At 41.4% G+C, this 576,716-nt stretch overlaps 6 protein-coding genes across 35 annotated transcripts; 5 read left to right on the top strand and 1 right to left on the bottom strand.

Annotated features, from left to right (window-relative positions):
* The first annotated feature begins 17,680 nt into the window (after positions 1–17,680).
* Positions 17,681–107,127, top strand: tie1 (tyrosine kinase with immunoglobulin-like and EGF-like domains 1). The gene is made up of 24 exons (XM_059648028.1): positions 17,681–18,098; positions 50,397–50,690; positions 53,685–53,795; positions 55,471–55,626; positions 56,580–56,711; positions 58,801–58,941; positions 60,419–60,547; positions 61,409–61,554; positions 68,465–68,609; positions 71,160–71,321; positions 77,895–78,032; positions 79,530–79,817; positions 82,901–83,176; positions 83,309–83,611; positions 84,652–84,842; positions 88,270–88,480; positions 89,709–89,819; positions 90,392–90,582; positions 92,244–92,357; positions 94,788–94,858; positions 99,434–99,474; positions 102,833–102,929; positions 104,267–104,366; positions 106,114–107,127. Exons 1-24 carry the CDS (start codon positions 18,050–18,052, stop codon positions 106,183–106,185), a joined length of 3,669 nt encoding a protein of 1,222 aa, XP_059504011.1. The 5' UTR covers positions 17,681–18,049; the 3' UTR covers positions 106,186–107,127.
* Positions 107,128–123,190: 16,063 nt separating this feature from the next.
* On the top strand, positions 123,191–150,032 carry LOC125456527 (thrombopoietin receptor-like). The gene is made up of 12 exons (XM_059648262.1): positions 123,191–123,322; positions 126,826–126,952; positions 128,994–129,172; positions 131,520–131,677; positions 132,672–132,831; positions 133,096–133,204; positions 137,143–137,318; positions 138,372–138,520; positions 141,240–141,399; positions 142,837–142,927; positions 145,825–145,912; positions 148,864–150,032. The coding sequence occupies exons 1-12, from the start codon at positions 123,211–123,213 to the stop codon at positions 149,476–149,478; spliced, it is 2,124 nt and encodes a 707-aa protein (XP_059504245.1). The 5' UTR covers positions 123,191–123,210; the 3' UTR covers positions 149,479–150,032.
* Positions 150,033–175,799: 25,767 nt separating this feature from the next.
* Positions 175,800–196,560, top strand: cdc20 (cell division cycle 20 homolog). Of its 2 annotated transcripts, none has more exons than XM_048538766.2 (11): positions 175,800–175,925; positions 177,902–178,133; positions 182,363–182,529; positions 183,759–183,855; positions 188,056–188,184; positions 188,389–188,585; positions 191,495–191,589; positions 191,703–191,934; positions 193,481–193,606; positions 195,590–195,707; positions 196,162–196,559. In XM_048538766.2, the coding sequence occupies exons 2-11, from the start codon at positions 177,914–177,916 to the stop codon at positions 196,329–196,331; spliced, it is 1,551 nt and encodes a 516-aa protein (XP_048394723.1). In that variant the 5' UTR covers positions 175,800–175,925; positions 177,902–177,913; the 3' UTR covers positions 196,332–196,559. The 2 variants fall into 2 exon arrangements, with proteins under 2 accessions (XP_048394723.1, XP_048394721.1); XM_048538764.2 differs by having other exon boundaries at positions 175,848–176,180; positions 196,162–196,560.
* A 21,552-nt stretch (positions 196,561–218,112) lies between these two features.
* LOC125456171 (elongation of very long chain fatty acids protein 1) lies at positions 218,113–297,868 on the top strand. Of its 15 annotated transcripts, none has more exons than XM_048538994.2 (10): positions 218,157–218,231; positions 218,932–218,971; positions 278,263–278,367; positions 281,269–281,354; positions 284,689–284,879; positions 287,463–287,543; positions 292,921–292,977; positions 294,053–294,158; positions 294,917–295,053; positions 295,996–297,868. In XM_048538994.2, the coding sequence occupies exons 4-10, from the start codon at positions 281,297–281,299 to the stop codon at positions 296,278–296,280; spliced, it is 915 nt and encodes a 304-aa protein (XP_048394951.1). In that variant the 5' UTR covers positions 218,157–218,231; positions 218,932–218,971; positions 278,263–278,367; positions 281,269–281,296; the 3' UTR covers positions 296,281–297,868. The 15 variants fall into 15 exon arrangements, with proteins under 15 accessions (XP_048394946.1, XP_048394945.1, XP_048394951.1 ...); XM_048538991.2 differs by lacking the exon at positions 218,932–218,971 and adding an exon at positions 262,065–262,111 and having other exon boundaries at positions 218,164–218,231; XM_048538992.2 differs by lacking the exon at positions 218,932–218,971 and adding an exon at positions 262,065–262,111 and having other exon boundaries at positions 218,192–218,246.
* A 14,154-nt stretch (positions 297,869–312,022) lies between these two features.
* Positions 312,023–334,826, bottom strand: med8 (mediator complex subunit 8). 4 transcript variants are annotated; one of them, XM_048538816.1, is made up of 7 exons: positions 334,780–334,826; positions 328,743–328,962; positions 327,299–327,443; positions 321,477–321,617; positions 319,984–320,071; positions 318,059–318,304; positions 312,023–312,529 (listed from the first exon to the last, which is right to left on the bottom strand). In XM_048538816.1, exons 2-7 carry the CDS (start codon positions 328,748–328,750, stop codon positions 312,465–312,467), a joined length of 693 nt encoding a protein of 230 aa, XP_048394773.1. In that variant the 5' UTR covers positions 328,751–328,962; positions 334,780–334,826; the 3' UTR covers positions 312,023–312,464. The 4 variants fall into 4 exon arrangements, with proteins under 4 accessions (XP_048394773.1, XP_048394772.1, XP_048394775.1 ...); XM_048538815.1 differs by having other exon boundaries at positions 328,743–328,864; positions 334,780–334,818; XM_048538818.1 differs by lacking the exon at positions 334,780–334,826 and adding an exon at positions 334,366–334,770.
* A 53-nt stretch (positions 334,827–334,879) lies between these two features.
* On the top strand, positions 334,880–573,072 carry szt2 (SZT2 subunit of KICSTOR complex). Of its 12 annotated transcripts, none has more exons than XM_048538804.2 (76): positions 334,880–335,013; positions 336,547–336,672; positions 337,552–337,725; positions 344,639–344,809; positions 345,885–346,016; positions 346,705–346,864; positions 347,177–347,283; positions 347,368–347,569; positions 347,660–347,830; positions 349,896–350,127; positions 350,258–350,387; positions 354,618–354,763; positions 355,027–355,179; positions 355,496–355,610; positions 365,484–365,689; positions 367,643–367,879; positions 369,498–369,576; positions 369,935–370,029; positions 371,740–371,908; positions 373,017–373,131; positions 383,547–383,660; positions 384,286–384,486; positions 384,845–384,948; positions 396,587–396,722; positions 400,549–400,914; positions 404,325–404,550; positions 409,388–409,435; positions 412,015–412,142; positions 413,168–413,429; positions 420,611–420,785; positions 421,231–421,323; positions 426,253–426,334; positions 427,349–427,645; positions 428,253–428,388; positions 429,470–429,586; positions 436,729–436,807; positions 438,520–438,705; positions 439,328–439,621; positions 440,248–440,557; positions 441,829–441,903; positions 448,966–449,104; positions 449,467–449,584; positions 450,384–450,513; positions 452,956–453,108; positions 455,689–455,791; positions 458,849–458,972; positions 459,068–459,179; positions 464,300–464,418; positions 465,571–465,735; positions 467,803–467,884; positions 474,405–474,455; positions 478,024–478,206; positions 481,650–481,841; positions 483,096–483,262; positions 484,795–484,976; positions 487,187–487,284; positions 497,526–497,658; positions 498,575–498,702; positions 502,404–502,448; positions 507,005–507,144; positions 507,639–507,821; positions 521,036–521,306; positions 522,388–522,467; positions 522,920–523,045; positions 532,022–532,224; positions 536,528–536,600; positions 539,518–539,601; positions 542,316–542,390; positions 545,610–545,675; positions 553,501–553,714; positions 555,146–555,329; positions 560,492–560,614; positions 564,857–565,343; positions 566,903–567,019; positions 571,093–571,161; positions 571,831–573,072. In XM_048538804.2, exons 1-76 carry the CDS (start codon positions 334,987–334,989, stop codon positions 571,975–571,977), a joined length of 11,442 nt encoding a protein of 3,813 aa, XP_048394761.2. In that variant the 5' UTR covers positions 334,880–334,986; the 3' UTR covers positions 571,978–573,072. The 12 variants fall into 12 exon arrangements, with proteins under 12 accessions (XP_048394761.2, XP_048394762.2, XP_048394760.2 ...); XM_048538805.2 differs by having other exon boundaries at positions 383,544–383,660; positions 384,289–384,486; XM_048538803.2 differs by having other exon boundaries at positions 383,544–383,660.
* Positions 573,073–576,716: the final 3,644 nt, after the last annotated feature.

Raw genomic sequence — 576,716 nt, 5'->3', positions numbered from 1 at the left:
GTCTTAAACAAAGGATAGCTCATTGCATGAAAGCAGTCAGATACAAGTTACAATAGTAGGATGGACATTGATGCTAATGCTTTTGCGAGACATAGAATAACAGGTCTTTTCCCCTTATAATTATAAAATAATCTGCCTTTCCCAGTCAACTCCAATGAAATAGTCAAGTTGTATTAAGTTTAGTATAGTTTTCAGCATTAACCCTTTAAAAATCATCACCTTCCGCTAATGTGTTAATGATAATGGTCAAATAAACAATCACTTAGAAATAGTAGGAACTGCAGATGCTGGAGAATCTGGGATAACAAGGTGTAGAGCTGGATGAACACAGCAGGCCAAGCAGCATCAGAGGAGCAGGAAAGCTGACATTTCGGGCCTACGTTTTGAAGAAGGGTCTGGACCCAACTGAGAACAGGCTCAGCAGAATTTAAATTTTTTAAGTGTTTTTTAAAATGTTGTAATTGTACCAGCCTCCACTACTTCCTCTGGCAGCTTATTCCATACATGCACCACCTTCTGCATGAAAAGGTTGCCCCTCAGGTCCCTTTTATACCTTTCCCCTCTCACTCTAAGTCTATGCCCTCTAGTTTTGAATTCCCCTACCCTGGGGAAAAGACCTCGTCTACTCACCCTATCTATGCCCCTCATGATTTTATAAACCTCTATAATGTCACCCTGCAGTTTTCCTGCTTTTCTGATGCTGCTTAGTTTGCTGTGTTCATCCAGTTCTATACCTCGTTATCTCTAAACGATCACTTATCAAGGATTAATGAACTCCTTGGGTTAGTTCATTGAAAACACGTTACAAATTATTAAGAAGGTATTAAAAGAAAGCAAAGTGCTGCACATACATGAAATCTAAAACAGAAAGATTTTAATGAACCTTAATTTCTCTCCACTGATGCTTACAAACCTGCTAAGTTTCTCCAGCAATTTCTGTTTTTGTTAAAGGAAAAATACTGTTTTCTTTGCATGCAGGCTTTTAAATGTAAAGCAGATTAATTGACAATCGACATTGTATACACCACAGAACATCCTGAAATCTCTAAAGATAAAGACTGTTAATTGTTAAGTGTGCATAAAGTATTCTCCTTGTTACTTAAAGAAAGTCTAAATAACTACGGAATAAGTGAGTCTGCCAGGCTTTACCCATGTCTAGGTCATTTGCTGCTTTGATCTATAAGAGCTTCCATGTCTTTTGAAGCTCATGGTTTTCAATTATCCTAATTCCATCAAAGTTTAGCCTGCTGTTAGTCCAGTATATTCTTTATACTCTGCTCCAATAATTGTTCACCTGCCTCAACTTCATTCTTTTGTCTCATTAATTTCTTTATAGACTATACTTCTTCCAGTTGCCCGGGTTGGAGGGTTTGAGCTATTGAGAGAGGCTGAATAGACTGGGGCTAGTTTCCCTGGAGCATCAGAGGCTGAGGGGTGACATTATAGAAGTTTATAAAATCATGAGGAGCATAGATAGGGTGAGTAGACGAGGTCTTTTCCCCAGGGTAGGGGAGTTCAAAACTAGAGGGCATAGATTGAGAGTGAGAGGGGAAAGGTATAAAAGGGACCTGAGGGGCAACCTTTTCAAGCAGAAGGTGGTGCATGTATGGAATAAGCTGCCAGAGGAAGTAGTGGAGGCTGGTACAACATTTAAAAAGTGTCAGGATGGGTATCTGAATATGAAGGATTAAGACGGATATGGGCCAAATGCTGGCTAATGGAAATAATTAGTTTAGGATTTCTGGTCGGCAAGGACGTGTTGGACCGCAAGGTCTATTTCCATGCTGTACGGCTCTATGACTCTATGACACTATTTGTTGCTTTAGTGATTCTTGGGTTTCCTTCATGTCCCACTTGAGTACTTTCACAAGAACATCAATGCAGGTATTTATTTCTGAAAGGATAACTCATCAGTGTTTTGTAGCTAAGATAACACGGTGTAGAGCTGGATGAACACAGCAGGCCAAGCAGCATCAGAGGAGCAGGAAAGCTGATGTTTCAGGTAAAGACCTTTGTTCAGAAGGGTTTTGCAGCTCCTTACTATCTGTGCTGTTCACCTGTTTCTTCAGCACTGCCTTAAATTCAAGTCAATGGTTCTGTGGGAGCTCCTGCTGAGCCTGTTCTCATTTATATGTGGTTTGCTCCAGATTCCTGTAAACCAGCAATCTTTTCATTAGATTGACAGTACAGAGCTTGTTGTTGATCCTGCTCCTTTCTTTCTTGTTGCAGCTTGTCATTCATCATTGTGAGTTGAATGGAAGTGTCCTCTGATTCATCACTTCACAGATGGTGTTCTCAAATTAGGGTTTATCCTGAGCCTTTTCCTCCTGAACTTCCATTCTTTTCTCCATAGCTGAGAATTTAGCTCCCACAATTCAAAAGGAACTGAAATGTTGCATTCTTCCTTCATGTTCAGTTCTACAAGTGTTTCTTCAATTGGCTGCTGCAATTCCTGTTGTATTCCTGATGCCTGACTGATTCCAGAGATTGTGATCAGGGCAAGGTCGCAGCATATTTGCCAATGTGCAATTGCTGGACCAACAGTGTCCTTAATGTAGAATATCTGCACCATTTAGGTTGATTGATTATATTTACTGTGCTATTGACATGGAATTGGTGAATTATTGTACACTAAATGTTTTGTATTTATGGATTTCATCATGGCTTCCTACCTCAATTACTATGTTTCTTATTATTTGCAGGAGTAGTATATTCAGAGACACCCAGTTTGGGTTCTGCCAGGGTCACTCAGCCCCTGCCCTCATTACAGCCTTGGTTCAAACATGGACAAAAGACCTGAATTCCAAGGGTGAGATCAGAATGGGTAACAAGGGGCAAATGCTCCAGTGATTGGACTCATACCTGTCACATAGGAAGATGGTTATGGTTGTTGGAGGTCAATCATCTGAGCTGCAGGACATCCCTGCAGGAGTCCCTCAGGGTAGTGTTCTAGGCCCAACCATCTTCAGTTGCTTCTTCAATGACCTTCCCTCCATCATAAGGTCAGAAGTGGGGATATTCACTGATGATTGCACAATGTTGAGCACCACTCATGACTCCTCAGATACTGAAGCAGTCCATGTTCATATGCAACAAGATCTGGACAATATCCAAGCTTAGGCTGACAAGTGGCAAGTGACGAGTGACACTCATGCCACACAAATGCCAGGCTATGACCATCACCAATAAGAGATGATCTAATTACTGTCCCTTGACATTCAATGGTGTTACCATCACTGAATCTCCCACTATCAACATCCTGGGGGTCACCATTGACCAGAAACTCAACTGGATTCACCACATTAACAGAGTGGCTATATGTACAGGCCAGTAGCTGGGAATACTGTGGTGAGTAACTCACCTCCTGACTCCCCAGCCTGCACCATCAAAAAGGCACAAGCTAGGAGTGTATGGAATACTCCCCATTTGCCTGAATGAGTGCAGCCCCAACAAAGCTCAAGAAACTTGACACCATCCAAGACAAAGCAGCCTGCTTGATTGGCACCATGTCCACAAGCATTCGCTTCCTCCACGACCGATGCTCAGTAACAACAGTGTGTACTATCTACAAGATGCATTGCAGAAATTCACCAAACATCCTCAGACAACACCCTTCAAACCCACGACCACTTCCATCTAGAAGGACAAGGGCAGCAGATATATCAGAACACCCATCACCTCCAAGTTCCCCTCCAAGTCACTCACCATCCTAACTTATATATTGCTGTTTCTTCACTGTCGCTGGGTCAAAATCCTGGAATTCCCTCCCTAATAGGGGCAATGCACAGCCGGAGGACTGCAGTGGTCCAAGAAGGCAATTCACCACCACCTTCTCAAGGGCAACTAAGAATGGGCAAGAAATGCTGGGCAGCCAGTGACGCCCACATACCACCAATGAATGGAGAAAAAAAAATTGTTCAGCTTCTAATTGAATGTCTAATTTTGAAACAATTCCGAACCTAAAGAACTGCTTTCTCTAACAAGTTCAATTCTGTACAAAAACAAAGTTGCTGGAAAAGTTCAGCAGGTCTGACAGTATCTATGAAGGTCACAGATGCTGCCAGACCTGCTGAGCTTTTCCAGCAACTTTGTTTTTGTTCCTGATTCACAGCATCTGCAGCTCTTTCGGATTCGATTTAAGTTCAATTCTTTGCTCTCTTTAGGCCATATCTGAAATTAAACTTCCTAACAATATTACTTCCATTAAATTTATCTCAAATACTCCTTGATATAATTACTTATTCTTCTCACTTCAAATCTTTGAAATTCTGCACTACAGCTGGGTCAAGATCCTGGAACTCTCTTCCTGAGGGCATTGTGGGTCAAGCTACAGCTGGTTGACAGCAGCAGTTCAACAAAGCAGCTCACTACCACCTTCTAAAGGGCAACTAGGGACAGGAAGAAATGCTAGCCAATGAGCGCAGCTGACATCTCATGAATGAATCAAAAAAAAATTACATCCTGGAAGAGGTGAAAGACTTGAAAATCCTGGGCATATGTATTTAAGGTGACCTGAAGGGGGCAATCATGGGAAACCATATGGTTTCAAAATTAAAGAGATGTTCATTTTGAGATCCTTCATCCTTTCCAGACTATATGTCCATGCTCGAATATTGATCTTCACTGGTTACATCTGTCCTTGATAATAAAGTGTGAAGCTGGATGAACACAGCAGGCCAAGCTGCATCTCAGGAGCACAAAAGCTGACGTTGCGGGCCTAGACCCTTCATCAGAGAGCGTGCTCTCTGATGAAGGGTCTAGGCCCGAAACATTAGCTTTTGTGCTCCTGAGATGCTGCTTGGCCTGCTGTGTTCATCCAGCTCCACACTTTGTTATCTCAGATTCTCCAGCATCTGCAGTTCCCATTATCTCCCCACATCAAGCAGGTTTTGGTTTGATTCAGGTCAAAGAACAATGTAGCCTCTGAGAGGATAACTATGCTATTGTTCTGCAGGAGCAATGACATAGATTATTTGGCATTTCACAGATGAGTCAGTGACATATAATCTATTTAGCAGGTACAAAGATGTATTTTTGGATTTAGTTAACAATAAAAAAACTGTAGAATTTAACATGTAAACAGAATTTAGCTTCATTCTTCAACAACTAAGAAAGAAAAAGTTCTGAATATACAAAATATATCGATCAATATCTAGCAAAGATTGGAAATTAATATTTCTGCAGGTATTTTTCATGAAGTCCTTAAGAAATCCTAAAGAACCATATCCTTGACTTTATCCTTGACTTTATCCTTGACTTATCCTAAACTGACCTCTTCAAGCTTCCAGTACTTTTATTTCCTTAATTTCAGGTTGACAGCATCCGTTCTTTCTTTCTCCGGGTCATGCATTGTGAAAAATGAAAAGGCAATAATTTCATTTGTCATTATGTAATAAAAAAGCATGCTGCTAAAGGTAACAAATTAAATGTCGACAGCCAGCCTATGTTCCTGTCCATTCAGTATTAGTACTGTACTTCCTTTTTCCCAGTCTCCGGTAGCGCTAACCCACCCAACCCAAAGACCCCTATCGAGTTCAGACTTCCTTCCATATGGCCACCTCCAACGTTAGCTAAAATTATTAGTCAGTCTTAGCTGTTTATGTGACTATTTCCTGTGCAAATCCCTTCCTGTGCACTGGGACACAATACAGAGTGTACTGACAAAAAGAGATTTTTCCACAGTCTCCGCCAGTCATCACTGCTTTTTCCCAACCTGGAAATTTATCTATTTTACTCATATCATCCTCCCTATTTTGTAGGCTGTGCTGCTGCAACTAGATGCAACCATTGCTATATTAATGTACTGTTGATTCAATGCTGCATAAGACAACAACTCTAAAACTTGCTCAGAACAACAAGATTCAATCTTTTTGAACTGTCAGCTGTGCAAGTGTTAAGACTGTCTGCGAGAAATTACAAAATTAGTGGCACAAAAAGACATTGTTGAGGCGGATTCAAAACGGTCATAGGAGAAATGAATCAATATTTTTCCTATCTAACCTTAAAGCAACAAGCAGAGGATGTTATGCCATTCTTGTGCTCAAGAGATAAATTTGAGCAGACTGCATGAAAAATTGATATGCCAAATCACATAATCGAATCTGCAATGCTGAGAACATATGAAAAAGAGCAGAAGTAGACCCTAAAGCCCAGCAACCCTGTCCCTTCAATCAACACGATCCTGACTAATATTGTATTGTCAGGGTTTTTACAGGTTAATGTGTGTGACTCCGTAAATAGCACCTCTCATTGTGAAGATGTGAGAAAACACATGACTGAGACACTTCAAAGGAAAATTATCAGGCTTCAGCAGTGAAAGACCTAGTCATGAAGAGCTGTATATAACCAACCAGAGTTTGCCTGAACATACCAACAGTTCAGGAATTATTCTCAAGCTAAACTGATTTACATACATCATGAAGGCAGTAATGGTGGACTGCAAAATACTGGAAAAATAAGTTTAAACAAGTTGAGAAAGTGATGCCAAAACTGCAAGAGTTAGGAACAGATACCTGAGGAACTCTAAAGTCGCTCCATAGACAAATGGAGGCTGTAATCATCAAGAAATCAACTTTTAAAGTCATTCAAGGCTGCATCACAGTGGCATGATGTCCAGGAAGAAAATTCCCACCCATTGATTATAAGCTTTAAGTCAGAGACACAAACAAATGTCGTGCATCTGGTGAACAACCCTGCAGTTATAGTCTCACTAAAGTCTCCTACAATTGTAGCAAGATTGCTTTCTTGTTGTCTTCCAGTCCACTTGCAATAAAGGTCAGTATGACATTGACTTTCCAAATTGCTGGCTGTAACTGTAAGCGAACATTTTGAGTTGTTTGTATGAATGCACCTAAATCCCTCTGAATGTCAACCCTTAAAAGTTACATAACTTTTACGGAGTATTTTACTCTTTGTTCTTTCAATTACTTCCCCATTATACATCATCTGCCACTGATACTCACTCTCTGTCAATCCTTTTGCAGCTGCTTTGTGTTAATATCACCAGATTATACTTCTATCCAGCTCAATACCATCAGGAGACTTTGATGTGTTAATCTCGCTCCCTCTTCTTCTTAGCCACTAATATCAATTGTAAATATCCTTGTCATAGTCTCAGTCTGCCAATGTGGAAATGCCACATTCTGTTCCCTGATGCTTAGCCAATCCTCTTTCCATGCTAATAAATCACACAAACTCCGTCATCTTTCATCTTGTAAATTAATCTGTTATGTTGCACCACATAGAAAGCTTTGTAATAGCCATTTACTGGTTCTCCATTATCTAACCTTTTAGTTACATATTCAAAATACTCTAATAAATTTGGCAAATGGGATTTCTCTTTCTTAAAGCTATGTTGGCTTTGCTAATCATGCCATGGTTTCAAAGTGCATACTTAAGACTTCCATAATAGAAGATTTTAGCAAGGAGCCAATGTCTGAAATCAAGTTGACTGTCCTGGAGTTGTCTATTTGGTCTCTCTCTCCTTGTTGAAAGTGCTGTTATATTTGCTAACTTCTGAACTACTGGGATCACCTACAATGAGGACAAATTTTTTTTTGTTCAATGTCTGCCATTTCCTCATTCCCTGCAACAATGCCTCATGTCTCTTCTTCTAAGGGACCAAGGTTTACTTCAGCTACACTTTTACTTTCTATATGCTTGTAAGTGTTCTTACAAGCTCTATTTTTTCCTGCCTGGGTTAGTCTTACATTCTATTCTTGCCCCTTTATATACTTGCAAGTTTCTAAAATGCTCCCTTTCTTTAAGATTCTTTGCATAATAAATCTGTTCTTTTAGTCTAATTCTATATTTTATCACATTGGTAATGGACAATGGATCATTTTTTCTGTGTTTTCATTCTTCAACCACGTGTATTTCAGTTGAACGCTGATTTTTTTCTGTTTATCTGTTTACCCAATCAATCTTAGACAACTTCTCCCTCATATCTATTTAATTGACATTGTTTTAGTTTAAGATTCTCATTTGTGGTTTGCAGTATGTCGTTTTCAAACTTAATGTGGAAAGCAATTGTGTTGTGATCACTATTTCCTGTGTCCTTTACTATTATGTAACTAATTACCTTGCCCCATTGCATAATACTAGATCTACACAGGAGCGAAAACAATTTTATCTCTAGTTGGTTCCACAGCATATTGCTCCGGGAAATGTCACAAAAGCATTTTCCTAAAATATCTTCCAGACCATCTTTGATAAGTTTATTAATCTGGTGTTGATGACAATTTAGCTCCCTCATAATTACTAATTATGGCAGGATCTTCCCAGTCACTGAATGACATGGGCATTGGCAAGAAAATTGTGTGAGAGGGCCGGAGAAAAGATTTCCAATGACAAGAGCAAAAAGTCTCAATCTTTAACTAAGTATTGGACAGCACCATTAGATTCTCACTAGTGAGTGGTAAGAGATCTATTTGCATGTATTGGCTTGCATTAGCAGTTCATTCTTACCCAATATCACCTCATTTTCAAACAGTTTTCTAATCTGTGGTCTGCTTGGTAGAAATTATGTGGTGAAAATCCACAACATAAAAGTGCGAGGGGGTAGATTGTGACTCCAGCTTGCCATTTGCTTCCCTGGATTAATATCTAGATCATCAGACACCAATATTTCAGGACACTCCATGAACGCTACCTGCCCAGGGACCTTGTCATCTGACACCTCACTGCACCCTCATGGCATGTCTCCTACTCCACTTGCGGGATAGCTCAACACTTCAATGCAGCACTTTGGAGCACATTGGCACTGCTCAGCGGAATGCTGCTGCCCGGACACTTTGATATGCATAGCATTTCTGCCTTTCTTTGCATTTTGGTGCATGCAAAGCCTGGAAGTTTGGTTTTCTTGTTAGTTATGATCATTCAAGGATGTGGGCATGTTGTTGTACATTAATCTACATGTGCTTTGTCAATCACACATGTAGACAATGCTTCTTGCCTGGTTGCCAGGACATGGAAATTTCAGCATCATCACATGAGCAATCTCAATCATCATCAGCCAATGCCAGGATCTTCTCCTCATAGGGGGTGAGGCAACAAATGTCACATACCCCACCAAGGACCTTGGCTCTCTCCACCCAACTGTGGTCCATTTTCTCCCACAATAAGACAAAAAGAGGGATTGAGTGAGGTGAAAACGTATAGAAGAGCTTTAATACCGACGCAGGTAGGAAATGATGATGCAGTGTCTGAGCGTGTAGTGATTGGAACAAGGTTGGCCAGGTGGATCCATTGAGTATGAGGTCGTGTACTGGGATTTGTTATCCTGTGCCAATCAGGGAGCCCTGGCTGACAGATATAAACAGGGGTTTCCTAAAATAAAACAGGAGCCTCAGAGAGTCTCTTCACTCTCGGGACTGGCACTGAAGTAAGTGGTTAATATAGCTGTGCTCGCGGACACAAACAGTGACTTTGTGATGGAATACTGGTCTCTGTGAGGTTATTTCAGACAGAGTGACTAGGTAGTGCAGAGGCCATACAGGGTTAATGGTATGGAGCATTGATGTGACTGAAAGTGAGAAAGGGAAGATGTTGCAATAAGAGTGGTAGAAGTTGGTAACACTTACCATGGTAGAGTGAAGACGGTCATTGGCCTTCTTTTGGCATTACAGAACATTTCCGCAGTCCATAGAGATGACTTTGATGCGAGTGGCAATCTCAGACCAGATTAGCAGGGTCTGGCAATGTGACCTCTTCTGCTGATCCTGGGGGAAGAAAACAACGCTCCTCTGTGCCACCCTTTTTACCAGGAACTCCAGGGCTCTGTCAACAGAGCTGAGCACAAAGTTTCTCTTCTGGTTAAGTCTGAGACAAATAACATGAATGGGGCATTGTATCTCTGAATTGATGGTGCCTTTAGAGTGGCATCAGCATCAGGAGTCCCAGAACGTCCCAACAGTGACCAATATTCATTATGGTAGGTGAGAGAATATGTTCGGTGACAGATCATAGGGGCAAGGTGCATCGATAACTAGGTGGATTTGGGAAACTCCACAGCATGAGAAAAGTCACTAAACCTTTTAGTCAAACACTCTCTATGAAACTGGCTACACTTGACACTTAGCTGAATTTTGGGAAGATTCAGCACACGGTCTTTATTACAGCCATCAATAATTTTTTTATGCTTTATCCAAAGTTGTATTCACCATTAAGATGCCTATAAACTAGCTTCTAGTTTCTAAACTAGTGTTGCCTGACTTTTGCTGTTCCTAACTTTCACCTATGCTGATTCTATTTAATGATTTCTAAGCCAAGATTCTTTCGCACTAATCTTAATGACTCCCTGCATTAACAGAGTTACACCTTCTCTTTTCCTATTCCATCAATCTTTTCAAAACATGAACCAAAAGAACTGTGAATGCTGTAAATCAGAGGCAAAAAAAGAAATTCTAGGAAAAGTTCAGCAGGCCTGGCAGCATCTGTGGAGAGAAATCAGAGTCAATGTTTCGGGTCGAATGACCCTTCCTCAAAACAGTTCAGAGGAAGGATCACTCAACCTGACACGTTAACTCTGCCAGAACTGCTGAGCTATTCCACCAATTTCTATTTTTGTCTCTCTCCATAATGTTATGTACCCTGGAATATAACAGTTTTGGTTACTTGGTTACCTTATCTAAGGAAAGATATGTTGGCATTGGAGGCAGTCCAGAGAAGGTTCGCTGAGTTGATCTCTGCCAAGGAAAGAATTTTCTGAAGAGGAGAGGTAGAGTAGATTAGTCTTGTACTCATTGCAGTTTCGAAGAATGAGAGGTGCCATTATTTAAATACATAAGATTCTTAAGGGACTTAGTTGGGAGGTGTGGAGAGGTTGTTTCTCCTTGTTTGAGAGTCTGGAAAATAAATCTCAGAGCAAGGGGTCACCCAGTTAAAGCAGAAATGAGCAGCAATTTCTCCTCTCAGAATAATAAAGCTGTGGAATGCTTTACTGCAAAGTGCTGTCAAGTCTGGGTCATTAAAAATGTTCACAGCTGAGATAGACCTTTAATCAGCAATGTTATCAAACATTATTAGGGAAAGATCAAGCTGAATAGCTATAGAGAGGGAAAAATCTTTGACCAAAAAGAATTGCAACAGAACCACCAAAGACAGTTGTAAATCAGTGAATAAAATGTGAGGCTGGACGAACACAGCAGGCCAAGCAGCATCTCAGGAGCACAAAAGCTGACGTTTCGGGCCTAGACCCTTCATCAGAGAGGGGGATGGGGGGAGGGAACTGGAATAAATAGGGAGAGAGGGGGAGGCGGACCGAAGATGGAGAGTAAAGAAGATAGGTGGAGAGAGTGTAGGTGGGGAGGTAGGGAGGGGATAGGTCAGTCCAGGGAAGACGGACAGGTCAAGGAGGTGGGATGAGGTTAGTAGGTAGCGGGGGGTGCGGCTTGGGGTGGGAGGAAGGGATGGGTGAGAGGAAGAACCGGTTAGGGAGGCAGAGACAGGTTGGACTGGTTTTGGGATGCAGTGGGTGGGGGGGAAGAGCTGGGCTGGTTGTGTGGTGCAGTGGGGGGAGGGGACGAACTGGGCTGGTTGAGGGATGCAGTAGGGGAAGGGGAGATTTTGAAACTGGTGAAGTCCACATTGATACCATATGGCTGCAGGGTTCCCAGGCGGAATGTGAGTTGCTGTTCCTGCAACCTTCGGGTGGCATCATTGTGGCAGTGCAGGAGGCCCATGATGGACATGTCATCAAGAGAATGGGAGGGGGAGTGGAAATGGTTTGCGACTGGGAGGTGCAGTTGTTTTTTGCGAACTGAGCGGAGGTGTTCTGCAAAGCGGTCCCCAAGCCTCCGCTTGGTTTCCCCAATGTAGAGGAAGCCGCACCGGGTACAGTGGATGCAGTATACCACATAGGCAGATGTGCAGGTGAACCTCTGCTTGATGTGGAATGTCATCTTGGGGCCTGGGATGGGGGTGAGGGAGGAGGTGTGGGGACAAGTGTAGCATTTCCTGCGGTTGCAGGGGAAGGTGCTGGGTGTGGTGGGGTTGGAGGGCAGTGTGGAGCGAACAAGGGAGTCACGGAGAGAGTGGTCTCTCCGGAAAGCAGACAGGGGAGGGGATGGAAAAATGTCTTGGGTGGTGGGGTCGGATTGTAAATGGCGGAAGTGTCGGAGGATGATGCGTTGTATCCGGAGGTTGGTAGGGTGGTGTGTGAGAACGAGGGGGATCCTCTTGGGGCGGTTGTGGCGGGGGCGGGGTGTGAGGGATGTGTCGCGGGAAATGCGGGAGACGCGGTCAAGGGCGTTCTCGATCACTGTGGGGGGAAAGTTGCGGTCCTTAAAAGAACTTGGACATCTGGGTTGTGCGGGAGTGGAATGTCTTGTCGTGGGAGCAGATGCGGCGGAGGCGGAGGAATTGGGAATAGGGGATGGAATTTTTGCAGGAGGGTGGGTGGGAGGAGGTGTATTCTAGGTAGCTGTGGGAGTCGGTGGGCTTGAAATGGACATCAGTTACAAGCTGGTTGCCTGAGATGGAGAATGAGAGGTCCAGGAAGGTGAGGGATGTGCTGGAGATGGCCCAGGTGAACTGAAGGTTGGGGTGGAAGGTGTTGGTGAAGTGGATGAACTGTTCGAGCTCCTCTGGGGAGCAAGAGGCGGCGCCGATACAGTCATCAATGTACCGGAGGAAGAGGTGGGGTTTGGGGCCTGTGTAGGTGCGGAAGAGGGACTGTTCCACGTAACCTACAAATCGGCAGGCATAGCTGGGGCCCATGCGGGTGCCCATGGCCACCCCCTTAGTCTGTAGGAAGTGGGAGGAGTCAAAAGAGAAGTTGTTGAGTGTGAGGACGAGTGCAGCTAGGCGGATGAGAGTGTCGGTGGAGGGGGACTGGTCGGGCCTGCGGGACAGGAAGAAGCGGAGGGCCCCACACCTCCTCCCTCACCCCCATCCCAGGCCCCAAGATGACATTCCACATCAAGCAGAGGTTCACCTGCACATCTGCCTATGTGGTATACTGCATCCACTGTACCCGGTGCGGCTTCCTCTACATTGGGGAAACCAAGCGGAGGCTTGGGGACCGCTTTGCAGAACACCTCCGCTCAGTTCGCAAAAAACAACTGCACCTCCCAGTCGCAAACCATTTCCACTCCCCCTCCCATTCTCTTGATGACATGTCCATCATGGGCCTCCTGCACTGCCACAATGATGCCACCCGAAGGTTGCAGGAACAGCAACTCATATTCTGCCTGGGAACCCTGCAGCCATATGGTATCAATGTGGACTTCACCAGTTTCAAAATCTCCCCTTCCCCTACTGCATCCCTCAACCAGCCCAGTTCGTCCCCTCCCCCCACTGCACCACACAACCAGCCCAGCTCTTCCCCCCCACCCACTGCATCCCAAAACCAGTCCAACCTGTCTCTGCCTCCCTAACCGGTTCTTCCTCTCACCCATCCCTTCCTCCCACCCCAAGCCGCACCCCCCGCTACCTACTAACCTCATCCCACCTCCTTGACCTGTCCGTCTTCCCTGGACTGACCTATCCCCTCCCTACCTCCCCACCTACACTCTCTCCACCTATCTTCTTTACTCTCCATCTTCGGTCCGCCTCCCCCTCTCTCCCTATTTATTCCAGTTCCCTCCCCCCATCCCCCTCTCTGATGAAGGGTCTAGGCCCGAAACGTCAGCTTTTGTGCTCCTGAGATGCTGCTTGGCCTGCTGTGTTCGTCCAGCCTCACATTTTATTATCTTGGAATCTCCAGCATCTGCAGTTCCCATTATCTCTGTAAATCAGTGAAAATGTTTTACAGCCATTTATAGGGGAAGCAAATATTTAAGGAAAAAAAATAAAAAAAGTAAGGGCAATAAAATTCAAGATGATTAATCCAGATTGAGCATACCAGGAAGGGACTATTATTGATGCCCAGAATACATTTGATGCCACACAGGAAATACCAAAAAAAACCTAAGCTGGGCAACACAGTTAAAATTTCTAAAACACATTTAGCAGCTTTTGACTATTTGAAAGAAAATTTATCAACAAGCAGGTAAAGAAAATTCTTCAGTAATGGGCTTAAGATAGGTTGATTGATGAAAAGATCCAGGATTAAAAGAATCAGGAATAAGAATCACTTGGAATTCAAAGTGTCAGAGTCATAACAGCTATTTTGATGGTTTGGGTGAGAAGCAAAGTTTTATCCAGTAACTACAAAGTTTTAACAATTATTAAAAATAAAAATAAACTGCATGAAGAAAAAGAACATGAATCTTATCACATGGTGTTGAACTCAGCATAAAAGTACCTCAGACATAGAAGAAAATCGACAGGAAGGACATCACGGCAGCCCTATATTTGTTTCAGGCAAAAATTGTTGATCTGACAATTTGACAAAGTTTCTACTTTGTAAAACTTTCAGGCATGTTGGAAAAGGAATAACTTCATTCATCTCAATGAAAATGCCAAAATGGTAATGGAAAAACAAACTTTACATTAAACACAGAATTCAGAACAGTAAAAACTTCATTAAGTTTCTGTTTTAAAACTACAACAGTTTTTATAATAAAAGATTTAACAACTATTTTAATCAATTATAAATGCAACAAATCAACAAAATAAGTACAAGGAGATTAAAATCTTAACAGCAAGTTTTCCAAATCAAGAAAATAATCAACAACTTTAATTTCCTATTAACAATCAAACAATGTGACAAATTTCACTACTACCAATCTCTCCACAAGCACAATAAACCGTCTCAGAATGATTTGAGAGATCAGCAAATTGCCAATGTGGAAAGCGCAATTTCTAGGATTTTAAGCTTCAGCTTTAGCACTGACACCAACTCAAATGAGGAACCTGCTAGCAATCTTTTGTGCTACACAGGAAGAACATCAGATGTTGTGTAACATCAACTACAGATGACTAAGTAACAGATTACACTCGAAAACCTCAAAGCAACTTTTGACTATATTTCACTTAAAAAACAAATGAAACACAGGTGAGATCACTTTGTAATAATAGACACCAACTTCTAGGGGAGTCTGTAGATAGCTACACTCATCTATCTGAACTATGCAACTATCAAAGTTTACAACATGAGCTAATTTGTGTTAGAATCATTGCTCCTTAGATAAATTAGTTACTGACTTTCTTCAGTCCAAATAGCAGTGGATATAGAGTATAGAAAATTGTTCAAGTATAGAATGAAATTTCCACTAAATGCAGAAGATTCTATGAATGTTAACTACTTAAAGCACAATGCAGCATTCGACCAAAGGAGACAGACCTCAACATTTGAATAATGTGCCATGTGACAGCTTCAGCAGAAAATCCCAAACAATCTAATGCTACCTTATATTGTCACAGGTTCACTTTCAAAACTTGATATCAGTTAAACAAAATTGTCTATCATTAGTCTAGAAAAGTGTTCATTGTAGGAAAATAGATCACTTCTTGATGATGTGTTACCATCTAAAGAACACAGGAAGTATCAACCTAAATCATTTCCAAACTGACATGTACTTGGAATAGAACTGCAAGAACAGGTCAATAGGGCATTGGGACAAGTTCCTTCATGTGGGGACCGCTCCTTATGGACATACAACATTGCTCTTTTCTCTGAGAGGTAACACCTGATCCAGATGCTATGGATGGAGAGAAGTAACAACCTGACTTCTCCAAATGTCACTGTAGTTATATCAATGCAACAAGCTTCAACAAGTGTTACCCACTCAGGTCAAGCCACCAAATTGAACAAATCTCTCATCGAATAGAAGCAAACAGAGAAAAAGCTCACCAACTTTTCTTTAATGTTACTACACCTGAACAGAGACTTACCTACCTATTGACACAGAGCAATCCAAGGGACTTAGGAGAGACAAGGACAAAACTCACAGCAATTGTAGAAATAAAGTAACCTAAGTGACTCATCTGAGACTGAGTAAAAATGTTGAACAATTTTTATGATGGTGTGAAGAGCTTGAGGAGTGGTGTTTAATGAGACCTTCAGGATCCCGGGTTATGATTAAACTCCTCCTTACAGGAAATAAATAGCACGGCATGGGCAGGGTATTTAGATAGAATGTCCATTATTAAAAGATCAATAAGGTGCAAGGAACTTTCCCTTACAATGTAACAAGTTCAGAACCTCATGGATCTCTATTGTTGTATACAATGTTCCTCCTAAGCTACATGGATGCATAGCTGCTCTGAGGTTCCATGTATGTTGATGGAGTTGCTGATGAATTGGCTTCTGGTTTCGGACATCCACACCACTCATTGACTTTGGAGGTCAGCTCATTGAAGCAAACATTAGAGGGAGTATCGGTTATATGCAATAAGTATGCAATAGGCATTCTAAGGAACACCAAGCCTGAAGACAGCACTTAACATATCTCTCCCAGACTGGTCTGTCCTGAAGCCAAATTCTAAACCCTAAAATCACACAACATAAATGAGGTAGATTTTCCTTTGCAAATGGGTGTTCCGTTCCAGCGGATTTGGAAGTTGGACAATTTGAGTAACACGTTGTGCCCTCACCCCCATCCCAGGCCGCAAGATGACATTCCACATTAAGCAGAGGTTCACCTGCACATCTGCCAATGTGGTATACTGCATCCACTGTACCCGGTGCGGCTTCCTCTACATTGGGGAAACCAAGCAGAGGCTTGGGGACCGCTTTGCAGAACACCTCCGCTCAGTCCGCAACAAACAACTGCACCTCCCAGTCGCAAACCATTTCCACTCCCCCTCCCATTCTCTAGATGACATGTCCATCATGGGCCTCCTGCACTGCCACAATGATGCCACCCGAAGGTTGCAGGAACAGCAACTCATATTCCGCCTGGGAACCCTGCAGCCATATGGTATCAATGTGGACTTCACCAGTTTCAAAATCTCCCCTTCTCCTACTGCATCCCTAAACCAGCCCAGTTCGTCCCCTCCCCCCACTGCACCACACAACCAGCCCAGCTCTTCCCCCCCACCCACTGCATCCCAAAACCAGTCCAACCTGTCTCTGCCTCCCTAACCGGTTCTTCCTCTCACCCATCCCTTCCTCCCACCCCAAGCCTCACCCCCAGCTACCTACTAACCTCATCCCACCTCCTTGACCTGTCCGTCTTCCCTGGACTGACCTATCCCCTCCCTACCTCCCCACCTACACTCTCTCCACCTATCTTCTTTACTCTCCATCTTCGGTCCGCCTCCCCCTCTCTCCCTATTTATTTCAGTTCCCTCTCCCCATCCCCCTCTCTGATGAAGGGTCTAGGCCCGAAACGTCAGCTTTTGTGCTCCTGAGATGCTGCTTGGCCTGCTGTGTTCATCCAGCCTCACATTTTATTATCTTGGAATTCTCCAGCATCTGCAGTTCCCATTATCTCTAACACCAGTTTAACGCCTGTGTGGAAAGTTGAAAATCTGCCTAAACAGCGTTCTTTTTTGGTTAAGAACTTCAATTTTGCAAAAAGATATTGGTTTGGGAATCTGTGAGAATGCTGAGTTCGATAACTTGCCAAAATGGTGAGGTCAATTTATATACAGTGCATAAACCTTCAATCAGCTTAACATCCTTTAATTTTTAACATTCATTTAAAAAGAAAACGCAGTGATATTAATAGATCAGGAGGCTAGGGGGGGGACCTGCTAATGGTTTAAAGTAACTGTCCTATTTTAGTTGAGTTATGACTCAGGGATGAGATGATATCTTGGCAGTCTAACAGTTCCAGGGATTACTGTTCTTCAGAGATGTTCCGGACGGTAATGATGTGGAGGGTAGCGGTAATGTCTGGTATAATCCTTGCCCTCTTGAATCACCGCTTCTCTCAGCACGAGTGACGCTTTTCCTCTTCGCGTTTAGCCAGTGTGAGGGGGAAAGGGGAACGCAAGATTCCCAGGAGAATATGGAAATAGATTCTACGCCCAAAGCAATCTGCCCGAGAGGAGCAACTTTTACTCGGTTTTGATAAAAAGGGACATCAAAATACACTGTTGAGAGTGGAGGCAAAACTTTCAGGCGGTGTTTGCCGCAGGCTCTGTGAGTGCGAGAACTTTTGGATTGTAACGCAACTCCTGGATTTGCTCGCTGTGTTTTTATAACGAAAAACAAAAAATGATTGTGTGCCGGCTGTGCTGTCTGATGTTCGCTTTTCGTCTAACAGGTGAGACTTCCAGAATAACTCCTTTCGCTTGTTTGTTTAAAGGAAAGATGCGTTTTATGTTTGGGAAAAGGGTTGACTCTGTACCTAGAGCATACTATTTCATTTGCGAAGTGAGGCTTTGAACATTTCACACGTGCAGCCTCCCTCCCAGCCTTCCCTCAATGGTGACTGGGTGGAGTGGATCGGGCTCTGTCGATTTGGAGGCGAAACGATTTTCCGTACCTTCTGCACCGAGCTCCCAGTTCCCAAACACTCAGAAGGACTTAGCTTCCCCTTTCAGCCAACGCTAGAGACTACAGCGGCAGAAAACTGGGGGAGAAAGATGTCAGGCAGATCTCATCCATAGCATTTATTTCATCGGGCGGCAAAAGGAGTGTGGACAGAGTCTGCATGATTTAATTTACTTCCCCACTTCTCTCAAGTTTTACCATGTTAAGATTTAGAGGGGGTTTGCCAGTAACAGAGCAGTGCTCCCCCTGTCGTAGGGAGAAGCCTGATTTCTGCATGGGCAGTCTTGTGCAATTGTATGTGAACATTTTGCCCCTCCAACTGATGGATATTAGAACATAGAACATAGAACATAGAACAGTACAGCACAGAACAGGCCCTTCAGCCCACAATGTTGTGCCGACCATTGATCCTCATGTATGCACCCTCAAATTTCTGTGACCATATACATGTCCAGCAGTCTCTTAAATGACCCCAATGACCTTGCTTCCACAACTGCTGCTGGCAACGCATTCCATGCTCCCACAACTCTCTGCGTAAAGAACCTGCCTCTGACATCCCCTCTATACTTTCCTCCAAACAGCTTAAAACTATGACCCCTCGCTTGTCCGCGCCAGTTTCAGAGAGCGAAGTCAATGTGTGTGCTAGTTCAGGGACTGTTTTGGTCACTAATTTGCTGGCGAGTCGGGGAGCAGATACCCCATGGTAGCAACTGATCCTGACTGAAATTCTTACTGGAGAAAATGAGTGAGGAAGCATTGACGCATTTAGGAATAGTTCATTTGTATTTGTAATCAGAAGAAGCTCATATTAAGAGAATTGGCTATTTTTCTTTAATTAGGGAGAGTCAGACTGTTCAGAAAAACATGCTTTTTAAAATCTAGTATATTCACATAGCATGTTGTGACTTAAGAAAATCGTGAAGTCCCAGCCAATTAAGAACTGTGGAAGAATAGGCACTAATGTAATTTTGGATACCCAGGGGCCTATCTGTGCACGGCAAACTCTCACAAATTGCACCCTGATGAGGATCAAGTGATGCTGACAGAGTAGGAATCAGGATATGGAGAATAGTTTCCCCTATTCATCTTCAGAAGGATCTTTGGTGCCCACCGTGCAAACCAAAGTCTCAGTTCAACATGTGAACTGAAAACAGCATCTCCAGCAGTGCACCATTCCTCACTCCTGCCCTGGGCTGTCAGGTCAGATCTTTGTGCTCATGTCTCTAGAGGGGAACATGAATTTAGAGTCAAAAGTACTTCCACCCCATCCTTGGCTCAACCAAAAGAATCACATCCAAATAAAAAATAAATCATTGTTCAGGATAGTATATTAGTGCAAGTTGTTGTTCTTATGAGCTTCTTCTGATTGCAAATTCAAATGAACTATTCCTAAATGTGTCAATGCTTCCTCACTCATTTTCTCCAGTAAGAATATCAGTCAGGATCAGTTGCTACCATGGGGTATCTGCTCCCTGACTCGCCAGCAAGTTAGTGATCAAAAAGTCGTAGAATTTATGGAGAAGGCATTAACAACAAACAGCAGATACAGTAAATGGCAAAACCCTCAGTAGCACCAACGTACAGAGGGATCTGGACTCAGGTCCACAATTCCCTGTAAGTGACAACACAAGTGGATAAAGTGCTCAAGAAGGCATATGGCATGCTTGCCTTCACCAGTCAGGGCATAAAGTTTTAAATTGGCAGGTCATATTGCAGCTGTATAGAATTTTGTTTAGGCCATATTTGGCATATTGCGGACAGTTCTGGCCACCATACTACCAGAAGGGTGTGGAGACTTTGGAGAGGGTACAGAAACGATTTAGCAGGATGTTGTCTGTTTTGGAGGAGATTAACTATGAGGTGAGATTGGACAAACTTGGTTTGTTTTCACTTGAAAGTTAAGGATGAGGGGCAACCTGATAGAAGTGTACAAAATTATGAGAGGCATGGGTAGAATTAGAGACTTTTTCATGGGGTGGAAGTATCAATTTCTAAGGGATAAGTTGTTTACACAGAGAGTGGGAAGTGGAATGAGTTGCCAGAAAAGGTGGTGGAGGCAGATGCAATATCAATGTTTAAGAGGCACCTTGACAGACATATGAATAGGCAGGAAATAAAGAGACATGGACCATGCAGAGGCAAAAATTTTATTAGTTCGGAAAGACATCATGTACCGGGCAGTCTTGATAGGCCAAAGGGCCTGTTCCTGTGTTGTGCTGTTCTCTGTTCTTTGTTCTAAACTTGACATGTTTAGAATTCCTACAGAACAAAACTGGATTAATGAGCATCAGTGAAAAGCGAGTCCTTATCTTAGTTTATTAGCACTTTCAAAAAATTAAAAAGGTTCACATTCAAAGTTAAAAGTATTTGTTTACTCCGAATGATCAGTACTTTGAATGAATGGAAATATATTAAAGCAAGTTACAAGTATTGTGAGTGGGTTATGGCTCAATTTTTGGCCAGAAATGAGCTCCACAATATTCTCAGAGGAGAAAAGGCGATAAAACAACATGAAATAATACACTAGATAAGAGCAGGCATGTTGATGTATCCAGTCAGCAAGTTAATGAGTGCTGTATCCTGTTTTAAAAAGTTCTGTCAGATGTTGATGTATCAGAAAGTTCTGTCAATGCTGAAGGCAACTTTTTTTTTTGTTCACATCCCTATGCCAGCCCCCAACCAAAACAAAAGTTGGTTTTGAATCACTGATTTCCAGCATTTTGCAGAAGCACTTTTAGAGATCAAGGCAATTAGATTGTCTTGCTAAATATTCTGAGGTGTTGCCCTTAAGACTTGCTTGTTGAGTTTGTGTGTACTGGTACATGAACATTGAAGTGCTGAAACTTTGAAAATCAAATGAGGCTTCAAAATGTTTACGAATATCATTTTCACGCAGCAAACCATACTGTAATAATTGAGTAGTATGTGAATGCAATCTATCAGCCTCTAATCTATGCTTTCCAGTTCACTCACTCACTCTAGAGGCTGCATTAGTTTTGATGAGACCCTGGGGCAACTGGTTTCAATGTATTACTTACACAATAAATACCACTGTCGAATTTCCAAAAGTAATTTATTATTCACTAAAATTAAACAAGGGAACGAGGATGCTGGAGATTGGAAGCATTTGTTAACCACTATGAGCTCAGAGCTATAACTAATTTTAAAACTGCCCTTTTTTTGTTTACAATATGTATAGGTGGACGGATAGGTAGTGTTGAGGAAGCGGGGAGCCTGCCAAATGACTTTGACAGGTTAGGAGAGGTGCAAAGAAGTGGCAGATGGAATACAATGTGGGAAAGTGTGAGGTTGTGCAGTTTTGTAGGTAGAATACTGGCATAGACTATTTCCAAAACAGGGAAAGGCTCCAGAAATTTGAAGCACAAAGGAACTTGGGAGTCCTAATTCAGGATTCTCTTCAGATTAACATGCAGATTCACTTGGCGATTTGGAAGGCAAATGCAATGTTGACGATCATTTCAAGATGACTGGAATACAAGAGCAGACATGTACTGCTGAGGTTGTATAAGGTTCTGGTCACAATATATTTGAAATATTGTGAGCAGTTGTGGGCCCCATATCCAAGGAAAGATGTGCTGGCATTAGAGGTGGTCCAAAGGAATTTTACTATAATGATCTTGGGGATGAAGGGCTTGTCATATGATGAGTGTTTGAGGATTCTGTGTCTGTATTCGATGGAGTTTACAATGATGAGGGGGTGCAGACTGAAACTTATAGAATACTGAGAGACTCAGATAAAGAGGAGAAAATGTTTCCACTAGGAGAGATGAGGACCTGAGTAGGAGAGACCAGGATCCAAGGGCACAGCCTCAGGCTGAAGGGATGGCCCTTGAGAACTGAGATGAGGAGGAATTTTTTTCAGCCAGCAGGTGGTAAATCTGTGGAACTCATTGCCACAGAAGGCTGTAGAGGCCAAGTTTAGCCAGAAACCGATCAGCTCTTGATTTGTAAAGGGGTATGGGGAGAAGACGGGAGAATAGGATTGAGAAATATATCAGTCATCGTTGGAATGGCAGAGCAGATTTGATGGGCCAATGGCTTAATTTGGATCCTATATCTTATGGTCTTAATGGTAAAAATGTTCTTTAAAGTACCTCACCATGATTAGGTTTATATGTGCCTTGAATGACGCGGATGTCTGATGTCTGTTACATTCCTGAGTATCATGTTTCAAAATATAATATTTTGCTGTTGGAGAACATCTTAGTCAAGGAAAGAAAACTTAGCCATTCCATTTATGATTCTGCAGATCTGAAGGCACAAATTCATAATTAACATTGGTGGTTTATAGGTATAACTACCTGACTGGACCACTTGCCCATGGGAAATATTTTACAGTGGCCTTAACAGAAATAGGCAGGCTAAACATAACCTGGCCCTCAAGTATTACAGTCTGAGCTCATGGTAATACTGACAAGTCAAATTTACAGTGAAACCTGGTTTGACAGACAGTTAAGTTTTATTTTTGCAATTTGGCTATCACCCTAATCAGTCAGTGAACATATTCAGAAGAAGCTTCTGATGTACTTTTTAACAAAACACCATCAATTTATTGCACAAATAAATAAGTAAGTAAGACAAAGCCACATACAGATACGTGTAACAGTTTAAAATCATAGAATCCCTGCAGTCCAGATGGAGGCCATTCAGCCCACACTGACTCTCTGAAGAGCATCCCATTCAGAACCTCCCCTCCACCTATCCCCATAACCCCTCATGTACTTAACCTACACACTACAGGACAATTTAGCATGGCCAATCCACCAAACCTGCACATCTTTGGACTGTGGGAAGAAACTGGAGAGCCTGACAGAAACCTACACAGACACAGGGAGAACATGCAAACTCCACACAGACAGTCACTCAAGCCTGAAATTGAACACAGGTCCCTGGCACTGTGAGGTAGCAGTGCTAACTGCTGAGCTGCTGTGCTGCCCTTGCAAAGCTTTTATAAATAGCAAAAAGAAAGTTTCAACCCTTTTTCCCAGCATTATCCTTTAAAGATGCTCAACACCAGTGAATTATCATTAGTGTCTCACTGCTTACTTTCTTAGTGAACTGACAAGCTTTTCCTTTCAGTGAATTTCTGCACATTCACCCAAATTAAATATTTTCGTCTTTCTTGGACATTCACAGTTACAGGCAAGTCACTGACTTCTTTCACTAAACTCTAAGAAAAATATGCAAAGCTTTTTCATGTTACTTTGACAGTTTTCAATGCTACAGCTCATCTGCTGACACAGGAAACCAAACAGAGGCTTGGGGACCGCTTTGCAGTACACCTACGCTCAGTTCACAACAAACAACTGCACCTCCCAGTCACGAACCATTTCAACTCCTCCCCGCAACTCCTCGGGTGACATGTCCATCCTGGGCCTCCTGCATTACCACAATGACGCCACCCAAAAGATGCAGGAACATCATCTCATCTTTCACTTGGGAATTCTGCAGCCCAAGAGTATCAATGTGAACTTCACAAGCTTCAAAATCTCCCCTCCTGCGACCACACGCCAAAACCAGCGCAGCTAGTCCCCGCCTCCCCAACCATTCCTCTCACCTCAAGCCCCACCACCATCCCCTACCCACTAACCTCATCCCGCCTCCCCTGACCTGTCTGTCCTCCCTGGACTGACCTATCCCCTCCCTAACTCCCCACCTACATTTGCCTTCACTGGCTCTAAACCCACCTCTTTGACCTGTCTGTTTTCTCTCACCCTATCTTCTCCTTTATCCATCTTCTATCCACCTCCCCCGTCTCCCTATTTGTTTCAGAATCCGCCTCGCCCCCCGCCACCATTTCTGAAGAAGGGTCCCAAACCGAAACATCAAGCTTTCCTGTTCTCTGCTGCTGCTTGGCCTGATGTGTTCATTCAGTTTCGCACCGTGTTATCTCAGATTCTCCAGCATCGGCAGTTCCTACTGTCTCTGCTGACACAGACTGTTTTCTTCTGAACTGAATCTGCTTCTGACATCATTTTTTGTGGTTGATAAATCTCAATTTAGTAAATAGTTCTGCAAGTATCTCGCCAGATCATTTGTCTAGTCTATCATGAACTTGATCAAAAACAAAGACAGAAATTGTTGGAAAAGCTCAGCAGGTCTGGCAGCATCTGTGGAGAGAAATCAGAGTCAGTGTTTAGGGTACAGTGACCCTTCTTCAGAGCTGATTTCTTCCCTCATTTGAACTCTTTTGGTTTTGCAAGGATGTTTTATGGGTAACACTTCCTCTACAGTACCATAATGTGTAGCCAAAAATGTTTCTCCTAGCCTACTTAACAAATTAATTTATGAATTTGTAATTGCTTCTCTATACAATTAAGATGGTTTTCAGGGAGATAGCATAACGTGCCAAATAACATTGTAAGCACCTCTGAATCTGATTGCTGGAGGGATGACTTTTGAATTTTCAATTTTAGACTCATTCTTCAATCATTCCGATATTTTTATTTCCCTCCATATTTATTTCACCACCATTTTTTGTGCAATTCATTTTGTGCGATGTGCGTGTCACTGGCTGGCCAGCATTTCTTGCCCATCTTTCGTTGCCCTTGAGAAGGTGATGGTGAGCTGCTTTCTTGAACCGCTGCAATCCACCTACTGTAGGATGGCCCACAATGCCATTAGGGAAGGAATTACAGGATTTTGACCCAGTGATATATTTCCAAATCAGGATGGTGAGTGGTTTGGAAGGGAAATTGAAGGTGATGGTGTTCCTATCTATCTGTTGCCCTTGTCCTTCTAGATGGATGTGCTCATGGGTTTGGAAGGTGCTGTATGAAAATCATTGGTGAATCTCTGCAGTGCATCTTACAGATAGTAAACACTGCTGCTACAGAGGGATGCTACAGAGGTGGTGGTGGGAGTGGATGCCTGTGCATATAGTGCCAATCAAGTGGGCTGCTTTGTCCTGGATGGTGTCAAGCTTCTTGAGTGTTGTTGGGGGACTCATCCAGGCAAGTTAGGAGTATTCCATCACACTCCTGACTCATGCCTTGTAGTCAGGCTTTGGGGAGTCAGGAGATGTGTTACACGCTGCAGTATTCTGAGTTTCTGACTTGCTGTTCTAGTGACTATTTTTGTGTGGTGAGTCCAGTTGAGTTTTTGGTCAAGGAAAACATCCAGGATGTTGATAGTGGGGGATTCAGTGATGGTAACACCATTTAATGTCAAGCGGCAGTGGTTAGTTTGTCTTTTATTGCAAACATTCCCAATTCTGACCTTATAATGGAGGGAAAGTCATTGATAAAGCAGCTGAAATGTTTGGGCCAAGGACACTACCCTGACAAACTCCTGCAGAAATGTCTTGGAGCTGAGATGATTGACCTCCAACAACCATGGCCATCTTCCTATATGCCAGATATGACTCTAACCATCAGAGAGCTTGCAAACACATCACTGCAAACACATTATGTTCTGACTATCTTCTTCCATAGTATCACTTCAACATATTAACATAACACACTCTCTGATTTTAATCCCTGTCTGGAGTACTTATTGACATCACTGACTTTACTTTTGATTTTGTAAATTCCAGTGAACTTTGTTTTTAAAGGCTCCCCAGAAGCATGGGTGGGGTAACAGGATTAATCAAGTTAAGATGCTGGAAATCTGAAATTGCTAGACAAACATAATATCTATAAAATACAGAGATAACAGTTCAAGTTAAGTCTGACTTCTTTAGAACGGCTGAAGAAAATCTTGTTAAAACATCCAGAATTCTGAAGGGTCACACTGGACTCAAATTGTTTACTGTGTTTCTGTCTTCATAAATGCTGCCAGACCTGCTGAGTTTCTCTAGCATTTTCTATGTCTGTGACCATATTAGTAAGTTGTCTCCACCAACAAAATTCTGATTGTTGATTTTTTTTTCCAATCTGCCCTAGTTTTTATTATTTATTGAGCACTCTAGGCACTTGATACAAATGTCTGAAGTGCAAACTCTCAGCTTTGGCTTATAAGTTTTGTTTAATTAATCTAAAGAGTCTTCTTACTTCATGTTCATTTATCAGTTTGAAGGCACTGAATCCTGTGGACATTAAGGGCATCCTTGACAGCAAACTGCAGGCATGATTTTTAAAGTGCAATGCCATCCTTCAAATGGTCGTTGAGATTGGAGTTGATAAACTGAAGATATAAATTGTTTTATTCTCAAACTATTTACTATATTTTTAATATTTGCAATATATATATATCTGTGCATTTATCTGATTTTATTTATGTGGGTAATCCACACCTTTTGAAATATCAAACTAATATTTCCGTTTCTAGTTTTTCTGTAAATTCCTCAGAGACACTGCTGCAGGAAATTTTGTTAAAACACTATATTTGTTAAGATTCTGATTTCCGTTCTTATTTTTAGACAAGGGTCCAACATTAAGATACTGATTTGAAAAAAGTCTTTGAATTCTGGTATCAGGATGATGCTGGATGGAGTCCTGGCTAATCACATAACTAGGGCTGTAGATTTAAACTGAATTGTGTTGTGGCAGGTTGGGTGGGGTGCAGCTAGTAGTGAGTTCAGTTGCAAGGAAAATTATGGAAAAAAGTTACAAGGGGGTTGTGGGGGGAGGCTGAGTAGACAAAGTAATAGGACAGAGAGTACGTTAAGGCTCAGGAGTCTAACATCGGGCACAGCAGATAAGGAGACAGCTGTGAGAAGAGAGGCAAGCAGCCAACACAGGACTGAGAATGTTGCACTTAAGTGCTTACGCTATACAAAAACAAAGTAAATGAACTTAGTTACAAGATAATGTATGGTTTAGAAAGGGTGGATGCTAGGAAGTTGTTTCCGTTAGGCGGAGAGACCAGGACCCGTGGGCACAGCCTTAAAATTAGAAGGGGTAAATTTAAAACTGAAATGAGACAACATTTCTTCAGCCAGAGAGTGGTGGGCCTGTGGAATTCATTGCCACGGAGTGCAGTGGAGGCTGGGACGTTGGATGCATTCAAGGCAGAGATCGACAAATTCTTGATCTCAGAAGGAATCAAGGGCTACGGGGAGAGTGCAGGGAAGTGGAGTTGAAATGCCCATCAACCATGATTTAAATAGCGGAGTGGACTTGATGGGCTGAATGGCCTTACTTCCACTCCTATGTCTTGAACAAAGAAACCTACAGCGCAGGAACAGGCCCTTTGGCCCTCCAAGCCTGCGCCGATGGTCTTATGGTCGAGTGCAGATTGAAATCGGCAGAAACAATGTTGTGAGTATCACAGAGATGTAACTGCAAGGGGATCAGGGCTGGGAACTAAATATCCAAGGATACATGTCCTATCAAAATGACAGGAAGATGGACAGAGGGGATGGAGTTGCCCTGTTGGTAAGAAATGAAATTAATTCAATAGCAAGCTAGACTTGAGGAATCACAAAGGAAAAGAGACTGTGATGGGAGTTGTGTACAGGGCTCCTAGCTGAAGTCAAGATGTTGGGCAGAAAATAAACTAGTAGATAGAAAAGGCATGTAAGAAAAACACTGTTACAATAATTGTAGGGAACTTCAAGATGCAGGTGGACTGGAAAAATCAGGTTGGTAGTGGGTCTCAAGAAAATGGATTCGTGGAATTCTACCAAGAGTTTTTTTGGGGGTATCTGTGGTAGAGCCCACTAGGGAACAGGCAGTTCTGGAATAGGTGATGTTTAATGAGGCAGATTGATTAGGGAACTGAAGGTGAAGGAACATCTTGGGGGCAGTGGCCATAATATGATAGAATTCACCCTGCAGTTTGAGAGGGATACGCAGGAATCAGATGTAACAGTATTACAATTGATTAAAGTTAACTACAAAGACATGAGAGAGAAGTTGGCTGGAATTGAATGGAAGGGGAGCCTAGCAGGGAAAATGGTGGAACAGCAGTAGCAGGGATTTCTCAGTAATTCGAAAGGCACAACAGAATTTCATCCCAAGGAAGAAGAAACATACTAAGGGGTGGATGAGACACCCAAAGCTGACAAGGGAAGTGAGGGACAGTATTGAAGCCAAAGAAAAATTATACAATGTCATGAAGATCAGTGGGAAGCAGTCAAAAACTAATGAATATGAAATATAGGATTTAGCTAGCTAGTATAAAAGAAGATTGCAAGAGGTTTTTAGATATCAAAAAGGTAAGAGGGAGGCAAGAGTGGACATTGGATCTCTGGAAAATGAGGTTGGAGAAGGACGAATGGGGAACAAAGAACTGGTGAAAAAACTGAATGGGTGCTTGGCATCAGTTTTTACAGTGGAAGTTACCAATAGCACACCAGAACTTGAAGAGAGTCAGGTGGCAAAGTTGAGCATCGTGGCCATCACTAAGGAGAAGGTGCTGGGGAAACTGAAAGTCCTGAAGGTGGATAAATCACCCAGGCCAGATGTTCTACATCCCAGAGATCTGAAAGTGATAATTGAGGAGATTATGGGGACATTGGTGGTGATCTGTCAGGAATGACAGGAGTCATGGTCCTAGAAGATTGGAAAATAGCTGATGTAACACTCCTGTTTAAGAAGAGAGGGAGGTAGAAGACAGGAAACTAAAGGCTTGTTAACATGACCTCAGTCATTAGTAAGATTTTAAGTTCATTATTAAGAATGACATTGCAAAGTAGTTGGAAGTACATTGTAAAATAGGGTTGAGAGAGCATAGCTTCTTCAAGGGGAGGTCATGCCTGACAAATCTGTTAGAATTCTTTGAGGATGTAACAAGCAAGCTAGACAAGGGAGAGCCAGTGGACATGGACTATTTGGATTTTCAGAAGGTTTTTGACAATGTGCAGCACAGGAGTCTGCCAGAAAAAGTAGGAGCCCAAGATGTTAGAGGCAAGGAACTGGCATAGATAGAGGATTGGCTGACTGGCAGAGGGCAGAGAGTGGGAATCAAGCGTTCTTTTTTCAGGATGACAGGCACTCACGAGTCGAGTCTACAAGAGGACCATAACTATTCATGTTTTACACAACTGATCCGGATGAAGGAGCCTAGGGCATTGTTGCTAAGTTTGCGGATGGCACAAAGATAGGTGGAGACACGGATAGTGTTGAGGAAGTAGGGAGGCTGCAGAAGGACTGGGACAAGCTAGGAAAGTGGGCAAAGGAGTGAAAGATGAATACAATGTGGGAAAGTGCAAGCGTATGCATTTCCGTAGGAAGAATAGAGGTTTAGGCTATTTTCTAAATTGGGAATGGCTTCAGAAATTTGAAACATAAAGGGACTTGAGATTTTTTTTAAGGTTAACGCGCAGGTTCAGTTGACATTTATGATGCAAATGCAATTTTAACATTCGTTTCCAGAATACGAGTGCAGAAATGTACTGGTGAGGCTGTATAAGGCTCTGGTCAGACTGCATTTGGAATATTGCGAGCTATTTTGGGCCATGTACCTAATGAAGAATGTTCTTGTGTTGGAGGGGTTTCAGAGGAGGTTGACAATAATGATCTCGGGGATCAAGGACTTGTCATCTGAAGGGCCGTTGAAGACTCTGGGTCTGTATTCATTGGCATTTAGAAGGATGTGGGAAGATCTATTGAAACTTACAGAATGCTGACAGGTCCAGATCGACTTAGACTTGGAGAAGATGTTACCACTAAGAGGAAAGACTTGGACCCAATGCATCACCCTCAGAGTGAAGGGATGACCCATTAGAACTGCGATGAGGAAGAATTTATTCAACCAGAGGGTGGTTAATCTGTGGAATGCACTGCAGCATGGGGCTGTGAAGGTTAAGTCATTGAGAGATCCATGGGGTTTTGATGAGTCTAGGGATCAAGGGTGACAGCAGAAGAAAGGAGAATGAGATTGAGAAACATATCAGTCATGACTAAATGGCAGAGCAGATTCAAAGAGCAGAATGGTCTAATTCTGTTCTGATATCTTATGGTTTTATGAACCTCATAATTCCCTTTCTTAATTTTTTTAATGGACTCAGATCCACGCCTCATTGTTCAAACTAAAAGAAATTTCAAGCATATTACAGCTCCTGTTACCTAGGAATCCATTCACTCTGAGATGATTAATTAATCCTATCTCATTGCGCAATACCCAGTCTCAATGCCAGAAAATGCTGTCCTAAGAAACTATCCCGAAAACATCCTGTGACTTCTCATTGAGGCTATCTTTACCTATCTGATATTTTCTGTCTATATGTGGATTAAAATATCCCAATAATTATCTCTGTCCCTTTCTGACAACTTCTCATTATTTCTTACTCACTTATCCACCCTATATGTGGTTATTGCTCAGGGGCATCTACAGCACTCCCACAAATGACTTTGTGCCTTTATCATCCCTTATTTGTACTAAAATTGTTTCACCAGCTTGTTTTCCCGATCTTAGTGCATCATTTTCTATTGAGCTAATACCATCAATAACTAACAGAACCACAACTCTACCATTTCCAAGTTTCTTAACAATCCTAAATTCTCTCCATCATTTAAGATTCAGGTCCCAATCCATGTTATTCTACTACCAAGTCTCTGTAATAGCTACCACATCGCATTTATTAATTTCAATTTATATCCTCAATTCTTCTGCTCTGTTTCAAATACTGCATGCACTCAGATACCGAGTCTTCAGTTTTGTCCCTTCATTCTCTTTGTGAATTCTAGTGTTACCTGTTGCATGAATCTTAGACTCATATATCCTTTCCAACCACAGTCTTTTATCATTTACTGCATAACACTTTTTTCTTTTGCCTTGAATCTACAAATTGATTTTTTTACATACTTCCAAAATTCGATCCGTTGCCGCCACTAATTAGTTTAAAAACCTCTCTGCTTCCCCAGTTATACACTTGGCAAAATCAGCAGCTCCAGCATGGTTCAGGAAGGGACCGTCCCATCACAGCAGTTCCTTAGGTCCGATGCCCCCTGTCCCCCCCATGTCTTGCATTCAGGCCTTCATACAGGTTATATTTTCAGATGTGAATTCGTTCACAGTATAGATCATACAACAATACAGCACTGTACAGGCCCTTTGGCCCACGATGTTGTGCCGACCTATTATCCTATTCTAAGCTCATAAGCTACTCAAAGATCTCCGAAAAAAATCTTCATGTCATTATTTATGCAAAGATTTAAAATATTCTATAACTTCAATCATCATAATACCTATCCAATAAAGCATTGACAATTACAGGTGATGTAAGTGAAATTGCATTTACAAGTGCAATAAAATGTTTCACTTTGTGTGCAATAAAGTGCTCTTAAATAAAGGGAATTCTGCCTTGATGTAGAACAGCAATTATTCTTCAGGACTTAAATTATTAAAAGGGACCAGTAAGATGCAAGACATGAGATTTCATTTTGTGCATTGAGTTATTCATAATTTATCCCTTTTTAAACTTATTAAAAGCTGTATAAAGGTCTGTCTTAATGATGGTTTTGCATATGTACACAATCTTTGTGATTTTACCACTTGCTTCTTGTAAAATATTTTCTCTCAGACTTTTTGACACAATTTTGTTATTTCCAACAATGCAATGAAACTTTCATTGTGATTTTTAATTAAGATAATAATTGATTATCACCCATGTTGAACTGCCCAACTCAGAAATCTTTTCGTGCTAATCTTTCCTGGTACCGAACTAGCTAGAGGGAATCATACAATTGAGTCTCTTGTGTCACAATTCCCAAGTCTGTCAGATTAGTCATTTGCCCTCACTGAACTGATCTTTCCATCCTTTTCCCCAAGTCCTCTAGCCCAGACCCCTATCTAATGCCACAAGCAACCTTTTAAGACCATGCTACAGTCACCCCATGCTCCATACAAATTACACACACACACTTTCACCGTTCCACTGGCTCCAGCTTCCTCCAACTTCTCAGGCCTCATTTTGGCCTACATCCTCCTAAGACCTTCACCTTTTTATTCTGCCCAAATAGTGGGCCTTCCTCCAACCAATCACACAGAAGACTTTAACGCTGGTACTAACATACATTTTCCTGACCAAACAGACAGGATGTAAACCTGCACTTTCAATACGCTGTTCTAAGGCTCTGGAAACCAGTGTTTGAAATTTATGGGCAGAAGTTCCACGATGGTTTTTTTTAAAATGGCTCTGGATAGACCCCATCTTTCAAATCTTTCCAGTTTAAGTAACTGGGGACTTTTCCAAATTTGAAGATCCACCTAGAATTTCTACAGTTTAGAGCTCATCTGTAGCTAACACCAGGGTAGCGGCATTTGCCGCGGCTGGATACTATAATAGCGTCTGCATTAAGCTTCTGCTTTTAAAAACTCAGATGCTTTTAATGAGAGGGACAATCACCCTGGCACCTTTCAAAAGCCTTTTGAATAATAATAAAATCAATGTATTTGAACAAAATATATGACATTAAAATAGGAACTGAATTACGTGTCCATGTCTTGATTCAAGTACTCTTTGCCTTCTAATTTTGATTCATTTCAAAACTAACTTTGTTCTTGTCTGCCCATGTGAAATTCTGTGGTAGCTTCACTGGCGTGTTTCTATCTGCATGTAAAATATTGAATTCCATTCTTACTTATATCCTTGTAAAATTTCTTACACCTCATTGACATGCTTACATCTACCTCCAATTGTTTATATCTACAACCCATTAAGAACTAAGCTTAGGTCCAGTTCTAGCTTCCCTTATATCCTTGATTTCCTTAACTATTCCATTGGTAATCATGCTTTCAACAGTCTCTTAAGTTCTGCAGTTCTGTCTTTTACAATGTGCAAAGCGCTACATCAGTGCATTTTGTTGCAATAACCATCGCCATTTTGTGGAGGGAAATTAGTTTGTGTAACAGTGCTGTGCAGAATTGTATCAGTTCCCATGTTTGTCAGTCCCATAGGCTGCCATGGTTGCTTACCAACGGTGTAATAACCAAACCTCTCTCCCTTTACATTCATATTGATATCAGAAAAAATGACTGTAAGTGCCTCAGAGCTGAAACAAAAGCAGTTCAGTAACCACTGGTGGAGTAAATAGACAAATTTATATTCCAGGTGGGATCAATTTTCAGTAGTATCCAGGTAGGAATGCATTCACAATGGGATGATTAATTAATCCCATCTCATTGCACAATACCAGGTCTCAATTCCAGAACATGCTGTTGTAAGAAACTATCCCGAAAACATTCTGTAACTTCTCATTGAGGCTACCTTTACTTAACTGATATTTTCTGTCTATATGTGGATTAAAATGTCCTAATGATTATCTCTGTGCCTTTCTGACAACCTCTCATTATTTCTTCCTCACTTATCCACCCTATATGTGGTTATTGCTAGGGGGCATGCACAGCACTCCCACAAATGACTTCATGCCTTTATCATTCCTTATTTGTACTAAAACTGTTTCCCTACCTTGCTTTCCCGATCTTAGTTCATCACTCTTTCCTGAGCTATCCTTCCTTTCACTCTCTTTGTGAATTCTAGTGTTATCCTTTCCAACCACATTTTGATAACATATACTGCATAACACTTGTTTTCTTTTGCCTTGAATCTACAAATGGATTTATCACATATTCCCAAAATTTGATCCATTGCCACCAGTAATTAGTTTAAAAACCTCTCTGCTTGCCCAATTAGACAGTTGGCAAAATCAGCAGCTCCAGCATGGTTCAGGAAGGGACCATCCCATCACAGTAGTTCCTTTGTGCCGGTGCCACTGTCCCTCCACATCTTATACTCAGGCCTTCGTACAGGTTATATTTTCAGAAATGAATTCTTTCATAGAATATAGAACATAGAACAGTACAGCATAATACAGGCCCTTTGGCCCACGATGTTGTGCCAACCTAGTAACCTACTCTAAGATTATAAGCTACTCAAAGATCTCTAAAAAAGTAAAATATATTCATGTCAATATTTATGCAAAGATTTAAAATATTCTATAACGTCATCCATCATCATATCTATCCAATAAAGCATTGACAATTACAGGTGATGTAAGTGAAATTGCATTTGCAAGTGCAATAAAATGTTTCACCTTGTGTGCAATAAAATGCTCTTACATAAAGGGAATTCTGCCTTGATGTAGAATAGCAATTATTCTTCAGAACTAATATAATTAAAAGGGACCGGTAAGATGCAAGAAGTGAGATTTCATTTTTTCATATCGTGCATTGAGTTATGCATAATTTATCCCTTGTAAATTTATCAAAAGGTGTATAAAAGTCTTTCTTAATAATAGTTTTGCATATGCACAGAATCTTTGTGATTTTACCGCTTGCTTCTTGTAACATATTTTCTATCAGACTTTTTGACACAATTTGTTATTTCCAACATCCAGTTAAATTTTCCTTTTGATTTGTAATTAAGTTGATAATTGCTTATTGCCCATGTTGAACTGACCAACTTGGAAATCTTCAGTACTAATCTTCTCTGGCACCTACCTAGCTAGAGGGAATCATACAATTGAGTCTCTAGTGTCACAATTCCCAAGTCTGTCAGAATAGTTCTTTGCCCTCACTGAACTGATTTTTCCTTCATCTCCCCTCGTCCTCCAACCCAGACCCCAATCTAATGCCACAGGCAGCCTGTTAAGGCCATGCTACCATCACCCCATGCTCTATACAAATTACACACACACACACACACACACACACACACACACACACACACACACACACACACACACACACACACACACACACACACACACACACACCTTCCCCCTTTCCCTTGCTCCTGCCTCATTCAACTTCTCAGACCTCATATTGGCCATATTATCCTAAGACCTTCACCTTTTATTCTGCCCAAGTGGTGGGACTTCCTCCAGCCCTGCCCATGTTATCCAGAATTCTATGATGGCTATACTACTAGAAATGTTGACCAACCGCACAGAAGACTTTAACCCTGGCCATGATTGACATTTTTCCTGACCAATCTGAAAGGGGATAAACTCTGCACGTTCAACACGCTGTTCCAAGGCTCTGTAACCAGCTTTTGAAATTTAGAGGCAGAAGTTCCAAAATGTTTTTTTAATGACACGGGGTAGAGCCAGTCTTTCAAATGCTTCCAGTTTAAGTAACTGGGGACTTTTCTAAATTTGAAGATCCACATAGCATTTCTACAATTCAGAGCTGATCTGTGGCTATTGCCAGGGTAGCGGCTTTTGTAGTGCAGCAGTTGGATCTTTCACAAGTGTCCGCATTAAGCGTCTGCTTTTTAAACTTAAGATGCTTTAAATTAGAGGGAGGATCAACCTGGATACCAGAGAGGAATTGAAGACTTGCATCATTTATTCTCCTTCACCATTCTTCCTTCTGCTCTCTGCCCTTCTGCATGGCCCTCCTTCATTTATTGCTGCTGTCCTACTCCTTGGCCTTTTTTAGAGCCTAATACCTTCTGACTCCTTGACGGCCAAATGTGTCCTTTTCACTCTTTCCAACAATCTGAAAACCCTTCTTTGTCCGTTACATTATTGCCAAGCCCCAGAACCTCCGAAATAATATCAAACTCAAAACTACATTCAGTTCTTCAAAATGTGTTGCCAAACTTCTGTGCCACATTGGTAGGCCATCCCACTCCTCATTAAGGTATGTAAGGTATTTCATGCCTGTTGAAGGCAGTGCCTTGGAAGCACAAAAATTAATTAAGGTCACCGTAATGCTGGATGATCATCCTGCAGTACAGAGTATAGTGCTGTGAATTTGAAACTTTTTTGTCTGTCTTTTATGGATGCAAAGAGGACTAATTTCTAATATCTTCTGACTCATCTTGGAAACTACCATAGAAGCTCTGAGAGTTTATATCTAATATATGACTATTCACACTTCCTGTTTACAAAATCTTCACTTCCCTTTGGAAATCCTACATTCTTGACTGAAGATCTGTGTAAACATACTATCCTCTGACCTTTAGTTTGTTGTGGGACTGAAATTTTGTTGTGTATAAAGTATTGTGTCTTCCGGCTCCCTAATCTATACTCTGGAGAAACGCCTAAGCTCTATTTCCCTGCTTATCAAATTTCATTAAAAACTTTTTACATCATAATAATTTAAAATACTGAACAAAATGTATGACTTTAAAATAGGGACTGAATTATGCGTCGCTGTTTTAGTTTAATTACCCTTTTCCTTCTAATTTTGACTCATTTGAAAACTAAATTTGTTCTTGACTCCCCATGAGAACTGCCACTAGTGTATTTATATCTACATGTAATATATTAAATTCCATATCTTTATAAAATATATTACATCTCAGAGACCCGCTTGCATCGACCTCCAAATTTTTATATCTACAATCCATTCAGAACTAAGCTTACCTCCGATTCTAGCTTCCTTTACATCCCTGATTTCCTTCACCATTCCATTGGTAATCATGCTTTCAACAGTCCCTTAAGTTCTGTCTGTAAAGCTCTCCACCTCATCACCTGTCCCATTCTGATGCTTGTCAGACCTCATTGACCAAGCTTTTGTTGACTGATGCCAAATGTCTTTATTTCAGTGTCAGTGAAATTGTTAAATTGTCAGTGCCAATCCAAGGAAGTGTCTTGGGTTGTTTGATAACGGACAAAGCGTTACATCAGTGCATTTTGTTGCAATAACTATTGCCATTTTGTGGAGGGAAATTAGTTGATGTAACATTGCTGTTCAGAATTGCATCAGTTCCCATGTTCGTCAGTCCCACAGGCTGCCAAGGTTGCTTGCCGATGGTGTAATAACCAAACCTCTCTCCCTTTACGTTCATATTAATATTGGAACAAATGACTGCAGTTGCCTCAAAGCTGAAACAAAAGCAGTTCAGTAACTACTGGTGGAGTAAATAGACAAATGTGTATTCTAGGTGGGATCCATTTTCAGCAGGATCTATATCTGTAACATATTTTTATTGGGTCCTGTTAGATTAAATACAAAGTAGGAAAACTCATCAGAAGAGTTGCAGGCGTCTGTTCCTTTCTGTAAATGCTGTCTTACACTAGCAACTAGTGGAGTTGAGACAGGTTCTTTGGGACATCCCATTCATTTATTGGTTGTGGTCTGTTCAAGGAAATAATGCATGAACTCATCACACAGCACTGCATGTTTCAGGCATTCGGAAGTGTTAGGTCTCAAAGACGATAATTTACCTATAGAAAACAATCATCACCATCAGTCGTTGCACATAGTCAGTCAAACTCAGATCCCCAAGGTATTGATTAGCAGCCAAAAGATGTGCTCCCTGGTGGCTAGATAGCTTCAGATTGGGGTTAAAGAAACAGATTTCAGCCACTGAGATTCACATATGGATGTTTGTTGGCCGCTCTTAACCATGAGTTGGTATGAATGAAGTTCTTCAGAAACAGGAAGTGTAATGAAGAACTTCTGCAACCCATGCAAAGGTGTAGTGGTTGAATGTTGCAGCCTGTTTAAAAAAAAAGTTATGGTTTCTGCAGATAACAATGAGCCTCACATCTGTGATAAAGGATAGCATTACGGAACTATTCAAAAAACGAAGTCCAATAAAGAACTATCAATGGATTTGTTATGCGCATCGATTCATTTTACACATTTTTTTTTCACCATTCAATGTTCCTGAACAAAAAAAATGGAAATGGAGAGGATTTTATCTATTTTTCTTATTTTACGATCGACAATAAACTATCATATAAATTCCTTGTTTGAAAGGTGAAAGCCAGTGTTATTAAACATGAAGTGGGGGTCTGGACAGAGGTAATAAAATGTGAGGCTGGATGAACACAGCAGGCCAAGCAGCATCTCAGGAGCACAAAAGCTGACGTTTCGGGCCTAGACCCTTCATCAGAGAGGGGGATGGGGTGAGGGTTCTGGAATAAATAGGGAGAGAGCGGAGGCTTGGGGACCGCTTTGCAGAACACCTCCGCTCAGTTCGCAACAAACAACTGCACCTCCCAGTCGCAAACCATTTCCACTCCCCCTCCCATTCTTTAGATGACATGTCCATCATGGGCCTCCTGCAGTGCCACAATGATGCCACCCGAAGGTTGCAGGAACAGCAACTCATATTCCGCCTGGGAACCCTGCAGCCTAATGGTATCAATGTTGACTTCACCAGTTTCATAACCTCCCCTTCCCCCACCGCATCCCTAAACCAGCCCAGCTCTTCCCCTCCACCCACTGCATCCCAAAACCAGTCCAACCTGTCTCTGCCTCCCTAACCTGTTCTTCCTCTCACCCATCTCTTCCTCCCACCCCAAGCCGCACCCCCATCTACCTACTAACATCATCCCACCTCCTTGACCTGTCCGTCTTCCCTGGACTGACCTATCCCCTCCCTACCTCCCCACCTATACTCTCCTTTCCACCTATCTTCTTTTCTCTCCATCTTCGATCTGCCTCCCCCTCTCTCTCTATTTATTCCAGAACCCTCACCCCATCCGCCTCTCTGATGAAGGGTCTAGGCCCGAAACGTCAGCTTTTGTGCTCCTGAGATGCTGCTTGGCCTGCTGTGTTCATCCAGCCTCACATTTCATTATCTTGGATTCTCCAGCATCTGCAGTTCCCATTATCTCTGTCTGGACAGAGGGATTGACAAGAGATTAGGAGTACAAGATGTTTCTCATATTAACAAGATGAAGTTAGCAGGAAGTTTGCTGCAGTGGTATTCTTTTCATTCTTTCTAGGGGTAAACAACTTAGATCAGCTGGGAAGAATATCAGAATTTACTGGTGATAAATTAAAGGATAAGAAAGTGAAGGAAACTTCCAGATGAGTGAAATATTAAGAAAAACTAACAATTCACTAATTACACCATGGAAGCACAAATCAGTTGAGGGATGAAGATGGCTAGATCTTTATAAACGAATGGAAATAGCAGAATTGTCATTAAACAATGGCATATTGATTTCTTGATCAGATGTGCAGTGTGGTCTGTACAGGAACAAGGAAATAATAATGAATTTGTACAAGACATTAATTGATCATGCTAGACTGTTTGAATGTTTTATGTAGTGGATTCATTAAGATGACACCAGGAATGAAAGAATTCACTAATGATGAGACAGAAAACTAAAGCTCTGTTTATATAAGTGGAGACATTAAAGGGAAACCTAAGATGAAAGAATTGATAAATTACAAAATAGTCTTTCCACTGGCTGGTGAATTGTTAAGATTAATTTCATATGTGATAAGGTTGAGAACTGAACACAACAGGCAACCGAGGGTCATGGGGAGCAATTATTTTGTGAGTCTTTCTGTGCTTTTAACAGAATTGAACCCTCAATGTCAAACAGGCGTGCAAAAGCATTCCCAACTGCCATAGAAAAATTTTCAAGAGGTTTCACAACATGATTTATGAACTCCAACAATCATTTTGAGCCGGTCTTTTACTCCCCATTTCGGTCCTTTTATATCTTGAAACAAAAGAGCTCAAAGAAAACTTGAAGAAATATTCTTTTTAATGTCCTATGATTTCTCTCCTGGAGTGCTCACAGCACTGTCCAGAAATTTGACCCACAGTTGTTGAAGAAACTCTGTGTTCTGGTGTAGCTCACTGGGGCCTTCCTAACCCAGGCTAGTTCTAAAATAAAACAGCTCTTAGGTAGGTCTTAGGATGGGGTTGACTGTGGTTGAACTAAACAACAAACTAAGAGGGTAAGAACCAAATGGCAAAGTTTCTATGTAAATGCAAGGATCATTTCAACACCTCTTGACTCCACCAACATAAAATTTTTGAGGCCATTTGGTGGCTGTTTCTTTTTTGGAGCAGCCTTTAATATTCTAGAGGGTTGTCCCTTCACTCTGAGGCTGTGCCTTTGGGTCCTAGTCTCTCATACTAGCTTGAATTTAGTTTATTGTTGTCACATGTATCAAGACACAGTGAAAAGTGTTGTTTTGCCTGCTATATATGCAGATGGTACCATACAAAGTGCATCAGGGTAGCAGAATAGAGTGCAGGATACAATGTTACAGCAGCTGAGAAGGTGCAGGGCAAGAGAAATCAATATTTGAGAGGTCCACTCAAAAGTCCAATAACAGAAGGTAAGAAGTTGTTCTTGAATCTGTTTGTAAGTGCCTTCAAACTTTTATATTCTCTTTCCAACGGAAGAGGGAAGAAGAGCATGTAACCGGGGTCTTTAATTATGTTGGTTGCTCTCCCGAGGCAGTGGATAATATAGATACAGTCAATGGATGGAAGGCCAGCTTGCATGATATACTGGGCTGTGCTCATGACTCTGTGTGGTTTCTTGTGGTCTTGGGAAGAGTAGTTGCCATACCACACTTTGATGCATCCAAATAGGATGCTTTCTATGGTGCCTCCACAAAACTTGGTAAGAGTCTTTCTGGACAAATTTCCTTAGCCTCCTGAGGAACTAGAGACGTTCTTGTGCTTTCTTTAATGCCCTGTCGACCTGGATAGACCAGAACAGACAGTTGGTGATCAGTACATGCAGGAACTTGATGCTGTCGACCATTTCCACCTCAGCACCATTGATGCAGACATGGGCGTGCCTTCACATTATCAACTGCAGCATAACTTCCCAACTTCCATACACAATGGCCTGACTATAATGAAGGCTAGTGTGCCAAAAGCCTTCTTCACTGCCCCGACTACCTGTGATTCCACTTTCCGAAAACCATGCACATCCACAATAGCACAAGCCAAACAGAGACAAAATTTGCCTTGCCTCAATTTAGAACTTGAACCTGTGGACCGGTTTTGTCCCTCTCCATATCTGTTTTAAAATTAAAAGAACTATGGTCACTGGTCCCAAAGTGCTCCTCAGTCGCCTGCCCTGCCCTATTTCCCAAGAGTTGAGATTTTCCTCTTCCCAAGTAGGACCTTCTAATAATGCTTGAAGAAACTTTCCCGAACGCACTTAACAAATTCCACCCTGTCTAAGCCCCAAACACTTTGGCAGTCCCAATATATGTTAGGAAAATTAAAATCCCCTACTATGACAACCCTATTGTTCCTGCAAGTCTCCCCAATCTCCTGCATATTTGTTCCTCTAATTCCCGTTGACTATTTATTAATAGAGGGATCGAGTTCCGGAACCAAGAGGTTATGCTGCAGCTGTACAAAACTCTGGTGCAGCCGGACTTGGAGTATTGCGTATAGTTCTGGTCACCACATTATAAGAACGATGTGGAAGCTTTGGAAAGGGTGCAGAGGAGATTTACTAGGATGTTACCTGGTATGGGGGGGGGAAGGTCTTACGAGGAAAGGCTGAGGGACTTGAGGCTGTTTTCATTAGAGGGAAGAAGGTTGAGAGGTGACTTAATTGAAACATATAAAATAATCAGAGGTTTAGATAGGGAGAGCCTTTTTCCTAGGATGGTGACAGCGAGCACAAGGGGGCATAGCTTTAAATTGAGGGGTGAAAGATATAGGACAGATGTCAGAGGTGGTTTCTTTACTCAGAGAGTAGTAAGGGAACGGAACGCTTTGCGTGCAACGGTAGTAGATTCGCCAACTTTAGGTACATTTAAGTCGTCATTGTATAAGCATATGGACATACACGGAATAGTGTAGGTTAGATGGGCTTGAGATCGGTATGACAGGTCGGCACAACATCGAGGGCCGAAAGGCCTGTACTGTGCTGTAATGTTCTATGTTCTATCTGGAGGCTTGTAGTACAATCCCAATAAGGTCATCATCTCCTTCTTATTTCTTAGCTACACCCACGTAGCCTCACCGGATGAACCCTCAGTTATTTCATCTCTGACTACTTGTGACACCCCCTTAATCAAAAAAATGCAACTCGCCCTCCTCTCTTTCCTCACCTCTGTCCTGCCTAAAGTACCAATACCCTGGCACATTAAGCTACTGGTCTTGTCCCTCCCTTAGCCAGGTTTCTGTAATGACTAAAATATCCCAGCCTAACGTACCTATCCACGCCTTGTATTAATTGGCCTCACCTGTCAGCCCTCTTGCATTGAAATAGATGCAATTTAATCCAATCAGGCTTTCCTTGCTCCCTACCCTGTTCCAACCTGACCGGTCTCTTCAACTTGCTAATTCTGATTACTGTATCTCCTTCCAGCCATGCACTTGCCTCCCTGCTCTTGAGGATCTCACCCCCACTGCCAATCTTGTTTAAACCCTCCCTTGTAGCACCAGGAAATCTGCTTGCCAGGATAGTGGTCCCCTTTCAGTTTAGGTACAACCCATCCCTCTTGAACTGGTCACCTCTGCCTCAGAAAAGATCCCAATGATCCAGGAATCTGAATCCCTGCCCCCTGCACCAATTCTTTAGCCACATATTCAACCCTGCTGTTATATTCTAGGCTTCTTGAAATGAATGCTGACATTGTATTTGCCTTCCTAACTGCCCACTGAACTATGTGTTAACCTTAAAAGTACCCTGAACCGGCATTTAGAATACACTCCCTGCCTCTATTCTTCCCACCAAAGTGCATAACCTCTCAGTTTCCCACAACTTATTCCATCTGCCACTTCTTTGCCCACTGTCCTAGCCTGCCCAAATCTATCTGCAGCCTCCCTGCTTCCTCACCACTACCTGTCCCTCCACCTATCTTTGTATCATCTGTAAACCTAGTGACAATGCCCTCAATTCCTTTGTCCAACTCATTTAAGTATAACATGGATAGTTGTCATCTCAAGCTGTGGAACTCCCTGAGTCACTGGCTGCCATCTGAGAAAGACCTCTGTGTGTAGACATGTGCCATTCAACAGTGACTTTCCAAACCAAAAAGAAAATTTGATAAATTGTGCTAATGGGGAGAAACTATTTCTGCTGACAGTAGGTGAATTGATGACACCGATTTAAATGTGTCCTCAGGACACTTTGGTGTCTTCGAGTACGAGTGCATTGTTTGTCTTTGGCATTTTCATTTCTTAATAATTTGTTTTTCACAATTCTTTAAAGACTTCATTGAAGGAAATATTTCATTAACTTTGTTTTGAAAGGGAGCATATGTGTATATTTCTGACTGGGAGAGATTGAGAGCAATGTTAGCATTTAAAATTTCAGCCTTCAGTTGCTTTTGCCTTATGCGTGTTGAAAATGTATTGAGAAAATTCAAGAAAACAACTGGATATTTAATAGGTTTTAATATTCAGTTGCACTTTGCTGATGGTTCCATTTTTCTTACGGTGCTGAATCTATGAGACAGTGGAATAGAGCTTGACTTTGTATGAATGGATGAAAGTGAGTTGGCATGTTGCTTTAGATCTCTTCTTGTTTTCACTTGCATTTGAAGTTTTGGATCTGTTCTCATTTTACAAGATCTTAAATTATTCAGAGTGAGAAAAGGAGAAGGATAGGGAAAGGAAGAGACAGAATAAAACTAAAACGGTGCCCAGTGTGTCTTTGAAGGAAATGAAGGGACAATAGGAGAAAGGGAATATCTTTGATAGTGATAGAGTATCTAGCCTTTACTTGGGTAGTGGCAACAATGAATGGATAGGTACTGCAAATCAAAGTGGAAGAGTAGAATTCATTACTGAGCCAATAATTCAAAAGGGCTGGGTTACAATTAGTTTTAAGAATGAGGTGGTGTTAGGAAGTCAGTAGGTTAATCAGAAAGTGAGGGGTAGACAATCCAGTGTGTCATGATGATACAAAATACAGGCCATCTTTGAATTCCATGAGTCAATTTAATACTGGACTTTCATGGATTGAAATAGTTTTTTTTAAAAGAACCAAACCACTGACTTTAAATGGATCATCTGAACCAAACACCTTGGCCAAATTTCACAGAACTTACAAGGCTTAGATCAAACACCTAAGAGCAAAGAGACCGATCAATCAGGAGGTGTGAAAAGATCCTAATTCCCTATTTGATGTACACCATTCTGAGCATCTTCACCTGTTGGTGATGAAATATCAACTGCAATTGTTAATCTGGACACAGTGACCTCAACAGGCATAGAATATACAGTCAATTTATATTTCAAGAAGTGCTTTGGCAGGCCAGAAAGGGATGAAATTAAAGTATCCAAAACTGAAGAACAGATGAGCAGGCACTCTCTCTGAAGAACCAAAAGTGTCTGGTTTAAGACTAATTGGAAAGAAAAATCAGAGGATCGAGAACTTAGAATGATAACTTCAATTACTCACCACTGCTGAAGTCTAAGAAATCAATGAACCAAGTTTGGCCATAGGTTAATACCCAGACACATAAGGGACTCTAAACTGTATCTACAGATACATGGCCACAGATACCTGGAAACAACACCACTTGCAAATTACCTTCCAAGCCCTTCACCATCCTAAATTGGAAATATAGCACCATTCCCATAGTGTTCCTGGGTCAAAATCCTGGAAATGCTTCTCTGCTGGCATTGTGTACGAACAAAATGGACTGCAGTGGCTCAAGAAGGCATCTCACCACTATCTTCTCAAGGGGAACTAGGAATGGATAATTCAGTTGATCCAATCAGCAATGCCTACATCTCATGAATAAGTAAAATAAAAGTTATCTTCCTTTGTACTGGACATTATCTATTTAGCTTTTTTTAAAAAATCTTTGTGCTTAATTGTGTGTGTGTGTATGATGATCCAAATGTACAAAAGGCTGTGCTTGATCTTATGTCTTTACTAATTTCTATGAGATCAACAGAGAATAAAATTGATTTTTCTTTTATGCAAGACTATTTTGTGATTGGCTCACAGAGAAATAAGTTAACCACATTTTAATTGAAAGAGGGTAGCTGTTAAAGATCTTAAATTTTTTTCAGAACCAAGTGAGGAGATTGAAAATAGGGGAGCTAGTTCATCCTTTCTCACTTGATCCTAACAAATAGATTGATCTGGTGAGGAGATGCTTGATTAATTGCAAGAAGGATTGGAAACAGATGTACTAAGGTCATGTTTTTTTTAAAACCACAGCCCTGTCTGAGTGTAGATATGTTTTTAAATTGATTTTATATAGAACACAGCAAAACAATTAATGTTGGCAGAATTGATTTAAGGATGCAAGTCTTAGATTTCAAGCATGTTGACACTGTGATAATAACATCAGAGAAGGATGAAGTTTCAGACAATGGAACAGGATATGTGTCCGTCTGGTTATCTGTGTTCAGCGGTCTCTTTAGTGACCTAAGGGTCATTAACATCCCAACAAAGTTAAACTCAGAAAGAAATTTGACAATGTATGTTTATTTTCATAATTGACTAATTGATATATGAAGTAAGTCTCAGCTCAGGAATATTCTTTACACACAACTTCCTCGACACAGAACTGGTCTAGGTGCTGTTTTCTGAGTCTTTAGATGGATGTTGGGAAAATATTAAATCAAGTTAATTGTCAAATGTTCATCAAGTTTCTTCCTGTTGCAAATCTGTTATTAGAAGTATAAAGGATATTTACCCCAAAGGCATTTGCAAACATTGATCACTGCTCTCTTTTGAGGAGCTAGAATGTGGCCCTCATGTGGCACAGCGATAATGTACCCATCCCTGGAGCGGGAGGCCTGGGTTTACATTGCATCTGCTCTACAGATATTTTTTTAATCAACCTGTTGTTACATAAGTTAAAAGAACTGAGCTTGGATAATCCAGAATCAGCATCAGGTTGCAGCCCCTTCACTGCTGTGTTATATAAGACAGAAGATTTATTGAACACCTGTTCCAAAGGCCTGTTCAAAAATATCCATTGTTGGCTGATTTGATTCTTATGGCTTCTGTTGTTATAGATCACTAAACAACATCCCTCCTCCTGTCAAGCTAAATCAGGGATGGAGCTGTTTATGAAGATCTGTCACCTTTGCACTCCTCACATTTACCCCATTGTGCTAATCTTCAATGCTTCACTTTGTGAACTGGCAAACACCACCCCCCCCTCCAACGGTCCCCCATCTTTCACCTGCACCAACTCACCTTCCATCTCCGTCCCTCCTCGTCACTTGGTCTTTTTCTCCACACTGTTAATTTCCTGTTCTATTCCTTCCCCATTTTTCGTCAAAGAGTCATACAGGAAACAAATCCTTCAGTTCAAATCGTCTGCGTTGACCAGACATCCCAATCTGATCCAGTGCCATTTGCCAGCATTTGGCCCATATTCCTCCAAAATCCCCAATTCACGTATCTATCCAGATGTCTTTCAAATGTTGTAATTGTACCAGCCTCCACCACTTCCTCCGGCAGCTTGTTCCATACATAAAACACCCTCTGCATGAAAATGTTGTCCTTTAAAGTCTTAAAATCTTTCCTCTCTCACCTTAAACCTATGCCCTGTCGTTTTAAGCTCCCCCACTCTAGGGAAAAGACCTTGGCCACTCACCCTATTCATGCCCCTCATGATTTTATAAACCTCTATAAAAGGTCACTCTGTCTCTGATGTGCCAGAGAAAGAAAGCCCTATCCAATTCAGCCTCTCTCCATTTCAAAGCCTCCAGTACCAGCAACATCCTTGTAAATCTTTTCTTCATCCGCTCAAGTGTAACAACATGTCTCCTATAGAAGGGGGACCTGAATTGTACACGGTATTCTAAAACTCACCTCACCAATATCTTGTACAACCATAAAATGACATCCCAACTTCTATACTCAGCATTCTGATCAATGAAGGCAAGTATGCCAGATGCCTTCTTCACTAACCTGTCTACCTGCAACACTACTTTCAAGGAACTATGCATCTGCACCCCTAGGTCTCTGTTTGGAGAAACACCCCAGGGCCCTGCCATTAAGTGTATAAGTCCTGCCCTGATTTTCCTTACCAAAATGCAACAATTCACACTTATCTAAATTAAACTTCATCTGCCACTCCTTAGCCCATCTGATCAAGGTCCAGTTATGGTCTGAGACAATCTTCACTGCTCATGATATTACTTTTTGGCTGTCATCTGCAAAATTGCTAACGTACCTCCTATATTAACATCTGAAGTCATTTATATAAAGTGATGAAAAGCAGTGTAATTATTTTTACACTTTCTAACCACACATTGAACCTGAATACAGCGTCTGGTCTTCATACCCATGATTAACACCACAGCAGATTGATATTCTAGCTGGCATATCATGGGAACTGTGTCTACAGTATTCTTGCTACATCAGAACTGTAATATCAGCAATATTACAATTGTAGCTACTCAAGAGCAGTTATAAACAGAATTTCTGTTAACTTGCTTTGGAGAAAAATGTTTCAGGTCTTATTGAAATAACAGTAGAATATTTAAAAACAGATTCTGGTGATTTGCCTGTAAATCTTATTCAAATTCTGATTTCTTGTGTTAGGGATGCATCATATGGCTCTACCTCACAAAAATTCTGATGAGTTACTATTATCAATCAAACAAATTGAGGAAATGAGCTAGACATCATTTCAGAATTATGACAGTGCAGGAAAGGAGAACACAGCTGCATTAGCCCCTGTGAAATATGTCCATCTTCTTTTTGTTCTGGAACATTCCATTCCATTTTCTAAACGTCAGCTCGAAAATATACAATACCAAAAGTCAAGTCCTCCCAATTACAACAGGCCAGCAATGTTCTTGCTGTGAATAGTAAGTCCTACAATGCTGCAAATGTGGGAGACTAAACAGCTCAGAGAATGGGAATGGCTAGAAGTGATAGGAAAGACATTTTAGCCTTTTGGCACATTAAGTGAGAGGTCTATAAAAGATGGCAGCTCTGAAGGTGACAGCTTTCAGAAACAGCAGGGAGTCTTTCTCATGTTAGAGTCTAAGGGCAGCGAGTTGCGATATTCCACCTTGGAGATTCACATTATCAAGTCCCCTTCAATGTGTTTTGCACTTCCTTTGACCATTGTATTATTTTTCATTTTTAGGACATGGGCATCATTAGCTAAGCCAGCATTCATTGCACATCCCTAAGTGATCTGGAACTGAGTGGCTTGCTAGACAATTTCAGAAGGCAATCAGCATATTATCAGCAGTCATACGTAGGCAAGGACAGCAGATTTCCTTCTTTCTGGATATTAGCTTTTTTTTCCCTTATACTGCAATCAACAATTGTTACATGGCTAGCTTTGTACTCCAGATTTTTGTTCAATTCGAATTTCACCATCTGCTGTGGTGGGATTTGAATGCATGTTCCCGGAACATTTGAGCCTGGAATTCTGGCCTACTGGCTCAGTAACATTGCCACTGCACCCCCAAAACACCCACCACAATCTTCAACTACCCATCAGTTTTTGCGACAATGTTGACACAAGTTAATGAGCACAGCTTCACTGGATAAGTAACAACCAACTGCTGTAAAAATGAAATACCAAATCTCGATTTAGAGAAATATTATTAATTATGGAAAACAAAAGCATTTTTGGATGGAGGCTATTTGACTTATCTGCTTGAACCAGTGCCAGTTCCGTTTTGGTACTATATATTTAAGTGATAATTCCTTCATTTTTTTTGTAACCTTTAATTTTTTCTATTGCCTGCTTTTTATTTAAATCCCACGATTGACTATCTACCTAACAGCACAGTTGACATACCCTCAATGTAAGAACCATGGTCAATCACCACCATCTCAAGGGCAATTAGGGATGGGTTGATAACTGTTAGCCTTACCAGCGATATCTATTGAATTGGCAGTCCCTGGGCACAGTCCCCTCCTCTACCCAACCCATCTTCAGTTTGTCACAACAAGATTACTTTAAATAAAAATCCCTTCTATAGTGGATACTTTCCACCTAGACCAAAGAAACTTAAGTTGTACAAGGAGCCAATTTAATTGGCTTTCTGGAGTTAATGAATGAGTGAATTTAATAGCTTCTCACCATGAGATGCAATAATAATGCAACTCATATACACATGAATTAACAAGAAGTGAGCTGATAAAAAAGTAAAAGTTAAAAAGTGTGAATGAGCGTCAGTCATTTGTGATGAGTTTATGGTATAACATTGCCGCTGTTACAGTGGATGTTACTGGTAGCGTAGATGTCGCTCACTGAACAGTCATTTTTTTGAGATTTTTGGCTTTGCAGGTTAACTGAAATTGCTTTGTCTTGGTTCCTTTTGACAATGGCTGATTGGCTGCACTGGCTGTAAAGGAATATCTTTTCCTCTGTATTACTTACAGTGCATGGGTGCTTCGTGGCTTTTGAAAACAAAGCTGGAAGTTTTAAAATCAAGGTATTGCTTAAGTGTGAGCCAGTGTAGGTCAGTGAGCAAAGTGATAACAGGGACACAGGAGATGGTATGAATTAGGATAAAAGCAGCAGAATTTTGAATGACCTCTTACAACACTTGCATTTGATTGTCTATTTGTCTTATTATTGCAGCATTGGGTGTCTTCAGTTATAACCTTTGGAAAGCTTTTCCTGATCCTCTACACTTCTCTCTCCCCATAAATACCTTCTCAAAACTTAACTCTTCAGCCAAACTTTTGATTGCTTGCCATAATATCTATGTGGCTGGGTGCTGCACAATTAAAATCATTGGTTAATTTTTAATATTTAAATTTACAAATAATTTGCTGGTCACTAAACCTAGGATAAACCATTCATGAATCCTTCACTATGAAATTAGTTAAATTATTTAACCTGATGAAATGCCTATCTAAATATCTCCTTCAGCAGTGAAACATGTCAGGGCTCTCTGATGAAAGAACAATATTTTCTGTTGAAATTGAAGAAAATACTAGATTTAAGCCCAGGAATGTGTGAAATAAATGTAAACACAATTATTGTAATTTTCATATCTTCAAAAGAATTAAAAAGGATTATAACCTATAAATTTTATAGAACACCAGACCTTAATCCCATCTGAAATGATCGGTTGTAATTGGTTCAGTGACCATGAGGTTCCAGTAAGCAAAGTTCCATACAATATCTAGAATAGTTTCAAAATGTAATCTTTGAGGAAGGCCTGTAAAGTCATGAGGTTTTCATTGCAAATTACTACATCTTGAAACTTCATTGTTTTTATAGAACATAGAACAATACAGCGCAGAACAGGCCCTTCGGCCCCTCGATGTTGCGCTCACCTGTGAGCTAATCTAAGCCCCTCACCCTACACTATCCCATCATCGTCCATATGCTTATCCAAGGCATATTTAAATGCCCCTAATGTGGCTAAGTTAACTACATTGGCAGGCAGGGCGTTCCACGCCCTTACCGCTCCGAGTAAAGAACCTGCCTCTGACATCTGTTTTAAGTCTATCACCCCTCAATTTGTAGCTATGCCCCCTTGTACAAGCTGAAGTCATCATCCTCGGAAAAAGACTCTCACTGCCCACCCTGTCTAATCCTCTGATCACGTGTTTCTTTGTATTTTTTCATACAGAAGCAATTTTGGATCTCTACCTGATCACTGACCTCAATTCTTCGAACATATTTCCTCTTTCCTGTGTGTCGGGCGAGCGTCATTCCGATGGACCAGAACTTAAAATGGAAAAGGACAGTTCAATAGTTCAAGTGAAAAAACACAATTTCAATTATGAAACTGACTCCAGCAGGTACAATGGCATCCAGGCAACAGGCTCCAGTAAGGATTGGGAACAAGTGGGGATCTACTACTGTGAAGGGAGACGAAAGACAGAGAAAACTCACATTGTGACAATTATCAACAGCAACACAGGTAATCTTTGGAACAGCAGCTAGACAGAAATAAAGTGGCTTCCACTGAGTTTTAATTTGGTATCGGTGCTTTCTGGCACATAAGCAGTTCTAAAACAGTTTCAATCAGCGAAATTGTCACCCATAGTTGAACTCAAGTTTAGCACCTTGTCAGACATTACTCTTACCTCGGAGTCCTAAGGTTCAGGCTCCCCATTCCCATTCAGGAGCTCGAGTGCAAAGATTAAGGCTGACACTCCAGTGGTACATTATTGAAGGAATGCTGCCCTGTTAGACGTACCATGTTTTGAATGCATTGTCAAATCAAGACCCGATCTGCCTGCTCATGTAAAAGATGCCATGGCACTATTGTGAAGAGAATCAGTGGGATTGTTCCATTCAAGGAGTTTTCTCTTTCTCTTTTTCGTATGGGTTTGGAATTTTTATTTTGGGTGGTATCACACTCTCAAATACAAACAGCCTGATGTGCAATTTTGTTGCAGAAAGTGGAATTCAGTATTGGGCAAGGCAAATAATAAGTCTAATCTTTACGCAGTTGTTAAGTATTCCTTTGGTGATCGGTTTGAAACCGTTCTCTTTTGCAACTTCCTTCACCATGGTAACCTACTGCTCCCCCTCATATCTGTAGCTCTGTTATTGCTCTGTCCTCTTCACCTCCTCGTGAATGTTACTTTTTCCCTCAACAGTTCATGGAGACCACTTATCCTCTCCCTTTCTTCCTGCTTGGAAGGCTCCTTCTTCCCTCATGGCACCCTAAGTGCTCTCAAGACCTTCCTTGCAGCTCTCAGAATTCTGGAGGAGATCCACAGGAGGTTTACAAGAATGATCCCAAGATGAAGGGCTTATCATATGTGCAATGGCTGAGGACTCTGCTTCTGTACTCAAATCGAATTTAGAAGAATGATGCAGGGTTTTAATTGATACCTCCAGAACACAGAGGCCTGGATATAGTGGATGTGGAGAAGATGTTTCCAAAAGTAGGAGAGACTTGGACCTGAGGACACAGCCTCAGAGGGACGGGATGACCCTTTAGAACTGAGATGAGGGGGAGGGTGAATTTGTGAAACCTGGAAGGCTACAGAGACCAAGTCACTGGTGTACTTAAGACAGAGTTAGATAGGCTCTTGATTAGTAAGAGGATCAAAGGTTGCAAGGAGAAGGCAGGAGAATGGTGTTGAGAAACACATGAGCTATGATCGAATGGTAGAGCAGAGCAGTCACTATGGGTCGAATGGCCTAATTCTGCCCGTATAGTTTATGGTCTTTTGACCTTTTGGCATCTGAGCTAATTGGACAGGATCTTATTACCATGCTAAGGATGACAACTGAAATCTTATTTGTTGTACAGTTTGGTTTTTCACATTTTGATTAATCCATCGCCATTTCTATACAGCTGGGTGACTTGAGCCCCCTCTAGTGCTTAGATGCACATTTTGCATCTGTGTTGCTTTTATACAGAGAGCAAACATATTTTTCACAGCATTCCTAACTCAGCTACCTCTTATGGTTCTACAAGATATCCAGTTCTATTCAAATACTGTAAATCTGAAATAAAAAGAGGAAGTTCTGGAAAAACTCAGCATGTCTGGCAGCATCTGTGGAGAGAGAAACAGTTAATATTTCAGAGTCCAATGTGTTATTCAGTTATATAAACGCAAATACTGTGGATGCTGAAACACTGCTGGGATTTAATGTTGTGAGTCTGGCATGACTTCTACAGACAAGTTAACATTAAAATCTACTGCTGTCCACAGATGCTGCCAGATCTGTTGAGTTTCTCCAGCAGTCTCTGGGATTCCATTCGTATTTTTCAGCCCGATTTTCACAGGAACACCAGGGAAAACAAGATAACAAAGTATGAAGCTGGATGAACACAGCAGGCCAAGCAGCATCTCAGGAGAACAAAAGCTGACGTTTCGGGCCTAGACCCTTCAGAGATGTGGTCATCCTGCTTCACACTTTATTATCTTGGATTCTCCAGCATCTGCAGTTCCCATTATCACCAGAGAAAATGACTCCTTTATCCCTGTAACCAAAGCAGAAGTTGCTGGAAAAGCTCCACAGATCTGGCAGCATCTGTGAAGAGAAAATCAGAGTTAAAGTTTCAGGTCCAGTGACCCTTCCTGAGGGTCTGCTGCCAGACCTGTTGAGCTTTTCCAGCAACTTCCGATTCGGTTTCTGATTTACAGAACCTGCAGTTCTTTCAGTTTTTTTTCCTGTATCTCTAAGTTTAGCAACTTTTTTCAAGTAATAAAGCTAGCATCTCATGTGGTAATATTTGTTGGATAAACCATCTATAAATAGCTGTAATATCTGAAATTAATTGACTTTGTTATGCTAATAGTGTCTACACTGTTGCATTCTTCTTCCTCAGCTATTAACACTGCCTTTTTATTTATAGGAGTCTTTTCTACCCAGGCCCAAGGGCACTTAAGAGTTAACCACAGAGCTGTGCACCTGGTAAAGAGAAGATTTCCTTTCCTGAAGGATATGATTGAAACAGATTTTTCTTTTCGACAATCCTGTCATTGGTTACCATTACTGATACTAGTCTTTCATTCAAGATTTATTTTACAACTGAACTGGTGTTCCTCAACTTTAATGATGTATTTCCACTGCTTTTATTTATTATTCCTAGGCCCTGGATTAATGAATCCAGTGACATAGCTTCCAACTTTGTACCATGCTCATGCATGTACCCTGCTCTGTTTGATCACTTTTGTTTAGCCATCAGTAAAGGTGTTTATGTTCATTAACTCACGTCTGCATTGCTGTCCCTGGTAACTCTTCCTCCACCGTGACCAGTTGTTTCAGCATTAGGAAACTCCTCCTCTGGCATCACCAGTGTCAGTATTTGCTGGATTATGCTGCATCCTCAATAATGGGTTGGAAAAAAAAATTCTTTTTTTACATCGTTATCATTGCAAATTTTCCACCACTGAGTCAAGCCCTTGTTGTTTCAATTCTTAACATTTGTTTTGCTTTGAAATTCCAGCTGAATTCTATCCAAGTAAGCTCACAACAACAGTCAGCAAGGGAGAAACAGCCCTGCTTGTAGTCCAGAAACTGAATGCTGTCAATGAGGATGTCATGTGGAAGTGCAATGGTGAGTGAAACAATCCTGTTCTTGAACATTCCTTCAGCTTCCCTGCAGACAGGCAATTAGTATGAACACAAGGAATAGGAATAGGCTTAGGCCATTCAGTCCTTCATTCAATAAGATTATCTGCCGCAGGCCTCAGCTGCTTGTTCATGCCAAATCATCATTGCCCGCAACTCCCTGATAGATTCTTGAACAATCACTTCTTTATTCACTTTCAATGATATAAGCTCCATTGCTCTCTGGGGTCGACAATACTCCAGAAATTCACTACCCTCTGGGTGAAGAAATTCTTTGAATCTCAGTTTTAAAACAGATGTCTCCTCATTCTTTCACTAGATGAGGGCATCACTGATGAGGCCAGCATTTATTGCTCATCACTAATTGCCCAGAGGGAAGTCAACCTCATTGCTGTGGGGGTCTGGAGTCACATGAAAACCAGACCAGGTGAGGATAGCAGTTTCCTTCCCTGGAGGAGCACCAGTGAACCAGATAGGTTTTTCTGAAAATTGATAGTGGATTCACAGTCGTCATTAGGTTCTTAATTCCAGATTTTTATTGGATTCAAATTCAACCATCCGCTGTGGTAGGATTTGAATACAGGCCCCAGGATAATAACTGATTTTCTGGATTAACAGTCAAGAGATAATATCATTAAGCCATTGGCTCTTCTAAACTATGTAACTATATTCTCATCACTCCCACGACATGTTTGGTAATGGAGCCCCATTACCTCCGAATAGCTAAAAGTTTTCAGAAATGAGATTTCCCCTCCAATGCGGCCTTAATCACATTAGAGGCATGGCCTTGCCCAGTTTAAAAAAAAACTGATTATTACTAAATTTGTCATAAAACAGACAGTGACATCGCTGAACTCCCACCAGTAGGAGGTGCCCAGACACAAAAATCAAGTTCAGTCTGCAAAATAGAAGACGTAGGTTTAAGGTGAGATGGGAAAGATTTAAAAGGGACCAAAGGGGCATCTTTCACACAGAGGGTGGTGTATGTATGTAATGAACTACCATAGGAAGTGGAGGAGACTGGTGCAATTACAACATTTAAAAGGTATCTGGATGAATGCAACGGGTTTAGAGGAATATGGGTCAAATGCTAGCAAATGGGACTAGATTAATTTAAGATATAGAACATAGAACATTACAGCACAGTACAGGCCCTTGGTGTTGTGCCGACCTGTCATACCAATCTCAAGCCCATCTAACCTACACTATTCCATGTATGTCCATATGCTTATCCAATGACAACTTAAATATACCTAAAGTTGGCGATCGGCATGGACAAGTTGGACTAAAGGGTTTGTTTCCATGCTGTACATCTCTATAGCATGTGATTTGTGGCACATGCTTGGGAGGAGAAGGTGACAACAATCATATGATTCCCAAAGCTTGCCACTACTGGGCAGAGAATGTTATGCTGCAAGTTGGCTATGTCCATTGCTGATTAATTGGTAGAGCTTAATTGCCATTAGTCATCAGCTCAAGTATTGTTGTATCATGAGATACAGACATGGTGGTAAGTGAATTAAATGAACAGTGTCTTTTCTGCATCAAGTTACACCAGTGTTGCATTGCAGCTAAACACTTGACTCCTTTACGTCCTGTTTTTCCAAGTTACCTTTTTTTTGTCTCTCACTGAACTGTTGAAGGTGTTTGTGTTTTCTCAGGTACCTACTTCAGTACAATTCACGTTAATGAAATTGAGAATGGGACTGTTTCCTTGAAGATTGATAACGCAACTCCTTCTCACACTTGCGTTTATAGCACAACAGCACTTAGTGGGAATTTTCTGAATGGCGTTTACTTCAGACTTATAGTCCGAGGTAAGGCCTACTTTGAATTTGGCAGAAGAATGCACAGATACATACTGATATTATATTTGCATATGTAAGTGATAGTACAAATAGCCGTAGACATCCATTTCTTTGCTTCAGTATAGAAATAGCATGGACACGATAATATAAATAAACCATGTTTAGATACAAATAGTTGAAACTTAAAGCAGGTTTTTCAAAAGCTTAATCTGCAACAATATATTTGCTGTATTTGAGCAATGGCATGTTATTACACTAAAGTTGTTAAAATTCACAAAAGAAAACATATTTGCAGATCATCATAAAATTGCAGTTGTCTCATAGCCAGCAGTAAAGTAACAGACAAGGCTGTTCCATTCACAATTCCATACATTTTCTCCAGCATTTTCCACTCTGTCACTAGCACACCTACCACTTTCAGGTTATCTTGCTGCACTGAATTGTCACCTCAATTACAGCATGGAAAGTTGCTCATGAATGATAATTTCTCAGCTAAGTGAAAGGAGTAACACTCAGACTCAATATAGGCAAACAGTTCCTCGGCGACCTCAAATTAACTAGAAGATGTGCATGCAGGTTTCAAATCTGAATATTAATACTTGACCTCAAATTTTACATTTTTATTTGCATGAGTTTTGCGAGGCTGTTCTCAGTGTTATTAGAATTTATCTGTTTGAATGCTGGGTGGTCAATACATGTTATTGCCCACAAGGTTAAAAACGAAAGGAATTTCACTGAGTGAAAAGTTAGTTGTGTTCTCATTTCTAATGTGTACATGGAGAAAATGAAGTCAGTTGCATCCTTACTTTAAAAATTGAAGACTAGTCCTCTTAATTACATATATCAAATTCTGAAATTTCACAAGGGTGAATATCCAGAAAATTGTGCATGAGCTATGTTTGATTCAATAGTTACTGGATACCAAAGTGATGTTATACTCACACCATTATGCTATGTTACAGCTTGTCCTCATAAGAAATGGGGGACAGCATGTGATAAAGACTGCCCTGATTGTCTGAATGGCGGAGCCTGTCATGAAGGCACAGGAGAATGTATCTGTGGACCAGGCTTTACTGGAGAAAACTGTGAGATGGGTGAGGAAATCACAATTATTAATAATGCAAAATGAGATTTTGTAAATCAGTCATGCATGAGGAGCTTATGTCTCAGCCTTCATATTTAATGTGCATACCATTCATCATATTAAGTTTATATATGATAGACAACAGGCCTATTAATTTTAATGTTTTGTACTGAAACTTGCTTCCTGTGAAACCACAGAGCTATAAGACATCTACATGCCTAGAACTAAAACGGTGTTGTTCAACAGATATAATTGACTGGTCGTGGGCATGGCTACAACAATAGTGCTAAACTTACATGTACTTGTCCCAATAGAGAACATTCTTCACACATGTATCTATACTTAGCAAACATTTACCATCATTCAGTAACCAAGGTAGTAAGACCATATGACGGTGAAAAATAGCAACACAGCTTTTTAGGGTGGCATGGTGGTCAGTGGTTAGCACTGCTGCCTCACAGTGGCAGGGACCTGGGGATGATTCCACCCTTGGGCGACTGTCTGTGTGGAGTTCGCATATTCTCCCTGTGTCTGTGTGGGTTTCCTATGGGTCCTCTGGTTTCCTCCCACAGTCCAAAGATGTGCAGGTTAGGTGAAGTAGCCATGCTAAATTACCCGTAGGAATGTGTAGATTAGGTGGGTTATAGAGGGATGAGGCTGGGTGGGATGCTCTGATGTTCGGTGTGGACTTGTTGGGCCAAAGGGCCTGTTTCTACACTGTAGGGGATTTGATGGTGATCAATTTTGTCTTATCATTTTACCTGTAAGTTAATTACTATTTAGAAATTCAGTTGAATACATCTAGATTTCAAAGCCTACCATTTGTGGCTAATAGCAAACATCATAGACAGGACTAAACTAAAATACAAGAGCTGGAACTCTCAAGCTAATATAATGTACACTACAGCATGTACATATACAGTATATCCCACCTCTACAATGCAACACTTTTTTTTTTTAAAATGAGTGGTACAGTCCAGACCACCATACACTAAATGCCAATTACACCCAATACAGCAACTTATTCACAGCCTTTAATGTGGGGAGAAAACATAGCAAGGTACTCCACAGTGATGCGAGTAAAAACAAGTGCTGGGTGATGAATGCATTATTAAGAATGCTGTAGTGTTTTGCAGAGCAGATATTTTATCTTTAAAGGATATGCTCATGATGTTATCGCCATAACAGTGTCCATTTAACTGAGCTCTGTTCTCCTGTCGCCTGACACTAGGGAAACATTAGCTAAAGCCCAGACACACAAGTGCTTGCGATTGCAGTTCACACAGATTTACCAGGCGCTGGAATAAAGGCTCAATGAATTCTTTCAGCACCACGTGACTCACTTCTCATCCTTAGATTATGGGAGTTTACTAAATCACAGGGAGGGGCCAATCATCAGTATACCACACACATCATAATGTCAGAGCAGAATGCAAAAAAGTGCTTGCTAATATTGCTGGGTTTCAGTGAGGTTGTGGAGCTAGTTGGACTTTGAAAAGGAATGCTAGAATGTTGACTCTAGATGGGTAAATGTACAGCCACCAGTGGTGGGACAAAGGGAGGAAGATACAACAGGAGAGCAATGTCACTGGGACAGAACGTTCTGTGGGATGGGACAAAAATGTCTGTAGGGCCAGAGGAGGTTATGGACATAAAGAGACAGAGACACAGGACCTTAAGAGAAATTTACACAAAAGGATGGCAATTTTAATTCTGATGTAACAAAGTGTGGAGCTGGATGAACACAGCAGGCGAAGCAGCATCTTAGGAGCACAAAAGCTGACATTTCAGGCCTAGACCCTTCATCAGAGAAAGGGTCTGATGAAGGGTCTAGGCCTGAAACGTCAGTTTTTGTGCTCCCGAGATGCTGCTTGGCCTGCTGTGTTCATCCAGCCTCACATTTTATTATCTTGGATTCTCCAGCATCTGCAGTTCCCATTATCTCTTAAATTCTGATGTGTTGGGCAACAGGATGGCTGAACTAATTCACTGCAGAAGTATGATGGTCAGTGCTTTACAATAAACTGACCTTTCAAGTATTTAATGAGCAATGATTGTAAGTGTTTCAGAATCTCAACAAATCATTGTCTGGTTTTTAGTCTGCGACAGAGGAAAATTTGGTCACAATTGCCAGGAAGACTGTAAGCGTCAGAGGAGCTGCAGTGGCTACAGGTTTTGTCTGCCTGATCCCTACGGTTGCTCATGTGCTGCTGGTTGGCATGGAAGGAAATGCAGTGAAGGTCTGTACAAAAAAAATAATATCCCTTTTGTCGAGCTGCCTTGAAACATTGCTAGATGGTGCACAAAACTCAATTCTAATAAATATCATGTCTGTGATTAAGCAATGTCAGGTTAAGGCTGAACATTTTAAAAAGAGTATAAAACTTTATTTTTGAGAAAGATGTATTCATTTATGCAATCATTGCAGCTGCCCTTTCTTCAAAATCAGCATAATACATTTTCATGGTTCAAATTCATGAAGAACATGCAATATTCCCACCTCTTACACCTCATCCTAACACCTACATGTTATTACATGGAATACATCACCAGCTTTGTGTTGTCTTATGCAAAGTAAATAACTCAACATTTTTGTATGAGGTAAACAAGTACATTAATATTAAGCAATATGCACAGCTAGCTATGCAAAGTCCAGTAATGCACTACTTGCTTATGTTCTCTTGTAGTTTAAAATGTGCTGTGTTAACTTGTAATATTTCAGAAACATGTATTCCTATTTGGACTCTGCAATTCATTGAAGTCCATCCTCCGTAATAATGTACTGTAAACTATGCCTTGCCCTCTTGTAATACACAAATAGCCTCAAATCATTTCATCCATTCTGAACTGGAGGATATGGGTGGGAGTTTGAGGGGATGGGAGTCTGTGTGAGTTGCTACTTGACTCCCTCAGGGCTTCTTCAGAAATGCAGAACGTGCCTTCATTGGCAGGTCCCTCTTAGTATCGAGCGATCAGGGAAGAAAAACCACATCCTTTTTTGTCATGGCAATCAGTTGCCTTGTTCAAAAATGTTTAGGCCCATCATCACAACCACTTTAACAGTTGCTGTGAAACAGTAAGAGTGCAAGGTAAGTTTGTGTGTAAGGAAAGGGTGCCAGGTGGGTAGAGTGCCAAGTAGTTAGGGGTTAAGGGGGTGGATCTAGCATCAGGGGAGAAGTGGGAGGGGGCAGGATCAAATCCTAGAATATTGTGCCTCAAGTGTGGAAGGGGCTGTCAGGTCCAATGGAGGAGTGTTAGTGTGTTCCAGGCATGATGGGGTGGATTTACTGGTGTTTAGGCAAATAGGGGAGTGTCAATTCAGGATCTGGGGTGATGTAAGCAGTCTGGGGGAGGTGTAATGAGGTGAAAGTGTGGGTTGTGATCAATTGAATAATTACTCAACAGTTAGACCAGCTATTTAATACTCTAATATTTCCCCAGTAACTATTTACTTAAGTACCGTGGAACCCCCGAGTATTCTTTGATTTAAAATGGATATTTTTGGAGGGCTCCAGCAGTTGGGGAATTTCCGCGAGGAATCTGCATTTTCTTGGACAATTCCTTTGGGCTCTGCTACAACGGGGGACCCTGCAGCATCCCATCTTCATTTCAGATATGATTATCTGGCCATTAGAAAGCCTGGGCCTATGATTTAAGTCACCTACCTTGTTGTATTGCCTGATATGGCTAGTTATCTGATTAAAATTATGTTCACAGAGTGTAGCCCTACCACCTATGGACCAGAATGTAGGCTGAAGTGCCAGTGTCAAAATGGAGCATCATGCGATCGATTCCATGGCTGTAAATGCCCCATTGGATGGCATGGGCAGTACTGTGAGAAATCAGGTACCAGACAGTGTGACTTAACTTGTGAATGTGTATTGGCACATGCATGTGCATTTGTGTCAGTGTTTACTTTCCTCAGATGAATGGTTGTTTAATTCAAAAGAAAGCACTGATTTTAAAGCAGCTTTCATTCTTGCATTATCAAAACAAGATGCAACATTATGTTGCATTCAAAATTATTGTGTTTCACGAGCCATGCTGACCATATGAGGATTCACTCCAGCAAAACTTGTAAAGTATGAACGCAGTATTGTATATTCAGATGCCAAAATTAACACTCTGCTACTAAACACACCTTGCATTAAAAGCAGCTGTCAGATGATTTGGTTCATCATACACAAAAGCTGCTTTATTAACTTAATTTGGTGCATGAGGATCAAAATCTGTCGGAATGTGCACACTGCACTGGTAGAATCTAGAAATAGAAATCTAGTAACAGGATGTTATTAGAAAGTCCCTAAAAGTCTGTTGAGCTCTTTAAGCAAAGAAAACTCATGTTACACAGTGAACATAATGTATAAGTTCATTGTTGATTGTTAACTAACATGAGATCTGGCATTGTAAGCCATTCACTTGTATCAAACTACTCACTGGCTCAGGTAGAGGTAACTGAAGTTGGGCACCCAATGCCAGTTTTGCCAGAGGATCCTACATATCAAGAAAAAAAATAATAAAAAGACTAGTGACAATGCTCGAAACAGAAAAAGTGATGGTTGTTGCAGTATAAGGATTTTGGAGTTGCTAATAACATTGAAGGCGAGAGTCTGGATCATAGTGTATTGTATATTTAAAAGATGGTTCAGTACTTAAGTTAAATAGTAATATATCTTAAAAGTTAAATATATTGTTTTTCCCCTTAAGATCACATCCCGAAGATCGTTGACACATTTACAGAAGTTGAACTGAACCTTAACTCAAGCCCAGTAATGAAGTGCTCTGCCTCAGCAAAACCACTGCCCAGCAACACGGAAATTCAGATCCGTAAACCTAATGGAGAAATTGTGAAGGTGAATCGCGCAAAGGATATTTCTCTAAGTTACAGGCTTTGCCAATCTGAATTAAGCTTAAAACTTGAACTGCAGACCAAAAATTTGTGATCAACAATTTTTTGTATTGCTATGATCAATGGTTTAAAGCATTATTCAAAACTTCTGCCATTAACAGGATTACCTACACATGCTATTATATAGAATTAAATGGAATTTTGGGCTCTTGTGATGCAGTGGTAGTGCCCCTACATCTGTGCCAGGAGGCCTGGGTTCAAGTCTCACCTGCTTCAAAGGTGTGTAATATTATTTCTGAACAGGTTGATCAGAAAATATCGTAAATAGACTGTTACAACACAGAAAGAGGCCATTCAGTCCAATGAGTCTATGCTAGCGTTGATCTTCTGCCGTTTATTTTCTCATCTCACTGTATCTTTGCATCTATGACTATTTAGAGTTATTGAGATATGCACTCAACAGCATAACTACAGGAAGAGAAAGAAGTTCTAAATGCTAAACCATGATTGTCAAGGGAGAGAACTTTTGAATTGCACAAATAGGAACATTATCATAGTAGGGCTGGAAGCCAGTAATCTGCACAGACAGCAACATGATTGTTGGGGAGAGGTTTATGATCCATACAAATGGCAACATATTGGGGAATGATCTGTGAACTACAAACACATCAGTACAATCATTGGATGAGACACAGAATAGCTGTAGACAGTCTATTGATGAGAGTGTGAAACAGGAGAAATGAAAGCTGAGATGGGAAACATTGTAGTGAGATTTGCAGTGGTCTAGTCTGATGATAAACATATTTTGCACCATGAAGGTGGTCCTCAGCAGTGGGGAAATAGTCAAAACAATTCAATGATGCATAGAAAATTTGAACACATCTTTTCCAGGAGTTCAAGTATTACTTGATTGTTCATTAACTTAGCTACTGATATTAGCAAGAGTTCGTAACATTTTGGTCATTATAAATGACAATGATCCAAAAAAAAAAAGCAGTTATTGTGGGCACACTGAGCTTCATAAATTGGCATGTGGCATTTTGCATTCCTCTCGTCAGAGTCCTGCAATGCTTCTACAACAACTTGTGTTCATATAGCACCTCCAACATTGAAAAGCATCCCATAGAGCTTCACAGAAGTATTAAATAAACTTGGACTCTGAACCACGTATGAGATATTACATTGGATAGCCAAAAACATGGTCAAACAGGTAGGTTTTAAGGAAAGACAGATCAAATGTTTGAAAAGCATAGGGAGGTGATTCCAAGCACTTCGGACCCTAACAGTTGAAGGCAATAGCGGCGTGATTAAAATGAGGAATGTACAAGGGGGCAAAACTGGAACAACACCGAATAGTGCAAAGGTTTGTGGAGCTGGAGCAGATTAGAGGGGGGCGAGAGGGGCGGGTGGGGGGGGGGGGGGGTGCGGGGGGTGCGGGGGTGCGAGAGAGCGAGTTATGGATTGATTTAAAAACCAGGATGGGAATTTTAACAGTAAAGCTTTGCTTAACTGGGAGGCACTGTAGATGTGCAAATAGAGAGGAGAGTGGTACAAATTAGGGCACATACATCAGGTTTTTGCTGATCCCGAGTTGATAGAGACAAGAACGTGGAGGTTGGTCAGAAGTTGAGTGGAATAGTTAAACCTGGACAAAGGGATAGATGAGGGTGCAGCACTGAAGGAGGCCATTCAATCCATTGTGTTAGTACTGGCTCTTTAGTGAAAGTATCATTTTTTTTCCCCTCTCTCATCCAGTTTAAAATCCAAGTTTATATTGTATCTACAGACATCCTTCTGAACTCACCAATACTAAACTGAATCACAGGTGCTATGAAAAAGTTATGATAACTTAGAAGTGACATCTGAAAGCCAGAAAGCCCATTCTTCTGCATATAGAAGACAAACAGTACCTCAGGAATGTTATCTTTCAGATTAGTTGCACTTGAACTGGAAGGAGCTGAAGCGAGTACACCAGTGTAAACTCCAGGAAGTAATATCAGGTGCTTTCACACTCAGACGCTTCACAACACCTTCAGGTGGACCTCAGGGATAAAATGCTTGCAGAGTTTCTTAAATGCTTGTTATTGATGCCACCACATTGCTCATAATGATGGAAACCATGCTCAGTACATTTTCACCTCTGTTCTTGTTAACATACATGCAACGGTTGAGCAGAAACTATTGCATCTTTGTAGTGATTGGAACCAGATGGACCTCATTTGAACATAGAGCACTACAGCACAGTACAGGCCCTTCAGCCCTCAAATGTTGCTCTGACCTATGAAACCAATCTGAAGCCCATCTAACCTACACTATTCCATATGTTTATCCAATGACCATTTAAATGCCCTTAAACTTGGCAAGTCTACTACTGTTGCAGGCAGGGCATTCCACACCCTTACTACTCTCTGAATAAAGAACTTACCTCTGACATCTGTCCTATATCTATCACCCCTCAATTTAAAGCTATGTCCCCTCATGCTAGCCGTCACCATCCAAGGTGAAAGACTCTCACTGTCCACCCTATCTAATCCTCTGATCATCTTGTATATCTCTATTAAGTTGCCTCTTAACCATCTCTCAAACAAAACAGCCTCAAGTCCCTCAGCTTTTCCTCAAAAGACCTTCCTTCCAAACCAGGCAACATCCTGCTAAATCTCCTCTGCACCCTTTACAATGCTTCCAAATCCTTCCTATAATGTGGCGACCAGAACTGTATGCAATACTCCAACTGCAGCTGCACCAGAGTTTTGTACAGCTACAACATGACCTCATGGCTCTGAAACTCAATCCTTCTACCAATAAAACCTAACACACTGTATGCATTCTTAACAACCCTATCAACCTGGGTGGCAACTTTCAGGGATCTATGCACATGGACACCATGATCTCTCTGCTCACCCACATTACCAGGTATCTTACCATTAGTCCAGCACTCTGTATTCCTGTTACTCCTTCCAAAGTACATGCTGCCTATGTCTGAGTCTGAGGAACTGGACCTAGGGTGGAAGTACCACAAGAGAAACTATAAGCAATAAACCAGGCCTACGTCCCTGGACTTGGATGAGGATGAGTGTAGAGGGATGTAGTCATTGGAACCAGGTGGCCCTCATTGATTATGAGGTTCTTGATTGGCCCAGGTTAACAACTCAAATCAGGAGGGAGACTGGTTTTGGGATGCAGTGGGGGGAGGGGATGAGCTGGGCTAGTTGTGTGATACAGTGGGGGGAGGGGACGAACTGGGCTGGTTGTGGGATGCGGTGGGGGAAGGGGGGATTTTGAAGCTGGTGAAGTCCACATTGATACCATTGGGCTGCAGGGTTCCCAAGCGGAATATGAGTTGCTGTTCCTGCAACCTTCGGGTGGCATCATTGTGGCACTGCAGGAGGTCCATGATGGACATGTCACCTGAAGAATGGGAGGGGGAGTTAAAATGGTTCGCGACTGGGAGGTGCAGTTGTTTATTGCAAACCGAGCAGAGGTGTTCTGCAAAGCGGTCCCCAAGCCTCCACTTGGTTTCCCCAATGTAGAGGAAGCCACACCGGAAGCCCTACCTACGTCTGTGACACCACCCACGCCCTCCACCTCCTCCAGAACTTCCAATTCCCTGGCCCCCAACACCTCATTTTCACCATGGACGACCAGTCCCTAAACACCTGTATTCTGCATGCAGATGGCCTCAAGGCCTTCCGCTTCTTCCTGTCCCGCAGGCCCGACCAGTCCCCCTCCACCGACACCCTCATCCGCCTAGCCGAACTCGTCCTCACCGTCAACAACTTCTCTTTCGATTCCTCCCACTTCCTACAGACAAAGGGGGTGGCCATGGGTACCCGCATGGGCCCCAGCTATGCCTGCCTCTTTGTAGGTTACATGGAACAGTCCCTCTTCCGCACCTACACAGGCCCCAAATCCCACCTCTTCCTCCGGTACATTGATGACTGTATCGGCGCCGCCTCTTGCTCCCCAGAGGAGCTCGAACAGTTCATCCACTTCACCAACACCTTCCACCCCAACCTCAAGTTCACTTGGGCCATCTCCAACACATCCCTCACCTTGCTGGACCTCTCAGTCTCCATCTTAGGCAACCAGCTAGCTACTGATGTCCATTTCAAGTTCACCAACTCCCACAGCTACCTAGGATACACCTCCTCCCACCCACCATCCTGCAAAAATTCCATCCCCTATTCCCAATTCCTCCGCCTCCGCCGCATCTGCACCCAGGATGAGGCATTCCATTCCCGCACATCCCAGATGTCCACGTTCTTTAAGGACTGCAACTTTCCCCCCGCAGTGGTCGAGAACGCCCTTGACCGCGTCTCCCGCATTTCCCGCAACACATCCCTCACACCCCGCCCCCGCCACAACTGCCCAAAGAGGATCCCCCTCGTTCTCACACACCACCCCACCAACCTCCAGATACAACGCATCATCCTCCGACACTTCCACCATCTACAATCCGACCCCATCACCCAAGACATTTTTCCATCCCCACCCTTGTCTGCCTTCCGGAGAGACCACTCTCTCCGTGACTCCCTTGTTTGCTCCACACTGCCCTCCAACCCCACCACACCCGGCACCTTCCCCTGCAACTGCAGGAAGTGCTACACTTGCCCCCACACCTCCTCCCTCACCCACATCCCAGGCCGCAAGATGACTTTCCATATTAAGCAGAGGTTCACCTGCACATCTGCCAATGTGGTATACTGTATCCATCGTACCTGGTGTGGCTTCCTCTACATTGGGGAAACCAAGTGGAAGCTTGGGGACCGCTTTGCGGAACACCTCCGCTCGGTTCGCAATAAACTGCACCTCCCAGTTGTGAACCATTTTAACTCCCCCCTCCCATTCTTCAGGTGACATGTCCATCGTGGGCCTCCTGCAGTGCCACAAGGATGCCACCCAAAGGTTACAGGAACAGCAACTCATATTCCACTTGGGAACCCTGCAGCCCAATGGTCTCAATGTGGACATCACCAGCTTCAAAATCTCCCCTTCCCCCACCGCATTCCACAACCAGCCCAGCTCATCCCCTCCCCCCACTGCATCCCAAAACCAGCCCAGCCTGTCTCTGCCTCCCTAACCTGTTCTTCCTCTCACCCATCCCTTTCTCCCATCTCAAGCCGCACCTCCATTTCCTACCTACTAACCTCATCCCACCTCCTTGACCTGTCCGTCTTCCCTGGACTGACCTATTCCCTCCCTACCTCCCCACCTATACTCTCCTCTCCACCTATCTTCTTTTCTCTCCATCTTCGGTCCGCCTCCCCCTCTCTCCCTATTTAATCCAGAACCCTCTCCCCATCCCCCTCTCTGATGAAGGGTCTAGGCCCGAAACATCAGCTTTTGTGCTCCTGAGATGCTGCTTGGCCTGCTGTGTTCATCCAGCTCCACACTTTGTTATTTTGGATTTTCCAGCATCTGCAGTTCCCGTTATCTCTAAATAAAGGGTAACTTGGTGATGGGAACTGGCCTCTGTGCAGTTATTTCAATCTTGTAAGGGAAAATTAATGGCTGAAGTAGAGGAAGATACAGGATTTGGCAGAGAGAGCAGAGCAGTGAGATTTAGTAAATCAGCACAGATAAAATCAACCAAATGGCCTCCCTCTGTGGTTCTGAATAAGGTCTCATCACATTTTCACTTTAGTCCTCCAAACTGTCATCATCCAGGGAACGTGGGATTGAAAACTTAAAGCAAATTAGTAAAGTTACGCAAAATTTTGTATCATTGATTCAGACATGGTCATTTGAAGGTAAAGGTTACTATTCTTTACCAGATTGTGTTCACAAATAAATCATGCCCAGTTCCACAAAATAGTTCTAGTTCTGCTTATACTGTTTATTGTGCTTATTTATTTAGTGAAGTTACTTGCTGTTCTTTTCTATATGTTTAGTCATGTAGCATATACCCGTGTACCATTTGCAGTTCGGTTAATTGAGTTGGCTGGATAGCTGGTTTGCAATGCAGAGCAATGATAACAGAGCAAGTTCAATTCTTGTACTAGCTGAGATTACAAGGAAGGTCCTGCATTCTCAACCTTGCCACTCCACACCTGAGTCATGATGATCCTCAGATTAAACTCAACACTGATCATCTCTTCAATGAGAGAGCAGCCTGATGGGACTATGGCAACTTTACCATTGCCTTATGTACTACAAAATTTCATATTGAGTCATATCTGGTGGTTTATTAACAACCAAGTGTATCCACTAATGTGACATCTGAGACATACATACTTGATCTGGGCTGTTTGTTCACATAGAATTCTGTTGTGTTACATCTACAGTTATATATTCTGACTGGCTGTCTGGATAGCTAACTGAATGCCTGTTGGCTGGATGTGCAGAGAGTAAGATTGAGCTCCCTTCTATTAACAGCATCATATGTTGAGATGTCGACTAACTCTCTTAAAGCTGTAGTGCCTTTTGCAATCTTCGCAATAATGCGACAGTATCTTTAGGTCTGAATTGCTCCTGAGCTTCCTGAGCCCACCCCCAACGGTGCATGTCTTGATATGCCTTAGCCATGCCTTAGCCATGCCTTAACTGTCTATGTATGTGGGTGATAACTTCTTTCTAAGAAATCATCGAAGTTTTTGCATTTGAATGCAAATTTCTGCCCAATGTTTATCTCTACTTTCTTAATGTAGAGAGCAAGGATTCACAGTGGCACAGCTGGATCCTAGTCTATTGAATACAGTGAGTTCTGAGGATATATTCTCATTGCATGTAAGGAACGGATACTGTGTCATGCTATGGAATTCCTTACAATTTTATAAAATGAGGATTTATTACCATGTTATTGTGAGCTGGTCCATTTTTACAGATAAGCAGTCATAAAGAGTAATCAATTATTTTCATATTTTCAGTGAAAATCCTGAAATTAATTGCATTGTATTTTGTATTTTCATTCTCAGGCAACTAAATCCATCATGCAAGAGAATTTAACCACTTCAGAATTCAAATTGCCACAGATAAGTTTGTCCGATGCAGGTGTGTGGGAGTGTAGGGTCAGCACATCCACTGGCACGGACTCGAGGAGATTCAAAATCATTGTGAAAGGTAGGACACTCCAGAAGCTGAATACTTTGGGCTGAAATTTTCGCAAGTTGATGTGTGGAATCTTTTAAAATCTAATTGTATGTGGTATTATTGTGGACTGAATTATTGTTCTTGGGTCCAGATCATTCCTGTATCCAAACCCCAAAAATAGAGCCACCATGACATTGGCTTTGAAATCCTGACCAGATAGTGGTCAAAGGTTGCCTTCACCATCCAATTAAGGAAGTCCTGAGCAGTGAGAGGGCATGGGGGCCGGGGGTGGGGTCCTGCTGAACAGAAAATTCCAGAAGAGGAACCTGGAAAGGAACTTCAAACAAGCCTCATTGTCTACCTGCTGCTAGTTGGTGGGGCGCCATTTCATCTAGGAATCAACATGTTCCACAATGGGCTAGACGCAGAATGTGCCAAAAAAAACCAGCATACCCATCAATGATGAAGGGTCTAGGCCCGAAACGTCAGTTTTTGTGCTCCTGAGATGCTGCTTGGCCTGCTGTGTTCATCCAGCTTCACACTTTGTTATCTTGGATTCTCCAGCATCTGCAGTACCCATTATCACTCACACCCATCAATGACTGGAATCTTTGTCCTGAACTTCAGATCAACGGCAGCAGATACATGGGAGCACCACCGCCTGCAAATTCCCCTCCAAGTTACTCACCCTCATGATTTGGAAATATATCACCATTTCTTCATTGTTTTGGGCCAAATCCTACAATGTCCTCTCTAAAGTTATTATGAGAGTACCAACGTGAAAGACACTGCGGCAATCACCTCCTCAAGGGAAATTAGGGATGGATAATAAATGCTGGCCTAGCCAGCAGCACCCCTATCCGATGAGTGAATATGTATAATACAATTAAGAAATTGTCTTCCCTCTGATGATTTGAATGCGGTTCCCCTGTTCAAGAAGTGGAGTAGAGACAACCCTGGTAATTATAGACCAGTGAGCCTTACCTCAGTTGTTGGTAAAAGTGTTGGAAAAGGTTATAAGGGATAGGATTTATAATCATCCAGAAAAGAATAAATTGATTAGGGATAGTCAGCACGGTTTTGTGAAGGGAAGGTTGTGCCTCACAACACTGATTAAGTTCTTTGAGAAGGTGACCAAACAGGTAGATGAGAGTAAACCGGTTGATGTGGTGTATATGGATTTCAGCAAGGCATTCGATAAGGTTCCCCACAATAGGCTATTGTACAAAATGCGGAAGAATGGAATTGTGGGAGATATAGCAGTTTGGATCGGAAATTGGCTTGCTGAAAGAAGACAGAGGGTGGTAGTTGATGAGAAATGTTCGTCCTGGAGACCAGTTACTAGTGGTGTACTGCAAGGGTCGGTGTTGGGTCCACTGCTGTTTGTCATTTTTATAAATGACTTGGATGAGGGCGTAGAAGGATGGGTTAGTAAATTTGCAGATGACACTAAGGTCGGTGGAGTTGTGGATAGTGACGAAAGATGCTGTAGGTTGCAGAGAGACATAGATAAGCTGCAGAGCTAGGCTGAGAGGTGACAAATGGAGTTTAATGCAGACAAGTGTGAGGTGATGCACTTTGGTAGGAGTAACCGGAAGGCAAAGTACAGGGCTAATGGTAAGATTCTTAGCAGTGTAGATGAGCAGAGAGATCTCGGTGTCCATGTACACAGATCCTTGAAAGTTACCACCCAGGTTGACAGGGCTGTTAAGAAAGCATACAGTGTTTTAGCTTTTATTAATAGAGGGATCGAGTTCCGGAACCAAGAGGTTATGCTGCAGCTGTACAAAACTCTGGTGCGGCCGCACTTGGAGTATTGCGTATGGTTCTGGTCACCGCATTATAAGAAGGATGTGGAAGCTTTGGAAAGGGTGCAGAGGAGATTTACTAGGATGTTGCCTGGTATGGAGGGAAGTTCTTACGAGGAAAGGCTGAGGGACTTGAGGCTGTTTTCATTGGAGAGAAGAAGGTTGAGAGGTGAATTAATTGAAACATATAAAATAATCAGAGGGTTAGATAGGGTGGATAGGGAGAGCCTTTTTCCTAGGATTGTGACGGTGGGCATGAGTGGGCATAGCTTTAAATTGAGGGGTGAAAGATATAGGACAGATGTCAGAGGTAGTTTCTTTACTCGGAGAGTAGTAAGGGAATGGAACGCTTTGCCTGCAACGGTAGTAGATTTGCCAACTTTAGGTACATTTAAGTCGTCATTGGATAAGCATATGGACGTACATGGAATAGTGTAGGTTAGGTGGGCTTGAGATCAGTATGATAGGTCGGCACAACATCGAGGGCCGAAGGGCCTGTACTGTGCTGTAATGTTCTATGTTCTATGAATTGAAGGGAGTTTCACCAAATTTAGATCCAAATCTGGCGTGAGTTGAAAATTTTTCTTTAACTAATATGATATTACTACCTTTCCTCCCAACATTGGTATAGTTTCCAAAGTTTTACTTCTTTTGGACAATTGTTCTTGAGCTACCATTCATGGATTTGCCATATGACACAGTGTTTTGGGTTGTACTGATGGATCGTTCATGAGATTTTATTTCAAGAAACAAATCCCAATTCTTATTTCAGAGCCTCCTATCCCAATAAACATACCGAGAGTCCTGGAAAAGAAAAGCAAGCAACTGAAAGTGGATCCAAACAGCGTGAACTTCACTGGAGATGGGCCAGTGAAATCTGTGAAACTGCTTTATAAGCCGAATGACAGTGGTGCACAGTGGTCTTCAATAGTAGGTAAATAAAGTCATGTTAAAGAAATGGATAAAGTTGCCATTAAAAGAGACCAATTATGGTTAGTCTGTTATGCAAATCATTGAGAACTATATAATTATGACGATGGTTTTCCACATGACAATTTTCTCTTCACCCAACAACCATGTGATGTATAAGGAGAGAAAACCCATGATAAGCTGGGATAATGGGAACTGCAGATGCTGGAGAATCCAAGACAATAAAATGTGAGGCTGGATGAACACAGCAGGCCCAGCAGCATCTCAGGAGCACAAAAGCTGACCTTTCGGGCCTAGACCCTTCATCAGAGAGGGGGATGGGGAGAGGGTTCTGGAATAAATAGGGAGAGAGGGGGAGGCGGACCGAAGATGGAGAGAAAAGAAGATAGGTGGAGAGGAGAGTATAGGTGGGGAGGTAGGGAGGGGATAGGTCAGTCCAGGGAAGACAGACAGGTCAAGGAGGTGGGATGAGGTTAGTAGGTAGGAAATGGAGGTGCGGCTTGGGGTGGGAGGAAGGGATGGGTGAGGGGAAGAACAGGTTAGGGAGGCAGAGACAGGCTGGACTGGTTTTGGGATGCAGTGGGTGGAGGGGATGAGCTGGGCTGGTTGTGTGGTGCAGTAGGGGGTGGGAACAAGCTGGCTGGTTTTGGGATGCGATGTGGGAAGGGGAGATTTTGAAGCTGGTGAAGCCCACATTGATACCATTGGGCTGCAGGGTTCCCAAGCGGAATATGAGTTGCTGTTCCTGCAACCTTCGGGTGGCATCATTGTGGCACTGCAGGAGGCCTTTGATGGACATGTCATCTAAAGAATGGGAAGGGGAGTGGAAATGGTTCGCGACTGGGAGGTGCAGTTGTTTATTGCGATCCGAGCGGAGGTGTTCTGCAAAGCGGTCCCCAAGCCTCTGCTTGGTTTCCCCAGTGTAGAGGAACAGCAACTCATATTCCACTTGGGAACCCTGCAGCCCAATGGTATCAATGTGGACTTCACCAGCTTCAAAATCTTCCCTTCCCCCACCGCATCCCAAAACCAGCCCAGCTCGTCCCCTCCCCCTGCTGCACCACACAACCAGCCCAGCTCTTCCCCTCCACCCACTGCATCCCAAAACCAGTCCAGCCTGTCTCTGCCTCCCTAACCTGTTCTTCCTCTACGTTGGGGAAACCAAGCGGAGGCTTGGGGACCGCTTTGCAGAACACCTCTGCTCGGTTCGCAATAAACAACTGCACCTCCCAGTCACGAACCATTTCCACTCCCCTTCCCATTCTTTAAATGACATGTCCATCATGGGCCTCCCGCAGTGCCACAATGATGCCACCCGAAGGTTGCACGAACAGCAACTCATATTCTGCTTGGGAACCCTGCAGCTCAATGCTATCAATGTGGACTTCACCAGCTTCAAAATCTCCCCTTCCCCCACCTCATCCCAAAACCAGCCCCGTTTGTCTCCTCCCCCCACTGCACCACACAACCAGCCCAGCTCATCCCCTCCCCCCACTGCACCCCCAAAACCAGCCCAGCTCGTCACCTCCCTCCACTGCACCACACAACCAGCCCAGCTCTTCCCCTCCACCCACTGCATCCCAAAACCAGTCCAGCCTGTCTCTGCCACCCTAACCTGTTCTTCCTCTCATCCATCCCTTCCTCCCACCCCAAGCCGCACCTCCATCTCCTACCTACTAACCTCATCCCACCTCCTTGACCTGTCCGTCTTCCCTGGACTGACCTATCCCCTCCCTACTTCCCCACCTATACTCTCCTCTCCACCTATCTTCTTTTCTCTTCATCTTCGGTCCGCCTCCCCCTCTCTCCATATTTATTCCAGAACCCTCACCCCATCCCGCTCTCTGATGAAGGGTCTAGGCCCGAAAGGTCAGCTTTTGTGCTCCTGAGATGCTGCTGGGCCTGCTGTGTTCATCCAGCCTCACATTTTATTATCCATGATAAACTGTGCTCTTTCTTGGACTGCTTCAGGTTTGCAGCCAACTCTGCTTTAGAATTTGCTGGAACTGCATATTTGTATTTCAGGTACTAAATGGTACAAACTCTACCTGACAGAGAATGCGTTAAAATTACTTTAATTCCATATGTCTATTTGTATACAATGTTCACAGAACTAGATAAATAATGAGGTAAGTGAGCAATGAGTAAGAAATTTGGTGTGTAAATGCAAGTTAACTTGCTGGGACCAATGGGAGTGTCCGCATGCACCTAAACCCTGCCAAAGTTTGGCCACTTTGGCCTGCAAATGTGTCCTCTTCCAGCAGTTCTTCACTTAGGATCTTAGAGTCATTGTCATAAAGTCATACAGCACAGAAACAGACCCTTTGATCCACGTGTCCATACCAACCTCTTCCAAGTGCATTGAAACATAGAAAGTAGGAGCAGCAGTAGGCCATCCAGCCCTTTGAGCCGACTCTGACATTCATTATGATCATAACTGAGCATCTTACTCAGTAACCGCTATTCCTGCTTTCTCCCCATATCGTTAGATATCTTTAGCCCTGACAACTATGTCTATCTCCTCGAAAACATTCAATGTTTTACCATCAACTGCTTTCTGTTGTAGAGAATTCCATAGGCTCACCACTTTTTGGGTGAAAACATTTCTCATTTCGATCCTCAAAGCCCTATACGTTATCTAAGTCTGTGACCCCTGGTTCTGGACTTCCTGGTCACTGAAAACATCCTTCCTGCATCTGTCCTGTCTAATCCTCATAGAATTTTATAGGTTTCTGTAAGATTGCCATCATTCCTGTAAAGTCAAGTGAAGATGGTCATAACCGATTCATTCTCTCCCCATGCAGATAGAACATAGAACATAGAACATAGAACAGTACAGCACAGAACAGGCCCTTCAGCCCACAATGTTGTGCCGACCATTGATCCTCATGTATGCACCCTCAAATTTCTGTGACCATATACATGTCCAGCAGTCTCTTAAATGACCCCAATGACCTTGCTTCCACAACTGCTGCTGGCAACGCATTCCATGCTCTCACAACTCTCTGCGTAAAGAACCTGCCTCTGACATCCCCTCTATACTTTCCACCAACCAGCTTAAAACTATGACCCCTCGTGCTAGCCATTTCAGCCCTGGGAAATAGTCTCTGGCTATCAACTCTATCTATGCCTCTCATTATCTTGTATACCTCAATTAGGTCCCCTCTCCTCCTCGTTTTCTCCAATGAAAAGAGACCGAGCTCAGTCAACCTCTCTTCATAAGATAAGCCCTCCAGTCCAGGCAGCATCCTGGTAAACCTCCTCTGAACCCTCTCCAAAGCATCCACATCTTTCCTATAATAGGGCGCCCAGAACTGGACGCAGTATTCCAAGTGCGGTCTAACCAAAGTTTTATAGAGCTGCAACAAGATCTCACGACTCTTAAACTCAATTCCCCTGTTAATGAAAGCCAAAACACCATATGCTTTCTTAACAACCCTGTCCACTTGGGTGGCCATTTTAAGGGATCTATGTATCTCCACACCAAGATCTCTCTGTTCCTCCACGCTGCCAAGAATCCTATCCTTAATCCCGTACTCAGCTTTCAAATTCGACCTTCCAAAATGCATCACCTCGCATTTATCCAGGTTGAACTCCATCTGCCACCTCTCAGCCCATCTCTGCATCCTGTCAATGTCCCGCTGCAGCCTACAACAGCCCTCTACACTGTAAACGACACCTCCGACCTTTGTGTCGTCTGCAAACTTGCTGACCCATCCTTCAATCCCCTCATCCAAGTCATTAATAAAAATTACAAACAGTAGAGGCCCAAGGACAGAGCCCTGTGGAACCCCACTCACCACTGACTTCCAGGCAGAATATTTTCCTTCTACTACCACTCGCTGTCTTCTGTTGGCCAGCCAATTCTGTATCCAAGCAGCTAAGTTCCCCTGTATCCCATTCCTCCTGACCTTCTGAATGAGCCTACCATGGGGAACCTTATCAAATGCCTTGCTGAAGTCCATATACACCACATCCACAGCTCGACCCTCATCAACTTTTCTAGTCACATCCTCAAAAAACTCGATAAGGTTTGTAAGGCATGACCTACCCCTCACAAAGCCGTGTTGACTGTATTTGATCAAGCCATGCTCTTCCAGATGGTCATAAATCTTATCCCTCAGAATCCTTTCTAACACCTTGCAGACGACAGACGTGAGACTTACTGGTCTATAATTGCCGGGGATTTCCCTATTTCCTTTCTTGAAGAGAGGAATTACATTTGCCTCTCTCCAGTCCTCAGGTACGACTCCAGTGGAGAGCGAGGATGCAAAGATCTTCGCAAGTGGCGAAGCAATTGCATTTCTCGCTTCCCAAAGCAGCCGAGGACAAATCTGGTCCGGGCCTGGCGACTTGTCAATCTTAATGTTTGACAAAATTTTCAGCACATCAGCTTCCTCTATCTCTATCCATTCCAGCATGCACACCTGCTCTTCAAAGGTTTCATTCACTACAAAGTTCGTTTCTTTCGTAAAGACAGAAGCAAAAAACTCATTTAGGGCTTCCCCTACCTCCTCAGGCTCCACACACAAGTTCTCTATGCTATCCCTGATTGGCCCTACTCTTTCTTTGATCATTCTCTTATTCCTCACGTAAGTGTAAAATGCCTTTGTGTTTTCCCGGATTCCTTCTGCCAAGCCTTTCTCGTGCCCCCTCCTTGCTCTCCTCAGACCATTTTTGAGCTCCTTCCTTGCCTGCATGTAATCCTCTCTAGCTGAACTTGACCCTAGCTTCCTCCACCTTATGTAAGCTACCTTCTTCCTTTTCACAAGAAGCTCCACCGCTCTCGTCATCCAAGGTTCCTTTATCTTACCCCTTCTTGCCTGTCTCAGAGGGACATATTTACTCATCACTCCCAACAACTGTTTCTTAAACAGTCTCCACATGTCTATAGTTCCCTTACCATGGAACAACTGCTCCCAGTCCATGCTTCCTAACTCATGTCTAATCGCATCATAGTTTCCTCTTCCCCAATTAAATATCCTCCCATTTTGCCTAATCCTCTCCTTCTCCATAGCTATGTAGAATGTGAGGCAGTTATGGTCACTATCTCCAAAATGCTCTTCCACCAAAAGATCTGATACCTGCCCCGGCTCGTTTCCGAGCACCAAGTCTAGAATGGCCTCTCCCCTCGTCGGCCTGTCAACGTACTGCGTTAGGAAACCCTCCTGAACACACCTTACAAAAACAGCTCCATTCAAATCTTCTGCTCGAAGGAGGTTCCAATCAATATTGGGAAAGTTAAAGTCACCCATTACAACAACCCTACTGCGTCCACACTTTTCCAAAATCTGTCGACCTATGCTTCCTTCAATCTCCTTGCTGCTATTGGGGGGCCTGTAGTAAACCCCTAACGAGGTGACTACTCCCTTGCTGTTCCTAATTTCCACCCATACTGACTCAGTAGGCAGATCTTCCTCGACAATGGAAGCTTCTGTAGCTGTGATACCCTCTCTGATTAGTAGTGCTACACCCCCGCCTCTTTTTCCCCCTCCCTATTCTTTTTAAATGTTCTAAACCCTGGAAGATCCAGCAACCATTCCTGCCCATGAGAAACCCATGTCTCTGTTATGGCCACAACATCATAGCACCAGGTACTGATCCATGCTCTAAGTTCATCACTTTTATTCCTGATACTCCTTGCATTAAAGCAAACGCACTTTAACCGATCCCTTGGTTCCTTCCCAGGAAAATCCTTCCCACTAGCTGGTCTACCTCTTGCTACTGCCTCACCTGCATCAACGCTCACCTCTGGTATACAGCTCAGATTCCCACCCCCCTGCCATACTAGTTTAAACCCTCTCGAACTACTCGAGCAAACCTTCCACCCAGGACATTGGTCCCCTTCCAGTTCAGATGCAACCCGTCCTTCTTGTACAGGTCCCACCTTCCCCAGAAGGCATCCCAATTATCTACATATCTGAAGCCCTCCCTCCTACACCAGCTGCGTAGCCACGTGTTCAGCTGCGCCCGCTCCCTGTTCCTCACCTCGCTATCTCGTGGCACCGGTAGTAAACCAGAGAACACTACTCTGTTCGTCCTGCTCTGCAGCTTCCATCCTAACTCCCTGAAATCACTTTTTATATCCTCAATCCTATTTCTGGCTATATCATTTGTGCCGATGTGAGGTATTCACCTTGAGGAAATCATGTGATGTCCTAATAGTGTTTTAGAGGTAGTAGGAACTGCAGATGCTGGAGAATCTGAGATAACAAAGTATAGAGCTGGATGTACACAGCAGGCCAAGCAGCATCAGAGGAGCAGCAAGGCTGACATTTCAGGCCTAGACCCTTCATCAGAAAAGGTCTAAGCCTGAAATGTCAGCCTTCCTGCTCCTCTGATGCTACTTGGCCTGTTGTGTTCATCCAGCTCTACGTCTTGTTATCTCTTATGTCCTAATAGTGACCTGTGCATTATTGAACTGGTCTCACACACTTTGGATGTTATTTGCCTAAAATATGCTAGTCCCATGTGTACTAAATCACTTCAATGTGCCGATTGACAATAAATGTTACTGAAATACAATGGAACAAAATTTTGGCTAAAATTAAGAATTGTTTTGTCTCCACTATTTCAGTTGATAATAATGAGCCAATCACACTGATGAATTTGAAACCTTCAACGAGTTACCTGGTTCGGGTACAGCTCACTCGTCCTGGAGAGGGAGGAGAGGGCCCCCCAGGTCCTGATGCTATCTTGGAAACGGATTGCCCAGGTAAGTTTTTAGATCTGTCCAGTTGATTATTCAAACCTGTTGCCAACATCTTCATAAACTAAAATTTCTTGAGGCAAATTCGTAGATACGCACAGCATACAATGACTGCCACAGTGGGTAGCGTCATTGCCTCTAAGCCAAAACCTCAAGTTGATTCCTGCCCTAGCACTTGATAGTCAAGGAAGGTGCATTTGTAATGCAATCAAATATATTGAGTACCATTCTGCATATCCTTCTGACATACTCCAATGACAGACTGTAAGAGTAGGAGAGATTCATGGTCAGAAATATGGTAGAAAGTATAATGGAGTCTCTACCATCAATGTCCACAGCTCCAGTCAACAGCATATGTGTACACGTTGTCACTTCCCAAGTGAACTGTAACATTATCACACAGCAAAATGGACAGTTCTGTCATACAGAATGCTGTGAGTGTTTTATGCTTAGAAATAACCCTTGTTTATGTACAGTACGATATTCCACTTCCATGCTCCTGTTGTAGGTAGAGCCTTAGCTCCAAAAAAGGCATCTTGGATATCCACCCTAACATAGTGTAGACAAAATTACTGATGCATAGCACAATGCAGCTCATATTTTAGTATCATTCCTGAATATGATGCATTTCATAAGTTAAGGAATTTGAATATCTGCATGCCAACGCCTGTTCACAAAGCTGATTGTCCACCACAGCAAAGGAGAGAGTAGAGCATGGAGCATAGAGCATAGAACAGTACAGCACAGTACAGGCCATTCGGCCCACAACATTATGCCGACCTATTCTCCTAATCAAAGATCAAATTACTCTGCTTACCCTACATTTTACTATCATCCATGTGCCTATCCAAGAGTCGCTTAAATGTCCCTCGTGTATCTCACTCCACTACCACCACTGGCAGTGCATTCCACATACCCACCATAGTCTGTTTAAAGAACCTACCTCTGACATCTCCCTATACCTTCCTCTAATCACCTTGTAATAGTCATTTCTGTCCTGGGAAAAAATCTCTGACTATCCACTCTGCCTATGCCACTTATCATCTTTTACATCTTGATCAAGTCACCTCCCATCCTTCTTCGCTCCAATGAGAAAATACTTAAGACAAACATAGACAATGCTGGAAAAACATGTTTGGCAGCATCAGTGGAGCACATCTCTGTCTAGCTAGACCTGTTGAGTTTTCTGGTATTCTGTGTTGTTTCAGATTTCCAGCATCCACAGCAGTTTGCCTTTAGACAATATTTAAGGTATGTCAACAATTCAGAAATGGATGTTGAATAACTTGTAATTACTAATGGACACAGCCATATTAATCAGCATATCTCCTATAAAGATGACACTTATCCACAAGATTAATTTTGCATTGTTTGTCCTGTATAACAGATGTAAATGGCTTTGTTATCTTTCCATTGGAAATACTGCATTGTGGCTTTGTTCGTTGTAACTCATTCTCCGTGTTAATGCGCCAGTATTCAGTTCCTTTCCTTTTCTTTCGTCAGAACCCACCATGGTGGCAAAGATTGACCGGGCCTTGGCCGAGGGTAGGGACACTATCTCAGTCAGCTGGAACGTCTCCAAAGATCATGAGCCTGGAACTGGGTTTGTTGTTCGTGTCACTGGCTCTGGAAATTCTATTAAGAAAGAGGTTCGCGTGCAGCCCCTGTCAGTCCGGTCAACACAGATAACAAATCTACAACCTGGAAAAGCATACAAGGTGGACGTCATGGTATACCATTGTGACAGTCTAGGGCCACCATCGGAGTCAGTCATGGTGGAGGTAGACGGAGGTAATGTAGGACATTTGACAGCTTTTTAAATACTTTTTCCAAACAATTGCACCTGGAAAGTTACAGAATACTGAATGGCCTGGACAGAGTGGATGTTGGGAAGATGCTTCCACTGGTAGGAGAGACTAGGACCCGAAGGCACAGCCTCAGAGTAAAGGGAAGACCTGTTAGAACGGAGATAAGGAGACTCTTCTTCAGCCAGAGAGTGGTGAATGTATGGAATTCACCGCCACAGAAGGCTGTAGAGGCCAAGACATTGAGTATGTTTAAGGCTGAGATGGATAGGTTCGTGATTATCAAGGGGATCAAAGATTATGGGGAAAAAGCAGGGGGATGGGGTTGAGAAACTTATCAGCCATGATTGAATGATGGAGGAGACTCAATGGGCTGAATAGCCTAATTTCTGCTCCTATGTTTTATGGTCTTATAAAGTAAATCAGAGATTTTCAGTTGCTTTTACACAATTGGGATTTGTAACCTTCTTTATGAGAGATTTTTTTTAAAAATTAAAACAATGATATAAAGTTACTGAATAAAAACACTTTTATCTTACCATCTCAGATTACTTGTGTTAAATTTAATTGTGACTTTCAAAGAGTACTCTGGAGACAGCATGAAATAATTTAGGATGAAAAAGAAACATTTCCTTCAAAATTTTCCTGATTATCATGACAGTTGGTAGCTGAAATATCAGCAACAATGTCTTAAAGAAGACATTCTCTCTTGTTGCATGGTATAATGTCCCATGGTGTTCAATGTTACAGAGACAGCATATTCTGTATTTCAGCTCAATGTCCTGTGCTATCTGAGTTACACAACATCGTGTTCCATGATATTCTTTGTTACACAGAGTACAGTTCCATTGTAATTCCTGGTTTAACAAGGCACAGTCCTATGATGTGTAATGTCCATTTTACAAAGGCTATGTGCCCATAGAGAGTGAGGCAATGGCTCAGTGGTATTATTGTTGCACCTATTAATTTTTTTTTTAAATCCCTGATGATGTTTTGCGTACACAGTTTCTAACCCCCCTGTGGCAAATGGTGAATTTTAAATTCAATAAAAGCCTGGGACTAAGAGTCTAATGAAGTCAGTTTAGGGAAGCAAACTGCAGTCATTACCTGGTCATCCTGTAAGTGACTCCAGACCCAGTGTAATGCAATTGACCCTTAACTGTCCTCTAAGCAATTAGGGATGAGCAATAAATCTGGCCTGGTTAGTGATGCCCACATCTTGTGAATGAATTTTTAAAAATCTCTCTGTCATACAGACTATTATCTCTTGAAACTTTCATGTTTTACAGTGGTATCAAAATGAATTTATCACACGGAATGTAGTGCCATGGTGTATATTTTGGTATTTTCTACAATGATCACTCTTGGTATATTTTGGTGTTTGCAACCTTTACCACTATGTGCTATCCGTAAGGCCATTTGAGGCAGCTTGCTCTTTTATCTTGGGTTTATCAAGTGATTAGTAGTAAAGGATAGTAAAGGATTCCTGGATAAAGAGAATTTCTTTTTTATTTGCTCATGGAACGTGAGCATCACTGGCTAGCCCAGCATGTATTGCCCAGAGGGCAGTTAAGAGGCAAACACACTGTTCAAGTCTGGAGTCACATGTAAGCCCAATCAGGTAAGGATGGCAGATTTTCTTCCCTAAAACAGTTTAACAAACCCTGTAGTTTTCAAGACAAACATCATTTAATTCCAGGTTTTTGTTAGATTTCACAATCTGCCTTCATAGGTTCTGTGTCTGTAGTCCAGTGACATTATCATTTAACACTACTTCCCCTCAGTTCAGCATGGTACAGCTATAACTGATGAAACATCATTACTATGGGACTTTTGGGGACTGTACAGGTGCATCTACGCCCTCCAAAAGCCAGGTTAGAACTTTTTGTTGCAACCTACACCATGTGTGCTATAAGTGGAGTGGATAGAACCAATGTAACATGAATATTATCCTCTTTAGAACCACTACTTTATACAACATATATATGTCATTTATGCTCCATGAGGTGCAATACTGTGGAATCAGTTTATTGCACAGGGCCAGTCTAATCTTGTCAGTGTGATATAAGATGCTAATGTTGCATTTCACAGGTGTAGTAACCCCCACTACTTCATGAATATTAAGTTTAGAATAAAAAGATCCACCAACCATGTTACTTTAGTAAACATCAAAATCATTCATTTAGGTGTGAGCAAGACATATTCAGCAAAGATGTAAAGCTAATTAACACAGAGTTTGAAATATGAAAATAGAAATATTTGCCCTTCTGAAGGCCTCAATAAACACACACACACACACACACACACACACACACACACACACACACACACACACACACAAACCAAGTAAAGGAAACAAGAAAACTGGTTTCTCTGCATGGATTTATTTAGAAAGGCAAATGCTTTCGGCAATAAATGTTTGTTCTTGAAGACCAAGCAAATAAAGTGTGCAATGTTCAGATAGCTGTCCTGGCTAGCATTTGGCACATGTGGACAGGTCATTGCACATGCCAGGTTGTCTCTGGGATCCTTCCAGATGCAGATGTTCAGAAAATATCAAGGAAAATTCCCCTAGAGCTGTCTTATGAGAGGAACTGAACCAGTGTTTCGGTTACCACACTGGACACAACAGAAACAAGAGAGCTGAAGCTTCCTTCCTTCAGCAAGCTGAATAGCGACTCCAACTGTAATTAAAACACTGTTTAAACAGAAGATAGCTTTCTGACATTCATGAAGCTCAGGCTTCATGTTCCAAAAAACAGGTTCAGTAATGAGCTAAAGTCATGGGATTTTCCAAGAAATGCTTTATTAAAAAGTTCCAAACTGAACTCTTAAACAAAAAATCCCGGGTACCCATTGAACTTGAAATGTATCCATTTTTCCACAATCCTTCAAAACTCAAGTTATCTAAAAATATTGTGGGAGCCTTCCCGACACTAGGGGTTACACAAAGGGTTAGTGCTGAGGCAGTGTCAAGGTTCACCCTTAGCTCAGAATCATGAGATCAATTATGAATGCTCGTGGAGATAAAAGTGCATGTCATTGAAGAAGTTAATTCTGTTTGTGCAGGTCCACCACCTCCCAGAAACCTACAGGCTATTCCCTTGTCCATGACCACCATACAACTGAAATGGCTGCCACCTCTCAGCACAAAGGAGATAAACAAATACACCATTGAGTACCAGCAGATGGAAATGCTCAGCAAGCCCACATGGATCGATACAACTGGAAATAAAACTCTCAAAGATCTAAGTCCCAGCACACAGTACCAGTTTCGTGTCCGTGCCCAGTCCAATGTTGCAGGTGAATGGAGCACTCCTGTCACATCTTGGACCTTCAGTGACTGTAAGTGAGCAGTTTGTCCTCTCAGCTGGTTTCTCTCTATTGGTCCCTCTCTCTTTGCGTCTTTGACTGTGACCGGTTTTCCCATTGCCTAAATAAATGAGTAAACATTATCTTCCTTGTTTTGAACTCCAGCTATTCCTCCAGCACCTTATGATGTTAAAATATCAAACATTACTGACACATCTGCAGTGATCTCCTGGGTACTGCCAAAAAGACATGCCATCTCCTCTGTGGTTATAAGGTGTAAGGTGTATGGAGCTACAACATACACTGAAGATATACCCATCAACTTGGCAGAGATGCCAACTTCGGAGTACGTCTTGCAGGGGTTACAACCTGAGACTCCCTACCTAGTGGAGGTGTTAGCCAAGAACAACAAGGGAGAGAGCAAACCAAATGTAATGAAAGAACTTCGAACAGCAGCAACTCCACCAGGTAAGAATTGTAAGAATTTAGCTAACTGCTGGATTTGTGTACATAAATATATGTATGTATATGTATATTTATATGTGAGTATATGTAGGCATATTTGTTAATATTCAGTCTCATTATGCATGAAGGAACATCAAGTCAGTCCTTTCCTTGGTTCCTAACACAACTTATATTTCTAAGCATAACAGACTGAAATGTCCCAAGTGACTTCACAATACTTTTACAAGACAAAAATTGACACATAAAAAGCATGGTCAAAGACATGGGATTTAAAGAGCATTTTGAAAAGAGGAGAAAGAGAAGTAAGAGTAATGGAGAGATTTAAGGAGGGGATTGCAGAGATCAAAACTTAGTCAGCTGAAGGAATTACCCCCACTATTGGGATGAAAGAAATTAAGGGTATGCAAAAGGCCAGAACTGGAAGAGCACAGAGTTCTCAGAGTATTGTAAGGATAGGAAAGGTTCAGAGGGATTTAAACTCAAGGATGAGAAAATTAAATATGAGCCATTGCTTGTCCATGAGCCGATGATTTTGGAGACACCAGCATTGATGTGTGGACAGATATGAATTTGGTTTACATCAGGATATGGACTGCAGTTCCATAGGAAATAATGGGTAAGTGACTAAAAGCTTGCTCCAGAAGGTGAGTTTTCTGCAAAGTCTTAAAGCATGAAGTCAGTGTAGAGATGAAGCAGATCCAGAGATTGGAACCTAACCTCTAAGCATAGCAGCCAATGTCAAGAAAAGTGAGTGAGAGGATGCCCAAAAGGGCAAATGCAAAAGCATAAAAATGAATTATGCATGTCTAAGAGTCAGTTTACTCATCTTGAATGTAGAGCATTTTATAGTCCAACATTTTCAAGATCAACCTGAGTACAAAGTCCAGGATGATCTGTTGTGGTAATATTCATTGAATCAGCTCAGTTATACAATTCATGTAGAATGGTTGTATGATAGGTGTTTGCAGGAGATATAATTGCAAAGTCAATAGCACCAGGAAGGAGTTTTGTTTCCTCACATTGGCTTTGTTACCTTTTCTTAGCTACTTCTGGTATTGTTCAGACACCAAAACCTTTGGATCCTCCCACTGGTGGTGACCAGCAACTCCTGATGGCCATTGTGGGTTCAGTGTCTGTGACCTGTCTGACCATCCTCCTTGCACTTCTGGGTCTCTTCTGTGTACGTAAAACCCTCTTGCAGCGACGTCGAACATTCACTTACCAATCAGGATCTGTAAGTAGCATTTAGATTAAGATAAATACATAGAGTAATCTGATGATTCTATTCAAATTCAAATTAATCCCCAGATTAAATATTCCATGGAAATCTCCCAATCCACTTGTTCATAACCTGTTATTAATTTTCAAAATGCACATTTGGATTTGTTGCAAATACAGAACTGGAATTTGAAATGATCTTGGCTTTGATTTAGCTTTGACTGTTTATAGTTGGCCTTTCCCAATATCAGTTTAAACCACCATTATACTTTTCCTTCTCTCTATCTCTTGTCCGCTATCACTCGATTTCTTGATTCCTGAGTTTGCATTACACATTTTTCTTTGTCATGTGATGGTGGAAACAAAATGATTGGGCAGTGAGAACTAAGATGAATGTAATAAAGAAGGATAAGCTTCAATGAACCAAGTTTTTTTAATCTTTGATTCAACCTGAATTCTGGATATCTTTCTTTTTCTTTTTATTTGTCTTCATATTTGTTGATCACCAAGGTTCAGAGCACATCCACAATTAAAGGTAAAGGCTGCAATAAGTTCCTGAATGTTTAACTAAAAATGGTTTTGTCCACAAACCTTATAGTGTAAAAGTATGATTCATCAATGAATCCTTTGATGTCTTGAACCTTTTAAACTACAATCCTTCATGTTTTTTTTATTGAATGAATAGCATGTTAGTGGTGGGTAAATTGGAGGGGATTCTGAGGGACAGGATTGACATGTACTTGGAAAAGTAAGGGCTGATAATGAATTGTCCACATGGCTTTGTCGTGGGAAACCATGTCTCTCTAACTTGAGAGATAGTAGGAACTGCAGTTGCTGGAGAATTTGAGATAACAAGATGTAGAGCTGGATGAACACAGCAGGCCAAGCAGCATCAGAGGAGCAGGAAGGCTGACGTTTTGGGCCTGGACCCTTCTTCAGAAAAAAATGTATTTTTGGCTTTGATTTAGCTTTGACTGTTTATCATTGGCCTTTTTTCAAAATTTTTTCTGAAGGGTCGAGGCCCAAAACGTCAGCCTTCCTGCTCCTCTGATGCTGCTTGGACTGCTGTGTTCATCCAGCTCTACACCTTGTTATCTCTCTAACTTGATTAGGTTTTTGAAGAAGTGACAAAGAAGATTGACAAAAGCAGAGTGGTGGGCATTGTTTATATGGACTTCAGCAAGGCATTCAACAAAGTTCTGCATGATAGTCTGGTTAGCAAAGTTATATCATATGGTATCCAAGGAGAGCTAGCCATTTGGATGCAAAATTGGCTCAAAGATAGGAGACATAAGAACATAAGAACATTAGAACTAGGAACAGGAGTAGGGCATTTGGCCCTTCAAGCCCACTCCGCCATTTAATAAGATCATGGCTGATCTTTTTGTGGACTCAGATCCACTTAGCCGCATTCTCACCGTATCCCTTAATTCCTTTATTGTTCAAAAAAAAATCTACCTTAGCTTTAAAAACGTTTACTGAAGTAACATCAAATACTTCACTGGGCAAAGAATTCCATAGATTAACAACCCTCTGACTGAAGAAGTTCCTTCTCAATTCAGTCCCAAATCTGCTCCCTCTAATCCTGAGGCCTCTTGTGCTAGCTTCACCTGCCAGTGGGAACATCCTCTCTACTTCTATCCTATCTATTCACTTCATAATTTTATATATTTCTATAAGATCTCCCCTCAATCTTCTGAATTCCAATGAACATAATCCCAATCTACTCAATCTCTCCTCATAAGTCAACCCCCTCAACTCCGTAATCAACCTAGTGAACCTCCTCTGCACCCCCGCCTGTGCCAGTACATCCTTCCTCAAGTAAGGAGACCAAAACTGTACGCAGTACTCCGGGTGTGTCTTCACCAGCACCTTGTACAGCTGCAACATAACCTCTCTGCTTTTAAATTCAATCCCTTTAGCAATGAAGGACAAAATTCCATTTGCCTTCCTAATTACTTGTTGTACCTGCAGACCAACCTTTTGCGATTCCTGCACAAGAACATCCAGGTCCCTCAGCATAGCAGCATGCTGCAACTTTTTACCATTCAAGTAAATAATCCCGTTTACTATTACTCCGACCAAAATGTATGACTTCACATTTATTTACATTGTATTCCATCTGCCAGACCTTTGCCCACTCACTCAACGTATCAATGTTCCTCTGCAAAGTTTGACAGTCCTCTGCTCTGCCACTAATCTTAGTGTCATCTGCAAACTTTGACACCCTACACGTGGTCTCCAACTCCAATCATCTATATAAATTGTAAATAATTGCAGTCCCAACACCGATCCCTGAGGCACATCACCAGTCACTAATTGCCAGCCAGAATAGCACTCATTTATCCCCAGTCTTTGCTTCCTGTTAGTCAACCAATCCTCTATCCATGCTAACGCTTTACCCCTAACGCCATGCAGCAGCCTCTTGTGCGGCACCTTGTCAAAAGCCTTTTGGAAATCTTGGTACACCACATCCACTGGATCCCCATTTGTCCACCTGGCTCGTAATGTCTTCATAGAATTCCAAAAGACTTGTCAAGCATGACCTGCCCTTCATGAACCCATGCTGCGTCTGCCCAAGGGGACAATTTCTATCGAGATGCCTTGCTATTTCTTCCTTGATAATAGACTCAAGCATCTTCCCCACTACACTGGTTAAGATAACCGGTCTATAATTCCCCATCATTTGTCTACCTCCCTTTTTAAACAGTGGCATCACTTTTGTTGTTTTCCAATCTGCTAGAACTGCCCCAGAGTCCAGCGAATTTTGGAAAATTACCACCAGTACACCTGCTATTTCTCCCGCCATCTCTTTTAGACCCTGGGATGCATTCCATCAGGGCCAGAAGACAGACTGTATAGGTTTAAGGTGTGAGGGGAAAGATATACAAGAGACTTAAGAGGCAATGTTTTCATGCAGAGGATGGTGTGTGTATGGAATGAGCTGCCAGAGGACATGGCTGGTACAATTACAACATTTAAAAGGCACGTGGATGGGTAGGAAGGGCTTGGAGGGAAATGAACCAAATGCTGATAAATGGGACAAGATTAATTTAGGATATTTTGTCAGCATGGAGTTGGACTGAAGGGTCTGTGTCCATGCTGTACAACTTTATGCCTGTTGCTCACAGCGTCTGGACATTGGGCATTTGTTGCATGCATCCCACTGTTAATGTTTGTCTGCGACAGCTCAGAGCAAAACTTAAAGCAGGGATTCCATTCAGATCAAGTAGATCATTGTTGTTTAAGGAAGGACTCCTTGTTCAAATCCTTTCATAGATAAACTTGCATACTCTTAGTTGTTATAATTCATAATCCTGGAATAAAAGAAAGGTTCGTACCCTGGACGAATCACTCAAGTGTTGCAGCAACATGCCAGCAAAATCCTGCATAACCAAAAGGCAACAAATAGATAACCTTCAGTTTTATTTGTTTGTTTTGAGGGTGAAGAGACAGTCCTTCAGTTTAACTCTGGAACTCTGACGCTCACTCGCAGACCAAAGCCACAGCCTGAGCCCCTGACATACCCCATCCTCGAATGGGATGACATCAAATTCGAGGATGTTATCGGAGAAGGAAATTTTGGGCAAGTCATCAAAGCCCTAATTAAAAAGGATGGACTGAAGATGAATGCTGCAATAAAAATGTTAAAAGGTATTAGCTGAAAAATTAAAAGCAGGCTCTCAGATCGGGAATGTTTGCTGAATGCGCTAATTTTTATTGGGAAGTTTGGGGAAATTATATATAACTTATATAGCCTGCAACACAACTGAAGTTTCTACAAGAGAAAGTAAGAACAGCTGATGCTACAGTCAGAGATAACACAGCATGGAGCTGGAGGAATACAGCAGGCCAGGCAGCATCAGAAGTGCAGGAAAGCAGACGTTTCGGGTCGGGATCCTTCTTCAGAAATGGGGGACAGGGAGGCAGGCTCAGAAATAAATAGAGAGGAGAGGTGGAGCTAGGGAATGTAGGTGGGACGTTGATAGGTGAGTGCAGGTAGGGGAGTTGTGAGGATTGGTCAGCGGGATAGGTGGGGTGGATAGGTGGGAGAGAAGATGGACAGGTTGTATCACGTCGAGGAGGCGGGTATGAGAGGGAGGGTTGGTCTGTGATGAGGCCGAGTGGGGAGATTTTGAAACTTTCTACAGTCTTTTCCACTAATTTTAAAAACATGAGATTAAAATCCAGAGATATGAGCAACTGCAGATGCTGCAGAACCTGAGATAACACGGTGTAGAGCTGCATGAACACAGCAGGCCAAGCAGCTTCAGAGAAGCAGGAAAGCTGGAGTTTCGGGTCTGGAGCCTTCAGGATTTCTGAAGAAGGGTCCAGACCCGACATGTCAGCTTTCCTGCTCCTCTGATGCTGCTTGGCCTGCTGTGTTCATCCAGCTCTACACCTTGTTGTCTCAGATTAGAATCCAGCCCTGCCTACAAAACTGGTCACACCCCCAGGGTGAATTCATCGTCATTAGGAGTTTCTGACTATTTTGCTTATATGTAGGCCTTCAAAGGAGGATTAGAAATTAAAGTAGATATTTTCGTACCTGGAGATATACAATGAAAATATTTATGAGGTTTTAATTTATAATGTCAGGGAATGTACTACTGTATCTGAACAAGAAAATCACTTTACATATTGTTGAGAATATGTACGTGTACTGTTACCTCTGTGTGTGTTTGTTGGTAAATGGCAAAACGAAATAGTTGATGTAAGTGGTTTTGAGCATTGCATTTCATTCTGTGGGTTCCTGTGGGTTGGTTGCAGGATGTTGGTCAAACAAATATGCTTGTGCAAATGGCATTATCTGTCGAAGTTTACAGAAAGATTTTTTTTTACTAAATATTATTCTATTTTGGCTGTGCTGTACTCTACACAGAATTTGCATCTGAGAATGATCATAGAGACTTTGCTGGAGAATTGGAGGTTTTGTGTAAACTTGGGCATCATCCCAACATCATCAATCTGCTGGGAGCCTGTGAGAACCGAGGTAAGAAAATAAATACAAACGAATTCTACATAAAGGTTAAAAAAAATGCAGAATTCAGCATAATGAAACAAGATATCAAACCCAATATTTAAAATACATGTCAAATGGGACACAATGCACAGATTTTCACACTATTAGCCCTTAATTGCACAATATTCAACACGAACTCTCAAAAGACATCGTCTGCATCCAGATGTTTATTTGGAAATTATATCAGGATGTAAGCAGAAATCAAGAGAAATTTAGCATAGGTGACAGTCAAGGGTTCAATCCCCAAGTGTGCTGGAGTTAATGATTAGGTGAGGTGGCATATAATTATTCAGAGATAAGTCATGGATTGAAGGTCTGATCAGATCAGATAGTATAGTGGAATTAAGGGTTAAGTGAACTTGTGCACAGGAATCAATGGTAGATTTTTAAAAAAACATGGATATAGATGAAGGAATAAGCAGAGAGCAAGCAAAGCATTGATGGTTAAATTAGCAAGCTTGTAGGCACTAGTTATCTTGATTCTTCAGAGTTACTAGACTCTGACATCATGGTTTAGATGTGTCTCTTATATGACTGATCAGGTTACTTGTACATTGCAATTGAATATGCACCATATGGAAACCTTTTGGATTTTCTACGGAAGAGCAGAGTTCTGGAAACAGACCCAGCATTTGCAAGGGAGCATGGAACTGCATCAACACTGACCTCTCAGCAGCTTCTACAGTTTGCATCTGATGTGACAAAGGGAATGCAATATTTGAGTGAGAAACAGGTGAGTAATGGAATGAAAGATATGACATTTCTATTTGTTAGTTGATGTGACTACTGCGAGCAGACAAGAGTGAATGTGGTCATAATCATTGTGAGTGTGCGAGTTAACTATGTTTGTGTATATGTGTTCCTTGTATCCATCACCTGTGGATATGTACAGGAATTTAGATGGGGAGGCAATAACCTAGTGATATTGTCACTGGACAACAGACTCAAGAAATATTCTGATGACCCAAGTTTAAATCCCACCATGGTAGATGGAATTAAAAGTCTCATGAAACCATTGCCAAATGTTGGGAAAAAGAACCATCTGGTTCTCTAATGGCCTTTAGGAAAGGAAATCTGCTGTTCTTATCTGGCCTAGCCTACATGATGCTCCAGAAGCACTGCAGTGTGATTGACTCTTAGGATGGGCAGTAAATGCTGGCCTAGCCAATGATGCCCACATTCCATGAATGAATGAATATATGAATGTTGTTTCAATTCTGTGTACTGAATTTTGTTGAAGATTTTAGCCTGGGTGTGAAAGTGTCCGTAAGTCCTTTGTACGTGTAACTATTTAGGATTCTTGCAAAGATCCATAGCTCAGGTGGTGGATGAGGTTGTTGACTTGCTCACCGAGCTGGCTTGATTATGTTCAGACATTTCATCACCATGCTGGGTAACATCATCAGTGCGGCCTCCGATGAAACAATGTTGTTCTATTGTGCTTGGTATTTATATGATCCGGCCTGTTAAGTTGGGTTGTGTCATTACCAGCTCTGTTCTGCATGCGTTGTTTATGGGGGTAATATGAAGTCATGTAACCATTGTAACTCATGTCAAGCACAGACATGCACTGCAATTCCTAGAGGGCTGGTTTTCAACCTGTAATGCAATCAACAAACATGCGGAATTAGACCCCATATATAGACCCATGCAGAACAGCACCGGAAATGATACAACCCAACTTAACAGACTGGATCAAATAAATACCAAACAGAGTAGAACAACATCACTTCATCGGAGGCCGCACTGATGATGTTACCTAGAATGGTGAAAAAACGTCTATATGATAACTAGCCAGCTCGGCGAGCAAGCCAACAACCTCACATGGAATTATGTACCATATTGTGTCGTAAGTTGAAGCATTGCTGTCCTGTGCACCCTCCGACACACTTTCCATTGTCCCCTACTTTCCTCTCCACCCCACCACTCTGCTCTGAACTTCTTTAAAACCGGTCACATTTCTAACTTGTTTAAGTACAGAAATGAAATAATTGACCTGAAATGCTTACTTTTAAATGTAATAGTAAACTTTATATGCTTTCTCATCATAGATAATATTTTATCTGCTGAACATTCCAGTATAATCTGCTCATAACTCAAATTTCCAGCATCAACAGTAATTTATCATTGTATTAGAGAATGTGGTAGTTATTAGTTAATACTTGAATTGAGTTGACACTCACACTGATTGGAGTTGCCTGCATCCTTTATCCACTTGCACCTCACTGCACGGAAATCTGCTGAGACAGCAATACATCAGTCTTCCTACAAAAAGATTTCACAAATGATCATTTCATTTCCTTGAATCTGAATCCCACTGTGAATTAATCTTTAATCACTGCTTAATGCTGAAGTACTCTGCTGTTTCCAAATCTGATGCAAGAATTGTCTCAGTTCATTCATAGGGATCTAGCAGCCAGAAATGTGTTAGTGGGAGAAAATCTTGTGGCGAAAATTGCAGACTTTGGACTTTCCCGAGGAGAAGAGGTGTATGTAAAAAAGACAATGGTAAGGTTTGAATACAAAAGTATTTTATCCAACAGGTTTTTTTTGGTCTTTCTCCCTCGTTAAAGCTTCCTGTGAATTAAGTCACCATATTGTATTGATAATAGCTTCAAAACATTATCCATGTTAACACTTTTGGTGAACTCCTTAAGAGTTAGAACATAGAACATAGAACAGTACAGCACAAAACAGGCCCTTCAGCCCATAATGTTGTGCCGACCATTGACCCTCATGTATGCACCCTCAAATTTCTGTGACCATATGCATGTCCAGCAGTCTCTTAAATGACCCCAATGACCTTGCTTCCACAACTGCTGTTGGCAACGCATTCCATGCTCTCACAACTCTCTGTGTAAAGAACCCGCCTCTGACATCCCCTCTATACTTTCCACCAACCAGCTTAAAACTATGACCCCTCATGCTAGCCATTTCTGCCCTGGGAAATAGTCTCTGGCTATCAACTCTATCTATGCCTCTCATTATCTTGTATACCTCAATTAGGTCCCCTCTCCTCCTCCTTTTCTCCAGTGAAAAGATAAGCCCTCCAGTCCAGGCAGTATCCTGGTAAACCTCCTCTGAACCCTCTCCAAAGCATCCACATCTTTCCTATAATAGGGCGACCAGAACTGAACGCAGTTGTAATTTCTTGAGGGCTATCCTTCAGACGAAATATTAAATCAAAGCCACGTCCATACATCCCTGTGGATATAATGGATTTTAATGATTCTATGAAGCTATTCAGAGCAGGGAAGGAAATTCATTTGGTGCTCCAGTCCTTTTCTTCAATAAATACAAGTAGATTAATTGATAATACATCTCTTCTGTTTGTGGAATCTTAGAATGCACTTTCATTTCTCAATTTCTTATACATATTAGATTCCTGCCAAATTACAAGGAATATAATGTATATGTTTTTCTGTTCAAAGTTATCTCCTGCTGTCATGGTGTGTCCTTCCCCTCTGTCCTGTGCCATCCTCACATATCCAGTGTTGTTCACCTGGGACCAGTCAGTGACATCTGTCATCCAACTATGTCTTGGCCTATCCCACTTTCTGCTGCCTTCCACTTTGTCCTCCAGAAGAGATCTGTGTAGCTTTTCGGCTCTTATCAAATGAAATACTGACATTTCTGATTTACTTTAAAAAGTTCTTTTTGCTCTTGCAATTTCAAGTAGCTGTTCATTCATCGTGTAGACTTGGAACTTATATCTTAGCATCCACATTACAAATGCCTCTATTTCCTTCCACAAATCTTTACCATTCAGATTTCTGAAGCATGCAGGATTGTGGAGCTTTTCTTCCCTTTTTACAGGATTGGGCTTGTCACAAAATTACTATCAATATCCTTCTAACTTATGTAGAACATGCCATTTCCTGTAAATAAAAACCAAAAGAACTGCAGATGCTGTAAATCAGGAACAAAAACAAAGTTACTGGAAAAGCTACTCAATTCTGAGGAAGGGTCACCGCACCTGAATCGTTGACTTTGATTTTTTTCTTCACAGATGCTGCCAGAAACTGTTGAGCTTTTCCAGCGACTTTGTTTCTGTTTTTGATGCCATTTCCTCTTCCTATGTCTCATAAACAAACTTATTTATTTTAGTGCAACTGCCTCCACTTCAATCTTCGTTGTAATTTTCTCTAACATATACATATAACTACTTTTCTTTTCTTTCTAGATGTTCATATTCAATATTCTAAACCTTTAGCTTTAGGCAGATCATATCAAACAGTATATGCTTTCACCTACCAAGGTACTAGCTGTGGGCAAGTAATCCCTTCCTATAAAACCTATCTGTCCAAGATTCCATGATTATGATTCCGGTATTTTCTAAGTAATCCTGAGAGTGCCAAGAATTATGTGGACAACCAATTCAGGATTGCTTATTGGGCTCACAGTGTGGTTCACTTTTATGCATTGGAAGCCATGTATGTTATTCCAAGGAGTTCTGTACTTTGCAAACAGGAAGAACCCATATCTACACTGCCTCTATTTCAACTCAACAAAATAGTCAACAGCCATTCTCCGGCTCATTTCTCATTTCACCAATCAAAGCCAACCTACCTGATTCGAAATTTAAATCCATCTTGGCAGCTAACTGTCATTCATCGCTAATTGGTGCATTCTCCATGGCAATACCTCAACCAATCAGAATCCAATGAATCAGCACTCTTCTCACATGCAGTGTAAATATCGTTTTCACTTTATATTGATAAATCTTGTGAATTATCCTATTGAGTGAAAGACAAAATGTCTCAACTGCTACCAAATGACAATTTGCTTTTACTACTTATTTGTTTGTTCTGATTCCTGAATGCTAAAACAGCCGTTCTTGCTTTGTTCTTCAAACGTGAATGCTTCACTAATGTTTTCATCCTTCAACATACCAAGGTTTAAAGACTTGCACATTTTGTTCCCCTGTGAATTGTTTAGGGAAGACTCCCAGTGCGTTGGATGGCAATTGAATCCTTAAACTACAGCGTCTATACAACGAAAAGTGATGTGTGAGTAATCAATAATAAGAAAGAGAATTTTGGCAGTAGTTCAGTTCTTGTCATTTCAATATGTTGCTCATTGGTGTCCTTATGGAGCCAGTGGCATCTGATCTGAGATATAGCCTTTTAAGGGAAAATAGGGACTAACAGTCTTCAAATGGGGCCATGTAGGTAACAGTTAGCTCAGTTAGATAGATGAACGCTATGCAGCATAAAATAGTGCCTGCAGCATGGATTCAATCCCTTTTATGAGCTGAGGTAGTTCTTGTATCTCCTCACCTTGCCCCTGGTGATACTATGGCATGAGCCACATTAGCAATCCTTGGACAAGAAAAATAGAGAATAGAGCACATGAATTGTGCTGTGTTAACATTTATGTAATTGTCAACAGTCTATGTATAGGAGAGGGGAGCATTAAGTAGATACTGAATATAATCCCTGCCCAGCTTTTGCTTGACCTTGCAATAGAAAGAAGAGGTGCATGCACAGGCCAATCAGATAATACCAATTGTGCACTGAAATTGAAAACTACATCCACAATGAAAACTACATCCGGTTGTAAAGAGGAGCTTCCCCCAATTGTTAATAAAAGAATTCCTCTCCTGGTTTTTACTTCTGTCAAACTAACAATTAAACCTCGATTTTTAATGTGGTAATGATATTTTGTCTATTATTTTTTCCTTTAATAAATGCTCTAAGGTTAAAGATTATTGTGTATTTGTACAAGTAATTCCATTTTTAAATTTAATTAAAACCACTTCCTGGAAAGCTGAAAGTAAATCAATTGTTTCTGGCTATGGTGACTGACTCAAAGCTATTCTGCTGCAGAGTGTCTCCTGACACTGCTATCAGCCAGTCAGTTGGAAGCATGGGAGGTCTTACAGCAAGAATCACAGTAAGCAAACAAAATCTATTTACTTATCAAACAGAGCCTAATTAAATATTGCTGACCCCAAAAGAATCCATTGATAGGATCTGTGTGAACTGTACCAAACAGACTTCATGATTTAAAACAATAGAAACTTCTGATGAAAAGTGATTTTACTGTAAATTGAAGCAACGTGGTTCCACAACAGACTATATGTCTAAGGTCAATCCCAGTCACTGACAGCAATGTGATCTCCTGAGATGATTGATAGAGGAGTTGCTTTCCACTTAGGACTGGGATAATATGTGTATGCCATATGCAGTCATCTTTTATAACCTGATGTTTGTGAAGTATTTAATCTTTCCACATTTGCACCCATTCAACTTTCCTTCCAGAGTCAACAGGCTTACCCTTCTGCGCTGACTGATTTGAAAGCATGAGGTACACAACAAATTCAACAGATGGCTTTCTGCTACAGAACTGCTTCCCTTTTATGAGGGCAGGGAACCCCATCAAATCCAATCCCATAATACACTTTATTAAGACAGAATGAGACATAGTTATGCAGTTACCATTGTACCAGATACCCTGTATCTCAGAGTGATACATCTTGATCTTCCTTTAGACTGAAGCTTGGCTTTAGTCTCCATCATTAGACTTTACAAATTGGTCCATCTGCTCAATCAAATTCATTTCACCACACAACTTTCCACAGCAGGCAACTTCTAATTGACCAATGATTACAAGCTCATTATGACAAGATCATTCAGAGCATCTTGATTATTCATTAGAAAGATCTCATCTCCCCCAATTCCAACATCTATTTGTTTCGTAAATGATCCTGGAATTTGTAATTAGTGTATCTCAAAGTTCATTTGTATGGACTAATCATACTTTATGTAAAAAACCTCTTGATACTTATTTTTACCAATCTTACCCCAGTATTTACATCTAAGTTTGGTTAACATTCTTAGACATACTGCCTGCAATTTGCATAGTTTCGTTTTAATGTGTGGAACAAATCTTAATCTTCAAAGATTGATTCTATCCACCAGTGATACACAGTGACAATATTGTGTATCGAAGATACATTACGGCAACTCACTAAGCTTTCTTCATAAATCTCTATCTCTTGGAATGCCAATGGGAACACAAACATGGGAACCTGCAAGTTCCATTCCAAGCCACACTCCATCGTGATTTGGAAACATATTGACATTCTCTTACCATCACTGGATCATAGTCTTGGAGCTCCTTTCCCACCAGCATTGTAGGTGTGCCTGCAAGAAATGAACTGTAGCAATTCAAAAAAGTGGCTCACCACTACCTTGTGAAGAACAGTTAGAGATGGGCAATAAAAGCTGGTTCTAAGAGTGATACCCTCATTGCTATGAAAGAATAATAGAAACCTATAGGCTCCATGTGATCTAGGTAAGGTGACACATAATAAATGTAATTTTTCCTCCCTAATTTTGTTCTCTATTCTTCTAGAAATACATCTCCACATTATAGTGGCCTTATACCCTCCTCTCCTAAACACTTGACATGTACCACAGAACATTAATTTCCCTTCCTATAAATGAAATTTGAGGCAATTCTTGTGCAGTGGCTTTGCTGGTTCTCTGTTGCTTTTTGTTCTATGTCCTGTATCTATTAGGTGGCTGTCCAAACTACTACTATTGAACTTCTTCCTGCCTTTTTCACCATTAACCTTCTATGGTGATTGGAACCAGGTGGATGTTATTGACTATGAGACGCTTGAGTAGCGTTGTTAACCTGGGAACCCTTTCTAACCTATCTAAAGAGAGAACTCCGAGTCTCCTGATTTCAGCGACTGACTCTCTGTGGCCAGCCAGCTCATGGTCAGTCAATAGAAGATGTCAATAAAGGGTGACTTGGTGACAGGATACCAGCCTCTGTGCAGTTATTTCATCTTCTAACTAATCCACCATATGGAGGATTCTGAGGAAGAATTACTTGACTCTCTCCACAGATGTTGCCAGACTTGCTGAGTGTTTCCAGAAATGTCTATTTTTGCTTATGTCTGGACTGTTGGCGCTCCTAATACATTATCCACTATCTAGCCATTTCACTGAGTGGTTGTTGTTGAAGAGGAGGTGTTGCTGTATAATACTATTCCTCTGCATGTCTAGCCAGTTTTGTCTTTACAGTATTCTCACCCATTTATTTTCCTGACAAAAGTTCCTCTGTCATCTGCTTCTTCATAAAGGTTTCCACAATGCTATTTCTTCTCAGACCTGTTTACTTGATGCTCAGCATCATATTAATGTAGTATTATTCTTTTGAGTGATCAATTCCTCTCATGCCATTTATCTTTGATTTTGTACTTCAGTGGGATAAATGTCTAAGAAAGGTCTGACACACTGCAATGATTAAATGCTGATGATGCAGAGTAGGCCTACACTTTTGAGGAGAAGTTTCTATATTTTGTTATTAAGCCGATTCCACAGGAAATATGACTGTTCGCTGATGCTCTCATTCGAAACCATGCATGCAAAGACAACTTTTCTCAGGAAGCAGCTGGTGTTCATTCAGCCACAGTTTGTATCCAGTGCTGTGTGCCACAAGATACTCAGAAAGAAAAGATTTCCTGGATTTCAGTTACCTCAGTTTGTTTCAGAGTCACCATGCAAAACGTGGGAAGAATATTACGCCCACGTAAAATTATGCTGACAATCATTCTGGAAGTCTTTGCAGGGTCTCAGAAAGCAATTTAATCTCATCGTGACTTAAGCCGAGTCTACAGTGCAGGAGATAATGAAGGGTCAAACATAAAATGATGGGAGGGAAAAATCAAGATACAAATATGAGTCCACAAGCAACTGATGGAGCCTCCAACTCACTGAGTGGTTGCTGTTGAAGAGGAGATTTTGCTGCATAATACTATTCCTGCCAAGTGCTATTTTCATAGGTCAGCACAAACAATGGTGCAAACAATTCTAAGGAAGCAACACATGAAAAAGAACCAATTCTTTAGACTACTTGGTGCATTATATAGAAGACAACTGGAAAATAAAGATGAAACTGATGACATTTGTCCCATGACAAATGTCAGTTATAGCTCAGAATCATACCATTTGGAATATCCTACCATCATTGCCCACTCAATGCTTGGAGCTGTCAAGATAGTACTCATCATTGTCAATGCCTAGTTATTACTCAAAACCATATAGATTACTCCAGACAACCAGTGACTACTTACTGCTTGGAGCTGTCAGCATTGTTCTCCTCACTGTCAGAATCCAATTCTGTGTTGGACCTGATAGATTAGATTAGAGATTAGATTAGATTCCCTGCAGTGTAGGAACAGGCCAATCGGCCCGACAAGTCCACACTGCCCCTTGCAGCAGCCCACACAGACCCATTCCCCTATAACCCACACACGCCTGAACACTACGGGCAATTTAGCATGGCCAATCCACCTAGCCTGCACATCTTTGGACTGTGGGTGGAAACTGGAACACCCGGAGAAAATCCACACAGACACAGGGAGAATGTGCAAACTCCGCACAGACAGTCACCCGAAGCTGGAATCGAACCCGGGTCCCTGGTGTTGTGAGGCTGCAGTGCTAACCACTGAGCCACCGTGCCGCCCAATTATTAGCATTATTGAGCTATGACAGCATGCTGTTCAAATTATATTGCCTGCCAATGAAATTGCAAATGATTCTCATATAAATTTTACCTTTCTTTAGCTGGTCGTTCGGAGTGTTGTTATGGGAAATTGTCAGTCTTGGTAAGTGAGATCACCCTACATTTGTTTTTGTGTCATGTGTTTTTATTTTGAATGATTAGAATTACTACTGGGCTGCTCCAGGTCTAACCAAGATCATATACAATTGAAGATTTCACTATTCCTGTACTCAAATCATCTTGTGATCAAGTTAATATTCCATTAGCATTCATAATTGCTTGCTGCACCTGTTAGTCTCCAATGACCTAGTGACTAAGGCCTCCAGGAATCTTTGTATGTCCACAGTTTCCAAACTCATAGCATTCAAAAAAATACACTACACATGCTCCTCATACTAAAAGTGGATCATCTCACATTTTTCTACATTATATTTCATTTGCCATATTCTTGCCCATGGATGAAGTCTGTCCAAATCCTTTTGAAGCCACTTTGTATCTTCCTCACAATACATATTCTGACTTAGCTTTGTGTCATCCACCAGCTTTGATATATTACATTTGATCTCCATGTCTAAATCAATATATATTGTGAACAGCTAAGGCTTAAATACTGATCCTCGTATTTGGAACCCACCAGTCTCAGGCTGCCAAGTGAGAATCATCTGTTTATTTCAAATCTCTATTTCCTGCCTCTTAGCCAACACCAACATATTACCTCTTTGTCCATGCACTTTTTTAATATTTATAACCAACCTTCTGTAGGGGACTTTACCAAAAGCTTTCTGAAAATCTACTGTAATCACTGTCTCCCATTTGTCAATACTTTTCAATAAATTCGCAAACCTCCCAACAGTTCATTAGATATAATTTTATATTCATGCTGATTATGTTCAATCAGATCATATTGATCCTTTGAAATAGATTCCATCAATTTCCCAACAACCTAATAGAAGCCAACAGGTCCATAATTCCCTGTTTTCTCTCTGCTGTGCTTCTTAAGTCATGGGGTGATATTTGCTATCTCTACATCTGCAGGAACCATTCCAGAATCATTCTCTATTTCTAAACTATCTCTTTCAATACTATAATGTGTAGAATATCAGGCTGTGGGAACTTATCAACCCTCACTCCCATTATTTTTCCAACACACCATTGTTACTAATACTAATTTCCTTCAATTCCTCATTCTCCTTAGATCCTTGCATCTCTAATTTTGAGAAATTGCTTATATTTTCCTTAGTCAAGACAGATGTTTATTAATCATTTAGCTCCTATGCAGTTTATCCATTCACTACTTTAAATTGCCCTAACTCTGCCTGTGCTAGACCCAGAAAAAGTAAAGAAATATAAATCTCCAAGTATATCTCCAAATATATATCCAAGTCAGAAGTTGTGCATATCATATAATCAAGATGGTCAAGGGTAAAAAGCCTCACTGATTACTGGCAAAGAGGCTGCCATCAAGAAATTAGCAACCCTCTCATGCAATAGTAAGATTACAGTATTGCCTCCAAAATGCTGTAAGCCCTTTAATTACATCTAATGGGAGTCATAATTATGCAATCAATTGCATGGCTGCATGGAGGGCAGTCAGGTAATCTGCATCCAAGCCCACCTACTGGCCACTGCTGAGCAACCCCTTTGGAGCTGGGATTGCATTAGGGAGTCAGTCACAAGTGGTTCCCTTCGATTTTACCACTACCAGCAGTCAGCAGTCTAGCTACCAGGTTACGCAGTAACATTTCTGCCATGTCCTCTGATTACTAGTCTAGTAACGTCACACCTCCACTGTCATTGGGTTCCCTTTGTGATGTTAGATGTAAGACTCGTATATATTTTAGAATCACTTACTTTGAATTATGGATTTTGAAATAGTGGCACATGAGATTTATCTGTGTCTATGAAGGTGTTCATGATTAACTTGCAAGTATTTACTGTAGAGAAGGACACGGAAGCTTTACAACTTGGGGAAATAAATATTGGTGTCTTGAAAAGTGTCCATATTACAAAAGAGGAAGTGCTGGAGATCTTAACATACATAAATTTAGATAAATCCTTGGGACATGATGTGGTGTTTCCCAGAACTTTTTTTGGGAAGCTAGGGAAGAGATTGCTGGGCCCATTGCTGAGATATTTGTACCATCACTAGCCACAAATGATTTGTGGGGAGACTGGAGGTTGGCTAAAGTAATGCCACTATTTAAGAAAGGCTGTAAGGAAGAGCCAAGGAAAAGCCTGACACCACTGGTGGCTAATTTGTTAGAGGGAATTCTGAGGGACTTGATTTAAATGCATTTGGAAAGTCCAGGACTGATTAGGGATAGTTAGCATGGCTTTGTGTTCGGAAAATCATTTCTCAAGAACTTAAATCAGTTTATTGAAGAGATGACAAAGAAGATTGATGAAGGCAGCATGGTAGACATTGTCTATATGGTCTTCAGTGAAGCATTTGACAAGAATCTATATGGTAGACTGGTTAGCAAGGTTAGATGACATGGAATCCAGGGGGAGCTAGCCACTTGGATACAAAATTGGCTGGAAGGTAGAAGATAGAGGGTAGTGGTTAAGTGTTGTTTTTCAGACCAGTGGTCTGTGACCAGTGGTGTGTCACAAGGATCAATGCTAGGTCCACTGCTTTTCGTTATTTATATAAATTATTTTGATGTGAATACGGGAAATAATATTAGTTAGTTTGCAGATGGCACCAAAATAGGTGCACTAGTGCACAGTGGAAGAAGATTATCTCAGAGTACAACTTGATCAGATGGGCCAAAGGGCCAAGGAGTGGCAGATAGAGTTTAATTTAGATAAATGTGAGGTGTTGCACTTTGGTAAGCCAAACCTGGGAGGGGTGTTTACAGTTAATGGTAGAGCCATGGGGAGTGTTGACGAACAAAGGGATCCAGGGGTGCAGGTGCATTGTTCCTTGAAAGTGGAGTCGCAGGTAGACAGGGTGGTGATGAAAGCAGTTTTGCACTCTTGCCTTCATTGATCATAACATTGTGTATAGAAATTGGGATGTCATGTTGTTGTTGTTGTTGTACAGGACATTGGTGAGGCAACTTTTGGAATATGGCATACAATTCTGGTCGCCCTTCTATAGGAAGGATGTCGTTAAACTTAAGAGGGTGGAGACAAGATTTACAAGGATGTTGCTGGGACTGGAGGGTTTGGGCTATTGGGAGAAGCTGAATAGGCTTTTTTTTATCCCTGTAGCATCAGAGACTGAGGGGTGATCTTAATGAGGTTTATGGTTAGGGCAGAGACAAAAATGTGATCTACCCTAGCCAGATTCTAGTCTTGTCCAGTAATAACCTCATCTAATATTTTAACACCTCTTACTTTTCAAACTTGGTGTTAGCCAGTATTATATATTGTGGACTCTCATGTTTATTAATTTCAAACGAGATCTGTCCAGTTTCTCTATTTATTTTGCACTATTTTGTATCTCATTATTATAGGTGGAACACCATATTGTGGAATGACATGCGCAGAGCTTTATGAGAAATTACCACAGGGCTTCCGAATGGAGAAACCTCTCAACTGTGATGATGAAGTGTGAGTATCTACCTGCTAATCCTCTTGTATTTGCAGTTGCCATGCTGACTGTAACCCCAATCTCAACTGTACTCACAAAGCTTTTAGTCTTCTTAGTGCCTTATGTCTTCATTTGTTTTACATTTTTGCATATTGGTGACCATTTCATTTCATAAATAGCAGGTCTTACATGTTTCTTTCAAATGCCTTTTCCTCATTCTGATCAATACTTTTACTTTAGTGGTTAGCCTTTAGTTTTACAATTCTCTGTAAAAAATCTCAGTTTCATCATCTAGAATTATTTATAGTGAATGTGGTGTGTCTCTGAGTGTATATTTATATGCAAATAAGGCCACATGCAAAGATTGCAAGGGAAAGGACAATTCCAAACCATTGAATCCTAATTTATCTGGAACTCATATCTACCATTTCTATTATAAACAATATGCCCTCTACTGGGAAAGATTTGATCCCAGGTAAGCTTCCAATTTCACATTCACACCGTCACTAAGACACTAACTTTCACTCTGTAACATTGCCAACCCCATTCTTCTCTCAGTTCATGCATTGCTAAAATCCTCTTTCATGTTTTTATTGCCTCCAGCCTCAATTACTCTAATCTACCTCTTGCCTGTGCCTGAAATCCGACTTCCATGGCAAATCCTCTACCTTATTTGCTACAGCCCTAAAACACAAATACATATCTCCAATCTTTTAGTTCGGGCCTATTGTGCATCTACAATTTCAATTGTTCCATCCTTAATGGCGATGCATTCAATTGCCTAGGCTCCACGTTTTGAAATTTCCTCCCTACATCTCTCTGCCTCTCTAGTCCTGAAGAACAATCAAACCAGGCTCAAAACATCTGTTTCTCCCTCCACAGATGTTGCCTGACCTGCTGAGTTTCTCTAACATACTCTGTGTTTGTTTTTCTGCATCTCTAATTCATTTTCCCATTTTAAGACAACTCTTAAAGCCTAACTTTTTGACTTTGGTCATTTTTGAACTTCCAGCTCCTCGAATGTTTTGGTGTTTTATAGCACTTTGTGAAGTGCCTTTGGCACATCTGATTAAATATATATTGCTATTATTGATTTAGGTGCAATATCCTATCTGTTGAAACAGTTTATTTTAATCTTTTTTACCTACTTATAATAAGATTTTTATTAAATCAAAGCATAAAATATCCATGTTCACAGAATTTATAAGGATCCAAGTTACAATTAATTGATCAACCACATCTCGAACTGACTTTCTCTCCTTTGATATTTCTTGCTGTCACTTTGATATTCAATAAGAAAGTTGAATATTGTATACCAGTGTAAATACTTACCTTTGAATTTCTAAAACCTTCTTAGGTATGAATTCATGAGGCAATGCTGGAGGGACAGGCCCTATGAGCGACCTACCTTTGCACAGATTTCAGTGCAACTGAACCGAATGCTTGAAGCAAGGAAGGTAACTCAAAAGTATTTGGGATTAATAGTCAAGTGTGAGTAGTGTTCAGTCATGGAAAGGGCCCAAGAACAGTTGGTATTGTCAGAATAACACTGCTAAACTGAACGGCTTCTGTTGTGGGTTACACAGCAGCTGTTGTGGGGCCCAGAATGCTTGGTGAGTGCAAGTGAACAAAGGAATAATGTGTGGAAATTTAAACTGAATAAACTTTCAGATTTTCCAAGGGTTTTTTTTTCTTTCTAAGTTCTGTTTTCCTCCAGTTTCATTGTCATCTCTGCAGAGCTCTCTGTGCACAGAGGTTGCAGCCCATGTAACTTCTGTGAATAGCACGCCAAAAGCATTGTAATTACCCTGCATCGCCACAACTAAGGTGGCTCTGAAAATTTAATGGCAGGTGATACTGCATTGTCCTCCAGGAAAGTGTCCAAGAGCTTTGTCCAGAATTAGAGTTTGTGGGCTCAGCATGAGGATGGACTCCAAAGGGTGCTTCTTTTCTGCCCACTTACCCTGCTGTTCTGAAAAATGGGGAAGCTCAGGAGGTATGAGGAGTTGTTGACAATACTCTCGTCTTAATATTTGGACGCAGCACCCATTGGCCCCAGAGCAAAGAAAAGGTCCCACTCCATATGTGTTGCAATGATTCTACATGTACAAAGGAAAATCAGGGGCTTCTGTGTGTATCTTGGTGCCTGTCATGACATATTGTCTTGATGTTTGAATTCACTATATCAGTATTTTGGAGACAGAATTAGTCTGCCATTGCCTCCTAACCAAAAACTAGTGGATCTGATCACTGGTGTAGCCAGTAATTTAGAGCATTAAATCCATGTCTACTGATTTGTAAAGTGATGATTGTAATGGTTTGACTCAATGGTTTCTTATATTATAGATATATCGTTCATAGTGAAAGTGGGTAGAATGGGATAGATTGGAACAGTCAGACATGGAATCTATTTGAATTCCACCCAAACAACTGAGATGTATTTGACCCTGAACAATTTGAATAAAAACAACAATTTGAACCCTCGATCCAAGCGATTGTGAATTTGCAGTAAACGTTATTCTTTCTTTGACTATATTCGCCTCTCTATCCGCAGTCATACCCAAAAAGGTGATTGTTTGTGGGATAGGCAAATATTACATTCATGCAGTAGTAAGAATTCCTGTTAGTGCATAGTAGAAGAGAGGGTTTACACTTTGGCTGCTGCAATGGCTGTATAAAATAAAAGAGTAGGGCAAGCAAAGCTCCCCTCTTTAGTCTGTAAGTTAACCCTATCAGGAGCTGAGTTAACAATGTGGCAGGCTATTCATACCATAAAAGTCCAACGTCATGGGCAGCAAATACATGGGAAATCAGCTACAAGATTCCCTCCTCGTGATTCACCATCAGAACTTGGAAATATATTGCCAGTTCCTTTAGTGTAGCTAGACTAAAATCCTAGAAGTTCCTCTCTCACAGCATTATGAGTGTACCTACCAGATTGCAGCAGTTCAAGATGGCAGCTCACTGTGGCCTTCACCGGGACAAATAGGGATGGGCAATAACTGGTGTCCCAGCCAGCTCCGTTTATGAAAGTTTAAAAAGCAAAAGCGATCACACAGTCAATACCAATTCCAGTGAGCACAGTGTCAGAATGTGATCCTTGCCTACATCATCCTACACAGTAAGATATCAGTGCTTTAAGGAGCTAGGGGAAAATAAATGTACTTTCAATAAATGTTTAAACTTGGTAATTTCTCTCTGCAGGCTTACGTGAATACAGCTTTATTTGAAAACTTCACTTATGCTGGAATAGATGCTACAGCAGAAGAAGTGTGATATCCAGGCTATCCCTGGGCTCATGCAAATAGGAACACTACCTGAGGTCATGTAGTTCATGCTAATGATGCTCACAGACTGCTCCACAGTCTACAATCTCTGTTCAAAGAGATAGCAAAAAGCCTGAAGTTGACTGCTTGCACCATGAGCCAACAAACTAAAGTAAAATATGAAAAGAAATGATTACTTCCACATTATAAAGATTGATGAGAGTTTAAGACCTATCCCTAATCCCTATGACAGAGTGGATGACTGTTCTAATCCAAATGATGGAATGGGGATCTTCAAACTGCCTGTGAGTTGTGAGATCGAGGTTGCCTGCCCAGCTTCACCTGAAAAATCAGCTGTGGAAATGGCATATTTACATCCAATGAATAACGCAACATTACTCAATTCAAACATAAGAACTAGACTCCCTGCAACGTGGCAGTAGGAACAAAAGAACTGAGTGAAATACAGCAATAATGATGGAGTTAGTCATTTGAATGTGTGCAGCGGAGAGATGATGGTGTCCTGGCAATGTCACTGAAATAGTCATCCACGGACTCAGATTAACACTGTGGGGCATGGGTTCGAATCTCATCATGGCTGCTGTTGGAACTGAATTCAATCCATAAAAATTCTAAAATGCAAAGCTATTTTCAGTATTGCTGTCATTAAGCTAGCAGTGATTCATTAAAGTCCGTTAAGGAAGGAAATACGGCATCATGACATAATGCAGCCTCCATGTGACGCCAGACCTACAGCAAAGTGGTTGACTCTTAAATGCCCTCTGGAATGGCCCAACAACCTACACAGTTCAAGGGCAATTAGGGATGGGCAACAAATGATGGCCTTGTCAGCAATGCGCACGTGCCATGAAATAAAAATAAGATGAATACTTTCAATGTAATTGGTGTTTTATAGTATGTACATATGCACTCTAAACATTGTTATGTAGTTCTTACTGTAAAAACTTCGGATAAGCACAACATTTGTCTGTGAGTGTATGCACATATATTTATATATATTGTACAAATAATGACTCCAAGCTCACCTGTAGCAATGAATGGTTTTAGATAAGAATGTTGACTCCTTGGTGGGGGGGGGGTGAGGTGGTTGTGTGTGTGTATGTGTTTGTGCATGTGTGTGTCTGTCTGTGTGAGAAAGCAGTTTGTTTGATTGGAAAGCAAACTTGTCTTGACGGAAGACTGGCTGACAGCAACTGAACCCTGGGACTCTAGGCCAGTTACTCCATGTTGACAAAATTCTGTGTGTTACTGAATGTGCCAAGGATTCTGTGAAGGGTTTTCTATGACTTTTTTGAACCCTAAGTTATCATGAACTGTTGGGTCTGTCCAAATTACTTTGGACTTTAGAGCAGCGCAAGTGGTTCTTTTTACTGACCTAAGGCTTCTCAAAGTTCAGAATTTATTTGGTCTGAGTTTTAATTGGAAAGATATTTCTTTTTCCTGATGTCCAGTCAATGCACATGTACAATCTACTAAAGTTCTATTGGTGAAGATTCTAAAAGATATATTTTAAGATTTATAAAATGTAGTACAAAAGTGCTTCATCTCACAGGATGCATATAGCATGTATAGGATTGTGTAAAGCTGAGTAATATCAACAGGTTAACTGACATGAGTAACCAAAAAGGGAATATGGGGGGAGTGTATGACAAATTAAACAGCATGTTCAAAGAGATAGCACAGATATAATAGTCCAAATGGCTGCATTCTGTATTAGGAGGTGGGAGGGTTAATGCCGGAAATGCAACAGGAAACTTGTGAGGTACATCTGCCAATTACATGTTTTAAACATACCTACTCACATATGATTTCCAGATTTCCCATCTAATTAACGTCATTGGATGAGGTGACAACTTACACATACAAACTGAACTTCAAATAGAACATAGAACAGTACAGCACAGTGCAGGCCCTTCGGCCCATCATGTTGTGCCGAACTTTTACCCTAAGGTCCATCTAACCTCCACTCCTACCTTATACTATCATCCATATGCCTATCTAATAGCCGCTTAAATGCCCCAAATGAGGCTGACTCCACTACCCTCTCCGGCAATGCATTCCACACCCCTACCACTCTTTGAGTAAAGAACCTACCTCTGACGTCTCCCCTGTATCGATCTCCACTCACTTTAAAACTATGTCCCCTCTTAATAGCTACTTCCACCCGAGGAAAAAGTCTCTGGCAGTCCACTATATCTATACCTCTGATCATTTTGAACACCTCTACCAAATAATCTCTCATCCTTCATAGTTCTAAAGAGAAAAGCCCAGCTCTCTCAACCTTTCCTCGTAAGACCTTCCCTTCATTCCAAGCAACGTCCTAGTAAATCTCCCCTGCACCATTTCCAACGCATCCACATCTTTCCTGTAATGAGGCGACCAGAACTGGACACAATATTCCAGATGTGGCCCGAACCAGGCTTTTGTATAGCTGGAGCATAACTTCACGGCTCTTGAACTTGATCCCTCTATTAATGAAAGCTAACACACCATACGCCTCTCCTTAACAACTCTATCCACCTGGGTGGCAACTTCCAGGGAACTGTGGACATGAACCCCAAGATCCCTCTGCTCTTCCACACTGCCTAGAATCTTTCCGTTAACCCTGTATTCTGCTTTCAAGTTTGTCCTTCCAAAATGAATCACTTCACACTGTTCAGAGTTAAACTCCCATCTGCCACTTCTCAGCCCAGCTCTGCATCCTATCAATGTCCCTCTGTAACCTAGAACAGCCCTCCTCACTATCCACAACTTGACCCATCTTCACATTGTTCGTGAACTTACTAACCCACCCTTCCACTTCATCATCTAGATTTACAAAAATCACAAATGGAAGAGGACCCAGAACAGATCCTTGTGGTACACCACTCGTAACTGAGCACCATGTTGAATATTTTCCATCCACTATCACCCTTTGTCTTCAAAGGGTCAGCCAATTCTGAATCCAATCTGCCATATTTCCCTCTATCCCAGCCTCCTTACCTTCTGCATGAGCCTACCATGGGGAACCTTATCAAACACCTCACTTAAATCCATGTATAGCACATCCACTGCTCTACCTTCATCCATGTGTTTGGTCACCTCTTCAAAGAATTCAATAAGGTTTGTGAGGCAGGATCTACCCCTCACAAATCCATGCTAACTATCACAAATCAAACTGTGCCTTCCCAGGTGATCATAAATCCTATCTCTTAGAGACCTTTCCAACAATTTGCCAGCCACTGAAGTAAGACTAACTGGCCTGTTATTTCCGAGGTTATCCCTATTCTCTTTTTTGAACAACGGAACGACGTTTGCCTCTCTCCAATCTTCCGGCACTACACCCATGGACAGTGAGGATGAAAAGATCATTGCAAAGGCCCTGAAATCTCTTCCCTTGCTTCTCATAGAATCCTTGGATAAATCCCATCAGGCTTGGGGTCTTATCTATCTTCAACTTCCTCAAAATTCCTAGCACATCTTCCTTACTGACATCATAGATAAGCTGCAGAGCTGGGCTGAGATGTGGCAAATGGAGTTTAATGCAGACAAGTGTGAGGTGATGCACTTTGGTAGGAGTAACCAGAAGGCAAAGTACTGGGCTAATGGTAAGATTCTTTGTAGTGTAGATGAGCAGAGAGATCTTGGTGTCCATGTACACAGATCCTTGAAAGTTGCCACCCAGGTTGACAGGGCTGTTAAGAAGGCTGTTAAGAACACAAGAAGTGTTTTAGCTTTTATTAATAGAGGGATCGAGTTCCGGAACCAAGAGGTTATGCTGCAGCTGTACAAAACTCTGGTGCAGCCGCACTTGGAGTACTGCATACAGTTCTGGTCACCGCATTATAAGAAGGATGTGGAAGCTTTGGAAAGGATGCAGAGGAGATTTACTAGGATGTTGCCTGGTATGGAGGGAAGGTTTTACAAGGAAAGGCTGAGGGACTTGAGGCTGTTCTCGTTAGAGAGAAAATGGTTGAGAGGTGAATTAATTGAAACATATAAAATAATCAGAGGGTTAGATAGGGTGGATAGGGAGAGCCTTTTTCCTAGGATGGTGACGGCGAGCACAAGGGGGCAAAGCTTTAAATTGAGGAGTGAACGATATAGGACAGATGTCAGAGGTGGTTTCTTTACTCAGAGAGTAGTAAGGGAATGGAACGCTTTGTCTGCAACGATAGTAGATTCGCCAACTTTAGGTACATTTAAGTCATCATTGGATAAGCATATGGACGTACATGGAATAGTGTAGGTTAGATGGGCTTCAGATCGGTATGACAGGTCGGCACAACATCGAGGGCCGAAGGGCCTGTACTGTGCTATAATGTTCTATGTTCTATCATTTACTAACAAAGTTTTCTCATGCCCCCTTCTAGCCCTTTCGTCAGCTCCTTCCTGGCTAACTTGTATCTCTCTTGAGCCTTTTCTGTTCCATGTTTCCTCAATCTTACATAAGCATCCTTCTTCCTCTTAACCAGTTGCTCGACCTCTCTTGAGAACCAAGGCTCCCTCACTCAACCGCATCTTCCCTGCCTGCTAGGGACAAACATATTGAGCACACGCAGTATGCATTCCTTAAACAATCTCCACATTTCAATAGTGCTCTGCCCTGACAGCATCTGTTCCCATTTTATGTTACCCAGTTCTTGCCTGACAGAATTGCAATTACCCTTCCCCCAATTATAAACCTTACCCCGTTGTATGTCCCTATCCTTTTCCATGACTATTGTAAAAGTAACAGAGTTATGATTGCTACTGCCAAAATGCTCTCCTACCAATAGGTCTAACACTTGGCCCAGTTCATTGCCAAGCACCAAATCCAAAGTGGCCTCTCCTCATGTTGGTCTATCTACATACTGTGTCAGGAATCCTTCCTGAACACACTGGACAAAATCCGCTCCATCTAAACTATTAGAACTAAAAAGTTTCTAAACAATATGGAAAAGTTTCCAATCAATTTGGAAAGTTGAAATCACCCATGACTACAACCCTGTGACTTCTGCACCTTTCCCGTATCTGCCTCTCAATCCGCTCCTCTACTTCTCTGCAACTGTTAGGGGTTCTGTAAAAAAAACCCCAACAAAGTGACTGCTGCTTTCTTGTTCTGGACCTCAACCCAAAGTGACTGTAGAATCGAACTGTCTTTCAGTAGCTGCTATACTAGCCCTACTAGCAATGCCACTCCCCACCTCTTTTTCCACCCTCCCTATTTCTTTTAAAGCATCTAAATTCGGGAACTTCCTGTCCCTGAGTTACCCAGGTTTCTGTAATGGCCACAAAATCATCTCAGTCCTTTTTCTACCTATGTCACTGGTACCGATGTGTACCATGACTGCTGGTTGCTCACTCTCCCCCTTAAGGATCTTGAAGACACGATCCGAGACATCACGGACCCTGGCACCCAGAAGGCAACATACCATCCTTCCATCTTGTTCATGCCCACAGAACCACCTGTCTGTGCCTCTTACTATTGAATCCCCCACTACAATTGCTCTCCTATTCTCCCCACTTCCCTTCTGTGCCACAGGGTCAGGCTCAGTGCCAGAGACCTGTCCGCTATGGCCTTCCCCTGGTAGGTCACCCCCCCAACAGTATCCAAAACAGTATACTTATTATTGAGGGGAACAGCCACAGGGGATCCCTGCACTGTCTGCGTATTCCCTTCCCCCTTCCTGACAGTCACCCAGCTACCTTTTTCCTGCACAGTAGGTGTGACCACCTCCCTGTAACTCCTCTCTATCACCCTCTCGGCCTCCCAAATGATCCGGAGTCCATCCAGCTCCAGCTCCAGCTCTGGTTCCCTAACACAGTCTGTGAGAAGCTGGAGTTGGGTGCACTTCTCGCAGGTGAACCAACAGTGAACCTTACCTCCCACATCCTGCAAGAGGAGCATGCAACTGCCCCAGCTTCCATTCCCGCTACTCGAGATTTCTAGAAGAATTAAAAATAAAAGCCTTACCTTACCGGCCCTCCACACAGTCTTTTTTTTGGTTAGAGGAGGAGGATGGGTAGAAGACAGTACACGTGTAGTGTTTCGGGTTTAGTCAATGCCCGAGTCTGTCAGTTCCTTCCTGGCTCACATTGTCTCGACACACCCGCTGCTGCAAACAAGAGGGCACGCTGCTGCCATGAGGTAAGTTTTTATACTGGGGGAATAAACAACCTTACCTTCCCATCAACACTCTGGCTCACATTGCTGCCACTGAAAACAAGAGGAATGGTCAAGTTGCAAGAAAGAAAGAGAGCAAAACGTGTCATGGGAGGTGGACAATTCAAAAGCTGTGCTTGGCTTTCGTGATATCTGAGTGAAAGCGTTGCGGGGAGATTCTAGAGAAAAATATCGCTCCATCGCAACAGGGCGGTTCAAACAATCTGAGGTCACTAAGAAAGCCGCATGTGAGGTGAGACAGCAGGTCAGAAGCAAGAGATTAGTCTCTGCCTCCTGAATCCAATACAGGATCTGTTTCACGGATCTAATCAGGGCAGGAAAAGTAAGAATAATGGCAAAGCATCTACATCCTAATTTGTTTACTTAAATGACTCTACCTTCTCAAGCCTAGTGCAGCACACATTGGTCCTCACATCAACTTGCTTCGCAAGTACACCTCATTTTTCTCTGTCGAAACCTGTCCTCGTTTCCAACCTGTCAATCCACTGCTATCACAATCTCATCATTATACAATATCACGCTGCTTCCCCCTTAGTCACTCTCAGCAATGGTTTCCATCCAATTGTTCAACATTTATCAATTTGTGGGTCTCCTCTTTGCCTTCTTGCAGAAAAGAATTTCGAAGAACGTGGAGGAGAGACAGCTAGAGAACTAATACCTCTAGCCATCTAGATACAATTGCAGAGGAGGAAGAGTGGAAGTCAGCACACTTTCTACAGGGGTTGGAGGGTTGGGGATCTCCCAATTTCTTTGACACAGAATTAAATATCAGAAAACTCCACATCATTCATTAATATTGACAGAATGTCAACAGCCAGCAAAATGTAATCATTTGTGCAATGATAAAATTCAAATATTCTTACCTTGACAATAGTTATCGAAATCTTATCTATTCCAAGATTGTCCTGTATTTCCAGTGGAGCTAATGAAGGTCATCAATAAATTTGCTGGCAGTTGGGTTTGATGTGTAGGGGTTGCTTGGCACTGTAATGTTCTATGTTCTATGTTTGCAGGATTGGTTTGTGTCAGTGTCAGCATGAAAGTAAGGTGAAGGTTGAGGGGCAAAAGTGGATTTTGAAGACGGTTGGCAAATTGGGCATATTATTGAAATCTAAGTGAACATTGCAATGCTACCATTCCAATGCCACCAGCAAGCCAGGCACTGGTGCGGATGGTGGTGAATTTTACACGTCACTTGTTACTTGTCCTGCTCATTGAGAGTCATCTGAAGGCAGCTCCATAACTCTGTTCCTTGCTGCTGCTGTTGAACCAAACATCACTGATGTCTAATGTGGTGTAGAACACAGTGTAGGTAACCTAGAGGCGCTGGACTACTTATTATGGGAAGGTAGGTCCAGATTTGCTCAGATACTGAATTGCATCTTCAGCATGTCAACGGCTTGTCTGATGACATTGTGGCAGTAATTTCTTTACTCCTACACCTTATTCCTCAGTGTCCTAAAAGATACCATCAGCCATGTTTTAGGGGCATATTCCTTTACTTCCGAGAAAGCTGGCTGGTATCTTGGTTTCAAGGTGCACACAGGTCCCTTAAGAGGGGCTGCTGCAGGAAAAGAGCACCGTGGCAGCTGCCCATGTGCACACCTCCATTAATATCTTGTTACTGCTGCTCCATAAAATGCTGATAGGGACACATCCAAGTGATCTGGGGCTGCCTCAGGCGTCATGCACACAGTTGATGACACCCTGTGGCAAGCTGTAGCCAAAATCACAAACCCAAACATCTGCTCTTTCAGACCTGTGGGGGGGGCACCACTGGTCAGGGTGAGAAAACTCCTGGCCCTGGCAGAGCGAGATGGGCAGCAGCTCGGAAAGAAAAGCCATTTGGGCTTTGGGTCTGCGAAACTCACTGCCCTAGACAGCAGTACAGGCAGAATCAATCAACAGATTCAAGAAAGAAATAACCATATTTCTGATGAAGAGTGGGATGAAGAACGGGCTGCAGGCAAGAAAGTGGATTTGAGACCAGGATAAGATCAGCCATGATCATGGTAAATTGTGGAGCAGGCTCAAAGGACTGAATTGCCTCCTCCCACTCCTAATTGATGCAGGTGCCATGTGGGGTGTATTATAAAACTTTTCATTGTACTTTTCAAGTTTAAGTACATGTGACAATAAATCTCTATTCTATTTCATATGTTCCTAAACTTGTGAATGACACACACTGGTCTGACTGGGATACTTGAAACTGGTGCTACAGCGCAACCATTACATTCATTTTCAAATCTTACTGCTTTTATACCATTTCATTCAGAAATGCCAGCCTAGCCAGCAATGGTATATCTCGTGAAAGGAGGGTCTAGGCCCGAAATGTCAGCTTTTGCGCTCCTAAGATGCTGCTTGGCCTGCTGTGTTCATCCAGTTCCACACTTTGTTATCTCGGACTCTCCAGCAGCTGCAGTTCCCATTATCTCTGGAAAAAGTCACCCTGTCTTCTGCATCGTGGGCCACTGATTGCAAGATCCTAGCAATCTGTTTCTGACAGAACCCTGGAAGATCCATCGGCAAAGAAGCTGAGGGTAGCAGTGATTTTACCAGTCAATGATAAGTTCAGTTCAGTCAGTGTTACTCCAGGGCAGGATAGAGAGAGTTGCTTTACTTGCTGTGCAGCATTCAACATTTGAGTTTTTGATACAGAAATCAGATGTTCAAAGTAGCAATTCTCATCCCACAGCGTTTATCTCTCTTACTTTAATAAGCAATTTTTTTTTAAAAGATCCAGTTTCGTAACCCCGTCGAAAAGCACAACACTGTGGATGCTGGAAAACTGAAAGAAAGAACTAAAAAAGGCTGGAAATTTTCAACATAGTATCTGTAGAGAGAAGCAGAATTAACTTTAACTTGAAAACTAAAGCAAAATGCTGCAGATCTGAAGTAAAAACAGGTAACGCTGAAGAAACTCAGCAGGTCTGGCAACATCTGTGCAGACAGAGCACGTAAGGCTGATAAAATTCACATTGGATTCAAAGTCTTAATTCTGTTTCTGTCTCTACAGATGCCGCCAGACCTGCTGAGTTTCTCCAGCCATCCTGTTTTATATTCAAATTAAATGTGTTTGTCTGCACTGATATCATTTGACATGATGTGTTTCTTCCAGCTTCTTTTGAACTTGTATGATATTACCCAGCTTTCACGATATGGACTCTATTTTACTGCACTTTGTTCTGTGTCGTACTAGCTGATTCCCTCTTCATTATTTTGCAGCTCGTCTCCTTCCTACCAATTTATTTTCCTTTTCACAAGGGAAAGTAACACTGATGCTACCAAGTGATTCCTATCCACCTTGAACATAATGAGAAGTGCATAATAACTGATATAATTTTATCAAGCAACAGGGATATATTGACCTCAATAACAAAAGCATACTGCATGGTTAAGAAGAACCTAAATGTTGTAAGGGTTAAGTAATTTCTTCATATTTCTGCATTCTTACTACATGCAATTGTCAACACAGAGTAAAACTCTGAGAGAACATCCGTTGGAAGGTCAATGGTCTGTTTCGTGCCAGCTTCCTTCTTCTGCTCAGTGAGTTTTGAGATCAGTTCCTCAAATCTGTCATCTCAGTTGAAGGAGCAGGTGAAGGCGTCAGAACTCAAAAGTTATCTCAATTATAGAAATTTAGCTTCTCTCCAAATTGCCACTACATTGTATTTTAGGTGCAGCATCGGAGATGTGTTGTGGTTTAACAGGCAGCGTGCTGTGTTGTACCAGATGCTCCGGGTTCAAGTCCTGTCTGGAAATTGTTGACCACAGAAGGGCCATGCACAATGTAGCCAAAAAGCTTAAAGATGAACCTTCACAATCCTTCCAACATGTCTGTGGCAGTTAGTAGGAGTCAACGATGATTAATGTGAAGTAGTTCCTCTCAGGTTATATCAAATTTTCTCTCTTTCTCTCACACACAGAGAGAATAGAAATTGCTGGCAAAACTCAACAGGTCTGGCCACATCTGTGGGGAAAATGCAGAGTTAACATATCAAATCTAGTATCTCTTCTTCAGAACTGGTAGCAGCTAGGAAAAAGTGGTATTCATGCTGAAGACAAAGTTGGAGGGGGTGGGGGGTGAGAGGTGAGCAGGTAGGCGGACAAAGTTGGAAGTCTCACAACATCACATCATAGTCCATTATTTAAAATCATAAGCTTTCGGAGCGCTGCTCGTTTGTCAGGTGAACTTAGGTGGACACAGAGCCCAGAGAGAGAAATAAGAAAGGGGAAGGTGGACAAGAAGATTATTAATAGTAAGCCAGGACAGAAAAAGTACTGAATAAGTGATAATGAGAGCTTAGATTAGGAGAAAATGGGTTGAAAGCAACACATGTCATGACAGGACCAGGGTGTAAGGGTGGGTAAAAAAAAACGAAGGACAGAATCAGGCTAATTGAAATTATTGAACTTGATGTTGAGTCCTACAGATTGCAGTGTCCCCAAGCGAAAGATGAGATGCAGTTTTTTGAAACTGTGCTGAGGTTTGCTGAAGAACTGCAGTAAGCCTGAGACAGAGGTATTGTCCAGGGAGCATGGTGATGCACAAAAGTAACAGGCAACTGGAAGCTCAGGGTCTTTTTGCGGACAGAATATATGTATTCTACAAAGTGGTCAGCCAGTCTTTGTTTTGTTTTCCCTATGTGGAGGAGACCATATTGTGAACAGTGAATGCAGTAACTAGATTGAATGGAATGTAGATAAAGCACGGCTTCACCTGGAAGTCATGGAATATTTGCCACTTGCCTGAATGAATGCAGCTCCAACAACATTCAAGAATCTCAACGCCATCCAAGACAAAAGAGTTTTCTTGACTGGCACCCATCTAACATCTTCAACATTCACTCCCTCCGTTACCGATACACTGTGAGCATCTAAAAGTTGCACTGCAATTACTCGCCAAAGGGTCTTTAGACAGTAGTTTCCAAATCTGCAACCTCTACCAGCTAGAAGGACTGGTACGAAAGGTTCCCCTGCAAATCAAACACCATCCTGACTGGCCTCTGGGTTGCAACCCTGTAACCCCTTTCCCAACAGCAGTTTGGATGTCTGTAGACTATAGATTGAAGGCATTCATGAAGACAGCTCACCACCACCTTCTCAAGGGAATCAAGGGAGGGGCAGTTACTGCTGACCCTTCTCTCCTATAACCTTACTGAATTGTTCAAGTTACCCCATCCAGGCCTCGTGCCATGCATTGCTCCTCACAATCTTCCTGTTTTGAGGAAATGGATGGGTCACTTTGCAAATGCACAAAACAATGTGATCACAAAGTTCCCTTGCTTCAGTGTAAACGTTCCACTCTCTATTTCTCAAACTGACTTCTACTTTCAGTCTCTCTGGTTGTTTCCTCATTTTTTAACCACGGAATATTTCAGTACAAACAATGGTGCTGCAAATCAAAAGGATCACTTCCATTAAATGTTCTTTTCTTGGTTCAATGGTCGATTTTGAGGATGTATAAATAATACTTCATGATATTATTTTAATTTGACTTGAAAAATTACAGCAGTGGTACCATTACAAGTAATGAACATCTCCTGCTAATGGAAAAATGTTTCAATTATTCTTATTGGAAAAGAATTTATGAACCAAATTTACCTGTTACAGTTCAATATAAAATCAAGTGACTAATTTTAAATCCTGTCAATACAAAACTATTTCAGATTATATTTTCTGTTTTCAGAATCAGTAATGTCAATTACAGGGCAGCACAGTGGCTCAATGGTTAGCACTGCTGCCTCACAGCAACAGGGATAATGGGAACTGCAGATGCTGGAGAATCCAAGATAACAAAGTGTGAAGCTGGATGAACACAGCAGGCCAAGCAGCATCTCAGGAGCACAAAAGCTGATGTTTCAGGCCTAGACACTTCATCAGAGAGCTGATGAAGGGTCTAGGCCTGAAACGTCAGCTTTTGTGCTCCTGAGATGCTGCTTGGCCTGCTGTGTTCATCCAGCTTCACACTTTGTTATCACAGCAACAGGGACCTGAGTTCGATTCCACCCTTACACAACAGTCTGTGCAGTGTCTGCATGGGCCTCCTCCTACAGTCCAAAGATGTGTAGATAAAGTGGATTGGCCATGCTAAATTGCCCATAGCGTCCACCAATGTGCAGGCTATGTGGATTAGCCAAGCAAAATATATGGTATAGGGTGGTAGGTGTGGATGGGATATTCTTCAGGGCGTCAGTGTGGACTCAAAAGGCCAAATGGCCTGCTTCCACGCTGTAACAATTCTGTAATTAGACATTTTTTTTCTCAATTTACCACGTTCATAGTTTTCAAATCAATTTATCAAGTGCAATTTGAAATTATTCCATCAATACGTTCCTTTATTTTGCAGACAGCACTTAAATGCACGTCACCAACTAAAAAATAAATAACTGCAGCTGCTGAAATCAGAAATAAAAGCAGAAATTGCTGTAAAAAAACTCAACAGGTCTGGCAGCATGTGTGAAGAGAAATCAGAGTTAATGTTTCAGGTGGAGTAACCCTTCATCAGAACGGATTGCAGCAGCTAGAATACATTTGGTACGTATACTAACGATGAGGTGGTATAGTGGTGGGTATAGTGGAGCAGTAAATGATTGATGGAAATGGAGCGAAAAGAAAGAGAACAATAGTTGGGCAGACAAATGAGTGGTAAAGGTTTCTCTGGAAGAATCAAAAGCTGCTAATGGGGACCATTACCAATACTGTGCAAGATGGGGGCAGAGTTGGAAGCACCTGTCAGGGTTCCTCTGCACTGCCTGTTCTTTTTCCTCCTCTTTCCTCTTCTTCCTTTTTTTAACTTCTTCTCTTCCCTCAGCGACAAGGCAGAAAATCTCGACCAGCAAGCCCTCGTGCCCCAGAACACTGTGAGCAGCAAGCCCTGCAATAGTGCATGGGCTACGAGCCCTAGTGCAGCACAGGGAGGAGCCCTGCAACAGCGCATGGGCTGTGAGCCCCAGATGCGCACAGGGAAGAACCCTACAACAGTGCATGAGCTGTGAGCCCCAGATGAGCACAGGGAAGAACCCTACAACAGTGCATGAGCTGTGAGCCCCAGATGAGCACAGGGAAGAACCCTACAACAGTGCATGAGCTGTGAGCCCCAGATGAGCACAGGGAAGAACCCTACAACAGCGCATGAGGTGTGAGCCCCAGATGAGCACAGGGAAGAACCCTACAACAGTGCATGGGCTGTGAGCCCCAGATGAGCACAGGGAAGAACCCTACAACAGTGCATGGGCTGTGAGCCCCAGATGAGCACAGGGAAGAACCCTGCAGTAGAGCATCGACTGTGAGCCCCAGAGCATTGCACAGGCAGCAAGTGTGAGCCGGCATTCTGAGCGGAAGAATGCAGTCTGATTGGGCCAACAGAGAGGCCACAGCCCTGGAGTATTGGAGATGCTGCATCCCCAGAGCGACTGAGGACTGAGTCCTGGAGCAATGGAGGGGCCAAGGTACAAACCCTGGTACAGCGTGACTTACCTTGAGTGCCAGTGAGGAGTGAATGGGAGGCTGGAGCAATGCGGGACAATTGCTGGGCGTGGGCCCGGTGCCATATGCTGAGCTGCTCTTAACGGACTGCAATGTAAAACCTTTTCACTCTGTTGTAACTACCTCTGTAACCTCTGCTTTCCTTTAGTCTTCCTCATGTAAGACCACTATTTGTTTTCATTCTGTAAGATTTGTACCTAAGATGGCGCCATTAAAAGGCAGCCACTGTAAAAATTTTTCACTGCATTCACATACTTCTGTGTCGTAGTAGAAGTGACAATAAAGGATATTTTATGTTCTATTAGTATCTGACAACGGGATGGTTGTGGTAACAGCCCACATGATGACAAGGCCTGGTGTGTGGACATAGGGATAAGGACATGGGAGAAGATGCTCAGGCCTTAAAATTATTGAACTTAGTACTTAGTCCTGAAGGCTACAGTGTATCCAAGTGGAAAATGAGATGCTGTTCTTCCAGCTTGCACTGAGCTTCACTCAAGCACTGCAGCAAGCCTGAGACCGAGGTTTTAGCCAGGGAACACAGTGGCATTGAAGCAGCAGGCACCCAGAAGCTTGGGGTCAGTTTTGTAGCCTGAACATAGGTGTTCTGCAATCCGGTCAGGAGAACACATTGTAAGCAGCGAATACAGTAGTCCAGATTGAGTGAAGTGCCGGTAAAACGCTGCTTCACCTGTAAGGTTGGCCTGGGGCTTTGGATGGCAAGAAGGGAGGATGTAAACAGATGTTGCACCTTCTGCCTTTGCATGAGAAGGCACAGTGGAGCCACTTAATATGGTCCCCTTGGTCCTCACCTACCACTCCACCAGCATCCACATTCAGAAGTTCATTAGCTACCATTTCTACTTTGTCCAACATGAAGCTACCACCAGACACATATTCTCCTCCCCTCCCTTGTCAGCCATCTGCAGGGACTGTTCCCTCCAGTACACCTTAGTCCAGTTCTCTACTTCCAACACCTCCCCACACTCCCACAGCTTTGTACTAGATTGCAGTTTCAAGCGTGGACTTTTTTGCATTCAAGTCTCTGTAGTGGAATTTAAACACACAACCACTGAGTCTCAGCTGGTCTCAACCTGAAACGTCAACTTTCCTGTTCCTCTGAGGCTGCCTGGCCTGCGGTGCTCCTCCAGCCCCACACTGTGTTATCTCTGACTCCAGTATCGGCAGTTTACTATCTCTGGCATTAAAGCCACCTTCTGAGTCTCTGTAGTGGAACACACAAGTCTTTGATTCTGATGTGTAAGTACTGTCAACAAAGCCATTATTTGAAGAATTCCATCATTAAAGTCAAGTTGTCAGTTGTAATCAACTACAGTTTTTAAATTAACCAACTGAATTCTGAATACTTGAGCTATTTGGCCCAAACACCTATGGGCATTAAACACCAATATAAATCACCAAAAGAGCCCATCTACTTAGTCCCCACTCATGCATATAGAGCCGGGGGAGGTCATCCTTTTGGCATAATCTGGGCAAGTCACTTTCCTTATCAAAAGCAAGGAACAGATGGAGAGGGCTGGGTTCTCAAGATTTTAGTGTGTAATGAAAATCAGGAAGAATGGACCAACAGTTGCTGCATGAGCAGGTCTGTTCTTGCTAACCTGAATAACTACACTGACCTGAGGCCCCAAACCAAGAGTAAATGAAAGAATAAGAGACCCTTTCCTGAGCATAAGTTATTGCATTATGAGTTTGAAACAGTTCTTCTAAAAGTGGGCTGATCAGTCAAGATCTTGCTCTATGACCAGGACAAAATTCTGATTTTCCTCATCAATACATAAGGAGATATTCTGTGATCATGTGTATCCTTGAAGAAAGAGACGAAGAAGGAGAATTAGTTGAGAACTTAAGAACAAAAGTTTAGTATACCATCAGAATTTTCCGCCTCCTGCTCAATTAACACCAGTTCGTCCTTCTATAGTTTGGAGTGAGCCTGGAGAATTTCTCCTATGTTTCAAAAATGACTCCCTTCCTTGGGATCATCTTCGTCATTTACCCACATCAGGGGTCTTTTTACAAAAATGTCAAATATGTGAGCTTTTGGGATGAAGTTGCTAATCTGCCAACACTGGGGGCACAGAACACAGAAGTGATTCCGGTATGCACATTTTGATATGCCACAAAGACTCCCATCCTCGACTCCCTTGTTCGCTCCACACTGCCCTCCAACCCCACCACACCCGGCACCTTCCCCTGCAACCGCAGGAAATGCTACACTTGCCCCCACACCTTCTCCCTCACCCCTATCCCAGGCCCCAAGATGACATTCCACATTAAGCAGAGGTTCATCTGCACATCTGCCAATATGGTATACTGTATCCATTGTACCCGGTGTGGCTTCCTCTACATTGGGGAAACCAAGCAGAGGCTTGGGGACCGCTTTGCAGAACACCTCTGCTCGGGTCGCAATAAACAACTGCACCTCCCAGTCGCAAACCATTTCCACTCCCCCTCCCATTCCTTAGATGACATGTCCATCATGGGCCTCCTGCAGTGCCACAATGATACCACCCGAAGGTTGCAGGAACAGCAACTCATATTCCGCTTGGGAACCCTGCAGCCCAAGCGTTTCAATGTGGACTTCACCAGCTTCAAAATCTCCCCTTCCCCCACCGCATCCGAAAACTAGCCCCGTTCGTCCCCTCCCCCCACTGCACCACACAACCGGCCCAGCTCTTCCCCTCCACCCACTGCATCCCAAAACCAGTCCAACCTGTCTCTGCCTCTCTAACCTGTTCTTCCTCTCACCCATCCCTTCCTCCCGCCCCAAGCCGCACCTCCCATCTCCTACCTACTAACCTCATCCCACCTCCTTGACCTGTCTGTCTTCCCTGGACTGACCTATCCCCTCCCTACCTCCCCACCTATACTCTCTCCACCTATCTTCTTTTCTCTCCCTCTTCGGTCCGCCTCCCCCTCTCTCCCTATTTATTCCAGAACCCTCACCCCATCCCCCTCTCTGATGAAGGGTCTAGGCCCGAAACGTCAGCTTTTGTGCTCCTGAGATGCTGTTGGGCCTGCTGTGTTCATCCAGCCTCACATTTTATTATCTCTGGAGTTTGGTCCCCTTTTTTCAAGGAACTCTGATTGGAAAGTCAAGTGGAGTAAGTTGTCACAGTCAAATAAAGAGGGAAGTCTTAGAATTTTTGTCTGACTCTTTTCTTGGTTGTCCTGTGCTGTTGGAGGATCAGCGTTCGCTCTGTTGATCCACATCTAGTGTGTTTAGTGAGGGTGTGCACCCACTCTGTACTGCAGACCCACTTCATGGTTTGTTGGTTTCCTGAGGATGTGTCTGTTCCCACTTCAGCTTGCAAACTCCTTCCATTCTGAGTCAGTCCAACAGCAAGAGCGGGGACAAAAATGCCTCTACTGTTGCAGAGAAGTAAATGTTGCTGTGCACTGTTTGTGGGGTGCATATATTTGAATATTACCTCTGTGTCAGGTTTCGAGAGTTGGACTTTTCTCCAGGAAGGTAAGCTCAATATCAAACTTTTTAAATGTTTAAAGGTGGATAGGGAAGTGTAAGAAACTGCCAACATAACACCAGTTAAAAACATTTAGTCCTAAAGAATCAATCTGATCACTGCAAACAGCGAAATTTATTATTTGTGATTAATAGTGCATTCAGGTAAACTATTTTAAGTCATAACAGATTGTATTAGCTTCTTAAGGTAGGTGTCAAAATATCAATTCTTTTTAATTTAACAAAAGCATACTTCAAAATGTAGTCAGCATATATTTTTGTGAAAATATTAGTGAAGTCTCATTAAAGGGATAGAAATGGTTAGATAGGAATACAAGGTGTTAAGTGGTCATAAAGTTGTAAATAAATAAATAGGTTCAGTGAATGGGCAATAAGGTGGCCGATGGATTGTAATGTGGAGTTATTCACTTTGCTTACAATCAGTGCTACAGAATTTTTTTTACAAAGACACAAATCTTGTAAATGCAGGCATTCAGATCGATTTCATACAAGGAACACAGGAAGTTAGTATGCAGGTACAACAGCAATTAGGAAGGCAAATATTGGTGCAAATTCTGACGAGTACAAGAATAAAGAACTTTGCCACAATTGTATGAATTTAGTTAAACTGACATAGGATATTATGAACAGTTTTCATCAGCATATATAGCAGAGGTATACTTACATTGAAGGCAGCTCAAAGAAGTTCACCAGATCGATTTCTGAGATTACAGGATTGTATGGTGATGAGCAAATTGGATTTATATATTCTGGAGATGAGAAGCAATCTTATATAATACAAGATTTTTAAAGAGATAGACACTGAAGGGTTGTATTCCCTGGCTGGAGAGTCTTGAACATAGGGACAATGTCTCGGGTTGAAGGGTCAAATTTCTAGAACTGTGATGAGGCAAATTTAATCATTCAAAGGGTTGTACAATTTTGGAATATTCTACCCAAAAGGTTGAATATTGTTGAATATCTTCAAAGTTGAGATTAGTAGACTTTTGGTCTCTCAAGCAATGAAGGGATATGTGGAGGAAATTAGAGTAGTGGCATTGCTTTTGTCTTTGTGAACAAAATGTAATGATGTAGCATGGCAAGAGAGATATGTTCTAGAAGAAGGAAGTCTATTCAAACTATACTCATTTCTCCATTTGGCAGATTATCGTGAAAACTTTTCACATTTTCCATTTTTTCCTACTTTCTTGGTATTCTTAGAATTTGGATTTTGGGATTATTTTATACACAATTTAACATTACTAAAGATCTTACTAATATCCTTCTGTGTTGGTAAACTACATTGTAAGGACAATACATGACTCTAGCATTAATATTTCAGCAAAATTCAGACTGAGCTGAATACATCCAATTAGAAAGATAAATTAAGGCAATATACAATCTATTGAAGATGGACAGAGAAAGGAGTGGATAACCGTCAGCCTGGGAGAATGAACAGTTCCCACTGGGGACTATTGGTGGCTGACAATGGTTAATAATCCCAAAATCATTACTTTCTAAGAATTCCAACAAAGTAGGACAAAATGGAAAATATGAAAAGGTTTCACAATAATCTGCCAAGTGGGAAAATAAATAACAAATGCAGAGCTGGATGAACACAGCAGGCCAAGCAGCATCATAGGAGTTGCTTGGCCTGCTATGTTCATCCAGCTCTACACCTTGTTATCCCAGATTCTCCAGCAGCTGCAGTGTCTACTATCTCTGGGGAAATGAATATTCATTTTAATAGTCTGCATTCCTCTAGAATGTAACGCTCTCACCATGCTTTGTCGATCACAAAAGCAAAAGCAATGCCACTAGTCTAAACACAACATGATGCTAATGACATGGACTGCCTCTGGGATTTCCTGATCAGCCATGATATCTCCAACGCAATATCAATTTACATCCCAATCAAGGGTATCCACCAAAATTCCCCCCAAATTTAGGGTGGCCCCGAGGAGAAATCCTTAAGCAGTTTTTGCCATATAATAAGAGTTTTTTTTTAATGAACTTACTGACCAGAAACCAATGATATTGGGTTTTGCACCCCATATTTGATGGATTATGAAATTGGATAAGATGCAAATCCAGTGTTGTCCCCAATGCCTTTGTTTTCCGAGCAGATGAATTAACTTATGTTTACCACATAATGTAAAAAAGGCATGAGTTCTAATGAAACAAATATCCTTTTTCTTATCCATGAAAGCTCCTATGTCCCTTGTTTCAACCAAGAATGGAGAGTGCATTGTCTTCCTTTCATCCCACTACTCCACTGCTCACAACATAAATTTATGATGTTTTACCCAATTACCGATATAATCAATTATATTCTTTATTCACATTAAGTTTAGAATGAAATGATCTGTTAGCCAGGTTCTCTAAGAACCAAAAAAGTATTAAAATGTTGTGTAAGTAGGACATATTTGGCAAAGATTAACACAAATAAAGGCAAAACACTGGAAATCTGAATCAAATTTAGAGAATGGAGTTGTTGGTTGGTGCACTGAGCTGCAAAGGTTTCATTTCCCCCTTTCTAGGTGATATCTTCAGTGCTGTCTAGCCTCCATTGAAGCACTGTTGTTCTGTTCTGTTCTGAATTTATATGGTCTGGTCCGTCATGGTGGGTAGTTCTGTTTCCAGTTTTGCTCCGTAGTGGTACGTAGATGGGGTCTAATTCAACATATTTGTTTATGGTGCATGTGGTTGAAAACCAGGCTGTCAGGAGTTCTCATGCTTGACTTTGTTTTGCCTGTCCTAGTAATGTTACGTTGTCACAGTTAAGCCAATGTCCTTCTTTGTCGAAGGGAATAGAAATGAGGGTGAGTTGATTGTGTTGTTATGCTGCAAGTTGTTGTTGGTGTATCCTGGTGGCGGGTTTCCTGCCCGTCTGTCCTATGTATTGTTTCACGCGATCGCTGCATGGTATTTTGTACATCACGTATATCGGTCTTGTTGAGAACTTCGTGGATACAGTACATTCAAGAATTATGAATTTTGAGAAGAAAACTGCATCAGCTTTGCTGGCCTCATACTGGTCTCAAAAAGGATTTCCTCAGAAATGCCAAGGATGGGTCGTGTAGTGTTTTTTTCTCTTTCAGTAGGCTGTAACCAAACTGAACTCCAAAAAAATTAAAATAAAAACTTTAGCCCAGCAGGCATGTGGTTTTGAATAAATCCCGGAGTTAACTGAAGACATTTGACTTCTAGTAAATCCAGCAATGCACGGGCTATTTAGTCAGCATAAACTATGTGATTCTAAGAAGTGGTTTTGTTAAAAAAAAAAGTGGCCTACTGCCCTTTCTATGACGTGTTAAAATGAACCATGTTCTGGTATCTTCTCAGCCTTTTCAAATGAACGACTGACTATAATCTTTTGAGTACGAATCCTCAAAATATGTATATTAGTTAAGCAGCATCTTCACAACACCCTACACAGTATACTAAATGTAGTCATCTATAGATAAGTATGTAATAAAATTAAAGTATGATGATTTAATTATTGCCTACAGGTACTGCATCATTAATCTCACAAGCTGAAGAGCTGAAATGTTTCACCCGGATGTTAGATGACCTGACCTGTTTCTGGGATGACAGCATGGAAACAAATTCCACTTACAATTTCTTCTATAGCACTGAGTATGTCATTATTATTATGTCATTGGTGTGCAAAGTGTTGCTGAGGAAGTTGCTTTAATTTTTTGAAAAAATTAACCTATTTTTCTAATCAATCTGTGCAGAGACGTTATTGTACACTTCCACAACAGGTGGGACTCAAACTTGGGTCTCTCGGTCTAGGGCATAGTGACTCTACCTCTCTGCCTCAAGAGGGCCCCTACGAGGTTGCTTCAATGCAGAGTATGCTTAATTGATTTACTAAATTGAGGCCACAACTGATCAGTAAGGGGTTTGGTTTGTATGGTGTGTGCAAGCAACAGGCACCCTTACAGTAGATGGCACAGCGCTCTATCTGTTGCTTTATGATGATAGCAGTCCCAGTATACATGAACAGTGGGCATATTGCTAGGTACACTAATTCTGAATTTACAAGTAAATTATCAGAACTGGCAAACCCTCTCCCTCACAATACCACTTACAATCCGATTGAGAAGCCTCAGAAAATTATCCAGTATAACATCTGGACAGAACTTTACATATATTTATTACCATTTCAAGCTCCAAACTTTGAGAGCTGAAACCTCTGCATCCAACAATGCCCTATGAGAGGGAGTTATGTCCACCAGATTCTCAGATGCAAGTGTTAAATACAGTGTATGATGGGCCAGAGGCTGTGTGGGATGGTGTGGGAGTTTCCTGAAGTTTAGATTTGATGACTGTCATTATTTTATCTGTTCCACCGTATTGTCAAGTTTCTTGAGTATTATCGATCACTGACAGTACCTAGAGATAGTAAAAATTGCAGATGCTGGAGAATTCGAGATAACAAGGTGTTAAATGTCAGCTTTCCTGCTGCTATGATGCTGCTTGGCCTGCTGTGTTCATCCATCTTTACACCTTGTTATCACAGACAGTACCTAATCTGCCCGTGCTTGCAGTCAATGTCCAACATTAAATATGATTCTATGACTGGCCAGCATTTGTTAAATAATCATGAATGTGCTGAGGATTACACTGATCACCAAGTTAGGATTGTAAATGGCACATTGGTGCATACTGGAAACTACAAGTATTAATACACAGAACATTGTTCTGTGCAAACAAAAAGAACATGTGCATACCCTAGTCCTGTTTTATCTGAACAAAATAAGCAGCAGCCATTTACTATTTCATTCTTCATTGCAATGCCTTTATCAATTTGAGTCCACTTGTCTGGTATGAATTTAAACAAAGCTTGACAGTTAACTGTCTGTCACCATCTAAGTGATGCAGTCTGCTTGGCAATGTCTTTACCAATCAGAGTCCACTTGCAAATAAATCAGCATGCTTTTCCCATACAGTATAAATGCTGTTTCTCTTTATATTGGTATTCTTATGATGTCTTGATGAAGTCAAGAATGATAAAAATATGTATGCATAGAGTCAGTTTTCAGTTTGCCATTAGAGACAGATCAGATACAGAGATTGAAATGAGCTTTAGTAGAATTAAGGCCTTAGTCCCTGAAAGTCCCCTCAAGCCTGATTTAAATAAAACAACACAGAGGATTATTATTAGGATACAGCAATAGTTTGCACTCTATTTGGAAGCAGGACAGGGAAAAGTCTAGTCAAGTGCAGGAGCTAAGCAAAGAGGCAAGATAATTAGACCCCTTTAAAATCAACCCTGATATTTTGCTCATGTATTCCAGATGGCTCATTTTGATTTTGTGTGGTGCTGTGATGATAGTAGACACCTTCAATAGAAATGAAAATCATGAAAGATGTAAAGTGGACAAATGATGTACATTCAACCAATTTACAGCATTATACAATATAAGTAATCCCCACAATGTGCCACCAACTGTCTCTGAGTACCGACGGCAGTATATTCAAGTACAGTACATACAATACTATCAGTGATGACAATTCTCCTGCCTGACAACATTGACTGCACAGAAGGGGAGGTCACCTTTAGAAGCTGAGCACAGCTGCTCTCCTTCATTTGCGGGAGGCAAAGATTTAACCTTTCTGTACATTGATAAAACTCTTGAGATGCTGCATGACCTGTCTTCTTCCTTTATAGCCAAAGAAGCCAGAAACCATGTCATACAACATCATACATGGTTCTTAGGAATATAATGCGACATGTTTGTGTTATACCAACTGAGGACATTTTGCTCTTTCAACCATTTGACATTGAACTAAGTGAATCATTTTCCAATGTGTCTAAAATCAGACAACTTGTATCAATTGATTCAGTTGGTGAGTGATGATCTTTTTCTTCCTCTTCTCTGACTCAGTTAACATAGTCTCACATTAATACAAATATTTGGTCAGGTATTGTATTGTCTCTGGCAAAAGAATTGGAACTTTAAACATTCAATGGCCTAGTGGTATTATCATTTGCGCTAGGCTATTAATCCAAAGTTCCAGGCAATGTTCTTGAGGCCTGGGGTCAAAGCCCACCACAGCAGATAGTGGAATTTGAATTCAATTAAAATCTGAAATTAGGAGTTCAGTGATGACTGTGAATCCATTGTTATTGTTGAAAGAAACCATCTGGCTCACTAATATCCTTCAGGGAAGGAAACTGCTATTCTTACCTGGTCTGGACTACATGTGACTACAGGCGCACAGTAATGTACTGAACTGTTAACTGCCCTCTGAGATGGGCAATAAATACTGGCCTAACCAGCAATGCCCTCATCCCATGAATGAATTAAATCATATTCATTTTATTTTTCTCATTTTCTGGCCTTCACCAAGTTGGCTAAATGTGATCATCTTGAATACAATCAATGTCACTGTTACTTTAAATATAATAATGTGTATTTATATAGTGCCTTTAATACAGTGTTTGACGGCCAGAAGATCAAAAACCACACAAGATGATGTTAAAGCAGATGGTGCAAAGCATTGACATAGAAGTAGGCTTTAAGTAGCATCTGAAAGGAGGAAAGTGAATTTGAGAGGTGAGTGTTTTAGGGAGGCAATTCCAGAGTTTAAGGCTTGGGCGGCTGAAAGCACAGCCATCAATGGTGAAGCCACTAAAATCAGGTGCTCAAGAGGCCAGAATTAGATGAGTGCAGGTAGTTTAACAGTTATGGGCTGGAGAAGGTTTGATAGGTCAACATGTATAACATGCAAGCAGGACTTGTGTGACAGGACATGAACAATAGATCTGTGAATAACTTCAGGGTCTACAGAGTATAGAATATGGAAGACTATCCAATAGTGCAATGGAAAAGTCAAATCCAGGATCAACAAAGGCAACAGAGAGGCAAAAACAGGGATGAAGTTGGGTATTAATATGAATGTGGAAATAGGCAACCTTAGAAGTGGTGCAGATATATAAAGCAGGAAACCAATCCCAGTTCTAAATATGACACTGGGTTTGAAAACAGTCTGGTTTAATCTTAAACTGTAGCCAGGAAGAGAGTTAGAGGCAGAAGGGAGGAAGAAAATGGATTCTGTCTTACCAATATTTAATTCGACAATATTTCTGCTTAGCCAGTGCTAGATGTCAACTGGGCAGGCTGTTAATTTAGCAACAGTGGAGATGTTGAAAGAGTTAGTAGTAAGATAGAGCAGGGTGGCATCAGCATACATATTAAAACTAAAGCTGTGCATTCAGATCATGTCACAGAAGGGCAGAATATAGATGTGAAAGCAAAGGAGGTCAACGATAGATCCTTGGGCCACAAGTGAGACATCTATGCAGGAACGGGAAGAGAAAACATTGTAAGGGATATTTTGACTATGCTTTGTTGGATGAAAATGGCTTATTTGCACCCACCTGGAGAGGTGTTGGAGGGGATGTCGTTGTCAACTATCTCAAAGACGGAAACCAGGTCAAAAGAATGAGGTGGGAATGTTTATCTTTTTCATGGTCATACAGCATGTCATTTTTGACTTTTAATAAGAGTTGTGTGAGTGCTGTGGCACAGGATTGGAGGGAATCAAACATGGAACTCTAGGAAAGATAACATGATCAAGAAATTTTGAAAGGAGAGAGATCTTGGAGCTGCAATGCAGTTTACAAGGATGGTGGGTTCAATGGTTATAATATTCAATTTGCAAAAAGCTGCAAATGTTTGATCTACACCCAAGTGCTGGCACATTGGTGACATTGCAAAATTTATGTAAGCAGAATTTGGTGTGGATAAGGACATGAGCAACAGTGCAATGTCGCGCTGAGGTTTCTACCTTGTGTGTCTGTGGGGAGTTTGCACATTGTTTCTGTGTCTGGTAGGTTTCCTCAGAATTCTCTGTTTTCCTCCCACAGTCCAAAGATGTGCAGGTTAGGTGAATTAGCTGTTGGAAATGCAGGGTTACAGGGATAGGGTAGGGGGCAGAGTCTGGGTTGGAGGCTCTCCAGGAGGGTCAGCGTGGACTCGGTAGGCCAAATAGCCTGTTTCCACTCTGCAGGGATTCTATGATTACAAAATTTACATTTGCAGCAATACAAGAACAATAAAATAACATCACCACAATGGCTGGTGCAGCTATTATCAAATATCTTTCCATAAAGCGTTCATTAAGACAAAATTACTAACTGATTAAAATATGGTCATTTTTTAAAATATTTTCATTCTATCTCTTCATCCAGTTCTCTTAGACCCACCTTCTAACCTGGCAGTGTATTTAAATGGAAATCCACACCAGCTCCAAATCAGCTGGATCCCACCACGAAATCCAGATATAAATGAATTTCTATTATATGAGATTAGCTATTGGAAAGATAAATCTGGCTCTTCCACAGAAAAGGTGAGTAAATCCAATGATAGAAAAGCATTTATTGCTTGGGCATATGTATTTTTACGAGTATGTCGGTGTATTAACAGTGAGGTGAAACCAGAAGCAACAATAATGTTTCCAATCATGTCATAAAACTGACCCAATGGAAGGCTGAGGGCTTAATGTATCCTGGGAAGTTCCAGGGTACAGTTACTATGTTCAACATCATCCCATACATAAAATCTTAGTAACACAGCATACTAGTACAGAAGCAGGCTATTCAGCCCATTGGTAGAGCAATGAAGCATCGTCTAGAAATTCAGTCCAAAAAATCTTTAAAAATAGAATGTCAAATGGCTTCTTGAACAGTTTGGTGGAAGGAAATAGATTTAAAATGGGTCTTATAGCATATATTATCCGATATTTACAAGATAGTCAGTTTCTCAGATAGCATTTCACTCAGATTTCTGACTTCTCTGTTTACTTCTACTTTTCTACGCCCAAAAGCTTTTCCTTCTCCTCATTGACTTTAATTCACAATCACTTCTTTTGTCTTATTGCCTGAGTTGCAAAGTCAGTTATTTGCATTATTCGGGTGGAGTTCACTTCCAGCTTCATTTTGTATGGATAGGGTAAATTAAAGTTTGGACTGGATGCTAAATAGGACATAATACTGATATAATCAGACACGCACAAAGGCAGATTTGCTTACGCAGCAACAAGTGTTCAGATCCAGTGAATTCAAACATGACTCCCGGAGTCCACTGCAACAAACAGCACAATCTCAGTGCTACAGCGGAGCAGGGACCTGATGTATCTTAGAGGGTTTGTGCTCCTGAGATGCTGCTTGGCCTGCTGTGTTCATCCAGCCTCACATTTTATTAACCTGATGTATCTTACCCTTTTATGTGACTAGGAGGATTGAGACCTAATCCCTTGATGGGCACTGGATTAAAACCCTTGTTCCATAGGCTATTCTCTCTTTTAAGTGCTAAATTAATAACCAACCAATCTCTTCTTTCAGAGAGAGACTGTTAATGCCAAACAACAGCATGATCTTCAAGGCCTAAAGGCTGGAATCAGATACATGGTCCGTCTGCGCACCAAACCTGATGGTATTTCATTTGATGGCTACTGGAGTGCCTGGTCAGAAACAGTATCAGCTGTAACTCCCTATTCTTCAGGTGACTTAAAAGCAAATTAATACCAAGTATTGACACTTTTCAATCTCTATACCTGCAGCATGCAATAAAAGTTTAGACTTTCTCAGTCTTTTCAAACAAGATTCTATAACATCCCATAAATGATTACAAAATACATGGCTTTCTAACAGATAATTGCTTTCTGTGTAAAATACAATTGTGTTAAACTAACAAATGAATCTCATTTTCTAGTTGCTTGCTGTGTTTTGTCTGCTCATTGATTTAAAGTCTACCTTTTATTTTCAGATGAAATACATTTACGCTGTTCAACCTCTGATCTCCAGTACATAACCTGTCAGTGGAAAGTGAATAATACTGTGCCTGGTGCTCTTTATACTTTGTACTACCAGACAAGGTAATTCTACTGTGCAAACATTGATGCTATGGAAACCTCTAAGGGGATAAACTGTTTCAAAGTTTTTTTTGCAGTGGGTAGAGGTTGTGCGGCCCAGGGTGGGATTGGGAGACTGACTGTTTAGGAGAAGAGAGAGCCTATGGAAACATCTTTACTAAATATTCAGCAGATCAGGCAACTTCCATAGAGAAAGAAACAGAGTTAATGTTTCAGCTCTGATGTAACGGCACCATCTGGAGAAGTTATTCCAGTTTTTTCCTCCCCAGATCACAACTAATCTGCTGAATATTTCTCATATTTTCTGTCATTGTTCCAGATGTCTAGCATTCATATTATTTCATTTTTTTTATTAGGCAAAGTGGGATGTTGTTTCAAAGAAACATAGAAAATAAGAACAAGAGTTGGTCATTCAATCCTGCTCTGTCATTCAATATGATCATGACTGACCATTCAACTCAATTCCTTGTTCCTCCTTTCTCCCTGTAGATCCCTTTAGTCCAAAGAAATACACATACTCTATCTTAAAAGCATTTAATGATTTTGTCTCAAACACTTTCCATGGCAGAGAATACCACAGACTTACCACTCTCCAGTTAAAGAAATTTCTCTTCATTGCAGTTCTAAATGGCCTACCCTGATACTTAGCTCTTCTTCAATAAGGTGAAGTGGAACTTATATCGAATACAGCAACTAAGGAAGGTTTTTGAATTGAAAGCAAAAGTGGAAATAATTCAATACTTTAAGGTGTACATCTCAAATACATCTGCATCTATATACCATTCTTGAACAATAGATAAGCCATACAATGCACTATTATTCCTCTCTAAAAGACATACATATAATTATTTATGGAATACGAGTAAGTGTCCAACTTATGAACACTTGTACTTATGATCATGATTGCAGACAGGAGCGTAATTTTAAAGTTTCAACATATGAACATTTGTTGTACTTAAGAATGACTGTTTCATATTGTCCTGCACTGCATTCTGACTCGTTTACAAATTGACTTGTGATTAGCCTCGTGAATGCAACACCTTCAATGAACATTTGTTTTAGAATAGGACAGGGTCTGCATTAGATAAAAACCTGATGGAATATTCCACGGGAAAAACAAATCATTCATATTGTTGAGCACCTGGTAACATCCTCTAAGGGCTCATTAGATGTCCTTGTACTTTCTTGGGTTCTCTAATATAAAATAGATGCCAAACCTGTTCTGGTCAACTCAACTCACCATATTCCAGTTTGAACACACATTGATATTCTGAATTCATTAACAAGGAGCAGGTATTTAAAAGCCAACACTACACACAAATAAGTGAATAATGGGGGAAAGGTTTAGAAGCAGGCATTTGGCATGTCTTCATAGTAAAATAATTGCCAGAATTAAAGATTTCAATCAGTTGCTGGAGGGAAATAGTGCCAGGTAAGGACTGATTAGGGATAGTCAGTGTGGCTTTTGCAATGGGACATCGTGTCATCCAAACTTGATTCAGCTTTTTGAGGATGTGGCCAAGAAGATAGATGTGACCATAATGGTGGACATTGTCTATATTGACTTTAGCAATGCATTTGACGTGGTTCTGCATGGTAGACTGATTAGTAAAGTTAGATCCCATAGGATTCAGGGAGAGCTTGCCAATTAGATACAAACTTGTCTTGATGGTAGGAGACAGAAGGTGATGGTACATAGTTGTTTTTCACCCTGGAAGCGTTCTACAGTGATTGGCACTGGGTCCACTTTTTTGTCATTTATAGAAATGATTTGGATGAGAATATAGGAGGTGTGGTTCGTAAGTTTGTGGATGACTCCAAAATTGGTCGTAGGATAGTCAGTGAAGGTTATCTAAGAGTACAAAGGGATCATGATCAATTGAGCCAATGGCTAAGGAGTTTAGATTAGATTCCCTACAGTGTGGAAACAGGCCCTTTGGCCCAACAAGTCCACACCGTCACTTGAAGCATCCCACCCAGATCCATCCCCCTATAACCCACACACCCCTGAACACTATGGGCAATTGAGCATGACCGATCCACCAAGCCTGCACATCTTTGGACTGTGGGAGGAAACCAGAGCACCTGGAGGAAACCCATGCAAACACAGGGAGAATGTGCAAACTCCACACAGACAGCCACCCGAGGCTGGAATTGAACCTGGGTCCCTGGCACTGTGAGGCTGCAGTGCTAACCACGGAGCCACCATTCCAGGCGAATGTGAGGTGTTGCATTTTGGTAAGATGAATAAAGACAGGATTTATGCAGTTAATATTAGGGCCCTGGGGTGTATTGTTGAACAGAAAGACCTAGGAGTTTAGGTGCATAGTTCCATGAAAGTTGTGTCACAGGTAGACAGGATTGTAAAGAAGGCATTTGGCACACTTGTCTTCATTGCTTGGAACATTGAGTATAGGAGTTGGGATATCATTTTCTGGTTCTACAGGACATTGATGAGGCCACTTTTGGAAGACTGTATACAGTTCTGGTCACCCTGCTACTGGAATGACATTATTAAATTGAACTGAGTGCAGAAAAGAATTACGAGGATATTGTCAGGACAGGAAGGTTTAAGTTATAAGGACAGGCTGGATGTGTGTGGACCTTTTTTCACCGGAGCATAGGAGGCTTAAGGATGACCTTATAGAGGGTAATAAAATCATGACGGACATTGATAAGGTGAATACCAAAGGCCTTTTCCCCATGGTAGTGGAGTTCAAAACTAGACGGCATAATTTTAAAGTGAGTGGAGAAAATATTTAAAAGGGACTGAGGGGCAACTTTTTCACATAGAGGGTGATTTGTCTGTTGAATGAACTGAAAGAGCAAGTGGTAGACGCGGACATTTGGACAGGCACATGAATGAGAAGGGTTTAGAGGGATATGAGTCAAACGCAGGCAAAAGGAACTAGTTTAATTTGGGAAACCTGGTTGGATGGGTGATTTGGAGCAAAGGGGGGTCTGTCTCCGTGCTGTATGACTCTACGACCTTAGTTCAATTTCCAATAGCCAGCTCTGTAAATCCATCTCTCTTTGCTTCCTAAGCCATGTCCTGTAAAGGTGATACCATTACTTATGGTCCAGGTTAAAAATCTGCTTCAATGTAATTAGTTCCTTTACACAGGCACACCAATCCTGTGCTTAAAGACAAGAGAAGGCTCCAAATGGGTTCTTTGTATATCTGGTTAGGAAACCTAATTTTTACAATTCAAGCGTCTGGTAGAATATTTTTTAATGGAGCTGCACATCAGACTCATGTGGATATGTGAAGAGATATTTTGTGGTCAACAATGGAAGTCCATGTTGTTAAAATTGACAACAGGTTTTCAGATTTTCCTTTGCAAGTAAGAATGATGATTCCAGAGCACCCCTTTGTGGTCAGTGGCAAGTATAACTATAGTCTGAAAATACATACTTGAAACTCAGATGTCAAACTCACAGATAACAAAGTGTGAAGCTGGATGAACACAGCAGGCCAAGCAGCATCTCAGGAGCACCTGCTTGGCCTGCTGTGTTCATCCAGCTTCACACTTTGTTATCTTGGATTCTCCAGCATCTGCAGTTCCCGTTATTTCTGTAAAACTCTCAGTTGTTTTCAATCTGGAGACAATTGTAAAGGCCATGACAATGATTTACAAGATGTATTGAAATGCTACAAACAGAGTCAAGAAGTATAAAATTATGTATTATAGAAATGGGCAAATGTTCTTGCTGTTTTGTCCCAGTTTATCACAGATTTTTGCTCAACTTGTCAACATTTGCTCTCTGCAACATCTCCCATTGCTGTGCAAGGGCAGCTTGCACCAAAATGTAATGATGGAGGAAGGTAAAGCAAGATAAGTGACTGGTCACTCATGTCATCAAAGTTTGGAAAGTTCTAAACATTTTCTGATGTGCATTTTGTTGCCGTCTATTGAACAAGTTGTTACTTTTTCTGTCAGGAAGGTGGAATGGAAAAAATGTAGCAATCAGAGAAATGCCACCACAAGTGATGCTATCACATATCGCTGCACAATTGCAACATCAGAAGTTAATAAGACTGTTATTATCATTAATGCATCCTACCCAGATCACACACAGACGTTTTATAAAAAGCCCTTCAGGACTGAAAATGTTGGTAAGTGAGACAGAATTAGCTACCTTGGCTACTACAATAATTTTCCATAGACCACACCTGTCTACAGTGCACCTAATTACTGTAATCTTGTGATGTGTCTGTTATGGTTACCATTTCTCCTCCTTTCTAGCACGCATAAACGCCAACTAAAGGAAGTAGACTTGCATCTAGATCCATCTTCCCAAATTGTAAAAGAGGAAACAGCTTCATTTATGCCACATTTGAAAACTGAGCACATTCCAAACTATTTTAAAGCCAATGTGCTACTTTTGAAGTTTAGTAATTCAGTAATTAGAAAACAAAGGTGTCAATTTGCATGTACCAAGATCCCACAAACAATTAATGAAATAACTGACATTTATTTTCAGGTCATGTTTGGCCATGATACCAGAGGTCTCAGCTGTTCTTCTTCAAATAGTACTGTAGGATATTTTACATCAACCTGAGAATGCAGATGGGGTTGTTGTTACATACTTTATCTGAAAGGTGGCACCTCAACAATCTAGCTTGTCAATCTAGTTTGTGTGTATGTATGTGTGTGTTTGCTTGTTTGTTTGTGTCTGCAGTAGACTTACACCCACAGCATTTCTGACGCAGATTCTGGATTGTTACCAGCTAAACCACATTGGTTCACACTGAATTAAAGAGCTGCCCAGATTTCCAGTGTTAAAATTAGTGGCTAATATTGTGAAAAAATGTGCAAGAACTGTCTGTTTCTTGAAAGATAGGTGCTATCGTTGACAACAGGTTGCAACTAAGGTACATTTTAGCAGGACTTCTTTTTTGTTTATTCATTCGTGGGATGAGGGCATCACTGGCTAGGCAGCATTTATTTCCCATTCCTTATTGCCCAGAGGGCAGCTTAAGAATCAATCACATTGCTCTGGATCTGCAGTCACATGTAGGGCAGACCAGGTTAGGATGGCAGTTTCATTCCCTAAAAGGCATTAGTGAACCAGATGGGTTTTAGAAGAATACTTCTGGAAACAGTTTTCTTAACTGATAATATAATTATACTAATACGTTTTATTTCCTTTTACCGAAACCTCACAGTTCGGCCTGATCCCCCAAGAATTGTAAAGATTGATATCAACACAACTGGTGGGAAACTTCGTCTGTTTTGGGAGCCACCAATCAGGAAATTCCTGGGACAAATGATTTATCAGATCAGATACTCTGGGGAAAATGGCACAGACTGGAAGGTGAGTGGGCGAATGGGGCGAATCATTAGACAGCCAAAGAGGTAAGATTGTTATCAGACAGGACTGCAATCTTCACACCATGGGCCAACAAGCCGGACTCTTAATGTGGATGATGTGATGTTTACCCACGCACAGGCTACAAGTAACCAACTAGGGCCATTAAAAGAACCAATTAAGATTAATCTCCAAATGCCAACATGAATTTTCTAGTCAGCATGGAAATCCCCACTGAGGTCAAAATGTAGGCAAAGGATGGAGATGGACACCCGACAGCTTACCAGCCTGGAAGGTGTTGGTGGAGGGCCAGTGCTCCATCCACCAAGGTAAAAAAAACTCTTCCACTTACCATTTTCATTGAAGTATTGTTGGGACTGTTGATCATCCAGTGATGCGCGGTTGTTCCTCCAACATGGTCGCTTTTACTTTGTGTTGAAAAGTATAGCCTTTTATATGTGAACACTATAAACTTGCTCAGCAAGGTTTGTAGATTGTTCTCCCAAGATTCATCCTGATTAGGGGGTCATCGGTGGCCTAAGGAAGAGACCGAGTGAGACACAGGGAAAATGGGTCAAAGGGCTAAATGAACAAGTAATGGGCAACATATGATGGGAATGTGAACTCAAGAAATGGAAAAATCACATTGTGGTAGGTGGAGGAGGATAAGATTCATCCAGAAATTTCATCTGTAAGTCAATACTCTTGTTGTTCTAGATCAGAATGCATCCTGCTTGTTGATCTTAAACATTAATCACCATGTCTCTGTCTATCTTGATTCATTTCCCAGTGTTTAAGACAAGCTTGTGAAAAAGTCTGAGATGAGACAGACTTGTGACCGAGTCAATCAATCAGTACGAAGATTAAATGTTGTTGATGGAATGAGCTGGTGAATTAGTTAATGCATTTAGAGGATTTTAATGAATAGAAATTAGCTGGATTTTACTCTTGGAATAGAGAATGATAAATAAACTAAGTTAAAAATAAATTGTAGACAACACATTCAATGAATTTTACCAAATTGACAAATGAGTACAAAGTGGAAAGTCATTCAGACCAGCACACAATTTACTTTGATCTTATGAATAGGTAACCAACTTATTTTCCAAAAGTTGTGAGGTATTTAGTAAAGGCATGCAGGGTAATTCAACAATTCACATTTGAAATGATGAGATATACTCATAAGGATGTACAGGTCATAGTCAGAACAAAAATGCTATTGTACCGACACAGTCACCTACAGCTCTCTAAATATATATCTCTCTTTACTGGAAGCATTGTTCCTCAAATGAGACATCTGATCATAAATTTCCCTTTCCTGTATGACTTTTGTAAAAGATAAAACATATAATTATAGCAAAATTGATGTCATGATTCAGAATTAGCTACACAGAAAAATCCAAAGGCGATAGTAAATGCATAAGCTGTCACTAGGATGCAGTGACAAGTATTATTCCACAGCACAATGTTATAGGTCTTTGCCAACTTATTCTTTTCATAAATAATTCCAGGGGTCATTCTGGGCAAGTGCTTTGTTTTATGAAGATTCATTCTATTCAAATTGAATTCACTGAAAGAAAATGATGCATGATGTACTCACTCCCTGAGACAGATGTTATGAGTCTACACCATAATTATATCATGTGAAGATGATATATGAACTTGTAATGCTTGATTATTCTGACCTTCAGCATGCTTGGCACCAAAACAGATTTGCTTTGGGCTCCAGTAAATAGCGACATTTGTCTAATTGGGAAAAAGATTTGTCTAACTCTGTTTTGTAACTGCTAAGTAAAAAATGAGAATTATATACTTTTATTACGCATACCATCTCATAAATTACATTTTACAATTTGTGCATGTGAATCTTGATCTTTTTGTGCATTTGTTGGTAAAGGGAGAAAACGAAAAACAGATTATGCAAATTGCTTTGCTGTTTGTGAATGTAATTCTGTTTGGCTATTGAATTGTGACAGATGTTTGATAAATAAATTAATTTATGTGAAGTACCTTATCTGAATTATATGAGACCACAAAAATAATTTTCTAGTAAAATTAGGGTAGCACGGTGACTCAGTGATTAGCACTGCTGCCTTGCAGTGCCAGGGACCCGGGTTCAATTTCACTCTCAGGAGACAGTGTGGAGTTTGCACATTCTCCCCATGTTTGTGCGGGCTTCCTCCGGATGTTCCAGTTTCCTCCAACAGTCCAAAGATATGCAGGCTAAATGGATTAGCCATGTCAAATGCAGGGTTACAGGGTTTGGGTAAGGAATGGGTCTGGGTGAGACGCTCTTCAGAAGGATCAATGTGGACTCAATGTGCTGAAAGGCCTGCTTATACATCATAGGGATTCTTTGATAAAATGAATTCTTGTAGCTAAAGTGATGGCTACACCAGCAATTACTCAGCAATCTCTGTGAGATAACACCAAGGCAAAATATGAATTAACTTAAGTTGGCAGCTATTCCATTAGACCTTGAAGGAGATAACTGATTGATAGTTGCACTGAGCTTATCTGAGTTTATAGCATAGTAGTCTGTGAGTTAGCACCATATAGCCAAGAAATTAGTAAGACAAATATTTCAAAATAGAATGCAATAATCTAGAAACTTTGGTGGTTTTGTGCTATTTCAATTGTTCACTGATGTCTGATGGCCATTATAGACAGGGAAAGCAAAGGCAGCGTTAGACCATACTTTGAATTTCTTAGTATTTCTTTCTAGACACTACTTATCCAGAAGCCATTGCACAGTGAGGTTTTGGATCTTCCGCACAGTAAAACATATTACATGCAACTTAGAGCTAAACCCAATGGAGTGACATACAGAGGTTACTGGAGCAGCTGGTCAGACACCTTCACTGCTACAATCCCAGGTTCCATGAGTAAGTGTGATATATTCCCAATTTAACAATGCTAATGTCAAGGCATGCTCAGTACTTTATTTAACACTAATGCTTATGTTTAAGAGGATTCTTATTCCAAATTTCAGGCTTTTGTTCTGACCTGCAAAAATCAAGCAACAATTCCTATTAGATTGTGAATTTTGCCTGCTTTATTCCTAGATTTATGCAGAAGGGTTACCACACTTAAAAAACATACCTTTTAAAAAAATGAAAATACACAACAGCTATAAAGGTATAAAGATGAACAGTTTGAATCAAGTAGGATTCTTTAGCAGAACTCAAGCAGAAACTCAAACTGAATGCTTTGGAGAGTGAGATCCCCAGTTCGAATTGAGATTCCTCATTCCTTTTAGACAGAGCTCTTAAATTCTGAAAGGAGGAAACAGGGGTGGATCTTCTGTTCATATCAAACGGATACGGGCAGCATGTTTACTCAGTGGTTAGTAATGCTACCTCACAGCACCAGGGGCCCAGGTTCGATTCCACCCTCAGGCAACTGTCTGTGTGGAGTTTGCACATTCTCCCCGTGTCTGCGTGGGTTTCCTGTCCATGGTCCAGTCTCCTCTCACAGTCCAAAGGTGGATTGGCCATGCTAAATTGCCCGTAGTGTTCAGGAATGTGTAACTTAGCTACGTTATAGGCAGATAGGTCTGGGTGGAATGCTCTGAGGGTCAGTGTAGACTTATTGGGCCAAAGGGCCTGTTTCCACATTGTGAAGATTCTATGAATCATGATTAATGTCTCAGAAAGTTCTCAGGTTTTCCCAGGACACTTCAATACACACACTCTCCTCATAGCTTTCAATGTGAAGAAGCTGAGAATTACAGAATTGCTAAGGCACAGAAACAGAACATTTAGCTTATCTTATCTGTATCAGTTCTCTAAATGAGCAATTTACATTCCTCTAGCATTTCCCCCATAACCCTGTACAATGTTTCCAAATAACTATCTAATTCTGTTCTGAATACCTGGATGGAATCTGTCTATGCCACATTCTCAAGCAGTGCATTCCAGATCCTAACCATTCATATGAAAAGATTTTCCTCAAATTGTCCTTCAGTAAATTCTCAATTACTACACATTTAACTACCCACCAAATTAAGTTGAAGCTTCCATAGCCTCAATGTTGGTGATGTTAAATATTCCACAATAGTATTCAAAGTTCAACAGGGAATTTTCAGTGTTGTGGCCAACGTTCTTCCCTTAACTCAGTACAAGTAAGAACAGGATAAGTGGTCAATCATTCTGCAGCTTGTGATCTTTTGATCTATGATAGCTGCTGCACATTCTGCACAACAATACACTCTAATATACTATGCTCCAAAATAATTTGTCATACACAGTTCTGTGTAATACTTAAGGTGTTGTATGAACAGAATTCCTTGCCCATCTAATTTAATTGCCTTTCTCTGACAGATCCGACAGCAGTGTCTCTTGTTGTTGGTGTCACACTCCTATTGGTGATAGCACTTTTTGTGTCCCATCTCATCTTTCCAAATGTCTACAGGTAATGTAACAATATCAGCAGGTAAACTTCATTCAAAACACCATAATATGGGGTCACTGGTGTCAACAGAATCAATTAGTAGAATATTAGAAAACCCTGGATAGTAACTACCTCCGTATCTAAGTACATACACTTCACTATTGCTTAAGTGTTCTTCAAAGCACCAAGGGACAGAATACATGCAAAACAAGTTTACAAACTTAGGGTTCTGCACACTACATCATATGATTAAGTACGATACTTGGTATATTAACAAGATTATAAAAGATAGGGTTAAAAACTGAAATTAGAAATTATGCTGGAAGATTGAATCAATAGTGTGCCTGAGGATTTAATCAATCAAGAGATCTACAATATTCTGGCAAATGGTGAGATGTCAGCAAAGGAGAATGTAATTTCTAATGGCTTGGGCTTCACATTACATGCAGAACGATATTAGCAAAAAGCAATCAGAGTTTTCCCCCAAAATTAAAAATTATATCAATGCTGCAAATATGAGGAAAAAGTGAGTCATGGGGGTACATGCTGAATCATATTTTTAAAAGCTGGTGCAGTCAGTAGTTGAATAGATGGTCAATAGGACCACACTGTGTTCCATTCATCAAACAGACCATTTAAAACTTGGAGCTTGCATAATACAGTCAAAACCTTTGCCACCTTAGCAGCTGACATGCTAAGAATGAGATTTGTTTTTCAAAATCAAGTTCCCTGCAGTTGGTTGATGCAAATATTTTGCACTTAACTCCATCCTTTTCACCAATCTGTTTACATTGGGAGGCAATTGTAAATTGAAACTGACAGCAAGATGGCTAAACCACACATCTAACAAATCTACTGCAGAAAGTGGACTGGAAATATTGAAAGCATTGGTTGTCATCTTCCAAAATTCTATAGACTCTGATGCAATTCCTACAGATTGGATGGTAGCTAACGTAACCCCACTATTTCAAAGGAAGATTTTAAAAAAAACAAAGTATTGCAGGCCTGGTTAGCCTACATTAGTAGTGAGGAAAATGCTAGAGTCTATTAGAAAAGGATGTGATACGAGACCACTTGGAAAACATCAACAAGATCGGACAAAGCCGTCAAAGGCAAATTATCATTAACAAATATTTTGTTGGTTTTGAGGATGCAACTAGTAGAACATATAAGGTAGAATGAGAGGATGTGGTATATTTGAATATTGAGACAAGATCTCTTCTAAGGGGCTAGGGGGCAAAGTTAAAGCACATAGTATAGGGATAATATATTGGCATGGATTGAGAATTGGTTGACAGACAGGAGACAGAGCGTGGTAATAAATGGGTATATTTCTGAGTGTCAGGAAGTGACTAGAGGGATACAGCAAGGATCACTGCTTGGTCCCCAGCTATTCATAATACATATAAATGACCTGGAGAAAGTCTAAATGCAACATTTTGGAGTTACTATTGATGCAAGACTAGGAGGGACTGTGAGTTGTGAGGAGGATGCAAGAGGATTTTAAGCTGATTTACACAGGTCAAGTGAGTAAACACATGGCAGATGCAGTACAATATCGCTAAATATGAAGTTATACACCTCAGTGTGAAAAGCAGAAAGGAAGAGTATGATTTAAATGGTGATGTATTGGTAAGTGTGGATGTAAAAATGGGTATGGGTATCCTTGTACACCAGTCAATGAAAGTAGGCAAAGAAATGCAGCAAGCGATTAGGAAGGCAAGTGGTATATTGGCTTTCTTTGCAAGAGGCTTTGAGTTCAGAAGTAGAGATATGTTACTCGAATTATGCCAGGCCTTCTTGAGACCAACTCTTGAGTTTGCACACAGTTTTGGATTTCCACTTTAAGAAAGTATATACTTGCCACAGAGGAATGAGAGCATGAATCATTTCAAGCTGATGTGTGCAGGTCAAGGAGGCGTAATATTCCATGTACATAAGGCACACAGCAGTAAACTGCAGTCTGACCATACTTCAACATTGAGCAGAAATGTTCAGTACTAAAAGACTTTGTAACTATCAAAGACAAATACATTTTGAACAGGTGGAACAATAGGACTGAGTGGAATAGTATGGAGGAGGAAAATCCAATTAATGAAAGTATTAGCAGTACAAGAGAAGTAATCAATACTCACAGATCTTTCAGTTTTCTGGGAAAATAAGGTGTGGAGCTGAATGAACACAGCTTCTGAAGAAGGGTCCAGACCCGAAAAGTCAGCTTTGCTGCTCCTCTGATACTGCCTGGCCTGCTGCGTTCATCCAGCTTCACACCTGGTTATCTCAGACTCCAGCATCGGCAGATCCTACTATCTCTTTAGTATTGCGGGTTATTTGATATTGATAGGACTTGCAGTATTTAAATGACATACAGCATTCAGAGAGCAATGACTCTAGTCCTCAAATTTAGAAGCCTTATCCTTGTCTTCAAAACTCTCTATGGTCCTTCCCCACCCTAGCTCTGTGACCTCCACAAACCTCACAACCCTTTGAGAACTCTGTGTTATACACTCCTATTCTGGCGATTTGAGAAGCCCAAATTTCCTTCATGTGACTATTGTTGGCTGGGAATTCAGCTACTCAGGCTTTATGGAATCCTCTACCATCTCTCTGCCGTTCTTAAAGAGGTCCTTTAAAACCCAGCTTGTAGATAGAAAGTTTGTTTTCCTGTCCCAATATCTCTTTGCGTCACTCGGTTTCAAGTCTTATCCAACAACACTTCTGTGAAGCAACACAAAATATTACCAAGAATTACAAAGTCTTGTCATCTTAAAGGCACTGTACACATATTATTTTGGGACTATTTAGTTGTCAAAAGATATTCAATAATCAAAAGATGATTGCTACTGGAAGGGTGCAAAGAAGTTAATTTTATCCAGAAATGCAAATTTTCCTTAATAATCATAGTCTTTCCTTGTAAGTGATGTGAAGAACAAGCTCTGGCCACAGATTCCAAACATGGAACGGCTCCTGGAAGGATATCTCACTGATTTTCAGAAATATTCCCAGGTAAGGCAGTAATTCAATTATACAAACAATGCTGGTAATAAGACCACATTTTGCAAAATAAATCAGAATTTCATTTTACAAGTTTCCAGGGAAATATCTAGTAACTGGGGTACAAAGATTGCAAATAATTTTCATTTTATCTTTCTAATGTTTGGAAGAAATAGATAACGAAGGATAGTGAAGTTGTTAAGTAAGGACTTTTCTTCAGTAGTGACAAAGGAAGATGTGAAACTGGGTACAATAGAAAGAAATGGAGAAGTTAGGCAAGGGAAACATCTTTTTGGCATCCCTCCATACGCTTAAGATGACAGACACGCAGCAAATCAAATCTGAGATGGGCTTGCTTCATATAGTTCACCACTTTTACTCAAGGCTGAAAGAGACCAACCTTTGAGAAGCATGTTCTATCACAAGTATGGCCTATGAACTGGTTATCAGGTTGTTTGGTGTTTTGAGTGATGGTGCCTGTTCCAAGCTGCTGTAGCCACAGGGTTGTCAGCATTTTCCTCTGTCATCAGCCGGTGTCTCCCAGAAGCAAAAATCAAAATTTGGGTCATACATGTTGCACTTGCAAGCATCCACGAATCAGAGCTTTGTGCATTTTATCAGTCATCTGGGTCTGGCTTCCTTGTCATACAAAAAAGTCCTTAGATTATGCAGGTGCAGTCCATCTTTAAGGGCATGGGCCATTATAAAATAATTTCAGAGAATATTCCCTCAACTAGATCCTGCGATGCAGGGATTATATTATGCACAAATTTGGCCAGGCTGGTCTGTATCAATTGGAGTTTAGAAGAATAAAGGATAATCTCATTGAAATGTGTAAGATCCTGAGGGGACTTGACATGTAGATGCTGGGGAGACGTTTTCCTTTGTGGGATTGACAAGAACTAGGAAACAACGTTTAAAAATCTAGGGTAAGACAGAGATGAGGAGACTTTTTTTTCTCTCAGAGGCCAATTAATACGTGGAATCCATTTGAGAGTAAGCTCATTGAATAGTTTTAAAATTGAATTGGGTGAATTTTTGATTGACAAGAGAATCAAAGGAGGGAGACATGGCATGTAGAGAAGAGAACACAGTTAGATCAGCCATGATGTTTTCAAATGATGAAGCAGGCTTGAGAAGCCAGATGGCCTATTTTTGCTCCTAAGTCATATGTTTGTTATGTATGTATCCTGCAAACATGTCAGTTCCAGTGAAATCATTTGCACTTTGATAGGTAGGGAAATAGTACTGCCGAAATTGGCAAAACTGGAAGTGAAAACAGGCACCTAGTCCTATGACTCACATCCTAGAATGGTGAATGGCTGTGAGCCATCTTTTCATTTGGGAACTATGCCAGTTGACTGAAAAGTTATCAATGTGGCTCTTCTGGCCAAGATAAAAGAAAGGAGTATACCAGGCAATTAAAGATCTGTCAGCCTGACTTCAACTGTGGTTAAGCTTCTATAATTGGGCAAAAATTTGAATGAGGTAAATAAATGAATAAAAGACCAGTCAAGAAAAAAATTGTGATAAGATTCTTGGAGTGAATATAGAGTGTATCGATAAAGTGTAAGCATTGACAGAATTTACGGGTTTTTTGTGATTAAAATGTTTTTGTGTGTTAATTAGTATATTTTCTTGCCTTCCAAGTGGTTTGCCCAATTGCTTTGCTTTTTCCCTGTAAAAACTTTTGTGAATTTAGAATAAAGATTATTTCATCATATACTTGCCTCATAGCTTTAAAGTATAACATCTCTCACACATACAATCACATGCACATAGGTGAAATAATAGGTGGAGAGGAAAAAGGTTTACAACCTGGAATTATTTCGGGTCAATTTCGCAGCAGGCCTGTAGCTACTTGAATCAATTGATGCTTTCACGAGAGTGTAGATCTTGTAAAAGCCACAAGAGCTACAAGACTCCTTGTAATTATCTGGTCAGGTGTTTAGCTCTCAGGTGAACTTGTAGCTGGACAATGACATCATATGTTAATCCCTCATCAGTAGTTTATCACTTATTTTAGTCTCTGATGTAAGCGATAAAGCTGTTGTGAGTGCAAAACAAATGCATTTTGTCTCCAGATTGGCCTATCTAATCTAGCCAACAGAGGTCAGCATACCCATAAATCTCCTCATTCCACAAAAAAACTCTACAAAATTAGCCCCTTAATTTATTTTACCATTTATGAAATTGACCCAATGTCTGACTATTAGTACACTGATTACCAGAACATGGACTGTTTTCAAATGGCTGCTCAACTCCAGGCCAGTTCAGTCACCAGCTCTCCAATTGGCCTCAGTGACCTTGAGCAAAAGAAAGATCAAGAAATAGTTAAAGCATTCAAGTAACTTCAGGAGCTTATTAACATACATAGGGTGAAAAAAGGATGTATTGCTTTCCAATGACCATTTCTCACAATTTATTTTCAAAATCTAAGAATGAATAACCAGTTTGAGAGATTCAAAATTTTAAAGGGTAACCATCAGTCCTGGGTTGAGCTTTGCTACAGATAAGAATAATGGCCTTTGAATGACTTACAGATGAGCCATCTGCCCATTGGTGGTACAGTGGCACAGTGGTTAGCACTGCTGCCTCACACACCAGGGACCCAGGTTTGATTCCAGCTTTGGATGAGTGTCTGTGTGGACTTTGCATATTCTCTCTGTGTGGGCTTCTGCTGGGTGTTCTGGTTTCCTCCCACAGTCCACAGATGTGCAGGTTAGGTGGATTGGCCATACTAAATTGTCCATAGATCTGCAGGTTAGGTAGATTAACCGTGGTAAATGCAGGGTTACTGGGATATGGTAGCAGGTTGCGATACTCTTCAGAGGGTCAGTGCAGACTCAAGGGGCTGAATGGCATCTTTCCACAATATAGGGTCCTTTAATTCTATGAACTGATTGAACAAATAGTTGTGAAAGATAGAATTACAAAGCATGTATCTTTTTCTCCATTCACAGCCTTTGCAGCCTGCCTGTGACAAAGTTGTTGATGATGAGATCCTGCCTCCAGTTCTGGAAATCATTTCCGAGATAAATGAAAGTGAGAACATAAAATGTGTTGAAATGCATGAGGATGTCTGTCAGAAACACCACTTCAGTGAATCCTCCAACATCAATCAACACAGAGGAATGCCAAATCATGAAACTGAAAATTCCAACACCCCTAGTCAGAATTATATCATTTTAGATTTGCAAGATACATCATCTCTTCCTGGGGAAAATGGCAACTGTCACAAGAGAGATGGATCTAGCTCATTGCAGAATTCTCAGCCCCAAATGTGTCCTCTGATCTCTGACACAAAGAATCATAAAGGAGTCATCCAAAATGACATCAACGGGAATAAACAGTTCTCGTCAGTGCAGTTGGTTAACATCAATAGCATGAAGCAACAATATCCGACATCGTTAGACAGTTATGATGACATGTTCCATCTCTTTGGTTGCTTGAATTTCCCAACAACTTTTGATTATCGATCAATGAGTGCAACAGACATTTCAAACCATTCGTATCTCCTGCTTCCTGATTTGGACCCACATATTTTCTCACAACAGCTCTCATTGGCCAAAGAATAAAGCTATCCACTCAGGTGTACAGTAGTGCTCAATGAAGACATATGTAATCAAATAGATCACTTGTGCTCATCTTTGTGGCTCCTTTAACTACAGTTGCAAACTCCAGTAATTTCTTTGAATGCTTATCTCATTGTACCAATAATGTAGTAAGACTTCACTAAGCTTCTTCATTGTTAATTAAAAAACCATTCTTCCACCTCACTGGTACACAGCAAAGTAGATTTCTGAAAATGAGTTGGAACCGGGCATTTGTACACTAATTTCTCTGTGTACACCTGTTATGATAGAAACAATGGCATTACTTGGCATTGATTTCACACTAAGCAATGAATTTTGAAGACAGCTACAAGATATTATGACATGTAATGTTCCAGTATAAAGATATCTGCCTTGCCTTCAGTCATTCTTTCAGAGCAATACAGTCAGCGTTGAGTGTTTGTTCAGTCAGTTATGTCTATGTAATGTACAGTAACATCAGTAAACACAGGACCAAGAGTATGCATAAGTCTGTGATATTATAGCAATGTAAATACTTAGTATTCTAATAAACTTCAAGATGTCCGTCTCAACAGGAACAATCTTTGTGGTATATTTAATGTGAGCTAACAAATAGGACAACCCTCAGACCATAGCACACGTGCACTGGTGTTTGACACAAGAAACTAAAGCATAGTGTCATGTTATAATAGCAGCATGAGGGCACAAAAAGCTAATAGAGTGGCCTGTAGAAAGAGGCAGCTGGTTGGTACTAAATGCTGAAATGGAGGGAGCAGCAGAATACCCATTATCTGTCTGAATTCAGAAATGAAGTCAACAACCATGAAGAAGCCTTTGCAACAGTGCTCTCTCTTTATAGAAGAGATCACAGCTGATTTTATTTTTAAAAGAAAGGGCATTTTAAAAAGGTGCTGAAGGACAGCTGCAATGTACTAAAATACAGATAAAAACACTGAAAAGAAACAACTTCTACATGAAAAAGGCCTTCCCTGTGTCCAGTCGGTTCTGCTATCTTGCTTCTCTAAAAAGATGCAAAAAAAACTTAGAAGGCACATGTGATGTCATCGCTTTCTTTTATCGGCACAAATGCCACCAAGAAGCAAAGACCTGCAAATTTTAAAGCTGATACAATGGAAAAAGAGAAGAGCAATAGCAAGTTTTAAAGAAGATGACATTGTTATATAGTTTATACTCTGATATTTTTAAAGACCACAAAGAGCACAGTTAAAATGGACCGCAAACACATAAGCATGGTAAGGTAATCCACTGACATTCTGTGAGTACGTCAGTTATTAAAGCAAGAATCAGTTTACTTCCTGGGCCAAGATTTAGCTGATACATAAAGACAGGCAGTCAAATCCTTTCAGAACATGTTGGGAAATGAATGACTAAGATGAGTTAAACCCACTGGTATCTCTAATGACGATCACAAAGGTCCTGACCAAATATTCCAGATTAATAGACCATTACAAAGTTCAACTCAACTTCAGGATACACAGGATTCAATTCATGCCAACGATGGCTACATAAAATAATTGGCTAATTGAAAGGCAAGTATTGACATATAGGTACAGATGTGTATTTGTTAAAGTTAATTTCGTTGAAAGAACTGAGTACCTGGTGATTGCCTCTATACTCATTAAATCCTTCAGAAAGACAGTTCTAGACAAACCCAAAGAATATACCATTGACATTGTGCTAGGAGAAGGACTCAACTTTGAAGCAATTATAGCTGCTTAGCAACAACCTCAGGTACTTGACCCCATGACAACTAATAACAGCAGTCAATAGATTCAGTAAAACATCCAAATCTTGGATGTGACGTGGCTAGTCAGACATGGTCCAGCATTGTGTTACTTTTGCAAACGATGCCTTACAAGGGCATATTGGTCTAAGATGTGCAAGTAATCCAATTTCCCAAGGAAACACAAAGTATAATTCAATGCTTCACAGGAGCATGTGAAGAACAGCCAACTTAAAATCAATATCAAGGACTTTTCCAAATTCCATCCATTCCAAATAAGCACGTCAATGAATTCCAAAATGAATCTGCAAAATTATGCTTACAGACTCCAGACAGACAGTACACAACTTGGATGCCCTGTGAGAAAAGCCGAATCTTGTTTCCCATCCAAATAATATTAGCCAAAAGAATGGGCAACTTGCAGTATGTGCCCATATTGATACTGGTGCAAGTGCAAATATTATCCCTTTGGGCATCTTGCATGAGAGGTAGTCAGGAAACTGTTACAATGTGGTGTAATCCACACGTTACAAACTAACTGCTTACAATGAATCTGACATCTCATGCATTTACATTAACTGCCTTCAATATCAATACAGCCCTAGCATGCATACCTGAAACCTTTTACATCATTGATACAGTAGGGACCATCCATCATGGATTTACCAGTAAGCATGGATCCAGTTCTGATGAAGAGTCATTGGACTTGAAGCATTAACTCTGCTTTCTTCCCACAAATGCTCCCAGGCCTGTTGAGTTTATTCAGCAATTTCTGTTTTTGTTGTGTGGATCATCAGATTATCTCAGTCCATGAGATAACATATAGTTGGTTGCAACGCCAAAGAATCAGGTCTATTCAATATCTGGCTACTCTTAACCCTCTCAGGTTTACTACTCTTAACCCTCTCAGGTTTGATGTTATTGGCAACTTTGAAAGCAATAATGTTACGTCTGAAAGATGCTGCCTAACCCATAATGGACTCTTCTTGTAAGCACAGCATTCACATTCAACAAAAGCTCAAACCAGAATTAGCATCATCCAAAAATTTGAGGATCATACTGTTTATTGCAACTCCAATACTTCTGTGTTGAAGAACGACAGCACTCTACATGTGTAGTTATATCCACACAACTAAATATTGCACTAAAGAGATTCTGACACAAGACTCCATTCCTAGCAAACTTCAATCCCAAGTTTTTAGACGCCAGTCTTTTTTCTATGTCTGTGGCCAGAATGGATATTGGTTCACTCATCTGGTCTCACATGAACTGACAATTTTGAGAACATCTTTTGGTAGATATTGTTTCTTCAGATTACCATTTGGATTATCCATCAACTAGGGATATATTCAAATAACATGGATCGTATCATCAGATTTTCTCTGTATCACAGAAGACAACCAATGCATGTGATGCAGAACCAAGCATGAACAGATCACAAACCTCCATCAGCCCTTGGTAATGGCTAGGAAACTTTGATTTGATTTGATTTATTACTGTCACATGTACCTGTGTACAGTGAAAACCTTTGTTTTGAGTATAGTACAGGCAGATCATACCTTACAAAGTTCGTAAGGGTAATAGAACATAGAACATAGAATAGTACAGCACAGTACAGGCCCTTCAGCCCATGATGTTGTGCCGAACTTTTACCCTAAACCTAAGGTCAATCTAATCTCCACCTCTATCTTATACTATCATCCATATGCTTCTCTAATAGCTGCTCAAATGCCTCTACTGAGGTTGACTCCACTACTCTCTCCAGCAATGCATTCCACCCCCTCACCACTCTCTGAGTAAAGAACCTGCCTCTGACATTTCCCTATATACTTGTAAAATATGCTCCCTTGTAATAGCTACCTCCACTCTGGGAAAAAGTCTCTGGCTGTCCACTCCATCTATACATCCGATCATTTTGTACACTTCGATCAAGTTATCTCTCATCCTTCATTGTTCTATAGAGCAAAGCCCTAGCTCTCTAGTAATAGAATAGTAATAAAACACAGAAGGTATACAATGTTATAGCTTCAGAGAAGGAGCACAAAACAGCAAAATCAACATTAAATTTAAAATTTTAGAGGTCCATTCAGAAGTCTAATAACAGCAGGGAAGAAGGTGTTCTCGAATCTTGAAACAAAACCTTGAATCTAGAGTCAAATTAAGCCTTAACTCTGGATTTAGTTGACACGCTGTGTGACATATAAGTGACAAAGGCGAAAACACTACAGCAGTGTTGAATTTTGAAATATTATCTGTTGGACATGTATTGGCCTTGGCATGCTATGGAGCACTCACTGACCAGCCATCTTGTTGATACCAATGGAATGCCTCACAGCTTTGTAGACTCAAAGATTGTCTTCTTTAGATGAATGAAGTATCTCTATCCTATCTGTAATGTGAAGATGTATGATATATTTAAAACTAAATATGAGGGATGGGCAACACACTGAATTTTTGCAGTTAGAAGTGGATTGAATTCTGGCACAAACGCTTCAGTTAAAAGTTCGGCATTTCAACACTGCATAAGAAATTGGCTTGTTAAGTGTGAATCCTGTTGTCAATTGTTGTACAACAATGCATCAAACGACACTAAAGGTGTATTCCCAATAGTACCACCACATCACCAATCCATAGAATTACTGCTTAATCTAACAATTTATTTGCAAGGATAACTGTTGCGAAAATATTCAAACAGGTGATGTATTGCATAAATGTATTGTGACATATGATTTGAGGGCAGCAAATACATGTAATAGAGATGAAGGATTTTTTTTAAAGAAATTACAATATTTGCCATTTCTAGATATTGAAAATTAACCTGTTCAAAGATGTTATTGCACATCTCTGGAGCGTAAGACCGCAATACCATTAAATATAGGGGCAGCATTAGGCTATTTGGCCCATTGGGTCTGCTCCACCATCCAGCCATGGCTGATGTGTTTCTCAGCCCCATTCTCCTGCCTTCTCCCTGTATCCATTGATCCCCTTACTTATAAAGAATCTATATATCTCTGTCTTATTACGCTCGATGACTTGGACTCCACAGCCCTCTGCACCAATGAGTTCCACAGAGTAACTACCCTCAGCCTGAAGAAATGCCTCCTCATTTCAGTTCTAAAGGATTGTGCTTTCACTCTGAGGCTCAGCCCGAGGGTCCTAGTCTGTCCTACTAGTGGAAACATCTTCTCAACATCTATTCTAACCAGACTTCTCGGTATTCTGTAAGATTCAGTCCAATGGCTTTCCAAACTCCACTGAATAGAGACCCAGAGTCCTAAACCACTCCTCATATGACAAACATTTCATCCTTGGGATCATTCTTGAAAACCTCCTCTGGACCCCCTCCAATGCTATCACAACGTTCCTTAGATATAGGGCCCAAAACTGCTCATAATATTCCAAATGTAGTGTGACAAGAGTCTTATACAGCCTCAGCAATATGTTTCTGCTCTTATTTCCAGCCCTCTTGAAGTGACTACCAACATTTCATTTGTTTCCCTAACAGCCAACTGAACATACATGTTAACCTGAAGAGAATCCTGAACTAGGGCTCCCAAGTCTCTTTATGCTTCAGATTTCCAAAGCCTTTCCCCATTTAGAAAATAGTCTACACCACTATTCTTCCTGCTGAAGTGCATAACCTCACACTTTCCCAGATTGTATTCTATCTGTGATTTATCCACCTTCAGACCCCTCAGCTTCCCAATCACCTTCTGCTTAGTGATTGCCACCATAGTCACCCCTACCCCGACTCTCTTGATTTTCTGGTATGTTACTTGTGTCTTCCACTGTAAAAACTGAAGCAAAGTGCTTATTCAGTTCCTCTGCCATTTCTTTGTTCAATGTTACAGCTTCTCCAGCCTTATTTCCCAGTGGTTCAATGTACACTCTTGCCTCTTTCTTACACTTTATTTAGCTAAAAAAAACCTGTTGCAATTTTCTTGCATAAAACTAACTTCATATTTCACCTCCCTCCCTCCTCCAAAACCCCCCACCCTGACCTTTATTGATTTCTTTGGTTATAACCTCTGCTGGCTTTTAAAGACTTCCCAATCATCTGCCTTCCCACTAATCTTCACTATATTGTAACTATGCTGTCCCTGGCTTGCATTGTCAACAATGATTGCCTCATCTTCCCCTTATTGTGTTTCTTCTTCCTTGGGATGAATTTCTGTTGTGCCTCCTGAATTACCTCCAGAAACTCCTGCCATTGCTGCTCTACAGTCCTCCCTGCCAAACTTCCCTTCCATTGAATTTTGACCAGCCCCTTCTTCAGGTCTTTGTAGTCACCTTTACTCATTTGTAATACATCGGATTCCAGTTTGTCCCTCTCAAACCACAGGATGAATTCTATCATAATATCATCACTGTCCCTGAGGGGCTCCTTCACCTTCAGCTCCCTAATCAAGTTTGCCTCATTTCACATCACCAATTCCAGAACTGGCTATTCCCGAGCAGGCTCAACTACAAGCTGCTCCAAACACCATCTCGAAGGCATTCCATAAATACCTTTCTCGAAATACTAACCTGATTCTCCCTGTCCATCTGCATGTTGAAATTCCCCACGATGATTGTAACATTGCCCTTCCTAAATGCTTTTGCTGTCTCCTGATTTATTTTCTTCCCCACATGCTGACAATCATGTAGGAGTACTGTGCACAACTATCAAGATCATTTTTCCTTTGCGGTTCCTCAACTTTACCTATACCTTCCGACTCTATATCACTTCATGCTATCAATTAATTTCTCACTAAACCTGCACCGCAACACCCAATCTTATCTGCTTGTCCCTTTTATAGGATGTGTACTCTTGAATATTTAGCTCCCAGTTCTGATCCCTTGCAGCCACATCTCTTTGATACCCACAACACTGCAGCTAACAATTTTAATCTTTGATACCAGATTATTTACCTTGTTTTATTAGTTTAAAGCCTCAAAAGAGAACGAGGTAGGACTGGTAAATTAAACTATTTATTTCAATGCAAGAGGCCTAACAGGTAAGGTACATGAACTCGGGGCATGTTTGGGAACATGGGACTGGAATATCATAGTAATTACATGGCTCAGGGATGGACAGGACTGGCAACTTAATGCACCAGAGTAGAATAGTAAGTGGGGCTAGGCAAGAGGGAGAGTGGCATCTTTAAGTAGGGATAACATTATGGCTGGACTTAGGGAGGATATTCCTGAGAATACATCTAGGAAAGTTATTTGGGAAGAACTGAGAAATAGGAAAAGGATGATCTCACTATTGCGATTGTACTGTAGATTCCCCTCCCAATAGTCAGCTGGAAATTGAGAGATACATTTGTAAGGAGATCTCAGTCATCTGTATGAATAATACGGTAATAATGAAAGGGGATTTGAACTTTCCAAACAGAGCCTGGGGCTGCCGATCTGTTAAGATCTTGGATGGAGAGTAATTTGTTAAGTTTGTACAAGAAAATTTTCTGATTCTGTATGTGATGTACCTACTAGAGAAAGTGCGAAACTTGATCTACTCTTGAGAAATAAGTGACTGAGGTGTCAGTGTGGAAGCATTTAGGGGTTAGTGACCATAATTCTATTAGTTTTAAAATTGTGAGGGATAAAGACAGGTCAGATCTGAAAGTTAAAGTTCTAAATTTGGGAAAGGCCAATTTTGACAGTTTTGAGGCAAAAACTTTCAAAAGTTGATTGGGGGGGCGAATGAATGCAGGTAAAGAGATGGCTGGAAAATGGGAAACCATCAAAAATGAGATAACGAGAGTGATTGATTTTATCATCACGTGTACCAAAATACAGTGAAAAGCTTTGTTTATGAGCAGTACAGGCAGGTCACAGCAAACAAAGGACGAACAGATCAAAAAGACTTAGAAGCACATAGGTTACATTGCAGGTTACATTATTTGAGGCTAGAGTTCATTCAACAGTCTGATAATGGCCAGAAATAAGCTGTTCCTAAGTGTGCTCGTGCATGTGTTCACAATCCTGCATCTTCTACCTGATGGAACGTATTGTAGGAGGTCATCACTGGGTGCAATGGGTCTTCGATGATATTGGATACCTTTCACAGCAGTGAGCCATGTAAATGGAGTCCATGGATAGGAGGTTGCCTTCTGTGATGGTTTGGGCTGTGCACACAACCTTCTGTAGTTTCTATGGTCGTGGGTAGAACAGTTGCCATACCAGGCCATTATGCACCCGAACAGTATGCTTTCAGTAGTGCATCTGTAGAAGTTGGTGAGGTGCCTTATGGACGTGCCAAATTTCCTTAGCTGCCTGAGGAAGAAGAGGTATTGTTGTGCCTTCATGACTGTCCAGGGACAGTATGTTCCTGTTAGGGTGAAGAGCAAGGCTAGGAGGTGTAGGGAATGCTGGATGACTAGAGAAATTAAAGTTTCGGTCAAGAAAAAGAAGGAAGCATATGGCAGCTATAGACAGCAGGGATCAACTAAATCCCTAGAAGAGTATAAAGGCAGTAGGAGCATACTTATGTGGGAAATCAGGAGACCAAAAAGGGGATATGAGTCAGCTTTGGCAAATAGGGTTATGAAGGATCCAAAAGTATTCTACAAATACATTGAGGGCAAAAAGGTCACTTGAGAGACAATAGGGGCCCTTAAAGATCAGCAAGGCCATCTGTGTGTGGAACTGCAAGAGATGGGGGAGATACTAAATGAGTATTTTACATCAGTGATTGCTGTGGAGAAGGAGATGGAAAATAGAGCACGTTGGAAAATGAACCTTGAAAAATGTCCACATTAGAGAGGAAGTGGTGCTGGACATTTTAAAATAGTAAAGGCAAATAAATCCCCAGGACCTGATCAGGTGTACGCTAGGACTCTGTGGGAAGCTTGGGAAGTGATAGCTGGGCCCCTTACTGAGATATTTGTATCATCAGTAGCCGCAGTTGCCATCAATGGCTAACATAGTGTTATTATTTAAGGAAAATGGTAAGGAAACGCCAGGGATCTATAGACTGGTTTGCCTGACATTAGTGGTGGGCAAGTTGTTGCAAGGAATCCTGAGAAACAGGATTTAAGTGTGTTTGGAAAGGCAAGGACTGATTAGGGATAGTAAACATGATTTTGTGCACGGGAAATCATGTGTCATTAACTTAATTGAGTTTTTTGAAGAAGTAACAAAGAGGAGAACTGCTGAAAAGAGTGGTGGTTGTGATCTATACAGACATCAGCAAGGCATTCAACAAGATTCCTCATGGTAGACTGGTTAGTAAGGTTAGATCACATGGAATACAGGGCAAACTAGTTTGAATACAGAACTGGCTTGAAGGTAGAAGACAGATAGTGGTGATGGAGGGTTGCTTTCTTGACTGGAGGCCTGTGACCAACAAGGGTTGGTGCTAGGTCCACTGCTTTTTGTCAGTTATGTAAATGGCTCAGATGTGGACATAGGAGGTGTGGTTAGTACGTTTGCAGATGACACCAAAATTGGAGGTGTAGTGAGCAGCAAAGAAGTTACAACAGAATTTTGATCAGATGGGCCAATGGGCCAAAGAGTGGCAGATAGACTTTAATTTAGATAAATGTGAGGTGCTGCATTTCGGGAAGGCAAATCAAGGCAGGACTTATAATGATTAGGTTCTGGGGAGTGTTGCTGAACAAAGAGACCTCAGAGGGAAGATTCATTAATCCATGAAAGTGGAGTCACAAGTAGATGCAATAGTGAAGAGTCATTTGGTATGCTTGCCTTTATTGGTCAGCGCACCGAGTATAGGAGTTGGGAGGCCACGTTGCAGCTGTACAGGACATTGGTTAGGCTTCTGTTGGAATACTGTGTGCAATTCCAGTCTCCCTGCAATAGGAAAGATGTTGTGAAACTTGAAAGGTTTCAGAAAAGATCTACAAGGATGTTGCCATGGTTTGAGTTAGAGGGAGAGGCTGAATAGACTGGGAGCAGGAAAGCTGAGGCTTTGCGTTGGGACTCTTCTTCAGAAATGGGGGAGGAGGAAGGGAGCTCGAAATAAATAGACAGAGGAAGGGTAGGGCTGGGGAAGGTAGGTTGGATGGTATTAAGTAAGTGCAGGTAGGCAGTGGTGGGGATTGGTCAGTGAGGTTCTTTCCAACCTATCTCCCTCTCATCCCTGCCTCCTTGACCTGCCCATCTTCTCTCCCACCTATTCGCTCCTCCCACCTCAATGACCAATCTCCATCACTGCCTACCGGTGCTCACCTATCGCTATCCCACCTAGCTCCCCATCAATTTATTTCAGAGCTCCCTTGCCCCTCCCCCATTTCTGAAGGGTCCTGACCTGAAACGTCAGCTTTCCTGCTCCTCTGCTGCTGCCTGGCCTGCTGTGCTCCTCCAGCTCCATGCTGCATTATCTCTGACTCCAGTATCAGCAGTTCTTACTACCTCTGAATAGGCTGGGGCTATTTTCCTGGAATATCAAAGGCTGAGGGGTCACCTTATAGAAGTTTATAAAATCATGAGAGACCTGGATTGGGTGAATAGACAAGGTCTTTTCCCCAGGGTGGTGGAGTCCAAAACTAGAGTACATAGGTTTAAGGTGAAGGGGGAAAGATTTAAAAGGGACCTGAGGGGCAAATTTTTCACACAGAGGGTGATGAGTGTATGGAATGAGCTGCCAGAGGAAGTGGTGGAGCCTAGTACAATTACAGCACTTAAAAGGCATCTGGATGGGTATATGAATAGGAAGGCTTTAGAGAGACATGGGCCAAATGCTAGTAAAAGGGACTAGATTAATTTAGGATATCTGTTCGGCCTTGATGAGTTGGGCTGAAGGGTTTGTTTCCATGCTGTACATCTCTATGACTCTATCTACCACCCTCGTTTTACAATTCACTGGGTCTCTGGTCCCAGCATGATTCAGGTAGAGCCTGTGCCATCAGAACAGCTACCTTGTTCCCCAGAACTGGTGGTAATGTCCCATGAATTCGAACCTGTTTCTTCCACACTGATCTTTCAGCCACAAGTTTACATCTTTAATCTTGTTGACCCTGTGCCAATTAGCTCATGGCTCAGGTAGTAATCTAAAAATTATTACCTTTTTGGTTCTGCTTTTAATTTAGATCCTAGGGGCTCACATTTCCTCAGTAGAACTTCTTTGTTCTTCCTAGCTATATCATTGGTACGTACATGGACTACAGCGACCGGATCTTCCCCTCTCACTCCAAGTTCCTCTGTAACACAGATGAGATATCCTGAACCCAGGCACCAGGCAAGCAACATAGCCTTCAGGACTCTCAATCTTGGCCACAGAGAACAGTGACTATTCCCCTGACTATACTATCCCCGATTACAACTACATTTCTCTTTCCTCCCCCTTCTTGACTGGCTCCCTGTACCACAGTGCTATTGTCAGTTTGTTCATCCAGGTAAGTCTCAAACTTGTGCCTTCCTCGTTCAGAGGTAAGGTTATATCACTGCACCAGAAGAGTCCTCTAAATTTGTCGTAATTATTTTATTATGATTTCAACTGTATGTTTTGAACCAGAATTTAATATTCAAGAACATAGTTACACAGAATCTTTCTAAATATTTGACTTCCAGAATTTGAAAAGTAGCTCAAACTTCTAGTTGACATTACCCTCTTGAAAATGAAAGCTGATGCACTTACCACAGAAATCAGGGTGCGGCAAACTTTGTAGCTTTCAATGCTGCAGAAAAGTGAGATGTTTACAAAAATCTGTGTGATTTTTTAAAAAGCACAAAGTAGCATGCCTGCTGCTGAGGCACAGATGAGATATTGTTCGCAGTGCATCCACTGGACTTTCAATGGCATTTAGATGAACTTTTAGGCATGGTTTTGATGGATCATGCAGTTTGAATAATTCAGTGTTCATTTTTTTTGGTTCTAATGGACAAATACTTTTGTACCTACAGAGAGCTGACTAATAAAGGCATAACTTCTCAAGAAAACTTGGTAGCAGTGGCTGTGAAAGATATAAATTAAGAATGTCAGAATGAGAAACTCCCACAGTTAGAGAAGTAGATTCTGCATTATCTATTCTGCAGAGATTAATCAAACCAAGAGACAAAGAGTTGGACAGATTCCATTCACTGGAAGGAAGGAGGTTGATGATTTCTGACCTTCATCAAAAAGGCTAAAGAATTGAACCAGGAGACAAGCATTTTTTCCACTGTTAAGAAGTTGTACCATATTCATATTTGTAAGCTGTTGTTGTAAGATGTGTCAAGATCCCAGTTGATGTTTCTCCTGGATAAGTCAGATCCCAGACCGAAATCTAGTTGGATAGATCTTTTGTTTTTTTAACAAGGTGGTCTTTCATTGACGCACACTGCTGCAAATTCGGCTTTAACAATAAAAGGAGAATCAAACAAAAACAAGATAATTAGAATAAACGATGTTATTTACAAATAACACCATTTGAAAGATTTGAAAAGACACAGCAAAAATCCAGTCTCATCTATTCTAACACCATCACTTTACAATGTTCAAATACCAGAGAGAGTTTGCTTCTCTATGATATTATACCTATAATTTAACTAGTTCTTTCAAGTCCCAGTCTTGAGAATATGGAAGACCCTATCTTAATTAAACATGCAATTAAGTTCAGATGATCTCAGTTTCAAATAGCCTTTTTGAGATTCTAACCAAACACTTCTGGTGTGGAACTTTCAAACTAAAACCATTCTACTTAAACTAATTTTTCTGAATTAACTCCTTTTTTGAGGATAAACTGTTTCATTCATTCAGCTTCAACCAGGACTTTTGCAAACTGACCAAAGCTTTCTGAGCTTTTGTTTTCTGCTAAGCAAAGAAAAATCCTCATCCTTCTAAACAGAAAACAAGCTAATGCTTTTCAATGTTTACTCTGTCCACTCATAAAACTTTACCAAACAAACAAATCCCCACTATCATCCCAGGGTCTCATTCTGATTTTTTTGCTTTAAAAGTTATGGCTCCAAAAATACTGACAATCTTTAAACTCCCTCATGCACATATGCCAAAATCCAAACTCTAAAATAAATTATATCCAAACAGATATAAAGTATACACATTACTTTACTGATGTAGTCATCTTGTGTACAGATATTACATTGAATTTAAGAAAATGAAAGTTGTTATACACCAGAACTTATTTTCCTTGTTTCCTGTCTAATAGAAATTTCCATCATGTTGCAATTTGTGAAGTTTTCTCCAGCAGTAACTAATAAGCAGCTTCTACTGTATAGCTAATTATCCCTGTAATAGAAGTCATTATGCTGAGCTGCATTGTATGTAGGATGCACAATTGTAGAAAACACACATGATCCATTGTCTACTTTAAAATCATTGTACATTGTGTTCCCCTGATATATCCTGTGAACACTACAATACACACTTGAAATTTAAAAAAACATAATTTTAACAATCTGTTGTTTGTAATGTTATTCATATTCTAATATCCTCAATTCCTTATAATACTAACTGTATAAAACTATTCTATCTTTAGCGGTGCAACTAGATTGATAGTTATACATCGTTGTTTTTGAAATAGGGTCAACATTGTTGCACACAAAAAAGTAAAAAATAGGTTAATATTTCTTTGCAATCAAATATATCTTTCTGTAGACTAGATCTGATCTTGCATCATCTCTAAGCAATGCAAAATGATTTTCAGTGTTCTTATGTTTTATGTCATCTGTTGGATCATGAGGGACATATCCATAGAAGGGATGATAAGATGAGGAGCTGGGTAAATACAGAAGGTCAGGCAGCCTCAGAGGAGCAGGAAAGCTGGTGTTTCGGGACTGGACCCTACTTCTTAAAATTTCAGATTTCTGAAGAAGGGTCCAGGCCAGAAACATCAGCTTTCCTGCGCCTCTGATGCTGTCTGCCTGCTGTGCTCATCCAGCTCCACACTTTGTTATCTCAGACTCGAGCATCGGCAGTTCCTACTATCTCTGATGTCCATGAAAGGGGTGGGACAGCCCTCCCACTTTGCACGGTTAAAACTCCTGCAAGCTGATCATTTGCTAGCAAGTAAACCAGTCCCTAGATTTAAAAAAAAATTATTTCATGTGATGAGAATATCATTTACAGGGTCAGTTTTTACAAGCTATCTCAAACTGAGAGGATTGTAAAGCCGTTTCAAAGTGAACTACACTGTTGGGAGTTCACTGTGACATAATGTGCTGAACTAAACAAGGTTGATAGATTTCTTTGCCGAAGGAACATTGAGAGAGAGTTGCTTTCTTTTATGACATCCCAGGAGTAATTACAGTTGCTATTACAAATGCTAGACTTCTTTTATGCTGTATCATTTTTATTAATTAATCAAATTTAATTCCATAGCTGTCATGGTCAGATTTGAACTCAATTCTTTGGACCATTAGTCCACGCTTGGTATGGATCACCATTCTAGTATAAGATAACCACAATGCTACTATATAGCTTTTATGAGTCATCTCATCTTCATTTGTCCTAAGGCAATGATACATTATGTTGTCTATATCTTCCATCATTAAGAGGATGTTTCCAAAGTATGGAAAGTGTTCCACATTTCCCAGAAATTTGTCATTGCGTCTTAATTGATTGGAGAAGGTGTGTCCTGGAAGAGAGTATTTGAGGCCCAGGATCTCAAATTCAAGTGGGACAGCCGTCCCACTCCTTCCCTGGGCATATCACACATGATCCTATGGATGACGTAAAAGATGAGTGCACTAAAAATCATTTTGCATTGCTTAGAGACCATGCAAGATCAGATCTAATCTATAAAGAGATATATTTTATTGAGAAAATTCAATGTCATGGTTTGCTAGGCAGCAATATCTCCACACTCCTACATACTTTTGAAACTTGGGCAACCTTAAAGCACAGGTACCATAAATGGTGTCTTTGCAAGATTCTATAAATCCAGGGGCAACAAAGACAGTCTAATGGCAGTGTCTTCTTCCAAGTCAACATGTTCAGTGTTGAGGTGCTAATTATTCAAAACCACCTTCAGTCAGTAGGACATGTCATTTACATTCCAGGTACCAGACTGCCAAACCAATTGCCCTACTTGGAATTTAAAAGTGGCAGGAGTTGCAGCAATTATAATAGCAAAAGGAGTCTGAGCAATTATAATGAAAAAGACACAAAGAAAATGCTGGAGAAACCCAGAAGGCCTAGCAGCAGCTGTAGAAAGAGAAATAGAGTTAAAGTTTTGAGTCCAATATGACTCTTCTTTAAAATAATATCAGTTTGATGGTGTTCTTACCTCTTGATCATAGGATTCGTGGTCAAGTCACACTAGTGGTATGAATTTCCACAAGGGTTCTCTCAAGTAACCACGGTAACGTCAGCAAAGGAGCGGTACAGAAACAGTATCAATGGCATGGTTGCATTTACATCCAGTCTCAGGTACTGGAGTCTCCTTCTGCAACATCCCTCACTTAAGACCATCCACCAGCTCATTAACCCAACTTTAGTCATCCCCTTGATATTGTCTTATTTAGCTCAGCATCTTCGTTTTGTGTACACTTCCATGAAGCATTTTTGGGTAACTTTCTATCTTAAAATTAGTATATAAATGCAAGTTAATGTTGCTTTTGTGCTATAAGACCATAAGACATAGAGGCAGAAATTACAGCATTTGACCCGTCACGTCTGCTCCACCACTCAATCATGGATGATGAGTTTCTCAACCCCATTCTCCTGCAATCTCCCCACAACCATTGATCCCCTTCACAATTAGGAACTTGTCTTTCTCTGTCTTAAATATACTCAATGACATGGCCTCCACAGCCTTCTGTGGCAATGAATTCCATAGATTCACCACTCTCTGGTTGAACAGGTTTTTCCTCATCTCCATTCTAACGGGTGTTCCCTTTACTCTAAGGCTGTGTCCTCAGGTTCTAGTCGCTCCTGCTAATGGAAACATCCATTCTACCCATGCCTCTCAGTATTCTAGAAGTTTCATTTAGAACCCCCCTCAATCTTCTGAACTCCATCGAGTATAGTCACAGAGTCTTCAAACATTCCTCAGATGTTAAACCTTTCATTCCTGGAATCATTCTCATGAACTTCTTCTGGGCCTGCTCCACAGCCAGCACACCCTTCCTGAGATATGGGGCCCAAAATTGCTCACAATACTCTAAATGTGGTCTCACCAGAACTTTATAAAACCTCAGAAGTATATCCCTGCTTTTACATTCTAGTCTTCTTGAAATAAAAGCCAACATTGTATTTGGCTTCCTAACTACTGACACAACCCGCAAGTTATCCTTAAGACAATCCTGGGCCAGGATTCCCAAGTTCTTCAGCACTTCAGATTTCTGATTTTTTTTCCAACCATTTAGAAAATAGTCTATGTCTCTATTCTTCCTACTAAAATGTATGACCTTATACTTTCCAATGTTGTATTCCATCTGCCATTTCTTTGCCCACTCTCCTAACATGTCTAAATCCTTCTACAGCGTCCTCAATAATGCATGTACCTCCATTTATCTTTGTACCATCTGCAAATTTAGAAAGAATGCCCTGAGATCCTTCATCTAGATCATTAATGCATGAGGTCCCAGCACTGAAACTTACAAAACATCACTAGTCACCAGCTGCCATCGTGGGAAAGGCCCCTTTAATCTCACACTCTGCTTTCTGCCAGACAGCTAGTCTTCTATCCATGCTAGTGCTTTGCCTCTAATACCATGTTCTCTTATCTTACCCAGCAACCTCCTGTGTGGCAACTTGTCAAAGACCTTCTGGGAATCCAAGTGGATGACATCCATTGGCTCTCTTTTGTCTAACCTGCTCATTTCCTCCTCAAAGAATTCTGACAGATTTGTTAGGCATGACCTCCCCTTAATGAAGCCCTGTTTTACCATACATTTCTAAGTATTCAGAAATCTCATTGTTCACAATGGACTCTGAAATCTTACCAACAACCAAGGTCAGGCTAGTCAGCCTGTAATTTCCTATCCTATGCCTTACCACCTTCTTAAAGAGAAAGGTTATGTTAGCATCTTCCAGTGACCTCCCCTGACTCCAATGATTCCGAAAATGTCACCACTGATGGTCCACTATCTCTTCAGCTACCTCCTACAGAATTCTGGAGTGTAGTCCATCTGGTCCAGGTAATTTATCCATCTTCAGACCTTTCAGTTTTTCTAGCACCTTCTCTTCGGTGACAGCCACCATGCTCACCTCTGCCCAACACCGCCCCCCCGCCGACTCTCTTAAATCTTTGGGACATTACTTCTTCTACTGGGAAGACATTCACAAAGAATTTGCTCAGTTCCTCCGCTATCTCCCATTACTACTTTTGCAGTGTCATTTTCCAGGTACCCAATGTCCACTTTTGCCCTTTACATATCTGACAAAGGAACTCTTATAATCTTTTATATTACTGGCTAGCCTATCTTCATATTTAATATTCTGCCTTCTTATTTCTTTTTTTAGTTGCCCTCTGTTAGTCTTTGTAGGCTTCCCAAGCCGCTGGCTCCTCATAGCCGTTCGCTGCATCATATGCTTCTCTTTTGCTTTTATGCTGTCCCTCACTTTCCTTGTCAACCATGATGGCCTCTTCCTCCTTTTAGAATGTTTCTTTTTCCGAGGGATGATGTTTTGCTGTGTCTCCTGAATTACTGCAGAGGAACTCCTGCCCTTGCTGTTTCACTGTCTTTCCCGCTGAGCTCCTCTCCCAGTCGGTTCTGGCCAACTCCTCCCTCACACCTCTCTAGTTGCCTTTATTCAACTATAATACTGTTATATCTGATTCCAGTTTCTCCTTCTCAAATTGCAGACGAAATACTATCATAGTATGGTCACTGCCTCCTAAAGATTCCTTTACCTCAAGCTTCCTTATCAAGTCTGCCTCATTGCACATCACTAAATCCAAAATTGCCTGTTCCTTTGTGGGCTCCAATACAAGCTGCTCCAAAAAGCCATCTCATTGACATTAAACAAATTCCTTTACTTGCAATCCACTAACACTCTGATTTTCCCAGTCCACCTGCATACTGAAATGCCCCATGAACTGTTTAATAAGCATTCAGTGTCATCTCTATAATATCATCTCAGTTTAAATCAAAGGCAATTTTTACAAAAATCAAGCATTCTGAAATAAAAGTCACGACCTGTTTTTATTGACAATGGTTTGTCACCTCATTTGTGGCTCATTTAATTCAGATCAAATGGAGTTCCACCTAGTTTCAAACATTACCTATGGCCATAAAGTTTTAAGAGTAGATTTGTAGCTCGGGTTATGGGTGCTGTGGTTGGTTAGCTCGCCGAGCTGGTTTGTTACTTACTCATCTCTATCCACATGGATGAGGAGGACCATCAATTCGACTGGGACAACACCAAAATCCTGGGACAAGCAAAGCAGAGACATGCACAGGAATTCCTGGAAGCCTGGTACTCCACGAAGAAAGACATCAACAAACACATAGAGATTGACGCCAGTTCTGAGGAAGGGTCACCGGACCCAAAGTGTAAACTCTGTTTTTTTCTTCAGATGCTGCCAGACCTGCTGAGCTTTTCCAGCCAGTTTGGTTTTGTTTTTGACCCAATATACATTCCATTGCGAGGGAAAACCAGAAGTGAGGTAATCTAGCTCAACGGTCAGCACAGCTTAAATAACAGGTGGGAAAACACAAGAGCACTTCATCGAAACAAAAACAAACTTCCTTGAGGAAGGGTCATTGGAGCCGAAACATTAACTCTATTTTTCACTCCACAGATGCTGCCAGACCTACTGAGCTTTTCCAGCAACTTTGTTTCTGTTCCTGATGTACAGCATCCACAGTTCTTTCAGTTTTTATTTAGCACTTCATTGGATGTTGCACTGGTTACTTCTGGCTATGAAAAGAGTTAGAATATGGTACTCCATTCCACATTCTCCCCATTTGGTTTTCTTCTTGTTTTTACTCCAAACTATGGCCAATTAAAAGAAACAAAAGTAAGTAGGGGTCCATGATAACAAAGTGTGAAGCTGGATGAACACAGCAAGCCAAGCAGCATCTCAGGAGCACAATACTCCAGCATCTGCAGTTCCGATTATCTCTAAATAGAGGTCCATGTTTGTTTTATTTGTTAGTTCTGCAGTTTTATTTATCAGTGCATTGGCACCCCTAAATTAATATTGCTAAGACTTCTATCCTGTCAACTAATTTGTAGATTCAGATTTTTGTGAGCCTGCGATTCTACTCTAGGATATGTCTGTAGGTCTTACAATGTGGATACAGCGATCTGGGTGTCACTCTCCGACCACAAGAGCAGCAAATGCCAAAAGCAGCAAAGATAAAACCATGAAATAACAAGGTGTAGAGCTGGGTGAACACAGCAGGCCAAGCAGCAGAGGTGCAGGAAAGCTGACATTTTGGGCCTGGACCCTTCTTCAGAAATGGGGGAGGGGAAGGGGACTCTGAAATAAATAGGGAGGGGCGGAGGCGGATAGAAGATGGATAGAGGAGAAGATAGGTACAGAGGAGACAGAAAGGTCAAAGAGGCAGGGATGGAGCCAGTAAAGGGGAGTGTACGTGGGGAGTTAGGGAGGGGTAGGTCAGTCCAGCGAGAATGGACAGGTCAAGGAGGCAGGATGAGGCTAGTAGGTAGGAGGTAGGGGTGGGGCCATCTTTTCTTGTAAATGAAGACTTGCTGGCAACATCAAGACTCAGGAGAAATCAGGTCTACAATCCTACTGCGTGATCACACATACATGAAAATGCGACCAATAGTGTTCCATCCCAACAATATAAACTTTCCTGATTACAGAAAGCCATATAAGTACATAGATATGGAACTGAAATGAGCATGCTTCATCATTTAGACACTTGTGCTTAGATGAACACAATGACTGATGATATGTTGAAAGTAAACAATATCATCACATCTTCCCGTTTTACTGGGCCATTCAGCAACATGGCTAATCTTCAAAAATCTGTTCCTCCCTTGCAAAACCATTATTCATTAAAATGACAAACTTGCTTTTGTTTTGAAACTTACCTATTGCACCAAGTATTTGAAATCGTTACAGATTCTGCTTGAAAGCTGTTTCCCACAATTAAAAGAAGGATCTTAGACCCAAAATATTAACTGACCAGGGGCCACAAAAATAAGATTATGCCAAATCCAATATGGAATTCAGAAGGCCGTGGTTTTTGTGATTAGCATATAGAACACACTATCACTAGAAGTAATTGTGGTAAATAGCACAGGTATATGCAAGGGGAAGTCAGATAGGGTAGATGAAAGAGAAAGCAACAGAGAAATATGTTCAGTGAATAAGGTCGGAGAAGGCTGGTGTGAAGCAGTTGAGCCGTACGCCCTTCAATTTGGAAAGAAAGAGAGTTAACTGTTCAGATTGAGTGACTGTTCATCGCAGCTTAGAGGCAGAATTTCTAGAGTCTAAGCCAGATGAAGGAGCAAGTGGATAAGTCGAGCAAAATGGGTATAGAAATGAAACACAAAAAGCTGTGTAAAAACTATCTGAAAGCTAGGACAAAGTGAGAAAAAAATGAAGCCCAACCCAGCAAAGCAAAAATGAGAAGAACATGCTAACCTGGCAGTGTTCTAGGAATTCACACTGGAGGAATAGCAGCCGATTTTACAATATCGCACTCAACAGACTTCCGGACTCAGCAATGAATTCAACAACTTTAAATCATGCTACTGTCTCCAACTTGTTCTATGATGTGCTCGGTCCTTTTATTGCACGTTATGGAAACTTCCATTATTTCATCTCCGCTGCCCTCCGCTCTTATTTAGATTTCTCTATAAAGATTCCTTTAATTTTCCTGTTTTCTTTCATTGGCCGAAAGACACATTTCTATTTTCCTTTGGGTCTGCTGAAAGGTCTCAACCTTAAACATCAACATTGGGACTAGTGATCGTAATATTATTAGTTTTAAAATAGTTATGGAAAAAGGATAAGTCTTTCATAAAAGGTACAGCTCTTAATTGGAATAAGGCAAATTTATTGATATGAGACAAGAACTTTCAAAAACTGATTGGAGTAGACTGTTCACAGCTCAACGGGCAACTGACAAGTGAGAAGCCTTTCAAAAATGTGGTAACGAGAGTTCAAAGGCACCACGTTCCTGTTAAAGTGAAAAGTAAGGCTGTTAGAGTCGGGAGCAATGGATGAACAGAGATATTGAAACACTAGTCAAGAATAAGAAAGAACCAATATCAGATATAGACAACTAGGATCAAATGAATCACTTGAAGTGTATAAAAGAGTACAGAGGCATTCTCGAGAGGTAACCTAGGCAAAGAGGGGATATGAGATAACCTTGACAGATAAGGTTAAGGATAATCCAAAGATATTCTACAAGTACATTAGAAGCAAAACAGCAACGAGAGAGAGAAAAGGGTGCCTTAAAAATCGAGGTCATCTATGTGTTGAGTCTAAGGAGATGGAGAAATACTAAATGAACATTTTGCATTGGATTTTTACTGTGGAACAAGAAATGGAGGCTAGAGAACTCACTGAAATAAATATTGGCCTTTTCAAAACAGATCACATTACAGAAGAGGAAGCACTCAAGGTTTTAGGAAAAATAAAGGTGGAAAACTCTCAGGAGCTGATCAAATGTATTCCAGGCTGTTGTAGAAAGTTAGAGGAGGAATTACAAGGCCCCTAGCAGAAATATTTGGATCATCTATAACCACGGATGAGGTGCCAGAGGTTTGGAGGTTGGCTGCTGTTGTGCCTTGATTTAAGAAAGGCTGTAAGGAAAAGCCTGAGAACTACAGACCTGTGAGCCTGACATCAGTGGTGGGCAAGTTGTTGGAGGTGGTTCTGAAAGATAGGAGTTACATGCATTTGAAGAGGCAAGGGCTGATTAGAGATAGTCAACATAGGGTAGGCAGTGGTCTAGTGGTATCAGAGATAATGGGAACTGCAGATGCTGGGGAATCCAAGATAATAAAATGTGAGGCTGGATGAACACAGCAGGCCCCTATTATTGGTCAGCTATTAATCCTGAAACCCAGTTACAGTTCCGGGGACCCAGGTTCGAATCCCACCGTGGAAGATGGTGGAATTTCATTTCAATAATTAGGAAAAAACAAAGTCTGGAATTAAGAATCTACTGAACACCGTGAAATCATTGGGAACAAAAACAAAGGTGAACTGGCGAAGGGGCCCTGGACCCGAAACATTAACTCTGTTTTTTCCTTCACATATGCTGCCAGATCTGTTGAGCTTTTCCAGCAATGTTGTTTTTGTTCCTAATTTACAGCATCTGCAGTTCTTTTGGTTTTTATTTACCATGAAATAATTGCCAATTGTCAGAAAAACCCATCTGGTTCATTAATGTCCTTCAGGGGAGGAAATCTGCCACACCTCATCTGGGCTGACCTACATGTGACTCCAGACCCACAGCAATGTGGATGACTCTCAATTGCCCTCTGAAAAGGCCTAGCAAAGGCTTTCTCAGTTGTACAAATTGCTACAAAGCCTCAAAGAAATGAAATCAGACAGATCACCTGGCAGTGACCTAGGCACCAGAAATGACAATGCCAGAAACAGCCATGTGTGAGTGATAAGAAACAGCCATGTTGACTCTACAAAATCCTCCTCACTAACATCGGGGGGGGGTTAGTGCCAAAACTGGAACAGCTGTCTCACAGGCGAGTTAAGCAACAACCTGACATAGTCATACTCACAGAATCATACCTTACACACCATGTCCACCATCACATCCCCGGACACATTCTGTCCCACCAGCAGGACCGACCCAGCTGAATTCCAGAGGTGAGGTGAGAGCGACAGCCCTTGATATCACTGCTGCATTTGACTGAGTGTGGCAACAAGGAGCCCTGACAAAACTTGAATCAATGGGTATTGGGGGAAACTCTCCAATGGTTGGAGTCATACCTGACACATAGGAAGATGGTTGCGGTTGTTGGAGGTCAATAATCTCAGCTCTAGGGCATCTCTGCAGGAGTTCCTCAGGGTAGTGTCCTCCATCCAACCATCTTCAGCTGCTTCATCATTGACCTTCCCTCCAACATAAGGTCAGAAGTGGGGATGTTCGCCCATAATTGCAGTGTTCAGCACCATTTGCGACTCCTCAGATACTGATGCGGTCCATATTTAAATCCAACAAGATGTGGACAATATCCAGGCTTGGGCTGACAAGTTGCAAGTGACATGCGTGCCACAAAAATGTCAGGTTGTGACCATCACCAATAAGAAGAAATCTAAACACAGTCCCTTGACATTCAATGGTATTACCATTACTGAATAGCCCACTATCAACATCCTGGGGGTTACCATTGACCAGAAACTCAACTGGACTAACCACATAAGCAGTGGCTACAAGAGCAGGCCAGAAGCTTGGAATACTGCGATGAGGAACTCACCTCCTGAATCCTCAAAGCCTGTCCATAAGACACAAGTCAGGAGTGTGATGAAATACTCCCTACTTGCCTGGATGAGTGCAGCCCCAACAACACTCAAGAAGCTTATCACCATCCAGAGCAAAGCAGCCTGATTGGCACTACATCCACAAATATCCACTCTCTCCACCACCAACGCTCAGGAGCAGCAGTGTGTACTATCTACAAGATGCACTGCAGAAATTCAAAGATCCTCAGACAGCACCTTCCAAACCCACAAACACTTCCATCTAGAAGGACAAGGGCATCAGACATATGGGAACGCCACCGCCGCCATGTTCCCCTCCAAGCCACTCACCATCCTGACTTGGAAACATATCGCCGAATTTTCACTGTCGTTGGGTCAAAATCCTGGAATGCCCTCCCTCATAGTATTGTGGGTCAACCCACAGCTGGAGGACTGCAGCAGTACAAGAAGGCAGTTCACTACCACCTTCTCAAGAGCAACTAGGGATGGGTAAGAAATGCTGGCCAGTCAGCGATGCCCACATCCCATAAATGGAGAAAAAATAAGTTTGGTGCAAGGGAAATTGTGACACACAAATTTGATTGAGTTTTTTGAGGAAGTAACTAAAAGGATTGAGGAGGACAGAGCAGTAGACGTTCACACAGACTTTAGTAAAGCCTTAGACAAGGTAGTTCACAGGTCGGCGCAACATCGCGGGCCGAAGGGCCTGTTCTGCGCTGTATTGTTCTATGTTCTATGTTCCACTTGGTAGACTAATTAGTAAAGTTAGATCACATGGAATTCAGGGTGAGTTTCTCAATTGGGTACAGAATTGGCTTAATGGTAGGAGACAGAGGGTGGTGGTGGAGGGGTGCTTTTCAGACTGGAGGCCTGATACCAACCATATTATTACAGGGATCGGTATTGGGTCCACTTTTGTTTGTCATCTGTATAAACGATTTGGATAACAGTATAGGAGGTATCGTTAGTAAATTTGCAGATGACACCAAAATCAGTAGTAGTGGATAGTGAAGAAGGTTATCTTCGATTACAAAGAGATTTTGATCAATTGGATCAATGGGCTGAGGAGAGTCACATGGAGCTTAATTTGCACATATGTAAGATATTGTATTTTGGCAAAACAAACAAGAGCAAGACTTACGCAATTAATGGTACAGCCCTGGGTTGTTATGTAGAATAGAAAGACCTGAGGGTTAATGTACATAATTCCAAGGTACATCCATGCAATCTGGGCCTGTGTGTAGCTCTTTTGTCCCTAGGGTACCTGCTGCACCACCTTGTCACCTTGACAGGAGGCACCTGACTGTGATTGAGGTCCCTCAATGTCTTGCTGAGCAATAATTGCTAAAGCGATGGAATACAGGTTCATGTGTGCATCTGGCAAACGCCAAGTGTCCTGCTGGATTTCCGCAGCAGTTGCCAACCTGCCGAGAAAGACAAGCAACTGCACGTATGCTGGAGTCAGCATGGTACTGGTAACAATGTTGGTTCCCCCCATCCTTCGTACCAGCTTATCAGTATCTCTGACAAAGCTGTGCCTGTTTCTGCAGGATGACCAAGTCAATAGGAAAAATGGGGTGTTTTCTGACTGGGCTAGAATCCTGGCCTCCAGCAACTGTTTAACTTTCAAAGATCCAGGGCATTTCTTCCTCAACCAGCTGTGGATATATGTCAGTGATGGGCTCACCAATTTGCACTTCCAAATCTAACACCGAAAGATTACACTCCGAGGGGTGTGTATCTTAAGATGACAGAAGGTGCAGGTAAACGCCTTGCTGATGCATCTCGTGAACATTCACTGGATTCTTCCTCAGAGGTGGAGATGACGGTCTTCAGCCCAAGGTCTTTTGTGTAAGTTTCCTGGATGCCACAAGGTATCCGCATAAAAAAAAAGGCATTAGTTGCAGAAGATACATAAAAGCTGGATGTAAGTTTGCTCGCTGAGATAGAAGGTTCGTTTTCAGACGTTTTGTCACCATTCTAGGTAACATCATCAGTGAGCCTCCGGTGAACAACTGGTGTTATGTCCCACTTACACTAGCGCTTCACCGGAGGCTCACTGATGATGTTACCTAGAATGGTGACGAAACGTCTGAAAACAAACCTTCCAGCTCAGCGAGCAAACTCACATCCAGAACCTCAACCTGAGCTACAAATCTTCTCAAAATTGGCATACAGAAAAGCATTGCTCTGAGTAATGCCAGTGGCTAATGTGAGATCAGCACAGCACATTACGATTAAGCTTACTGGGTGGGTTTCCCATTGATATCTCCCCAACCCCACATGAGCTATTGTGCTTATCTCCTGCCAGATTGAGCTTCTTTTTTACTTCATACCAAATCTCTCCCACACCCTCTTTCGTGTGGTGACCAGAACTGCATGCAGTACCCCAGCTGTGACCTATCAATGCCCTTTGGAGCTCCATCATTCCCTGCTCTTGCATTCAATTCCTTCACTAATAAAGGCCATATGCCTCCCTAATCATCTCATCAACTTGTCCTGCTGCCTTTTTTGAGGATCCACGGACGTACGCTACAAGGTTCCTCTAAAGAAAAAGCAATATAGTGCAGATACCACCAGCTCTGAGGGAGAGTCACCTGACCCGAAAAGTTAACAGATTTCTCTCCACAGGTGCTTCCAGACCTGCTGAGCTTTTACAGCAACTTCTGTTTCTGTTGTTGAATTCCAACATCCGCACTTCTTCCGTATTTAAAGGAGTGCAGCTGCTGGATATCTGAAACAAACCAGAAAATTCTGGACAAACCCAGCATCTGTAGGCAGAAATACAGAATTAACATTTCGAGTCACTTTGACTGTTCGTACAGACACCACGAGATATAACGAACTCAAATTGTCAACTGTGTCTCTCTTTACAGATCCTACCGTACCTGCTAAGTTTCTTTAGCATCCTCCGTACTACCTGGAGTCCTACTTTTCAGAATTAAATTCCACTTAGTGTATATAGTTCCTAATATCACGTGCTTATATTGATCCACTAGCAATTCTAGTTTTCCAGCTTCAAATGTTATGAAAGCAGCAATTTAAAACCACGGAGCACATCAGGCTGCAAGCATTAAGATTAGCACATCATACAATGGAAGGGAGTAATGCCTGTATCAAACATGGCGTCCACGGTTCTCAAATCGGCATCTGTTATAATACTCATGCGCATCTACGCCTCAGCTCGGGCGGACGTAGTTTCCGCAGCGCTTGGCGTCCGCTCGTTCTGATCCATCCATTCAGAGCCTTCGCTCGATTCGCCCAATGGGGATGGGTGCTTTGGTTTGAGCGGACGAATGGGAACGTGCGGTTTGGTGGGGCGGTTGGCAGCTGGGATTTAAATCCAGAGGCAACGGCATGCAGCCATTTTGAGCGGAACTGGTGGTGAAAAGGCTTCAATTGTAGTGAGATTGAGCACCAGGAGTTGAGAACAAAAGGTACTGAGTCGGGCCTGAGGAAACAGTGAGACTCCCCTCGCATCCCTGATTTTAATTTTGTTTTGCCTCATTCTGTGCTCAAGTTGGGCTGAGTTATACCGGCAGATCCTATTGAGGATTTTATATTCACCCAGCGACTGGTGGGTATCGGGAGCTCTCTGCGTGTAAGAATGGCAGGGATGTGAATTCCCCAGGACGTTTGAGAGGTCTCTAATCGTGCACTTGAAACGCCAGAGCTTCTAAGGTTACAAAAAGGTTAGCTCTAGCAGTGTTCTAGTGATGTCCTTGCCTCTCGCCCATAAGGGCTGGGTTCACCTTCACAAACAAGGCTATAGACCTCCGAAATTGTGTTTTGAATAGAATTGATGACTAGCAGGCTGATGGGGTGGAGGGCCTTTTGAGTTGTAAACACTGTGATCCTGAATTTACGTGAAACTGCTGTTGTGTACGTGTGGTGGTTAACTGTCAACAGTGCTAATAATCTGGTACTTGTAACAGTCATCACTGTCAATTTGGAGTCATTACCAATGCAAAACAGTTCTCCACTTGGGGGTGGAGAGAGATAATGGGAACTGCAGATGCTGGAGAATCTGAGATAACAAAATGTGGTGCTGGATGAATGCATCAGGCCAAGCAGCATCTTAAGAGCACAAAAGCTGATGTTTCAGGTCTAGACTAAGGGTCTAATGTCAGCTTTTGTGCTCCTAAGTTCTCCACTTGATACCTGTTGACTCCAGTTTTGTGAGGGTACTTGGTGCCACTTGTATTAATTACTGCCTTGATTTCAAAGACTGTTACCTTTTATCTCGTGTTCAATGCTTTTTATCTTTGGACCAAGGTTGTAAAGAGGGCAGGAGCTGAGTAACCCTGGCAAAACCCAAACTGTGTGCCAGTGAGCAGGCCTCTTCTGAGCAAATGTTGGCAGTTTCTGAGTCCTGTCAGTACCAACGCTTTGCTGTTTGTTGGGATCCTTTCCCTTGGAGTAAGGTGTGGTATGAATCCTGAAGCGCATGTTTCATTTGTGCAAGTGCTGAAATATTGGTAATGCCCATAGCCTTTGCAGTATCCAGTGCTTGATATGTTTGTGGAGTGCATAGAATTGCAGTCTGATTAAACACTGATATCTGTACTGCAGACCCTGGGAGACTTACTGAAGATGTTTAGAAATTCAGTGCCCTTGTCTTTTGCACAGATGTGCTGTGCTTACTTTCTATTGAGGATTGTGTGTTTTTTTTGGAAACCTTTTCCTGTTAGTAGTTTCATTTATCTGTGGCAGACACACAAACTGAATCCTTGAGGATTAGTTATTTAAGGCTGAGTGGCTAGTGCTACCACTCTGGTTGCTGTTAAATCCAGACCACTGTGCTGCTCCTCTGTGTGCACACCACCGCCTCCCCCCACCCACACGCGCACCAAACCACGGTAGCCTTGCCTAATACGAAAGGACGTAAGTGGTTTAGAGGAAATCTGGAGGCTTTCACCCAGGGGTAGTAGAAATATGGGACATGCTACCTGAAAGCCTGGTGGAGGCAAATATCCTTGAAACATTTAGCCTTATGTACTTAATATGCCAGTGCATAAGCTGTGGACTAAGTACAGGTAAATTGGCTTAATGTAGTTTGTCTGTTGATCAGAATAGATATGGGCCAAAGAGCCTGTTTCCATGCTATATGACTCTATATAACCCAAGTGGAGTAAACATGTTTCAGTTGGGGGTGGGCAGCAGACTGTTTTATGTGAATACCATGACAGGTGGCACAGAGTGCAAATGTGTATCATGACCCAAAAGCTTGGAACGAGTGTGTTGCCTGAAGTGTGAATAATGGGGGTAACCTGCTTTTGAGGTAAGGTCTGTGGTGGCTGGAAAGCTTCAAAATGACTGGCAGTTGTAAATATGTATCAAATGAAACTTGAGGCTAGGCTAAATTGTGGTTGGCTTCCTCCTGACCTATTTTTAATGTCTCTGCACTTCGCAGAAGGTGTGAAGAATGTCTCAATTTGTTTTTGAGAGTGACATCAACAACCTTCTGAAGTTGGATGCTCCCATAACAAATGGGCCACTAGCTAGGTGGCAGCGGAAAGCGAAGGAAAACAATAGTGTTTCTGGGTCAATGTCAACATCTGCTAATACCAGTGGTCTATCACCAATGAAAACAACAAATCGGTCACTTAATGCATCCAAGGTGGTGACACCCAGCAAAACACCAGGTAACTCTCAACTTTCTATTTGCTACATCAAGATTGCTGTAGTTTCTATTGTTCATATCAACATTGTGTTCATTAGACTTTAGACCTTTTTAAAACTTCCACATTGTACACCAAATTCTGACTATACAGGGGTAGAGAACTAGACAATAGAGATATAGTTCCTTCTTAGCTTGGATTTCTACTGGAAAATGCCGCACTCATATTGGTAATAGTTGCAATGCTTGTAATCTTTAATTTCAGCCAATTGGATTTCATGTCATGTTTTCCTGAGTGTACCCTATGTTACTTATGCAGTATTCTGAAGTACAGCAGATGCTCATACCTACAAAACATTGTTTCTTTATATGCCTTATTTCATCCTTAACCACCTATGAATGGTGATGAAATTTACAAAACATGTAGTAAACTCAAAAGCAGCTTTTCAGGAAAATGTCTGATGTGTAACATCAATCTAAGTTAAAGACTGGCAACCTACGGGTGGAATCATAATGGCACTGCAGGAGGCCCAGGGTGGACACCTCGTCTAAGGAATGGGAGGGGGAGTTGAAATGGTTTGCGACTGGGAGGTGCAGTTGTTTACTGCGAACCAAGCGTAGATGTTCTGCAAAGCAGTCCCCAAGCCTCCGCTTGGTTTCCCCAATGTAGAGGAAGCCACACCAGGTACAATGGATACAATATACCACATTGGCGAATGTGCCGGTGAACATCTGCTTGATGTGGAAAGTATCTTGGAGCCTGGAATGGGGGTGAGGGAGGTGGTGTGGGGGCAGGTGTAGCACTTCGTGCGGCTGCAGGGATAAGTGCCCGGTGCGGTGGGGTTGGAGGGGAGCGTGGAGTGGACAAGAGAGTAGCGGAGAGGGTGGTCTCTCCAGAAGCCAGGCAAGGGTGGGGTTGGGAAAAAATGTCTTTAGTGGTGGAGTAGGATTGTGGATGGCAGAAGTGTCGGTGGATGATGCGTTGTATCTGGAGGTTGGCGGGGTAGTGTGAGGACTGGGGATTCTCTTTTGGCGGTCATTGTGAGGGATGAGGTAGCAGACGGTTTCAAGTGAATACCATGGTGGGTGGCAGTGTGTGCGTCTATCGTGACCCAAGTGTGGAAGAGAATTGTGAATAATGTGGGTAAATGGCTTGAGGTCAGATCCATGGTGGCTGGAACGCTTACCTGATCTTGTATATGCACATATGACAAGGTGCTGTTATCACCATACAATGAAATGCTTACTGCATCACATCTATCTGCATGATGGCCATATTGTTTGGTACAATCAGAGCATACTTGTCTGAGCTTTCCCCACTGATGGCCAACATCCCGTAAGAATAGAGAAGCAAATAACCTGAGCACCATAACCCTTGATTTCCTCATTACTTGACTATATTCATCAACTTAGTTTCCCCAGACAGCAGTGGAAACTTGGTCCAACAGACCAATAACCCTTTGCAAAATAAGACTTACACAAATAGTCTATCTCCTAGTTCCCAAGCATCCATTTTATTAGATTATTCAGTGTCTTGTATTGTTCAATAAGATCACCTGACTTCTAAGATGCACACTGATCAACCTTTCAAAGGCTAACACCTTGATGCCAGGTCAAATGAATCTTCCCTGAGCTGCTTGTAATGCAATTACTTGAGAGCAAAGCTGTTTACAGGGCCTACGTTTCATTTAAGGCCCTTTACAGCTGCAGTAGTAGTTTACCAACTCATTGTATTGCATGCTGAGGCCATCCAATCCTGTCACTGTTTTCAAAGTACTGTGCTATTAATCTTTTGTAATGGACTCCAGCATTTTCTCCTCCACTACTAATATCAGACTAACCAGTTTATAATTCCCTGTTCGCTATCTTTTTAAATGGTGGGGTTACGTTCACTACCCTTCAATCCATAGGAATTGTTCTAGAATCTTTGAAAGATGACTGCCAATACATCTGTTATTTCTAGGGCCACTTTTCTCACTTTATTTTTGTCAGACAGGAATTAAAAGTTGTACATATTCTTTAAATGTTTGCTATTACCTATCCACTGTCATCACTTAAAGCAGTGCTGTGCAATTTAATGGCACCTCATTCCATTCTAATTTTTTTAGATTCAGGATCCTGGTCTCAGAATCAATTGTCATTCTCCAGCTTAATGAATGCCATCTTTGTGGTCACCCTCTCTTCCAAGTAGAATTGTACAGTTACATTCTGCCATGAGAAAGGAATATTTGGCAATGGCCTGTTGTCTAGTTGGCTCTTGGATGAATTGGTCTAGAGACCATTCTGTACATTGCCTTTCTTAAAAAAGGCATGATATCAGATTTGGGGTGTAAACTAAATGTGGGACTGTAACAATTCCTTTTCTACAGCATAGTTACAGTTTTGATTTCCATCTACATTTAAAGTTGCTATATTTATAGCTGTACTGCTTATCTCCAGTTTTCTATTTTAATGCTTCCTGTAACCTTACCACTACACTTTTGGGGCTATTTACAACCCACCTATTATTTTTCTGCCCCTTAATGTTTCTAAGCTATACCCATACAGATTCCACTTCACTAGAGGTAATATCCTTCATTATTGTGCTACTGTTTTCCTTAATCAGTAATGTCACCAAACCTCCCTTTCTTCTCTGCCCTTAAAACAAATAAACCATAATATTTGCTACTTATCCCTGATCATCCTGCATCCACAGCAGTAATCCCAGCTATCATCTGTTTGTTGTGCAACTAGATCACTTTGAATCTGCTGTGTATTAAGATTAGCTTTCACCTTTTATCTTTTTAACATCTTAGACTATTGTTTGCACTGTGGCCGTGCTTGGTTCTTGCTCTTTACACTGTCAATCACTTTCACTTTCTGTTTCTGTTTCACCCCCCCCGCCTTGTTTGCCAGTATGGGTTACCACCTGCCCACTTCTCCCATCCCTGACACTTTAATTTTTAAACCCTCCCAGACTACACCAGCAAATACACTCTATCAATTCTAGTCCAACCTGTTCAGCTTGTTCTGATGACACCTCCCTCAACTGATACCAGGATTCTGAAACTTCACCTGGCACTGTTTCCAGCCACACAACCATCTGATACATCCTGCTTTTTCCACCATGACCTTGATGCTTAGCAATCCTGAGATCATCTACCTTTGAAAACCTGCTGTTTTTAAACTGCTTCCCAATTCCCCATATCCTCTTAAGATTTTATCCTTGCTTGCTTCTCTCTCTCTGCACATGCACGCGCGTGCACACAAACTCCCAAACCACGTTTGATCCTTGACCCTAGTACCTGGGAGGCAATGTACCAAACTGGAGTCTTGCTTGTAGTCACAAATGTCAACCAATTCCCCTTGTGATTGAATCTCCTATTTCTATAAACTTCTTACACTTTTTTTATTTTTCCTCTGTACAACAAAATCAACACGTGGCTATTGCTGTTTTCCTCAACAATGTCCTAGTGGTATATCCATTGAAGGGGAATGGAATGCCCATCACTGATTCCTGCATTGCTTGCCTAATCCTGTGTGGGCATCCATTTCCCTCCCTGTGACACCTTAATCTGTGAAGTGATCATCCGTGTGCAATTGACAATTCTCTTGGCCTCCTGAAACTTGGGGATCCAGGAGCTGCAGTACATAGAATAGAAAGGGCACACATGCTGATCAGAGATAATGGGAACTGCAGATGGCAGAGAATCAGTGTGGAGCTGGATGAACACAGCAGGCCAAGCAGCATCTTAGGAGCTCAAAAGCTGAGGTTTCAGGCCTATGATGAAGGGTCTAGGCCTGAAACATCAGCTTTTGTGCTCCTGAGATGCTGCTTGGCCTGCTGTGTTCATCCAGCGGCACACAATTGTCTTGTGCTCTTCTTCTGTAAACTATTTATGTTAAGCCTTGGATTACCCCTAAAAGCAAATATTAATTGCTAATAGGGCTCCTCTCTGGACCAGTGCACTATTGCTCTTGCATGCTCAATCCAAAATAAAACCTGACAAATTAAGTGCGAATAAAGATGATAAATACTGACCATACGCTGTCAGCTGCTTCTCTTGCCCTGCCTCACTTTTTGATGCTTCCCAGAGAGCATTGTGGTGAAGCAGACTGCTCTATGTACTGCAACTTCTCAATTGTTTCCTACTAATTCGTTATCTTTCCATGTGAATCCCTTCAGCCACGTTGGTGATTGTTGTGATAATTGAAATGGCTCTGGAAGAATGAAAGCTGCAACAATGGTCACTTCTATCTCTTTTTGGCTTACAGGAAAAGCAAAAACTCCCAAGTCTTCAAAATGTTCCCGTGTTCAAGGGACTCCGTCAAAAGCAGGTGGTGATCGTTACATTCCAATCCGTAATGCAGCACAAATGGAGGTAGCACACTTCTTGATCTCTAAAGAAAATGAGCAAGAAAATGAATCTCCAACCAAGAAAGTGAGTACAAAAGATTAACTTAACAGTAACAAATTTGATTTCAAAACAATTCAGCAAACTATTGTGATGCTTCATAATTTATGATTGTAAAACTGATCAACAAATGCTGTTGATCTTGTTTGTGCTTTGCTATTTGAAAGCAGATTGGATATAGATGTTTTCACTAGGCCCATCTGGTATGAGGAATAACACTGTAGACCATTGTAAAAATCTTAAACTATATTATTTCTAGGTTACTCATGGAGCCTGTTTCAATGCTGCAAAAATTCTTTGGCCCATTGCATCCATGCTTGTCATCAAGTATCTTGCCTATACTAGCACATGGCCTGTAGCCCTTTTGCTATGGCATTTACTACTTGTCTTGAGTGTTTTGTCTCTTTTTAAGGCAGTGAGTCCTTGGGTGAAAAGTTCTTTCTTCAAATCCCCTCTAAGCCACCTGTTTTTATTTTTCACCCCAAAACTACTCCTGGTAAGGTGGAAAGATCCTCTCAATGGCCCCTAAAACTTTGTACACTTTAGATTCCTCCTTCCCTTACTCAATCCCTATCCCCACCCCACCAGCTTTCTATGTTCTAAGCACAATACTCCCACCCAGCCATGTATGTTCAGCTGAATTGCTCCAGGCTAGGCCATGTCCTGGTGATTCTCTTCTGCACTCTGGTGCAGTCATTATCTGTCCTAAGCTGTCGTGACCAGAACTGCATTGAGTACTGCAGCTATGGTATAACTAATAGACCTGACTATTCCATTGTCTTTTTGCTCTTGCATTGAACTCTAATAAAGGCAAATATCCCATATACTGCCTTAGCCATCTTAACTCTGATTTTTAAAGGGTCAGTGAGCCAGGTTAGTGTCCCTCTAATCCTCTTTCCTGGGGTCTTATCAGTTGATGTGTAAGCCCTTGCTTTGATGATCATCATCATCATCTCAAAGTGCATTGCCCTTCTTTTCAATGTCGCATTTCATTTGTAACTATTCAGCCTGTCAGTTCTGTCCTGTAGCCTAAGGCTTTCCTCCTTGCTACTTACCACACCACTGTCTGGTCTTACTAATAATAGTTTTTATGCTCATGAATAGATTAACTTGTACTGCAAACGGGTACCAGCACCAAATCTGAACCGTCTCTTAACCTTCAAACTTCAGCCTCTGCTTCCTGACACTAAGCCAGTTTTGGATCCAGTTTGTCCCTACATTGGTTCGTGAAATAGATTATGGTATCTTTTCTCCAGGAGCAACAGAAGACCTGGTCTATGAACTTGAATGGTTATGATGTTCAGCAGGCAAAAGTTCTACGTCTGAGTGGGAAACCTCTTTCTGCACCAGAAGGTATTTTAATTTTGTTTTTAATCTTAGAATGGTTAACAAGTACTTAGGAATATTTAGCTGGATCAGAAATTTGATAGTAACAAATGAGTCCATCTTGATCTTGAAAGTAAGAGGTGAAGTGTGACTGAGGGTTAAAATATGGTCATCTGAAATGCCTATTGAGTTCAGGTTATGAAGTATAATCATGAGGTTTTCACAAGTTGAGACTTGATATGCAAGCCAGTGCAGTAACATCTGGCTATTCCTCAAAATGGAAGCTTTTCAGTCCATCCTTATCAATTTCTCAATCCCTTTGGAGCCACTGTTTTTCACTAGCAGTTGAGGGATCTGGCACAATCTGGAGACAATTATGGTCTGCCCTTTATTAAAATTGCGTAAAGTTGTCCAGTGTTGGATTTAATGACTAGATAGTGAAGGTCCATCATACTTAAGACTGAAGGGTTCTACAAATCAGTTATACAATCTGTTTGGTCTCCAAGAATTAAGAACAAGTGTGTTACTAATGTGAGTTTTTGTCATCCTTCCTCTGTCAAAAACTTGTGTAAAAAGGAAGGTTCTGTACTTGTGTGGAGTATTGGCATAGTAGGAAATTCGTTGGTGATGGTACACCAGGGTGCTGAAGTTGCAGCCCTGAGAAGGGAGTAGGTGTGCATGACACAGTTGGGGTCTAAAACATGATAGAGAGGGAGGATTCTTAAGAGAATAACTGAAGTACTAATAGTGCCAAAGTACGTACTAGACTTTTCTTCCTGATAATACAGTAGTATTAGACACCACCTTGTGGAATTTAAGTTATGAGAATGGCATGTTCATCCAGTTGAAGACAACTATTACTCTGGAATTGCAAATGGTACTCTTGCTGATGACACTGCTGAGCTTTTGAGTAATCTGAGGCTTCTCTCGTTGGGTACAATAGTTTGCGATCAAAACTGAAGCTGCTGGCTTTGGTTTCCATGATTTAAATATCTGCTCATCTAACGGTGAATGTCAGCCTAGCAATTCAAAGATAAAGTAGAGCTGGATTGGGTGTCATTGTGTACAAAGTGATTCTTCTGAATGCTGTGGAGTCAGTGCGTGGGAAGGATGCAAGTAGATAAAACTTGAATTGCATGCATAGAATCTGGAAAGGGCAATCCATCCCCATCTGAACAGTGGTGAGCATTGAAGTAAATGTTGTCAAGTGGCAAAGACTGCCAATAGGACAGGAGGGGTGTGGTGAGATATCTATGACAAAAAAATTTCCACATGCAGTTAAATGTTTTGAAGTAGAAACTAAATTGAGGGAGATTTGAGCTTTGCATGCCCTGAAATGAGGGGCAACGTCTTCAAGCAGATTAGAAATAGGGTAGTGGTGTACATAGGGTGAAGGGGTCATTCAAGATCTCAAGTTTGTTTATCCAAGTAATGATTGTCACCTTGAGGTCTAAATTTCATGGTTGGATTTCTTACCTGGAATAATACATTCTTGGTCTTGATACCTTTCTTAACAGCCAGATTTGAATATTAGCAATTGTTAAGTGCAAGGATTTTAAATCCAAATCAAATATCAATCTCTTCCAAATGCCAAATTCCTGTGACTTGAAATACTAACTAGGTGAATTCAATGTCCATAGATGGCTACCATTTTCTGAGCTTCCAACTTGCAAATTATTTCTCTTCTCAGGTATGAGGCTACCCATTGTTTTGTAGTGTTGAGTCTGTGGAGAGAACAAAGTAACCTTTGCTTAAAAAGTAATTAGGACTGAACATATGCCAGTGGTCAAAAGGCATTTGGTATAGCATTAAATAACTTGAGCTTGCTACATTTCTAATTACAAAATAAGATGAGCAGTGAGTATTGCATAATTGGGATTTTTGGGGTGGGGAGATGAACAATGTTCTTCCCAGAAGACTGGTCTAAAGTAGATATTGGTCTTTTAGCACTTACTATTCTGGATGTTTTACATGCATTCTTGTCCTGAGAGCGACATTCTTTTAAGGAGAAAGTGGCTAGTATTTTTTTTGGACTTCTCCATTTCATTCTAACTGCAATTTCTCCATCTACATGCTTGTTTTGGCTATTCCTTGAGACCCAAGTCAGTAACTTGCTTTTCCCTTCCTCTTTACCACAACCTGCCTTTGTTTAACAGCTTCGAACATGCAGCTTGAATGCCAGCAGTAATTAACATAACCATTCTAATTGAATAATTGGATGACAGTGTGAAGCTGGATGAACACAGCAGGCCAAGCAGCATCTCAGGAGCACAAAAAAGCTGATGTTTTGGGCCTAGACCCTCCTTCGGAGAGGGTTCTGGAATAAATAGGGAGGGGGGGGGGGTGGTGGGGGAGGCAGACCGAAGGTGGAGAGGAGAGTACAGGTAGGGAGGGGATAGGTCAGTCCAGGGAGGGCAAACAGGGAAAGGAGGCGGGATGAGGTTAGTAGCTAGGAAATGGAGGTATGGCTTGGGCGGGGGGTGGGGGGGGGGGGGCGCGGTGGTGTTGGGGGAATAGGTGAGGAAGAACAGATTAGGGAGGTGGGGACAAGCTGGGCTGGTTTTTGGATGCACTGGGTGAAGAGGAGATTTTGAAGCTTGTGAAGTCCACATTGATACCATTGGGCTGCAGGGTCCCCAAGTGGAATGAGTTGCTGTTCCTGCAACCTTCAGGTGGCATCATTGTGGCATTGCAGGAGGCCCATGATGGGCATGTTGTCTAAGCAATGGGAGGGGGAGTTAAAATGGTTCACTAATAGGAGCTGCAGTTGTTTGTTGCAAACTGAGCGGAGGTGTTCTGCAAAGCAGTCCCCAAGCCTCCGCTTGGTTCCCCCAATGTAGAGGAAGCCACAGTGGATACAGTATACCACATTGACAGATGTGCAGGTGAACATCTGCTTAGTATGGAAAGTCATCTTGGGGCCTGGTGTGGGGGCAAGTGTAGTATTTCCTGTGGTTGCAGTGGAAAGTGCTGGGTGTGGTGTGGTGGGGTTGGAGGGGAGTGTGGAGTGGACAAGGGAGTCAGAGTGGTCTCTCTGGAAGGCAGACCACAGTGGGGATGGAAAAATGTCTTGGGTGGTGGGGCGGATTGTAGATGGTGGAAGTCAGAGGATGATGTGTTGTATCTGGAGGTTGGTGGGGTGGTATGTGAGAATGAGGGATCCTTTTAGGGTGGTTGTGGTGGGGGTGGGGTGTGCGGGATGTGTTGCAGGAGACGCAGTCAAGGGTGTTCTCGACCACTGCGTGGAGAATGATATCAATGTGGACTTCACAAGCTTCAAAATCTCTCCCTCCCCCACTGCATCCCAAAACCAGCCCAGCTTGCCCCCACCTCCCTAACCTGTCCTCCCCCTCACCTATCCCATCTTCCCACCTCAAGCCACGCCTCCATTTCCTACCTACTAACCTCATCCTGCCTCCTTGACCTGTCTGTCCTCCCTGGACTGACCTATCTCTTCCCTACCTCCCCACCTATACGCTCCTCTCCCTATCTTCTTTTCTCTCCATCTTCGGTCTGCCCTCCCCCTCTCTCCCTAATTTATTCCAGTACCCTCTCCCCATCCCCCCCCCCCTCTGAAAGATCTATGCCCGAAACGTCAGCTTTTGTGCTCCGAGATGCTGCTTGGCCTGCTGTGTTCATCCAGCTTCACACTTTATCTTGGATTCTCCCAGCATCTGCAGTTCCCATTATCTCTAATTGAATAATTTGTTCTAGCTTAAATACACTGGAAGCTGTTCTTGTAAGGAGCTTCCCAATTTGCCCTTTCTGACTTCAGTGTTAACTGTAGAGTTTATCAATGCTCTTTAAGCAAAAGAGTTGTATTTATTTAAGTTATTTTGTGTACTCTGGGTCATCCTTATTTTGGAGGGGAGGGGAGATTTGTGGGCAGCTCATCCAGGAATTAATTTCTGGTTGTGCTCAATGTTCTCGTGGAGGTAATTCTAATATCTAGTTAGTTTATTTGGAGTGCTTTGAGGTTGTAGATAATGTAAAAAGGGGTGGGTGGGTTAGGGTACTTGTTAGGGCTGAACTTGCCCAATACTGTAAAATAACAGTGCAGAGGATTAAATAGTTCAATTTTGGAATTGGCTGTTTCTACTAAAGTACTACTTGTTAGCTGTTCCTAGAATCCTTCTGTTCTGTGGTTTTCTCAGCTGGAGTTCCATCCATTGGGTAGGGAGGCCCTCCACTCATGTCCTGTGGTTTTAGTTTGTCCTTGTTTTCCAGGTTACCAGAATAATCTGAAGGTTCTGTACAGTCAGTCAACAACACCGAGCTCCACCAAGAAGTCCACTCGCTACATTCCCTCAATGCCAGAGAGAATTTTGGATGCTCCAGAGATCAGGAATGATTACTGTAAGTTATGAAGTAGAAACATTCTTCACCTCTACATGAGAAAATAAATACCTGGTTTGCATAATCTTGCCTAGTTATCTTTCAATTTATGCAACAACATTGATTTTTATATAAAATAGAATTAAGTCTTTGTCTTTTTCTGCATTACGTTGGTTTTCTTTGCTTTCCCTCCTTTCCTCTCACCATGCCCATTCCACCTTTCAGACCTAAATCTGATTGATTGGAGCTCACTGAATTACTTGGCTGTGGGCCTTGGAAATAATGTATATCTCTGGCATGCTGAATCTGGTCAAATCTTATTGCTTGTGCAATTGGAGGGTCAGGAAGATTACATTGCTTCTGTGTCATGGATAAAAGAAGGCAACTATCTGGCAGTTGGAACAAGGAGTGGAGAGGTTCAGGTAAGAACAGTGATTGATAGGTTTTACTTGGCAGATGAAGCAACCATTGTAATCTGTCTAAAAGCATCTGAATTGTCAATGTTTAATCTTGTCTTGATCTCTTCTATAGTGGCGAGCAAGTATACTTGTAGATATTAATTATACTGAAGTTAGATTTGCTTCATATCTCACCAGAAAAAATAACTTAAAACTGATGTTAACTTCAATGATCTCAATCTAAGATGGCTTACTTTCTACAATGCTTCATAGCAGATGCATTTGGTTTTTAGCCAGCACAAACTGAAGACACTGTTCTGGTGCTTGTGGAAATCAGCAGTAACTAAAGCAAGGTTCGTTGAACATCTCTTCCCAAGAAGGCATTGCTGACAGAATTTGCTTTTGTAGCTTACACTAAAATTAAAACTGGAGACAAAGCAAATTAAAATGCAACATGAGGATTACACTTGAAATGATAAATATACTTTTTAACAAATCAGATTCATCTTTCACAAGCACCCATGTCAGTTCCAAAACTGTAACTACACAATTCCACAATAAGCTAATGCAGACTCCGTCAGAATCCTATCAAATAACATTTTACCAGCCAATTACCCTCATTCCTGGTATGACTGTCCTGTTGTATAGCTTTCCAGAGTTGCTTTTCAACTTACTAACCAATGACCCTGTTTAAGTTTAGCCACATCTAGAAACATACCCTTCAATTTCTCAGGTTTTCAAATAACGGCATATGATAGAAGAAAAGTCGGTCTGTTACGTCTGTAGTAAGTAGCAGTGCAAGCTGAATATGGCTCTTCTTTTGAGCTGAATTCCAGATTTCAAGAATTTAGATCTCTTTAGCAAGCACTTTCCTGTCTGCTGAACAGAAACAGACCTCGTGATTTGCTACTTGCAAGAGATGTGTTCCCCCTTTGTTTTCTATCTGCTCTGTGCTGATTTGCCTTTCTCTCCTGCTGTTGTTTAATTTAACTTGTGGCTAGAGACAAATTCTTGGTCAAGAACAAAGTACAGCACAGGAACAGATCCTCTTTGTTTTTGTCCCATATCTGTGCTGATTATGCTTCAGTTCAAAACTAATCCCAACTGCCTGTACATGGTTTGTATCCCTGCCCCTGCCTGTGTCTCAATGCTGCTTAAACTTTGCTAACGTGTCTACTTCAATACCACCATCCCCTACTGTACCCTGCTTCACCCACCTCAACAGTGCATTCCAGGCATCCATAACTTTTTAAAAGTCCTCTTGGGCCCTCCTGTAAGAAGTCCTCCACCACCAACAATGCCACTGCCCCGCCTGCCGTGCCCCCACCACCCCAATTTGACATTTCCTTCCAGGGGAAGGCTCTAACTATCCATGTGTCTCAATTTTATGTATTTGACAGATCATTGCTCAGTCTGAAACTTGTGAAAACCACGCAACTTTATCCAACTGTCCCTTACAGCTAATCTGTTCCAATTCAGGCAACATCCTAGTTAAACCCCTTTTGTACCCTCAAGCCTCAACATCCTTTTGTGGTGTAGTGACTAAAACTGCACACAGGACTCCAAATGTCACCTGAGTTTTGAACAGCTGCAGTATGACCTTGCAACTTTCATGCTCCGTGTCCTGACTGAAAGCAAGCCTTCTATCAGCTTGTTCAGTTGTGTTGCCCTCTTCTGGGAGCTAAGGACCCTGGACCCCAAGATCCTCTACATCAAATGTTCCTAAGGTTCCTGTCATGTTATACTTTTTGCATTGACTTTCCAAAATAAATCACCTTGCGTTTCTCTTGGTCAGCTTTCAATTGATCTGTATCGTCCTAACTGATCCTTGGAGAACTTTACTAGTCAGTCTCCTGGTCAGGAAAAGACCCTCTACAACTACCCTATTTTCTATGACCAAGCCAATTTTGTATCCAACTTGCAACTCTCCTCAATTCAATGCACCTTGATCACTTGGATCAGGCTCTAATGAGGGGCCTTATGTCACATGCTTTAGTAATGGCCATGTAGACAACATCCACTGCACTATCCTCATTAATTATTTGTCACTTCCCCCAAAACCATGCAATCAAATTTGGTGCTTTAAAGTTCATTCTTTTCCAAATGCAAGCAAATCCTGTTCCTAAAAGTCTTGCCCAGTAACTATTGTAATAACATTTCAACACTTAGGAAAAAAAAATGAGTAGATGAAATTAATCAATTGGGAAAATTAGTGATTTACTGGTGTTGATTGTAGATGAAAAATGCCATGGCTGATTAGTCATTGGGGGAGACGTTCAGTTGTAAGAGCACTTCTGGCTATGAAAAATAGAGCCCTCTGCATTGGTGTAGTTTCCAGTACACAGGTGGATGCTACACTGACTGTTCACACTTTGTCAGCATTTAGCAAATGTCCAAGCATGTAGACATATGCAATGTTGCAAGCAAGTTTCCCTTCAGCAGAATAGGTGACAGCCATTCTCTGCCTCATTTCTCCAGGCATTGCCTTGAAACAACCTGACTTTTTTCAACTTAAGCTCGGCTGTTAATTGCTTGGTGTTTTCTGTAAAAATGCCTCGACCAAACAGAATCCACTTACGAACCAATCCACAGTCTTCTCAAAGTAGTATAAATGGTATTGTGTAACTTGTCCTGATGAATGCAAAACAAAAGTTCCATGTTTTTTCAGTAATAAAAACTTTCAAATTCAATTTTATTCTACAAACTATAAGAAGCAATTGTTTTTTACTGTATTGCTGAGGTTGCAATGATAAACTGCACTACTACTATCTCATGTGTCTTTACAGTGTAATGCTGTGGACTTTGATTTTAGGGTCTGAGGCTAGCTTTTATGTATGATTTGCTAGCTTGCAAGTGTAGTTGTCTTGTTTTTGGACTCTGCAGTGTATACAATTTCTGATCCTGATTCTTCTACGAATATTTTTTGTTTTAAGGTTTGGGATGTTGAGCGCCAGAAACGCCTAAGGAATATGGTGAGTCACACCGTACGAGTAGGAGCACTCAGTTGGAGCAGTTATATTCTTTCCAGGTAAAAATATTCTAGTAAGATACTGTACACTTAGAACTCAAAACTACTTATTTTCTGTGTAATTCAGAATGTAGAAGTATACATCTCTAACATTTTGCAATCCCAACTTTCAGTGGCTCCAGAACAGGTCAAATCCACCACCATGATGTTCGTGTGGCAGAACATCATGTATCTACTCTGACTGGACACACTCAGGAGGTCTGTGGCTTAAAGTGGTCACCTGATGGGAGATATCTTGCTAGTGGTGGGAATGACAACATACTGAATATCTGGCCTAGTGTTCCTGGGAATGATGCAGAGTGCTTACCATTGCACACTTTCACACAGCACCAGGGTGCTGTTAAGGTAAATTATTTTTCAACTGGGTGACAGCTTTAAGGTTGCAGTTTGATCTTTATAGGGTTCAATTTCTAAAACACATTTTAGAAAATAAAAGCTAGCTGTAGTGAATTAGTTTCAGTGGAAATTCTGGTCAGTATCAAATGTATAAATCTGAATGCATAGCAAGATACCTACTGAGCTACTATTCTATTGTAGCAGCATGTGGAGCAAGTTGACCTGAATTCTTTGTCTTGTCTCCACAGGTTATTCACTGATTAGATTAGCTTTGTTGACTAATTTGAACTTGTACCACATGTCTGGTGTTGAAGCAAGATTTTAACTCCTAGCTGGAAAAGGAATTTTTAGCTATCAAAATTAACCAATTTTGGTTGCACTATTGCCTAGTCACATCTAGTTTTGTTAATTTTTACTTTGCATGTTTCTCAACCTAATGAGTTTTTTATGGCAGAATCTCCATCTGTATTTTTACACCTTGTTAAAAGGTAATACCTCATTTTCCAACTCCAGGTAATTTTGTAAACTAGGTTTTTCAATAGAAAATGTCTAAGTTTTGTTGTCATAGTCAAATGTACAACACCAGACCAACTTGTCCATGCTGACTGGATATCCTAAAGAAGTCTTATCCCATTTGGCCCATATCCCTCTTTAAACCCTTCCTAACTATATTCATTCAAATGCCTTTGAAATGTTGTAATTGCACCAACCTCCTCCACTACTTCATCTAGCAGCTCATTCTGTACACAGTACCCTCCTTGTAAATAAAAAAGTTGCCCCTTGGGTTCCTTTTAAAGATGAGGGGAAAGATTTAAACCTATGCTGTTTGACTACTCTTACACTCCCACACCACCGAAAAGACCTTCTTATCCATGCCTCTCAGATTTTAAGAACCTCCTACAAAGTCACCTCTCGCCTTTTGTGCTCCACGGAAAATAGGCCCCCCTGTTCAGCCTCTCCCTTTGCTGAAACCCTGGCAGTAACCTTGTAAATCTTTTCCGAACCCCTTAAGCTTCACAACATCTTGCCTATGACGGAGACCAGAATTGCATGCAATATCCGAAGTCCTGTCCAGCTTGCAGCCTGACTGCCAACTCCTATACTGGATACACTTACCAATAAAGGCAGCATACCAAATGCCATCTTCTCTTCCCTGTCTTCCATTTGCAAGGAACTATGAACCTCCACTCCAAGGTCTTTGTTCAGCAATACTCCCCAGGACCTTAACATTAAGCATATAAGACCTGCCCTGATTTGCCTTTCCAAAATGCAGCGCACACATTTCACTAAAGTAAACCCAGATTGCTGCCCATTGGCCATCTGATCAAGATTTCATTGTATTTGAGAACCTCCTTTGCTGTCCAATACGCCTCCAATTTTGATGTCAGCTGCGAATTTACTAATCATATATAAATGATAAAGCAATGAATCTAGCTCTGACCATTGGTGTACCACAGGCCTGCAGTCTGAAAAGCAACCTTCCACTGCCACCCTATCTTCTAGTTCTTGTAACTGAGATCTACTTGCAAACATTGCTGGTTTTTGATCTTTTTAGGCAGTTGCTTGGTGCCCTTGGCAAGCAAGTATCCTTGCAAGTGGTGGTGGTACTAGTGATCGGTTCATTCGTCTCTGGAATGCCAATACTGGATCTTGTTTGAATTCTGTAGATACACGGTCACAGGTTAGTTGTATTAATAAAGATAATGACATTTATTGTTGGATGGGAATTGAAGCTAGTGTTACCATGCATGATTACATGTCCTTTTTTAGATATTTAACTGGGCTGACACTTAATGTTGGTTCAAAAGTGATTGAATAATGTCACGCTTAATATACGTCAAATGTGGTGATCAAGAGCTTGCAACTCTTTAAAGAAAAGACATTCACAAATGCAAGGAAAAAGCAAATTGAGTGAAATTAAAAGATTTAAGGTATCCATAGGAAAAAAACTGTGCTATCTAAGTGTGGTATGTGGAGTATGGAATCATTAAAGACCTAGGAATGATTATAATGGGATAATGTCAGTCCAAATTACACTTGGACTGACATCAAGCTGGATGAACACAGCAGGCTGAACGGGAAGGCTGATGTTTCGGGCCTACACCCTTCTTCAGACCTTCTTTCTGAAGAAGGGTCTAGGCCTGAAACATTAGCCTTCCTGCTCCTGTAATGCTGCTTTGGCCTGCTGTGTTCGTTCAGCCCTACACCTTTGTTATTGCAGATTCTCCAGCATCTGCAGTTCCTACTATCTCTAATTTCTAATGCTCAGCTTTGGCATCTGTGATTTTGCTCATGTCTAGGGTGATCAAGAAGATTGTAAAATAAGTGATTTTTCACTTTTTTCCTGTTTTTAATAATGGAAGAACACTTCAAATGAATCCAAAAAACACAAGCTGGATAGATTGTAATAATAGACTGTGTTTTAAATGGTAATTGGGCTTGACAACACCCAGAATTGGGTGTTGGTTGCAAAGCATCAAAAAGAAACTTCTTACATACAAGATTCAACAACATAACACTTGATTATTAAATTAATGAACTTTTTTGTTATTGGATGTGATCTTGCACAGAATCATGATTGCAAGGAAATCAAAGCAGAGCTAAAATCCTTATGACTTTGAAAGGGCAGGCAGGAAGAAAGATGGTGATTACCTCTTGGTATGAGGGAATAAGAATGCTAGCAAAAGTCTTTGATTGGAAGATGTAGAATCCACATGGTTGATGTTGAGAAACCAGGAGATGATACTAGTGGGAATATGCTCTAAGCCTGTTAGCAGTTTCAATACTGTAGAACAATAAACAGCATGTGATGGCAGTATGTTAGCCATGGGTAATCACAGTCTTGTGGATGTTGGGGGGGGGGAAGCAAATTGGCAGAGGTAGCCACAGAAGAATTCATTGTATTTGGGGCTGTCTCCTAGAACCATCTGTTTCAAATCCAATTAGGGATCAAGCTATTTTGAATCTTGTGGTGTGTAATGAGGCAAGTTTTTAATAATGGTCAGCAAAAGATTCCCTAGGGAACAAAATGGTACAATTTAGCCCTTATTCAAAAAGCATGTGGACAAAGGTATTAAGTATATAGGTTTGTTAGCTTAACATCTGCCATTGTGGGAAAATGTTAGTAATTGAAAGCATCTAACAGCAGAACATTTAGAAGTGTGACAATCAAACAGTCAACATGGTTTCATGAAATCATATCTAACACAGCTGAATTCTTTTGAAGTGATAAGCTGTATAAGTAATGAGCAAATAGATCGTTTTCACGAAGGTGTTGTAAATGGCCCTTATGAGGGAGAACAACCAAAGATAGGTGAATGTGCCTCCAGCAAAATTAGTGCAGCAGTCTTCTGTGGCTATCCCAATCAAACAAGTATGCTGATTTGGAAAATGTAGGGGGTGGTGGACTCCAAGGAATATAGCTCTGACAGCCAGAAGATACTGTAGATCTCAATTAGTGGACCAAAACAGCTCTGTATTCTATCAAAGAAAATATATTGGCTCTGGAGGCAGCCCAAGAAAGATTGATCCTAGACATGGAGGTTTTTGGAGGGCCTGGGTATACCTCCTATTGAATGAGTTGACCTGACCATTTGGCAATTGGTTTTTCCTTTTGACAGTTTCAAGTATAACCTTGCTCCTCATTTTAATGTTGTCTTTTTAGGTCTGTTCCATAGTCTGGTCAACAGAATACAAAGAACTAGTGTCTGGTCATGGATTTTCACAAAATCAGTTGGTAATATGGAAGTACCCAAGCTTGTCCAAAGTAGCTGAGCTCAAAGGTGAAATGTTCTTTCAAATGCTATATAAATGTTGTGTAACTTTTAGTTTAAATTTGTCAGGGACAACATTTTGTGCCATCTTTTTTTGTCTTTGTCTTTGTATCAGCTAGACAACTGTTTCATAGTTCTGTTTATTGACTATATTCAACTACTGAGTTATGGATTTTAATGATAATTTAAAAATTGAGGTCTTGTCTTGAGTCTCATGCTTACATTATTGCCCTTGGGACTGCACATACAATAATGCTGTGACAAATTGGCACAATTGTTGAGTGAAGTCTGTTCATTCCATTTCACTTATTCCTGCAAGCTAAATGTGCTAAGATTCAAACTTAAGTGAAGGTGAAGATTTCTTGTGGTCTATTTTTAAATGAGACTCCTGCTTGTACTGTCTACTTCACATTAAGACATGCCATGCGAGTGGATGTACATATCTTGCGGTTTCTCATTTCAGGTCATCAAGCCCGTGTGCTGGACCTTGCTCTAAGCCCAGATGGAACTACAGTATGCTCTGTTGCTGCAGATGAAACAATCCGTATCTGGAAGTGCTTTGCTGTGGACCCAGCAAAAAAGAAAAAGATGGTAACCAATCAGGCCAGTGTACTGCATCATGGCATTCGATAAAGAATATTTCCTGCCATGGTGAGGCATGCAAAAGAAGTTTCACTCCAAGAAGCCAAAACTCCTGTTTTAAAACAGGAGTTTTGTAAATAGTGTTAAGCTATACAACTTGAAGGAAACCAGTGTTTATCAAATTTTACATTTTCAATCGTCTTAGCCACTTATTACAAATTCAGAATTATTTGCATGGTGAATAGTGGATTTTCTTGTACATAAGTTTTTTTTAAAAGTTGTATATAAACACCTCTATTTTAAAATTGTAAAGGTTTTAATCTTTTTACTTTTTTCAATAAACTTAGATGATTTACACAAGCTTTTGAAATCTCTTCTATTCTAAGCTAGTTTTTTGATAAGTGGATTTGCATTCTAAAGTAATGCCAAAGCAGTAATTACTCATGTTTACATGAGTCAGCTAAAACTTGATTCTTGATTTAAATCAATAATTTAATGTCTAGGCAAGGCTCAGTTCATTGCAAAAAAAAAATCAAATGATCATTCACTAAGCTACTATTAACCTCTGTTTGCAGATGCAGCCTACTTTTTTTCATAGATGCTGATTGACTTAATGTCTAGTCTTCCGAATTTTCTCGTTTTCATGAATTTCAATATAGGTTAGAGGTCCCCTGACTAGAAAAAGCCCTGCTAAATGAAAAGTGCAATAGTTGAAAGTTTATTTCAGGCAACAAAGAAACCGTCTTTGTGGTAGCAAAGTGTGGAGCTGGATGAACACAGCAGGCCAAGCAGATCTTAGGATGGGGTGAGGGTTCTGGAATAAATAGGGAGAGAGGGGGAGGTGGACCGAAGATGGAGAGAAAAGAAGATAGGTGGGGAGGGGATAGGTCAGTCCAGGGAAGACGGACAGGTCAAGAAGGTGGGATGAGGTTAGTAGGTAGGAGATGGAGGTGCGGGATGGGTGAGAGGAAGAACAGGTTAGGGAGGCAGAGACCAGTTGGACTGGTTTTGGGATGCAGTGGGTGGACGGGAAGAGCTGGGCTGGTTGTGTGGTGCAGTGGAGGGAGGGGACGAACTGGGCTGGTTTTGGGATGCGGTGGGGGAAGGGGAGATTTTGAAGCTGGTGAAGTCCACATTGATACCATTGGGCTGCGGGGTTCCCAAGCGGAATATGAGTTGCTGTTCCTGCAACCTTTGGGTGGCATCATTGTGGCACTGCAGGAGGCCCATGATGGACATGTCATCTAAAGAATGGGAGGGGGAGTGGAAATGGCTTGTGACTGGGAGGTGCAGTTGTTTATTGCCAACCGAGCGGAGGTGTTCTGCAAAGCGGCCCCCAAGCCTCTGCTTGGTTTCCCCAATGTAGAGGAAGCCACACCGGGTACAGTGGATGCAGTATACCACATTGGCAGATGTGCAGATGAACCTCTGCTTAATGTGGAAAGTCATCTTGAGGCCTGGGATAGGGGTGAGGGAGGAGGTGTGGGGGCAAGTGTAGCATTTCCTGTGGTTGCAGGAGAAGGTGCCGGGTGTGGTGGGGTTGGAGGGCAGTGTGGAGCGAACAAGGGAGTCACGGAGAGAGTGGTCTCTCTGGAAAGCAGACGGGTGGGGGTGGAAAAATGTCTTGGGTGGTGGGGTCGGATTGTAGATGGCGGAAGTGTCGGAGGATGATGCGTTGTATCCGGAGGTTGGTGGGGTGGTGTGTGAGAACGAGGGGGTCCTCTTTGGGTTCTTGTGGCGGGGGCAGGGTGTGAGGGATGTGTTTTAGGAGATGCGGTCAAGGGTGTTCTCGACCACCGGTGTGGGGGGGGGGGCAGCAGCAGAGTTGTGGTCCTTGAAGAACTTGGACAGCTGGGATGTGCGGGAGTGGAATGCCTCATCGTGGGAGCAGATGCAGCGGAGGCTGAGGAATTGGGAATAGGGGATGGAATTTTTGCAGGAGGGTGGGTGGGAGGAGGTGTATTCTAGGTAGCTGTGGGAGTCAGTGGGCTTGAAATGGACATCAGTTACAAGCTGGTTGCCTGAAATGGATACAGAGATCCAGGAAGGTGAGGGGTGTGCTGGAGATGGCCCAGGTGAACTGAAGGTTGGGGTGGAAGGTGTTGAAGTGGATGAACTGTTCGAGCTCCTCTGGGGAGCAAGAGGTGGTGCTGATAGAGTCGTCAATGTAACGGAGGAAAAGGTGGGGTTTGGGGCCTGTGTAGGTGCGGAAGAGGGCCTGTTCCACGTAACCTACAAAGAGGCAGGCATAGCTGGGGCCCATGCAGGTGCCCATGGCTACCCCTTTTAGTCTGTAGGAAGTGGGAGGAATCGAAAGAAGTTGTTGACGGTGAGGACGAGTTCGGCTAGGCGGATGATGGTGTTGGTGGAGGGGGACTGGTCGGGCCTGCGGGACAGGAAGAAGCAGAAGGCCTTGAGGCCATCTGCATGCAGAATACAGGTGTGTAGGGACTGGACATCCATGGTGAAAATGAGGTGTTGGGGGCCAGGGAATTGGAAGTCCTGGAGGAGGTGGAGGGCATGGGTGGTGTCACAGATGTAGGTAGGTAATTACGGGTGCAAATTGTCATCTTTTGCAGGGAGGTTGCATTACAAGTGCAAGGAAGTCTTATTACGATAGTAGTGTGAGACTGCATCTGTGTACTGTAATTTTGGCCTCTGTAAAGCAGGATATATTTGTCTTGAGGCAAAATGATGTGGATGTTTTCAATTTCCTACAATGCAAAAGTCTAAAAGAAAAACAGCATTAATATTTCAAATTGATGATCTAAAGCATTAATTTTGCTTCTCCCTCTTTTTGGATGCTGCAGAGTATTTCCAGCTGTGTTTATTTTAGGGGTGTTAAGTTAGCTTGGTTAATATTTCGTGTCTCATGGGACATCCCAAAAACACAGCCTTGCCGTTCATATCATTGTTTGTGAGACCTTGCTGTACTTGGCTGTGAGTTTGCTATATAAGTGACAACTTCAAAAAAAATTAATTGGCTGTAAAAAATTTTATTTTATTAATGTGCTTTTAGGTAATGTTTATTCTTTTAATTTACTAAAGCTATTTTTTCCAGCTGGCATTCCACGTATTTCTTGGCTCATGCCTTGAAGGGAATGTTTATGTAAAGTGTAGCAGCTGAATCACTACTGCCATTATTGCAGAGTAGCAAACTATACAATAAGTGACTGCTTCTAAAAACTGCTAACTGAAGAATCTTGAAGATGCACTCTGAATATTGGTTTAAGAAAAGATTTCATTCTGTGCTTGTCTAGCTTCTAACTAAAAAATACATCTAACATATGTCCTTTTCAAAACAAAATCCAATTACCTTCAAAAGAGTTGTTTTCATATAGTATTTGTGACCACTATACTCAACAACTGAGTTCTAATTGAGAGTAGTCACTGTTGTAATGTGGGGAATGAAGGCAACTAATTTGCACTCAGTAAACTCTCTCAAACAGCAATGGTAATGATCTGCTTGTTTTTGAAATATTGATTAGACAGGACACTCAGGATAACTTGTTTTTGAAATAGTCATGGGATCTTTTTACATCCGTCTATCCATCCAAGCAGCAGATGACTGCTTTGGTTTGAGGTCTCATCCAGTAGACAGCATGTTGAGCACTGTCAGTACTGTGTTGCAATGTCAGACTTCACTGTTGTACTCAAGCCTTGGAATGAAATTTCTAGTCGGAACAAGATTGAGGGCCAACTGAGCCACAGCAGGCAATGTTGGATGTTTTTGTGAAAGCATCTTAAAACTAATTTTTCTGAAGGATCTAGGCCTGAAACGTTGGCTGTAAGCCTGGTTTGCAATGCAGAGTAATACTGACAGCATAGATTCAATTCCCACGCTGGCTGGGGTTACCACAAAGGACTCTCCTCAACCTTTCCTGAGAGACACACTCAGGTTAAACTACCACCAATCATCTCTCTCCAGAGAGCAGCTGCATGGTCTAGTTGAACTACAGCAACTAGCTTTATTTGAAACTAATATTCAATCTGTGCTTCTCTAGCTTTTATGTCCTTTTAAAAAAAATTCTCACTTTCTTATTTCTCATTATAAACATGTTTACATTTCAAAATAGGACTTTATTGATTTTAAGTTGCCTTGACTTCTCTGGTGGTCATGTAGAGTGCTCTATAAACACAAGCTTTTTACTAAGATAACAGAAAATTTTAAAATGACAAGGTATGCATTTTTAACAATGTAACATGAAAAGTTTAAACTCCACTTATCAACGGGTATCAAATAATGACTTTTATTACCAAGGTGTCAACATTGCAATTCAAACTAAGGCAGTATAGGACCACCAAAGGATAGGCACCATGAATTTGACAGGTGTGACTGAGAAATGGCAGAAGTATTGAGTAACTATTGTATTAGATAGTATACTAAAGGCTTGGCTTAAAAGCTATACTATTATGGTTTGATAGAAAAGGAGAAAATAATTGACAAAATTAGAAAAACTGAGTACATCATATGTCATTTAGAAAATAAGAGACTGAATGGGTAGAAGACCAAAGGGATTGAGGGATATGTAAAAAAAGTATTAAAAGCAGCACTGCAGATAAGCAGAGTAATTTTGAAATGCTAATAAATCACTACTTTTAAGTCTGTACCTCCAAGAAAAAATATTAATGAAGTTATACTAAGTGTATGTATATATAGAAACCTGAACAAGCCACACTCATTTTCTTATTTGTTCTCCAAGTGAGGACAGTACAAAAATTCCAAAACTGGTGCTAAAACTGAGATTGCAGCAATCCGGAAAGCTTCAGCAGGTTAGGTGATTGTTTATACCAAAAAGAAGTCTTGGGTCTGAATTTAATGGAGATGACAGACATCTGAGATTTCAGTCAGAAAACCTTTTGAGAACCGTTACCTTTTCTTTTTGAGAAGCCATGTTGCACCAAATTCCACTTGGGCAGTTAACAGGCCAGCAGCAAATCTTCCCCAGATCAAGAATCTCATCCATGAGTGGCTGTCAACCAATCAGATCTATTGAATATCACAACTGGGGAGGCAGTGTCTACTACTGTATGACCATCAGAGGCCTAGGCTAGTTAGTCATTAGAAGTTATTAATGGCATGAGGTGGTCTGTGTGTGGCTGCTGCAAGGGAGAGGCGCCAGCAGGGCCCTAGGAACAGGGTAGTATCTCTCATTAGGCTCCTCCTTGTTAATGGCAGGTTCCTCAATCAGGCACCTGCTTGTGTGCCCATAAGCAACAAGCAGCAGTGCACAAGTTACACTCATGCGTAGTAAGCACCTCTACCACTGTTGTGTTAATACCTGTGATGATGGGTTAAAGTTCTTAATTGAGGACTAATTAAGGACCAGGAAGGCCGTACCATCATGGACCCTATGGGGCTACAGGCAGAAGGCTGTTGGGATCTCTCTGTCATCCACCCTCCTGAATAAATGCCTCCTAACAAAGTCACCAGGGGGACGGCTTTAGATTCTGGCCTTTTAAAATTATTAGTTAATTGGAGAAGATAGATGTGGAAAGAACAATCCAACAAAAGTGGCCAGAAAGATAATTCCTAGGAAATCCAATGAGTAAATACAGAAAAATATCTTTACTCAAAGAATTTAGTGACTATAATATGTGCCTTGCTACCACTGCTTTTGGAAAGGGTTCAGAAAAGATTTACGAGGATGTTGTTAAGATCAGAGGGTTTGAGCTATTGTGAGACTTTGAATAGTCTGGGGCTATTTTCTCAAGAGCTTCAGAGGCCTATAAAATCATGAGTGACATTGATAAAGTGAATAACCAAGGTCTTTTTCCTAGGTTAGGGAAGTCCAAAACTACAGGGCATAGGTTTAAGGTAAGAGGAGAAAAAGATTTAAAAGTGACCTAAGAAGCAACTTTTTCACACAGAGGGTGGTCTGAGTATGGGATGAGTTGCCAGAGGTGGTGGTGTTAGCTGGCACAATTACAACATTTAGAAGGCATCTACATGGGTACATGAATAAGCAGTGTTTAGAGGAATGCTGGCAAATGGGATCAGATCTGTTCAGGAAATCTGGTCAGCATAGACAAGTTGGATCGAAGGGTTCAGGGCGGCATGGTGGCTCAGTGGTTAGCACTGCAGCCTCACAGCGCCAGGGACCCAGTTTCAATTCCAGCCTCTGGCGACTGTCTGTGTGCAGTTTGCACATTCTCCCCGTGTCTGCATGGGTTTCCTCCGGTTTCCTTCCACGGTCCAAAGATGTGCAGGTTAGGAGGATTGGCCATGCTAAATTGCCTGTAGTGTTCAGGGATGTGTAGATTAGGTGCGTTATAGTGGAGTGGGTCCGAGTGGGACACTTCGAGGTTCGTGTGGACTTGTTGGGCCGAAGGGCCTGTTTCCACACTGAAGGGGGTCTATGGTCTGTTTCCATGTTGTATAACTCTATAACATTGGAAGTGGTTGACGCAAATAGATTAGATGCTGTCAGAAGGAAACCAAACAACTATATGGGGAAAAGGGAACATTATACAGAAAGACTGAGATGAGAGGAGAATCTGAGCAGCCAGAATTCGTGGTACATATTGGCACCAATGACATAGCCAGGGAAGGGATTGAGGATCTGAAAAGGGACTACAGAAAGCTATTTTGGAAGCTGAAGAGCAGGACGAGGAGAGTAGTGTTCTCAGGTTTGCTACTGGTGCCACAAGATAGCGAGGTGAGGAACAGTCAGCGAGTGCAGCTTAACACGTAGCTGTGCAGCTGGTACAGGAGGGAGGGCTTCAGATACTTAGACCATTGGGATGCCTTCTGGGGAAGGTGGGACCTGTACATGAAGGACGGGTTGCACCTGAACTGGAGGGGCACAAATGTCCTGGGTGGGAGATTTGCTAGAGTGGTTTGGGAGGGTTTAAACTAGTTTGGTGGGGGGGTGGGAACCAGAGCTACACATCTGAGGGGGGAGGGGGCATAGTAGTAGATGAGGCAGTGGCAGGATGCAGTGAATCTACCAGGAAGGTTTTTCATGTGATGGAACAAAGGGATCGGTTAAAATGTGTCTGCTTTAACGCAAGGAGTGTTAGAAATAAGAGTGACGAACTTAGAGCATGGATCAGTACTTGGGACTATGATGTTGTGGCCATAACAGAGCCGTGGATTTCACAGGAGCACGAATGGTTGCTAGATGTTCCAGGGTTTAGAACATTTAAAAAGAACAGGGAGGGGGGAAAAAGAGGAGGGGGTGTAGCGTTGCTAATCAGAGTGTATCACAGCAAGAGAAATGAAGGTTGCCGAGGAAGGTTTGTCGACTGAGTCAGTATGGGTGGAAGTTAGGAACAGCGAGGGAGCAGTCACCTCACTGGGGGTTTTCTACAGACCCCCAAATAGCAGTAGGGAGATCGAGGAACTCATTGGCCGGCAGATTGTTGAAAAGGGCAAACGTAGCAGGGTTGTTGTTATGGGTGACTTCAACTTTCCCAATATAGATTGGAACCTCCTTAGTGCAGATGGTTTGGATGGAGCCGTTTTTGTCAGGTGTGTTCAGGAGGGTTTCCTTACTCAGTATACGGACAGGCCGACGAGGGGAGAGGCCATTTTGGATTTGGTGCTCGGCAATGAGCCAGGACAGGTGTCAGATCTCGTGGTGGGAAAACACTTTCGCTACAGTGACCACAACAGCCTCACATTTACCAGAGCCATGGAGAGGGAAAGGAGCAGTTACCAGGGGAAGATATTTAACTGGGGTAAAGGTAACTATGACGCTATCAGGCAGGAGTTGGGAAGTACAGATTGGGAGCAATTGTTCCACAGAAAGGGCACAACAGACATGTGGAGACTGTTTCAGGAGCAGTTGTTGTGAGTGATGTATAAATTTGTTCCTCTGAGACAGGTAAGAAGGGGTAAGATTAAGGAGCCTTGGATGACGGGAACAGAGGTACTTCTCGTCAAAAAGAAAAAGGCAGCTTACGTAAGGTGGAGGAAACAAGGGTCTAGCACAGCTTTGGAGGATCACAGGCTTGCTCGGAAGGAGCTCAAAAGTGGACTGACGAGGGCCAGGAGGGGGCACGAGAAAGGCTTGGCAGGAAGGATTAGGGAGAACCCGAAGGCATTTTACTCGTACGTGAGGAATAGGAGAATGATCAGGGAGAAGGTAGGGCCGATCGGGGATAGCGTAGGAAACTTGTGCGTGGAGTCTGAGGAGATGGGGAAGCCCTAAATGAGTTTTTTGCTTCAGTTTTCACGAAGGAAAGGGACCTTGTTGTGAATGAGAACTTTGAGGAGCAGGGAAACAGGCTTGAACAGATCAAGATTGAGGGAGTTGATGTGCTGGAAATTTTGGCAAACATTAAGATTGATAAGTGCCCAGGGCCAGACCAGATTTATCCTTGGTTGCTCGGGGAAGCGTGAAAGGAGGTTGCTAAGCCACTGGCGAAGATCTTTGCTTCCTCACTCTCCACAGGAGTCGTACCGGAAGATTGGAGGGAGGCAAATATTATTCCTCTTTTCAAGAAAGGGAATAGGGAAATCCCTGGAAATTACAGACCAGTCAGTCTTACGTCTGTGGTCAGCAAAGTTTTGGAAAGAATTCTGAGGGATAGGATTTATGACTATTTGGAAAAGCATAGTGTGATTAAAGGGAGTCAGCATGGCGTTGTGAGGGGCAGGTCATGCCTCACAAATCTTATTGAGTTCTTTGAGGAGGTCAAGAGACAGGTTGACGAGGGTTGAGCATTTGATAAGGTTCCCCACGGCAGGCTCATTCATAAAGTCAGGAGGTATGGGATACAGGGAGATTTGGCTGTCTGGATTCAGAATTGTATCAGTGATAATGGGAACTGCAGATGCTGGAGAATCCAAGATAACAAAGTGTGGAGCTGGATGAACACAGCAGGCCAAGCAGCATCTCAGGAGCACAAAAGCTGACGTTTCGGGCCTAGACCCTTCATCAGAGAGGGGGATGGGGAGAGGGTTCTGGATTAAATCGGGAGAGAGGGGGAGGCGGACTGAAGATGGAGAGAAAACAAGATAGGTAGAGAGGAGAGTATAGGTGGGGAGGTAGGGAGGGGATGGGTCAGTCCAGGGAAGATGGACAGGTCAAGGAGGCGGGATGAGGTGGTAGGTAGGAAATGGAGGTGCAGCTTGAGGTGGGAGGAAGGGATGGGTGAGAGGAAGAACAAGTCAGGGAAGCAGAGACAGGCTGGGCTCGTTTTGGGATGCAGTGGGGGGAGGGGACAAGCTGGTTTGGTTTTGTGATGCAGTGGGGGGAGGGGAAGAACTGGGCTGGTTTTGGGATGCAGTAGGGGAAGGGGAGATTTTGAAGTCCATGTTGATACCATTGGGCTGCAGGGTTCCCAGGCCGAATATGAGTTGCTGTTCCTGCAACCTTCGGGTGGCATCATTGTGGCACTGCAGGAGGCCCATGATGGACATGTCGTCTGAGCAATGGGAGGGGGAGTTGAAATGGTTCGCGACTGGGAGGTGCAGTTGTTTGTTGCGAACCGAGCGGAGGTCCGGAGATCGAGAACGACCTTGATCGCGTCTCCCGCATTTCCCGCAACACATCCCTCACACCCCGCCCCCGCCACAACCGCCCCAGGAGGATCCCCCTCGTCCTCACATACCACCCCACCAACCTCCGGATACAACATATCATCCTCCGACACTTCCGCCATCTACAATCCGACCCCACCACCCAAGCCATTTTTCCATCCCCACCCTTGTCTGCCTTCTGGACAGACCATTCTCTCCGCGACTCCCTTGTCCACTCCACACTCCCCTCCAACCCCACCACACCCGGCACCTTCCCCTGCAACTGCAGGAAGTGCTACACTTGCCCCCACACCTCCTCCCTCACCCACATCCCAGGCCGCAAGATGACTTTCCATATTAAGCAGAGGTTCACCTGCACATCTGCCAATGTGGTATACTGTATCCATTGTACCTGGTGTGGCTTCCTCTACATTGGGGAAACCAAGCGGAGGCTTGGGGACCGCTTTGCAGAACACCTCCGCTCGGTTCGCAACAAACAACTGCACCTCCCAGTCACGAACCATTTCAACTCCCCCTCCCATTCCTCAAATGACATGTCCATCATGGGCCTCCTGCAGTGCCACAATGATGCCACCCGAAGGTTGCAGGAACAGCAACTCATATTCCGCTTGGGAACCCTGCAGCCCAATGGTATCAACGTGGGCTTCACAAGCTTCAAAATCTCCCCTTCCCCTACTGCATCCCAAAACCAGCCCAGTTCTTCCCCTCCCCCCACTGCATCACAAACCAACCCAGCTCGTCCCCTCCCTCCACTGCATCCCAAAACGAGCCCAGCCTGTCTCTGCTTCCCTGACCTGTTCTTCCTCTCACCCATCTCTTCCTCCAACCTCAAGCCGCACCTCCATTTCCTACCTACCACCTCATCCCGCCTCCTTGACCTGTCCATCTTCCCTGGACTGACCTATCCCCTCCCTACCTCCCCACCTATACTCTCCTCTCTACCTATCTTGTTTTCTCTCCATCTTCAGTCCACCTCCCCCTCTCTCCGTATTTATTCCAGTTCCCTATCCCCATCCCCCTCTCTGATGAAGGGTCTAGGCCCGAAACGTCAGCTTTTGTGCTCCTGAGATGCTGCTTGGCCTGCTGTGTTCATCCAGCTCCACACTTTGTTATCTTGGATTCAGAATTGGTTGGCTGACAGGAGGCAGAGAGTGGTTGTAGATGGTAAGTATTCTGCCTGGAGGACAGTGCTGAGTGGTGTCCCGCAGGGCTCTGTTCTTGGGCCTCTGCTTTGTGTAGTTTTTATAAATGACTTGGATGAGGAGGTTGAGGGGTGGGTTAGTATGTTTGCTGATGACACAAAGGTTGGATGTGCCATTGATATTATCGAGGGCTATTGCAGGCTTCAGCGAGGCATTGACAGTATGCAGAGCTGGGCTGAGAAATGGCAGATGGAGTTCAACGTGGATAAATGCGAAGTGATGCATTTTGGAAGGTCGAACTTAAATGCTGAATATAGGATTAAAGGCAGGATTCTCGGCAGTGTGGAGCAACAGCGGGATCTTGGTGTTCAAGTGCATAGCTCCCTCAAAGTTGCCACCCAAGTGGATAAGGTTGTTAAGAAAGCATATAGTGTTTTGGTTTTCATTAACAGGGCGATCAAATTGAAGAGCTGCGAGGTTTTGCTGCAGCTCTACAAAACCCTGGTGAGACCACACTTGGAATATTATGTCCAGTTCACGTTGCCCTATTATAGGAAAGATGTGGAGGCTTTGGAGAGGGTGCAAAGGAGGTTTACCAGGATGCTGCCTGGACTGGAGGGCTTGTCTTACGAGGAGAGGTTGACTGAGCTCGGACTTTTCTCTCTGCAGAGAAGGAGGAAGAGAGGTGACCTGATCGAGTTGTACAAGGTAATGAGAGGCATGGATAGAGCCGATAGTCAGAGACTTTTCCCCAGAGCAGGATTGACTGCCCACGAGGGGTCATAGTTTTAAGGTGTTAGGAGGAAGGTTCTTCACCCAGAGAGTTGTGAGCGCATGGAATAGTTTACCAGTGGTAGTCGTGGAAGCAGAGTCATTAGTGACATTTATGCGACTGCTGGACATGTACATGGACAGCAGTGAATTGAGGGGAATGTAGGTTAGGTTATTTTATTTTTGGATTAGGATTATTCCACGGCACAACATGGTGGGCCGAAGGGCCCGTACTGTGCTGTACTTTTCTATGTTCTATGTTCTAATCTAGAGATATTAATACATTACAGACTAGTTGGGGCAAAAGGCCTGTTTTTGTGCTTCATTTTGCATGCAATCCCATGGAATAACACAAAGGATGGAGAATAGGAGATTATTTTAGTTGCAGTCAACATCATACCAATTACTACATCCACCTACCATTTTAACTTGGCAATGATTGTAAAGAAATGAAATCACAAACATATTCTAACTCGAGCAATAATAACTGTGGACAAGCTGAATCAAAAGGCCAACGCTGATAGTGGCAGGAAAGGCAGCCTACATGTACATTGTTTTTAACTTTGCTTTCTTCCAACCAAGCATACGGAATGTTGCTGCAAAACAATTTAATGATTTACTGAAACCAATGATTGTTGCTTGGCATAGTAGTTGCACCGCGCACCACTGTGTGAGAACAATGAGTTCCAACCCTGCTCCAGGGTTTGTGTGTAGCAGAAGGGCAGTGTCGTCAGACGCTGTCTTTAAAATTAGACATTAAGCTGCTTCGGACTGATATAAAATAACGCATGGTCTTACTTGAAGAAATGAAGAAGAGTTGCCTTGGCCAACTGTTAACTTTCAACACAGCTGAAAATAAAAATAGTGGGGCACAGATTTCATTTGTTGTGCAATGCATCCTAGCTGCTAACATGGTTACTTGAAATACATTTCAAAAGTAATTAGTTGGCTGTGAAACACTGGAATGTCCTAAAGACTCAAAGGCATTAGATGTTACATTAATCACAATGGAGAAGGTACAGCATGAGTTGTGTATTCTAGCTGTAGTTTCACCGGGGTGAATGACATGAAACAAGAACTGTTCAAACAAATAAAGAATGAACGTGGTAAAAACTTTATACCTATTGATTAAATAACTGTGTCAACTAAAGTGGATCATTTGAACATTGAATGAACATGTTGGGAGAGTCTGATGAAATCTGTATGATTGCTTTTCTTTGCATTTTTCAGGGAGTGGCAGTAGGTGCAGGCATTTGATAACATACCACAGATGGGTAAGTTACAGAGTCAATTCTGAAAGGATTCAATTTCAGTGGAAAGTTACATAAAGCCACTTAAAGTTTACAGTAACAAAAAGGAAACAGTCGAATTTCATTTGCACCCAGGGAGAGATTTGATAGAACAGAGCTCAAAGAGGACTTAGAGCATGTCCACTCCTCTGCCCAATTTTCTTTTCTTGATGTAGCTATTTTTCTGTTCCTTTCCCCCTGCTCTCTCCATCCACACATGTACCAGAAGCTTATTTGATATCTTTGGATGATCTCACTGGTTTGGTGACTTTTAACTGGTTCTGCTACCCCACACGAGAACCCTTCCTCTTGGACACTTAACCAAATCTCTTTCCTACGGTAGCCTTAAAACTGAATGTTTATACGATCTCTTTCATCTCCCCTCGTGTCCACACCAATCTTATATCTGCCATGAGACCCACCTGCTGCTTCCTTGACCCCATTCTAAAAAAGGTGGTGACCGCCAACTCCCATTTCTGGCCCATATTCTAAATTATTCCCCTCAGTTCAGATAATCCTTCTCAATCAAACAGCCATAGTGACTCCTCTTATTAAAGAAAAACTTTGATTATTGCAAACTGTTGCATCATCTTCGATCTTCCATTCCTATTCAAAATCCTTGAATGTGTGTTACCTCTCAAATCCATACCTAACAATCCTGCAACTCCCAATTTAAAGCACTCCAGGCAGCTTTCTATTCCCACTAACAATGTCTCCTCCCCACAATGACACAGCCAGTGCACCAAATTTCCCCAAATCAAAGACACAAGTTAAATCCTCAATATTTCTGCAGCTTTTGACACAGTTCAACCAAAAGATTTTTTCTGTAAAGCCTGCCCTTGATTTGAATTCTTTATTGCCACCTGTGTTTATTACAAATACAGTGAAAAGTGTTGTCTAATGTTGTGGTTTCCAGCGTCATCTTAAAAAACAGAAAATAAACCACAGCACAGAATATAAAACCAGAAAAACGAAATAATGAAGTTCATCTTGTAGTCTCATCTGAGTTAAGTTAGGTGGTCTTTTGAACAGCTCCTGTTTCTAAAAACTGAAAGAACTGTGGATGTTGTAAATCAGAAACAAAAACAGAAGTTGCTGGAGAAACCAAAAGAACTGCGGATGCTGTAAATCAGGAACAAAACAAAGTTGCTGGAAAAGCTATGCAGGTCTGGCAGCATCTGTGGAGGAGAAAACAGAGTTAACGTTTCAGGTCCGGTGACCTTTCCTCAGAACATCCCCCAGTTCTGAGGAAGGGCCACGGGACCCGAAACGTTAACCCTGTTTTCTCCTCTACAGATGCCGCCAGCCCTGATGAGCTTTTCCAGCAACTTTGTTTTTGTAGTTGCTGGAGAAACTCAATAGGTCTGGCAGCATCTGTGAAGAAAAAATCAGTTAATCTACCCCACCCTTGACCCCTTCCTCCTGGACACCTAACCAAATCTCTTTCCTACATTAGCCTTAAACCTAAACATCGATATGATCTCTTTCATCTGCCTTTGCATCCACACCAAACTTACAGCCACCGTTCTAAGGAAGGGTCACCAGACCCAAAATGTTAACTCTGACTGTTTTTTCCCTTCACAGATGCTGCCAGACGTGCTTAGCTTTTCCAACAACTTCTGTTTTTGGCTCCTGTTTTTTTTGTTCAGCTGTGGGCCTGGATTTGGGGGTCATCCACCCTCATTCTGAGTCCCCTCCCTCCCCCCCCACCCCCGCTGTTAGATCAACGATACTGCTGCAAATGCACTTTGACACACTAGCACAGCTGGAACAAAGAGTCACCACTCTCCTGCACCACCTCACCTCCAGCAACACTGTCACCATGAGTTCACGTTGGGCCAACCCCGCCAATGCAGTCAGGCACCCAGGCCTCTCCATGGACCTGGAGCCAATGGCTCAGGCTGCAAGCCTACTTTGGGGGTTTAGCATGGGACCAGCTCCTAACTCACTGGGAGACTTCAGGCAGGGGTAGAGCCATGTTCAGCCTCATTCTAGCATTGCTGTAGCTTCTGGATACCTTCTCCTTCATCATTTACTCATCCTCATTTTCTGAGGTGAGGCAATGGCTTAGTAGTAATGTTACTGGACTGATATTCCAAAAGGGCTAGGACTTGGATTCAAATCTTGCCCTTTCAGTGGTCAATTGATAAAATCTGAAATTGAAAGTCAGGAATTTTGACCAGGAAAGTATTATCTATTGTTGATCTATTCATATCTTTTAGGAAAGGAAATCTGCCATTTTTACCTGAGATCGCCATTATGACACTCCTTGCCCAATGAGCTTGACTGTTATCAATCCTTTGAAATGGCCTAGCAAGGCAGCCATTCAGGAGCCAATGTGGATTGGAAACAAATGCTGGACTTAACCAATGGCACTCACATCCAAGAAGGAATAAATATTTTGCTTAAAAAGGACTCAGTTGGGACGATTTTTGTGGAACCAATTACAGCTAGATCATGATCTGGAATTGATTGCTTTTTCACTTTGCATGGTCCACCAGAGCTCCAACTTTGGAATCTTCCTTTATTTGCTGACCCTTTGCCATGCCTAACCTGAGTAAAGTCACTGTTATTGCATTTGCAAAGACTGTATCTTTTTATTTTTCTGGATTTTGTTTTTAGACTGAAATTGTTCAAGCAATGGGGAGGTTACTACAAATGAGTTGGAGACAGGGGATATGCAAGACAGGAGATTCAACCAGCAACAAGTAGCTGATTGGTCTGTGCAGTGGCAACAAGTTGCCAATGACAAAGGCTTTCTGCCTGCTGACAACTATGTAATTGGCTCTCAGGTACCTGAACATCTTGTGGATGTGAATGTTTGGTCGGAAGCCACTGGACCTCCAAAAAGGAAGAAGCTTCTCTTTTGCAGTAAAACACACCTCAGGTTTAAAGAAAGAGAATTTATTTCCCCTCAACAGTTCCTGCTAGCTGTAGATTTTAGCTAATAAGTCAGAGACTTTGTAAGAGTGAACCAGTCATTCTATGGCTCCTGCAAACGAGTGAAAGTATCTAGAGAAGGAAGACCAGGGTGCAGCAGGTCCTGAGGTTCACCTCAGTGAACCCTGTGGTTAGGGATCATTGAACTGCCTTCTCAGTCTTTCCTTCATACCAATACAGCCTTTTTGCCTTTTACACCTGTCTGTATGTGTGTATGTAGGAGAGTTTTATACATGAGCTCGAGTTTTAATTGGTAGAGTTATATATTGTTTGTCCAAAATTGCTTATCTGTTGCTCAAATCTATTTATTTTTAATAAAGAATATTTCTGAAGAGTAGCTAATAAAGAATAGTTCTGAAGGAGGGTCATTGGACCTAATACTCTCCTTTCTCCCCACGGATGCTGCTAGACTGCCGCACTTTTCCAGCAATTTCCGTTTTTGTACCTGATTTCCAGCATCCCCAATTCTTTCTTTTTTTATTAAAGAATATTTCTTGTTAAATACAGAAACCTGATTTGTTTTCAGTGTCAACCTGGCTCTAAAAGACTAATAACTTGGGGAATTTTGTGTACTTTTATTTTACTTTGGTATCTGGGATTAGCAGGATTTGATTTCCAGGACATTACCATAGTGACATATACCACACTGATGACACACCAGCTTGAACCTTCCATCAGTCTTCTCGATCTTCTTATTGCCTTTAAGGTGCCAGAATGCTTTGTCTAACAGTTTTCATCAGCTGACCTTTAGTAGTTGCTGGAGAAACTCAATAGGCCTCAATAGGCAACTATCTTTGGCTTCTGCCACAAACTCTGAATACTTGTCACTTATTTCATGCCCTTTCCAGCCACCACTTTGGACAGAATCACATGCATTATATTTTGTTTAACCCTGAGCTGAGGTTTCAATTTCCTGCCCTTTCTACCACAAGGTCAGTTAATTCTAATGTCCACAACACAGACCAGCATTGACCCTCCTCAGCCCATTTTGTGCTGAAACTTATACCCACACTCTTGTCACCTTCAGATTCTGCTGCCCATTACCTCATTTAAAATTCTTAGTCCTGCATTTATTTCCCTTCAAAGTCGATTCCCTCCCTACCTTTTTAACCTACTCCTCCCATACTCTGACCTCTCCATTCCTCTGATTCTGGGGGTCCCATGCATACACCACCATCTGCATGAGAAAGTTACCCCTTAGGTCCCTTTTACATCTTCCTCCTTTCACCTTAAACCTATGCCCTCGAGTTTTGGACCCCCCCCCCCCCCCAACTCCGGGGAACAGACCTTGCCTTTGCTCCTCATGATTTTATAAATCTCTATAAGGTCATCCCTTAGCCTCCGATGCTCCAGGGAAAATAGCCCCAGGCTATCCAGGCTCTCCCTATAGCTCCAACTCTGGCAGCATCTTCGCAAATCTTTTCTGAGCTCTTTCAAGTTGTGGAATGAGCTGCCAGAGGAAGTGGTGGAGGCTGGTATAATTACAATATTTAAGAGGCACCTGGATGAATATATGAACGGGGAGGGATTTGGATGGATGTGGGCCAAATGCTGGAAAATGAGACTACGTTAATTTAGGATATATGGTCTGCCTGGATGAGTTTGATCAAAAGGTCTGTTTCTGTGCTGTATAACTCAACAACTCTATGACTTCAGAGATAATGGGAACTGCAGATGCTGGAGAATCCAAGATAATAAAATATGAGGCTGGCTGAACACAGCAGGCCAAGCAGCATCTCAGGAGCACAAAAGCTGACGTTTCGGGCCTAGATCCTTGGGTCTAGGCCCGAAACGTCAGCTTTTGTCCACAACTCTATGACTTCTCTCCTTTTGCTTCACTATTTATTGGTTGGCCTGACTTTGAATGCATGGGGTGGGGGTGTGTTTCCTGTGTTGTGATATTCTTTTACTCAGTTCCTCCACTTCCCTCTCATTCCTAAATTTTCATTATTGGAACCTAAGAGCATGAAAAATAGTTGCATAAATAGGTAATTCAGCCCTTCAAGCCTGCTGTGTCACACACTGCAATAATACCTGAGCTGCAACCGCAGCTGATCTTTTGTCACTATCCCTTAGTCACCAATTCCTTTGTTAACAGCCTTCCTAAGGAGATACCTTTCCTTGATGCAGCAGCCTGCTTAGATTATGCATGTGCAATGTAACTTTGAAATGTTTTCCAACATTAAAGCTGTAATGTAAATGACATTGTGGTTCTTGCTTGTCTTTTATTATGAAATCTAACAGTCTTCCATCTGCCTCAAAACTGACTTGGCAAATAGGGTCTTGACAAGCAAATTAAAGGCTGATTGAGCGAAACATCTGATAGCTGCCAGTACACTAAATAGGCAGGATAAATAATTTTTGGCAAAGTCCTGCATCAATTTTTCACAACATTCAGGAAAATATTTTTTATTAGGTTGAATTGCTTATTGAGTTCATAACAACTGAGGAATTTAAAGTCAACTAACTTGCTTGCTAAACACCACCACCTACATTAATTCTTATGGCAGGCAGAAAATGTCATTGATTTTTCATCTCTCCACTTCAGTCTTGAAAGTGCTGACTCACTATGTGTAGCCTCCCCAAGTGATCATTCATTGCATGACAGTTCAATGTGAGCGATATCAATAAAGAATTTGGAGCTTTTGCGGCACAGTGATAGTGCCCTACCTCAGAGCCAGGAGACCCAGGAACAAGGCCCACAGGTGTGGAATAACATCTTTCAACAGTTTGATAGAAAATATATAGAAAAGAATTTGACTTTGGAGCCATCATAGTACTACTGTAGAGAGGTCAGAGGTAGGTTCTTTACTCGGAGCGTGGTAGGGGTGTGGAATGCCTTGCCGGAGAGGGTAGTGGAGTCGGCCTCATTAGGGGCATTTAACCTGCTATTAGAAAGGCACATGAATGATAGTATAAGGTAGAAGTGGAGGTTAGATAGACCTTAGGATTAGAATAAAAGTTAGGCACAACATCGAGGGCCGAAGAACCTGTACTGTGCTGTACCGTTCTATATTCTACGTACTGTTTAGACGGTATTACTACCCATTAGAGCCAAACAAGACAAGCTATATATCTCCGTCATTAACATTTGTGGTTCTTCCCTAATGTTCCAGAAAGTAAATTTACTGTGTGGCCTGGTGCAAATTACCCAAACTAGAAAGATCTCAGGTTCAAATTCTGTTGAGTTGGTTGATCAGGACATGTATGATTGGGAGTACTTTGGAGAAGGCTACAGTCTGATAGCATTCATGATGAACAGATAGTTGAATGGTTGATAGAAGTACCTTCCACATGATCTGAAGACCTTGGAGCACTAAGAGAGAGTCATAGAGCTATACAGCATGGAAACAGGCCCTTCAATCTTACTCATCCATGCCGATCGAATATCCTAAATTAATCTTGTCCTATTTGCTAGCATTTGATCCACATCCCTCTAAACCCTTTCTACTCATACCCAGCCAGATACCTTTTAAATATCCACCACTTCCTCTGGCAGCTAAGTGTATAAGCCTGATTTGCCTTTCCAAAATGCAGCACGTAAATTAAACTCCATCTGCCACTCCTCAGCCCATTGTACAATCTGATCAAGGCCCCAGTGTACTCTGAGGTAACCTTTCTCAGTGCCCACTACACCACCAATTTTGGTATCCACCTGCAAACTTAATAACTATACCTCTTTTGCTCAGATCCGCAACTTTTATTCAAATGACAAAAAAGCAGCTAGATATTGATAATTTCAGATTTGTGATACTTAACCATTGCTAATGGACTTTTGTAATTTGTGCTACTCCATGTATCTGGGATTGACCACATACTCTAATTACCTGTGCCATGTTGCTAGAATTAATTGTGATGTGTGCTTTGTAATGAAATAAGGCTTTGCAGAGTGAATATAAGAGGTTAGGTAGATGGTTAAAAAAAATCAAAGAACTAATCTCTGGTTTACTTCTGGTGCTGAGTTCCAATAGGGTAAGAAACAAAGGATAGGCAGATTATTCAATGGCTGAAGAGATGGTGCACTGCGCGGGGTTTCAGTATTTTGGATCACTGGGATGACTTTTGGGACAGAAAAGATCTATTTCACCTGATCTGAAGGGACCAATATCTCTAATGCGGAGATTTGTTAATTCTAACTCAGGAGCCTTTAAACTTTTAGAAAGTGGGTGTGTTGCTTTCTAATTAACAGTGAAAATAGGAAGAAAGCTAAGGCTGGTTCTAAATAGAAAAGAACAAGTTAATTAGAAAAGGCAGACAAGAGCAAGTCTGAGAACAAGGTAAATCTGAAAAATTAAACTGCATTTATTTCAATGCAAGATATCTTACAGGTAAGGCTGATGAATCAGGGCATGAATGGGAACATGTGACTCGGAGATCGTAGCTATTAGAGAAACTTGACTGATGAAAGAACAGGGCTGTCAGCTCAGTGATCTTGGTTTCAGATATTATAGGACTGATAGAAAGAGAAGCTAGAGAGAAGGGGGAGTGGCAAATTAGATAAAGGAAAGCATTACAAAGATAAGAGTCTATGGTGTTAGAGGCAAGATACTAGCATGTTTCGAAGATTGGTTGTCTGGCAGAAAGCAGAGAGTGGCGGTAAAGGTCCTTCTCAGGATGGCAGCTGATGTTCCGCAAGGGTCAGTGTTGGGACCATAACTTTTCACTTTATACATTGACAATCTAGATGAAGGAACAGGGGCCATTCTAGCTACATTTGCAGATAATACAAAGATAGGTAGAGGGACAGGTAATATTGAGGAGGTGGGGAGGCTGCAGAAGGAGGCCTGTGACTAATGGTATTATACACAGGATCAGTACTGGGTCTATTTTTGTTTGTCATTTATATAAATTATTTGGATGAGAATACGGGAGGTATGGTTAGTAAGTTTGCAGGTGACACCAAAATTGCTGGTATAATGGACAGTGAATGTTATCTAAGATTGCAAAGAGATCATGATCAATTGGATTGATGGGCTGAGGAGTGGCAGGTGGAGTTTAATTTAGATAAATACAATGTATTGCATTTTGCTAATACAAAAACAGACAGGACTTATACAATCAACGTTAGGGCCCTGTGTAATGTTATAGAATAGAAAGATCTAGCATTTCAGGTACATTATTCTTTGAAATTTGCATCACATGCAGACAAGATGGTTAAAGAGGCATTTAGCACGTTTACCTTCATTGCTCAAGCTTTTGAGTATAGGAGTTGGGATGCCATGTTGAGGTTGTACAGCATGTTGGTGGGACCTCTTCTGGACTACTGTGTCCAGTTCCGGTCACGCTGTCATAGGAAGGGTATTATAAAGCTGGAGAGGGTTCAGAAAAAAATTACCAGGATGTTGCCAGGAATGGAGGGTTTGAGAATTTAAAATAGGCTGGAAAGAGTAGGACTTCTTTCACTGGAGAGGTGGCCATATTGAGATTTATAAAATCGTGAGGAGTGACAAGAATCTTTTCCCTAAGGTGGGGGAGTTCAATAGGAGGGGGTATATTTTTTAAGGTGAGGAGAAAGATTGAAGGTGAGGAGGGGCAATTCTATTTTTACAAAGAGAGTGGTTTAGTGGAATGAACTGCCAGAGAGTGTGGTGGATGCAGGGACAATTACAATGTCAAACAATGAATAGGAACGGTTTGGAGGAATATGAGTCAAACTCAGGCAAGTGGGACCAGTTTAGTTTGGGAACATTGTCAGCATGGATTGGTGGGGCCAAAGGATCTGTTTCCATTCTGTATGACTATGAAATACAATACTTTGTAACAAGATACACGTGACAATAAATAAATAAATCAAATTAGCAGCAATAACCTTGAACCCAACCATTTTTGAGCTGAATCATTTCCGTACTTGAACCGTAATTTTTTTCCATACACATGAGAGAGAAATGAGCACCGAGACATGCCATGAAATGTATGGAGAACGGCATGATTGAGTTGGCATTTGTACATCTGGAAGTGGAAAATATGACCAACTTTCTCCCCCCCCCCCCCCCGATGGCCGGAGTGAGTGAGCTCCCAGTCCTTGTGCAAATCTTTTATTTTTCACATCGGTTAGTCACAAGTTGTCAATGCCACAGCCGCTCTGAGGTCGTGTCTTTAAAGCCCCCCCCCCCATTTACAGTTCAACAAATGAATGTTCAGATTACCATCGCCGGTACCCCCCACCTCCCCACTGATCTCATCTCTCCATCCAACCGGCAACTCCCTGCTCTCGGCTCAGGGGCTGGCTCTCCATCAGCTGATCGAAGGGTTGGGCCAGACAAGTTAACTTTGGGACTGTCTTTCCTTTCTCTGAAGCTGCGGCAAGTGTGTGTTCTTGGTGAGTGAGCCCCCGGTAAGAGCCTCAGCCCGTTCTAGAGGGGGTGACAGAGAGGGAGGTTAATATCATTTACCATTTCTTTGCTGCGTGAAGAGTGAGGAACTAACAGCGTTATGTTCGGGGGCGATCAAACGATCGCAAAAGTGCAACAAGTAGCCGTCTAAAAGGGTGCGTTCCTGTCTTTCTGGCCCCATAAACCTAAACGCGAGTGCTCTCTGTAACCCGACTCCGCTTCTTTCTGAGCTGTTTGTTTCTGACTTCCATGTGCTTATTTGGACTGAGGCGTGTGTGTTTTTGTGTCGTTTTGTAAGGGTTAGGTTTTTCCAACGGGGTTTATTTAATGCCTGTGTGTGTGTGTGTCTGCGACGGCTTGAAGGAACTTTAGAAAAACCTTCCTCTTTTGAAAATACTTGAATGCAATCTGTCACTCACTTCCGGCCTTTAATATCCCGGCTGAACTTTCTGAAGACACTCCATTCACACTTATTTTTGAAGCACCTCCCTTTCCCTCGTTGCTGCAAATGTGATAAAACACTTGCTCCTCAGGCGTGGGATTGATAGGGCCACACACCCAACTGGTTTTGGCTAAGGCAAGAAATTCCTGTTTGGGGAGAGTTGTTCAAAAGAGCTTCAGCGATGCTATATACTTGCTAGTTGGACTAGGGAGAACTTTGTTAATTGTCTCTCTGAATCCCACCAGGTTACTGCTATTTGCCCATCCAAAACCTGAAAGGCTTGAGGTTAGTCATAATTCCTGACATTTCAGTCAGTTTGGATACCTTGTTCTCCCTGGCTCAGTACACACCAATACCCTTCACTGCCTCCTCCTGTTTCTTGCTCTCGCTCCCTCCCTTGGCTTATTTTACTGTTTTAAATTTAAATTGCCTGATTTATTTTTTGAGTAAAAACTAATTTGTTCATGCTTTACCAATGTCTTCAATAAGGGGGAAATTTGAGACTGTGGGTATTTTCCCCACTTTTGTTCACTCATGGGGCTTGAGTGTCACTACTTGACCAGAATACAGGGCTCGTCCCCAGCTCACCTTGAAGGTGCTGGTGAGCTGCTGCATTGAACAGTGACAGCCTGTGTGCTGTAGACAGACTCTCGATGACCTCAAGGAGGGGATTCCAGGATTTTGACCCAGTGCATGAAGGTGTGACTTTTTTCCCCTCTCCCCCTGCACCTCAGGATGATGAGTGGCTTGGAGTGGAACTTGCAGGTGATGGTGTTTCCTAGGTATTGGCTGACCTTGGCCTTCTAGATAGAAGTGGCATTTGGAAAGTACTGTGTCCGGATACTTTGAATTTCTGCAGTGTGTCCTGTAGACAGCACATGTTGAGCTTACGTACATAGAGCTCTTGAACATAATGCGATAAGTCCTGGTTTAAAATTTAACTGCAGATCCCCAAGTGTTTAGCACTTTCCCTTTTGTTCTCAAGCATTGAATGCCAGGAAATTGCATGAAACCAAAACATTAGATTGGCCTTGTTGGATTATGTCCAATCTGGGCCAAACACTGATTTTCAGGGACAGTCATGCTCCCTGGATCAGATTTTAAAGGTATTTTAAAGTGAATGATTTTAGATTTGAAGGTGATCTTAGTACAAAAACTGGGCCACTGGTAAAAAGATCCAAGGCAACATGAGGGGAAAACCTTTTTTCATCTGAGATTAGGATTTTGACCTTTACATTGCCTGATGGGATGGTGGATATGGATTTAGCAGCAGCCTTCAAAAACGAATAAATATCTGAACAAGAAAATGCAGGTATTCGAGAAACAAATGGGCAAATGAGGTTAACTGGATTGTTCTGCGCTTTATCAGGTGTCTGACTTTAGATTGCTCTCCTGGTGTTATTCTAGGCTGACTTGAGCACAAAAGGGGAAATTCTGGCTTGAGGAGATCATTACTCTTCTTCCATTGAATTGAGCTGTCATGGGGTGAAACTCTAAATTTAAAAATCAGGAGTAAATTAAAATCAATTCAAATCAAATTCTGCCCTTCCCCCAGATTAAACTTCTCTTTTGACTCCTCCCACTTCCTACAGACTAAGGGGGTGGCCATGGGCACCCGCATGGGCCCCAGCTATGCCTGCCTCTTTGTAGGTTATGTGGAACAGTCCCTCTTCCGCTCCTCCACAGGCCCCAAACCCCACCTCTTCCTCCGGTACATTGATGACTGTATCGGCGCCGCCTCTTCCTCCCCAGAGGAGCTCGAACAGTTCATCCACTTCACCAACACCTTCCACCCCAACCTTCAGTTCACCTGGGCAATCTCCAGCACATCCCTCACCTTCCTGGACCCCTCAGTCTCCATCTCAGGCAACCAGCTTGTAACTGATGTCCATTTCAAGCCCACTGACTCCCACAGCTACCTAGAATACACCTCCTCCCACCCACCCTCCTGCAAAAATTCCATCCCCTATTCCCAATTCCTCCGCCTCCGCCGCATCTGCTCCCACAACAAGACATTCCACTCCCGCACATCCCAGATGTCCAAATTCTTCAAGGACCGCAACAGTCCCCCCACAGTGATCGAGAACGCCCTCAACCGCGTCTCCCGTATTTCCCGCAACACGTCCCTCACACCCCGCCCCCACCACAACCGCCCAAAGAGGATCCCCCTCGTTCTCTCACACCACCCCAACAACTTCCGGATACAACGTATCATCCTCCGACACTTCCATCATCTACAATCCGACCCCACCACCCAAGACATTTTTCCACCCCCACCCCTGTCTGCTTTCCAGAGAGACCTACTGGCTCTCCGTGACTCCCTTGTCGCGCCACAACTGCCCTCCAACCCCACCACACGACGTCACCGAACCGCCTGCTAACCGCAGGAAATGCTACCCCTCCCTCCCCCCCCTTCTCCCCCCCTCCCCCCCCCCTCCCCCCCCCCTCTCCCCCCCCCTCCCCCCCCCCTCCCCCCCTCCTTCCCTCTCCCCCCCCCCTCCCCCCCCCCTCCCCCCCCCCCTCCCCCCCCTTCCCTCTCCCCCCCCCCCTCCCCCCCCTTCCCTCCCCCCCCCCCCCCTCCCCCCCCCCTCCCCCTCCCCCCCCCCCCCTCCCCCCTCCCCCCCCCCTCCCCCCCCTTCCCTCCCCCCCCCCCCCTCCCCCCCCCCCTCCCCCTCCGTCCCCCCCCCCCCTCCCCCTCCCCCCCCCCTCCCCCACCTCCCCCCCTCCCCCCCCCCCCTTCCCTCCCCCCCCCCCTCCCCCCCCCCTCCCCCCCCCTTCCCTCCCCCCCCCCCCCTCCCCCCCCCTCCCCCTCCCCCCCCCCCTCCCCCCACCTCCCTCCCTCCCCCACCTCCCTCCCTCCCCCACCTCCCTTCCCTCCCCCACCTCCCTCCCTCCCCCACCTCCCTCCCTCCCACCCCCACCTCCCCCTCCCTCCCCCACCTCCCTCCCTCCCTCCCCCACCTTCCCTCCCTCCCTCCCCCACCTCCCTCCCTCCCTCCCCACCTCCCTCCCTCCCCCACCTCCCTCCCTCCCCCACCTCCCTCCCTCCCCCACCTCCCTCCCTCCCCCCACCTCCCTCCCTCCCCCACCTCCCTCCCTCCCCCACCTTCCCTCCCTCCCCCACCTCCCTCCCTCCCCCACCTCCCTCCCACCCCCACCTCCCTCCCTCCCCCACCTCCCTCCCTCCCTCCCTCCCTCCCCCCCCCCACCTCCCTCCCTCCCCCCCCCCCCACCTCCCTCCCTCCCCCCCCCCACCTCCCTCCCTCCCCCCCCCCCACCTCCCTCCCTCCCCCCCCCACCTCCCTCCCTCCCCCCCCCCCACCTCCCTCCCTCCCCCCCCCACCTCCCTCCCTCCCCCCCCCACCTCCCCTCCCTCCCTCCCCTCCCCTCCCTCCCTCCCCACCTCCCTCCCTCCCCCCCCACTCCCACCCTCCCTCCTCCCCCTCCCTCCCTCCCTCCCTCCCTCCCCCCACCTCCCTCCCTCCCCCCCCCCACCTCCCTCCCTCCCCCCCCCACCTCCCTCCCTCCCTCCCCCCCCCCAACCTCCCTCCCTCCCCCCCCCACCTCCCTCCCTCCCCCCCCCCCACCTCCCTCCCTCCCCCCCCCCCCCACCTCCCTCCCTCCCCCACCCCACCCTCCCTCCCTCCCCCCCCACCTCCCCCCCTCCCCCCCCACCTCCCCCCCTCCCCCCCCACCTCCCCCCACCTCCCTCCCCCCCCCACCTCCCCCCACCTCCCTCCCTCCCCCCACCTCCCTCCCTCCCTCCCTCCCTCCCCCCCCCACCTCCCTCCCTCCCTCCCTCCCTCCCCCCCCACCTCCCTCCCTCCCTCCCTCCCTCCCCCCCCCACCTCCTCCCTCCTCCCTCCCCCCCCCACCTCCCTCCCTCCCTCCCCCCCCCACCTCCCTCCCTCCCTCCCCTCCCTCCCTCCCTCCCCTCCCTCCCTCCCTCCCCTCCCTCCCTCCCTCCCTCCCTCCCTCCCTCCCTCCCTCCCTCCCTCCCTCCCTCCCTCCCTCCCTCCCCCCCCACCTCCCTCCCTCCCTCCCTCCCCCCCCACCTCCCTCCCTCCCTCCCTCCCTCCCCCCCCCACCTCCCTCCCTCCTCCCTCCCTCCTCCCTCCCTCCCCCCCCCACCTCCCTCCCTCCCTCCCTCCCTCCCTCCCTCCCCCCCCACCTCCCTCCCTCCCTCCCTCCCCCCCCCACCTCCCTCCCTCCCCTCCCTCCCTCCCCCCCCCCACCTCCCTCCCTCCCTCCCCCACCTCCCTCCCTCCCTCCCTCCCCCACCTCCCTCCCTCCCTCCCTCCCCCACCTCCCTCCCTCCCTCCCTCCCCCACCTCCCTCCCTCCCTCCCTCCCTCCCTCCCTCCCTCCCTCCCTCCCTCCCTCCCTCCCTCCCTCCCTCCCTCCCTCCCCTCCCCCCCCTCCCTCCCTCCCTCCCTCCCTCCCTCCCCCACCTCCCTCCCTCCCCCCCCCCACCTCCCTCCCTCCCCCCCCCACCTCCCTCCCTCCCCCCCCCCCACCTCCCTCCCTCCCCCCCCCCCCCTCCCTCCCTCCCTCCCTCCTCCCTCCCTCCCCCCCCCCGCCTCCCTCCCCCCCCCCCCGCCTCCCTCCCCCCCCCCGCCTCCCTCCCCCCCCCCGCCTCCCTCCCCCCCCCCCGCCTCCCTCCCCCCCCCCCCGCCTCCCTCCCCCCCCCCCCGCCTCCCTCCCCCCCCCCCCGCCTCCCTCCCCCCCCCCCCCGCCTCCCTCCCCCCCCCCCGCCTCCCTCCCCCCCCCCCCCGCCTCCCTCCCCCCCCCCGCCTCCCTCCCCCCCCCCGCCTCCCTCCCCCCCCCCGCCTCCCTCCCCCCCCCCGCCTCCCTCCCCCCCCCCCGCCTCCCTCCCCCCCCCCCGCCTCCCTCCCCCCCCCCCCCGCCTCCCTCCCCCCCCCCCGCCTCCCTCCCCCCCCCCCGCCTCCCTCCCCCCCCCCGCCTCCCTCCCCCCCCCCGCCTCCCTCCCCCCCCCGCCCTCCCTCCCCCCCCCCCCCGCCTCCCTCCCCCCCCCCGCCTCCCTCCCCCCCCCCCGCCTCCCTCCCCCCCCCCCGCCTCCCTCCCCCCCCCCCCGCCTCCCTCCCCCCCCCCGCCTCCCTCCCTCCCTCCCCCCCCCCCCCACCTCCCTCCCTCCCTCCCTCCCCCACCTCCCTCCCTCCCTTCCTCCCCCCCCCACCTCCCTTCCTCCCCCCCCCACCTCCCTCCCTCCCTCCCCCACCTCCCTCCCTCCCTCCCCCACCTCCCTCCCTCCCTCCCTCCCTCCCTCCCTCCCTCCCCCCCCACCTCCCTCCCTCCCTCCACCTCCCTCCCTCCACCTCCCTCCCTCCCTCCCCCCCCCCACCTCCCTCCCTCCCTCCCCCCCCCACCTCCCTCCCTCCCTCCCCCCCCCCCACCTCCCTCCCTCCCTCCCCCCCCCCACCTCCCTCCCTCCCTCCCCCCCCCCCACCTCCCTCCCTCCCTCCCCCCCCCCACCTCCCTCCCTCCCCCCCCCCCACCTCCCTCCCTCCCTCCCCCCCCACCTCCCTCCCTCCCTCCCCCCCCCACCTCCCTCCCTCCCTCCCCCCCCACCTCCCTCCCTCCCTCCCCCCCCACCTCCCTCCCTCCCTCCCCCCCCACCTCCCTCCCTCCCTCCCCCCCCACCTCCCTCCCTCCCTCCCCCCCCACCTCCCTCCCTCCCTCCCCCCCCACCTCCCTCCCTCCCTCCCCCCCACCTCCCTCCCTCCTCCCCCCCCACCTCCCTCCCTCCCTCCCCCCCCACCTCCCTCCCTCCCTCCCCCCCACCTCCCTCCCCTCCCTCCCCCCCACCTCCCTCCCTCCCTCCCCCCACCTCCCTCCCTCCCTCCCCCCCCACCTCCCTCCCTCCCCCCCCACCTCCCTCCCTCCCCCCCCACCTCCCTCCCTCCCTCCCCCCCCCACCTCCCTCCCTCCCCCCCCCTCACCTCCCTCCCTCCCCCCCCCTCACCTCCCTCCCTCACCTCCCTCCCCCCCCCTCACCTCCCTCCCTCCCCCCCCCCCTCACCTCCCTCCCTCCCCCCCCCCCCCTCACCTCCCTCCCTCCCTCCCCCCCCCCTCACCTCCCTCCCTCCCTCCCCCCCCCTCACCTCCCTCCCTCCTCCCCCCCCCCTCACCTCCCTCCCTCCCCCCCCCCCCTCACCTCCCTCCCTCCCCCCCCCCCTCACCTCCCTCCCTCCCCCCCCCCCCCCCCATCCCAGGCCCCAAGATGACATTCCACATTAAGCAGAGGTTCACCTGCACATCTGCCAATGTGGTATACTGCATCCACTGTACCCGGTGTGGCTTCCTCTACTTTGGGGAAACCAAGCAGAGGCTTGGAGACCGCTTTGCAGAACACCTCTGCTCAGTTCGCAACAAACTACTGCACCTCCCAGTCGCAAACCATTTCCACTCCCCCTCCCATTCTTTAGATGACATGTCCATCATGGGCCTCCTGCAGTGCCACAATGATGCCCCCCGAAGGTTGCAGGAACAGCAACTCATATTCTGCCTGGGAACCCTGCAGCCTAATGGTATCAATGTGGACTTCACCAGTTTCAAAATCTCCCCTTCCCCAACTACATCCCTAAACTAGCCCAGTTCATCCCCTCCCCCCACTGCACCACACAACCAGCCCAGCTCTTCCCCTCCACCCACTGCATCCCAAAACCAGTCCAACCTGTCTCCGCCTCCCTAACCTGTTCTTCCTCTCACCCATCCCTTCCTCCCACCCCAAGCCGCACCCCCATCTACCTACTAACCTCATCCCACCTCCTTGACCTGTCCATCTTCCCTGGACTGACCTATCCCCTCCCTATCTCCCCACCTATACTCTCTCCACCTATCTTCTTTTCTCTCCATCTTTGGTCCGCCTCCCCCTCTCTCCCTACTTATTCCAGTTCCCTCTCCCCATCCCCCTCTCTGATGAAGGGTCTAGGCCCGAAACGTCAGCTTTTGTGCTCCTGAGATGCTGCTTGGCCTGCTGTGTTCATCCAGCCTCACATTTTGTTGTCTTGGATTCTCCAGCATCTGCAGTTCCCATTATCTCTCTCTCTCTCCCCCAGATTAATTGTTTTGTCTTGGCCATTACAATTGTACAACTGGATTCCATATAGATTTCAGCCATCTGGTGTCTAGCCACACTGCTGATGGAATGTATATTTGTGGGCAAGAAATGTGCTGTTGTGCTACAGTAGTAGAAAATTTAAAGTGAGTTCTTGCCCCTCCTCCTTTTTCACCTATGTGCTACATAATACAATTGTTCGTAGTTCAGATTAGTCTTGAAATATTTTCAAAGGCCCTGTTATTAACTAACCTTGAATGTTGTCATGCACTCAAATTGGTCAACATCTCAAATTCTGGATATGTTCTAATCTACCTGCAGGACAGACTTGGGTGTTAGCACAGAGTTGAGGAAGTAATCCTCTGCCCTTAATGCTAACTCCTGGAGTGTATCTGGGGAAGGAAGCTTCTAGAATATAACTATTCCCACAAGGCCCTCATGGCCATTCACAGCAGCAAAGTTTATATTTTTTATGACACCATGTCTAACACTTTTTTTTCCACATTTCCATAACTCTTTTTCAATGAGCAGATTGCTAAGGCATACCAAACAAGGATTTGAGCAATCTTGCAAGAAAAAGACAAGTCAAAACTCCGCAGTCCTCGTGCTTCTAGTTATGAACAATGGTGATTAAATAACTAACTGGAAGAAACTGGTCCTAAAACCAGTTGCATTTTGAATTCTGATGTGCTGTGCAACATTAATGAAAAGAGGCTGAAGTTATTACAACCACCTTCAGCCCAAATTGCTGAGTAGTTGGTCATCCTCAACCTGCTCCTAAGGTCCCTGCCATCGCAGAACCCAATCTGAAGAAAATTTAATGAACTGTTTTTTAAGCTACTAGAATGCACTGCAAGGAATCAAAGACTACCACTGTCTTCTATCTGTAGCACAGAAAACTTGTGCTCCAAAACGAGTAGTACCTGTGGACAAGTAAGTTCAATACAGCTAGTTACTGCACTTGTCTACCCATCAAAATGAAAATTACCCATGTAGATAACCATTTCAACAAACAGCAGAACAAATCTAATTACCTACCTGTTAATACTTATGCTAATGCTCAATCATCAGTGTTACAAGTATCATTGACAGTGCCATCAAGTGGCACTTGTTCAGTTGGGCTTCCACCAGAAACAACTTGACTACAAACCTCATTTACAGCCTTGGTTAAAATCAGAGCTGAATTCTAGAGGATATTGATTGCAAAGGACAGCCAGAGGTGTATCTAAAATTAGTAGCTGGAATTGAACCTTGTACAAAGTGTTGTTGGAAAGGAAACACTTCAACCATTTATAATGGTGCACAAATTCTTCAGACGAATCTTGGGCTATACATCCTCAGCTGCTTCAACGATGTCCATTCATTAAGCACAAAGCCTGAATAGGAGTGTTTGTGGTGGTGACAACCATTTGTAACACGGTCAAAGTGGTCCAGACAACAAGAAACAAGTGATATTCAGGCTTGGGCTGCTATTTGGTGCAAATGTTAAGCCACATTTGAATTTAGGCAACTAACTTTTTTCTAAGAATTTAACCACCTCTTCTTTGACGTAAGCAGTGTTAACATTTTCTCACCGTCTACACTCTGGGGTCACCATCTAAAAGAATAGCCATACGTTTATAGCTTTGTGTGGCTAAAAGCAGACTGAGGGGTTAGGGAATTTGTGAACAGCTCCTTTTCCTGACAGCCTCACTACTGTGTAGAAGCCAGCAGAGTATTCTTCATTTTGCTTGGGTCAGTTTGGTGCTAAAACTCTTTGTCCTGATGGTGTAGAATTTAAGTATGCACTTTGTAAATATATTCACACCTTCCACTGGCACACCTTGGTAGCAACTTGCCAAAACTCCTCTGATAGCAGCTTTTCAAAACTGCAACGTGTTTTCTGCCGTGTACTTGGAGTTCTTCTTAAAGCAGCATGAATACAAGTAACTTTAAAGTGGCAAAGTAAAGGTTATATTTGTAACCTAGTACTTCTAGCAGATGAAGGATCTTGGTTGTTTTGAAAGACGTGAATAGCTTATGAATTGAGTTCTCTCTCATGGCCTGATCAAAACCTTGGATGCATGTTGGATTAGAGACTTAATTTACATTAAGTACTTGTGGCAAATAATAGTGTTACTGTTGAGGCATAAACATTTCTTACAAAAAGACTTTTTGAGAAATAATTTTTTTTTGTGATGAACAAAAATTCAGAGCTGCCTGCCTTCAGGAAAGGAATACTAAAGTTTATTTCTGTTATCCCTGAAGGAAGATGAACTTTATTATGTCATTCAAAAGATGATTCCTAGATGCCCGTGATTTGAGAAGTTGACAGAATACATGCGTTTTATCAACCTCCATGGAGAACCAGAAGCAACTTGGTAGTGGATAGGTCATGCCTGATATTTCACAAATGAATTTGAAGAGGTAATCCAAGGGAAAAATCTGAAGTCTTTAAGTCCTAAGTATTGAGGACAAACTATTGACCTGTTTTAAAAATTGCCTCCAACACTGAATACAGCAGGTGATCTCTCAATATGAACACTTGCTTTGCCCTGAAGCACTGTACGGCTTCAACTAGTCACCAGTATTTATTTATGACTTTGCATAGGAAACCGCGCTCAAACAATCAGCAATGTAGATGCAAGTGTAAATTTTAGATTAACTGTACAAAACTATAGTGAATGGACTTCAACTTGGACTAGTTGGATTATCCTCTCTTTGGATCTAAAGGATAGACTGAGGCAACTTGAATGTCGAAGCTAAGCAACTGTAGGAGAAAATGTAATTAAGGGAACATATCTTAAACTGGAGATGTCTTGAAACACTTCTTCCACCTTCTCTATATATGAATTGTAAAAGCAGCTGATAGGTTAATTAAACTCTTTTTAAACTGGAGATTTGGCTACCAAAAGTCTGTAAAAGATCAGAAATGATCTGAGGCAAAGATAGGTATCTGGAGCTAAGATTTCAAATGAAAGGTGACCCAGGCTTGGGGTCAAGTGAACTACTTCTGCTTCAATGTTCCAACATTGATCACTGAATACTTCCTAAATATTTGTTTTTCTGTGGCCATATTCTCTCATTGCATTAAATTCTCAGGACACAAATTGGTCTTCAGAATATTGTTGGTTCAGTCATATTGGGGAAATGCTATGGATGCTAGAGATTTGAAGCAAGAAGTGCTGTTCTCTAACACTGAGCTAATTTTTTAAAAACATTTTTTGACTAAATCAGTTGTATCATGGGGCTGAACTGGCGGTGCTCACCGTTGGTGAAATTGATTAAATTGGTGGTTAGAGTTCAGAATTAATTGGCTGTGGAGTGCTTTTGGAATGATGTAAGGGTGTGGGTGCTAGTCAAATGCAAGCTGGAGCCAAAAAATCCATTAGGATCTCCCTTTTTTGATTAGGTGACTGTTACTCCTTTCCTAGTTAAATTCAATTTTCACTAAATAGAAGTAATTTCAAATTTTTTGAAGATTCAATTCCCATTAAAGCTAACAGGTCTTGAGTATGAAATTGCTGTCCATCTTTTGGAAGCCCTGAACTTCTGGCTTTGGTGATTTATTCTTCTTCCCTTACCACATGTGGGTGTACCTGCTGCTGTGATTCAAGAAGGCAACTTGCTGCCTTGAGGGTAACTAGGGACAGCCAACTATATCCCATGACAATGTTATTAATAAAAGTTATCGACTTGTTCATTCACAATCTTTTGGATATAAAACAGTGAAGCCTGTTTCTGGATGTTCAGACTGTATTAATACTCATCTCCTTTTTAGATGAGAGATAGGGGAAGGTAAGAGGAGGATGAGTTGCATTGCTATTTAGGGAGAATGTCACAGATATACTCGGCTCGTCCACTGAAGCAATATGGTAGAGCTCAAATAAATACTGGTGCAATCACTCTGATAGTATTACACTATAGGGCCCTCCAACAGTCAGAGACATTGAGGAACAAATATGTAGGCAGATCATGGAAAGATGCAATAACAACAGGGTTGTCATAGTTAGAGATAGCAGGAATTGCAGATGCTGGAGAATCTGATACCAAGGTGTAGAGCTGGACAAACACAGCTGGCCGAGCAGAAAAGCTGATGTTTCAGGTCGAGACCCTCCTTCTGAAAAATCAGAAGAAAGTGTTGTTATAGTGGGTGATTTTCCCCAGTATTGACTGGGACTCCCTTTAGAGGCTTACATGGGGCAGAATTTGTGTATTCGAGAGTTTCTTGAAACAGTATGTGGACAGCCCAGCTAGAGCATGAGGGGCATTTAAACAGATAAGCATATGCTGATGATGATGAGAGAGTGCAGGGGAATGGGCTTAGATTAGTTCACAGGTCAGTGCAACTTCGAGGGCTGAAGGGCCTGTTCTGCGCTGTGTTGCTCTGAGGGGCCACAATGGGCCTTGTATTGGCTAATGAGCCTGGTTAGATGACTGACCTTTCAACAGGAGGGTGTTTTGGAAAAAGTAATTGCACTCCTTCAGTTTTAAGATAAATAAGCCAGGACCTTGAAGGGTGTAATGATTTGGGGGAGGGCAAGTTGTCAGCATTAGGCAAGAGCTAGTGAGTGGTAACTGGGAGGAGCTGTTATCAGGCAATCCCACACTTGATATGAGGGAGTCAAGGGCCTACTGGTGTTATCACTGGTCTGTCAATCCAAAAACCTAAGTAATATTCTGAGGATCTGAGTTTGAACCTACCAAGACAGATATCGAACTCCAATTCAACCAAGTACCCAGCATTGAGTCTAATAGTGAGCACGAAACCATTGTCAATTGTCAGAAATCCCCCTCTGGTTCATGTCCTTTGGGAAGGGAAACTGTCATCCTTATCTGCTTAATGTGACTCCAAACCCACAGCAATGTGGTTGACTCTTACCTGCCCTCTAATTAGGGAAGAGCAATAAATAGAGCCTAGCCAGAGTTGCCTATATCCTGTAAAGTCATCTTTTAAAAGAAAAGAGAGAGTTGTTTAAAGACCTGTGTATCAAAGTCCACAACCAGCATATTTCTGTAAAGAGTAAGGACAAGAATGGCAAGGTAAGGGATCCTTGGATAATGAGGGAGACTCTAAATTCTTCAGAAGGAAAGAAGAAACACCTGTAAGGTTTAGGAAGGTAAAATCGGACAGGTCTCATGAGGAATATAAAGCGGGAAAGAACTCAAGCTGGGAATTTAGAGCAAGAAGGGGTTATGAAATAACCTCGGTAAGTAGGATTGAGGAGAATCCCAAGGCATTCTGTACATGCATTGAAGTTCAAGTGCATGGCTCCCTATAAGTGGCCCCACAAGTATGTAGTGATAAAGAAGGCATAGGGCATGCTTGCCCTTATTGGTCAGGGGATTGAGTACAAGCGTCATGATGTCACGTTGCAGCTTTGTAGACTTTGGTTAGGCTGTATTTAAAGTACTATGTTTGATTTGGTCACCATGTTACATGAAGGATGTGGAGGCTTTGGAGAGGGTGCAGGAGGGATTTACCAGATGCTGCCTGGATTAGAGGGTGTGAGCTTTAAGGAGAGGCTAGAAAATCTCAGGTTTTGAGTGGCAGAGGCTGAGGGGAGACCTGCTAATGTCTGTGAAATTGAGATGCATAGACAGGATTGACAATTAAAATCTTTCCCCAGCGTTGAAGTATCTAATACTAGGGGCATGCAATTAAGGTTGGAGGGGGCAAGTTCTTTTTTTTTTGGGTGGTAGGAGCTTGGAACATTACTGGGGTGGTGGAGGCAGATACAATAGGGGTGTTTAAGGGATTTTTGGATAAGTGCATGAACATGCAAGGAATGGATAGATATGAACCAAGGGATTAGTTTAACTTGGTGTCATGTTCAGCACAACTTTGTGGGCCAAAGGGCCTGTTCCTGTTCCCTACCCTTCTGTGTTCTATGTAGCCCCCTTTAGCCCTCCTAGTATCAGACTTGAGTTCCTTTCTGCTTTCTGTCTACTTTTCAAGGACCTGCTCTGTTTTTAGCTGCCTCGACCTTGGGTATGCTTTTTTGATAAAGCTGATAATTACCTGTGATCCGAGGTTTCTGAATCCTGTGAAAATGAAGGATAAGAATAAATGTCCCTGTGCTCTAATCAACTGGTCGTCATGTCGGATGTAGATTTACCCTCAAACAGCTGTTCCCAATCCACATTCACCAATTATTCTATAAATTGGTTATAGATTACCCCCATCCCCCAGGAAAAAAATTACTTTCATTTGAGGCCCAATGTTGTCCTTAACCATAAATCTCTGAAAACTAGCAGTCTTATGGTTGCTATTCCCAAAATTCTCTGCTACACTTAATTTGTAACCCTCTTAAAGTCTGCCCTCCTGGATGTGGAAGTGAGGGTTTGTGTAGGGGAGCTGTTATGTAACTTTATATCTGGTTTAGTTGTTGGATGTCTAATGTGTTAAGTCACACCTACTTGTGAAGGTTTTGTGTTAGCTAATGCTGTGGTTCCTTGGCTGAAGAGAAATTAAGTACCTGGAAGTCCACATTTTTTTTAGAAGTAAAACTAAATGTCGAGAAACAATGATATTTAGAACAGCTGAAAGTTGAGGAAATACCTTTTTTATTGTAATTCAAGTGTGAAAGATGAAGTTCTATACCTAAAGAAATTGAATTAAATATTAAAGGACATTAATTTATCTGACAACCGTTTTGAAAGAGAATGGTCCATCTTACAAATGCTTACAGACTAAGTAGTCTCCTAATCAGCAAAATTTTAGGATTCTTCAAAGGGAACTGTGCTTTAGAAACTTGTGCCCTTAAATTTTGTCTGTGGTTAATTCCAGTAACAAATTTGGAGGATTAAAATTATTTTTTTGTTTGAAGTGAACCAAATAGACAATCCTCCCCATCTCACGGCTACCCAAACAAAACGTTTTGATCCTAACCAATTCAGATGGAATGGTAAGGATAAATTGTAAAAAGAAATCATTCTTGGCCACAGAAATTAATGAGAGGACAGCAAGGTCTCAATTTTAAGCTTTAACTTAAAATCAAGTATTCCTCTTCCTTCCCCACCCTCCCCCAACCATGCCTTTGAAAATAATGAAGTTGACTTTTGTATACTACATTTGGAAACAGTGACAACAATCCACTTCTGAACTGCACCAAGTAACATTCAGAAGATGCTGTTTATTTCTTTCACTGTCACTTTCTCTATGTTCAGTTTTATGGTCTGGCTGTTTAATCTCCAGCTTCTACCACTGGTACAGCCTGGAGTTAAATTCAATGTGAGGTAAACTTCCTACTCCCAGTGTGGTGCCTCTTACATCCATGTGGAAATTAAGAACAAAGCAGCTATGTGTTAAAGTGGTGGCAATGTAATCAGACTGGGCTTCAGCTGCCAAATTGAAGATGGCTTTGACTTGAATTTCATGAAACTCCAATTCCATGCAATACTGTTGGCTGTTTTTAAGCACTTATTTTAAAGTTTGTGTTTTACTTATGTGCCTTGGTGGGTGGTCAGTGTGGTAATGTGACCAGTGTTCATGTTTTGGTTTTTTTATTGTGTTAACAAATTCCTAGTGATCCGAGCACATCTATTGGCTAGTCGATGCCCAGGATGAGGGAGGGATAAGTCTGAATTGGGGGTGAAGTGCAGAATTGCTTAGTTTATAGGAGTACCACCAAGCTCCTTTTTTGATTTGGAGTCTGCCACTAATTCAGTAGTTGCTTACAGACTAACTGTGATGTGTTTTAACCATTCTTTTCACCTTTATTAGTCATGTTTAGTCTCCATGTCCTCTCTACAGACAGTAGTACATGAGTGCTATGCCCAGAATTTTTGGGGGTGGGGAGAGCAGGGAGGGTGAGATGGCTTCTTCAACCTTGTCTCTCTCAGGTACTCCAAGAATGCCATATTCCTTTTTATTTTTAAAAGAATTCTTTTAAGTTTTTAAACAAAATGACAACTCTTACTTTCCTTTGTCCTGTTTCCATTGAAGGGAAACTTTGGTTTGTGATGACAAACCCATTCTCAAACTGATGAGATCCCATACTTCACATTATTACTTTCTAGCATAGGTTACACTGGTTTACCAAAGCAGTCTCTTCCAGCACAGCCTTTCCTTTTGCTATTGTAGGTGGTGATAAAACACCTTCATTAGAGGTGGCAAAAATGATGGATGAATGAACGAACGTGATTCAAACCATTTGTTGGCTGCTGAGTCTTAGTGTGATGTGGCAATATTCCAACGTTTTGTTCACGTTCCAATGTTTTGTGTGGATCGTGTCCACTTCTCACCAAGCAGCTGGACCAAAAGCCTTCAGCTGTGCTTCCCACTTGGGCATGCTGGTTGATCTAATTCTTTTTGTATTCTTTGTTTTTATTTTTTTTAATGTCTTCTATTAACTTTGAATCCTGGATGTTTTATTTCACAAGTTAACAAAGCAAGCAAAGGCAGAATGCAGGTAGTTCTCCTATAACATGATAGTCATGTTCCTGTGTGACCTTGCACTGTAGAAAATTGCATTATAGGGAAATTACTACAAAGTCACTGCCGTGCAGTAGAAAGTTTGCATTATCCAAACAGCATTGCCTATTAACAATCATGTTACAGCCAATTTGTGTTAACAAAACATGCGTTATAGTGGAAATAGTCAGCAAGTCTCTTGCATCTGTGAAGAGGAAAACACTTCATTTGCATTAGGAGCAGGAGAAGACCTTTTGGCAACTCCTTACTTATTCTACCATTTTAAGACCATGTTTGAACTGATTGTGGCCTCAGATCCATATTTGCACTTATTCCTGTAACTTTGTATTCTTGACCAACAAGAAAGTGTAACCTGCCTTAACAATATCCTCAGCACATTCAGGCTTCCCAAAGAAACTTGACTCTTAAATATCCATCTTGATGGCAGCCTGCATTATTTTTTTAAAGAAAGCTGCTCCAGAGGTCTAGGTTGTCTTGCAAAGAATCATAGAATTCTGCCAATGTGGGAGCAAGCCATTCAATCCATTGCATCCACAATTGCCACTCTGAGCATTCCACCCAGACAGATCCACCTCCCATCCTATCCCTTTAACACTGCATTTCTTGTGGTTTATTCACGTAGCCTGCATTTCCTTGCACAGTGGGCAATTTGGCATGGCCAGTCCACCTAAGCTGCACGTTTTCAGACTGTAGGAGGAAACCAGAGCATCTGGAGGAAATACATGCATATGTGGAGAATGTGCAAACTCCACACAGCATGCGGGTGGAATCAAACCTGGGTTCTGGGGCTGAGATGGTAGTGCTAACCACTGAGCCAGTGTGTCGGCCTCCAATATCCTTTCAGCATCTGCCATGTCGAGCCCCCTCAGGACCTTTTGTATGTTTCAATAAGGTTAGCTCGCTCTTCTAGATGTCAATAAATACAGGTCAGCCCGTCCAACTCTCACTTTCAAAGGACCTCTCCATCCCAGGTACCAATCAAGTGCACATTCAGAACTGCTTCCAGTGCACTTACATTCTGCCTCTTTCGAATAGTACTTTGTCCGCAGTGCTCCGGATCTAGTTGCTCCAAGAGTGGAAGAAAAGTAATGGATAAGTGAAGAAACACAAGATTGACAGAAAGTGTAAAATCGGATGAGCAGAACCTTCTGCCCCTTCTCCAGGTAACATGGTGGGGTTTGTGGGGGAAGCAACGCTTGTATTGTTTTTCATACCCTTTTGGTACAGTTGTGCTAGTAAATAGATGCACCAGCCAAAGAAGGGGGAGAGCTTTAGAATTTGTTTGCTGGGCTATTGCTGGTCCACTAGGTACATTTTGGTTTCTGTGGTCCATAAGCATGTGAGGTGAAGGGATCAAAATATTTGCGTTGCTGAGAAGGTTGCTTTGCTGTGTTGTAACAATACAGTTAGGACCTTCCTTCCCACACCCCACATAAAAAAATACTGCTGCATTTGTATAGAATGAAGGCACAGGGTTTATAACAATGTGTAGTGAGACAAGGTGGATGGAATTTCCTCATGAACGAGGTTGGGTCTGAACTCTAGATTCCCACATCAGTGGAAAGTGCTTTATCAGAGTCATCATAGAATCCCTATAGTGTGGAAGCACGCTGTTTGGTCCAACAAGTCCACACTGGCCCTCAGATGTCCCATTCAGAGCCATCCCCCTAATCTACACACACATGAACATTGTAAGCAATTTAGCATGGCTAATCCCACTTAACCTGCATATCTTTGGACTGTGGGAGGAAGCTGGAGGAATTGTGCACAGACACAGGGAGAATGTGCAAACTCCACACAGACAATTGCCTGAGGATGGAATCGAACCAGTAATCCTGGTGAGGCAGCAGTGCTAACCACTGAGCCCATGCTAAGATTGCAGACTTTTCTTAGCGAACTTTCTCTTTTGATTTCTGGTCTGAGATGACCAGGTACTGAAAGAGATGTGTACTTTGGGAATTGTATGGAACTCTTTTTACTGACTGGTGGGAAACTTGATGTGATTGCAGCACAAGTCACAGGATTGTGATAAGAATCATGAGACTCTCCAATTAAAGTGTGGAATGTTGAATATGACGTCAACAGCCAACCACTTGGGCTATATTCCAATAAAGCAGTGTTTTAGTTCATCGTTGCCTTTTACTTTAGAAATCTGGGCTATGATTATCCTTTGTAACTCTGAAATTAGCATGCTCCCTCCCTCCCACTCAAGTCTACTTAATGGATCCCAAAGCTAATCCTTCCTCTGCAGGAAGATTGAAAATATTATTACCAGACTGCTGCTTGGACACCTCTTCCCTCAACTTCCTTTTTAAAATTACTTCAATATGCTTTCTGTCCTCCCTATGATGCTTTGTCTGCATTGGTCAAACTGATCAATTTCATGACTGATACATTCATTTCTTTCACTACTGAGCAGTCAGGAAGTACATGTAATTCACTTTATTTCCTCCCCCTCATGGTTTCTACATTGCTGTATCATCCATAAGATAGAGATGAAATTCTAATAGTCACACTGACAACAGTTTGCCGTAAAACTGCAATCAACACTTTTATATGTACCTTCGGGGGTGGGGGCAGCAAAAGATTGCCTGCTTAAACTAATCTGTGGAGATTGAAATCATGCCATTCGGCTCAGCAATCCTAATTTTGAGTGTAAATTCAACTTCTAGATTTGTAAAAATTGGCATGAGGCAAATTCTCTGATAATAAAATGTGAGGCTGGATGAACACAGCAGGCCAAGCAGCATCTCAGGAGCTCAAAAGCTGACATTTTGGTCCTAGACCCTTCATCCGAGAGTCTAGGACTGAAACATCAGCCTTTGTGCTCCTGGGATGCTGCTTGGCCTGCTGTGTTCATCCAGTTTCACACTTTATCTTGGATTCTCCAGCATCTGCGGTTCCCATTATCAATGAGGCAAATTCCCTGTTGGGTTTGGTGACAGATAAGTCAAGGAGTGGTCTTTAGGGAAGAAAATGCAGTACGACTTCTGTACCTCTCCCAGCTGGTTCTTCTCTGCTCTGCACCCATTCCTTTTTGGTTTGAAGTGACCTAGCAGTTGATTAGAGAATACCATACTCGAGGTAAATTGATAGCAATTTTAGAAAGCGGGGGGTTGGGAGAAATGCCCACTATTCTAAAGCAGGTTGGATTGGAGGATAAATTCACTTGGAAGCAGTGGCCATCTTTAAGGTAACTTAAAATAGAATGCTGTATTTGTGATAAAATGAGGCAAGTTCACTAAGCCCACAAATAATAAAACAGCCAAGTTACTCCCATGTGCGCACACTTCTGGTCATTTGTAGACTGACTTATTTATTCAGTAAAAAATAGAAGCACGTGTAAACATTTAACCCCTCAAAATTGCTCAGCATTGATCACATTGAATGTTAGTCTTGATGCATTATTGTCACTCCTTGACTCCCGGAAATCTGATCACTTAGTCATTAAGTGTATTAAAGATAAAGCATACCTATTGTCTAAATGGTCAACCTGAGTTTAAGACAAATCCTTTTTAATCAAGTTTACCAGCCAGGAGGAACGTATTCTCAACCTGTAAACAATTGAATCCTAAGAATTCTGTCACTGTCACATCTTCAAACTCCAGGCATAGATGTATAATAAAGGCCTGGTCTTCTCCATCTCTCTGCCAGGTAGGAAAAATTCCTCCTCCCAAAATGCAGCCAACTGTACATTGTGGTGTCATTCCTTCAAGCCAAGTTTATCCACCATGGTAAGGAGGCCATAGTACATCTAGATATTGTGGTATTAACGGGGGCAATCTTTAAACAAAATTCAGTGTAGGCACTGTAAATTGAGGCCTCTAGGTACACAGTTGAGGTGGTACATGTTCATCCTGTACCTTGTGAAACTTGCCACATTGGTTAATACCTTCACTGCTTCCAAACATTCCTGACAGAACAACTAAACTTCTATTTTTGTATCTAATTTTGCTTTGTAATGACTGCAGAATTCATTTTCTTCCATGTTTGTGGCATAAGACATCAACTTGCATTTCTCTGAATATTCTGCAGGATTAGTGGAAAATTTGTGTATAAAGTGACCTTATTCTCTCCAAGTTAGAGAACTGACTGTTGTTTGAGAGGAATATTGCTTATAATCTTTGTTCTAATATAACATAACATAGCTCCTGTACACTTGAATTGACCAGTTTGTCACATTCACCGCTGACCTGACTGATTTTCTTCAGTTCTATATCATTGCGTCTCCTCTGGTCAATAAGCATAGAAGGAGACACTATGGAACTCTCTTTTCTTTCCTATGAAAATCTCATCCAATTACTGCCTTCCCCCATTTGTTCTTCATATCTAATGTTTGTTTGTCTAAGCTGGCTACAACTAATTCCATCACTGATTCAAACTGTACAATCTAGATCAAAATGAAACAGGAGCTTTGTGGAAAAGCAAGATTAATTATGTGAACGGGAGCAACACCCCAGTAGGAGGCACTTTGCAATGCAATGTCTTACCAGTTTGCTTCAGTCTTTAACAATGCCACTTACTCTGGCTTGGTTCTTGTACATCAGAACAACTTCTTCATTTTGTGGACAATAGTCTAACTGTTAGAGAAGCACAGCTGCCTGAATTATTTTCAAGCACAATAAATGGCCTGAAATATTATTGAATAAAGAAATGGATAGCCTTGGCATACTTTTACACTTTTTTAAAAAGTAACTTCTTGAATAATTGAATTTCACAGTAAATGTACTGTTTAGTGTCAGTGCTCACTGGAGCATTTTAATGGTGTTGAGGTGAAATACAAGAAAACTAGCAATCCTGGGGTCTTCAGTATAATACTGAAAGATTGATCCTATTTACTCTCTTTCGTCTTTCTCTCCTCTCCCCCCCCCCCCCCCCCCCCCCCCGCCCCCGACAACCAACACCCGACCCCCCCCCCCCCCTCCTAAAGTAACTAATTATTTCTAGGCCAAATGCATTGTGAAATGTCTTTCAGTAAGGCAACAATTTAACATGGTGTGAAGGCCTTGTGATGAATAATCATGTCGCAATATTTTGAAGTTGGAAAGATTTCCCCAATGTCCTGGTGACGTTACCCCTGAGCTTTCTTCACTAAAACAGGCTGATTCTGGTGACTGGAGTTCTCCATGTAATGTGGCTGCACCTATCAAGTATCTAATTTGACTCCAAACTTTAAGGACATTCTGAAACTGACAACACCTCACATATGAAAGTATCTTGACTGAAGCTTCTTCCTTGGTTTTTAATTAAAGCTTGATATCCAGGCTAAGCGACCTGTTATTGGGATAATCTCTCCAGTGTGGGAGAGCACTTGAAAGAGGATGTTTAAGAACAAACTTCTTATAGATTTAAAATGGCATTTGAAGAAAAGCTTGAGGGGCTTGTTTCTATTAGGGCTTCTGCATGTCTCTTTGTCTACAGCTTTGGGTTTAATGATATAAATGCTATGGCATTTTTTTTGTGTGTCACAACTTTGGTCATGAAGCTAAAACTATATTATACTTTGTGCCAGACAAAGTGAAGACTAAAACAAGTGATGTTTGACCCATGATCGTCACCTGAATATCATTTGTTCCTGCTTCTCCTACACTGTACTGCTGTGGCTATGTTTGCCATTGTATGAGGTAATGTTAGAAACTCTTTATCCATTTTGACTTGAAATCCTTGTGGTGTCATTGCCTGATTCTTTTAGTTTATGACTAACATGAACCAAAAATTGCTTCTGCCATTCCCTTTGATGCTTAATCAACGCACTTTTTTTTTAGGCTGAGCATGTGATACTTGACCAGTTCTTGTTTTGGTCACTTACTGCCTAAGATAAGGAAGTAGAAGACAATGTGACAGCACTGTATTCATCCTGTATTATTTCACAATCTACCTAATGTTTGCTAATAAACTGCTCCCTTCTTAACTGGTTAAGATCTTACAAGTCTACCCAAGCAGTTTGAATTTAAATTGCTTGCTACTTTAATGTTGCCTGCCTCACCAGGTACTGACTCTATTGTTTTGAGTTTAGTGCTAGTATACAGTTTTGATTAGTCAAACTAATTTGTTGCGGGGCCTACTGAGCATTTTCAGCATTTTTCACTTTGGGTTTTCCAGCATCTGTAGTAGTTTGCTTAAAATTCAACATGGAACGTTTTAGACATTTTTTAATTGCGCCAAATCCATTCTAGAATAGCTTCATGGCCTTTTTAATCCAGACAGATGTATGTTTCCCATCAGGATGAAATCTCAACTTTTTAACTTTGGTGAAATGAGAATTGTGCACATGACAGCCTATACAATTGTTGCACGCAGAACAATTTGTCATACTGGGGACTGAATAGTGTTGGGGGTGGGGGGGTGGAAAATGCAATAAATTAAACTGCTGGAATTGGGCCTGATCTGAGGGCAGTGGAGTGGGCTTCTAGGAATGTAGAATGTGCATTTTGGAGAAATGCTTGGGAGTGGTAATTTCAGCTTCCTTTTGAATGATTGAAAAGAAGCGTTCAGATTCTAATATTGGCAGAAACCTGTATTAAAATCTAAAATCCGGATGGAAAGATTGCAGCAGCAAAATTCTTTTCCCTGCAGCTTTTAAACCTCTCTTTGGAGGGGACTGTGGAAAATCTTTCACTAATGGTGCGTTCCCTTCTCGCTCCTTTGGAACCCTTCTGGAGGTTGCTCCTTCTCATATACAAACCAAAAGCTTAAAGCTACTGATTCTCACCTTATTCTACTTAAGTGGACAGTGATTCTCGAAGAATCCTTGCCACTCTTGCTACCTTTTTTGATTTTACTATAAGGTTATTTTAAGATGTATTGAACTATATGCACCTTTTATGGAATGGTGAGCAACTATTTCCCGTTCTGCTTTTGTGAACCACCTTTCCTTTTAAAAAGGACATTGGCAGTTTGCTACAGGCTGGGCAGATGCTACACTTAACAGCACAGGGGAAAGTCTCCCATCCCACAATCCGTTGACTCCTTGCTTTCTGAAAAGCAGCAATGCTTGCTTTACCAGGGCATGCTGGGGTGGCATCTTATTTTGGCAGGGGGGAGGTGGCATGGTTGCACTCATGCTCTGGAAGAGAAGGTGGATGGGGCCATACTTTAAGGGGAATGAAGTAGTCAGTGAAGACTGTCTTGGACACCAGTAAATTCCTGGATCTCACCCTAGGAGTTAATGGGAATGATGTTGTGTACTAAAAGTCCTCTGGGGGCATGTGGCCTTCACACAGAAATGCCACCTGCTGGAGGTTCTTTCAGTTTACACAATTAGAACAGAGAGAGAGAGATTTTGGAGGAAGGCTGTCCCCTTTCACCAGCCTGGCATGCTGCCTGCAAAAAGGACTGAAGCCACTTGCTGCCTTTTATCAAATTCCAGACAGTGCCCAGCTTGCTCTAATTTAAAGTGTAACTGCCTGATCAGGCTGCAAGTAAGATAAGGAAAGGAAAGAGTTTTTATCTTTTGGCGTGCTCGCTCCACTATCGTGGTTTTGCCTGTTACTTGCTGAGAGTAACAAGCTGAGTTCCTCTTTTAACTTCTAACCTCTACATAATCGTGTCCATAATGATGTTGCTGTAAATCTTATTTCCTGTTTTGCCTTTCCTCCAGAAATACAGGAAATTCTTATGCTGTGAGGTATTGGAACAATAAGTAGTCCCCTGGTTAGAATACATAGGTCACTGTCATTTGTATCAGTGTTACCTTTCAGAAATGTTTGACGGTAACTTGTGTGCTTCTATGTTCTGGGCTCTTCCAATCAAGGAAATACTACTTTCCATTTAATTAAATTCTTGTGCCATTTGAAACACTAATGCAATCCCTCAATTTTCCAAATGCCAATGAATACAATCTTTCCCAGCTCTTTGAGATGGGGTGTAATTTTGTTTAACAAACTTCTTGTCTACCTAGTATTTAAGCCTTTTGTAAATCATCTTTAATTTAAATTTTGCACTCAGCATAGAAATAGAAGCCATAATTAATGCTGAAGTGGCTTCTGTCCACTTTAGGACCTAGATTTCCAAACAACAATGTTGGGGACCAGCTTTGTGTCTATAGATGTTCCTACTTTGCAGCATCTGGAAGAAGGGAATTAACCATTATGTTTAAAAATGGCTGTTTTGGCATCCTAAGCTCCATTTTACCATATTCTGTTAATTATAAGGCTTACAGTAACACTTGCTTCAAGCTCTGGCTGTGTAGGCCTGACACTCAGTGGTAGAATCAGTTATACTGCATTGAAATGGGCCGTTTGGTACAACTTGTCCATGCTGAGCAGATAACCCAAACTGATCTCATGCTGTTTGCCACTATTTGGCCCATATCCCTCTTAAACTTTTCTGATTCATGTACCCATGCAGATGCCTTTTAATTGTCCTAATAGTATGCACTTCCTTTGGCAGTGCATTCCAGACACGTGACCCTCTGAAAACGTTGCCTCTTTCAGGTCCCTTTTCATAAATCTCACCTTAAATCTATGCCCTGTAGTTTGACTCCCCTACCCTCAGAAAAATACCATGGCTATTCACCCCACCCATGCCCCTCATGACTTAATAAATTATACATTTTATAAACCTCTAACGTAGTTCTTCAGCCTCTAACAAGACAATTTCACTTTGCACTTCAGCCTGTAATAAAGGTTGAATAAATGTGTTTTTGAGGAAGTTTTCCTTTTAACCTAGTAAGGTGGAGTTTACAACAGTCCCAAGGTAATACTTCGGTGATGTTTGAAACCTCTTGAATAGTCAAAGCTTGAACTGAAGTACATTCTCTTGAATCTTGCCCAAGTGATTAACTTTCACAACAGAATTTTCTTTGGTTAAGTTATCTATTTGATCCTGTGCTCCTCCTGGATCTTACTGCATCATGTGATATCCTTCATGAACAATGTTAGAAGAATGCATTCTGGTGTGCTACATTACCTGTTACTCGTGATGATTCCATCTACCTGCCATGTGGAAAGTAGTAAGAAATTTACTCCTAATCTCTGTCTCTCTTGAGCCGAACAAAATAATTTTTTTTAATGAAAGAAACTGGACCAAATTCTGAATATTGCTGAATATAGACCTTGAAGGTGAAGTAGCAGGTAGACAGGGTAGTGAAGGTGATGTTTGGTACAATTGCTTTTGTTGGAGGATGCATTGTGTAGGAGTTGGGAGGACTTTGGTCAGGCATTCAATTCTGGTCTTCCTGCTGTAGGAAATATGTTGTGAAATTTGAAAGGATACAAAGAAGACTTGAGGATGTTGCCAGGGTTGGCGTGTTTGAGCTGTAGGGAGAGGCTGAATAGGTTGAGGCTATTTTCTCTGGAGTGTTGGAGGCTGAGGGGTGACCTTAGATTTATAAAATCAGGAGGGGCATGGATAGGGTGATTAGGCAAGGTCTTTTCCCCAGGGTAGGGGAGTCCAAAACTAAAGGGTGTATGTTTAAAATAAAGTATAAAAGGGACCAAAAGGGCACAGCCAGGCTACTGAACCTGCACATCTTTGGATTGTGGGAGGAAACCCGCACAGACGTGGGGAGAACGTGCAAACTCTAGTTTGCCCGAGGGTGGAATTGAACCCAGGTCCCCGGTGCTGTGAGGCAGCAGTGCGAACCACTGTTTGCTTGCTCTCTCTGCCTTTAAGTATACCCAAGGAGTCTTCCTCCACAGCCCTGTGTGGCAGGAAGTTCCAAAGGCAAAACTGAAGAAATTCCTCCATTTCAATTTAAACTATATACACCATGGTCCTTGACCCTGCCATGAGAGGAAGGAATCTTTTAACACTTACCCTGTCAAGCTCCTTAATCCTATGTGTTTCAATAAGATCACCTTATTTCTAGTGAGTAGAGTTCTAATTTATCCTCTTTTCTTAGAAGATATTCCCTCCATACCAGGGATCATCCCAGTGAACCTTCTCTGAACTGCCTTCAATTAAATCCTTTTTTTTAAGGGGAGCAAAACTGCCCTCTGCTCCAGATGTAGTCTCACCAAGACTTTGCACAATTGTAGTAGGACATCGTGACTCTTCCCTATCTCCCATGAAATAGAGAACAATGTCCCATTAGCCTTCCTGATTACCTGCTGCACCTATGTGTTAGCTTTATTTTGCACAAGTACACACCAGTTTCTTGTGTTGCAGCTTTCTGTAGCTTTTTTCTCTATAATAAATAGCATTTTTTGTTCTCACTTCCAAATGAATAACTTCACACTTTACTGCATTTTTCTCCATTTGCTACCTTTTTCTGTCTACTTGCATAACCTATCAATGTCTGTTTTAAAAATTGCTGTCTCCCTCTTGCAACTTGCCTTTCCACCTATTTTTGTCATCTGCAAACTTGGCTACAGTGCATTTGCTTTCTTGGGGGGGGCGGGGTGGGTTGTGGGTGGAAGGAAGGGTTTATTTTCCTAATATGGACTGAGATACTAATGGTGTGTGTACCATAGACAAGGAGGGGAGAAGTAAATCTTGGTGTGCAAGAAAGTTTGCATTGGTCAAAGCTGATTAGGCAATGAGGGAAGGGTGCATTAGGATGTTGTCCCAGGGAAGTGGATAAGGTGCAAGTAAGGGAAAATTGAGTGGCCACCATATCATAGATTTGGGTTAACCATGGATAAGAAGCAATCTCCAGTTTAAAAAAAAAACTAGTTAGCTGGGTAAGGGTCAATTTCAATAGGTTGAGAATGAGACCTGTCTAGAATGAAAGATCGAGAAAACTGTAATGGAGGGTGAGTAGCTCTTTTAATTTTTTTAAACAATTCTGGTTTGGATAGGCTCCCACAAGAAGGGGTTGGACCAAAGCCAGAGCTCGCTGAATGATGAACACTAGCTTCATTAGAAGCAGACAAAGAAGTAACTGAAAGATCAGCTTTGCTCAATTGAGAGCCTGGTTTAAACTTTGGAGCTCAAAGGAAACGCTAAGGCATCAGACTTGCAGGCAACGTGGGTATTTAAAATTTCTGGATTTGCATGTGAATATGCAAGTGAGAAATACTGTACAGTCAATTAAGAACTAATAAAAGCTGCTATACATTGCAGCAGAGGGTATTGCTGAGGTACTAAAAATACATGCATCTTTATACAAAGAGAATACTGCTGGACCCATAGTGATGAGATGGTTGTTGGAATATTCTGGGTTAAGGATTGAGAAAATATTAGGCTGTCTGTCATTAAAAGGCCTCTGAATTGAATGGTGTGTATAAGGATACTGAAGGAATTGTGGAGGTGTTGGTATTAATTCTCCATTGAAACAGAATTGATGCTAGAAGATTAGAAGGAAAATATTCTGTCTGGAAGTCAGTGGTGAGTGGGGTTCCGCAGGGCTCTGTCCTTGGGCCTCTACTGTTTGTAATTTTTATTAATGACTTGGATGAGGGGATTGAAGGATGGGTCAGCAAGTTTGCAGATGAGACAAAGGTCGGAGGTGTCATTGACAGTGTAGAGGGCTGTTGTAGGCTGCAGCGGGACATTGACAGGATGCAGAGATGGGCTGAGAGGTGGCAGATGGAGTTCAACCTGGATAAATGCGAGGTGATGCATTTTGGAAGGTCGAATTTGAAAGCTGAGTACAGGATTAAGGATAGGATTCTTGGCAGCGTGGAGGAACAGAGGGATCTTGGTGTGCAGATACATAGATCCCTTAAAATGGCCACCCAAGTGGACAGGGTTGTTAAGAAAGCATATGGTGTTTTGGCTTTCATTAACAGGGGGATTGAGTTTAAGAGTCGTGAGATCTTGTTGCAGCTCTATAAAACTTTGGTTAGACCGCACTTGGAATACTGCGTCCAGTTCTGGGCGCCCTATTATAGGAAAGATGTGGATGCTTTGGAGAGGGTTCAGAGGAGGTTTACCAGGATGCTGCCTGGACTGGAGGGCTTATCTTGTGAAGAGAGGTTGACTGAGCTCGGTCTCTTTTCATTGGAGAAAAGGAGGAGGAGAGGGGACCTAATTGAGGTATACAAGATAATGAGAGGCATAGATAGAGTTGATAGCCAGAGACTATTTCCCAGGGCAGAAATGGCTAGCACGAGGGGTCATAGTTTTAAGCTGGTTGGTGGAAAGTATAGAGGGGATGTCAGAGGCAGGTTCTTTACGCAGAGAGTTGTGAGAGCATGGAATGCGTTGCCAGCAGCAGTTGTGGAAGCAAGGTCATTGGGGTCATTTAAGAGACTGCTGGACATGTATATGGTCACAGAAATTTGAGGGTGCATACATGAGGATCAATGGTCGGCACAACATAGTGGGCTGAAGGGCCTGCTCTGTGCTGTACTGTTCTATGTTCTATTAGCAAATTGCAATGCACATTTCAAAAAGCATTTAGGAATAAATCCAGCAACTACAGACCATTCAGTTTAACATTAGCATTTCGAAGCAATAATTGACAAAATTTAAATCATGTGGACAATGTGAATTAATTGAAAAACACCATAAATTTCCTCAGGTTGTTTTGTTTTTTCCTTGGCAATATGATGTTTTGTGGATTTGCAAAAGGCACTAGTGTTTCAAGTTTGCTAGAAAAGATGAAGCTCATGAAATGAGTTGTGGCAGTGTGGCTACAAAGTTAGCTGAGTGACTGGAAAGAAGAGCTGTGATAAACTTGAGGAATTAGTGGAAGCCCCTGGGGGTTAGCACCAAATCTGTAACTGTACTTTGATCCATATTAATGACTTTTATTTCAGTATATAAAGGGCAATTGTGAAATTTAGGCGTTGACAACCTTGAGGCATTCGAACTGTATGCAGTTCCTTCACCATTTGTTCAGAGTGTCACCTTCCAAAACAGTGCAGCTAATGTGGCTGGCTTCTTCGGGAACTGTAGTTGATGAGGCCCTCAACCATATCTGACCAATTGCCCTTGCTTCCACCCTTTTCCATCACTCAACAACAGGGTGATTGGGTTCCCCTTGTCCTCACTTCATCCCACCAGCCTCCCCTCAAAGGACCATTCCTCACCATTTCAGACAACTCCAGCAGAATGCCACCACCAAACACATCTTCCATTCATTTTCCCCATCTGCCTTTCGCAGGGATCATTCCCTCCTGGAACACCCTAGTCCATTCACTGACCACTAATACCACGCTGCCTACCATGGCACCTTCCCATCTAACTCCAGAAGATAGAACACCTGCCTCTTCACCACCTCCCTGCTTACCATCCAAGGCCATAAACTGTCATTCCAGGTGAAGCAGCATTTCACCTGTACCTTCTCCAGTCTTCTGCATCGTATTTGCTGCACTGTGACCTACTCTACATTGGAGAAACCAAATGCAAACTGGCTGTTTGCTTTGCAGAACACCTCTAATCCTTGCATGAACATGACTCTGACTTTCCTGTAGCCAGTCATTAACACAACATCCTGCTTGCAATCCCACTTGTCTGTCCTCAAATGCTGCAGTGTTCCAGTGAACCACAGTGCAAACTGGAGTAACAACATCTCCTTGCCAGATTAGGCACCTTACAGCCTCTGGACTCCTGAATTCAACATCTTCAAATTGTAAACTACCTCCTATTTCTTCCCTTTTATTTTTCCTCTTTTTAGCTTTACATTGTCTGTCACCATGACCTTTCCCCACGTCCCAGTGGAATTGTCTGTTCTTTCAAGCCCGGCAGTTAGAACAATGGGTGTGTCTGCCATTGTCACATTCCAGCCATTTAATCTGAACGATCAACGTTGCCTACTCTTCTTGTCTCACTCTGTTGTTCTCTCTTCCTCTGCCCCGTCCTCCCCATTGCATAAATGCTGCCCCCTCCACTTGTCAGCTCTGCCTCTGCTTACCTGCTATGATCTCCAGCATTTATTTATTTTCAGTACAGATTCCAGCAGCTGCAGTAACTTGCTCCTGCAGGATATCTTGGGCTTCCAAGAGACTGGGCTGCACTGGATCATTACACATCTACTTATGTTAAGAGGTTGCAGTCACTGAAACACAGGATTGCACCACAAAGATTTTGTCACTTTTTTTTAGAACTTATAATGTTTTTTGCTTATGGTGGCAATTGATACCAAACCGTAGGAAATGGTCTGTTAACTTATGAGAACTGAAAACCTTATACCACACTGATACATTACACTTCTGGGAACATGGGATGAAGATTTAGTGTTGAAGTTTCAGGGTCCTTGTGGCTTTAACTATTCCTCCTTGAACTAGAATGAATCTTCTAATATCTTGGAGGGAAAAAAACTTCATTCAGCCGTCTGATGGACTTCCAATAGCATAGTTCTTTAATAGTTCTTAGTTCTTTAATTGTTATGACCCAGTGAGGAGGGATGATTGCACATCATTTAAATTCTCCAGCTGACCATAAGAGCATTTTTAATTTCACTTCATACGTGGTCATAAACACTTAATTTCAACTAGTATGAAGCTCTAATTGAGCTAATTGTAAGGTTTTCTTGGAATTGTTTTTGCCTAGTAAACTCATAAAACAAATATTAAGTATACAAATACTGGTATAATGTTTTAAAGGGGGAGAGGGCCTAATACAAATGGAAGATAAAATAAAAAGGTTAAAGTTCTTATTTGTAGTTGAACCTGAAGCCATGGCTATTTAATTCATGTCCTGTCTCTTGAATAGTAAACTTCTGTAGAATCCTTTGTTCTTAGTAAATGATTTATTTTTTTGCTATCAGAGACTGGCTTTTAAGGTGCTGAGTTGAGAGAAAGCAAATTCTCTAGTCCTTGCTGTTAAAATCCATTTTCTTTCTTCTCACTGCAGCTCTTCAAAGCAACAGCTGAGATATTTGGTTCCTGAGGCTGACTCCATTTTCCTTTACAAATTGGATAGTTGTGGCTGTCCTCTTTGTGCATAAGCTGCCTATATTGGACAAAGTTAAACTAAAACAGATTGATTTTTCTCCTCCCTGGCTCAGAGGTTCCAATGTCTAAAATGGTAACTTCAGTGCATACCATTTTTATTCTGCATTGGTTCCTGAACTTGCCTCAATTTGTGGTCAGGTGTTTGCAGGCACTTGTAATCAAATGATGCAAGTTGACAGTGAAAAAGATTCTACAATATTAGTCACAATCCTTATTTCTTCCAACTTTTGGCTTTTTTTGGTTAACTACATAACTTAAGGTTTTTTTAGTTTTGCATCTTGTTTAACATAGCAGCATAAGTTTTAGGTCATCTTCCATATCTCTAGTTGGCTGAATTAGAACACAGCAAGGCTTTCAACTGTGTCCATTTGTGGCAAGGTGATATTTTTCTTTACTTTTCAAATACTAAGTTTGTTTCCACAACCAAAAGCAATGGGTTGTCTCCTGACAGACTTTTGTATGAGGTCATTCCTGTCTCCCTGACTCCTCCACTTAAGCTTTTTAGCATTTAAAGGAGACTGCTAAACATAACCATCTTTACAGGGTCTGATTTTCATAACAATTGACAGGTGAAGAAATGAATGACTGACAAATAAGATGTCAACCCTGACAGTGTAAAATGATTCATTTTTAACTGAGAAGTGACACAATGGGGAAGGTAGGTGTAAGAACTTTGCACAAATGGTGGTACATGGGAGTGGGTATGATTCAAGTGATGTGTGCAAAGTGTAACACATATACAGAATCTTGGACTCGAAGTATGTAACCCACTATATTAGCAAGGAAGATGTGATGAACCACTCATTTCACTCCAACTGGAGTTTTGTCCAATTTCACGTAAGGGATGGGACAGATTTGAAATGGTGAAGAAAAGCCTGACTTCAATTCTATTAATAGATTGGAGGCCTGAGATTTATCCCACTGGAAATGGGATGGAGGAGACTTGATTTTTAAAAAGTGCTCAAATCCATGTAGATACTGCATGGTTAATCATGGTGGGTGTGGGTAGGCAAAGGCTCCTGACCAGAAGAACAGACCTAAAGAACACCAATTTTAAGTGATTGATCAAAGGGAAACATTTTTTTTGAAACATGACTTGGATTAGTACAGATCTGAAATGCTCTACCTGACAATGGAGGCAAATTCAGTTGTGGCTGTCTGAAGACACTATATGTTTCATGTTTGTGACCAGTTTTCGAAGAGATGCTGGATGGAGAGTGAACCTAAAATAGATTACTGTGTGGCAGAGAGCTGCCATGCATGCAAGGGTTGCCTAGAAAACTGAAGTTGTGCTTTCTACAGTGAGTTCTGAAGAAAACTAAACCTGATTTAAATACTAACTCTTAAGATGTTGCTAGACCTGAATGTTCTCAGCCTTTTTGTGTGGCTCATAGTTGAGAAAAATATTGTATCCATGGCAAGTTTTTAAAAGGAAAGATGCTTCCTTAGGCAATGATAACATTCTAAATTTGAATCCTTTCTAAATTCCCTACAGCATGTTGCCCACATTGGAACAGGTAACCAGTATTTAATGTATTTGCCGTAACTACCCTGAGGCTGGTTTTGGAAATGCTGCGTGGATTATGAATGGCATCAGGTGGTGTTTCTTCTGAGCGGGTTTTTAAGAGGAGAGGTGATGGCCTAATGGTACATAGCTAGGTTACTAATCCAGAAGCTCAGCTAACTTTCCAGGGCTCTGGTTTGAATCTTGGCAGACAGTGGAGTGTGTATTTTAATAAACATCTGGAATTGGAAGTCTGTAATGATGGTGAAACGACTGATTGTCAGGAGTGGGTAAAGCCTATCTGGTTCACTAATGTCTTTTCGGGAAGGAAACTGCCATCCACATCTGGTCTGGCCTATGTGACTGTAAACCCACAGCCATGTCATTGACTCTCAATTTGCCATTTTGAAATGACCTAACCAGCCACTCAGTTGTATCAATTACTATAAAGTCTCTCCCTTCGCTTAACCTGTCCACGTTGGGATGGTTCAAGTTTGTAGACTTCAAACCATACTTTTTATTTTTGGGTGGGAACTGAATCTTCACCTTGCCTGGTCTGTGAACAGGCACAAACTTGTGATTAGAAACCAGAACATCTGTCTGTGTATCCACCACTAATGTTCCCATTTGGTCATTAATTGCTTTTGTCAAATAAGTGCTTGTTCTTAAATCCAGCTGGATAGTCAATAAGGGAAAGCTGCTCCTGCTGTAAAGGGAACAAGAATGAGGACATAGCTTTTTGAGTGATCTTAACTTTTTATCTTCATTCAGTGAGTAATGCATTATCTGGGAGTATTGAGGCAATTGAGAGGGCATTGGATGATTGGATATAGTGTGCAAGAATGTTGGCGGGGGGGGGGGTGTCGGGGAAGAGAAAGGCAGGGATTGGCACTAGTAGCTTTCAATTTGAAGAGCCAATGCAAGTACAGTGTGTTGAATGGCCTCCTCCTTATGACAGCAATTGTGATTCAAGCCCAACTCTGGCTGGGGTTTCCAGTTACAACGCTAATGAAATGTGAACAGATTCTTGCTCTGCACTCTGATTTATGGGCATTTTGGATGATCCTTGCCTAGAATCTTTGTATAAACACAGGTTACAGATCTTTAGGGAAGATGTGGGTTTAGTTTTCATCAGGGTAGAATCAAGCCTGATTTCTCTGAACAGGTTGTGTTTGATTGTGATATCCTTCTAACAAGCTAGATTTCAAAATGTGTTGTAATGGAAGGGAGGAGGCTCTTTTCAAAACCTGATTACACTTTCACTGAAAATGCCCACTTTTGGAAGAGGTGCAATTTTCCAGAGTACACCATAGTGAATATCTTCTGGTGCATTCCTGAATTGACTTTGGAATGGTTCTCGGTCTCAAGTTAGCTATCGTAAGTTAATAATAACTGAAAGCCAAACACAGCATATATGCAAAGTGGGAACTTTTTTAAAAAAAGTGGCCACTTCTTTGAAAAGGGTCTTCTCCCCCCCCCCCCCCCCCCCCCACCCCCCACTTTCTGATTCATGACACTTATGGTTGTTTTTCTATACTGTTGAGCATATCTGAAATTCTTGGCTTGACATTCTTTCACTCACACCCAGTTTGCCTCCAGCATGGGAGAATGAAGGTATTGATATTCATCCCTGATCCTTATCGGTCCTGTTCAACTAATACCATTTTTCAATGAAGTCAGCTGCTGGAATGGCCACATTCACTTTTTTAACAGCATTCTGATTCTGACCAGGAACCCTGGAGTGGGGGATGGGGTATCTCTGCTTACTCACTTGATCCAGTATCCTTAATTTAGTCCCTTGGAAGGGAAACAAACTGCTTTCGTCCATCTTGTGCTTTCGTCCATCTTGTGCTGACTACCCAGCTTCCATTAAAAAATGGATCTCTCTGGGTGGGGTGACTATACTTAAGTTTGCAACAATAAACCTGTACTATCGTGGTGGTGTGCATTGAAATGGTTTCAGATCTCCTGTGTCTTTTTTAATGTTTATTTTTTTTTGTTTAATTGTGTGATTTGGAAGAATGTTCCTGATGGAGTGTAAACCTGAAATGTTGACTTTCCTGTTGTCATCCTCCAGCTCCACACTATGTTGACTCTGACTCTGGCATCTGCAGTTCTTGCTACCTCTTGAATGTTCAACCTGTTTCAAAGCAGTCTCCTTCTAAAGTGCTGTGTTGTGAATCGAAACTGCCAGTTGAGAAGCTTAGAGATAACAGGACCAGCAGATGCTGGAGAATCCAAGACAACAGCGTGGAGCTGGATGAACACAGCAGGCCGAGCACAAGCTGATGTTTCGGGCCTAGACCCTTCATCAGAGAGGCTTAACCTGTTTATTGCAGAAATTTATGCTGTTTTAGCATCCAGAAAATTACATAATGGATTCTGGTGTCTATCAATCAAGTGGCTTGTCTTAGGGCACAACCTTTGTTAAAATGGCTAAGTAGTAAGTGCCTCCCTTGTTACAACCATGTCATACAACTGCTGTAACCTTCTGTCTGGTTTTAGGTCCCCTTGCCCACTGCTTCAGTTCACTTTTCTGTTCTTTATTTACCCTTTTGTACTATTTGCTTGGCCATGTCTCCAAGACCAATATATATTAGTCTGAAAAGTCCTGATTCCCCCAAATGTAAGCTGCCTAGTACTTGATGCTAGACTGCCTGTGTATTTCAGGCAAAGTGGGCTTGGTGTCTACTGGCACAATGGTGATGTCCCTACCTCCTGGGTCAGAAGGTTCAAGGCTTGCCTGCTCCATGTGCATGTCAGAATGTAGCCATCTGAGAGGCTTCTTCAAAATATCTACAACACTACAGTGTGACAGTAACATTCATTCAGATGAATGATGCCCAGTGAGGATTCTTCTGGTGTGTTGATGGTGACTCCATGGGCCAGGAAGTCATGTCCCACATGCTCCTGAGGTCTCTTTTTGGTTTTTTTTTGTTTTCTTTTGACTCGGCATGTTTAGAATCAACATGCTATCGCATCTCTAGTTTCTGTAAATAACTAGATAATGAAATGTGAGGCTGGATGAACACAGCAGGCCCAGCAGCATCTCAGGAGCACAAAAGCTGACGTTTCGGGCCTAGACCCTTCATCAGAGAGGTTGTTTCTGGTCAGCTGCTCATTACCCTTGTGATTCTAGATGCCAAAAGTGACACATGATTGTGCTACAATGTATCCACATCTAGAAACAGATCCTTCCAGTTTCTGTCTGACTCTGAACATGTTCAGATTAGAACTATTTACAGACCCCTTCTAGTCCTCAAAGGTACATAATTGATGTATCCTCCAGTGCTTCAATGTTTTTCTACATTTATGAAGCACAAGAAAGTAGGTTTTGTGCATCACAACCTAAACATTACCAAGGTACAGCAGAAATTTGTTCTTGAATTTGAATGCTCTGATTGCCTTTTTTTAAAAAAAAGAAACAGTTTGAGGATGTTGCAAGCTTAGTTCATGTATATTTATGTCAATGACCCACTTTCTCTGGGCTCCAAGGGCATCATGCTCCACGTGACAGTGGGATCCAGATTGCAAGATTTACTTATTCCTATCTAGATATCGTGCCTGTTTGTGAGAGACTGCTAATGGGCAAGTTGCCATTTGGAATAATTGGCAGCATGTTCCTCTAGCCATTGTTGATTCTGTCCCTCTTCAAGGAGAGGTCACATTCCTCCAGTGTTTTTTTGGTTTTATGTTTTCTGGAGCGCTGTTATTTGAGTGAGAAATCCCTAATCTAGTAAGGTGACCATTTTTGGCCACATGGTGTCCATTAAACTGTAGCTGGTTTGAGTTTCTCCTGAAAGCTTATGGCGCTGGCTTTAGGAAGGACTTTAGCATACTTAAAGTGCTCAACAGTGACTGAATTTGGTTAACTGCCTCATCTTATTTTTCTTACTAAAATGTCAGATGAGCACTGTCATGCTTAATGGTGCTGATGGCATGGGTTCTGTCCCCTGTAATGGCTGAAGTTGATCTGTAATTTGCTGCAGCTGCTTGTCCCAGTGTAGTATCCAATCAGTATTAAAAGTCGAGAGATGTTTTAAACCTTTAATAGACGGCATGAGATTTTCAAGGTAGTCCTTGTACAAGATTTCTTCTGCCCCTATAAACCAGGATTTTGTTTTTGGATACCTGAGGAACACACTGGTTACAGACATGCTGATATTTCACCCTTCCTTCCCTATGAATTAATATAAAGGTCCAAAGGTATTTATTGATCACTTGGCCTTTTTGCAGTGATACACATGTGAAATACTGATAGTCAAAATGACTCGCGTTGCTGCCTTCAAGACAGCAACTTGCAATGAATGTCGTGCTATTTTGAGTGATTGTTAACTCCAGTCATTCTTTTGTCCTGTGCTGAAATGTGGCCAGTGAATGATGCCCAACTGTTTAACCATGGATAGTTTTATAACATAGACAGACAGTGCTTTCTTCTGTGGTAGCACAACAGTTGTTATGCACTGTTACTTTTAACCGATGAGTGAGACTTGATGTAAGGTGGCCAGTTCACCTTACCTTTTTAGGATTCTTCTGCTAGCCAGTGTTTCGCTAGAATCTTCTTTCTCTGGATGCTTCCACAGGTCACCTTAGGTTTCTTACCAACCAGTTCACAGCTTTAATGTTTAAACTTGTTTTCACATCTGCAGATTTTACCAGGAATCACTAGACAGCCATATTTATACTTATGATGGCTATCATCTCCCCTCCTTGACCAAGGGGCTTAACATCTAATTTTTAAATCCAAGCCCTTAGCAGTGATTTAGTGGCTCAATTCTGATCAGAGTTTCTCATTTTTTAGTGTTTAAATTTTAAATAAAACTTTGAAAATATCTGGTCTCTTTTCAAATCTTGTACGTTACAGGCAAGACATTTGCATGAAGGCTGCTTGTTAAACTTGCACTTGAGAAAATCTAAAACAGAATTTTGAGAGGTTAGCAAAGTTATTCAATTTACTCAAAGACCAATTGCTTGAGCAATGGTGGAAATGTTGTTTTGTTTTTCCCCCTCAGGTCATGAGGTTATTCTGAAATTGGATGTGGGACTATTCTCCCATGTCTCTAAGGTACAGATTGAGCTGGTTCGGTGCAGCCCAGCACATCAAGAATGTACTGGTGCCGACAAGGCCACAATTTCAGCTGACCAGAATATCTCTCTCCACAACCCCCTGCCCCTTGTGGTAGTTTCAGATATTTGAAATTCTGTCTTCTGACAATGACTGCACTGTCTTTTGGTTTGGGTTGAATATTAGTTTAATTATTGACAACCAGCTCAGTTGTTGAGAATAAACTGTAGTTTGTAGACATTACCCAAATTGAAGCCAAAGCTTGTTTTTGAAATTGAATGAGAAAATGAACAAGTATTCTGAAGGGTTGCACAGTAGTTAGCACTGCTGCCTCAGTGCCAGGAACCCAAGTTTGATTCTGATCTAACCTTGGTTGACACAGACTGTGGGGAGTTTGTACATTTTTCCCTGTGTGTCTGTGCATTTCTGTAGTTCCCTCCCACAGTCCAGGGATGTGTGGGCTAGGTGAATTAACCGTGGTAAATGAGGGGTTACAGGGATGGGAATTGGGTGGATGTTTTTCAGGGGGCCAGTGCAGATTTGAGGAGGGGATGGTCTATGTCTGCATTCTAGTCTTGCACTAGATTCATCAGTCTTTGTTAGGAATGTTCTCTTGGATATTTACCCTCTTCAATAATTCCATAAATGTGCCACAAGCGATCTTTGGCAAACGTTGCCTACTTCTGCCACAATTTTTTTATTCCTTCCCTGAAAGCAGCAATACAGTCCCATTGTGGCCTCCTTGATAATGATTACAGATAAGTCTGACTCCAAACATCTAAGTATCATTTTTAACAGTTCAGTCATTACCATACTGCTACATGGACCACTCCTGGTACAGAGTACCATATTAAACTGATTTTTATGCCCCTTTTACAAATTGACAAAGTTGTTAAATCAGTGGTTTTAAGTGAAATTGGGAGAAATTACAGGTGCATATTAATGCAGAGCAGATGGTTACCCTTTATTTTCTGTAACTTCAGGTAATTTTAAAAATCCTACAACATATACATGCTAGTTCGTAAGTTTTTTTTAAGGTGAGTAGTGTCTCTGTAGACTGTATAATCCTGTCCTTGTAAGTGACCAGAAGTAATGCGGTTTTTGTGACCTGTAATCAGCTCTTCACTCCTAATCTTTAAATCTCACTTGGATTGAGATGGGTTGCTGGCAGTGGAGAAGTGCCAAGATTCTTGGTTTGGGCTTGAGTGGGCATGGATGTAGGGTGGTGAAGCACTGGTGCAGGAGAAGAGACTGAAAAATGAGGAGCCAAGGGTATCAGGAAATTGGGAGTGTTCAATTTACACCAGGAATGAGATCTGCTCCTTCAGCTCTACCTGAAGTGCAGCAGAATCAGCCCATGTTTCCTGTATGCCAGGTCACAATTATTATTTGCATGCTTCTCATTCTTAAAAGATAAAGCTGTCATAGTCTGACTGCACAAGAGATGGAGGACTGGTGGTAGTTTAACTTGAGGGCCACTACCTTGGGTGAGGGAAAGGTTGAAAAGGAGATTCCTTCATAACCTCAGTGCAGGAATTGAACCCATTCTATTCATGTCACAGCACTACAAACCAAATGTTTTGTTGCCTACCTGGTATTCTGGTATTTATTTAAAGTTGCTGTCCTTTTTTTCCTCTCTTTCTTTTTTTTATTCTCCTCTAAATGCCCAAACATTCAAACTTTGGTTCAGGGCTGCAGTGCCTTTCTTTCCATTGAAAGGAACAGTTGACAAAACGATTGATCAAGTTGAACTGGTTGGTGCAGTGTTTAAAATATTTAAAAGAATAAACCAGACTGATCCAGTTACCACAGGTGCGGCAACGTTTTCAAAATCTCATCTCATCTTGGAGTTTCTATCTATTAGTAAAACATTATAGAAAGTTGTTTTCTTTTAATCAAAGCATTAGTTGGTTTCAGAATCCAACTTTCTGTTTATGCTAGAAATTTAGTGCAGGTATGTGTTTTGTGAAAGGATTTAAAGTTTGCTCCTTTGCACTGACTAGATCTGTGACTATCCCAAGCCTGCATGATCTAGAGATGTGGGTGTAAAAGTTATGGGTATTGCAAACAACTGATCTTCAACGTCTCTTTTTGCATTTTGTTGATTTTTCTTACTCCCACTCTTCCCTTTCACCACCACCACTCCCTACCAAAGTTGAAGCTTGATGTTTGAATGAAATAAAATATCTTTGAACAGCCGCAGTTAGAACAGAGAGATCAGGAGGAAAGTGTCTGTTTTATAGAACATCTTGGTGGTGGTTAGGGCTACACCTCTGTCTGAGAATTAATTGACATTAAAAGCTGATCACAGGGAGAAAACAGCACTTACGTTTTTTTGTTTTGTGACCATCTTGTGCAATTCCCCATCATTTTAAGGATGAGGTTGCTTCTACTCCAGGTCAGGTGGGTTTTGAGATTGGGCAGTCAGCTATAATTTGCAGACTCACCTACAGAACTTGCAGATATTGGTTGGAAGTTTTGTGGCCTCTGCTACACTTTTTTGACATTTTTCCCTCCTCTCTTTAATATTTCCTGTATTTGCCTTTTGTAAATATTCCATTGTTAAGTGTGGATGCCTGGTTTCTCTTTGGATACTTGTGGAATATAGCCCTTAAGCATTCTGCTGTTCTCACAGATCATAGAATTCCTTAGTGTTCAAACAGGGTCTTCGGCCCAACGAGTCCATACTGACCCTCTGACATCCCACCCAGACCCATCTCCCTATAACCCACTTAATCTACATGTCCCTATATGGCCAATCCACCTAGCCTGCACGTCTTTGGATCATGGGAGAGGCACCCCAAGGGAAACCCACGCAGATATGGGCAGAATGTGCAAACTCCACACAGTCGCCCAAGTGTGGAATCAAACCTTTGGTCCCTGGTGCTGAGGCAACAGTGCTAAGCACCGAGTCACCATGCCACTGTTCTGTTGGGAGTTTCCTGCTGTGATAGAGTTCCAAGTAAAGCCATTCCTTCAAGAATCCAGTATCTGAAAACAAATGACTGTCTTGTTCAGCGAAATGGGTTCAAGTAGTTTAACACTGAAGCTGGGCAAATTGATTTTGCAATCACTAATGGTACTTCTCCAGTGCTTTGAGGTATCTGTTATAGTTTTGTACAAATCTGAAATATTTGGGTGGCTGGGTACAGTGAGTGGAACTTCAACATACAGGACCATTTGAACATAGCGTACTGTCATTGTGTAGCTGTTGTAACATTACCTTAGAAAGTATTAGATTTGATGTTTGCCATATTTTTGTGGGTTAACCTTTTGTGTGTGGCAATAACAGTATCTTGGGAGTGCTTCATTTGTGGTTGTCTGTTGCATAATTCCCTTAAACTTTTCAGGTGCTGGTTAGCCATATTAATGTTTGATTATTCAGTTGTCCTGTATTTCACAGTGAGCACTTTGTAAATGAGTGAAATATTTGTTTTTTTTTTAAAAACAGGCTTATTTGTTTGGCCTAATAAAATGTATATGGATGATGAACCTTGACTCCTCTTGTCCTGCTATTCGGTCATTGAAAGTCGGAAATTTTTGGGAGGAGGGGTTATGGTGACAAGCATGACCATTGACTAGGAGCTCATTACAAAACTGCAGCGGATTCTCTGGCTGGAGAATGGGACTGGGTTAGGGCAATATGATGAGGTTGCTCAGTGGTCAGCACTGCTGCCTCACAGTGCCAGGGACCCAGGTTTGATTCCAGCCACAGGCAACTATAAACTCCATGCATCCTCCCCATGTCTGCATTGGTTTCCTTCTACAGCCCAAAGATGTGTCAGTTAGGTGGATTGGCCGTGCTAAATTGCCTGAAGTGCCCAGGGATATACAGGCTGGGTGGATTAAGCATGGAAATGCAGGGTTACAGGGATAAGGGTTTGTTTTTGTTTTTTTTTGGTGGGGGTGGTGTGTACGGTGCTGTGCTTGGGTCGAATGCTGTTCGGAAGGGCAATGTGGACTCTGTGGAGGCAGGCCATTCAGCCCGCTCTTGTGTGATTTTGAAACTCACTGTTTACCCAGGAGTGTGTTGAGAGCTAATTCAAGCTAGAGTAGTAACTAAAGTTTTTAGTGTTATGGGAAAAGGAGTGATATAGCATAAGTCTTTCTGATCTCCTCCATCTTTTATTGGGTTGTAACAAAAGAATGAGTGTTTAAGTTGAAGTTAGTAATGAAATTTGTCATCAGCTGTGTTTTTTTTCAACCTACATACTCCCAGGTAAGCCCCAGACGCACTCTTTTAAAAAATTCTCCCCATTGTCTCATCCATTCTGTCTCTAAAATGTTGTATGGTCCTTGAGAGATCCAACTTGTCTTTATGGATAAGAAGTCTGTGCCCCTCTTCCTCATGTGTAACAAGGACAGAGCCTAGTGGTGAAACACTAGGAAGGTGACAGCTGGTGACGTTGCTGAAAATTTTAATCCAGAGACCTGGGTAATGGTCTGGGGACCTAGGTTCAAATCCTGCCATGGCAGATGGTGGAATTTGAAATTCAGTTTTAAAACAAAAATTACATCTGGCATGGAATCTAACAAATGACTGAAGTTTTAACTGATCATCTGAAAAACCCATCTGGTTCACTAATGCCCCTTTAGGAAGGAAACTGCCATCCTTACCTGGTCTAGCCTACATGTGACTCCAGACCTGCCTCAATGTTTTTGATTCTTAACTGCCCTCTGGGCAATTAGAGATGGGCAACAAGTGCTGGTCTAGACCTGCAGGTCTGAATGTTTGTTTTTTTTATTAAAAAAAGCTGAGAGGTAACAACACTTGCATTCCTGGATCAACTTGCACTAATAGACTTTTGGCAGGGGAAGGGCAGTGTCTGATGCTTGTGTACCTATCATACCTATTAGTTATGGATGATTAAACTAGCTGTGTAGCACTTGCAATTAAAGTGCTCCTTAATCATGATGGGTGTGGGAAGGAAGTGCTGTTCCAGGTAAAAGTAAATGGGAGAGCAAGGTGTTAATAGGCTTCAAGGGAAACACTTGGGGCATAATTTGAGCTCGTGACAATTAAATGCTCTGATTCTTGTGTTTTAAGGACAGATGCAAAAAGTAAATGGGACTTCTGCAAGGGATCAGACAGAATTGCAATGAGAAGTGGGCAAAATGAGGAATAGTTGAGCTGGTATACAGAAAGAGGCTTGTTGATGACTCCTTTATTACTAGTAAACAGGGTGTAGAGCTGGATGAACACAGCAGGCCAAGCAGCATCATAGCAGCAAGCAAGCTGATGTTACAATGTTGCTTGGCCTACTGTATTCATCCAGCTGTATATCTTGTTTTCTCATTCGCCAGCATCTGCAGTTCCTACTATCTGTAACAATTTTAACCCCTTTATTACTAGTGATGGGTTTGGATGGTGGGGCACTGAAGGAAGTGGCATAATATCACCAGTTTCTCCCAAGCCTGTAACACTAATGCTGTCAATGACTTTACTGAGGATTCAAAGGGCCCTTTTTCCTTGAGAGATGGCTTTCAGCTGGCAGGGTCTTTGGATCTGTGATCTGAAACAAGGGCACTAATATTGGTCCCTAGTGAGTTTCCTGTTGGAGATCATTGGGTGTGGGTCGCAGCTCCTAAAATGGGAACTTTTTTGTATCTCTAGAAAATGTTGATGGGAACTGATCTTGGGGGGAGGGACATCTACATAAAAGGGGAAATGCTGAAGATTGGGTGTATGAGGGTAGTGCCGATGGCAAGGCTCATCAGTAAAGAGAGAGGCAAACTGAAATAATGGGGCTTTGTAATGCTAGGCAAAACTAGCAGTATGTAAAATTGTGCCGTCATCATCATCATCCTGTCTTGAGTGCTATGAAATTGGCCCCATTTCCACTATGGATAGATTCTATGGATTGTTGCTTGTGTTCGAAGGTGATTTGTGGCCTCTTTACAAGCCAGCAATCAAAAGGAGGTGAATAATTCTCCTTCAGCTAAATGGAACCAAGACTTTGGCAGTACTTTTCATGCTGCTTCTGCCAACTTTTCAGGTTTCAGCAGCCGAGGCATTGTTGGTTTCCCCTAAAACAAACTTGCTCAGAGCACCTCTGGCAGCAATGAGTATCCTCTATTTACAGTGTGCTGCTGCTAGAGGCAGTGGTGGTGTAATATGAAAGGGGGCTAATTTACTGTGTGTGCGGACGAGCTGAGTGAAAGGGCACTGAACAGGGGACTTGTGCGAGGTTTTAATCAGCCTCTAAACTGAGTAAGGAGTCTCTCTTTTAAATTTCGCTGACATTTCGGCATCTTCCTGATATTTTCAAAGAGGCTAGGTTTGCGTGGGTAAATTGTGCGAAAGTTGGTTGGTTTTTATTTGTTTTGTGTTGTGTGCGGGGTCCGGAATGGGGTGGGGCCCACACGCGAGTAACTGGGACTGTTTGTTTTAAGAAATTTTTGCCATTTTGAATGGATGATTCACGCAGGGGTGTGGCGTTTGGCACTGAGTTGTGCCAGGATCTCCTAATCTTTCTCTTCCCGTTTTAATTCCTCTTCTCCCCCCCCCCCCCCCCCCCCGACTCTGACAGGTGGTCGGTTACTTGAAGGCGCACTCAGAGGGTTTCTGAAACCCCAGGTAAGTGCTCTCCTCCCTCTGACTTTCTGGAACTAAATCTGCGAACCTGTAGGGTTCGGGTGGAGGGAGGGGGCGCAAACACCGAGGCAGTGCGCTGGGAGCTATCTGCACAAGGAAGTCCGCTTCTTACAAACAGGAACTGGCTGCGATGGAACAGCCTCGTAGTGGAGGGAGTAGTTTTAAGTTTCTCTACATGGGCTGATCGCGACTGGTGTAAACTCGGACTGGCTGCTTTTAGTTTATAATGTACAGATCAGCCATGAAATTGTTGCGTTTTTAAAAGAAATTGTACATTGTCATCTCCAGCTCAGTCTTTGCCGGATTTGAAAGCTCAGATCTGAACTTTTCTGCGCAGGAGCCGCCTCTTTGCGTTGTTTATTTCACATTTTTCTATGTAAAATGTAGAAAACTTCATCCAACTGCTGAGCCTGTAGCTACCCTCTTATTTTTAAAAAAAAATCTGTCGCTATACCGTAAAAATAAAATCGTTTTACGTTTCCTTTCCACACTGCGGTTACCATCTCCGGCTGTTGTAATAAGATGTTGGATACTTTGATGTTTTAGGGAGCTGTGGTGACCGGAATCTTGTTTTGGTGATGCTGACTGGGACAGTGTCACTGGATATCTTTTAATACCTACCTGAAAGGGCAGACAGACTTGATTTAATGACTTCATTTGGAAAAATAGCGTGTTCAAGTGTGACCACTTCCTCTTTCGTCTGCTGCAGAATCTAGTGAAATCTGAGCGCATGTTTTGAAGGAAGCTTTTTTGTTTTATTATTCAGTCAAGAGCCTACCTGATCCAAGTGATGGGTGATTCTCAAATTGTACGCGAGTTAAAGTTCCAAGCAACAAGCCAGTACGTGTAACTTTCCTTTTAAATAAGAGCATCGCCAACATTGGGGCTGTAATGGACAGTGAGGAAGGTGACTTGGGTGCAACAGGACCTTGATCAGATGGGCCAACAGGCTGACGTGTGGCAAATGGAGTTTAATTTAGATAAATGTGAAGTGTTGCAGTTTGCAAAGGACTTGTACAGTTAATGGTAAGGTCCTGAGTAGTCTTACGGTACATAGAGATGGAGTGCAGATTCACAGTTACTTGAAAGTGGAGTTGTGTTTAGACAGGGTAGTGAAGGAGTACTTTGTGCTTGCTGTTTTATTGGTCAGTGCACTGAGTATAGGATTTGGGAGGCCATGTTGTGGCTGTGCAGGACTTTGGTTAGGCCACTTTTAAAATATCGCGTTCTTTCAATTCCAGACTCCCTGCTATAGGAAGGATGTTGTGAAATGGCAGGGACTAATTCCCCTAGAGGTGGAGGCTGATGGTGACCTTCAGAGGCTTATAAAATTGAGGGGCATGGATAGGGTAACAAGACCAGGTCTTTTCCCCAGAGTAGGCGAGCCCTAAACTAGAGGGCATAAGTGTAAGGTGAGAGGGGAAAGATTTAGAAGGGACCCAAGGAGCAACTTTTTCACACAACAGTGGTGCGTGTATGGAATGAGCTGCCAGAGGAAGTGGTGGAAGCTAGTACACTTACCCAGCCAGATGCCTTTTCAATCCTTCATATGAGTAGGAAGGGTTCAGAGAGCTGTGGGTGAAATGCTCACAAATAGGAGTAGATTAATTTAGGATATCTGGTTGACATGGATGAGTTGGGCCAAAAGGTCTTTCCATGCTCTGTCTCTATGGCACTGACTCCTCTCTGATTCTGCATTTTTGTCTTTTTGTCTTTTGTCTTGCACCCCATGTGGCATTAACTCTGGGTTCATTGCCTTCCTGATTTAGGAGCTTTTGGGTTGCTTTGTCAAGGTGAACTTGATTCACAGAAACGTATAGCTTCTATTGAATGTGCAATGTAATAAAGTCCACTTTTTTCACTGCAAATGTCAGAAATGGGCACTTGAAGTCAGTCACCCGATGACTGACTGACTGTAAACTATTAATTTTATACTTTTGTAAAAGGTAACGTCCCCTTGAGACAGATTATAGAACAGCAGTTTCTCCTGGGCCAGGATAGCCATGCCTAACTTGCATGCACTGATTTTGTAAGATTTGGTTCAAGTGGGTTATTTGCTGGGTGTGGCAAAAAGGATTGAGTAATGCTGCAGAATATAGTGGGCTTCCCACTGCTATATCTTCTCTACTGGAAGGTTAATAAGAATAAAAGGTCCCCTGTATTGACTAGTTAAGATGATTAGTTAAGCATTTATCCCTATGTGCAAAGACTAAGCTGGCTGCAGAGATTGTGTTTTAGTTACAAAGTGGTGCACCTGTTTTGAGCTGTTACATTCATAGTAGGTAGAAGATGTTTATAGAGCAGCCCAAACCTGTTTTTCCACAGTTTGGACATTTTGTTTCTCTCTCTTTCCCCGCCCCCACTACTTGACAGGGGAGGCTGGCCCCTAGTGACAAACTGAGAGATCGACAGTCAGTGTACACCTGGGCCCAAGTTGTTGGATGATGCTTGATAGGTTTGTGTCTGTCTTGTATCTGTGTTTTAGTTACCACAATGCCCTCCACGGTCAAGACTTAGTTTGTCGTCGTGTTTATCGCTGCCGTCGTCTTGCACTGTTCGGTAACCAGCCGGTGTGTCTTTCCACCCCTGCCAGATGTGGTTTGAAGGTTGTGCTGCCTGCCTGCCTGTAATTTTATCCGCCCAATCCACTCTAATATTTGTTTGACTAATCGCTTGACTTGAGATACCTTTTATAGACCTTTGAAACGCTGCATGATTTGATCTTCGAGTTGTATCGAACTGGGGTATGGAGTCAAGAGATTGTTTGTTTGAAATAATGCTCTTTAAGTGATCGCACAAGGCCGCCTTACTGGTGAGTTTGGGATCTGCAGGAAAGGTTTGTTTAACCTTCTGTTGAAACTAGCTGGGGTAGAGTTTCTCGTCGCATCTGCAGTAATTTGCTCCTGGTCTGTGAACCTGCTACTTCAGGCACTGTAAAACATCTGCTCAGTGTCCACTCAATGACTACAGAAGGGTACATATGGGAACTACTTCCCATTACCTTTTTTGAAGGAGGGGTGTGGTGTGACAGACGTGAAGCAATCAGGCTTTTCCAAATAAATTGAAAACTGTCTTATCGTTGCTCTGCACAGCAACTGAAATCTGTCTTTTTTTCTTTGTTGTGCAACATGCTGTCTATACACTCCCATCAAAGATGACAATGTTCTGTGAAGTTGCAGCTCCTAGACTTGTGCTTTCCCTCGGCGAAATATATATGAAACTTAGTTTAGTCGTCATTTTTTATTTTTCCTGTTTTTATGGGAGTGTTTCCCCTTTTCTCACCCCTGTTCCCCAATCCTGCTGCACATGCAAACCCCTCCACCGTCACAAAGGCTTAGTGGCTGTTTTGGCAGCAATATCTAGTGTGATTTCAAAGGTAACTCGTTAAGATTGTTAAAGCTTGTGCTCAGCCATGCTGTGTTCCTTCCAGCTGCAGAGAGCATCTACAGTTCTAAATTCTGGATTATATTGTGTACCCTAATCCAGGATTAATTTACGTGGGAATGGCAGGGGTTCTTTAGGATGGATCTGATCTCCAAATGGTCTTACAGTGTAGAAACAGACCCAGCTAGTCCATGCTGACCATGTACTCAAACTGAACCAGTCCCACCTGCTTGCATTGGGTCCCTAACCCTCAACCTTTCCTGTTCAGCTATTTATCCAAATGTCTTTTAAATGTAACTGTACCTGCATCCACCACTCACTCAGGCAGTTGATTGCACACATGAACCATACCACTATTTTTAAAAAAAAATTGCTCCTCTTCATGATCGTGGAGCATAGAAATACACTCTCTTTTTTTGTTTGAATCAATCTATGCTGAACAAAATCCCAAACTAACCTAGTCCCACCTCCCTGTACCTGGCTCATATCCCTCAATCTTCCATATTCATGTAGTTATCTAAGTGCCTTTTTAAATCTTGTAATTGTGCTCACATCCACTGCTCCTTCAGGAAGCTCATTCCATATGCTAATTATCCTCTTTTTTTTAAAAAAAGTCCATTGTTTTACTTTATTTTTAAAACTTCATGTTAAGTGTGCCCCCTAGTCTTAACGCCCCCCCCCCCCCTCCCATGCTAGGGAAAAGACATTTACCAATAACACTATCTATTCCCCTCATGACCCCCCTGTAAAGCTCTAAGGTCATCCCCAACCTCCTATGTTCCACTGTAAAATGTCTGCCTGTTTTTATAACTCAAATGCTCCATGTCAAACAAACAGTAAGCCTTTTTCTGAATCCTCTCTAATTTAATAATAATCTTACTATAACAGCAACCAGAACTGCACATCTTTCTTCAGAGGTCTCACCACTGAATTGCAGCTTCATGATGTCCCAACTTGTGCTCAGTGGTCTGTGCAATAAAGGTAAGCATGCTTCACCACCCTGTCTACCTGGTGAGGCAAATTTCAGAATTATATACCTGAATCCTTTGGTCTCTGTTTACAGTACTAGCTAGGGCCCTACCTTCGTTTGTATGCGTCCTGCCCTTGTTTGTTTTACCAAAAAGCAATGCCTCACATTTATCCAGATTGAACCCCATCTGCCACTCCTTTGCCTGTTGACCCAGTTGATCAAGATCTCTTTTTTGTAACTTTTAGATAAGATTTTTGCTGTTGACTATACTACCAGTTTTGGTATCATATGCAAACATATTAACAGCCTCCAATATTCTCATCCAAATCATTTATATAGATGACAGACACATGTAGACCCAGAACTGATCCCTGTGGAACATTGCTGGTTGTAGGCCTCCAGTCCAAAAATCAACCCTCTGCCACCATCCTCTGGCTCCTACCATAAAGCCAATTTTGTATCCAATTGGCAAGCTCACCCTGAATCCCCTGTGACTTAACTTTACTAATTTATAAGGTTCTGCATGGTAGACTAAAGGCTTCACTAACGTCCAAGTAAACAGTCTACTGCTCTGCCCTCATTAAACCTCTTTGGTTACTTTCTCAAAAGTCTGTCAAGTTTGACCATTTACCTCACTCATAGCCATGCTGATTATCCCTAATCATTCCTTGCCTCTCCAAGTGCATGTAAATCCTATCTTTCGGAGTCACCTTGAATAACTTTATCCACCGCTGATGTCAGGCTGTCAGCTCTGTGGTTCCCAACCTTCTCCTTTCTGCCTTTGTAAAAAAAATTAGCTACCACCCAGTCCTCTAGCAACTCCACCTCTGCCGATTGAAACACACTTTTGCTAGGGCTTTGCAGTGTCCTCATAACTTTCTGTAATGCCTTGGGATACACTTGATCGGGTCTTGGAGATTTAGCCACCTTTTCTTTTCTAAGACCTCTAGCACTTCCTCCTTCTGTAATGTGAACTGTTTTCAAAACATCAGCATTTACTTCCCTGGGTTCTCTAGCCTCTTTCTTCACTGTAAAAACTGTGCAATATTTAATCTCTCTCCCACCTGCTGAAGTTCAACACCAGTTACTTAAATCTTTAAGGGGCCCTACTCTGTCGTTTTTTGCTCTTAATGTACTTGTAGAATCTCCATTTGGATTATTCTTAACCTTATCTGTCAAAGCTATCTTAGCCCTTCTTTGCCTTCCTGATCTGTTCTTTCAGAATGCCCTACACTCGTTATACTTTGAGATTTGTTTAATTCCAATTGTCTACACCTAATGTTTCTTCAAAATTGACTGAACCTCTATCTTTATTCATCCACTGTTCCCTAATCTTACCAGCCTTACCCTAACAGGAACATAATGCCTCTGAACATACTCTATCAGACTTTTGAAAGGCCTCCCACTTGTCTGTTGTCCTCTTACATGCAAGCAGCCTACTCCAATCAACTTTTGAAAGTTCCTGTCTCTTAACATTAAAACTTGCCTTACTCCAGTTGAGAACTTTAACTGTTATGGATGGCTTAGTCTTTTCCATAACTACGTTCAAACTAAGAGTTATGGTCACTAGTCCCAAGATAAGCAACATCTTGATTGTTAGGTCAGCCAGGATGGAGGTTAAAGTTGATTGAAGGGCCTCCATTTCAAGAATTGGATCTGAGTGAAAATAACTACATTGCTGCACGATTTTTTTTGTGATAGAGACTTTAAAATATTGGCACATGCTGTGACCTGGGGATTGAGGAATTGCAAGGAATGTAATGGAGCATAGGTAATGTGTGTTGACCCCAGCTTTCTTGGAGAACAGATGAGCTTGTGGCGCTTAACTTTGCTTAGCTTATAAAGGAGTCACTGCCATATATCCTGCTTTACAAAGGCCTATTTATACAGAGCCAAAGTTGCCACTTTCCTGTTGAGGAAAGGGAAACATGAGCTGATGATCACCTAGAATAACGATATTCAGCAGGTCAGGCAGCATCTGGAGAGTGTTGCTGGAGTAAATCTCTTCAGTAGTTTCCACAAATTTTACTCATGCAAAAAATGTAACCAGTTTTTAATGCAAGTTCTGGGAGATAGAGGGGAAGAATGCTGTGTGGAGATAAAAGGGTGGGATGATGGGACAAATGAATGAATAATTCATTCTCTGCATGCTACCCCAAAATATGGAGGCAGGGGGAATAGTTATGATTTTGAAGTTTTGAACTCCAATTGGCTACGAAGATCCAAAGCAAAGCTACTAATCCAGATAATGAGTGTGGAAAATTTAAAATATCAAGTGATCAGGCACTCCTGTCATGCTTGTGGATTGGAGATGAATGTTCCTATGTTTTATAATACCAGTCATTCAGGCATTGAGCCTGCTCCACTGTTCATTGGGAGATAAGAGGCTGTTTTGATCAATTACTTGGAAGGAAGCAAATATACTATAGCCAAATATGCAGATGACAAAATTAACTGGAAAGGCAAGTTGCATGAGGGATACAGTTGTTTTTTCCCCCCAAACAGATCGATAGGTTAAGTGTAGAAAATAGCTGTAGGAGTGGGTCATTTGGTCCCTTTTTTTTGAGCCTGCACCACCATTCAACTTGATCGTGCAGTTTCAATGTACAACTCCTGTTTTCTCTCCATACCCCTCGATCCCATTAGCCGCAAGGGCCATGTCCAACACCCTCCTGAATACATGTAGCGAACTAGCCCCTGACAGCTTTGTGTAGGAATGAGTTCCACAGGTTCACCACTGAGTGAAGGAATTCTTTCTCATCTCAGGCCTGAATGGCATACCCCTTATTCTTTTGACTTTGAGCTTAAGTGAGGTAGAAGTTGGCAAATGTTGTATAATGTGGGAAGATGTGAAGTTGTTCATTTTGAAGGGGAGAACAAAAGTGCAGAAAGTTGCAACACAAGAACTTGGGGGTAATTGTGCATGAAACCAAGCTAGTGCAGAGGTACTAGTTCTGTGAACCTACTGAACGTGTAATTTGGCTCTTCAACTTTGATCCAAGTGCAGATTGCACTTAAACTTGCAAAAATTAATGCATTTTCTATTATTCAGTTGCCTGTTGCAAAATGTGAAATCTTGAATCAAATGTATCTTCAGCAGTAAAATGTTGTGGTTTTTATTAATAGTTGAAATAAATCACTCCACTCTGCATTTTAACCAGAACACTGAGTAAGCTAGACGCAACCCTTTTTTAAAAATTTGATTTGAAATTCTGGGAGTTGTTGATAATGTAGTTATCAAAATCTCACTAAGAATTGTGGTAGTAATGAAAGAAAAAAAAAAGACTAACCTAATTCAGTTTACAAGCCTCCACACCCATGTATCAATGTTCAGCTTTAGTGAAGTGATGCTTCTCCTCTGGGAGAAGCCTCCGAGCTTTCGGACTCCCAGAACAAAACACGTTGTATAATCTCGTGCCCTTGTTCTGTGTGTAAACTGTGTGCTAGAACCACTTCTCCCACATTAACAACAGTACCTGCTCTGAATACCTATTTCCTATTTCCAGAAGGCAGCCACTTAAACTGCAGGCTGGTGGGCAACCTTGGAGAAACTGATGGTCTTGGATACCAGTTCTATTTTTTTCTTGAAGCTATAAACACTTATTGTCTATAGTGGTCACTTTAAAGATACCTAGAGGTGTCTATGTATCAAACTTGGAGGATTTCTGTGAAAGCGTGCCATGTTTAACAAACTCCTCCCTGTGATTGATTAGTTTTTTAAACTGGCACAGTCAGATACTTTGTCCTTGGAATTCCTTTGCTTTTTTTTGAACTGGTTTGGCAAAGTGTGTCCTGGAAATTCTAGGCCTTTGTAAACAAAAACGTTTTGGCTACTTTATCCCAGCTTTTCATTCTGAACTATTTGTAAACAGTGTAGTGTTAGCCTGGAGAAGCATTTGGAGTAAACTAATAGCCTGTACCTTTTTTTTATCAAACTTTCAGTGGAGCCAGATCCTTCTCCTCTGGCTAATGTTTCAGCTGTTTGTTTGATTTATAATTTAACATTTAAATATATTTAAATAGGAATGCCACAAAAATAGCTCTTCCTCTTAAACATCACATTAATTTTAGTTCACTGTAAGCTATATAAATGATGTAGTCTGCTAAGGGAGATGTATCAGATTTTGTTACTAGAATGTTCTGCTTTGTTTTCCTCTTCTGTTTGTAGAACAATTATTCTGTAATGAATAGTGTTTAAGTGAGGAAGGCTGGCTCTGAGGTTGGAAGCTGGTACTGGACTGTACAGTTTTTGACTAGAATTGACATGGGGAGCAAACCCTTTGGATTCCCAAAAAAAGTACTGCTGCTCCATTATCCCATCATCTCTGTTTCTGTGCAAGTGGCTTTTGATTTTAGGTATAAATACTTAGTGCAGCTAAGGTACTGCCTCAGTTCTGAATGTCTGTGGCGATTCTAAATGCATTTGTGGTGACCTTCCAAACTGTCCCAAGATTCTAGAAAAGATATTAAGTTGTGCATGTAGTGCCTTTTGAGAAGGGAGGGAAATGGGCTGGAAATTATATGGGCCAATTAGGCTAATTTCTTTCATCATGGTATTGAGAGGTCTGACTCATTATTTTTAAGGTGGTTATGTGGGGTATTTAAAACAAACTTCCACCAAATCAATTTTGTGAAAAGAACACGTGTTCTACTATAGGAAGTAACATGCAAGGTGCATGAAAGGTACCCTGGAATTGTGGGTGTGCTTGCATTTTTGAAAGGACTTTGGCACTAGACTTGTGGTTACTTCAAGATGTGAACTGTGTAGAAAGTAACCAAGTTCAAACCAATGCTATCAGAAGTTAGGCTTAAATGGCTCATTTTATTTCCATGTTGGCAAGCTATATTAATGGACCTCTCAGGAGGTCCATGATGGGGCCTTCACAATTTACTTATATCCTAGATGAATGGCTTGGATGAGGGGGCCAAATGTTATGTTGCTAAATTTGCTGGTGGTGCCCAATGTAGTTAGGAAAGAAAATTGACTAGGATTGATAGTTTGAGCAGGCTGATGGGTGGTGAGAAAATGTGAACACCAACTTCAGTTAGAAGTGAAAAGCAATCTATTTACTTAAATAGAGACAGTAGAACTATATGGATCACAGTGTAGCAAGTTATTTGCTAATGGGACATAAAGACTGTTGGCTTGGCCAATATTTCTTGCTCATTGTCTTTGAACTACATGGTGTAAGTGAGAGTCGATCATGTGGTGGTGGGCCTGGAGGGCTCTTGATCTCCAGAGGTGAGTAGAAGGCTGAATCTGTTCGGGGCAGAGTTAAATTTTTGACAATGGAGCCATTCCGCAAGGGAAGGCTGGAAATGTGGAGATGAGGCAGCAAACAAATCAGCCTATCTAATTGTATCGGAGATAATAGGAGTAACCAGAAGGCAAAGTACAGGGCTAATGGTAAGATTCTTAGTGTAGATGAGCAGACAGATCTGTGTCCATGTACACAGATCCTTGAAAGTTGCCACCCAGGTTGACAGGGCTGTTAAGAAGGCATACGGTGTTTTAGTTTTTATTAATAGAGGGATTGAGTTCTGGAACCAAGAGGTTACGGTGAAGCTGTACAAAAGTCTGGTGCGGCCGCACTTGGAGTATTGTGTACAGTTCTGGGTACCGCATTATAAGAAGGATGTGGAAGCTTTGGAAAGGGTGCAGAGGAGATTTACTGGATGTTGCCTAGCATGGAGGGAAGGTTTTACAAGGAAAGGCTGAGGGACTTGAGGCTGTTTTCATTGGAGAGAAGAGGTTGAGAGGTGACTTAATAGAAACATATAAAATAATCAGAGGGTTAGATAGGGAGAGCCTTTTTCCTCGGATGGTGACGGCAAGCATGAGGGGGCATAGCTCTAAATTGAGGGGTGAAAGATATAGGACAGATGTCAGAGGTAGTTTCTTTACTCAGAGTAGTAAGGAATGGAACGCTTTGCCTGCAACGGTAGTAGATTCGCCAACTTTAGGTACATTTAAGTCATCATTGGACAAGCATATGGACGTACATGGAATAGTGTAGGTTAGATGGGCTTGAGATCGGTATGACAGGACAGCACAACATCGAGGGCTGAAGGGCCTGTACTGTGCTGTAATGTTCTATGTAATAGGAACTGCAGATGCTGGAGAATCCGAGATAACAAAGTGTGGAGCTGGATGAACACAGCAGGCCTAGGAGTGCACAAGCTGATGTTTTGGGCCTATTGAATGGCTGATCAGGGTTGAACGGGGCAAAATGGCCCAGTCCAAATTCTAGTGTACAAAGTCTGTTTGAGAATTTTTTTTGAGGTGGATCTTTAATTGTTACTTCTGGCCTGGGAAAAGAAGGTACAGGTGAAGTGTAAATTTTAAAAACTAGCTACTTTTCACCCACCCATCAAACTGGCTTCCTCCAATTGGTGTGACCAGATCTTGAGGCATTCCTAAGTGGAATCCTGCACAGTCTGGGTTCTGGTTATTATTTGAAGGTTAAATGTTAAACTCAAGTAGAATTTGAAGATGTTCCCTTTATTAAATGGAGCACAAACTCCCAAGATGAGTGAAAATGTTACATGAAGTGATAGAGCTATATATACAACTATAAAACAGATGTTTGTCAATTAATACATTAATGAACTTTGCCTGTTGGACACATTACTCTAGCAATTTTGTTTGTAATCATTTGCTACTAGGGTTTCAGGATCGTATCCTAGCAATAGTTTACCAGTAGTCATGTTATACTGCTTCCTCTTCTGAAATGTAAACCCTGTTTAGCCTTAATTCCCAGACAAAGCAGTATTTTGAATGAGTTTTGAGTCCTTGGTGTTTGCTTTACCACAGAGCTTTAGTTTGGTTAAGTTGAGTATTAAGCAAGAATGTGTTAACACAGTTACTGTTCAACAGATTTTTGGAGTTGATCTGAATTGAAGTCACCCGCGGCTTCATCACAAGTGCTCAAGATTTGCACGCAAATCATCCAAAGTGATGTCTTGGTTTGAAATTTAAACTCGGTCTGACATCTCGCCCTAATCTACCAGCCAAAATCCAAGTGATTTATTTTTATCTTGACGCTTGTGCTTTGTTTTCTCTCATTTGTGGGGATGGATTTGTGGCACTGTGGACTTGCAATGCTTATCTTGAACAAATCTCCCTTTGTCCTGTTATCTCCTGACAAAGTTGATGGCAACAGTCCGATTCTAAGCTGACCAGGAAATCCTCTCGCGCTCCCCCCCCCCCCCCCCCCCCCCCCCGGCAAGCATTCCATACAGACGGCAAGAAGCTTCAAGCCGTAGCTAAGTATAAAATTGCTTTGTCTTCCATGTTTCTTCTCATGTGGTATTTCCCATGAGTTGCAATGACCCTGAACATGTTAACAACTTGTCAGGATAAGCAGGTGAGCTGTCTGACCACTGAGGGTGTACCAGCTTGCAGCTTTCCGTGACTCTTGACAGCTGACGACACATTTCATCCTGCCCACATGTAGGTGTTCCTCTGCTGGAAAGCAGCCAGCTAATAGCATGAATAACCTGTCAGCAGCGAGCAATGTGTTAAACTGTTACTCAACAACTTTACAATGACCTGGAGATCTGATTTCAGTAAGGGTCAATGATCGGACTTGAGACTTCTTGGCTGTGTGGAATTTACTGACACCAGGAGTTTGCTTATTTCAATTATGTTAACTTGTTGGAAAATCATGCAGGAGTAACTTTTAATCATAAAAACAAATTGCTGGAAAAGCTCAGCAGGTCTGACACTCTGGAGAGAAATGGGTTAACATTTTGTGTTGTGACCCTTCTTCAAAACTTCTTTGACTCTTAAATTTAGTTAGGTTATGATGCGGATATGTACGATATTGCTTAAGTTGTCTGTTTTACTGCATAATTTTTGGCATTGAGGTCTCTGAACCTGAGCTTTCTCTCCATTGAACTCCAGCTTTACAACGAGACTTCAGATACAAGATTGTTTACTGGTCTTGTTTCTGGAAATGAGTGGTGCAAGTTTCCAAATGTTTCTCTCCAAGTTTTCACCTAAAGAAAAATTATTGCTAGTGTTGCTTTTTTTAGACTAAAATAGCACTGTGGATTTAAAATGGCCACTGGTACACTACATATTTCAGTCATTTGGTTCACAAAAGTTAAATTCTGTAGGCTAGAAGTGCTTCTGTGAAAGAAAGCCCAAGTTACAGATTTAGATGTGATTCAACTTTTGTCATCTTGGTTTTCTTGAGAGGATAAAGTATTCCCTTTCCTTACCCACCCTTGTTTCAGTATTGTGTTGAATGTATTCAAGCGTTTCATCTTCAGTATTTGCTGCCTGTGTGCAGAATTTCCTGATATTACCTTTGTACTAGTTTAAACCCATGTTTTCACTGATTTCTTCCAATGCTTAATTTTTCCCACAAAGTGTGACATGCCACGATAAATGGATACGCTGTAAAAGCATTAAGAAGGTGTCTTTCACCAGACTCTGACCTTTCACAATATGGATTAAGGAGAGGTGATGGCCTAGCGGTATTATCACTAGTATTAATTCAGAGACCCTAGTGGTGATCTGGGCACCTGGATTCAAATCCTGTCATGGCAGCAGATGGAATTTGAATTATGTTTTTAAAAAGAAACTATAGAATTGAGTTTAGAGAACCAGATTGGTTGGTCTTGGCAGTTGACATGTTTCATGGTCATCACTAATGTCCTTCAATGCAGTATATTTGCCAACCTTGCATAGCCTGGGATGATTTCTAAATGCTTGCCCAACCAGTGACTCCCACATCCAATAAATACGTTCTTTTAAAAAAAAAACACCGTGCATCATCAGTTCTACATTGTCCAAGGCTAGAAGCTGGATGGGATCAGCAGTAGATAATGGGTCTGAATTTCTGCAGTGCTATTTGAGCCGCTCTGTATTCAGTAATCGATGCTAACCTGTGGAATAACCCTTGCACAGGATTTATGGCTATTTCGATATGAAACAACAAGCCCATGTTTCTTTCTATATAAATTCAGCAGGTCAGGCAGCACCTGTGGATACAGTACCAGTTTAATGTTTTGACTCTAGTGAACTCTCTTCCAAACCTGTTCTTTGTGCGTTTAGGATTTGGAGTATGACAGGCTGTTATTTCATGAACCTGAGATTGCTTTCCCATATTTGGCATAGGGCCTCCAGATGTCAGTAAGTTAACAGTTGGCTTTGCCACTATCATTTCTGGTGCCAAGGTCAGTGTTTGGTTGGTTGTTATTGGCTTTGTTTATTTTTTTTTAGGCTTTGTGGTAGTTTTGATACATGAAGTGGCTTGCTAGACCGTTCAGAGGATAGATGAGTTCACCACCTTATTGAACCAACATGTAGGCCCAGCAGGTAAAGACAGCAAATGTCATAACCTGAAAGATGTTTTTGTTTAGTTTAGCAGCTACTCTTACTCAAACGCTTTTATTAATTCCAGACTTAGAAATTTTATTTTGAATTCTTCTGCCTTTGGTTATGATGGCAATTCAACCCACATCTCTATAGCTGGGGTTTACTAGCTTAGTGATGTTAGAATGCCATCACCTCCCTTCGGGTCTGCTGATTTGCTTTCAACTCCTTCATTGGGAATGAAGACTCTCCAAGCTCCTGGGTGAATCAAAAAGGCACGAACCTTAAACATGTTCCTTTTTTGTTTTGCCACAGAGGATACTTGGTATTCAATCTGTACCTAGCACGTTTTAAAAGGGTTGCGTGATCAGCTTGATTTTTTTTTTTCCCCTCTATCTCATTGTGCTAATAGCCATTCTAGTAACACGTAGGATTAAGTGCTGCCAAGTCCAGATCGAATTCAATTGTGGACTTTACCTGTTGCAAGAAACCATTGACCCATGGAATGTGTTGTCCAGTTATTTGGCAGGATTCTTTTTTTTTGACTGACGGCAGCATCCTGTGTTGGTGGAAGATGCCTTCTGTAGTCGCTGCATCAGTGTGAGCCAGTGAACAACCTGAGCAAGCCATGTCTGTCAATAATAGCATTAACCATGTCTGTGATTCTTGTATAATTCAATGTGCAGATAGCCTTCTGCTGTATTTCTGCATCAAGTTTGCAAGGTGAACAAATGACTGCTTACAAGATTGGGAGTGATTTGTCCCTTGCAACAATGTGCTTGTTGACCAGTGAGGCCATGTCTCAATGTGCAGCATAAATTGGCCAAATGGCTGAATTACTGCAGCAGGGCTGTCCTGGTTGATTAGTTATCTTATCTATGTATGTTCAGTGTTGTTAGTCTGGCCTACTGCAGATATTCTCAATGTTCAAATAAGTTCTTTGCCTCAGTGATATGGGAAATCCCTTGTCACCTCAAACCTCACTTCCCTGTTCTTGAATTATCTATTACAATGATACTTTTAAACTTCCAACTATCTTGCATTTGAACTTCTAATTAGACATGCAATTTGCTGATTTAATACAATTAGTCTTCAACTTTGCTATTATGGTATAGATATGACATCGCTTTCTGAATCTGTTCCTGGAACTTATGAACTTGAGCACTCCATAGTTGAGGTCAATTTGTTTTATTGATGCCATGTATGCCAAAGTAGATGATACCATGTGACACCCCCCCCCCCCCCCCCCACCCTCAAGTCAATGACGCTAACATCTGCATTGGTTTTCATGAGCCTTAATTTCCTACCCTGTGCGTGTTTCTGAAACATTTCACAACTTCTTGCATCAGTGACTTGAATGATTGTTTTGTATAGCTTTAATGTAATTTGTGCCCCTACTTGTTTGGGATTCAAATTTCTCCCTGTGCTAGATGTTTTTGGCTTTGTAATTAAGATCTTAGCCACTTGTTCACCCTGTAACCTCCTTACAGAATTAAGAGTGGATCAACAGAATTGGGCAATAGTTTTCAGGATTGGATCATATCCTGCAAATTTGCAGATGGCTCAAAGGAACTTTTCTTTTTATGGTGTTGCTGGCTTGGCTAGCATTTATTGCCCATCTAATTGCCCTCTTGCTGAGTGGCTTGCTAGGTCATTTTGAAAGTGCCTGGTCTCCAATTGCCCTGGAAAGGCAAAGTAACTACACGTTGAATCACTTGAGTAAGCCACTTAGATGCTGCCTTCATGTCAAACGACATTGTGTCCGTCTTGCAGTTGAGCAAATAGTGTGTGCATATCAGTGTTGGTGTGATGCCAGGTACGTGGGCTATACATCTGATCAGCTGGCCGATGGTCCATTTGACATTGAGTCACAGTACAGACTAAACCTGGTTAAGTGTTTTGGGCTTTGTACAATGTATACTACAAGCTGAAGATCGGTGACTTGGTATTGCTTTTTGAGCAATCATGTGCAAATAGTAATACTGGCTAGCTTAAGATAACTAATCACTTAACTTGACTCATTTTTCTTCCCCTAGAATTGATGTGTTCATAAAAATTGACCCTTTTGCTGCCACAAAGAAGAATATGTTCAAGCCTTGCACATTTTTGAAATATTGGGACATAGTTCCCTGTTGCTTTTTTGATGGCAACATCTTTGCCAGTCAACACCCCCCATTTTTCTGCTGTATAAACTGATCATTTTGACATTTGATAGTATTGCATTGTCCTGATGAGTCGGTGCAACACATCATTCAGGAATGTTGTCATAACTGAAGTATTTTAATCCTTTAACAGGAAGGGGACCAGAGGTGAAAGGCATATAAATGTCAGGTTGCTGTTACAATAGGCAATCAACACAGATTCATGGCACTGTGAATGTCTGTGTACACTGAATACTATTCACATGTTGAACTCAAGCACACAGTTCTCATGTTTAAAACACTTGTCTTCCAGGTTTCTAGCTAACCACCTTTCAGAGAGCTGTCAGCCCCTTGAATCGTGTCCGTAGCTTAGTTTTTTGGAGTATAAATCTGTGGACGCATCCTTTTACACCTAAAGGTTAGTATGTGTGTATTTACGAGCTTGAATTGCTTGCTTAAAGTTGACTTTAGGTAAATCCCAATTGTAAAAGGAGTTTTTTTTTGTTTCTAAGTTGCCATGATCTCCTTTACGTTATTTCACTCAAAACCAATTGAAACTTAATGGATATAGAGTAATGGGGTTACTTTGTGCTACAGCTCTTTGGAACAATACAATGGGCTGATGGCCTTTTTTGTTTTTGTTATAATAATTGATCATTTTGATATCTCCTGTGATGCAATTCTGTTTTGATAATAAATCTCCTCTTCTGGTGGGTGGATTTTCCTATGTGTTAAGGGAAATATGTCATTGCTTAATGTATTACCAATGGCTGTGTGGAAATCTGAAGATAGGTGAGGTGGGATCACCTGGTTCTTGTACTCGCTCCTCCTGTGGTTCTGCTGCTATGCCCCCTTGTTCTAATGTTGACTATTTCTTGAGCCCAAATACACCATGTTCAAGGTTCAGCTTTGGCTGATGGTGGTGGTTGTACATGGTAACTGACTTAATGGACTCTTGCCAGCATCTAAGACCGGAATGTTTCTCCGGCTTTTTCAGCAACTGCATTGTGTTCAGTGGGAAACTGAATTGGTCTTTTGCAGTAGCTACTCTTATGTCTGTTTTGTAGTGTTATTTGTCTAACCAACTGCAGCCTATTCCTAATACACATTCTCTTCCGATCACTACTTTTGATCACTGATAAGGCTATCCCTTGTCACTGCCAACTCCTTATTCTTTGTCCATTCTTAGGAATCATCTGTCTCAGTGGTACGTTTCAAATTTACAACTGTCTTGCTTTTGGTCCTGCACCTCCTGATTTGTGCAATTGCTCTCTAAAATTTATTTTACTTAAGACAATCTCTCTACTATTAGCTTCTCTCCCTCTCCTGTTTGCCCCCTTAAAATGTCCACCTGCATTTACCCATGTTCTGTGACTGAACAATGAAATGGTCAAGATCCATCTGGCTGAATGCCAGACTGTAGACTCTGTTGTCAGAACTCAAGGTGCAAGAATTACTGTGTACCAAGATGTTGGGGGATGTTGATAACCACAGTCATTTGTAGATATTTTCTAATCATCCTCCTTCAGAGCTTATTCCTTTCTTTTTTTTGAGCAGATGGGACTTGAATTTGTGCCTGTCTTTTCAGCTAGGAACATCTCTTCTGTGTTACAAGACTGCTGTCATCTCTTCTAAACTGTCTTGTCGAATGTGGAGTGAACAGGTCAACTAGTGTGAAGCCCTCTGTCTTTTACAGCTAAAGTTGACACTGTCTGCTTGGTTGCCGATGGTGCTTTCTTCACTCCCCATTTTTAGCCCAGCTCTGAGCCACAATACTTTGCTACATGCTCTTTCTCTATTTGCACTGTGACCTCGGCAAGCTCCTGTTCCTAACTACCTTGCTGTTTGCCTTTTTATGTCTTACGAAACTGACTCTCGTGCTGTTTAACTGTAAACTCTCCTTGGATACGGTAGCCTTCCTCCTTCCCTTCCAAACCTTCTGTCCTTGTTTTACTCCAAAATTTCACTCCTTTCCTCCCCCACCCCCCCCCCCCCCCCCCCGAAAAAAATTTCTTGGGCTACTGCCCTGGTTTGAAGGGTGACAATGTCTATGATTTCCCACAACTTCAAGTTTTTATACCTCTCCCATCTTGTAGCACTGCAATGGTGTCCAGCCAGTTGCCTGGTTCCCTGAGCAGAATGCATTTTTTCCCCACATTGTGTTTTCTGACCTGTTGCAGCACCTTTGACCCAAAAGACCACAGTTTCTCCTTCCAACCCAATTCTGTTGTCCAGCTGAAGTAGTAAGAACTGCCGGTGCTGAGTCAGATAAGTGTGAAGCTGGAGGAACACCGACCAAGCAGCATCACTGGAGTAGGAAAGTTGATGTTTTTGGGTCGGGACCCTTCTTCAGCTTTCCTGCCCCTCTGCCTGACTTGCTGTGTTCCTCCAGCTCAGCATTGTTATCTCACTTGTCCAGCTGGGTGGGAGTGCCCTGTCCAAAATTAAAACAAGTTTGGGCACCTGCTATATAAAGAGCAATGAAGTGGGTCTTTGAAGTTTTAGAATCCTTTGCTTCAGCATTCGGGTGTCTGTGTATACAGTATTTTCTTCTTGGCCTTTTTTTTTGGGGTTCCACTCTTAATGCAGCTCTCCCCAGCAAATTTCCTGCCATGGTTTCCCTTCCTAAACGCTTTATGTCAGGTTTGCTAGGAATCCACCCTTGGCTCCTGCTGGTTTCTGACCACCTTGCTGCCCATTTGATACTAACAAAAACGAGATCTTGTGCAGTGCCTTGTTCTACTAATTCCACATTCTTCACTGCCTCCTGGTGATCTTCAATGAGCCCCATTGAGTAGTGTGAAACTGGATGGGGGAATAAAACCTTGTCAATTTCCTAACCTGCTTTTGAGGCTGGACTATAATGTTCTCTGACTCGGCTGAGCTTCCAACCCCATCCTCACTCTAGTTCTTCTACCTTGTTTGTATTATTCATCTTCGTGCTGCCTCTGTCTTTTTTGTTTTGTGTATCTCAACTGAGCTATTCCAAAGCTCTCCTTGTGATCTTGCCATTGTCCACTGTATCTGCTCTCTGTAACTCAGTCTGATTTAACCCATCATTCATTACCTGACAATTTTTGTTTCCATTCTGACTGTTGTATCCTATCATTCAAATTTCTCCATGACCTTGCTTCTGTCAAGTGACCATTCGACTACTTAAGATTTAAACTTGTTCCCCCTAAAGTTCATGCTTTTAACTTAGTCATTCTTTCTTTCAATGCATTTTTTGATGTGTGCTCCATGTGCCAAATGGTGATTTTTAAAATTACATTAATTTGTATAACACCTTTTTTAATGTCTTTCATTCTATAACCCCTAGACTTTCGAAGTACCACTTTGAAACAAACATGTTGGCAGAGATGGGGGCACGAGCTGCCCAGGTATATGAAAATCTTCTGAAAGGAGGTAAGAAGGTTTAAAGAATTTTCAACTTGTAACTCCAAGGATCTAGTCCAGTTGAATTTTGTTTTAGCTTTATTTAGCAGCCTCTTGTTTGACATTCCAATGATTTGTTTAGCTGTAGTCATGCATTTGATATTTCTAGTATTTGCAGTAAAGAATTCTGGCTGAGTTGTGCCTGAAAGCAGATTTCATATTCCATTAGTGATTCTGAAATGCATAATTTAATTGACATTTCTAATAAACTAAAACTAAACATGCATAAGCTTTTATGAAGTGAAGCTATAGCTGTTAAGTCAGCAAATGGAGTAGTGACCACCAATTCGAATGCATCCTAGGGACTTCTTTTTAATAAGCTGGAAAAATAAGTCTCTAGGTGGTTTGCCAGTGCTTTGGTAACTAAATGTAACTAAATTTTTAAGGGAGAAGGCAGATTTAAGGCATGTAATCTGACCTGGTTGTATGCTTGTGTGCTGGTAGATCTCCATCAAGGATGCAGTGTGTCCTAAGGTGAAGAGGCACATCAGCACAAATTTTCAACTTCATGGCCTGGCATTCTTCCCCCCCCCCCCACTCAACCTTTACCATGAGCCAGGGTTGATCCCCTGGCTTGAATGGAGAGTGCAGGAGGGCGTGCCAGGAGCAGCATCAGGCATACCCGAAGATGAGGTGTCAACCTGTTGAAGCTACCAAAAGTGATTACTTGCATGCCAAATAAAAGCAGTAAGTGAAAAACTGTGCTAAGTTAATCTGTCAAAAAACAGATGACATCTAAACTCTGCAGTCTTACCACATCCAATTATGAATGGTATTGGATAAGTCTACACCCTCAATTGTAGAATTGCTCGCTGAGCAGGTGTGTTTGATTGCAGACATTTGTCGCCCTGTTGGCACAAGGCAAACAGACATGCCAGGGAATTCCTGGAGGCCTGGCATTCCAACCAGAACTCCCATCAAAAAGCACATTGAACTGGACCTGGATATACAAACTTCTGAAAAAGAGGACTGGAAGGGGTGCCAGTCACCCCAGAAAACAGAGGCATTTATACACCGAGCAGGAGGAAACACCAACGCTTCACCGGAGACACGCTGACAATGTTACCGACAGGGTGACGAAATGTTTACAACCAAACCCACTGGCTTGGTGAGCAAGTCTATAACCTCATCCACAACCCAAGCTACAAATCATCTCATCTTCTAATTAAACAACAGGAGGAAGCAGCTGAACAAATATCCCCATCCTCAAAGATGGAAGAGCCCATGACATCCGTACAAAGATAAGGCTGAGGTATTTGCAGCAGTCTTTAGCTATAAGTGCTAAGTGGATGATGCATCTTAGCCTCCAGCGGTCCCCAGCATCGCTGACAATCTTCAGCCAATTTGACTCAATACAATACCAAAGTTTGTGTTTGCAATGTCTCTGTAGGCCCTGATATCACTCTGGCAAAAGCACTGAGGAGTTGTACTCCTGAACTTACCGCTCCCCTAGATAATTTGTTCCAACGTAGTTACAACACTGGATTCTACATGACAATGTGGCACGGTGGCTCAGTGGTTATCACTGCAGCCTCAGCACCAGGAATCCAGGTTTGATTCCACCCTCCGGTGCCTGTCATTTTCCCTTTTTTTTTCGCCGTGTCTGCATGGGTTTCCTCTGGGTGCTCTGGTTTCCTTCCACGGTCAAAAGATCTGCAGGTTAGGTGGCTTGGCCAGGCTAAATTGCCTGCTGAGTCCAGGGAGTGGGTCTAGGTGGGATGCTGTTTGAAGGTTTGATGTGGACTTGGTGGCCTGAGTAGTCTGTGATTCTATTGGCCCAGATTGGTCAAAGTAGGCCAAAGCCAATTACTGTCCCATCAGTAAAATGCTTAGCAACACCCTGCTCAACAGCATTCCCCTGGATCTAGGCCAGAGTCAATCAGCTGCTGACCTCTTGGTTCAAATGTGAAGAAAAAAAATCTAAATTCTGGAAATGAGGTGAGAGTGACAGCCCTTTACCTCAAGGCAAGCATTTTAAGTGTGGCCTGAAGCCCTAGCAAAACTGGAACGTGGGCAAACTCTAGTCGGAGTCATACCTGGCACATGGGAAAATGGTTGTGGATTTGGAGGTTGGTCATCTCAGCTCCAGGACCTCTGCAAGAGTTCCTCCGGGGTCAAAATCTAGGCCCAAACGTGTTCAGCTGCTTCATTAACAACCTCCTCTCCAGCACAAGGTCAGAAGTGGTGATGTTTGCTGATTTGGTGCTGAACATTGTGCATGTATGGTGGATTGGGCTGATAACTGGCAATAACATATCACGAATGCTAGGCAATCTAACTATTGCCGCTTGACATTCAACAGTGTTACCATCACGGAATCTTCCACTATGCATATCCTGGTGGTTGCCTTTAATTAGAAACTGAACTGAACTTGCCATATAAATGCAGGGGATAGGAATATTGTGGCAATTTTAAATTACCTCCTGACTCCCCAAAGCCTGTCCACCATTTAATAAGGCACAAGCCAGGAGTGCAATGAAATACTCCCCACTTTCCTGAGCGGGTGCAGCTCCAACAACACTAAGCTTGACACCATTCCCAGGACAAAGCAGCTTGTTTGACTGGCAGCCTACTGACAAGTATTCATTCTCTCCACTGCCAATGTTCTGAACATGTTGCTGCTATCTAAAGATGTGTTACAGACATTGGCCAATTCACCATTTCAAGCTCTCAATCTCTTCCATCTAGAAAGACAAGGGCAGCAGATACATGGGGAAAATCTGCAACTTACCCTCCAAGCTGCTCCCCATCCAACTTGGAAAGAATCATTGCTGGGTCAAAATCCTAGCATTCCTCCCTAACAGCATTGTGGATCAGTCCATAGCACATGGATTGCAACAGTTCAAGAAGTTTACCGTCTTCTCGAATAACCAGGGATAGGCAAAAATGTTGGCTAGCAGTGATGCCCATGTCCCACTCCTGCCTTTTTTATTCAAGGAAGAAAATGGAAGAAAATCCTTCTGGAATGTAAGAGCAACTATAATTTTGGATTGTCCCTCTGTTCCCAGCTAGTAGTTACAATCTAGATTCGTGGCAAATGGCCAACTTGAACAGAGCACTATGGTATCTGTGCAGAATTTCCCCACAATGATTTTCGTTGTCTTGAAGATGACAAGTAGACACATGGAAAGAAGCCCAGGACAGTTGTTTTTTTTCTCTTCTCATTACCACATACATCTTTCTAATTTTATCAGATTACAAATTGGGATGTGGGTTTGCTGGTATTTATAATTCTGTCTCTTTTCTTCTTTCTCTCCCCCCCCCCCCCCCCCCCCCCCCCCCCCGCCTCTCCTTCCCCCGTCAGATCCAAGGATTGAAGAATATCCACTAATGGTATCGCCAGTCCCTATGACTGCTATCCTCTTGTTCTACGTGTATTTTGTACTGTCGCTGGGACCCAGATTCATGGCTAGCAAGAAGCCCTTTGACCTTAAAAAGATTATGGTTGTCTATAATTTTGCACTGGTGTTTTTCTCGATGTACATAGTATATGAGGTAAGTCTACTCTTTGTTTAGCTGGATAGTATTGCTTTTGATTTGTTGGTTTGAATTATTTGAGGATAGTAGAGCTGTTAAATGTATTCATCTTGAAGTTTTCAGGAATGTTGTCTCAGATGAAATTTATAAGGCTTTACTTTTTCAGTTGTTGAACTAACTTCTTGAAGCTGAACTTCTAAGCAGGCAGCAACGTGAAGAATTTGCAAATAATGCTTTGACTTGCTACTTAGCAGCCTCTTCTCATGGGAACTAGTTCTGACCTCAATTCCTAGCCAAACATAATATGTTTTAAATTTCTGACATCTTTTATGGATACTGGCGATCTAAATATTTATCTACTTTTATTGTAACAATTGTATTACGGAAGGGAAGTGAACCCCATTAAAACCTGAAACACCCAGAGAAGCTTGCCTCCCCTCGTAATCTGTGAAGGGAAATGTGAAAAGTGGTAAAACCTGCCTCTTGCCTCCAATCCCTTATAAAGGGAGCGGTGAAATAAAATGAACTCCTGACAGTCACTCTACAATTAACAAGTAACAATTTATCTAACAGTGAACAAATTAACAGAACTACTAACAAATGGAACAATTTCTCCCTTAACTGCTAACTATTCCCGAAGAAAACACAATTGTAATGGTACGCTGTTCCAACAGATACAAATCAGAAGAAAAAGCTTAATCTCAGAAATACAGCCAGAATATGTCTCCTGGAATGGAATGTTCTTTGCATTCTCTGCTGTCCTCCATTTTAGGAACTCCTTCCTCTGTTGAATTCTTATCAGGAATATTAGCTAAGCGTGCCATTCTGCCTTGTGCAGATGATGCTTGCTATGAGATCCTAGATTTGTGAGCCAGTGTTTTTTTTTGTCCTTTTCCTTCATTCTGTCCCTCTTTCTCAGTTTTCTTCTCCCCTTCTTCCCGTGCGCCCACCCCCCTTGTTGGCTGTTTGTGCTCTCGCCAATTTTCAACTGTCCTCCTATTTTATCCCTTGATCTATAAATTTCATACAGTAGGATTGTTCCAAAGTTGTCAAAACCATTGATTTGCATTTACTCTGGCTTTGAGGGCCTGGTTGAAATTAATTGGCTGAAGTTAAAAAAAAAAACCTGTTGTCTTGGTAAAAATGCTGTTTTGCCTGCTAACCATATGGCCTTTGATACGATGTTCTCAATTGAAACACTCTTTGCTGCCTGCAGACTTCTTTTGACAAAGTCCCAGCCTAGAAAAAGCATATCTTTTAAAGGGACCACCAACACTTCCCTGCTCCAACCATTTTTACAAACAAATTCTAACATCCTGCCTTCAAGTCACAAGGACACTTTTTTTCCCCAACTGAAAGATGTCCTTTTATTCTTGACAGTGTAGTGCCTGTGAATCACCAACCACAAAGTGGAACAGCTCAGGTTCTGAAGTATTGTACCAAGAAATGTCTGGTTACATTTGTAGTCTGTCTGGACTGATCCAGTTTTCAATGTTACATTGAAAACTGGAACAGGAGTAGGTTGTATGGCTCTCGTGTCTGCTCCATCATTCAATTCAGTCTTGGTTTCATGTTAATTTTCCTCATTTCCAGGCACTTGATTGCCTTTTTATAACTTAAGACTCAAATGTCATCTAGTACATTGACCCAGCTCTGAAGTAGAAAATTCCAAAAACACACATTTCTTCTTTCCCTCTTTAAATGGGCAATTCCCTTATTCTTAGTTCCAGGTTTTCCCTAATGAGGCACAGTCCTCCCAGTGTGGATTCTTCTCCAATGCTGCTTGGTTCTTTCTTTCCACAAGATGACCTGGACACAAACCTCAATGGCCAAAAGCCCAACCTCCTCATTCTTTTAATTCTTAAGAGTTTAAAAAGCTACTGTGTTAAGGCAAAGTCCCTTTGTGTGTAATCCATCCCTCATGCATTGAAGATCAACATTCCCTTTGCCTTTTTAATTGCTTGCTGTACCTGTGTATTAAGTTTAGGCATCCCTGTGTGTGAATCCCAGGACCATCTATATTACAATATTTTGCAGTTACCCTCCATTTAAATATGCTGTTCTCTTCTTGCTGCTTAAGTGGATAAACTCTTAGCTAAATTTTAAAGTCCCTCTGCCATGTTTTACCCACTTGCTTAACCTCGCTCTGTCCCTGATGCAAATTAGTGACAATGCTGTCAGCCTTTCCTTTTAGAAGGAATTGTCATTAATTCCAGAAATAAACGGCTGAGGTCCCAGCCCTGGTCAGAGTGCCGCTCTGGGTTGCAATAATTATTTGAAAATGGCTATACTTTTATTCCAGTTGTTTTCTGTTGGCCACTTTTGGATTCATGCTAACATATTACCCCCAAAGCCATGAGCTGTATCTTTAAGAAGCGCAGTACTTTTAAGGACCCGACTGCTCTACATCTATTGGCTCCCTGCTCGTTAGATTATCAGTGAATCTAAGGTTACTCTGCTTCCATTACGTTCAATGGATAATATTATCTTTGCATCAGTTTTCTACATTTCCTTCCACTTTTTTAAGAATGGATTCTACCTTGTAAATGCTGTATTGCCCTGTTGGAATGCTAATTCGGTTTTGTTTTTAATGTTTTGCAGTTTTTGATGGCTGGCTGGGCTACAGGATACACATTCCGGTGTGATCCTGTGGATTATTCCAATAGCCCCAGAGCTCTTCGAGTAAGTGCCGTTTGTTTTTTTTTTCTTGTTTTTCCCCCCCTGTTCTAATGGACGGTCTGCTGACTTAAATCAAAACACTGTTTATTTCTCCTTGCTCTCAACTTTTCTCTCTGGCCTGATTCCTCCTATTTCCACCTCTGTAAGATCACTGTTTGCTTGATTCATCTGTTGACACCTGGTTTTATGCCCTCTTGACTTCCTGAGAAGTGACCACTCTCTAACCCACTGCTGTCTGCACTCCAAGTCTTAATGTAGCAATACAGGTAATGTACAACTATCTGTCACAAGTCCCATTCCACTATCCCTGTTGTGCTCAGTTACATTGGCTCCTGGTCAAGCAACAACTGGCCTGAACATTCTCATGGATAAAATCTTGCTCCTTTTTTACTGCCAGTCTCTTCCAGCCCTATGATACCTGCACTCCTCAAACTCTGGATTCTTGCATTTTTCTGATTTTATTCACTTGATTGGATGGGTCTTCAGTTGTCTAAGCCCTAGTCTCTGATATTTCCCTGCTATTTGACCCCTCCTTTCTACCTCAGTTTCCTTGCTACATTTTTCAAAGCTTCTGAAGCTACTGGTTGTTTTTTTTTCTGCTGACCTGACAATTTTAGATTTTATCATGGGAGGTTTGCGAGAATGATCCTGAGGATGAAGGACTTGTCATATGTGACTCTAGGTCTGTAAGTAATGGAGTTTAGGAGAGCTGGTGGGGGTGGGGGGGGGGGGGGGGGGGAAGAGGGGGGAATATCTGTGGTGGAATACCTGACTGAAACTTAGAATACTGAGAGGCCTGCATAGAGCGAATGTGGAGATGTTTCCTCTAGGAGACACTAGCATCTTTTAGGGCTCAGCCTTAGCAGGGAGACAAGCCTTTCAAACCAGGATGAGGAATTTCTTCGTCCAGAGGGTGGTTAATGTTTGGAACATGTTGCTGCAGAGGGCTGTGGAGGCCAAGTCATTCTGTCTAAGACAGAGCCCCTTGATTGGTAATGGGGAGCAACATCAACCGTGATCAAATCGCTCAATGGGCCGAATGCTTTATAGTCTGCTCGTAACTTTACAGTCTTATGACAGCAAGTTGCTGAGAGGAAAAAATGCATATTTTAAAAATTATTATAATCGGATGTTATTGAACTTGAGCACTACCCTGATATATACCAGGTGAGTTGGATAAGTGTCTCTTTCGAGAATCTTTCCCTCTGGCTGGTGGGCCTGTTGAGGACTAGCCACGCCACCACTCTGCCTCTTCAGCCCATTTTCCTGCTGGGGGCTACTAGATTGCTGTCAAGTTTTCAGCAAAAGCTGAGAGGGCATTGGTTGTTGAAGCATGCTGTTGGGAGTTCCAGGCTGCTGGAGCTGGAGAGCCTTGTTCTGTTTGTGCTGTACGACTGACTCTGAGCCACTGCACTACTGTCATCCTGTGCCAATTACTTGGATGCTGTCCTCGTAAAATGGTGTGTGAGTATTCCATCCACACCACTTTCCTTTCCTGATGCCCATATTTGAAAGGTAGTTTTAAAGTGGATGCCATTTTAAAAAAGGGGATTTTGGGTAGAATGAGGAAGAAATGCTGCGACTCTGGATGGTACTTAGCAACTCGGGTGTTCTGCCACCTTGATTGCAGCTTGATTGCCTGCTAGCTTTACCAGTGAAATCTTTAACTGTATTCCGAGAATACAAAGACTGCATGACCAGGAAGGACCTGATCGGTAATAGCTGTACTTACTATTTTGACTTGGCTGATTTTAGATGTACATTAGTGTAAATATAGAAGTTATCTAGAATCCAAAGACTTCCAAAACTTAGTAACGTTCATGGTTTGGTTCAAGTAAAATTGGCAAGTCATCTTGCTGCTGTACAAGACTTGTTAGGCTATGTCTGGAGTATTGTGTGTGGTTCTGATCCCCATGCTATTGTCTTTTTTTGCTAGAGTTTTATTTTGGCTCGAGTATCAGAGGCTGAGGGCTCGCCTGATAAAAGTGTATAAAAGATTGAGGCATGGATATTGTGGAGAGTAGGAATCTTACACCACCCCCCAGAGTGGAAATGTAAGTGCTTTGAGGTGAGGGCAAAAGCTTAAGGGAGATATACAAAGGTTTTTTTCCTTAAAAAAAAGAAGTTAGGTACCTGAAATGCATGACCAGAAGGTGGTAAAAGCAGCTACGTGAGCAAAGTTTGAGGTGTACAGACCGTGACAGGCAAGGAAGAAGGGGATATGGACCATGTGTATGCAGATGAGATTAGTTCAGAATGGCATTGTGATCAGCACTTCATGCTTGGCTGAAGGGCCTGTTCCTGTGATGATTCTGTTTCAAAGCTTGACTTATGACACAGAACTGGTTTCTACTGGTAGTTGCTCTGCATTGAAGTGCTGGCCATAAAGGAGCTGGTTTGTTTCTATTAGATACCTCATCCTAGGTGATTGTGTATTTTAATACAGGAATAGTTTAAAAATACTGCAGATTGATCCCAAAGCTCCTTGTCAATAACCTAGCTGGTGTATGCGGGACTGTTTGCAGTCCACTACTGAATTGTGTATTTGTCACTGTCAAATCCCTTCTCTTTATCTATGAATGTTTAACTTTTGGAGGGCAATAACTGCGTTGTTCAGTCTCCTGTCAGGATGTCCTGATTTAATGGCCTATTACTGGAATACTGATAACAAAAAAACTTTTAAGGTACTCCTGAAACCAACAACTTTATGGCATGTCCCATTAGCACTGAGATGATGGTACTGTGCAGCGACAAATGTGTTTTGGCAAATAGAATTCATATGAATGGTGATTTGGCATGTAAAGTAGACATGGATAGAAACCATGGCTATAATGATCACTTGTGCTCAGATTAAACTTTGTCTGATCCCTTGGGTGGGTGTGATTCTGTAGTTTCACTACTTTTTTTGAAGTGGAACAGAAGTTTTTCATTACTGTCCTGCTAAAATTTAATCAACATACTCTAAAACATCAATTATCTAGTGGCGATGGTGGTTGTTTACTATTATTGTGGGATGAACTACTGTTGACTTCTTTCCCTCATGACAATGGTAATAAGCACCCCATTGGGTATAATGACACATAATAGGAAGTCTTGGTTATTAAAACATGCAATATAATTGAGAGATTTTATTTTGAACCTGTTCATCCCATGCCTGGAGTAATGTGTTCTCTTAAATAGAGAACTGGATAATTTGTGCTCAAAATTTCTGTCCCCACAGCAGATCTTTTTGGGGTTGGCGGGGAGGGGTGTGGCGGTGGTGCTAGTGTCCAGCTGAATTTCTGCTGCTTTTAAACACTGGAAATGGGGTGAGGCTTCCTGCCACAGCTGAGGACCAAGAGAGCAGTAGCACTTTACCACAACACTTAACCTGTGCGGCTCATCAGCTTTTGAGACAAACATGAGTGTCTCTGTGCGCGTGCGTCGGCGTGCGTGCGCGCACTATCCCCACCTCCGCCCTGGTGAACGGCACAGCTATGATCGCTGCAGCAGGACCTCTCTGTCTCTCTCATTTTTCATTATGTACATAAGTGCCTTTGTCGCATGCGCGCTGCTGACCCTGAACCCCTCTGACACCATTATGTGCCCCTCTACATCGTAAATTAACTCTCCCTAGTGGGCAGACAAGCTGCTGCGAGCAACTGTCCCAGTGGGATCTACTCTTCTGCTCCTTTAGATTTGGCTCCCTCTTTTTTTTTAAGTGAAGCCTTTTTTATTTAATTAACTTTGCACCCCCACCAACTTGTTTGTTCTTTCTCCCACCCCGTTCTATGCCAGCTTTGTTAATTTATTTCCATGCTTGTTTCCATTTCATTAATTTCAGCTTGCTGGGTCAATGCCAGTTTTATTAATTTACTTTCACCAGACACATTCAGTGCCTAATTTAATTAGTTTTAACTCTGAACTGAATAACAGTTGAAATTGACTGATTTTGAACAATGCCTAGACAATTAACTTAATCATGTACCTTCCAACAGTTTAATATTGCCACTTTCAGCAAGTTCTCTTGAAATTTATGCCCTATTACTACCTTACTGATCAAAATTTTTTCCTTCCATTCATTCATGGAATGAGAGCATTGCTGGCTAGGCAGCAGTTTATTGCTCAGGGCACTTCAGAGTTAACAACATTGTTGTGGGTCTGAAGTCACATGTTGGCCAGACCATTAAGGATGGCAGTTTTCTTCCCTAAAGGACATTAGTGACTGAGTTTTTTCCCCCAACAATCGACAATAGAGTCATGGGAATCATTGGACTCTTAATTTCAGATATTTGATCTGCCGTGGCAGGATTCAAACCTGGCTCCCCAGAACATTATCTGGGTTTCTGGATTAACAGTCCAGTGATAATACCACGAGGCCATCGCCTCCCTAATGACTGGCCTAATGCTCTCATCTTAGATGCTCAGACATGTTCCCCTATTCAGTGACACATTGTGATCTGTGGTTCAGCTGCATGTGCTTACCTTTGCTGCCTATCACTGTCGTTTTAAGTTCAATAAAGGCTTTCAATTTGACAATCATTTTCATTCATGAAGTACATCGAAAAGCTGAGGTCCCAGCACCAGCTGTGTCGGACTCTGGTCGTGTCCGGTTCATTGGGAGGCTTGCTCCTCGTTAAACAGGATCTGTAATCTACCTTTCGATTAATTCAGTTTTAACTCATCACCTAAGACAGCGTTTTAATAGTGATATACTGCCTGGCCTGTCTCTTGTGGTTTTAAAATTTACAGTTCCACTTTGATCATCAGATCAAAATATTTTTAAATTGTGCTTCTGTTGAGTGAGCTTTTTGAGCAGTGATTAGTGCATGTGACAAGTGCGTGGGCTGTAGGTGATTGGGATGTCTTTGTTTGTGTTGTGACTTCGTAAGTGAATTCTGCCTTGTAATACACGTTCAGGTAGGATTGTACTGGTTTGTGAGGCAGCTTTCCATTCTGCTCAGCACCACATGAGTCATTATTAACAGGAAAGGGTACCACGCACTGAAACAAAAGTGGCTTTTACTTCACAATTTGATTGTTCTTTATTGAATGGCTTACTCCTGACCCAGTTTCTTTGATTTTATTTCTTGCTGCCTTTCTGGCTCTAGTTGTTTAATAGTATTGACCTCTAACTTTCTAGGTTCAATGAAATGAAAGACATTGGACAGAATTTTTTTTATCCCCAGACGATGAAAGTTATCTAGCATTTTGCTACTCCAGACTTGAAGGACTTTTAATTTTCTGGCACCAATTATTTTTTTCCATGTTCAAACTATCAGTAGCATCCTGCCTTTTAATAGTCTGACTGGAGGACTGGTGTAAGCTGGGTCAGGTTCAGCTAACTGTGTGTTAGGTATGCAAGCTCTAAAGTTCTTGGTGTCCTCCTTTCTTTCCCCAGATGGTACGTGTGGCGTGGCTGTTCTTATTTTCAAAATTTGTTGAACTGTTTGATACGGTGAGTATAACTAATTGATATGATTGTCCTTATTTCAGCCCTTCATTTAATACTTGTTACCAATGTGAAGCTGTCTGCTTTAAATGGCCGGGTTATGGATTTGAAAGTTGTTTTTCTTTTAGATAACTTTATTTCCTTTCCACTTTTTTGTGAAATATATAATACGCACTTCCTATTAATCTTTTTGTAGATATTTTCAGTCTGGAGTTTTTGCATAATTTAGGAGGTGGGGGGTGTGGAATGGAGGAGAGTGAAGATGCAATGGCTACTTATTGGGATACTTTGGAGGGAAAAAAAACTTAATTCATATTTCAAGCATGTGAGGGAGGTGGCAGAAGACCACCCCAAGTATTCGTTACCCTGGTCTTATTGCTCAGACCTTTTGAAACTTCCTGCAAGTAATGGAAGAAGAAAACAGATCACCAATACAACTGGCTGTTAGGGAGAACAGGATGGTACTGATCCTGCTGCCTGGCCTGCTGTGTTCATCCAGCTTCACACTTTGTTATCTTGGTACTGATCCCTCATGGTTAAATCTTGATTTTCCTTGTTCCATAAGACAAAAACCTGAATTCGGCATCCCTCCTCCACGACCGTCCTCCCAAAACCCTGCACAATGATTCAGGATTGATTGATTTTCTACAGATCTGTTAGGATGTAATAACACCATTATGTCACAGGTGTTCTGTTTTGCAGACCTAAATAGCAGGACACCAGGAAACAAGGAGTCATGGAGCAAATTCAACATTTAGTCCGTGTGTTGGATTGGTAGTTAATATAGAATGTATCATCTTCCTAACTTTGCTGAAAAAGCTGTTTTTATTTTAATGAGGGTATTTTTAGACTTAAGACTTCTTTTAAAATTTGGACTTGGTGTTAGTGACAACCTGAGATTCAATGTGACATTTTTAAAACTTAAATCTGCTTAGTTTTCTTTTTTAAAAAAGACAATCTTTTTGGTCCGAGAACCTGGATCTTACTACAGTGACTCTATTCAGATACTCCAATTGTCATTGCTGCTTGTTTGTCCAAGTCACTTGGTTTGATGTGCTTTCTTGCTGTCATTCTGTCTCAGGTGTTCTTTGTCTTGCGAAAGAAAAACAGCCAGATTACCTTCCTTCACATTTTCCACCATTCCATCATGCCTTGGACCTGGTGGTGGGGAGTTAAGTTCGGACCAGGTACAATTTTATTTTTATTGGACTTCATTTCCTTCCTCTGGCAAGTAGCATTTGGATGTTCTTAGCTTGTAGTTTGCTATCTTGCATCAAGTCTTGTCTAATCATTTGGATGCTAGCTAACCTACTGGTCCCCAGTCAGACAGCACTTCATTTTTCTTTATCAAAAAGAAATGATCTCCAATCTCTCCACGTTGTTTCCCCCAATCCTGTATCCAATCTAGAAGTTCCTCCCTAATCTCAACTTTGATACAAAACCAAATAACCGGAAAAGTTCCGCAGATCAGATCTGGCAACATCTGTGGAGAGCAAACAGTTAATGCTACAGGTCATGTGACCCTTCCTCAGGGATGCTCTACCTCCTCTGTACAGATGTGCCAGACATGAGCTTTTTTCAGCAGTTTTTTTTCTGATTTCCAGCATCCGCAGTTTTTCAGTTTTTAACTCTTCGGTATTCTGGTTTTGGCCACTTGGACTCGGCTGATTTTCAGATTCTAACATTTGCCACCTTTTGGCTGCCTCAGCTTTAAGCTGTGGATTTCGCTACCTAAGATTCATTTGTCCATCTCCCTTGTGTACATCTTCATCAAGACTTCGATTAATTTTTGTAGTTTGATGCCAAAATTTGTTTTACAATGCCCACTCCTCTGAGGCTTGGGATACTTTGTTATAGAGAGTAGCTAAAGGCAAGTGGATACTGTTTGTAGATGAATAGCAATATCTAATGAAAAGGTTTTGGTCTTTGGCTTGCTGTCTTGCAGGTGGTATGGGATCCTTCCATGCTATGGTGAACTCTATCGTCCATGTCATCATGTACTTCTATTATGGATTGTCTGCAGCCGGTCCAGCTTTTCAGAAATACCTCTGGTGGAAAAAGTATATGACAGCGATACAGCTGGTCAGTAGTATTTAGTATTTAGCTGTATATCAGAAAGGGTGAGGTGTTGTATCCCACCATTGCTTTAAATGGCATAGACTCTTTATTCTGGCATGGTGAGAGCAGGGGAAAGACATTTGAGCTATGGCTTTTTAAAAAGACTGGTATACAGCATGTTGGAACATGGAGAAGTTTAAAGCCAGTGCAGTAGTTCAATGTGATTTTTCAGCCAGTAACAGTTCTGCAAGTGTGGTCAGAAAATCTGATAACAAAGGGAAAAGTACTGATCTTAAAACCACTTTCTCGTGACTTCTAGATATCTTGCAGCTAGTGAAGTAATTTTAAAGTCTAATCACTGGTGGTTATAGGAAATGCCAGCCAATTGACACAAGCTACAACCCATGAAATAATTACGAGATAATGCATCATTAAGATTGTCAAACTATGCAATACAAAAACATTTTATTAATTTGCACATTTGCTTTGGGGTTTTTAATGTTATGATTTTTCTTTGTCAGCGCAATCCACAACACACTTTCTTGGATATTTCATGTCACTTCAGTTTCTTTTGTGAATCACTAGCTGGCACTGGAGATGATTTCTCCTTATTTTTGTCAAAATGACAAATGATTTTGAACACCCATTCTCTGTGCTAAGGTTGACAGTAAATATTGCCCATCACCATGGGGACAAATATCCATAATATTGAAGTGCCATGAAATATTTTGCATCATATGCCATCTTATGAGACTAGATGTATGGTTTAAGCAGCTCAGCAACTTTGGATTGAATGGTAACAAAATACTGCTAAGGTGTTAGTAATCTAGGTCAAATCAAATTTTGTTTGCCTTTAGTTGTAGTTATTTTCCAGCGTTTTCTCCCCCCGCCCAACAATCCATTATCAGTGGAGATACATTATCTGCTATTAAAGTTTTATTTCTTAAACATTTTCTACCTGTTTAGGTCCAGTTTGTCATCGTTTCTCTGCACGTCACCCAGTACTACTTCATGGATCACTGTGATTACCAGTTCCCCATCTTCATCCACCTAGTGTGGATGTATGGAACATTCTTTTTCATCCTTTTCTCCAACTTCTGGTACCAAGCGTACACAAAGGGCAGGAGGCTTCCCAAAGGCAGAGAACAAAAACAGAAAGCAGCCATGAAGAATGGAAGGCCAGTAGCAGAAAATGGCAGGCACTTGCTGGAAAATGGGGAGGTGATGAATGGAAAAGTGAAGACCAATTAGCAGGAACGTAACTTTTTTAAAAATAAAACCAATTATTGTATTTTTGTTTTTGGCAAGTTTTCAGGAGGGAGGGTGCAGCGATTTAAGCTGGTTTTGAACTTAAGAATTTCATGCAGTCGATTTGATCACTCTGGCACCACGTTGAAATTCAACCTGGGGAAAGTTGTCTGACTAAATGTTTTAAGGATCCTGTGTAATTAACAAATGATGGGTTTATGGCTAATCAAGTCTTGGTTTTGTTTGGAATCCTTGCACTTCTCTAATTGACATTGGTTGCAAGGATAAAGCAGATTATGTAACATGGGAAAGGTGGACCCCATGCCTCTGACTACGAGAAGGCCAGTTCAACGCTCGTCTGTGCTTCAGGCTGATCTGTGGGTGCTCTGTTTCCTGAGCAGTTGAACACGTGCAATTTTCCAGTCTCTGCTATCCTCTTCCACCACCAGTGTTGCATCTAATAATACCCCAGATCTGCAAAGAACTAATGGTGTAATGGTGTTGCCTTTAACCCTTCCTCTGAAAATCTGCAAACAATTAAACCTGTAATGCTGTTGATTCTAGCCACCATCACTCAGCAGTTGAAGGCCATATGAGACTTACTTCAAATGGCCCACCTGGTTGGGTCTGTCTTTTGTAATTTATAATATCTAGTTACAAATGAAGTTTCAAGCTCTTGGCACTATAAAATGTAATTATACTAATTAGGTTTTTTAGATTTTTATTTACTTGACTCTAGCAATGTTGCTGTATATTTTGGGAATGAAGGAAACCACAATATTTAAGAGAAGCTGCTAGATGGGACAGTGTTAATGTGGTCCATACAGCAGAGAATTTTTTATTAACGTTTTTGTGGTGGGCAGGTAGAGTCAGCTTTTAACCATTCAGTACTTGCTAAATGCCCTGTAGGCAGAGAGTCCCATGAGTAACCCTTTTCCTCTTGATCTGTCATCTAATGGGGACAGAATAACAAGCCAGTCAAAGGGTAGTTCTCACACCCGCTATCAGTGAGTTCTACTTGGTCCCTGGAGAGTGAGGTCTACTGAAATGGATACTGTGGCTGTAATCAGAATTGTCTAATCCATGTGTGGTAGAGCAAACATTCCTTTTAAGAAGGCTGCAAACTTTCAGCTTAGGACTTGCTGGAATTATACCTCCTTTTTTTTCCTACTTTTTTTTTCAAGAGATCCCCCTCCCTTTTTTATTCTCAGCTGTACTATTCCAACCCAATGTTGCAGGATTAATTGGACTTAAATTGATACTGTGTATACACGGCAATTTCCCTTCAGTTGCTGCATGCTGTAGACAAAAGTGAGCATCGTTTTGATACAACCCCTGGCCATAAACTCAATGGCATTTATTAGCCATATCAGACTCTATTTTAGGGGTAGAAAGTACAGTACAGAGCAGGGTAGGGGAAAGAAAGCACTACAGCTATAATCTTTAGTTCTTTGCAAATCTATCTTGTTGCAGTCAAGAAAATCCCCATGAGTAATAACAGTGAAGGAATATCTAATGGGATTATGATATCACAGGAGCACGTTCCAATAGGAATTTTCTGACTCTGAAATAAATTCAATTTGGAAACTCAGATGTTTGGTCTGATTCTTGAGTGTCATTTCATTTGATCCATTTTCTGTGGACTACAAATTGCAAACTTATTTGGAACTCCTAACACTTACTGGAATTTTGCCTCCCATTTATCCTAATGTTAATGTCTAATTCCAGAACGTAAACTTTTTTCAGTTTAGTAGCTCTACTGAATCACTTGAGACTCCATTGAGTTTATTTTGGTAACTAATTGCATTTTCCTTCTGGACCTGAATTTTTGTGTACCAGGAAAATGTTTAACCAGTGAAGTCCCTCTACACCCTCAAGTTATTTTGGTGTGATGAAAATGGAATTTGTGAGTTAATTGCAATTCTGGACATCTCCTGTGTTTCACAATCAATGTACATCCTCACAATCTAATGTTTTGTGTATTTCTACAGCAATGCTTTTGGATTAGCCTACTCTTTTCTGCCTCTGAGGCAGCAGATTTTCTTGACCAAACGACCTTGTTTGTTTTTGGCAATCTGACATGGTGTTTGAAATTCTCTTTTGTGGTAAATGAAACTTGTTTTAAGGCCTTTTCACTATAGATTGAGATCTTTAACATTGTGGAAGCTAGGGAAGAAATTGCAAGGGCTCTTAATGGCAATATTCGTTATCCACAGTGACAAGTGAGGTTCCAGAATACTGGAGGGTGGCTAATATTGTACCATTATTTAAGAATGGCTGTGAGGAAAGGCCAGGGAACTATGGATCAGTGAGCCCAAAGTGTTGGATTCTGAGATTATCTACATGCATTTGAAAAAGGACAGGCTGATTTGAAATGGCATGGCAACGTTTGTGGGAAATAATGTCCCAAATTTGAGTTTTAAAAAGGTGACCAAGAAATGTTTTGCATCAGTATTTTCTGTGGAGAAGGACATGGAAGCTAGGGAACTTGGAAAGAAATAATGTTTTAAGGCCTCTGTACAAAAGAGGAGGTGCTGCAGGTTTTTAAAACAAATACATAAATCCTCAGGACCTGATCTGATGTTTCCAAGAACTTTGTAGGAAGAGATTGTTGGGCCCTCTGCAGACACATTTGTATTACTGAGCTATGAACGAAGTGCCAGAAAAATGAAGGTTGTCTAATGTGGTGCCATTATTTAGGAAAGGACATGAGGGAAAAGCCAGGGAACTGCAGATCAGTGAGCCTCGTCAGTGGTGGGAAGCTGTTAGAGGGAATCTGGAGGACAGGATTTGCGTGCGTTTGGAAAGGCAGGGACTGATTTAGGGGTAGTCATTGTGGCGCTTTGTGTGGAAAATCGTATTTTCTAAAGTGACAAGGTTGATGAAGATAGGTCGACATTGATATGAATTTCCACAAAGCATTCAAAGTTCAACATGGTAGACTGGTTAGTAAGGTTAGGTCATATGATGTGGGGGAGCTAGCCAATTAGTTACAAAATTGGCTTAATGGTAGGAGATGGATTGTTTTTTTTGGTCAGGCCTCCAGTCCAATGTGTGCCACCAGGATCAGTGCTGTGTCCACTTTGTCATAGATAGACTTGATTAGAAGTGAATGAAGATAGTGTGGTTAGTAAATTTGCATATGACACTATGGACCATAAAGAGGATTATCTGAGTACACTACCTTGGTTAGATCGGCCAATGGTCTGAGTTGTAACAGGTGGAGTTTAATTTCCATCATTGAGGTGTAGCCTTTTTTGGTAAGGCAAACTAAGGTGGGTCTTTATACAGTCAACGGTAAGGTCTGGGAGTGTTGCTGATCAGAGGCTTAAGGGTGCAGATTCAGTTTCCTGAAAGCGGAGTCACAGGTAGACAGGGTGATGAAGGCATTGGGTATGCTTACTTTTTTTATTGGCCCTAACATTGTGTATAGGAGTTGGAATGTCATGTTTCTGTACAAGACATTCAGGCCGCTTCCAGAATACTGAAATTCTGGTTGCCCACTATAGGAAGGATAGGAAAGAGTGCAGAAAATATTTAGAATATTTACTAGGACTAGACGGTTTGAGCTAAAAGGAGAGGCTGAATAGGCTAGGGTTATTTTCCCTGGAGCGGCAGAGGCTGCAGTGTGACCTTTTAGAGGCTTATAAAATCATGAGGGGTGTGGATAGGGTGAATAGACAATGGTTTTTCCCTAGGGTGGTGGAGTCCACACTTCCGGGGCAGAAGTTTAAGGTGAGAGGGAAAAGATGATATAAAAGAGACCAGAGTGGTAACTTTTTCTGGTCAGTGTGAAATGAGTTGTACCAAATGGTCTACTTGTGCTGTATGACTGATTATAGATGTTGGCAGAGTGGTAGATGACTACATGGGGTTCAAGTCTGCAAAGTTCTGTGTGACAGACTGGTTAGTAAGGTTAGATCACCAGATCCAGGGAGAGCTAGCCCACCGGAAACAAAGCAAGCTGCCTGGCTTGCTGTATTGTTCCAGCCTCCTGTTTGTCCACCTTGGATTCTGGCATCTGCAGGTTTGTTTTGTCGCTAACCAGATAGAAAACTGACTTTATGGTAGGACACAGGGTGATGGCAGACCATTTGTTCAGACTAGAGACCTGTGACCAATGATGTGCTGCAAGGATCAGTGTTGGGTCCACTTTTTGTTTTCTGTAAAGGATTTTTGGATGAGCATATTGGGGAGGCATAGTTAAGTTTGTGGATGACATCAAAATTGGTATAGTAGACACTGAAGGAAGTTATTTTGATACAATTGTCTATCTGATCAAGATTCCAATGGACTGAGGAGTGGTAGATCTCATTTAATCAGCATTAAATGCCATTCTGCATTTTGGTTAGGCAAACCAAGGTGGGCCTTGTACAGGTCATGATAGACCATGGGGGTGTGTTGCCACACAAACCTAGGAGTGGAGGTACATAGTTCCTTGAAGGTGGCATCACTGGCAGACAAGGTAATGAAGAAACTGTTCACATTTGCCTTCATCAGTCAGACCATTGAGTATGAGTTGGAATGTCCAGTTGTGGCTGTGCAAGACAGTGGTGAAGCTGCATCTAGAGTACTGCATACAATTCTGCTTGCTATAGGAAGGATGTTCCCAAACTGGAAATGGTGTAAAAATTATTTTCATGAATGTTTACTGAGACTGAAATGTTTTCCCTGGATGTCAGAGGCTGAGGTGGTGGCTTTTATAGAGGTTTAGAAAATCATAAGGTACGTAGATAAGATGAATAGCCAAGATCTTTTCTCCAAAGTAGGTGAGCCCAAAATTAAAGGGCATAGGTTTAAGGTGAGATGGGAAAATTTTACAAGGGACCTGAGGGGAAGCTGTGTATGTGTCCATGCGGCACGGATGAGGTTGGCTGAAGGGCCTGTTCCTGTGCTGTAGGACTCTTCGTGATTATTGATATCTCCTTATTCTCAACTAATTTAGGTGTAAGTTTCAAGTATGTGTATCTTGTGCACACTTATCTCTGGAAGTGGTTGATGGTAGGTGAAGATTTATTTTGCCATTTGTAAAGGAGTCCACTTCCATATGTAACCACTTGCTATTTCCAGGAAGTAAGGGAGTACTGGGGGCGACATCTACCCCTGTTTTGGAATAGGAGTGAATGGCACTCAGCTGCACGTTTTCAGGGTGAGACCAGCTTTGTCATCCCATTTGTCTTCACCGTACTCTAGCTAATTCAATTGTTTTTCTGCTATGGGTTTGTTTCTAAACTAGCAGTTGTGTGTTTTCTTTAGATTTTTTTTTATTTGCCTGTGGGTGCAATAAACTTGCATCAGCTGTGGTCATGAAGTTGGAAAGTCACAGGTTGGCTCATTTTTGAGGATATTAGTAAATTTTTGCTTTTGATATTCACAGATGATTAGCAGAACTTTGTAATTCAACTTTGGGAAGATTTGTGAAGAATTTATTTTCAGTTCTCACTCAACTCTTTCCTACCCTAGCATCCTTTTAACCCTAGTTCTCAAGTCAGATGAAACCAGTCTGTATACAGACCTGGAATTGAATTGTATTTGACTGAGTTTTTGACAACACACCCATGCCAACACTCCGCTCCCTCATTTGTTCCATTTTTGTTACTTAGTTTTTTTTTTGGTTTGCAGGTTGTCTGCCTATGACTTGGCTCGTGCAAATCCCATTTTTTTTTTGTTCCTGCTGACTTGCATCAACTCTCCTGTCTTGACAATTTTAAATATTATCCTGGTTTACAAATCTGTCCCCTCCTAATCCCTAATCTCCAACACCACAATCCTCCTCGGTGGGGAGGGAGAGAGAGGAGAGAAAGAGAGAAGCTTAATTCTTGACCATTCATGACTTTTATTTCTTTTTTTATTTCCCTCCCCACCCCCAACTGCCTATGCCTTCAGGTGTTTGGGTCATAATATTTAGAATTTCCACTCTTCTACAACTCTACTGCTCCTCTTTTATCTTTAGTGAATTCCTCCAACTAAAGCTTTTGGTGATCTGGCCTAACATTTATTTTCTGGGTCTTCGCTTTCATTTTTATAATGTAATTGTGAAGCTCCTTGGTACTCTTTTATCAAAGAAGCTATATAAATTCTAGCTTTGTTGTTACAGAAGGTTTTTATTCACATTGCTTGTTTATTCATTGTATTTTGAGTAAAGAGAAATTCGTGATCCCTTGAACAGTTAAAACAATTCATTGAACTGTACTACTTTGCATTGAGCAGAAAGCTTGTTTTAATAATGTCAGCTGACTTTTGTTTTAATCTTCATGTATAACAAAACAACTGTCTCCAAGTTGCAATGGTGCTATGCTGGGGATGGAGGTGAGGTGGGGGTGGGAGGGGTGGGAAAAGGAGGGTAAGAATGCGATTCTGCATATCTCTGCTAAACTAAACTATCTAGGGAAGTTATTGGGTAAGGCTTGTACGCAGGGGAGACGCTGTCGGATCTGCTTGGATGATTGTGTTGTCCCTTTTCACAGCATCTTGTCGCTGATAAGCACTTATTCCTTTTAATGTATAAAGGGCAGGAAATTTAAGTCCACCATTAATCATGCTCATACTGGCACTGTTAATTCTGAGAACAAATCACTTCCTGTCTTCCTGACGTGTGTGTGTGTGTTGAGGGATGGAAGAAATAACCTCTGGTACACCAGTGCTGTAAACATGTTTATCATGCCTTTCTAAATTGTAAACAGTTTAAAGCCTATAACCAGCTAATCCCAGAAGTAGGAAGGGGTTAGGACTAAGTCATTCTTACAAAAATCTTGTACAGGCATAAAAGGTCATTACGGAAGAGGCCACCATTTGAGCCAACATACTTTGGCTGTAGGCTGATATTTCAAACACTAAATGTCCTAATGAGCAAATTATTTGCTCATCATGTCTGCTGCTTTTGATATTAAACCTTTTTATTGTAAAGCTGTTCAATATCTAGTGCCTATTAGCTCTATTCCACAAAGAATCATGACATTTCTCTCTATGCGAGACAACATGGCCACTTACCACTTGTTGGGTATCACTCCACAGTATGGGACAAAGAGGCATTGCCTCAGTGAATACCATAGATGCTATTCCTGTTGAACTCTGGCCATTCTACATTATGCTTTGTTTGTCTAATTTGAATGCCATACACATGCCCTCTATGTAACACAGCATGTAACTTGCGCACATGCGGCACAGTCAACTTCAGTTAATGAAGTACTTGCAAGTTGCAACAGTCCCTGTATTGAACAGCTGACTTGTCTGTTATGGTCTCATGAACAGTAGGAAGATCATCTGTGTGGTTGGTTGCCAAATATACATTTGGGTAATAATATCACAGCAGATCAGAAATCCCAGCTGAATCTCTGGGTAGTAGAAATCTTCGTGGACAGTGCTACCTTCGAACTCGCGGCTTCAGCACAGATCCAGTGTGGTGCCCTCTTGGCCTATGGCTGTCTCTTGGCATTGCCTCTGTGGACTTTCGGTCTCCAGGTGATTCCAGAGCAAACTCCTGGCCTCATGAAGCCAGGTGTAGCCTGGAGTCAAGGCCCACTCTGGATGACTGGCTGGATGCTAATATAGTCCGAGTTGGAAGTCTGTTGTTCTGAGCTTTCTGCTCCATTTTATAACTTATTTCTAAATCTGCAATGCTGGACTCTTTCCACTTTTCTACTTTTCCAGGGACTGCAGCTGAAAAAGCTGTACCTAGGGACTTGGGTACCTAAAGATGATGGTGCTATAAGCAGCAAATTGTACTCCAATGTGTACAGTGGAAAGTATACATGACAATAAAGCTAATTCTAATTGATTATCCCAGACCACTGAGTGCACTTAAATGTCTGGAATGAGATTGAACCCATGGCTGAAAGTGTGTTAACACTGAAGAAGAATGGACAAATCTAGGCACTAAAGGTTGAAGTTTTTATGGTGCAATATTTATTGGTAGAATTACCAATGCTGTATTTATCTTCATATATTTATCTTCAGTTTCCTTGCTCTTGCCTATGCTGCCAGCTCATGGTGCTTGTAATCTCCAAATCTCTGTTATTCCCTGATTCACTCAAATGTTGTCACAACTCAAAACACTCTTCCAGTGAAACCCAAATCCCATTTTTGAGAATTGTTAAAGTGGAATTTTTCTCTAAACATAAAGACAAAAGGTCAAAATTTGTGTAGGGGACTGAATGTTTTGATTTTAGCAAACAGAAATACACAGCTTCTGTATCTGTGTATTTTGGGAAAAGCAGCACTGGATGCAGATATTTTGTAAGGATTTGATACTTAGGTGTAATTTTAAATTCACCATGCTTAATTTCTCAACTTTGGATCTAATTCATAAGTTTTTTTTTAGACTGAACAGGGATATCATCTGTACCCATAGGAGATTTTTTAAGCCATTTTTGTTTTCATCTGATCTGAGCTCCAAAGCACAGCATAAATATAAAAGTAAATTCCTTGCTAATTTGAGATGCTGTCATTAAAATGATTAATTGATAAATAAGTAAGAGGTCACACCACAACTTGTATTCTTCACCACCACCACCACCATCTTCCCCCCCCCCCCACCCCAGCTTTTCAAACTACATGAGATGTTAATGTTTTTAGCTGATCTTGGCACAAAAGGGCAAGGTCAGCACTTGTTGTGCACCTCCACTTGAAAAGGTGGGGCTAAGCCAGATCTTGAATTCATGCAGTGTGGTTTGTACTAATCAAACCACACTGTTGTCAGGAAATTCTAGGATTTTGATGCTGAAATAAATGAAGAAATGGTAAAATAGTTCCAACTCTTGTGGAATTTGCTGCTATTCTCCTTCCAAGGTGATATATAACCCAGGCAAAGAAACTTCCTGCTGAATACTACGTAACAAATGTATTTGTAGGCTTCCTTCTATTATTCTTAATCCTATTTGCCAAAGCTATCTTGTGTCCCCTTTTTTGCTCTCCTGATTTCCTCCTTAAGTATACTCCTGCTGTTTTTCTACTCTTAGAAGATTCACTCGATCTCTACTGTCTATACCTGGTATAAGCTTCCTTTTTATTCTTAACCAAAACCTCAATTTTTTTTTTTCTAGTCACCCAGCATTCTCTACACCTACCAGCCTTGCTCTTCTCCTTAACAGGAACATACTGTCTCTGGACTCATTATCTCACTTTTGAAGGCTTCCCATTTTCCAGCTGTCCCTTCACCTGCAAACATCCACCCCCATTAACTTTTGAAAGTTCTTGCCTAATAATTGAGCTTCCTCCAATTTAGAACTTTTAACTTTTAGATCTGGCCTATCTGTTTCCATCATAATGTTAAAAGTAATAGAATTATGGTGACCAGCCCCGTAGTGCTTCCCCAATGTCACCTCAGTCACCTGCCCTGCATTATTTCCCAAGTGTAGGTCAAGTTTTGCACCTTCTCTAGTAGGTACATCCATGTACTGAATCAGAAACTCTTTTGTACATGCTTACCAAATTCCTCTCCATCCTAGCGCTACAGCAGTCCCACTCTATGTTTGAACGGTTAAAATCCCATACCCCAGCCACACTATTATTCTTAGAGATAACTGAGATCTCCTTACAAGTTTGTTTCTCAATTTCCTGCTGACTATTGGGGTGTCTGTAGTACAATCCCAATCAGGTGATCATCCCTTTCTTATTTTTCAGTTTCACCTAAGTAACTTCCCTAGACATTTTTGCAGGGCTGTTACCCCCAATCAAAAACACCACTCCCCCTCATCAGAAAACGGTCTAAACCTTTTGTGCTCCTCTGATGTTGCTTGGCCTTGTGTTCATCCAGCTTTACACCTTTGGTATTGTAGTTTCTCCAGCATCTGCAGTTCCTACTATTTCCAAATCATGTCCTGAGTTCATCCGCCTTAGCAGGCAGACCTCTTTGCATTGAAATAAATGCAGTTAATTTATCAGTCCTACTGCGTTCTCTGTGCTGTTCCTGCCCGCCCTGATTGTTTGACTGACTCCTTTTACCCAATTCATCAGTTTCAGACTGATATCTTTCCTCACAAGCTCCCTGGAACCACCCACACTATGTTAAATTCTCCTGAGCTGCTGTAGCAAATCTCCCCACCAGTATATTGGTACCCTTCCACTTGAGCTGCAATCCATCCTTGTAAAGCTCACTTTTACTTCAGAAAAGATTCCAATGATCTAATAATGTGAATCCTCCCCTGTACCAGCTCCTCAGCCTCACGTTCATCTACTGTGTCCTTCTATTCCTATTCCTATTCCTACCCCTACTAGCTTGATGTACTAGATATTACTTCTTAAATTCCTGCCTAACCTCCTACATTCTCTTCTCAGAATCTCATCCTTCTCTCCTCTTCCTATGTCATTTGTTCCAATCTATACAAGGACCTCCTGCTGGTACCTCTCCCCTTTTGAGAATATTCTGTACTCTGTCCAAGATATCCTTTCTCCTGGCTCTAAAGAGGCAACACACCATTCTGATATCTTGCTGTCAGCTGCAGAAACGTATGTATGTGATTCTGACTTGAGTCCCCTATCAGAATCCACTGCTTGGAATCCCTGGTTTGCATCCTACCATGGCTGAAGGTGGAATTTGAATCCAATAAAAATAAACCTAGAATTAAGAATCTACTGATCACCATGAAATCATTGTTGCTTGTCAGAAAACCCCATCTGGTTTATTGATGTCCTGCCTGGGAAGGAAATCTGCCCTCCTCAACTAGTCTGGGCTACATGTGACTCTAGACCCATAGCAATGTGGTTGACTTTCAATTGCCCTCTGAAATGGCTTAGCAAGCCATTCGTAAGTACCAGTCCCTACAAAGTCTCACAGAAATGAAATTAGGCGCATCAACCTCGGCATTGGAAAAGATGACAGCAAAAATGGCCCTGTCTACCCTGCAAAGTTGTCCTCGCTAACATCTGGAATTGAGTACCAAAATTAGGACAGCTGCCTCACAGACTAGTCAAGCAACAGCTTGACATAATCATAATCTCGAAATCATACCTTATAGACAATGTCCCAGACATCACCATCCCTGGAGAAAATATATTAGCCATCGAGAGCAAGTTTATTATTCCAGATTGTCAGCAGCACAGTGACGGGGGAGATTTCTGGTTTGAAGTGTATTTATTTCAACACACAAGGCCTACTTGGCATCACGGATGAGCTCAGAGCATGGATTTGCTGTGGGGACTGGATTATTATAGCCAAATTGGAAACATGGCTGAGAGAAGAACAGGACTGGTGGCTCTATGTTTCAGGATACTGAAGCTGCAGCATGACAGAAGTACAAGTAAGTGATGAGGTGGAGTGGCCCTTTTGATAAGGGAGGACATAACAACAGTACTTAGGATATTATTAAGGGGTCATCAAATGAGGCCATATGATTAGAACTTAGAAAGAAGGGGATGGTCAAACAATTGGGGCCATATTATTGATCCCCAAATAGCCAGTAGGTACTAAAGGAGCAAATGGGTAGAGTGCTTGCAGATACCTGTAGAAATAATAGAATAGTATTGATTGGAGATTTTAATTTTTCTTGTATTGACTGCGCCACCCAGAGTATAAAAGGCCCTGATGAGGTGGAATTTGTCAAATGTGTCTCAAAAAAGTTTTGTATATCAATATGTAGAGGGCCCTACTTGGGAGGGTGCAACACTAAACTTTTTCTTAGGAAACAAGGTTGGAAAAGTGATTGAAGTGTCAGTTAGAGAACATTTGCATCTAGTGACCATAACTCTCTCAGTTTTAACATAGTTATGGAGAAAGATAGGACAATTCCACAGTTTAAGGTGCTGAACTGGAGCAGGGCCAATTTTGAGGCCATCAGGCAGGATCTAGCAGCAGTCAATTTGGGTGAGTCTGTTTGAAGGAAAAGTAATGCTGGCAAATAGAAGGCTTTCCAAAGTGTGATATCATACTGTCCCTGTTGGGGTGGAGGGAAAAACTGGCAGGTTTAGGGATCCCTGGGATATTGAGGGTCTGATCAGTCAAAAGAAGGCATACGTTGGGTTTAAGCTATGGGCTGAAGTGAATCCCAAGAAGACTATAAAAAGTGCAGGAGCACACTTAAGAGGGAAATCAGAAGAGCAAAAGAGGGTATGAGATGGATCTGGCAGATAAGGTTAAAGATAACTCCAAGTTCTACATCTATATTAAGAGTGAAAAGGTGGCTAAGGAGAGAATAGGTCCCCTAAAGATGGCCATCTATGTATGGGGCCACAGGAGATGGGGAGATTTTTAACGAATATGTTTCTTCAGTGTTTGCTGGGAATGTGGGATTGAAAACAGATAGACTTTGGGGAGTCTTGGTACATGATATCATTTGCTGGCCAGCACTTTCTATTTCCTGAGGTGCCCTTGAGATGGTGTTAGTCAGCTGCCTTCTCAAACCATTGTAGTCTGCATGCTGTGTGTTGACCCACAATGCCGTTCAGGAGGGCGATCCAGGATTTTACCTCACCAACAAATGAAGGAACAGCAATATATTTTTAATTAGGATGGTAAGTGACTTAGAGGGGATCTTGCAAATGGTGGTGTTCCCATGTATCTGATGCCCTTGTCCTTCTAGATCAAAGGGTTTAGGGGGTTGGAAGGTACTGTGTAAGGTTCTTTGGTGAATTTCTGCAGCGCATCTTGTAGATAGCATTGGTGGAAGGAGTGGATGCTTGTGAATGTGGTGCTAATAAAGCAGGCTACTTTATCCTAGATGGTGTCAAGCTTCTTGGGTATTGTAGGAGCTGCTCCTGGCATACCCTCCTGCACTCTCCATTGAACCAGGGTTGATCCCCTGGCTTGATGGCATTGGTTGAGTGGGAAATATGCTGGGCCATGAGGTTGCAAATTGTATTGGAGTACATTTCTGCTGCTGTTGATGATCCACAGAGCCTCACGATGCCCGGTCTTCACTAGCTTGATATGTTCAAAGTCTTCCCTATTTAGCGTGATGATAGTACCACATAATACATTTGGAGGGTTTCTCAATATGACGGTGGGTCTTCGTCTCCACAACAATTGAAAAATAGTTGCTCTTATCGATAGTCGTTGACAGTTACATCAGCAGCTAGCAGATTGGTAAGCATGCGGTCAGTTATGCTTTTCCCTCTTGTTGGTTCCCTCAACACCTGCCGCAGTCCCAATCTAACAATGTGCCTTAGGGCCGAGCCAGGTCAATCAGTAATGCTGGTGCCAAGCCACTTATAGTGGTGGACATTGAAATCCCCCAGAGTTTGCACCATTATGACCCAAGTGTGGTTCAACATGGAGGAGTACTGGAGGCCTGTGACCAATAGTGTGCCACAAGGATTGTTGCTGGGTCTACTGCTTTTTATCACTGTCATCCAAATTATTTATATAAATGTGAGAGGTTAGTAACTTGCCGATGACATCAAAGTTGGAGTTGGAGTGGACAGCTAAGGTTAGCTCAGAGTACAACAGGATCTTGATCAGATGGACCAATGAGCTGAGGAGTAGCAGATGGAGTTTAATTTAGAGAAATGTGAGGTGCTGCACTTTGGAGAAGCAAATCAGTGCACAGCTTATACACCTAACAGCAAGGTCCTGGGGAATGCTGCTGAACAAAGAGACCTTGAGGCATAGGTTCACAGTTCCTTGAAAGTGGAGTCGCAGATAGATAGGATAGTGAAGAGGCATTTGCTTGCCTTTATTGGTCAGTGCATTGAGTATAGGAATTGGGAGTTAGGTTGCGGCTGTACAGGACATTTGATTAGGCCACTATCGAAATACTGCATGCAATTCTGGTCTCCCTGCTATAGGAAGGATCAGAGAATCATCATCATCATAGAATTGTTAGTGTGGAAACAGTCCCTTTGACCCAAAAAGTCCATAGTGACCCTCCGAACAGCATCCCACCCAGACTCATCGCCCCCCCCCCCCACCTTTTCCCTATAATCCACCTAAATCTACACATTCCTGAACACTTCAGCCAATTTAGCATAGCCAATCTACCTAACCTGCATATCTTTGGACTTTGCGAGGAAATCGGAACGCTTGGTGAATACCAATGCAGACACTGGCAAGCAAATGCCTCTTCACTATCCTATCTATCCGCGATTCCACTTTCAAGGAACTATGAACCTGTGCTCCAAGATCTCTTTGTTCAGCAGCATTCCCCACGCAGACACTGGGAGAACGTGCAACCTCCACACAGATAATCCACCTAGGTGTGAATTGAACCTAGGTCCTTGGCGTTGTGACGCAGCAGTACTAACCACATTATGAAACCTGAAAAGGTTCACAAAAGATTTATAAAGATGTTGCCAGGGTTGGAGGGTATGAGCTATACGGGGAGGCTGTACAGACTGTGGCTATTTTCCCTGGAGCAGTGGACAGGATGACCTTATAGAGATTTATAATATCACGAGGGGCATGGATAGGGTGAATAGACAAGGTCTTTTCCCAGGGGTGTAGTAGTCCAAAACTAGAGGGCATAGGTTTACGCTGAGAGGGGAAAGATTTAAAAGCGACCTAAGGGGCAATGTTTTCACACAGAGAGCGATGCATGCATGGAATAAGCTGCCAGAGGAAGTGGCGGAGGGTACAATCACAGCATTTAAATGGCATCTGGGTGGGTATATGAATAGGAGTTTAGAGAAAAATGGAACAAATGCTGGCAAACGGGACGAGGTTAATTTAGGATATCTGGTCGGCGTGGAAGTTGGACCGAAGGATCTGCTTCCGTGTTGTATATGGTTCAGGAGCTGTATGCACTTCAAATAAGTCATCCCTCACCAAATGAACTGCCTTGTTCTGGATGATGTTAAGCTTCTCAACTATTGGGGCTGCACTCATTCAGGCAACTGGAGAATATTCCTCACTCCCCTGATTTGTACTTCATGGGTGGCAGACATGCTTTGCAGAATCAGCTTAGTTTCCCACTGCTTAATTCTCCAACTCTGGCTTGCTCTTGCAGTTTCAGTATTTATGCGTGGGCAGTTAATTTCTAATGAGTTTTCAGTCTGAGGATGTTGATGCTGAGGGATTCACTGGTGGCGAGAACAATAAGTGGCTTGGGGTGATGGTTACATTTCACTCATATTAGAAAACATTGATTGGCCCTGGACAGAAATACTACTTACCACTTAATCAGCTAAGCATATATGTTATCCACATGCAAAAAGACCTGGACATGGACTGCTCAGTATGAGACGAGCTGTGAATCGTATTAACCATTATGCAATCATTATCCAACCAAGGTGGTTGGGCCCAAGATACTCTGGAGCTCTTGTAGTGATGTCCTGAGGCTCATGGTGTCTGAGGTTATTGGTGTCCAATAACCGTAGCCAGCTTTCTTCGTGCTTTGCATGCCTCCAATCAGAAGAAAGTTCTGCCCTGATTCATATTGATTTCAGATAATAAGGTGTAGAGCTGTATGAACACAGCAGGCCAAGCAGCATCAGAGGAGCAAGAAGGCTGACGTTTCCGGCCTCGAACCTTCTTCAAACTTTCTTCATTTCTGAAGAACGGTCTAGGCCCGAAATATCAGCCTTCCTGTTCCTCTGATGCTGCTTGGCCTGCTGTGTTCACCCAGCTCTACACCTTGTTATCTCAGACTCTCCAGCATCTGCAGTTCCTACTATCTCATATTGATTTCAATTCTGCCAGAGCTCAGTATTTCCACACTTGCTCACATACTACGGCAGTCAATTTGCATTATTGTGGTTATTGTTAAAAGTTAGACCTAAAACTGTAATATTTTGCACTCTGCAAGATTCAATCATGTACAAATTATTAATAACCTTCTGGTTAAAAAACAACTAACTGTAATCCACTCCAATCAAAAATGATTAAAAAATTATCATTTTTAATTGCACAATTTACCTACCTGCAGAACACCAGTAGGAGCAGATTTAGTGATTACTGGACTATCCCTTGTATGAACCTTGTTGAGGTTCAGAAATGACAGGCAAATGTTTGTTTTACATGCAAGATCATTAAATCACTTCCATTGAAGTGTACAATTTCACCAAGTTCAGAAAAAAAAACACCTAGTACTGCAGATTCTCTGAGCACAGGCTTCTTGATCAGCCAACAAAACAACATTTTGACTGCTGGCTGTTCCATGCACGACAAAATAATCAATTTACGACAACATCCCTTTTTAAAGTTGGTTCTGTACTTTGTGGACTAACTCTTATTGCACGTGACTTAGGTTTCCTTGTTGAGATTTGCAGATATTCAATTGTAACTACTCGACAGCCTTTGTCATGTTAAATTTCAGTGTTCATCTTTGATACGGATGCATTGATGCAGACTTGATGTTGGTTTTTATGGTGCTTGGCATCTTACCTGAGAGAGAGAAATATGAAGTTTAAGTACATTTAAGTATTAGTTTACACTTAAATATAGCATTCATGGTAACTGATCTAAAAATAACATTTTCTGTAAATCATGGGCCTTGGTTTTTATTTTGGTTTATATTGTTTGTTTTGCTTAAATATATTTTCATGTTATCTCTAACAATCACAACTGTAAGAATTCTAGAATGAATTCTGCACAATAAGAACAGAAAATACGAAAACAAATCATTGCAATTGATAAATATACCTATCCTCTACTTGTTATATCCTCAAAGTCTCAAAACATTTACTGTTTTTCAAAATCACTTCCTATTTGTTTCAATGCTTTGTTTATTTCTCAGACTGGAGTTTATGCAACCATGCCCCCACTACCCCAACATGTCTGAGGCAGGGCCCTATAAAATTGAGGCATCATGCCCACTCATGCCAGCTCAGGAATTTTAACCACAGCAGCACTAACTTAGGGCAGCTTGCCCACAAATGATGTTCAATGTAGGCAATGAATTTCCAATTAAGGGCATCATCCAAATGCCACCAGGATTTAACTGATCGCAGGAGATGCTCATCAATTCTCAAATACATAAAAGAGGTCAGTGAATCGCACTTCAATTCCCTGAGGGTCCTGGAAACATTCACTCACAGGCAACAAATCTGAAAAAGTCACCCCGTAAGGAGAATAAAAGGGAACAGAGGAGCTGCTCCTCCAATCAAATGCAGGTAGTTACCTGTACTTGCTGCTGACGGACTCATGAGTAAGCCCATTAGCACTAAATGCAGGAGAGAAACAACTGTGATTGGAGCAGAAGAGCGCAGTTAACTATGTAAGTACCGGCAACGAGAGAGTATCTGGAAGAGGATCTGCCCAGAACTGGTAGTTGAGGATAATAGAGCCGGTTGCTGTTTAATCTGGGGCTGTCAGGGCATCTGGGATGGAACGGTGGGACTGAAAGAGGTATGCATGTCCATACTGGGTAGGGGAGAGAACAAAATAGGGCACCAGAACAGGGAGAGATGGTAGGACGGTGTTAGGGTATGGGGGTGAGACGTTAAATTGATACAGAAGTAGTAGCTGCAATGGTGGGGAAGGAGAGAGGGAGGCTGAAAAGGGACGCTGGTTCAAACTGTTCAACAAAAGAACACCCAGCTAACTAGGAGCTAGAAAAGATATTAAATGACTGGCAAATTAATGTGGACTCACTAGCTCAAGGGTTACATATGTTCAGGAGCTACTATGTTCAGTGGTGGTGGAAGAGAAATAGTGCCTTCCATCATATTGAACACATTATTGCTAAATTTTAAAATTTTGAGACCGAAATCTGAGGTGTGGTTAAAAGGGCAGTAACTAGCAATTCAAAATTTTCAAGTTTTGTAAACATGCAATGGAAATATGGAAACATATTAGCAGTGAACACAGACTAATGGCTTTATATGTGAAGTGTATATCAAATTACCTTGAGAAAGAAAAACTTCTGTTGCTAACTTATGCCTGTTGCCTTCTGCCAATTTAAATCCTGTGATGTCTCAGCAATCAATGTTTTCTTGATGTGCTGAGGGTTTAAATTCAATGGATGGTTGATAAATATTGATATTTTTGAAAACTAATTCTGCTTCTGTGCGACTCCAAATACCTCGTACATCAACACAAACAAATGAAGCAATGTTACTATGTGATTGCATCACTTAATAACCTAAACTGTGGCGTGCTCCGAGTTTCTTGAGCAGACTGACAGAGAGAGCGAGGAGATATTGGAGCTCTGATAGGCTTAAAAGTGAACAAATCCCCAAGTCATGCTGGGAGGTGAGTCAGGAAATTACAGGGGCTCTGACCCAAATTTTAATTCTTATCTGGCATGGGGATGCCACAGAACGGGAGGACAGGTAATATGGTTCCACTTTTCAAGAAGAGTGTCATGGATAAACCAGGGAATTATAGACCACTGAGTCTCAATTAGTGCTAAGGAAACTACTGGAGAACCACACTGAAGGCTGTGAAAGAAAGTTAAAGTACATGGGATCCAGGGTAACTTGGCAAGATGGATCCAAAATTAGCTCAGTGGTAGCAGACAGATAGTGATGGTAGAAGGTTGTTCCTGTGACTGAAGGAAAACACCCTTTGGCCTACCTCAGGGATCAGTGCTGGGTTGCTTCTTGTTCGTGATATACGTAAACAATGTTGATGATAATCTGCAGAGAATGTTAAGTAAGTTTGCAGATGACACAAAGATTAATTGTTGGTTAAAAGTGAGGAAGGTCTTAGGTTACAGGAGGATATAGACAGGTTGGTCAAATATTCAGTGACAGATAGAGCGCAACATTGAAGTTTGAGATGATTCACTTTAGAAGAAGTTACAAGACAATGGAGTACTCGATGAATAGCAGAACACGACTAGGAAGCTCAGATACCTCAGTATCCTGTGGTTCTTGTCATCAGATCCCTAAAAGTGGTAGGACAGGTTAATGGAGATAGTAGGAACTGGTGATGCTGGAGAATCTGAGATAACAAGATGTAGAGCTGGATGAACACAGCAGGCCAAGCAGCATTAGAGGAGCAGGAAAGCTGATGTTTCGGGCTGAGACCCTTCTTCAGAAATGGGGGAGGGGAAAGGGATTCTGAAATAAATAGGGGGGGGGGGAGGCGGAGAAGATAGGTGGAGAGGAGACAGACAGGTCAAAGTGGCGGGTTTGGAGTCAGTAAAGGTGAACATCGATGGGGAGTTAACGAGGGGATAGGTTGGTCCAGGGAGGACAAACAGGTCAAGGAGGCGGGATGAGGCTAGTGGGTAGGAGATGGGGGTGGGGCTTGAGGTGGGAGGAATGGTTAGGAAAGCAGGGACAAGCTGGTCTGATTCTGGGAAGGGGTCGGGGAGGGGAAATTTAGAAGCTTGTGAAGTCCACATTGATACCCTTGGGCTGCAGGGGTCCCAAGCAAAATATGAGATGCTGTTCTTGCAGCCTTTGGGTGGCATCATTGTGGTAATGCAGGAGGCCCAGTTTGGACATGTTGTCCAAGGAACGGGACGGGGAGTTGAAATGGCTCACGACTGGGAGGTGTAGCTGTTTGTTGTGAAGCCAGCGTAGGTGCTCCACAAAGAGGTCCCCAAGCCTCTGCTTGGTTTCCTCAATGTAGAGGAGGCCACAACAGGAACAGCGGACACAGTAAACCACATCAGCAGATGTGCAGGTGAATATCTGTTTGATGTGGAAGACCTTCTCTTTTATCCACCTTTTATCCGCCTTCCCCTGTCTCCCTATTTATTTCAGAATCCCCTTCCCCTCCCCCATTTCTGAAGAAGAGTCTCAACTCGAAACGTCATCTTTCCTGCTCGGCCTGCCGTGTTCATCCAGCTCTACATCTTGTTAGGACAGGTTAATCGGCTGGTTAGGAAGGTACACAGGAGCCTTGCCTTTATCAGTCATGGCATAAATTATGACAGGAGAAAGGTGATGTTGCAGCTGTGCAAAACTTTGATTAGACCACAACTAGAGTGCTGTATGCAGTTCTGATCCTTACTATGGGAAGGATGTGATTACATTGGAGGGGTGCAGAGGAAATTCACCAGGACATTCCCTGGGATGGAGCTATGAAGTTAGGGTGGATAAGCTCAGGGTGTTTTCCTTAGAGCAGAGAAGGCTCAGGGGGGATCTGATTGAGGAGCATAAGATTGAGGGGGCATGGATTTGAAAAAGTCATAACACTCAAAGCTGTGGGCCAAATGCTTGAAAGTAGGATTAATTTAGAAAGGTAAGTGCAGATTCAATGGGTCTCCTCTGGGCTTCAGAATTCTAATAAATGTGTTAGCGAAAATGAGAAAGTGGCTCTCAAAAAGCTCCTGAAGAACCCAGCCTGGCAGATTTCGCATTTATTGGTTGTGCAGGTGGTCGTGGTTTGGTGGGTGGGGGTGCTTCACAACAAAGGAGGATCTTAGTTGCTGGATTGAATCCATGCTTCCTGTTGACACCATTGGGGTACTGACAGTAACTTCTAGAGGCGTTGTTGATACTAGAGAGTGGTTAGCCTCTGACCAAAGTCCCAATTTACCTTTGTTAATTGGCAACCAGGCGTACAATGATAGCAGATAACAAAGTGTGGAGCTGGATGAACACCGCAGGCCAAGCAGCATCATAGGAGCACAAAAGCTGATGTTTTGGGCCTAGGCCCTTCATCAGAGAGCTTCCCTGAGGTTGGTCCGGAGGGAGGAGGGTAACTCCTTCAGGTTAGGCATCCTGGAAGAGGCTTCACAGTGAGGTTAAAATTGTGATCAGAGATGATGCGAACTGCAGATGCTGGAGAATTCAAGATAAGCTGGATTCGCCAACTTTAAGTGCATTTAAGTCATCATTGGACAAGCATATGGATGTACATGGAATAGTGTAGGTTAGATGGGCTTCAGATTGGTATGGCAGCTCGGGACAACACTGAGGGCTGAAGGGCCTGTACTGTGCTGTAATCTTCTTTAACAAAGTGTGAAGCTGGATGAAGGGTCTAGGCCCGAAATGTCAGCTTTTGTGCTCCTAAGATGCTGCTTGGCTGCTGTGTTCATCCAGCTTCACACTTTGTTATCGACAATGATAGCAGGATACGTACTAATTGCCAGGTGGGCTCCCCAACCTCCCACCGTCAAGAGTGTTCTCTGCAATATGGGAATATTCACCTAGCTTCTATTTTTCTAAAGGTCTTTTTTTTTAAACAACATTTGCTACTTTAACCCTCTGTCTGGATCATCATAGTTGACCTCGTTCAAAATCTTAAAATTTTATGATGTTACCTGAAAAGGCTGTTACATTTATATAGTTCATTTCATAACTTCAGGATGCTCTAAAGCCAAGTGGTCCTCGAGCCACTGTTTTCATTGCAAGGAAATGCATCAGTCTAATTTCAGATAGAATGTTCTCTCAAACAGTAATAAGAAGCAGAACCAGACAGTCTGCTTTAGTAATTTTGATTGAGGAATAAATAGTTAACTGGTACTTTAGGATCCTTTACTACCTGAAGGGAGACAAGGTATAATTTAATGTCTTGTGTAAAAGATAACACCTCTGATGGAAAATCCCTCAAGTCCAGCACTGAAGTGTCAGTCAGGAAATTACAATCAAGTTTCTAAACCAGGGCTTGAACTAATGATCTTTTCACTCAGCAATAGTCATCTCATCCTGCGAAGGCTGATACCTATGATAAGGCATTACAGAAATGTAATTACTTTTGCTGTGCTTCACCTCGTGTTTAACTGGTAGACTCTGCAAGATTGATTTCAAAGGAAGATTTTTGGAACAATATGAACATTACACTTAACTTCCAGAGCTGCATCATGTGTAAAACACAGAAAACATCATCCAACTTTGAAAATATGTGTGCTAAAGTGAAATCAAACTTCCCTCAATGAGCTCACAAATCTCTCTAAAGTTTAATTTTGATTTCCATTATAGTGGTTACATGTAGTATAAATAATTGTAGCAATTGTGATTTCTTCAGTTTTCTAGCTATAAAGTGGAATACTGAGATAGCATTTGTCTCACTTACCTGGCTGACCTTGCTGTGGTGGAACCTGGCCTTGCATTCCCTGTTGGTTGGGCCCACTTTGTATGGACACCTGTGCTATACTTGGACCACCCTGGAGACCAGCACCTGCCACAGGCTGACCTGATGATACTGGACCACCTTGGGGAGTTGGTCTAATTGGTTTGGACAATCCTTTCCCAAATCCAATAGCTGCCAATAAAGCATTAGTATCTGCTGGGTTAAAGGTCTGTTTATTCTGACGGGAAGCTAGAGAGAAATAAAATTTTAGAAGTATGTTAAAAAATCTCACCTAAAGACAACAATACCAGAAAATCAAGAACATTATTCAATGTCAAGAAACCTAATGGTTATAAGAACATCAACATCTGAACTTTCCATAGTTTTACGGTCAACATATTAATTACCGTACTTGAGGAAATTTCGATGTTTCCCTTACCCATTCTTTTTTTGAAATTGGAGCTTATGCTGAGGTAAGGTGACCTTGACAGTGGTTACTCTCTAGTGCTAGGTAAACAATAGCCAGTTAGGCCAATGCATGGACAAAAATTGCCAGGCGGTTTTTCACAGCAAGTCCAGAGCCCATCCTCACCCATAATCCACACAACATTTCTAGAGTTATCAATGGACAAAAGTTAAGAATTGAACACTCGACTAAGCATGAAAATTTTAATTGCAATGTCACTGAGTGGACTTTGCTTGAGACTGGCTACCTCAACAAAGATCACAGGTTAAACCTGGAACCTTCCTACTCTACAATGTTCAGCATCACACAATGTACTTCCTTTATTTACTAGGCCTAATCAGAATATGTATAAAGTATGCTAAAGGTGCCTATCTTTACACAACAATTTTCTCCACATTGAAAATTGATCGACTAAGATATTCAGAAATAATACAACTGTCTGTTGCTGAACTTGATGTTAAATTAACTTGTTTTATTCATCTGCTTCAACTGCCATAAGCAGCCTCATAATTATGAGGCTGATTTCATTTTGATTGTTGGATTCTCCTGGTAACCAAACCTCACTTCTGGCTCAAATGACTTCATTAAATTTTAATTCCATGCAGATAAGTTAAGGTCATTAATCTGGTTCTAAAATACATAAAGAACATTGCAAATGTGTGCAGCATAGATTTTAACCAATGTACCTACTAAGCTGTGCACATGATCAAATGCACAGCAGTCAGATAAATATAGCACAGTCCACTCAAGGTTTCTCCCTATAATTATTTTATGTATGTCTGCAATCTCAAATGTATCATACATTAAAATTAGTAGGCCATACACAAAAGGTTTAGACAGAACATTGGTACCAGTCTAATTCGTGGTCACAAACATATGAAGGTATTTTACTGTTAACAATGATCTGGCCTCAAATTAGCCAATAGATACTGTCTGCATCAACATTTAGATAGCCATATGAAGAGCTTTTACAGATGAGTGGCTTTGTTGAATTCTCTTGAAGGCTGGTAAAGTAGTCACATAAACTGGGATGATCAGCGTTTTCTCTTCAGAGTATTACATTAGCAGACAGCTTAAAGAACCATTCTTGAGCAATAAAGAGCCAACATTTATAAATCATTCATCTCTAAATTACTCTTGTAGCCCATTTCAGGAATGTTCTTCTATTCAACATTTAAGAATTCAACATTTTCCTTCAGAGATGCTAGGAGATTACAGCAGCTCACCACTGACAGTACTTCAATGTTTTCATCATAGAGACTTGATCTTACAACGAACATTCATACCTAAAATCCAACTGAATAAGGTGTCATAAGCTAATGTTTTGATTCTCTGCTATGTATTTGGGTTCTTGAGGCTTTCAGACTACATTTCAGATGCTTCTGTGAAAATACACAGGAACAATTACAAAATTCTTTATCTGCTCTTTACTTATCACGATAACAAAGAATGTGTTGCATACCTCCACTTTCAGACTCCCGTTCTTCCCGAGTGCTGTTAAGTTTGTCAAGTAAGTTGCCACACATTTTGTTCAATGACTGGATGTGTTTCTGCGGTGGGAGAAAATAGGCAACTTAAAATAACAATAGAAATATTATTTCATCTTGTGTCAAAGATGATGAGATACTGAACTTGATAACTTACATTTAGTTTGTTTCCCTTATTGCAAAGATTTCAGATATAATTTTACAAATTAGGAATAGTACACAGCGGATACACAAAGTAGAAATAAGGGGAAGGGGGTGTGGGGCACTAGAATGAAGAACTGAAGCAATCATAAAGGGACTGAGTAGTAACTTTCCAAAGCAACTCGTGTAACAGGGAACTAGGAAGTGACTTATCCACGACAGTGAATGCACGGAAGTTGAGAATCTGAGGAAAAAGCTAGGCTGTAGAAAGTTTGTGAAACAGATAAGACAGGAAAGGTCAAAAGGTAGCCAGATACTGTAAAGCAGGAATGCATACTGTGGCACAGAGAGGCAGTGGATCTTGTTGAGTATTGAAATATTGGAACTTGTGAGAAAAATGTGTTCTGTGAATTCCTTGGCCAAGTTCAAATGTCAAATCAAAGTAGGTGAGACCAGGTTAGATGGAAATTATGAAATCAGGGCTTCAAAGCTTAAGGCATTGCCATGGGTTTCAGCAGCAGCAAGAAGATAATTAAACTGAAGGAGAAAAGAAGATTTAAATGTAGAACATAGAACAGTATACTGCCTGTCATGTACCGTATAGAAACAAAGTTTATCACATTCTACAATATGTAGGTTTATTCTCAGTTGTACACAGCTACAAACTGTTTTCTTCTCCTGAACTACCACAGAGTACAGAAGATTATGCAATCTATTCTGCTAGTTTTAAAGAGACATATAATTAGTTCTAGACCGTTGGTCTTCTCTCTCAGCCCTGCAAATTGTTCCTTTTCCAAGTATACTGTATATCCAGTTCCCTCTCGCAAGTTGCGACTGAATTTGTTTCTACTATCGTCAATTCAGTTCAAGACGCAGGGAATAGATAAATATTAACTAAGGAATGAATTAAAATACAATATTGCAATATAAATATAATGTAAGAATTAAACAACAGAACATAAATTGCAATTTTAGGGACAGCCTTTCCCAATTTTACACGTAGATGATCAATAAAGTTATAGTTCTTAAATTTTTGGCTACTGAGGACACTCACTGTCCTCTCCAACGTATACTCTTCTTAACAACCTGACAGGACGAGACTTCCGTTTCTTCTGCTGCACTTATACCAAATTAAGTGCAATGGTGCTCCTCTGTATCTTTCTGCAGCATTGTTTAATTGATTACATTGGATATAATGGTCATCATAATGGCATGTGATTTCTTCAGGTGCCTAGCTGTCATTTCCTGCATACTGTTAGCTACTTCTACTGATTTGCTTTCATTACTAGCAAACCAATAATCACTCTAAATAGAAATTAAGTCATACCTGAGCTACATCAGGAGCCAAGCGTGCTGCCTCTGCACTCAATTGTTTCTCCTGTTCTTCTACTTCTGGGTCTGGTTTGGTCCGGAGATGATCAGGCACTACCTCATGACTGAAAACAGGAACTCGACCCTCTGTTAATTTCTATGGTAAAAAGACAATGAATTGAAAAAGGTGTTGCTAGTCAGAGTCATACGGCACGGAGCAGATCCTTCAGTCCAACCAGTACATATTGAACATAATCCCAAACTAATTTAGTCCCAGATAACAAAGTGTGGAGCTGGATGAACACAGCAGGCCAAGCAGCAGCGCAGGAGCACAAAAGCTGACGTTTTGGGCCTAGACCCTTCATCAGAAAAGGGGGATGGGGAGAGGATTCTGAAATTCTGCCGAAAGGCAGACAAGGGTGGGGTGGGAAAAATGTCTTTGGTGGTGGGGTAGGATTGTAGATGGCGGAAGAGTCGGAGGATGATGCGTTGTATCCGGAGGTTGGTGGGGTGGTATGTGAGGACTCCATCCCCTACTCCCAATTCCTTCGCCTCCACTGCATCTGCTCTCAGGATGAGGCATTCCACTCCCGCACATCCCAGATGTCCTCGTTCTTCAAGGACCGCAACTCCCCCCCCCACCCCCTGCAGGGGTCAAGAACGCCCTTGACCATGTCCCCTGCATTTCCCGCACCTTATCCCTCACACCCCTCCCCTTGCAATAACTGCCCCAAGAGAATCCCCCTAGGCCCCTCATACTGCCCCACCAACCTCCGGATACAATGCATCATCCTCTGACACTTCTGCCATCTACAATCCGACCCCACTACCAAAGACATTTTTCCCACTCCACCCTTGTCTGTCTTCCAGGGAGACCACTCTCTCCGCGACTCCTTTGTCTTCTCCACACTCCCCTCCAACCCCACCACACCCGGCACTTTCTCCTGCACCCGCAGGAAGTGCTACACCTGCCCCCATACCACCTCCCTCACCCCCATCCCAGGCCCCAAGATGACTTTCCACATCAAGCAGATGTTCACCTGCACATCCGCCAATGTGGTATATTGTATCCATTGTACCCGGTGTGGCTTCCTCTACATTGGGGAAACCAAGCGGAGGCTTGGGGACCGCTTTGCAGAACACCTATGCTCGGTTTGCAGTAAACAACTGCACCTCCCAGTCGCGAACCATTTCAACTCCCCCTCCCATTCCTTAGACGACATGTACATCCTGGGCCTCCTGCAGCACCATAATGATGCCACCTGTAGGTTGCAGGAACAGCAACTCATATTCCGCTTGGGAACCCTGCAGCTCAATGTGGATTTCACCAGCTTCAAAATCTCCACCCCCTCCCCCACTGCAGCCCAAAATCAGTCCAGCTCGTCCTAGCCTGCTTAACCTGTTCTTCCTCTCACCTATCCCCTCCTCCCACCTCAATCCGCACCTCCATTTCCTACCTACTAACCTCATCCCGCCGCCTTGGCCTGTCCGTCCTCCCCGGACTGACCTATCCCCTCTCTACCTGCCCACACATACTCTCCTCCCCACCTATCTTTTCCTCTATCCATCTTCAGTCGCCTCCCCCTCTCTCCCTATTTATTTCAGAATCCTCTCCCCATCCCCTTTTCTGATGAAAGGTCTAGGCCCGAAACGTCAGCTTTTGTGCTCCTGAGATGCTGCTTGGCCTGCTGTGTTCATCCAGCTCCACACTTTGTTATCTTGGATTCTCCAGCATCTGCAGTTCCCATTATCTCTGATCACTAATTTAGTCCCACCTGCCTGCCCTGGCCCATATCCCTCCCTCCAAACCTTTTCCATTCATCTCCTTATCCAAATGTCTTTTAATCATTGTAATTCTATCCACATCCACCTTTTCCTCAGGAAGTCCACTCCACAGGTGAAAACCAGCTATGTATAAAATTTGCCCCTCATAGTTGAAGCATTTTGATACCATACATCCTCTAGGGTAAAAAATGCAATTTTAAAATTTAGTTATGTCTCTTAAAACAAAAATGTGAACTGCTTTTCTGCTACCTATGTAACGTAACCACCTCTTTCCCCCTTTCATGCCAGCTCAAACGTTAATTTGTTCAAAGGCCTAAATTTGGACTTGGAGATAATGTTCAAACCTTCAAAAAAATGCCCAACCGGGTCAACTTGAATACACACAAAGGAAGGACATGTTTGTGTGCTTCTTCATCTCAGGATGTTATAAATCCATTTCACAGCCAATTAATTTTTTTTGAAGGATTGATTACTGTTTTGTAGGTAAATATGGCAGGCAAAGTTCATACTTTGATGTCCCAAATGACAATGAAGTGAATGATTAGTGTTGGATCATGAATGGAGAACTTCCCTCATCTTCTCTGGAGGGTGGTACAGGATTTTTTATATTGACACAAGTAGGCATTCAGGATCCCTCAACATTTCATCAGGAAGCCACTGTGACACTATGAACCGCCAGTATAGATTCTCTGTTCAAATCTTAGACGTGGGTTTACGGCTTTTGAATGATTGATACAAATAAACTCCCACATAATTTGTTAACTCTCTTCAAAGCAGTAAAAACAAAGGAACAAAATTGCAGTTTTCATAGCTTTTCAATTACCTGGAGTTTTAAGTCTAATAACGCATTGTCAGAAAATATGTTTCTTCTGTCATTTCAAGTCATTACATTTCTTAAATTGATTTGGAACTTATCACCAAAATGTCTTCCCCCTTCCTTGAAGGCTTGACTATGCTCTCCGATGTTTATTGTCTGCTGTAGGACTTTTGCCAACATGTGCTCAAGAATGGCAAACAACTCAACCATAGTGTCTTGTTGAACTGGAAAGAACTGCTGGGTGGGAGCTAATGTACCCTTCTTGGAGACTGAAGAGTTGCTTATCAGTTGGTTTTCTGAGCTGCAACTTCGGACTGCATACTTTCACTTCTGTAATATCCTCCGACTGCATCACGGTCTCAGTTTACCTGCTGCAGCAGCTCCCCACTTATACTTTCATTGCCTCCAGAGTCGACTGTTACAATGTATTCCAGCCCCAAAGTTCCCATACTACCCTTTGTGAGCTGGGTGGGGGGTTATCCTAAACTCTGTTTCTCAATTCCTTACTTGCACACCGACTCCCATTCACCCATCCATCCATGCCCCCGGCTCTAACTGACTTCTGCTGGCTCTATGTTAAACACATCTTGATCTTGAATTTCTCAGTCTTGTTTCAAATTCTCAACATTCACTATCTCTATAACTATCCTGCAACCCTTCTGAGATCCATCTATTCCACCAATCCTGGTCTCTTTATCACCCCCTTGGTTGTAATCGGTGAACTAAGAGCGACTGTAGGTTAAGATGCCTGGATTCCAAGCTATGTGATTCTCCCCCCTGCAAGCCACTCTGCTGCTCTTCCCTTCCCCCCTCTTTAAAATCTACTTATCTGAGCAATCTTGGTAGCCTTTTTAGTATCACATTTTGCCTTCTAGTGCTGCTAAAGAGCTTCTTTGGACTTTCAAAAGACAAGGAAATCTGTGGCGTAATGGTGATGTTGCTGGGTTTGAAACCATAAGGTCGAATCTCTGCTCTAGGGACAGGGGTTCAATTCCCATCGCGGCAACTGGCGGAATTTAAGCTCTATTAATAAATTCTGAGTTGCCGTGACCACGGCAGCAGTGAAAGTATGTTAGAGAAATACAGTAGCTCAGTGGTTAGCACTGCTGCCTCACAGTGCCAGGGAACTGGGTTTGATTTCACCTTAGGGTGATTGTCCATGTTGTGCTCTGGTTTCCTCCCACAGTGCAAAGATGTGCAGATTAGGTAAATTGGCCATGGTAATTCATACCGTAGTGTCCAGACTAGGTGGCTAAGCCATGGTACATGTGGTGTTACAGGGATGGCGTGGGTCTAGGTAGGATGGTCTTCAGAGGGTCAGTGCAGTCTTGATGGGTTGAGTTGCTTCCTTATGCACTGTACAGAAGTTGTGATTAAATATGAAACTATTGAAAGCAAATATCTGAATAAATATTTTGGGTCTCTTCAACTTTAGCTAGAGTTTTTCTTTAATCATATGTAGGTGGGATGTTCTTCAGAGGGCCAGTGCAGACTCCGTGGGCCAAATGGCCTCGTTCTGCACTATAGGAATTCTCTGCTACTAATGCCCGCAGTTTCACTTTTCAGAAGTTCCAAATCAACCTACAAAAATGGTATAGATTTACATTTAATTTTATTAGCAATACAATCTGACTTTTACATCATTTGGTCTAATTATGAAATCTGTGCTATGGGTGATTTTATGAAGTTTATTAAAAATACCGTAAAGGAATAATCAGTAGAAGACAAAAGGATAAGAGTTCAGAAGTTCTAATGGGGTTGAGTAACACTATTGGACTAAATATGAATTTGGATTCTCAAGATGACATAATTGCTTGAAATAATATTCAAAAATTATCATGCCTGACAACGAGGAGTTTTGTTATTAAGAAGCTCTTAAAGGAAGAATGGGAAGCCAGCTAAGTCCTCACAGTGACTACTAACATTTCCCTGGTTCTGCTCAAGCACAGGAACATGTGCCAATTTACTTTACACTGAGGGGGGAAAAACGGTGTCTTTTAAGGAGCTGTTACTAGATATATGTATTATAAATTAGAACTCAACGTTTACTGCTTGTCTCTGTAAATCATATTATTGCTTCACGAGATGTGAGCTATCTGGCACAACACTTATTGTCCATCTCTCATTTCTCTCAAAGTGGAGGTGAACTGCGGCAAATTTTATGATATACGAAAAGCAGTTTACTGTAGTGAGAATGAATGATCCGATCTGGACCAAGTAAGTGCTAAAAGCTAAAGACAAATGTAGTCATTTATCAAAGCTATTACTGGGTCAATTGAAAGTGAAAATCCATAATCTAATGCTGCATGTTTGGGCAATGAGCTAACGGTTTACATTCTTAACCATTATTAACAAAGTTATCAGAAAACAGTGCCCACCATGCACAACCAAATCCCCCAATCACCAACCTGACTACGTTTTGAAGTCCAAGATGCTTAAATATAAAATCTTGAGATTGCAGAAGAATCAAATCTCTACTTTCATGTTTGAATCTCAACGAGCTTTGTTTGCTGTTGCGAATACAGATATTATCTTGGTCGTTGATCCAGTTGATTGTCCCATTTCATAATTTGCTGAGTATATTAACTGAGTAATTGAATGCAGATGGTGACAATTAACTATAGATTCACATGAGCTTCTTTAAATAGGAACAGATTGACCTGTGGTAGTTGGCTTCCTATATGTTAAAACACAAAGATGGGTTTTGTTCTATCATTTATAGCTAGGTTGTCCAGATCACAAGACATACTTTATTTCATTGTTCTCAGTTTTTCCACAGTACTGCTTTCTACAATTAATATGAATTGCACACCCATTCCTGGAAAAGAGTTTCTCAGCATTAAAGCTTTAATGCTGAGAAACCCAAGGTACAGATGAAGTCAACTGCACCCACATTTTGGGAAAGACTGTTGATCAACATCCTGCTACATGAACTTGGAAATAACTGCAGATAAAACCAGCTGAACCAGCGCTAGCATTTTGTTGTCATGGGAACACAATAAACAGAAGAAACGGTGGGCCATTTTGCCCTCAAGCCTACTTTATCCTTCACATCATTTCAACATGCCGCAAGTAACTCTGCTTCCCTTGAATTCCTTTGTATCTAAAAATGTACTGATCTTTGATTTGACAGAAGGATGTTCACTTGAGATGTTAACACTGCTTTTCTTTACACAGATACTGTCCAACTATGAGCTGCGTTTTTTTATTTTAATATTACTGCATTCATAACCTACCATTAGTTCATCATCACGGTCAGGAGAAAGCAGCAATGGAATGATGACTTGATTTCTTAACAGTGGTGTTTTTTCATTTTTCAGGAGCTTATTCAAAGTGTTCAGCTGGCCAGACACCAGGGCAAAGTTATCCAATACTGAAGGCCTGCAGTGGATGCAATGCAGATTAGGTAAACGTGGTTTTGGGAAAATTTACAACAAATTGTTAGACAGTAGTAAAAACAGTCAATTTTGGTAGTATGGATGAATCAGAATTTGAAGACAGCAAAAATTAGGTTAATATTGTTTACGGCAAACCATCAAAATTGCAAGTTGAAGATCTAGGTGGTAAGGATGTTAAATGGAATATGCTTTATTGGGCTTCACTTCAAGCTTAGACTAATGGGTTTATAATCTTCCCTTGTCTCCTTTGATACTTTAGTTCAGGTCCGAACACAATAAAAAAAGGTAAAAGTCAAAAATGGCCACGCAGGCTCCTGTAGAGAAGCATAAAAAGTGACTGAATATGATGATAGGTCAACAGCAAAAGAGTCAAAAGCTTTACAAACAATGAGGCAGATTTAAAATGTATTTCTTGTAGTAATATAGGAAATATGGCAGCCAAATTGTGCACTAGTGTTGAAACCTTCTGATAATGATCAAAATCTGTTGGCCAGAATACCTGCGAACAAGCACCCTGCTCTTTTAAAAAGTAGAGACTTTGGATTTATTTTACAATGACCTGAGGGGATAAAATGGGCTTGGGCTTAACATCTCACTGGAAAGACAGTATTCCTGGCAGTACAGAATTCCTCCATTACTGCAGTCACAGCTTTGATGTTTGCGTTGACGTCTTGGAGTGAGACTTCTGACTCTGTGAATGTGATATACTATCAATTAAGCAGTGGCTGACATGATAAAACACAAGATTGAGGCTGATGCACAATTTAGCCACGAAGGTTCTAGACTATTATAAAAACTGTAGGTGATGAGAAAAAATATACTTAATTGAACGTGAACTTGGAAGGATCAAGAACCAGACAGCACAAACTTAAAGTGTTCAACTAAAGAAGCAAATGTGAGGTGTGAAAAATGTTTTTCACATGGCAATTAGTTAGGTTCTGCAAAGGACTGCCTGGAAGCATCGTAGAAGGAGATTCAATTGGTGTACTCAAGAGATCTTAGATGATTATTTAATTTGAAACAATAAGCACCGTTATGGGGAAAAATAAGAGACTGGCACTAAGTTAAATTGTCAAACAGCTAGATATGATCATTTTAGTGGCTTCCCTTGGCACTATAATGATTCTGATTTCATGCATACAACTGATTTCAGCAGCAATTCCACCAACAGTGGTTACCTCAGTTCCCACATACTCTTACATACAGACCAATTCAAAGAGAGACAAAAAACCATACACTACAAGCAACTGCACAGCATAGCACAATCAGAAGGAAATCTTACCAGTTCATTCGTTCAAATTCATTCTCTAATTTGAGGATGAAAGCTGCTAAAGAGCTTTTCAAATCAGCCACTCGACTGATGATGGCGTCAAGAGATGCCTCCAGCTGCTTTTCTTCTTGTGGCTATGGAAAGTTACCATAGAATTTTAATAAGATGCAGTATCTTTTACAGGCCAATTCACTATAAATCTTCCTTCCTCTAGTTGCACGGATCAAGGAATCTGTAGATGGTGTGTTCAAAGCATGAAATTCAGTCAATCTGATGAAAAATCTTTAAGGATGTTCGGGATATGGAAAACACGTGATGAACTTTTTTGCTGAACTCCTCCTCTCTTCCCCTCTTACCTCGTTCTTGGTTGGCTCTAAAGGTGCTGCTGTACCTAGGCATTGAATGCAGGTTGTTCTACACTTATGAAGAAATGGTCAGTAAATACAGGTAAACCCCTTTGTATCACAGAATCTATACAATGTGGAAAGATGCCATTTAGCCCATTGAGACCATACCGACCCTCTGAAGAGCATCCCTTCCAGACCCAGATCCCTACTCTATCCCCGTAACCCCACATTTTGCATGGCTAATCCACCTAAACTGCACATCCTTGGACACTACGGACTATTTAGCATGGCCAATTCTTCTAACTTGCACATCCCTGAACTGTGGGAGAAAACCGGAGCACATGGAGGAAACCCATGCAGATATGGGGAAAACGCGCAAACCCCACACACAAGTGAATCAATGTCTCCGGCACTGAGGCAGCAGTGCTAACAACTTCAATTCTGGCAGCATTTGGTGCAGCCTTGTCCTCAATCAAAAACCAAACATACAACAGTGATCAGAATTGGCAATGATGGCTGATATTTTCTTCCTAAGGCCACAGCATTATAACCAAATACAGCAACGACCAACTCTGTTAACATCAAACAAAACTAGAATTAACATGGGACACAGACTGTATGGGTCAGTTACACACAGTTTTTGGAAAGTGATTCCATTTTTCTTTTTCCATAGGTGACATGTCCTGAAAGTGTGTTGGCTACTTTATCTTGATCCAACATGGATCATCTTTGCTGGTACGTTCAATAAGTTTGCAAAGTTCTTTAGAAAGTTAATTCTTTGTCTGCCTTGATCACTCTTATGAGTGATCACATCAGCATCAGACTTTCTAAATTTTATTATGTGCCTAAGAAATTCCAACTACCTTGCACTGCTTATTCTTTCAGTGTCAGAGTTTGCTTGCACCCTTCATTGGTATTGTAACTTCCATGAGACAACTGAATTATTTGGCTTAAAAAAAACACCACTCTGCAGACTTAATTCTTCTCTCTATTGCTTTGCTGATCATCCAATACCTGTTTCCAAATATCAGAATTGGTGTAACAGAGCATTCCAAATTGTGATTTTGTTTCTGTACCCAAGTAATTTTCTCCTTTTTTTGAAATGCATATTTGAGCATTCCAACCCTTCATTTTATTTCCTGGGTCAGACCTTTTTACTTCTAATATTAACATATTTCTGAGGTGATAATTTATCAACTGTTTACATTTTTACCCTTTTCTTTGACCTTGAATTCTGGCCTGATTTTTCTTTTGGGAGTCTACTAGAATTGTTTGTTTCCAGTTTCTGGTCAGTGTTTTCTTCTAATTCACTGCTCTATCCAAAATCTGGTACAGTTTATCTTCTGTGTCAGGAATAAACATGATTTCATTTGTATATTGTATACAATTAAGATTGTTTCTTTTAATTTGGGAGTCGCTGAACTCTTCTTTTTCTGCTAAAACGTAGATCTAGCAAATATCTGTCTCACTACAGCTTTAACACTGCCTGCTGAAGTTTCTGTCAACACGATTCTAAAAATAAAAGGTCTTACCAAAATGTAGCCTTGACTTGCTTTTTAAAAACACAGTTCCCTCAGTGTTAAGTCTTGGCAATTGGTGTCTGTCGATGTATTTAGATACCAAAGCAAATTTGGTACCTAAACATTGAACTCAGATGCTGATTAACACCACTTCAAAGCATCCTGATGCCATCCAACCATTTTCCAAACTAACCAATGGACTTCTGCATAACATTATTGATGCCATTCTTCAGATACAGTACTTCTTTCAAGTGTACCCAACACAACAGATGATACTGTGTCACTTTCTCTATATCTTGTATAGTTCTTCATGCATGAAGAATCCAAACACTGGCAACTTAATTGATTCCTGATACACTCCTAAAGATAGCGCTGTACAGTAAGGCTCAATTCACTATCAGCCACTCATTCTATAAAACCACATGGGTATAACAATCCACACAAATTGTATAGAATGCAAACCACTGAAAAATAAATGAAGAAAAATAGAAGTGACTTTACTGGAAAAAATGGTTTTCCAGCATTTATCCATAAAACCCCTAAATGGTACTTTTCCCTTCTGGGAGAATCTAAAGTTAAGTGATGTCATCACAAAGTAAGGAATTGCTCATTTAAGAGAGATAAGGAGGGGTTTCCTCTGATGGCAGTGAAATGTTTTACTGCTGAGTGCTGTAGAAGCTGAGTCCTTAAGGCTGATATAGACAGATTTTTTTCAATCGGTGGGGGAATCAAGGGTTAAAGCGAAAAGGCACAAAATGGATTTGAGGACTATCTCATTGAATGGTGGAACAGACTCTAGAGGTCAAATGGCCTAAATTTGCTCCTACATCTTCTGGTCACTGAAGTGAGGTTTCATACATCACTAAAGTTTGTTGACACAGCTTGTCAAAATAAACTAGATGTTTTTGTTTAAAAATTTGAAATTCACTAACAGACAAGCAAATTTGTTTAGAACATAGAACATTACAGCACAGTACAGGCCCTTCGGCCCTCAATGTTGTGCTGACCTGTCATACCGATCTCAAGCCCATCTAACCTGCACTATTCCACGTATGTCCATATGCTTGTCCAATGATGACTTAAATGTACCTAAAGTTGGTGAATCTAACTGAATCAATTTCAGTTTCTGACAAAAAATTGCACGCCTGACCACTGCGTGGTGTTTAATGACATCTTGCACCATTTACAGAATTTATATAAAAGTATGTATCAATTGCAGCAGTTTGTAGTACTCTTGAGTGAGTCAAAAGGTGTTTCACTTGGTCCCACTCCAGATGTTAAAACACAAATCTAGGATAACACCCAGCACAGTACTATCAGAGATGAGGTCTTTCAGATAATATGTTAAAGTTCGGAGCTACTGGATGAACACAAATAAAAATGACACCATGAGAAAAACAAGCACCATCCCCAGTGTCTTGGCCAACAATTATCCTCCAACTAATCTCAGCAAACACTATCCGGTCACTATCACATTGTCAAGCAATCTGCACTAATTAAAAACCAAAAGAACTATGGATGCTGTAAGTCAGAGACAAAATTGAAATTGCCGGAAAAGCTCAGCAGGTCTGGCAGCATCTGTGGAGGGAAATCAGAGTTAACTTTTGGAGTGACCCTGAGAACTGAGAAAGGGTCACTTAGCCCAAAAAGTTAACTGCTTACTCTCCACAGATGCTGCCAGTCCTGCTGAGCTTTTCCAGCAATTTCTATTTTTGACTCTGCACTAATTGGTTGCTGCATTTCCTACAGAACAATAGGGCCTACACTTCATTTCTCTAGGATCTGATTTTTTGCATCTGTAATATTTTGCTTCCACTGTAACATCCTGCAGAGCTGCATTAAGACTGAGATAGTGAAAAGTGCAGCATAGATGCAAGTACTTCTTCCTTTGAAGAACTAGACTTGCATTCATAGTACAGTACAGCATAGAAACAAGGCCCTTTGGAGCAAAATGTCTTTACCAGCTTTGATGCTGCCACATCATCTGTAACCCTCTACATCCTGCCTGTTCACGTATCTGCTTAAACACTTCTTAAAGTTTGTAAACATATCTGCTACTACCACCTCCTCGGCAGCATGTTCCAAGCACCTACCACCCTGTACAAATCTTTCCCCCTCTCAACTTAAACATTTGCTCCCCGTAGTATTTGACATTTCCATGCATGCAAAAGACCCTGACTATCCACCCTATCCATGCTTCTCCTATTTTTATATACTTTTATTAGGTTGCACCTCAGCCTCCAAAGCTCAAGTGAAAACCATCCAAGTTTGTCCAATCTCTCCTCATAGCTAATACTCTCCAATCCAGATGATATCATGGTAAAGGTAACAAGGTGTAGAGCTGGATGAACACAGCAGGGCAGGCAGCATCAGAGGAGCAGGAAAGGTGACGTTTTGGGTCTGTTCCCTTCTTTATGGTAAGCCTCTTTTACAACCTCACCAAAGTTTCCACATCCTTCTCACAGTGTCGAGACCAGAACTGCACATAATAGTTTAAATGTGGCCTAAAGAAAGTCTTAAGTCTTATACAGCTGCAACGTGACTTGCCATATTTTATACTTAATGTCCCAACCAATGAAGGGAGGCATTCTGTATGCCTTCTTTACCATCTTATTCACTTGTGTTGCTACTTTCAGGGAGCCATGGACTTGGACTCCAAGATCCCTCTGTGTATCCATGCTCCTCAGGGTGTTACCATTAATTGTATGCTTTTTCTTGTATTTGATTTCCCAAAATGCATTACCCCACATTTGTCTGGATTAAACACCATTTCTCCACCCACATTTCCAATTGATCTCTATCATAAAGCCCTTTCTATGCACACCACATCTCCTAAAGTGCCTTTATGATATTTTATATTGAAATCAAAAGACATTGCAGATGCTGGAAATGATGTGCAGTCACTTAATGTCAGAAATGCAGCAGCGAAATTTGCACACAGCAAAATCCCACAAAGTCTTGGCATTTTTACTACATGCAGTGGCACAACGGCTGCGGTTAGCAATGTTGTCTCCTACTGCCAGGGACTTGGGCTCAATTCCACCTTCTGGCAGCTGTCAGTGTTGAGTCTGCATGGGTTTCCTCTGGGTGTTTTGGTTTCCTCCCACTGTCTAAAGATGTGCATGTTAGGTAGACTGGCAATGTTAAATTGCCCATAGTGTCCAGGGATATGGAGGCTATAGATGGGTTAGCCACGGGAAATGCAGGGTTATGGGACAGCAGTTTGGTTGGGATAACACAATGGACCGCTTCCACACTGTAGGATTCTATGATGGAAAGAGGCACTACAACTCGTCATGCTAATGCTGGTCACAAAGCATCTATCTACTGTAATCCCAGTTTTCAACATGTGGCATGAAGCCTTGTATGCTACGACATTTCAAGTACTCATCTAAATACTTCTTAAATTAATTGAGGTTTTCCACTTCTACCACCCTTCAGGGCAGAGAGCTTCAGATACCAACCACCCTCAGTGAAAAAAAATTCCTCAATTAGTCTATAAATTTCCTGCTGCTTTCTGTAGAACTGCACCCCTGGTTATTGACTCCTCTGCTAAGGGGAAAAGTTCCTCTCTATCTACCCTTCAAACATTTATACACCTGAATAAGGTGGATCACTGTTCTCTGCTCTGAAACAACCCCAGCCTGTCTTTCCTCTCTTCAGAGCTAAATCACTCCAGCCGAGGCAACGTCCCGGTGAATCAGTTCTGAAGAAGGGTCACTGGACTCGAACTTTAACTCCGCTTCCTCGCCACAGATGCTGCCATACCTGCTGAGTTTTCCCAGCAACAGCCGTTTTTGATCCTGGTGAAACTTCCTCTACGCGCTCTGCAGCACAATCACATCTTTCCTACCGCACAGCGACCAAAAATGCGCACAGTTCAGCTGCGGCCTAACTAACGTGACGCACAGCCTCATCGTAAATCTCGATGTTCTCGTAGTTAACACACACACTGATCAAGTCCAGAGCTGATGTGCCTGCTTAGCCTGTCCTGCTCTCTTCGAGTCTCCAGCCCACAAATGCCATGACGAGCTGAGGACTGAAAGTCTCTACACTGCGAGGGGAAAACGGGATGGATTCGGGCGGGGGGGGAACACGAGTGGAAGTGATTTCCTCCGACAAATGAGTTACTGTGAGGGTCGAGCTCAAGGGGACGATCCAGTCCCGCTGACGACCCCTTACCTGCATGGCAACCCCAGCCGCTACCTCCCGGTTTCCGGTTCCGGGCGACGGGGCCAGGGGTCAGAGGTGACGTGTATGTAGGTTGATTGGGGGAGGGGGGCGGTGTGCCGGGAGATGAACCGGGAGCGGCAGAGTGCTGCGATTCTAATCGATAGGCGGCGGGGCGGAAGGCCGGCCGGCCGGTGGGCATGAGAGCGGCCATCGAGCATGTCTGGGGGAGAGAGAGACTCCGAGGTAAAGGGAAGGGCCCAGGTTGGGGTGCGGTGTCAGCAAACAGTGAGGGGCGGCCCCGTGGAGGGCACGGGACATGTACAGTAAGGTCCGTGCGACCCTGCCTTCTGCACGCAGCTCCTTAAACTTTGCTAGCATAGGATTTACGGCTCTCCGTCTGATTGTTTTTTTTCTTCTCGTGTCGGAGAGTTAAAAACCCAGTGAGCTGCACATGAATAAATACGCGTTTGGGACTGTCAGAACAGCAATGACAGCTCCCGTGTTTGTTCTGGAGGAGGTTGCTGTGTCATCAGTGAACTCCGAGTTTCATCAGCTGACCCAACTTTGGAGAGGACTCCTGAGATAAATTATTTCCCACTGTCTCCAGCGTGGCTAGAATTTGCATCCTCAGTGATGGACGACAGACACATGCTGGGGTGGCCAGTGATGCCGACATCCTGTGAATCAACAAACCACAGTGTCTTGTAGGGGCTTTTATACGCTGCCTGTGCTACTTGTTGTTAACAGTCAAAATATGAAATGCTTCCTGGGCAAGCAGAAGACATCTGCTTGCCTCACACCATGGAATCTTGACACATGTTGTCTGGGTCTATGCGCTTTAAGTCTTGTTTATAAGGTCCTCAAATTTTGCTAATTGTGCAGATAAGCACTCATATCATATCAGAAAACTAGTATATTTGGATAAAATTAACTAAAGCTGGTATGTAGATGATAAAAAAGCAATATCAAACCACAGCAAATGTAGGAGCTAATTTTTGGAGCAATAGTATAAAAAAATGACTGACAAAAATATAGCCATTGGAACCTGTGGAATTTTGAGGAAATATACCTGGTGAGTATGCGTTGTATGTTTGGAAATTTCTTTTGGTGATATCAAAGGGTGTGTTTAGTTGGAGCTCCAGTGCAACGATCAGATCATGTCCTGTGACAAGATGTTTCCTGTAACTAATATAGTTGGCTTTATGTCACATCAGACTTGCAGGATAACAACTCTGATGCTTTTAAATATTTCTTTGCCTGCTGGGAGATTGTGATGTTTCACAAAATGGTTGTGTTTGGCTACTGAAAAATGTCTGGTTCTGAATATCAGGGGAAAAAAAATAGAAGTAGTAAATTCTCTTTTGGGTTTAACATGAACTTTTCATGATCATCTATGATCATATTGAATGGTGGTGCAAGCTTGAAGGAAAGAATGCTTACTCCACCTATTTTCTATGTTTGCAAGAAGTAAAGAGAGACATAGGAAGGTATCTACTTCCAATTAGAAATGCTATATTTGATTTAATAACCTTTTTCTTGCTGATGAAGTGTAAAATGGACTTCCATTGAGTGCCTTAGTTGCTTAATTTTATGAGAAGTTAATCGAAGGACCAAAGAAAGAAAGCAAACTAAGGAGCAGAAAGAAAATCACTCAAATCTCATTGATGCAAAATCATCCAAGTATTTATAGTCTTATTAATGTGTGATCTTGTATACTAGTAGAGCTTCTGGTGACCTAAAGTTCTAGTTCCAAGTCACATACTTTTGTTTTGACAGGTGGAAGAAGCAGGACAGGTTTTCTTGCTTATGAAGAAGGAATATCGGATTTCCCGCAATGTAAGATTAGCTTGGTTTCTCAACAGACTGAATCAAAGCATTCGACCGATGTCCACGTCAGAGCTTGTGAGTGAAACGGTGCCTTGAATTGTTCTGTGACCTCTTTGTGAGAACATGGATGAAGTAGTGGGAACCTAATATGGTGTATTAATCTTTGCATGAAAAGTAAATTGCAATCTCAGTACATTGGGAGAAAATTAGATGGTCATGTTCTTAGTTTAAAATATCTATTTGTAACACAAGTATTTTCAGGACATGTTAGAATAGATAATTACACTAATGTAATTGCCCTGTTGTTTTCTGAAATGACTGAGAATGTGAACTCATTAATTTTTTCCGCCCTCCCCCACCACCGACTCAAACAAAGGACACAGCGTCCAACTGAAGTGAAAAAAATATAATATTTGTGAATTGAAATTGGGACCTTCTTGGTCTGCATGGCTCAGTTTGACATAATAGAGTGCTGGTAGCCACTGAGCCAACATGCAAAATCTCCTGATATTACCCAAGATTGTGGATTGATCATGCAATGATGGGAAGCCCTAGTGATTCTGAGAAAATCTGTAATTTTTTTCCCCCTTCAGCTGTTGATCCAGTTCCCTTTTGAACCTGCCTCCTCCATATTCTGAGGAAGTGCATTTGAAATTGTAACCACTCCCTGCGTAGAAGTTTTTTCCTCACATTGATTTTGCTAATCAACCCAAATTGGTGGTGTTTTATTTTTGTCCTTCTGCCAGTGGACATAGATCCTGGCAGTGTTGGAGTGAACCTATCTGTAAGCTTTTTCAGACATTTCTATCAAATTTCTTATTAATCTCTAAGGGGAACAATCTCAGCATCTTTCATTTATTCAGTAATTGAAGTCCTTTTATTCCTTTTTGCTTTATAATAGTTGTAACATATGCCATTGTGATGCATCTCACAATTATCCTTTCTCTCTTACAGAGCAACTCCAACAATGAATTGGATGTTCTCAGTGTCCTACCAAAAGGCTGGCAACCAGATGAACCAGTTGCTGATCAAACGTACCAACTGGTACCCTCAACCACTATTACCTTCCTTGCTCAGCGATACCGCTTTGTTATTGAGCTGGATCTCAGTCCATCTACAGGGATTGTGGTGAGTAATTGTTGCATTTGGTGGGAAGAGAGAGAGGTGGCACGGTGGCTCAGTGGTTACCCCTACTGTCTCACAACACCAGGGACCAGGGTTTGATTCCAGCCTTAAGTGCCTGTCTGCATGGGGCTTGCATGTTCACCCTGTGTCTGCTTGGGTTTCTGCTGGTTGATTTGGTTTCCTCCCACAGTCCAAAGATGTGCAGTTTAGGTGGATTGGCTATGTTCAAGTGTTCCATAGTGTCTACAGATGTGCAGGCTAGGTGGACTAGCCATGGTAAAAGCAGGGTTATGGGGATCAGGTGGATGGCTGGGTCTTGAAAAGATGCAGTACCAAGGGTCAGTGCAGATTCGATGGGTTGAATGGACTCTGTCCGCACAGTGGGGATACTGTGATTAAATTTGAAGCTATCGAAAGTGAACATCTCAATAAATATTTTGAATTTCATCAGCTTTGACAAAAAGTTTTCTTTAATTACATGTATGCATATTTTAAAATATTTTATTTGAAGAGATGCTGGTGTACAGGATGAACAGCGTTTATTTCCCATCTCTAATTGCCCTTGAGAAGGTGGTGGTATGCCGCCTTCTTGAACCACTGCAGCCCATGTGACGTCAGTGGATTTTAATTGAGTGATCTTGTCGGAATGGCGACATGGTTTGTTGTCAGGATGTTAATGGCTTAAAGAGGAACTTGCAGGCGTTTGAATTTCCATGTATCTGTTACCCTTGCTCTTCTAGGAAGTGGAGATCAAGAGTTTGGAAGGTATTTTCTAAGGACCCTGTGTGAGTTGTAAACAGTGAACAGTGCAGCCACAGTGTTTCATGGTGTTGGTTAAATTGCCAATCACTTGGGCTGTTTAGTCCTGGATGGTGTCATGCTTCTTGAGTATAGTTGGAACTGCACCTGTGCAGACAAGTAGGGAGTGTTCTGTCATATTCCTGACGTGTGTGTGTAGATGATGGACAGATATTGGGGAGACAGGGTGAGTTACTTCTCTCAGAAGTTGCAGCCTCTGACCTGCTGTTATAGCCATGTTATTTATGTAACTATTACTGTTCAGTTTTTGATCAGTTATGACTCCCTTGAATGTTGACAGCGGGGGATACAGCGATGGTAATGCCATTTAATGTCAAGGAAGGATTGTTAGATTCTCTCTTGTTAGAGACAGTCATTGCTTGGCGTTTGTGTAGTGTGAATGTTACTTGTCATATATAAAGCTGTGCACCGCACAACTGTTGAGAGGCTTCATACACACCAGTAAACGTGCCAGTGAGTTAGAAATAAAAAAGGGAGGACTCAGTATCAGTATATTAGAAGCACCCAAATAATCAGTGGGCAATTGAGAACTAGATATGTAGTTAGCTCGGTAAGGCATGTAAAAATAATAGGGTAATAGAGGATTTCAGTTGCCCCAATATTAGTTGAGATTGTCATAGTATCAAGGGTCTGGAGGTGGTAGATGCCTTAAAAAGTGTCCATTTCATGTCAACATGTAGATAGTCCTACAAGGGATGAGCCTGGTGTGTAATGACATGCCACAGAGATCAATGCTGGATTGCTTATTGATAACAGTGTGGAGCTGGAAGAACATGAAATGTCAACTTTCCTGCTCCTCTGATGCTGCCTGGTCTGCTGTGTTCTTCTAGCTCTACAATGTTATCTCTGACTCCAGAATCTGCAGTTCTTTATTATCTCTGAGTGAGATATAACCCCACAACGAATTAGGATGCCCACCTTAAAGAAGGTGTCCTGCTCCCTCTGTAAAGACCTCAGTGGATCTCTCTCCCGTTGCAACCCTCTGGTAATCTCCTCTGCCCCGAAACTCTTTGACCACACACTCGAGCAAACCCGGTACTCCAGCTACATCTCCTTTCTCAGTACCTGCCTATGGAACCAGGCCATCCCCAGTAGACTCCAGTCTACATTCAGGCCATCCCAATTTGGTCCTGACTGTAATAACCTCTACGTACATGTCATCCAGATCCTCCAAAAATGGTTTTCAGCAATATGCTGGCATCTTCTGATACTACAATCGACCTTACCCCAGCTCAGTGCCTCCTTCTCCCAGACCAGCAAAGGACCGCTTCTGTTTTTCATTCTGCGCAAGATCCACACCCATTTCTGAAGAAATCCTGACCTGAAATGTCAACTTTCCTACTTCTCTGATGCTGCCTGGCCTGCTGTGTTCTTCCAGCTCTGCACTGTTGTCTCTGACTCCAGCATCTGCAGTTATTGCTGTCTCTGGGTTGCTTATTGTTTATGACATTCATAAATGATGTAGATGAGAATGTTGTGAGGGATGATAAGTAAGATTGTGGATGACAAAAAAATTGACCTAGTGGTTGACAGTGATAGAAATATATTAAATTATAGTAGGATATAGATGGATTGGTCAGATGAGCAGATCAGTGACAGATGGAATTTAATTGTGTTAAATGTGAGGAGGTGCACTTTGGAAGAAGGTGCAAAACAAGAGAAATACTCAAAAAATGACAAGACACTAGGAAGCTCAGAGAAACAGAGGAATGTGTGTGCTTGTCCACAGATCCCTGAGGGTGACAGGACAGCTTAATAGAGTAATTAAGACAAAGAGGACACTTGTCTTTATTAGTCATGGCACAGATTATACGTGCAAGGAGGTCATGTTGGAGGTTGCCGAACTTTGATTCGCTCACAGCAGGAGTACTGTGTGTAGTTCAAGTCACCACAGTACAGGAAGGATGTGATTGCACTGGAGTGGGTGCAAAGGAGATTCATCAGTATGTTGCCTAACGGGGAGCATTTCAGTTCTGAAGAGAGTCTCCATTAGCTCGGGTTGTTTTCTTTGGGGTGGAGAAGGTTGAAGGTGGACTTAATGGAGGTGTATAAAATTATCGGGGGGATGTAGACAGATTGAAGAGAAAGCAGCTGTTCCCCTTTGTAAAAGGGCCAGGAACAAGGAGGCACAATTTTAAAAATTAAAGGAGATTTAGAGGGGATTTGGGGAAAAACTTTTTCAGACAGAATATGGTGGGGGTCTGGAATGCACTGACTGGGAGGTGAGCTGAGATGGAATCCGGACAGCCTTTAAAAGTACTTGGTTGAGCACTGTAAGTGCCATATCATTAAAAGCTATGGGCCTAATGCGGCAAATGAGACTAGTGTATGTATTAGTTATTTTTGGCATTGATGGGCTGAAGGGCCACCTCTGTAATGAATGGTTCTATGACTGTGAAAAAATGTTAGGGTAAGTATTGCTTATCACCCAAAGCTGAATGATGTCCAGGTCTTAAACTGCATTTGTATCTGTGGAGCTGTGAATTGTACTGAATATGATGCAGTCATTAGCAAATGTGGAGGGAAAGTCATTGATGAAGGAGCTGTAAGTGGTTGGGCCAAGGACACCACCCTAGGGAAGTAGAGTCTTGTAGCACAGTGATAGTGTCTCTAACTGTGGGCCAGGAGACATGGGTTCAAGTCCACCTGCAACAGATGTGGGAAATTACCCTCTCTGTGCAAGTTGATCAGAACATATCTACCCTGAGGAAATCCTGCAGCAATATCTTGGGACTGAGTTGACACACCTGAGGCAACCACACAGCCATCTTCCCTTGTCTTATGTTTGATTCTGACCGGTGGATTGTTTTCTCTAATTCCTGTTGAATCCAGTTTTGTTCAGGCTCCTTGATGCCGGACATCTGGTGTTCAGCTCTTTTGGCTATATTCGGACCAAACCTTTAACGAGATCAGGAACCGAGCGGGTCTAGTGAAACCCAAACTTAGCATTAGTGAATGTGATTTGCTGAGTAAGTGGCACTTGATGGCACCGTTTATGACCCTTTCAATCACTTGTCTGATGATTAAGATGGGATGATAATTGACTGGGTTGGATTTATCCTGCTTTGTGCACAGGGCATACGTCGGTATTTTCCACATTGCAGGGTAGCTGAGTATAGTACGTAAATCTCCTGACATTTTTTTGAGGTGAGGAATAAAATTAATGATGGCTTCTGAAATGCAATTGGATTAAAAATATCAAGAATGGGCCTTGCAGGCTCTCGGGATTGTCATTTGTTGAGTACAAAGAAACAGGTCGGGATGATTTTTGGCTTGGTAGCTCTACTCTGGCTCGTGGTATTAGTTTCAGCTTGTGACATATAGATTTCTATGATTGATTGCCTAGTATTTTCCAAGTTTTAGCCAGAGTCTGTAGAACCTCGAACAAAATCTTTGGGTAATTTGTTCTAATTTTGCTGTGTGTCGTTCAGTATCAAATTTATTTCTTAACATGGTGCTCATATAAGTGCAATTTTTGCTGGGGAGAGCATACACTTTGCTTGTAAATCCTTCCGATATGGCTTTATAAAAACAAACTGGTCTTCTAATGGATAGTATTATCCACAGTCTATTTTTCCGACTCTTGTTATCATCATAGTAGAGTATCAAAGACATTGAAAAGGACCAGTTAAAATGACCAAGCTGTTGTTAAAATGTTAAAAATATGATTTTTGCAAAAGTTTCACTTGCCCCCTGCCAAACTAAAAAGACACTAAACCTCTTAGTAATATCAAAAATATAAGAAAGATAAAATTTAGTGAACTATTGAGAAAGTTGGATTGTCAACAGAGAATAATTTGATTGAAGAAAATTCTATGAGTGAAAGGGAAAGAGCTGAGATTGAAGATACCCATCTCCAAAAAACAAGTATGTACAGTGGACTTGTATTGAACTGTGGTGTCATCCTGTGAGCTTGTTTATGGTTGGATTAAATGTCATCTGATCAGTCAGAACGTTAGAGTCTAAGTGGGCTTAAGGTGGACAAGTAACACTGGCACCACACAAATATCAGGCTATGACTATCACCAATAAAAGTGAATCTAACCACTGCCCCCTTGGCATTCAACGGTGTTACTGTCACTGAATCCCCCATTACCAATGTCCTGGGGGTTGTCTTTGACCAGAAACTCAAATGGACTCACCCCACAAATACTGGCTACAAGAGCAGGCCAGAAGCTAGGAATGCTGTGGGGAGTAACTCATTACCTGACTCCCCAAGGCCTGTCTGCCATCTACAAGGCACAAGTGAGGAGTGTGATGGAATACTTCCTACTTGCCTGGATGATTGCAATCCCAACAACAGTCAAGAAGCTTGACATCATCCATGACAAAGCAGCCCGCTTGATTGGCACTTCATCCACAAGCATTCACTCCCTCCACCACTGATGCTCAGTAGTAGCAGGTATATGTGAACATCACCACCTTCAAGTTTGTCTCCGAGGCACTCACCGTCCTGACTTGGAAATATATCAAGGTCAAAAATCACACGACACCAAGCTATAGTCTAACAGGCTTATTTGAACACAGGCTTTTGGAGCCTCTCTCCTCCTTCAGGTGTCAGTGAGGGATGTGGCATCAGACAGAGACTTTATAAGCAAAAGATAAAAGAGTCATAGAACTGATACAAACGTATTGAACAAACCTAAGATGACTGTTAGACCTTTAATCTGTTAGAAAGTATTAATATGCAAACCCCGGAACTTCTTTCAAGTCATTGCCCTGAAATAACTCCCATATGCTCTGTCTAGTACCCACACTCTCATGCGCACACACACACGTGTGCATGCACACACACATACATGCACTCACTCACTCTCTCTCCTCCCCCTTTCCCTCCCAAACAGACAGACACACGCGCGCCGCGTGTACCCACACTCTCAAATCTATGGGGTGAATTTACATTTGCAGATTAGTAATTGTAGGTACATTCTATTTTGTTCAAAAACACACAATTTGTAGACACAATCAGTTAATGGGGCATTTTACAAATTTCTGCTTTGGAAATAAAACCAGTCTGACTCCTAAGTTAATATGCAGCCTGATCTAAACAAGGCCTCACTCCTAAAATACATTGTCTGACCTGAGATCTCACCTCTAGTATACTGATAAAACCTTTATTTATCTTGTGGCAGTGACTTGAAAGAAATTCTGGGGTTTGCATATTTATTCCTTTCTAACTGATTAAAGATTTAACAGCCATCTTAGGTTTGGTAAATACATTCACATAAGTTCTAGGGACCTTTGATCTAAATTTTGTGTCTGATGCCTCCTCTTTCACTGACACCTGAAGAAGGAGCTAGACTCCAAATGCTTGTGTCTTTAAATAAACCTGTTTGACTATAACCTGATGTTGTGTGACTTTTGACCTTGTTCACCCCAGTCCAACACCGGTACCTCCGCATCATGGAAATATATTGCCGTTCCTTGACTGTTGTTGGGTCAAAATCCTGGAATTCCCTCCCTAATGGAATTGTGGGTCAACCCACAGTAGGTGGACAGCAGCAGCTCAAGAAGATAGCTCACCACCACCCTTTAAGGGGCAACTAGAGACGGGCAATAAATGCTGTCCAGCCAATGATGACCACATCCCACAAATGAATAAAAGAAATTCTGTTCAAGTAATAAAGGAATGCTCCAATGTCAAATTGCCATCTTTCAGATGACAAATTAAGCCGAGGGCTGTCTGTTCAGTGAAAATGGAAATAATCTTGGAATATCGTGGAAGTGTGAATATTCAAGCAGTATCATGGTGCACATTTACTTCAGCAAAAATAAATGATTGGATTGCTTGTCTCGGTTGCCCTTTAAGGAATCTTGAAGTGCCTAGGTTAGTTGTCGTTTTTGCCTATAGAACACGAGTGAAAATATTTGAAAAAGAATTCTGTTTGTTCTGAAGCACTTTGGCAGGTGCTGAGCAGGTGAAAGCTGCAATATGAGTGCACATTCTGCTTTTATCTTCAGCCTATCTCACTGTTTTATTGCTTGTAGGAAGTGCAGTCCCACTTTGAAGCTAGATTTTGAAAAAAATAGGAGTATCCCTCTTTTCTAATTGCATGTTTATTATTTATTCAGTGAACTGATTGTAAATGTTTCACAGGATGATTCTACCGGAGAGCTGATTTTTGATGAAGTGTTTCATGCGCTCTCGAAGTGCTTACTGGAATTATTGCGACCATTTAAAGTCCCGGGTACGGATATAGTATTTCAGCCAGAGATCTACGTTACCATTCTTGCTTATTCTTCTATCATCGGACTTCAGTCTCACCAGGTAAGTACTTGGTTATCTTTAACAATTTCTCTGCCTCATGCTATTGATAATAATTTCATAGCCAATATTTTGTTTAATGAAAATACAAAGCAGTCATTGGATTTGATTACTGCCAACTCCCCTCCGCTGTCACTGCCAAAGAAGTTACTGTGTCTGCTTTTATTTGAAAAGTTAAAATTTACTTAATTCATTGACAAATAAACAGAAGTGTATTTTAAGTGAGCTGGTACTGTGCCAAGCTTGTATATGTAGAAAGATCTTTATTTCCGTTTCATGCAGCTTAATATGGCTATTTTTTCTGACAATCCAAGACTACATAATTTTTTTTTGGTTCATTCTTTCTCTTGCTATCATTCCTTCTTTCTACAAGTGGAAGAATCTTGTGTTGGCTACACTCTCAATACCGGCAATTTTGACTGCTATTTTGACAGACTAGATAAAACTTGACTCAGGAGAACAGAGAGCCTGATAAGTGAGAGAGATTTGAGTTTGAATCATGTACTTTTGGTTGTTCGGTGAAACGGCAGGACACATCTTTTCCTTCTAGAATCCGAGTTCAAATTGCATGGAAGTGAACAAATGGCAATTTTTCTCCATTTGTTGTAATAGTATCAAGTAAAATTATTTGAGTGCTGAAGCTACATGTCAAAAATTGAGAAAATTTAATTTCTAGATGATGCTCAATGAATTAGTTTTTGTACTAAATGAAATGTATCAGCCCGAGGTTAGAGTAAATATGCAATATTCAGCTGGCAAAGTTAAATTATTATTTGATTTTAGGCTCATTGGTTCAAATGTGTGCTATATATAAACTGGCAATGCATGATATCAAAATTGAGTAGACAAAGGTAGAAATGGGCCATGCAGCACAGTGTAGGTTATTTCTTAACCTGTTGTGAACAAAGCACTTCTGTAAAAATCTCTGTTTTTGGCAAAATTAGTCACTGTTCTTTAATTTAATTTTATAATTCTTCAGAATTCTTCCTCCTGTCTGCAAATGCACATGTGCTTGTGTGCAACTACGGTAGAGACCCTTGTAGGTGACTTTTTTGATCTTTGCATATATGTATTATAGGTTCTAGTTCAAGGCTATTTATTGGATCGAAGCAGCTTGGATACTTTCCATCAGCACATCTATCAGCAGTTACGAGCATTTGAAAACAATGTAGCTGAAGTTCTTCAACAGTACTACAAGCCCAAAATGCAGGTCAGTATCTAAGTAAAAGTGGAGGGAGAAAGAAACTCAGTCATCTGAGTATCCTAAATGATATTACTACCAATCTGTTGTCTCAGAGTCTAGTGTGAGGTATGGAGTTCATTTTTTTTTAGTTCAGTAAAGAGCACTTCTGATGTGATGAGTTAATATGTCTTGTTTGAAATTGTAGATGAAACAATGTCTTCCTAATATGTGCCAAATTTTAACTGGAAAGAGAGCATGTGTTTTATCATGCTCCGTCTAAAATGCTGCATATTCAAGCAGTAATATTTTTGACCTGAATATGCAGGAAAATTCAATATCTCACACCTGTCAAAAAGAAAAGCCACATTATTAATTCTCAAGCAGCTGGTAATGCATGAGTGCAACAGCCTGGTCTGGTGATAAACCTATATTTCAGTGCTCCAGCCTGTCATGTATGGTGGTGCATGGATGTTCCTTTCTCTCCCTTCACCACCACCCCAGGAAGTAAACTTCCAATTCTTTGACCTATAAAGGATAAACTACATATTAACCAGCCACCTCCCTTCTAAGGAAATTCAAATGAACTGATCCAGTGAGCTACAAATGCAACACAACCTTGATTGTAAAGATGTGCACAAATGGTTATAATTTTAATTTTGCACTGGTAGTTGCTCATTTTGGTTTCCTATCTAATCTTCAGTTTCTTGTATCACAGTCTGATAGGTCCATTTTATCCCAAGGGGATGCTACTGACTTCTATGATCAGTCCTCACGCAAGATGACATTTTCCATGGTAACACCAGATATGGGACTCGTCAACATGATCCGCAGTGGAATCCTTGCACTTCAGCTGCTGCCATCCAACTCCAGTGCAGGTTAATACTTTGTGTATAATAGAGTCATAAATCGAAGACAATCTGATCCTTGTTTTAAATTCTGACAATAAGGAATTGCTTACTTTAAACCTCAACAGGATTAATTTGTGCCCATAAAGGTTCAGAAGATTCAGTTGGAGCATATTAAATATTGTGATGGTTGTGTGAACTGCGATCCAGGAGTTGACACCAAAAGTTCACAGTACTTGGATAATATAGAAGCTCACTATTCCGCTGAATATGGTAACTTAATGTGACCTATTTACAGTGTTATTTCAAAAGTTTGCGTGAATGACCCTATTTCTATTACAGGTATAATAATCATCACTGATGGTGTAACAAGTGTACCAGATGTTGCAGTGTGTGAAACATTGTTAAACCAACTACGTGGTGGCACAATTGCTTGTTCTTTTATACAGGTGATCATATATTTTGATATGCCTTTGAACTTAATAAACCAAATTGCTTTTGTAGTTGTATAAATCTTATTGTGATCTTTATAGGTTGGAGGTGTGTATTCGTATGATTGCAGCTTTGGTTACGTACCAAACTTGGAGTTAATGAAATTCATAGCAATGGCAACATTTGGATCCTACATGTCCACATGCCCAGAAAGTAACCTCAATATGAATGCATACCACAAAGCTTTTCTACTGTACAGCTTCCTGAGACCTGGAGAGTCAATGAACCCAGAATATTACTGTGGCAAGTATATCTACAAGAAATTTGTTTATTTTGTGCCATTTGATGTCTGGCCTTTCTATTCCTAAATTATTTGTTTTTCTGCAAATCTAGTTTCCCAACATAAACTGTTCAATGAGCACCTGGTGTCTGCCAGCAGTAATCCTGCACTGGCCATGAGACGAAAGAAACATGCTGAGAATGAGGTGCATGCAGACCTGACTAGTGTTGTCTCAGTACGGTTGCGTGAGGGCTACACAGTGAAGGAACTTAATATCACTAAAGGTAAACAAATACTGCTAAATTGTCAGAGCAATCTAGTGAAGTAATAATGGGGAGGGCAATGGTTTGAAGTGTTAATATGCCTGGGACTGCACAATGGATGGATTAGATCAGTTTGGGTGATATTATAGAGTGGAACCGCAGTAGATTAGTTGTTGAAATGATCATGATTTTGTAAATTGTGTCGCAGGGAAGTCTTGTGGCTCAGATAGTAAATCCCCTACCTCTTAACCAAAAGCTTTCATTCTATTCTGGACTTGTTAACCAAGGAAGGAGTATTCACAGCATTGCCAAAGAGATTGGCCAACAACCTGCAGGGCCTGCCAGTACGGCAGTTGGATAAAGAGAGATTCTTGGTTTACTATGTGTGTTGCAGAATTATACCTCTCCAGCTATAATCACTCATCTCTGAACAGAGCAGAGATGCCTATGGTCGTTAGTGGACATTGTGGATTTATGGATGATTGGAAATTGCTACTATCTGAGCCACAAGACTTCCGTACAGACACAATTTACAAAATCACGATCATTTCAACAACTGATCTACTGGGGTTCCACTCTATAATATCACCCAAACCGATCTAATCCATCCCATGTGCTACTAACAAACCACTATATCAAGAGTTAGATTTTACATCTGTGACAGTATTTATCATGAATATGATGAGCTTAGTTTCAAATCGGAAGCCTTGCATTTCTGTCAGTTTTCATGACTGCTACACCTCTCAAAATGCGTTAGAATCAATTTAATACTGTTTGGAGTGTAGTCACTGTTGTAGGAAATATGGCAGCCAATTTGTGCATATTAAGCTCTCGCAAGCAACAACATGATAATGACCAGACAATCTGTTTTGTAATATTGATTAGAAAGTTATGTATCAAAGCACATGGGCTAACTCCCTGTTCTTCAAAATATTGCATTGAGATCTTTCCTCACCATCTCCAAGGTAGATTTGATGTCTGTTTAAGGCTTCATCTGGTATGCAGCACCTCCCACTGAACAGCACTGCTTTAGTATTACACTATAGTGTCAGTCTTGTTTTTATGTCCAGAACCTGATGTTGGCTTTTGTAACAATTTTCAAATTCCCTGAAGTCACCTGACACCAGATTGTAGTCCGGCAGATTTATTTGAAATCACAAGCATTCGAAATGCTGCTCCTTTGTCAAGTTGTGATTTCAAATAAACCTGTTGGACTATAACCTGCTGACAGTTATAACAGCTGAATAACCAGCAAAGGGATGACCTATAATCCGATTAAATGAGGCAGAGGGATAATTTTAAAAAATTAAAAATGAGGTGGTGCCGGAGGCATTCATTCAGTTTCTCTCCTGCACCACCTTATTTTTAATTTTTTGTAATTATCCCTCTGCCTCATTTAATTGGATTATAGGTCATCCCTTCAGTTATTCAGTTGATCAGCTGTTGATGCTTTACTCACCATCTAATATGCTTTATCACCTACAAAGACCTCCTGACACTCCATTCACACCAGTTGTATGATCTTTTGATCTCTCTGCCTATAAACCCCAGTGTCTGTGTGCTCTTCTTTCTCATGCACCTGACGAAAGCTTGTGATTTCAAATAAACCTATTGGACTACAACCTGCTGTCATGTGACTTCTGACTTTGCACGTGGCTTAGGTGGTCACTGTGTGGAAGCACTACCTGACCTAGATTTTTTTTAAAACCCTTCAGTAGAGAAAGCGATTCCATAAGCCATTAATTTAAAAATAAACTATCGCAACCAATTAAGTACTTTAGTGCTTGTGAACTAAGTTACCTGCTGTGTAGAAAACCAACAAGGCAGACCAATGCTGTAGAAGGACCACACAGCTTGAGTGTCATTGTTTTTTTTCGCTTCGCATTTCGCATGTTACGTCAGGTTGCCATAATAATGCTTGATCACCTTGATATCAACCAGCATCTTTTTGGATTTGCAGGGTGATGTTATAGCCTGATTCTTGCTTACTGGCACACGTGGTTGGGTCATTTCAGCCCTGAAAGGCAATCATATTTGTGGCTTTTAAGATTTTATACTCCTCTATTCATTCATTTTTGGACTTTAGGTGGAACTCAGTTGGAAGTGAAACTAATGCTGCTATGGAAACACAACATGAGGATTGAATATCTTGTGGTAGCATCATGGCCTCTAGATGCAGCCAAACGTTTGACCTGGGTGGAGGTAACAATGGAGGGCAGCTATGATATGCTCCATGACATTAGCTGCACTATGAGGAAACCAATAACCAGCCCATATCGCACCACAGTTATTCGGCGGTTCTGGAACACTCTGCAGAGGTAAGTATGTAGACTTGCATGTCAAAAATTGAAAATGTTGTGTATTTGTCAGAACAAAGGGGAGGGGCATGTTTGTTTCTTGTTGTTATGAGAAAAAAATAGCTAATGTATGTATCATGTACTTCCATAGTATTAATCAGACAGATCAGATGCTGGTTCATCTCAAATCCTTCAACACTATCCCTGAGCATTACACCATCCCAGAGAGCACCAAGAATGGGGTTCCATTATTCTACATCCCACCAGGATCGACCACACCGGTATTGTTCAGTTAGTTATCTGTATAAACTAATATATTTCAAAATCACTTGAATGCATAAATATTCTGTAGATACCAATAAATTCAGAATATTCTGAATAAACCAGTAATTAGTGATTCTGTGGATTCCTGTTTCAATCATTGCCTTTTTATTAAAGAAAAAAGTAATTTTCATGAGGTTATACAAAAACAGCAGAAGGAAAAGTGTGTACAGTATTTCCTTGACTTGGCATATGCTGTGTTTTTTGATATTGGCTCTCACTGTATAAATGCAAATTCCATCTATCCATGTATGTTTTGAAACCATTTTGACATTGGTTATAAATCAGTAAGAATCTCTAGTTCTTGTAAGAATTGTTGAATGAATTTTGCATATTTGTCTGCTTGCAGTATTGTTGATAAGGTTAGCAAATGAAGAAGGGGAGAAAAGGTCACTTTTTAAATGCCTGCCAAATTTATTATCATTAAGCAAATACTATCTAGATAAAATTTCTGCTTGTGGTTAGAATACAAGCAAACCCTAATCCATCCCTCATGTCCAAAAATTAAATATTATCTAATCAATAGATAACCTGATGAGGTATGCCCTTAATGGGCCACAGAGGTGTCCAGGGGATGTTGACGAGAATGATCTCAGGAATGAAGGGATTGCCACATGAGGGGTTGAGGATTCTGTGTCTGTAGTCAGTCGAGTTTAGAAGGCTGAGGGAGGAACAGGTGGAAACTTACAGAATACTGAGAGACCTAATAGAGTGGACATGGAGAAGATGTTTCTATGAATAGCAAAGACTAAAATTTCTTCAGCCTGAGAATTAGTTAATCTATGAAGCTTATTTCCACTGAAGACTGTGGAGTGTATTTAAGACAGGTTTTGATAGGTTCTTGATCAATAAGGGATCAAAGTTGACAAGGAGAATGGAGTAGAGAAACAAAACTGATGTGATTGAATAGTGGAGTAGACTCTGAATTAATTCTGCGCCTATGTCTTACGGTCTTAATGTCAATATTAGTTGTGATTTAAGGCATTATATGATGTAATTAATTTGGAAGACTAATAATTATAAGAAAATATGACATTAGTCTTGTGTTTCTTTCTTTTTGAACAACTTAACTACTATTGTCATCAGAGTTTTGTTTTCGGTGCTTTCATATTTAATTGGAAAATATAACTTATTGAAAATACAATTTCATTTTGTTTTCTGCAATCAGCAATGCAAAATATTTAATCTCATATAGGCTAAGGTAAGATCATATGAGTAAGGTCATGTTATATCAAAATTAAAACTGGAAACTCCGAAATTACATAGTTGGCTAAAATATATAAATAAGAGAAAATACCACAAATGAAATTAAATGTCGATGTGTTAAAGTGCTGCTGGTCAGAAGAAAAGATGGATGCTGCATGTTCATTTATATGTTGAGATAACAAAGGAATAAGAGATTGTAGCAAAATCTTTCAAAGCTGATAGAATATCAAACTGTGCTCAAAACAATACAATGTAAGTCATGATAAAAACTACACAGTACTCCAGTCAAACTGCAGCTTAAATGTAGTGTGCATTACTACCGTTTCTGTTCTAGGTCAACTGTAGTCTTCCAGCAAAACCCAATGCAGACTGGAGGGACAGCATTTAATTTTCTGCTTAAAACATTTTACAGTATTCAGGGCTCAGCATTGAGTTCATTAACTCACTCCTCCACTTTGATTGCAAACTCCCCTCCCTCTTAGTTGCATGGATTTGCTTTCAGCAAAGCTGACCATTTTTCTACTGTTCTACTATTCATTGTCTATTCTGTATCTATACTACCATTGATATACCCTTTACCTTTTGCTGTGGGCACTCTCACCATCTGTTCTGCTAGCCCCTTCATCCTTGGCAACAGCATAAAACCTATTGTTTATTATTTCCCTTTGATTTCAAAGAAGAATCCTATTGGACTGTTTCTCTCTCCAAGATGCTGCAAAACATCAGTTCTGAGGAAGAGTCACTGGACCTGAAATGTTAACTCTGCTTTTTCTTTCTCAGATGCTGCCAGACCTGCTGAGCTTTTCCAACAACTTTGCTTTTGTTGACTTTTTATTTCAGATGTCTAGCATTTGTGTTATTTTGTTTTTTTTTTAGAACGTGTCCATAGTGGATCACAGAGGGAACAATTCTAGCGAACAATATTGCTGTCTAGATTATGAAAAATCTATTGAGCGACTTTGCTTTCTTCACCCTTGAATGGAAGTTTCTCTGAGGGGTCCTATAATAGTGTATAAGACGGTAAACATAAAACAGTACCACATAAGATTAGGGTCTTTGGCCCACCATGTCCGTGCCAACCATGGTGCTGTTTTAAACTAATCCCATCTGCCTGCAAATGATTGATATCCCTCTATTCCCTGCCTGTTGATGTGTATGTCTAAATGCCTTTTAAACTTTGCTGTGAAATATTCTACTGCCTCTTCTCCTGGCAGTGCATTTCAGGCACCTATCATCCTCTGTATGGAAAAACTTTACTTGCTCATCTCCTTTAAACTTCCTATCTCTCACCTTAAACTTATGCCCCCTCATATTTGTCATTTTCATCTTGGGAAAGAGACTGATTACCAACGATATTCATTCCTCATAATTTTTTATACTTCACTGAGGTCCCCCCTCAGCCTCCGATGCTCTAGTGAAAACAATCTTACGTTTGTCCAACCTCATGTTATTGCTAATATACTTCAATCCAGGCAACATCCCAGTAAACTGCTTCTGCACCCTCTCAACAGCCTCCATGTGCTTCCTACAGTGTGATTACTGGAACCGTATTCCACGTATGGCCTATGTCAGTTGCAACATGACTAGCCAACGTTTATATTTGGCGATAACAAGGTGTAGAGCTCGATGAGCACAGCAGGCCAAGCAGCATCAGAGGAGCAGGAGGGCTGACATTTCGGGCCTAGACCCTTTTTCAGAAATGGGGTGAGGAAGGTGTTTCTGAAATAAATAGGGAGAGAGGGGGAGGTGGATAGAAGATGGATAGTCGAGAAGATAGGTGGAGAGGAGACAGACAGGTCAAAGAGGCAGGGATGAAGCCAGTAAAGGTGAGTGTAGGTGGGGAGGTAGGGAGGAGGTAGGCCAGTCCAGGGAGGACGGACAGATCGAGGGGGCACTATGAGGTTAGTAGGTAGGAGATGGGGGTGGGGCTTGAGGTTGGAGGAAGGACAGGTTGGGGAGGCAGGGATGAGCTGGGCTGGTTTTGGGATGCGGTCATGGGAGGGGAGATTTTGAAGCTTGTGAAGTCCACATTCATGCTATTGGGCTGCAGGGTTCCCAAGCGGAATATGAGTTGCTGTTCCTGCAACCTTTGGATAGCATCGTTGTGGCATTGTAGGAGGCCCAAGATGGACATGCTGTCTGAGGAGTGGGAGGGGGAGTTGAAATGGTTCGTGACTGGGAGGCGCGGTTGTTCGGTGCAAGCCAAGCATAGGTGTTCTGCAAAGTGGTTCCCAATATCTGGTGCCCTGACCAATGGAGTCAAGCATGCTGTATGCCTTTTTTACTACATTTTCCACTTGTGTTGCCACTTACATTGAGCTGTGGACTTGGACCCCAAGATTGCTTTACATATCAATGTTCCTAAAGATCTCTGGCCATTTACAGTGTAGTAACATAGTTATAGTACAATACCTTATGGAAAAGTGGTGTAGAACCTAACATTGATCTAAATTGCAAGATACTGAGCCAACAACTTAAAATCATACAAAACAAATTTAGGTTTGAAAATCATTAGAAGCACAGCAATCAATAAATGAGATGATATTCCAATTAAAGGAATGGGGCAAAAAGGTCTAGAATAATTGAAGGACCAATTTAAGTCCCTATGGCAGGGACTGTAGGAGTGCTGTGGGTGGGAAAACTAAGATGAAGCACAACAAAGAACGAATACATCATGGTAAGAAGTCATTTTGCTCTTTTGAAATTATCCAGTTATCTAAAATAAGTTTATTTCTCCAATATGAATGAGAGAAGGATTTATTTTGGGAAAGGGATTTTATGTGGTGAGAAAGCTCTTTTCTCCTATCATGCTATTTCGTATCACTACAGCTAAAGTGCCATTTTTCTGGAGTAATTAGCTACTCTAAAGCATGTATTTTGTAGTGTTTATGTAATATCAGATTGCTAAAGTTCAATTTGTGTTGTTTAATTATGAATGTCTTGATTGTATAGAAGTTTGTAAACATTGATTGTGGCTTCCTTAGGTGTTGTCACTGCAACATAGTGGCTCTAAGGACTCCAGCCAATCCCAGTTTTCCTCTTACTGGAAGCCTATCTTGTCTATGGATGCCAGCTTCTGGCAGCGGTGGCTTCATATGCATCGCATTGGCATACTACTAGAACACGATATGTAAGTTGGTGTTGTCTCACCTGGTTTCATTTAGTCAATGTATACTCACCCTCAGATTTTCAAGAGATGGGAAGCAATGTTTTTCCTATCTTGAACTGTTAATATCATGATCTTATTCCAAAGAGTTTAATTCTTAGCAACAAAAAGAAAAAACCCAACATAAGGAAAATATGCTTTTAAATCTGTGTATGCCCCAGTCATAGTTCAACATTACGACTTATGCTCTGCCTTGTTTTAAATCTGATTTTTCCTGTTCCCTTTAGCCCAGTGCCAAAGCATATCCACACACCAGGAAGTAATGGCCGCTACAGTACCATCCAGTGTCGAATCTCTCTCTCTGCATTAACATCCCTCCTGCGGGATTGGAGCAGCTTTGTGCTGGTAGAAGGATACTCCTACGTCAAGCTTCATTACAAGTAAACATTCATTTTCTTTAATACTTTTTCAGTTATACAATTTGGTGAAGCTAAAATACTTGGTTTCTCAGAGTTCCTGAGGATAGTGTAATGTGTATTGTTCAGGACTAGCCAAAAATAATAGCATTTTACTAAGACTGGTCAATTGCTTTAGAGCAGTTTAAAGGAGTTGTGTCTCACTAGAATAATACATTGAATTCATTCTGTGCTGTGAATAGTAGATGAGTGTTAATTTTTTTTTGGCTGTCTTGTATTTTCAGCGTATTTCATAATTTTAAAATGTTTCTGATCGAAGTAATGTTTGTTTAATCTATAGTGGAACAGATCAGCCTCCTTCTTCCTTTTATCTTGTCCGCGTTATTTCCAAAGCTCCATGCATGGTCCTTCGTCTGGGTTTTCCTATTGGAATGCAAGCTCAAGCTAGAAATAAGGTATGATTTGAGAGCATGGAGTTGTGCAGTGAAGCAGAGGACTGTCAGATGTAGAAATGGTAGTCTTAGTATTGGAACAGCATTTGCCTCATATTTGGGTATTTACTTTTTTAAACAAGCTCACAGAAATCACTTTCGATTTTTTTTGTTGTATCTGTGATCCGCCCCTCCCTATATCTGCGTACTTGTGATCATGCCTTCAGTTGCCCAGGGCCAAACTCTCTTTACACTATTGTCTTTGATTGTAATCCTTGAAATTTACCTCTTCATTCAAACTTTTGGTTAGCTATACCTACACCAATGTCTATTAAAGTAACTGCATCAAATTTTCTTCCTCGGCCCTCTGTGAAATGCTTGAGGACCTATTGATACATTGATGTTGGTATAGCATTGGCATTTTTTTTTCATGCAGGAGCCAAAGATTGTAGATTTGACAAAAGAGTGCCTTAGACCCAAATAAGAAATTGTGTAAAAACATTGGAGATTTCTTAATTTTACAAGACTTGGAAAAATATTTTTGGCTCTCTGATTATTTTATTTCCTTGTTTATGCTGTCTCTTTCACCTTGTTGTTTGGTTTCAAAACATATTTGTTAATAAAATAATTTAACTACTGCTACACTTGTTACAGTTGTTCAGATACAATTGTATCTTTTGCCACAAAGGCCAAGCAGCATCTCAGGAGCACAAAACATCAGCTTTTGTGCTCCTGAGATACTGCTTGGCCTGCTGTGTTCACCCAACTTCACACTTTATTATCTTGGTTGTAGCTTGTAACCATTTTGTGAGATGATATTTACTTCTTTTAAAAATAACAAGCGGTGATGTTTCCCCCGAAAATATATTTAAGCTTTGGAAATAATCCAGAAGTTAATTAGCACAGTTGTGCAATCTTTTAGAAGTGCAGGGCAAATTGATGAGGGTAATTTTCTTGAACATTTGAAAGTGAAATATTTTAGCATTTAATAATAAGACAGGTAATAATGATACAGTTTGTAAAATGTTAATGTTGGCTAGCATTTGAATGTTGTAGTTCCTTTGTTTGTTCAGGCTTCACAAGCTGGCCAACATTTATTACCCATCCCTAACTGCTCTGGTCAGGGTAGTAGTGAGCTGTTACTTGAATAGTTACATTGCATTTGGCGTGGATGCACCCACAATGCTATTTGGAAAGAAGTTCCAGGAATATGACCTAGTGACACTGAAGGAATGGTGATATATATCCACATCGGGATGGTGAGTGGCTTTGAGGGAACCCTGCAAGCTGTGGTGTTCCCATATATCTGTTGGCTTTGTCCTTGTAGATGGTAGTTGTCAGTGGTTGAGAACTTGCAGTTTCTGCAGAGCAGTCGTTGGCTAATTGGATCATAAATTGGCTGAGTGGCAGGAAGTAGAGGGCAATGGTTGAGGGGTATTTTTGTGACTGAAAGCCTCTGTCTTACAGGGATAAGTGTCGGGCTCTTGCTGTTTGTGGTGCATATAAATGATTTAGACTTGAATATAGGAGGATTGATCATTAAGTTTGCAAAGGGTACAAAAATTGCTAGTGTAGCAGGCAGTAAGCAAGATATCTTGGACTATTGAAGGATATAGGTAGACTAGTAGGTGAATCAGTAGAAAATGGAATTTGATCTGAATAAGTGTGAAGTGATGCACCGGGTAGGACAAATGAGTGATGTGAAGGTGCATAGAATACAAGTTAATAAAGTGTGAAGCTGGATGAACACAGCAGGCTAAGCAGCATCTCAGGAGCACAAAAGAAACGTCAGTTTTTGTGCTCCTGAGATGCTGCTTGGCCTGCTGTGTTCATCCAGCTTCACACTTTATTATCTTGGATTCTCCAGCATCTGCAGTTCCCATTATCACTGATACATAGAATACTTGTGGATTGGAAAGCAGGACATTAGGATTTGGTGCGTGTAAACTGTTGATGTTTGTAACATGCGATAGGGACAGTAGAGCATTGTCCCTTTAAAAGATGATGTGCTTTTTCTATGCTGAAAGATTCAGAAAGGATGTCTGGGGGATTTGCAGACAAACAAGGCCTCTGAATTGTGACATTCGTATCAAAAGGCTGTGCAGATTTCTGCTATAATGTGTGTTTTGTTAATGTAAATTGGCTGTAATGCAATTGATGAATAGTGGATGCTGTTTGAGTAATGTGAATTTTCTGCTGTAAAGGTATAGTGATTTTCCGAAGCAATTTCCCTATAACATGATTTTCTATAATGTGAGATCACACAAGAATTCAACTATCACATTTTTGGACAAATATCTGTACTGTCAACAGGCAAAGCAGCATTTTTACCAAGACAGCAGGTTTTTGAATTTAGCCAATTAATTTAAACCAGGCCCTTAGATACCAATAACCAATTAAATTTAAACTTTTTTGTGTATTTTGATAATACAGGATCAATCATATTGTTAGAAATTGGTATGTCATCAAGGGTATAAAAGATCATGGGCATTTAGAAAATTGGGGGAGAACCAGCTGTCATCTGCCAAGAGAACAGGCCTCAGCTCTTAAAGAAGGAGAATTCTGTGAGACCCAGTGAGTCTAAGTCTTTAGAGTAAGCTCCATCTAAATTATAAGTACTTAGGGCAGAAATAGTTAATGTTCCTGACAAAAGAATTCAACAGAGAAGGTGAACGTTCTGGAAGACGAAACCTGGCTGTAATTTTGAAAGGCTAAATTCTAATTTTTTTTTTTGTTTTATTTTGTGCAAGTGGGCCCTGTAATTATCGGAACAGCATACTCTTATAATCTTGTTTTATTCAGGAATTGTTAGTAGTTAGAAGGGGTTTATTTGGTTTGTTGATAGTTTAGTTAGTTTGTTCATTGCTGGAGTTAGAGAAATAAATTGTTACTTGTTGATTATAAAGAGTGTCATGAGTTTATTTTTACTTAACCACTCCTTTATTACAGATTGGGGGCTCTTTTAACAGATTATAGGGCGTGGCACACCTCCGGGCATTTCAGTTTTAGATCAGAGGAGAGTCGATCTCCACTTTGTAACACAGTGCAAGGGAATACATGATGAATGGTAGGATCCTGGGAAGCACTAAGGATCGATGGACTTCATTGTGCACATGACTACTGGTCCTTTTGAGGTAGCAGGGCAGGTAGTTAAAGTTAAGAAGGTATATGGGATAATAAAATGTGAGGCTGGATGAATACAGCAGGCCAAGCAGCATCTCAGGAGCACAAAAGCTTTTGTGCTCCTGAGATGCTGCTGGGCCTGCTGTGTTCATCCAGCCTCACATTTTATTATCTTGGATTCTCCAGCATCTGCAGTTCCCATTATCTCTGAAGGTATATCGGATACTTGTGTTTATTAGCTAAGGCATTGAATTTAAGAGCATGGAGTTTACATTGGAACTATATAAAATGTTGATTTGGACATAGCTAGAATATTGTGCTGAGCTCTGGAATCTGAGGTAGGAGGGATGTGATAGCAATGGAGGCGGTGCAGAGGAGATTTACCATGTTTTTGACCAGTGCAGACCCAGTGGGCTAAAGGATCTATTTCGTGTTGTAGACCACACACTGTATGACGTTGTAGATGGTACTCTACTGAGCATTGTTGGTGGACTCAGTGAACATTTGTGAATGTGGTGCCAATCATGCGACTGCTTTGTACTGGATGTTGTCAAGCTTCTTGTGTTGGAGCTGCATACATCTATGCAAGTAGAGAATATTCCACCGCACTCCTGACTTATCCCTTCTAGATGGTTAACAAGCTTTTTGGGAGCCAGGAGGCAAGTTACTTGCTGCAGGATTCCTAAGCCTCTGACCTGCTTTTGTTGCCATTGTTTTCTGGCTAGTCCAGTTCAGTTTCTGGTTGGTATTAACCCTCAATGTTTATAGTGAGGAATTCAGGAATGGTGAGGCCATTAAATGTCAAGCGACATAGGTTAAGTTCTGTTTTGTAAGAAGGTCATTGCCTGGTACGTGTCACATGAACATTGCATGCACATTGTTATCCAAGCTGAGTCTTTGTTGCATTTGGCCATGGATTGTTTCAGTACCTGAGGGGTCAGGAATAATGCTGAACATCATCAGCAAATATCTCCACTTCTGCCCCTATGATAGAGGGATGGCTATTGATGAAGCCATCAGTCATGGTTGGGATTTGGATATTACCTTGGAACTCATGCAGTGATGTCTGTAGGATAAATTGAACAGGAGATGCTGTGGAAAGTAGGAGAGGCAGCTTTGAGAAATTAACAACGATATGGCAACAATTAGGATCCCTGTTCTGAAGATGATAGAGCAGATATAGCACAAGTAAGTATTGCATCATTTATGACAATAATTAAAGTTTGAAGATGTGGATATTAAACTTTAAAAGTATGTAGTATATTGGGTTGGATGTTATGTACAATCGTTGCTGTCTTCTGGGTTGGAATTCCATAGTCTGTTGAATGATATGGTAATTTTGCAGTTGGAGTTTTAAAAAAGATACCTCACCTCCTCTCCTCCCTAAATATAAATGGCTTACATGCTTATTAATTATAAATGCAGCTACTGGGTATGTGTGTGATTTGTCTAATGAGCTGCTTCATGGACTAAGCTTGATTGATACCCCATTCATCACGTTCGGCTCTTTTCACCGTTAATGGATGACGGCAGCAGTGTGTACATAGAACATAGAACAGTACAGCACAGTTCAGGCACTTCGGCCCACGATGTTGTGCCGATCCACTATCCTACTCTAAGATTAAACTACCCTGTATACCCTACATTTTCCTATCATCGATGTGCCTATCCAAGAGTTGCTTGAATATCCCTAATGTATCTGACTCCACTACCACTGCAGGCAGCACATTCACAACACTCTCTGTGTGAAGAACCTACCTCTGACATCTTCCCTACACCTTCCTCCAATCACCTTAAAATTATGCCCCCTTATAACAGCCATTTCCACCCTGGGACAAGGTCTCCGGCTATCCACTGTATCTATGCCTCTCGTCTTGTACACCTCTATCAAGTCACATTTCATCCTTTGGTCCAATGAGAAAAGCCCTAGCTCCCTCCACCTTTCCTCACTAGACCTGCCCTCCAGTCCAGGCAGCATCCTGGTACTACAAGATGCAGTAGCTTACGAAATCTCTTCCAGCAGCACCTTCCAAGCCATGAAGTTTACTGCCTGGAATGACCGGGGCACTCATCGAATAGCAACGCCACGAGATTCATGTTTCTGTTCAAGCCACACCCGTCCTGTCTTGTAATTATAAGCTGTTCCTTAATGGCCATGGGGTCAAAACCCTGGAATTCATTCCCAGTAGAACTGGGGGTCAAAAAGCATAACACCGCCATCTCCAGAGGAATTAGTGAGGTACAATGAATCCTAGCCAGCCATGAATAATATTTTTTCAAAAAACTCATAAACTCATTAGTTGCTTAAATTTCTCTCCATGACTGCTAACAGACCCTGGTTCATTGATTTGTGATACATGCACCGATGAAGGAACTGTTCCATGATTAGCCCTCTTCAAATTCAAAGGCCCATAATTTCAAACAGTATAGCCAACAAATAAGTAACAGATGCAAATAGACCTGAAAGCCACATTTTTGACGTGTGCAATGTTAGCAGACCTGTAGTCAAATGAGTGATATGGCAACAGAGAGAATATTGGAGGAATTTTGCAGGCCTGGCAGCGTTTGTGGAGAGAGGAACAGTGTTTTTCAGAGTTAATTTTTCGAGTATGGTATGACGACTTCAGAACAGAAACTGAACTTTTCTCCACAGGTCGTGCTGGACCTGCTGAATTTCTCTAGCATGCTCTGTATTTGTTTTAGATTTCCAGCAGCCGCACTGTTTTGCTCTGCAGATCAAAACCGCAAAACAGTCCATGTTCGGGAGATGATTCGTAAAATCTTAGAAACACGAAAGTCAGAGCCAACTTGGGGACAATTGAGAATAAAGATACAGGGTTGACCTTAGCAAAGGTGACTAGGAGGTAGGAAATAATTAAGACATACCTTCTGCTAATGGGTAGTTGTCACTAAATGAGATTTTATACACTGGAAGGGAAGCCATAATCAGGATGGAGACATTACCTTCTATTAATCTGTCCAATAAGGAATCAGTAGAATAAAGCTTCATTCCTTAATTAAGGGTTCAAAAAAAACCTGTGATTGAGTTTTGTCATCTTCACATGCCGTTCATTCTGAGCAATAGATTAAGTATATATATTTGGATTGAAAAAGAAACCATTCTCTTCAAAGATAATGGGAACTGTGACTGTATCAGCACCGCCTCGTGCTCCCAAGGGAGCTCGAACAGTTCATCCACTTCACCAACACCTTCCACCCCAACCTCAAGTTCACCTGGGCCATCTCCAAAACATCCCTCACCTTCCTGGACCTCTCTGTCTCTATCTCAAGCCCACCGACTCTCACAGCTACCTAGAATACTACACCTCCCACCCAGCCCCCTGCAAAAATTCCATCCCTTATTCCCAATTCCTTCACCTCTGCCACATCTGCTCCCAGGATGAGGCATTCCACTCCCGCACATCCCAGATGTCCGCGTTCTTCAAGGACTGCAACTTTCCCCCCGCAGTGGTCGAGAATTCCCTTGACCATGTCTCCTGCATTTCCTGCAACACATCTCTCTCACCCCACCCCTGCAATAACAGCCCTAAGAGAATCCCCCTCGTCCTCACATACCACCCCACCAACCTCCGAATACAACGCATCATCCTCCGACACTTCCGCCATCTACAATGTGACCCCACCACCCAAGACATTTTTCCATCCCCACCCTTGTCTGCCTTCTGGAGAGACCACTCTCTCCGTGACTCCCTTGTCCGCTCCACACTCCCCTCCAACCCCACCACTCCTGGCACCTTCCCCTGCAACTGCAGGAAGTGCTACACTTGCCTCCACACCACCTCCCTCACCCACATCTCAGGCCCCAAGATGACTTTCCATATTAAGCAGATGTTCACCTGTACATCTGCGAATGTACTATACTGTATCCACAGTACCCGGTGTGGCTTCCTCTACATTGGAGAAACCAAGCGGAGGCTTGGGGACCGCTTTGCAGAACACCTCCGCTCGTTTTGCAATAAACAACTGCACCTCCCAGTCGCGAACCATTTTAACTCCCCCTCCCATTCCTCAGACAACATGTCCGTCATGGGCCTCCTGCAGTACCACAATGACGCCACCTGAAGGTTGTAGGAACAGCAACTCATATTCCGCTTGGGAACCCTGCAGCCCAATGATATCAACGTGGACTTCACAAGCTTCAAAATCTCCCCCTCCCCCACTGTATCCCAAAACCTGCCGAGCTCGTCCCCTCCCCCCACTGCATCACAGAACTAGCCCAGCTCATCCCCTGCCCCCACTGCATCCCAAAACCAGCCCAGCTCGTCCCCGCCTCCCTAACCTGTTCTACCTCTCTCCTATCCCCTCCTCCCTCCTCCCACCTCAAGCCGCACCTCCATTTCCCACCTACCAACCTCATCCCGCCTCCATGACCTGTCTGTCCTCCGAGGACTGACCTATCCCCTCCCTACTTATACTCTTCTCTCCACCTATCTTCTCCTCTATCCATCTTCGGTCCACCTCCCCCTCTCTCCCTATTTATTCCAGAACCCTCACCCCATCCCCCACTCTGATGAAGGGTCTCGGCCCGAAACGTCGGCTTTTGTGCCCCTGAGATGCTGCTTGGCTTGCTGTGTTCATCCAGCTATACACTTTGTTATCTACCATTCTCTTCAAATAATGATTTGACTTTGAGCTGATTATGAATTAATGATGCACTGTAGATTTGATTTTTGATTTGATTTATTGTCAGATGTACCTAGGTACAGTGAAATTTTTTGCTTTGTGTGCAGTACAGGCAGATCATAGCATACAAAGTGCGTAAGGTAATAGCACTAATGATGATCGGTGAAGTTAAAATTAGTTGAGGATCGTCTGGAATTAGAATTAGCCTTTATTGTCACATACACTCAGTGGGAATAGTGAAATGTTTCTATGTCGCCACTTGCAGTGCCGTCTTAGATACAAAGATGCCTAGGCACAGCTTCTCTAGCTACAGGATCTTAGAAAGTAGAGCAATAAGATGTACAGCATTGCAGAAATTGAAGTTCAGAACCATGGTCTTCTAACTGTTACCACGTTGGCCCCTACTTGCCAGTCTGCATGAGCCCTTGGCTCCAGACCACACCAAGCTTGAACTTGAGGATCATGAGGGTGGCAAATTGCTTCAAACCACCACACTGGGCCCGGAGGATGCCAAGCTGGGAGGCTGAGGCATCACCATGCCACATAGGGAGGCTGCTGCACTAGGCCGGGAGTTTGCCTCACTACACTGGGAGGGCCACTGCAGGAGATTGCCACGCCATGCTGGGAGGCTGCTACGCCAGATTGGGAGGTTGCCAGTCACTGCAGGCTGGGAGTCATCAGAGGCTGAAACAGAAGAAGATTTAAAAAAAAACACTAAAAGGGGAAGAAAAGAAAAGGAATAATGGGCAGAGTGGATGACCTCTGGTTCAAGTATCCTATTCTGCTGCCATCTTGACATAGATTGCTGTACTGCTGAGGCTTGTGTGAAAAATTCAGGCCGCCATGGATTACTTGGGCTGAATGACATTTAGACTTGGGGAGACTTTTCAGTTTAGCCATTAAATATCCTAAAAAAGTGAAATTACATCTATTGCAGAGAATAAGGTGTTTAATTTATTGTGGGTATCTCCATCAAGTATCAGAAAAGTATAATGACTATAATGTAACTAGAGGAGATTCAAGGTGTAATATGCCTGTTCTCCACTTGTGTATTATAACAAAACTGATACTAATGTCAAGATTACAATTTTTGGCTGTTGTGTTAAAGGGAAGATATTACGTACGTTTGTTATCTTTCCAAGTTGCTAAATGTTCATGAGGTGGTGGGAAGTTACATTGTATTGTATATTCCATGCTAACCTGTGTTTCTCAAGTTTCAACTGGAGTACATTAACCGTAAGATACAAGAACAGAATTAGGCCATTGGGCACATTGATTCTGCTTCACGATTTCATTACCGTTTTTCTCTTTAACGTGCTGAACCCCATTTTCCTGCCTTAAACCTGTAACCCTTTTGGCCCCTTTACTAATCAGGGACCTATATTTTTCTGTAAGTCCGTAAGAACAATCACCTCATGGCCATAATTCTCGGTTTTGTTAGATTTAAATTTCCCCATCCGTTATGGTGGAGCTCAAAAACCCAGGTCCCCCAGAACATTACTTGCATTTCTGGATAATTGGTTCTCGTGACATTACCAGTAGTGCATCACCAATACTACCATCGACTCCCTTGTTAGTTAAGTATATAAAGTTATTAGGATAGTTGAATGGGGACTTGAGACTGTAATCAAATCAGCCATGATTTTATCGAATGGTGGTGCTAACTCGAAGGGCTTAATGATCCACGTCTGTTTGTAATTTGTATAGGTTAGTAGCAACCACATTTGAGAGTCTGTAACCTCCAATACTGATAGACTAACGGCTCCATAATGCCTTGAAGGAAGAACAAGGATGAAAGGGCATTAATAGTGAATGTGTGAGCAGACTTTTGATTGGTAAATATGTCAATGCAAGCACTAAAGCAACAAAGCTTCAAAAAACCATGGTAATTCATGTCAGACGAATTTTATTTTATTTATGTTAGATGTGAAACAGTTATTATATTTGTCAGTAAATTATATCATGATATAATTCCACCATTCTGAATTGCAAAATTCCAGTTTTGCTCTGCACAATCCAAATGAGAGTGACACCGTTCAGTATTCTGGATATTGATACAGTAATTGGTACAGTAATTGATCACTTTGTCATGCACCATGTGCTGAATATTCTATGTGGTTATATTGGCAGATTGTTGATGAACTGCGAGATCAGATACTTTCACTTCGCTTTCCCCAAAGAGTGCAAAGCAAAGAAGCAACGCCAAAAGTCAAGAGGAAACATCTGGGGAATGCCTCTCCTTCAAAGTCTCCTCCTCTTCCTGCCACACAGCTGGCACTTTCTGATCGACCCTGTGTTGTAATTCTGAAAAAACCATTGGAAAAGCTTCTCATTAGGTATTGATCAGGAAACAATGAATTGAGAAACGACTACTGTAGCGCAACAACCTTCCCAGTTCTGCAGCTGAGTCAGTGTAATTGAATTATGGTATGATCTAATCACCAAGTGCAATGTTGTTCACAAATGACTGTATCTAACTTGAATACCCATGTAAGAAATGCTGTTGTACTAGATCATGTATGAACACAATTGGCAGTGCTGTGTAACGTGATACTAGTACTACAAAGAGTCACACATTATCCAAAAAATCTTAGAAAAGGGGATAGGCACATGTGGGAGACACCCTTCTCTTTGAAAAATTGTGCATAGTTTTAAATCTGGGATCCTTTTATAGATGCTATTTGAATTTTTAAAATTAATTCATGGGATGTCAGCATTGCTCATCCCTTATTACCCTTGAATAGAGAGCCCTGCTAGGCCATTCACAAGGCAATAATGAACGAACCTATTCCTTGGGTCTGATGTCTCACACAGGCTAGACCAGGAACGAGGACAGATTCCTTCCGTAAAGGATATTTACGACAATTGCTAATTGTTACGTGGTTGGCTTTAGACTCACCTTTTACTTAAATTAGATATCACCATCTGCCATGATAGGATTCAAATCTAAGTTCCTGGAACATTAATAGCAAGCAACGAGAGAAATTGCTGGTGGAACTCAGCAGGTCTGGCAGCAGAGAAAGCAGCATCAATGTTTCAGGGCCCGGTGATCCTTCTTCAGAACTGGAAAGGCGTCTGGGGGGGGGAGTGGAAGCAAATGGTTGGTGGAACAGAGCCCAGAGAGAGTACACAGCAGTTTGGCAGAGAAAGAAATGGATAATGGTGACCTGGGGAGGAAGAAAAGCTGCAAATGAGGGCCTTTAGTGGGTGAAAATCGGTTGGCTGTGATGAAAACAGTTGATGTGATGACAAGGCCTGTATTGTAAAGTTTGGGTAGAGAGCATAGAAAGAGGTGCTCAGGCTTTAAAATGATTGAACTCAGTATTGAGTCCTGAAAGCTGCCTGTTTACTTACTGCTTCCTCACTATCCAAGACCCCAGACACAACTTGGTGCAGTGATTTACCAGCACTTCACATAATCTAGTCTATATTGACTGTTCACAATGTGGTTTTCTCTACACTGGGGAGATAAAACACAGACTGGATGACTGCTTGGTGAAACGTTGCAAAAGTGACCCTGAGCTTCCAGTTGTATGCCACTTCAGTACACCAGTCTGTTCCCTGCCCAAAAAACTGTCCTGGGCCTGCTGCAGTGCTGCAGCAATGCTGGAAGAATGGCTTCTCATTATCTGCTTGGGAACCCTGCTGCCTTCAGGACTCAATATCGAGTTCAATAATTATAGGGCCTAAGCACCACCTTCCATGCCCTTTACCCACCTCAACCCCAGGCCTTGTCATCACATCAGGTGTTTTCATGATAGCCTACCCATTATCACCCGCTAATGGCCCCCATTCTCAGCCTTTCTTTCTCCTCGGTTCATCATTATCCATTCCTTTGTTTGCCTAACTAACTGCTGTTCTCTTTTTGGATTCCTGTCACTTATTTCTCTTCCTCCTCTTCTCCTTACCCCCCCCCCCCCCATCCATTATATACCAACCTTACAATCCAGTCTGATGAAGGCTCATTGGATCCGAAACATTACCTTTGCTTTGTCTCGACAGATGCTGCCAGACCAGCTGAATTTCTTCAGCCTTTGTTTCCGATTTCCAACATCTGCAGTTCTTTGTTTCTGGGTCTCTGTAATATTAGTCTGGAATTCTCAGTGACTAACCCAATGACTTTTATCACTATACCACAGCCTCCCTTTAGCAATCATTAGCTTTTGGTGTTTGAAATTTTGGCTTCTGAAAATATGACATGATTGCTACAGTTGTTTATATCGAACAAGAAAAAGAATTTCTGGATATTGTCTTTTTTTAACATGTGCTATTTTATGTCTAATTCCAAGGTATGAGAAGCTTCCATCAGACTATCGAACTCCTTTTATCTTGAACTTAGACAACAGTGGACATCCAGCATCTATGTCAGGAGCTACGACAATGACAACTACTCGCACAGCTTCCTCCACACTTGCCTCCCTGTCTCGTTACTTTTATCATCAACGCTGGATATGGTCTGTGCAGCCAAGTTTGGGCCCATCAGTGCCCATCACTTCTGCAGCACAGATGCTTTCTATTCTCACTGAGTAAGAAATAATTATTGTTACTGTTTTGGTCTGTGGAGAAAATATTTTAAGAAAGCTTTGTTAAGTCTATCCAGTCTATTCCAAAAATTGATGATTTGATACTTGAAAAAATCTTTATGCCAAGCTTAAATTGCACAGCTTCAGTTAGTCATATCTATCATGTCTCTATCCTGAAATTACCGAAAATGCCTCTGTACAACCACTTAAGCCATCTTTGTTATGTCAAAAATTTGATGCATCTAGTTCTCTTTAATCTAAGTTTTTCAGACTGAGATTGGCTGATGTTTGGGTTCTGTAAGCAGATCTGTGAATTTCATGATGTAGATCTGGATTGCTGAAAGTGAGCATGTAATTTGGAAAGATCAATATTCAACGTTAGTTTGGAGGAGTTACACTCTAAAGACAAAACGTCATTTATCATGAAAAGTCACAATTTTTTTTTGTCTTTGATTGGGAGCTTTTTGATAGGACTGAAACTGTGCATTATTTCCTAACATGTACAAGTGACACTACACAAGAGAAGGAACAACAAGTCTGTATTTCATCTCCCCAGTGTAGAGGAGACCACGTTGTGAGCAACAAGTACCGTAGACTAGACTGAGTGAAGTTTAGGTAAATTGTTGGAGGAAGGTGTGCCAAGGACCCTGGCTAGTGAGGTGTTACTCAGTAGGATGTAGGGTGGAATCTGGGACATAGTTACACTCAAGGAATCATACCTTACCGACAATGTTAGGAAATTGCTTGAAAACTCTGTGGATTATCTTTCCCACTTTTGGCACAAGTTTGTAGATGAGGGTAATGAGAACATCACAGGGTTAACGGAGCAATATTCACTGCTGTCTCCGCTGATACCTAGGTCATGTCTGGCAGCTCACTTATTACTTTGTTTAGATTTTGTCATGGTGTGACAGAGCTGAGTGAATTGCTTGAATATTTCAGAATGCAGTGAAGAATCAACGACAGTGACATGATTCTGAAGTCACTTATATGCCAGATCAGTATAAGGATCCATTAAAGGATTTTAAAAAAACTTTACTTGTGGGACATAGACCTCACTGGCTGGGCCTGCATTTATTGCTCAACCCCATTTGCCCTTGAGAAGTGGTGGTGAACTGCCTTCATGAACCGCTACAGTACATGTGTTGTAGGTAGACCCCTAATACAGCAATGCTGAAGAAAGGACGATATATTTCAGAATCTTGAAGGTGAGTGGCTTTGAGGGGACCTTAATTGAGCTAAAAATTCGGAATTGTTAACATACATGAATCGCTAAACAACCATCATTAGTTCGGATTGTATGTACTTTGATACAATTTTACAATCGAACATTTTTTAAAAATTCTTTCACTGCCTATGATTTATAACAAACAGCAATGGTTACAATTGTTGTAGCTCTCGATTCCAGATTTTATTGAATTCTCATTTTGCCATCTGCTGCAATAGATTTTGAACCCACTTACCAAGGTTATTAGCCTGGATTATTAGACCAGTGCCATTGCCATCATGCAGCTGCCTCCCCATAATTTTCTTTTCAATATAATATGTCTGTTCACAACAATTGTAGTATAAATGTTTACAAGGACATTATTGCATCTGTTTTGTCTGTCTCAATGTTTAGAATTCGTTTGTCTGAAGGGTTCCGCTTTGCTGCCACTGGAGATGGCATTGTCACCATGGTGATTGAGTTACCTATGAAGGTAAGGATGGGGGGTGTTGCTGAGAGTATACTTTATGAAAGTTCATTGCTTGGGTATCTGAACATTCTGATTGAAAGTGATGTGCACACTATTAAGGAAACCAAACGTCTTGTTAGAATAAGAATCTGTGGTCCCTTCCATTTCTTCTTCCTCAGTTAAACTAACTGAATGGAGCCTATTAGATAAATCTGTAAGTCTTTAAGACTTCAGTACTGGTGAAGGAAATTGTTTTCCACGCTAATCATTTACATTGTGTGCATTGCACATTGAATGTCTTAATCTAGTTGATTCCATGTATTTGGGATTGGTAGATGTGTTTTGTTGGAGCTGTTTGTTAATGCACCTTATTTGGATGCAGGGCAATTCAAGATGTGATGCTGATAACGATGTGCTCCACACATGCCTAGTGCAGTACATCATCTTTCCACCTCATACTACATCTACCAAAGACAGGTAAACTTCTGATATATGAAACTGCTGTTTGGAAATTATCTGATATTATTACGTATGCGGATTATTCCTTTTATGGTGTGAATTAAGCAGATTGCAAAATGGTGACATTAAATTGCCATTGACATATTCAGATAGAAAAGTATCTAAATACATCTTGCATAATGCAGGTTTTAATTCTAGGTCTCTTAAAATACAACCTGGGGTTAGTTATATGATATAAGCAGAAGGATACTGGAGTGAATTTTATTATGAATGCATGATCTTTTTAAATCTCTGGTTGCTTCTGGCCAACTGTTATCTAGCTGAACTTTACTAGTAACTACCATTTGTTGTTGTCAGGCCGGTTATTATGCAACTTCATTAAATATGCTGTGCTGCTGAGTAGTTTTGGCAGGTAGCTGTTCTGACGACCACATAGCTAAAGAGATTGTCCACTGTAGCGTGAAGCCATGTAGATCTGAAGGTCACAATTTAATTTGCAATCTTTGCCGCACTGGCTATTTCTGCTGTTGCAGTAATTGAATTACTGCAATGTCCAGGCGAGCAGTGGATTAAGCTGAGTTGAGATGGCTCTGTACTTTAATAACCTTCCAGCACTTAGTGTTTATGTCCACATGAAAACTCACCATTTTGATTAAATATGTTAGGTCTGCTGGTATCTGTGGAACTGGATTATAGCAAGAGTTTCTTCAGAAGTGTGGAAAGCATATTAGCAACATAGAGCCATACATTACAGAAGAGGCCTTAGCCCCACTGTGTCTGTGCTGGCCTCTCTGTGCTAATCCCACTTTCTAGCACTTGGGCCATGATCTTGAACATTACGATGCTGCAAGTGTTCATCTGTGTACTACTTAAAGGTTATGAGGTTTCCCACCTCTACTACTCTCCTGGACAGTGCATTCCAAATTTTCATCATCCACTGGATGGAAACAAAAAATTTCCTTAAATCATCTTTTAAACCCCTTCCCTTTCACCTTAAAATTATGCCTCCTCGTTATTAACCATACAGTGGTTGTATCCTAATCCTATCCAACCTGTCCGTGTCCCTTATAATTCTCATAAGACCCAGAAGCATCAGCGGCGGCTGCATTGGTGAGGTGGGCCCAAAGCAGACTCATGCCAGCGGTAGACTCAATTTGGGCTGGTCAATACCCAGCAGCTTCGGTGGTGTCTGCAGTGGCAATGCTCGGAGCACTCTTAGTGTGAGGGTCACCAGGCCCAATAAGGACCATAAAGTTGAACAGTATTTCTTTTTTTTTTCATTTTTCAGCCTTTATATGCTATATTTTGGCTTCCTTTTCTATTTTATGATGGCACCAGGGCATGGCGACACCATACAACACTTTTCACTGTATTTTGTAATAAAGTACACATGACAATAACTAAACCAAATCAAAGCTGTACAGCTCAGTCAAGCTCCCTTTGAGCCTCCTCAGCTCTAAAGAAACAACCCAAGCCTATCCAGCCTCTCTCCACAGTAAAACTCTGCAACCCAGGAAACGTCCGAGTAAATCTCCGTTGTGTGTGGAGCGTGTAGGTGTGATATCTCTTTATCATCATGTTGTATTGACAATTGCGGCACTTTTTATCTGCTTTTTGGACTTTTTACAGATATTGAATATGGTCTTTTATATATTTTCAAGCTTGATCTGTTCAATATTTGCATGCAATATACGGGCAACTGTTGATTTGTATCCAATTTTCTCTTAGCTTCTCCACAGATGACGATAATGATACTGAAGTTGAGGCAATTGAACTTGACACAGAGTTAAATTTGGTGACTGAATGTTGGGTGGAGCCTCAGAGCGGTCATGTGGTTACCTCTGCTGACAGCCGCAAGTACTTGAATGGATTGTCCTACTTAGACATCCCAAAAGCAGTAAGTTATTTGGGAAATTACTCCAAATCAGTTAAGAGGATTTCTGCATTCAGAGTTTGATGATTTCTAAACAAAGAATGTCTCCACAATCAGTATGCGCTAGGTAAAATATGTGCGTTGTGTGGGATTCAGAAGCTGGTGGTGCTCACTGATTGGGATAATCTGTAATGCTGGCCAAATGAAAGAGGAGGCAATGCCTAGTGGTATTATTGCTGGATTGTTAATCCAGAGGCCCAGATAACATCATGGGGACCTGTGTTCGAATCCTGCCATGGTGGAATTTGAATTTTGGAATTAAGAATCTAATGATGACCATGAATCCACTGTCGATTGTTGGGGGGAAAAAAACCCCATCTGGTCCACTGATGTCCTTTAGGGAAGGAAACTGTGACATCCTTGCCTGGCCTGGCCTACATGTGATCCAGACCCACAGCAATGTGTGGTTGACTCTGAACTGTCCTCTGGGTAATTAGGGAGGGACAATAAATGCTGTCTAGCCAGTGATGCCCTCATGAATAAAGAAGAAGAAAACTCAATCAACAGGTTGGATTATTCTGCTGTTTACTGGAGGTTTGCGAATTCCATTGTGCTGATTTTACATTGTGCAGGGATTCAGCAGCCCTTGAGTGCAGTGAGTTATTATCTTGAGCGTAAAGTTTACTGCTGTCGTGCACAGAAGTGAATGACATACACAAGAGCCAAATACTCCTTGGAATGTTGTGTGTATTGTCTGCTGTCGACAGATAACCCGACAGCAAAGCGAAACTAAACACAGAGCAAAAAAGACTCTGATGTTTTGAAATTTGATGTACGTGGCCCTTCTCCTAAAGAAGTTATAGAAAAGCTTGACAATTTTAAATTGAAGTTTTAATTTTAGTTTTTATTTAAAAATGTCAACCACTTGCACAGTTATATCATCCGTTTGGGATTGCCAAACAAACCTTTCTCGAGACTAGCAGGATTTTGAAGTTTATAAAATTATACTTTAACATTGAATCTTCTGCAAATTTAATCCATCAGTTTCTTATTGAAGAGACCTTTTCATGTTGATTATGTTCTGCAAGGGCTGATGATGTGAAGTATTTTCATAAGTATAACTTTTTTTCAGATTTTTCCACAAGATTATGCATGTTTATCTTCCATGTTGACATTTGAACATCTGAGTCAACTCTGTCAGAATAAAGACTACATCTTGCCGTTATGGGGGTCAAGGAGCACAGAAGGTAGGGACTTGAAACAGGTGGAAGCTAGGACTAGAATTTTAGAGCCGAGGAGGTGTACAGAAGTTTGGACAGTGCTGACGTGTCTTTATTAAGTAGACAGCAAGTGTTAGCCTTTATGAATACTTGACTATGCACAACAAAACAACTCATTGAAATATTGAATCACTGTACCACCCAGCTACCTTAATAGTTACATAGAACATTACAGCACAGTACAGGCCCTTCGGCCCTCGATGTTGTGCCGACCTGTCGTACCGATCTGAAGCCCATCTAACCTACACTATTCCATGTACGTCCATATGCTTGTCCAATGACGACTTAAATGTACCTAAAGTTGCCGAATGTACTACCGTTGCAGGCAAAGCATTCCATTCCCTTACTACTTTCTGAGTAAAGAAACTACCTCTGACATCTGTCCTATATCTTTCACCCCTCAATTTAAAGCTATGCCCCCTCGTGCTCGCCATCACCATCCTAGGAAAAAGGCTCTCCCTATCCACCCTATCTAACCCTCTGATTATTTTATATGTTTCAATTAAGTCACCTCTCAACCTTCTTCTCTCCAATGAAAACAGCCTCAAGTCCCTCAGCCTTTCCTCGTAAGACCTTCCCTCCATACCAGGCAACATCCTAGTAAATCTCCCTCTGCACCCTTTCCAAAGCTTCCACATCCTTCTTATAATGCGGTGACCAGAACTGTATGCAATATAATGTAATTGATATTATTCCATACTGATGTTTCATTGCTGCCATTGTCCCTCATATGTGTTCAATTCTTACGTGTACCACCAAACAAATTTAAAATGTAGTGAAAGATGACCCCTCTAAAATCTAGGGTTATAAAGTTAGAACTGAGGCTGACTATTTGCAGTGGTATACGGCTGAGTTCAAAAGTTCATACCTTTGTCAAATTCTTCCATGGCCTTACCATTCTCTGTAACTGTAATCTCCTCTAAACCTTCGAATCTGTGAGATATTTATTTCTGACAATTTATTTTCATATGTGTACTTGATTTTAATTAATCTATTATTGGCGGCTATGGCTTCAGCTGCTGTGGCCCAAACTCGAATTCCATTCAGAAACTTCTCTACCTGTCTTACCTGCTTCAAGGCATTCCTTAAAACTACATTTTGGAAGAGTTTTGCCTCCATGTTTGGATATGTTATTTGGCTGAAGTCAAATTTTATTTGACAGTTGCTTTTTATAGCATCTAGAAATGTTTTATATTTAAGAGCACATTATAAATATAATTTGTTATATGACTGTCTGCCACCAGTGTTATGACTAATTGACCAGTTTCATGCAAAGCTGAAAGAACAACTTTTTATTTTTTTAAATGTGTGGAGTGTACCAGGGTGTGCTGGGATGTATGTGGCACTGGCTGGCCAGCATTTATTACCCATTCTTAGTTTCCTTTGAGAAGGTGTTCATGAGCTGCATTTTTGAACCACTACAGCCCATGTGCTCTCGGTTGACCCACAAAGCCATTGGGGAGGGTATTCCAGAATTTTGACCCAACAACAATAATGTAGTGGTGAATCTGAGTCAGGATGGTGAATGACTTAGAGGGAAACTTGCAGGTGATAGAGTTCCTGTCCCTGCTCCCCTTATCCTTCTAGGTGGAAGCCGTTGTGGTTTCACAAGGTGCTATCTAAGGATCTTTGAATTTCTGTAGTGCATCTTCTAGAAAGTACATACTGCTGCTACTGAGCATCGTTGGTGGAAGGAATGGATGCTTTTGGAGGTGGTACCAATTGAGTAGGCTGCCTTATATTGGATAGTGTCGAGCTTCTTGACTGTGGTTGGATTGTACCCATCCAGGCAAATGGGTAGTATTGCATCACACTCCTGACTTGTGCTATGAGGATGGTGGATAGGCTTTGCGGATCAGGAATGAGTTATTTGTCGCAGTATTTCAAACCTCCGATCTACTCTTGAGTCTACTGTATTTATGTGGTGAATCCAGTTGAGTTTCTGGCCAGTTGAAACCCCAAGGATGTTGACATTGGTGGATTCAGTATTGGTAACACTATTGAATGCCATGGGGCAGTGGTTAGATTGGAGATGGCCATTGCTTGGCAATTGTGTGGCACTTATGTTACTTACCACCATTTAGCCCAAACCTGTATTTTGTTCCAATCTTGTTACATTTGAATATGGACTGCTTCAATATCTGATGAATTGTGAATGGTGATGAATATTGCGCATTCATTGGCAAACGTACCCCCTTCTGACCTTTTGATGGAGGGTAGATCATTGACGAAGCTCCTGAAGATGGTTGGGCCGAGGACATTTAACCTGAGGAATTCCTAGAGATCTCCTGACCTCCAGTAACCACAACCATCTTCATTCGTGCCAGGTATGACTCCAACCAGAGGAGAGTTTGTCCCCTCATTCTTATTGATTCCAGCTTTGCTAGGGCTTTCTGATGCTACGCTTGAATGTAGCCTTGGTAGCAAGGGCTGTCACTCTTACCTCACCTCTGGAATTCAGCTCTTTTGTCCATGTTTGAACCAAGATTGTAATGACATCAGGAGCTGCGTGATCCTGGCGGAACATAAACTGGCTGTCACTGAGCAGGTCAATAAAAGCCAGAGTTGTAACTGTACTGGAAGACCTTGGCTAGGGAGGGACAAGTTCTCGAGTGTAAGTCTTCAGTACTATTGCCGGAATGTTGCCAAGGCCCATAATATCCAGTACCTCCAACTGTTTCTTGATATCATGTGTAGTGATTTGAATTGGCTGAAGATTGGTATCTGTAATGCTGGGACCACTGGAGGAGGATGAGATAGGTCATCCACTTGGCATTTCTGGCTGAAGATTGCTGTGCATAATTCAGCCTTGTCTTTTGCACTGATGTGCTGGGTTCTTCCATCATTGAGAATGGAGGTATTTTTGGAACCTCCTCCTCCAGTGAATTGTTTCTTTGTCCACCACCATTCACAACTGGCAGTGGTAGGATTGCAGAGCTTAGATCTGATCCGTTGGTCGTGTTATCGGTTAGCTCTGTCAATCTCTTGCTGCGTATGCAGTTTAGCATGCGAGTAATCCTGTTTGGCAGCTTCAGGAGATTGACAACTCATTTTTGATGGCAGGCTGAACTACACTCCATATAACCCAACGTTGATCCCCAGTTTGATGATAATGGTTCAGTGGGGTTATTCCGGGCCACATTGTGCTGGAGTACGATTCTGCTGTTGGTGGCCCATATTGCTCATTCTTGAGGTGCTAGATCTATTCAAAGTCTGACCCATTTAGCACAATGAAGGATATACTCATTGTGAAGCTGAGACTGTGCGGTAGTCACTCTTAACCGATATTGCAATGGACGGATGCATCTGCAGCCAGCGGATTGGTAGTCATGATGTCAAGTATGTTTTTCCTCCTTGTTGGTTCCTTCACCACTTATCTTCCTTCCGCTGCCTGAGTCCTGAGCCAGCTCACCAGTGACACCTGCGCGGCCACCCGTTCTCCACCACTTTGCCGCCATCTGTGTTTTACCCACCAATGTCGGAGTCGCCATTCGTTAGGCACCATCTCTTTGCCACTGTGCCCGCCTTGCTGATGCTGAGTCCCATGCTGAGCTCACACTCTCCCTCCAACCAGGAGTCCCTGGCTCCGCTGCTGCCACGATAGTGCCAGGAGTCCGTGCTCCATACCATCCTGATGCTGCTGCAACCACTGTCATGCCAATGCCAGGAGTACCTGTTCTGGGCCTACTACAACCAGGAGTCCCTGGTTCTGCTCTCAGGCCAGGCTGCTGCTGTGCTACCTTAGATCGCTGGAGGGGCTTTGCTGCCACTGCCATCACTGACAGCTGTTGCTACGATCACCAATTATCCAGATGTGCCATGTCTACTGCCTCCAAGGCTGCTGCCTCTCTGCAGCTGGCCCGTGTGAATTCCCACGACTAACCTGCTGAAGAAAAGAAAAACAAAAGAAAGAGTACAGACATTAAAAGTTAAAAAGAAAGAAAGCAGGTGAGCACCGAGCAAGAGCCTGCACGCAGCCCTAGTACCGCCATCTCGGAACCGGGAACCTGCTAGGTCATTTCAAATGGTGGATGAAAGCCAACCATATTGCTGTGGGTCTAGGGTCACATGTAGGCCAGACCAGGTGAAGGTGGCAAATTTCCTTCGCTGAAGGACATTTGCAAGTCAGATGGGTTTTTCCGACAACCACCAATAGTTTCAATGTCAACAGTTTTCTCTTAGTTCCAGATTTTTAACATATTAAATTCAAATTCTAACATCTACCATGGTAGAATTTGAGCACTTACTTACAGTTTCTGAATTAATAGCCTGTAAAATCTTTTCCTTCAACGCAGGTAGTTTTTATTTGTAAAGCTTCTATTGGATCTGTAAATGAGTGCTGGTTGTGACCAGAGCATTTTCCCGGTAGTTGTTACTTGGTGTAGAATACCTAAACTATGACCTGTACTTGTAGCCACAGTATTTATGTAACAGGTTCAGTTCAGTTTCAGTTCAGTGGCCGTGATGTTGATGGTAAAAGATTTAACAATGGTATTTCCAATGAACATCAAGAAGCGATGGTTTGATGTTCTTTTGTTGGAGATATTCATTGTCTTTTACTTATGTGGCCCAAATATTTCTTGCCACAATCCAGTTCAAGTTTTGCTGCATTTGGACACGTTGCTTGAGTATCTGAGGAGTTGCAAATAGTGCTGAATATCGCAAACATATATGAACATTCCCATCTTGGATCTTATGAGGGGGAGAAGGTCATCAAGGAAGCTGCTGAACAAGTTTGGGTGTAGGACATTACTTTGAAAAATGACGCAGTGAGGTCCTGCGGCTGAGATAATTGACTTCAAAGAACCACAACTGTCTTCCTTTTGCGTTGGCATGTCTCCAACGGCTTAGACTTTTTTTACCTGCTGCTACATCAATGAATATGCTCAAGTCAAGAGAGACAGATTTTTAATTGGGAGGAAATCAAGGGTTATTGCAGTTTGGAGGAGGTCCAGAGTTAGTGTTGAGGTTTTTAAGGGCAACTCCTCCTTGAGACTATATATCCCTGTGAAGCTATCTCTCGTGAGTGTGTCCTGCAAGTTGGATAAGAACTAGCCAGAAATGATGATGGTAGTGACTGAGACATTGCTTGGAATGCATGATTCTGTGAGAATGACGAAGTCAGGCTGTTGCTTGTCTAATCTGTGGGACACTTCTTCCAATTTGACATAAGCCCCAGATGTGGGTAAGGCAGACTTTGCATGTCTGATATGTATTTCCCCTAATGTTTGCATACAACATCTGGAACTGGACTTCAATGCATCCACAGGGTGATTGGCGTGCATAGACATGCAGCTTAGAGAAAATATTGTTGTCAGGGCTGTGCTTGGCTGTTGTTGTTTATGGAGCTTGGTAGTTGATACTGAACACTTCATCTGGTTTCTTTGCTTTGTTTAGACTTTGTAGTAGTTTGATGCAACTGAGTGATCTGCTAGGCCATTTCAGGGGAAAGTTGAGTCGCTTGCAGTGCATTGTATCTGGAGTTGCATGTAGACCAGACCAGGTGAAAATGGCACATTTGCTTCCCTTAAAAAGACTTTGGTGAACCACATATTTTTTATGACATTCCAGCTTTTAATTTCCATTTTTATTGAATTCACATTTCAGTATCTGTCGTAACAAGGTGGTAGAGCTGGATGAACACATTTTCTGAAGAAGGGTCTATGCTGAAAACGTCAGTCTTCTCCCTCTCCTGATGCTGCTTGACTTGCTGTGTTCATCCAGCTCTACACCTTGTTATCTCGGATTCTTCAGCATTTGCAGTTCCTGCTATCTCAGTATCTGCCATGTTAGGATTTGAGCTCATTCCCTGTCCGTTAGCCTGAAGTTCAGGACTGCTAGCTCATTGACATTAGCTCATCACACCATACTCGTGCAATATTCTTAACAATTCATGTGAGCTGATTCTCCCTACCACGTCGAAATTTGAAGTGTTGTGCAAGGGCTGTGATTGCTGGAAGCTCATTTGAGGCTGTGCATTGTAGGATTCTTGCAGGCATTAGAGAGAATTGACAAATGTCACTAGTTTGAGCCTAGCTTTTGTTTCCAGTAATCTGTGGAGGAAGGTAGACTTCCATTTCATTGAATTGTTTAATTTCTATCTAGTTTCATTTTGAAAAAACAAATCCAGATTAATTCCGTGCTTTGTTTCTTCATTGAATTATCACCCTTTTAATCTTTTATCCATAAATTTACTGCCTGACTTGCTTGTAATTTCCTAATTTTCATCTTGGGTCCCTCCTTTAAATATTTCAGCTTAATGAAGGTGGTTGTTATTATTGAACAAACTTTGAAACTATTTTTTCTTTCATGCTGTCTGTATCATGTATAAGTTAATTCCCTCACCCCTTGAAATGGTTGGAGAGTCCATCAACTCTGGAGCATTGTCTGCAATTCCTCAGTCTTGTACTGACAGAGATCTGCTGAGCCAGGGCAAGCTCTTGACTTCGTTCAACAAAAAGCGGTGCATTATCCACGAGGCCATTGATTGGCCAGTTGACTGCATGCCCTGCCTGATACGCCGTAACAAAATACAGTCTTAGCTGTTTGTTGATGTATCATAGTTTCATGGCTTCTTGCCTGGATGAGTGAGGCTCTAAAAATACCCAAATACCCAACAATTGACAACATCCAGGATAAAACGTCCTGCTTTGATTGATTAGCACCACAACAAGAGCCATCCACTCCCTCCATCACTGGGGCATGGTAGCATTAGATCTACAAGATGCACTGCAGAAATTTGCTTAGGCTCTTTAGACAGCATCTTCCAAACTCATGAACATTACCATCTAGAGAACAAGGGCAACAAATACATATGTATATCACCGCTACCTTCACGTTTCCCTCCAAGCCACTTGCTATCCTTACTTGGAAATATACAAAGGGTGGTAGAGGTTTAGAATACTCTTCCACAAGTGGCAGTGGATGCAGGATCAGTTATTAATTTGAAATCTGGTAAAAGTTTTTATTATGCAAAGGTATTAATGGATATGGGCCAAAGGCAGGTATATGAAATTAGGCCACAGATCAGCCATGATCTCATTAATATTGGAACAGGATTAAGGGCTGAATGGCCTACTGCTTCTGTGTTTCTATATCACCATACCTTTGTTGGTTCAAAATCCTGGCACTCCCTCCCCAATAGTACGGTGGAGGTATTTGCACCAAATAGACTGTAATGATTCTAGAAAGCAGGTGACTGCCACCTTCTTGAGCATAAGGAGACAGACAGCTTTTTTTAAAAAAAGGCTGCAGATGCTGTAAATCAGGAACAAAAACAGAAGTTACTGGAAAACCCCAAAGGCCTAGCAGCATCTGTGAAGAAAAATCAGGGTTAACGTTTCGGGTCCGATGACCCTTCTTCAGAACTGATGGTAGCTAGGAAAATGTCAGTTTTTATGTAGAAGGTAGGGTGAAGGGAGGGGATGAGGAGTAAATGATAGATGTGGATAGAGCCCAAAGACAAAGAAGAACAGTTGGGCAGTCATAGGAGTTGATAATGATCTGGCTGGGAGGGTGATTAGCTATTAATGGAAGCTGTTAGTTGCTAACAATGGCTGGTGTGTAATGGCAGGCTATGTGATAACAAGGCCTGGTGTGTGGGGAAGGGAGCTAGGACATGAGAGTTCAGGCCCTGAAATTATTGAACTCGATATTGAGTCCAGAGGGCGGCAGGGTCTCCAAGTGGAAAATGGTGCTGTTCTTCCAGCTTGTGCTGAGCTTCGCTGGAACTCTGCAGCAGGCCTGAGACAGTGACGTTGGCCAGTGAACAGGGTGGTGTGTTCAAGTGGCAGGCAGTTGGAAGCTCAGCATCTTTTTTGTGAGCAGAACGTAGATGTTCTGCGAAGCAGTCACCCAGTCTACGCTTCATTTCCCCAGTGTAGAGGAGATGACATTGTGATCAGCGAATGCAGTAGACTAGATTCTGGGAAATGCAGGTGGCGTTGCTTCACCTGGAAGGTAAATTTAGACTCTTGGATACTGCGGAGGGAGGAGGTAAATGGGCAGGTTTTACACATTCGGCAGTTGTCGGGGAAGGTGCGGCGGATCATTTTGGGGGTGGGGGGTGGGGGCTAGTGGTTGTTGGGAATGAAGGAGGAGTGTACCACGGTGTGCTGGAGGGATTGGTCTCTGCAGAAAGGGAGGGGAGGGGAATGTGTAAATTATGGTGGCATCTCCCTGAGGTGGCAGACATGGCAGCTAATGACCTTCTGCATGTGAATGCTGGTGTGATGGTAGGTAAGGATAAAGGGGAACCCTATCGCTGTTGCGGGAGGGAAGAAAGCGGGTGAGGACAGATGTACAGGAGATGGTTCAGACCTGGTTGAGGGCCTTGTTGACAATGGTGCAGGGGATTCCTTGGTTAAGGAAGAAAGTGGACATTTCAGATACTGCCTTGTCAATTTTGCCCTCATAGGAACATATATGATGGAGATAGAGGAACTGTGAAATGGAATGGAATCTTTACAGGAAGCTGGATGCAAGAAGGTATAGTCCAGGTAGCTGTGCTGTCCCCTGAAATGGAAACAGATGTCATGAAAGGAAAGGGTGGAGTCAGAGTGAGGGCAGGGTGGAAATTGGAAGCAAAATCGATGAACTTTTCCAATTCCAGACAAGCGAGGGAAGCAGCACCAGCGATATCATCAATATATCGGAGAAAGAGTTGTGGATGGGGGCTGGAATAGAACTGGAACAAGGAATGTCCCACATACCCCACAAAGAGACAGGCATAACTGGGGCTACCCCCGACCTAAAGAAGATGAGAGGTGTTAAAAGAAAAATTGTTGAGGGTGAGGACAAGTAGAAGAGGGAAGTGGGTGGGTGGGGATGGTCCAGGACTTTGCTCTAGAAAGAAACAGAGAGCGCTGCGAATATCCTGGTAGGGAATGGATGCATGAGATTGCTTGTCAATGGTTAAGAGGTCCATGGTTGCAGCCTGCAAACTGGATATTCTGAAGCTGGCATAAAGCGTCGGAGGGATCACAGATGTACGTGGGCAGTGACTTGACTGGGGAGAAAAGACTGAATCAAGATAGGAAGAGATGAGTTCTGTGGGGCAGGGGCAGGCTGAAACAGTGGGTCTGCCCGGACAGTCCTGTTTATGGATTTTTGGAAGGAGGTAGAAGCAAGCTGTGCAGGGCTGGAAGACTATCAGCTTGGCGGTAGTGATTTTGGGGGGAAGCTCACCAGATGAAATGTGATCAGTTACTATTGTTGATACCTGTAGCAGTAGCCTGATGTGCCAAGGTGGGGTCATGGTCCCAGGGAATATAGCAAGAGGAATCTGAGAACTTGCGCTCAACCTCTGTAATGTAGAGGTCAGTATGCCAGACTGTAACAGCAACACTCTTATAAATAGGCTTAGTAACAAAATCCCAGGTGGATCTAAGCACATGGGATGCAGTCAGGTCAGAGGGAGGTAAATTGAATTGGGTGAGGGGGGGCAGAGAAATTGAAGCAATCAATGTCACGTCGACAGTTCTTGAGGAACAGGTCAAGTGGAGGTAAAAGGCCAGGGGGAGGTGTGCAAGTAGATCGAGAGTATTGGAACTGGGCGAAGCGATCTGTGAGACGGGAAAAAGACATTTTCTCAAAGAATTGGGCACGGAATTGAAGGAAGTGGAAGAAGAATTCGACATCATGTTGTGCCCCAAAATCATTAAGGTGGGGTCACCTGATAAAGCTGAGGCTTTTTGCTGAGTACAGGATGTTCAGCATTGGAGAGTGGAAAGTTAGGAGGGATGATGAATACGTGACAGGAGGTGGGGTTGGCAGAGGGAATGGAGTCAGGGAGAAAGGGAGGGGAGGAAGGTTTCAGAGGGCCATGGGTATCTCTTAGTTGTTGCATTTTGTGGGCCGTGATGCCTGAAAGGAAAAGGTTTTTTGCTAGCCTTGTGAATGAATTGGAAGATGATGTCGAACTGTGGAATTGTGTAGCCCTGAGCCAATGTGATGCGATCCTTTTGGAGACAGAGGTTGAGAATCTGCATGTGATGCCACATGGCACTGAGTGTGGATCTCAGGAAGTGGCGAGAGTAGCTGTCTGTGGAACGTTGAACGTCATGGAGATACAGTTTTTTAATTAGTAGTGGGTTGAAGATTTATGGCAAGCGAGCAGGAAAGTGGAATTGAGGCTGAGATGAGATCAGGCATGATCATATGAAGTATCAGAGCAGGCTTGAGGGCTGAATTGCCTACTCCAGCTTCTAGTTGTTATGTAACTAGGGATAAGTGGTGTCCACACATGTATTATTTCCCAATAATAAACCTGCCTACTGTAAATTAAAGAGATTCTTCACATAGTCTTAGCTTGCTATCTGTATCTTGGATCTTTTTTGTCCCCCATTACACCTAGAGTAATTGCTATCTTCTTTTCCAAGCAGGTGATTATGAAACAGAGAATGATTTTATTCGAGCTGTCCCATTCCAGTTTGATCTGATGAAGCTTTTGTCAAAATGTCAACAAATAGAACTATTTTTCCACATGCTGACTAAAGGTAAGATTCCAGTGTTTTGCTTTCCCCAAATGACAGATGCCAGCACTCCTCTGTGCTATGATGTTGTTCACATTGTGCCACTACAATGTGTAATTTTACGCAAATACAGGCATAACACATTTATTCATGAGTTAGCTGCTGCTGTAGGAAGGAGAACCCTGAACAATCCAGACCTGCCTAAGGAGGAGAGTGAGAATGTGATTACTAAGCTTTGTGTTTGTTTCTGTCTGTGGTGAGGAACAGGGTGGTGATAATTGGACAGGGAAAGACTTTTAACTGAAATACATTTCCGTACATCCCTTGTCCTTTCCATGTCCACGAATAGCATTGTTGGAAAAAGTTCTTTAACTTATAAACAGAAATGCAGATTAATAAATTGTGGTGAAAGAAGTTTTTTTTTTCCAAATTGGTTGTGTTTATAAAAATGGTCGTATAGAATGGGAACAAATAATCAAATTTTCTGAACAAATGATGGTGCATTCCTTATAACTGGTTACCAGTATGACAACCTGTGTTCAAGTCTGGTACAGCTGTAAATATTATACCACTTTTTCCCAAAAAGTATTTTAAGATAAAAGTCTTGTCAATATTTGCTCCTTATTCTGTGTTGTTTCCCTTCCTTCAGCAGAGAATGATGAGAGTACAAAGGAGACTACCTCTTTACCCAATGAGATCCTGTTAAATCTTTTCCATAGCTGTTTGCAACAGGATCTTAGTGACCGTGAATTGCCATTAGCTGACTCTGACCACATAGCATTTATGCAGCAAATCATACAACGGGATCGGAATGGTCATCCCATGCCTTTTACACCACCACAAGTTAAAGGTAAATAACCTAAGTTTTGTTGCATTTTGTCTGTGTCAATCTCCATCTTAATAAATCGGTACAGTACAATTTTAACATTCATTCTATTTTTCTAACCAATTCAAGATGTAATCACATTTCTGAACATGGTTGAACACATCTTAATGTGTGTCTGAACTGAAAAAGTAGTTTTAGGAAAAGTGGCTTGCCTGGTTTAATGTCCTTATCCATCTAAACTAAAAGCAATTGGGTAAATTTCTGTCAGTATGGGCCTGTGTTTTAATGATGTTATATTGGATTCATAAAAGCCTTATAGTCATGGACTGGCTTTAGTGAATCATGTCAGACCTTAATGTGCTTTGTTTCTGTTCTGCACAAGAACCACTGAAAGTGACCAGAATGTTGGACAAACAAGATACCATGATGTCATTGCATACCCTTGGAAGTAACAAAGACGTCCTGGGTTCAACCAGCACCTTACAGGTAGGCGAGTAGAGGAGATACACAGTGCTTTGCAGAGCTGTTAGCACGTTTGAATTCAATTCATGTACTGAGTGATTGGTCCCACCTACCCAAGTTCAATTGGAATAAAAATATAGATCAAGTCAATAAATAAACTAAATTGGAGAGGCAATGACCTAGTGGTATTGTTGCTGAGGCCCCGGGTTGAATTCCCACCACAGCATTTGAATTTGAATAATTAAAAATCTGGAATTAAAATTCTGACGATTGTCATAAAGATCCATCTGGTTTGATAATGTTCTTCAGGGAAATAAACTGCCAACCTTACCTTGTTAGGCATCCTTATTTTCTAAGATCCATAGTAATGTGGTTGACTCATAACTGTCCTCTAGACTGAGTGTATCAGCTGCACAAAAGGGAAAATGGAATGAAACTTGAGGGCTACCTGACCCCACTGAATAAGGAAATGACAATGGCAAACAGAGCCCTGTTGATCCTGCACGAGTGTCCTTATTGACATCAAAAGCTCATGCTAAAATATCTCTGGGGCTAGTCAAGCAACAGTCTGACCTAATCGTACTCACAGAATCATGCTTAATACACAAAGTCCCATAAAACGCCATCACCTCAGGTGCATCTGATCTTACTGGCACAATGGACTCATAAGAGGTGGTGATACAGCAGTATAAAGTTGCGGAGGAGTTATCCTGCAAGTTTTCAACATTGGTTAAGTAGTGAAATCTCATGGCATCAGATAAAATGTGGAAAACCAAGAAAATCTTCAGTTGTTACCATGTACAACTCATGGTGGCACTGGTGATCTCATCCTCCCCAATCTGCCTGCTGCCTATGTATCTGTTCATTGCAGTACATTAGGAGTGACCACCCCACAGATCTTGTGGAGATGAAGCCCTGTCTTCATATTGCAGAGCCCTCAGTTGTGTTAGGTGACATTATCACTGTGCTTAATGAGCAATTTCAAACAAATTTAGTAGTTCAAGATTAGGCATCCATGATGGACTGTGGGCCATCACCTGCAGCTGATTTGTACCCCACAGAACTGCAACCTCATATTTTGCTGTATGCCACATTCTACCATCGCTGTCAAACCAAACCGACAATAAACCAGTGGACGAAGGCATGCCAGGAGCTACACCAGTGATACCTAAATATGGGGTGTCAACCAAGTGAAGCTGTAAAACAGGCCTACTTGTGTGCCAACCAACAGAAGCTGCAACTGATAAAGCTAAGCTGTTCCCCAACCAGTAGATCAGACCTAAGCTCTGCAGCCCTGCCACAACAAGGTGTGAAGAGTGATTAGGCAATTGAATACCTCACTGAAGGATGAGGTTCCATAAACATCCCTGAACTTAATGGTGGATATCAACACATCAGTGAGAAAGATGAGCCTGAAACATTTGCAACAATATTCAACCTGAAGTGCCAGATGCATGATCTGCTTTCCCTAGAGATTCCCTGCATCTCAGGTGCCAGTCTTAAGCAGGTTGGATTCTGACAATACTTCAGCAGGAGTACTGAGGACGTGTGCTCCAGAAATTGCTATGTCCCTAGGTAAATACAGCAACAACAGTGGCCTCTACCTGACAACAGGGAAAATTTCCTGGGTACGTCCAATCTACAGAAAAGATAAATCCCACTTGATCAGTTATCACCCCACTGGCCTAATCTCAATGATCAATAAAGTGATGGAAGATATCAGGCTTACTAATACTTAGTGTGGATTCCACAAGGACGAAAGCACCTGATCTCATTGCAGCTTTCCTTCAAACGTGGCCAGAAGGGATGAATTCTAGAAATGATGTGAGATGACTGCTCTTAACAACGAGGTCATATTTGACTGAGTGTGGCACCATTGAGCCCTAACAAAACTCTGCTGGTTGAAGTCATAACAAAGGAAAATGATTGTTGGAAGTTAGTTATCTTGGTCTTGGACATTTCCGTAGGAATTGCCCAGAATAGGCTTCCTGTTCTCAACCATCTTCACCTGCTTCATCAGTCAGCTTCCCTCCATCATAAGGTCAGAAGTGAGCATGTTAGATGACAATAGCACAATGTTCAGCACTATTTGCAATTCCTCAGGTACTGAAGCAGTCCATGTCAAGATGTAGGCAATATACACGTTTAGGTCTAGCGAGTGGCAATTAACATTCATGTCTATCAAATGCCAGGTAACGACCATCTTCAACAAGAGAAAATTTAGCTTGAAATTCAAAGTCATTGCCATCATTGAATCCTCCACTAACAAAATCCTGGGGTTACCATTGATCAGAAACTGAACTGGTTAACAATGTAAATTTGGCGATAAGAGGTATCCTGTCTCCACAAAGCCTGTTCGCCATCTACAAGGTGCAAGTCAGGCTGGAATGCTTCTCACTTCCCAGATAAGTGCAGCACCAATAGCAATCAAGAAACTGAGTACCAATGAAGACAACAGCCAGCTTGCCGACAAACATTCACTCTCTTCACTACTGATGCACAATAGCAGCATTGTATGCTATCTCCAGGATGCTCTGTAGAAGTTCATCAAGGTTCCTTTAGATAACATCTTCAAAACCTACAACCACTACCGTATGGAGTGCCTTGGGCAAAGATACTTAGGCATGTCACCACCTACAAGTTCTCCTGAAGCCACTGACTATCCTGATTTGGAAGTATACTGCCTTCCTTCAGTGTTGCTTGATCAGAATCTGGGAACTTCCTCCTCAGTGACATTGTGGGTCTGCCTACAGCATTTGGACTGCAGTAGTTCAAGAAGGTGGCTCCCTTCCACTAGGAATGGGCAATAAATGACAGCTCAACTAGCAACACTTAGATTCCCTGAATGAATAAAAGAGAAAACAGTTCCTCTACCAAGAATTTGGATGCCCTGCTCGGTTTTTGTTTCATCCATTTCCTAATGGCAGCTGAAAGAACCTTTGAGGACTCGTCTACTGAGGTGGTATGGGCTGAGGTTGCCGAGGAAGGTTTGTCGACTGAGTCAGTATGGGTGGAAGTTAGGAACAGCAAGGGAGCAGTCACCTCACTGGGGGTTTTCTACAGACCCCCAAATAGCAGTAGGGAGATCGAAGAACTCATTGGCCGGCAGATTGTTGAAAAGGGCAAACGTAGCAGGGTTGTTGTTATGGGTGACTTCAACTTTCCCAATATAGATTGGAACCTCCTTAGTGCAGATGGTTTGGATGGAGCCGTTTTTGTCAGGTGTGTCCAGGAGGGTTTCCTTACTCAGTATACGGACAGGCCGACGAGGGGAGAGGCCATTTTGGATTTGGTGCTCTGCAATGAGCCAGGACAGGTGTCAGATCTCGTGGTGGGAGAACACTTTGGCGACAGTGACCACAACAGCCTCACATTTACCACAGCCATGGAAAGGGAAAGGAGCAGTTACCAGGGGAAGATATTTAACTGGGGTAAAGGAAACTATGACGCTATCAGACAGGAGTTGGGAAGTACAGATTGGGAGCAATTGTTCTACAGAAAGGGCACAGCAGACATGTGGAGGCTGTTTAAGGAGCAGTTGTTGCGAGTGATGTATAAATTTGTTCCTCTGAGACAGGTAAGAAGGGGTAAAATTAAGGAGCCTTGGATGACGGGTAGAGAGGTGCTTCTTGTCAAAAAGAAAAAGGCAGCGTACGTAAGGTAGAGGAAGCAAGGCTGTAGCACAGCTTTAGAGGATTACAGGCTTGCTCGGAAGGAGCTCAGAAGTGGACTGACGAGGGCCAGGAGGGGGCACGAGAAAGGCTTGGCAGGAAGGATTAGGGAGAACCCGAAGGCATTTTACTCATATGTGAGGAATAGGAGAATGATCAGGGAGAAGGTTAGGCCGATCAGGGATAGCGTAGGGAACTTGTGCGTGGAGTCTGAGGAGATAGGGGAAGCCGTAAATGAGTTTTTTGCTTCAGTTTTCACTAAGGAAAGGGACCTTGTTGTGAATGAGAACTTTGAGGAGCCGGAAATCAGGCTTGAACAGATCAAGATTGAGGAAGTTGATGTGCTGGAAATTTTGGCAGACATTAAGATTGATAAGTGCCCAGGGCCAGACCAGATTTATCCTTGGTTGCTCCGGGAAGCGAGAAAGGAGGTTGCTACGCCGCTGGCGAAGAGCTTTGCTTTCTCACTCACCACGGGAGTGGTACCGAAGATTGGAGGGAGGCAAATGTTGTCCCTCTTTTCAAGAAAGGGAATAGGGAAATCCCTGGAAATTACAAATCAGTCAGTCTTACGTCTATGGTCAGCAAAGTTTTGGAAAGAATTGTGAGGGATAGGATTTATGGCTAATTGGAAAAGCATAGAGTGATTAAAGGGAGTCAGCGTGGCTTTGTGAGGGGCAGGTCACGCCTTACAAATCTTATTGAGTTCTTTGAGGAGGTCACAAGACAGTTTGACGAGGGTCAAGCAGTGGATGTGACGTACATGGACTTCAAGGCATTTGATAAGGTTCCCCACAGCAGGCGCATTCATAAAGTCAGGAGGTATGGGATACAGGGTGATTTGGCTGTCTGGATTCAGAATTGGTTGGCTGACAGGAGGCAGAGAGTGGTTGTAGATGGTAAGTATTTTGCCTGGAGGTCAGTGCTGAGTGGTGTTCCGCAGGGCTCTGTTCTTGGGCCTCTGCTCTTTGTAGTTTTTATAAATGACTTGGATGAGGAGGTTGAGGGGTGGGTTGGTATGTTTGCTGGTGACACAAAGGTTGGAGGTGCCATTGATAGTATTGAGGGCTATTGCAGGCTTCAGCAAGACATTGACAGAATGCAGAGCTGGGCTGAGAAGTGGCAGATGGAGTTCAACGTGGATAAATGCGAAGTGATGCATTTTGGAAGGTTGAACTTAAATGCTGAATATAGGATTAAAGGCAGGATTCTCGGCAGTGTGGAGGAGCAGCGGGATCTTGGTGTTCGAGTGCATAGCTCCCTCAAAGTTGCCACCCAGGTGGATAAGGTTGTTAAGAAAGCATATGGTGTTTTGGCTTTCATTAACAGGGGGATTGAGTTTAAGAGCCGCGAGGTTATGCTGCAGCTCTACCAAACCCTGGTGAGACCACACTTGAAATATTGTGTCCAGTTCTGGTTGCCCTATTGTAAGAAAGATGTGGAGGCTTTGGAGAGGGTGCAAAGGAGGTTTACCAGGATGCTGCCTGGAATGGAGGGCTTGTCTTACGAGGAGAGGTTGACTGAACTCGGACTTTTCTCTCTGGAGAGAAGGAGGAAGAGAGGTGACCTGATTGAGGTGTACAAGGTAATGAGAGGCATGGATAGAGTCGATAGTCAGAGACTTTTCCCCAGGGCAGGATTGACTGCCACGAGGGGTCATAATTTTAAGGTGTTAGGAGGAAGGTATAGAGGAGACGTCAGAGGGAGGTTCTTCACCCAGAGAGTTGTGAGCTCATGGAATAGTTTACCAGTGGTGGTCGTGGAAGCGGAGTCATTAGTGACATTTAAGCGACTGCTGGACATGCACATGACAGCAGTGAATTGAGGGGAATATAGATTAGGTTATTTTATTTTTTGGATTAGGATTATTCCACGGCACAACATGGTGGGCCGAAGGGCCTGTACTGTGCTGTAATTTTCTATGTTCTGTGTTCTAATGTTGATAAAATTGGAACAACTTAAATTTGACATACAGGGAGCCCCAGATTTACAAGCGTCCTATTGACGAATGCTGGTACTTTTAAACATGAACCCACACAGATGTAATTTTAAAGATCTGACAGACGAACACTTCCCTTACTTGGGAACCACTGTTTTAGATTGTCCTGCATTATGATCTGACTTGTATGAAAATTGACTTGCGAATTGACTCAGGAATGGAACTCGTTCACAACCCAGAGGCTGTCTGTACTAAAGGAATGAAGTTAAGAATGAACATGGAAAACTTTGTAGACTGAGATAATGGGGACTCCTGAGATGCTGCTTGGCCTGCTGTGTTCATCCAGCCTCACATTTTATTAAACTTTGTAGACTGTTGCATGGACAGAAGAGCAGGGCGCTTGTGCTGGGACTGCTGCCACCACCTTACATAGGGCATTTAGGACTGACATAAATTGTCAGCTATATTGCCAGCAGTATTCCTCTCTTTTGAATGGATTTTAAGAACTATAACAATATCAGGTAGTCTGTAGTTAGAGCATAGCTGACAGTTTCAATCAGTGCATTACAGGAAGGATGCGACTGTGCTAGATGGAATTTACAAGTATGTTGCTAGGAATGGAAATTCAGGTCACTAGACTGTGTTTGTTTATATTGGAATAGAGAAGGCTGAAAGGAGATTTAATGGCCTGTATAAAATTATAAGCGGCCTAGGTAACATGAATCAGGAGAACTCATTTCTCCTAACAGAGTAGCCAATAGTAGAGAGTGTATAGATTTAAAATGATTGGTAGAAAGATTAAAGGGGGATAAAGACGTTCATTTTCATCTGGTGAGCCATGTGCATCTGAGATTCACTGCCAGAAAGAGTATGTACTTGTCATTATTTGAGGTGGAGACATTCATCTTCAGGGCTATGTGATTGGGTTCCATTGGGCATATATTTGGTAAGACTGACACCTAACCTGTAGCGCTCTATTGTAAATAGCACATGATACTGTAGCAATTGAGTATTGGACAAGTTGTTGGCATGGGATTTTATCACCACGCATTTTTCTCTGTCTCTGTTCTGTGCCTCCATTCGAAGGAGGCTGCACTAGTTCTCTTTGGTTGCAACAATTGCAGCAGCAAACCTGGGTGAGCTTCTTTGAAACCTGAGGTTGGTTTAAAAACTCTTAAATTGATCCTTCAAACTGCCTTTGCAACACTTCTTTTGACTGCCATGACAGTGCATACTCTTACCTCTTCGTAGAAGCTTTGTCTTAGGAAAGAGTGTGTCATACATTCTGGTTACTTGACCAGCCTAACTCTGTGGCTGTCTAAGTATGGTGTGGATGCTTGGCGCACCAGCTTGGGTTGGCATTGTCTGGTATTTTCCCCTGCCGTCTGGCCTTCAGTAGCTTCCAGAGGCAGCTCAGTGTGAAAGTAGTTGAGCTTCTCAACATGATGCTGATGCATAGACGTATATAGAACTATTGTTCTATAGACTGTTAGTTTACCAGGCAGACATTCTCCTCTTCATTTCCAGACTGATGTGTAATGGCTGCTGAAGGCTGCACTTGTCTTAGAATTTCTTGCATATTTCACATTGTCAATATGGACAATATTGACAATGAGATAGCCTGTGGCCTAGATAAATGATTATGTCCATGTTGACCGGTTCTGCTCATTAATTGTTAATTTCCGCTCAAGACAGGGTATTTCAGGCAAAGCCTCAATACAACACTTCATTTTGTGTTGTAATGATCATAAGACAGAGTTGTTGCAAGCAGTGGGAATAAATCCACTGCGTATAGCGTGTCTAGTCTTGATCAGGCAAGTAGTGCACAATCAATGGTAAAGTATCCTTGGAGACCTTGGACTTTATTAACGTTGTCTCAGATTGAGCTTTTATTAATAGAGGGATCGAATTCCGGAACCAAGAGGTTATGATGAGGCTGTACAAAACTCTGGTGTGGCCGCACTTGGAGTATTGTGTACAGTTCTGGTCACCGCATTATAAGAAGGATGTGGAAGCTTTGGAAAGGGTGCAGAGCAGATTTACTAGGATGTTGCCTGGTATGGAGGGAAGGTCTTAGGACGAAAGGCTGAGGGACTTGAGGCTGTTTTCATTAGAGAGAAGAAGGTTGAGACCTGACTTAATTGATACATATAAAATAATTAGAGGGTTAGATAGGGTGGATAGAGAGGGCCTTTTTCCTAGGATGGTGACGGTGAGCACGAGGGGACATAGCTTTAAATTGAGGGGTGAAAGATATAGGACAGATATCAGAGGTAGTTTCTTTACTCAGAGAGTAGTAAGGGAATGGAACGCTTTGCCTGCAATGGTAGTAGATTCGCCAACTTTAGGTACATTTAAGTCGTCATTGGACAAGTATATGGACGTACATGGAATAATGTAGGTTAGATGAGCTTGAGATTGGTATGACAGGTCGGCACAACATCGAGGGCCGAAGGACCTGTACTGTGCTGTAATGTTCTATGTTCTATAACCTTTCTGTCCATGTAAGATCAGATTTCAATGCCAGAATCATCATTACTTCTGTGATGAGAGAGCGGGGTAGGTAAAACATACCAAAGTGGCTTAGCTGGAACAGGCAGTCCTGTTTAACTTCATTAGTGACTGGGAATGGGTCATAAAATTCACTACCATTCAGGGCATGCTTGAGTGTGCCATCTTTGGAGTATCAAACAAATGTGATAGATTTCTCAGGATAGTTGAATTTCTTCCAAGGGCGCTCACAGCTGACTGTGTCACACGCCTTAGTCAGATGAGCAAGTGTGGCATTGTGACCTACGTTATGTTCTCGACACATTTTCTGGAGCTGTCTAACTACATACAATATATCAGTGGTTCCTTGACCTTTTCTGAAACAGCACTCACTCTGACAGCCGATCTTTACTGAGATATTGCACTAAGCGGTTTAGAAGGATTCTGGCAAAGATATGTTTGGAGTTGGAGAGGATTGCGATTCCTCTTGATTGTATTAAGATTGGCAAAACCTTTTTAGCTGGCCCAGCTCGAGAATAGAGGTATGCTTGCACTCTTGTGGATGGTTTCTTGTACCTACATAGCTTGAAAGAATTTAGTGAGCTTCTTGACTAGGCATTAACCTCCGGTCTTGTGGACCACAGCTGAAATATCATCAGCTCATGTAACCTTGCTTCTAGACAGGAGTTTGATTGCTCTTGTCATTTCTAAAAGCCTGGAAGGATCAAAGGAGCATAACTGATGGCAACTTTCTCATTGCTCTTTATTGATGAACAACAGAAAATTGTGGATATGGTTAAATGATCTGCCTAGCTTTCTAAAAGTTTGGCTCTGAGCTCTGTTGATCTGTCTCAGCACGGAGGATTAATGATGAACCAGCAGATACGTGCCAGTGGATAGATAACAAAGTATCGTGAATCTCTTCCAAACTTTGTGACCTGCATATCACTGAAGTTTGTATGCTTCCTGATTTTGCCAAGTGTGTTGCATCTCTGAGGTTGCTTTGGGAAGTTCAGTGAATGTTTCATTTGGCATTTGCTTATCGTGGAGGGCAAACCCTGTCAAGCCGATACTGCTGCTTCATTGATGTGAAGGTGCCAGTGTTGGACTGAGGTGGACATGGCCAGAAATCATACAACACCAGGTTATAGTCAAACAGGTTTATTTGAAAACACAAGCTGTCGGAGTCTGGCTCCTTCTTCAGGTGTTGGTGAGTGAGGAGGCATCAGACACAGAATTTCTCAGCGAAAGATCAAAGGGTTATAGAACTGATGCAAATGTGTTGAACAAACCCAAGATGGCTGTTAAATCTTTAATCAGTTAGAAAGGAGATGCAGGTTTCAATTGATTAAAATGCAAATCTGAGAATTTCTTTCATGTCACTTCTGTGAGATGACTAAAGGTTTTATCAGTAAACCAGAGGTGACATCTCGGGTCAAACAAAGCATTTGAGTTATGAGGCCTTGTTTGGAATCTGTCTGTGTTTTAACTTGGAGTCAGACTGGTTTTATTTCCAAAGTAAGAATTTATAAAATGCCGCATTGACTATCTATAAATTGTGTGCTTTTTTGAACAAAATAGAATGTATCAGCAATTACAAACCTGCAAATGTAAATTCACCCTGTGTGTGTGTGTGAGTGTGAGTGTATAGCGTGGTGGGGTCATCTGTAGTGCAACAGGAACGCAAGATCCAGGTTGAGGCCGTACTCATGGGTACCGAATTTGGCTCTCAGCCTCTGTTTGGCGACTCTGCATTGTTGTATATCTTGAAGTCCGCCTTGGAGGATGTTTTCTTGAAGATCTAGGGCTGAATGTCCTTGACTGCTGAAGTGTTCCCCCAGTGGGAGGGAACATCACTGTCTGGCGAATGTTGCTTGGTGTTCATTCCTCTGTTGTAGCATCAGTAATTTTTGAATTGCCTCATTGTTTTCACAAAGAAATTCTGATATTTTCCAGATGTAAGTCTACAGCAGTGGATGACTGTCTATCCCTGAAGGTTGTCCAGCTGTCAACATTGCATTGAGATTTCTTTCTTGCTGTAATAGGTGATTCTCCAGTTTCTTGACTCCTCCTTAGAGCTTCAGATGTTGAGGAGTAAATTTTCACTTTAGAACGTAGTGAGCACGTGAAACTCTCAGCCTAAAAGAGTGGCAGAGATAAAAACCCTCATCCCATTTAAAAAAAATACATGGATGTGTACTTACAAGTGCAATAACCTATTGAGCTATGGACCAAGATATGAAACGTGGGAATAGGTTGGATCCAAGATAATGAAATGTGAGGTTGGATGAACACAGCAGGCCCAGCAGCAGAGATGCTGCTGGGCCTGCTGTGTTCATCCAGCCTCACATTTCATTATCTTGGATTCTCCAGCATCTGCAGTTCCCATTATCATTGGTTGGATCCACCCAGGGCCAGAGAGCAAAAAGTGGGTCAACGGTTGTTCTGTCCTCAGGTTTCTGTGCTTTGTGTCTGCATTTGCCATGTTTGGGTTTTGGGGTATGCAATTCAGCACAGAAGATAGTTTGTGTGAGATTATATTTTTGAAGGTTTATTAGGGACATCTTCAACTACAGAAAGCATTGCAGCAAACACACAGCTCAATAGCTGCTGTGTTATTTCACAGACGCATGAAGTATTTAAATACATTTGTATGTATTATCTGTAAATTTTTGTTAGTTAAGTTCAAAGGTAATTAAATCCCTTGTCCCATTCTGTATGATGAATTTGCTCTGTATGATGAATTTGCTGTCCATGACTCTATCTTTAATGCAAAATGGTTTGTCAATTTTGGTTTGGTTGATATGAATTCAAATGTAATGACATATGAGCATGTAATGAATATTTCAAATTGTCTATATGCAGAGTGTAGCTAATGTCTCTGTTTAATTCAGGTCTGGCAGCATCTGTGAAGAAAAAGTCAGAGCCAACATTTCCGGTCTGGTGACCCTTCCTCATAACTCAACTTGGGTTCTGAGGAAGGGTTGCCAGACCCGAAATGTTAACTCTGATTTTTTTTATTCACGAGTGTTGCCAGACCTGCTGAACTTCTTTAACAGCTTCTGTTTTTGTTCCTGATTTACAGCATCCCGCAGTTCTTTCGGCCTCTGTTTAATTCCTGTTATTAATTGTCGCTAGTGGGAATAAAATAGTTTATAATGCCCTCTTGAATTTGGACACTAACTTAGAATGATTAGTTCTACCTGAAGGTGGCTTGTCATTGATTTTGTCATGCAAATTCTGGACTGCTATATTGATCCAACGTATTCTAGCACCTTATGTATATGCTAGTCTCTATTGTCCAACCACAATGTATAAAAGCCAATCTAAAAGGTGGGATTACAATGATCTTTTTATTTTACTTCACAATAAGTACCATCATGGTTGCAGCAGCGGAAAGGGATGAGCTGGAAGTACCAATTCTTGTTTTATATGATCTAGCAGGAAGTATTGGAGTGTTAGATAGACATAATAGGTATGTTGTGATCCATGTTAAATTTAAAATATCTTCAAAATGTTTACTGCCTTCACATGAGGAATTCTTTTAATTCTGATTGAATAGAGTGTTGGCAATCCTGAGATGACAGAGGACAGTACCTTGCCAGCGCAGGATAAGAGCACACCACAGTGGAAATGCTATGCCAGGTTTGTGAATGCACAGCAAATCCTGCTCACCTTTTTACCAGCCACCTTTGCAGGTACGTTTTACTGATAATGCCATTATTTTTGTAAGAAGGAAAGTAGCTACTTTGTCCTGGTTACAAAGATTCGTTGAACTGTTATGGTTACTTAAGATTGAACTTGAGTCAGTCCCATCTGCCAGACTCTGTTCTAAAGATGTATGTGGGCCATGTTTGGAATTATTCATGACTATCTTTCCTTTTAAAAAATAACGTGTCTCTAAAATGATTTCTATGTTACAACCCTAAGAACTAATTTTTGGCAATATCTGGCAGTATTTAAATTGTTATCCTATTGTTTATAGTAAAACTGGCATCTAAGTCAGAGCAGTCCTCAAACCATGCCAGCTACCTGCTTCCTAGTAAAGGAACAAGGTGTTCTGTACAATATTCTTTAAAATTCAGCAGTGTGCAACCATATTTTTCAGTGCATAGTCCTTTTACATTGTTTTGTGTGGCGATACATGTGCTTTAGTTGTCATGAACCAGAATAAAAGAAATATCCATCTATAATTGTACAGACATAACTAATTCATTAGATGCAAACTTATTCTTACAATAAATCATAAAAGTTGTTAACAGCAAAATTACAATGTGGAATGAAATTATATTCCCTTAATCACAAACAAACATTGGACAGACAATACAACTCTGCACAGTTGATATGGATTTTTCAAATAAAAAAGGAGAAGGGAAGAGCACTGTTGAAATGTGGAGATTGTTTAAGGAATGCACACTGTGTGTGCTAGATATGTTTGTCCCTAGCAGGCAGGGAAGCTGCGGCCGAGTGAGGGAGCCTTGGTTCTCAAGAGAGGTCGAACGACTGGTTAAGAGGAAGAAGGATGCTTATGTAAGGTTTAGGAAACAAGGAACGGAAAAGGCTTGAGAAGGATACAAGTTATCCAGGAAGAGCTGAAGAAAGGACTTAGGAGAGCTATAAGGGGACATGAGAAAACCTTGGCACACAGGCTCAAGGAAAACTCCAAGGCTTTTTACACATATGTGAGGAATAAGAGAAGACCAGAGAAAGGGTAGGGCCAATCAAGTATTGTAAAGTAATTTGTGCACAGAGCCTAAAGACATAGGAGAGGTCCTTTTAATGAATACTCTTCTTCGGTATTCACAACTGAGAGGGACCTAGTTGTAGAGGAGGACAGTGTGAAACAGGCTGGTAGGCTAGAGGAGGTTGCTGTTAGTAAGTAAGATGTGCTAGGAATTTTGAGGAAGTTGAAGATAGATAAGTGCCCTGGGCCTGATGGGATTTATCCAAGGATTCTATGGGAAACGAGGGAAGAGATCGCAGGACCTTTGGTGATGATCTTTTCATCCTCACTGCCAATGGGTGTAGTGCCGGAAGATTGGAGAGAGGCAAACGTCATTCCCTTGTTCAAAACAGGGAATAGGGATAACCCTGGAAATTACAGGCCAGTTAGTCTTATGTCAGTGGTGGGAAAATTATTGGAAGGGCTCTGAGAGATAGGATTTATGATCACTTGGAAAGGCACAGTTTGATTTGTGATAGTCAGCATGGATTTGTGAGGGGTAGATCATGCCTCACAAACCTTACTGAATTCTTTGAAGAGGTGACCAAACACGTGGATGAAGATAGAGCAGTGGATGTAGTATACGTGGATTTAAGTGAGGCATTTCATTAGGTTCCCCATGGTAGGCTCACGCAGAAGGTAAGGAGGCATGGGATAGGAGGAGATGTGGCAGACTGGATTCAGAATTGGCTGACCCTTAGAAGACAAAGGGTGGTAGTGGGCGGAAAATATTCAACATGGTGCTCAGTTACGAGTGGTGTACCACAAGGATCTATTCTGGGCCCTCTTCCATTTGTGATTTTTGTAAATGATTTGGATGAAGGGTGGATTATCAAGTTTGCAGACCATACGAAGGTGGGTCGCATTGTGGACAGTGCGGAGCGCTGTTCTTGGTTATAAAGAGACGTTGATAGGATGCAGAGCTGGGCTGAGAAGTGGCAGATGGAGTTTAACCCTGAAAAGCGTGAGGTGATTCATTTTGGAAGGAAAATCTTGAAAGCAGAGTACAAGATTAATGCAAGATTCTTGGCAATGTGGAGGAGCAGAGGATTCTTTGGAGTTCATGTCCACAGTTCCCTGAAAGTTGACACCCAGTTGGATAGAGTTGTTAAGGAGAGGTGTATGGTGTGTTAGCTTTCATTAATAGAGGGATTGAGTTTAAGAGCTGTGAAGTTATGCTACAGTTATACAAAAGCCTGATTTGGCCACATCTGGAGTATTGTGTCCAGTTCTGATCACCTCATTACAGGAAAGATGTGGAAGCATTGGAAAAGGTGCAGAGGAGATTTACGAAGATGTTGCCTGGAATGGAGGAAAGGTCTTACAAAGAAAGGTTGAGAGAGCTAGGGCTTTCTCTTTTAGAATGATGAAAGATGAGAGGTGACTTGATAGAGGTGTACAAAATGATCAGAGGTATGGATAGAGTGGACAGCCAGAGACTCTTATCTAGGGTGGAGGTAGCTATTACGAGAGGGCATAGTTTTAAAATGAGTGGAGATAGATATAGGGAAGATGTCTGAGGTAGGCTCTTTACTCAGAGAGTGGTCGGGGCATGGAATGCATTGCCGGAGAGGGTGGTGGAGTCGCCCTCATTAGGGGCATTTAAACGGCCAAAAGATAGGCACATGGATGATAGTATAAGGTAGGGGTGGAGATTAGATAGAGCCTAGGATTAGGGTAAGAGTTCAGCACTGCATAGTGGGCCGAAGGGCCTGTACTGTTCTAAGTTCTATGTTCTATGTTCTAATCTGTGATGGTGGGCCAAGAGTCGAAACTCAAAGGATGAAATGGGAAAGCATCTTAAAATCCAGTTGATTTCTTGTCAATGAGATTGAATTGCTGCTAGCCATAGAATCAATGAGATCCTCAAATCAGACTTGTGTTTGGGTGAAAATGTTGGTGAAAGGCTTCCACTTCTGGAAGCTGCTTCTGCTTACTCCTCAGAGACCCAGGCAACAGTATAAACCCTGACATTTGTCTTTATTGTATTTCCGAATCTCTTTCCAAACTCTACACCCAGTTGTTTGACTTCTTGTAACCATGTCACAAATCGCAGCCTATGTTCACTTTTGACTTTTCAGTCCCAATTGGTCCTATGCAGCTTCCTTCACATTGATATGTGTTCAAGTAATGTGTATTTCCAACACTTAGAACTACTATGTTCGTTTTACTTACCAAGATATCTGTGGTGTTCTGTGTTTTGTGTTACAATCCTTTACACTGCTATCGAAGGTGAAAGAAATGGACTAGCTTGTTTGTGGTCAGACGGCATGCCAAGCAGCCTTGCCAAATACTGACGCCGCTCTTCCCAGAATGTTAGAAAGCAGCAATCAAGAGAAACAAACAGCCATGACTGAATGGTGGAGCAGACTTCATGGACCAATTGTCCTATTTCTGCTCCAGTGTCTTATGGTCTTATGGACACATCTCAGTGTTCTATTGTAAACAATGACATAAAGTGTATACAGTTAACAATAAATAAATACTATATATAAACTATAAAGTTCTAAACAGAACAGTTGAGTTATGAAATTCAATACCAAAACACTAAATCAGTGACACAGGTGTTATCCTGTTTTTGCTATGAACACCCCCAGTAGCCTTGGATGATTACCTGCAACACCATAGTGGGTCCAGCCATGAAGTTCGTTGTTAATTGTGCTTTCTTAATTCTATTACTCAAAATGCTAATATTTAAGCAATTCAATATCATTTAGGAAACAAAGTTCTTCATATTATAATTACTTCTCACTGCAACATTTTCTTTTGAGTTGGTTTCTGTCTGAACTTTCTTCTGCTAGATGTGCAGCGACTGATTGCTCCTGGGACTGAAGAGAGCTCAAAACATTCTGGATTAGATGACGATGAACTACTCCAGGTGGAAGTGAAAGAATCAGTGCTGAGTGAGCACTCTGGAACACTTAGTGCAACCTCAACAAAGTCTAAGTTGGGCATCGTTGAGGAAGCACTTGAAAGCAAAGCTAGCCAAGTTGCAGTCAATGCATCAAAGAATAACAGCAGCAAGAACGATTTTGTGACAACTTTGCGGTCTTCAGGACAGGAGACTCAGTCTGCCAGACCCACGCCTCTCCTTTCTCCAACCTTGACAGGTGTTAATGAAATGTCACTTTTTGAATCTGAAAAGGAGAAAGTACAACCTGATACAGGTAACATACTATTTAAAGTAATTTGCATGTAAACTGGTTAGGACTGTAATGAAATGATCTGTGGTTTTGGTTATGTGTCAGAGAATGCTTTTGTATATTTTGGATGGATACTTCTACAGATAAAAATGAGCAAGTCCAGAGAGAGAAATTGTGGTCCTTAGTGCTTCTCATGTTCTGAGACCCCATATTGTGCAAATGCCTCCCCTACTGTCCCATTATCCCACATTTAACCATTCCTTTCAAATTTTTTGGATACCCAGAAGTAGGACACCCCGTAGACACAGTCAGTGTTCCCTCTAAACTGCTGGGGATCTCCTCTCACTTGATCGTCATGCTGGTGAAAGGCTTCCACTTCTGGAAGCTGCTTCTGCATACTCCTCAGAGACCCAGGCAACAGTAAAAATTATCACAGTGGGACTAAACAGAATTTTATAGGTTCAACAAAGTTTCTTGGCTTTTGTCGTCTATGCTTCAATTTATGAATTCCAACGAAAGCTTAGGTTTTAGTAAGGTACACTTTAGAACCATGACCTTATCAGACAATTGTATATTATGCAACCAGTGGTTGCTTTTGAGCCTGGCCATATATACAAGCTGGATAGTATTTTAAAGATTTGAACCTCACAACAAGCACTGCAAGTAATAATCTTATGTACAATTTGAAAATATCTTGAACTGTGAATTTATTATTGCATGATTCCTGATTTCACTTACAAGTTTAAATGTGACAGAAATGTTCTAGTAAATTAGCACCAACCCATTCATCTACAATAAAGTGCTGGTTCTATATGCACAAGCAAACTCTAATAACCAAAAAAACCTTGCAAGTGAGTGACAAACATTTCCTTATTTTAAATTGAAACTGACCACACTTAAGTGCCCAGCATGGAGCAATGAATAAGATAGAAAAATACTCGAAATGCAGGAGTCACAGTCTAGACATTCTAGATAGATGGCTTTTTTTTGTGGGACACCTTTTGTGTTCATCGTTACTTTTTTTCAATTTCATGAGTTAATTTGTTAGGTAATGCAGCTACATATTAACTGCACCTTATGTAATTGTGCTAATTTTTGGGATTTTTGGACTCAAAAGCAGAATTGGAAGAATTCTGAAATTTCTTCAATAGTCATCACGCCTTCATTAAATTTAAAGGCACAGTACACAAGGAAAATATGAATTTCTTAGACACCTCGTGGTCAGCCTTTTAAAAAAATTTTCTTGTGTTTAGAAGGTGCTATTTAAGATGCCTGTGTGAATTCTGTTATGCATGTTGTAGATGTTACTGTGTTTCTATGGTGGAGGATGAATGTTTATGGTATGTTGCCAGTCAAGCAGTCTGCTTTGTCCTGGAATGTTTTAAGTTTCTTGAATGTTGTTGGAGCTGCACTCATCCAGGCAAGCACAGTCCGGACTTGTGCCTTGTAGATGAAGGACAGACTTTGTGGAGTCAGGAAATGAGTTACTTGCTGCAGGATTCCTTGCTTCTCGTCTGCTCTTGTAGTTATATTATTTTATATGGTTGGCTTAGTTCAGCTTCTGGTCAATGGTAACCCACTAGGATGTTGATAGTGGGAGGTTCAGCAATCAAACTACTGCATTACTACAATTGGACATGGATCGATTTAGTAACTGAGAAGTCACTACTCTTCTTGCTACATCTCAGATCTAATCTCGGATTTAAATTGAACATTCTTCACTGTGTTCATCAAAGTAGCTTTTTTGCGAGACAGTAGCTCCTGAATATATGTAGTCTTAAGCTAGAAATTCTACATTTACTTGCTAGTAATTTATTAGTTAAGTGATTTCAAGTTTTCCTAGTGCCCAATTAGGTGAATGCTATTTTTAGTTGACTAGTTTAAAACTATTTTCCTTTCTTTGCTGCTCTTTCTCTTCCCTTGCCCTTGCAGCCTTTTTGTCTCCTCTTTCTCTTCACCCCCCACACCCTTGCATCCACCCACCCCTTTCCTAATCTGCTTGCAGGCACACTGTTACCCCTTTGGCAATTGCTTCACAGTCTGTTTCCCTTCCAACCTGCTTGTAGCTAGCTGCAACCTGCTAAAATCAACCTCTCTCACAGCTCAATTTGCACACAGAAAAAGTGGCCTTGGCTTCCCCAGTGATTTCCTCACTGCTGGGACTTGCTCACCTGACTGCTTGCTACTTCCTTGGTCGGTGTCTGCTTCCCTTACACTGCTAGGGCTAAAAGATTCACTATAGAGACTATATCTATCAATGGCAGCAAGAGAGAGAAACAAAAACAGCCTGTGATTGAAGGAGCCATTACTCATCTCACCCTCATGAATGCTCCCATCTGCTGGTTTGTGGGCCTAGCTGGTATTTGGAACTTGGGAGGTACCTCATCTGCTTGGAAGGGAGCATGACCAAGAATGGATTACATCACACAGAACACATCCCTGCTTTTGAAACCTATGGCCATGGTGTCTCAGCTTTCATACAATGACAGTTGGATCTTGAGTGCTGCACTTTGTCCTGGAGTGGAGTGTCCACCCTGCACGTGCTTGTGAGCACTTTGTGATAGAGGTGAGGCAGCCTGATCCCAGTCTCTTCTGAATGCATGGGCCCCAGTGATTAGCACTGTGTGCGCCGAAGACTGGATATAATATATTTTCATTTTTGGTTAATATTTATATTAGTTTTCAGATGTTAGAGTTATTAGCATTTGAATTTGAAATGTAGTTTTCATTGTGGCCTTCTAAGTGATTTTTCGAGAAGATTTGTTGCTCGGGTTTTGGATGAGGTCGTACACATGCTCACTGAGCCAGTGGGTTTGGTTGCAAATGTTTCGTCACCTACTAGGTGACATCATCAGTGTGTCTCTGGTGAACAAATCACTGAGAAATAAAACCGGGAGTAATACCAGTCACCCCAGCAAACCAAAGCACATAAGTAACAAGTGGGACAGAACACCGACACTTCACAGGAGGCACAGTGACGATGTTACCTAGCAGGGTGACGAAATATTTGCAACCAAACCCACTGGCTCGGCTGCAAAATTTGGCTTTGTGTGGCAGCAGTGCAGAATGTGATCATTAATGCCTGAATTCGGATCTCTGTCTCTTCTCCTTATGATAATCTGTGTGAATAAGTGGTCCTTCATTTGTTCCTGGAATGAGATTATGCCGAATATGACTTTACTATTCTTTCAACACCACCCTATCTCTGATAAACACTCACTGTTTAACTTAGCTCACCCTGTTAGTCATCAGTTTGTGTCTTTCTGTTGTTCACCTCCCAACCCTCGTTTAGTTACATTAATGTAATAGTTTTGTTATTCAAGAAAGAGATGTTCTCACTGCGAGTAACATGCAAGCATGTTTTATGCCATGCAGTCTTTATTTGTGAAATTTTTCCAAACATGTGCTTTATGGTTATCGGTGTTGTTCCACAGACTCAATCTATGTGGCTTCAGAAGTAGAAAAGGAACGGGTAGAGTTCACTTTACCTCCTAAAAAAGACTGCCACATCACATTTAGCCGACAAACTTCTCAGATTGACTTGCGCGACCCAAATCACCTTCGATGTCCTGTCTATATATACAGCTGCTCATTGGAATCCTTGAGAGAGCAACTTGTGAATTCATGTGCTGAACGCTCGAAAAAGGACATTTATTTCAGGTAGGTTTTTGCTCCCATGGTCACATTGGAGATATATGTCACAGAAACATTGTCATTTCTCAGTCTTACACAATCTTCTTACTAAAGAAATGTAGGCTAAATTGGTCAGGCAGATAAATGACATGATTAAAGCCAGCCAGCAATCTTTGATAGATCAGGAATGACTGGCACCACATCTGTAAATATTTTGTTTTTAGCAACATTTGATCAACCTATCCTTCTACTTTAAATGTAACCAGAAGCATGGAAGCAGTTTGTGCACAGAACTTCATGCAGTACTAGGCACCACACAACAGCATGTGGAAAGGCAGTTGATTATTTATACCCATAAAACAATTACATCCTGATTTGAAAAAGATTCTTTTTTCTAACTTGTGGTAAATGTAACTATTCACTGAGCACACACTCCATTGAGATTTATAGAGTATTTATAGTGTGTGATATGGACATAATGGGGGTGGATTTTAACAGGCAAGAAGAAATAGTTGGGGAGGATACATAATAACATTTGATGGAGAGAAAAATCATGATCGCATTCATCTAAATACTATATTTCACTGAGCTGCTTTTGGCTGCGAAACAAAACAAATCTGCTTGCTGGAGTTGACACTAGGTGCTAGGCTATGCAGGTAGCACTTTTCATGATAATTGGATGAGAATAAGATTTTCGCGGAAATCTGACTCTCCTTCAGATTTAATACCTAAAGCATGTGATCACCAAAGCTTGGGAAGATTTTCAATCCAAAAAGGAGTGTTGAAAGTGTATTTTATGGGTGTTCACCCACTTTAGATTGCCCAAACTTATGGATCGGAAATTGGCTTGCTGAAAGAAGACAGAGGGTGGTAGTTGATGGGAAATGTTCATCCGGGAGAGCAGTTACTAGTGGTGTACCGCAAGGGTCGGTGTTGGGTCCACTGCTGTTTGTCGTTTTTATAAATGACCTGGATGAGGGCGTAGAAGGATGGGTTAGTAAATTTGCAGATGACACTAAAGTCGGTGGAGTTGTGGATAGTGACGAAGGATGCTGTAGGTTGCAGAGACATAGATAAGCTGCAGAGCTGGGCTGAGAGGTGGCAAATGGAGTTTAATGCAGACAAGTGTGAGGTGATGCACTTTGGTAGGAGTAACTGGAAGGCAAAGTACAGGGCTAATGGTAAGATTCTTGTTAGTGTAGATGAGCAGAGAGATCTCAGTGTCCATGTACACAGATCATTGAAAGTTGTCACCCAGGTTGACAGGGCTGTTAAGAAGGCATACAGTGTTTTAGCTTTTATTAATAGAGGGATCGAGTTCTGGAACCAAGAGGTTATGGTGAAGCTGTACAAAACTCTGGTACGGCCGCACTTGGAGTATTGTGTACAGTTCTGGTCACCGCATTATAAGAAGGATGTGGAAGCTTTGGAAAGGGTGCAGAGGAGATTTATTAGGATGTTGCCTGGTATGGAGGGAAGGTCTTACGAGGAAAGGTTGAGGGACTTGAGGCTGTTTTCGTTAGAGAGAAGAAGGTTGAGAGGTGACTTAATTGAAACATATAAAATAATCAGAGGGTTAGATAGGGTGGATAGGAAGAGCCTTTTTCCTAGGATGGTGACTGCAAGCACGAGGGGGCATAGCTTTAAATTGAGGGGTGAAAGATACAGGTCCGATGTCAGAGGTAGTTTCTTTACTGAGAGTAGTAAGGGAATGGAACGCTTTGCCTGCAACGGTAGTAGATTCGTCAACTTTGGATACATTTAATGCGTCATTGGATCAGCATATGGACGTACATGGAATAGTGTAGGTTAGATGGGCTTGAGATCGGTATGACAGGTCAGCACAACATCGAGGGCCAAAGGGCCTGTACTGTGCTGTAATGTTCTATGTTCTATGTTAAACATTTAGATCGTGCAGCTGCTTTGCCCGTTCTCGCTGGCACATGTTTAGCAACGAGCTGTTGTGATTGTACAAAATATTGGAGAACTTTGGAGATTTTGAAACCTTAGCACAAAGTGAGGGACTGTGAATGTTCTTGACAGTACCTATGAAGAAGACAGCTATCACCATCATGGCAGTGATGATCTGCTGCAGTGCAATCATCAGTTGCAAAGGAGAGTTACTGACGGTGCAGGAAGCATTAACCATGTAACAGGTATGAGAGACTCAGGTTTCTTGCCCTCTTGAGGGTAGGTAGCCACACACCGAGATTGTCGTGTTGAGTGGTTGCAGGTATCATCAGCCCCCTAGAAGAAGACCCAGTTGACCTGATGGACCTTCATTGTCAAGTTACACTCAGCCATTTTGTCTCTAGTTTCTTGCATGGTGCCACTGGATTCTGCTCCAACTTGAGTTTGCAGTCTGTTTCATGAGATGTTAAGTAGTTCGCCAGGGTTGAATGTTACCTAAACTTTCTCCATGATAATAACAGGAATAAGCAGGTACTCAGGATTGCCACTCCACAAGTACAAGGTGCCATCACTGCGCACCAGGTAATCACAGAATCCCTACAGTGTAGAAACAGGATATTCAGCCCCTCTGAAGAACATCCAACCCGGACCCATTCCCCAACCCCTGCATTTCCCATGTCTGACCAGCTAATCTAAACATCCCTGGGCACTATGGGCAATTTAGCATGGCCATCCCACCTACCCTGTACACCTTTGGACTGTAGGAGGAAACTGGAAGAAACCACACAGACATGGGGAGAATGTGCAAACTCCACACAGACAGTTACCCAAGGTTGGGATTGAACCCGGGACCTTGGTGCTGTGAGGCAGCAGTGCTAACCACTGAGCCACCATGCCGCCCTGAACAACATCACAGAAACCAAGAGTTTCATCATAATGAATGTACAACTGGTGTTCAACCTATGAAGTGTGTTCCACGTTGCTTGGGAGTTGACATGATGCTTTCATCCTGCATTATCCATCATTCAAAGAAACAAAGTCTGGGTTGGTGCATAGAAAACAAAGAATACACACTTCAGAGTTGGCTCTTGATACATGTAAAGAATTGAGTAATGAGGGGTAGGAATGTTACAATGAGAGATACTTTATTACACAACTGGTGATCATGTAAGCCATTTAAATGTTGAAGGTGTGCTTTAGGGACCTTGAGAGGTGCCCTTCAGTACTAACCTGTCTGTCTTTTCTCCCATCTTGTTTCGGAAAGCAGTGGCACAGAGACATTTGGGTGTCCTCTTGTATAAATCTCAAAATGCTAGCACTCAAGTTCAGCAGGTTTTAGGGAAGGCAAATTAAATTTGGCTTTTATTTCAAGGGGAATTGAGTGTTCAAAAAATGGGAGTTCTTGCTAAAGCTATACAAGAATACACTGAGACTAGTTTTGGTTCCTTAATCTAAGGAAAAGTACACTGGCATTGGAGAACGTCCCCCAGGTATGGAGGGATTGTCTTCTGAAAAAAAGAGGTTGAGTAAGTGGGCTAGTTCTTGTGATAATGGGAACTGCAGATGCTGGAGAATCCAAGATAACAAAGTGTGGAGCTGGATGAACACAGCAGGCCAAGCAGCATCTCAGGAGCACAAAAGCTGACCAGCTGGTCAGCTTTTGTGCTCCTGAGATGCTGCTTGGCCTGCTGTGTTCGTCCAGCTCCACACTTTGTTATCTTGGGCTAGTTCTTTTTGGAGTTTCAATGATACTGAAACGCATACAATTTTTAGGGGGCTTGACAAGGTAGATGTGGAGAGGTTGTTTGGCCTGGTGGGGGTGTCTAGGACAAGCTGGCATAATTTCATTGTAGGAGGTCACCCATGTAAGACAGAAGTGAGGAAGAAATTTCTTCTTTTGAGGGTAGTGAATTTGAGGAATCCTTTACTGCAGACGATTGTTGAGGCTCTGTCATTAAGTACTTAAGGACATTGCTAATCCATAAGTGAATCCAGGATCTTTAGAGAAAATGTAGGAAAGTGGAGCTGTTGATTATCAGATCAGCCATGACTGCATTGAATGGTGGAACAGACCCAATGGGCCAAATGGCCTACTTCTGCTTCTAAATCTTATTGTGGCCAACATCAGGGCACTGTGCTCCTTGCTGTTAGCCTCCCCAGTAATTTACCAACATTGATGATAACTGCAAGTTTCTTCCTCCTTTGTTGAAGGAAATTGTGTACCTCCCTTTCCTCACTGCTCCCAGCAGTAATTTCAGTGGTGCAACATTCAGTCTGAATCCTTCCCTTGCCTGTTGTGCAGTCATTCTAAAAAAACTTTCTGGGCTTCTCCAAATCACATTTCTTAGTAATCTTTTCACACAGTTGTGTTTTTTTAAAATTCATGCATGGCTGTTGCTCAGTCAGCATTTATTGCCCATCCCCTAATTGTTGAGAGATAACTACAATGCCGTGTACCTGAAGTCACATGTATGTCAGACCAGGTAAGGATGGCATATTTCGCTCACTAAAGAACATTAGTGAAACTGGTGATGTTTTTGCAACAATCAGCAATGATTTCATGGCCATCAGTAGGCTCATAATCCTAGATTTTTATTGAATTCGCACTCCACCATCTGCAATGTTGGGATTAATCTTGGGTCCCTAGGACATCACTGGTTTAATAGCCTAGTGATAATAACACCAGGCCGTCAGAATCTAGAAGTAAAAATTTGTTATCTTAATTGAGCTGGAGGACCTATTGAGCTAACTTCAGTTTTAAGTTTTTCACCTTTGTAATTCCACTTGCACCCCGAGCTCAAGGACTGTGTCACTTTAACATCAGGAACATTGGCACTGTCAGTTGTATTTTTTTTATGTTTTATTTCTGCCTGTCCGCTTATTCATGTCTGAATTAAATGGGACTGATTCGATTGTGCATTTTTTTTATTTCCTCCTCTTCTGAATAATTTAGATCTCAAGACAGTGTTTCCTGGGAACTGTATCAGGATTTGAAAACCAGGTAGCTAAGCTATCAACTAAAGCCCTGATTCCTATTCATTGCTTGCTGGACATGATTTGATTGCTTTGGTTAAGGGATTGACTTTTTTTGTCATAGCGGATATTCTTTTCTGTTACTGGGTGACTTGCATGTTCATGTCCCAGTCCTTTCTCATTTCAATTAAATGTTCTGTTGTTCTTATCTATAATATTCTTATTGTTTTGTCCTTTTCCTCTAAAAGTTTCATGGACCAGGATTCGCCTAATATAAAAGGCAGTGTACTGCCTAGCGCTGAGTCCCTACAGCTGCTTATGTACCGACTGAATGATTGTTTGTGAAAGAGTCCCCTGTGTATTTTACTCTTCTTGTTTAAAATAGCTTGTTTCTGTTTTTGTTTCTCTTCTTACCCAAATACCCTGGGAATTTGACAAGCAGCTTTCCCCAGGATAGCACATGTTCTAAACTAATGTTCTACTGTGTGTATTCTGCTGTTGTGCTGCTGCTGAAAATACTTAGCCATTTCACAGACCTTCAGATATATAAGTTGGGTTGCATCTTATTTTGTAAATGTTAAGCAAAAGCCTTTCAGAAATGTTGATCAGTGACATGACCATTGAAGCACTAAACGTGTATGCTTCATGTCAGAAGTTTGAATCAAACAAACAGTGACCCTGAGTGGCTGCTTTTTGAACGACAAAAACTGACATGTTTGAGTTGAATGGCAGGTGAGAATGATGAAACTCTGAATCCTGACTTCAACCCACTGACTGCTGGTGAGCAACAAACCCACTCCAAGAATATGGATTGGCATTTTAAGCATTAGAAGGTGCCTATGAGATACATTATAATTCAACATTTTGAATTAAACTGGGCACTGGTATTCCTGAACCTTGAGAATCCAGCAGCTAAATTCAGCCATCGACTGCCCAATCCTTGAAGGGTAGTGGGGATGGTAAGCACTTTTTGAGGTTCTTATGGATCCAGCATTCTAGCTTGGCCAAATCCTGCAATGTCGAATTTCCAGTCTTCCCACTGGCATCCCCATGAGCCTTTTGATGTCACCCTGCACACCCCTCAACCTTCTAATCTAATGTCTGATCCAGTTTCCTAAATGAGAACTTCCGTGGATTTTATATGGGGACGGGCGGACCATGCCATATGACAGCCTGTGATCTGCTCCATTCCCAACTGGAACAAAGCCTGTAAATCAGGCTGACTTCTGAGCAGGAAGCTTGTTAGTGTTTTCTTATGTATGTTGTGGAGTTGAAACCCCTGCACCTGACAAGGCAAGGATTAGAAGTTAAAATGCAGCCCTTGATTTTGATTTAGTCTGCCAGTGTAAAATCTGGCTGTTTTTTGTGACCTTGATTAGTCTATGAAACTATTTTCTACATTTTAATTGCAGTGCTGAAGGTCTCGGATGGTTTTATTTGCTGTGCGTCCATTTAATCATTTGTAAAATATCTGTTCTACTTCCTCAAAGAAAGTGTACTGATCTCTGGAATATAAAGCTGAGTTTTCAAATCAATTTTTTTTTGCTCTCTTTGTCTTTTCACAATCCCAGCCAGTATTTGAACAGAAAATCTGAACCCTGGTCTCTGCCAGTGTTAATTTATAACCTGGGGCTGTTCAATGGAGTGTGTTATGCTGACAGTTCCTTTTCCTTCTATCTTCTTTCTTTAGAACAGTGCTTGCAGAAATGCTACTAATGGGGAACAGTGTGTTAATGAATGTGAACTAATTTTGTAATATGGGAGAGGGTTGCTGGTGCTGAACCTAGTGTTGCTGTTTGGTGTGGGGCATGTATATTGAACTGTTAATATGAGCAAGCTTGGAGAACTAGAAGCAACTAATATCTAATAACAGGGCAAAAAATTGACCGTTGAATGAAATTTTTGTTCCGTATATTTTGGAATCAAGATTGTAGTTTTATTTCTGGTTCACTGGAAAAGTTGCATGTTTTGATAGAGGTTAAGGAACCCTTATAGCATTAATATTTCTGTAATGAAAATGACAACAGTGGTTGTTTCATGTAGAGTCACTATGGTTCTTGAGCACAGATCTTTAATATGAATTGAGATTGTTGAGGTTTTTTTCAATTTCTTCTGTTTTGGATGATATCTTTCAAGTTTTTACTTTCTATCTCTTCATCAATAGCAACAATGAAATTCTCACAACTGTCAAGAATGTCTCATGCAGCAGGTGTTTTTTCTTTATTAGTATTAGTCGAGAAAGCCATTCTTTATTCTGGTACAGTACAACACTTTGAGAATCCTTTTGTACTTAACTCAACCTTATTCCACTACTGAAGTTAATTCACACTTAATATTAGAATGCTTTTTAAAAGAACAGGTCAGCAGTGATATTAAATCAAGTGTATCTGATGTCTGCATTGTCTAAAATTTACCATAAGAATTTCTCTCACAATACTTCTGCTCTGTCTTGGCTCCTTGTGCTAAATTTATTTGATAATAGTTTCTCTATGGTATTTATTGGTGTTGAGTTTGATAGTGCTGTTTGTGTTGGAAGCTAATGCCATGTAAAATTGGGCAAGAACAAGTTTTTAATTGCGACTACTAATGTTTTAATACTGGCTTAAGATCGTTGTCGCAGGAACGGCCAGCAAACTCATCCTCAACGGATCCACTATCCTATCTTCACAAGAACAAAGAACTCGCCAACTACTGCAACCTTCTACAAGAACACTACCATCAGTGTTATGTAAAAGGTAATGAAAGTCACTAGGACCTGCTGAAGGGTGTTGCTGTTTGATGTTAGAGTAACTCAGTGTCGATTTCTCCCATGTCCCAACAGTTTGAAGTGTTACATTACAAAAGACATGAATATTGTTTCCCAATGTTTATGTATATAAAAACTGATAAAATAATGATATATTGTATACCATCCACTGGAATTCTTTGAACTCTCTCTAGTGTTCAATTTGCTACTTTAAAGGAGGCAACCTGTTTATTGTTGAAAAAGGCAATTCCTCCTGTCCCCATGTAAATTTTAAACCCTTGTTTTTTGGCTTATATTGTGTAAGAAAAATTAAAGCCGATGATTAATTCTGAGATAAACCTGACATAGTGGTGGGGTCCTATTCTAATCTCATACTGTTTTAACTGTTAATCTGCCATTTTTATTCAGCAAAATGAATTGTGTGCTTTACTACACTACACTTTTAACTTTCGCTCGTTGGCAAAATATTTCATTTTGGAGAAGGGAAATTCCACACTGTGTCCCTCTGTTATTGCCATGTAATCTTCATTTTTCAATTTTGTTGATAAAACTGTCATGAAACTGAATTCACATGTTACTAATTTTAAGTAACCGTGACTAAAAATTAAAAGTAAACTTGTAGCCCTTCCCACAGCGTTACAATTATGAGTGGTATTCCCACTCTAACCATTGTTTTTCATGGCTACAATCCGCAAAATATGCTGTGTCAGTACAGGTTGTTTTTGTTTGACCCAATTGAGTGCGCACTGATCCTGAGCTTCTGTGTAATACAAAGGCGCAGTAAATTGTGTTTATTTTTTGAGGTTTGGATTAATATGCATTTTTGAAGCAATGTTTATATTAATCTATGTGATGTGGGATTACTTAGTTTAAAAGGAGAAAAATGTTTCATTTCTGAAGTTGAATTCACTCATGTTAATGAGTATGTTAATTCCTTAAAACTCTTCTGAAGCCTCACCTGTTTATTCTGAGGACAATTTTATCTGAAGATGCTGTTTTATTTTCTTCTTAAAGGTGTATTTCGAAGTTTACAGCAATCATATTACATCAGCTCTCAGGACCTACTTACAGCTATGGACTATTGTGAGGAATTGCTACAGGAAATCGATATCACCACTTTTCTGCAAACACTTTGTGGACATATCCGCTCATTCCGTGAAAGTCATGACTTGCAGCCTTGGAGTGATCATGAATCCAACCCTACAACATTTGTGATTGGAGGGGTAGAACCTGAAGATGAGCGGCTCCAGAGGGGTGTCCTTGCATCTACTTCGAGGTACTGTCATGTGTTTTTGGTTGTCACGTCAACTCCCGACCAGCACATTTGGTATTTAGGTTTGGCCTGCTGAGGTATTTAGTAGCTGTCTGCTAGTAACAGGTGAATAGTGTTAGGATTCAAGATCTTGTGTTATAGTAATTCCATACATTCAAACATTTTAACTTCTGATCAGTCACAAATAAGTTCGTATTCAGTGTAAAAGTGCATGAGGAATTCCTCTTCTGTTGTACTGTCCAAGCTATAGTAATTTATTTTCTGAGATAATGGGAACTGCAGATGCTGGAGAATTCCAAGATAATAAAATGTGAGGCTGGATAAACACAGCAGGCCAAGCAGCATCTCAGGAGCACAAAAGCTGACGTTTCGGGCCTAGACCCTTCATCAGAGAGGGGGTTGGGGGGAGGGAACTGGAATAAATAGGGAGAGAGGGGGAGGCGGACCGAAGATGGAGAGTAAAGAAGATAGGTGGAGAGAGTGTAGATGGGGAGGTAGGGAGGGGATAGGTCAGTCCAGGGAAGACGGACAGGTCAAGGAGGTGGGATGAGGTTAGTAGGTAGCTGGGGGTGCGGCTTGGGGTGGGAGGAAGGGATGGGTGAGAGGAAGAACCGGTTAGGGAGGCAGAGACAGGTTGGACTGGTTTTGGGATGCAGTGGGTGGAGGGGAAGAGCTGGGCTGGTTGTGTGGTGCCGAGTAATGGTCCACATGCACAAGGCAGAGACGAGGAGGAATTTATTTTCTGACGGTGCTGACTCTGTGGAATTCTTTAACACTGAGAATTGTAGAGGCTAGGTCATTGAAAATTTTCTGTTGTATTTGTATTGTTTCAATGATTGTCTCATCAGAGGTGGTCTAAATCATTGAGGTGCATTTAAAATATTGCATATAGCTTTTGGTGCCTTTCTTTGAAAAAGATGTTAATGTAAAGGAGAGGCTGCAAGAGAGATTCACTGAAATCATAGAATTGTACAGTATGGAAGCAGGCCATTCAGACAATTTGAGTCCACACTGACCCATCAAAGAGCACCCCACCTAGACACCCCTTCCCTTCCCTATCCCTGTAACCCTGCATTTCCCATGGCTAATCCACCCTAGCATGCACATCTTTGGACTGTGGGAAGAAACAGGATCACCCAGAGGAAACCCATGCAGACATGGGGAAAATGTGCAAACTCCACACAGTTGCCTGAGGCTTGAATTGAACACTGGACCCTGGTGCTATGTGGCAGCAATGCTAACCAGTGAGCCAACGTGCTGCCCACATGTTCCCAGAGCTTTAGCTAAGAGGAAATCCAGAGAAAACAGGGGTTTTTATTAATCTTCTCAAAATCTTGTTTGTTCAATTATGTTTACAAATTCAAAATTATAAGAAAAAAACTAAAACCTCTCATTAACTAGCTGCACAAGTTTGCTACCAAGAAAACCAAAGGGTAGTGGGAATTTGAAACTCATTGCCTATTAATGCTGGTAGAGGCATGAACCTGTATAACATTTAAGAAGAATTTGGATGAGCATTTGCAATGCCAACACATACAAAGTTATGGGCCAAGTACTGGAAAATGAAATTAGAACAATTAAGTGGTCATTCTTGACTGGCATGAACACAACAGGCTCAAGGGCTCTTTTCCATCTGTTGATCTCTGGCTCTTTGACCCTGTCACCAAAAAAAATCAAGGAAGGGGTTAGAATGTTTTGCATGGTCTATTTCTGTATACAGTGGAACACAAAATTCTACGAGTAGTGAGAGGAGAATCCAAATAACTTTTAAAAAGGGAATGGATAAATATTCATGAAAGAGAAGCAAATATTGTACAAAGACAAGAAATAGAACAAAGCTTCTGGCTAATTCTTTGAGGGCACCAAGAAAACTGCAGGGTCTTCTCCTGTGCTGTAAAACATCATGGTATAGGGACCGAGATCTAAAGAACCAGATTGAAGGCTCTGCCACCAAAGGTATGATGTGGGGAGAGCTGCATGCAATGAAAGCCAGAATGTAAATCTCCCATCAATTTAAGTTATATTTAATCAAAATACATGATACTTAGACATACCAACAGCATTCATTTGTCATTATTACACATCACTTTAGATTCTTGAATTTGGTGTTGGATTTCTAAAAGTTAAATGTAATTTACCTATATTGGAACTGAGCATCTAACAGTAAATCTCACAGTTAAACTTAAATTTGGGATTTCAGCTTCTGGATATTTATTCTTAGTAAGGAACACAGTGTTTATAGAGCATGCAGTTAGGTTAGAAATTTGTTTAATGAATTCTGAAAATGATTCGCTTTAGTTATGTTTATGGATGTATTAACATGATTGAAAAATACTTTCTATAAAATGCTTATTTATTTAAACATTTACTAGCTAGGAAAGATAACTTTAGAGAAGTATGGCAACGATTATCAAGTTGCTGTTGCATCTTGAAATTGTCTTTCCCCGAAACTTTCGTGCAGTGTGTACCAATTTGATTTTTGGATTTTTTTTTTCTTTTTTAAAACCTCGTCCCTCAATTGGAAAAGATGGAAATTAAAAATCGCAAGTTGTCCAATCTTGAGCAAAAGGGCTGAACTCATGAGGTCAAGCAAGAGTGACTGCCCTTGATGTTCGTACATTTGACGGGTATAGCTTCAAGACCACGCAGTAAAACTGAAGTCACTGGAAGTCAGAGGGAAAGTTCTACTGGTTGGAGTCATACCCAGCACAAAAGATAATGGCTGGTTAACTAAGGGAATGCAGAAAGTTGGGATCAAGTGGGTATTTTCGGGATGGCATCTTGTAACTAGTAGAGTGCCACAGGGATTTGTATTGAGGCCATAGTTATTCACAATACATATTAACGACTTGGATGGAGGAAATGAATGTACAATTGCCAAGTTTGTAGATGATGCAAAAACCATGTGGGAAGAGAAATGGTGAGGGTTATACAAAGAGTCAACAGAAGAATGTAGATAGATTAAGTGAGTGGGCAGAAGTTTGGCAAATAGAATTTGATGCTACAGAACAGATTTGGAGTTTCTCATTGCATAAATCACGAAAAAGCTAGCATCCAAGTGCAGCAACCAATAGATAAGGCAACTGGAATCTTGGCCTTTAATTCAAAGTGAATGTAGCATAAAAGTAAGGTGGTCTTGATAAAACTATACAAGGCACTACTCAGCCCACATCTAGAATTCTGCCCCTTATCTGAAAAATGATATACTTGCATCGGAGGAACCCTGAGACGTTAATTAGGAAGGATTTTCTTATGAGGAAGGGTTGGATAGGTTGAGCTTGTACTATTTGGAATTTTAGAGGAATGTGAAGCAGCCTTATTGAAGATTTTTAGGGGCTTGACAGGTTAAGAGATTGTTTCCCCAGGGGGAATGTCTAGGACCAGAGGGCGTAATCTCCGAGTAATGGTCCACATGCACAAGGCAGAGACGAGGAGGAATTTATTTTCTGACGGTGCTGACTCTGTGGAATTCTTTAACACTGAGAATTGTAGAGGCTAGGTCATTGAAAATATTTGAGACTTAGTTGGAAAGTGGTGTTGAGGATTGTCAGATTAGCCACGACTTTGGACCAGACTCGATCGGCCCAATGGCCTACTTCTGCTCCTATATGTTGTGGCCATTTGGTTCTCCGAGTTAATGCCCAATCTCTTGTCACAGTGACGATTCATCAGAGGCTTTTACACATAGTAATATATTTGAAAGTAAAAATGAAGATTGCGTTTTCTGTTTTAAATTTTCACAAGTAATTTGTAAAAATTGTATTCTTCCAGGACAGTGTTGATGTGACCTTTCAAAAACAACATGGAACGTGTATAAAATGAAACAATTTTGATACATCCTTACAAAACCACAGTCCAAACATATCACAGCAAATCCATAGACTTCTAGTATGAATGATTTTGAATGTCTACAACCCTCTAAGTGAAGACATTTCTCCTCATCTATTTGCTGGCCTTTTGTCCTGAGAGTGTAACTGCCAGACTCAAACTCTCCAGCTAGGTGATGAGGTATTTATTCTGTCAAGCCTTCCAGGAATTTAATACACCGTCTTTTACACAGACAGATTTTTGTACTTTCCACTTTGTCAGTTTCAGTTTCTTTTTCTGTACGGATTGCTGCGAATTGATACCTGTACATTCCTTTTTGTTTTGGTTCTTCTTGGTCTTAGTGTTGCTTAATCTTGTCAAGAATGTGGCTTAGAATAAGATCTTGTGCAAGAAGACTACTCAACTCGCACATAATTCAATGTTTTATTATGTGGATAGAATACCTGAGTGTATTTCTTTTCTTTACAATTTCCTTATACTTTAAGTAAACTTATTTATATATGAATTTTAAAATTTGGCCAAAGAATAAAATGCTGATACACAGGGCAGTACTCTGGCAAATATACTTAAAATATTTATGTTCAATCATAATGAAAGATGCTGTAAGAAGTTCAAAAATATAACTGTGGTTTTGTGAGAGTTTGTCAAAATTGTTTCATTTTACACCTTCCCCATTTTGTTTTTAAAAGCTCACATCAACACTGTCCTTGAAGGATACAATATTAACAAAGTGCCTGCAGAAATATTTCAGTGATTTGAAATAGAAAAAGAAACCTTCATCTTTAGACTTTCAAATATATTACTAGATATAAAAATCTCAGATGAATCATCATTTTGACAAGAGCAATTGTGAAGGCCTGAGAGTAATTGGATGTTAGCAAGTGTAACTCTAAAAAGACTTAGGTGAAGGAGCATGGTGATCACTTACTTTGAGCTTTAGGATAACTAGCAAAGAAACAGAGGAAGTAGACAGTGGAATGCAAAATTCCATGCGATCTTCTCCTCTCACTTGTAATTTCTGTTTCTGAGGTTTTCTGCAGAAGTTATTATTGCACAAGCATTTGATCCTGAGCAATTTGCAAACAAAATAATTTATGTGCTTTTAACTCTGAAATATGACAGTATGCCTTAGTGTAGTTACTGTAGAGTTACAAAGCTCTTAAAGTGCAGAAGTGGACTATTCTGTGCTGCCATTTACACTTCATATGAGCCTCTTCCCGCCTCTCTCTGTATAACCTCATCAGCACATTCTTTTGTTGCTTTCTTCTTTAGGTACTTACATAGCTTTGCCTCAAATATTGCCTCTTGCGTCAACTACTCTTTGTTTTAGCAAGTTTCACAATCTTATTCTTCTTTGGCTTGACAGAATAAATACAGCTTCCCCTACCTGGAGAGTTTGGGACTAGCAGTTACCCTCTCAGGACAAAAGCCCAGCAAGTAGATGAGGAGAAATGCCTTCACTTAGAGGGTTGTAGACCTTCAAAATCATTCATCCTAAAAGTCTGTGGATTTGCTGTAATATGTTGGACTGTGGTTTTGTAAGGGTGTATCAATTTGGCAAAGAGATTTCTCCTGAATTGCTTATTGATTTATTGGTGACTGCTTTGTGTGTTCGTCTCTAGGTTTGGTGTCTCCACAACTAGAAACATCAACTCTATGTCTTCTTTATTATTCCCTTTCATTATCTCAAAGCCTTTGGAATCTGTATTAAACTATCTGTGACTTAGCGCACCTTTCTCCATAATTTCACTGAAATTTGATTTTGGATCTTTGGGACCATCTGATTTCCTTTCATAAAAAGATCTTGTATAAAACTGTTAGCAGATCAAAAGTCCCTCCGTCTCCTTGTTGGCCTTGGAAGTTGGTTCGTGCGAACATAACAATTTTAAATTGCCATATGTAAATTTGATTGAAGCAATTATTTGGAGATAGAAAGACAATGAAATTGACGGCAGCTGCTGAGAGTTGAATTATATTGCTTCATAAAATTCAGCTGGGAGTTATATACTCAGTGAATACACTTCTGATCCTAAACTCTTAAAGTGATAAATGACCATTAACTAGATAATCATTTCCATTCATTCGGCTGACGTGACCTGGGTTGCTGCAGCTTTATCGTACCTTGTAAACTGGAATTCTTTCTTCGCAAAATTTTCTGAATCATCTTGACTACACACGTTTGCGTTAGGAGGATACCTATTGGTAATGAGATTAAATATGTCAATATAAATTCTCTCAGTGAGAATTTTCTTTGACCTTACTTGACAAGTGATCGCATTGTGAGTTAAAGCAATGACTAATTGTACTGAGATAGTAGGAACTGCCGATGCTGAAGAATCTGAGATAACACGATGTGAAGCTGGATGAACACAGAAGGCCAAGCAGCATCAGAGGCGCAGGAAAGCTTGACGTTTCAGGTTGGGACTGAAGAAGGGTCCCAAGCCAAAATGTCAAGCTCTCTTGTGATGCTGCTTGGCTCACTAATTGTAATGATTTTTGTTTTAGTTATGGATCCCATGTCAGTCTTGCTGACCAAAATAAAGTGGCTGTCGATTCCTGAGAAATCTTTGTAATTAGTCAATAATTTTTGTCAGGTTGCCACCAGTGATGCCCACTTGTGTTCGTATTGCGACATTAATGTCTTAAAATGCTTCATAAAACTGGTATGAGTAAAATATGCCACTAAAACACATAAGAGAATACAGTATTGGGAAGGATGATAAGCTTGATCAAAGTATGTAAATGTTAAAGAGTATCAAAAAAGAGGAAAGAGAAGCAGAGAGGTAGGTTTACAGAGGGAATTGCAGAGCTCAGTAACTAAACAGACAGCTATCAGTGCTAGAGCAAATAATATCAGGGGTGTTCAATTAACGATTTCGAGGAAAGTGGATTTCCTGGCGAGCTGGGGAAGGTTAGAGATAAGGTATAAAGTAATGGAATAATTTGAGAATTTTAAAATTAGAAGCATTGCTTAACTGGGAATCACTTAGGTCAGTGTGCACAGGGGTGATAAGTAAAGAAGACTTGGTGCAAATCAGTGTACAGGTAGCAGAGTTTTGAATAATCTCACCTGCCTTAAAATATCTCTTCTAATGCAACTTTGCCAACATTTCAAAGAAGTCCAACAGACACCAGATCTATTGTACATATTTTCTTGGAGAATGGATAAGCCATACAGTTTATGGAGCATATTGTAGAAAATGTATTATTAGATTTAGCACTTGCAGTGACTGGAAGTGTATGTCATATTTAATCATTTGTCATATCCTATAAGTAACAATCATATAAGTAACAATGATCTTTGTATTATTAGATTTTAACTTAAAGTCATTGATATTTTTCTGTTCTGTTACCAGTATAGAGACTGAAGACCTCAGTGAGCAAGATTTGAAGAGTGTACAATCGAGTGTTGCATCTCCAGTGACACATGAAGAACCAAAAACAAAGAAGATCTGTCTGGAATTTCCCCTTTCCCTTCTTCAGTCCAGCCAACATTGTGAGGTCTACCCCAACTTGCATAAAATCATTCAGGTAGTGCAGTGAAATTTAACAGCAATTTCTGTAGCCTGTATCAATGAACAGGCAATATTAGAAAGATAAGGATGGAACAGAGTATGTTACCATTCTTAGGGATAGAGCATTCAGTAGTAAATCTTGAAGAGAGGTGGACTATGTGTATTAAAAAAAATTGAAGGGATAATATAAAATTGGGTGAGACATCATGTCACTGATTGCATTCAGCAAATTTGCCTTAACTAAACTTCACTCCAGTGCATACTGGAGTGAAGAATTTATTAGATTTTAACCTTGAACTTCTGTTTATCTCTCATTTTGTTCAATTAACGATTCTTCAATTCGTATGTTTTTTGGGGAACATTTTAAAATTAAAAGCAGTAACAGTGATGAAATGATGTACATAATGACATATTCATGTAAGCTCTGTTTTGACTCCTTGCTTTGAAACATGTCATTTCAGGACAAATTCCTTGATATTGGACGGCAACACTTTAAGACAGTGCCTTCAAACCTTTATTACTTCTTCTACTGTCCACCCTCAGCGAAGAGAGAGGCAAGTATAAATGATCTAAAATATTCCCTGTAATTGGGAACTGAGCCAGAGATTTGAGAAAAGAAATTACATTAAGCTATAAATTGCTTTACTAATGAAAAATGCAGATTGCCTGCACAGTAAGTCACAAATCATATTATACGGTTATAAAGCATGACTATCCCCATTGAGATATGTAAATCAGCTATTTTGTTAAGGACATTGAGGGACAGATTGGCAATACTGTTTGGCTATGTCAATTGAAGCCTGATTAGAAACGTTATATGCTTACAAATGCTTAAACTTCATAAAGGATGTGCTATTTCACTTTTTTCCTTTAACTTATTCAGCGTGTGTTTCATTGGAAATGGCAGCTTCACAGTATGGCCATTCTGATTGTGAAAGTTGCAGTGATGACAGCTGGAAGAATTCTTGTGCACTTGGGAGGATCATAGCTTTTCATTTTCAAGGTGGCAAACTATAGCTGGTGAAGTGCTGCAGCAATCAGTACTGAGGTCTCAACATTTTATGATTTATATAAATGTCTTGAATGAAGAGACTGACTAAACTGTAGCCAGATTTATTGATGGTACAAAGATACGTAGGAAGGCAGGTTGTGAAGAGGATATGGTGAGTCTGCGAAGGGATAAAGATGGGTTAAGTGAGTGGGCAAATGTTTGCTAAGTGGATTTTAATGTGTGCAAATGCGAGGTTAACCACTTTGTCAGGAGGTATAGAAAGCAGACTGTTATTTAAAATGAAAGGGACGGTAGAATACTGCAGGACAGAGGGATCTGCACATGAATTAGAAGAAGTTGGAATGCAAGTCAAGGATGTAATTAGGAAGGAAAGCATAATGTTGGCCTTTATTGCAAGTTGAATGAAATGTATAAGAACAACTGTACAGGGCACTGGGGAGATGATAGCTGGAGAAGTATGTACAATTTTTATCACTTCCTTTAACAACAGAGAACCTTGTGTTGGAAGGAATTCAGAGAAGGATAACTAAGCTGATTCCTGGAATGAAGGATTTGTCTTATGAAGAAAGATCAAGCAAGTTGAGTTTAGAAGAATGAGAAGTGATCTTTGAAACATATGTGCTTCTGAGGGGGCTTCACAGTTTAGATGCAGAAAGAAGATTTTCCTTCATGAAGAAATCTAGTACAAGGAGTCACAGTTTCAAAAGGAGGGGCTTCCCGTTTAAATTGAAGCTGAGAAGGTATTTCTTCTCTCAGAATCGTTAGTGTTTGGAACACATGAATTAGGAGCAGGAGAAAGCCCTTTGAGCCTACTTGGCCTTTCAGTAAGATTATGGTTGATCTGATTACTCCATATGCCTGCCTACATTCGATATTTTTCATCCCCATGCTAAACAAGAATCTATCTGACTGCTTTAAAAAATATTCAAAAACGGCACATCCACTACCCCTCAAGAAAGAGAGTAGAGGTTGGTTTCTTGAACATTCAAAGCTGAATTAGACAGATTTTGTGTTGTCAGGGCTGTCATGAATTACAGGGGACAGAGGAGAAAGTGAAGTTAAAGCTACCGAATGGCTGTGTGGGCTCAAAGGACCAATTGTCCTGTCCTGTTTGTTCCTATGACTGTGCAAGTCTGTTCTTAAGTGACAACAGTACATGAATTTTCAAGCACAGATTAAGTGATAGTGAAGAAGTATAAGAAACAAAATTAATCTCATAACCACCTCCCACCAGGACCGGCACTCTGCAATAAGCCTGGAGGGATTGTGTACACTCTGTTCCCTGGCTAACATCTCTGACTCAGGCCTGGTTGCAGGGCTACAGTGATGCTCAGCGCAGGTTAGAAGAACAGCTTCTCATTTTCTGTTTGCGGACTCTGCAGCCTTTGGGACTCGATAACAAGTTCAATAATTCTAGAACCTGGGCACTTTCTCCCATGTGCTTATCCCAACCCCACACACCAGGCTTTGTCATCACTTGAGTTGTTATCACAACTGTCCCAATGATCAGCTGTTTACTGTTCCAGGAGACCTTTACCCATTCCATTGTGTGCCCAACTGTTCACTCTCTGTGGGCTTCATCTTCACCTGTTGTTTGCTGCCCCACCCCAGCCCATCTTCAGCATATGTACCAACCTTTTCCGAGCTACAGTCAGCCCTGAAGAAGGGTCGCTCAATCCAAAACGGTAACCCCGCTTTCTTTCCACAACTGCGAATGAGGTTTCCCAGCAATTTTTTTTTGTTTTTGCTTCCTAGCGTCCGCGCTTTTTTGGTTCTGTTGTTCAGAGATTATGCTCATGGGCTTCTAACTTTCTCCTTGAATTGCTAAATGGCTTTCATGTTATTTAAAATAAATACCATTGGAGTAGTCAGTACAGACCTAAACTGTATTAAATTCCTTCTGTTGCTTGTTTTAATAATTGCAAAAGTTGTTTTGTGTAGTACAGAGCACAACTAGACAATTGTAATGTTAAATTGTTCATGGGATAAGGAGGGTGAAGTACTATTTGTAAGCATTGTTCCCTTTTCTTGACATTTTTAGGAATTTTCAGAATTTTGTGTCAAGTATCTTGTCATCGTCTGCTCCACAACTATATGGGAGAATTTTTATAGCAGCTTTAGTATTATAAAACCCCCAGCACAAATAGCAGTTAGCAATATTGGGAGCTAGAAGGGACCAAAAATAAGATTTTTATCAACACTTTAAAGAGCAGGGGCAGATCTAACAAGGCAGGGAGACTTGGAGAGGAAGTTCAAAAGAAATTGGCAGTCATAGCCGAACAAAAGATTCCTGGTGGACACAATTTCCAACATTTTTGTCTTTTCCAGATATTAAATTTTTTTTAAACTATCTTATAGCAACTTTCTGCAATAATTGTCAGACTTGCTAATTATATATTTTTTTAAAAGAGTTGTGTTATGAGGGTAAGTTATTTATGTATATTATTGTACATAATGATGGTTGCTTTCTGATGTATCCTGTTAGTTTTCCAGCATGTATGGCTGCAGATAAAAATGGGAATGTACTCATTATTTACCCAACTCCCAATCAATTTCCTTTTAAGCAGGATGGATAACTTGTATGAAATAGCATGTGAACCAGAGGAGCATAGGTTACATTGAAAGCTGAATATGGGCTGCCAATCATAACACAGTGTTTCTATTCAGATGGGAACTGTAGGGGACAGATTGTGGCAAGCTTTGGCAAACATGCTTCTGTACAGCGAAACATATGCCCCTTCAGCACAAAACAGTTTTTTTTAATGTCAAGTCATTAACTGTCATTGCCCTCCTACAGCAGTGGGTTACTGAGGTAGAATTTCCAGCCCCACCAGTCCAGTTCAATAGTTCAGCAAGATTCCACAAATGGCTAAAGTTGTGGCAGACCTGGACTGCGGACTGCATTTATTTTGGATGTGTTACATACAGGGCAAAGGTGGTAGGATGGATTCCACCTGTTTCCAACTCATGACTGACCACAGATTGATGCATTCTTTTAAAGGGATGAGAGTTTTAACCCTTTGAGTGCAATAAATGTGAGAATGGCAAAATACATGATTTGCTTTAGATTTTTTGAAAAAGGAGGAATAAATATCTATTTTCCAACACCCAAATGTATTCGCAACGGCACCCACTCATTAATGCACACAGGCATAGATAGACACAAGAAGTAGTGATAACGAAAGAGGCAACGTGCGCTTAGTATTTTTAAAAGATCCATAAATTCACTGTTATACTTGATCCCTGATATGGAAGCTTGAAATGTTACAGTCCTGGTGGTTTGCTTTTAGTTCACATAAGAAATTTCTCATGTCAGGTGCACCATGGCTTACCTCTTGCAGCAGAAGGTCTCTGGCTTTGCAATAGTCTATGCGCAGCAGCGAGGGTGGAGCAGATAATAAAATGTGAGGCTGGATGAACACAGCAGGCCCAGCAGCATCTCAGGAGCACAAAAGCTGACGTTTCGGGCCTAGACCCTTCATCAGTGAGGGGCATGGGGTGAGGGTTCTGGAATAAATAGGGAGTTGCAGTGGGAGAGAGATTCCCTGAGGTTGGTCCGGAGGGAGGAGGGTAACTTCTTCAGGTTAGGCATCCCTGGAAGAGGCTTCGCAGTGAGGTTAAAATTGTATCAGTGATAATGAGCGTGGAGCAGAGTTCTCTTTCAGATGATTAGGCAAAAGACTAGCCCTAATTTTGTCCCTGTGACATGATTTTATTTGGGGTCATTTCTTTGCTGGGCTGGTTTTGTACCCTCTAAGTTCCCTTTATTTCTCAGATTGAGGCTGTTCTAAAATGCCTGTTAATCAAAGTTCCCTATCACCAACTTGATTTTGTCTAGAGACCCTAGTGTTTGTTTCTCCATTGTCCCCACAATCAGTTCCTAGTGATTTTAAGCACTGACACACAATAATGTTTCACATTTCAAATGTAGCATCTCCTTGTGAGAGTTTCTCTTCATGACCATTCTGTGAAATTCCACACTGTAGCCAAGAAGTCTGTATAGTTGAACATTGTGTCCCTTTTCTTTTAGGTATGTGCACAAGAGGAGCTGGTAAATCCAAAAGAAAGATCTGTTACATTTTAATGTCTTCTCAATGAATGTCGCAATCGGTTATTTGCATTTTAATGTCCTGTTTCAGGTTAGCTTCCCATCTTGTGCGCTTGCATGTGTATTGGCAGACAAGAAGGGATGTCACCTGACTTCCTAACTCCATCTTGTTTTGAAAGCAAATTGTCCATTTTCCATATTTTTTTTTAAAAAGTTGACTTTTCATCAACCCAATAGTATAATTGTTTGAGCATGACCAAAGCAAAACACGTATCCCCAGTCAGAAGGCCCATACCACCCTTTAAAGCCATATGCCATTATTTTAAAAGTTTGAACCTTATGTTGCCTACCGGAATTAACGAAAAGAACTGATACAGCTCTAAACAAGATTTTCTCAAATATGCTTTGTCCTGAAATGTTTAGGAAGAAACTTATCAAGACGAAAGGGACCGAAAACAGAGTGAAGAAAATGATCTTTCTGAGTTGGAGGTCGCAGGGGAGGAGGGTAAGGTGTTTGGGGATTTCGCAATATGGTGCGATTTAATTGCTAGTTACATTCACTGACATAAATAATGGTTTGGCTTTGAATTAGTAATTAATGAATTGTCTTGTAGAATGTACGTTGTTCTAAATATTGCACCCATTATCTGCATCTACCAGGTTAGATGCGAGTTGAATGCAAAATAAAATTCTGAAATTCCGCAAGTAAACATCTCTGGGGAAGAAAAAGGGCAGCACGGTGACTCAGTGGTTAGCAGTGCTGCCTCACAGCACCAGGGACCTGGGTTCGAGTTCAGCCTCAGGCGACTGTCTGTGTGGAGTTTGTACGTTCTCCCCGTGTCTGTGTGGTTTTCCTCCGGGTGCTCCAGCTTTCTCCCACAATCCAGAGATGGGCAGGCTACGTGGATTGGCCATGCTAAATTGCCCACACTGTTCAGGGATGTGTAGATTAGATGGCTTATAGGGGAATGGGTCTGGGTGGGATGTCCTGAGTGTTGGTGTGGACTTTTTAGGCCGAAGGTCCTGTTTCCACACTGTAAATTGACTTAATTTCAAACTCTGTACATTTGTCCCATTCATAATTAAACAAAAAACTCATACAATGTTTTCTGTTTCCATATTGACCATCCTTGTGAATTGACAAGGCAACACTTCCAACTTGGGTAGATCCAAGAGCCAGATTCATTGGGAATTACCTTATTATTTCTTGGAATTCAGTTTGGGATACTCAAAATCACTAAAGAACATTGATGGTCATTAGAATGGTCTATTCAGAATGCATCTCCACTTTGAGATGAAATGATAGAGCTCTGACATATGTACCACTTCTTCAGAAATAGTATTCTCTCAGGTCTGATTCCTGAAATTATTTATCAGAATTTCAGGCTTGAATCTAGTAATGCCATTTTGTTTCAGAGCTGTCAGCTAGTATTTAACATGTTGAACTTTTGGGATTTTTTGAGATAAGTTGATATCATTATGTTTCATTGTTGTGATTTTGCTTTCTAAAATCGGATAGGCAATATATCTGGTTGTGGTGTAGTGACCGAAAGTGATCCTGATCTGGAAGTGGAATATCGAGAAAGATCTGACAAAGAATTACAGGATGCAGAATCACTTTCCGATACAAACACTGTGAACAGAGATGATGATTCATTCAGTGTGCTTGGTGGTGATTCTTTAAATGAACAAGACATTTCAGATCAGGAAATGCCACCATTATTTGTTCATCTCACTTGCTCAGTTGGTGGGAAGAAGCGCCATGGACCGTTCTCAGTAGAATCCATACCAGTAGAGTCATTGCCTACTTGCCTGGGTAAGAGAAGAGCTTAATTTTTAAAGATTAGCTTGGCTAATAATGTTTTCTTGTAGTTCATTTGTTAAATTTTCTGCATTCCCAGATGTGTTTTCCATTTGTGAATTGGAAAGATGGGCTGCACTGATGCTGATAGGCTTGTATGCGCAACTGTGCATTGGAGACACTTGGCTGTTCCCTTGCCTCTGCTCTTTTGTCAGCCTGATATCTCCCTGTGATGACAAAGCATTAATTATGAGAGATTTAGATGCAAACTTCGGTCATGTCACTTAAGTTGTTACACATTTGTGGTGTCTAATGCTGTAGTGTGCTTTTCAAGTGTTAACCTGTACACATCACTGAACTGTATTGAATGACCAGCATGTGCACTTTATCAGTTTGATGGAACACGGGATCAGTTAAAGTTTCTGACTGTGACTTGCCTGGGGGATCAGATGAGTATGAAGTACTTTGGGTCCAGTAAATCATTAACTGAGAGAGAGCCAGCTGCTTGGATTTGGAATGTTGCAAAACTGTTGCTCTAACTGGAGCATCAGTTTCTCATTTCACCAATGATTGGTTCTACCATAGGACATTCTTCCTTAAATGTCGAATTGTCTTCATTCAGGTGAAATTATCAGCTGCCCGGAGAACTTTCCAGTCAAATCGATTGATCTAAATGACTTAATTGTCACCCTGGACATTTTTGTGCTGACTCTTCCATTAGAAATTGAGATTATGCCCACCCATGTAAACCACCACAGGTAAGTCAAGAGTATAATATCTGTTTTGTAAGTCTCAGCTGCAGAGTGCATAGCCGCATGAAGAAGTTCTACATGTCAGGGAATAGACAGGATCTTAATTTAACATGTCATCCAGAAATTTAATCTATAATAATGTGCCCAAGTCTCTGACTCTGAGTGGAGAGTGCCACTGCTAACCAGGAGTGATACTTTCAGAGAGTTTAAGACATGACTTTTGGTGTAAAGCATTGGGCACACTTATGGAAAACAATCCAACAAGTATTTCATCTGCTTTTAGTAAAAATGAATCAAATTTTACAACACAAATACAGGGATCCGACCCATCAGAATTTCCCTAGAACATTTTTTCATGTGAGTACCTAGACTTAATTCCAACTTGCTTTGATTTCTGCACTTTCAATTGCACCTCTTGTTCTTTTTTTCCCCCCTTTCCACCATATGCCATGGCGGGATTTGGACCTGGGTCCCAGGAACATTATCTGCGTCTCTGCATTAACAGTCCAGCGATAATACCTCTAGGCCACCACTTCCGGCCTCTCGTTTAAGAGATGCCTTATAGGCGGTAGGCTTCCTTCGTTACTTGCTGTAGAATTTCCAGCCCCTAAGCACGTTCTTAAAGGCCATTTTATTTATATGACTGGTCAAATTCACTTTCTGATCAATAACAAACTACGGATATTGATAGTGGGGATTCAACAAAGGTTGAATGTCAAGAGAAAATCATTGTTCTCTCTTTTTTGGATATGATTATTGCTTAGCATTTGTGTGGTGCAAAGCCTGGATACTGTCCAGGTCTTGCTGCATGTGGACATATTTTATTCAGTGCTTCTGCGGGTTCTGGGAGTATTGTCATTTAGATTATGTATGTAGCTCTGTAGAAATAAATAGAAGTCCATTTGCCTGGCCATGCTGTACTTTAGTTATAGAGTTGTCTGAGACATGAACAGATGTTTGCGTGTAATACTCAATTTCAGGCTACATTGACTTTGTGATACTTTTTCCAAGGACAGCTGTGCTATTGCAAATTAATTTGTTTAGGATTTTTGTGTCTAACTCTTTACAAATTTCTCACCGTCCCTAGGTACACATCTGAAAGCAGCAGCTCTATGAACCGATCACCAGGCCAACCATCATCGTATCGATCTGATGATGAGATAATGCAAAACATGGATCGACTTGTTTCTACCACAGACGAGAGGTATGGTCTGCTGAGAATTAATTTTAAAATAATGCATCCTGGTGAGATTGTTGTTCAGTATATTGTCAGAATTTGCATAATCTATTTCAATTTGAAATTATCTGCATGAGCAGCATGCTGTTTCCAAAATGAAAAAATGTAAAATATCAGCAGTATGTTCCAGAATAAAATATTAAGTCCACTGTATGAAGCTCTGCTGTCATTTGCGAAAATTACTTGCTAATATAATATCCTAATCCAAATTATTTCTTTCAGCAATCTGTAACTGATTTATAGTAGTTTGTGCTGTGGAAATCCTGGACCTATGCTTAGTTTAGAATTGCAAGTTTTTTTGGCAGTTCAGGAGCTGGACTCTCAGGAAAATGATCATTTGGAAATAATTTAACAATTGGGCATAATGCAAGCGAACCTCAAAGAATGGCAATAGAACCACAACACTATTTATCATTGTCATTTACTCTGTCTTTACCCCCAGTCCTCAGATTTCTAATTTAGTTAGTAGCTTTTTGTGTGCAATTTTATCAAAAGCCTTTTTGGAAATCAAAGTGTAATTGTAATGGTTTCTCATAGTCCATTTTGGGCTGTCAATCCCTTTTAAGAAGCCAAACAGTTTACTCAGGCGGGATTTTCTGCTTCTGAGTCCATGCTAACTGCTATGAACTAGATTATTGTTGCACAGATTATCCTCAAATTTACACTTTATTGTTTTATTTTACTTGGAATGAAAGTAAATCTAATGGATCTGCAGTTGCCATTGTCTGTTTTACATCAGCTTTACTATCAGCACCAAAGTGTACTGTTTTTAATCAGCTACAGTCCGCAGTGTTTGTTGATTCCCTCGCAGTGATTATCAGTACCTCTCAATTATCTTTGTCTTTCTGATCTGAGATAAATGCTATTTATCTTTGAAATACTCAGCAGGTTTGGCTGCAACAGTGAAGGCAGAAACAGAATTATTTTGCCAGATTTTCATGGAGATGTTGAGAAACCTCTTAATTAGAGACAGGTGAACCAAAAAGGCCTCTCATCATATTTTTGCTCTGAGTACGGGAGATAGAGTCAGGTCCACTGCTTCTAGAGGCAGTTCAGATCTGATTATTTAGGTGTTAGAGTGTCTTCAGGATGCTTCTAAGATGTTCTCTGGAATTTCAGCCTAGATTATTAAAGGCTTTTAAGCGCTCTAGTGTTCACTCCTCTCACCCGTATACACTCCCACTTAAAAGTCTCCTGGCTCATTTTGGATCATGAAAATCCATATAAATACTTGTAGTGATGTCCTTTTACCAGAATTACCATAAATTAGAAATGTAGCATATTTAAGCAAATTTATGAGCAGAAGAATAGAGGCAGTGGAGATCAGAAAGAAAGGACTGTTGTATCTTTTTGTAGATTTTCCTTTTTTCTTCTTCCATCCTACCTTTATCTCCTTTCCCTGCTTCTGTACTTTATTTAAACCTACTACACATCTACCTTATTCCAGTCATTGAAATGTACAGTACAGAAATGGACCCTTTGGTCCGACTCATCCATGCCAACCAGATATCCTAAATAAATCTCGTCGCATTTGCCCATATCCCTCAAACCCTTCTTATTCGTATACCACTGCAGATGCCTTTTAAATGTTCTAATTGTACCAGCTTCCACCACTTCCTGTGGCAGCTTATTCCATACATGCACCACCCTCTGCATGAAAAAGTTGCCCCTCAGGACCCTTTTAAATCTTTCTCCTCAACCTTAAACCTTGCCCTCTAGTTTTGGACTCCCCCACCGCTGGTGAAAAGTCATCTGAAATATCAACTATATCTTTTTAAAAGGTATAGCCTGGCTTTCCTGAGTATTTTCAGACATTCCTGAGTTTTTTTCCAGCTTTCTAGCATGAACTGTATTTTACTTTGTATTTATCATTTACCCTTGGCGACATATTTGCTTTGAGCATGTCGCAAACTTCAGTCTTAGTTGCCAAGAAGTAATATGTTAATTGTCGTCGTTTAAAGAGGGCATGTAGCCAATGTCTTCCCTCATGAATATTTCAAGACTATTTAAATTATTTACTGTTCATGAACCTTCATTAACTGCTTTGTTGCTGTTGTACCTGTGACATGATTATTTTATTAGTATTCTTATCCTCAGCTGTTAAGCCTTTAGTAGGTCTGTCACTGCTACCTGATCACCATTTGAATCTGCTTCAGTGGCTCAAAGATTGATGTGAGAGTTTGGCGTTCTGGTTTGTGGCGTACGGGCACAAATACTGAGAAATGCCATCTCCAGCACATCCCTCACCTTCCTGGACCCCTCAGTCTCCATCTCAGGCAACCAGCTTGTAACTGATGTCCATTTCAAGCCCACCGACTCCCACAGCTACCTAGAATACACGTCCTCCCACCCACCCTCCTGCAAAAATTCCATCCCCTATTCCCAATTCCTCCGCCTCCGCCGCATCTGCTCCCACGATAAGACATTCCACTCCCGCACATCCCAGATGTCCAAGTTCTTTAAGGACCGCAACTTTCCCCCCACGGTGATTGAGAACGTCCTTGACCGCGTCTCCCGCATTTCCCGCGACACATCCCTCACACCCCGCCCCCGCCACAACCGCCCCAAGAGGATCCCCCTCGTTCTCACACACCACCCTACCAACCTCCGGATACAACGCATTATCCTCCGACACTTCCGCCATTTACAATCCGACCCCACCACCCAAGACATTTTTCCATCCCCTCCCCTGTCTGCTTTCCGGAGAGACCACTCTCTCCGTGACTCCCTTGTTCGCTCCACACTGCCCTCCAACCCCACCACACCCGGCACCTTCCCCTGCAACCGCAGGAAATGCTACACTTGTCCCCACACCTCCTCCCTCACCCCCATCCCAGGCCCCAAGATGACATTCCACATTAAGCAGAGGTTCACCTGCACATCTGCCAATGTGGTATACTGCATCCACTGTACCCGGTGCGGCTTCCTCTACATTGGGGAAACCAAGCGGAGGCTTGGGGACCGCTTTGCAGAACACCTCCGCTCAGTTCGCAACAAACAACTGCACCTCCCAGTCGCAAACCATTTCCACTCCCCCTCCCATTCTCTTGATGACATGTCCATCATGGGCCTCCTGCACTGCCACAATGATGCCACCCGAAGGTTGCAGGAACAGCAACTCATATTCCGCCTGGGAACCCTGCAGCCATATGGTATCAATGTGGACTTCACCAGTTTCAAAATCTCCCCTTCCCCAACTGCATCCCTAAACCAGCCCAGTTCATCCCCTCCCCCCACTGCACCACACAACCAGCCCAGCTCTTCCCCCCCACCCACTGCATCCCAAAACCAGTCCAACCTGTCTCTGCCTCCCTAACCGGCTCTTCTTCTCACCCATCCCTTCCTCCCACCCCAAGCCGCACCCCCAGCTACCTACTAACCTCATCCCACCTCCTTGACCTGTCCGTCTTCCCTGGACTGACCTATCCCCTCCCTACCTCCCCACCTACACCCTCTCCACCTATCTTCTTTACTCTCCATCTTCGGTCCGCCTCCCCCTCTCTCCCTATTTATTCCAGTTCCCTCCCCCCATCCCCCTCTCTGATGAAGGGTCTAGGCCCGAAACGTCAGCTTTTGTGCTCCTGAGATGCTGCTTGGCCTGCTGTGTTCATCCAGCCTCACATTTTATTATCTTGGAATCTCCAGCATCTGCAGTTCCCATTATCTCTGAGAAATGTGGGATCTGTGTTAGTGGGATAATCTCCACCTGAATTGTGCATGGCTGGGTTCCTGCCAACTGCAAAGCTGGGGAGGAAGAATGGATTTTAATATAAACAGTAGGGACAAATTTGGGAAGATGCAGTATATTGAAGTAGAGTTAAAGGTATTAATATGGTAATAAGCACACTCTGACAAGAAAGGGTAGAGAATACAAATCTAAGAGTCCACCTACAGAAGAGACTAGAACTTAGAAAAAGAGTAAAAGGATGAAACTAAAGACTCAGTTTTCAAAAACATGTCACATTTGTGCAAAATATAGGTGCTAAGAGCATGAATAAAAGTTAATAAGAACGATTTGGTAGAAATATGGATGCAGGATGACTTGGATTGGGAACTGAATCTTGAAGGCTTTTAAGACTTTTAAAGACTTTTAAGAATGACAGAAAATGAGGAAAAGTGGGAGTTGTGGATGTGTTGGTTAATGGTGGTATTAGCACAGTCGATAGGGATGACCTAAGGTTGGGAAAGAGTCTTTTTTAATTGTATCCAACAGTTTGGGTAGAAGTCAGAAATTATAAAGTGAAGCAATCACTTACAGGGAATGGTGTACAGGCCTTCTACCAGTAACCACGTGGCAGGGAGGAGCATTAAGGAAGAAATACTGAGAGCTTGTCAGAAAGGTATACTGACAATTGTGGAAAGTTCTAATCTACATATTGACAGGTAAAGTCAGAAGGACAAAGATAGCCTAGATGGGGAGCTCAGTGAACGTTTTCAGCAGTTTTCATTTTCATTCCCACGTAGAATGAGACTGTTGCTGGCAGGGCCAGCATTTATTGCCCATCCCTAACTTTCTTTGAGTTGAGTTGCCATTTCAGGGGGCAATTAAGAGCTAACCACATTAGAATTTAGAATATCCTTTATTGTCACATGTACATAAACATGCACAGATGCTGCGCTACCACCAGCAGCTGAATCAAAACTCTTCAGGCACAGATCCATGGTCTCTCGAAACTGATGGATGCCACACACAAGTATGCAAGTACAGGAGTAGAGTGAAAAGTTTACAGTGTCAATCCACATGGCACCATCTTGGATACAAAGTAACTAGGCATAGATCTTAGATACAAAATAGAAATAAAAGGAAAAAGAAGAAAAAATCGTTACATTACCTTATGGCCAATTATTCTATAAATTAGAAAAATGATAAATTAAAAAGATCAACAATACAGCCTACAGGTCAGTACAGGGTGCTTCTGCACGTGTTCTGACTGAGCTGGCAACCTGTTGATGGCCCAGGCTATCATAGATTCCCTACAGTGTGGAAACAGGCCATTTGGCCCAGTGGGACTACATCAACCCTCTGAAGAACATCCTGGCCAGGCCCATTCCCATACCTAAATGTGACCCTGCATTTACTGTGGCTAACCCACATAGTCTGCGCATCCCTGAATGCTATGGGCAATTTAGCTGATCCACCTATCCTGCACATCTTTGGACTGTGGGAGGAAACCGGAGCACCTGGTGTAAACCTAATCAGACACTGAGAGAATATGCAAACTTCACACAGACATTTGTCTGAGACCGGAATTGAACCCAGGTCCCTGGCACTGTGAGGCAGTGGTGCTAACCACTGACCAGTCCCCAGCTCAGCAACCAACCCTGCTCCACTCGGGCCTCCACCCTGATGGCGATCCCGGCTTTGCTCAGGTCTCCAGCTGCTCCATTCCATGCTTCCAGCCTGCTCTACGTCAGGGGAAAACACCAAAGAGGGAAGTGAACAGGAAATAAACAGAAGGAGTGGAGGAGCTCCGGGTGAACTGTCCCACTTTCCCACCGTCTTGACCTGTGTGTCTGTTGTTACACGTAGGCTGGAGCAGGTGAGAATGGGAAATTGCTTTCCCTGAAGGATATTAGCAAAGATATTTATTTATGACTGTTGACAATGGCTATATGCCAGTAGCCAAGAGTTTAACTCCTGATTTTTAAAGTTGAATCCAAATTCATATTATACTGGTATTCTGCATATGATATTGAAACAGATCCTCATGTTAGCTTGGATATTTTTTGTATTCAAGAACTGTAGCTGGAGTTTCATTTTGTAGCTTGCAACCTTCCAAGAGAATGTCTTTCAGATCGAAAGTGTCCTCGAAACACAGGCTGACATTGCCGCCCTTTTCATCCAGTTTATCCTTTATTAAATATTCTGGAGTCCTGGCTATAATTTGTTTTTCCATTTCCAGTTGCTTTGCACCTTTTCTTGCTCCCCACCAGCACAATTGCTTTTAGCTCTGACATCTAATTACTGATTTTCCTTAGCTGCCTTGACGTTCCTTTCTCCTTACTTGTCTTAAAAATGTAGCTCGTTGTTTCTGCACCTGACTCTCTTCTTCAACTCTTGAAGGATTCCCAGTTGCTAATGGCTATAGTATTGTGTACTGCACTTGTACTGTATTGCCAGCGTACCCATGAATCTCACTGTTTGAGAGACCATGCCAAAACTTCAAAATTCTTAATTAGCTGTGCTTTGGGAGACCCTGCAGTTGTGAAGGGCATGGTGTAAACACAAGTTCTTTCTTTCACTCACTCAATTGGAGGGAAAAAAAACCTTTGTAGGCTGCTCACAAGGATTAATCTCTATATTTAAGTACTCTACATCACTGCTTTGCCTATCGATTGCTCTTTTGCTGCAAATGTCTTTATGCTGTATTTCCAGTCCAGTTCAAATAGCTTATCATTGTGCTGTTACATTTTTTGGGGGAGAAAAACCTCTAATATATGGGGAGTTATCTCTGACAGTGGAAAAAAAACAGCCAGTTATTTGGAGAAGATCATGTAATCCTTTTGAAGTAGCAGTTTTAAAAAATGTCCTTTTGTATCTGTCTTTGGAATTGGTTGAAGAACCTATCCTAACCATGCAACAGACAAATTTATATGAACAATTTAGGCCAATAGCTAAAGCTAACTTATGCAGTGAACTTTGCTTTATGCACTGGGACCTCATCTCCAGGCACCAGAGAAAACTACCAAACTACCAGCTATACTAATCTTTATTAACTTGCAATTGATCTGGTGTTTCAAGGACTATGTGACTGGGACAAGGGATATTGGAGTGTGTAGATCTCTGTTCTTGCATCTAGGCACTGTGATTCCAGGAAAATTAGCAGAGTGGGCTACCTATCAGTTAACCTTGCTTCTATTAAATTAACACAGCAGAATTGGGCAATTTTTCTGACAGGCTTGTGCTCTTTCCTGACAGATTTTCTTGTATTCACTTTGAGAATAACCCAGGTGCAGGAAATCTGCTTCTTAGTGTTTTCAAGATATATGTTTTAACTGATATCTGTCTGAAATACAGTGGATAGTATTTTACATTTTTACTGTTGCCAAATTCGAGAGAAGCGTCACAACATCTCCTCATTCTTGAGCTTTGTGTTATGTTCTTTCAGGATTACTGAAGCTTTGTGTGATCCACTGTCTAAGTTGCCCATGTTGCACAAGCAAGCTGTTCTTGCTACAATGGATGAGGTACTGTCAAGAACTAGTAACTATTGAATTGTTAAACAGCCTTTTGAATGTTTTAGCAAGCTCCACTGATTCCATTAATTCCCCTTGTATCATTGTTGCCTGGAAGCCATTGTTCTTACAATACTGGGTGAAGCTCCATTTTTTAAAACACATTCAAAAGGAGTCAGCAGTTCTCTATAATGAAGTGTGAGGCTGGATGAACACAGCAGGCCCAGCAGCATCTCAGGAGCACAAAAGCTGACATTTCGGGCCTAGACCCTTCATCAGAACTCTGATGAAGGGTCTAGGCCCGAAACGTCAGCTTTTGTGCTCCTGAGATGCTGCTGGGCCTGCTGTGTTCATCCAGCCTCACATTTTATTATCTTGGATTCTCCAGCATCTGCAGTTCCCATTATCAGCAGTTCTATAACTAGCTTTTATTCCTACTGTATGGCACCTATCCAGAGGCAAGATTTTATGTTTCCCACCATTCTTACGGTCATTAAGGATTTAAAAAAAAGAAAGCCCTTAGTGAGGACAAAAGAGAGATCACAATTTTTTAATGTTTTATGCTTATGTTTTCAGGTAATTCTGACTTATTAGCTTCTCAGTTATGCATATTTAACAAAAAAAGGTATTTATAGTGTGCCTTTAGCATAGAAAAATATCCCAAAATATCCCAAACAAATATTTCTCATAGACATTGGGTAGTTGAAAAATTATATATAGAAGCAGAATCCACATGGCTTTTATAAAAGCAGTCATGTTTGCTAATTCTGTCTGAGTGTTTTTTGAGGTTGTTGAGACCAGAGGGATAGGGGGGAACCTGTGAACGTAACATACCTTGATTTTCTGAAAGTATTTTATAAGGTACAACACAAGAGACTGTTAGACATCTTTGGGACTCAAAATTTGTCTGAGAAAGAAACAATAAATGAGTTATTTTCAGGATGACAAGGCACAATCACTGGAGTGCCATAAGGATCATTGTTTGGAGCTGTTTTGTGCCCAATCCCAGCTCAGTACCAGAACTCACTAGCCTGTCATCTATTTGTTTAAAAGAAGTCTGCTTTTCTATTGATTCTCCTAAAGGGATTATCTTGCTCTGCCCCTCAATTTAACCCACCTGTGACCTTGTCCACTCGCTCATCCTTTTGTAAGTGTTTGACCTCTCTATCATTTACTTTCCCACCTAGCTTTGTGCCATCTGTAAATTTGGATTTATTACTCACAGTCCTTCATCTAAGTCATTGACTTAATTTGTTAATAACCCCCTCATTCCTCCTGCGCTCTACAGCCTCAAAAAAAACTCCAACAGAATTGGCAAACATGACTACTTTTAATAAAGCCGTGTTGATTCTTCTTCAATATATAATTTTCCAAATGCTCTGTTCCTGAATCCATGCAACATTGTCTCATAGATGCTGCTAGAAAGTAAATAATATGTTATGCTCTGCAGCTTTTGAATAGGCTTGGATTTGGGCAGGTGGTAGTTTGAGATAATGCATGTTGCACTTAGTGGTCAGTTTCCATTATCAGATCAGGTCTTGCACTGCTCTGATTGATATGCAAGTTTTGCATCACTTAAAATAGTCTATGAATGATTAACCTCTACATTGTTTTTAATTCAACTTTTAAGAATGCGGTAAAATGAAAGCCTTGTAAATATTATATGATACAATTTACACAGTATCTGTTGTTTTCTAACCCATTCTGGTACACCACCTGTTTAGATCCATTGGCTTCTGGAAGATGAGATTGTTTCAGCTTTGCGCCATTCAACAAATATTACTTTAGCTACCCTACAGAAAGTTGCTGATCATGTGTACAGTTCAAAAGAGAGACCACGATGCCACAGCAAAGTGGTTCCTTTAAAGTTTGTTTTTGGTCCGGAGGAGTCACTGGAGAAATTTAAAGAGGTACGAGAAACTTCATGTGTGACGGGCAGAGTCACGTGATCCTTTAAATACAGAATTCATAAAGAGTTGTTATGGCAGAAGGAAAGCAATGGAAAAGTGTAATGATTATTTCTAAATTAAGGCCCCCGTACAAACTGGCTGGAGAAGGGGGCTGGCTGGGGGTATGTGAAAAGGTGGGAAGGGGTAAGGAAGGGAACCAGTAAAGCACTAATTACATGTTTTGAGATTACATAGGTGTTAGGCTAGGCAAGAACTAAATAAAGGCCCTGATATGAAGTAAATGAGATTGATTGATTATTATGTAACTACAACTTGTTTACTTTTCTTCAGAATGACTCTTGAAATATCAGACATGAGCAAAGTCCTCTTTCATTTCTGTCCAGCAAGCAATTCTTGATTTCTATCACCTTCACATACATGCTGTCAGTGTAAATGATTGGGAGCATCCTTCTATCTTATCTATTCAAAACAAACTGTTTATTATTGTACCAGCATAATTGAATCGCAGCATCTGCAGTCTTGTAACCAACAGTTCAAAAATGACATGGAGACCGATAGGAGCTGATCAGTTATCATTCCTATGATTGTAATTTTAATATTTTTTTCATGCTTTCATCTTAAGGAATTTAAACGCATGAATCTTCCAGGATACCTACTCAATGAGGAGGCGAACAACTTTTACTATCTGTCTGTGAGTCGCTTGCATGCACAAAGAATAGAGGCAGTGCAGAAATGTTCCACAGAACTAACACAGCACAGCCTGGCAAGTGAGTGTGTGGCAGTGGCATGTGATGAGAGTGCAGATGCAGAAGTGGCTCTGATTTGCCATCAACGACAGGAGAATTGGAGTGAACAAATGGAAGTGACAACAACATCAGCATTAACTGAGGGAGAGAAAAATGAAGAAAAATCGCAGGTAAATGCTTTTCATCCAGCTGGATGACCTCACTGTTTACGATTAAGGGTTTAGTTGGTTAAAAGATTTGAATAGTGCTAAAAGTATTTTCTGTATAGTTGATCAGGAATTGATCCCTGCTGTAACATGTTTTGGATTGGTTAAAACGGGGGAAGTAATGGACATATGTTGTTATGTAAGAAACCAAGACTGGATTTTAGAAGTTTGTATCTGGAGGGAATCATTGATATTTGGAACAGACTACTGAGCGATACAATAAAGATGTATTGACTGTTGGCAATCTGGCTGTGGCTGTTAACACTCCATTAAGTAGGAAAAAAGGCTGTTTGATGATGAATCTTGTAGCCAGTGTTTTGGAGCTTACTTTATTTGACTTTGAGGGTCGGAATAATTTTATAGATTTTTCTACCCCCTACATTGACCTCTCCTTGAATGTTACACAGTTGATGAAAGCTGGGAGTGTTCTGGGGATTGTGTTCCTTCTAATGACACCATAAAGTTCAGGAACAAGTTTGATTGATTTGTTCGTCATTTCCTGTCATTTTCATAAGTTCTTTTCTTGGAATATGACTGGTGTAAATTGAATCAGTTGTTATTTATGCCTTGTTGTGGTCTGTATTTTGAAGATTTCGCAAGATGAAAACAAACCAACATCTGAGAGGATGGTGATATCTGCTGTGACTAATGGAGCATATCTTGCTTCAACTGAATTAGTTGAAGAGACCGTGGAAGAGAAAAGCTGCCTGTCTATCAGCCAGCCTGATCAACAGGATCAAGTATTTACAGTAATCAAGCCTGACCGATCTCTTACTAGTACACCTCTCCAGCAGTCAAGCCCAGGACCTGAGAGAGCGCCAGTGACAAATCCCCCATCGCAGGCCTCTTCTGCTGTGAGTCTTGCTGAATCCATGCAGTCCAACGTACCTGGCAGTACAGGTGTGTCATTTTTAAAAAATTTAATTCATATAATGACTTGGAGGTCAGAATGTAGCCTGTTAGGTTCCAAAATAGGTGATTGCAGGTAGAAACGTAGTCTTAGTCCATGAGAATAACGTAAAAGAAATTGAACTAGAAGGAAGGCTTAGTTTGTGACAAAGTGCAGTGGATGTTTGAATATTGGATTCCATTATCAGGCAGCTTGGTTATCCTCAAGGAAGTTGGGGTTAGCACTGCTGCCTGACAGTGCCAGGGACCTGGGTTTGATTCTAGCCTTGGCAACTGTCTGTGAGGAGTTGCATGTTCTCCCCGTGTCTATGTGGGTTTCTGCCACATGCTCCACTTTCCTCCAATATCCAACGATATGCAGTTTAGGTAAATGGTCATTCTAAATTGTTCCTTAGTGCTCATAGATGTGCAGGCTAGGTGGATTAGCCATAGCAAATGGTGGGTTATGGGAATAAGGTGGGTCTAGGTGAGATGATCTTTGGGAGGGGTGGGGGTCCAGTCACTGCTGACTCGATAGGTCGAATGGTCCCTATCTGCACTATAGGGATTCTGTGATTTTTGTAGAAACCCACTAAAATACATGGTGAATATATTGTTCTTTCTTTGATTGTTCACAGGTTCTTTGAGCACTTGATTCAACAAAACAAGTAGAAGAAGTTATTTATTTGATAAAAATTATTATCCATTTAATTTTGGTTCTGCGAGACCTGTGAGTCCTTTCAGGTCTATAGGTCTAGGCTGGTAGCACTTAATTGTTCAAAAAAAGGCTACTAATTAAAATGGGGATTTGCAGATCCTATCTGTGCATATCGATAGCTTGGTTACATTACATAAGTAGCCCAATCACAAACTTAGACATCTGTGCTAGCCTAATAATCATAATCATTTTCAATATAACTGAACTTCTAACACTAAATCCCAAAATTATGTTGGATAGTTGACTAATATTTGTCAAAGTTGGGAGAGTTCTGGGAGATCTTGAACATGAACAGATGGCTAGTTGCAGAATCAACCATAGCAAAGCTGGCATTGTTTGTTTGGACTTCCTTTAGGTCACATAGAGAATCAAAGCCTGGCTGAGTAACACTTGTAGCAACTGCAAAATTCCTGACCTGTTTAGGGCATCTTGTTGCTTTCTATTTCTCTTCACTCCCTTTCTAGTACGTGTATCCTCCCTTGCATTCTTCACTTTTTTCACACTATTATTGACTTTTCATCTCTGGTTAATCCTTGAGCTTCTCTTTTATGTCTGTATCATTTAGGCTGTTGCAAGCTGAGACCAAGCCGAGTACAGAGTGTGGTTTCCAGTCAAGGCAGTCTGGATTCTGATCTGTTAGGTGAGAACATCTTTCCTGTAACTTTGATTTTTAAAATTATATACTTTGTTTCATTAAGTTATATGTATGGAACTAATAGTGGAAAGGTACAGATAATGATGTGCTAATAAATGTGGAGAGAGTGCTTTGCTATAGCGCCATTGGATCACGTTGCCATTACAGATCTTCAGGACACACAAATAACTGTATTTTGTATATTTGTTTGCCACTTACAGGATGGCAGGAATCTTCATTCAGGTTCATCTTTGCACTACAGTACCTACTCACTGAATTTTACAGGGCAGAACAAAGCTATTCAGCTCACCATGCCCTTGCCAGCTCTTTTAGAAAGCATGCCTAAGTTGCCACAGAAAGGAACAAACATTATTTTTGAGTAATTTTGAGGGCTAATGGGTGATTTTTATCCATGTACCTATGCTGTCTGAACTGTATAAAAGTTTCAGTTCTTCCCATTGTGACTATTGGAAACATGTTTTATTGTTTTGTTTCTGAAAAAGTAGTGCATGCATAAATGTATTTTCTTAACTTGTTAATTACTAGTTCCTTTTCAAGTGATGACTTCTCTCAAATTCTGCGGCAAATCATTGTAGTTGATTGTCCCTCTAATCAAGGATGGCATCTATTCAGGGTTACACTTTGCTGCCATGTGTCGTCTTGTGATTGAACGGGCTGATTCATGACCCATAGATCTATGGACACGTGGGGCAAGGTGTCCTGTGAGGAAGTGGAATCTGGAGTGCATGCTTTCAATATGATGAGGCTTCATGGATAAGTTGTCATTTTGAATGATTGGCCGCAAGCTCATTTTGGTCATTAAAGTCAATGCCACCATGCTTCAAGGAGAACTTTGGAGTGTCTTTGTAGAATTTTCTCTGTCCTCCCTAGAACTTTGGCTGTTTGAGCATTGAGAACAACTGGATCTGGCACTGAAGACACTTTTCAGTCATCCACATTTAATGTTCAGTACCTCATTGTTGGTTTTGCCTTAGTGCAATGCACCTACCATGTTCTGCTGCTTCAGTGAGGGGAACTTTGAATAAGTGCTAGTGTTGCTCTTGAAGTCAATTCATTAAACATTAAGGCCAAACTCCTGCAAAACCTACTGAGATCTTGCAAATTAATTTGTGTTAAAGGCTAAGCCAATAGCCTCTGTTTTAACATTATTCATTCCACTGGATACATGGCTGGATTTCTATTGTATTCCAACTGAAAACATATTGCAATTTTTTTTGTTGACACTCTTAACTTTATGCTGTGCCTGCAGTCATTGAATTCTGTGCCAATCAGAGGTTTCTTGGATCTAATTTCGCCATGGCTTTGAAATAATTTGAGGATCTACATCAAGTCCACCTTATTCTCTTCTTAAGGACATAAACTACCGAAGTAGTTGATCATTTCACACAACCATCATCCGAGTTGAGGAATCAACTACAAATTGCCCCTTTGGATTCCCTCTAATAGTGCCTCCATCGTTTCTTTTCTACATTAAGGAACCCAAAATTAAATGCAGTACTCCAGATATGGTCTTATCAAAGCAACGTACGACTTACAAAGTTGTGCTCCTGAGATGCTGCTTGGCCTGCTGTGTTCACCCAGCTTCACACTTTATCATCTTGGATTCTCCAGCATCTGCAGTTCCCATTATCACAGCTATAAATGTTGGCATTTGTTTGTTTTACAACCACCAGTGAGCAGCGCATAGATGGATTTAGCAACCTGCTTGATAAGAATTCCAAATCTAATGTGCCTTCCCAGAATTTCTAGTAGGCAAAGTTTTCTTCTGTACTGCTCTCATTTAAATTGTTCTTTGTTTCTTCATGATTAAGTGGTCAAAAATGAATGATTCAGCAGTTTGTCATCTCTCCATTGTCAACCATCAACGGCCCAATAATAAATGTTGTGATGTTTGACTACATCCTTCACTTGCTCCTGATGTGCTGACTTTTTCCAGTTTCCAGTTGCATTCCAATCAAAAATGCTCCAACCAAGTTTTTGGCTTTCTCTTAATGACTTGATAGCTTTCTCCTTTCATGTTGGTCCTCACTAGATGGTCACACAACCAAACCTTTGACGCATAATGGGAGGTGAGGAAAGCAAGTTCTGAGCTTTATTTTATGTCACATCGTTACAGTGGTGACTAAGCCACCCTGTGTCACTAATCTCTAAGATACACAGAACAAGTCCAGCTGTTATTTCTGATCAGTTGGATTCTCTTGGAACAAGGGAGGTTGAGTTATTGTAATGCCGTACGAGCACAAATCTGAACACATTCCAATTCATTCACACATTGTACTGAGTTTATTTCACTAAAAAATGCTACATGGGATCTAAATTTTCTGGGCTATGTTACTTGCTGCAAAACAAAGTTCAGCCGAGTGGCAGCCATAGCCATATTTGTGAATTTTCTCAGCATTGAATTACAAGGCTTTTATCACTCCAAATGCTGAGTCCTAAAATCAATGCTGATGCTCCTGTGCAACACGAAGAATGCACTGTACTGTTGGTACAGTGTTGGCGATGCCATCATTCAGATATTAAACCACGTCCTCATCTGGGGAAAAAAACCCAGAAATTTCTGGAGAAACTCAGCAAGCCTGGCAGCAACTGTGGGGAGAGAAACATGAGGTGACCTTATGGAGGTTTACAAAATAATGAGGGACATGGATAGGGTGAATAGCCAAGGTCTTTTTTCTGGGCTAGGGGAGTCCAAAACTAGAGAGCGTAAGTTTAAGGTGAGAGAGAGAGATTTAAAAAGGACCTGAAGGATAACCTTTTCATGGAGAGGTGGTACGTGTATGGATCGAGCTGCCAGAGTAAGTGGTGGAGACAGGTACAATAACAATCTTTAAAAGGCATCTGGATGAGTGCATGAATAGAATTTAGAGGGATGTGGGTCAAATGCTGGCAAATGGGACTAGGTCAGGTTGGGATGGCTGGCCGGTGTGGACAAATTGGACCGAAGGGTCTGTTTCCATGCTGTATGACTCTAACACTCTAAAAAGAGTTATTGTACAATAGGACTGTTCTTTCCTGCAAGCCACCTTGAACTTGAAATATTAGAGTTTAACGTTCAACTCAAAACCTGCCATGTGCATCCTGATGTCAAGGGCAGTCACTGTCACCTCATTTTTAGATTTCAGCTGTTTGTCATATTTGAACTGAGGCTACAATGAAATCAGGATCTGAGTGGCCCTGGCGGCCTCTAAACTGAACGTCAGTGAGCAGGTCATTGCTAAGCAACTACTGCATGATTTCACTGTTAATGATACCCTCTATCACTTTAGAAAGTAGACTGATGGTTTGGCAGTTGTTTGGGTTGGATTTTTCTTTGTGTTTGTTGACACAACTTACCTGGGAAATTTTCCGCATTGTTGGGTAAAAGCCAGTGTGGTAGCTATACTAGAATAGCTCGGCTAGAAGTACAGCACAAGCCTTCAGTTTGATCGCTGGAATGTTGACAGGGCCCTTAGCTTTTTCAGTAACCAATGCTTCCAACCATTTCTTCATATCATGTAGATTCAGTTGTCTGAAGGCTAGCATTTGTAATGTTGGAAGCGTATGAAGGAGGTTGGTATGGATCATCCACTCGACGTTTCTGGCTGAAGATTGTTGCAAAGTCCTCGGACCTCCCCCCATGAGTGAGGCTAGAGATATTTGTGGAGCTTCCTCTCTCGTTGAATTGTTTCATTGTCTATCACCATTTATGATTGGATGTGACGGGACCATAGAATGTATACCTGATCCATTTGTTGTAGAATTGCTTAACTCATCTGTCACTTGCCGCCAATGTTGTTTGGCATGCAAGTAATCCTGTTTGAATTGCTACATCTGTTTGAAGTCTGTCTGACTTAATTGGCTGATAGTGCCATAACATGATGTAGAGTATCTTTAATGCGGAAATGTGACTTTGTCTCCACAAGGACTGTGCAGTGGTCACTCTTACCACAATACTGATATGGGCAAATGCAGGCAGATTGGTGAGATCGAGTATGTTTTTCTCTCTTCTTGGATCCTTCATTACCTGCTGCAGACCCAGTCTAACAACCACGTCCTTTGGGACCTGACCGGCATGATTAATAGCAGTGCTGCCAAGCATTGTTAGTAGTGGACATTGAAGACAGTCATCTAGAATAGATTGAACAGCCTTGCCACCCTCAGTGCTTCCTCCAAGTGGCATTTAACATCAAAAAGTACCAATTCATTAGCCAAGAGAGGCACAGTATGCGGTAATCAGTTCGAGGTTTCCTTGCCAATGTTTGGCCTGATTCCATAAGATCTCTTGGAGTCAATGTCGAGGACTCTTAGGAAACTCCTTCCTGACTGTATACAATGGGCCACCACCTTTGCTGAGTCTGTACTGCCACTGGGACAGGTCAAACACAGGAATGGTGTTATTGCTATGTGGTATATCGCAAGGTTTGATTCCCTGAGAATGAGTTTGTCAAACTACTACATGATTAGTCTGTATGATAGCTCCCCCAGTTTTGGCTCTAGTCCCTGGGTGTTAGTAAGGAGAACTTTGAAGGGTCAACAGGGCTGTGCTCATCACGGTTGATTCCCAACCCTTCATTGATTGTTGTCTGTCCAATTTCTTTCCTTTTTTTGGGATTTTAAGGCCAGTCAAAAAACTGAGGGGATGTGATGTATATGGAATAAACAGAAAAAGTGTTGGAATCATCGGAAAATACTGACACAAATGTATCTGGGCAGGAATTGAAAATCAAAGCTGAGTTTTCTGCCATGCCATCAAGCTAAAGAAAGAAATGAAAACAAAGTACTAGAGAAACTCAGTAGGTCTAGCAGCATCTCTGGAGAGAGGAGCAGTTAATATTTATGCCAGATATGACTCTTCTTTGGAATCCTTCAGTAAAGAAGAAGATGATGATTGTTTAAAAAAGGAGTAGCGTTTTCTAAGACGTGCATGTTTAGAATATTTTTAATTTCATCAGTGTTTGAAAACATATTACTCAAAATGAAAAACACTGAAATTTACATGAATATTTTGTACCTACAGCAAAACATTTAGTTAAGTTGGGAGAAAAATGTATCTTTTGTAAATGTTGTCTGAACCAAGTATTTTTTGTTTAATCTTTTGAGGGCCAAATTTTGCTTGAGGCTGACAGTCAGTGTCAGATTGCTGCATCTTGGAGTGACGAAACGTGGATCAAAGCCTATTGTTTTCTGTACAGTGAATTCTCAAACTGATTCATCTTGCAGTGGACAGTTTCCTAGTGGAAGCCAGATGTTATCCCCATAGACACAGGTAGAGAGAGAAGGGCAAAAAAGACCTTAAAATCAATTAACTAATTCATATAAAGAGATCACAACTGGATAATTGAAACAATATAATAGAGTTTGTGAGCATTTGTAAATGGAAAAGGCAGGTCAATGTTTTGACTTTAATGTACCTGGAACAGTTAGCTGTCTGTCATGCTGTGTAACTGGCTATGGATCCAGTATTTTCATTGTAAGAGCACAAGAGCAAGAAACAGGAATGGGCCATGCTGCCCTTAGAGTCTGCTCCACATTCAATAAGATCATGGTTGACTTAGTGGTGGTGTCATCTCCACCTTTCCTGTCTGCCCCCTGTAATCCTTGATTCCCTTGTTTATCAAAAACCTAACTAAATCAGCCTTGAATTTAGAGATCCAGCCTTCACTACCTTCTGAAGAAGAGAATTTCACATTTAGCAATACTCAGAAAACATTTCTGTTCATCTTTGTCAAATGCCCTTCTAATTTAAAACTATAAGTCACATCCTAACTATTTTTTTCCACATTCTCTCCCTTTCATTCATGTCTTTCTGATGATGAAGCCAACACACTTTTCCAACTGGAACCTCAGCATTGATCTAAAGTAATCAATTCCGATTTATAATCAAGTACCCAGTATTAAATTCTAATATTTGATTTAATCACATCGAATGAATAGTACCACATAGATTTTTCTCCTTTTCTAATAAAACTGTATCCATTGTATATACTATAATATTCTCGAACAATTACCTCTTGAATTAGCATTAGGAAAGAGTGAGAAATGAAGTGTGTATCAGACATAATGCAACAATTTTTAATTATTTCAAACTGATTTTTGTTCTTTCAGTTATAAAATAGTTGCTTAGCTGTACAGAACTTGAATATTGTCAAAAAAGACACTTACCCAGCATTTACAAAAATTGTCATTCTGCAGTTACACAATGTTGGTGGATAGTCCGGAATGTGTGAAGAATTATGTAGATGACTAATATAGCATTAAGTATCAATCTTGTATTGTGGTGTAGTTGTGTAGGCTGGAGGTTTGCTGTATTACTACGTAAGGCCCTATTTGCAGGCAGGAAGAACATGTTCACACACTGTCCCTGTTTCAACTGAACCAAATATATGATAGCTCTTCACCATCAGCCAGGTTCCACATCTTATTCTTGTACTACATCCTGATTCGTAGATTTGTTTCCACTATAGGAAAGGTAGCTTGATGTAATTTCTGTGCTCTTCAAAAAGCATCACTGCCTGTGATGGAGCACCTGTGCTTCAGACTTGCCTCCACATTAAATCTTAAGAGTTGCTCATCCTCAATATTATGCCGTCTTAGTGAAAACCTAAGTATTAACTGGATAATGTAATGTGGTGAGGATCGATTCTTATGAACAGAGGGTTGGCTAGCTCAGTTTGAGTTTTGATAATTTGCTAGTAGTAAGGAGTAGACCATCAGTTTGGGACAAAGACAGAAGTTGCTGGAAAAGCTCCACCGGTCTGGCAGCATCTGTGAAGAAAAAAAAATCAGTTAACATTTCTGGTCTGGTGACCCTTCTGTTCTGAGGAAGGGTCACTGGACCCAAAACGTTAACACTGATTTTTTTTCTTCACAGATGCTGCCAGACCTGCTGAGCTTTTCCAACAACTTCTGTTTTTGTTCCTGATTTACACATTCCGCAGTTCTTTTGGTTTTCATCAGTTTGGGATACTGTACTCATAAGCAATTGCAGACCATGATATTGGTTAGACCTGATTGGTTAGGTCTGAATTGGCTGGGCTTTGATTTAATTTTCTGGGCCATCTATAGGATATGATGGAGGCAGCAGTGATTCAGAGTGCGAAGGTGCGACAATGAATGAGCAGGACCCAAAATGTCCACTGATGCCTGATTTTTGGTTGATCATCAGAATTCACCATGATCGAGTTGAGGTTTACTGTCATACACGGTGAGTATAAGATTATAGCCAAATTTCTACCTATAAAGAATGTCACATTGTCACACCACATTTAATTGGGTGAACAAATAGTATGGTATACTAACCATTAAAGGGAATAATGTCCACAGTTCATTTGTATTTGGAGGGTGAAGTGTATTTGCATGACAAAGAAGTAAAGTAGATTCTTCAATATTTTTGTGATTTGTTTTTAAGATATGAAGTTGTCAAATATTCTGTTAATATTTTTCAATTAATTGGAAATGAAATATGTCTTTTTACTGTAAGTCATCTAATCTCCCTTCTAGATTATTGTGGCTGTGGCAGAGAAGGATAAGAAAGTCAACAGTTAAAAATACTTTGTGTTTTTCTAGAAATCTTATTGGGATAAAGGATGAATCAGAAGTTGAAGAAGAGGAAGAACTTGAATACTTACATCTCTATAGAACAGTGATTGAGAAAATTGCTGAGATTTGTCGTGTGGTCAACCAGGTAATCATTAACATGAGGTTGAGTGTTCGTTTAAATTTTGGGATAGAGAGAGACCCAGTATTGAATAGAAGCAAGCTTTTGTGGATGGCTGGTGAGGAAAAGGTTGCTCTGGAATTCAGTGGACAAATTCTGGAAGTCAGCTCAATGGGCTAAAATCAGTAATCATGTTCGGTTTGATGCATTTAGTTTGACTTTTGGTTTTTAGCATCAAAATTTCACCTCAGGTATGTTGCATGAAACTGTATGTAAGACACCAGCACCCTATACAGCTACAACATAACCTCCTTGCTTTTAAACTCAATCCCTGTAGCAATGAAGGACAAAATTCCGTTTGTCTTCTTAATTGCCTGTTCTACCTGCAAACTAACCTTCTGTGATTCATGCACAAGGACACCCACTTCCCTCTGCACAGCAGCATGTTGCAGTTTTTTTACCATTCAAATAATAGTCCTTTTTACTTGTTATTCCTACCAAAGTGATGTCTTCACATTGATCAACATTGTACTTCATTTGCCAGACCTTTGCCCAGTCACTTAAACTATCTACATCCATCTGCAAACTTTCAGAGTCTTCTGCACACTTTTCTCTGCCACTCATCTTAGTGGCATCTGCAAACTTTGACACACTGCACATGGTCCCCAACTCCAAATCATCTATGCAAATTGTAAATAATTTGACTGTGCCTGTCAATGGACGATATTGTTTGGCCTATGAATTATTTGATAAGTCTGCATCATTCCATATTGTGGCTAGCAATCCATGTTGTTCTATACTTTCATTTCTTCTCCATTTGTCACAGCGCCTATTGCTCCAGGATCTGCATGACAGTCATGTCTGTAATTCATTGCTTGTCGCTGAAAGTGAAGAGGACATCTGGAAGAATGAAACCCCCTACCCTTCATATCGTCCGCGGGCTACAGCTAGTGATGGTTTGCAATAATGTTCCTAATTAGTCCAATTTTATATTTTGTTCATACGTTAACTTTCACAGTCTGTTTCACGTCATCATTCAACAATGCTGGAAGTCTTAGTAATCTGTCGATGGAATTAGATACTTGAAAGGTTCTAAATTCTTCCTGGAGTTAATTGTCTCAATTTAGTTCTTTTCGTCAATCTTCGAATATACAAACATTAGGTTATGATGAAGTTACGTAAAAAGCTATGTTCAAAGCTATTGTGAGCTGGGCTTTCTTTTGCTGATGAACTAGTAACATTGACAGATGTACAAAAGTGTTAATAAGCAGTGGTTAAAATTTATATGTTCGTTCAGACTATCCAGTCACTGCAGCCAGTTTCAAGAGTAGAAGTTCAAGAATCAAAAGCTTGCTAAGTACAGTTAGAGAGAGAAAGATTGCCAAATGCATCTGTTAGAAATGAAATTTCGGCAAATGTGTCTTTGCAACAACTGAAGGAGAAATCAAGCATAAAAACAGAAGTCAAGGCAGAAAATGCTGGGAGAGCTTAGCTAGTCTGGCAGCATCTCTGCTGTTCCGAGGAAGGGTGACTTCACCAGAAATGTTAATTCTGATTTCTCTCCATAGATGCTGCAGGACCTGATGAACTCTCTCAGCAATTTCTGTTTTTTGTTTCTGATTTGCAGTGTCTGCAATTGTTTCCATATTCACGTAGTAAAAAGAGAAGTGGCAGGAGGAAAATTGGATGGTGAACAACGTTGAGTTATGGGAGCCTTAATGATAGCCAGAGAAGAAGCAAGATAAAGCTAAAGATCCCATAAGGCTACAGTGGAAACACATGAATGTCTAATTTAGTTATTTTGACTTAACTTTATAATTTGCATCCTTTTAATTAGTCATCAAGTGTAGGTTGAACATAAGCCCTAATCGTAGTACTTATTTACTAGAGAAATAATGGAATACCTCACATGTTTTACGTTGCTGTCAAAATGCATAAAGTAACACATTACTGAGCCAGTACATACAGTGACTGTACCAGATTACGCCGTTCAGTCACTCAAGCTATACTGCAGTTCACTGAATCACCTGTATCTTATTCTATCCTAGACACCTTTCTTAAAACTGGCCCCTTTATTTATGTGAAGTTGTAAAGCAAAGCAAAACATCGGGTTCTAGGCCCGCAACGTCCGCTTTTGTGCTCCTAAGATGCTGCTTGGCCTGCTGTGTTCGTCCAGCTCCACTCTTTGTTACCTCAAAACATAGAACATAGAATATAGAACAATATAGCACAGAACAGGCCCTTCGGCCCTCGATGTTGCGCTGACCTGTGAACCAATTTAAGCCCCTCCCCCGACACATCCCATCATTATCCATATGCTTATCCAAGGACTGTTTAAATGCCCCTAATGTGGCTGAGTTAACTATATTGACAGACAGGGCGTTCCACACCCTTGCCACTCTGAGTAAAGAGCCTGCCTCTGACATCTGTCTAAATCTATCACCCCTCGATTTGTAGCTACGCCCCCTCGTACGAGCGGAAGTCATCATCCTCCAAAAAAGACTCACTGTCCACCCTATCTAATCCTCTGATCATCTTGTATGTCTACCATGGCAAGCTGCTTAGAAGCACGATATTTCAGACAGCTAACAATGGGACTATAAGCAGATAAGAAAGGTTAGAATACACTTTCCGGAAAAACATGAGTTATCGTATGATGAATAATAGTTAGGTTTGTTTCATTTATGGACTATCAAGGTTGAATTATGCACGTGTCTGATCCAGAGAAATCATTCCTTATATCAGACTAAAACAGCTTCTGATTATAATGCATGGATTCTTTGGCATGTTAAGGTCACTGAGTTTGAAGTAAATACCTTAAACAGATTAAGGAATTAACAGATGCATGTTTAGTGTGTTTGTAGCTAGATGATGCAGTTTCCTTGGTATTTTATATCATTTAATGAATTTTCTAAACAGCTCATCATAGTGTATGTATGTTACAGTTTAAAAACTCACATCATTAACATTTCTTGTATTCTGGTTTTTTCAAAGTAATTTACTTGACTTCTGAACCGACGAAAACAGTTTCCATTTATCTCTAATTAATGTATTGATACAAGCAAAACCATGACCTCTCAAAATACATAAATTTGGTGTTTTTAGCAATCTTAATATTTATTATTCATTTGTGGGTTGTGGGCATCGCTGGCTGGGCTTTCATTTCATGCCTGTCCCTGGTCGTCCTTGAGAAGGTGGTAGTGAGCTGCATTTTTGAACCACTGCAGTCCGTGTGCTGTGGGTTGACTCACAATGCCTTCAGGGAGGGAGTTCCCGGATTTTGACCCAGCAACAGTGAAGGAACCAATATACTTCCAAGTCAGAATGGTGAGTGCTTGGAGGGGGTACTTGCAGGTGGTGGTATTACTGTTTCATATTTTTGTTCCATTCATTCTCAGACTATTCAGCAGATGATAATTATCAGTCGAAGGATTACTTGGCTGCTACAATGCATTTTATGGCAGGCCACTTTTCCTGTGAAGTGGTGTGGAAGACCATCATACATATCCATCCTCGACTCAAGATGGGACCCAACATGGGTGTCGCAAGAGGTATACTAAACTTTGGCACATTTCATTGCTGTATATTTAATTGGATTTGGTGTCATTGCATATTCCCATGTATTGTCCCCACTAAAAATGGTGGGTCTTTACTTGCTCAAAATCTAAATATATTATGAGCCATAGATTGAGCAGATGAACGTTTGTCATTGTACTCTGACCTAAAATATTTCACAGGCTACTTCATAATTTCCTTGTCTTCGCTAAAGTGAAAGCATGTGCATGAATCTGACTGTTCCATGGGGCACTACGCAAAACTATTGAGTGGCAAAGAGCACATTTACAGTAACTATGTACTAGCTAAATTATTTCAAATGTTGAGAGTACAAGAGGAAATGTATTAGTATGGTCCTAGGCGTCCGTTTTACAGTTATGCGGTATGTGGAAAGGCTAAAGAAGCTGGAGTTGCTGTCTTTAGATTAGAGGAGCTGAGGAGATTTGATTGAAGTGTGTTTTAAATCATGAAGGATTTTCACAGAATAAATCAACCAAAACTGTTTACAGTGCTTGAAAGGTTGTAACCAGGTTTAAGATGATTAGAAAAAGAACCAAACAAGACATGAGGAAAAATGATTTTTACATTCAGTGTGTTAGATGTTGAATATAAATCTATTTGAAATGTATTTGCCTGAATGAGTGGTGGATTCAGATTCAATTGTAGCTTTCACTAGAAAATTGGGTACATATTTGAAGGAGGAAAAAGGGAATGAGAAAAGTTCAGAGAAGTTGACTAATCTGCTCTTCAAAACATTTGGTGCTGTCTTAATGAGCTGGATGGTCTCCTGTGCAGTGTTATTCTAGATTCTTTGATTTCACAACATTAAAATAGTGTTTACCCTTGTAAATAAAGCTGCCAAACAAGCAGTGTGAATAGAAGGTGTAAATGGGAATAACAATTTTCAAAAGCTGCTGCCAAAAAACAAACAAGCAGCAGTGATCTAAAATTTTTAAAGTCATTGTTGTGGAAGGTTGTGATGTATCCAATCGAAAGATAAGGTTCCCTCTTTGGATAGCGGATTGAGATTCATTGAAACAGGGAAGGAGATCAAGGACAGAAAGGTCTTTGTAAGAGTGGACCAAGAAATTAAAATGGCACAGACTTTGGGCCAGGCTAACAGACTTAACTGGATTCTTTCACAGAGTAGTCCTCCAATCGCTGTTTTGTCCCAACAGCTTCCACAGCCAGGTTGAAGCTACCGTCAAATATATCCCCTCCCACCTCACCCTATCTCACCCTTTCAACATTTCAAAGAGACAAATCTGAGAAAGGATCACCAGACCCGAAAAGTTAACTCGACTTTTTCTTCACAGATGCTGCCAGACCTGCTGAGCTTTTCCAGCAACTTTGTTTTTGTTCCAAAGAGAATGTTTTGTTGCAATAATCTGGATCCTGAACACAACCTGTTCTTCCCAATTAAACTTCAAGTGCAATTGCAGGAGTTGTAACATCTGCCCTGTACTTTAATAGATATTGTTTTTTTATTTACTGTACTGTTTACACCCATGATACTCTTTCCTCCAAATTGAGAAGACCAGATACAGTCTAGAATGACCCCTTTATAGAACAACTTGGTTCACTTTGCAAACCTGATTCCAGGCTTTTGCCATTTAAATTATTAGACTTGTACCTGCTGTGACCTCTGTTAGTTCTGTCTGGTTCTAGTGTAGCTCAAGACGAGCTCTGAAGAACAGCGCATCATCTTTTGATTAAGCATATTATGACATTTCAACCTTATCATTGAGTTCAGCAGTTTTAGTTCATAACTGCTGTCTGTTTTACACCATCTTTTCATCCTGTGTTCTTAGCTTTCCCATTACCATCATCTTTTGCCTTGCACTATTACTGTTTTGTCACTTAATGTCTCCTTCATCTGACATCCTATCACATACCTTCCTTTTTGCTTTTTTGTCCCCTCCTTTCCCTCCATTTCTGTACCTTTGTAACTTTCTTAAAGCCTGTTGCATCACCAACTTTTCCAGTCTGATAATAAGTCATTGACTAGATCCTGTTTAATGTGCTGTTTCCAAAATTTCCTATTTTTGCTTTATATTTCCAACATTTTGCACTTTAACTTTATGACATCTAAAAAGTCCCATTACTGACTTGTAATTGAATTGAATAGCTAGGTTCTTCGATGTTTCAAACAATTAAAGAAACATTAATCATCTAAGAGAAAGAAATTCAACAAAAGCCCTCAAGGAAGAATTTGATAAATTTCATTGAGGGGAAAATTGCAGAATGTGGAGAATGTATGAGCAGTAGCTGGATTGCTGTTTGAAAAAACCAACACTAACTTAATGGTCTGAATGATTTCTGTCTGTGTTGTATGATTTTATTGCTGTTTCATCTATGGCTAAATAAGAATGATCATATTTTATTCATTGCTCTTAACACTGAACTTAACCTCCTTCATCTGCGGTCCTAATTTTTTGAGGCATTAGAAATGATCATTCTCCTTGATCCTGTCTGACTTAAAATTTCTCTCCACAGCTTGAACATTTACTGAACTTCACTTAATTGAACTTCACTTACTTCATTTAATATGTAGCTTGTTTACTTATATTTTTCAGCTATTCAGGCCCTGAGGTCTGTTCTAAATGCTTTTTCAGTCGTGAACAGGAAAAATATGTTTGTATACCAAGAAAGGGCCACCAAGTCTGTATTTTACCTAAGGTAAGAAAGCAGCCCAGAGAACAGTGCTGCAGCAATTGGTAATAAATTGGCAGTGTCCTTCTAGTCTCAGGACTGGGGAGAGCCAAGAGAGTTCGGAAAAATTACACAGATACGACAAAAGAAAGTTGTGTTTCTGACGTATGAGTGACAGCAAGAAAGTGTAAACCATATTTAATTGAGACATACTCCTGAGCTAGAGAGTTTTTGTTTTTGAATGCTCAAAATGGAAAGAAATTCAGCTTACCTTGTTAGTATTCTTTTCATTTAAAAATGTGAAAAATGTCATTATTATTTTAAAGCAACAGCGGTAATTCTATACACTATTTGAATAGCATTTTGAAATGGGAAGCAAAACTTCAGACTTGATTATAGTTTTGAAATCATTCCAACATGCTTTTGTTTTTATATGAGATATTAATTGATCTTTTTAGCATTGTCTATGAGCAAGGCTATAAATTGGCATATATAAAATACCCTCTATTTTTTCACTTTACGAATTTGTAATCACCTGGTTATTTTTATATTTACTACAGCTACCTTTGTGTAACCTTTGAAATATGCTTACTTCTACATTACTAGTGTGTTGGTCCTTTGAATGCCTTTTAAAATTTTAATAGAAATAATATTTTCTCAGTTGAGCTCTTGTTGAGTTTATCACTCTTGCCAGTTATCAGTAACTTTGTTACTGAGACATATTCATTTTAAACAAACAAAAATGTAATGAAATAAAGAGCAGAATACCTAATTTATAACTAAGCTTTTGGAGTAAAATTATGAAGCTTTTTTTATGTAAAGAATAGTGGAATTATGGAACTTGTTCCCCTAAAAGTAACTGCTGGACGAATTGAGATGTGAGATTGAGATCAATATATTTCTTGTTAGTTCAAGGTATTGAGGCAAATGGACAAAGGCAGAGCTGGTATGGTCTTATTAAATAGGGTAATAGTCTCAAGGGGCTGAAAAGTTTAATGTTGTATCTGTATTTCTGGTAACATCTTGATTGTGTTGTTTTTGTCTCACTTTATTGAAGCAAAGTTTAACAATTAAACAGTTTGCTTATTTTCAACTAATGTACAAAAGACAAATCGTTAATTCGCATATCTTTCTCCCTTTTCATGATTAATCTTGTCTTCTTCATCTCACTAATGTTTCTGAAGAAAGACGAATTCTTCATAGGATTAAAACAAAGGGAAACAAATTGTTTTGGAAAAGAAATGTGCAAGTGGTGCAAAGCTAGGTTCATTATATTTTCTTAAACTCATACTTTGTACACAAGGTTCTCTAAATTTCTTGTTTCAAGTCCAGTTTGAAGAGAGGTAATAATATTAGCAGATGAAGGTGACACACACGTACAGCTCAGAGATCATCATATCTTTGATTTAGCCACACACTGAGTTGCAGTCTCCAGAAATAGGTCTGATGTTATTGGCATTTCAGAGATAGAGCCACAAAGAGTTCAAACCTAGGAACTGAACATTCAGGAGTATGTGACTTTGCAAAAGATCAGGTAGAAAGGAAAGAATGGTAGGGTAGCATTGTTAGTAGGATATGGAAAAAGGACAAGTCAAGAAATGAGCTTCGATTGAATGATGTAGAATCCATATTGGCGGAGGTAAGAAAAAAAATGTACAGGATTTTGAGGCAATTTGACAGAGTAGATGCAGAGAGGTTGTTTATCCTTGTGGAAGACTGTAGGATTAGAGTGCATAGAATAAAATGCCAAAATGTGGAAGAATTTTTTCTGAGAATGCTAAAATTGTTCACAACAGAGAGCTGGAGAGGTTTGGTCATTAAGTATATTCAAGGCTGAGTGAGACAGATTTTTAATCTGTAAGGTAATCACGATTCAGGGGAAGAGGGAAGTGACATTGACGATTATCAGGTTAGAGCAGAGCAGATGCGATATGCTCAATGGCATATTTGTGATACCACGTCTTACAGTCTTATTCTCCTGGAAGTCTGTAAAACTAGGTTTTAAAAGAAATCACAAATGGCTACAGATTATGTACAAGTAAACCATTTAACCCTGTGACAAACTGAAAATCCATATGCTACTTACTCAAATTCAAAATCCAGACTCTAAATGGTATTAAAATATGTATAAATCCATGTGTGTTATGTCCCAGGAGAACCAATAGTACTGCCTCCAGAGCCTGACCATATACTTTCCTCCGGTCTAAAAATCAACTATTCACCCTCTGATTCTGCTCAATCAAATTTCTCTTCATATTGCCACTGATCCTTTCATTCCATTGTCTTCAACTTTTTTTGGCAAACTTCTGGCATTTTATCAAACAACTTTTGGAAATCCTTGAATACCACATGATCCTCAGCATGATTTAGTTTTGAAAAGATTTGTGCTGAATTTCATAATCCACACTTGTCCAGATTTTGTCTTTGATAAGTGTTTCTAAAGCATTCTAGCGACCAGAGCTAAGCTAACCTGCCTGTAGTAGCTGGGTTTATTCTTAAATCCTTTTTGAAAAAATGTGTTGCAATTCTCCAGCCTTCTGGTTTCATCTTGTATCCTGTGTTGGAGGATTATGGCCATCACCTTTGCAATTCCCACATGTCCTTCTGTACGCTTGGATCCAGACCATTGCTGTCCTGTTGACTTTACTATAATCATTTTGAACTGAACCTTCTTCCGTGCATTTGTTTCACATTTTGCTAAAATAAATAGTCAGGTGGCAATAAAATGGTAAAATAATGAAAAATAAATTGGGCAATAAACCAAGAGTCTAAAAATGCAAGGAACATGAATCTTTCAGTTCAAGTTTGAAGAGATATAGTACTAGTTTGTTCCAATTAGGCTGATTTACTTTTTCATTAATTTCTTTGCAGGGTTGGTAGATGATGCATGGTCAGTTCTTACTTCCTCATTACCTGATTAGGTCTGGATTTATATAGGGGAATCAATTTATTGGCAAAAAATTAAAATCACATTCTATCATACGAAGCCTCAATTGTATTGTAATATTACAGTAAATTGCATGTAGCCTAGTATTTGACCACTGATAATTGCTTCCTTCGTTAACATTTTATCATTTCTTCCAGACTGTCTGAAACAACATGCAGTGGTAACTCACCAGATTGGGACAGGGAGATTCAACCTCCGTTGTCTTCTCGTTCACTGGCATTAACACGCAGCCAGGAACCGATAGTCGTTGATGAACTCGGGGTAAAGTCAAGCATTGATATTTTTATGTATCTGTCATTTTTATCTGAATTAGTTTGAACTTTTCTCATAATTCTCTTCTTTTATGTTCAATCCAGAGTTCCAGGCCCTTTGTGGATTCCACCCCTTCCCGAAGTGCGGAGCCATCCCGACCTGTTGGCCAAGTAGATAAGCACATTTTACTGATGGTACACGGTGTTGGACAGGCAGGTAGGATTGCAACTTCTGATACTAAATCAGAAGCGTCCAGGAAATTTGGGAATAAAATTGCAGTAAAGTTAGGAAAATGTATCGTACAGTAAAAAATGAAATTATAAAATGATCAGAATTCCAAAAATGGCAAGTCAGCTGTGAAAATCTGATGTGCTGTATTAAGAAAACACTTTTAATCAAAATCCTTTTGCAGCAGTCTTATTCTAGTGTAGATAACACTTCAATCAGTGACTATCAGCCAAGGTTGAGGTCAAGCAGAACAATCAGCTAAACCAAACAAATTTGCACAGGTTGTACCTTCTGTCTCAAATTTAATTTTTCCATCTCTGCCATCAGCCATCTCATTTGAAATTCTGAATTTAATTTAATTGACTCTGCTCGAATCTCCAAGCCTCTACCTTTTGAAAATTTGTACCAACAAAGAAAAGCTTCTATTTCTATATCAGCTTTGAGTCATAGAGGCATTGAGATATACAGCATGGAAACAGGTCCCTGGTTCCAACTCATCCGTGCTGACCAGATATTCTAAGTTAATCAAGTCCAATTTGCCAGCATTTGGCCCATATCGTTCTAAGCCGTTACCATTAATGTACCCATCCAGATGCCTTTTAAATGTTGAATTTGTATCAGCTTCTACCACTTCCTCTGGCATCTGCTTTCATAGACGCACCATGCCCTGTTTGAAAATGTTGCCCCTTCGGTCCCTTTTAAAACATTCCCCTCTTACCTTAAACCTATGCCCTCTAGTTTTGGACTCTCCTGCCCTGAGGACAAGGCTGTTCACCCTATCCATGCCCCTCATAATTTTATAAACTTCTATAAGATCACCCCTCAGTCTCCGACGCTCTGGGGAAAATATCCCCAGACTATTCAGCCTCTCCCTATAGCTCAAACCCTCCAACCCTGGCAACATCCTTGTAAATCTTTTCTGAACCCTATCAAGGTTCTCAACATCCTTTCTATTGCTGGGAGATCAGGGAGATTGAACACAATATTCCAAAAGTTGTCTTACCAATGTCCTGTACAGCCACAGCATGATCTCCCAATTCCTATACTCAATGCACTGACCAATAAAGGAAACATACCAAAAGCTGCCTTCGCTGTCCTGTATATCTGTGACTCCACTTCCAAGGAACTATGAACCTGCACTCCAAGTTCCTTTGCTTGGAAGCTCTCCACAGGACCTTACAATTAAGTGTACGTATCCTGCCCTGATTTGCCTTTCCAGAATTTATCTAAATTACTGCATCTGCCACACCTCGGCCCGTCAGTCCATCTGATCAGTGTCCTGTTATACTTTGAGATAACCTTCTTGGCAGTTCACAACACCACCAATTTTGGTGTCATCTGCAAACTGCAATGCATCGTTCCTATATTCACATACAAATCATTTATTTAAATTACAAAAAGCAGTGGATCCAGCACCAATCCTTGTGGCATATTGCTGGGCACAGATCTCCAGTCTGAAAGGCAATTCTTCACCATCACCCTCTGCCTTCTACCTTCGAGCCAGTTCTGTGTGAAAATGACTGATCCTCCCTGGATTCCATGTGATCTAACCTTGTTAACCAGTCTGCCATGCAGAACCTTGTAAAGCACCTTACTGAAGTCCATATAGACCATGCCCACTGCTCTGCCTTCATTAATCCTCTTCGTCACTTCCTCAAAAAATTCAATCAAATTAGTGAGACACAATTTCCCATGCACAAAGCCATGTTGAACATCCCTAATCAGATCTTGCCTTTCCAAGAACATGTACATCCTGTTCCTTAGGATTCCCTCCAACAACTTCCCCACCACTGATGTCAGGCCCTCTGCTCCATAGCTCCCTGGCTTTTCCTGACCATCTTTCTGAAAAAAGGCACCATGTTTGCTCATCTCCAGACTTCTGGCATTTCACCTGTGGCTATTGATGATGAAAATATCTCAGCAGAGGTCCAGCAATCACTTTCCTAGCTTCCCACAAAGTTCTAGGGTACACCTGATCAGGTCCTCAGTATTTATCCACCTTTTATGCGTTTTAAGACAACAAGGACCACCTCCTCGGTAATATGGACATTTTTCAAGATGGCATTATTTATTCCCCAAGTTTTCTACCCTCCATATCCTTCTCAGTAAAAACTGATGCAAAAATATTTGTTTAGTGTCTCTCTCATCTCCTGTGGTTCTACACATAGGTGGCCTTACTGATCTTTAAGGGGCCCTGTTCTCTCCCTAGTTACTCTTTTGTCCTTAATATATTTGTAGAATCCCTTTGATTCTCATTATCTCTGTTTGCCAAAGCTATTTCATGTCTCCTTTTTTTGCCCTCCAGATTTCCCTCTTAAGTATACTTCTACTGCCTTCATACTCTTCTAGGGGATCATGTGATCCCTGTTGTCCATACCTGACATATGCTTCCTTTTATTGAATAATGTTTTAAGGGTTCTACAGCCAATGAAGTGCTTTCTGTAGTGAGGAATGGAATCTCTGCTCCAGGAAGTGGTGAATTTGGAGGTCATAAGGCCTGTCTCCATGCCGTATGCTGTTTGGCCCAAACTCATCCATGCTGACCAAAATGTCCATCCACTCTAAACCCATCTCTGCAGTTGGCCCATACCTTTCTAAACCTTTCCTAACCATATATTCACATAACATAACATAATCAAAGACCCCTCCCACCCTATTATACTCACTTCCACCCTCTTTATCAGGCAGAAGTTATAAAAGTTTGTATACGTGTACAAATAGATTTTTGAACAGTTTCTTCCCTGCTGTTATTGGCCTTCTGAATGGGCACCTCAAATTTTAAATTTAATGTTGATCTTGCTATCTGCGCACGTTTCCTGTAGCTGTGACATTGTATTCTTCACTCTGTTATATTACCCTATGAACTTTGTTTGGTATGATCTGCCTGTACTGCATGTAAAACAAAACTTACACTGTACCTAGGTAATAAATCAAATCAAGTAGCTCATTAGATCACAGACCGGACCATTTTACTTTTAGGAGCAAGTTGTTAAGTGATTTTTCTGTCTGAGAGGTTGTGGGTGCCTGAAGTGAGTTTCTTACTTTTTTCACACAAAGAATTAGTGAAAATGTTGTTTATAACTTTACAACTATATGAATGCAATACAGAAAATCACAAAGTGCATAAACAAATTGTTATACAGTGCAATGTATAAAAAGTGAAGTAGCGAGATATCCTTATATCTTCAATGAATGCATATGCCAAGTTCTAGAATAGTAAGATTCTACAGTTCTAAACTTGAACATACATTGTTTCGAAGTTAACTCTCTTAACAAAAATCAGTTTAATCAAATCTAGGAGATAGTAGGAACTGCAGATGCTGGAGAATCTGAGATAACAAGATGTAGGGCTGGATGAACACAGCAGGCCACGCAGCATCAGAGGAGCAGGAATGCTGATGTTTCAGGCCACGGGGGCGGGATGAGGTGAGTGGGTTTGAGGTGGGAGGAAGGGATAGGTGGGAGGATGGACAGGTTAGGGAGGCAGGGACGAGCTGGGCTGGTTTTGGGATGCAGTTGGGGGAGGGGAGATTTTGAAGCTTGTGAAGTCTACATTGATACCATTGGGCTGCAGGGTTCCCAAGAAGAATATGAGTTGCTGTTCCTGCCACCTTTCGTTGTGGCACTGGAGGCCCAGGATGGGCATGTCGTCTGAGGATTGGGAGTGGGAGTTGAAATGATTCGCGACTGGGAGGTGCAGTTGTTTAGTGCAAACCGAGCGTAGGTGTTCTGCAAAGTGGTCCTCAAGCGTCCGTTTGGTTTCCACAATGTAGAGGAGAGAGTGGTCCCTCCAGAAAATAGACAAGGGTGGGGAGGGAAAAATGTCTTTGGTGGTGGGCTTGGATTGCAGGTGGCGGAAACGTTGGAGGATGATGCGTAGGATCCAGAGGTTCGTGGGATGGTATGTGAGGATGAGGGGGATTCTGTTTTGGTTGTTATTGCAGGGTGGGAGTGTGAGGGATGGGTTGTGGGAAATGTGGGAGATGCGGTTGAGGCTGTTCTTGACCACTGAGTGGGGGGGGATCGTTGTGGTCCTTGAAAAGTGAGGATATCTGAGATGCCTTGTCCTGGGAGCAGATGCGGCAGAGGTGAAGGAATTGGGATTAAGGGATGGCATTTTTGCAGGAAGGTGGGTGAGAGGAGGCTTATTCTAGGTAGCTGTGGGCTAGGGAGTCGGTGGGCTTGAAATAGATATCGGTTTCTAGGTGGTTGCCTGAGATGGAGACAGAGAGGTCCAGGAAGGAGAGCGAGGTATTATAGATGGTCCAGATGAACTTCAGATTGGGGTGAAGGTGTTGGTGAAGTGGATGAACTGTTCGAGCTCTTTGTGGGAGTATGAGGCGGCGTTGATACAGTCATTAATGTAATGGAGGAAGAGGTGGGGTTTAGAGCTAGTGTAGGTACGCAAGAGGGATTGTTCCACAAATTAAAATGCTTTTTTAATAAGACACTACAAAATAAAACAAAGCACAGCTGTGATGAAGATTTTCTTTTCTCCAGTAACTCCCTCCTTGTCTTACTCCATTGCCCGTCATGGATTGGAAGGATGTTAACTTGACTTTGTGCAATCTTCAAAGTTGAATTGCTCACAGTCAGGCTCTGTGAAATGGAAGTGAAGTACACACGGGCTTCTGGCATTTATCCTTCAGTTTTAAAACACAATAATGTGTTACTTTCATCCTATAGCGCATTTCTTTGTCAAGTGAGGTTAAGCAGATTCATATATAATTTGAAGTAACATTAGTTACAGTTAAGTAGAATAATATATTAGGTAAATTGATGAATAAACTTTATATTATTATAACTAAATTAATCATGAAATGTTAAATTACTTACTGGTGCTACATGATCTTTAGTAAAGTGGTGGAAGGTGTCAAGCAATGCTATCAAGCAGCACTTGTAAAGGTATTCAGGTTGGGTTCTGCTAGGGTCACTCAGGCCTGGAGGCATCTGTTTATAATGCACATCCAATGCAAACACATGTTAATGTAGGTGTAAGTGCACATCTAAGTGTTTGGTGTATTTGTGCACATATTGGTCAGCTTTGCACGGCACGGTAATATTGCATAATTCGTAGATTGTTTAAATAATATTATTGCTGTTCTCAGGACCTGAAATCACAGATGAGTTGGTGAAGGTCCTGCGAAGACGATTGGATGAAGCAACACTTGATATCATCACAGTCATGTTGGTCCGGAACTGCAAACTGACTCCTGCTGATGTAGAGGTACATTGAGCATCAAAGTGAGGAGGTGGCTCGCTGTACTAATGTGTTCAGTCTTTCTGCTGTCTAATTAATTGAATGTATGAACCAGATATTACTCCCTTTCATCTGTTTTTACAAAAATGATATGAAAACAGATGTCTGTTCCTTTTATTAAAACTACATTTGTGCTGGGTTCAATGTCCATTGCTGAGATAGGAGGAGAGACTCATTTACTTTGAGAGCTTTGTGAACTGTCACACATTCACCAGCTCCACCTCTGGCTGGTCTGTGGTGAAAGAACGTAATGCCAAGACTTTTGAGTATTACTGTAATATAAAAGTCTCGATAGTCAAAAAAGAAGTTAATGGTAATTAAGGAGCATTGCTAAACCATAGAGACAGAAAGCTGGAGAAACTCAGATGAAGGCAACAGAGTTAACATACTGAGTCTGGCATAATTCAGCAGATGGAAGAGTCAATCTCTCTCTCCCTCTCCCTCTGCCTCCCCCCCCCCCCCCCCCCGACCCCCCACCTCCACAGATGTTGCCAGATCTGCTGAGTTTCTCCGTCATTCACTCTTTCATTCAGATTTCTAGCATGCATGGTATTTTGTTTTCATTAAAGCATAGTCGTGGGTTAATTTTAGTTGAGTTGTAATGTTACAGAAGAAGTCCACAAGATGGCAGTAGTGGATCATTATAATAACGGAGCCTGTGATTTTGTATTTGAGTTCAAAAAATATGATTTTAAACTTTAATATGGTTGCAGTGATTTTAAGAAAATCTCGTCCTGCTTGGTTTTAGAACTTTTAGATAGTGTTTGAGAATTTCATGTATACCTGTAATAGTAAAGCCTCTCCTGAAACTTTCTTCAACACTTTTGACATCAAACTACATGTACTCAGCACGCAAACCACTTGAGTTCCAAACTTCTCTTTCTCCTGACAGTTGTTCGCGGTGAAATCAATAATGTGTGCATTATTTTCAGTACTGATAAAAGTTAATCTGACTGGTCAGCACGGAAATATATGAAGCGCCATTATTTTTATGACCACAATTCATTGGAACTCATTCCTAAGTCAAGTTTTCCATACTCAAACTAATTCAGGTTCGATGTTCTGTTAACTTTTAATCAATTGCTTTTTGAAAACTTATTTTTTTTATCTTCTTTGCAGTTTATACAGCCACCTGGTGCACCATCAACTGAAGTTGTGCAGTTCACAATCTCAAACTGCTGTTTACCTTGGCTACATGCTGTAGCATATTACCTGCGTCAGAACCTGCTGATATTCCTTCATACTCCAAAGTACACAGACAGTAATGTAGAACATCACTTCCGGGTAACTAGCAGTATATGTCACATTTTACTGCAGACGTAATATTCTTTCTGCTAACTAAGGCAGAGTGAGATAATGTATTTTGTGTCTGTGTGTCTTGATTTCTTTAAACCTAGCCACAACTATCTCTGACTGCCTGCAACCTTGTGCTTGTGGATTCTGTAGCTTTTGTTTCGTGTGCCTGACATTTGTGATTTCAGTCTGGTTTTTAAAGAGCTGATTCTGGTGGAAGTAGTTTGCATGACAGGTTTTTCAGCCCAGTTTTAAGTATGATTATGATTAGCTTCTTAACCAAGACCACAATCCAACACTGAACTGAAGTGGAACAATGGTTTGAATGTTAATGCACTGCTAATTATTACAACTCACTGTACGCCCTAAATAATTAAGTGGGAGGGTAAAGGCTGATTTTAATTTTAAAAATTTCGAGCATTTTCAAAATCCAGGTTGCCCTGTCTATCGGGTGATGAACTTGTGTTGTTACTGGTGCAGTATCACATGGAAGAACCATCAGATGTGATCTCTAGCCCTGCAGGCCAATGCTTAAAAACAGCGCAGTTTGCCTACTCACCAGTACTCTGGCTGTACACCTATTCTCAGCTTTGCTGGAGACGTAATTGACTGGCATGTTGTAATTATCTTCTCTTTAACATCTTATGAAAGAGGCCAACTGCAATTTTCCATTCAACTTCCGGGTTCCTGCAGGTGAGATCCATGAGTTTATCTGCCTGGATGCACTTTCATTTTGAAGCACTGCCTTCTTTACTTAGCTCCTTGAAACTCCTTTCAAACAGGTTTGACCTGCCAGCTTCAAGGGCCTACCCACTGCCCTTAATCGGACAGCAAGCCTGCCCTCAAACTATTAATTGACTGTCCTAGAGAAAAGCACAATAAGTAAATGTTTCTCAGACAGTGCAGGCTTCTCATTCACAGTTGAGCGCAGAGTTCAGAAGCCCACAGGGGAATAAGTTTGTAGACATGCTTGCCGAGCTGGTGGGTTTGGTTGCAAACATTTCATCACTCTGCGAGGTAACATCATCAGTGCACCCCCGGTGAAGCGTTGTGTGTTCCGTCCCGTTTGTTATTTGTAAGCCTCAGTTGGGTGAGGTGTTTGGTACCACTTCTGGTTCTGTTTCTCAGTCGTTTGTACACAGGGTCTAATTGAATGTGCTTGTTGATGGAGTTCCCATTAGAATACCAGACCTCCAGGAATTCCCTGGCATGTCTCTGGTTAGCTTGGGTGATTATAGATGTGTTGTTCCAGTCGAATTCATGTCCCTCTTTGACTGTGTGTAACGAGACAAGTGAAAATTTGTCATGCCTCTTAGTGGCTAGTTGGTGTTCATGTATCTGTATTGTCAGTTTTCTTCCGGTTTGGCCCATGTAGTGTTTCTAACAGTCCTTGTGTGGTATTTTGTATATTACTCTGGTTTTGGGTATGGGATCCTCTGTTTGCCAGCAGCTGTCGTAGGGTAGTTGTTGGTTTGTGGGCTACCCGGAGTAGTCATGTGGCCATCTCTGAAACGTCCTCGATGTGCGGTGAGGTGATTGGTGGAAAAAAAGCCGAAATATTTGCAGATATTGTAAACCAAGTACAAAAACAGAAGTTGCTAGAAAAGCTCAGCAGGTCTTGCAGCACCTATGATGAAAAAGAAAATCGGTTCCTTGGAGCTGAGGAAGGATCACCAGACCTGAAACGTTAACTCTGACTTTTTTTTCTTCATAGATGCTGCATGCTTTTCAGCTAATCTAGTATATGTGAAATTAATTTGAATTTATTAATTGTACACTGTGAAACTACTGAAGATTACGCAAAGTTTAGAGCTCCAAATGCTAGTGAAGTGTTCTGATTTTCTGATTGTACACTTGTGTACATTGTTGACGAGCCACCACATCAGCCATGGTACGAGGCCAGGAGCAAAATATTGTCTTTTATCCAGTCTGCACTATACATGTGCAAGTGTCTGAAAATTGTGCAGAAGATGGAATTCGTGAATGTTTGTTTTATGTGAATTACTTTGATTTTAGTGGTGAATATATTGCCTTTGTTGTGAAATTTATTTTCTACAGCACTACGCTCATGGAAAAAGTGTATCTGATGCAGACATCTATCTCTACAATAAACCTGGTGGTCAAGGAACTGGCGGGAAAGGTAACATGAATCTTCCTTTACGACAGCTGATTCACGTGTATTAGTTTTTTTGAATAATATGATATTCTGCCTCTATTTTGTTTTGTAAATAGAAGACTAGCAACTACATTAAATGTTTATCATTCATTAATCTCAACTTGCAGATGGGATTTTCTGTCTTCGGTACAGGGTAACGCTGTTGTCACTAATGCACACTCAGGGTCATTGTCCTTTACACTTGCACATCTGGTTTAATTCTGGACCATATTCACGGTGATGAGAATATATCAAGCTTCTTCACTCCTTTTGTATCTGTTATATTTTTCAAGTTTTTGTAAATTAAAGGCTGTTTTCATGTAATATTGCAACTGGTTCAGGTCAGGATGAGAAACCTGTGTTGAATGCCATGACAAATTCTCTGCACTAGACGTGTTTTCACTGTCTTCACGTGTTTTCACGTAATCTCAAGATCTTGTTCTGATATCAGTGGAAAAGGTTAATTTGACTATTTCGTTGATTTGAAGATTACCGTAATATGACTTTGTGCTGTATTGCTTCTTTGGCTAACATTTTAAAAACCTGCATTCTTATGGAAGTATGCTTCCAGGCCATTCATGAGCGATTTGCTTTCTAACTTGCTTTCTGAAAATGTATGACTCAAGTAATCAATAGTACCAGTGGGTATTTTTGGGAGAAGGGATTGATGTCTTTGTTTTTATTTGTTCCTGGGAGGTGGATGTCTCTGGCTGGACCAGCATTTATTGCCCATCCCTGTTGATCCCATATAGGAGTCAGCCACATTGATGTATATCTGGAGTCACATGTAGGCCAGACAATGTAAGGATGGCATATTTCATTCCCTAAAGGAAGACCATTAGTAAACCAGATAGGTTTTTACAACAATCAATTGCTATTAATTTTTGTTTTTATTTTTGGATTTTTGTTGAATTCTAATTTCACCATCTGGTGGGATTTGAGCCCATGTCCCTGGAAAATCCGTCTCGGCTTGTGGATTCCTGTTCTAATGACAATGACATTACCACTACATCACTGGCTCTTCTTGGTTATTAAGCCTTAATAAGAAAGCTGGTAAAGAAAAGGGCATATTGGATCTAGATTTTACTAACTGTCATGACGGTGATCATCACTTCAAGATCTTCAGTCAGCAATATTAAATATAGGCAGCACTGGTGACATTAAGATTCAGTAAGGACTCTATAGACTGTCAACAAAGGAAGCTATGTTAGTTCAAACCAGTGCAGGATCCTCTGTGATCTTCAGGTTCAAACAATATCTGGCAAGTATCACGTAATGAAATGTGACAGCATGTCTAGAAAATAACAAGTAGTTGGACACCTCGGGCATAGGTGCATTCTGTTTGGTACTAGTTAAATTCAGTTGCATCAAAAAAAGTCTTTACTGGCAAGTACATACAAAGGTGCCAAGCTTATAAAATAAATGGATCAAAAATGCATACAACGCAATTGCCAACAGTGAGAATCTTTTCAAGGCCCTGCCTTGCAGGTAAATCGGGATCCTATTTCAAGTTCCTAAGTTTGCTACTGAATGGTTGTAAAAGGAATTTTCTGTTCTTGGTATGATTTCTAGATTTCCATCCAAAAGAATATCTTATCAAAAAGATCTAGCAAGCAAAAGCATTGGCACTTGTAGGCAAAGAGAGAAGTCCTAGGTGGAGAAATCTGTTGATGCCACGCCTATTTGATGTCTTTGGCATTTCCGAGAATAAGTCTCCTTTAAATTCAAAGGTTGCATTTTCTTTTGGTGCAAACTGATGTTTACCCTGTAGTGTTTCACAGAAATAAAACAGAAATATGTTGAAGGCTGTTGTGTTGTTTTGCATTGCATTGGTTTTGAGGAATGAAAGTGAAGTGCTAAATTTTATAGCATAGGATACCACTGAAGTTGAGAAGAGTAAAACGATCAGATAAATTGGCTAATAGTAATTAGGAACTATTGAAGTTGATTGAAAACCAAAACTGATTGGCAGAAAATAAGAATAACTGGAATGCTATTAAAGTAGAGGACTTCTAAAATTTTACAATTTGCAGGTGTAATCCCTTAGGCTATGCCTCTGCATGGAAGGAATTTAGGATGTATTCCAAAGTGAGGACGGATATCTGAATGGGGTAGGACTCAATGTAAACAGTGATGTTGTGATGTTTAATGGGACAGGGTCCTTTGGTGCCTTTTCCTTGCATGTAGGAGGTTCTATTACATTTGAAGTAAGAACAACAGAGTGAACATCCTGACATTTTCAGTGTTGTATTATGTGACCTTATTTATTACAAACAACATTACTGTGGGATAATAATTCAGCTAGTTGACTTGAGGACTCCTGAAGGGAAGCAGTATGATGGAGCTGCATCACAGATTTGGCGACTCCTGCGCTATCACAGGACTCGAAATGTTAACTCTGCTTTTTCCCCACAGATGCTGCCAGACCTGACAAGTTTCTCCAGCAATTTTTGTTTGTAAATTTCTTATTTCCTACACTAACCATGATTTGAAGTTTCAGATCAAATTAAAGGTTTTTGTTGGCTCTCACCCAGTAAAATGGTAAATTGGCTGAAGCAAATTTCACAGAAGATCAACTCACAGTCTTGATTGGATTTGATCCCACAATCAAAAATCCTCTGTCACATTGGGAAGTTGCATGTTGCCCCTAATGGATAATGGCTGTTACACTATAATGGGAGGGATTGATGATGCAGATAGAAAATTAAACTTCAGATGACCTTATTGGAGGTTTATAAAATCATAACGGGCGTGGATAGGGTGAATAGCCAAGGTCTTTTTTCCTGGGCTAGGGGAGTCCAAAGCTAGAGAATGTAAGTTTAAGATGAGAGAGAGAGAGAGATTTAAAAAGGACCTGAAGGATAACCTTTTCATGCAGAGGTGGTATGTGTATGGATTGAGCTGCCAGAATAAGTGGTGGAGGCAGGTACGATAACAACGTTTAAACCTGGATGGGTACACGAATAGAAAGAATTTGGAGGGATATGGGTCAAACGTTGGCAAATGGGACTAGGTCAGATTGGGATGGCTGGTCGGCGTGGACAAATTGGACCGAAGGGTCTGATTCCATGCTGTATGACTCTAACACTCTATGCACAGAAGGGACAGAGGGTGAGACACCCTGCGTGCTGTGGGATGATTAGTGGCAGTGCAGCAAGTTTTCGTTAAGAGAATAGGTGAAATGGGTGATGCTTTGGAGCAGGCAAAACAAAACAGTAATGCCATGCAACACAAGAGCGAACAAAAATTAGTGCGGCCAAAATACATGAGAGTTGTGGAGATGTATATCAGAGAAAGTAAAACAAAGCTATCATAGCCAGAACAGGTGCTGGAAGGATGAGATTCATTGGGACAAAAGGAAATAAAAGAGATACTGCCAGCCTTGTGGAGTTTGTAATTATTCGAGGTAGGTGAGATTTTACAAGAATGAACACTTCATGGGCATCAAAGGGGAAGAAAGACAGGTGTAATTACATTGGATTGAAAATGAAGGGTAACATAGAGAGCCATTACAGTGATAAAAGGAATTAAAGGTGCTGTGGAAGAGAACAAAGAGGAAATATTACACCACAGGGAAATAAGAGCGAAATGACACCGTTGGTCGGAACTTTGGATGAAAAACAGTGCTGATTTAGGGCATGGATAGGAGGTTACCACAGAACTGCTTGCATGATAAAAAAAAGGACAGGAGAAAAACTAACCATTTTCTGTTGTATTCTAATCTCTCCTTTGAGAAATAAATGATAGCAGTAATAATTTAAATTTAACTTAATGAAGTCTACAACAAGATTAAATGACCGCTTGGGTGAATCTTGCATGTCAATGTTTATTAAATTCAAAGTAAAAGAAAATGAGAGCTAAATTTTGATGATCAGTCTTCACAGTAGAATTATATGATGGTTACTGCACATTGCTCACCATGGTAACAATAAGATAACAATGTTATGAATTTTCCAGTTGGTAGAAAAGAACCTTGTTACTGCATTTTAACAATTGTGCTGATTTGCTTTTGAATTTTGAAATAAATTTGTGCAGTATTTGACCAGCTGAATGGAAAAGATGGCACAAGTATTTCCTTTGCCAATGTTGTTAGACCAGTAAATGAGCACCCTGTTTTTGCCCATATCTTTCTCTGAAGTACTGCTGATAGCTTGCAGTGTTTCACAAAATTTTGTTACACTGGACCCCTGCCAATCCTGATAAGTCTAGATTCGGATATTTCAGGGTGAGTCCCCAGTCTCTCGTGGCTGTTTTCAGGAACAGGAGTAGCCCATTCAGTCTTTGTGACTGTTCTACTGTCAAGTCTGTAAAGTACTCCATTGACTTGACTTTACTTCATGTTCCTTGATATCCTTTAATTCTCCCCAACTCTTCCAAAACAACCTGTACACCGCCTCAACATTTTCATGTGAAAAATTGCAGAATTCTTGCGTTTTGGAAAGCAAGCTCCAGATGCACACTTATATGAAATAGAAAGCTTCCGAATTCACAGGTAACAGCTCTAACTTTAAAATTATCCTCTTCTGCTCTGGATTTCCCCACCAAAATAAATTATCTGCATCTACCCTATGAAATTTCTTTATGATTTTAGTCTCAATTAGACAGCACTTGCTTCTTGTAAACCCAAGATAACACAAAATGAGCTTGTGCAATTTATCCTCATAATCTAACCTTTTAATTGTTTCTTGATTTATTCTGGTGATTCTGTACTTTACTCCTTCCAATGCTAGTATATCATTCCTGGGATTCATTACCTAAGGAACATTGCATTCCAGATTACATCTGGTGAAAACTGAAGCTTAGTTTCCTTTGAATTTCTGTTCCTTACAGATAAAAGCCAGCATTCTATTAGCCAATTTGATTAACATTGCATTTGTGCACTAACCATTTTTTATTGATTTCTGTATATAACAGCTAAATCTCTTTATTCATCTACATATTCTCTGCAGAAAACCAAATTATCAGTAAGAATTAAGCTTAAAAATCAACACCTATCCATGGTGCAAATTAAAATTGCAAAGAAAAAAAAATTTGAAAACAATGTACAGTCACTTTTATGTTATTTCTAATGTATAAGTCTACATTCCAAATTGATAAAATAGTCTGATTTGTGACCCAGAATAAGTGTCCTCAGAGCCCCCCAGATTGAATTCATTTTGCTCTTGATTTTATTTCTGTTGGTAGCTTCCTGCTTCCATCTACGCAACTTATTGTGTCTCCTAAAATGATATAAATAGACTGATACCAAGATGTAGCTTGTTCTTAAGCTTGCAACTGTGCTGTGAGGGACAGACAGAAAGTACAAATTCACTTAGGGACAGCACATCCCCATTCAAATATCATAATGAGATATCTGTGCTTCTTCCCTAGAAGACATGGTTTAAGTCAGAACCCTGGCAGTGTATGAGCTGCTATTTAACCTGCACCACTTTCTCTTTGTTGGGTATATTTTTTCTTGTGATTCATTCCTTTTGCACTTTTCCTTGTCAAATTTTTTCGAAGAGAGTTTTTTAAATACATCACAGCATTATAATTGAAGCTGTACCACTATTTCAGTGAAGATTTTATTGTCTAGAATGTAGAATGGATGTTCCTAATGGTTCTTTGTTGTCCAACAGGTGCTAACGGTGCCCCCTTTTATTTTGATGCTTCCTTACTTTTAGGAGAACCAGAATTTGCCAGTTGGGCAAAACACCCCTTGAACCATTTTGCTCAACACAGTGCGGAGGTGAAGGAACACAGCAGGTCAGGTAGCATCAGCTTCTGATGCTGCCTGATCTGCTGTGTTCCTTCAGCTCCACACTGTGTTGACTCTGACTCCCACAGCTGCAGTTCTTGCTATCTCGGAGTGACCTTGAACTGTTTTACCATGTTTTTCTTTTGAAAATGCTGAATATTTCTGTTACCTCCATTTTTGGCATGAGCAAAATATGATTTCAACTGTGCATTTGTTCAAAATGTTCAGAACTGTGGGGGAAATTAAAAAAAAACTTGCTCTTCCATTTAGACTCCACTCAGCCAGATGTAATTCCCTGATGTTTTTCTAGTTTGTGCCACTTTCTCTTACACATCCTTATCCACGCTCACATGATTATTGCAGCAGTGATGAACATGTCCTTACTATGTGCGATAACAAAGTGTGGAGCTTGATGAACAAAGCAGGCCAAGCAGCACCTTAGAAGCACAAAAGCTGACGTTTCGGGCCTAGACCCTTCATCAGAAAAGCAGACCCTTTTCTGATGAAGGGTCTAGGCCCGAAATGTCAGCTTTTGTGCTCCTAAGATGCTGCTTGGCCTGCTTTGTTCATCAAGCTCCACACTTTTTGTTATCTCGGATTCTCCAGCATCTGCAGTTCCCATTATCTCCTTACTATGTGCCTTTTGTGTGTTTTTGTTTTCATTCTAGAGCTTGTTCAGCCTGTTTAGGGCCTTGCCTCTAATAATTATTGGTGTTGAAGGTATTTTAGGTGAACAAGCTATCTATGAATGTTTTTTCATTGATGTAGGTACCATGGTGGAACTTGTGCAGCATCTATTTCCACCCTCCCAGTTCCAAGGTATTACTTAATTTGTAGATTCAGCAGTATGCTATTAAAATCCTTCCCCACAGCTTATTTTTTTCTTTGTTTACTCTTGAAATTTCCAATCTCATTTCATTTCCATTCTTGGTTTAGTCACTTTGGCTGAGTATTTTATTATACTCTTGGTATGAAAGCAAATGCTATATTCTTAGTGTGTAAATGTTTGAGCAGGGTGAGGAAATAGATTGTGTTATAATACTGCATGTTCTGCTGTTGTTCCCTGCTGCATGTTTTACATTAGAATCCTGATATTCTTCAGATTGCTTGATACTGTACATCCCGATAATTATAGTTCAATATGACCTTCTAAATCCATTGAATTTGTTTGCCCTCACTTAATTACTAAGCTGGTATTCCCATTGCTTTCTATATCTGAAGCTTTAATTGAAGCAAAACTTCTGTTTCTAAGGTGGTGGCTTGCTCAGTGGCTTAATGGTTTACAAAGTCTGGGTAGAATCGCTGTGAACTTTGGGTATTTAAGAGCTTAAAAAACACTGAAGTGATTTTCCACTTGAATTAGACATTGTCTTAACTATTTGATATAGCATGTAAATATGAGGAAAGTGTTTAGTCATGCAGTAAATGACCCAAGATAAATCAAGGGAAAGCTCAGTATAAGGTTTCCTGGGTAGTCAGCAGTTTTAAACCACAAATGTTTTTTCTTTGAGGCCCAGCCTGACCCTAACAAAGGCAAGGTTAAAGTGACAGCTGATCCCTTATTTTCATATCTGAGGTAGTAGGAAGCCTAGCCCTTTCAGGTGTTTCACTTTCTTCTCTGAGCCTTTTGACACATTTCACGAGTATAAATGTACAAGCTTCCTTCTGACATGAGTGGGATCTTTCAGCCTGTGGAGGAATTAGGCATTTGAAAATTGGAATGGAGTGCATATTGGGATGTCTGAAGTAAAAAGGGGTTCATTTCCTCTACCATTTAGATTTATTTAACATTGTCATTCTTATCTTGAAAAGTGTATAATATTGCCATGTTCTGGCTCCATCTTGGATTACAGAATAAATTACTGAATAAATTGCGCATATGGTAAAATACTGAATAATTTAATATTAAATTGATATTACTAAAAACAGCTTCAAAAGTTCATGTTCCCTTCTCCGTAGCTTTCACCCTCTCATTCTCGTCTCATCTGTTAAGTGTAGTATTTTGAATTTAGGGAAAATAAGCTTTAACTGTGTTTACAAATCATTGTTCAAATAATTTTACCTTTCTAGAGCAAATTAAGATTAGATTGAGTACTTTGTATATCTGAACCTGGCAATCATTGACTAATTCATGAATATGCATGATCCCCAACAAACTGTGATTTGATCAGGGTAGATTTACATTCTGTTTCTCTATTAAGCTTGTAAGGTGAAAAGAGGTCAGGGGCCCCATTTGTACGATTGCTGAAAAGGCCAAAAAGTGCATTGAGACCTGAAAAGTATGTAGTCTACCTTAAATTACCCGGCGAAGACAATGTAATCTCAAAAATGTGAGCAACGCTTTTCAGCAAACTATTTCATGCTACTCCTAGGAGGGGCTGTATAAAAAGATTAAAAGTTCTGGCCATATGTTTTCTTTTTAATAATGTTCAAATTCAGTACCAGCATACAGATTGAGCAGTCCAGTATTTTTGATGTTTGCAGTTGGGAACTGCTATGGGCACCAGTGTGCAAATTCATAGATTCCCTACAAATGTCTGAGACCGTCTCCTATAGCACTGATATTGTGTAATTTGCAATGAATTAACTTTGAAGTTCATTTGCTGTCTTGGGTAGCACCTTCTTTCCAATCTAAAACCCTGCTGTGCTCTTCTGACTTCCTCCTTTCTTAGAGGATGCCAGTGTTGAATTACTTCCTTGCTACTTTGTTGAATGCCAGAGTGGCCTGTTTCCATTTCCACTTCCTCAACTGGCATTTGTATATGTACCAGGACTTCCTCTGCCAACCTCTGTTGCCCAAATGATGCCAGCAGTGTCCCATCCCCCTCAGGAATTCCATTTGTCACTGCTCATTTGTGCCAACCTCAACTCCAGGGGTGAAAACTGTTACTGGTTGAGCAGCTGAACATTATTCTGTGCTGCTTAAGTTTATTAACCAGTATATCCATTATCCTTGATGGCTTGTTGCTGTGTTCATGACAGCTGCATCGTGATGTATCCCAGACATTGAGTTTACCCTTTGCCTCCGAACTGAAAATTTAAAGTAGCTCTTCTGAAACATTTTACTGAGCTCATCAACCCCCAGCTCACATAACCATTAATGTAAAGGTAAATCACACCATGTTTCTTAGGTGTCAGAATTCAATGAAATGTGATTTTTAATGGGTGCATGCTTGTAATGCTTACCCTGACAATTAAAAATCTAAATCCAATTTTCCAGGGACTCTGGAATCCGAGCAGATAAAAAGCAAAGAGAGTTTCTGAAACATTTTCCAGACGGTAAAAATTTTGACCGTTATGCTCTTAGTTTTTCCATAGCTACATCGAAAATCAATTTAAATATTGTTTATCACCACTTTATAGTCTGTTTTGTTCTTCATGCTTTTCATTTTGACAAGAATACGGTGTGAGTTTCACTGAGTTCATGGTACAATGAACATTATATTGTATCTATTACTTAAAGGTTACCAAGTTGTTAAAAATGAGCTTGATTTTGCACTCAGAAATGAACAAAATTAATTCAAACATGCTCACTGCCACATTTCTATCATTCCATTATATTTTTCTTGTAAGATTCAATCACTTACCAAAATATATAACTCTTGAGATTGTATATGACAATTGTATCACAACTGCAGTTTTCATTTTCCTGAATAAACACATTATTAACTGTGGATGTGTGTGTGTGCATGGGCGTGTGTGTGGTTGTCTGTTAATGTAGGCATTGATATACACCTGGCATTCACTTCTTTAATTAAATTTGGTTAACGTTGATCTTCTGCAAGAACTGGAAATTCCTTGGTAGCAAATCTCTTTTTATTTGACCTTCACAATGATCATTCTTTGACTCCTAACATGCAAAACCCAGAGATGCGTTTCTACACTAGGTAGTTCAATGTACGTTTTTCATGGAATCCAGTGTTTAATTCGACCCCGTAGAATCCCTACAGTGTGGAAACAGACCCTTCAGCCCAACAAGTCCACACCAACCCTCAGAGCATCCCACCCAGACCTATTCCCCTACAACCCAGCCATTAGAGTCAAATAAAAAGACAGAATGTGAACCCTCCAATTTGAAGTGTCAGCTGAGCACCTATGCTTCCAGCACTTGTCTGCGTAGATTGAGTTTTGACTGCCTCTGGCATTCCAGATTTTTTGTAAAATTTTGGATGAACTAGTACCAGATGTTTGAAAGGTCAACAAAGATAATTGTACAAAGCAAACAAAGCTCTTAGATTTAGGTGAGAGTAATATCAACAAGAGATAGTTTGGCTTGATAAACCACTGTATAAATTTAGGTAATGCAGTTGCTTTAATATGACTTTGTGAGCTTCTTCAAATCCCACTATTGCTCCAAATCATTCTGTTTTGTCTGTGTTTATGGCAGGCATTGCCTGTATTGCCTTATCTATTGTGGATCAACATGGAAACCTCATAATGACAACACAGCAACAAGAGCAAGCAGACCCTTCCAGATTATATTCTACCACAGATCTCATTCAGGAGGCAGACTTCAACAAGTTGACCTCTGTCTCCCGATATGAGAGCAACTCTGAAGGAAAAATATCTGGTAAGTACCACTACATTTCAAACAGATATGTATGAGTATTTTTTAATGCCCTGAAGAAAGTTAGGATTTGGAAATTAAATACACCCTTGAGTATTGCTGGCAAGCCCAAGGATGCACTTTCTTCTTGTTCCGAGTTTGAATGACGTTGTAGAGAAAAATCCACTCTATTGCGCTGAAACCTTTATTATTGATGGTGGATGGAAGAATGAGACAGCACAATCAAACTATTAAAAATTTCTTATTATGCTTTAGTTAAGGTTTAACATGTTTGATTTTGCCCTGGTTCTTGTAACTTTGTAACAGGAACTGTTGGGAGACAGTGAACAGAGTCTTCATTTTTTCAAACTGTTGTTGAGAAGGTGGTGAAATGGGCAAGGTTGTGTAGTGTCTGCTTTGAGAAGATGGTGTTAGTCTTCACCCTTAGACTGCTGTAATTCTAGTGATGGTGATTCTCTGTTAATAGAGATAGATGGGGAATTTGAAAATTTTCCAGTGACAGTAAAGGAAATATAACATGACAAGGTCAGGATGGAGGATAATATTGCAGAGTTGGTACTCCCATGAATTTCTGCCGTTGGCATAGAGGCCACAGGTGTGAGAGTGCCATTAAAATAACCTTGGTGCCTTACTGTACTGGTTTTGTATATTGTACTTGCTGTGTCCGTATGAATTGTTGATGGGAGCATGCAGAATAGAGGAATGCGAATAATGAGTGAGTGACAGGGGCACCACTCAAGCTAATGTGTTGAATTGTGCTGAAATATTCCATCATAACCCAAAGTAAAGCTTGTAGATGGGCATGTTTAAGTGGTTAGGAGTCAGTGATGAGGACTTTGACAATTTTAGTTTATTCTTTCATGGAATGTGGGCATCACTTGGCAAGATTTGTTGCCCAGGAACTGAGTAGCTTGTTAGACCATGTCACAAGGTAGTTGAGACTCTGGACTCAACATGTAAACCAGATTGGATAAAGGTGGCAGATTTCCTTCCTTGAAGGTGATTAGTGAGCCAGATGTGCCTTCACAAGAATCAGTGATGGTTTTGTGGTCGCCATTACTTTGACCAGCTTTCATATCCAGATTTTTTATTGTTTCTATTTAAGTTCCACCAAATGCTGTAGTTGACTTTGAATTTGTATCTCCAGAGCATTTGCCTGGGCTAAATTACAAGGATTACAGATTCGGCGACACTATTGCCTTGTCATTGTTTTCTCAAACTACTGAAGCTTACACTTCGTATTCTACAGAATCTTTTTATGCTTTAATATTATCACCTTTAAATTTCCTGAAAGACCTCAAAGCTGAAAAATCAAATAATTGTGACATATCTTTGCAACATTGTCTTCTGATATTGGGGTGAATCTCGTGGCATTCTCTGCATTGCTTCCAGGATTTGGATGTGTGCTTTTTTTTTAAAAAAGGAAGGTCTTTAATTTGCACATTCAGGGCTGTGGTTGTCATTGACATTATGTGCATTTAATGACCATTGATCCTGACCTTTTGAAGGAAAGAGTGAGCCATCTTTAGCATTGCTGCAGTCCGTCTACTGAAGACACTCTCACAGTGCTATAGTGTGTGTTCCAGGATTTTGACCCACTGTTGGTGAGATAATAATGGTACATGTTAAAGTCATCATGATGATGATGAGGAATTTGGAGGTGGTGTTTTTCCCATGTGCTTGGTACCCTTATTCTTCCAGGTGGCAGAGATCTCTGGCTTTGGAGATGCAGTTGAAGAAACCTTGAAGAATTGATGCAGAACTTCTTGTAGACGGTGTACCCAGTAACCATGATGTGCTGATGGTGGAGGGAGTGAATGTTTAAAGTGAATTGCTTTGACTGGATGGTGCAACATTTTTTGAATTTTGTTGGAACTGAGACTATCTCAACAAATATTCTATGATAGACTTGTGCTTCGTAGAAAAGCTTTGGGTGTCAGGAAGTGAGCTGCTTTCTGCTGGATATCCAATCTCAGACTAATCATGTAACTTCAATGTCTGTGTGGCCAGCCAGTCCTGTTGGATTTTTGCTTTGCTGATTCACAGGATGATGTTTGTAAGGAAGTCAATATTAGGATATTTCACCAAATTAAAGGGACAGAATAAATACAAACTGTTGTGTTTTAGTAACTCCATTGAAGATAGTAGACTATTTCTTGTTGGAAGAGGGACTGGTGAAATGAGGTAAGAAGCGCTGTAAGCGTCATTGGTGTGGTGTTTGCTTGATGGACCATCACATCTTTCTGGCAGCATCATTTTTATGTGTTCATAATGTGGTCTGCAGAGATTGCTGAGGTCAAACTATTCAAAGCATTATATACTTTTAGCATGACAGCTTCACCTGTACACTGCATAGTGTGATTGCTCTAAAGTTAACATCACTCTTGGATCTATTTCAGTCTCTCTGACAGTATTTGTACAGTTCATGCAAATTGCTCTTTTCAACTGATTTGTAACACTTCAATGTATTGAGTTTCAACTACATCTGTCCACTTCAGTTTCTTGACTGTTCCCAAAATTTAGTGTACACTGTTATTTTAGGAATTTGTATTCTGTTTCTAAGTCCAGACGCACAAACATAGATCAGCATTATAACACAGGGGCTAGATTGTTTGCCCCAAATGTCCACGTTCTCTGTATTAGCGCTAAATCCTAATCCATTGTGTCTGTCTTTGACTTTGTACCCATTGCGTTCCTGTCCTTTTCTCTTGACTCACAAGCTGCTTCTGACAGTTTTCTATTTGGTCTGACTGATCCCTTTGTGATATTAATGCAAGTTTTGTTTTCGTGACGACAAATCCACTTTGTAGTCTCTCCAACTACACCAATTCCTTTCCACTTGCAAAGCTTGCCCAGAGTCAAATACCATGGGCTTGTTAAGCACCACTTCAAGGAGAATTTTAACGAAAGATGTGCCAGCTGGTGAGGTACATCACACTGTGCAGTTTTCCAATATTCACTGGAAAATCACTTTCACAGAAATGTCAGGACACTTAGTTAAGGCACAAGTTTGAAACCATCCTAGTTATAGGTTTGTTTTTATACGTTGTTAGTTTTCATGCATTATGTTCTTCTTCACTAATTTAAGATGGTCCATTGTAAACTGATTTTGTCTTTGTCCTCTTTTTGAAAAGAGCTACTGCCTTGGCTCATTTCCATCTTAGTGCAACCAACCTTCACTTATCAATGCACAACAACAGTTGGCACTTTACAAATATCATGCCTGGGCTCTCATTCCCAGAGTGCAATGTGGTATCTGAGCAGCAGTATAATTTAACATGCCTCATTGATCATTCAGATGTAGCCAGTTCACCCAAGAGAGTGGTGTACAGCATGTGAATGCATAGGTGCACTTCACAAAATGTGGGTAAAACTGACAATCCTTAGATTGATCGTACAGCTTATCCTCTTAACTGCAGAGTTTAATCACTGCTTTATCTCTTCAGACCCCAACACCCTTGTACGTTTTGACATCTGGGAGCAGGGAAACATCAGTCTGTTGCAACTTACTGAAAAACTTCAGAATGGTCTTCGTCATGCTCTTTGTGATGTTGTTATGGAATTTCGAATGCTCCAATGCCCACTGTGTGTGGAATCCTACTGCCCCGTAATGGGCATGCCAGAATGTGACACAAATGGTAAAAGTTTAAAATTCATACATCAATTTGTTACAAAATAATGGAAGAATATTGTGATAACCAGGTATTGTCCTTTTTGCAGAGCAGTGTGAATGTTTTCTGATATGAGAAAAATGTTCTCTGTAAAATTGGGTTGCAGGTTCATGTGCGTTCGGTTGAGTTTCAATTCAGAATTCTGCAGTTCCATTTAAAATCCTGTTAACCTTATATTCCTGTTCATGCTGATCTACATCGGTTCTTGATCTGCTTATACTTCCATATTTTAAAAAAAAAATATCCTTTTTCTTTCATGGCTTTGCCTCTCTATATCTGTGTAGCATCCTTTCAATTCCTCTGAACTCTCTGATCTTATAATTCTGACTGAGTGCATCCCAGAACATTTCAGCATTGGTGATCAGCCACCTATTCACCGTGTTCAAAATACCTTCCCTCAACACTTTTAAGATACTCTTTGGATGCTGAGACATAATAAAAATATCAAGATATGCGGCCTGAAGCTTAGACCTAAGCTTAGAAGCTTAGTGATTAAAGGCATTTCAAATATGGACTTTGAATAAGCATGCTGTTGTTTTTGAATCGTGTCCCTTTTGGACTCCTTCATGTGTTACCAGTTCCCTCAACATCCACAGTGCCATTGTGAAGTGAGAAACAGAGTCCGTTTTATTTCTGAGCCTTTTTAAAACTTCTTTTTATTCACCTAAGGGATGTGGATATTGCTGGCTAGGGCAGCAGCCATTGCCTGTCAGTAATTGCCCAGAGTGCACATAAATTCAACTTCCTGTGGGCCTGAAATAACATATAGTTCAGACCAAACAAGGATGGCAGTTTATGTCCCTAAAGGACACTAATAACCAGATGGTTTATTCTGACAATCGACATCAATTTCATGATTATCATTAGACTCTTGATTCCAGATATTTCTTATTAAATTCAAATTTTACCATCTGCCATTGCAGGATTTGAACTCTGGTCCTTGTCTCTGGCTTTATAGTTTAGTGACAAAACCACTATGCCATCGTCTCGCTTTTATGACTCTGTGTCTAATATAAGAGTCATATCAGGCTCAAAATGTTCACTCTGTTTCTAACTCAGCAGGTACTGCAAGACGTGCTAAGATAAAAGCTATTGTCTTTATTTCAGATTTCCAGCATGGATGCAGTATTTTGCTTTCCTTGCTATTGATGTCAATGTAATATTAAAACTTGCATACTCCAAGCATTTCTTAATATTTCATTCTTGTTTGTGAATGGTTAGGTCGACTTAACAGGTCAGGGTCAGAGATTAAAGAAGCAACTACCCTTTCTAGCAGTATGACTGGAAGTAAAAGCAGTCCTGTCCCTGTTTCCACGTCCACCCCTGGCAACTCGGAATCCACCACTCCAACAAGCAAGACAGGCCGACGCAGTTTCTGGGATATGCTGGTGAGCATGCAATGCTTGTAATGGTTAAAACCAGATCTTGGGTGAGGTTTCCCATTTTGTTACAGTTTCAGGTGGGACTTCCAAAACTGTTAAGGTCCTAGATGAGGAGGGATGACCTGACTCTCCTCCTTAATTAACTCACCCATCCACCTGGCCACAGCAAGGTTAATTTAGAAGGGGTTTCTTCCCTTGTGGATACCTCAAGTCCCAACCAAATGAACCTGTGCTTTAAAAGGAACCAATGTAATCATGCTCCGTTGAACCAGAGGTGATCCCCTGACTTGATGGTAATAGTTGAGTAAGCTATATGCATATTATGCTGGAGTTCAATTCTCCTGCCATTGATTGCCCACAGCACCTCATGGATGTCCTGTCTTGAGTTGCTAGATCAGCTCGAAATCTGCTCATTTAGCATGTTGACAGTGTTACACAACATGCTGGAGGGTATTCTCAATGTGAAGGTGGGACTTTGTTTCCATGAGGTGAGTGGTCACTCTTACCAACACAGTCATGGACAGATACATCTGAAGCAGACAGATTGGTAAGCATGAGGTCAAGCTAGTTTTTCCTTCACCACTTGCCGCAGATGCAGTCTAGTGGGCTGTGTCCTTTAGGACTCAACCAGCTCAATCAGTAGTGCTGCTGCCAAGCTGCTCTTAATAGTGGACATTGAAACCCTCCACAAGAGTGCCCTCATTACCATAGTAGCCACTAGAGATCTTGCCTGTCTCTTCGCTGCAACTTTGAAGGCTTGTTGTTCAAATTTCCTTCAGAGGCGACATTCTGCCTGTCACTACTTCTCTCCCTCACCCCACACCCCCGTGTGTGTGTGTGTGTGTGTGTGTGTGTGTGTGTGTGTGTGTGTCTGTCTGTGTGTCTCTCTCTCTCTCTTCCCCCAACCCTCTGTGACCCCCCCGCTCCTTTTTTCATCCCCCCCCAACTCCTTTCTCGTCCCCCCCCGCCACTCCTTTCTGCCTCCTCTCACTCACTGACACTCACTGTCTTTCTCTCTCTAGGCAGTTGCTTAATTTATGTCCACAGTCATTGTTAAGGTGTATCAGCCCTTTTTTTAGGAAAGGCATTTTGTGTGTCATTGATATTGCATGTTTTGGAGCAGCATTGTGGCTCAGTGGTTAGCACTGCTGTCTCATAACCCCAGAGATCAGGGGTTGATTCCACTCACAGGTGACTGTCTGTGTGAAGTTTTCACATTCACCCCATGTTGGCCTGGATTACCTTCAGGCGTTCTGGATTCCTCCTGCAATCCAAAGATGTGCAAGTTAGGTGGATTGGCCATGCTAAATTTCCCATAGTATCCAGGGATATTCAAGCTAGGTTGAATAACCATATGAAATGCAGGGCTACAGGGATAGTGTAAGGGTCATGGGTCGAGTGGGATTCTGTTTAGAGGGCTGGTGTAGGCTTAATGGGCCGAATAGCCTGCTTGCATACTGTGGGGATTTTATGTTGCAGAGCCAGGTGGACAGTCTTCCTCGATGTGAAATGTGACAAGGATTATTTATATTTTTCAGAGTAAAACCGATTTCTCTGACATTGGCAGCCCTAAGACCACAGATGACATTGTTCTGGAAAGGACTGATGACAGTCGTATTCGTCGTAGGCACAAAACGGAACATTTGAAGCAGTCTTCCAGTCATGATCGAACATCCGCAGTGGAACTGGAACAAACACAGAGGCAGGCAGCTTCAAGAAGGTGCACTCCCTGCCATTTCTGCCATCCCTGTTTATCCTTGTTAGTTAGCTATATCAAGCACATGGCACCAACCATCTGCTCATACTATATGTGTCAATTTCGAAGGCAACATTTAAACTGTTTCAAGTGGTCTGATTTCAGTATGTTCAGCCAGACTGACTCATTTGCTGTGATTACCCCCTGAAATTGGGTGTAACTTTAGGCCATGAGGCTTGTGCAGATTAATATTGAAATCCGGTGGAAATGATCAGTTGATCTTCAATAACAAGCTGTGCAGGACAGCTTTAATTTTTACACTTTAAGTGGGTCAACTGAGTGAAGTTAAAACATGAATCTGCACAAGTGTAAATAATGCATGAATCTTGCATCTTATATTACAGCAGTGTGTACATCTACAAGATGAACTGCAAAAATTCACCAAAGATCCTCAGACAGCACTTTCAAAACCACGACCACTTCCATTTAGAAAGACAAAGGCAGATACGTAGGAGCACTACCGACTGCAAGTTCCCCTCTACACCACTCACCATCCTGACTAGGGAATATATCACTGTACCTTCATTGTCGCTGGGTCAGAATCCTGGAATTCCCTCCCTGATGGTATTGTGGGTGAACACACAGCAGGAGGAATGCAGCAGTTCAAGAAGGCAGCTCACCACCACCATCTCAAGGGCAACTAGGGATGGGCAAAAAATGCTGGCCACAAGTGAATTTTTTAAAAAAAACTTGGGAGTTGCGTCTCAATAAGGAAGCAGCAGTAACTCAACCTCTAAGAACTTTGTGGATTTAACTTTTGAACAGTACATTTTTAATGTTTTTAATGCTGCCTCTTGTACCAACCATTGCATGTATTGGACAAGCCATGGAGCTATGAGAACAAAGAAAATTACAGCGCAGGAACAGGCCCTCCGGCCCTCCAAGCCTGTTGTGATTGAGATCCTCTGTCTAAACCTAGCATCTATTTTCTAAGGGTCTGTATTCCTTTGCTCCCTGGCCATCCATGTACCTGTCCAGATACATCTTAAAAGACACTATCATGTCTGCATCTACCACCTCCACTGGCAACGCGTTCTAGGCACCCACCACTCTCTGCGTAAAGAACTTTCCACGCATATCTCCCATAAACTTTCTTCCACTCACTTTGAACTCATGACCCCTAGTGATTGAGTCCCCTACTCTGGGAAGAAGCTTCTTGCTATCCTCCTTGTCTGTACCCCTCTTGATTTTGTAGACCTCAATCTCTGTCTTTGTCATGAGTATGGGCATTGTGAATAGTGGGGACTATTTGTGACTCTGTGGTTTTTTTTACTGCGGTAGATAGAGACCAGTGAGTAATGTATCAACAAATTGAAATTTGTTTCCAGACCTGATTTGTTAAGGCTTGAGATGCTTAACAATACTTACAAATAAAGATTACAGGTTCTACCTCTGAGGTCTGTATCCAAGCTGGACACCCTTCTGTCAATTGACAATTAGTGCATTTACTTTATCTCAGTGAGCCTAACTGCGTGTCTTGCTCCAAGTGTGGTAAATGGAAATTCACTCAGGAACATGCCCCATTTTCTGTCTTTTTTGAATAAGCAGGGACTATGAGGCCCTAGATAACCTGTAAAAACTGCCAGAGAAGGTCAGGAACCACCCTATCCGTATCTTGTCTAATAGGTTGTCCTTCTGCTCGCATAGCAATGTGTTTGAAGAGCCATGAAATTATTGCTAGAATTTGTGCACCCATGTTGGCCTACATCTATTGGAGCATTACATGCATTTGATTTTTCAGTATTTTAAAAGCAGGTATGGGATTACTGATCAATCTGCTGTATCTCACTGGGCCTTCCTCTGATAAGTATAGATGATGTACTCATTGTTTATAAATATATCCAACTATGTTGAGATACAATTCTGTAAATCATCTGACATTTACTATTCAGTACACTCCTTATTCCAAAATCGATGATTTTCATGCAACAGATTAGGAGATTTGATCAATTTAAAGTATTTATTTCAATGGAGACAGCAGAGCATTTATTAGTCCTCAATTATAGTGAAAATCAAATATCTTACCTCATTCCAATTTACATAGACAAGATGAAAATTAGTTTCTGTTGTACTATCCCAGTGTGGGTGTGCATGCAGCTTTGATAAATGCAGGTGAATACATTGTAATAATTTAAAAAAAATTTTTATTCATCTTGCCTGCTAACTTCCTGCAGGAAGCGGACTGGCCAGCTAGAGGAAGGAGACCTAGGATCTCTTCATCCACTCTTTCACGTCACATGTCAGCAGTGGATGGCATTCATGGGTAGACTGGGTGAGTACATACTCTCAATTCTTTATGCAATTCCAGAAAGTTGCATTTGGATATTCTATTTTCTTTTTTATATCCAAAAATTAATTACACGGAAAACTTAACAAGCTTTGTCTTTTCAGAACTGTTTGAATTTTAACTAGTAATATAAAACATTGACCAAAGATGTTTGCCTTCTTCAATGACAGCATTCTTGCCTCTGAGCTAAAGGCCTGAACGTGAGCTGGAATAATCTAGGCTTATACTTTTTGTCTTGTACTGAAGGAGTGTGGTCCTGTTAGAGGCACTGTCTTTTAAATGTAGTGCTAAGGTGAAGCCCTGTATTTGCTGCTACTCTTAAGATAGAAATAGAAGATTCAATGGCAGTATTTCAAAAAAGAGCAGGGGTGTTAACCAACATTTATCTCTCCTTCAGTGCCCAACCATTTATTTCATTACTCTTTGTGAGAGCTTGCTGTTTGCAAATTGGCGGTGTCATTTTCTAAATTTCTTTGACAGTAAGCTACTTTGGGATGCCATGAGCATGTGATGAGGCATAAATGAGCATTTTCTCTTTCTGTCGAAGATTAAAGATGAATTGTGTCATTGTTTGTAAATGAGCTGAAATGCCAAACTGATTTATTTATTATTGCAATAGATGTTGTGTAACGTATGAGTACGTGCAGAAAATTGAAGCCAACATTTCTCCATCTGTGATTATGATGCATTTAGATGGATAAAAATGGGCACTTTATCAATGTCTGTTGGGTCCTAGGTACTTGGCTTAATTGTACTCCTCATCTTTGTGTCCACTAACACAACATGTTGGTGAAATCGTAGGCCTGAGTTAGCTAGGATCCATTCATCTCCCCTTTAATGAAAAAAAACAAATTTTTTCACGTCCAGCTGTGCAAAGCTGCAGGTGCAATAATCTTCAACAGCAATGTTTACAACTAGAACGATTGCATTAGTTTTTCTTCGGCACTGATTACTAATCTTTAGCCAACATGAATATAAGCTGTGGAATAATCTACTGGCAGTCAGGTGCACCAGTGTCTGAGAATCTGGATAATACTTGTGCAACAACCTAAAAGCTAGAGTTTTTCTTTTTACTAATATCACCTGTGTTTTAAGAACCATTAAGATGTGAGACAAGATGACTGAGAAGTTAAGATGATGGACTGCTAACCCATTATGCTGTACATATGTAGCTTCAAATCCCACTCTTGTTACTGCTTCAGTAAGCACTTGATCCCAGCAGCCTTGTTCAGTACCTGTATGAGTCAGTCCTAATTAATTTATAAGGGCCCTCTTGTGGCCCAGTGGTGTGTCTACCCCTGGACTGAGACACCCAGGTTGAAGTCCCACCTGCTCCAGAGGTGTGAAATAATACCTCTGAACAAGTTGATTAGAAAAAATAGGTTAATTTGAAACAAATAGAAAGAAATGACATGAGTTGCATTTTAACAAAAACATTAAGCTGTTATTCTGTTGTTTAATCAAAAAAAGATGAAATCTGTCTGTTTGTCTTTAGTTGTAAAGCCTGTGTACAGCAAGTTCAATGAAATTCTAAAATATTTTGCAATTAAAAGGTATGGGTAAACTTTCAAAAGTTGATGAACAATAGCCTACATCTTTACCATCATATGGACCTTCATCTTGATTACCTTGTGATGGGTTTAATTTGTATTACGGTGCAAGCATGCACTGCTTCTTGGGGAGCGAATTTCTAACTGTGGCAGATTGCTTATTAGAAGGAAACAATAGTAGGTGTAATTTGGTATGTCAACTCATTCGATGGTGAAACTTTCTTGATTCACTGGAAGTGGTTAAGATGTAGACATGACTGCAAATGCCCCACAAGTTATGAGCCGTTTAAAGCTACAAGTACCCTCTGTGAAGACCTTAATGGGGAGGGTGATCCCTTCACATGTGTTATGATCCCAGTCTGAAGTCTGACATGATAGATCATTGTTTATGTTTTGGTTTTAGAGAGGTTTTCTCTCACTGAGACAGAAGCATATAATGTTGCAGGTTTTAACAATAAAACAGAAGTTTATTAAGTAAAAGAAATGAAGGTAAAAACAGAATAAACTAATCCATTTATTTATCACTCAAATTGAAAGAGTTTTAAACCCATGGTAAATGTTAAAACCCATTGATCCAAAACATAACCTGGTGAAGCTACCAAACAAGACCACTTGCATGTCAAATAGCGTAGCAAGTGATAGAGCTAAGCGATCCCACAACCAACGAATCCGATCTGTAGTCCTACCACATCCAGTCATGAAGGGGGATGAACAATTAAACAACTCATTGGAGGAGGAGGCTCCAAAGATATCCCCATCAATGATGGAAGAGCTTAACGCATCAGTGCAAAGAATAAGGTTGAAGCACTTTTGCAGCAGTCTTCAGCCAGAAGTGCTAAATGGATGATCTTCAGATCCCTACATTGGTCTGTAAAATCACAGATACCAGTCTTCAGCCTATTTGATTCGTTCCATGTAATAACAAGAAACAATTGGGGGCACAGGATATTGCAAGGGCTAGAGGCCCTGACAGCAGCTCCCCGATAGTACTGAAGACTTGTGCTCCAGATCTTCTCTCACACCTAGCCAAGTTCTTCCAGTACAGTTACAATATGGTCATCTATTCGACGATGTGGAACATTGTCCAAGTAAGTCATGTACACAAAAAGCAAGACAAATCTAACCTGTCCAATTACCGCCCCATTAGTCTACTCACAGTGAAGTAATGGAAGTTATTATCTAAGCCCGCTTAAATGAAATTGTCAGTGTTACCGAGCAACACCTTACTGACAGTCAGTTTAAATTCTGCATGGGCCACTCGGCTCCTGACCTTATTACAGGCTTGGTTCAAACATGGACAAAAGAGCTAGTTCCAGAGATGAGTTTAGAGTGACAGTCCTTGACATTGAGGCCATATCTGGCCGAAGTGTGGCATCAAAGAACTCCAGCAAAACTGGAATCAATGGCTGTTGAGGCAAACTCTCCATTGATTGGACTTACACCTGGCACATATGCAGATGGTAATGTTGAAGGTTAGCCATCTCAGCTCCAGGATATTGCTGCAGGAGTGCCTAGGCCTGACCATCTTCAGCTGCTTCATTAATGACCTTCCCTCTATCGAAAGATCAGAAGTTGGGATGTTTGCTGAGTTTTGCACAATGTTCAGCACCATTTGTGACTCCTCAGATACCGAAACAATCTATGTTCAAATGCAATAAGATGTGGACAATATCTGGGCTTAGGCTGACAAATGATAAGTAATGTTGGCACCACACAAATGCCAGGCTATGACCATCTCCAATAAAAGACCATCTAACCACCTCCCCTTGACTTTCAATTGTGTAACCATCACCGAATCCTCCACTATCAACATCCTTGGGCTGACCATTGACCAGAAACTCAACTAGACTTGCCACATAAACGCAGTAGCTACAAGAGCAGATCAGAGGCTAGGAATACTGTGGTGAGTAACTCACCTGACCACTCCAAGCCTGTCCACCTTCTGCAAGGCGCAAGTCAGGAGTGCTGATGGAAAACTCTGTATGCAGCTTTAACAACACTTAAAAAGTTTGACACCATCCAGGACAAAGTAGTCTGCTTGATTGTCACCACATTCACAAACATTCACTCCATCCGACACTGACACTCAACAACAGTGTGTGCCATCTACAAGATGCAGAAATCCAGTAAAGGTCCTTAGATAGCATCTTCAAAACCCATGTCTACTTCCAACCAGAAAGAAAAGGTCAACAAGTACATGGGAACATCGCCACTTGCAAGTTTCCCTCAAAACCACTCACCACCCTGACTTGGAAATATGGTGCTATTCCTTCACTGCTGGGTCAAAATCCTAGAATTCCCTCCCTAAGGGCATTCTGGGTCAACCTACAATTTGTGGACTGTAGCAGTTCAAGAAGGCAGCTTATCACCACCCTCTCAAGGACACTTAAGGACGGATGATAAATGCTGGCCAGCCAGAATGAATATGAAGCAAAAACATCTTTACAAGTTTTAAGTAAACCAATGCTCTCTTGCACAGAAGGCAGCAGCCACCCTTGTATGTTACTGACACTAAAATACCTTTCTCTGTTACTGCTACAGATGTTAACACTAGGACTGGAGCTAGCACACAACTGGGTTTAAGCAAACTCTGCGCCATGTCCTCTTCAGTCTTTTGTTTTAATGCTTCCAGTCTGGGACTGTCACTAGCTCGTTAATCTAAAGTAATCTAGATTACTATGTTCTCTCTATCTCAGGAGCACTGTTCTGCACATGCAGCCCCACACAACAACTTCACAGAACTGTACAAAAGGAGGAAAAGTGTAAAAGAAAAATCTCTTCCTCTAAGCTATAGGCCTTTCCCATAAGCTGATAACAAACTCTAAGTCTAGAAATTTCTCACAGAAACCTTGAAACGCAACAGTTCACCTTGCTAAGTGATAAAATCCTAAAGTGTAAACAAATTTATTTGGCTCAAAGTAGCCCTTACAAATTGGTTTTTAAAAAAGCATGGCTACAGAAATGTATACAGTTTAATAACTAACCTAAAACCAACACAGCCCCGTATGTTACCAGCTAATAATTGAAAACCCAAACTTAAAATAAATGATATTACTATATACAAATCACATGGTTTAATTCACAAATTTAAGGACAGGAATATGCAATATAGCAATGTATAATTAACTTAAACTTTAAACTAGTATAGTGGGGGGAAGGGAAGGGGAAAACGACAGGAAATGTAATGGTAAATAGGAAAAGAAACAGCAGGTTAACGTTTATGCAGGCGAGTTTAACTATATTGAGAACTATGAATGAAGTTAAGAGAAAGAAAAACTCAGGAGATATTATGAATGGAGATGTTAGAATTCAAAAAGAAGGTATAAAAACTAGTATAAAGGCAGTTCTCCCTGGACTGACCTATCCCTTCCCTACCTCCCCACATACACTCACCTCTACAGGCTCCATCCCCACCCCTTTAACTTGTCTATCTCCTCTCCACCTACCTTCTCCTCTATCTATCTTCCATCTGCCTCCCCCTCACTCCCTATTTATTTCATAACCCTCTCTCCGTCCCCCATTTCTGATGAAGGGTCGAGGCCCGAAACGTCAGTTTTTGTGCTCCTAAGATGCTGCTTGGCCTGCTGTGTTCATCCAGCTCCACACTTTGTTACCTTGGATTCCCCAGCATCTGCAGTTCCCATTATCTCTCTCTTACCTAAATGCTCATTGTATTTGAAACAAGGTAGATGCAAATGAGTATGATTTAGTAGCCATGGAGACATGGTTGCAGGGTGGTCATGACTGGCAATAAAATATCCAGGGGTATCGGACTATTCGGAATAATTTAAGGATGAAATTAGGGTGGTAATGAGAGATGATATAGATTCTATGGAGAACAAGGTTGAATCTATTTGGGTGGAAATTAGAAATTCTAAGAAGAAAAAGTCACTGATAGTCATAGTCTATAGGCTACCAAATAATAACATCACATTGGGATGAGCAATAAGCAAAGAAATAACTCATGCTTGTAAAAATGGTATGGCAATTATCATGGGGGATTTTAATCTACATATCAATTGGTCAAACTAGGTTGGTCAAGGAGGCCTTGAAGAGGCGTTCATTGAATGTCTCCACGATAGCTTTCTTGAACAGTATGTAATGGAACCAATGAGGGAGGAAGCTACCTACATCTGGTCCTGTGTAATGAGATAGGGATAATTAATGATCTCCTGGTTAGGGATCCTCTTGGAAGGAGCAATCATAAAATTTAGAATATAGATGGAAAGTGAGAAGATATGATCCAATACCAGGATGAGGGATGAGTTGGCTAAAGTAGACTGGAAACAGACACTCTATGGTGGGACAGTTGAGTAACAGTGGAGGACTTTCAAAGCAATTTTTCAATGTGTTCAGCAAAAATATATACCAGTGAAAAGGAAGGACTGTAAGAAAATGGGTAATCAGCCATGGATGTCTAAGGAAATAAGGGATGCTGTCAAATTGAACGATAATGCATTCAAAGTGGCAAAGACCAGTGGGAAACTAGAAGATTAGGAAAACTTTAAAGGTCAACAGAAAGCCACAAAAAAAGGCTTTAAAGAAAATTAAGATAGTTTATGAGACAAAACTAGTTCAGAATATAAAGACAGCCTGCGAAAGTTTCTATAAATATATAAAACGGAGAAGTGTGGCTAAGGTAAACATTGGTCATTTAGAGGATGAGATGGAAGATTTTATAACGGGAAATGAGCAAGTAGCTGAGGCATTGAACAGGTATCTGCATCGGTCTTTACAGTGGAGGACATACATAACTTGCCTGTCATTGATGACTAACGTGAGGACCTAGACATAACCATTGTCACGAGAGAGGTAGTGTTGAGAAAGCTAATGGAATTGAAGATAGATAAATCTCCTGGCCCTGATGGAATGCATCCCAGGGTACTAAAAGAGATGGCATGAGTAATAGCAAATGCACTCGAGGTGATTTTTTAAAATTTGCTGCACTTTGGGGCAGTTCCAGCAGATTGGAGAATAGCCAATGTGGCACCACTGTTCAAAAAAGGAGGTAGACAAAAGATGGGGAATTATAGGCTAGTTAGCTTAACTTCCGTAGTGGGGAAAAAACTTGAATCCATCATCAAGGAAGAAGTAGCAAGACAGAAATTGCTCCATTGGGTGGACACAGCATGGGTTCATGAAAGGCAGGTGATGATTGATAAATTTGCATGTATTCTATGAAGACATTACGAGTGCAGTGGACAACCGGGACCCTGTAGATGTAGTGTATCTGGATTTCCAAAAGGCATTTGATAAGATGCCACACAAAAGGCTGCTGCATACAATAAAGGTGCACTCTGTTACAGGCAATGTATTAGCATGGATCAAGGATTGGTTAACTGACAGGAAGCAAAGAGTGGGGATAAATGAGTGCTTTTCTGGTTAGCGAACAGTGAGTAGTGGTTTGCCTCAAGGGTCACTGCTGGGACTACAATTGTTTACAATTTACATAGATGATTTGGATTTGGGGACCACGCGCACTGTGTCAAAGTAAGCAGATGACACTATGATGAATGGCAGAGCAAAGCATGCAGAGGACTCTGGAAGTTTGAAGATGGATACAGAAAGTTTAAGTGAGTGGGTGAAGGTCTGGCAGGTGGAGTACAATGTTGATAAATGTGAAGTCATCCATTTTGGTAGGAATAACAGTGTAAGAGACTATTACTTGAAGGATAAAAATTGCAGCATGCTGGAGTGCAGAGGGACCTGGGTGTCCTTGTGCATGAATCGCTGAAGGTTGGTTTGCAGGTACGACAGATAATTAAGAAGACAAATGGAGTTTTGTCCTTCATTGCTAGAGGGATTGAGATTGAAAGCAGGGAGGTTCTGTTGCAACTGTGTAGGGTACTGGTGAGGCTACACCCTGGAATACGGTGTGCAGTTTTGGTCTCCTGACTTGAGAAAGGACGTACTGGTACTGGAGGGGGCACAGAGGAGATGCACTAGCTTGACTTCAGAGTTGAGAGGGTTTGCTTTTGAGGAAAGGCTGAATAAACTGGAATTTTATTAATTGGAATTGAGAAGAGTGAGGGGCAATCTTAGAGAAATATAAAAAATTATGAAGGGAACAGATTAGGTAGAAACAGGGAGGTTGTTTCCACTGTCCGGTGAAACTAAAACATGGGGGCGTAGCCTCAAAATTAGAGGGAGCAGATTTTGGGCAGAGTTGAGATTGGAACTTCTTCACCCGAAGGATTGTGAATCTGTGGAATTCCCTGCTCAGTGAAGTTGTTGAGGCTTTCTCATTGAATGTTTTTAAAGCTAAAATAGATAATTTTTTGAATAGTAAAAGAATTAGCTTTATGGTGAGAAGGTGAATAAGTGGAACTGAGGCCAAAGATCAGCCATGATCTTATTGAATGGTGGAGCAGACGCGAAGGGCCAAATGGCCTACTCCAGTGTCTGGTTTTTATGTTCTATGTAATTATTATCAGTGTTGGGGCATTCAGCGATGAGAGTGCTTGTAAAGTTCCTTAATATTGGCTTTAATTGAACCTGGCCCTTATAGAATCATTAGAATCCTTTGAATGTGGAAGCAGGCCATTCGGCCCATCGTGTTTACACTTTCCCTCCAAAGAGCATCTCACTTAGACCTATTCCCATTCCCAGTCCCTGTAACACTGAATTTATCGTGACTTATCCTGCACATTCCATGACATTGTGGGCAAGTTAGCATGGCCAATCCACCTAATTTGGACATCTTTGGACTGTGGAAGGAAACCAAAGCACTCAGATGAAACCCATGGAGACATGAAAAGAACGTATAAACTCCACACAGTTGCCTGAATCAAACCTGGGTCCCTGGCACTGTAAGGCAGCATTACTACCCACTGAGCCACCATGCCAGCACTCTATCTGCACAGTCATTAGGTCAGCTACTGCATCATCTCATAACGTGTCAACAACATGTCTAATGAGAAAAAGTTTACTTTGGGAGTTGCTGATAGGTGTTGGCGTGATGATGCATCACTGAATGGTCCACATGGATAATGACATGTGCATGGGTAGTTATTAGCTCTGCTGAAAAATACAAACTTTATGTTAGTACAGCTCACAAATAATTAAATAAATAGATAAGCATTTAAGTTTTTTTAAAATTTCATTTTAAGTTGACAGTCATTTGTAGATATTCTTTAAAATCACATAATATTGTGGCTTGAGTTTCTTAAGAGTACAACATAGATAAGAAATTGTCAAACAACTTTATCAATGTAGAATGTAACATGATTTACAGATTTTGGCATAGCTCCCCAAAGGTTTTAAGGAAACATTTTTTGTTGTGTCTTTAACCTTCGGTTTGGAGAGAGCAATACGTAAGCTGCCCTTGATCCATCTGTTTGAATGGCTGCTGGAGTGGCTGAAGCTTGCAATTTTCTTGCAAGATAGTATTTTACTTTCACTTAACACTCCCTTACATAACATAACAGTGGTCTTGGAACTTTCATAAAGAGAAGCCTGCCTTTCTTTTTAATTCATTCATGGGATATGTGCATTGCTAGCAGTGCCAACATCGTTTGCCAGTCTTAATGTGCTTTAAAACTGATTAACCAGCTGAGCCATTTCAGAAATTAATGTTTTAGTATGGTTCCTTAATTCCTCATACGTGCTCAGGCTAGCCTCTCAAGTACTTTTTAAAGTAGTCTTTATTTAACAGTATATAGCCAATGAGTCCATCATGAAACAACCATATAGCAAACAAACTGACACATGACTGCTGAGGTTACATTTACATGACTTAACGTAGCTCAGCAGGTCATATATGTCAAACCCTATCACTGCAGTCATGTGGTCAGACAAGATGAAGATGGCAAATTTTGTTCTCTAAAGGGCTTCAGCAAACCAGATGGGCTTTAATGGCAATGGATAGTCTTTGTTAGCATGATTAGCAATACTGAAACCAATTTTATATTCCGGATTGAATTTATCAATTGATTCAATTTCCTGGATGTGAGTTTGCTCGCTGAGCTGGAAGGTTCATTTTCAGACGTTTCGTCACCATTCTAGGTAACATCATCAGTGAGCCTCCGACGAAGCGCTGGTGTTATGTCCCTCTTTCTATTTATCTGGTTAGGTTTCCTTGGGTTGGTGATGTCATTTCCTGTTCTTTTTCTCAGGGGATGGTAGATTGGCTCCAAGTCAATGTGTTTGCTGATGGAGTTCCAGTTGGATTCCGGATTCCTAGAAGCATGGCACTCCAATCGGAATTCCATCAACAAACACATTGACTCGGAGCCAATCTACCATCCCCTTAGAAAAAGAACAGGAAATGACATCACCAACCCAAGGAAACTTAACCAGATAAATAGAAAGCGGGACATAACACCAGCGCTTCGTCGGAGGCTCACTGCTGATGTTACCTAGAATGGTGACGAAATGTCTGAAAACTAACCTTCCAGCTCAGCGAGCAAACTCACATCCAGAACCTCAACCTGAGCTACAAATCTTCTCAAAACTCGATTCAATTTCTATTGGCTGTTGTAGCGGGTTTTGGACCATAGCCCCAGAACATTAGCCTAGATCTTTGGAATATCAGTGATATTGCCATTCAACCACTATCTGCAGTTTTCTCACTCCCATATGCTGCACCACCATTATACTTTATTTTGATGCCTTTAATGCTTTGAAATAATTGGATACTGGTGTTGATTTGCTTTTGTGTCTTATCTACTCACGCAGGATGTCCCTCAGTACAGCAGTGTTCTGTTGATATCGGCTCTCGATTTTTACTCAGCTCCATTCTCACTGAGATCGTGAATTTGATCAGCAATCTTGCCACTGACACAACTGTTAAAATCTTTGAAAAAATTAGGTAAGTTTCAATGTTTTTGTGATATGGGATGTAGATTATTGTAACATTTTGAAACTCTGTATTCATCTCTGTTGTTTGAATTCCAGTTAAAATAATATGAAGATAATACTAAACCTTGTTGTGCCACTGTATGGGTAGATCAACCAAAGACAATTTGCTTCTAATGCTGTTGAATGCAGGAAGGTTTTCTCGGCATGCTGTGTAATGCTTGTGTTTCAGCTTTACTTAATGTGGTCTATCACTTTTGCCAACTCTCAAGGTTTTTAGCACATAAGAATGCACATCTTAATTGTGCCTTGCAGATGAGTCCCACTCTGCTTGTCTGACTCATCCCTCTCAACATCCAGCATGTCCTGTACTGTTGTCTATGAAAAATAAATTATGTCCATACTCGTATAATTGAGAACTGACGTGCAGCAAAGATGCTACAGCTTTGTCTGCTGAAAGTGTTTTTCAAGCTCTGTAATAATGAGTGCATCCACTTACAAAAGTATTAGGAATTTTACAGAGGTTGTTTGGGTTGGATTAGTGCATGTTGTGTTTGTTGTTGTTCTCTGGCGTAATATAGACTGATCATTCTGGCTTCAAATTAATCACCAGCTTCATAAAATTGAAGCTATAGCATGTGAACCTCCACCACTCAAACGCCATTCCACAAACAAAACAAAAGTTGGTGAAACTGCCTCCAGTCTTCTGGACTCCCACTCTAGAATCTCCTTCTTTTAAGGTCATCTCTAAAGCCCACCACTTGGAAAAAGCTTTTGCTTACCGTTCTTATAATTTAAAAATTCTAATTGAATTATTGCTCCAGAAAGACTGTAGGACACTGCATCCACACGTCTGTGAATTTTTCAGATGTTAATGCATTTTCTGAACCAAAATGTACTCCTGTATTCTTTGCTTCTTCTTATTTTAGTTCTCCACATGGTTCTACTTTTCTGCCATATTCTCTCAGTCAACACTCCTGTACTCGACCTGGTTCAGCTAGACAGTTCATTCTGATTGGACGTAATTTCCACCAGTGGCGTTACAGTACAGAACAAGGTATGGATGTGTTCTAATTTGTATTAGTCTCCTGCCAATCAAGTTACCTAACTGACTGCATAGTACAAATCCAAACTCATCCTTGCACTGAGAGTTAGTAAGAACTGCAGATGTTGGAGTCAGAGATAACAGTGTGGAGCTGGAGGGGCACAGCACGTCAGGCAGCATTAGAGGAGTGGGAAAGTTGACGTTTTGAGCCGGGACCCTCCTTCAGAAATGGAGGGAAGGGGTAAAGGAGCTCAAATAAATAGACAGGAGGGGTTTGAGGCGGTCACCAATAAAAATGGACATCTATTTCAAGCCCACCGACTCCCACAACTACCTAGACCACACCTCCTCTCACTCACCTTCCTGCAAGAATGCGATCCCCAACTGCTAATTCCTCCGCCGCATCTGCTCCCAAAATGGGGCATTCCACTCCCAAACATCCCAGATGTCCTCTTAGTTCAGCCGCATCTTCCCCCCCCACCCCGCTTCAGTAGTTGAAATCCTTTCAACTGCACCTCTGCCATCACATGCCTTCCCCCAACAAAAACAAAGATAGAATCCCATCCCCTTGTCCTCTTATCACCCACGAACCTCTGTATTCAATGTATCATTTTCTGCCACCTACAATCCCACCCATAACCAAAGATATACTTCCCTCCTGACCACTATCTGCATTTCATAGTGACTGCTCTTTCCGTGACTCCCTCATTTGCTCCACACTCCCCACTAGACCCACCAACCCGAGCACCTTTCCCTGCAGCTGTTGGAAGTGCTATGCCTGCCCCTATACCTCCCCACCACCACCACCACCGCCGCCCACCAGCCCCCCCCCCCCCCCCCCCCCCCGCCACACCACCACCTCACCTCCATTCAAGGCACCAAACAAACCTTCCACAACATCAGACAGAGTTTCACCTGCATATCCGTCAATGTGGTCTATTGAATCTGCTGCTCCCGATGTGGCCTCCTGTACATCAGTGAGACCAAGTGAAGGCTCGGAGACTGCTTTGTAGAGCACCTGTGCTCTTCATCACAAACAACAACACCTTCCTGTCACAAACCATTTCAACTACCTCTCCCACTCCCTGGGTGACATGTCCATCCTGGGCCGCCTCCAGTGTCACAATGACGCCATCCAGAAACTGGAGGAACAGCACCTTATATTCTGCCTTTGGAGCCTACTGCACCATGGCCTAAGTATGGATTTTAACAGTTTCAATCTCCCCACCCCTGGCCTCATCCCATGTCCAAGCCTGTATCTCATCCCCACCTCCTTGACCTGACATAACCTGTCCATCTGCCGTCGCACCTTACTGACCAATCCCCCCACTCCCTATCTGCAGTCACCTATCACCATCCCACCGATCTTCCCCAGCCCCATCCCTCCTGGCTGTCTTTACTTCTGAGCTCCATTCTCCCCACGTTTCTAAAGAAGGATCCCGACCCGAAATATCAACTTTCCTGCTCCGCTGATGCTGCCTGGCCTGCTGTAAACCTTGCGCTGGTTGGTTTGGCAATTTGTTAGTATCCAGATGTCAAATGTAACTAATCGATGCATACCTTTAATTAGTGTAACATCAGTAATGGGGATATATTACAGTATGTTATCAAAGATACAATAACAACATCGTTGGTAAGCATTAACAGTTTAGACAAAGTCATCATGGATTTATAAAAGGAAAATCATGTTCAACTAATTTATTAGAATTTTTAAAGATGTAACTAATAGAATAGAATAGGGAGAACCTCTGGATGTGGTGTATTTGGATTTCAAGAAGATTTTTGATAAGCTTCCATATAAATACATGGATTAGAGTATCAAACTGGCATGGATTGAGGGTTAGTTAACATATTAGAAACAGAAAGTGGGAATAAGTGGGTCTTTTTCCAGGTGGCAGGTATGACTAGTGTTATACCATAAGGAATAATGCTCGGGTCTGGATAAATGACTTGGTCACAGAAACTAAATGGAATATTTGATGATGACTCAAAACTAGATAAGATTCTGAGTTGGAAGGAGGATACAAGGAAGCTTCAGGGCAATCTAGCCAAATTGAATGTGTGGGCAAACACCGATGCAGCATAACATGGATAAATTATACACTTGCGTGTGAAAAACAGGCAGAATATTTTTTAAATAGTGATATTTTGGGAAACATGTATGTACAAAGGGTTCTGGGTGTCCTTGTATACAAGTCAATTAAAGTAAACAGGCAGACGCAGCAAGCAATTCAAAGGGCATGTGGTATATTGGCCTTCTTTGTAAGACGACAGCACAGTGCTTCAGTAGGTAACACTGCTGCCTCACATTTGTAAAATTGATGGCGATTTGGTCTCCATACCTAATAGATGATGATATTGCTATAGAGACAGTGCAGTCAAAGGACACTGTGGTGCTGCAGGGAGTGGCAGGAGTGTCTTATGAGGAGAGATTGGTAGGCATGTGTTTGCTCAAGTGAGAAGAATAAGAGGGAATCTGTTTGAAACATAAAATTCTGACAGGTCTAGACAGACTTGATGCAAGTAAGAAGGTTTGTTGTGTTGGGAAGTCTAGGAGTTGGGGGGTTGGTGGAGGTGCCACAGTCTTAGGATATGGGTAGGTCATTTAGGACTGAGATGAGGAAACATCGCTTAACTCAGAATGTGGTCAGTTTGTGGAATTTGCTACCACAAGACTGTGGAGGCCAGATTACTGAGTGTTGTCAAGGAAGGCATTGATAAATTTTTGAATAGTAAAAGTATCAAGGGGTATGGAAAGAAAGTGGGAATATGACATTGAGATAGAGGCTCAGCCATGATCATGCTGAATGGCAAAGCCAGCTCAAAAGAATGATTGGCTTAGCTTCTATGTTTCTAAATTCACTTGGGTAGACTATAAAATTTGTATTTTAATACTTAAGTACACCTAGGAAATGTTGATCAGTTGTTGTGCAGTCAGGGTTTTAGTAAAGTTGGAAACTTTGTCAATTGCCATCAGTGTTTTTTTCACACGGGAACATTATAATGCACATTAAGCACTGTGCACTTTTGCACAACAGGAACCTAGTTTCCTGTACAGGTTTGATAATTTTGCTGTGTGAAACAAGTTGCCTTTCATATTGCAGCAACAAAAGCAACAAGGTTTGAATCCAGAAGTGAGGAGGTGAAAATCTCCTTGCATTCTAGTGACCGTTAATTGTGGCATATGGCAGAGAACAAAGGGGAAAAAAGACGTTTTAAATGCCTCAGTATATCCAATTTGAAATTTAAAAATATATTGTTAGGATTCTTGAAACATTTAAATTGAATAATTATGCTTGCTTTTCTTGCTGAGAAGTCAAAATTTTTCTTATGCATGATAAATTATTTCCCAGTAAATGGCCATTGAACACACTTTAAGAAATAGTCTGTATCCAGACTGTCTCAATGTTTCATTCTAAAATGAAGTTTAATAATAGATGTATCATAGACCATTTTGAAATGTGGTAGTCATAAAAATATACTGTTTAAATACAACAATCAATCAATTTGATATGGATTGTTATACAATAAGGGCGGTAAATTACAGATAAAATCTTAAATAACTTACCTGCCCAATTGCTGAGTGAAGTCTCTTCTTTAGTATTGAAACCACTTGGTGTCCTAGTGAGTTCATGTACTTGAGTGACATGACTGTTAGTTTTTTCTGTCATACTCTGCAATGTTGTTCCCGCTCATATTTTATGTGCCTACAGTTGACTGTGGTGATGAAAACAGACCTTTGGCAAATAGTGTCAAACGTAAGTCTTACCAGATGGTTTTTATGGTGATTGTGGTGGTGGGTTAAGCTTTTTAAACAGTATTATGCTATCCAATTTCTAAGTTCTGTATTTCAATTAAGCCACAAACATAAGAGTGTAACAAACAGAAACAACATATTTGTGCACATCTCTTAAGTTAAGAATGTGAGTGTAGTAATGAGAGGACCTGCTGACCTTTTGGCACCTTGAGCATGCTCTAGCATTTAGTACTATCAAGGCTGATCTTCTGGCCTAACTGCGCTTTCCTCCAGTCTCCTCAAATCCCAAATTGCTTGGTTTTCTTAGAGACCAGAATGTATCGAGCCAAATCTTAAATGTACTCAAGATTGAAACATATGTAATAGCATCTGAATAGTTTGCTCATTTTTCCAATTGAAAATGACCATATGTATATAGAGCTGCAACAGAAATCACCTCATGTTTTTGATGTGTCAAACACTAGAGATCTGAATTAACTTACATACATTAACATGCAGCTGCAATCATTTCGTATTGCTCCATTGTTTCTCTCAGTGATGTTGGCACCATGTAGAGCAGCCCTAAAAGCAGCAGTTTTCTTACACGGTGACAACTCCATTAATTTTAGAATGGCCCAATGCCCCTCCTCCACTACGCAAACAACTTTTCTGTTTAATGTGAAAAGCTACGAGCCCCGACAACATCACAGTTGAATTGTTGAAGACTTCTGTTCCAGAACTAGCCATGTAGCTAGCTAATCTGCTCCAGTAGAACTACAGTGTAAGCTATTGTCTACCTGACAATACAAAAAAATTACCCAGCTCTACCCTGTCAGCAAAAACAGAACAAATCAGATCTTCTCCTATCAGCTCACTTCCAATCATTAACAAAGATTTGGAAAGAGTAGTCTACTATGCTGTGAAGCAGTTTTGCTCAAAAATAACCTGATCACTGATGTTCAATTTGGGTTCTGACATGTTCACTCAACTTCAGATATTTCTACTGCCCTGATCCAACGTGGACATGGGCTAATTCCACAGGTGAGTTGTAATTGATTATCCTTGATGTCAAGATAGTAGTTAACTGTGTGTGCTAATGAGGAAACTTAATAAAACTATAGTCAGTGAGGAATTGGGAAAAGACTTCACTTCACGGATTCATACCAAGCACAAAGAAAGATTATTTGTTTTTTGTTCATTCATGGGATGTGGGTGTTGCTGGTTAGGCCAACATTTGTTGCCCATCCCTAATTGCATTTTGAGAATGTGGTGGTGTTTGCCACCTTCAACCTCTGCACTCCATGGTATATCCACAGTTCTGTTCGGCAGTGAAGAAATGACAAATACAGTTTCATGCCAAGATTATGTGGTAGTGTTCCCGTGCATCTATCTGCTCCTGTTCTTCTAGGTGGTAGAAGTCATGTGTTCGAACGGTGCTATCTGAGGTGTCATGGTGAGTTGTAGCAGTGGATTTTGTGGATAATATGCACTGCCACCACTGTGCATTGTTGGTGGATGTAGTACGTGTTGGAGGTATTAGAATGGCTCCCAATCAAGCAGGCTGCTTTATCCTGGATGGTGTCAAGCTTCTTAATTATTGCTGGAGTTGCACTTAGGCAGACAAGGGGAGAGTATTCCATTACACTCCTGACTTGAACCTTGCAAATGATGTACAGTGTTTGCGGAATCAAGAAGCAAGTTACTTGCTACAGAATTAAGAGTCTGTGACCTTTCTTGTAGTCACAGTATCCTTTATTTATTCATTCACGGGATGAAGGTATCGCTGGCTAGGCTGCATTAATTGCCCATTCCCCATTGCCCAGAGAACATTTAAGAGTCAACCACATTGCTCTCGGTGTAGAGTCACATGTAGGCCAGACCAGGTAAGGATGGCAGTTTCCTTCCCTGAAGGACATCAGTGAACCAGATGGGTTTTTCCTTCAATGAACATTGATCCACGGTCATCATTAGATTCTTAATTCCAGACATTTATTGAATTCAAATTCCACCATCTGCCATGGTAGGATTCGAACCTGGGCTCCAGAATGTTATCTGGGTCTCGGGATTAACAGCCCAGTGATAATACCTCCCCATGATGATATTTACATGGTTTGTCCAGTTCACTTTCAGATCAGTGGTAACCCCCAGGATATTGATAATAAGGGATTCAGTTATGGTAATTGCATTCACTATCAAAGGGTGATGGTTAGATTCTTTCTTCTGAGAGATATTCATTGCGTGCTCTTATGTGTCACAAGCATTATGCGCCATTTATCAGACCAAGCCTGGGTGCTGCATTTGGACATGGACAGCTTTAATATCAGAAATCATGAATGAAGCTAAACATTATGCGATTATCAGTTAAAATTTCTATCTCAGACCTTAGGATAGATGTAAGGTCATTGATGAAACTGCTAAAACTGGTTGTAGCTAGGACTGTAGGAAATACTGCAGAGATATCCTGTGGCTGATATGATTGACCTCCAACAACCGCCAGCATGTTCCTTTGTGCTGGGTCTTGCCGCCTTCAGCAGAGAGTTTTTTTCCTTCCTGATTTTCATTTATTCCAGTTTTTCTAGGGCTCCTCCTTGGAACACAACACCAACTGTAGTCAACTGATTTATCATCTTGATTTCAGCTCTTTCGTACATGTTTGTACCGAGGTTGTAATGAGTTCAAAAACCAAGTGGCCCCAAACTGAGCATTAGTGAGCAGGCTATTACTAAACATGTGCTGCTTGATAGTGCCGTTGATCACTCCTTTTATCAGTTTAACGATTGAAAATAGACTAATAGGACATTACCCTGATGGATTTGCCCTGCTTTTAGTGGACAAGACATACCTGGAAATTTTTTACATTGCTTGGTAGATAGCAGAGTCGTAACTATATTGCAGCAGCTTGGCTAGGAACATAGCTAGTTCTGGAGCACAAGTCTTCAGTGCTGTTGCCAAAATGTTGTCAAGACCCATATCCAGTGTCTACAGCCATTTCTTTATGTTACATGGCTGAAGACTGCCATTTGTGATATTGGAAGGAATGGAGGTGTTGACCATTTTCTAAATGAGGAATGGTTTCGAAAATCTGAAGTATAAAGGGACTCTCAAGTCCAGTTCAGGATTCTCTTATGATTAACCTGCAGGTTCAGCTGACAGTTTTAGGAAGGCGAATGCAGTGTTAGTATTCATTTCAAGTGGACAGGAATACACGAGTAACCATGTACTGCTGTATAAACTTTGGTTGGATGGCACTTAGAATATTGTGAACAGTTTTGACCTCCATATCTAAGAAGAATGTTTTGGCATTGGACAGAGTCTAGAGGACAATAACAAGAATGATCCTGGGGGTGAAGAACTTGTAATGTGAAGAGCAGTTAAGGACTTTGAGTTTGTACTCAGTGGAGTTAAAAGGATCGGGAGGATGCCATTGAAACTTAGAGAATACGGAGGGGGGCCTGGATAGAGTGGATGTGGAAAAGATGTTTCCACTAGCAGGAGAGACGAGGACCTGAGGGCACAGCCTCAATGAAGGGCAAACACTTAGAACTGAGATGAAGGAGGAATCCATTCAGACAGAAGGTGGTTAATCTGTGGAGCTCATTGTCACAGAAGGTTGTGGAGGCCAATTCATTGAGTGTATTGAAGACAAATAAATAGGTAGTTGATTGGTAAGCGGAGCAAGGGTTATTGAAGAGAAAGTAGGAGAATGGAGCTGTGAATCCTATCAACCACGATCGAATGGCAAAGCAGATGAGTCAAATGGCAGAATTCTGGTCCCATATTTTACGGTCTTATACGCCAGTGATCACTCTAATTTTCTCTGTGACTGCATGGGTCTCCATGATTCATGCATGGCAGCAACTTCCAGAACTGTCTTTCCTCCAGGGGAGGAGGCTAAAATGGATTATCTGTGAGGAACTACTGTTTGAAGATAGTTGCAAATGTTTCAGGCTTGCTTTTCATTATTTTTCAGCTGTAAGTGCTAGCTAACATTTGTACCACACAAATGCCATACAATGCCCATTTTTAACAAAGCAAAAACACCATGAGTTTCTATTTAATTGCATAAAAGTATCCATCATCAAATGCATCACAATAGCAAAAGAAATGTGACTATTTAAGGCTATTATTCATTATATCCCTTTGGCAATAGATTGCTTCCTTTGCACAATATTTAGGACAAGTGATCTGTACCTTTGGCCCTCCTCCTTTAGCCAATTGTTTGATGAAATGAACCTTGTTGTCCATATGGTTTTTTGAATACATCCCTTGCATTAAATTAGACTGCGCAGTGATGCTTCCCCACAATGGAATAACTAAAGTAGGGAACTGTCCTCTGGGAAATCAAAAATTCAATCCACAGTTTATCAGTCTGAAGTGACACGATAGAACTCCAATATTCTGCGATGCCTGAGTTGCTTTCTTTAAATCTGAGGAATGTGAATGTATTATTTCTAAAATGAATTGTTCTTTTTGTTAATTATTTGAAAATCCAGTATAAATAAAGACGGGTGAGCTTCTCACATCTTTGTCATGTGCTTATATATTACTTTTCTTTGTGTCTCACAATAAAATGAAAAGCTCACAAAGGATTTCAGAAGTTTGAAGCAGTAGAGTTCAATACGGCTGAGAAATCGGGCGATTCGTCAAGCCCAGGGATGAGTGGGAGGAGTATGGTCCCCCGGCAGCGATTCCTCATAATTGACATCGTTGATAAAAAGGTATCCAAACATGAACCTCATTAAGTTACATTACGGTTATGGTATGATTATGATGAGGGAATTCCTTCTGTTGATTAAATTTCCTAAAAATACAACTGCAAGTATGAAATAGGAATTCTTGTTTGATACTTGTGAATTATTGACAGCAGGGATTTTATCCTCTAGTTATTTTAGACATTAAAATTATTACCTTTTATAATTTGAGTTGAGACTAATGTAGTTTTCAGTTAAATTAAAATGAAAATAACTACTGCATGGACATACTAATTTCACCAATATCTGTAAAAGTAAAAGACAACTTCATGTTTTAAGCTGAAACCTATACCCAGAAATGTGAACTTTTATTTAACTATTTACCATGCATAAAGCCCAGTCATTTCCTCTAAATGTTTTTATTCATTTGCTTGCCCCTTTTCTTGAAAAATATGCTCCCTTTATTTACGTGTGCACTTTATTTTTCTTTTTGTATACTGATATACTGTCTTTTTTTCCAGCTAACCCTTTACACCTACAACTGGTCAGTGGATCTGGGAGTTTCATTGAATCGAGGATTAATTCGCCTTATTCAGTGGCAGAATGCACGCTCTCATGTGGTACACTGCCTGCTCAGTCAAAAGATGGGTCTGTTCCATCATTATTGTTTTGCTGATACACCTGTGTATGATGACTCCAAACAGGTAAGGCACATCACAGTCATGGTATCCTAATACAAGTCTATAAAATGTCAGTTATCAAGTTAAGAAATCACATTAATCAAATGTAAATATGCTGCTGTCATCTACAGAGCTGAATTTTTGCTTCCTCTGTTCAAAATAAAGGAAATAATGCCTCCTGACATTGTAATCCGATAGTATGAATGTGATAAGAGTGAATGTCAGGAATGTAAAAGTGATGTGTTTGGTGAGCACTTGAATAAAAGGTGTTCAAGTGAATACCTGTAATTAACGTAAGATAGAAAACTGTGAAATACAGAAAAGCATGCTTAAGCGTGATTTCTGGTTTGATTGCTGTTGGACCATGAATTGTTTGTTCAAATCATTTTTTGCAGCAAACTTGAATGAAAGCCTGTTTTCTCAAGATTGTACCACTTGAGTAGTAGAAGTAGCACAAAGAAAAGAAATTCATTAAACTTAAAAGAATCCAAAATGCAGCAGGAATTAAAATGAGGATTTATTTGGCCATCACTAAACTGAGAGTAAATAGGAACTGTTATCAGGATCTCTCAAAGTTCATGACAGTCAATTATTTAGTTTTGAACAGCAGTCACTGTTACTTTGTATGCATTTCCAGCAGAAAATGTGCATAAAACAACATCCCACAAGCTGTAAATGACCGTTTAATTGGTTCTAATGGTGTTGCTTAAGGGAAGAATATTGGCCAGAAGAATTTCCAGTGCATTAGAATCTGCATGTAACTCTAGGTCAAATGAATAAACCAATGCCTCAGCACTGCCTAGAAGCCTAAGCTCCAATTATACATTCAGGTCCTTGTTGGAACATGACTGAGACTCAGTAACAAGATTACAATCAACATGAATATGCCCATTATTTTAAATGTCTGACTGTTTTTCAGCTGAATGTCACCATTTCAGCACGGTCTGACAGTAATTTTACACTGACCTGTGGCAGGAGAAGGGATAAGTTTGGAAATGTCAGATGCTATGACTGCATCATTTGGGAGTAGATGATGCGCAGATGGGTTCCAATGAAGTGCTGTTATTAAGATATGTTCTTTTATGCTTGGGATTGGACCTCTGCCTTCAGAATGTTCAATCAAGAAAACTTGCTGTTTTATAACACTGCCATTCCTGTGGCTTAGCGCAGCAAAATGATGCACTCTAAATTTGCACATTTTATAAATCTCAGATCTGGTTGTAGACATGCTCGCCGAGCCTGTGGGTTTGGTTGTAAACATTTCGTCGCCCTGTTAGGTAACATCGTCATTGTGCCTCTGGTGAAGCGTTGGTGCTCAGGCTTGCTTGTCATTTATATGCTTCAGTTTGTTGAGATCCCTGACACCACTTCCGGTTCCATTTCTCAGTGGTTTGTACACTGGATCTAATTCAACGTATTTTTTGGAGTTCCTGTTAGAATACCAGGCTTCCAGGAATTCCCTGGTGTGTCTCTGTTTGGCTTCTGCGATTATCGGTGTGTTGTTCCAGTCGAATTCGTATCTCTGTTTGTCCATATGTAATGCGACATGCAGAATTGGCCACGTCTCTTTGTTGCGAGTTGGTGTTAATGTACCATATTGTCAGTTTCCTTCCAGTTTGGCCCATGTAATGTTTCTCACAGTCCGTGCGTGGTATTTGTATATTACACCAGTTTTGCTGATTTTGGGCATGGCATCCTTTATATTCATCAGTAGTTGTTGTAGGGTGGTTGTTGGTTTGTGGGTTACCCTGATACCTAGGGGTCTGAGTGGTCCTGTGGTCATCTCTGAAATGTCCTTGATGTATGGTAGGATGATTAGTGAATCTGGTTCTGTTGTGTCTTCCTGTTGTGGTCTGTCTGAGAGGTATTTTTGTGAATACTATGAGACAACTCTGACCCCTAGGCATTAGAGCAGCCCACAAACCAACAATCGCCCAATGACAGCTACTGAAGAACATAGAGGATCCCATACCCAAAATCTGCAAAACCAGTTAAATATACAAAATACCATATAAGGACTGTGAGAAACACTACAGAGGCCAAACCAGAAGAAAACAGACAATACAGATTCGTGAACACCATCTAGCCACCAAGAGACATGACCAATTTTCACTTGTTTCACTACACATGGACAAAGAGGGACACAAATTCAACTGGGACAACACATCCATAATTGCACAAGCCAAACAGAGACATGCCAGAGAGTTCCTGGAGGTCTGGTATTCTATCAGGAACTCCATCAACAAACACATTGAATTAGACCCAGTGTACAAACCACTATGAAACAGAACTGGAAGTGGTACCAAACACTCCAACAAACTGAGGCATATAAATAACAAGCTGTTCAGAACACCAATGCTTTGCCGGAGGTGCGCTGACAATGTTACCCAGCAGGATGACAAAATGTTTGCAACCACACCCGCCGGCTCAGTGAGCAAGTCTACAACCCCATCCACAACCGAGGCTCAAATCTTCTCAAACTTTAAATCTTGGATCTGTTACTGTGTACTACTTTTCATTTAGTTTCTGCCACAGATTTGCAAAGTAAATAAAATCATGAAATAGTCCTGTCAGATATTGTTGGGGAATGGAATTCAAACATGATCATGAGTTAATTTGCATAACTTAGTTATATTAAATTACTCATAACTCTCAAGTTACAGTAAAGTCATGTGAACTAAGTCTGTAACAAAGTGCTGGAACAGATTGCATACCTTTTGAAGCATGTAACTTTGATATTAATTTAATAATGTGTTGTACAAAGGAACAGTGTTGCTTTATAAAATTGTTCAGAATTCTGAAGGTATTTGCCCTGAAGGAGATGGCAGGGCAACTGAGCGTGCTGATGACTGGCATTGCTGTGTATTGGAACTTCATGCATTGAGCAATGTGGCATTAACTTGTTATGGCAACCAGCTGTTTGGTGCTGTCAGCATACATTAGGAACGGTCTCTGATCATTGACCGGTAAATAGAAAGAATGCTTGCCATAGTGAGCACCTGTTCAGAAATGTTGGTGTATATCAGGGGCACAGAGTATAGCATAATAAGGACAAATATCTTGCCAGTCTGAACATTTTTTAGCAGACCACCCATTAAACAATAAAAACAGATCATAACTCCAGTAACGTTTTGTGAGACTTTAGATTTTATTATGTATGGAGTAAACAAATCTATTTTAAACCTAAAATCGATAACATTTTTATTCTGTACTGTTAGCCAGTGTATTACTGACATAATTAATTTAACATTATTTGAGTGAACTGGCCATTTATTTATCGAGAATTCAGCCAACCCATGTTTCTTGTATTTTTGATATAAAGTTTCTTTGTATCCATCACAATCAAAGGAAGAGGATGTTTATAACGCTTTGATCACAGCTCTTTGTAACTGAGTTAATCAGTTAGAACCAGATTTTCAGATTCTGATGCCAGAATCAATATGCGATTTTTTGCTTAAGCGTAATTTCTTGGACGTTTCTTACTCACTGGGGTAGTCAGCTCAAAGCCAAGCTTTACTAATCCTGGAGTTATCACAAAAGGTAAGAAAAATGTTATCAAGCAGCACAGTATTTCCAATTTACCTATCAAACAGGCTGAAACACAGACCGGATACCTGTGTTTAACAAAAACTAACATTTATTACAAGTAAATAGATTCTAACGGCAGGTAAAAAGTTATGAACTGTTGACATCTAACTCTACTACTTTAAACCCTGCCTACATACAGATATACACATGCAAAGAGGCACAATCTAAAACACACATTGGTGTTAGTCAACACGGCTTTGAGAGGGGTAGGTCATGCCTTACAAACCTTATCGAGTTTTTTGAGGATGTGACTAGAAAGGTTGATGAGGGTCGAGCTGTGGATGTGGTGTATATGGACTTCAGTAAGGCATTTGATAAGGTTCCCCATGGTAGGCTCATTCAGAAGGTCAGGAGGAATGGGATACAGGGGAACTTAGCTGCTTGGATACAGAATTGGCTGGCCAACAGAAGACAGCGAGTGGTAGTAGAAGGAAAATATTCTGCCTGGAAATCACTGGTGAGTGGAGTTCCACAGGGCTCTGTCCTTGGGCCTCTACTGTTTGTAATTTTTATTAATGACTTGGACGAGGGAATTGAAGGATGGGTCAGCAAGTTTGCAGACGACACAAAGGTCGGAGGTGTCGTTTACAGTGTAGAGGGCTGTTGTAGGCTGCAGCGGGACATTGACAGGATGCAGAGATGGGCTGAGAGGTGGCAGATGGAGTTCAACCTGGATAAATGCGAGGTGATGCATTTTGGAAGGTCGAATTTGAAAGCTGAGTACAGGATTAAGGATAGGATTCTTGGCAGCGTGGAGGAACAGAGGGATCTTGGCGTGCAGATACATAGATCCCTTAAAATGGCCACCCAAGTGGACAGGGTTGTTAAGAAAGCATATGGTGTTTTGGCTTTCATTAACAGGGGGATTGAGTTTAAGAGTCGTGAGATCTTGTTGCAGCTCTATAAAACTTTGGTTAGACCGCACTTGGAATACTGCGTCCAGTTCTGGGCGCCCTATTATAGGAAAGATGTGGATGCTTTGGAGAGGGTTCAGAGGAGGTTTACCAGGATGCTGCCTGGACTGGAGGGCTTATCTTATGAAGAGAGGTTGACTGAGCTCGGTCTCTTTTCATTGGAGAAAAGGAGGAGGAGAGGGGACCTAATTGAGGTATACAAGATAATGAGAGGCATAGATAGAGTTGATAGCCAGAGACTATTTCCCAGGGCAGAAATGGCTAGCACGAGGGGTCATAGTTTTAAGCTGGTTGGAGGAAAGTATAGAGGGGATGTCAGAGGCAGGTTCTTTACGCAGAGAGTTGTGAGAGCATGGAATGCGTTGCCAGCAGCAGTTGTGGAAGCAAGGTCATTGGGGTCATTTAAGAGACTGCTGGACATGTATATGGTCACAGAAATTTGAGGGTGCATACATGAGGATCAATGGTCGGCACAACATAGTGGGCTGAAGGGCCTGTTCTGTGCTGTACTGTTCTCTGTTCTATGTTCTATGTTCTGTGTTATGGATGGAGGTGAATAAATATACCAGGGTCATGGCTCCAGTCTTCAAGATTCGATGGTGAACTTTTTTTTATTATCCAAGTCTTTTATTTCATTCTCCGAACTTTTTCTTTGAATTCACAGCAGTCACAGTGGTTCACAAATTACAAAGCCTCTGACTTACTGGTTAAAATCATTGGCCTACAGCAATTAAAATCTGAAAACAAATCTGAAACAAAAGCAGAAATTGCTGGAGAATCCCAGGAAGCCTGGCAGCATCTGTGAAGACAGAACAGGATTAATGTTTTGAGTCAAGCGACCCTGCTTCAGGAGTTCAAACTAGAGCTCTAGTTGTGAAGAAGGGTCACTGAACTCAAAACATTAACTCTGCTTTGTCTCCACAGATGCTGCTAGACCTGCTGAGTTTTGCAGCAATTCATGGGACAAATCACTGGAGCATTCTTGAGTTTCAGGCATTTTACTGGAGGCAGACACACATCACGTTCCCATCCAGAGGTCTGAATGTTTGTTACTGTTATTCACACCCACAAGCTGTTCAGTTATCAGGGAACCAATCTGACTTATTGTCAAAAGAACTGCGGAAGCTGTAAATCAGGAACAAAAACAGAAGTTGCTGCAAAAGCTCAGCAGGTCTGGCAGCATCTGTGAATAAAAAACCCCGAGTTAACATTTTGGGTCTGGTGACCCTTCTTCAGGCATTTCCAACAACTTCTGTTTTTGTTCCTGAGTTGTCCTTCTTCAGGCATTTCCAGCAACTTCTGTTTTTGTTCCTGAGTTATCATTAGATTGGTCACAATTGCACAGACTAATGATAGGTTCTTGTTGCTGGCTGAATCTCACTTTGAACACTTGCCCTGGTGTTATCTTTTTATACATACCCTACACTTTGTCTCTGTTTGGCTTGTCCTAGGACAAGCCAAACAGAGACATGCACGAGAATCCCTAGAAGCATGGCATTCCAACCGGAACTCCATCAACTAACACATTGATTTGGAGTCCATCTACCATCCCCTGTGAAAAAGACCAGGAAATGACATCACCAATGCAGGAAATGACATCACCAACCCAAGGAAACCTAACCAGATAAATAGAAAGCGGGACATAACACCAGTGCTTCACCGGAGGCTCACTGATGATGTTACCTAGAATGGTGACGAAACGTCTGAAAACGAACCTTCCAGCTCAGCGAGCAAACTCACATCCAGAACCTCAACCTGAGCTACAAATCTTCTCAAAACCTGATGGTGGTAGTGTTCCTACATCCGATCTAGGTTTCAAGTCTCACCTGCTCCAGAGGTATATAATAACACATCTGAGCAGATTGTTTAAAAATTGCTAAAACTCTATTAGTCATCCTGTTTTCAGTGCTAGAGAAAGAGTGCTACACACTGTTGCAGCTGAGATTCATTTGAGGAGCAGAGAGCAATGACTGGAGAATTTGAAGGCACAATTCAAGTGCTGCATTTAATATGCCTTATGAACAAGTATGTATTAAACATCAGAGCTCAGGGAGATTGGTCAGTATAAGATAACACTGATACATCTAGGTGAATTGTGAGAGTTTGGAAAACTGAAAGATGACCTGTTCTGAGATAGGATTATCTTAGGCATCAGAGATCCACCATGAGAGTGTATCTGCTCAGATGAGAAACATTCTCTCAAGGAAGTTATCATTGTGTCCCTGAGTTTGTTCCGAGTCACCAAGAATTGGGTGGCATGGTGGCTCCGTAGTTAGCACTGCTGTCTCACAGCGCCAGGGACCCGAGTTCAATTCCACCCTCAGGTGACTGTCTGTGTGGAGTTTGCACATTCTCCCCGTGTCTGTATGGGTTTCCTCTGGATGCTCCAGTTTCCTTCCACAGTCCAAAGATGTGCAGGATAGGTGGATTGGCCATACTAAATTGTCCATAGTGTTCAGGGATGTGTAGGTTAGTTGGGTTATAGGGGGATGGGTCTAGGTGGGACGCTCTGAGGTTCGGCGTGGACTTGTTGGGCTGAAGGGCCTGTTTCCACACTGTAGGGATTCTATGATTTTATGAATGTAGCAATACGAGAACAGATAAGGCTTGCATTACACTGAGAGAAATTCCAGGGCGAATAAGAATAAAATATACGAAAAAAAGGAAGAAATATTCACAGAAGCCCAGTAGAAAAATCAAAGATAGGAAGCAAATTGTAAATATTGTTGAGGACATGTACAAAAACAAGAAAGCACATCCAAGTAGAGAAAGCAGTGCTTGAATGGAAGAAGCTAAATCACTTTGTAAGTGTTTAACGTGAAGGAAACAAAGTCTGTCAATAAGGAGAGAAGTCAGCTGAATCATTGAACACAATACATCAGGTTGGCATTGAGAAATGGTTTGTCTGTTTTAACAGCAGAAGGAGAGCAACAAACCAATCTGAAGTGTGAAATAGACACTGGTGCTTTGTGTAACATAATGAGCTTCACAAACTTGTGCAAAGCAACTTAAGAAGTAACCAAAAATGAAGCCTTCACAGGTAATGTTAAAGCTTTATGATGGAATAAAACACATTTCAAGCGAATAAATAAAGTTGGGAGCCCAATGTGATGAGAAGAGTGAAGATCCAGAGTTCTGAATAACAGTTGTTAACAGAAAAAGCACTCATCTCAGCTGATGCAAGGCTAAAGCTTAGAGTGGTAAGCTTACACATACCAGTACAGATATGCAGAGTTAGTTGCAAGGCACTAATGAACAGATCTACGAATCGTTGCAGATGCTGTTTGGCATTTCCATTTCTCCAGAAGGGTAACAACGGCAATATCACGAGATTGTCGGTGATTTTTCCCTGAAGTAGAAGCTCTGCTAGTCTATGTATGTGGAGATACAATGAAAGAAACCAACACAGCCAAGACCTGTATCTAATGTGGCAGCTGGAGAGAGCTCACCAGATGAACCCTGAAGGTGAACAAGAAAAAGATGCCTGAAGCCAAGAATATAGGTCATGTACTGAAAGCAAAAGGACTTCTGGATCCTGATAAGGCAACAGAGCAATGCAGCAGTGAACATTTGTGAATATAGTTAATGGATTGTTGGACTTGTGAAGAATTTAGAAAAGATCCTGCCTAATTTGCTTTCAGAGTGTGAACTTCTCCACAAACTCATTGCTAAGGATGTGCAGTGTTACTGGGGTATAGGAGGAGGTTTTACAAGAATCAAACAACTAATGATAACGCCAGTCCTAAGGTTCAATGACATCAGATGTGAAATCAGCTTGCAACATGATACTGATGAAATAGGACTCAGAACAATGTGTTTGCAGCAAAGACAACTAGTTGCATTTCCATGCAAGATGTTAACACAAATTTAAAGATGCTACGTTCAGATTGAGAAAGTATGTCTAACTATTGTTTTTACTTGTGAGAATTTTAGTCAAGACTTGTTTGGCAGACAAAAAATGACAGTGAAGTCCGACCATAAGCTACTTCAAAGCATCTTCCTCAAATTGCTTCTGTTTGCTTCAAAGTGTCAGCAAAGAATGTTACTTTGCTTGCATCATGTGGATCTGATGTATAAACAAGGAAACCAGATGTATATCACTGGCATGCTGTTGAGAGTAACACTCCCCATGGAGAAATTTAAGCATGCTTAGAAATAGTTTGAAATTTCATACATTTGGTGAGAAACAATATTTTCTCAGGCTCTGGAAGTCATCAACACAGCAGAGTGAGTATGTGTGAAAGACAAGCACCTTGATCAAATCAAGCAAACTACCCAACAAGTTACAACTATACAGTTTGTCAAGAAGCAGTGATGAAAGGATGTCCTAAAAGTACCAAGGACACAACTGTTGCTATAAAAGAACATTGGGCATCCAGAGGCAAGTGAATGCCCAAGGTGATTTCTTGTGCAATGGAAGTAGAGTCATTATCCCCAAAGAGATGAAAAAAGACATACTGAGACACATGATGGAAGATATGTACAAATTGAGTCGACTCTAAAGAAGGCAGAGGGAGCTATAAGAACAATAAGATTCAGGACCAAGTCGTCTAGTTCAGTGTTTGTAATGAATGACAAGCTAAACAAGGTAAAGTACTGCATATGGCACAATACATTCCAGATCAACTATGGATGAAGCTGTTTACTGTTACAGGAACTAATTATATTTTCACCATTAACTAATACTTAGGTCAGCTGACATGAACAACTACCAGTCAGATTATAGAATGCCAGAAGCACACTTCAGCTGTTACATAATTCCAGATTTTCTGATGATTAAAAATCTCATTTCACGAATAACGAATTCAGGCAATAAAGGAATCCAGAATAAAGGATTGGAAAATTCAACCCCATACATCATCTCAATGCGAGCCGCACGCAGGAAAGACTGTGGTGGGAGTGAAAAATGCCAAAGATTCATAAAGAAATAGAGCAAATCCAATATAATCTTGCACAGGCCAGTTCGTGAGTGGAGAAATACACCTAATCAAGGCATGGAAAGTATCCAGTACAAAGACTGCTCTCATACCACACCTAAACTACTTTTCCAATAGCTAAAAAATGTGTAAATCCAGAAGTGATGACCTGACATTCTGGAGATTACCATTGATCAAAAACTGTATGGCCTAGCCATAGCCTATAAATACTATGGCTACAAGAGCATGTCAGAGGCTGGAATCCTGCAGCAGATAACTCGCCTCCTAACTCCCCGCCTGTCCATCATCAACAGGACATAAATCGGGTGTCAGATGATATACTAAATAAAAACCAAAATAACTTGATGCTGTAAATCAAGAACGAAAACAAAGTTGCTGGAAAAGCTCAGCAGGTCTGGCAGCATCTGTGAAGGAGAAAACAAAGTTAATGTTTCGGGTCTGGTGACCCTTCCTCAGCACAGAACATTAACTCTGTTTTCTCCTTCACAGACCATCAGATGGAGTACTCCCACTTGTCTGGATGAGTAGCTCCGACAACTCTCAAAGCTTGATGCCATCCAGGTCAAATTGGTACCACATTCACAAACCTTCAGTTGCTCCACCATGTCACTCAGTAGCAACAGGGTGTATGATCTACAAGATGCAGTGTAGAAATTTGCCGAGGCTCCTTAAACAAGACCTTTCAAACAAACCTATGATGACTACAATCTGGAAGGATAAGAGTAGCAGGTGAACCATCATCTGTAAGTTCTCCAGGCCACTTACCATCCTGACTTGAAAACATATTGCCATTCCTTTATTGTCGCTAGGGCAAAATCCTGGGACCCCCTTCTCAATGGCATTGTATCTGGGTGAAATAGACTACTGCAGTACAAGGAGCAGCTCACCACCACCTTCCCAAGGGCAACTGGAGATGGGTAATAAATGTTGGCTCAGCCATTGATGCACACACCCCAAGAATAAATCAACATAAGTGACTGACAAAACCAGATTTCACTGTGATTAAAACTGACAAAACATTGCTGGGAGTGAGCATGGGAAAACCAGTCAAATTGCAGACATTTAGTGCTCTCAGAAAGAGTGAGCCTGAATGATAGATTGGGATCTGTGTAAGGCAGTTTGTAATCTTGAGTATATGTGATGAATGTGAACAACCAGAAATATACATAGAAAGAGAAAAGCTCTTCCTCCAACAAAGGCAGTCAACCAGGAAGATGTCATCTCACCATCAGCACAATATACACAGCAACCAATAGGTCAGAGGTCCACCATTCCCCAATGAATGGGCTAGCAAAAGCAGTTACTGTAGCAATAGCATCTGAATTGGGAATGATACTGCTTGAAGAAGAAACATCACCTTAGGAATGAGCACATGCAAGATGAGCAACCAACAACAATGTAGACGCACATCTTCAAAAGACCTGCGTGTGTAATATTTTTGTATGTAGTGCATTTGCAGCAACTTATGATCATGAGACTGAGTAGAATTAACATACAATTTTTGTTAATGGATGAAAATTTTCTGTCTGAACTATGGATACAGGGGGACTTTGTAACTGCAAATAGCGCAAGTAGTTTTTAATGAAAAAGGGAATGTTTGGACAAATGCATTTATTAAAAGCGTACCAGCTGGCTAGCCACAGTGATGTGACATCTACCTTTGTTGTAAGTATTTTGCTCTGTCCATAGTAGCCAGTAAATAAATTTCAGGAAACAATATTGGAGAAGCATCCATAGACTATATTACTGTGTTGAAGCTGCTGTTTAAACCCAGTTGCTGTTGGAGGGAGTGACAGTGATAAGCAGTTAGTTCTTGGTCTGATGGGTTGTTTACAGTTCTTTTTTCTGTTTTACACTTTCAATAGATTGTTATTTGTTAATATGACTTAGTGGTTCTTGGGTATGCAAAACCTGTATTGATGTTGGACTCCGAGGTCTCTTAAGTGGTTACAAATATACACTTGGTTGGCCATTTTCTGGTTCACCTGACCAAAATGCATACACAGCTTGTCAGTGGATATTAAATTGGAGTCATTCCAATTGGGCATTGATTGTCGAGGACATCTAATCCTGGTGTATAATCTAGGCTATGAGTGGTAGAAATTGGTTTCTAATGTGGTGGCTTACCTGCTGCACCATCCAGAGGCTCAACCAAATATAGGAACATAGGCCTTCGGGCCAGGACCTGATTAGCATAATTTAAGCAAACTGTTGGCTTTGGTCATGCCTTAAGAGGCAGCTCTTTCATTGCCTATTGATCAATGGCAGGACATGTGCCCCTTGTTCAGCGGCCTTTGGGTAAGTGTTGGGTGGAGGAGGATGGAGAGCCAAAAAGTTTCATTAACATACTTGGGAGTGGGACCAAGAAGAAAACTACTGTACCTTTCAGCTGCACACAAGAAACATCAATGTATTAATTTAAATGTAATCTCTTGATGTCAATCTTTTGCTATGCTGAACCTATGCAAAAATAACTTGAATGAAGCTGAGGGATGCCCTAATTTCCCTGAAGGTAACAGATGTAAAGGGTCTAATAAGTATTGATCATAAAAGAGTTTATACTGCGTCACTAGTCTCCACTAGAGACAACTATGCTTTCAATTTTCTGCAACTAGATCACACATGAAGTGATGTGTTAAAAAGGCATTCGTTTGGCTTTTATGTTCAGATTTCCATTCAGTGGAAAATATGAATTTTACTGCTCGTTCATTTAATTATTATTAATTTATACAACATGTATAATTGGAACTGGAGAAGGAATGCCAAAAAGATTAATATAGTGTCTAATGTGTTTTGAATTTTTAGACACCAGAGCCAGGGACCCAGGTTCAATTCCAACGTGGGGTGACTGCCTGTGCGGAGCTTGCATGCTCCCCTCATGTTTGCATGGATTTTGTCTGGGAGCTCCGTTTTCCTAAACCGATTCAGAGATGTGCACGTTATGCGGATTGGCCGTTCTAAATTGTAGTGTCTCGGGATGCGTAGGCTAGGTGGATTAGCCACAGTACATAAAGGATAGCGTTGGTGGTGGATCTGGTTGGGATGCTGTTCAGAGAGTCAGTGCAGACTCGATGGGCCAAATGGCCTGTATCTGCATTGTAAGGATTCTATGATTCTAGGTTATGTTCTAACATTTGTACTTGCATTAATGTTCATGTACAGGCTTTTCACAGAGAGCTAATTTCTTTTGAAGATGACCAGTCAAACTTTTCTTACCTTAGATCCATAAATTTTGTCACAGATTATAATCTCTGAAAATCAAGTTTCAGAATTAATTACTATATATGCAAGTTTGAAAAATGGCTCAGCTAGTCTACCTGTAAAAGACAAGTGAATAATGGTACCAATTTTATGATGGTTTATCTTTGTATAGTTTAACATTAATTTGTCTCAGCAGGGTCACAGTGCTGTTTCAAGCTGTCAACTAGAAGACGTGCATTGTTACCAATCTGTGGTTGCTTGGTCTGAAATCTTTGGATTACTCCTGTTTACCTTGTCAATGAAATGGAAGGGGTTTGCTGTCTTGAAGTGAACCATCCAGGGGCTTGGCCTAGCATTAGCTAAATATCTCTCCCAGTCATGAGTTTGGCACAAGAGTCACAATATTAATTCTAATGAAGTTTTTGAACAAATTAAAATCAGTTTTCCTCCTCTATTCTTGTTGCTACAGTTCTAGCTGAGCAAAAATTACTTACGCACTCTTTGTGAAAGATGACCTAGATTTTTAATTTCCACTGAAACAACATAAAACTGGAACCCTTTTTTTCCTCTCTTTCCTGACCTCCACTCTGTCGCATAGGAACCAAATCCGTTCCTCCAGTCCACATTGGAAGCTGATGCACTGATCAAGAGCCCAACCCCGCCACCAAGTAAGGAACAGGGACGGCTGAGTTCTACGAACCGGAGTCTTCCAGTTCTTCACTTTCCGCCAGAGATTGTTCCATTTGATGAGGCCCTGCGTGATGTCACAGTACCTAAAGTGGTGCGACAATTACATGACGTGGGGCTGAATGACCCAGTCTCGCGTCATGGCACACAGTTTCTAGAAATTAAAAACCTGGAGCGGAGAGGTAAGAGAGACACAAAGATCGCACATTTTTTCTGCAGCACTGCTCTTCAAAGCAACCTGAATGTTCCATACTATGTGTACTGACAACTAGTCCACAACTGAATAAGTATATTGCATAAACTGCCTTTGAATGTGAGAATTTAAAAGAAGCCTTTTTTTTAGCCACAGACTGATCTGAAAACCTGCAACCAAATTGTGCTTTTTTAAATAAAAATGTGTTCGTTCAGAACTCATCCACTTAAATTTTCAAAAAATGAATCATCATTGAACTTTAGAAGGTAATGGAGTCCACTGCAGCTGTAGTCTTTTAAAGGTTTTGCATCATTCAGGTGCATGGCTATCACCCCTATTTGTTTCTGTGGATGTATATTGTTTATGTTTATACATGTAACATTTTATTCTGAATGCTTGTCACTTCATTTACTCAAATCATTCACAATAGCCTCATTGTTGTCTGTCAGCACACCAGAAAAAAAATTGCTGAAATATTGTTTAACCTAGCTGTTAGCCAAGTCATTAGACTCTTTTGTGAGGTTTTTGTGATTTTTTTTTAGTTAAGTCTCAAACTATGCATTGTTTGTGGCACCATCTTGAGGTCCTGGAATATACTTGCCATTTGCACAAGTCTAACAGTAGCCCTTGTTACATTGACTTCATACTAGAAATTATAATTAGATGCTGCACTTTCGGATTTGGCTACACATTAGCTCAGCAGAGGTTATTTTTGATTAGTACACAAAGTAATGTTTCTGAAGCAGATAATTTCAAAGTTATTTCCACTGGGCTTCTCGTAAGATAGAGCCCACACATAGAATATAGTGTCATTCTGACTATGCTATCCTCGGTTGGTTTATGAATTTATTTCAATGAAACTGCCAGTGCCTAGGAAGGTGCACAATGTGTTATTATTTTGAGGTATTGCTAAGCTGAGTAGTGCATGAGTGAGTCTTACAGGTATGTTGGTGCTGTACTGTTCAACTGAGTTGTGGTAAGTGAGTTCTCTGCTGGAAGCTGCACATAGTACAGGACTCTTGAATTAAATGAATTAAGCCAATGATGTGTTCCGATTATTTCTTTTTTAGAGATGGAGAAACAGATGAAAATTGAGAACCTATTTGTGACATGGCAGCAACGTTCTGCCCAGTCCAACATGCCTATTACAGTAAGTAATAGCCTGACATACTTGGGAAATGTCTTGTATTGAACTGTTTATTGCACTTCAGAATTAATTATTGACATTCAAAGTAAGTTTAAAATCACCTTTGAAAAGATTTAATACAAAAGTTTTTAGATGAACACTTATTCAAAAGTATTGTGACTCCTAATTTTACAGGTCCATTCATGTGTGATAAAACAGTTGAGCAGGTATCTAATTTAAGTACGTCTTAATCTTTCAGTACTGGACCCAAAACGTCAACACTGATTTCTGTCTGCAGATGCTGCCAGACCTGCTGAGCTTTTCCAGCAATTTTTGTTTCTGATTTACAGCATCTGCAGTTCTTTTGGTCTTTATTATTAATCGTAGTATGGTTTGTCCCTGTACACATGTTGGGCCATCAGCAATTAGCTATGAATTAGGAAATAGGTTAACCTTTCAATGTTTTTCTCATTCAGCTTGGTGATTTGGATACCCTGAAACAGTCTTCACGTCTTGTTCATTACTGTGCCACCCCATTGCTGTTTGATCCCGTTTTTAGACAACAAATCCAAGCAGAACAGCAGGTTGGATCTGAGGGAAAGGTAAGTTCATGAAGTGAGTGATTTAAGCAGTGGCTGCCATTTATGCCAATTAGAATCTGAGCTGGTGACCATTCCAAATTTGGCCTAAAAATGGATGGAAAGTGGCAAGTGTAGTCTAATCCAACAGCAGTGGAATGGAAGTTGGAAAAGGAATTTGGGATGGAGAGTCAATAGAATTAATGAACAGTGTGGAGTGAGGACAAATCTGAAGGATTGGGTGGGAAGTCTTAGGAACAAATTGGGAAAGTTATAAAGCAGAAGTCACTGTTGGGGTGTGAGAATGACTGTGTGCTCATAACATCTTTAAAAACTGATCCTGTCATGGTAAAAGAGTTAATTAAGCACAAGAGGTCAGTCATGTCATTCCTAAGAACAAGTCACCATCTGTTGGAAATCGGCAATTTGTTGAAGCAAAATATGAGCCTCAAGCTCAGCAGAGTGGGAGTGAGCATCTGTCACTGCATAGGTTCCAACTAAAAATAAGCAGATGCAGGCATTCTTCAGCTGAGAGTCATATTAGCTTAACCCATTCTATATCACAAATTCTTATTGGAGACTGTAGAGAAGTCTGAACCTTGAATCAAGTTGAATCTAATTAACATGCTGTGAGTTTAGAAATGCCTGAAAGTTTGAATGTTTCTTTAATTATTCCTTTTTCATCCCATCTTTACAAACAAACAAAACTAATCTCCCGTTTGAGAAATTTCTTCACATAAATATTTTGTCATTTGTAGCTGACCATTGTTTCTGTTCCGAAGTAATAATAATCCTCGTTACATTCCAGAAAACATTTGGATTTTGCTTTGAATATATCCAGACTAAAGAGATGAAGACTTTCCCAAAAACTTACTTAAATGTCATTCTCAATCAGGCCACAGGCATAGCTGACATGGCAAATAGAACTGGCAGTGTATTGAATAAATTGAGAAACCAACAAGGACAGAACTTGCTGGAGAAACTCAACTGTATCTTCTTTCCAAAGATGCTGCCAGACCTGCTGAATTTCTTCAACAATTCCAGTTTTTGTTTGTTCAGGATCTCCAGCATCCACAGTTCTTTATTTTATTTTTGATTAAGTTAAGATTTGTTTTTTCAAAGTTTCTACTTGGTGTTGGAATAAAGCGATAGGGATTGACCCTGCCGACGGCTTTACAATAAACTTGATTTGGATGTGCCTAATGTTGATTCAGTGAACCTGGAATGTAAAATGTAAGACATGGCTCACCACATTTGACCTATGTTGCTGTAACCCCTGTTTGTAGAGTTGGTGAGCTTTATGCTTTGGTGTCAAAATATTTGCTGAAAGTTATATCTTACTTATTTTTGCATAGTTAATATTGCCAGAATTTTACCAAATCTGCTTGCTCTATCTCTGTATGGATGTGTTTTGCTTTGTTTTCCTCTGAAAAGAATTCACTGAGGGTATTTGGGACTGTTTCCAGAAACAATATGATGTTGATCCAACCAGGCATCAGTCTGTTTTAGATCTGATAAAATAGCAAGTTTAATAACTGATCTCCGAGTAAAAGATCAGCGACTGTATCATGGCAGAGTCATATAGTCATAGAGATATACAGTGTGGAAACAGACCCTTCAGTCATTTCGTCCATGCCAACCAGATATTTACCAGCATTTGGCTCATATCCCTCTAAAACCTTCCAATTCATTTACCCATCCAGATACCTTTTAAATTTTCTTTATTGATTCATGGGATGAGGGCATCGCTGGCGAAGTGTCATTTATTGTTCATCCCTAATTACCCAGAGGGCAGTTAAGAGTCAGCCACATTGCTGCGAGTCTGGAGTCACATGTAGGTCAGACCAGGTAAGGATGGCAGTTTCCTTCCCTGAAGGACGTTAGTGAACCAGATTGGTTTTTCCAACAATCGACAATGGATTCATAGTCATCATTAGATTGTTAATTCCGGATATTTATGGATTCAAATTCTACTGTCTGCCATGGCGGGATTTGAACCCAGGTCCCAAGAACATTGTGTCTCTGGATTAACAGTCCAGCGATACAACTAAGCCATCACCTCCCCTAAATGTTGTAATTGTACCAGCCTCCACCACTTCCTTTGGTGGCTCATTCCAAACTCTCACCACCCTCTGAGTGAAAAAGCCACCTTTAGGTTCCTTTTAAATCTTTGCCCCTCGCCTTAAAACCTATGCCACCTAGTTTTGGGCACCCCCACCCCAGGGAAAAGACCTTGCCTATTAACCCTATCTATCTCCCTCATGATTTTATAAACCTCTATCAGGTCACCCTTCAGCCTCTAACACTCTGGGAAAATAGCCCCAGTCTGTTTAGTCTCTCCCTATACCTCAAACCCTCCAACCCTGGCAACATCCTCATAAATCTTTTCTGTTTCACAACATTTTTCCTAGAGCAGAGAGACCAGAATTGCACGCAGTTTGGAATAGTAGCCTAACCTATATCCTGTACAGCTTGCAACATGACCTCCCAACTCCTATATTCAGTGCACTGACCAATAAAGGCAAGCATACTGAATGCTTTCTTCACTAGCCTGTCTACCAGCACATTCAGTTTAAGAGTGATAAACGTGGATTGGAAACAACTGTGCTGAGCTTAATAGTTAATAAGGATAATGGCAGATTTGGCTGGAGAGGACTAGGAAAGGACTTTAGCAGAAAAGACAGTTAAAGAATAATGGCAGACATGTAAGAAAATAAGTTTGTAGAGTTGAATGCAATCAAACCCACTGGCTTGGTGAGCAAGTCTACACCTCATCCACAATCTGAACTACAAATCTTCTCAAAAAGCAAGAAAATAGTTCACAACTCACAACAAAGATGCATCCAGTGAGGAAGAAGGATTCTAGGAAGGACGTGAACTAACCACAATTTAACATAGGAAGTTGAGGATAATACCAGATTGAAAGGAAAAATTAAATTTGACAAAAATTAAACCAGAAGCCTTGGAGAAGTTCTAAAATCCAACAAAAAGATAAAAAAATTGATAGAGGGTGAAAATGAGGGCAAATTAGCAAGTAATATTGAAGCAGATAGTCAAACCTTCTTTAAATATGTGAAAAGGCTGAGAGAAAAGCCAAAGTGTGCATGACCTCTTAGAAAATAAGACTGGCGAAATAGTAATGGGGAGCCAATAAGTGGCAGAGGAGTTGAATAGTATTCTGCACCTATGTTCACATTGTCGGACACTAAGAGAATTCCAAAAATACTAAATAATCAAGGATCTAAAAGAATAGACGAAATAAACATAATTACTGTCAGTGGAGGAAGTACTAGGGAAACTAATGACACGAAAGGCAACACGTTCTCTGGTAATGGATTGCAGCCTCGGATTTAAAAAAAACAGTAAAAGTAGAACTAAAAAATATATTAGTAGTGTTATTCCAGGAAACCTCAGATTCTGGAAAAGTCACAGAGGTTAGAAAATTGACAAAGCACACGTTGCTGAAAAGTGAGGGAGACAATAAAACAGGTAACTGTAGGTTAACATCCGTTCGTGGAAAAATTTGAGTCTATATTATAAAGAATGTAAAGCAGAGCATTTAGAAATACATAGTATAGCAATCAGAGTCATCTTCATGAAGTGCAAATCATGTCTGAAAACGTTGTTATAGTTTTTTGAGGAGTAAATAAGATGGATCAATAAAGGGGTTGTGGTATATTTGGAATTATAAAAGGTGTTTGATTATGTACCACATATAAGGCCAAGGAACAGCACCTCATATTTGTCTTGGGAAATCTGCAGCCCAATGGTATCAATGTGGACTTCACAAGCTTCAAAATTTCCCTTCCCCCAATCCCATCCCAAAACCAGCCCAGCTCGTCCCCGCCTCCCTAACCTGTCCTTCCTCCCACTTATCCTGTCCTCCCATCTCAAGCCCCACCCCTGTCTCTTACCTACCAGCCTCCTTCCACCTCCTTGACCTGCCCATTCTCCCTGGACAGACCTATCTCCCCATCTACACTCACCTTTACTGGCTCCAGCCCTGCCTCTATGACCTGTCTGTCTCCTTTCCACCTATCTTCTCCTTTATTCATCTTCTGTCTGCCTCATCCGCTCACCCTATTTATTTCAGAATCCCCTTCCCCTCTCCCATTACAGTAGAAGGGTCTAGACCCAAAACGTCAGCCTTCCTGTTCCTATGATGCTGTTTGACCTGCTGTGTTCATCCAGCTCCATATCTTGTTATTTCAGATTCTCCAGCATCTGCAGTTCTTGCTACCCTCCTCAAGATCTTGTATGTTTTAACTAAATCACCACTGCATCTTCTAAAGTCCAAAAGATATAGGCCTACCTTGGCTTATTTTTCACCATGAGGCAATCCATTCATTCCTGGTATTAGTCTCATAAAACCTTCTCTGAACCACTTCCAATGTATTAACATCCTTCCATTAGTATGGTGATTGTAAATGTTCACAGTACTCCAGATGTGTTCTCAGCAATGCTGTGTATAATTGAAGCATAACTTCTCATAACTCTTGCATTCCGTTCCCCTCACAATAAATCATAACCCTCTGTTAGCTTTGCTAATTACTTGCTGTATCGACAAACTAGCCTTCTGCAATTCATGCACTAGGACACCCAGATCATTCTACATCTCGGAGGTCTATAATTTCTCACCATTAGGTAATATATAATTTAGAAATGATTTGATCTTTTGATTTAATTTATTGAAGTCACATGTATCTCAGTACAGTACAAAGCTTTGTTAGTGACTAGTGCAGGCAGATCATAGCAAGCAAGGACGTACCGATTTTTTTTTTCGCTCTCTTTAAAAGCTAGAGACACAGTGGCTCATTGGTTAGCACTGCTGCCTCACAGTGCCAGGAACTCAGGTTCGATTCCACCCTTTGGCAACTGTCTGTGTGCAGTTTGCACGTTCTCCCCGTGTCTGCGTGGGTTTCCTCCGGGTGCTCTGGTTTCCTCCCACAATCCAAAGATGTGCAGGATAGGTGGATTGGCCATGCTGAATTGCTCATAGTGTTCAGGGATGTGTAAATTGGGTGGGTTATAGGGGAATGAGTGTGGGTGGGATGCTCTGAGGGGCAGTGTGGATTTGTTAGGCTGAAAGACTTGTTTCCATACTTAAGGATTTTATGAATTTTGTGAATTCCATGAAAATCACAGAGTGGTAAGACAGAGTGAGGTATGCAGGTTAACTGCATAGGAGTTGTGCAGAGCAAGAGCAACATTAAGAAGATCACAGATATAATGGGAACTGCAGATGCTGGAGAATCCGAGATAACAAAGTGTGGAGCTGGATGAGCACAGCAGGCCAAGAAGCATCTTAGGAGCACAAAAGCTCCATCTATTAACAAGATCACCGTTATTTGAAGTTAAAAAGTCCGTTCATCGGTCTGATCAGGGAAGAAGCTGTTCTTGAACTTGTTCGTGCCTATCTTCAAGCTTCTGTATATTCTGCCCAATGGAAGAAGTTGTCAGAGAGCATTATGAGGGTGGGAGGGGTTGTCGATGATGTTGACAGCCTTTCCACAGCAATGATAAATGTAAATGGGATCCATAGATGTGTGATTGGCTGCTGTGATGTACTGGGCTGTGCTTAGAGCTTTGTTGTTGTTTAATGGCCTAGGCAGAGCAGTTGCCATACCAGGTTATTATGTACTTGAATAGTATGTTTTCAGTGGTGCATCTGTAAAGGTTGTTGAGTCTCCTTATGAACTTGCTGAATTTCCTAAGCCGCCTGGGGAAGAAGAGGTGTTGGTGTGCCTTCCCGACCGTTGCATCTAAGTGAGGAGTCCAGGACAAGTTTTTGCATCATCACTCCTAGGAACTTGACATTCTCGACCCTCTTTACCTCTGCTCCATTGATGTAGATGGGTGTGTGTTCTCCTTCTTTCTGCCAGAAGTCAATGATCATTTCTTTAGTTCTCTTTAGACATTGAGAGAGAGGTTATCATTGCAACGCGACATCAAGCCCTCTACCTCCATCCTATATTCTACATATCATTGTTTGATATCCAACCTACGAGGGGGTGTTGTCAGTAAATTTGTCGATAGAGTTCATATGGAATTTGGCTACACAGTCATGGGTGCGCAGGGAGTACAGTAGGGGGCTGAGAATGCATGCTTGGGCTCGCTCTCGTGTTGAGGGTTATTGTGGAGGAGTTGTTGGCATCTGTCCTCACGGATTGTGGTCTCTGGGCCAGAAAGCTGAGGATCCAGTTGCAGAGGCTGGAGCTGAGACCTAGATCTCAGAGGTTTGAGATCAGTCGAGAGTGGATCATGGTCCTGAAGGCGGAGTTGAAGTAAATGATTAGGAGTCTGATGTGGGTGTCGCCCATTTATGACAGAGATGAGGATTTATTTTCTGAGGGGAGCAAATCTGTGGAATTCTTTACCATAGAGGGTTGTACAGGCTGTGTTGTTTAAGATATTCACAGCTGAGATAGATGTTTAATCAGTAAGGAAATCTCAAGTGTTATAAGGATATGTCAGGAAAGTAGAATTGAGGATTATCAGATCAGCCATGATCTCATGGAATGTTGGAGCAGACTCAATGGACAAATGGCCTACTCTACTCCTAGATCTTGTGATCTTAACTATGGCTCTCTTTTTAGCTGTAATGATCTAGGCTTTTCTTTTGTTGTGTAATCATATCCTGAATTGTAAACGACGTCACAAGAAAGGTGCAAAAAGAGTTTGCTGCTGTATCTTTGCTGCAAACTGGCTTCAAAATTCGAGTCACATTTTTTCTTATGCAATTTTGATATAATTACTTTGTCTGTAAAGATGCATTTTTTTCAGGTTAAAATAGTATCAGAGATAATGGGAACTGCAGATGCTGGAGAATCCAAGATAATAAAATGTGAGGCTGGATGAACACAGCAGGTCAAGCAGCATCTCAGGAGCACAAAAGCTGACGTTTCGGGCCTAGACCCTTCATCAGAGAGTTTTCTGTTTTGTCTACTGTATTCTTTCCTTGTGGCTTAGTCTTTACTGTTGAATTCCTTTCAACTTGTGCGAAACCGCATTTCCCTCTTTTCTTGCACTTTTTCATTGTGTTCTGATATAAAATCAGTCACTCTCCCTCTCCACCTAGTACAGAAAAGTAAAGTGCAATACAGGTTGAGATTTCATAAGTTATGTGGGAAGTGACAGAAACAATATTTGGTACTGTAAGGCAATATTTTTTTCCTTGAACCAACACAGTGTGGAGCAGGAGGAACACAGCAGGTCAGGCAGTATCAGAGGAACAGGAAATTCGACATTTTGGGTTGGGACCCTTCAGGTCTGCGGACGGAGAGGGTAGCTGGGAAACAAATAGAGGGAGGAGGAGTGGGGCTGGGGGAAGGTAAATGAGATGGTGATAGGTGGATATAGGTAGGGAGTAGTGGGAATTGGTCAGTGGGAGGAAGATAGACAGGTTACAGGAAAGTCGACATTTCAGATCAGGACCCTTCATCAGAACTGGGGAGGGGGAAGGAAACTGCAAAACAAATAGAGTTCCTGTGCTGCCTGACCTGCTGTGCTCCTCCAGTTCTACACAGTGTTAACACTAACTCCAGCATCTGGAGTTCTTGCTATCTCTGATTTTTTTCCTAGAAATTGTGTTTACTCTTTCTCTTCCAACCTCTGTTCAATTCAGTTTGAACTCCAAACCAAACTACGTGTTTAGTGTTTTATCAGAAATACACTGTAAGTACAAAAATCTGACATGTTAATGTTAAAGAAACACACTATAAATACCTTTACACACAAACTGCTGATGAATTACACCACAGGAATGATGTGTTAACACTAGAGCGGTTACAGAGGAGGTTCACCAGAATGTTGCCTGAAATGGAGAAATTGAGCTGCAAGGAGAGATTAGATGGGCTTGCATTGATTTCTCATGAGCAGAGAAGACTGAGGGGTTCATGGTCAAGGGGGTCACTCACAAGAAAGCACAGTTTTAGGGTATGTGGCAGAAGATTCGGAGGACATTGGGAAAAAATGTTTTCACTCAGTAGATGGAGGGAATCTGGAATGCACTGCCCGGGAAGGTAGTGGAGACTGGAAACCTTTATTAAAGTATTTGGATGAGCAGGACAAATGCAGGAAATTGGGATTAACGTGCTTTTAGTTATAGTTATGACGGCCCAGACATGATGAGTTGGAAGGGCCTTTTCTGCGCTGTATGACTATATGAATCTATCGATTGTTTTAAGAATCCTTCTACCTTGTCTCCCTCCATTGCCAAATATCACTTTGAACTTGAGACCACTTGCTCTGCTCCTCTCCCCCTTATCTTTTTGCCTAGATTTTCCCCTGCTGGTCCGATCTCAGGATGCAAAGGCAATTTGAGCAATGCTGAATGTTTGGGAGGGGTGCAGGAGGTATTGATGAGCAGTATTTGGGATACTTTTGACTTTGGTGCAGTGGGAAACAGGCAGATGCAACTTTAATTCAAAGTCACTGTCTAAGGAAAGTAATTTGAGCCCTAACTCTAAATTCACACTTCAAATATTAATGATCAGTGTGAACAATGCATTACTTTTAATTATGTTAAGAAATTGCCAATAAATTTCAATGTTTAGCTAACTGAAGCCAGATTTTCTACAGAATTGATGTTTTTTGGAAAGGGAAACAAAGGACAATGAAATTAAATTCTGGAATCAGCATGGAGACTTTGATTTGAGTGAAACCTACACAAGCTTGTTTCCATGCTGTATGACTCTGACTAATAACTCAAGACACGCAGAAAATCCATATCATGCTAACTGAAAAACTAAAAACCTAAATTTGCAATAAATTCTATGAAAAATATACATAACTCTCACAGTTTAGATTACAATAAGTGTTCATTTCCATTTTAATTCAATAATGAACTGTGGAGGTTAGGTAGCCCTTAGGATTAGTGTAAAGGTTTGGCGCAACATTGTGGGCTGAAGAGCCTGTACTGTTCTGTGTTCTATGTTCTAATAATCTTTTCTCGTCAAAATGTTTTTGTGATTTCTTTTCATTTTTAATTTCTCTCCGTAGAAGCGCCATCGTTCCAATGACTCAACTGCGTCAGGAAGAGACCGGAGTCACAGCTGTGATTCTGTGGAAACAATGCCTTTTAAGCTAAAGGAGGAACAGTGGCTGGGAGAAATCTCCAATGCATTCATGCAGCAGTACATCCAGTATTTACAGAGCATGGGCTTTATCCTAGTGCAGGTTCGCCCACCATCTCCTACGAGGAGGTAAGAAGAACAACTATTTAAGGCAAAGTTGTGGGATAGCCACCTGTACTTTCTCTATGCATGTCATACAGTTGCAACAGTGAAATTACGACTCAGCCATATTACTCAGTAAGAGCCATATAATTCAAACTTGTATATTTTTACATTCCCACGCCGCTAATATTTTCTTAATTTGAAGCCAGAGAGTATAATTCCTTACCATTGCATTACATTGTTTCTGAGAAGTGACCTGATGAATAGTTTATTTACCCTCACCATGTATGCACTAAAATAACTCCTACAATTTATTCAAAACAATGTTTTGGACAATTTAGTCAACAAATTGGCATGGTAAATAATTTCAGAACAAAGTAGGGGGAGACGATGGTCTAGTGGTATTATCACTAGACTATGGGAAGATAGGTGAGCACCTGCCTGCCTGTGTTCCTCTGGCTTCACACTTTCTTATTGTAAAACTGAATGTCTGATCGTGTTTCGATCTCATTTTTCTTATGGAATTGTAAGCTTTGGCTTTGGTTTACATCACAATACCAAAAGATTTCAACTTCAAATTTGCTTATCATCTATAATTGTTTCCAAAATGCAGCATTTACTGCCAAGTCCTACATGTGTGACTACTATTGCATAATCTGTCAAATATGGTAATATCTTCAAATTACATGGAGAGGATTCTTTAAATACTAGTATCTCTGGGTTTTTGATCTGAGATAACGATTGCAAAATGGAAAGAAAGATTTTTATAATTTACCATATATATGTCCAAGCTAACTTTTTTAAGATGTAATTGAGTTCACTGTAGTTTCCTAGTAAAGGGGAATCTGATAATACTTCCATTGATATCAAAGAACAAAGAAAAGTACAACATGGGATCAGGCCCTTCAGCCCTCCAAGCCTGCACTGATCCAGATCCTCTATCTAAACCTGTTGCCTCTTTTCCAAGGATCCGTATCCCTCTGCTCCCTGCCCATTCATGTAACTGTCTATATACATCTTAAATGATGCTATCGTGCCTGCCTCTGCCACCTCCACTGGCAACCACCACCCTCTGCGGAAAGAACTTTCCATGCATGTCTCCCTTAAACCTTTCCCCTCTCACCCTGAAATCGTGACACCTAGTAATTGAGCCCTCCACTCTGGGGGGAAAAAGCTTCTTGCTTTCCACCTTGTCTATACCCCCCATGGTTTTGTAGACCTCAGTCAGATTCCCCCCTAAACCTCTGTCTTTCTAATTTAAATAATCCTAATCTACTCAAGCTCTCTTCATTGCTAGTGCCCGCCATACCAGGCAACATCCTGGTAAACCTCCTCTGCACCCTCTTCAAAGCATCCACATCCTTTTGGTAATGTGGCGACCAGAACTGTACGCAGTATTCCAAATGCGATCGAATCAAAGTTCTATACAACTGTAACATGACCTGCCAACTCTTGTACTCAATACCCTGTCCCAAGAATAAAAGCATGCCGTATGCCTCCTTGACCACTCTATCGACCTGCGTTGCCACCTTCAGGGCACAATGGACCTGAACACCCAAGTCTCTCTGTACGTCAATTTTCCCTAGGACTTTTCCATTTACTGTATAGTTTGCCCTTGAATTGGGTCTTCAAAAATGCATCACCTCGCATTTGCCTGGATTGAACTCCATCTGCCATTTCTCCGCCCAACTCTCCAATCTATCTATATTCTGCTGCATTCTTCGACAGTCCCTTTACTGTCTTCTACTCCACTAATCTTTGTGTCATCTGCAAACTTGCTGATCAGACCATCTATACCTTCCTCCAGATTATTTACGTATATCACAAACAACAGTGGTCCCAACCTGGATCCCTGTGGAACACCACTGGTTACAGATCTCCATTTTGAGAAACTCCCTTCCACTACAACACTCTGTCTCCTGTTTCCCAGCCAGTTCTCTATCCATCCAGCTAGTACACCCCAGACCCCTTACTTTCTCCATCAGCCTGCCATGGGGAACCTTATCGAATACCTTACTGAAGTCCATGTATATGACATCTACAGCCCTTCCCTCACCTATCAACTTTGTTACTTTCTCAAAGAATTCTATCATGTTGGTAAGACATGACTTTTCTTGCACAAAACAATGCTGCCTATCACTAATAAGCCCATTTTCTTCCACATGTAAATAGATCCCATCCCTCAGTATCTTCTCCAGCAGCTTCCCCACCACTGACGTCAAGTTCACCGGTCTATAATTACCTGGGGTGTGTGGGTTATAGGGGGATGGGTCTGGGTAGGATGCTCCGAGGGGCGTTGTGGACTTGCTGGGCCGAAGGGCTTGTTTCCAAACTGTAGGGAATCTTAAAAACAAGTGTAGTAAGTAAGGCAGATAGACTTAGGGCTTGGATTAGTACCTGGGAGTATGATGTTCTTTCAGATTAAAGCAAATGCACCTCAGACCACCTGTCCCTTTGTGTTAATCATCTGCCCTCTGCCTCCTCTTCCCCTCAGTCACACTGACTTCATTATCTTGTTCCTTACAGGTTTCAGTTACTACTTCCTTACTCTCCACTAACCTCCTCATTTGGTTCCCATCCTCCTGCCACATTTAATTTAAACCCTTCGCAACAACGTTAGCAAAAGCACCCCCTAGGACTTTGGTTCCAGTCCTGCACGGATGTAGACCGTCTGATTTGTAATAGTCCCACCTCCCCCAGAACCGGTCCCGATATCCCAAAAATCTGAACCCCTCCCTCCTGCACCATCTCTCAAGCCACTCATTTATCCTGCCTATTCTTTCATTTCAACTTTGACTAGCACGTGGCACTGGTAGCAATCCTGAGATTACTGCCTCTGAGGTCCTACTTTTTAACTGGGCTCCTATCTCCCTAAATTCTGTGTGTAGAACCTTATCCCATTTATTACTTATATCATTGGAGCCTATATGTTCACCCTCCCCCTTCTGCAGTCAATCTGAGACATCCCTGACCCCATGCACCTGGGAGGCAAAATATCATTCGGGAGTCTGGTTTTCGACCACAGAACCGCCTGTCTACTTCCCTTACAATCAAATCCCCTATGACTATAGCCCTTCCACTCTATTTTCCCGCCCTTCTGTACAGCAGAGCCAGCCACGGTACCATGACCTGGCTACTGCTGCCTTCCCCTGGTGAGCCATCTCCCCCAACAGTATCCAAAACGATATACCTGTTTTGGAGGGAGATGACCGCAGGGGACGCGTGCACTGCCTTCCTGTTTTTCCTCTGCCTTTGGTCACCCATTCCCTTTCTCCCTCATTAATCCTAATCTGCAGTGTGACCAATTTGCTAAACGTGCTATCCATGACTTCCTCAGCATCGCAGATGCTCCAAAGTGAATCCATCACAAACTCCAGAGCCATCAAAAGCTGCAGCTCGACACACTTCCTGCACGGGTTGGAGTCAGGGACATCAGCCACGTCCCTGAGCTCCCACATTGAACAAGAGGAGCATGACACGGGTCTGGGACTCTGCAGTTTAGCTAAGCACTACTATAATATCCTATAATAGATAAATGAAATGAAAACTTTCTACCAATCGCTTACTTACCAACATACGATTTTAAAAAAAGAAAAAGAAAAGCCTTACCTTTTCAACACACCACAGAGTCTTTTTATTTTGGTCAGCGGAGGAGGGCAGGTGGGAGGTACTACACATGCAGTGCCTTGGGTTCAGCCACTGCCCAAATATATCAGTTCACTCATCCTCTGAGCGCAATTCGACCGGTCCCACTCAGCTCTGCTGCTGAATGAAAAGCTCACCTTCCAGGCAGCCCCCTGGTCCTCACTCTCATCACTCCTGCTGCTGCACAAATGGAGGCCGCTGATCCCACGAGGTAAGTCTTTTAAAACGAAAAGCTCACCTTCCCAGCAGTCACGTGGCAATAAGGTTTGCAAATAACCTGATTTGTTCTGAAATTTCAGATCAGGAGGCTCATTGAAAATTCAATATTTTACAGATGGTTCCGTTGCCTTATTGTAGCTTCTGTCCCCTTCTTGATTGTCATAATGATCCGCCTCCCCCCGTGACAGTTCCAAAACAACAAATAAGACTCCTGCTCAGTGCATTTCTTAATACTTCCCTTTGGTCCCTTTTCACTAATGGCCTTTCAAGGCTGTGTGCTATGAGAAGCTATGCCACACAGTTGTTGGTACACCAAGCAATCTTTTTGCAGAAGTCCAACACAGCCAGAAAAATGTTTTAAGCTGGCTACTTTTGCTTATTAGCATTTACTGTCACTGCAGCATCTATTGATTGCTTTATTTCAACACTCATAGCCAGCCCATAATTATGGGTTTCTTTCTTTCAGTTTGGGGCGGACTCGGCCACTGGACTCAAGACCTATGTCCATTCACAAGCAGAAAAGTGATGACAGTCCAAAGGTGAGTAATCAAAAGTTTTTAGAGGGTAGTTCCTAGTGACCAGTTGAGTGCTTGTCCATGCAATCCAAAAATTATTTCAAAATTAGGGAACAGGTATTTTAAGAGCGTGCATGGCATTGTCATCGATATTTCAAAGCAGGTGTTCAGCTTCTTTGTTTATATGGGTGATCAAATCAAATAAAGTAGCAGACACAAAATTACTTAACTCCTAGAATGCTCATTTGCTCACTGGTAATTGTTTTAAGCTTCTATGCAAACTTTAAAGTAACTTTGTTCCTGATGTTGATAGAGATATTTTGTGAACCATCCAGGTATGTGGATGGCTGGAAATTCTTTTTGCCGCTTTTTGCAGCTTGCAATCCTCTCAACCATGACATATAGAGCATTATGATTGTGTTCTGGCACTAGTAATCTGGGGGCCTGGACTAATAATCCAGATACAAGAGTTCAAATACTACCATGGCAGTTGGGAAATTTAAATTCCATGAAATAAATTAATATCCCTCGTGGTGACTGTAAAATTATTGGATTATCATAACTTTTGAATCACTTCTGTTGCTTAAGGCAAGAAGTCTGCTGTTCCTATCTGTTTTGCCCTCTGCATGATGACCCATAGCTTGTGATTGACTTTTAACTGCCTTCTGAAATGACTTAAGAAGCCTGATGGCAATGTTCAAGCAGGTGGCTCGTGCCTGTCTTTTTCAGGGCAAGTAAGATGGGTGATAAATGCTGGCCTTGCGAGTATTGCCCTTATTCCATTATGAGTTTGCAACAATGATGTATGCAGATTAATGTGAAACCTGACTATAACTGATGCATTTACGACAATTCATTAGAACACAAAACACTTAAAAATGAAACGGCATGAAAGTAGATTCTTGCAAGACCAACTTTTATTGTAGCTCAGGTAAGAAGACGTTGTTCCATGTCCTACCACATAGCATGTTCATTATTACACTTGGTGACGGTTGGTTTCAATATTTATTTCTAATTAAAGAATGCCAGAGAAATGAGCAAGCTCAGAAATGAACTGCCTAAAACAGTTATGCCACCAACTTTATCTGCAGACGCCCTGTCAGCGGGGTGTCATTTGCTGAGATATGCCCCCTGCTGCATTTGCATCTTAAGTTAACCTGCACCATAAGGATTGCACTGTTAATGACAATCCCGGTCTTATTTTTATTTATTCAAGGAAATGTGGATGTCTCTGCCTAGGCTAGTATTTATTCTCAACTATAATTCTAATGCCGGTAAATGTGAAGGAGCAGCGGTTAGTTTGTTTCTCACTGGAGATCGTCATTCCTTGGCACTTGTGTGGCACCAATGTTACTTAGCACTTATCAGCCCTAGCCTAGATGTTATCCAGGTCTTGCTGCGGTTGGATGAGGGCTGTTTTGGTACTTGAAGAATTGCAAATGGGGCTGATTATCTTCTCCCTTCGCCATCTAAGTTAGCCTAGAATTGGTCCGTGGTATTATCATGTGTGCTGCCAGCATATGCATGTCATAGTTGTCCAAAACAGCAGTGAAAAAAAATCAGTGTTCATCTACATTCCCAATGAATATCTGGTATCCTCAAATTGCTCCACTATGTGTAGTGTAACAAATATTACACATCTTTTAGCCAGCATGCTCTAGGGTGTCTCTGGCTGCCCTGGTGTTTTCAAAAATTATTGAAAGAAGCATAGGATGACAAGAAATGTTGTCATGTTTTGAGTTTTTCCAAAATTCAAGTTAATAACTGTTAGGAAAATAATTTTCGGCACTCAATTGTCCTAGACTTTAGCTCCTAGAGCCACCTTTAAAAGATGCTTGTCTTGCAACATATTGCATGTGATAGTTACATCATGCTATGGATGCCAGTGTATTAATGAGTGGCAACATAGAGAGACGTTGGAATTAAATAACATTTAAGTGAGTTTGAGGAGCCTGTGTTCTTGCCCTTTAAATATAGATAATTTTTAAGTATTCCATATGGTCTCTTCAAAAAATTAAATACACAGAAGCCTGAGCTTTTCTTTTAATCCTGATCTGTTCTTCTGGATTATGTAATGTCACTATAAAATTATCATGAAGACAAAAGTCTTGACTGGCGCAAATATTATTTACCTCATATAAATTTGCCTTGTATATATTTGTGTCTAAACTTTGGACACTTGGTATGAGTGAAGGAGAGTAAAATGGTCCCATATAATATGGAGATGGCATTTAATTTTTTATAGTTTTTTATAGATACTTAAAACCTTGAGCAAAATATAGCTGTAAGTTTTCCTTGCTTAGAAAAACTGTGCAGCTGTTTTCTTGTTCTCGAAGTGACCAAAAAAGGATGTGTTGTAATTGATTTTAAAGTATAGGTCAATTTATTTTCACATTGTTGTATCAGTGTTTACTGCTGATCAGTCTTTGATTTTGGTCAAATATCCGTACAAGCATGTGATCATTCATCATTTCTTAACATCGATGGAGTTAGAAGCCCACCTTCTAGAAACCCTCTAAAATAAGCCTCAAGATAGTGCAACCTAGACACAGAAACAGCAGCAATACCATTTATAATGGTTACTGTTGGTGTAGATTTTATATTGTCTTTGTAAGTTACTGTGTAAACTATACTTCACGGTGTCGTCATTTGATATGTGAGTACAGTTTTTGAGGTATCTGGACCTTAAAATATATTTATGATCATTATCCCATCTTAGTTGCTGAACTTGCTGAACGAGATGATCCATTTTGCAAATAGAGCAAGAGGCATTTTCTGTGGAAGGGCAGAACTGTGTTTGTCATCAAAAGACACGCTCTGTAATGTTATCTCAGTACTTTTTACCTAGACTGTATAGAGGTAGTCGCCATGCTGGTACCAATTCTTAGGAACATGTGAAAGGTTGTAATATTCACAGTATCTGAATGAAAATCTGTTTCAGAGCACGGATGGCTCCAGTGTAATGATCTATCATCTTCAAAGGGCTCTGCCAGGTGGAATTGTACTTATGGAGCTTGCTTTCCAGGTAAGAACAATATACTGTGTTTGTAAAGATATCAGGTATCTTTCATACAGCTGACAAGAGTAGTTTATTTTGTGCAGGAGGAATGTAATTACATGGGTACAGTAGCAAAACATAAATATTGGTGAATGAGAATGTACAAACAAAAACAAAAAAAGCAATAAAATATCTCAGCATGTCAGGCAAATAATATCTGACCATGTGACTTGAGTGAGTACAAAGTCAAATGCAAAACCCACAGAACAAATAGATCACTTTCCATATTCTGATCATCTGAGATGGTTCATTACACTTGCTTGGCTGTGGGACAATGCTTAGAAGTTTCTTGTGTTGATTATGCAAACAGCTGGCACTATCGTTCAGTTTGTGAACGTCACTTTGCCTTGTACTTGGTGACATTTTGGTGCAAATTTTAATTGCGATGAAAATGTTGTCAGAAACAGAAAGCCATAGTCAGAAATGTCCATCTAAGACAACAGACCACGTCTGCACCAATGCCTGCACCAGGATTAATTATCACAGGCTGTTATTGTGGTGTTGGCTGCTTTTGAATGAACATTAATGTCCTAGAGTCAATGACAGGAAAACCAAAGGCTTTGGTGCCTGATGCATACTCTCTTGTCTGTTCCATTAAAACAGTCATAGAGGTCTACAACACTGAAAAAGGCCCTTCGGCCCATTGAATCTGCACCAAACAAAACACCCATCTAGCTATTCTAATCCTTTTACCCAGCACCTGACTGTTAGCCTTGTATGCCTTGGCATCGCAAACATGCATCTAAATACTTATAATGAGCGTTTCTTCCTCTATCACCCTACATGAAGTAAGGGTGCCCACCAATGTTTGGGTGGAAAATTCATTTCTCACATCCCTGCTAACTCTCCTGCCCCTTACTTTGTTTGTGCCTTGCATTCAGGTCACAAAATAAATTAGACTGTTCCCAAGATCTGTTTAAAATTCCTTATTTTCTGCACCACAAAGATCACTACTTTTACCTTGTCAATGACACCTGTTTCTGTTCCTATTTTTGCCTACAGTTGAAACTTTTACACATTTCTTTCGGACTAAACTACTCCAAAACTCCTCTTGTTTAGTTTTCTGTACCTTCCATAAATTCCCGTTGATATAAAACTCAACCATGCATACTCTGCTCCATTCACCCATGTTTCCCATTCTCTCTGAACTATTGCATTTTTGATTCCATTCTGGTGGATTTGAAACCCTTGGTCACAATTTCTGGAGATCTCCTGCAACATTACGACTATAAATCTGAAAGTAAGTGCAGCAAAATGCCCAGAAATTAGCCCAAGATGCAGGCATGCTACTGGCCTACTCTGCCAATTTCTGCATAATTTTGTTTTGAGTTCGAACATCTATTAGCTGTTTGCTGGTATGCCAAGATAAAGGATGCATCTGGTATTCCCAGTGGCAGACCTGGGGCTCCCTAAAATAGAATGGGTTTTGTGGATGTAGCCATTCCCTGCACAATGGAATCAATGATGGCCTATCCAGAAAAGTTTAAATGTTAGCTGTGCAACTACAAATTGTTGTAAGCATCATCACAAAATACTCTATTCTTTATAAAGGCATACTCCCAGATCACTTAAACTGGCATCTAAGCAGCATTGCTTAAAATGAGCCCTTTTACATTGGACCATGAGCAAAAAGAAAATTATGCAATTGTTAAGCTGGCTCTCTGCTATCTTCCAATCTCCTTGGTGAACAGAAAGATGAAGAACATCTGTATAGCTATAAAGAAGTTAATCATTCAATGTAAGTTGATGTCCTCCAGGTTATAACTCAAGATCTTATTTGTAAGGAAGTTAATGCTGTTACCTAAGTGTTATTTGCTAACAAAGGAATTCTGAGAAGAAAAGCGTTGTTGCTGTGATACAGTGATTCTCTGAGATCTCAATACAACAGTCAGTGTGACACAGTACACGCTCTGGAATATCAATGCTACAGTCAGTATGATGCTGTGACCTTCTGGAATGACAATACTGTGGTTAGTATGTCACATGACATTCAGATCTCCGGACGTCAGTTTGTATTCCCAAATAGGATAACATATTTCACTGGTATTTGATATAGTGCACTAGTGTCAAATATATCTAAAATGTTTTGTATAAATTACTTGTTTGCTTCCTGCCCAATACAAAAAGGCATGATTAACTCTCATCACTAGATGGCATTAATGCCATTCTTTATTCTGGATTAGTTTTCTCTTCAATTGCCTGCTGGACTATTGATTATAAAGAAACTAGAATATCTGCAGCAAGGTGTGCCTTGAATATTTTGTGATTAACAGTTGGAATATATACCACACCCAAAGAAATCATTTTTATAAGCTGGGAAACTCAGTCATTTTTAGAGCTAGGATGACCTCTTTTATGAGAGACCCTGTGGATAATTGAGAATGTTCTGTAGTTTTGTGAAACAATTATACATGTTTAAACTTAGGCTGAATCAGTGAACTTTTTATTCACTTTATTAATTATGAGGAGTCAGAGGAGTTTCTCTTTGTAACAAGTGAAACATGTTTCCTGGCTTCCATTTGTTGCCACTGCCTAAAAAACCTTAGAGTGATTTATAACATTCTAACATGTATCTGTAATTTTGATTCCACTCCTTTTTGTTCCAGGGAATGAAGTAGAATTTCAGTCACAAAAGGGTGGTCAACATATACATATTAATTTCTCTTTTTATCCCAATCTAGGGCTGTTACTTTTGCGTGAAACAGTATGCCCTTGAATGCTCCCGGATTCCAATGGGACAGTCTGTCAATTCTCAGGTAACTTTACGTTAGAGAAATGAGATATTTTCACATTGGGCATGCTTGATATTAAAGACAGATGATTTCTTTTGACCGACTGAAAAAACAACATTTTAAAAATCAACGCTACACAGCATAACTCTGAACAGATGACAATCTTCAAAACAAATGCACAAGTTAAAATTTACTGTGAAAAATGTAAAGGCTGCAGCTGCTTAATTAATTCATTTTAACAGAACGATGTAATAAGACATTGCTTAATTAAATGATATTAATGTTGCTGTACTAAATGAATGGAAATGGGTTGAAATGTGTTTGACTCATAACTGCTCTCTGCAGAAATTAGGGATGGGCAATAAATGCTAACTAGCCAGTGACGCCCTCAGCCTGTGAATGAATAAAGAAAAAAAACCTCATGAGTGGGCAATGCTATTAAATGTGGAACAACTATTTAGAACAATACTCCAGGAACATGAAAAGATCTGCTTCACCTCCTGCTACCTTTATTCAAAGCTACATCCAACCTGCTTGAGAAAACAGATTGATCACCCTTACTAGTTGAGAAAATTAAAAACAGTTGTTGAGTCATGTCGTGGGGTATTCCACTTGGTCATTAGGAGATTAAGCTACCATTAGACAATGCATGAGGACATTAGCCAAGGAACTAAAGAATATTTTAAATAGTAAATCATATACAAGTAGGTATCAGTTTTACTGTCCCTTCATTTCTCTATTAATTGATCATTCCAGGTCAAACAGGTTTTATATGAAACCATTGCTCCGTAGTGTTGTAGACACCTTAATAATTGTCTTTGAATACTTGCCACCTAATGCCTGCAGCTCTCTTCGTAAAGTTATGCATCTGGATCAGTCTCATTAGATCACCTAGCTCATATCTCACCAGCTGTTGAGAATATGTTGTGTAGATTCGATTTATCTGATGGCTCTCAATGATTCATTTTTAAATTTGTGTTGAGCAGAATCTGGTTAAAATCACACTTGCATTATTATTTGCTTGATCTTTAAAAATGACTCAAGTGATCTTTCTGTATATTTGTTAATAATTTGTAATCTCTTCTCAGTCTTTATGTTCAGTTGTTCACAGCATTTAGTTAAGGCATTGCCACTTAATTAGATTGTACACAACACTGTCTTTGGATAATGAAATTTTAACTTTGCACCATCAATAAAACTAAATAATCATCTGAGTTTCCTTCAATCCTTCCGTAGTCAAAATGGGAAGTCTGAAGCATTATGACAGATCTGGCCCATGACCTCTCTCAAGCATTCATGCCTGTAGGGCAATTGTCTTAATGAGTTTCTATAAACTGAACTGAAATGGCTTCAAAAACCAACTTCACGTTGTAGGACATTAGCTCGATTGCCGTCATCTCTTCTGTACAACTATCCCTGTGTATGAGAAGAATGGAAAGGCACACCAGAATCTCCCATTTAACATCTTGGCTCCCTCATCAAAATTCTACTAACCTCTTACATTCCGAAGTCTGCCTTGATATTCATTCCACAATTGAATTTGAATCCTTTAAAATGAAAGGAACCTTTGGGCAGCTGGAACTTGCCCGTGGTGAGATGTGCTTGACATACTACACACCTAACAGGCTGTTATAACGGAAAGTGTAAGAATTCTGAAGTTGCTAATGCAATAAAGCGTTCTAGCACAAAACTTCATTGAACTTGCCATTGGTCTAATTTGGTTTAGGTTTGTAACAATCTTCTGTACTTTGCTATTTTCTGTGGTTAACAAAATTAGTGTAAGTTGTAAGTTGCTAATTGATTTGTAGCTGGAGCTACACATGATGGAACAAAACTATCTGGAGAAGGCAATCCATCTTTATAAAGGAAGCATTTGTCATCAGGCAGATGAATGTTAACAGAGATTTAGCTACAAACACTTTACAACCTGTTTCCAAAACTTAATACTAATTGGCTTGTTACTGGATGATCTCAACATCAGGGACAACGGAGATAGATCCATAGAGCAATTAATTAGGCGATACAGTTTCAAACACCTCGAGAGTTGTAGATTCAAAATCATTGAAATGCTGTCCGGAGTTAGCCTAGAATCTGAACTGGTTTTGATTTAATAACAAAGTGGAGAGGATTTAGTTCCCTATCCCCAGGACTGGAATGAGAAGCAGAGTGTACTATCGGGTAGAAAGGCACTTGAGGTTTAGAGCCCATTATTATCTTGACTCGTTCACAAACCCCAATAAGGATGGAGTTGGCCAAAGTTTGCAAAACCCCTGACTCCTGCATGCAGACTCCATTACTGCCCTTTTCTAAGTGAGTATCATTGTGATCCTTGGTGAGCTATACCAGCAGTAGGGACTTCCTTATCACCCTAAACTCCCACCGAACCCTTCCCACCACATTGACCAATTCTTCCTACCCACCCTTGCTGCATCCTGCCAAGTGACTGCACCAACATCTCACAATTTAGTGTTTTTCAATGGTTTGCATAATCCATTCAGACTAATTCACAGTTCATTTCCAATAGCATTTCCTACGGGGTGCCAGACATGCTGCCTTCTTGGTGTTCTAGGAATTGGAGGAAAAGGGAGTCCTGGATGTGAGTTTGCTCGCTGAGCTGGAAGGTTAGTTTTCAGACGTTTTGTCACCATTCTAGGTAACATCATCAGTGAGCCTCCGACGAAGCGCTGGTGTTATGTCCCGCTTTCTATTTATTTCTAAATAGAAAGCGGGACATAACACCAGCACTTCGTCGGAGGCTCACTGATGATGTTACCTAGAATGGTGACGAAACGTCTGAAAACTAACCTTCCAGCTCAGCGAGCAAACTCACATCCAGAACCTCAACCTGAGCTACAAATCTTCTCAAAACTCGCTAAAAGGGAGTCCCATTGATAAAAATGTCTCCAGAGTAAAACTAGCCTTTCACGTACATAAATCCAAGTGAGAAGACTTTCTTTTTAAAACAAAAGAGATGCCATTTCTTAATTTGACCTTTTCTAAAGCAGCTGTTGTTACTGTTTCCAGTATTGGAAAATGTGATTTGAAAAGAAACAGTGCTGTGTTGATTTAAAGTCTGGGTGAAAACAAGTTTGATGACCCTTCTCATGAAGAACACTACTCTCATGAAGTTTTATGATTAGTTCTGGACTGTGGCAATGCCTCACTTAAATGTACTGTATCTAGAATAGAAACTGCATGTGTCTGTTGAGTGCCATATCCATCTCCATTCCTGTCTTCCATTAGGGCTCTGTAGTGTCCAAAGCTCGTATCAAGTGCCTTGCCGAAGTGAGTTCGGTCTCAGAGTCAGCGGTACGTCCCAAGCTCCAGAGGCCTTACTCTCATACACTTCTCCTTCTCTACTGCGCACTGACTCACTTTCTGCTAATTTTGCTCATTTTCGTACTTTCTCCCCTTCACTCTGTGGCTCAGAGTATTAGTCATTCTAAAGGAATGGTTTAGGTGTTGCTTACACTGCTTTTTTTTCAATTCCTAGACGTTCATTTTGTGTTGCACTGTTCAGCTATTACTTGCAGCTATGATTTGACTAAGTATTGGAAAATTGGGAATTATCCTTGCCCATTATTGTCTTCCTCTTTTATATGCGTCTTTCTCGTTTATTCAGCCCACAAAGATCAAATTAAAATTGCTGTCCTCCCATTTCAGGAGCAAAACAATAATCCTTGGAGAAATGATAGCTGCACTGCCTTTCAGTTGAGTGATCATTCTTTTTTTACCCTTCATAAAAGGCCATATCATGGGGCATGCTTTGAGACTTTTAGCGAACACAATTTTAACTGACTTTTCTGCACAAGGAACAGTAAATAGCAAAGATGTAGTGCTTGTAATGTCAAAAAAACTTCACAGAATTACTTCATTAATTCATAGCTATTGAAGGGTGAAATAGGTAGTTTAGTAGTGAAAGGGGATGTCAAATAATTTAGAAAGAATTGAGGAGAAAAGGGTCTAGAAGATCGAAGGCATGGCTGCCAATGTTGGGACAAGCAGAGGGAAGGACATACAAGAGGATAGTGTTGGAGAACTGAGGGGACGGTGAGGTAGGGTGTTTTGCAATAGGAGATTACACACACGATGAGCAGAATGGTCATGATTGATTTAAATACAAGGAGTGGTGAGAAGAAATATATCGAGGGATAACAAGTGGGTGAGTTAGACTTGATGTAAGTTAGAGTAGCAAAACTAATGTTTTAGAATACCTGAATTTTATCAAGCATGCAGGATAAAATCTGGATAGAAAAAGCATTGGGCTTATCAAGGCAAGACAGTGACACGTTGGTAATGCTGGCCGAATAATCCAGAAGTTCAATGTAGTGCTTTGGGCATAGATTCAAATCCCCCACAGCAACTGGACGTTGCCTGATAGCCATTGTTTGTTACCCATCCTAAAGTGCCTTTAGAGGGTGGTAGTGAGCTGCTACCTTGAATAGCCCATGTTGTTTAGGTACACCATCAGTGTTGTTGCAAAGATTTCAGCAACCGTGCGATTAGCATTCCAAGGGAGAATTGTTTGGAAGAGAAATTGTAGGTGATAGTGTTCCCATGCATCTGCTACTTTTGCCCTTCTACATGGTAGGGATTGTGTATTTAGCGATGCTGTCAAAGTAGTCTTGGTGACATACTAATTTGCATATTCTGGGTAGTACACACTACTGCTCACTATCTGTCAATTAAGCAGCAACTTGGCCTGAATGCTGCCAATCATTGTGAAATATAGAAAACAGGAACACGAGTCTGCCATTTGTTGTTATCATGGCCAATCATTCAAATCAATAGCCTGTTCCCCTTTTCCCCCATACCTTTCAAATCCCTTGAGCACCAAGTACTGTATCCACCCTTCTCCTTGAAATCATACAGCATTTTGGCCTTTACTGCTTTGAGCGTTTTTGCAGTGTCATGCATCCAGGCTAGTGGGGAATATTCTATCACACTCCTGACTCATGCTCTGATGATGGCTGACAAGCCTTGGGGAAATCAGGAGATGAGTTACATTGCAGAATCCGTAGCCTCTGACTGGCTCTTGTAGCCACGGTAAGCGAATGGCTGGTCTGGTGCATTTTCTGGTTAATGGTAACATGCAGGATTTTAATGGTGGAGATCATGATACCATAGGGATCATGTAGGTAAGGAAAAGGTAGAGAAAGGACAAATGGTGAGCGGATGGGAACAGATTTCATTGCTGATGCTGTATCTATGAAAACTTAATTAAGACTGGAATTAAATGAGGATGGAAGAATCAGGCAGGAGAAGTATGATATAGTTAACCGGTTCTTGGAAATGGAGTTGAGGAACTAAAGTTGGTAGAGACACCAGGAGCAACAGCCCAGAATGGAATTTAGCAAAGTTTTTGTTCTGTTTATTCAGTCATGGTTATTCCATGCTAACCAACATCTAAGTATAACTCCATGAGTGGTGGTAAGTGCAGTTTTTTTTTGTAACAATTGCAGAGCTTGTCGGGAGACTATTACATATATATCATTTTGCATAGTGGTCACTGACAAATTGACCCTTATTCAGAGAAGCCTCTCTAGGCCAAGACATCTTCATTCCCCTAATATAGTGGCCTCAAGAGATGAGTATTCCACTGCATTCTTACTGTGGTTACTTGCCTCATGTGGCCCTGCAGATTGGTGTCTTTATAGATGTTTTATGGAATTGCAATATGGTTCTTGAGACAAAATCAATTCATCCTTCATAATGTCAAGCTGCTCTGTTATCCCAACTAACCTATCTGCAACAGTTCAGGCAAGATAACGATGTAACAGTATATATAGAAACAAAGAAGTATACAATTCCACTTGCTTTTCCTGCCTGTTATGAAAACCTGGCATTGTTACTGTGCGCCACTGTTGTGTCATGCCAGACATCCTACACAGGAATCAAAAATGCACTCTTATCAGAGGGTTACTCACAGATACACCCCAACACAACTTTCCAGAGCAGACATGCAATAAACTGCTTGAAACAAAATAGGCTTGTTGATTCCTAGCAGTGGAAATCCCCTATATGTGTTCCCCATGTTCAAAGTGAGGACAGCAATTCTATTTGAATCTGGAGTTTTCATTATCAACCCTTACCCAAGAAATAAATATCACAAAACAGTTTTGACAAATGCTTCTTGTAGATACTGACAGTACAACCAGATGGACATCTGTGGAAACGCTGGTAGGGTATAATGGTGCTTTTATGAGAATTACATCACTTTGAAGGAATGCTTCTATGGATGTTCGGGCACTATGAATGCTCAATGGGAATTCTTGGGCATTTGGGCTTTTCAGTTCAGTTTTGATGCTTTTATAAGCCTTTCCTAAATTAGCTGGCTTCCCATTATTGGTGAGTAGATTGAACAATTGCTCATACTATCAGAGATAATGGGAACTGCAGATGCTGGAGATTCCAAGATAATAAAATGTGAGGCTGGATGAACACTGCAGGCCAAGCAGCATCTCAGGAGCACAAAAGCTGACATTTCGGGCCTAGACTCTCTGATGAAGGGTCTAGGCCCGAAACGTCAGCTTTTGTGCTCCTGAGATGCTGCTTGGCCTGCTGTGTTCATCCAGCCTCACATTTTATTATCTTATAATTGCTCATACTAGTTCTATTTCAGTGTGTTGCCTAAAATCAGCATTTCTGAAACTGCGGAATCATATTCTCAAAAAGTAGGATCCTATGAAAAGATAAGTGATTGCTGCAAGATGAAAAGGGCATTTAAAAGATTGATTCTGAATTCCCTAGAACATTAAAAAAAATACTTGTTCAATTGGTATAACTGTATTTTCTGACAAGTTGAATAAGATTTGGTTTAAGGGTAACATCTTCAAACCTCAAACTTAGTTTGCAAGTTAGGAAGCCCTCTCTAAGGACTAAATAATAGCACTTTAAATAAAGCTCTGTGTTATTAATGTGATCTTGCAGAATATTGACCAAACTTGCTGGGAATTCATTTTTCCAGATCTAATAAGTGCTGCATATGCTCAGCTAGCGAATGTGACAGGAACTAAATCAACATAAAGTGAACTACTTCATAAAAATAAAGAACTGCAGATGCTGTAAATCTGGAGCAAAAACAGAAATTACTGGAAAAGCTCAGCTTGGCTGACAGCATCGGTGAAGAAAAATCAGTTAACATTTTGGGTCCTGTTCCGAAGAAGGGTCACCGGACCCAAAATATTAACTCTGATTTTTCCTCTCCGCAATTTCTGTGAACTGTCTCAACCTAGTTTCATCTGGCTGAGCTGTTTTTGTAGTTTCTCACCTTCCTGTTTCTTTTCATACCCGTCTCCACTCATTATCTGAGAATATTCTCAGTCAAACTTTTACTTCTGCCCCGCCAACACAGTTCTGATCTGTGTTTTGCCCTTTCACAGTAGTGGCAAGGTGTAAATCAAACAAAATTATTTTTATCTTCACTTCCATTTCCTTTTCTGTTCACCTGACATAAGTGAATCTAAATGCATATCCTTAAATTAGACATAATCTCAGAGGATCCAACCCAGTACCTGGATATTTCAAGGTATCATGTTGACATGAAGAACTGTCAGAATATCCTGTCAGCTGTAGCTTAAGAACATCAGGATCCAAATGTATTTACATGCAAATGGCTAGACTGTGTTCAATAGTGAGTTTAGATTGCACATGTATCCTTAAGGTATATAGGGAGCCTAATCTGTTCTGAATGAGAAAAGTTCTTAGGTTCAGGAAAGAGGAACTGTCTAGTGTTTTAAAAGCATAATGAAGATTGAGCTAGATGTGAAGAAGTGTTTAGATTCTGAAGGCGGAAATTTGATCTTTACGATATACAATTGGATTTTTGTTTAAAGTTGAATGCCCTTTTATCCACTTAAAAGTTGTTAACGTTTTGATTGGCTGCCATCTGGTGCAGGAAATCTTGGCTTAATTTCAAGGGTCAGGCCAGATGCGAAACAGAAATAGTGTTTAGTAATAAGAACTGAATGCAGTTTCTACTCCTACCTAGTTATTTTGAAATCAAGAAAATTAGGTCTCATTAATTGTTGTAAAAACCCATTTGGTTCATTAACTTTCTTTATGGAAGGAAGCTGCTGTCCTTACCTGACCTCGTGAAAATGTGACTGCAGGCTCACAGCATGTGTGGTTGAATCTTAACTGCCATATGAAACAGTCAAGCAAGCAATTCAGTTATATCAACCACAAAAAAAGAAAAAAAAATGAACCGCCTGGCATCAACTCGGGTACGTAGAATGACAGTGGCAGAGACAACCTTGTCAATCCTGCGACATCCTTCTTATTAACATCTAGGATCTAGTGCCATGGAGACCCGTCCCTGGATGTGTCCTGTCTTCCTACAGGCAGGAGAAGATCTGCATTGCTGTTGGTACAGTGACATAGTCCCAAAAGTCCTTAACATTGACTGTGGACCTCATTGGATCTCGTGGCGTCAGACTAAACATGGGCAAAGAAACCTATCGATTACTCCATGCCCTACCGAAACCAACTGATGAATCAGTACTCCTCAGTATTGAACAGCACTTGGAAGACGCTCTTAGTGGCAACAGTGCATAATGGACTTTGGCTGGACATCAATATCCATCACCAAAAGTGCCGCGGCAGCAGCAGTCTTAGCTGAGCTGGTCAAGTCCTAAAGAACATAACTGCTAGACCAGGCCTATGGTAGGTGATGAGGGAATCAACAAAAGGGAAAAACAAACTTGACCTTCTCCTCACCAATCTGTCTGCTGCAGATGCATCTGGCCAGAGCAGCATTGGTAAAAGTGATTTTGCACAATCCTTGTGGAGATGAAGTCCTCTCTTTACAATGAGAATTCCCCTCCATTGTGTTGTGTGGCACTATTGCCATGCTAAATGGGGCAGACTTCAAACAGATCTAGCAATGCGACAGGGCATCCATGATGCAAAATAGATGATAAGCAGCAACCAAGTTGTACTCCAACACAATCTGCAACCTCATTGGCCCAGCATATCACTCACCAATCAGGGGATCAACCCTGGTTCAATGAACAGTGCAGGATGACATGTCAGGAGCAGCACCAGGCATACCTGAAAATGAGATGTCAAATCTGGTGAAGCTAGAAAACGGAACTACTTGCTAGCCAAACAGGTTAAGCAGCAAGTGATAGATCTAAGCAATTCCACACCCAGCAGACTTAGGGGAGAAAATGGAGGAGACTAGAGGTTGTGGTACATCCCAGAAATGGTCCCCAGGCATGAGAGCAGAGTGTCCAGGGGAGTCCTAGTGGCGAGTCCATGGGGTATTTCTGCACGTGTTCTTCAGGGTTATACCCTTGGCCCAACCATCTTCAACTGCTTCATCAATGACCTTCCCTCCATTGTAAAGTCAGAAGTGGGAATGTTCGCTGATGATTGCACAATGTTCAGCACCATTCACGACTCCACATACTGAAGCAGTCCATGTCCAAATATAACAATATGAAGGCTTTGGCTGAGGAGCAGCTAGTAACATTTCCACCAGGCAAGATCATCTCCAACAAAAGAGAATCTAACCATTGCTCTTTGGCATTCAGTGGCATTACTATAATTGAATTACCAACTCTCAATATCCAATGGGTTACCATTGACCAAGAACTGAATGGGACAAACCATTGAAAGACTGTGACCTATTCTTGTAACCAGATGCAACGAATCACGCAATGAGTGACTTATCTCCTGACTACTTAAAGCTTGTCCACTGACTAAAAGGTGCAACTCAGGATTATGGTGGAATGTCTACCACTTGCCTAAGCACTCCACCAACAACATTGGAGAAGGTTGTCATCATCCAGGACACAGAGGCCTGCTTGATTGGCATCACATCCACTCCCAGTGCCACCAATGCTCAGTAGCTGTAGTGTGTCATCACATATAAGATGTGCTACAGAAATTTGCTCCAGAGACAGTGCCTTCCAAACTTACAGTCCCTACCACTTAGAAGGGTAAGGGCAACAGATACATGGAAATATCATCACCTGCAAGTTTCCCTCCAAGTTACTCACCATCCTGACTTGGAAGTATAAGGCCTTTCCATCAGTGTTGCTGGGTAAAAATCCTGGAACAGCTTCCCTAATGGCATTTTGGTTTAGCTACACAGAATGGACTTCGACTGTTCAAAAAGGCAACTCACCATCTTCTCAAGGGCAACTTGTGATAAGCAATAAGTTCTAGTCTAGCCAGTGATGCCCGCATCCCATGAACCAATAAGTAAAAATGGCAGCCAAATAAGTGAAAGGCTGCCTTAGGGTTCCATTCGCATTGAGGATTGTCATTTCTGCCTGAAGCCTAAATTGTTTGGCCTTGATTTGTGGGAACTAAATTTCTCCCAACTTCAGGTGGTACTAGTAGAGCTGCTTAAAAAAAATTAGCAGGGCCTTTTGAGAAGCTAATACAGATCATAACTTTTAGAGAAGGATATGTTTCCTGAACAGTTCCAAATTGGGAATTGTCCACTTTTCCCCTCTGCCTTCTTCAAATAGATCAGTTTTCTTTCAGTTATTCTCTCATTCCCTGATTTGAATAATAATAATAATGCTCAGAATATGACAGAAACACCTGAACTATAAGGAGATCAAAAAGGGGTCAGCATGAAACATGTCAGCAATTGAATCAAGAGTCCAGGCATGACCCAAAGACAACCTTTTATTTTTGATCATTGTATTCATTCTGAATGGCTCTATTTGTGATAACACACGTTGAACCACAATAATTATTGTGATTCAATGTGGTATACTCGATGAAGAACTTAAAATTTAAAATTCAACATCTAGTGGCTTCTTCATTAAAATTCAGCACTCACGTTCCTGAATTTGTTATCCCTACTTTTAATACCAGAAATAATAATATTTCATCTTTTCTCTCATTGGATATTGTAATGTGTTGCAATGTTAATATTTAGTCAAAGATTCAATCCGAATTGTTAGTAAAACTAGGCTTAAATAGCATGAGACACATCCATTTTACAATATTTCCTTCTTAAAAAATTAGAATTAAAAGGAGTGTATTGTAAAGAAAAATTAACGAATTTGTTGCAATTTAAGTAAATAGAAATTTAAGGTAGTAGTAACAAGCCATAATCCCCACAAACAGGATGAATATGATGCATAGTAATGTGTTATCTCTATCCTGGCAGCTGTCAATGTTGTTTACAGAGGAGTGTGACAAGGTTCGGGACCTGATGCATGTTCACTCCTTTAGTTACGATTTCCACTTGCGCATCATTCATCAATATCTGGTCGGCCGTCAGATGACTCTGAGGCAGGGCTACCACTTGACTAGCTTCCTCGAAGATTTTATTTGTCACCACCCAGATATTCCAAAATATGGAAGGAACCACATCTTTGAAGGTAAGAGAATTGTAACTTATTGGAAAAAAAAGTTTGGTGCAGCAAGAAATGTTTAGCATCACCTAGTGGAAAAATTGATCGAACCCAAAGTGCAGTCTCAGCTTAAATTTCTAATTTTATATCATGCACCAAGCTTAAAATGTTTCACTCACCTCATAAGGGATGTTTTGAAGCAGACTTGGACTCCCAGCGACATTAGCAATATTTGACAGATATGCAGAAACTTGTTTAAAGGGGTACGTTTTAAGGAACATCTCAAAGAAGGGAAGGGAAAAAGAAGTTTAGGAGGGAATTCCAGAACTTAGGGTCTGGGCAGAAGACATGGCCACCAATGGCAGAGCAACTAAAATGTAGAAGATCGAGCCCAGAATTAGATGAGGTGTGCAGGTAAGTCAGAACATTACGGAGCTGGAGGAGATTAGAGTTGGGAGGAGTGAGGCCAAGGAGAGATTTCAAAACAGTGATTACGTAATAAATATTTACTAAAGCAAATCTCTCAATAATTTTCTATTAGTTACATTTGCAGTATTTTGGTTCTTCACTGCAATGGAGTGCCAATTTATTGTACTTAAATGTTAAAGGCCATGTTAAATGAACTGTGCAGTTAGCATATGAGTGAAAAAAGCTGTCAGTGTGTAGATAATCTTCACAGTGCTTATTAATGTTTCATTTGTAGGATGAGGTTGAGAAAATAAGTTAATATTCTCTGTAACTACGTGTTTTTGTAAAGTCTAAATATCCTAATCAATGATAAATGTAATTTGATTTTTCAGCAAGTTGGCATATCCATCTGATACACCATAGTGTGGTAGGGTGCTATTCCATGGGTGATCACAATATATTGTGCTGAATTCAACGGTAGTGTCTGGATCGAGTAAGGAGTTATCCTAGGCTACATTCATTATTGCACTTAGTTATATGCTGTGGTCAAAAAAAACACAGCCACCAGCTGTTCTGCCAAAGTTGTGTGATAAAAGTCAAACCAAAGAGGAAATCAAGGAGAAGACCATTGTTCTTTAAATGAAAAGATACGGTGCGGTGTCACATTGTGGATCACTCTGTTAGTGTTCTGTGTTGGAACTGGAAAAGCAGTTCAAGAAGGCAGCTGGCTACCACGTTCTCAAGGATTGACAACAAATACTGACCTAGACAGGATGCTCATGTCATACAAATGAATAAATAACTTAACCCAGCAGGTTAACTGTTACTATTTACCTTTCAGTGACCTCAAGTAGAAAGTGCAGAGATTAGTGAGGGCAGAAATGGCCTCAGCAATGACTTTGACTTGCCTAACAAGATTTATGTGACTGATATTGGTTAGTTTGATCAACATACTAACTAAGATGCAAGCAATTTTGTTTTAAATATGCAAGTTTGATATCCAGTCTGCTGCCATGATCAGTTTTGGAAATTCTAATTTTTTTTCTCCAGGGACTATAGCTCTGTCCACAAACATGACAACTGCCCATCAGCTGTATAACTATATCACAGACCATGCCAGTACATATGGAATGAAACCGCTGCGAATGTCAAGAACAGCAATGAGTATGGAGGGAAGAAAGGGGACCCAGAACACAGAAATGCATGAGTATGCACTAGTAGCCCTATGGAATCGGTGAGTGCAGAGCAATGTGTGTATATGCCATAGTGTTGGAAGGTCTTCCCATCTTTCCATTTAGGCAATTTGATCGCCAGCGGAAATTTAATTGTACTGTCAGGGAGTTAGTCGGCATATCATCCTTTAAGGGGAGACAATGGTGTAGTGATTTTGTCATTGAACTACTCACTTAGAGACCCAGAGACCCTTGAATATAAAATGCTGAAATTAAAAGTCTAATATTCATTGGTTTCACAATATTGGTTGTTTTGCGAACCCATCTGTTTCGCTTTGTCCACTAATGCTGTCCTTTTCTGCTCTGGCCTAAATGTGACTCCAGATCATCAGTAATTTCACAGAGTTTCACACCATGGAAAGAAGTACTTTGGTCCATTGTGTCCACACAGGTTATCAAACAACTATCTGCTCTAGTTCCATTTTCTAGGGCACAGCTTTATGTATGTGGCATTTCAAATGGTCATTTAAAAACTTACTAAATGTTGTGATGATTCTCATCCCGACCTTTCAGGCCATGACTTCCGAGTATCCACCAACCTTTGGAGAAAAAAGTTATTTCTTAAATCCCCTCTGAACCTCATAATTAACCAGGGAGCATAGATTTAAGGTAGTTGACCCCTCTATGAGGGGAAAAGTTTCTTTCTGTCTACCCAATTTATATTCCGCATATGTGGTTAACTTTTTCACTGCCCTCTGAAATGGCCGAGCAAGCTATTTAGTTGCACCAACCACAAGTATGAGTCAAAGAAGGAAATAAACCAAATACAGCACTCGGTACCAACCTGGGCACTGGAAACCACAATGGCAAGCACAGTTCCATCAACTCTGCAAAGCTCTCCATACTAACATCTGGGGCTAGTGCCAAAATTGGGGAAAGCTGTCTCACAGATTAATTAAGCAATAGCCTGACATTGCCACATTCACAGAATCATATCTTACACAAGTGTCTCGGACAACAGCATCATAGCTATATCCTGTCTCATTAGCAGGACAGACCCAGCTGTAGTGGCAACCCAGTGGTATATGATCAGGAGGCTGTTGCTCTAAGAATCTTTAATGTTAACACTGTATCCCCTGAAGTGTCATTGCATCATGCCAAACTTGCTACTGATTACCATATACTACCCCCACTCAACTGATGAATCAATACCTGTTCAGTTGAACAGCATTTTGAAGAAGTGCTGTGGCAAGAGGACAGAATGTTCTCTGTTGGAGGACTTCCGTGTCCATCGCCAGAATGGCTCAGCAGCACCACTACTGACCAAACTAACAAGTTCTAAAGGATATGGCTGCTGGTTTGGGTCAAGCCTTGGTGGTGAGGGAATTAAAAGAGGGACTATCACAATGCTAAATAGTATTGACTTTTGAACAGTTCGAGTTACTAGAGTGGGGATGCAGAGGGTGCTGTGAGCTTTCAACAGCAGTGGTATTGCACTCCAACACAATCTGCAACTTGCGCATCTCTCACTGTAGCATTACTATCAAGCCAGCCAGGGGATCAGCCTTTAGTTCAATGAAGAATGCAAGGAGGCATGCCAGGAGACGCACCAGGTGTACTAAAACTGAAATGTCAACCTTGTAAGGCTACAAAAACAAGACTACTTATATGCCAAGCAACATAAGCAGCAAGTGATAGACAGATCAAAATAATTCCATAGCTAATGTATCAGATGTAAGCTGTACAGTCCTGACACATCCAGTCATGAATGGTGGGAGACAATTAAACAACTCAATGGAGGAGGTGGCTCTACAATACCCCGTTCTCAATGACAGGGGAACGTATTGTATCAGCAAAAGATTAAAGCTGAGGCGTCTGCACCAGTCCTCAGCCAAAAGTGGATGATCCATCTCAGCCTCTGCCTGAGGTCTCCACCTTCACAGATACCAATCTTCAGCCAATTTGATTCACTTCATGTGATTTCAAGAAATGCCTCAAGGCACTACTGCAAAGTCACTGGGCCCTGACAGCATTTTGTCAATAGTACCAAAGATCTGACAAAACGTGCCATTTCCCTACCCAAGCTATTCCAGTATAACAAGACCAGTATCAAATCAACAAGGTAGAAAATTGCCCAAGTATGTCATGTACATGGGGAAGCAATGGTTTATTGGAATTATCGCTTGACTGTTCTGGGGTCCTGGATTCGGATCCCGTCATGGCGGATGGTGGAATTTGAATTCAATAAATATCTGGAATTAAGTGTTTAATGATCTGACCATGAATCCATTGTCAAATATCAGAAAAACCCATTTGGCTCACTTATGTCCTTCAGGGAAGTAAATCTGTCATCTTTACCTGGTTTGGCCTACATGTGACTCCAGATCCACAGCATTGTCGCTGACTCTTAATTGCCAATCCCTAATTTCCCAGAAGGCAATGAATGCTGGCGTAGCCAGTGATGCCCTCAACCTGTGAATGAATTTTTTAAAACATGAAAGCAGAACAAATCTAAATTGCCAATCATTGCCCTGTCACCCTTCTCTCAATCATCAGTAAAGCAACAGCAGGTGTCATCAAAGATGCTATTGAGCAGCACTTGCTCATGCTCACTGACACTTAGTTTAGGTTCTGCCAGGCCACTCAACTCCTGAGCTCATTACAGCCTTGGTTCAATCAGGACAAAAGAACTGAAGTCTGAGGTGATATGGAAGTGATGATCTTCAGCATCAAGAAGCCTTAGCAGAATTTGAGCCAGTGGGAAGTATGGATAATATTTTCCGCAGGTTGGAGGCATACATGGCATGAAAGAACACGGTTGTGTCCGTTGGAGGTCGGTTATCTCAGCTCCAGAATGTCTCTGCAGGACCATTTTCCAGTGATACGTCAGTGGCCTTCCCTCCATCATAAAGCCACAAGTGGGGATATTTGTTGATGATTGCACAAAGTTCATTACTATTTTGTGACTGTTCAGACACTGAAACACGATTTGGACAGTATCCAGGTTTGGGTTGACAAGTGGCAAGTAACATTTGTGTCAGACAAGTGCCAGGCAGTAAATATTTCCAACAAATTTCCTGACTATCACCTCTTGATATTCAAAGGCATTGCCACCACTAAACCTGCCCTACTATCAATATTCTGGGGTTTACCTTTGTTTAAGCACAATAGAATTCGGCATGCGTGTATGTACTGTGTCTACAGGGCAGACAGAGACTTGGAATCTTGCAGCGAGTAACTTACCACCTGGCTCCTAAAAGTCTGTCCACCATCAATAAGGTACAAGTCAAGAGTGATGAAACATCCCCCCCACCCCCCCGCTACGTGCATGAATGAGTGCAGCCCCAACAACATTTGAGAAGCTTGACACCATCCCAGACAAAGCAGCCCTCTTGATTAACACCGCATTCACATTCACTCCCTCCACCATCAATGCTCAGTAGTGGCAGAGTGTAACATTTAGAAGATGCATTGTACAAATTTATCAGGGCATCATGGACAGCACCTTCTGAACACACAATTGCAGCCATCTAAGAAGAACAAGGACAGCAGATACATAGGAACACTGTTCGTCTGTAATATCTCTCCAAGCCACCCACCTCCTGAGTTGGAAATATATCATGGTTCCTTCTATCCGACTGAGTAAAACCCAGAAGCTCCCTCCCAAATTTCATGGTTGATCTACATACAGCAGCAGTTCAAGAAGGCAACTTACTACCCCCTTCTCAAGGGCAACTAGTAATGAGCAATAAATGCTTACCCAACTAGTAATGCTCACAACTCATGAATGGATGTATAAAATGAAATTGCTTCACTGGCTACATGATCTACAAACTGCAACAAATTGAATTTTGCATTTTTACAGCAGGAACATTATCAAACAAAATCTGACACTAAGCCACATGTGAGATGTAGGACAGGTGCTCAGCAGTTTCTGTGAAGTTGTGGATTTAGGAAGCATTTGGAGGAGTAAACAAGCAGTGAGGTTTGGGAGGAGATCCCAGAGCCTGGCCCAAGAAGCTGAAGGCATGATGTCAATACTGAAGCAATAGAAAGAACACATACACAGAGCACCAAGATGGGAGCAGAGATCTTGAAATCTTTCTAGACTTTTGGATCAGAGAAGGACAACGTCAGAAAATGTTTTGAAAACAAACAGAAGCCCTCTAAAATGGAAACAGAGCTGGACTGAGAAACAACATAGGGTAGCTGGCATGAATGAGGAGTGAATCAACTTGATGTGAGGTAGGACAGCTGAATTTTGGATAAAAGTGGAAGATTAAGAGCCTCGCCAGGGAATATTGGAATAGCTAGGTCTACAGACATCAAAGGTATGGGTATGGGTTCAAAAGGTGGTGATCTGAGTTAGCGTGTAGATGATTAATGTTACAGAGATGAAACAGACAGTCTTGGTGATGGAAAAAATACATGATCTGCATTTCATCTCAGGATCACATGGGCTATTGAGTTTGGAAATAGTCTGAATCAGCCTCAGGCTATGTCTAGGGTCAGGGATGGAATTAACAATGTTTGGGTTTTCCCAATATTTACTCAGAGGATGTTTCTGCTTATCCAGCCTGGAAATTAAATAAGCAGCATTACACATCACAGACATTGGAGAGGTAGCATTGGTGTGATAAAGCTGAATGTCATCAGCACCCATGTGAAACCTGGGATATATTTTTGGATGATGTGACTAAAGGGCAGAATGAGTGTGTGAAATAGGATCATGCCCAATATCACTTGACAATTTAAAGACCAGATCAAAACTCTGTTTTTTGTCCAGTGAAAACAAATTCAGCTGTGCAATTTATCCTAATAACTTTATAATCTATATCCTAGAATCAGCCTTGTTGCACTTCTCTGAATGCATTTAACCTTATCAGTGTCCTTTTGATTGTTCCTTATTTCAAATTCCACAAACTATTTGTAATATACTTTCAGTAACAAGCTGATCAAGTTTAGAAATGCTGTGCTTTAAGTCTGTATAGATTTTGAATGTAACCAGATCAAAGAATGATCAGCGATCAGTTATGTCTGTTCTTCAGCCAAAATACAACCCATGTGTGAGAGCAAGTTTTGTATACTAAAAGACATTGAACTGTCAGCTTGTTTTTGGTGATTAGAATCTGAAATGTTATGGTTTAGAAGAAGTGTTTTGCAGTCATTGTTTGGTGTTTATGGAAAGACTGACAGGATTTAAAAACTTTTTTTTGACATCCAGATCTGGATCATATAAAGATTCTGAAGGAATCAGACATCATGATGAGTTTGATGTGTCCTTGTTGGTGTGTCATAGTGCAGGTCCTTTTGAAGAGTTACCAGAAACAGAACGCAACATGCTACGGTAAAATTATATCTTTAATTAATTTGCCTTATATTGGTCCATTATTTTGTTAATTTTTGGAATTTGAAATTTGGGAAGCACATAATTTCCAATTCATCCTATAATTATTTCGATTTCTAGATTCAGTGTTCTCCCTTCCTGTAAAGACTGCAGTAATCCGTACATCTTTCAGTGTTACTGTAATGAGCATATTTACCATACTACAATATTAATGTGCCTGAGATGTTTGTGTAAAATCACAAAGCTGGAATATTGTGGATCCTTGATAAATGTGGCTACTGGGTTTGAAAGAGTCTCTATTATTTTGGGAAGGTCTGAAGCTTGTAATTACTTTGTGTTGTACATTTGAATCCTAATCATCCCTGCCCAAATTACATTTTTGTACCTTGGAATAACCAATAATATTCCTTAAGCAAGTTGCTCAGTTTTGAATACTGAATAACTATTATTCTGACTTGATGCCACACACCACATTCAGTCCATCAGTCTGTGATAAATTTTGAGTCTTGCCTATAAATATTGTTAACCTTTGAGAAGTTCATTATACATTCTCAATTGAGGGGACCATATGGTTCTTAAAAGTGCTTTGTAATGGGCTGCTGTCAAAACGCAAGGCAATAATATATCCCTGTTCTGTTCTGGATATTGTTATTTTATGGCCTTTGTTTCATATAGATTTTAATATTCAGTTAAAATTACAATTTACTGTCAAATATGATCTGGGTAGCTAATGAAGAGTTTGTCTAGGTAAACAGTGATTTCAATTATTTTAGCAATTTTCACTCTGTGAAGTTGGAATCAGTTAATAGATTATCTATTCAAAATTTAATCTAGCTTTCCAACATAAGTCTTTCCTTGATCAATTTTTTCTACATTAATCTAATTAGCATGTACAGACCTATTCGACATAAGCTTCAAATACAAGTAGCACTACTTGATAATTATCCTTCAGGTCGATTTGTCTGTAAATTGTAATTTGAAGTCATTTCTGAGGGCTTTCTGCTTCATCAAGCTATGGAGCAATGGCTGAATCTGATCACTGTTATTATACTCCATTAACTACCTTGTACTACAATCAATATCAGAACCTTAGCTGAGGGATGTTTGAAGCATTGATGCACAGTGAGAACTGATTTTTATTTGCATATAATACTACAGGTGCAGGCATAGTTAACAGGGTCATATTGTTTTGTCTAGGGTTTTAAAAAAAAACTAAGGAAGCTTATATAATTATAGAATCCCCACAGTGTGGAAACAGGCCATTTGGCCCAACAAGCCCATGCTGACCCTCTGAAGAGCATCCCACCCAAACCAATCCCCCTATCCTTTCCCTGTAACCCTGTATTACCAGTAACCAATGCACCTGATTACCTATAGCCAATCCCATTAACCGGCATGTCTTTGGACTGTGGGAAGAAACGTGACCACTCAGTGGAAAGCCATACAGACATGGGGAGAACGTGCAACCTCCACACTGATGGTTGCCCGAGGTTGGTATCAAACCCAGGCCCCTGGCTCTGTGAGGTAGGAGTGCTAACCACTGAGCCACCGTGATGCCCTAAAGCCTGTTAGCAAGCGACAGTCCAGAATTTTATACTCTGCAATTACTAAAGTGTACATTTTAAAGATTGCAAGACTAATTATTTATTAGCATTTTGCATTAAAAAAAGTAGTTTATAATATGCAAAAAAACTTACAAATCTTCAGTCAAATGAAAATTAACACAGATAAATATAGGATATGGTACATTAGTATTTATTAAGTACTATTAGAGACACGTAGAAACATGTAACTTTTATTTGTTCATGGGATGTGGGCGTCACTGGCTTGGCCAGCATTTATTGCCGGTCAAGAAAAAAATATATACCAGCAATCAAAACTAGATGCTACAAAGATAATAAAATTCCGAACTAAATACTCTGTCTCTGAATGGAGGTAACATTCATAACAAAGTAAATGAATTGATAACATACACTGAAGTGAATAAATATGATTCAATAGCACATTGGCTACAGAATGATCAGGATTAGTTCTGAATATTCAGAAGTGCATGACATTCAGGAAGAATAGGAAGCTAGGCAAAGGAGTAACACTTACAATTAAAAATGTATAAGCATGAGATATGATCTTCCTTCAGGAGATCAGATTGAGGAACCTGTTTTGGATAGAGATTCCGAATAGTAGGGGATCCACAGTGCGTGCACCCCAGCGCTGGTGGGTATCCATATGTCCACCGTTTGCATGAAAGAGGTGCTCCTTAGCTCACTTTTATTTCTTTCCCCTCCCACCTTAAACCGATGCCGTCTAGCTTTGGACTCCCCAACGCTGGGGAAAATTAATCCAGAGACCCTGGTAAATGTTCTGACTTTGAATCCCGCCATGACAAATGGTGGAATTTGAATTGGATGATATTCTGGAAATGAGAATAAAACAATGCCCATGAAACCACTGTTGATTGCTAGAAAAACCCATCAGGTTCGTTAATGCCCTTGAGGGAAGGAAATTGTTCATCCTTACCTAGTCTGGCCTACAAGTGACTCCAGGCCCATAGCAATGTTGTCTCTAAACTGCCCTCTGGGCAATTAGGGATGAACAATAAATGCTGCCTGGTTATCGACACCCTCATCCTATAAATGAATAAAGAAAAAGAAACAATTGGGGATAGGCATTAAATGCTGGTACAGCCAGTGGCACTTATATCCCATGAATGAATAAAGAAAGAAATTGAACTTAAGGAATGGAAGTTATGCTTCAGTTGTACGGGGCATTGGTGAGACCATATCTCTCATACTGTGTGCAGTTTTTAGATTTGTTTTAGATTAGATTACCCACAGTGTGGAAACAGGCCCTTCGGCCCAACAAGTCCACACCGTCCCTTGAAACGTCCCACCCAGACCCACCCCCCTATAACCCACACATCCCTGAACACTATGGGCAATTTAGCATGGCCAATCCACCTAGCTTGCACATCTTTGGACTGTGGGAGGAAACCGGAGCACCCGGAGGAAACCCACGCAGATATGGGGAGAATGTGCAAACTCCACACAGACAGTCGCCCGAGGCAGGAATCGAACCCGGGTCCCTGGTGCTGTCAGGCTGCAGTGCTAACCAATGAGCCACCGTGCCGCCAAGGAGTTTTGGTCTCCTTATTTTGGGAAGGATAGAAATGCCCAGTGAAAGGTGGCTCAGAGGAGGTTTATTAGATACCTAGAATCAGTGGGGTTGTGCTAAAAGAAAAAAAATGGCTATCTTGGGTGTATTTCCACTTGAGTTTAAAAGAGTGAGGGGTGATTTGATTGAAGTTTGTAAGATCCTGAACGATCTTGATTGGTGGTTGAGAAAATGATGCTCACTGTTGTGAGTGAGCCCATTAAGTACAGGATATTGCTTTAAAATGAGGGGTTGCTAATAAGGTAGTGATGAAGGGATTTTGGAACTCTGTGTCAGAACGTGGTGGAGGCAGGGTTATTGCGAAGGTGGGTGGTTAGATTCTTATTAGGCAAGAGAATCCAAGGTTGTAGAATTGGAAATTCAGCCATGATCTTAGTGAACAACAAGCAGGCTAGAAGGGCCTTGTGGCCTATTTCCACGTCTTCCTCTGTTTCTAATTAGTTATGTTCATTTTTATGTTTGTCAAATGAACACGTTAAACCTTTAAAATGGTAGGAAAGGCCATTTCATTACTAATGCACATTTCAGCCTGCTTTTTGAAGTAAAGCCAAGTGTAGTTTTAATCTGCATCTAACTTGATTGCAACATAGATGTCAAGAATGCCAAAGCTCCGTTTTTCATTTAGAGAACAAAATCCATTGGGGAAACACTGTGACCTGCAAGTCTGCGCTTGTAGGTAAAACCACTCTCCCCAGTAATAAATTAATATTAAAATAGAATTTCAAATTGTAGTTTCTCTGCTTATGAGTTCCTATCCCTGTAACAACAATTATCAGTCCTGTATGTTTGTAGTTTTTTCAACTTCAAGTATCATTCAAACCTGTCTTTTGCTATATTACAGATAGCTATAGATACAAAATTCCATTTATCATACCATAAAATATATCTATCTATCTCTTCCCCTCCACACCCCACCATCTCCAAAAGAGAAATATATTAATGTAAAGCACATGAAAGACATTAAGTTTCCATCGGCATTGAGAATGGATGTATTTTACTTATCAAGTCCTGGACTAAACTATGCCTGGCTGAAAAATCAGTTTGTTTCATTTTTCAAACTTTTTTTTTAAGATTGCGTTTCTATGTGATCATGACAAGCTGCCGGGAGTTGTTCCCAAGACTAACTGCTGATATGAGACGCTTTAAGAAATTACCACACACTTGTAGAGACTCTTTTGACTTCACAAGAGATCCCTCATTGTCAGAAAAATATGAACCCGAACAGAGGGAGGCTGACCAAGATGGCTGGGATGAGACAGGCGATTCCAGTGAATTTTACTTGCACAGGAAACCTTTGAAGATGGCTCCAGAACTATTCTATTCCTCTCCTCTCTTCCCTTTACTGGCATCAGAAGTAGGAACAGCCCAAGAACAGATTACAACGATGGTTCAGCAAGCGAAGTCCCATTGTCGTCGCGATGTCCTCTGGCAGCGCCTCTTTTTGGGAGAGCATTTGTCTTCAGACAAACATAAAATGAGCAAGCTGTCCTTTGCAGAGCTGGAAGAGTTGCTTGGAGCTGTACATAGTAAATCAATTTCTGAAATTGACCCGCAACTGGTGAGTGATGGACTATTCTGCAATTACAGTAAAGTTAACTGATTATTTTCAATGACATCTATATTGTGATAAAAACTTAATACTATGGAAATTTGTTGACTAGAGATTTAGGTAATTTCCCCAGATATCCTCACTTATTTATTGATACAGCTAACTTTGTTTTAACTGACACCTTATAAACCAGCACTCTCAATAAACCGGCAAAAATTATATACTTGAAATACCAGAAGTTTACTGTATTACCCCAATCCTGGTGATGTCCTAGTGGTCAGTTGAGGATGGGAGTGAGAAGGCTCTCTGCTGGTTAGTTTTTTTTAAGGCAAAATTTCATTATTATTTAAGCGATTTATGTTGGAAATAAAGTATAACATTGTGTATACCCCCTGTATTATATTTCCATTACTTAATCAATACAAAAACATATGTTATGTGAACCTTTTGTTCAACTGGAATATTTGGTCAACCAGTATGCTCCCGGTCCCATAGCTGGCAGTTAATAAAACATTTTCTGTGCGTATATTTGGTGAAACTCTATAGAATCAGTTCTTGGCATATCCAGAGCTGATGTCAATGCACTTGTACACTGGACATTTATTTCATAGGAACCTAGGACTTGCCTGTATATAACTGTGGATACACCTGAGTAAACAAAGTCAGATGGTGGTTGTGTATTTCAAAACCTCTGTGCTATATCCCTGACTAGCATGGGTAGAACAACTCCATTTGAAGAACCTTCATCGGTGTGAGAAGCAGAATTGGGAAGTGCTTTCTGTGTAATGATGTAGGCAGGGAATGCCTTTTATTGAAGGTATTCCTTATTCTCTGAACAAGGTCAGAATTCACATGATGCCAGGTTATAGTCCAACAGGTTTATTTGAAATCACAAGCTTTCGAAGCGCTGCCTAATGAAGTTCACATGACAAAAGGATAGCGCTCCAAGAGCTTGTGATTTCAAATAAATCTGTTGGACTATAACCTGATGTCATGTGACTTCTGATCCTGTCCACCCCAGTCCAACACCGGCACTCCACATAATTTTCTGAACAACGAAATGCATCACCCTTTGTGCCATTAGATTAATTTTGATATCCCTTATTGTACCGATGATAGAACATATTTATGATAGCTGTAGAAGTAAAAATACAATCTAAAACTGCTTGGGGAAAAAGTATTGAACATGAAAGACATAGCTATAACTTACCCAACAATTCATTTGTATTTAGAAATGCAATCACATTAGCTCCTCCAATTATTGAGAATGAATCTGCAATATATAAAATAAAACTTTGGCTGGTTTGCTTCAACAATATGCCCTAATTCTATGTCTAGCATCATTTCCAACCTCAGACAACTGTATAAGTCTGTTATACATATTCAATCCTGATTATTTCACTGAGAAGAAAAGTTATACACAATTTGAATGATTGTGACGTTAGTTCTCAATTGGACCTGTTGTAGATTTGTTTCTCAAATTTTTTCACCTTTGCCCAATGTTATGACTTCTTATTACCCTATTTCCTGTTGTCATTTATGATTATTGTGTCTTTCTCTTGTTCCAGGATTGCTTTCTGTCAATGAGTACCAGCTGGTATCAGAGTCTAATCAAGGTTTTACTCAACCGATTCTCCCAGAGTTGCCGACTCTTTGTAGATTCAGATAGAGGAACCCAGTACTTGGTAAGTTAACACCAAGTGTATAGCAAATTCCACACAGACAGTTGTCCGAGAGTGGAATCAAACCCAGGCCCCTGGCGCTGAGAGGCAGCAGTGCTAACCTCTGAGCCACTGTGCCACCCTCATTGGGAAAGCTGAGACATTAACTGCAACTTTATTGGAGAGCTTATGTTGGTGATATTTTTCAGGTTGAAAGTCACATTTTGAGTGAACTTTTGAGGTCAAAGTCATTGGCCTTCATGATAACTCTATATCTACCAGTATCTGTAACTAAAGATGTTTCAAGAAGATTGTAGTTAGGAAATGGGTTGAAATAGTGCATGGGTGCAGGGGGAGCAGTTAACTATTGTAGAAAATGTAGTTTTGGAGTGTGGAATAAAGAGGAATGAAATATTCAGCTCAACAGAAACAAATAGAGGGATGGGTGCTGGGTTTGGGAGTAGTTGATGCTAATTCTGATCTATTTGCTAGTATTAGCTCGTTGAAGGTGCAGTGTGGTTTTGGGAATTTGGCTTATGGCAGCACTAATGGAAACAAAAATAGAAAGTGCTCAAGTAACTCAGCTGGCCTGGCAGTATTTGTAAAGAGATCATAAGAATTGGAACAGGAGTAGGCTGTTTGGCCCCTCGAGCTTGCTGCACTATTCAATAGGATCAAAGTTGATCCATCACTTATAGAAATGTATAGCACAGAAACAGTCACTTTGCTGCAACTTGTCCATACTGACCAGATATTCTAAATTAATGTAACCCCATTTTCTGGTATTTGGCCCAAACCCCGCTAAACTATGTACCCATCTTGATCCCTTTTAAATGTTGTAATTGTACCATCCTCCTCCACTCCCTTTTGCAGCTTGTTCCATTCATGCACTACCTGCATTCCTTGTATCAACTTCCCATGTATTACCTGTAGCCCTTAATGACTCGACTGATCAAGAATCTATCTCAGCCTTAAATATACATAAGGACTCTGGTCCCACAGCTATCTATGGCAAGGAGTTCCAAAGGCTTTCGTTCCTCTGACAGAAGAAATTTCTTCTCGTCTCAACATTAAATTGGTACTCCTTTATTCTGAGATTATGCCGTCTATTCCTAGTCTCTCCCATGGAGGGAACTATCCTCTCAGAATTTACTCTGCCAAACCTTCAGGAATCCTATATTTTTCAAAGAGATCACTGCTTCTTTTAAACTCCAATGAGCAGAGTCCCAACCTGCTTAATCTTTGCTCATAAGACACTGTCTCCTTGCCAGGGATAGTGCTCGTGAGCTTTCTCTGAACTGCCTCCAATTAAATGGTATCTTCCTTTAAATAAGGGGACCAAAACTGCTCACAGTACTCCAGGTGTGGTCTCACCAGCGCCTTGTACATTTGCTGAAAGACCTCCCCACTTTTGTACTCCAATCCCATGAAATGAGGGGCAATATTTTATATTAGCTTTCCTGATTACCTGTTGCTCCCATTTGCCAGCTTTCTGTGCTTCTTGCACAGGCACCCCCGAGACCCTTTGTGTTGCAGCAACAGAAAGCAGTGATCCTTTGTTTTAGGTAACCAGAATCTGTTGCGTTTTATTTTTATTGTAGTACTGTAGGGAATTTGTTCAATGACAGATGTATTTTCCCACAGAGATTATTTGCAAAGTTGGTCTAATCATTTTGATATGGAATCACGAAGTGTCAGCCAGTTTCCCAAGGGAGTTCATATAGAAGGGGGGAACAATTTCATTCCACTTACAGAATCATGCAGCATGGAAACAGACCCTTCAGTCTAATTAGTCCACACTGACCATGTTCCTAAACTAATCTCACTTGCCTGCATTTGGCCCATATGCCTACAAACCTTTTCTATTCATGTACTTATCTAAATGTCTTTTAAATGTTGTAACAGTGCCTGCATCCATCACTTGCTCTGGCACTTTTTACACCACACTGTGTAAAAATGTTGCCCCTCACATCCTTTGTAAAACTTCCTCCTCAGCTTAAAAATATTCTCCCTAGTTTTAAATTCCCCCACCCGAGGAAAAAGACCCTTGATATTCACCTTATCTATGCCCTCGTGATTTCTAAACCTCTGTAAGGTCATTCCTGAATCTCCAATGGTCCAGTGAATGAAATCCCAGCCCCTCCAGCCTATTTCTATATCTCAAACCCACTGTATAGAGGGAATTTCCTGACTCAAGGAGGAAGCATTATTTTACTAATTCCAATGCAGTAGTGCCACAAAGAATTGAAGGGTTGGACTAATTCTGAATCTGAACAGTTAAATAAACATTTTTGGAAGGAACCTTTCAATACTGATCATGTTTCAAACATACAATCAGCAACAAAGTGCTCAAGACTCCGTATAGGGGAGCAGTGGTTACCAAAATGTCATTAAACTATTGGCATTGAATCATCTTCCAAAATTCAGCAACTTATCTTTTACTACTTAAGATAACATATTCAGCTGAAGTCAAGAAAAGCCCTGCATCATCTTTAGTGCAAGAGGAAACATTTTAGAAGCACTGTAGAATTTCCGATCTCCGTTGTAAATGTGTTAAAGTAATGATCAAATTAAAATAAAACCAAAATAAGACTACATAGGCTATTGTATCTTCTGAGCTCATCTTGGAATAATTCAAAACTATTTCCTTGCTGTTTTGGAGATAGTGGGAACTGCCGATACTGGAGATTCTGCGATAACAAGGTGTAGAGCTGAACGAACACAGCAGGCCAAGCAGCATCAGAGCAGGAAAGCTGACGTTTCGGGTCTGGACAGGGTCAGGCTCCAGATCTGAAACATCAGTTTTCCTGCTCCTCTGATGCTGCTTGGCCTGCTGTGTTCATCCAGCTCTACACCTTGTTATCCTTGTTGTTTTGGTTGTCCTGTCTCTTTCCTGGCCTCAAACACTTATCTGCTTTTCTCTTAAAAAGATGCATCAGCCACTTGCCGTAACAAAGCATTCTACATGTTTGCAACTCTGTCCTCACTGTCATAGTGAAAATTCTGAATATTTGACACTTGATGAGTTACTCCCTTAAAATGATAAATGCTCTTATCCAATTCATTGCATCAGGAACCTTCATAATCATAAAAAGCCTTCTCTGCTGTAATGAACATGTTATTTGAGACTTCTACAGTGTGTTTACTTTTACTGATAATTTCCCATTCCCGATAAATCTATCTACACCAAATGTTCTCTGGCTTCACTGTCTTTTATCATTTAATAGAAGGTGCCCAAAATTGCACAATGTGCTCCCAAAACGGAAACTAGCCGATGTTTATACAATTCATACAGCTCAAAATGCTGTTGCTTTTTTTAATGGCTTTTCTGGATAATTCAATTTTTATATGGATAAATAATTATTTAAACCTTTTGCTGTCTTTTCATTTACACTCATTCAGCATCTTTTCACCAAGTTTACACTCTCATTTCGATTTCCTTTGAAAGTTATTTCCTCGGGCATATCTAGACTAAACCTGTCAACTGTCTATACATGCCACATCTCTGTCTTCCTATAGTATTGTACAGTTTTCCTCACTTTTATCAAGTGCCCTCAATTTTGTCATTAGCAAAAGTCAAAATTGTATTTTTAAACTAATTCAGATTATCTGTGTATGATTTTCAGTGGTACTCACCTTCCAAGTTTTCATAAATCCAAGCAATGCCCCTTCACCTGTAAGATGTTGTTTCCTGCCCACGCAGGGGAGAATAAATCTTTTTCAAAATGCTAAGCCTGATGATTGAATATGTTATGCTTCTCAATGCACGGCAGTTTATTTAAACCTTTCAGCACTTGACACTCCGGGTATTATAACTTCATGCAGGGTGCTGATTGACATAACCTCCGTCACTGCATTTATTTCACAGTGCTTAGGTCAAAGAATTTGTAGGCCTAATCTTTTCTTATCCTGTTGATGGACATTTCTGATATGGGCACTGCATGTTTGTAGTTTACATACATGTGAAACATTGAGGTATGTTTTGCAGTAGTCATAGTAGTTCTTGTCAATCATTGTATGTCTGTCGTGTAAATAATATGAGGGACTGTGCTCATCTTCAACTCGTTTGTAAAATGGTGATATAACTTCCTTCACAGGCAGTGTTGAACCAGAAGTTTATCGACTGTTTTGTTCTCATCTTCCTTGATTCACAGTCTGCAAAAACGGTAAGATTTCAATCGAGCCTTTTATATAGGCAATCGCAAAGAGTCTGAGAAACCCATGTATGATATAAGCAAGGCTCTATAGTGCTTGTACAAAACAGAGAATTTCCCTACAGGGAGTGCCGCAAACCAGCTGTATAACTACAGGCTTAAGAGCATTTTCTTTGACTCAAAAGAGGAAGGTGAGTGACAGTACTGCGCAAAGAGAATAAGAAATGAATGTATAGCAGTGCAACAGTTGCCAATTGTTAGTGTTACAATGAACTGAGCAATTTACTGTTTACATGCAACTTTGATCCAGTTATCAGTGAGCTTTGATTTTAATGATACTAGGGAAGAGCACAGATTTCATAAGGGAGGCTAGGAGAAACGGTCAATATTACGCTGGATTGTTCTTGCATTTCTGTTGGTGACTTTATCAGTTGATATAAGGAAGAGTGGATAAGCAGTCTAATGGATGCTTCTTGTAGCAGTCTGTATCAGACAATGAGTCATCCAGAGGCCTCATTTATCCTGCTGGAGGCTCAGAGGAATGAATATTTCTGAGAAGCTTTTGCCTCATTGTACATTTACAGAGATCAAGGGAATTAGAAATTTAGACTGCTTCTATTTGATGAGGCTATGGATTTCCATCAAACCATTACAAGATTAGAAGCTGTTTTTCTTTTTCAGAGTCTGAAAGTTGTATTCCGAGAGCCGCTTCCTGCACAGCCACAGAACAGTGACAGCCCTCTACCTCAGCTTGTATCTATGTACTATCACCTGGAATCTGTCATCAACACTGCATGCTATAACCTGTGGACTGGCATGCTACAGTAGCAGACATGAAATGCACCTGTTTTTGGGCTTATTTGCTTTATTACGCTGACTTTTATATTCACATTGTTACTGTTCAGTTGCTCAAGGCAAGAAACTGTGATGTAGTGTAATCCCCACACAAGGAAGTATTGATTTAAATATGATTCAAACTTCTTATCCCTATGTTCACTTACTTTGAACACTGAAGTTGTTGGGATGTCCATTGGTGCCTTCCAAAAGTTAGACAGTCCAACTTTATTGGATGTTTACATTTCTTAATTTATTTTTATTTACTGAATTTAAGGATTAATATACTAATATGCCATTATATTTTGCTTTCTGTTCTTCCTTTAAACATTTTTCATCCTTCTTTCAGCTAGTTGTTCCATCCCTGTATGAGATAAGTCAACTCGGGAAGGTGGAATAACTTTGTTTAGTTTCAACTAAAATGTTGTTCATCCTGTTGCAAAACAGCACCGTGGCTATTGACAAGCTACATGAAAGGATATCTTTTCCCTTCTTTTTGCTATTTCCCCCTGCTCCGAATCAAACTGATGAACTGACAAAATTTATCTTACTTTAGTGGATAGGTTGAGCAACAAGATCCAGTGGGGTGAGAATCTGAGATTGTCCAGTTGTACATGGTTCTTAATTTGAAGCTTTTAAAGATTTATTTTCATCTGGTCCTTGCATTATGACAAATTTACATGCACTGGAACACGGTCAAATATAATTTTCTGAGAGATTCACAAGTACCATCTTTTTAAAATGCAAGTTTGTTTTCACTTTGGAAGATATAAAACAAAATTGCAATTCTTGCATTATATTCATATTGTTTGTTCCTGCATCAGTGACACTGTTTCTATACATTGCCTGGTAGAGGTGTTGCTTTAAGCATGGCTTCTTCGCCACTCCTACAGTGGCAAAAAGGTGACGCCGCACTTGGGAATGAATGCTCGAAGTGCATAAGAAGCACCTTTGATTTTAAAGCACATTCCTTTGTAGAATTTTCAACAGTCGACTATAGACTTAGTTGCAGCTGCACAATGTCCCCTTATTTGGGGAGGATTAATTATAAATAAATATATTTGATGTATATTTTGTATATAGTGAAAATGGCTGAATTATCATTGTAAAATAATAAAGTTCTATTAATCGTTTCTGTGTGAACAAATTGTTTCCCTTGAATTTTGTTTTGGTCTACAGACCAGTGAGCGCTTTTCCCTTTTCAGTGTTATAATTTGTTTTGTTCCTCCCATTAATACTTTCATTTTCAAAATCTTCATGGCTTGAAACTTTTGGATAGGTCAGAGAAATAAACAGAATACAGAAAATATTGTGAGAAATCCAGGGAATTCCACGTTCTAAAAGAATTTTGCTTAATAGGTCACTATTATAACAATAATAATAATTCTACAGACATGGAATCGCAGAATGTAGTTGAAAAACACATAAACAGAATCTGCTGCTGTCGAGTTGGATTGATTCAGTCAATGAACAGCGCTAGGCCCAAGTGATATTTGAGAATGTTGATAGTTAATCTGGGAAAATTGTTTATAACATTAAACATCTCATCCTATCAAAGGTCAGCTCAAGCTGCAAAATTGGACAAAAAAATCTATCATTTTCTGCTGCTGTTCAATTCCCTTTTCTCTCATTCTCATAATTGGAACATTACTCATGGTGCTAATATGAAACAAAATGAAGCATTAATATAAAATCTTAACAAAACATCACAACCCACAAACTAATTCAGTGAGTTAGAAGAACCTTAACGTGATTTTGAGAAATCTTCTGCAATTCTCCATTTGGTGAGGCATTGCTTCAAGAGACAAATGCGATACACAACCTTACGTTGCGCCTCTTTGGAGCTGGTTCAGGAGCAAGCTTGCAAAAGAGTAATGCTAGTTTATCCACCCTTTAGTGTTCCCTTCCAGTTGAAAAAAACCTCGAGTTTTTATCCTCTGTTTGTAACTATGCGTGATGTGTTCTTTTTTGTTGAGAGATTTGCCTGAAGAAATTAAAATGCCTTGGTGCAAAAAGTTCAGGAAACCAGTTTCAGAACAGAAGAACCGTTACCTACATGAAAAGCCTACTCAATTTGATGCAGAACTTACCTCAATTAATGTAGACAGTCTCAAATATCTTTTTGCCTAATGAGTAGTTTTTTTGCACCCGAGGAATCTCACTTAATAACTCAAGCTCTAAAGAATTTCTGCACAGGTATGCTTTGTTGCTGGTTAATAATATTAAGGTTTTGATGGTTATTATACATTTCTTTTGTTAAGATGAAGTCAATATTCAAGTTGTCTGGCTGGAACTTAAAGCCGCTCAGATGCGCAATGGGATTGTGTTATCAAACTAATGACAAAGTGCAAACCTGCGCCACTGAATTAAGCACACTTTCTGAATTATATATCAAGCTCAATATCTGATCCAACCATGTCATAGAATTTTCTTTGTTTAAAAAGAACCCCTCCAGTTTAGCCTTTACAGATAGTAAGGCCAGTATTCAAAGAATACATAAAGAACGTTTCCTACATTAACAATCACACATGTAGGGACCACTAAGTATTAAAAAGATTTGGAAACTTCCAGTAAGTAGCTGAAAGGACCATGCAACAGCATTTAAAAGTGTAACCTTGTACACTAACTAAAAGCAATATTGACTAGACACCATTTTAATATCTCCAAATTACAGAAAAGATTCCCCATTTAACATTTAAAAAACAGAACTCACCACTTTACTCTGTACCTCAAGTTGGACAATTTCTTCTCTTGGAGGCAATCCATCTTCACTCCCTTTTGAACCAGATAACTTTCAGTCCAGTTCTGAGGACCCAAAACGTTAATTCTGTTTTCTCCTTCACAGATGCTGCCAGGCCTGCTGAGCTTTTCCAGCAACTTTGTTTTTGTTAACTTCCAGTCCCTGAACTGATTTCCACACTATGTGCTACATTAACAGTCTGTCTATCTAGTCAAAGCTAGGAAAATCTTCCAACTTCATTTAAACACTCTATCTACGTCTATTTTATCTGATCATGGTACATACAATAGAAATTTGCCACCTTTGATCTCTCTGTTGTCTCTTAGATTTCTGCAGATTGACCCTATCTGGGAGGATTAGTGAATCTGTAACCTCATCCCACAGTGGATTCCCATGGACTTGTGCTGTCTGTAAACCCAAATCTATGGCAATGTGAACCACATTGGCCTTATATTCAGGTAGAGCTGCTGTTTAGATTAGATTCCCTACAGTGTGGAAACAGGCCCTTTGGCCCAACAAGTCCACACTGCCCTTTGGAGCACCCCACCCAAACCTGTCCACCTAAAATCCACACACCCCTGAACACTATGGGCAATTTAACATGGCCGATCCACCTAGCATGCACATCTTTTGGACTGTGGGAGGAAACCGGAGCGCCGGAGGAAACCCACGCAGACACGGGGAGAATGTGCAAACTCCACACAGACAGTTGACCAAGGTGGGAATCGAACCTGGGTCCCTGGTCCTGTGAGGCTGCAGTACTAACCACTGACCCACTGTGCCGCCCTTTAGATTCCCTACAGTGTCGAAACAGGCCCTTTGGCCCAACAAGTCCACACCGCCCCTTTGCAGCATCCCACCCAGACCCATCCCCCTATAACCCACACACCCCTGAACACTATGGGCAATTTAGCATGGCCAATTACCTAACCTGCACAGCTTTGGACTGTGGGAAGGAAACCGGAGCACCCGGAGGAAACCCACGCAGACACGGGGAGAATGTGCAAACTCCACACAGACAGTCGCCCGAGGCGGGAATTGAACCCGGGTCCCTGGTGCTGTGAGGCTGCAGTGCTAACCAATGAGCCACCGTGCCGCCCCAGAAATAAGCTGCCGAGGGACTTGAACTCAGACCCCAGCGGTCACAAACCCACGTGCTCACCATTACACCACGGCAACCACAGCAATATTCATCGAATACTTGCTTGAAGCCATTAATCCAAGTTTTTAGTGTTTATTTTAATCAAACTGTTTGGGACTTGAACCTAGGTCTCTTGGCTCAGAGGTAAGGACACTACCACTGTGCTACGAGGGCCCTCAAAAGATTAGATTAAATTAGATTCCCTACAGTATGGAAACAGGCCCTTCGGCTCAACAAGTCCACACCGCCCCTCGAAGCATCCCACCCAGACCCATGCTGCTGTAACCCACACACCCCTGAACACTACGGGCCACTTAGCCTGGCCAATCCACCTAGCCTGCACATCTTTGGACTATAGAGGAAACCGGACCACCCGGAGGAAACCCGTGCAGACACGAGAAGAATGTGCAAACTCCGCACAGACAGTCACCTGAAGCTGGAATTGAACCCGGGTCCCTGGTGCTGTGATGCTGCAGTGCTAACCACTGAGACACTGTGCCGCCCCTGTAAAGTCTCCTAACTCCATTCTGTCTCAGAATTAAATAGGTTACTGTATAACCTTTTCAAAACATGCTGTTCCACACCTGATAACAAAATGTAAAGCTGGATGAACACAGCAGGTCAAGCAGCATCATAGGACCAGGAAGGCTGACGCTTCGGGCCTAGACCCTTCATCAGAAATGATGATTTCTTGTTATCTCAGATTCTCCAGCATCTACAGTTCCTATTATCTCTGTTCCATGCCCCATTGGGGTTTGGAGATAAACGATTTGTTCACTATCAAAACAATACGTCAGGGCATTGTTTACAGATGTGAATACCTAGCAGTTTCCTCTCAGACCCCCTTTAATC

The sequence above is a fragment of the Stegostoma tigrinum genome, chromosome 8 (assembly GCF_030684315.1).
Source record: "Stegostoma tigrinum isolate sSteTig4 chromosome 8, sSteTig4.hap1, whole genome shotgun sequence".
Lineage (NCBI taxonomy): Eukaryota > Metazoa > Chordata > Chondrichthyes > Orectolobiformes > Stegostomatidae > Stegostoma > Stegostoma tigrinum.
This window is presented reverse-complemented; position numbering and strand designations above follow the sequence as displayed.

Excerpts from the sequence above, each read along its gene's own strand:
- med8 (XM_048538815.1), bottom strand. Across the intron at positions 318,305-319,983 it reads ACGGGAGTCTGAAAGTGGAG|CTTCCCGTCAGAATAAACAG; the intron begins GTATGCAACACA and ends ATTTCTCTCTAG. Across the intron at positions 312,530-318,058 it reads ACCACAGCAAGGTCAGCCAG|GTAAGATGCCAAGCACCATA; the intron begins GTAAGTGAGACA and ends TCTCTCTCTCAG.
- szt2 (XM_048538803.2), top strand. The coding sequence starts at position 334,987 with ATGTCTGGGGGAGAGAGAGACTCCGAG. Across the intron at positions 396,723-400,548 it reads TTTACCAGCCACCTTTGCAG|ATGTGCAGCGACTGATTGCT; the intron begins GTACGTTTTACT and ends TTCTTCTGCTAG. Across the intron at positions 565,344-566,902 it reads CTGAAATTGACCCGCAACTG|GATTGCTTTCTGTCAATGAG; the intron begins GTGAGTGATGGA and ends CTCTTGTTCCAG.
- cdc20 (XM_048538764.2), top strand. The coding sequence starts at position 177,914 with ATGTCTCAATTTGTTTTTGAGAGTGACATCAACAACCTTCTGAAGTTG. Across the intron at positions 178,134-182,362 it reads GACACCCAGCAAAACACCAG|GAAAAGCAAAAACTCCCAAG; the intron begins GTAACTCTCAAC and ends TTTGGCTTACAG. Across the intron at positions 195,708-196,161 it reads CAAAGTAGCTGAGCTCAAAG|GTCATCAAGCCCGTGTGCTG; the intron begins GTGAAATGTTCT and ends TTCTCATTTCAG.
- LOC125456171 (XM_048538989.1), top strand. The coding sequence starts at position 281,297 with ATGTTGGCAGAGATGGGGGCACGAGCTGCCCAGGTATATGAAAATCTT. Across the intron at positions 287,544-292,920 it reads ATAGCCCCAGAGCTCTTCGA|ATGGTACGTGTGGCGTGGCT; the intron begins GTAAGTGCCGTT and ends TTCTTTCCCCAG. Across the intron at positions 295,054-295,995 it reads ATATGACAGCGATACAGCTG|GTCCAGTTTGTCATCGTTTC; the intron begins GTCAGTAGTATT and ends CTACCTGTTTAG.
- LOC125456527 (XM_059648262.1), top strand. The coding sequence starts at position 123,211 with ATGCCTCTACTGTTGCAGAGAAGTAAATGTTGCTGTGCACTGTTTGTG. Across the intron at positions 133,205-137,142 it reads ACTTTGTACTACCAGACAAG|GAAGGTGGAATGGAAAAAAT; the intron begins GTAATTCTACTG and ends TTTTTCTGTCAG. Across the intron at positions 145,913-148,863 it reads ATTTTCAGAAATATTCCCAG|CCTTTGCAGCCTGCCTGTGA; the intron begins GTAAGGCAGTAA and ends CTCCATTCACAG.
- tie1 (XM_059648028.1), top strand. The coding sequence starts at position 18,050 with ATGATTGTGTGCCGGCTGTGCTGTCTGATGTTCGCTTTTCGTCTAACA. Across the intron at positions 18,099-50,396 it reads GTTCGCTTTTCGTCTAACAG|AAGCAATTTTGGATCTCTAC; the intron begins GTGAGACTTCCA and ends TTTTTCATACAG. Across the intron at positions 68,610-71,159 it reads ATTCAAAATCATTGTGAAAG|AGCCTCCTATCCCAATAAAC; the intron begins GTAGGACACTCC and ends TTCTTATTTCAG.